We start from the raw sequence: 480,264 nt of genomic DNA, 5'->3' as shown, positions 1-480,264 counted from the left end.
ATCCTTAGGAAAACTATAAAGGACAACTGTTGTGTCTTCTTCCTGTTGTTGTTGCAATTTATTGCGCTACAAACGCTCCCGCTTGTAAAAACCACTGTAGAAATAAAAATAAACAACCACTATTCGCTTTCAAGATCGCGTCGAACTCACAGTTTAAATTACTGGCCGCTTGGGGCGCTGCCTGGCGCGGTAGGCAACAAAATCGAGGCGACGTGTCGCGACTGTTATGTTAGACTGTGGTACGAGGCATCATTCATAAATGTAAAGAGACTGGAGCAACAGTGAATAAGTGTCGTCCTGGACGTCCAAACGTGCTTACAACCCGAGAGCGTCGCCGTATCGTCGCACTTGCTCGGAAGGAACCTGCTACGAGAGCAGCAGCTATTGCTGAGGTTGTTCAGACAACGTCCGACAAGACCGTTAGTGTTCAAAGTATACGAAATGTGTTAAATGAGGCTGACATGCATGGACGTCCTCCAAGGAAAAAGCCATACATAACGGAAATTAACCGGCAGAAACACCTGCAGTTTGCCAAGGACTACGTCAGCAAGCCGATGGAGTTTTGGAACACTGATATTTAGCGACGAATCGAATTTCAGTGTGTTCGGATGCAAGAAAGAAAGTTTGGCGCAAGCCGAATAAGCACCTCGACATCAAACACATGCATCCCACAATCAAATACGGTGGGGGTCGGTATCATGGTCTGGGGCTGTATGGCGGCGTCCGGCGTTGGAAATCTATCTGTAATCCACAGTACAATGGGTCATATACATCGACGTGTTGCGAGGTAATTTACACGCTAGTGCATTGGGCCTTACTGGGACCGAGCGAGGTGGCGCAGTGGTTAAACACTGGACTCGCCTTCGGGAGGACGACGGTTCAATCCCGCGTCCGGCCGTCCTGATTTAGGTTTTCCGTGATTTCCCTAAATCGCTCCAGGCAAATGCCGGGATGGTTCCTTTCAAAGGGCACGGCCGACTTCCTTCCCCGTCCTTCCCTAATCGGATGAGACCGATGACCTCGCTGTCTGGTCTCCTTCCCGAAAACAACCCTTACTGGGATGTTTCATTTCCAGCAAGACAACGACCCAAAACATACCGCCATGAAACCTGGGGAGTCGTTACTGTATAATGCCCCCAGAAGGGTTCTAACACCAGCTCAGAGCCCTGATTTGAACCCCATTGAGAACCTGTGGGCTCATCTTGACACACAAGTCAGAAAAAGCCGTCCGTCCGGTACAAACGGCCTGGAGAAAGTGCTCCTGGAGGAATGGTGGAAAATTACACCTGAAGTTATTGTTGTGGTCTTCAGTTTGATGCAGCTCTACATGCTACTCTGCCCTGTACAAGCTTCTTCATCTCCCAGTACCTACTGCAACCTACATCCTTCTGAATCTGTTTAGTCTATTCATCTCTTGGTCTCCCTCTACGATTTTTACCTTCCACGCTTCCCTCCAATACTAAATTGGTGATCCCTTGATGTTTCAGAATATGCCCTACCAACCGATCCCTTCTTCTAGTCAAGTTGTGCCACAAACTCCTCTTCTCTCCAATTCTATTCAATACCTCCTCATTAGTTATGTGATCTACCCATCCAATCTTCAGCATTCTTCTGTAACACCACATTTCGAAAGCTTCTATTCTCTTCTTGTCTAAACTATTTATCGTCCATGTTTCACTTCCATACATGGCTACTCTCTATACAAATACTTTCAGAAACGACTTCCTGACGCTTAAATCTATACTCGACGTTAATAAATTTCTCTTCTTTAGAAACGCTTTCCTTGCCATTGCCGGTCTACATTTTATATCCTCTCTACTCCGACCATCATCAGTTATTTTGTTCCCCAAATAGCAAAACTCCTTTATTACTTTAAGCGTCTCATTTCCTAATCTAATTCCCGCAGTATCACCTGATTTAATTCGACTACATTCCATTATCCTCGTTTTGCTTTTGTTGAAGTTCATCTTATATCCTCCTTTCAAGACACTGTCCATTCCGCTCAGCTGCTCTTCCAGGTCCTTTGCTGTCTCTGAGAGAATTACAATGCCATCGGCGAACCTCAAAGTTTTTATTTCTTCTCCACGGATTTTAATTTTTCTTTTGTTTCCTTCACTGCTTGCTCAATATACAGATTGAATAACATCGGAGAGAGGCTACAACCCTGTCTCACTCCCTTCCCGACCACTGCTTCCCTTTCATGTCCCTCCACTCTTATAACTGCCACCTGGTTTCTGTACAAATTGTAGATAGCCTTTCGATCCCTGTATTTTACCCCTGCCACCTTCAGAATTTGAAAGAGAGTATTCCAGTCAACGTTGTCAAAAGCTTTCTCTAAGTCTACAAATGTTAGAAATGTAGGTTTGCCTTTCCTTAATCTATTTTCTAAGATAAGTCATACGGTCAGTATTGCCTCACGTGTTCCATCATTTCTACAGAATCCAAATTGATCTTCTCCGAGGTTGGCTTCTACCAGTTTTTCCATTCGTCTGTTAGTATTCTGCAGCCGTGGCTTATTAAACTTATAGTTCGGTAATTTTCACATCTCTCCACACCCTTGATATCGCCTGGAATTCAATACCAAGCATTCCAAGGTGTTTACGTGCTGTTATAGATGCTGAAGGGATGCACGCTAGCTATTAGATGGTGAACATCAATGAAGAAAATGAACACACTGTCCGATTCATACGCGTGTGCCAATACTTTTTTTGGATGCAGAAGAGTGTTGTTTATTTTCATGGCACTGTATGTTACTTTATGGACATGTGATTTGGATATATTTGTAACCTATGTAATGTAAGGTGGCAGGTGTCTGGATTCTGTTCTGAAGTATAAGTTTCGTTTAATCTACAACCACTAAAATGTAACTGTGCCAATACTTTTTACGTCTTCACGCAATCAAAGCACCCAGTACTATCGAAACTGGGTACAGGAAAGTCAGAATGACGTCACGCGAAAGTATGTGTAATATTTTGGGCTAGTTACGATGGCAGACACAGGTTTCAAGTTTGTGACATGACACCTCTCTTCCTTCCCATTGCTAACGCTCATTTCACAAGACGTTCTGGAAACGTGACGTCATTTGGACGTCACAAGCAATATCGACAATCGAAGTGGCAAGCACCTATTTTCATTTTGGCGTATTTAGAAGTTCTGTATTATAACTTGCAGTATGCCGTTTCAAAGCAACGGCTAATTGAAAATTTGTCTCAAAGGCGTCACCACTGTCATTAAATATCAATTAATAACCCATCAACGATTAAGCCTTCAAGGGATACTATATTAATCAAGACAGGAGATTAACATTACATGAGCAAGTGGTAGTGTAATGGATAATATAGTGGTTTATGAAGTCAAAGGATGTGTGTTCGCTTCGTGTTAATACACCAAGAGTTGGTAGGCATGTTTCTACATCTGAAAGCTGCTGTCTAATCAAATTTCGCGTCGGTCACACAAGAATAGCGCCACCATGAGGATGCAAATCAGATTTGATTTAAACACTGTCGTGGTGTTTTTTTTTGAGACTGGACGTAGCGAGTTGATGTTAGTCAAGAATGCCTTTAAGGGGGGACATTGATGAAAAATACACACTACTTCAAAAATGCACCAAATCCATAATGGTTCAAATGGCTCTGAGCACTATGGGACTTAACATCTGAGGTCATCAGTCCCCTATTACTTAGAACTACTTAAACCTAAATAACCTAAGGACATCACACACATCCATGCCCGAGGCAGGATTCGAGCCTGCGACCGTAGCGGTCGCGCGGTTGACAATGTAGCGCCTAGAACCGCTCGTCCATATCGGCCGGCCACCAAATCCACAGTTTTGGAGATATGACAATGAAATTTTGTACCACGTTTTACATGAAGGTAACACATTTACAAATAAAATCCTTTGATTATACAGGGTGGCCATAGGTCAAACGGATGTGAACGGCTTTTTTTTTTAAATAGGAACCCCCATTTTTTATTACATATTCGTGTAGTACGTAAAGAAATATGAATATTTTAGTGGGATTTTCCACTTTGTGATAGATGGCGCTGTAATAGTCACAAACATATGGCTCACAAATTTAGACGAACAGTTGGTAACAGGTAGGTTTTTTAAATTAAAATACAGAACGTAGGTGCCAGCTGGAGTGGCCGTGCGGTTCTAGGCACTACGGTCTGGAGCCGAGCGACCGCTCCGGTCGCAGGTTCGAATCCTGCCTCGGGCATGGATGTGTGTCATGTCCTTAGGTTAGTTAGTTTTAATTAGTTCTAAGTTCTAGGCGACTGATGACCTCAGAAGTTAAGTCGCATAGTGCTCAGAGCCATTTGAAGCATTTGAACAGAACGTAGGTACGTTTGAACATTTGATTTGGGTTGTTCCAATGTGATACATGTACCTTTAGGAACTTATCATTTCTGAGAAGGCATGCTGTTACAACGTGATTACCTGTAAATACCACATTAAAGCAATAAATGCTCAAAATGATGTCCGTCAACCTCAAAGCATCTGGCAATACGTGCAACGACATTCCTCTCAACAGCGACGTTTTTGAGATTCCCGATTCTCGCGCAATTTGTCTGCTACTGATGTGCGGATTAGCCGCGACAGCAGCTAAAACACGTACTTGGCCATCATCATTTGTTTCAGGTCGTGATTGACGTTTCACATGTGACTGAATACTTCCTGTTTCCTTAAATAACGTAACTATCCGGCGAACGGTCCGGACACTTGGATGATGTCGTCCAGGATACCGAGCAACATACATACCACACGCCCGTTGGGCATTTTGATCAAATTAGCCATACATCAATACAATATCGACCTTTTCCTCAATTGGTAAACGGTCCATTTGAACACGGGTAGTGTATCACGAAGCAAATACCGGCCGCACTGGCGGAATGTTACGTGATACCACGTACTTATACGCTTGTGACTGTTACAGTGCCATCTGTCACAAAGCGAAAAAAGTGGTCCAACTAAAACATTCATATGTCTTTACGTACTACCCGAATATGTTAAAAAAATGGGGGACCCTATCTTAAAAAACGTAGTTGATAACCGTTTGACTTACGGCAGCGCCATCTAGCGGGGCAACCATAGCGCCATCTGGTTTCCCCCTTCTAGCTAGACAAGTTTCGTTCTTTGTAGTTTCTTCGTTTGCTACTTATTTCGTGAGATATTTGGCCCGGTCACTGTCAATGGACCACCCTGTATATGTTCAAGTTTTTTTGTTTAGTGAAATTTGAAGTTTTATTTTCAAAAAATAATGTATGTTCGTTTTTCTCAGCAAGTATTCAAGAAATTTCTACAACAATTTCTCTGTTTCATCTTTTTATATGTTGTAAGCTTCTGTCATGAGGTTTTTGGAATAGGTCAAATAGGAGAATTTTCATAATTTTTAATTATAATTCCACAAGTACAATTTTAAATTCATGCGAAATTCCAAGCACTTTGCCTCATATCACAGCTTGCAATCTGAATTTCAAAATTTGCTCTTGAGACAACGTTTATTAGGTTTACAGAAATATGTGTACAGAATTTCATAATTCTAGCATTTATATAATCTGAGGAAAAGATACATAATGTTTAAAAACAAACTTTTCAGCAAACGCAATTTAAAGTTCAACCCAACTTTTTTCCTTATGTCACTTCTTCAGAAGGCACCACATTTTTACTCTGGGTCGTCTTTCCCTTCCAGTCTTCTCTTCTGGTTTCTTGTTGTCTGTTTTTTTTCCTTTACCAGGTCTACAAATGACTTTTCAGCGAGTTCACATTTTCAGCAGATGTTCTTACTTCGGACATAGCCTCATTCCTGGTTCGTCGTTATTTATCACTAAATTATTCAAACGCAGTTTATCCAGGTTTTTATACACTCTTTGTGATCTTGTCATAAGTGAATGAAGAAAGAATGGAACACTTGTATAAATCTCCCTCAAATCACTAGGCAAAAAAAGAACTGCTTAGTCATAAACGATGCAGCTAGTTTGTTATTGTTTATAAGATACGAAACAAAGATGATCTACAAAACCAAAGAGTATGTATCACGGCCTACTAGATGCATCCCGTTTGGTTGAAAGTAATACCACAGTCTAACATGTTGCCACAATACAACCTTCAGGTTTATACGAGGGCTATCCACAAAGTACATTACGTTTTGGAATTAAAAAATAAATAAAGTATTGGAAAATGTAGAAAATACTTTTCTACATAGTTGCCATCTAAATTAAGGCACTTATCGTAGCGATGGACGAGCTTGGAAATTCCTTCGTCGTAAAATTCGGCCGCCTGCGAAGATAACGCCAGGCCTGCACGGTGAGTAATCTGTCAGCCGGGCAAGCTGGCCCATCTGCACTCTTTCTAAACGATTTTAGAGAAACTATACGGTAATAAACTGTGAGTCTAGCACACCTTATAGCTTCATTGGTCAACTTCATGATAAAATACCTATTATTTCCTTGACACACTACTGGCCATTAAAATTGCTACACCACGACGATGACGTGCTACAGACGCGAAATTCAACCGACAGGAAGGAGATGCTGTCATATGCAAATGATTAGCTTTTCAGAGCATACACAGAAGGTTGGCGCCGGTGGCGACACCTACAACGTCCTGACATGAGGAAAGTTTCCAACCGATGTTTCACACACAAACAGTAGTTGACCGGCGTTGCCTGGTGAAACGTTGTTGTGATGTCTCGTGTAAGGAGGAGAAATGCGTACCATCACGTTTCCGACTTTGATAAACGTTGGATTGTAGCCTATCGAGATTGCGCTTTATCGTATCGGGACATTGCTGCTCGCGTTGGTCGAGATCCAATGACTGTTAGCAGAATATGGAATCGGTGGGTTCAGGAGGGCAATACGGCATGCCGTGCTGGATCCCAACGACGCCGTATCACTAGCAGTCGAGATGACAGGCATCTTATCCGCACGGCTGTAACGGATCGTGCAGCCACGTCTCGATCCCTGAGTCATCAGATGGGGACGTTCGCAAGATAACAACCATCTGCACGAACAGTTCGACGACGTTTGTAGCAGCGCGGACTATCAGCTCGGAGACCGTGGCTGCGGTTACCCTTGACGCTGCATCACAGACAGGAGCGACTGCGATGGTGTACTCGACGACGAACCTGGGTGCACGAATGGCAAAACGTCATTTTTTCGGATGAATCCAGGTTCTCCTTTACAGCACCACGATGGTCGCATCCGTGTTTGGCGACATCGCGGTGAACGCACATTCGAAGCGTGTATTCGTCATCGCCATACTGGCGTATCACCCGGCGTGACGGTATGGGGTGCCATTGGTTACACGTCTCGGTCACCTCTTGTTCGGATTGATGTCACTTGAACACTGAACGTTACATTTCAGATGTGTTACGACCCGTTTCTCTGCCGTTCATTCCAACCCTGCATCCATTTCAGCAGGATAATGCACGACCGCATGTTGCAGGTCCTGTACGGGCCTTTCTGGATACAGAAAATGTTCGACTGCTGCCCTGGCCAGCACATTCTCCAGATCTCTCACCAACTGACAACGTCTGGTCAATGGTGGCCGAGCAACTGGCTCGTCACAATACGCCAGTCACTACTCTCGATGAACTGTGGTATCGTGTTGAAGCTGCGTGGGCGACTGTACCTGTACATTCCATCCGGGCTCTGTCACTCAATGCCCAGGCGTATCAAGGCCGTTATTACGGTCAGAGTTGGTTGTTGTGTGTACTGATTTCTCAGGATCTATGCACCCAAACTGCGTGAAAATGTAATCACATGTCAGTTCTAGTATAATATATTTGTCCAATGAATACCTGTTTAGCATCTGCATTTCTTCTGGGTGTAGCAGTTTTAACGGCCAGTACTGTACAATACTGTGAGGATAGAACTAGATTAATTAGAGCACGCACAGAGGCATTCAAACAATCTTTCTTTCCACGCTGCATACGTGAATAGCACTGAAAAAAAGTCCTAGTAACTGGTACAGTGGAGCGTACCCTCTGCCATGCACCTCACTGTGGTTTGCAGATTTTAGATGTGGATGTAGATCACTCGAGTTTGTAATCACTGAAATAACATCACACACCCTTTCAAGCGATGAAGTTTCATTTCTGTATTGGTAGAAATTTTTGCGATTCTTTCGCGCACATAGTAGCCGCGCGATCTAGGGACGCATTGCCACTATTCGCCCGAGTCCCCCCGTCGGAGGTTCGAGTCCTCCCTCGGGCATGGGTGTGTGTGTGTAGTTCTTAGCGTAAGTTAGTTTAGGTTGGACTAAGAAGTTTGTAAGCCTAGGCACCGATGACCTCAGCAGTTTGGTCCCATAGGAACTTACCACAAATTTCCAAAAATTTTTAGGATCCCTTTTTACGTTCCTGTCGGTAATTTTTTAGTTCAGCCGGCGTGTTTTCACAGCACGTTCGCCTAACACGTTCCGCTCGTTTCTGTGAGGCTTTCGCGCTTGCTTTAGTCTCCGACCGATGTAGATAAGCTAATGCGGCCATTGTCTCCCACCGAATGTCGCGACGCCACGTTTACAGCTTCCGCTGCTAAGCATAACTTGGGCGCAGAACAGACAGAGTACATAGAAAGGGTAACAGAGCGCAGTTCCTTTCATTCATATGAAGTCAAGCGTTGCGCTCGAACAGTAGTAATCAACTTCATACGTTTCAAATTCTCACACATTGCAGGAAAAATCTCCAGCGGCCTTCGTTTTAAAGCGCTATGTTTAATCCACAAATACCATTCGAGGCGACAATTTCTCATGGCATCATTGCTCAATACTTCATAACAAATAACACATAGCGGCTGGTCGATATCATTGTTTCGAGCAGCAACCAAACCGTATTGAATGTAATCATCACCGTATTTGCGTTTCTTCGACAAATTCGCGACAAAGAAAAGGGAAAAAAATAGCCTTATAAATCGCTAGTTTACTTTCGCATCAAAAGAACACGCGACTTAACTGCTTGTTTGTTCGACGCTGGCTCAACAACTCAGTGCAACTAAGACTCGAGCACCAACGCAGCTTAGAAACAAAGCCACTACTGGCAACAATCACAGTGGAGTCCGACACTTATGAGACTAGGATGTGTCGGATTGTAGAAATTGTCAGATTACTGGATTTGCAACGAAAAATGCTGGTTTCTTTTCATATAACAACATTTAATTGACTCACAAAACAAAACAAAAATACTGTGTAAAACTTAGATCATGTGTTAACAAGACTCCATGTACATAAGAGGGTTGGAACTTTAATAGCGGTAATTGTTTATTTACAGATCGTACAAAATAGGTACGTGTATCATTGTTTTACTGACCTTCAGAATAGTCACCAGCATTGTGTATAACCCGTTGCCAGCGATGTGGAATTCGTAGGATACTCTTAGCAGTGCCAGTTGTATTGACTGTTCGAGTGGTGCGGTCTCTTGCCCGACGAATTTGTAGCAGTTCTGAAGCGAATGCCGTGAAGTGTTTCCTTCAGTTTAGAAATCGAGTTGAACTCACGAGGGCTTAATCAGGGGAGTGCAGTAGGTGGTATAGCACTTAGCAGTCCCATCAGTGAATCAAATCACTAACAGCTCGCACTGTACCTTCTTAAGCATTTTCCCGCAAAGTGATGGTCAGGTCGGCCGGCCGAAGTGGCCGAGAGGTTCTAGGCGCTACAGTCTGCAACCGTGCGACCGCTACGGTTCGAATCCTGCCTCGCGCATGGATGTCTGTGATGTCCTTAGGTTAGTTAGGTTTAAGTAGTTCCAAGTTCTAGGGGACTGATGACCTCAGAAGTTATGTCCCATAGTGCTCCGAGCCATTTGAACCAATTTGATGGTCAGGTCCTGTCATCACTTCTGTCTCTATGCTGTTCATTTTTGGAACGCAACCTACGCCCATAGGGACAGGAGTCACGACACTTTCTGCAGGACCTGAACATCACTTTGCAGGACAGTGCTCAAGCACATACAGTGCAACGTGTTACTGATTTGTTTGACTGATGGGGCTGCTAAGTGCTAGAAATGCACTCCACTGACTCGGTTTCTAAACTGAAGGAAACACTTCACGGCATTCGCTTCAGAACTGATACAAATTCGTCACGCAATAGACCGCACCACTCGAACCGTCAACACAACTGGCACTGCTAAGAGTATCCTACGACTTCCACATCGCTGGCAACGGGCTATACACAATGCTGGTGACTACTTCGAAGGCCGGCCGGAGTGGCCGAGCGGTTCTAGGCGCTACAGTCTGGAATCGCGCGACCGCTGCGGTCGCAGGTTCGATTCCTGCCTCGGGCATGGATGTGTGTGATGTCGTTAGGTTAGTTAGGTTTAAGTAGTTCTAAGTTCTAGGGGACTGATGAGCTCAGTAGTTAAGTCCCATAGTGCTCAGAGCCATTTTAACTACACTACTGGCCATTAAACTTGCTACAGAAAGAAGAAATGCACCTCTGGCCGTAACAACGGCCTTGATACGCCTGGGCATTGAGTCAAACAGAGCTTGGATGGCGTGTACAGGTACAGCTGCCCATGCAGCTTCAACACGACACCATAGTGACGAACCAGTTGCTCGGCCACCATTGACCAGACGTTTTCAATTGATGACAGACCTGGAGAAAGTGCTGACCAGGGCAGCACTCGAACATTTTCTGTATCTGTACAGGGCCTGCAACATGCGGTCGTGCATTATCCTGCTGAAATGTAGGGTTTCGCAGGGATCGAATGAAGGGTAGAGCCACGGGTCGTAAACACATCTGAAATGTAACGTCTACTGTTCAAAGTGCCGTCAATGCGAACAAGAGGTGACGGAGACGTGTAACCGATGGCACCCCATACCATCACGCCGGGTGATACGCCAGTACGGCGATGACGAATACACGCTTCCAATGTGCGTTCACCGCGATGTCGCCAAACACGGATGCGACCATCATGCTGCTGTAAACAGATCCCAGATTCATCCGAAAAAACGACGTTTTGCCATTCGAGCACCCAGGTTCGTCGTCGAGTACACAATCGCAGGCGCTCCTATCTGTGATGCAGCGTCAAGGGTAGCCGCAGCCGTGGTCTCCGAGCTGATAGTCCGTGCTGCTGCAAACGTCGTCGAACTGTTCCTGCAGATGGTTGTTCTCTTGCAAACGTCCCCATCTGTTGACTCAGGGATCGAGACGTGGCTGCACGATCCGTTACAGCCGTGCGCATAAGATGCCTGTCATCTCGACTGCTAGTGATACGAGGCCGTTGGGATCCAGCACGGCGTTCCGTATTATCCTCCTGAACCCACCGATTCCATATTCTGCTAACAGTCATTGGATCTCGACCAACGCGAGCAGCAATGTCGCGATACGATAAACAGCAATCGCGATAGGCTACAATCCGACCTTTATCATAGTCAGATACGTGATGGCACGCATTTCTCCTCCTTTCACGAGGCATCAGAAGAACGTTTCACCAGGCAACGCCGGTCAACTGCTCTTTTTGTGTATGAGAAATCGATTGGAAACTTTCCTCGTGTCAGTACGTTGTAGGTGTCGCCACCGGCGCCAATCTTGTGTGAATGCTCTGAAAAGCTAATTATTTGCATATGACAGCATCTTCTTCCTGTCGGTTAAATTTCGCGTCTGTAGCACGTCATCGTCGTGGTGTAGAAATTTTAATGGCCAGTAGAGTACTTCAAATGTCAGTAAAACTTTGAAACACGTACCTATTTTGCACGATTTTTAAATAAATACTTGTCACTATTAAAGTTCCCACCCTCGTATTTATAGCAACAGACATATTTAATTTTTAATGTGTTAATCGGTTTTACGATCTTCATTGTCATATGTCGTTAACAGCTCTTGGATAATCCAGTTATCAGTCATCAGCCGACAATTTTCGACTTCGTATCCGAATATCCAGTCATTACATGGCTATCAGACTGTTTTTCAGAATCATTCGAACAGATATCGTCAATTGTCTCTTGGGGCCCCATGATTTCCTCCTTGTTAATAGGTTCAGCACCTTCCTCAATCCCTTTACTTTCTTTAAATATTTTTTGTACTCGTTTAACCGAGGAAGATCTGGCCACAGTTTGCTTCACGCAGATACCAACACTTTAGTCGAAACACTGTCCCAACTCGAGCAGCACAGCGTGTTTAACATTTGTTTCTTTTAATGATTGAATAATACTTTTCTGTTTACTGATATTACACTATACAGTAGCTGAGCCGTGTATCTTACACCTTGTGTTTTGATTGCATTCGTTTTCCTTTTCTTCCCGTGACATGTTTGTTTGATATGTTGTCTGTCATTAACTGGCTGTTTGGTTGTCTTTTCCCTCAGCTATCGATATCTGCGCTTTTGCTTCCGGGAAACTGCTATGGAGGAAGTGAGATCTTTGACCGGTGGTAACTTCGTGTAGTGGCGCGGAGGTAGGGGCGTGCACTCAGATAGTCTCGTGGACACTGGAGGGAATGTGGCTCTCCAGCGCGAAGCAGGCGTGGTCGGCTGTACCGAGTCGCCACGTGATGTATGTCGGTTGTGTGTAACGAGCGGGTCGAGTTGACGGAAGAGCTCCCCGCGTGTTGGTTGTGTACAGAATCGCCCCACGAGCAGCTGCTGTTCATTTCGCCTTGGTGGGACGTTAACAAGCTTCTTTAAATACTCCGTCTCAACACTGGAGCTTAAAAGGAGACACCTAACATGAAAGAGCGGTCACTACCCGTCAACGTTGCAGAGAGACGTGAACTCCGGTGACAGAGCGTGTTGTCGCGTGACCGTGGCGTGTTGGATACGCTGGCGACGCGTGCGCGGTCGGATGTGTGGATCCTTGCCATCGGAGGTCGTGTACTGCCTGCTCGAGCATAATTGCAAGTTAAGTCCGTGGAAGGTTTAATCATTACGTAATGATTTTGTGTAACCAGCGTCTCTTCTGTCTTGTCGCCTCCGGGGTTTCCTGTCCCCGGCACCGGTGTAATTGAAGACAGTGATCTTTCCACCTCCTCTCGTTACTGTCCGATGGGAGGTGTAGTTTTGGCAGTTCAATTGTTTCGCTATTCTGTCGTGGGTTATCAGTAAATTCGTGCTCCTCGTTGGTTGATCATGTGGTCGCTCATTCAGGACTGTGTGGTGTAATGTTTCCTTGCACGAGGTTAGATCTAATTCTGTCAGCAAGTTAAGCCATCTTATAACAAGTTTTCGCTGGCTAAAAGTCGGTGCAGGGACCAGCCTGAGAGTGGCAATTGTGTTTACGGGCGTATTTAAATGGTTCAGTATTCTGTCTAGCCTGAGCATCCCTGAGTGGGTGATTTGTGGCCGCTTTACACAGGTCCATCATATCTGTTACGTTCTAATGATATTCCAGTACACTTTTGTTTAAAATTTTTTAATATTCCTCCAAGTTTGTAAATTCCCTTTATTGCCATTAATCGTTTGTTTGCTGAGACCGGTTTAATTTTTTAATGGCGGTGTTGGTAGCTTCACTACCTCACCATACCTTATTAACAAAGTTCTGTGTTTACTTTAGTAGCCTGTTTACTAATGTTCTTTAAATTTTTTTAAATTGTTGTATTGCTATAAATTACTTTGATTGACGTTAGCGGCGTGTTTTAAAAGGTTGTTTATTGCCGTACTGCTAGCTTCTGTAAGATACGAATAAAACATTTGTGAAAATCTCAACTCGACAGTAAACTACTAGAAATTTGGCCCCGTTTCCCAACTTGTGGTGTGGCTTGTAGTAACCGTAACCACTGTGTGTCAGTAGCCTTTTTTTAGAATGAACCGTAACAGTCTGAATAATATTCTGATCCATGGGTTGTTCCACAGGGGTGCATTTGGGGGAAGAAATATCACTTTTATCAAACCATCTTTGGATTTAAATTTATCTTCATCTGAATGTTCAGGGCAGTTTTCCAACACCAACAGCCTCGCGGTCTCGGGGGTCTTGTCACGGTTCGCGCGGCTCCCCCCGTCGGAGGTTCGAGTCCTCCCTCGGGCATGGGTGTGTGTGTTGTCCTTAGCGTAAGTTAGTTTAAGTTAGACTAAGTACTGTGTAAGCATAGGGACCGATGACCTCAGCAGTTTGGTCCCATAAGACCGTAACACAAATTTCCAATTTTTCCAACACCAACAAAGCTTTCTGATACAAATTTCGCTTCTTGAAAAAACTTTTCGACCGGCGACACTAACTCTTCGTGAAACCACTCGCTTTGTTTTGCTGTTTACATATGACAGATGTTTTGCATTTTTGAGCGTCCTAGGATTTTTTAATTTCCCTGTGGCATGCAGCTCAATGTTGTGCGTTCCACCAGCATTACATCACGGCATAAATATGAGCCTATCTTTAGACATTTTTTTCTGCCAGGAGCAGAGAGTTTTTCTCCTTTTGTGGTTAGCAAGCGGATAGCAAATCTTTTTTTTTAAAACTCGTCGAGCCATCCGGTACTTGCACGGAAGTCGTCTTTTTTCGTAATTTCTTTATAGAAAAATGTCGCTTTCTCTTTGATAAGATCTCCTAAAACTGGAGTATGTTTACTACGTTCCTGAGCAAATCTTGCGTAACAAAGCTTCTATTAATAAGTGCTCAATGGTTTTTATCACTTTCCTGTTACTGCTGTTTCTGGATATATTGTTTATCACCTATGACACTGTTGCTCTCACCTTCCACGGTAAGAGCTTTCTTTTAAAAACAAGTTGCATTTTTCCTACGGGGTGCATAGTTTGTGTGTTTGTGTGAGTTTTAAAAATTTTTAGTTTAAAGTAATCTGGTGTGTTGCAGATTTGTTACCAGTGTAGTCTTTCAGAGGTTGTTGTGAGCGGCAAGGTACCCAGCCCAAAAGCACGTACTGTCAAAAGAAAAAAAAAATATTATTTCTGCCTCTGAATAAATTGTAACTTGATATTTACAGGGTGCTTTCTAATTGTAATTTTAAATCTGTTTTTTAAAAAAGGGCTTTTAGGAATAAATTTTCCATTTATTGAAAAAAAATTTAATTCGTTTCTTCAGTTACCATTGGCAACTACTTCCACGCTCACATAGTGTGATTAAATGTGTTAATGTTCTTGATGAATCGCTAGTAAATAAAGTAAATTCTTAAGAAAAGGTTCTGAAAGTAAATTCTCGGTTCAACTTGTCTCTTTTGTTTATTATCATAGATCCTTCAAGTAATTTGTCACCACCACCCAGAAAGAGAGATCGTTTCAAGGAATGGGGGAACAACAGATCATCCGAAGCAGATGAAGTAGATCTCTACATTTTAATGCACCCCGGAGATGATGACGACATCTTAAAGTGGTGGAGCAGACATGAAACAGATCTGCTAGGCCTGGCTGCAGTTGGAAGACGTACTTAATGTATCCCAGCAGCAAGCGCTCCTAGTGAAAGATGCTTTAGTAAAGCCGGCATGTTATAACAAATCGCCACAGCCAATTAAATCCGGAACGCGTTATTGTTGAACAGCAGTGAACCACTAACTATAATTTTGTTTTTCTTGCAAACAAGTGAAAAGTATGACAGGTTATGTCTGTAAATGTTTAATGTTCTTTGTATGCTTTCTTTATGAAGATGGTTGTCTTCTACAGGGTGGGGCACGAAATGTGTTACGAATTGTTTCTTTCACAATTTACGACGCACATTAGATATCCCGTTGGGATCTCTACAGCAGTACCAGCAGAGCTTGAAAAACAAATGAGTTACGAAATGACGTGTAATTCACGATACTGCCGCTAGGAGTCTAGTAAGCAGCAATGGCTGACAATGGAAGAATGACAACACAGCAACGATCGGCAATTGTGTTACTTTTTCACAAAACGAAAAACTTTGTTGTGACTCAGAGGCGTTTTCGACAACAGTTTATCACACGATGGGTCCCAGGTTTTACGATAAATTTGTACAGGAAGGAACAGTATTGGAAGAGAAGCGACCTCGGCCTAAGCCAGTTTGTTCGCCGGAGAATATTGAAGCGGTACGAGTTGCCGTACAGAGAAGTCCCGGGAAATCGTGTAGAAAAGCAGGAGTGCAAATGGGAATATCCGGACGCTCCGTTCAACATATTCTTAAAAGTGATCTCCATATGTACCCATACAAGATGACCTGCGCTCAGAAGCTCACTGAAGAACACAAGCAGCAGAGACTACTGTTTGCTCAGTGGGTGGAGGATAGGGAAGAAACTCTCAACAACATTCCGTTTTCAGACGAAGCGCATTTTCATTTAGACGGTGTGGTTAACAAACAAAATGTACGCTATTGGGCCACTGAAAACCCACAAGTGCTTCACGAACGACAACATTATGCTCCAAGGATTACAGCGTGGGCAGCAATTTCCAGTCACGGACTTATTGGAGCCTTTTCTTTGAAGAAACTGTGAACAGCGAGCGTTATTAGAGCGAGTTTCGCAATAGCTTCATTCCACAGCTTCTTGCTACTGCCTTGCCCGTCAACACGCAGTGGTTCATGCAAGATGGAGCAAGGCCACATACTGCAAACACTGTGTTGGAGTTTTTACACGAGCATTTCGACATGCGGATCATTTCATTCAGGTTTTGAGGTCGCTTCAATGACGGACAAAACTGCCCCCCCCCCTCCCCCCAGTAGTCCAGACCCCAATTCACGTGACTTTTTTCTTTGGGGGTACCTAAAGGAAAAAATTTTCCCGAAACGTCCACGTGGTTTAATGGAGCTCAGAAGACTTATTCTTCAAGCTTGCAGTGAAATTACGGAAGACATGTGCCGTAGGGTAATCACTAACTTCAGTGTTCGTTTGAAGGAAGTTAGGAAACGAACTGGTGGACATATTGAGCATGTGCTGAGTTAGAACAAATCTCCATGGACGGCTCTTCATTGTAGTATATGTTCCTTTCAGATTGTATTGACAATAAAGTTTATATTAAAAAACAAAATGGTAACACATTTCGTGTGCTGCCCTGTAGATTACAGGGACAGCACTTATTTAATGTTTCCTATTAATGAAAGGAAAAACATATCTTCTGTTTGGAAATGAGACTCCTCTTCTATCCGCAATTGTATTGAAATATAATTTTAATTTCCAAGTGCTTTATGAATTTATTTGTGTCACATACCTGGTCTTGGAAACGTTATTTTTGTATTAAAAGAGAGAGAGAGACAGATAAATACATTGTGTGTGTGTGTGTGTGTGTGTGTGTGTGTGTGTGTGTGTGTTAGAGAGAGAGAGAGAGAGAGAGAGAGAGAGAGAGAGGGGCGTTGGATTTGCACAGTACAGTGCTGCAAGCTGGGGCGAGGTGCGGTGAGTCGTCAGCGGTGACCGGTCACGCTCGGTTATCCGCGTGTCCGGAATCCGGACAACGGACATAGAGAGAATGCGTGACCGAGCCGAGTCATGTGGTGTGGGGCCGGACACGGGAGGCTCGGTCCCTCCATCAACAGGCGAGCTGTGACCGGTCAAACATTGAGCGTTACAGCACTCTATTGCTAATATCTTAACCTGTTACAGAATCTCATAATGCTGCGCAGCTACTATAGTGCGCGTCATTTACGACGGCGGCCGAGTTTAGGTTCGTTCTCCGCATCTGACGTCACAAAACACAGTCAGCCAAGGAAGAGAGAACGACGTTGCCAGAGCTCGACTGCAGTGCAGAGCATGGACGAGTGTCTACAGTTTTAGAAACGAGCAGTCGTAAATAAAGTAATAGAACAAAAGCAATGTCTTGATAGCAGACTTTCTTTTATAGAAAGTTTGGAAAAAGCGTTCTTTATGCCAGCTGCTTCATATTCTATTAATTAATTAAACCAAACAAGCAATAAGCCTCCTAATTCAGGTCATAGTAAGGATAAGTGTTTGTATCTTTCTCATGAACCATTGTTTCGTAATAAAGAATAGCGGTAATTGTTTATTTCCTATTGTACTTCGACGAAACGTGAGTAATTCAGTCATACTAACAATGTTTGTTGGGATTTTGAGTGATTGTTTAGAGTCCTCCAGGAGGCCATTCAAATGTTGAGTTGTGTTAGCGTAATCGTGAAGATGTTTGGCTGTTAAGCGAAAGGTTCTGAGTTCGAACCTTATTCTGTGTTTAATATTTTCTTTCTTTAAAAACAATGTCGAAGTGTCTTCCTTCATGAATTTTATTTGTTTGAATATATATTATTTTTAATTTCTAGTACTTTGTCTCTTCATTATAATCATAATAAGTTTTCGGTTTTTCTAATTTTCTCCTCCAATATTTCTTTTCACAGCAATTAAAAACAATAAAAAGGCACACATACAATATACATGTTATCTGTTTTGTTTGTATATCTTCTCTTTCGCAGTCGCTGTTTCACTATTCATATTGAGATATATTCTTTTGTGACAGTATTAAAAGTATTATTTAGAGCGGAATTTCGGCTCGTAAGTTGCCGAGCTACTTGATGTGTGACGCAATTCTTTGCTTCCCTGCTTTGGCACCATCATATTCAATGTTTTCGTCGACTGGTCTATTTTTTTGACAAGTATTTGCTGTCCGTTGTGACAAACACAAATTGTATGTGCACTGCGGCTCACTGACATATTTTGGTTTTTGCGTTTTATTACGGCCACAATTCAGTTTTGTGTACTTCGCCAACTTTGCTTTAATCACAACGTTTTAGAAAACAGCGAAATGACTCTGTCACGAAAGACGGAATATTTCTCAATATTACATACGACACCTATCTGGTACTTAAATTAAATGAGATATTATTATACAGTAAATTTTATATGAAATTTAGATATCTTGTCCACATTTCATTTCATTCTCAACATTGTGGCAACTAAAATCGACCATACGGAAAGCATACTCTATGGACTTTTACCTCTGCAAACTCTTCAAAATTTCGTGCAATGGTTTACTACATTTAATGCTGCATAATAACTGCGTTGAACATCGAAACAAAATTAAGTCATTTATGGGGGGAAGGTATCAGTCAAGAAGATGTGTAAAAATCTAATTTTTGGGCCAAATAGTTTTTGTGGAATCGAATGATAAGTGTGTCAAAGCAGTCGGAACACCATGTGTCAGCACAGGCGAGCAGTGCAGTGATGACAAAATCGCGCACAGCGCGGAATGCGGGGAGCACGTGTCTGTAACAGCGAAAGGGTTAATGCGGCCGTGGTGGCTTTACTTCATAAACTGCGCGCTCCCCCCTAAACGTAAGTTTGCGAACTATACTGTACTATGGCGCTGCTTCTCTTGGCGCGTACAACTGGCAACGCAGCAATCTCCCGCGTCTGGGCGGGCATGCGCGAACCGCCAAGATAAAAGAATTGAAATATAATTCCTTAATACCATATGTTCATGGTCTATTTTTTTTTAGGTTCATCCTGTAACCAAAATTGTTTGCTTCTTTACTTCACTGAAGTAACTCACGTGAGGCAATACTGACCTTACGACTAATCTTAGAAGAAAGATTAAGGAAAGGCAAACCTACGTTTCTAGCATTTGTAGACTTAGAGAAAGTTTTTGACAATTTTGACTGGAATACTCTCTTTCAAATTCTGAAGGTGGCAGGGATAAAATACAGGGAGAGAAATGCTATTTGCAATTTCTACAGAAACCAGATGGCAGTTATAAGAGTCGAGGGGCATGAAAGGGAAGCAGTTTTTGGGAAGAGAGTGAGACAGGGTTGTAGCCTCTCCCCAATGTTATTCAATCTGTATATTGAGCCAGCATTAAACGAAACGAAAGAAAAATTCTGAGTAGGTATTAAAATCCATGGAGAAGAAATAAAAACTTTGAGGTTCGCCGATGACATTGGAGTTCTGTCAGAGACAGCAAAGGACTTGGAAGAGCAGTTGAACGGAATGGACATTATTTTGAAAGGAGGATATAAGATCAACATTGACAAAAACAAAACGAGGATAATGGAATGTAGTCGAATTAAATCGGGTGATTATGAGGGAATTAGATTAGGAAATGAGACACTTAAAGTAGTAAACGAGTTTTCCTATTTGGGGAGCAAAATAACTGATGATGGTCGAAGTAGAGAGGATATAAAATGTAGACTGGCAATGGCAAGGAAAGCGTTTCTGAAGAAGAGAAATTTGTTAACATCGAGTATAGATTTCAATGTCAGGAAGTCGTTTCTGAAAGTATTTGTATGGAGTGTAGTCATGTATGGAAGTGAAACGTGGACGAAAAATAGTTTTGACAAGAAGAGGATAGAAGCTTTCGAGATGTGGTGCTACAGAAGAATGCTGAAGATTAGATGGGTAGATCACATAACTAATGAGGAGATATTGAATGGAATTGGGGAGAAGAGGAGTTTGTGGCAGAACTTGACTAGAAGAAGGGATCGGTTGGTAGGACATTTTCTGAGGCACCAAGGGATCACCAATTTAGCATTGGAGGACAGCGTGGAGGGTAAAAATCATAGAGGGAGACCAAGGGATGAATACACTACGCAGATTCAGAAGGATGTAGGTTGCAATAAGTACTGGGATATGAAGAAGCTTGCACAGGATAGAGTAGCATGGAGAGCTGCATCAAACCAGTCTCTGGACTGAAGACCACAACAACAACATAGTCTGATAGTTTAAAGACACCTGAAAAGCCTGAGAAGCACTTTAAGATGCGACGCTCATGCTTTACTACTGTCACATCTGTAATGACAAATGGCTGGAAATGTATTCCGCATCACTTAACTTGGAGACAGGCTGAGGAATTATGACCAAACAACAAAAATTGGCAATCCCAATCAGTTGTAGTAGGAAAGGAACACGAATTTAACACACATTTGTGTTGTTAACATCGTACCTCTTACAGAATCTCATAATACAGGGCAGCTACTAATTCCTCAGTACCATATGTTCATAGTTTGTTTAGGTTCATCCTGTAACCAAAAGTGTTTGCTTTTTTACTTCACTGAAGTAATTCTCAGTTTAAGCCGCCTGTTCTTGTTTCCTTGTAAAACCATCGCACCAACAAGTATAGCAATGTACTGATTTTTATGTACTATAATTCGGTGAATTTTCGTGCCTCTCACCGTTAAATTTTTTATGAAGCCTGTATCCGCCAGTCCTCACTGGTAACGGAAAATTTGTGATGTCAATTTCAGGTTATTTGAGAACCAGAACACAAGGCATTTTTTGTGTTTCACTATCTTTATCACCTGAGTTTCGACACGGATAAATTTTGAACACATGTTTTTCGCATTTCTAGTTGGATGCGTCAGTACTATTCACTCGAAACAACTTTTTGCTGAACAAATCGTCTTTGAAAACTTTTCCATCCTGTGGCGTACCGCGTCTACAGATTTTTTGTCTGAACTGGGATAGTAATACTTGTTAGAATTAGTTTTCCTGTTGTATTTGTTCGTTACTGCAGTGCATTTTACATCGTCTGATATTAGCAATGTTTCTTAATGGTGGAGTTACCCATAAGAAGCATTCAGTCTGTGGGAACGTCTTATGAACACTTTTTCTCATGTCTTCAAACATTTCTGGGCGTCACAAGTGGTACACTGCCTTTGATTTTATTTTATCAGACGCGAGGTGCCGTATATTTTTAACGTTTTGCACTTGAGATGTAAACAAATCCCACAGCGCCTATATTTGTTGTTTACGTCCTTGTTATTGCTGTGATTTGTCTTCCAAACGAGCTTCAAAACAGAAGTATCTAGGTGCCGAATAGTTTTCAAATTCACTGCAGGAAACTGTACTACTAGGGGTGTGTATTACTGATCCAGTAAGCATTCAATCGTTCGAAAAACGTTTACTTGAGTATTTCTCGCAATTTCATTTCGTGTTTTTGTCTCAGGAACAGAGGTATTTCCGCGGACTTTGCACTCCACTATCGCTCGTTCGAACGTTCCGCCCGAAGTTTGGCAGAAACTCTCTCTGAACGGGCTATCTACGCTCACCGATTCGCTAGTGCCATCTCTCGGTTGTGCCCATCACTAGGCGTCTTGTGGCGCCGCGACCGGAATATACGTCAACTAACTCTTTGCTGGCAGCCGTAGTAGCTACCTCCTCCACCCGTCTGTTTTCCTCGTCGGCACCGATTCGCAATTCTGGCTAGTCTCAAAAGGTTCGTTTGAGCAAGCAGTTAGTTACCAGACATCGCCAGGCAACAGGCTGTACCACGCATGCGCAGCTACGATGACGTAGGCAGCTCGTGCTTGGTGCCTGCTCTCCTCATACGCTTTTCGTCGCATTTCTGTGCGGAATTTCGTGCGTGGTAGGGCATCACGTGACCATGTGCAGCCCTGCGGCATGTTGTTGAGAGGACATACAGAGTTGTACTTCGAGCAATTGTTTTATCATATCCCATCCAGATAAAGGATGCAAATAAGGAAGCAGTTCTTGGCAAAATATCATTTCAAAATTAGACTCCACAGCTCGAAGTGCCATTACGTTTTGCTATGGGGTGAAGTTGACAGATTTTTTTCTTTTTTAAATTCGTACTCTGCAATAGTGTTAAGTAGCATTTCCAACAGGTTTACGTCTACACAGCACTGCAAATCGCTAGTAGGATGGTATACAAATTTATTAAAAAAAAAAAAAAAGTTTCTTGTATAGCTTACCCCATGATGAAGGACAATAAATTTCATGACTATTTCAAAATGTGTAAAAAATTAACAAGGTTGTCTGTGAGACGAAGAAACAGTACAACTGACGGTTTATATTCTACTTAAGGAATAAATATGAAGCCATGTGGGGAGTTAAAACGATAAAACACGGTATGCTGCCGGTCTACAATTTACCATAGAATGGCATTCTATAAATTTAAGACGTAAACACAAATTAAGAATTAACTTCAGGCCTAGAGGAAGTACTAGACAAGTGCCTTGTGATCGAAAAACACTTTCACAGAATGCAGATTTGTAAAATTCTGCTACAGCTGTCATTATATTTGAAACAAAATAGTTAGTTCGAAACTACTGACCAAATTTGGCTACTTAGTCAGCTTCAAGTAAATGTTTACGTATGTTCGTACGAATATAACATTAAGAGATCTTACATTGTCATAAAAGGAACAGGACATCAGAGACCAGCCAGCATCGGAATTTCGTAAACCACACTAAAATGCTTCATTCCGCTCTAATTGCACACTTCTATGTCCAGATGCACTCGGAAGTACCTGGTATTCAGCTTTTCATGTGGTTATCGTGGTACCAATTTTCTCGGAGGCCCTGTACTGTATTCTCATGATTGGTTCTTTATTATGGTATAATGTCATTCGCCCCAGAAAATTAATATTTGCACTTGAAATTGAACGAAGTTGAGAGTAGCCAATAGTGCGGAATGAAACACTTCGTCAAATAAACTAACTACCTCAGCGGAAAAAATTAATAGAAGCAAATTTCTCTACAAACCAGACAGAAATAGCTTCATTAAGACATTAATGGTTGATTGCTAATAACGTGGAAATAATAAAAAATCAGAAAATTTAAACTACTAACTTATTTTGGTCTTTCATGGTTATGAGAATGTATATTAATGCACTTGATGGCTCCCGGCCACAGAAATCTATTTTGATTTCATTTGACGTGGGAGCTGTAAACGAAGAGACCAGCAATGTTACGAAGACACGAAACATATACAAGGGTCACGTTGGGAAGGACCCCTCCCCCCCCCCTCCCTTCCGACTATAACTCTGGTTGCTCTGCGCATGCGCGAATCTAGCAGCTTGGGCGCCACAGAAAAATTTTTCCGGGTAGATCTGGGTACTTGCTGGTACTGCTCATACAGCAAACAGCCACGCTTCAAGTAGGCAGAAGCGGGAGGAAGGCACTGAACATGCACGAATTCGGCTCTGCGCATGCGCACGAGCCCGCTGGCAACTGCTCAACGAACCTAAAGCCAACAAGAAAAAACATGTGCCACAATTACAAATTCTACTAGCTGCTTCCACAGTTTTCAGTATACTGAGATGATTCGTGCAGGTGTTGTGAACGTACAGCCGCAGAGCAGACTGTGGCACTGCAATTGCCAAGGCGACCCGTGTCTACTCGTCGTCCACGAATTTCGTCCATATACGTGGCAAATGCCAGTCACAGGACAGCGAAGAAAATATACACGACGATTGAGGGGAAGGCCTGCCAGAAACAAAATTGAAAACAAGTTTCCAAATCACAACTGGGCACAAATATGGAAGAACATCACGGAAAGCACGCTAGCAAAGCATGTAGAGGCGCGGGGGTACCCAACAGTAACAAACTACAAATTAGCACAGTTAAAACTGAGAGAATCAAACGAATGTGAAGCATGCAACAGTGTTGACACATTAGATCACCGTTTAACATCCAAAAACGGGGTCAGCATATGGGAGACGTGCCAGAAAATGGTGGAAAAAATACACTACTGGCCATTAAAATTGCTACAGCACGAAGATGACGTGCTACGGACGCGAAATTTAACCGGCAGGAAGAAGATGCTGTGATATGCAAATGATTACCTTGTGAGAGCATTCACACAAGGTTGGCGCCGGTGGCGACATCTACAACGTGCTGACACGAGGAAGGTTTCCAACCGATTTCTCATTCACAAACAGCAGTTGACCGGCGTTGCCTGGTGAAACGTTGTTGTGATGCCTCGTGTAAGGAGGAGAAATGCGTACCATCACGTTTCCGTCTCCGATAAAGGTCGGATTGTAGCCTATCGCGATTCCGGTTTGTCGTATCGCGACATTACTGCTCGCGTTGGTAGAGATCCAATTACTGTTAGCAGAATATGGAGTCGGTGGGTTCAGGAGGGTAATACGGAACGCCGTGCTGGATCCCAACGGCCTCGTATCACTAGCAGTCGAGATGACAGGCATCTTATCCGCATGGCTGTAACGGATCGTGCAGCCACGTCTCGATCCCTGAGTCAACAGATGGGGACGTTTGCAAGACGACAACCATCTGCACGAACAGGTCGACGACGTTTGCAGCAGCACAAACTGTCAACTCGGAGACCGTGGCTGCGGTTACCCTTGACGCCGCATCACAGACAGGAGCGCCTGTGATGATGTACTCGACGACGAACCTGGGTGCACGAATGGCAAAACGTCATTTTTTCGGATGAATCAAGGTTCTGTATACAGCATCAGGATGGTCGCATCCGTGCTTGCCGACAATGCAGTGAACGAGCATTGGAAGCGTGTATTCGTTGTCGCCATACTGGCGTATCACCCGGCGTGATGGTATGGGATGCCATTGGTTACACGTCTCGGTCACCTCTTGTTCGCACTGACGGCACTTTGAACAGTGGACGTTACATTTCAGATGTGTTACGACCCGTGGCTCTACCCTCCATTCGATTCCTGCGAAACCCTACATTTCAGTAGGATAATGCACGACCGCATGTTGCAGGTCCTGTACGGGCCTTTCTGGATACAGAAAATGTTCGACTGCTGCCCTGGCCAGCACATTCTCCAGATCTCTCACCAACTGAAAGGAGAACTTCCAGAACTTCCTCCGGATACACCTGCAGGCAGCCGCTGGTGACCACCACCGAGCCTTCCCACAGGATCGCAGCAAGCTTCAAAGTGCAGTGCACTGATCAAAGTGATAATAGTATAAAGCAAAAAGAAAGTGAAAGTAAAAGTGCGCCAAAAGTGTTTCAAGAGATGCAGCAAGAAGAAAAAGAAAATGTTTGTCTGTGTATAGACCCTAGGCTGTAGTGTTCACCACGGAAATAACAGGTACAGAATAAAGTGTTCTTTCTTTTCCTCAGTGCTACAAAGTTATACACTACCGCCCATTACAATTGCTACACCAAGAAGAAATGTTGATCATAAACGGGAATTCATTCGACAAATTTATTCTTAAATGGTCTCGTATCGGGACGGGGACTGGGATGGGAATGGTGCAAATGCACTGCAAATAACGCAAACAGCAACCTTACAGCACGAGAAGCTCCCCAACTGAAGGCGTTTTGTGGAGAGCCAAAAGGCCAGGCTATAAGGGGAGTTGGGAGGCAGACTAAAAAAAAAAATCGATATGTAATCATAAATTTATTCTTACATCGTCTCGTGTCGTTGCGCTGTTATAAGGGCCACGACCCAAGCGGCAGCGAGCCCCATCCTTTGTTATGCCAGCATCGCTTGGATTTCCGCCCCTCCCCGGTTCTATAACGCCCTCCAAATCCTCGAACCCCATGCACTCCGCCTCGCCTTCCGCGTCCGCCTTCCGTCCCCCACGCGCATCCTCTATGACCTCATCCCCTTCCCCCACCTTCTCCTTTTCCTTGAACACATCCGCACACTATATATTGTCCGCTGCCTTGATCCCCCTCACCCCCTGGTGTCTCCCTTCCTCTCCACTCCCAACCAGTTGCCGCGCCTTTACCGTTGTGTCCCTCCCTCTCTCCATCTCCACACCCTCCATCTCCTTTCCCAACACAACTTCCACCGTCTACCACTCCCGGATGATGACCTTCGCCCTGACATCTACCCTTCCTACCAACTCTAACCCCCTCTTCCTGCCTCCTCCTCAGGACTCCCTCTGCTCCCCCTCCCTCCTTCTGAGCGGATTTCCCCTCCTACTCCCCCTCCATCTCTTGTGCCTTCTTTCAGTGTCTCTGCGCTCCCTCCTGCCCTGTCTTCCCTTTTCCTCCCCGCCCCACGTGTCTCCTGCCTCTTCGTGAACCGACAGTTGCCCCTCCTCTCTTCATCCAGCCGCTTCCCCAGCTGCCCCATGCTCTCCCCTCCTTTTCCATCCTCTCTAACCTTTCCCTCGGCAGGTCCCACCTGGTAGTTTTATTCTTCGTCGTGTGTGCTCCGAGTGGGTTTTAAGTGTGTTGTTTTGGAGTGTTTTTAATACTGTGGCCAACTTTTAACCTGTGCATGAGCAACCAGTGTCTTCTCTGTGTTTTAAGAATCGCCAACTGTGTTTTTTAACTTTCTGGTGACTTTTTTAACTGTCCCCAATGAACGTCTACATGTCAGTGTATTTTTACCTCCATTTTCTCCCCTTACTCTGTTTTATGTTCCCCTTTTTTACCTCCTTCTGTATGTATTATTTTATTCTTGTTTTAGTTGTCATGTCACTCGGCTGAAGAGCGGCGGATTGTGCTGCTGACAGCCCTCCCCTGCCCATATGGGGCAGGGGAATGAAATCACAATAAAGAAAAAAAAAAAAAAACGGCAGCGAGCGGCAGTCGGGACGGGGACAGGGATAGGAAATGCAGTGCAAATGACGCAAACATCTCGTGTGAGGCGAGGCGAGGCGAGGAAGCTTACATCGCCAGCAGTGGCGGCTTCCAGCACGACACCGCACAGGCCATACGCCGGTCGGGCGCGCGCCAGCCCAGACGTGTGTTAGTCTCGTGCCTGTCAACACCTTCGTGTGCTGCAGGCGGTGTCTCAGTCGCGTGTTTGGTGCTGCGCCTCGCAGGGTTCTCTTCAACTACTAATTATTGTAAGTTTATTGTCGCATCATTATGAACCGTTGTAACTCAGTACAGTGTGTTTTTGATAGGAACGCGGCTAGGCCGTCGCCGTTTGATGTTCACGAATGGGTATTTTCCGAATTGCGTATTCCCGAATCTGATTTGGTCGGCATGCAGCTTGACTTTATTCAAAACTCTGTATTTTTGAAACTTCCGACCGCGGATTTTGTCGACAAGCTCGTTACCGAAAGTGGTGGCGTTAAGAAGTTTAAGCACGTGGACGGTGCATTGTCTGACGTTTTGATTCTGCCGGCCGGCTTCGGCATTCGAAATGTGAAGGTTTATAATGTTCCTTTTGAATGCCCCGATGAGGCCATTGCTCGTAAACTTGGAGAATTTGGCACAGTTCTTAGTGTGGAGAATGATGTGTGGCCTGCAGGTTTTAGGTACCGCGTTCTGAGTGCTGTTCGGACAGTACGTGTAGATTTGAAGAAACATATACCGTCGTATCTGATCATTGCTGGCACACGGGCTTTCCTCACAAGGGAACCTCCCCATCGCACCCCTCTCAGATTTAGTTGTAAGTTGGCACAGTGGATAGGCCTTGAAAAACTGAACACAGATCAATCGAGAAAACAGGAAGAAGTTACGTGGAACTATGAAAAAAATAAGCAACATATACAAACTGAGTAGTCCATGTGTAAGATAGGCAACATCAAGGACAATGTGAGCTAAGGAGCGCCGTGGTCCCGTGGTTAGCGTGAGCGACTGCAGAACAAGAAGTCCTCGGATCAAGTCTTCCCTCGAGTGAAAACTTTAATTTTTTATTTTCAGACAATTATCTGTCTGTCCGTCATGTTTTCATCACTTTTTTGGGAGTGATTATCACATCCACAAGAAAACCTAAATCGGGCAAGGTAGAAGAATCTTTTTACCCATTCGTCAAGTGTACAAGTTAGGTGGGTCAACAACATATTCCTGTCATGTGACGCACATGCCGTCACCAGTGTCGTATACAATATATCAGACGTGTTTTCCTGTGGAGGAATCGGTTGACCTATGACCTTGCGATCAAATGTTTTCAGTTCCCATTGGAGAGGCACGTCCTTTCGTCTACTAATCGCACGGTTTTGCGGTGCGGTCGCAAAACACAGATGCTAAACTTATTACAGTGAATAGAGACGTTAATGAACGAACAGACAGATCATAACTTTGCGAAAATAAAGAAAGTAAACTTCTCACTTGAGGGAAGACTTGAACCTAGGACCTCTCGTTCCGCAGCTGCTCACGCTAGCCATGGGAGCAAGGCGCTCCTGAGCTCACATCATCCCTGATGTTGCCTATTGAAATATAGCTTCCCGGCTAAGACACAAGTTGAAAATATGGTCACTATTTTTTATTTACTTAAATTTGCCATATTTCGTGACAGTACCTTTTCCGTTAGACGTTTGCAAGGCGATAGTAGTCTTGGCTTCAGTTGTCTAAGTATGATTCCACAATGCATCTATGTCGGCTGCAGAAAAGACGTGGTTCAGCGTGTTTCTCTCATTTTGGTGTTTCAAATACAGTTTCTTCAAATGTAGTTTCTTCTTTTTAGTTAATACAAAAATAATAGTAACATAATTCAAAATTATTTATGACGGCGACCTTGACATTGTTCTTCCGTCAACACACACCAAGAGTTAGCTGCCGACTGACTATAGTCAAAGACGACTCCAACGTCAAAGATATTTTACACAATTCACAAGTTTCCACTTGTAATCAGTCTCTTTGCTATTCTTCGATACATTTTCTAACAGTAATCAATATGCTTTTACTCTCAAAAACAGAAGTAAATTAACATATAATAAGACAAATTATAATAAATTCTGTCAAAAATATAAGAAAACATTTACAATTCGGTATCGACAAATACGGTAAAAAAAAATAACATCTCCCAGATCCATTACACTATCTTGCGCATCGACTACTCAGTTTGTATATTTTGCTTATTTTTTTTCATAGTCGCACACAACTTCTTCCTGTTTTCTCGATTGATCTGTGTTCAGTTTTTCAAGGCCTATCCACTGTGCCAACTTATAACTAAATCTGAGGGGGGTGCGATGGGGAGGATCCCTTGTCAGCTATAGCGGGCAGCCGCAGACGTGCTCCGTGTGTGGCAAAACGGATCATTTGCGACAGACCTGTACTTTGCGCAGGCCGGCGCAGCTGCCGCGCGAAGCTGTTGACAACAGCACGTATGCAGGCGCGTTGGTTGGAGCCCCCTCGCTCGCCCCGACCGACCGACAGCTTTCTGCCGCTCCTGTGTGCGACAATGTGCCTCCGCCGACAGTTGTCTTGCCCCGGTTGTGTCGGAACCTTCGACCATAGATATTGGTAGACTGGTCATGACATATATTTCGTGGCACCAACATCTCTACTGCTATACCACGTGACTATTGGCAAAACAACGGTGGTATCCTGTTGTGCTTATGGTTGTACCGAGCGTTTTGTGAAGGGAAGTAACATTAAATTTCACGTGTAACTATTATTAGTATAATTTAGCGGTATTTCTTGAATACTGATAAACTATTGTATCATATTCTTACCCAGAACGCCACAGTTACGTAAATTGGCGGTTTGCAGTGCTGTGTGTGTTTCCAGGCGCACATTCCAATCGTATATATTTCTTGAAATGGTAAGCTACGAAGCTGCTTTTTCTCCTTCGTGTAGGTTTCCAAAGGATGAAGGGCGCAGGCAGATGTGGATACAGGCAGTGAAACGAAAAGATTTCAAGCCTACTGCGCACACACGCATCTGTTCGAAGCACTTTGAAGAAGATATATATATTGTGTGTGTGTGTGTGTGTGTGTGTGTGTGTGTGTGAGTGAGAGAGAGAGAGAGAGAGAGAGAGAGAGAGAGAGATTTATTACCAATAACCCTTCCCACGCCAAAAGCAATGACAATGTGCATTGCTACTACATAAGAAGAAAGGATGATTTTTACTATCCTGGATTAAATCTGACTTTGGTACAAAAAGGGGTGAATTATGCTCGTATTATTTTAGAGAACAATTTGCAAAAACAAGTTAGGGGTTTGATTTCTCATCAGGGTTTAGTTTTATTTTGTACTTCCCAGTTACAAAACATACGAATATCAGAAACAAATACTGAATACCATTTGCAAAAAGGTAGTTGTATGGCCTATGTTAGTTTCCAGATAATAAGCTGTAATGTATGGGATAAATAATATGCTGCTACAAAAATCTTTGGTCATTTACCAGAAAGCATTAAAAGCCCGACAGATAGCCAACCAGCATTTAAAATCAAACTAAAAGAATCTGTGAATGACAGCTCCTACTCAGTAGACGATTTTTTAGGTATAAATAAGTGATTGGAAGAATTGTCATATAATGATAGGTCTACCTTTCATTAAACTGACACATCATTGTGAAGTATCGTATTCATGATCTGTGGAACAAGTATTCGTGCAAGTAGGTACTGATTTTGTAGATATCTTATTTGATACATCTACGAAACAAACTTTTTAAACCAAAAAAGAGCTTTCAAATGAAACTGCTTTACGTTTTGTGGGTGAACGACACAATTGAGTTCGTTACATTCGATGTGAACACGTGTGTTTACGTTACAGGTTTCGTTGTTTATGCCGATTTATGAAGTCTATAACACTTTCTACAACCAAGGCACTAAAAGACACACACGCAATATTTACATTTTATGCAGTGCATAACGCGTATTGTGAGTAGAGAATGCATCTCATAATTGGTAACACTGAAATATTCTCGGCGAATATATTGCCGAACATCGAAAGTGTTTCAGTAGTTCACAAAGTTCATTGTGAAGTAATGGCTGTAAAACTAAATTTGTACAATGGTTACGCAATAATTTATCACTTCTAGCTGCGTTTACATAAGCTACATTTAATGTGGTGAAGTTAGGAGGAAATCCACTGAGAAATTCTGGAAGTGAAACCAGGAATCACAATGGGGCCTTGAACTCCCGCCGACGTTCTGCCAACAGTCACGTGATTCTATGTTGCAGCCACGCCAGACGTATAGCCGCTGCACTGCTTGCCCAGTCTATTACTACACTCCTGGAAATGGAAAAAAGAACACATTGACACCGGTGTGTCAGACCCACCATACTTGCTCCGGACATTGCGAGAGGGCTGTACAAGCAATGATCACACGCACGGCACAGCGGACACACCAGGAACCGCGGTGTTGGCCGTCGAATGGCGCTAGCTGCGCAGCATTTGTGCACCGCCGCCGTCAGTGTCAGCCAGTTTGCCGTGGCATACGGAGCTCCATCGCAGTCTTTAACACTGGTAGCATGCCGCGACAGCGTGGACGTGAACCGTATGTGCAGTTGACGGACTTTGAGCGAGGGCGTATAGTGGGCATGCGGGAGGCCGGGTGGACGTACCGCCGAATTGCTCAACACGTGGGGCGTGAGGTCTCCACAGTACATCGATGTTGTCGCCAGTGGTCGGCGGAAGGTGCACGTGCCCGTCGACCTGGGACCGGACCGCAGCGACGCACGGATGCACGCCAAGACCGTAGGATCCTACGCAGTGCCGTAGGGGACCGCACCGCCACTTCCCAGCAAATTAGGGACACTGTTGCTCCTGGGGTATCGGCGAGGACCATTCGCAACCGTCTCCATGAAGCTGGGCTACGGTCCCGCACACCGTTAGGCCGTCTTTCGCTCACGCCCCAACATCGTGCAGCCCGCCTCCAGTGGTGTCGCGACAGGCGTGAATGGAGGGACGAATGGAGACGTGTCGTCTTCAGCGATGAGAGTCGCTTCTGCCTTGGTGCCAGTGATGGTCGTATGCGTGTTTGGCGCCGTGCAGGTGAGCGCCACAATCAGGACTGCATACGACCGAGGCACACAGGGCCAACACCCGGCATCATGGTGTGGGGAGCGATCTCCTACACTGGCCGTACACCACTGGTGATCGTCGAGGGGACACTGAATAGTGCACGGTACATCCAAACCGTCATCGAACCCATCGTTCTACCATTCCTAGACCGGCAAGGGAACTTGCTGTTCCAACAGGACAATGCACGTCCGCATGTATCCCGTGCCACCCAACGTGCTCTAGAAGGTGTAAGTCAACTACCCTGGCCAGCAAGATCTCCGGATCTGTCCCCCATTGAGCATGTTTGGGATTGGATGAAGCGTCGTCTCACGCGGTCTGCACGTCCAGCACGAACGCTGGTCCAACTGAGGCGCCAGGTGGAAATGGCATGGCAAGCCGTTCCACAGGACTACATCCAGCATCTCTACGATCGTCTCCATGGGAGAATAGCAGCCTGCATTGCTGCGAAAGGTGGATATACACTGTACTAGTGCCGACATTGTGCATGCTCTGTTGCCTGTGTCTATGTGCCTGTGGTTCTGTCAGTGTGATCATGTGATGTATCTGACCCTAGGAATGTGTCAATAAACTTTCCCCTTCCTGGGACAATGAATTCACGGTGTTCTTATTTCAATTTCCAGGAGTGTATTAGTATCTATGGTCGAAGGTCGGAACAAAGTTTACCTGCCGGACGCACCCCTCGCGAGCTCCGTATTGCTGATTTGCCAGCTGTCAGTGTTCCGGACGTGCGCGTTGAGGCAACACCGACTCAGAGGAAGGCCTCGGCGCTTGCTCGTGACGTCACGTCAGCTAGGCACGGCGAACGCCAGGTCTGTTGCAGGCACCCTCACAATCGTGGTGTCTCCCTCTCTGACACAGGAAAATGTGAAACTGTTGGCGGTAGTTGACCAACACACATCGTTCTGAGAGATTTCTGCAATCAATTAATTGTGCAATTGATTACATTTCTTAACAAATAGTGTACTCCTGAACTTAAATTTCTTCTAGGCGCGCAGTCCGGAACCGCGCGACTGCTACGGTCGCAGGTTCGAATCCTGCCTCGGGCATGGATGTGTGTGATGTCCTTAGGTTAGTTAGGTTTCAGTAGTTCTAAGTTCTAGGGGACTGATGACCACAGCTGTTAAGTCCCATAGTGCTCAGAGCCATTTGAACCATTTTTGAACTTAAATTTCCACCTGTTTTAGGGATTGACACACAAAAACAACTTCATGCTCCAGCAGCAACAGAATTCGTGCTTCTTTACCTTATTTGTAAATCTGAGGGAGTTACGTTTGTACTGCGTTGCTTTTACAAGAAACTGTGAACATATTGGTGCTCTTCATTAGGTATCTTGGTTGACTATGAAATACCTTGCAATTATACACGTTCGGGGAGGGGGGTGGGGGGGGGGGGCGGGTGACAGAAGAAGAGGCGAAAGAGAGATACTTGTTTTATCAAATAAAATTTTTTTATCTTACAAAGTTTCTCCTTTCAGTTGCAAGAGGGGAATATTTCTCTTTTCTAATGCGCATGTTTAAAAAAAGTTTAAGCTCAGCAGTATTTTCGATGTATGAAGCTATTTTGTTTCCTGTTTAGAATTCCTTTCGTTGAAGACGACTGTAATCTAATGGCTGGCCACAGTTGGACATTTACACATGTAAATTAGTTCACATTTCCAGTGACGATGTCAAACGAAAATAAATAAATAAATAAAAGAAACGAGTTAATTGTAAGAGGGTTGGGGTAAGATTCGATAACAAAATAGATCAAGTAAATATAGTTACTCGAATGTAAAATTTCCGAAGCTTGCCATAGGGCAAAGCATTTTCTCATATTGATCTACGTTAGTTTCGACAGGATTCAGTGATACAGAACTATGATCTTCATTTGTAGCTTTACGATAGTGAGAAAGTCTTTCATCTAAATAAAACTGCAGAATCCAAAACAATACCAAAGATTTTGTCCAAAAATAAGAGATTTATAGTGATAAGCACGCCCAGGCATTTCTGCCTGCAACAGACCTGGGGTTCGTCGTGCCTAGCTGACGTGACGTCACTAACAAGCGCCGAGGCCTTCCTTTGAGTCAGTGTTGGTTGCGGAGACTTCTGAAATGTTGGTCGAGTCACCGCGGCCGATTTCCGTCCCCGACCCGCCGACAGACAAGCGGAAATTGCCGTCACAACGGCGCCTGTCCACTGCCGGCGAGGCGGATGCTAGCGGCGCCGAAAGTGAGGTGTCCCAAGTTTCCACTCAGTCCGCCCCTGCAGATCAAAAACCGAAGCGTAGGAGGTCTAACAAGGGAACGTCCCCATCGCACCCCCCTCAGATTTAGTTACAAGTTGGCACAGTGCATAGGCCTTGAAAAACTGAACACAGATCAATTGAGAAAACATGAAGAAGTTGTGTGGAACTATGAAAAAAATAAGCAAAATATACAAACTGAGTACTCCATGTTCAAGATATGCAACATCAAGGATCACGGGAGCGCAGGGGCGCCGTGGTCCCGTGGTTAGCGTCAGTGGCTGGGGCACAAGAGGTCCGTGGTTCAAGTCTCCCCTCGAGTGAAAAATTTACTTTCTTTATTTTCGCAAAGTTATGATCTGTCCGTTCGTTCATTGACGTCTCTGTTCACTGTAATAAGTTTAGTGTCTGTGTTTTGCGACCGCACCGCAAAACCGTGCGATTAGTAGACGAAAGGACGTGCCTCTCCAATGGGAACCGAAAACATTTGATCGCAAGGTCATAGGTCAACCGATTCCTCCACAGGAAAACACGTCTGATATATTGTATACGACAATGGTGACGGCATGTGCGTCACATGACAGGAATATGTTGTCGACCCACCTATCTTGTACACTTGGGGAATGGGTAAAAAGATTCTTCTACCTTGCCCGATTTAGGTTTTTTTGTGGATGTGATAATCACTCCCAAAAAGTGATGAAAACATAAGATTTTGTCATATAAACTGCAACAAATGAATGCAACAGTTTCACAGTCGCACAGTTTTCCCTGTGCTCTGTCAAAACATATGTATTTAACGTTTTCAAATTTTTCCGTGCGTAGACCGTCAACTCCTGCATATGCGCAAGCAAATCTGAACATGTCCTGGAATTTTGGAGAGCGAAGTTGATTATGTGTGAGTGCCTAAACTTTGATAATTGACACACGATCACGTAAAGAATACTGCTCTGTGTACCTATGCAGCTTCGCAAAATCATACAATCTTTTCACAAAGTATTTCACTTGCCGAAAACCAAACACATCTAACACTAAAATTGTCCGAAAATAAAAAATTAAAGTTTTCACTCGAGTGAAGACTTGCACCGAGGACCTCTCGTTCCACAGCTGCTCACGCTAACCACGGGACCACGGCGCTCCAGCTCTTATAAGATCCTTGATGTTGCTTATCTTGCGCATGGACTACTCAGTTTGTATATTTAGCTTATTTTTTTCATAGTTCCACACAACTTCTTCCTGTTTTCTCGATTGATCTGTGTTCAGTTTTTCAAGGCCTATCCACTGTGCCAACTTATAACTAAATCTGAGGGAGATGCGATGAGGAGGTTCCCTTGTTAATATTGATCCGGAAGCGACCTTTGGTACGGCTATTTTAATCACGCCCGGTTTAGAGTATAAAAACGTAGAAATCTTACCAAATGGACGAGGGTTGCCATGTGTTATCTGCGACATATTTTTTGTTAACGTGTACGCCCCCTCTGGAACTGACAATAAGCGTCTCAGGAGTACTTCTTTTCAATCATGATCTATGTCAGCTTTTCCATCGGAACCACCGACGAATTATCTTAGGTGGGGATTTTAATTGTGTTCCGCGTGATGCCGACCAGGAGCCGACGGCGAATAAGTGTCTCGCACTGCAAAATTTAGTCGACACTTACAAACTTGAGGACACGTGGCTTCGTTTTAGTCCGACTGCTAAAGGTTTTACTTATTTTTATCACACTGGGCATAGTAGATTGGACAGAATTTATATCTCGCCGGACCTCACTGCTAAAATCTTGCAGGCAGAAGTTGCTCCCGTCGCTTTTTCGGACCATTGTGGTTACTTGTGTGCTTTTAATGTCCCGTATGTTCGCTCGGAACGTACGCGCTCCTATTGGAAATTAAATGTTAGTGCTTTAGATGATGTCAGCCTTGTCGAACAGGTGCATTTGTTGTGGCGCCAACTTCTTCAGCGCCGCCCACAGCCGCGTTCTACTGTCCATTGGTGGCTCCGTCGTGCTAAACCGGCTATTCGTACTTTGCTAATTAATTATTGTCGTGACAAGGCCCATTGGGAAATGACGACGGTCGCTTTTTATCGCGATTGTTTACAGGATTTAATTACTCGGGTTACCGACCGCCCTGAACTCCTTCCCACGTTGCGGAAAATTAAGACGAAGATTTAATACCATCTGCGTCGGAAGGCGCAGGGCTCTGTTGTCCGTAGCAGGCCTTTTGATCCCACGTTGAAGGAGCCACTTTCATTGTATCATCTACAACGAGCCCGACTGCGACGTCAAAAACTTTTTGTAAGTAGGCTGTTTATGTTTTCTTATTGGTAATGCCACGTAGCACTCTGTATGAAAATCACTGGCTGTGCTGTGTGCAGTCTGTGGCTGCTTTGCATTGTTGTAATACTCGCCATTGTAGCGTTGGGCAGTTGGCTGTTAACAGCGCATAGCGTTGCGCAGTTGGAGGTGAGCCGCCAGCAGTGGTGGATGTGGGGAGAGAGATGGCGGAGTTTTGAAATTTGTAAGACTGGAAAATCATGAACTGACATATATATTATGACTATTGAGGTAAATACATTGTTTGCTCTCTATCTAAATCTTTCATTTGCTAACTATCCCTATCAGTAGTTAGTGCCTTCCGTAGTTTGAATCTTTTATTTAGCTGGCAGTAGTGGCGCTTGCTGTATTGCTGTAGCTTGAGCAACGAAGATTTTTGTGAGGTAAGTGATTTGTGAAAGGTAGTTTAATGTTAGTCAGGGCCATCCTTTTGTAGGGATTTTTGAAAGTCAGATTGCGTTGCGCTAAAAATATTGTATGTCAGTTAAGCACAGTCTTGTATAATTGTTCAAAGGGGACGTTTCATTTTATTCAAGAACTGGATTACGCGTGACGGTCTTAAGACTTCAGATCGACGGGTGATTCAGGAAGAAATTTACGATCACTACTCTCACCTCTTTCAATTTCAACCTTTGAATGACGCCTCCTTGCAGACGTTTTTAAACGACATTCCTTCCATTTTAACGCGTCAGGATAGACTTCTTTTAAATGAGCGTTTTACAGCTGCTGATGTTTCTGCCGCCGTTAAGGCTAGCCCGAAGGGAAAAGCCCCTGGCAATGACGGAATCCCTGTAGAATTTTATGTGACGTTTTCCGGTCTTTTAACTGACACTTTCGTTGCCACGGTTAATGAAATCCATAATGGCCTCGATGTGCCGGAAGAATTTTTAGAGCGGCTCATCGTACTCATCCCGAAAACAACTGGCACCCCAAGTGCAGTGACTCTACGGCCGATTACTCTATTAAACGCCGATTATAAAATCATAGCACGCTGCTTTTCCCACCGTTTGCGGCCGGCGTTGAAGACCGTCATTAGTCTGTAACCTCCCCCTCACTTATCGACCTTAATGACAGTGAAAAATTAAACCGCGTGTACCTAATGGAAATTTGGGAAAAGCAATCGTCACCGAAGTTAATCTGTCGGTAAAGAGGGAGGAAAGGGTTACATCTAAATGAAAGGAAAAATGCAAATGAAACTGGTGGAAATTAATCTTGAAAAGGGGTAAAATTAATAAAGAAAGTAAATGTGCAACCGTTACGTTAACAATTAACTAGCGGTAATTAGATATTTGAGATTTGGGGGAAATTACGGTCGCCAGTCCTAAGGACAATTACTATAGTAACTGAAAAAGAAAGGTTATTACACATATAATTAGCACTAGAAGCGTGGCAACTGAAGGTTGACACGTGTAGTGTGAAAACTGAAAGTTTGTCAGAAGTAATAAATTTCGCTACACTCTGACTTAATTTAGCAAAAGAATTAACAAAACCGGAAAATCGAAAGTTAATTTAGTGGCTGAAGTTAATAGTGAGCTTTCTTTCTGAAGCACATCGAAATTCAGTAAAATGCGGTTAGTCTTGGACTACCTCAACAATCATTTCAAAAGCTACTTGAATCTACGCAATTTAGAAATAAGAGATTTAACTTTGAACTTGAATTAAATGATTCTGAACAATTAACAACAGTAAAATTTAGTACGTACCAAGCTGAGCTGCAGTCACAGGTAAGCTAAAATACGGTAACAAAACTCGCACTCTTAATTTGTGCTTGTGTAATCTAAATATTGTAGCCAGCTATGAATACTTAAAGTGAACTTTGAAATTAAAGCAGTGAAATGGAATTATGCTGGCGTTTGAATTTCAACGACACTCGGGTTCATTTCGGAAAAGAAAGGGACCCTGCTTGGCAATGCAATTGGGACAATGAGCAACAAAGGTTCATGCTAAGTAGCTGTAATTTTGTGATGCAACCATTTTAAAAGTTTGAAAAGCTGAGGTCTGCCATACAGTTCTAAAACTTTACGTGCTTCCAGTCTTCCTTGTTGGTTGATTGAAGGTTTGAAGCCGTCGATGTGGCGACAGTCACTCATTGTCGGCCGTCGCTGTTGCAGAAGCTGGATGTTGGCGCGCCTTCTTCTCGACACGGTCACCAGGCGAAACGGGCTCTTGATGTGCGCCAGCTAATGCTTCCCGTCCGCGACACTGTGTCAGAAACTATCATCGCGAGTCGAGCGCAATTACATGCTGCCAAACCCCGAAAGCGCGGCAACTCGCGGGAGCGTCACACAACACCTGCTCCACTCGCTACTCCAGCCACACTCCCACCGCTCTGCCCGCGCTCCACGCGGCCGAGTTAACACTACCAAAGATCCTACACACTTTGATTCTTCACACGACCCATCGACGTAATCGTTCGATAGCAGTTTTCCCTAGGCAAGACCCAGCGTAAAAATACAAATAATATTTACGAAACAAACCAATTATACATCGACATAAGTGCATAAATATACATATACAAACAGTAAAACAATTACAATATACACTCCTGGAAATGGAAAAAAGAACACATTGACACCGGTGTGTCAGACCCACCATACTTGCTCCGGACACTGCGAGAGGGCTGTACAAGCAATGATCACACGCACGGCACAGCGGACACACCAGGAACCGCGGTGTTGGCCGTCGAATGGCGCTAGCTGCGCAGCACTTGTGCACCGCCGCCGTCAGTGTCAGCCAGTTTGCCGTGGCATACGGAGCTCCATCGCAGTCTTTAACACTGGTAGCATGCCGCGACAGTGTGGACGTGAACCGTATGTGCAGTTGACGGACTTTGAGCGAGGGCGTATAGTGGGCATGCGGGAGGCCGGGTGGACGTACCGCCGAATTGCTCAACACGTGGGGCGTGAGGTCTCCACAGTACATCGATGTTGTCGCCAGTGGTCGGCGGAAGGTGCATGTGCCCGTCGACCTGGGACCGGACCGCAGCGATGCACAGATGCACGCCAAGACCGTAGGATCCTACGCAGTGCCGTAGGGGACCACACCGCCACTTCCCAGCAAATTAGGGACACTGTTGCTCCTGGGGTATCGGCGAGGACCATTCGCAACCGTCTCCATGAAGCTGGGCTACGGTCCCGCACACGGTTAGGCCGTCTTCCGCTCACGCCCCAACATCGTGCAGCCCGCCTCCAGTGGTGTCGCAACAGGCGTGAATGGAGGGACGAATGGAGACGTGTCATCTTCAGCGATCAGAGTCGCTTCTACCTTGGTGCCAATGATGGTCGTATGCGTGTTTGGCGCCGTGCAGGTGAGCGCCACAATCAGGACTGCATACGACCGAGGCACACAGGGCCAACACCCGGCATCATGGTGTGGGGAGCGATCTCCTACACTGGCCGTACACCACTGGTGATCGTCGAGGGGACACTGAATAGTGCACGGTACATCCAAACCGTCATCGAACCCATCGTTCTACAATTCCTAGACCAGCAAGGGAACTTGCTGTTCCAACAGGACAATGCACGTCCGCATGTATCCCGTGCCACCCAACGTGCTCTAGAAGGTGTAAGTCAACTACCCTGGCCAGCAAGATCTCCGAATCTGTCCCCCATTGAGCATGTTTGGGACTGGATGAAGCGTCGTCTCACGCGGTCTGCACGTCCAGCACGAACGCTGGTCCATCTGAGGCGCCAGGTGGAAATGGCATGGCAAGCCGTTCCACAGGACTACATCCAGCATCTCTACGATCGTCTCCATGGGAGAACAGCAGCCTGCATTGCTGCGAAAGGTGGATATACACTGTACTAGTGCCGACATTGTGCATGCTCTGTTGCCTGTGTCTATGTGCCTGTAGTTCTGTCAGTGTGATCATGTGATGTATCTGACCCCAGGAATGTGTCAATAAAGTTTCCCCTTCCTGGGACAATGAATTCACGGTGTTCTTATTTCAATTTCCAGGAGTGTATAAAGAGACAGAAATGTCATATCTTGAGGTAACAAAACAAGGAAAAAAAATAATAGTACAATAGATGGAAATAGGAGGATATGCATTTCCGGCGTTACAAGTCCTTATCAATCGTGTGCCGTGCCTGGCCGGACTATTTATGATGCTGTCCTTGCGTATCGTGAGTGTATCGCTTATGCCACGTCCCGCCGTGGCGGCCGGGCTGCGATACTCCCCATTGATTTTCATAATGCGTTTGATACGATCAGTCACGAGTACTTGCTGCGGGTCATGTCTAAATTGGGGTTTGGTTTAAAATTCACACAAGTGATATCCAACCATTTGAAATCGGCTACTTCCAGTGTGGTGTCACCGCCAGACACCACACTTGCTAGGTGGTAGTTTTAAATCGGCCGCGGTCCATTAGCACATGTCGGACCCGCGTGTCGCCACTGTCAGTGATCGCAGACCGAGCGCCACCACCAGGCAGGTCTCGAGAGACTGACTAGTACTCGCCCCCAGTTGTACGGACGACGTAGCTAGCGACTACACTGACGAAGCCTCGCTCATTTGCAGAGCAGATAGTTAGAATAGCCTTCAGCTAAGTCAATGGCTACGACCTAGCAAGGCGCCATTAGTAACATTGCATGTATCTAAAGAGTCTCACTTGTATCGCCACAATCTCCAGATGTACCAAAAGGATGGATTAAAGTTAAGTATTCCAGAAGCTACGTACTTTTCTTTATAGCATTCATTACGTATCCTGTTTCAGACCTCACGCCCTCCTGCTTTAGCTTAGCGCGTGCCTTTCGGCTTCCTCTCATTGTGTCTAGGCTGTCTTGTCTAGACACAACATCCAGAATCCTTTTTCATGGCCAGGCCGGTGATATCCTGAGGATGAACAGATCCGTCCGCCAAGGATGCCCGCGTTCCATGGGGTTATTCGTTTTAGCTTTGGATCCTCTGCTCCGTAAAATAACGAATGTTTGCCACGGCGTCCCGTTTGGTACGGGTTCGCTTGTCTGTCGGGCGTATGCGGATGACTTGGGGGTTTTTATCCAACGTCCCGACGATATTGATACGCTATGCCTCATTCTTCACCAATTTGAAACAGCATCGGGTGCGGTTGTGAACCCCCATAAGTCCGTCTTACTGCCGCTTACTGCGACTATGAGGGCTGTCCGTCGTGACTGGTACACCATAAAGTTGCGCCATAAGATTCTCGGGCTTCAGATGACTGCCAATGTACAACAGACGGCGGTGTTAAATGGGCGCGCGGTGTTACAGGGTGTTTCAAAAATGACCGGTATATTTGAAACGGCAATAAAAACTAAACGAGCAGCAATAGAAATACACAGTTTGCTGCAATATGCTTGGGACAACAGTACATTTTCAGGCAGACAAACTTTCGAAATTACAGTAGTTACAATTTTCAACAACAGATGGCGCTGCGGTCTGGGAAACTCTATAGTACGATATTTTCCACATATCCATCATGCGTAGCAATAATATGGCGTAGTCTCTGAATGAAATTACCCGAAACCTTTGACAACGTGTCTGGCGGAATGGCTTCACATGCAGATGAGGTGTACTGCTTCAGCTGTTCAATTGTTTCTGGATTCTGGCGGTACACCTGGTCTTTCAAGTGTCCCCACAGAAAGAAGTCACAGGGGTTCATGTCTGGCGAATAGGGAGGCCAATCCACGCCGCCTCCTGTATGTTTCGGATAGCCCAAAGCAATCACACGATCATCGAAATATTCATTCAGGAAATTAAAGACGTCGGCCATGCGATGTGGCCGGGCACCATCTTGCATAAACCACGAGGTGTTCGCAGTGTCGTCTAAGGCAGTTTGTACCGCCACAAATTCACGAAGAATGTCCAGGTAGCGTGATGCAGTAATCGTTTCGGATCTGAAAAATGGGCCAATGATTCCTTTGGAAGAAATGGCGGCCCAGACCAGTACTTTTTGAGGATGCAGGGATGATGGGACTGCAACATGGGGCTTTTCAGTTCCCCATATGCGCCAGTTCTGTTTATTGACGAAGCCGTCCAGGTAAAAATAAGCTTCGTCAGTAAACCAAATGCTGCCCACATGCATATCGCCGTCATCAATCCTGTGCACTATATCGTTAGCGAATGTCTCTTGTGCAGCAATGGTAGCGGCGCTGAGGGGTTGCCACGTTTGAATTTTGTACGGATAGAGGTGTAAACTCTGGCGCACGAGACGATACGTGGACGTTGGCGTCATTTGGACCGCAGCTGCAACACGGCGAACGGAAACCCGAGGCCGCTGTTGGATCACCTGCTGCACTAGCTGCGCGTTGCCCTCTGTGGTTGCCGTACGCGGTCGCCCTACCTTTCCAGCACGTTCATCCGTCACGTTCCCAGTCCGTTGAAATTTTTCAAACAGATCCTTTATTGTATCGCTTTTCGGTCCTTTAGTTACATTTAACCTCCATTGAAAGCTTCGTCTTGTTGCAACAACACTGTGTTCTAGGCGGTGGAATTCCAACACCAGAAAAATCCTCTGTTCTAAGGAATAAACCATGTTGTCTATAGCACACTTGCACGTTGTGAACAGCAAACGCTTACAGCAGAAAGACGACATACAGCATGGCGCACCCACAGACTGCGTTGTCTTCTATATCTTTCACATCACTTGCAGCGCCATCTGTTGTTGAAAATTGTAACTACTGTAATTTCGAAAGTTTGTCTGCCTGAAAATGTACTGTTGTCCCAAGCATATTGCAACAAACGGTGTATTTCTATCGCTGCTCGTTTAGTTTTTATTGCCATTTCAAATATACCGGTCATTTTTGAAACACCCTGTATATTCTGTTCGAGCAGCGACTCAGGCTGCCGCCAAACGAAATTTAACATTGCTGGAGAGGGTTTCAGTTGTTAATACCCAGATGTTGGCCAAGGCCTGGTACTTGGCTCAAGTTTTCCCGGTGCCGAAGGAGATCGAACGGGCCATCAAGCATGCTGTTTCTTGGCTAGTCTGGCGAGGCGAAATCTTTAAAGTCGCCTACAATATTTGTACGCTCCCGCCGGACAGGGGCGGCCTTGGTATGGTCGATTTTCCTTCCAAGTGTGCTGCACTTTTGCTCCACCGAACCAACTGTGTAATAGCCAATGCCGGGCTGTGCCCCACGTCGGCACTCTTCGATCTTTAACGCTCAGCTTCTCTCCGCGCGCCTGTCTCTGTCTTTATCCCGTACAAATTGAATTTCGTTCGCCAGTATTTCCTCCACACTAGCTATCTGATAGGTGTCAGCCACGACTATCTCCTTCAGGTCATGTCGCGCATGGATTTTGGTCTCCAAACTCTGGCCGTGGTACGGAACTTACTTACGGGAGCTCGCTCGGTCGTCGTAGTAAATGGCTGGCCGACCGTGCCGCTTCCGATACGTCGTTCTGTTAGGCAAAGCTGCCCGTTGTCGATGTTTTACTTTGTGCTTGCCATCGACCCACTGCTGCGAGCTCTCGACCGTACACTCCATGGGGTACGAATTGGCAATGTGTCGTTGCGACGTTCAGCTTATGCTGATGATGTGGGCGTTTTTGTGGCGCATACGGCGGATGTTGATGCAACTCGAGTGTTACTGGACCGTTATGAACAGGCTTCTGGTGCCCGGATAAACGCACAGAAAACTGTGCTCCTTCCACTGGGGTTGCACGGTGTTGACGACCGTAGGCCGTGGTTCCGCGTTGTTTCACACCACACCATTTTGGATCTCGATGTTACTGCGTCGCCGCAGAACGTGCAGGCTCGGAACTGGCGGTCACTTCTTACTGGTATTCGCATTCTTTGTCGCACACATGCTTCCCGACGGCTCAATTTGCTACAAAAAGTCGACCTCATTAACACGTTTATTCTGTCGCGCAGCTGCCCAGCGTCCCGAAATTGATTGCCCGTTCCATCTCACGTGTTGTATTTTGGTTACTGTGGCGTCATGAAATTTTTAAAGTGCGAGCATCGGTTTGTGTCCTTGACAGATCCTTGGGAGGCCTAGGACTTGTTGATTTTGGACGTAAATGTGCGGCGTTCCTTGTAAACCGCACAGTTGCGTGGCACTACGGCTGCTTTATTGGAGATCTGTCGGCCGGCGTCTGAGCGCGGCCCCCGTTTCCGTCGCCGACATCCCGTATCGTTTGTCGTTCCTGCGAGAATATTATCTCACTCGCAGTTACGTTTTCAGAACGGCTAACGATCCACACCGTACGGCTCTGCGCCTCTACGCCGACCTGATGGGACGGCCGCCGGTTCACAAGTTGGAGGTTCGCCTCCCTACTGTGAACTGGAAAGAGGTGTGGGCGAACATCAATGACAGCGTGTTGCCAACCGACGTTTCGGCGTTGTGGTTCAAGTTGGTGAACAACACCTTACCGACCAATCAACGCCTCGCCGACATCCACCTCCTCGCCTCGCCCAACTGTGGCAGGTGTGGCGCGCCTGACACCAGGGAGCACCGGCTGCAGTGTCGCGCTGTTGCACAAGTGTGGTCGCTTTGTCAGATCATGCTCGCACTTATTCACAGAACTGTACCGGCAAATGTCACCGTCGATTCCGTTGTTACCCCTGATTTTAAGTATTTTCCACGTGCAAGGCATACAACTACTGTGTGGCTATTTGGACATACGGTTTACGCCCTGATTGATCTGGAACTGTCTGATGCATTTCTTATATGGCATATATCTGGGATTGTTTTGTGACGGCGAAACGTAAAGAGACATACCGTGCAGATTTCGCGAACTATTTGAAGATCGCGATCTCTCACGCAGATACGGAAGTTCTACGACTTTGAATTTTCTTTATTTCATTTATTCATTAATTTATTTCTTTACCAATTTTTTCCCAAGTTTGGACACTTTCGTGTCTTGTTTGTGGTACTGCCATACCCATTTTCTTTCTCCATTTCTGATGACAAAATTCGAGGCGTGTTACCTCAATGTGCAAATGTCACTATTATTACGTTTCGCTTCAGTGACTGTTTTTGTCAGCCACTTTGTTTTTTTACGCGTGCAGTGTCGCTTGCTTACGTGTTTAACTATTTAACTGCGGCATGATAATGCCAGGTACTTTTCATTTTTTTTAAGCGTGGCGAGCTTATTGCCTAATATTTCACTTTTACTTTTTGTGGCGCAAAAAAAAAAATACACCGGTTCTCGTCCGATCACCGAAGTTAAGCAACATCGGGCCCGGTTAGTACTTGGATGGGTGACCGCCTGGGAACACCGGGTGCTGTTGGCTCCCCTTCATTTTTTTTCTTTATACAGCCATCCCTGCTAGCCCTGTTTTCATACCACCTTTTTGAAGATACCTCCTTAAAATTAAAAAAAAAAAAATACACCCGTTCTCGTCCGATCACCGAAGTTAAGCGACATCTAGCACGGCTTAGTACTTGGATGGGTGACCGCCTGGGAACACCGGGCGCAAAAATATAGAATACCAAAGGAAATAATTACGTGTACACTAACGGAAAAATGAAAGCACAGAATGGATTGTCTTATAAAAAGAAGTAAAATGTAAACTGTTTTTCTAAAACGAATATTGTTATTTTGTAAATAAAAGTTTTTAAACGTTAAAAAATGGTGCTGTTTGCTCCCCTTCGTTTTTTCCTTTTTATGTCGCTACCCCTGCCAGCCCTCTTTTCATTCTACCTTTCTGTTGTGACAAAGATGCTTCCTTAAGTATTTTAAACCACTGTAATGGCACGATATTGCAGCAATTAACACAGTTTGAGGGATAATGCGCTAATCAAGTTTGCCAGGACATCTTTGAAAACGACAAAACAGTACGAATCGGCCCGCCCAAGGGATCCACAACTCTTTTGTGGATACGTGCATAGCGAGCACGGGACCCCGAGCTAATGTGGCCCTCCTTCCTTTCCGGGCTGCATACCTACCCTTTCCGCATCCTCCCCCATCTTCGCCCCCCCCCCCTCACCTCTGACTCTTTCCTTCCCTTTCTCCCCCTCTGGGAGTATGGTTTGTGCCTACGTCCGGAGACGGACGCTCGAAACTGTTACCAGTTCCTTGCTTTCTACGCTTGCAAGTCTTCGTCCTTCCTCTGTCCTTCTCTTTTCCTTACTTCTTCTCTTTGCCCTTTTCTCCGCTGCGGCGTTGGAAACCCCTCTTCTTTCCTTTCCCTTTCTCTTTTTTCCTCCCTGTGCATGTCTGAAGGCCGACCCACGCATTTCCATGCGTAGCCGGTGACGGGGTAACGCGTAATTCCCCGCCCCGGGTAGACAGGTAGGACATGTACGTACCCCCTGGTAACGGCCAGGCCCAGGGAGGGGTGATAACCTGAGCTGATACCTTCCGAAAGTGCCGATTGGTCCCTCCGTCCGTTTGTCGGGAGGTGTGACCTGAGGTGTGAACAATCACCTAAGGTGGGAGTGCCCTCAGAGGGCCCCCACAAGGGAGGAGCGCGCCATCGGAGACGCCGGTAATCATGGGGGATTCTTCCGCAGTGGTTTCCTCACCTTCCACTATGTCTGCTCACAAGCGTAAGTTCACTGAGTCTCAGCCACAGACAGTTCTTCCATCGTTGCCACAGTTCCTTGTTGTTTCTCGGTCTGACGAAGGTCACGACTTCTCCACGGTCAACCCTTTCATTATTCAGAAAGGTGTCGACGCAATTGCAGGTCCTGTAAAGTCTTGTTCCAGATTACGGAATGGCACCTTGTTGTTAGAAACAGTCAGTGCCCTCCAAGCACAAAAATTGCTGCGTACTTCACTGCTCCACACCTTCCCTGTCCGGGTTGAAGCGCACCGTACTTTAAATTCCTCGCGTGGAGTCGTTTATACCCGCTCCCTCGATGGATTGTCTGACGAAGAAATTCAACACTACCTGTCTGACCAGGGCGCAACGGCTGTTCATAGGGTTATGAAAAGGGTTGACATGAACATCATTCCAACCCGCACTGTCTTCTTGACATTTGCCAAAGTTCAACTCCCATCGAAAATCAAAGCAGGCTATGAGATAATTTCCGTTCGCCCTTATGTCCCAAACCCTACGCGTTGCTATGGTGTCAGCGGTTCAATCACAACAGCCAGTCCTGTTCCAATCTGGCCAAATGTGTTACGTGTGGCAAGGATGACCATGAGGGTGCTTGTCCACCTCCATCCCCTCGCTGCATCAACTGTATGGGTGACCACGCTGCTTCCTCTCGAGATTGCCCCATTTATAAAGACGAAAAACTCAGCCAGGAAATCAGAGTGAAGGAAAAGGTGTCGACCTTTGCTGCCCGGAAATTATTCGCCAGTCGAAAGCCCACTGTGCCTCAGACAGGTAAATACAGCACTGTCCTTGCTTCTCCTCGGCAAACAAACGAGGCGGCCACGCAGACTTGCGACCTCACCTTTAGTACCACAGTCGTCAGATCGGCCAGCGCAAAGATTGCCCGTTCAACCTCACCACTTTCGCCTGCCCACTCTATGGCTCACCCTTCATTGCGTTCTGCTAAATCTCGAGCCCACAAGTCAGACACCAAGACTTCGAAAAAAGAGCATACTCATGAAGATTTTTTACGTACCCCAACTTCACAACCATCGGTTCCTCCTTCATCTAAACATCATATTTCCAAGAAGGCTACAAAGAAACCCAGTTCATCTCCTTCTCCACCAAGGCGTGTCTCATCTACAGCACCACCTGACGGAAATCGCCCTCGGCCGTCATCGGTGTCGCCGAGGCGCACTGCTGGCGGCCGATCAACCGGCCGATCGCTGGTGGCAGGAGCTGCTCCTGAACAACCTATGGATCAGGATCTTCTGCCTTCGGCTGAGTGCCATTCCACGCTGTCGGTCGCAAGTTCTGAGCAGTCGTTGACTTGACGGCAACCTTGCTCACATTCTTCCATTTTCTGTCCGCCCTATGTCCATTATCCACTGGAATATCCGCGGCATTCGTGCCAATCATGATGAATTGTCGATCCTCTTTCGATCCTACTCGCCGGTCATCTTCTGTCTTCAGGAAACAAAGCTGTGTCCCCATGACCGCTTTGTTCTCCCTCATTTTCAGTCCGTCCAATATGATCTCCCCTCTGTTGAAGGCACTCCAGCCCATGGAGGACTCTTGATTCTTCTCCATGATCTCTCCATTATCACCCAATCCACATAAAAACTTCCTTCCAAGCTGTCGCCATCCGTCTTTGCCTTTCTGGGTACACGTTCTCTGTTTGTACTGTACATTCCATCGTCCACACCAATGGCACGAGCTGATCTCCTTCATCTTCTTGGTCAGCTTCCACCCCCCTATTTGCTGGTTGGGGACTTGAATGCCAACCACCCACTTTGGGGACCTCCACATCCTTGTCCATCTGGCTCACTATTGCTAGACGTCTTCCGCCAAGCAAACCTACTTTGCCTCAACACTGGGGACCCTACATTTTTGTCTGCCTCCACGACTCATTTGGACCTTGCGGTCGGTACTGTTCCGCTAGCTCGGCGCTTCGAATGGTTCGCCCTTGATGATACACACTCGAGAGACCACTTTCCATGTGTCCTTAGACTGCAGCCTCAACTGCCATATATGCGCCAGTGACGCTGGAAGTTTGCCCATGCCGATTGGACACTTTTTTCGTCTCTAGCAACGTTAGATGACCGTCGCTTTCCCAGCGTCGACGATGAGGTCACACATATTACCGACGTTATTCTTACAGCTGCGGAACGTTCAATACCACGCACCTCCAAATTGCTCCGGGGCCCCCCAGTTCCTTGGTGGAACGAGGCATGCCGTGACGCAATACGTGAGCGGCGACGTGCTCTTCGCGTTTTCCGCCACCATCCTACTTTGGCCAACTGTATCCGCTATAAGCAGTTCCGTACGCGATGCCGTCGTGTCATCCGCGATAGCAAGAAGGCAAGCTGGAAATTCTTTATTAGCTCCTTTAACACCTTCACTCCCTCCTCGGAAGTTTGGAGTCGGCTGCGACGGTTCTCAGGCGCGCCTAGTTTCTCCCCAGTCTCTGGGCTCACTGTCGCGCATGATACATTAGTGGACCCCGTCGCTGTTTCTAACTCATTGGGTCTGCACTTTGCTGAGATTTCGAGCTCTTCAAATTACCCGCCAGCGTTTCTCCCGAAGAAACGTGCAGCGGAAGTGCGACATCTTGCTTTCTCCTCTCAAAATCGCCAAAGCTACAATACTGTTTTCTCCATGCGGGAACTCCAACATGCACACTCTTCTTCTCGCTCCTCCGCCCCAGGACCGGATGGTATCCACGTCCAAATGTTGTTGCATTTACCAACCCATAGTCTGCGTTACCTCCTTTGCCTTTATAATCGAATTTGGACCGACAGTACTTTTCCCAGACGATGGCGGGAAGCTATCGTCGTTCCCGTTCCGAAACCCGGAAAGGACAAACACCTCCCCTCTAGCTATCGCCCTATTTCTCTCACGAGTAGTGTCTGTAAGGTTTTGGAGGGTATGGTGAATTACCGTTTAGCTTGGTGGCTGGAATCCCGCAGTCTTTTAACACCTGCCCAATGCGGTTTCCGAAAGCATCGTTCTGCAGTTGACCATCTTGTTGCTCTCTCCACTTATATCATGAACAATTTTCTCCGGAAACGCCAAACGGTAGCAATATTTTTAGATCTGGAGAGAGCATACGATACCTGTTGGAGGACAGGCATCCTCCGCACACTGTTCTCTTGGGGCTTTCGAGGTCGGCTGCCCTTTTTCTTCGCGAATTTATGGCAGAGCGCACATTTAGGGTGCGGGTGAACACTACTCTCTCCCGTACTTTCTCCCAAGAAAACGGGGTACCCCAGGGCTCCATGCTGAGTGTGGTACTGTTTGCCATTGCCATAAATCCAATTATGGATTGTCTCCTTCCTGATGTCTCGGGCTCCCTCTTTGTGGACGATTTTGCGATCTACTACAGCTCTCAACGGACCAGCCTTCTTGAATGACGTCTTCAAGGATGTCTCGATCGCCTCCACTCTTGGAGCATCGAAACCGGCTTCCGTTTTTCTCCCAGTAAGACCGTTTGTGTTAATTTTTGGCGACGTAAGGAGTTTTCTCCACCATCCTTACACCTAGGACCTGTCAACCTTCCGTTTTCAGACGTCGCTAAATTCTTGGATCTTATGTTTGACAGAAAACTGTGCTGGTCCTCCCACGTTTCCTATCTTTTGGCTCTGCGATCCCTCAACACCTTCCGTGTCCTGAATGGTACCTCTTGGGGAGCGGACCGAGTGGTCCTTCTCCGCCTCTATCGCGCCTTAGTGCGCTCGAAATTGGACTATGGAAGCATAGTCTACTCCTCTGCTCGGCTGTCTATTCTTCGGCGTCTCGACTCTATCCACCACCGTGGATTACGTTTAGTGTCTGGAGCTTTTTACACCAGTCCTGTGGAAAACCTTTATGCTGAGACTGCTGAACCTCCGCTGTCCAATCGGCGAGCAGTCCTCCTGAGTCGTTATGCTAGCCGTCTGTCTTCCATGCCTGCTAATCCAGCCCATGACTTTTTTTTCGACGCATCCTTTGATGTAGAGTATGCAGGCCGCCCCTCCTCCCTACTACCACTGGGAGTCCGCTTCCGTCAACTGCCCCATTCTCTTTCCTTCCGCTTTCCTAAAACCTTCTTGACAGCTTGGGGTACAGCACCGCCTTGGCTCCGTCCCCGGATCTGCCTGCTCCGTGACCTTTGTCGATTTCCCAAGGATGGTACCCCTTCACTTGTTTATCGTCGGGCATTTGCTGCTCTATGTGCACAAATGACGGACGCCACATTTATTTACACCGACGGCTCGAAAACATCGTTAGGTGTAGGGAGTGCCTATATTGTTGGCGACACCCCAAATCAATTTCGGCTTCCTGACCAGTGTTCGGTTTATACTGCAGAGCTTTACGCTGTTCTCCAGGCTGTCCACTACATCCGCCGCCATCAGCGGGTACAGTACGTAATGTGCTCAGATTCTCTCAGCTCTCTCCTCAGTCTCCAAGCTCTTTACCCTGTGCACCCTCTGGTCCACCGGATTCAGGACTGTCTGCGCTTGCTCCACCTGGGGGGCGTCTCGATGGCGTTCCTCTGGCTCCCGGGACACGTTGGTATCTGCGGAAATGAGGCGGCCGATATTGCAGCCAAGGCTGCAGTCTCTCTTCTTCGGTCAGCTATCCAATCGATTCCCTTCGCCGATCTACGGAGCGTTTTATGTCGTCGTGTTGTTCATTTATGGCACGCGCATTGGTCGACACTTCCCCGTAAGAAATTGCGGGACGTGAAAGCTCTTCCTTGTGCTTGGACCTCTTCCTCCCGAACGCGTCGTCGGGAGGAGGTAATTTTAACTAGACTCCGGATAGGGCACTGTCTTTTTAGCCATCGACATCTTTTAAGCGGCGATCCTCCCCCACTCTGTCCCCACTGCTCTCAGCTGTGGACGGTAAGACACCTTTTAATTGAGTGCCCCTATTTTAATCCGTTACGCTCCCGTCTACAGCTATCGCCTGATATATCGTCGATTTTAGCAGATGACACGCGCTCAGCCGATCGCGTTCTCGAGTTTATTAGTGCCAGTGAAATGACGTCAGTCATTTGAAGCTTTTTTTTGGGGCCAACCAACCCCTTTCTGTAGTGGATTTTTAAGCCTTCCTTCTGCTTTTAGTTTCTCCAATTTTATGACTTTCGTTCCCATTGCTGCTGGTTTCCATTTTCGGTTTTTTACTGTTTCCTAAGTCACGGACCGGGCGCTAATGACCATAGCAGTTTTGCGCCCTAAAACCAAAACAAAAAAAAAAAAAAAAAATGTACGAATCGGCAGATATCTTCTGAAATACGTCAGTGTCTGTTGTTCTGTAGCGGTGTACAATTCCTAATTCGGTATGTAATCATACATTTATTCTTTAGTCGTCTTGTCTCGTCTCTGCAGACGTTTCTCGTGCTTGCGCTGTTATATGGGCCACGACCCGAGGGACTGGAAGTCGCAACATGTCGGGACGGGGATAGGGACTGTACTACTGAGAGTGGTACAATACATATTCATCTGATTGCAACTCTCCACGTCCATTCCATCTTACCTCAGCAACTCTTTCGAGGTCCATATGATTCTTTTTCATCTGTCTTTTAAGGTTTTCTTGTTTTCCTGCTTGTAGCGGAGTTCTAAAATTCCAGGTACCAAATCTTGTTTTGTTTTTTTGTCTCCTTTTAAGTTGTACCCCCCCCCCCCCCGCTTCCCCCGGGACATAAAATGGAGACTGCATTATGCAGGAATAGCAGGAATAGTACGCACTGAGACCAATAGGTGGAACGCACGTAGGCGCGAGTGGAAGAACAGACTGTTCGCCACCTGTTAGCAGTTTCTGACATCCTGACCCTCCATAGCTAAACGCGATGTCATCCGGGAAGCCTGGAGAGAGGGCGGGGGGGGGGGGGGGAACTTATCTTATTTTTCGCTGTGATTTCCCCCCCCCCCCCACTTCATCTTATAGAAATCTCACTCAGAGGCTGCATGCTTTTCTTCTCATTAAAAAAAATAGTAGTAGTAATAATTATACGCTGAAACAGTATTCCATGAAATGAAAGTACGACGACGGTATAGCCAGCCATTACACACACACACACACACACACACACACACACACACACCATGATGTTTTGTTCTAAATCATCAAAAGGAATATCCTTTAACGATTTTCAATCAGGTTATTGTTATCTTTTAACTGTTAAAAAGCCCTTTCCAAATGTTTTAACATGCTGTAACTGAAGAGTTTGGAAAACATAAAAAAAGCACCATCGTGTTGTGCATATAGCAAATGAGTTCGGAAACAGCAATGTACGAGTGCACATTTTTTTGGGGGTGGTATTGTCAATTGGAAGGCGGTTTACTGGGAGAAATTTAGTAAAAAGTAAAGAAGAGCGCATATAGGAGGCTGGTTCGACCTGGTTGAGTGCCTGCGATCCGTACTAGGTCGAATTGAAGGAAGACACCGAAGCAATTCAGAGGTGGGTTGCTACATTTGAGGATGATTTTTTATTATTTATTATGGTATCATACTTATTTTATTATTCACACGAGTGACTGCTTTTTATTAATTCAAACCTGCCACCTTTCAAATAGAACACCATTCTTTTTTAAGAAACATTGTATATTATAGATAGGTATGGTTGCCTCCTAATTTGGTGCAAGCAGCTGATACCACTTATGATTTTTTTCCGTTTGTGTAATGTATTAGGATATATCTGCCGGTGTAGGTACAATGATGTACTTATGCCTAATAAAAAGTGTGGTGTCATTTCATTTCACTTCATTTCTTAACACGCATTTCATCACGTACATTATGTAGGTCGGAATTGTACGGAGGGGAGAGAGAGAGAGAGAGAGAGAGAGAGAGAGAGAGAGAGAGAGAGAAGGTGCCTGCAACATGTATGGAGAATTAACGTCATTGCCCTTTCCAAAATACTACCATATTACAGTCAGTGATATCAAAGACGTTTAGGTTTTTTTTTTATTTTTCATAGTATGTCCTGACCTGCTGAGGTGGTGGTCAGGTTGTGAGCACAGCTTAAGGGACTCCGGAACGCCCTATACTTGCAATGTTAAAATAACGCTTATAAATTACATCTTTCCTCACAAAGTATTTGAGGTAGGAAGTTGAACTTTTTACAGATTATTTATTGGAATATGGGCTACAACTTAACACAGGGATTTTACAAAATTTTAGTTCAGTTATTAAAGATGATTTTTTTCAATTGTAATGAAAATTCACAAAAATTTTTTGCAATTTTTTATTTATATATTCAAAAATATACAGTTTTTTGGAAAAATGCTGTGTTAAATTATGCAGAAGGTACTGTGTAACATTTACTGAAAGTTTAAAACAAATATGTTTGGAAGATCCTTAGAAAACATGTAATTAGTATGAGAAAATAAAAGTTTTGGGAATCGAGCGACAAAGATTGGATTAACTTTTTAGTGCATTCCAGGTCCATAGGATGGATTATCTTCATCCACTGCAAACTCCTCCTCCAGCTCCCTCTTGTTCCTCCTCCTGTTTACTCTTGCTTGTATTTCTAGACTCTTTACAGCCCTGTCTGCAGCCCGAAGGCGTTCCTTGTCTAAAGCAAGCATCGCTCGTTGTTGTGTTCGTAGATTTTGCTACCATTTTCTTGAGTTGCAGTTACTGCAACACTGTTCCAAAAGGTGGTCATGTATGAACACTTATCACATTTCAGTTGTATTTCACTAGCAAGTCCTACGTGCTTTATTATGGAGAGTTCCAGACCAACTTCACTACAATGAATACATCTTACACAGTTTGAAAAAATTCCTTTGAGAACCGACATATCAAATAATTCATTCACATCCGATTCGCCCATAAAACATTCATAGTTTTCACTCATTGAACCAAGCTTCTTCTGTGAAGTATTTTCTTTCCCACTTTGACTGCTATGGGCAGGTGTACTTGAGAGGTTAGGTTCACTCACTTCATTATCGTCTTTATTGTTTACAGTAATAACACATACCTTTGGCTTTCCAACATTTCTCCTTTTCTTAAAAGCCTTCAGAGGATTTCTAATAACTTTACTTTTACTCATTATTATACTTCAACAAAACAGAGACTCAAGAAACAGAATTAATTACGAATATTTTCGAGATAACGACATAGTAAATAAACATGAAACAATCGACAATCACACCAGCGATATATATTGAACGATCACAGGTTAGCCACAACACATACTTTATCTCACATCACTAAAATGTACCTGATGAACACGGACGTTAATAATAACACCATTTGACAGCAGCTTAACAGCGCCACAGTGGGTCACGCCCACGTAGAACACATTTCAAAAAAAATTTAAAAATAGTTGTAGTCTTCGGAATTGAATAAATTATATATCTATTAAAAGGTAATAGTCTGCAGATTCAGAAAACGCAAAAAAGTAAAAATTGAACTTTTCATGATTTTGAGCCTTTCCGGAGCCCCTTAAATCAACGGAAATACATAAACAGCAGCCAGTTGTCGGCGTCGGGCGGTGTCCACAGAGGCAGTGACATCGGCACTGTATACCCTGTCCTCGGTTATTGGAATCACCAGACAAGTTTTACGAATGTGTGAGATGGAGGGACACAAAAGATGAGAACATTATAACTCTGTGACGCCATTTTCCTCCTCCCACCACCAATCAGTGTCAGAAGCGACCGTTAATCCTTCCCCTGTCTTTTAGCTTTTTTTATTTCTTTATTTTGTCTTTGGGTTAATACGACCGTACAGCCAACAACGGCTATAAAGTGCCAAAGAAACATAATCACAAAAAAGCAGAATAGCACAAAATGACGAAGTTAGTGTTGAAACACTCTTAAAAAGCGCAGTTTCACAAAGACCGTACAGCGGACGGCAGTGATAACGATGATATTGGAGCAGAACTCCAAATACCACTACACAACAACATTATGACAACATACATATGCTCTTCTATAAAAGACAAAACGTTTATTTATTCAGTTTGCGTTCGATATGCCAGATACGTATTGTGTTCGAGTATAATGACTTTTCTGGAGACTAGATATTTACTCTGTAGGAATCAGCATGGGTTTCGAAAAAGACGGTCATGTGAAACCCAGCTCGCGCTATTCGTCCACGAGACTCAGAGGGCCATAGATACGGGTTCACAGGTAGATGCCGTGTTTCTTGACTTCCGCAAGGCGTTCGATACAGTTCCCCACAGTCGTTTAATGAACAAAGTAAGAGCATATGGACTATCAGACCAATTGTGTGATTGGATTGAAGAGTTCCTAGATAACAGAACGCAGGATGTCATTCTCAATGGAGAGAAGTCTTCCAAAGTAAGACTTCTTTCAGGTGTGCCGCAGGGGAGTGTCATAGGACCGTTGCTATTCACAATATGCATAAATGACCTTGTGGATGACATCGGAAGTTCACTGAGGCTTTTTGTGGATGATGCTGTGGTATATCGAGAGGTTCTAACAATGGAAAATTGTACTGAAATGCAGGAGGATCTGCAGCGAATTGACGCATGGTGCAGGGAATGGCAATTGAATCTCAATGTAGACAAGTGTAATGTGCTGCGAATACACAGAAAGATAGATCCTTTATCATTTAGCTACAAAATAGCAGGTCAGCAACTGGAAGCAGTTAATACCATAAATTATCTGGGAGTACGCATTAGGAGTGATTTAAAATGGAATGATCATATAATGTTGATGGTCGGTAAAGCAGATGCCAGACTGAGATTCATTGGAAGAATCCTAAGGAAATGCAATCCGAAAACAAAGGAAGTAGGTTACAGTACGCTTGTTCGCCCACTGCTTGAATACTGCTCAGCAGTGTGGAATCCGTACCAGATAGGGTTGATAGAAGATATAGAGAAGATCCAACGGAGAGCAGCGCGCTTCGTTACAGGATCATTTAGTAATCGCGAAAGCGTTACGGAGATGATAGATAAACTCCAGTGGAAGACTCTGCAGGAGAGACGCTCAGTAGCTCGGTACGGGCTTTTGTCAAAGTTTCGAGAACATACCTTCACCGAAGAGTCAAGCAGTATATTGCTCCCTCCTACGTATATCTCGCGAAGAGACCATGAGGATAAAATCAGAGAGATTAGAGCCCACACAGAGGCATACCGACAATCCTTCTTTCCACGAACAATACGAGAATGGAATAGAAGGGAGAACTGATAGAGGTACTCAAGGTACCCTCCGCCACACACCGTCAGGTGGCTTGCGGAGTATGGATGTAGATGTAGATGTAGATACCTTACAGTACTACACACATTCAGCATGGGAAACTTAATTAAACTGCAAATGTAACAAAACGTTATTCATTATAAATTTAGTTAAACATACACTCCTGGAAATGGAAAAAAGAACACATTGACACCGGTGTGTCAGACCCACCATACTTGCTCCGGACACTGCGAGAGGGCTGTACAAGCAATGATCACACGCACGGCACAGCGGACACACCAGGAACCGCGGTGTTGGCCGTCGAATGGCGCTAGCTGCGCAGTATTTGTGCACCGCCGCCGTCAGTGTCAGCCAGTTTGCCGTGGCATACGGAGCTCCATCGCAGTCTTTAACACTGGTAGCATGCCGCGACAGCGTGGACGTGAACCGTATGTGCAGTTGACGGACTTTGAGCGAGGGCGTATAGTGGGCAAGCGGGAGGCCGGGTGGACGTACCACCGAATTGCTCAACACGTGGGGCGTGAGGTCTCCACAGTACATCGATGTTGTCGCCAGTGGTCGGCGGAAGGTGCACGTGCCCGTCGACCTGGGACCGGACCGCAGCGATGCACGGATGCACGCCAAGACCGTAGGATCCTACGCAGTGCCGTAGGGGACCGCACCGCCACTTCCCAGCAAATTAGGGACGCTGTTGCTCCTGGGGTATCGGCGAGGACAATTCGCAGCCGTCTCCATGAAGCTGGGCTACGGTCCCGCACACCGTTAGGCCGTTTTCCGCTCACGCCCCAACATCGTGCAGCCCTCCTCCAGTGGTGTCGCGACAGGCGTGAATGGAGGGACGAATGGAGACGTGTCGTCTTCAGCGATGAGAGTCGCTTCTGCCTTGGTGCCAATGATGGTCGTATGCGTGTTTGGCGCCGTGCAGGTGAGCGCCACAATCAGGACTGCATACGACCGAGGCACACAGGGCCAACACCCGGCATCATGGTGTGGGGAGCGATCTCCTACACTGGCCGTACACCACTGGTGATCGTCGAGGGGACACTGAATAGTGCACGGTACATCCAAACTGTCATCGATCCCAACGTTCTACCATTCCTAGACCGGCAAGGGAACTTGCTGTTCCAACAGGACAATGCACGTCCGCATGTATCCCGTGCCACCCAACGTGCTCTAGAAGGTGTAAGTCAACTACCCTGGCCAGCAAGATCTCCGGATCTGTCCCCCATTGAGCATGTTTGGGACTGGATGAAGCGTCGTCTCACGCGGTCTGCACGTCCAGCACGAACGCTGGTCCAACTGAGGCGCCAGGTGGAAATGGCATGGCAAGCCGTTCCACAGGACTACATCCAGCATCTCTACGATCGTCTCCATGGGAGAATAGCAGCCTGCATTGCTGCGAAAGGTGGATATACACTGTACTAGTGCCGACATTGTGCATGCTCTGTTGCCTGTGTCTATGTGCCTGTGGTTCTGTCAGTGTGATCATGTGATGTATCTGACCCCAGGAATGTGTCAATATAGTTTCCCCTTCCTGGGACAATGAATTCACGGTGTTCTTATTTCAATTTCCAGGAGTGTATGACAGCACTTATAAACCTATGTGCATGTATGTTGGAATCTGTCTAAAAAATTAACAACTAAACAGAAACACTTAAATAACAAAGCCAAGAAATGGCACAGTTTGTGAGTCTATGCAGATCCTCTGGTGAACCGTCCCGAAAAACACTCTATTATGTGCTGCATCGTCTGTATTTCGCGGCAGTCACAGCGAGGATCTTCCACGTAGCCCCACTTTGGCCATCAGCTCGTTGCACCGTCTGACACCATTTTAGTGCCACCCAGGTTCCCCGAGGGATGTTGAGGCTAGGAACACGGTCAGCTGGGTTCTTAATGAGATGTAGATTGTTAACATTTGCTTGCTGCCACAGGTGTTTCCATTCTGCTATGGTGTCCCGATTGTTCGAGGAGTGGCTCCAGAAGGAATCAGATGGTTCAAATGGCTATGAGCCCTATATGACTTAACTTCTGAGGTCATCAGTCCCCTAGAACTTAGAACTACTTAAACCTAACTAAGGACATCCCACACATCCGTGCCCGAGGCAGGAATCGAACCCGCGACCGTAGCGGTCGCCCAGTTCGACTGTAGCGCCTAGAACCGTTCGGCCACTCCAGCCAGCCCAGAAGGAATCGTTTCGGCGTGTATTGGGAGTGTGGTGTCAGTAGCAATTTTTTGCATTTCTCTTTGGATCTTTGGATTGCGTGTTGTCTGCGAAGTGAGGGAGGTTCATGTTCGCCAGCACAGAGAGCCATGGTGTTGGGGTAGGTCTCACTGTTCCACTTATTGTTTGCAAGGTGTCATTTAGGCGAACATCTACTTTATCGACGTGCTACGACAAAACGTTGAAGGAAACACAAACACCGTACATCATCCAATAAGTACAACAGTAGTTGAAGAACAGAATTGCAAATATCAGTATACAACAACGTGAGAATTACAGCATGCAGATACATATACTTAAAGTAAAAGAAAAAACAAAACAACAAACATAATAAAACCGACGGTATGTACAATAGCGCCAGAAGACCTCAGAAACTCACAAATTTAGTTGCTGGTGGCTTTCAAATAATCTGTAGGTTGTACTTATCAAAACGGTGGAAGAAAACAGGAACACAGATAGAGAGTCTAACATTCTGCATGGTGTCTGTTTGTTCTAAGTCGAGTCTCCCTACCACTTTCGCGCAACGACGCTCTGAGTGTGTTTTTTAGGGATTTGACTAGTTTGAACCTGGGACCTGTTGCTGGTAAGGAGACGCCAGACGACACATGACATGTGGAGTTCAGAAGAGTTCAGTGAGACTAGCGATGATATAATCAAATACTTAATGATTTCAGCGTCAGCTCCACTGCACTCCCTGTAAAAGAATCTTAATAGTAACTATATTTAGTGGAAGGGGTTCAAGGCTTTCCTATTTTTAGTTAGCTGGTAAAATAACATCGAAAAAGCAGTTAAGTTTACCATTTATTCTACTCAAAAACCTTGTTTATAAATTGCACTATTGATAAAAGGAAATATTTTAACACAGGATGATAAAAAGCAACTACGTTCAACAAAAATGTGAACGAATATTCCCTGAATGGGTTTCCAAGTTCTACAATGGATCGAAGGATGACCTATGCCATATCACTCTATAATCTAGGTTTAAATTAAGTTTCATAAAAGAGAAAGCTATCAAAATGGTCTACAGGGACCCTCAATTATGTTTAATTACTTATCTAACTTGTCATAAATTACAGTGGCTGATGTGGCTTCTCAATTATATAACAGAAAAATCATCACGTTTCAGATTTTAACTTCCAGTAGCAAATGTGAATACCACGAAGTTTAATTGACGATCGACACTAGTTTTACGTAAAGAGGGGATGTAACAGATGAGACTTCTGCAGTTCTGAGTGAAGCCTTATGCGCTCTTATGTGGCATCGCGTGCGTTCATTACCTTGTCGGTGGTTAGGCAGCGTCAGGGGGCGGCGGGCGGCACAGCTCCACACACCTCGCCGTCTCGGAAGCAACTCTCTCGAACTTCTCTTTACTACAATTTACTGAAGTGGATTTAAGAAAAAGGTATCTGGCTGTGTTTTCAACTGACCAATCAGGGTCTCAATGTTAACCTTAAGCTCTGCCTACAAAAATTCTGTCTATCCAATGAGAAACGTTATACTTTTCGTGGTGGGGCAATGTTTTTAATGTTTGCAACGTAACAGAGACGCGTATAGTCTCACGCTAAAGTTGCAGCTGGTGTGACCCTTTTATCGTAAGATCCATACTGTTCTTCTGGAGGGCTCTATCTTTCATCATGGGTTGGGAGGGTGGTCCTGGCGGTCAGCCGGAGAAGTGGGTGTCCGTCCCTCATCGTAGGCCCTTCTGGCTTAACATGGTTCTGCTCTCGGCTCATGTTCTCGTTTCTCCCCTCGAAATTGCGTCTGTTTAAAGGTGGGAAGGTATGACATGCATTTAGGCGTTCTTGTGTTAGTCTGTGGTAGATCATTTGCTCGCTCGTTGATCGTATTACTTTGGTTAATTTTATGTCAGGATTTATTGGGAACTATGTGACATACTGCCGGATTTGCTATCATGTCAGGGTTTTCATGGAAGGTGCTGGATTTGCCTGACACCTTACAGGAGGGGGTAATCTCTCGCAACCAATTTCTTATACACGACTGATTTTGCAGTCGTGTAGTTGGGACGTGCCAGTACGATGTGGTTAAGATACGCTACTGCCATCGAGTCCTTATCACACTGTCCAGACGTCATAATCTTCACCCGACATAGGTGCACGGTGTAACACATGTCTCCCAGCCTCGTGCGAGTGATAGAAGTCAAGTGACGTCTACGAAGCTGCTTCGAACCAGAGTCGAGAAGAGATGTTCGGCTGTACGGCCGCCCTTAGACCGCTGTCACACCTGCCATTCACAGTTCTAAGCGTGATAAGCAGCCCTCCGTATCGTCGCCATGAGATCCATATAAGGGATCGGCGTTGGGCGTAACTGGCCTTCTGTACTACTGCTCTTGGCAAGCCGGTCGACAGTTCATCATGAAGAATGCCACAGTGTCCTGTAATTCAGAGTAATTCCCAACGTCTGTGCGTCTCTTGTGGCCGCCAAGCTGTCCAGAACACACGTGTTGGTCTGTTTATCAAACGACAGATGTTGCAATTTCTGCAGCACACTTTGAGAGTCCGAATTTATCAGGACGAACTTGAATGTCCGGTTACCATAATGAATAGCTTCCCTAATGGCCAGCAGCTCCGCCGTGTAGACAGAACATTGAGGCGGAAGAGCAAACATTTGGTAGGCGCCACTACCAGGGCAAAGGAAGGTGTATCCCATACCAACCTTAGATTTAGAACCGTCCGTACAGATGTTAGCGTACTGCGGCCATTGTATGCTGAGAAAATGCTCCAGGAACCGAGTGGTGATGGTCTCAATTCGGAAATCTAACGGCAGGTAATGTGATCAAGAGTATCTGGAGACATCAAAAAACATAAGTTTTCATATTAGGTGCATTGTGCTTACTGTCAGGTACTCCATATCAGCGACCTTAGTAGTCATTAGACATCGTGAGACAGCAGAATGGGGCGCTCCATGGAACTCACGGACTTCGTACGTGGTCAGGTGGCTGTCACTGGTGTCATACGTCTGTAAGCGAGATTTACACACTTCTGAACATCCCTAGGTCCATTGTTTCGGATATGATAGTGAAGAAGTGGAAACTTGAAGGGACACATGTAGCACAAAAGTGTACAGGCTGACCTCGTCTGTTGACTGATTGACTGACAGAGACCGCCGACTTTTAAAGAGAGTCGTAATGTGTAATAGGCAGACATATATCCAGACCATCACACAGGAATTCCGAACTGCATCAGGATCCACTGCAAGTACTATGACAGTTAGGCGGGAGGTGAGAAAACTTGGGTTCTATGGTCGAGCGGCTGCTTGTAAGCCACACATCACGCCGGTAAATGCCAAACGACGTCTCACTTGGTGTAAGGAGCGTAAACATTGGACGACGGAACAGTGGCAAAACGTTGTGTGGGGTGACGAATCACGGTACACAATGTGGCGATCCGATGGCCCCCCCTTCTAACAGCCGTGTACCGTAAGTCTCTAGAGGAACGGAAGGTTCCAAATGATTGGAAAAGAGCACACGTAGTCCCAGTCTTCAAGAATGGTCGTCGAGCAGATGCGCAAAACTATAGACCTATATCTCTGACGTCGATCTGTTGTACAATTTTAGAACATGTTTTTTGCTCGAGTATCATGTCGTTTCTGGAAACCCAGAATCTACTCTGTAGGAATCAACATGGATTCCGGAAACAGCGATCGTGTGAGACCCAACTCGCTTTATTTGTTCATGAGACCCAGAAAATATTAGATACAGGCTCCCAGGTAGATGCTATTTCCTTGACTTCCGGATGGCGTTCGACAGTTCCGCACTGTCGCCTGATAAACAAAGTAAGAGCCTACAGAATATCAGACCAGCTGTGTGGCTGGATTGAAGAGTTTTTAGCAAACAGAACACAGCATGTTGTTATCAATGGAGAGACGTCTACAGACGTTAAAGTGACCTCTGGCGTGCCACAGGGCAGTGTTATGGGACCATTGCTTTTCACAATATATATAAACCACCTAGTATACAGTGTCGGAAGTTCCATGCGGCTTTTCGCGGATGATGCTGTAGTATACAGAGAAGTTGCAGCATTAGAAAATTGCAGCCAAATGCAGGAAGATCTGCATATTGCTCGTTTAGTTTTTATTGCCGTTTCAAACATACCGGTCATTTTTGAAACACCCTGTACATAGAAACAGAGTAAAGGTTTACGCAGAATATTTACAACATCGCTGCTATACTGGCTCCTGTAAGACGTGCGAAATTTGGCACGGACTTCAATGCGAGATGCCTTTAATAGGTTCCACAACGAAACGTTGTCTCGAAATTTGGTAGAAAATCCGAAGAAATTCTGGTCGTATGTAAAGTACGCAAGCGGCAAGACGCAGTCAATACCTTCGCTGCGCAGTGCCGATGGTACTGTTACCGACGACTGTGCCGCTAAAGCGGAGTTATTGAACGCAGTTTTCCGAAATTCCTTCACCAGGGAAGACGAATGGAATATTCCAGAATTTGAAATACGAACAGCTGCTAGCATGAGTTTCTTAGAAGTAGATACCTTAGGGGTTGCGAAGCAACTCAAATCGCTTGATACGGGCAAGTCTTCAGGTCCAGATTGTATACCGATTAGGTTCCTTTCAGATTACGCTGATACAATAGCTCCCTACTTAGCAATCATATACAACCGCTCGCTCACCGAGAGATCCGTACCTGCAGATTGAAAAATTGCGCAGGTCGCACCAGTGTTTAAGAAGGGTAGTAGGAGTAATCCATCGAACTACAGACCTATATCATTGACGTCGGTTTGCAGTAGGGTTTTGGAGCATATACTGTATTCAAAAAATTATGGATCACCTCGAAGGGAACGATCTATTGATACGTAATCAGCATGGTTTCAGAAAACATCGTTCTTGTGCAACGCAGCTAGCTCTTTATTCGCACGAAGTAATGGCCGCTATCGACAGGGGATCTCAAGTTGATTCCGTATTTCTAGATTTCCGGAAAGTTTTTGACACCGTTCCTCACAAGCGACTTCTAACAAGCTGCGGGCCTATGGGGTATCGTCTCAGTTGTGCGACTGGATTCGTGATTTCCTGTCAGGAAGGTCGCAATTCGTAGTAATAGACGGCAAATCATCGAGTAAAACTGAAGTGATACCAGGTGTTCCCCAGGGAAGCGTCCTGGGACCTCTGCTGTTCCTGATCTATATAAATGACCTGGGTGACAATCTGAGCAGTTCTCTTAGGTTGTTCGCAGGTGATGCTGTAATTTACCGTCTAGTAAGGTCATCCGATGACCAGTATCAGTTGCAAAGCGATTTAGAAAATATTGCTGTATGGTGTGACAGGTGGCAGTTGACGCAAAATAACGAAAAGTGTGAGGTGATCCACACGAGTTCCAAAAAAAATCCGTTGGAATTCGATTACGCGATAAATAGTACAATTCTCAAGGCTGTCAATTCAACTAAGTACCTGGGTGTTAAAATCACGAACAACTTCAGTTGGAAAGACCACATAGATAATATTGTGGGGAAGGCGAGCCAAAGGTTGCGTTTCATCGGCAGGACACTTAGAAGATGCAACAAGTCCACTAAAGAGACAGCTTACACTACACTCATTCGTCCTCTGTTAGAATATTGCTGCGCGGTGTGGGATCCTTACCAGGTGGGATTGACGGAGGACATCGAAAGGGTACAAAAAAGGGCAGCTCGTTTTGTATTATCACGTAGTAGGGGACAGAGTGTGGCAGATATGATACGCGAATTGGGATGGAAGTCATTACAGCAAAGACGTTTTTCGTCGCGGCGAGATCTATTTACGAAATTTGTCACCAAGTTTCTCTTCCGAATGCGACAATATTTTGTTGAGCCCAACCTACATAGGTAGGAATGATCATCAAAATAAAATAAGAGAAATCAGAGCTCGATCAGAAAGGTTTAGGTGTTAGTTTTTCCCGCGCGCTGTTCGGGAGTGGAATGGTAGAGAGATAGTATGATTGTGGTTCGACGAACCCTCTGCCAAGCACTTAAATGTGAATTGCAGAGTAGTCATGTAGATGTAGATGTAGACCAGCACAGGTCCGACCCGACTCTCGACTGACCTGGCATCCTCCCTCAAGCTAAAAGTGCCTGACTGTTTATACTGCTTTTCTGTCACTTCTGACAGTGTCGGGGAGAGACAGAAACTATGGCAGGGGTAAATTCCCGTATGTCAGCCACTTACACGTCGCCTTCCGGGCTGTGGCGTACTGCCTCGCCTCATACATCGCAATAACTTAAAGCAACGCCGCAGTTCCCTGCCTCGCTGTTGCTTCATTCCAAGCAAATCGTATGTGCAATACACTTCTACGGCTCTGCGCCATGTTTACCCTGTCTGCCTTACTGGCTGCTGACTATTACCGCACACTGCCAGACTTCATCGCCCAACTGCGTCTTCACTGAATTTTAACAAAATTCCCCTTTCCTACGACTAATGCTGGTGCAGCATCTATAATGTAGTGTTTAAGTGAGTGTTCAGTGTTGTGCGTCCCCTTTTTTCAATTGTTGCGAACAGAAACCATTCTGTCGCTAGGTGCGTTTTTTATCTCTTGCGAACAGAAAGACTGTCGCCGTGTTTTTTAATTGTGCCTGTCTACTTACTGTGTATCTTCATTAGCATCGTCAAGCCTATGTTTTTATGTTTTAACTTCCACAACTTTCCGCCATTTAACAGTTTTTCAAAAGTCACCGTTTTATCGCCTTTTTGTTATTGTTTGTTCTCATTGTGTTTTTTAACTATTGTGTAGGCTGTAGAGCGGAATGTTAAACTGCTGCCAAGCACTACACACGCAGGCAGATGACGTTCACCGGGCATTCGCCATACCCATACATCTACATCTACATTTATACTCCGCAAGCCACCCAACGGTGTGTGGCGGAGGGCACTTTACGTGCCACTGTCATTACCTCCCTTTTCTGTTCCAGTCGCGTATGGTTCGGGGGAAGAACGTCTGTCTGAAAGCCTCCGTGCGCGCTCGAATCTCTCTAATTTTACATTCGTGATCTCCTCGGGAGGTATAAGCAGGGGGAAGCAATATATTCGATACCTCATTCAGAAACGCACCCTCTCGAAACCTGGACAGCAAGCTACACCGCGATGCAGAGCGCCTCTCTTGCAGAGTCTGCCACTTGAGTTTACTAAACATCTCCGTAACGCTATCACGGTTGCAATATGCTTGGGACAACAGTACATTTTCAGGCAGACAAACTTTCGAAATTACAGTAGTTACAATTTTCAACAACAGATGGCGCTGCGGTCTGGGAAACTCTATAGTACGATATTTTCCACATATCCACCATGCGTAGCAATAATATGGCGTAGTCTCTGAATGAAATTACCCGAAACCTTTGACAACGTGTCTGGCGGAATGGCTTCACGTGCAGATGAGATGCACTGCTTCAGCTGTTCAATTGTTTCTGGATTCTGGCGGTACACCAGGTCTTTCAAGTGTCCCCACAGAAAGAAGTCATAGGGGTTCATGTCTGGCGAATAGGGAGGCCAATCCACGCCGCCTCCTGTATGTTTCGGATAGCCCAAAGCAATCACACGATCATCGAAATATTCATTCAGGAAATTAAAGACGTCGGCCGTGCGATGTGGCCGGGCACCATCTTGCATAAACCACGAGGTGTTCGCAGTGTCGTCTAAGGTAGTTTGTACCGCCACAAATTCACGAAGAATGTCAAGATAGCGTGATGCAGTAATCGTTTCGGATCTGAAAAATGGGCCAATGATTCCTTTGGAAGAAATGGCGGCCCAGACCAGTACTTTTTGAGGATGCAGGGACGATGGGACTGCAACATGGGGCTTTTCGGTTCCCCATATGCGCCAGTTCTGTTTATTGACGAAGCCGTCCAGGTAAAAATAAGCTTCGTCAGTTAACCAAATGCTGCCCACATGCATATCGCCGTCATCAATCCTGTGCACTATATCGTTAGCGAATGTCTCTCGTGCAGCAATGGTAGCGGCGCTGAGGGGTTGCCGCGTTTGAATTTTGTACGGATAGAGGTGTAAACTCTGGCGCACGAGACGATACGTGGACGTTGGCGTCATTTGGACCGCAGCTGCAACACGGCGAACGGAAACCCGAGGCCGCTGTCAGATCACCTGCTGCACTAGCTGCGCGTTGCCCTCTGTGGTTGCCGTACGCAGTCGCCTTACCTTTCCAGCACGTTCATCCGTCACGTTCCCAGTCCGTTGAAATTTTTCAAACAGATCCTTTATTGTATCGCTTTTCGGTCCTTTGGTTACATTAAACCTCCGTTGAAAACTTTGTCTTGTTGCAACAACACTGTGTTCTAGGCGGTGGAATTCCAACACCAGAAAAATCCTCTGTTCTAAGGAATAAACCATGTTGTCTACAGCACACTTGCACGTTGTGAACAGCACATGCTTACAGCAGAGAGACGACATACAGAATGGCGCACCCACAGACTGCATTGTCTTCTATATCTTTCACATCACTTGCAGCGCCATCTGTTGTTGAAAATTGTAACTACTGTAATTTCGAAAGTTTGTCCGCCTGTAAATGTACTGTTGTCCCAAGCATACTGCAACAAACGGTGTATTTCTATCGCTGCTCGTTTAGTTTTTATTGCCGTTTCAAATATACCGGTCATTTTTGAAACACCCTGTACTTGTTCGGGCTGTATTCCGCCTCCGGGGACACAACACCGGGGCGGGACGGAACGGCAGCCGGGTACTTGGAGATTGCTCAGACTACCTGAAACAGGGCAGTGACAGCGATCTGCAGCAGGACCAGGACAGGGCACGCCACATTCATTTCCCACCTAGCGTACCGGGGTTCGTTCGAGGCGAACACTGCGAAAGGCGCAGCAGCGCTGAAACGGTGTTAGGGAGGAGGATGCTAAGTTCACCGGACTTGGATACGATGTGACGTCATTATGACGTATACACGCTACATCGAAAACGATAGAAACCGTATATCGACTATTCGACTTTTGTGAACTTTCGAGAGATTGTGACAGGGTAGAGCTGTGCTCTGCGCCATTCGTTTAAATGTGTTTTGCGTTCCTTGCGTTTAAATCGTGTATTGGACTGTGTTTGTGTCCAGTGCATTGTTTTTCGTTTGCTCGTCTCTAATTATGTGTTCAGCATTCGAGAGACTAATGAGAGAAAAGCTTACCACCATGGAATGCTTTGACACTATCATACCACCATGGAATACTTTGACACTGCAGTCAATCATTTCATACGTCAATCAGTACTAGACATTAACCTTTGGTTAAGATTACATTGAGAAATCCACTTCCCCTCGTATTTCATCTCCGGTCGACGATTTTTCTTCAACAATGCCTCATATTTTTCTTTTTAAGTTCGAAATTCAATCATTCTACACATCAGTCATTACTGGAAACTAAGGTACCTGTGCCCGCCTCTCGTGGTCGTGCGGTAGCGTTCTCGCTTCCCACGCACGGGTTCCCGGGTTCGATTCCCGGCGGGGTCAGGGATTTTCTCTGCCTCGTGATGGCTGGGTGCTGTGTGCTGTCCTTAGGTTAGTTAGGTTTAAGTAGTTCTAAGTTCGAGGGGACTGATGACCATAGATGTTAAGTCCCATAGTGCTCAGAGCCATTTGAACCATTTTTTAAGGTACCTGTCTCTGCGGTCCGAGTGTAAAATTGCTTGGAATTATGGTTGATAAAAGACTATCTTGGGATGGACATATAAATTACTTAGCTAACAAACTTGCACGAGTTCTCTTTCAGCTATATAAATTAAGAAAAAAAAGTCAGCAAGAGTATGCTGCTACAATCTAATATGTACTGACAAGACCAATTGTATGAAACCATACTAAAATGTTGATAATAAATAAATATTATTTTCGGCGTAAGCATTCAATACAACAATCACACAATCTAATCTGCTCGGGACATAAGAAGACTTCACTTTTTTATGTGGTGTTTTCAAGGCCACGGTCAGGAATATTTCTATTAATATCCAGCTCTTTTATTTTGGCGAAATACATATACGCTGCCACAATGAGCTGTTTTCGGAATCTCACGTGTCAAAACAAACCACTAGCTGACGACAGTTTAGAATCTCGAACGTTCGTAAAAGTCGATAGATGTGTTAATCGACTAAAGCGTATACACGTCATAATGACGTCACATCAAACCCAGGTTGGGTGAACTTACAAGGGAACCTCCCCATCGCACCCCCCTCAGATTTAGTTATAAGTTGGCACAGTGGATAGGCCTTGAAAAACTGAACACAGATCAATTGAGAAAACAGGAAGAAGTTATGTGGAACTGTGAAAAAATAAGCAAAATATACAAACTAAGTAGTTCATGGCAAGATAGGCAACATTAGGACGCTGGAACTGCAGCAGCGCCGTGGTCTCGTGGTAACATGAGCAGCTGCGGAATGAAAGGTCCTTGGATCAAATCATCCATCGAGTGAAAACTTTAACTTTTTATTTTCAGTTTATGTGACAAACTCTAATATTTTCACCACTTTTTTGGGAGTCATTATTACATCCACGAGAAAACCTAAATCGGGCAAGGTAGAAGAATCTTTTTACCCATTCGCCAAGTGTACAAGTTAGGTGGGTCGACAACATATTCCTGTCATATGACGCACATGCCGTCACCAGTGTCGTATAGAATATATCAGATGTGTTTTTCTGTGGAGGAATCGGTTGACCTATGACCTTGCGATCAAATGTTTTCGGTTCCGATTGGAGAGGTATGTCCTTTCGTCTACTAATCGCACGGTTTTGCGATGCGGTCGCAAAACACAGACACTAAACTTATTACTTGGAACAGAGACGTCAATGAACGAACGGACAGATAATAACTATGCAAAAATAAAGAAAGTAAAATTTCCACTCGTGGGAAGACTTGAACCAAGGACCTCTCCTTTTGCAGCTGCTCACTCTACCACGGGACCACGGCGCTGCTAAGCTCCCGTTCTCCTTTATGTTGCCTATGTGGCCAAGACTGATGACCAGTTTGTATATTTTGCTTATTTTTTCACAGTTCCACACAACTTCTTCCTGTTTTCTCAATTGATCTGTGTTCAGTTTATCAAGGCCTATCCACTGTGCCAAGTTATAACTAAATCTGAGGGGGGTGCGATGGGGAGGTTCCCTTGTTAGCATCCTCCTGTTAGGGACGGCGGCAGGTGTTGCCACCCAGCGAGCAAGTTGCGGAATGGCGTCGAGTAGGGTGCGGGTTCGGGTCCGGTCCTGACCCGGGAGCAGCAGTGGCCGAGGGCCGCGGGTGTCCAGTACAGTCACCTTTCTGCCATCGTCGGACAGAGCTGACCAAACGGGGCACAGGGTGGCGAGGACCGGGGACTAACAGTCTCAAGTATATTCCACAAGATTTATTGCAGCCGGATCTCATCGACTTCTTTCCACGATATTTCGGCTGACAACCTTACAGCCATCTTCAGGAGAGTGTTTGACACTGGAGATTGCTAGTTTTTTTTTTTTTTACTTTATTGTAATTTTGAAACCTGAACAACCAGGTAGGCTGGCAGCAGCACAATACGCCGCTCTTCAGCCGAAGAGAGTACATGGAGATAAACAAAGAAGAGACATTACATAGAAAAACGGCGGGAAAAAACAGGAGACACAAGAATATAAAAGCACAAGAAGCCGTTCACACTTGATGACAATCCACACTATGAACTGGAGACCCGACGCACAAACACTGAAGAAGACGATGTCACTGGTGAACAATGGAGCGTGACGGCGAAACTGAACACTAAACATGACGGCACACACGATACACTGATGGCGGTGATCTCCGGCGCGCGAATGTCCACTGAGCGTGTGCGAGTCCGGGGACCTGCCAAGAGGGGAACAGGGGTGAGGAGGGGGAGAGGGGAGGAAAAGAGGATGCCACGGCTTAGGAGACGGGGACAGGAGGATAAGGACAGGGGAGGGGGGCCCCCGGGGGACGAGGGACGAGAAAAGGAGGAGGGAGGGAAAAGGGAGAGAAGGGAGGGAGGGTGCCCTGAGGAGCAAGCACAGGAGGAGGGCGGGAGGATCAAAGTTGGTAGGAGGGGTAGATGGAGGGGAGGAGGGCATCATCAGGGAGAGGGAGCTGGCGGAAGCCACCTTGGGAGAGGGTAAGGAGGGTGGAGAGATGGAGACCGGGTGGGACATGGGAGTACAGGCGCGGCAGCGGGCGGGGGTGGGAGAGGATTGGGGAGACGAGCGAGTGAGGTGGATCGAGTTTACGGGAGGTGTATAGGATACGTATCCTTTCGAGGAAGAGGAGGAGGTGGGGGAAGGGGATAAGGTCATACAGGATCCGCGTGGGGGAAGGGAGATGGATGCGATAGGCAAGGCGGAGAGCATGGTGTTCAAGGATTTGGAGGGATTTATAAAAGGAAGGGGGGGCGGAGATCCAGGCTGGATGGGCGTAACAGAGGATAGGGCGGATGAGGGACTTATAGGTGTGGAGGATGGTGGAGGGGTCCAGACCCCACGTTCGGCCGGAAAGGAGCTTGAGGAGACGGAGTCGGGAACGTGCCTTGGCTTGGATTGTCTGGAGATGGGGAGTCCAGGAGAGGCGACGGTCGAGGGTGACGCCAAGGTACTTAAGGGTGGAGGTGAGAGCGATGGGACGGCCATAAATGGTGAGATAGAAATCAAGGAGGCGGAAGGAGGGAGTAGTTTTGCCTACAATGATCGCCTGGGTTTTGGAAGGATTGACCTTGAGCAACCACTGGTTGCACCAAGCGGTGAACCGGTCAAGATGGGATTGGAGAAGGTGTTGGGAGCGTTGCAGGGTGGGGGCAAGGGCAAGGAAGGCGGTGTCATCGGCAAACTGGAGAAGGTGGACGGGGGGTGACGGCGGCGGCATGTCCGCCGTGTACAACAAGTACAGAAGGGGGGAGAGGACGGAGCCTTGGGGCACACCGGCGGAGGGGAAAAAGGTGTAGGAATCGGTGTTATGGATGGTGACATGGGAAGGACGGCGGGAGAGAAAGGAACCGATCAGACGAACGTAGTTAATGGGAAGGGCGAAGGTTTGGAGCTTGAAGAGGAGACCGGAATGCCATACGCGGTCATATGCGCGTTCGAGGTCAAGAGAGAGGAAGATGGCGGAGCGACGGGAATTGAGCTGTTCGGAAAGGAGATGAGTGAGGTGAAGGAGAAGATCGTCGGAAGAGAAGGACGGGCGAAAGCCACACTGGGTGACGGGAAGGAGGCGGTGCTGGCGGAGATGCTGGTGGATGCGGCGGGTGAGGATAGATTCCAGGACCTTGCTGAAGACCGAGGTAAGGCTGATGGGACGGTAGGAGGAGACGGCGGACGGCGGTTTGCCAGGTTTGAGGAACATGAGGATACGGGAGGTTTTCCACAGGTCGGGGTAGTAACCGGTGGACAGGACTACATTGTAGAGCCTGGCCAGGGTGGAGAGAAAAGAGACAGGAGCTTCACGAAGGTGACGGTAGGTGACACGATCGTGACCAGGAGCGGTGTTGCGTTTGGTGCGGAGTGTAGTGATGAGATCCTGTGTGGTGGAGATTGCTAGTGCAAATCGCTCTATTTATACGTAAAAGTGCCGCCGGCGCGCATGCGCAAGTTACCGTAGCATGCGCGCCACCTGTCGATTCCAAGGCCCTCTACAATATTACTGCATCTATGGAGCGCAATCGAATGCGTGAAAAAAGTAAAAGATGCACGCAGACGTGTCCAAAACAATAAAATTTCAATATTAAAATTACTTGTCGATCGACGTGTCAGAAGCCGTAAAAAGTTTTCTTTTGGTTGAAATTAAAGAAATCAACGGGTCCCAGGCCTTATTCAATAAAAAGCCGCCATCACGATTAATGAGATTATCCGCTAAACGTATTTCCACGGATTCCTTCACAACTGAATCCCAGAAGGATCTCGATGGGGCCAAGATTTTCGTGGCCGAATAATCCATAGTATGTCCTGTGGAAATACAATGTTCGGCTATAGCCGACTTACTTGGCTGTAAAAGGCGAGTGTGGCGCTCATGTTCAACGCAGCGGTCGTGTACTGTGCGTGTGGTTTGACCAATGTAGGCTTTCCCACACTCGCAAGGTATTTTAAAATTCCAGCCTTCCGTAATCCCAGGTCATCTTTGGCTGAGCCCAGAAGAGCACGAGTCTTTGTAGGTGGCCGGAAGATTGCTTTCGCACGATGTTTCTTTAAAATTCTGCCTACTTTCGATGAAATGTTCCTGGGACCCGTTGATTTCTTTAATTTCAACCAAATGAAAACTTTTTATGGCTTCTGACACGTCGAGCGACAAGTAATTTCAATATTGAAATTTTATTGTTTTGGACACGTCTGCGTGCATGTTTTACTTTTTTCACGCATTCGATTGCGCTCCATAGATGCAGTAATATTGTAGAGGGCCTTGGAATCGACAGGGCGCGCGCATGCTACGGTAACTTGCGCATGCGCGCCGGCGGCACTTTTACGTATAAATAGAGCGATTTGCACTAGCGATCTCCATTGCCGATGACACCGCCTTCCTTGCCCTTGCCCCCACCCTACAGCGCTCCCAACACCTTCTCCAATCCCATCTTGACCGGTTCACCGCTTGGTGCAACCAGTGGTTGCTCAAGGTCAATCCCTCCAAAACCCAGGCGATAATTGTAGGCAAAACCACCCCTTCCTTCCGCCTCCTTGATTTCTATCTCACCATCTATGCCCGTCCTATCGCCCTCACTCCCACCCTTAAGTACCTTGGCGTCACCCTCAACCGTCGCCTCACCTCCGGACAATCCAAGCCGAGGCACGCTCCCGACTCAGTCTCCTCAAGCTCCTCTCTGGCCGTACGTGGGGTCTGGACCCCTCCACCATCCTCCACACCTATAAGTCCCTCATCTGCCCTATCCTTCGTTATGCCCATCCGGCTTGGATCTCCGCCCCCCTACCTTTTATAAATCCCTCCAAATCCTTGAACGTCATGCTCTCCGCCTCGCCTATCGCATCCGTCTCCCCTCCCCCACGCGGATCCTGTACAATCTCATCCCCTTCCCCCACCTCCTCCTTTTCCTTGAAAGGTTACGGATCCTGTACACCTCCCGCAAACTCGATCCTCCTCACCCGCTCATCTCCCTGATCCTCTCCCACCCCCGCCTGCTGCCGCGCCTGTATTCCCACGTCCCACCCGGTCTCCATCTGTCCACCCTCCTTACCCTCTCCCGAGGTGGCTTCCGCCAGCTCCCCCTCCCTGATGATGCCCTCCTCCCCTCCATCTACCCCTCCTACCAACTTTGATCCTCCCGCCCTCCTCCTGTGTTTGCTCCTCTGGGCACCCTCCCTCCCTTCTCTCCCTTTTCCCTCCCTCCTCCTTTTCTCCCCCCTCCTCCCCCGGGCCACCCCTCCCCTGTCCCTCTCCTCCTGCCCCCGTCTCCTCAGCCATTGGCATCCTTTTTCTCCCCTCTCCCCCACCTCACCCCTGTTCCCCTCTTGGCAGGTCCCCGGACTCGCACACGCTATTTGGACATTCGCGCACCGGAGATCACCGCCATCAGTGTTTCGTGTGTGCCGTCGTGTTAGTGTTCAGTGTTCACCGTCACACTCCCTCGTTCACCAGTGCCATCGTCATCTTCAGTGTTCGTGCGTTGTCTCATCAGTTAGCAGTGTGGATTATCGACGAGTGTGAACGGCTCCATGTTTGTCTCTATGTGTCTCCTGTTTTATTGCCCACCGTTCTGTTACTTCCGTGTCTTCTCACTGTTTTTGCTGCTTGTCTATTCTATGGCTGAAGAGCAGCGTAGTGTGCTGCTGACAGCCTGCCTGTTGTACAGGCTTTAAAATAACAATAAAGTAAAAAAAAAACTAGCAATCTCCAGTGTCAAACACTCGCCTGAAGATGGCTGTAAGGTTGTCAGCCGAAATATCGTGGAAAGAAATCCCGAAATCTTGTGGAATATTCGATACGCCGGGAAAACTTCAAGAGTCACAGTCTCCAGTATCATGGTCAGCTAAACGATGCGACGCCCACGCGAGGGCGGCTGACTTCCAGCTGAGCGGCCTTGATGACAGAGCAGTGGCATCGGCGTACCAGCGGTTGCTGAGCCGGCTGGACTCGCGGAGCAACGCCGTGGCCGGCATGCCGACACTACGCTGCACCCATCGTACCACTGTAAATTGCGTGAATAAAGGATTACTTCCAAATACCGCTGTATCACTCTGCACTTCCGCGCCCGAGCGGTTCTAGGCGCTACAGTCTGGAATCGCGCGACGGGTACGGTCGCAGGTTCGAATCCTGTCTCGGGCATGGATGTGTGTGCTGTCCTTAGGTTAGTTAGGTTTAAGGGCCTCCGGAAAGGCTCAAAATCATGAAAAGTCCAATTTTTACTTTTTTGCGTTTTCTGAATCTGCAGACTATTACCTTTTAATAGATATATAATTTATTCAATTCCGAAGACTACAACTATTTTTAAATTTTTTTTGAAATGTGTTCTACATGGGCGTGACCCACTGTGGCGCTGTTAAACTGCTGTCAAATGGTGTTATTATTAACGTCCGTGTTCATCAGGTACATTTTAGTGATGTGAGATAAAGTATGTGTTGTGGCTAACCTGTGATGGTTCAATATATATCGCTGGTGTGATTGTCCATTGTTTCATGTTCATTTACTCTGTCGTTATCTCGAAAATATTCGTAATTAATTCTGTTTCTTGAGTCTCTGTTTTGTTGAAGTATAACAATGAGTAAAAGTAAAGTTATTAGAAATCCTCCGAAGGCTTTTAAGAAAAGGAGAAATGTTGGAAAGCCAAAGGTATGTGTTATTACTGTAAACAATAAAGACGATAACCAAGTGAGTGAATCTAACCTCTCAAGTACACCTGCCCATAGCAGTCAAAGTGGGAAAGAAAATACTTCACAGAAGAAGCTTGGTTCAATGTGTGAAAACTATGAATGTTTTATGGGCGAATCGGATGTGAATGAAATATTTGATATGTCGGTTCTCAAAGGAATTTTTTCAAACTGTGTAAGATGTATTCATTGTAGTGAAGTTGGTCTGGAACTCTCCATAATGAAGCATGTAGGACTTGCTAGTGAAATACAACTGAAATGTGATAAGTGTTCATACATGACCACCTTTTGGAACAGTGTTGCAGTAACTGCAACTCAAGAAAATGGTAGCAAAATCTACGAACACAACAACGAGCGATGCTTGCTTTAGACAAGGAACGCCTTCGGGCTCCAGACAGGGCTGTAAAGAGTCTAGAAATACAAGCAAGAGTAAACAGGAGGAGGAACAAGAGGAAGCTGGAGGAGGAGTTTGCAGAGGATGAAGATAATCCATCCTATGGACCTGGAATGCACTAAAAAGTTAATCCAATCTTTGTCGCTCGATTCCTAAAACTTTTATTTTCTCATACTAATTACATGTTTTCTAAGGATCTTCCAAACATATTTGTTTCAAACTTTCAGTAAATGTTACACAGTACCTTCTGCATAATTTAACACAGCCTTTTTCCAAAAAACTGTATATTTTTGAATATATAAATAAAAAATTGCAAAAAAAGTTGTGAATTTTCATTACAATTGAAAAAAAAAAATCATCTTTAATAACTGAACTAAAATTTTGTAAAATCCCTGTGTTAAGTTGTAGCCCATATTCCAATAAATAATCTGTAAGAAGTTCAACTTCCTACCTCAAATACTTTGTGAGGAAAGATGTAATTTATAAGCGTTATTTTAACATTGCAAGTATAGGGCGTTCCGGAGCCCCTTAAGTAGTTGTAAGTTCTAGGGGACTGATGACCTCAGATGTTAAGTCCCATAGTGCTCAGCCATGAGAACCATTTTTTGCACTGCCCCTTGATGCTATTGAACTTGCTCGGCCTCCTGACGAAATATGGCGATGTGGGTGCCGGCTTCAGCTCGGCCATCTGGAGTCCCAGGTTCGACCATCGACAGCTCACAACAGTTGTCAGAAGCGGTGCCGGTTACAACGCTGGTACTGGATTTCCACTCCCACATCTTATGTCGAGCAAGTAGCGTTGAGGTGTGCCTGTGTAGAGGGATAGTTGAGGTGTTTGATTGCATTCGTGACGGGTGGTCGTACACTTCCTGCTACGCGTTGTCGTTCGGGAAGTGTTCGTCCATACCAGTACAGGGAGGAAAGCAGGACTGTCACCTGCGCATGAGCACGACAGGGATGTCAATTACGATGGACGTTTTGAAACTGTCTTTTGTAAGGCCGGAGGAGCATGTAGATTTATCTCAACTCAGGGGAAATGGGGGACGTGACGACATAGCGCCTAAGCGATGTAATTTTTGTAACCTGTCAGGTTGCGGATTACCGTGTACTAAGTGGGTGCCAAAGAGTTATTTTATTTGTAACAGATTTGGACACATGGCGCGCAATTGTTCACAACGCAGATGGGCGATGATTTGCCGCAGGAAGTAAGTTTTAGGAATAGCAGAGTGGAATTACTATTAACAGTAGAGCTATAAGCAAGAATGGTGGAAACACGGCAAGCAGCGGAGGCTGCGGCAGTGACTACAGCGGAACCCGTAGCTGCTCTAACAGAGCAAATTCGGGTATTGTCGCCGGCCGTTGTAGTCGAGTGGTTCTAGGCGCTTCAGTCTGGAACCGCGCTGATGCTGTGGTCGCAGGTTCGAATCCTGCCTCGGGCATGGATGTGTGTGATGTCCTTAGGTTAGTTAGGTTTAAGTAGTTCTAAGTCTAGGGGACTGATGACCTCAGATGTTAAGTCCGATAGTGGTCAGAGCCATTTGAAACATTTTGGGTATTGTCGGAGGCAAGGATGTGGGACAAAGAAAAGTATGAAAAAGTATTGGGGATATTTGAGGCATTGCAAGTAGAGGAAGGGACGTCAGGAGAAAGTAGATTGCAGGTCGGGGACTGTCATAGACCGTTTGACTCGGCAATCGCGGCATTGATTAACCCCTTTTCGGGTAAAACAGAGGATGTGTCGGTATTCCTTAATGACATTATCACAATGGCTGAAGCCAATGGGTGGTCGGATGTTGCAATGTTGCAATGCTGAGAGTGGTGAAGTTACGCCTGATAGGGGATGCCAAGTCGTACGTACTGTACCATGAAACGTTGAACAAGGTGGGGTCGTTTGCAGAGCTTGAGGCTGGGTTACGCCAGAGGTACGAAAAAAAAAATTGTACCAGGTTTTTTCGGGAAAAATTTAGTGCATTAGAATGTGAAGAAATGACTGGAGGTTTTCTCAGACAGGATTCGAAAGCTGGATGCACAAATGTTCGAACTGTCACCGAATGGGGAGACGAATAGTGCTGTTACAGGAGGCCGAGAACAGGGCGTTAGGTGTGTTTTTGCGGGGAGTACCGCTGGAGACACCACGTCGGGTGAGAATGGAGAGTCCCAGTGATCTTGCAGTGGTTCTAAGGATTGCCACATACTTCGAGGAGGTAGATTATGCGACGAAGCAAAGGGTGGAGCATAAAGTTCTGGCAGCGGAAATTAAGTGTTTTGGTTGTGGCCAGGCAGGGCATATTAGGAGGAGGTGTCAGCGTCAGTTTGGTGTTACCCATGTGGGAAAATGGATCGCCGGGCAGTGAACTGCAGGAGTAGCAGAAGGAACCTCGGTGACTGCAGCCGTTAAACGACAATGGGACTGCTTCAACCGTCCCAGTGAAATCAGGTAATGCGCTTGTAGGTACTCAGACGCAATGCTGCTTATTAGGTTTGGTGAACGGAAGGGAACAGAGGTTTCTGGTTGACACGGGGGTACACGTGTCCTATTAGTCTTGACCTGGTTAGCAGGAGAAGGCTTGAGCCACAACGTTATGGGTTACGTGGGGTGGGGGATAATAAAGTGAAGCCATGGGTAAGACGGTACTTAAATTTGTGATCGCAGGAACTAAGTTTAGTGAGCAGGTAGAGGTGTTACCACGTGTGGGTGAGGGGATTCTCGGACTGGACTTCCTTGACAGACATCGTGCGAAGATAGATCTTTGGCAACAAAGAGTGGAACTCATCTACATCTACATCTACATTTATACTCCGCAAGCCACCCAACGGTGGTGGCGGAGGGCACTTTACGTGGCACTGTAATTACCTCCCTTTCCTGTTCCAGTCGCGTATGGTTCGCGGGAAGAACGACTGTCTGAAAGCCTCCGTGGGCGCTCGAATCTCTCTAATTTTACATTCGTGATCTCCTCGGGAGGTATAAGTAGGGGGAAGCAATGTATTCGATACCTCATCCAGAAATGCACCCTCTCGAAACCTGGCGAGCAAGCTACACCGCGATGCAGAGCGCCTCTCTTGCAGAGTCCGCGACTCGAGTTTGCTAAACATCTCCGTAACGCTATCACGGTTACCAAATATCCCTGTGACGAAACGCGCCGCTCTTCTTTGGATCTTCTCTATCTCCTCCGTTAACCCGATCTGGTACGGATCCCACACTGATGAGCAATACTCATGTATAGGTCGAACGAGTGTTTTGTAAGCCACCTCCTTTGTTGATGGACTACATTTTCCAAGGACTCTCCCAATGAATCTCAACCTGGTACCCGCCTTACCAACAATTAATTTTATATGATCATTCCACTTCAAATCGTTCCGCACGCATACTCCCAGATATTTTACAGAAGTAACTGCTACCAGTGTTTGTTCCGCTATCATATAATCATACAATAAAGGATCCTTCTTTCTATGTATTCGCAATACATTACATTTGTCTATGTTAAGGGTTAGTTGCCACTTCTTGCACCAAGTGCCTATCCGCTGCAGATCTTCCTGCATTTCGCTACAATTTTCTAATGCTGCAACTTCTCTGTATACTACAGCATCATCCGCGAAAAGCCGCATGGAACTTCCGACACTATCTACTATGTCATTTATATACATTGTGAAAAGCAATGGCCCCATAACACTCCCCTGTGGCACGCCAGAGGTTACTTTAACGTCTGTAGACGTTGTCGTTCGGGAAGTGTTCGTCCATACCAGTACAGGGAGGAAAGCAGGACTGTCACCTGCGCATGAGCACGACAGCGATGGGTGAGTGACGTTTGATTTATCCTTTTGTGTTTTAAGGGGAACCGGAGGTGCCTATGCTGCCCATGTTAAAATCACTATAATACCAAATAGAAAAATTTGAATTTTTTTTTTACATATAGACTGGTTTAGTATTGCAGTTACGACAGAGGGATTTTGGAGTATCTTTTCTAGTTTCCTTCCAATTATTTTTTTTGTTAATGTCCCAAATTTTTTTCCGAATAATTGCTTTATAATTAAACTGAAATGAAACTACTGAACATATTGCCAAATGGCTGTGTTACAATGTAAGTTTGACCACTAGGAGTGCTGTATAAAAATTTCATCTCTCTAGCTTGTGTGGATTTTGAGAAAATGTTCCTTATATTCGAAAAATTCTAATTTACGGCAAATGGCTATCAAAGTTTCTCAATACATTCCTGCACTATAGGATGAATTGTCAGGGTCTTCTTCTTCATCCTCCAAAAGCTTCCTCTTCTGTCTTCTTTTCTGGCCTGTTGTTCCATCATAGTTCATATGCCTTTCTCTTCTTTCTGCTCCTCTTATCCTTTCTCTGTCAATATTTCTTAGTGCTCGTACAGTGTTCACCCCAGCTGTAAATCCTAATGCCTTCAGAACTTCACACTTCACACTGTCCCCTTGGTTGTAGGTTGCTATTGCATCATAAATGCCAAAGTGCAGTGTGTTTATGCTTACAAACACCCTTTTAGGAATCACTTTCCAAATCAAATTGTTTGCACTCTCATTAGGATTCTGCGTCTTTCCGTGTAGACATTTGTGTAACAATTCTGGCTGTGCTAAGTCATGAAAAATTGGTTTTATTGCATTTATCACAACTGCTGGCAAACCATGTTTGTGATCATAGTCGCAGGTTCGAATCCTGCCTCGGGCATGGATGTGTGTGATGTCCTTAGGTTAATTAGGTTTAAGTAGTTCTAGGGGACTGATGACCTCAGATGTTAAGTCCGATAGTGCTCAGAGCCATTTGAAACATTTTGGGTATTGTCGGAGGCAAGGATGTGGGACAAAGAAAAGTATGAAAAAGTATTGGGGATATTTGAGGCATTGCAAGTAGAGGAAGGGACGTCAGGAGAAAGTAGATTGCAGGTTGGGGACTGTCATAGACCGTTTGACTCGGCAATCGCGGAATTGATTAACCCCTTTTCGGGTAAAACAGAGGATGTGTCGGTATTCCTTAATGACATTATCAGGATGGCTGAAGCCAATGGGTGGTCGGATGTTGCAATGTTGAGAGTGGTGAAGGTACGCCTGATAGGGGATGCCAAGTCGTACGTACTGTACCATGAAACGTTGAACAAGGTGGGGTCGTTTGCAGAGTTTGAGGCTGGGTTACGCCAGAGGTACGAAAAAAAAAAATTGTACCAGGTTTTTTCGGGAAAAATTTAGTGCATTAGAATGTGAAGAAATGACTGGAGGTTTTCTCAGACAGGATTCGAAAGCTGGATGCACAAATGTTCGAACTGTCACCGAATGGGGAGACGAATAGTGCTGTTACAGGAGGCCGAGAACAGGGCGTTAGGTGTGTTTTTGCGGGGAGTACCGCTGGAGACACCACGTCGGGTGAGAATGGAGAGTCCCAGTGATCTTGCAGTGGTTCTAAGGATTGCCACATACTTCGAGGAGGTAGATTATGCGACGAAGCAAAGGGTGGAGCATAAAGTTCTGGCAGCGGAAATTAAGTGTTTTGGTTGTGGCCAGGCAGGGCATATTAGGAGGAGGTGTCAGCGTCAGTTTGGTGTTACCCATGTGTGAAAATGCATCGCCGGGCAGTGAACTGCAGGAGTAGCAGGAGGAACCTCGGCGACCGCAGCTGTTAAACGACAATGGGACTGCTTCAACCGTCCGAGTGAAATCAGGTAATGCGCTTGTAGGTACTCAGACGGAATGCTGCTCATTAGGATTGGTGACGGAAGGGAACAGAGGTTTCTGGTTGACGCGGGGCACACGTGTCCGCTATTAGTCTGGAGCTGCTTGGCAGGAGAAGGCTTGAGCCACCACATAGGTTACGTGGGGTGGGTGATAATAAAGTGCAGTCATTGCGTACGATGGTACTTAAATTTGTGATCGCAGGAACTAAGTTTAGTGAGCAGGTAGAGGTGTTACCATGTGTGGGTGAGGGGTATTCGGTGATTCTCGGACTGGACTTCCTTGACAGACATCGTGCGAAGGTAGATCTTTGGCAACAAAGTGGAACAATGTTTAGCATGGAGGAAACGGTTGCAAATGGACAAATGTCGCAAGGTGCTGTAGGGAAGCAGCCTACTCACGCTGTATAAAATTCACATCAGTCTTTCCATTGTGTGCCAGCCTAGCTCTGACGTCATAAATGTTGCGCAATACTTTAAAAATCAAGTAATTAATCTGAAACGTTTCTAGCATGTCAGGAGTAATACTAAATCAATATGTGTTGAATGTCAGTTCAATAACTTTAATCATTTTCGAAATTTGGACGTTTTTCTGTAAAAATCATTGGCGCAACAGAAAAGAGCTAGAGACTTAAAAATGTATATTTAGATTCCTTCTTCATAATAATTTAATAGAAACAGTACTTTGGATCTCACAAATTAAAATTTTAGTGGAAATTCATGATTTTCTGGTTTTTGTCTTAAAAATTAAGGAAGCAAGATAGATTAAGTAGGCGAATAAATAAGGCTAGGATGTTCGTATTTACGTAGAATGGATATCCGCTATAATCATAAAGATGTGAGAAGTTTCAATTGAGTAACTATAAAACTATAGCGATAGCGTATCTCCAAAGGGCAAGTTCAGAGTGCGTCTACTGCGTGTAGTGTAAGTAAATTAATTCTCTCGCCCAAAATATTTGACTTAGCCATGTCAGACTTTTATTATGATTACTTACCTGTGTGCTGATTGCACATTTAAATTGGGAGCTTCATCGGCCATCAGCAAAGGAAGCAATGATTTATTTGATAACTTAAAGTGGTGCATTACTAGCCCAGCGGCTAGTTGGGAGAGCCGATTTGATCAGGCGTTCCCTTAGCCGTCCGCACCGCGGTTTTATATATAAGAACGCTGTGCGAGAAAATATGCCACAGTTCTCTCCAGACGCTGAATAGCTGTGTCAGGAGTCGCGTCGCGTCGGTATCATTGCTATAAACAGCCTCGGATGCCGTAATAAGTTACTCGGGATACGTGTAACCATGAAGTCGTTTTCGAGTGAATTGTTAATTCTGGGATGACTTTAATGATCTATCTTCAGTTTGCGTATGTCGTATTTTCACGTGCCGCCGCGGGACAGACATTCTACCATTATTTAGCATGGCGTTTGATGAGCATATTCATCAAATTATGGCGAACATTAATTTAAACGTTTAATTTGGACAGTTGTAGTTGCATCAGCGCATTAGACTCTGAACTGCTCTGTTAGTCAGATTGTGTGGATTTTTTTTTATCTGTGGCTTTCAGAATACAACGAACGTTTTTACAGGATCGTTTTGATTATGAATCCCAGACAATCTCCTAATTCCTCAGAGCTACAAGCTGTAGCTATAAGTGTATTTCTCAGATGAAGTGCGCACTAGGAATTCTAATTACAGGCTTCACGTTTTGCTAATCACTTTCTGGTTGCCAATATTGTAGTTAGAGAGCCAGTGTTGAGAACGGCAAAAGACAGCATAAATAATAGGAACATTTAAATAACATTAAATCCACCAGCTGCCCCACAATTGGTGCATCGGCAAGGAAATGCATTCTTTACTACATTACAATTCTACATCTACATATATCAACAAATAATTTTCCACCCGCCGCTCCACAGTGCACTTAACGCGAAGGTGACGCCAGCTAAACTGCGAACGGATTCATTAAAGGTCGATCAGCAGGATAACATACCGATAAATACGGACTTACCAAGGGAAACGTTGTACATGATGGAGCCACTCTCGAGTAATGAGGAATTGGATAATGCGCACTGTTATGTGCGGAGGAGTTTAGCTCACGCAAGTTATATGGAAGGAGATTATAGGGTTCTTGTAAGTATAGGTAACTTCGGCAGAGCGGATTTTATCTTGTCGAAGGGGTTTTTGATGATGACCTCGATAGGGAGGATTTAGAGACGAGCCATAAGCAAGACGTCGATGCAGCGCAATTGAGGGGAAAATTACAGCATTTGCAGGGAGACGTCCGCAGAGTTCTCGCTTCCCGCGCCCGGGTTCGATTCCCGGCGGGGTCAGGGATTTTCTCTGCCTCGTGATGACTGGGTGTTGTGTGATGTCCTTAGGTTAGTTAGGTTTAAGTAGTTGTAAGTTCTAGGGGACTGATGACCATAGATGTTAAGTCCCATAGTGCTCACAGCCATTGGAATTGCAGGGAGACGACAGGGTCGCGTTGGAGGAATTGTTCAAAAAATGGTTCAGATGGCTCTGAGCACTATGCGACTTAACTTCTGAGGTCATCAGTCGCCTAGAACTTAGAACTAATTAAACGTAACTAACCTAAGGACATCGCACACATCCATGCCCGAGGCAGTATTCGAACCTGCGACCGTAGCAGTCGCGCGGTTTCGGACTGAGCGCCTTAACCGCGAGACCACCGCGGCCGGCGAGGAATTGTTGTCGACATTTAGCGATTTATTCGGAACGGGGTTAGGTTACCGGCAACACCGATTACGAAGCATCACATACCAACGGAGGATAATACACGTTTAGGAAACCATGTAGGGTAGCACGTCATATGCAACCGCTACTAGAGGAGTTTATAGAACGACAACTACGAGAAGGAATTATAGAGCATAGCGACAGTCCGTATTCAAGCAATGTAGCTCTCTTACCTAAGAAGTCGGTGGATGGTACAAGGAAATATAGGTTTTGCTGTGATTATAGGTTTCTGAATGGGAAAACCATTTCGGACGCATATCCGATTCCGAATATCACGGACACATTGGATAATCTGGGACAACGTAAGAATTTTACGACGATGGATTTACGGAGTGGATACCACCAGTTGGAAGCAGCGTCAGAGGATAGGGCAAAGACAGCTTTTGCTGTTTCTGGGGGACACTATCAGTATATACGTATGCCGTTCGGGTTGAAGAATACACCGGCTACTATTCAGCGATTATTAAATGGAAATTTAAGGAGATTGAAACCAAACATATGTATGGTTTACCTAGACTACATAGTATTTTCGAAGGATATACCAGAACATGTATCGCGTTTAAGATAAGTCCTTAGAAGATTGCGGTCGGCACGGTTAACATTAAGTTTAGAAAAATGTAATTTTGCGCGGACGCAGGTCAAATATTTAGGTCATGTAATCAGTGAACAAGGGGTTCAAACCGGTCCTCGGTTAACAGAGGCAGTTCAGAATTTTCCGACACCACGTACAACGAAGAAATTGCAATCGTATGTAGGATTATGTTCATATTATCGTAAATTTGTAAAGAATTTTGCTAAAATAGCCGAGGCGTTAAAGCTTTTAAAGGAAGGAGTTAAATTTAAATGGACGGAGGAATGCCAGCAAGCTTTCGATGAATTAAAAATTAGATTAGTTTCTGGTCCAGTGATGGTGTTCCCGAATTTTGAAGAAGACTTCATTTTATCATGTGACGCTTCAAATGGCGCAGTAGGATGTGTTCTGGGGCAAATCGTGAATGGATAGCAGCATCCGATGGCGGAATTATTCCTCAACGGAAAAGGAGATGTTGGCTGTAATATACGGAGTAACGTATTTTCGTTGTTACCCATATGGTAGGAAGTTTAAGGTCGTGACAGATCATGCAGCGTTGAGATTGTTACTGGGACTCAAGGATCCTTCTAGTCGGTTAACACAGTGGGCTCTAAAATTAAGTGAATTTTTTACTTTGAGGTAATTCATAAGTCATGGAAGAAACACGGGAATGCAGATGCATTAAGTCGCAGGTTAGACGCATTAGAAGTAATGGGTAAGAGTGTCGCGGAATGGCTAAGGGCACAAACAGAGGATGAGGAGTGCCAGGGTTTTAGAACTCAACCACATTCCATTGTGGAGGGAAATTTGTTGTGTAGCTACCAGGTAGTTGCATCAGCGCATTAGACTCTGAACTGCTCTGTTAGTCAGATTGTGTGGATTTTTTTTTTATCTGTGGCTTTCAGAATATAACGAACGTTTTTACAGGATCGTTTTGATTATGAATCCCAGACAATCTCCTAATTCCTCAGAGCTATAAGTCTATTTCTCAGATGAAGTGGGCACTAGGAATTCTAATTACAGGCTTCACGTTTTGCTTATCACTTTCTGGTCGTAGACAGAAGGCCGCTCCTTGCCTTCTATACAACTCATAGCTGCCCCATTTATTAATGATTTCATTTGAAAATGCAATTTTTTATTGTTCATTGTTAAAGTTCCCTTATGTAATTATAAAATTCATACCTTACGACTTATCTTAGAAGCTAGATTAAGGAAAGGCAAACCTACGTTTCTAGCATTTGTAGACTTAGAGAAAGCTTTTGACAATGTTGACTGGAATACTCTCTTTCACATTCTAAAGGTGGCAGGGGTAAAATACAGGGAGCGAAAGGCTATTTACAATTTGTACAGAAACCAGATGGCAGTTATAAGAGTCGAGGGGGCATGAAAGGGAAGCAGTGGTGGGGAAGTGAGTGAGACAGGGTTGTAGCCTCTCCCCGATGTTGTTCAGTCTGTATATTGAGCAAGCAGTAAAGGAAACAAAACAAAAATTCGGAGTAGGTATTAAAATTCATGGAGAAGAAGTAAAAACTTTGAGGTTCGCCGATGACATTGTAATTCTGTCAGAGACAGCAAAGGACTTGGAAGAGCAGTTGAACGGAATGGACAGTGTCTTGAAAGGAGGATATAAGATGAACATCAACAAAAGCAAAACGAGGATAATGGAATGTAGTCAAATTAAATCGGGTGATGCTGAGGGAATTAGATTAGGAAATGAGACACTTAAAGTAGTAAAGGAGTTTTGCTATTTAGGGAGTAAAATAACTGATGATGGTCGAAGTAGAGAGGATATAAAATGTAGACTGGCAATGGCAAGGAAATCGTTTCTGAAGAAGAGAAATTTGTTAACATCGAGTATAGATTTAAGTGTCACGAAGTCGTTTCTGAAAGTATTTGTATGGCGTGTAGCCATGTATGGAAGTGAAACATGGACGATAACTAGTATGGACAAGAAGAGAATAGAAGCTTTCGAAATGTGGTGCTACAGAAGAATGCTGAAGGTAAGGTGGGTAGATCACATAACTAATGAGGAGGTATTGAATAGGATTGGGGAGAAGAGAAGTTTGTGGCACAACTTGACTAGAAGAAGGGATCGGTTGGTAGGACATGTTTTGAGGCATCAAGGGATCACAAATTTAGCATTGGAGGGAAGCGTGGAGGGTAAAAATCGTAGAGGGAGACCAAGAGATGAATACACTAAGCAGATTCAGAAGGATGTAGGTTGCAGTAGGTACTGGGAGATGAAGAAGCTTGCACAGGATACAGCAGCATGGAGAGCTGCATCAAACCAGTCTCAGGACTGAAGACCACAACAACAACAACAACTGATTACGTAAAGGAATCTGGGTTGTTTTTCTCCGAATAACAGAAGCCTTTGCGTGATCAAAAAGTAGCCTCCTTCTGCCAACGATCAGGAGCCGACTAGAAGACGGACGTCTTCGGCTTCTTCCGAGTTTCCTGTGGCAAAGCTGTGCAAAACTGGGAACACAACATTCTAGTTTGAAACACAATACACATATAATTATCAGATTGAAATTGAAAAAAAATTGAAATCTTTTTTTTTTTCTCTTATCATACTAGACAGTCCATCTGCACCAGCAGCGGACCTGCCTGTTGCTCAGTCCCCAAACGAACTGGCACACTCACACGGAAAAACAACGACGTCGCCCCAACAGTTACTACATATCGATAACCGCCGCTGCTGCCACTAGCGGACTGGCAACGCTTGCGAAACGAGTGGCGACGGTCAACACGAGCAGAAGATAAACAACCGTAACCACGCCAACTAAATGATGCGGTCTGGCCTCCAACAGAGGTCGGAAACCTACAAACAGCACCAACGCCAGCCACAACGCGGCTCAAATGAAGATTATTGGAAGTCATCAGAAAAAAAAAAAATCTTAGCTGCAACATATACTGCGTAGCGATTGTCTGTAAGGGAGAAGTGGAAGGAAAGATAGGAAGAGGTAGGGAGAGAATTAGAATTATGGACGACGCTAGAAGAGGACGGGCATGCAAACAGATGAAGAAGACACTCACCACAGGACAAGGTGGAGTCTCCAGTTGAAACCGGTCATAGGACACGCAAACTAAAGAAGAACAAGAAGATGAAGATGATGAATGAGATGAAGTACATGTTTAGTGGATGGACTAAGTGAGGAAGAGGCTGTTCGTGCATTCGCTTCACAAGATGAAATCGCCACCGCATTGTGGCGTTAACGCTAGCGTTTGAAAAAAAATGTAATTTTTGTTATGAAGAAAGACATATTTAAATGTTTAATACCAAAGGTGCTGTTTATCTAATGGCTCAATAGTTTCGGGTTTTGCCGATTTTCGAAAGCCACGTATTTTGTATTTAGGAATTGTTTGGTATGTACAGTTCTATTTGTGTCATCATATTTAAATTACCTTAGACCTTCATTATCCAGCATGATGTGATAAACACGACAATGATATTTCAATTTCAATGGAGAACTTGTTCTCATTGGATTACGTCGTGTCTCTCATTGACTTACACTACTGGCCATTGAAAGTGCTACACTAAGAAGAAATGCAGATGGCAAATGGGTATTCATTGGACAAATATATTATACTAGAACTGACATGTGTTTACATTTTCATGCAATTTGGGTGCATAGATCCTGAGAAATTAGTACCCAGAACAACCACCTCTGGCCGTAACAACAGCCTTGATACGCCTGGCCATTGAGTCAAACAGAGCTTGGATGGCGTGTACAGGTACACCTGCCCATGCAGCTTCAACACGATACCACAGTTCATCAAGGGTACTGACTGCCGTATTGTGACAAGCCAGTTGTTCGGCCACCATTGACCAGACATTTTCAATTGATGAGAGATCTGGAGAATGTGCTGCCCAGGGCAGCAGTCGACATTTCCTGTATCCATAAAGGCCTGTACAGGATCTGCAACATGCGGTCGTGCATTATCCTGCTGAAATGTAGGGTTTTTCAGGGATCGAATGTAGGGTAGAGCCACGGGTCATAACACATCTGAAATGTAACGTCCACCGTTGAAAGTGCCGTCAATGCGAATAAGAGGTCACCAAAAACGTGTAACCAATGACACCTCATACCATCATGCCGGGTGATACGCCAGTATGGCGATGACGAATACACGCTTCCAATGTGCGTTCATCGCGATTTCGCCAAACACGGATGCGACCATCGTGATGCTGTAAACAGAACCTGGATTCATTCGAAAAAATGACGTTTTGCCATTCGTGCACCCAGGTTCGTCGTCGAGTAGACCATCGCAGGCGCTCCTGTCTGTGATGCAGCTTCAAGGGTAACCGCAGCCACGGTCTCTTAGCTGATAGTCCGTGCTGCTACAAACGTCGTCGAACTGTTCGTGCAGATGGTTGTTGTCTTGCAAACGTCCCCATCTGTTGACTCAGGGATCGAGACGTGGCTGCACGATCCGTTACACCTGTGCGGATAAGATGCCTGTCATCTCGACTGCTAGTGATACGAGGCCGTTGGGATCCAGCACGGCATTCCGTATTGCCCTCCTGAACCCACTGATTACATATTCTGCTAACAGTCATTGGATCTCGACCAACGTTAGCAGCAATGTCGCGATACGATGAACGGCAGTCGCGATAGGCTACAATCCGACCTTTATCAAAGTCTGAAACGTGATGGTACGCGTTTCTCCTCCTTACACGAGGCATCACAACAACGTTTCACCAGGCAATGCCGGTCAACTGCAGTTTATGAGAAATCGGTTGCAAACTTTCCTCGTGTCAACACGTTGTAAGTGTCGCCACCGGCGCCAACTTTGTGTGAAAGTTGTTGATGTAGCATTCTCAACGCCGACGTTTTTGAGAATCCCAATTCTCGCGCAATTTGTCTGCTACTGATGTGCGGATTAGCCACGACATCATTATTTGTTGCAGGTCGTGGTTGACGTTTCACATGTGGCTGAACACTTCCCGTTTCCTTAAATAACGTAGCTATCGGGCGAACGACCCAGACACTTGGATGATGTCATCCAGGATACCGAGCAGCATACATAGTACACGCCCGTTGGGCATTTTCATCACAATAGCCATACGTCTACACGATATCGATCTTTTCCGCAATTGGTAAACGGTCCATTTTAACACGGGTAATGTATCATGAAGCAAATACCGTCTGCACTGGCGGAATGTTACGTGGTACCACGTACTTGTACGTTTGTGTCTATTACAGTGCAGTCTATCACAAAAAAAAAAAGTGGTCCAAGTAAACCAGGGGTCTCCAAACTTTTTAATCCGCAGGCCACATTGACTCCTCCACGAAGTCATAAGGGCCAAAATCTACCTAGTGGGATTAAAGCACCCTAGCACTACATTATAATCTTAATGTTAGGCTAAAGGAAAGATGAAATCGCAAAAATCTAAGGTTGTGGGAATAGCTAGCACTGAAACGAACTACGATTTTTATTTAATTACATGATTTTGATTGGTGAACATACCTGACCGAAATTCTGGCGTATTTTATTCTGGCGAATTTCACCGACAAAAAAGTATGTCACTGCACATTCTTCACGAAAGCGTCCTGTAAAGTTAACAAAATCTCAAAATCGTTGTTAGCAACACTATTACTGCAAGACGTAACAGAGGTAGAGTATGACAACGCATTGTTGTTTCAAACGGCGCAACAATAAGTTTAGTTATGTAGTCTTGCAGCGAGTAGCAGAGCCAGAGCATAATTATATTTGATAGTTCTGTTGCGTGATTGTGTCTATGTTGCAAGTGTCTCACGAGTTTTTTAGTGTTTTATGCGCTGTACTAGTAGGTGAAACGACGAAGTGTGGGGCAATTCAGTTTGAATTCGAAGAGACGAGCAAAATCTGAAAAACGAAAGACGTATAGCACAACTTGAGTATTTTTTCACTGTATTTTTAGTGGAACTACACTGTAATTGTATTTAATTTAGTAATTAAAGTACCTTAAAAATAAATTCATTGCATTTTGTTTAGGCAGACTACTCCCTAGTTATATTAGTATTAAATAGCACAATTTTATTTTCAGCTTACAATCTTTTGTGAAGTTCTGTATAAATATGGAAAAGAAAGGAAAGGTTGACAGTACACGTCGAATTTTTGAAGAGAAGTGGGGATGTCAATATTTCGTGGTGGAGTCAAGCAACAAACCAATGTGTATTATTTGCAATGAAGCAATATCAGTCTTCAAAGAATACAATATAAAAAGTCATTATGAGACTAAGCACTGTCAGAATTACTCCAAGTTTACAGGATGCGAACGATTAGAAATGTATGAGTCTCTGAAACGCCAGCTAAAAACCCAGCAGTCGCTGTTTAAGAAAGTAAATGCTGAACAACATGCAGCTGTGAGTTTTAAAGATATAAAGTAATTACAGTTATTTTTATACGTCAGTTACAAGTAAAATATCCAATATCATTATCTACACCAGGTATTGTATTTTGTTTAAATTGCCTTTAAAAAAATATTTCATAGGATTTACTTGCTATGTTTATTTTACAAAGTAATCAACAGAAAGTGAAACCTCGCTTAAGAAGCATCTTCCATAATCATTGTTTACTAAGGCTTGTCACCGAAGTGGCGTCCATTTGAAAGACTTGCACCAGACTCGTGATTAGAATAAACTGCAAAGAATTTTTTTACTTAACCCTTAACTACTATCGACCGTCTCTCAGACCGCTGCTAATTTTTGTGTCGAGATATTTCCCACACCCCTGCAAAGCCAAATGGACTCTTCCATGTACCTTCCTATTGGCTGTCAAGCTACACGTGCCAGCATTCTTGCATTGTTGCTGCTCTTCGTTTCGTAATTATTAGCCTTGAGACGTCTCACAGACGTACCATAGTGTTTGCGTGCCGCGTTTTTATTGCATGCTACTGTTTCTCCATGGCAGGGAAAGGTAGAGAGACAGCTTGAAGGTGGTTCACTGAACCCTCTGCCAGCCATTTTATTGTGGATAGCAAAGTAATCACGCAGAACTGTTCAAATTACGTACAGGGAACTCTGGAACTATAGCATACCAATCAAGAACTCTGAAAGAAATATTCTCGAAAGTCGGGCGCCAACTCCACCAGACTCAGCGCCTCGCCAAACATGGAGCGCCCTGGTTGACGTCACACCCAGAGCGCTGCGGCTTTGACTTCAGGTTGCGGCGGTCGTAGGCGTCGTTTCACCGGGCTCTGTGATAAAACCGTGTCGGCTGTGTGCACTGCAGCCAGCAGTGTGGTACCGAGTATTCGAATGTGCCAGCGCGTCGTGGCGACTGCGGAGACAGGAATCCAGACAGACTGAGGAGGTGGCGAGCGGCGCGTCTCGCAGCCAGTGCCATCTGTCGGATGGGTAGTACACTGAGTAGCCGCGAGGTTGAGATAGCAGCGGCACGCCGCCATGTGCACGAGTAGGGAACTGCTATACCGGCATCCACAGGTCTTCTATACTCACAAGGGGAGGCCGCCGATTGTGAAATTCAGATTCGATTCATACTGCGCATAATAAAAGCTCATGGCCAGAGGTGTAATGCGGCAAAGCACCAAGATGCACTTCTCAGCCGTTGTCGAGAAAATCGACAGTTAAAAGAAACCGTTGCCGTGAAATACTCTCTACGGTTATCAGTTTTCTACAGCGTCGTGGCGCAGCGGTAAGCGCTCGCATTCGTAATCCGAAGGTCGCCGGATCGAATCTCGCGCCATGCAATTTTTTTATTATTAGCTTTTTGTAATTCAAATATATATATATATATATATATATATATATATATATATATACTATTAATGAATTGCTTATGCATGTTGGTGAAGGCGGATCGCTCTCCAATTGTACCGCCTCCATTTTTCTGTTTTTTTTTTTAACAGGGTGTACCAAAACTCTCCCGTCCGCAGTGATTTTCGACGATGTTATAAGTTGCGCTAGGGGCCGCATCTACCTTCTTTCGAAGTTAGCAGGCAACTACGCTGTTATGCGGCGGCTCGTTTCGGCCCATTCAACATCTGTCCTTCAACTGTAACGAGCGAGTAACGGAGTTTATATTTCATACTTGCCACAGCGAATTTGTGTTCGTGCGTTTGACTTACGTTATACGTATTCGTTTCGGAATATCGTTTCTACGTCTTCCGTTAACTATACGTGGTTAACATTATGAAGACAATTAATAACATTTGTGAAATACAACTTTGCGGAAAACATAATGATGTTCGAAGTCGCCAGTTTTTCCACGACAAACGACTTTCAACAACTTATTATATGCATAATTTGTTGCAACTGATTGCCGGGAAATATATATATATATATATATATATATATATATATATATATATATATATATATATATATATATATCTGAATTACAAAAAACAAATACTAAAAAAAAAAGTTGCAGGGTGCGCGATTCGAGCCGGCGACCTTCGGATTACAAACCCCAACGCTTACCGCTGCGCTACGAGGCTGTGGAAAATTAGTAATCGTAGAGAGTATTTCACCGCAACGGTTTCTTTTAGCTGTCGATTTTCTCGACAACGGCTGAGAAGTGCATCTTGGTGCTTTGCCACATTACACATCTGGCCATGAGCTTTTATTATGCGCAGTATGAATCGAATCTGAATTTCACAATTGGCGGCCTCCCCTTGTCAGCTGCAAAGCCTTTCCGTACGCCGGGAACTCTTCACTGTCGGTGTCCGCCAGGTCTGACTTTTGGTCTGGAGACGACGCACTTCGTAGTTAGCACTCCCAGGGATGGTTGGAGAACACTTCTCTCAACAAGCAAGAACATTTCATTTGCCTTCGAAGTTCGTCTCCCTCTGACACAACTTTCCTTTCTTTCGCCTCGCGATAAGATCTTTAAAAATAAGTACAAATCTAGTGATCGTCGAAGTGGGTTGTTTCTTTCTTTTAGAATAAGTACCACAAAGACATTTCTCTGTAACAGAAATTAAGTTCGAAATTTTATTGCATTACGAAATACTAAGAAACGAAACAATCCATTGCCATTTAATGTATTTCCTTGAAACTTTTTGTAAAAAACGTTTGTAATTATCGATACGGAACAAGATGTCACGCGTTGTAGCTGGTTTGCTCCAATCAGAGCGCTGAACGTCACGCCCGAACGCTTCGCCTCAACAATTAGTCCACATCCAGTTCCTTGTCTGGATTTCTTTATTGATGATATGTTTGTATCCCGAATCCTGCATCCGGCTCTTTCATTTCGTATTTCATCCCACATGATAAACACACCAAAAACACAGGGACGCAGGAATTAGAATCTGATCCATTAAATGCCGAATAAGCACTAACAGTGTTCGGCCGTGGCCACCAAAGAATGCGACAGGAACTTCTCTTCGATGCTGCCTGATACTGGACGAAACAGTTGCGTAGTAAAATCACATGTCATGAATAGCAAGGGAAGCGATCTTCAAATGAAACACGGCTACTAAACATAAAATTACCGTCATTATTCAACAAAAGCGTAGAGTTTACACAAATCACATGTGCACAGCATATCTCGGTAGCGGAGGACAGAGGAGAGAAAGAGTGAACAAGCCGCGTTCCGCTTTTTTATATCGTTAGAGAAACGAATGTGCCTCCTTCATTTTGTTTCACATAATTTTCTTTACACATTTAACTCTTAGAAACTTCTTCACAAAAAAATTCACGAAAATGAAAAATTATAGTTGAATTCTTTTATCTTGGCGGCTCGCGCATGCCCGCCCAGACGCGGGAGATTGCTGCGTTGCCAGTTGCACACGACGCACGCGCCAATAGAAGCAGCGCCATAGTATAGCATAGTTCGCAAGCTTACGTTCAGGGGGGAGGGCGCAGTTCATGAAGTAAAGCCACCACGCCCGCATGAACCCTATCGCCGCTACAAAGACGTGCTCCCTGCATTCCGCGCTGTGAGCGATTTTGTCACTGCACTGCTCGCCTGTGCAGACACATCGTGTTCAGACTGCTTTGACACTCTTTTATCATTCGATTACACAAAAACTATTTGGCCCAAAAATTTGATTTTTATACATCTTCTTGACTGATACCTTCCCCCCATGAATGACTTAATTTTGTTTCGATGTTCAACGCAGTTATTATGCAGCATTAAATATAGTAAACCATTGCACGAAATTTTGAAGAGTTTGCAGAGGTAAAAGTCCATAGAGTATACTTTCCGTATGGTCGATTTTAGTTGCCACAATGTTGAGAATGAAATGTGGACAAGATACCTAAATTTCACATAAAATTTACTGTATAACAATTTCTCATTTAAGTACCACATAGGCGTCGTATGTAATATTGAGAAATGTCCCGTCTTTCGCGACTGTAACAAAAGTTTTGTTTACACTGAGCACGTTTGGCTTTATTTTAAAGCACTTCAGTCAATGAAAAGGAAGTAGACAAAATACATTAAACAAAACTGTGGACTTATAAAAACATTAGGACTAGAATATACCGTCTATCAGTGAAGTGCTCTGAGCTATGTCAAATATAATGTTTGTGTGTGGCACACACAAACATCATTTATTTGCTAAAACACTGATCAGCCAACACAAACGTTGAATATTGTGTTACCGCAGCACAAAACTACGAAAGGTGACTTGGCAATGGAGGAGACAAAATACTGCCCACTGAAGATGCCTCAAAAGAGAGAAACGCGTCTGGTCTAAATAAGTCGCTTATTTCAGTTACACAAGAGTAATATATTTCAGTACCATTGGTAAAACTGCGACTGTGGAACAAAAACAAGAAAGAGAAAATGAGTACCATTGTGTATGTGCCATAACTTTCATTGATTGAAGTGCTTTAAAATAAAGCCAAACGCGTCCGGTGTAAATAAAACTTTTATTACAGTCGCGAAAGACGGAATATTTCTCAATATTACATACGACACCTATGTGGTACCTAAATTAAATGAGATATTGTTATACATTAAATTTTATAGGAAATTTAGGTATCTTGTCCACATTTCATTCTCAACATTGTGGCAACTAAAATCGACCATACGGAAAGTATATGCTATGTACTTCTACCTCTGCAAGCTCTTCAAAATTTCGTGCAATGGTTTACTACATTTAATGCTGCATAATAACTGCGTTGAACATCGAAACAAAATTAAGTCATTTATGGGGGGAAGGTATCAGTCAAGAACACGCGTAAAAATCAAATTTTTGGGCCAAATAGTTTTTGTGAAATCGAATGATAAGTGTGTCAAAGCAGTGGGAACACCATGTGTCTGCACAGGCGAGCACAGGGGAGCACGTGTCTGCAGCAGCGAAAGGGTTAATGAAGAGACAGAGCACTAGAAATTTCAAAAAATTGCATTCAAACGAATATAATTCACGAAGTAAGGTACTTCGATATTGTTTTTAAATAATGAAAATATTAAGCATCCCACACGGATTGAACTCATAACCTTTCGCGTAGAAGCCCAACACCTTAACCATTACACTAACGCAGCTTGTCTGACTACACTACATCTTGATGAGTATAAGACGTCACTCAAAATACTGACAAACTGTTGGTATGATTATGAATTACTCACGCTTCATCGAAGTACAATAGGAAATAAGCAATTACCGCTGTTCTTTATTGCGAAAAAGCAGTTCGTGAGATTGATACAAACACCTTTCCCTGCTATCTTCTGAATTAGGAGGCTTATTGCTAGTTTGGATTAATTAATTAATAGAACATGAAGCAATTGGTATAAAGAATGCTGTTTCCAAATTTTCTATAAAAGAAAGTCTGCTATCAAGACATTGCTTTTGTTCTATTACTTTATTTATGACTGAACGTTTCTAAAACTGAAGACACTCGTCCGTGCTCTGCTCTGCAGTCGAGATCTGGCAACGTCGTTCTCTGTTCATTGGCTGACTGTGTTTTGTGACGTTAGATGCGCAGAACGAACCCAACTCGGCCGCCAACATAAATGACGCGCACTTTAATACAACGTTTCTTTCAATTAATGTACAGTTTAGGGAGCAGCCTGATGAAACGTCGGATACTGTTGTCGATTATTTGAAGGAACTATTATCGTGCAATGATTTAAAATAAGGAAATAATGGCATTTTGTGAAAATAATACTAACTGAAATTTTGGAGGATACAATAGTAAAGGGAGTTATAATGTTTAAGCAAAATTCAATCTATCACTCAGTCGCAACTCACCGGGATTGGATATGGAGCCCATATAGTTCACGACGCGATTAGAGCAGCTTCAGATTGTCTCCCCGTGGACTTCGAAGGTATGATGGCTCGCATTAATGGCGGCGCTGGAAAGAATTTCCTAAATATTTAAGCCCTGAAAAAGCTATCTTCTGAACAAAAAATTTCATTCTCCTGCAAAAAATAAAAAAATTAGAGATGACTGTGCAAAACTTTTTGAACGCCCTTTGTTTTTAACCGCTTATACGAGGGCTATCCACAAAGTACATTACGTTGTGGAATTAAAAATAAATAAAGTATTGGAATATTTTTTTATTATATACAGATGAAAGCCACACTTAAATACTACTTTTCTACATAGTTGCCATTTAAATTAAGGCACTTATCGTAGCGATGGACGAACTTGGAAATTCCTTCGTTGTAAAATTCGGCCGCCTGCGCCTTCAACCACATGGTTACCTCTTTTGGGACAGAAAAGGTGTGATTTTTGTGGATTTCCTGGAAAGAGGCACTACAATAAACTCTCAAAGGTATTGCCAAACTCTGCACAACCTCAGAAGAGCAATACAAAACAAGCGCAGGGGAAAGTTGGGCTCAAAGATCCTGCTGATTCACGACAACGCCCGGGCCCACACGGCAAATGCCACTCGTTAAGTTCTCGAATCTTTTAAGTAGGAGTTGTTTCCTCATCCGCCGTACAGTCCCGACCTGGCGCCGAGCGACTTCCACTTATTCCCAGCAATGAAGAAGTGGTTGGCTATGCAGCGTTTTGATGACGACCCACAGCTTCAAGAAGAGGTAACCACGTGGTTGAAGGCGCAGGCGGCCGAATTTTACGACGAAGGAATTTTCAAGCTCGTCCATCGCTACGATAAGTGCCTTAATTTAAATGGCAACTATGTAGAAAAGTAGTATTTAAGTGTGGATTTCATCTGTATATAATAAAATAACTTTCCAATACTTTATTTATTTTTAATTCCAAAACGTAATGTACTTTGTGGATAGCCCTCGTATCTAGTAGATGATTGGGTTAAAATGGACTTTTCTTATAACGAATTATTGCTGATTTATTTAGGAACAACGCACTAAGTCTGTTCAAAGAATTCTGGAACATTCGTAACTTCGCGCCAATGGTATGTTGGAGCGAAATGCGGTTGGCATTCCAGCACATGCCTGTGTTTCCACACCCTGCCTATCTAACCCATGTTAATTTAGGCAAGTATTTGACCCATTTCTGAAAAAAACTATTTGATACAGGTACTTAATATTTTATTGTATGTTACATGATTCTAATAGTCCACTGTACTAAAATCTACTTTTTCCATTTTATAGTTTGTAAGATATACTTTTTTAAAATTTTCCTCAGAAAATGTTTTTTTGTGAACTTCCTATTGGGGGAATATTAATGAATGTAGCACCAGAGGTGGATTTTTGTGTTGTGCAGAGTCTCTGAAATTTTCATTCATTTATTTATGATAGTTTCTGGTATAATGAGGTATATGTATTGAAAATTTTATTTTGCGGGAAATTGATTTAAAGAAAAAACTTTTGAAATTTGTTACTTATAGGTAATTAAAATTGTCCTGCTGCATATGATGGCCCTTCTTTGGCCTCTAACAGGTCTTCCAGCTTCTTTTTCACCTTCCTGGATGTTTGTCTTGCTTTCTTGGCCATGTTTGATGCAGACCTGTCTGCATCTGCTATCCTCATTTTATCGCAATGTTGCGATGATCATATTTTCACCAGGATTAATTCCCAGCTTTTTCAGTACCCAACTCTTTCCAATATTACGACAATTGAATGTAATAACAGCATCATGAACTCCTAGTTTCATTGTATGCATGCCTACAAATACAGTTTTAGGAAGGCAGTTTCAAATTATGCTGTTGAAACATTCATTTGGGTTCTGTGTCATTTCCTTAGAAGGTCAGGATGAGCCAAGTACCTAAATAGGTTTAATTGCTGTAACAACAGCAGCAGGAAGAGAATGCTGGTGAGAATAAGATTTTCCAGTTGCCTGAGCCCTATTGTATTTGCACCACGAATTTTTTCCTGATGGACACAATCCATGACGTGCTTTATCATCAGTAGAGGACTTATGGGAGAATTTGGCCCAAACTTCTCTCTTCATTGCCTCCAGATTTCCTTTATTTCTCCTAATTGCCAGCCCATAGTATACCTGCAACATTTCTATTTCAGTTTTAGTTAACTGACCCTGTCCGGTCAACAATTTTCCATCTTCTAATTTTTTTCCTCTCATATCAATAGTTAGTTTTCTCATCCTTGTTCCCAAACGTTTTTGAACATGGCCTACACATTCTATTTTACTAATAATGACATCTCCATATGGCTTAGAGTTCACCACATTCACCTTACTGTCACCATCACCAAAATATTTGGTGTTCCGTATGCCTCTTGTTTCTACGGAGTGATGAAATATGTGTTGTACTCCATGAACTACCATACCAGCACTTTTTCCTCTAAAATTAGCCACACTGCTGTGTTCTTTTTGCTGGCCGGGGTGGCCAAGCTGTTCTAGACGCTGCAGTCTGGAACCGCTTGACCGCTACAGTTGCAGGTTCGAATCCTCGGATGAACATGTGTGATGTCCTTAGGTTAGTTAGGTTTAAGTAGTTCCAAGTTCTAGGGGACTGATGACCTCAGAATTTTAGTCCCATAGTGCTCAGAGCCATTTTTGTGTTCTTTTTGTTCATTGACTTTACAACATTTAGACATTATCTCCACATCAAACATTTTACTGGTGCCTACACTCGTTGCAGTCACTACGCCATTCAGTATGTCCTCTTTTCTGCCAACTTCCATCAAGTGCAACTGGAATATCCAAATATCCATCAGTTGCTTCCACTGCTTCCCTAGCAGCCAGTTTCATACTTTCCTCCCTGACCTCACATACAGCTTTCTCTAATATTGCAGTCAGTTTTTTTTAAATTTATTTGGTGGTTGATGTAAGTTCATCACTGAACAAAATGTTCTCCCTGCAGCCATGCCCTTTGAAATGGATCGTAAGGCATAAACTAATCTAGTATTAATTTCATAAGGGTCACTTGCATCTGGTTTTGAAAAACTCATAAATGAAATCACAGCTGAGCATTTAGTGCGAATTAAATCCAAATCAATTGCTAGGCCTTTTCTCCCACTAGCACTCGCACAAATTTTCACACTCTGTGACTCACCACACTGTCTACATTGTACAAATTCAGAAATTACATCTGACAATGTTCTCAAATTTATAATAATGTTACTGCACCCATTGTCACTTACAGTAAATTAGTTGTAACTCTCTTGAAATGGTGAGAGCTTCTTTGATGATGCACTTGTGGAAGAATTACAATTAGAAACATAGTTGCCAGGCTACATAACCTCTTGTACAGAAAGCTTTCTAAACTTGTTTCCTCTAAATTGTCGTTTTGAAAATGGCTTTACGTTTCGTCATCTTCGAAAAACACAACAAAACACACGTAAACGAGCACTGCAAACGTAAGTGTAACAACTACTTGCAATCACACTTGAACAAAACTAACCATGTGTTTGAAAGCGTGTTGCTTACAAACAGCAGAAACAAAGGAATACCGACCGTTGCATTCCAAGGATAGCCAACACACTCGGGAATACAAAAAAATCCCTAACATGCAATGTAGGGGATACAAAGATCTGAAATATATGCAGAAAAGTGAATGACATAAAAGTGGGCATTGCACATAAACACACATGGTAGGGAAATGCTCTTTAAATGCTCGAAATAAATTTTTTTCAGTAAAATTCTTTTCAAAGCACTTAAATAAAACCTTAACTATCAAAATATGATGAAAACCGAAAATCGATTTTTTCGACCTGAACCACTGTGTCGTCCCCTTGAGGGGTCTTTACACTGAAAACCAACTCAAACAAATTCGGTTGACAACTGTTATCAACGGGAAGTTTGTCTTAGTTTTCAACTGTTGTAAACAGTTGTTTAAAGTCGCGGGTCTGAACAACGGCTTGGGGGAAGTTTTGTCTCGAATTTGTAGTTGAAGTTCAGTGGGCAAAAACACGTCAAAGTTGTGTGACTTGAGCATGTGCATCTGCTGTATCGTATGCTGTGTTCCTTTCTTCATCTGCTGTGTTTGTTTCGACAATGGCAAACCAGGAGCCGTCAACAGATCTAACAATTCAGTTCTTGTTAGAAATTGAAATGCACAAATCTCTGTAGGATCCTTCTGATTCTGCATATAAAGACAGATATAAAAGGAAAGATTTGTTGAAAGAAGTTTCGGATAAAATTGATGTACTGCTTGTGGAGAGTGAAAGGAAATGGACAAATATGATAAAAACACTCTACAATCGTGAGCACCGTAAAATGGCCAAAACTAAAAGTGGGTCTGGGACGACAGAGATCTACTTTCCAAAATGGATATTTTACGAGCATATGAAGTTTTTGGAAGGTGTAGACAAGCCAGGGAGAAAAATATTTACAATCGTAAGTAAAATATCATTCACTAACATAACTGAGGCTGTAAGACCTTTGGTCGGAAATTCTGTAATTACACCTATATTTTCGCGCGGAAATTTATTTATTTCTCTTGCCATTTCATTTTGTTAACATCTGATACAAAGTAATTTGCAAATTAATGGCTTATATTGTTAATAACTAAAGCTATGAGGGTTTTGTTCCGAAATTTTTAATTACATTTGTCTTTTAACTTGATATTTATTTATGCATATTTCTCTTGCCATTTCACTTTACCAACATCCGATACAAAGTAGATTGCAAATTCATCTTTGCAGTTCTTCCTTCGTTGCCTCCCTTTCTCTGAAGTAATTTATTTTGCGGAGACATCCTCCAACTTCCATCTGAAACCCTGTGTGTTTCTGGATCTTCCATGTCGAAACTGCTAGGTGGTGAGTAAACGGTGGCACTTTCTTTATTTCTTCTAAGATAACTGTACAAAGACACAGTTGCAGAAGTCACATGGGAAAAATAGGTGAATTTGGATAACGCTAACCACTATCTTTTATCTCCACTTTTGCAAAAAATCTATGAAACGACAGTAAGTAATGGAATTGTAAGTTTTATAACTAAATTTTTAGTAGTATACTTGTCAGAACTTGATATCAGAGAAAGGAAGTCACTGATAGTCTCATTAACAGATTTAGCTGAACATATTCTGAGCTCTTTTGACTGACAACAGAAGACTTGGGATCTTCATGGTTCTTTCTAAATCATCCTGATCTAATAGAGAAACTTTACCAGAATGGGTTTCAAAGGAAATACAAAGACATAATGAAAAAGTTCAGAAATAGGACATTATGAGTTGGAAACAGCACATAGAAATCAAATATTCTAGAGGGGGTTAGTTGGTTGATTTGGGTGTAGGGGACCAAACAGCAAGGTCATCAGTCCTATCGGATTAGTGGAGGATGGCTAAGGAAGTCGGCCATCCCCTTTCAAAGGAACCATCTTGGAATTTACCTGAAGCTATTTAGAGAAATCATGGAAACCTAAATCTTGCCATATCCGGGTTTGAACCTTCGTCCTCCTGAATCTGAGTCCAGTGTGCTAACCACACCTCGCTCAGTAGTAGAGCAGGAAACAGAATCAATCACAGACCTGAATTATACTGTCCAACATGGTGTGCTACAAGGTTCCATAGTCGAGTCAATGGTATTTATTCCCTACATAAATGATTTAACTCTCTGTCATTGCAGATCATGTGTTCCTCACGAGGGACATTTGTATACCTGTGTTTCGACTCTGTAGGCCGTAACTCTGCTTCTTTTGAGGTGTAAAGTATTTTAAAGATGCATTTTATGGTACAACCCTTCCCCAGCGAAGAGTACATATTCTTTCTGAAAAACTACAACCTACAGGAAGATGGATAGACGTATGAACAGAGTGCTGCACATGTTGGCAACAATGTGTTTGTTCTATGTCGTTGCTTTCATCAGTGGGCTGTAGAAAATTCCCACACCTGTAGACCACGATCTTGTCTTCAGCTTTGTAGAGATGGACATGAATGTCGATAAAGTGTGTGAAGAGTGGTGGCCAGCCAATCATCATTAAGGGAAGAAATCTGGGCTCATGTTGCATGTGCTGTGTCGTAAGGGCATCATTGGGAACCACCTGCTTGCAGCAGGATAAAGTCAAATATGCCTCTGGCCAGGTTACCACAAGCTCCATGAAACCACCAGTCATGCCTACCAGTGCGCAGGTGTCATGAAGGTGTTGACAGGTGAGCGGAATGGCACTATTGTCTTCAGTGATGAGAATAGGTTGAGTCTGTACGCAAGTGACGGACATACACGTGTAATGTGCAGGTCTCGTGACACATATAGGTCCATTCCAGACTCCATGGTGGGGGTTGGGGGAGGGCGATCGGTTTCAATTCATGGTCATACTTGGTGTTTCTGTGGGGTAAAATAATCAGTGCCCAATACATTGCATAGGCGCATTCCATTTAATTCTTTTCTTCAGCGGGACAATACACGTCCACATAAGGCTTCTTTGATGCAACATGCTCTTCATGGTGTGCAACAACTGCCCTGACCAGCAAGATCACCACATCTCTCGTCATTATGAGATGTGTGAGATATGATGATGCAGTAATTCACTCATTCTCCAGGGGTTGCAAGAGCCATTGCCGAATTACGATAATAGGCAAAAGGTCCTTAGGACAGTTTATTGCACCATACCATTTGGCACCTTTATGATGGTTTGCATGTGAGAGTTCACATCTGTGTGTCTGCCAGAGGGGGGCAGATTGTGAATTGATGCCGCTGTTTGCACACGCTTTACTGTGACATGTTTGTTCATTTGATCAAAAGTTGTTATCGTATACTCCGACGGTGAATAACTAACTGCTTGTCAACTCACTTGTCATTAAAAAGATTTTGCCCTTGGGGTGCTGCATTTTTGTACCATCAGTGTATGTCGACAATTTACTTACTGTAGGTATAAATATAAAATGCACCTGCAACACAAATAAATATAGATTGTACAAGAAAAAGACATTTCAATCTCTAAAACCAATATTTATATATTTGGTTTGGATAATAGCCACACCAACAAATTAATTCTCCAGGCAAAACCTGTATTTTCTCACCTGTCGTAACAGGTTAGAGGAACTATCACTTCACTTAGTTGATCAAATGAGAGGAAACGCAGATTTCGGCCGGAAATACGAAGTAATTTATTAATGTAAAAACTGTGGCGTGTATCTTTTACCGATGAACCAGTATCGTATATAAAAGCAAAACTGTATTGTTCCTTAATGTAAAAGGCGAAACTTGGCTGGAGTATAGTTTGATATAGATTGCAGCAAGAAAAATACGTTTCAGTGTATAAATTGGATATCGGAATATTATGGCTCCTATAATAAAGACATACATGAGCATAACACAAAAAATTATTACACAAGACAGCTAAATTGAAACCAACGACGAGTGTACCACGTGAAACAGTCAAAAGACTTAAATAAGCAACCGAAATCAGTTATTAAAAAAATTAGATATGTCTGTAACATGAGGAAGTATTTAAAATTAGACTAAATTTTAGAGATTGTATTGTAACTGAAAATATTTAATAACTTTTTATGTGCATGTTACTTGTAATTCTGTTTTCTGTAATTGTACATTTGCCACATTCTGGATATATATTGTATTTCAGTCTTGTTATAATATAACCTGGTACATGCTGTCAGAACACATATATTACATCTGTCTGAGTGTATCTGCTTTTAAATTTATATAATGCATCCAACACTCTTGTTTGAAAATTATCAGGTGGCCTTAAGCCCAGTCCACACGCAACGATCTGTCTGCGCAGACATCGGCGCAGATGTCTGTACATGCAAAAGATCGCTGCAAATGTGGTGTGTTCACACGACACAAACCCCAATCTACTACTCGCCCGCCATCTGTCGGTGTAAAAAAGAAATCAGTAGCAAGCGACTACGCTCCCCGTAAACGTCAAAAATTTAATTCAGTTATTTTGAAATATAGACATGGAGGAAGTTCTGTTGTGGTCTGTGTTCGCAACTTGTGTTGCAAAAAACATTCAGACCAACCGTAGGAAACAGATAAAGCGGTCAAAATGATGTAGACAGTGGTTGCTAAAGCGAAAGCAGTTTTCTCACGTAAATTTACTGCGAGAGTTGCAGGGCGAACCTAACGACTGGCGAAATTATTTTGGGATGGATGTCGAAACTTATAATTATCTCTTAAGGCTTGTAACCTCTCACATTATGAGAAAAAGTACTTGCATAGAGAAGGACAATTTCTCCTCATGAACGGCTGGTGGTAACATTAAGATTCCTAGCAACAGGAAGGAGCTACAAGGATTTGGAATTTTCAACTGCAATATCGATACAAGAATTGAGTGAAATAATACCCGCAATTTTTCAATTAGAGCATTGTCTGCTCCTGTCTTTTTGTCTCAATCACTACATTCTTTACTTTAATCTTCCACAAACATGGGTGGTTTCTATATATTTCAATGAATCCACTTACAAACTCTCGAGAACACTGACGAGTATCAGCCATTTTAATGCCCTGTGCGCACAAATACAAACACTAGACTGAACAAACAGCTGTTTCGCGCCAGATTTGCGGCGATCTCCTGTCCACACACTCCAACTTGTCTGCGCAGATGTGGCTTGAACCCACAGATTTGAGAGGTTTCGCTCAAACCTCCAACTCCAACTTTCAGGTTTACACACACCTCAGGTTGGTGCAAATCTTCTGTCCACACGCAACGATCTGTCTGCGCAGATGTGATGTGCGCAGAATATTTAATAACTTTTTATGTGCATGTTACTTGTAATTCTGTTTTCTGTAACTGTACGTTTGCCACATTCTGGATATATATTGTATTTCAGTCTTGTTATAATATAACCTGGTACATGCTGTCAGAACACATATATTACATCTGTCTGAGTGTATCTGCTTTTAAATTTATATAATGCATCCAACACTCTTGTTTGAAAATTATCAGGTGGCCTCAACGAGTTAAAATTTCATAGAGTGGCTGAGATACTAGTTACAGCGCTCCTAGCGGCAACCAACGCTAACTCGGCCGCCATGTTCTCCTTAGTCAAAACATTAGGAAAGCATCACTGTTGTTTGTGTTGGAAGTGTGTCAGCTGTAGTGATATTACTGCAATATTTAACTTTTCTAGTTGACTTTTTTGTTACAAAATATAAAGTCAACATGCCTGCAGTGTGTTCAGCGTTCAACTGCACAAATCGCAGCGATAAAACAACAAATATTTCATATTATAAGTAAGTATATTAGTACCGAAATACGACACACGTTTTTTAATGTTTATTAAAGAGTCATTTGCATTGGAACTGTAATTATGCTTAAGGCAAATGCAGGAAAGTAATTTATTTATCGTTGATTACAGATTTCCTTTAAAAGATAAGGAAATTACAAAAAGATGGGTTATAAATATGAAGCGAGAAAACTGGTTTCCTACTACAGCCAGTTACCTCTGTTCAGCTCATTTTGAAGAGAAATATATGTACCACACAAATGTCCACAGGCGCCTTTTGTCAAAAGCAGTACCTACTATCTTTAACTTTCCATCACATTTACAAAAGCAATATAAAGTATTACGACCACAACCCAGAAAGCGATCTTTCGACAATTTGCAAGATAGTGCTGTTAAGGTACGTTTACACTGGGATACATGTATCGCGACATGTATGAGCGACATGTCAATTTGACATGTCGCGATACATCACCTCATACAAAAATTCACGGAACTTGTATGCGGACCCTCGAGCTCATACATGTCGCGTATACATTTTGTATATCGCTTTTTGGCCATATACGCGACATGTATGAGTGACATTTGAAGAACTCGCGCATGCGCAGTACTATCATTTCCTGTCGCCTTGTCGACTGCCGCTTATTTCGACGATTAGCGTATGCGTAGTACCAGGCTCTTTGGCGGCTGTTTGAGTTTTGAAGGTGCCGACTGTCGTTTCGACGTTAATGTATCTGCATAGAATATCAAAAAGTGCCATATGCAACATTATTCTTCGTGTTTGCGAGGCCATTGTGCAAGTTTTATACCAATAAGTGAAGGTAAAAGTTTTATATATATCAGAGTATGTAATACATTATATAATTTTTTCATGCATCTGGCACGTATATCAATGTTTTGCTGTTATTCCGGCGGCCTCGCGTGATAATGTTGACAACGGATGCCGACAATCGTGTGTGAGACGTTGGCATTAGCTATCGCGCGACAATGCAAATGTTTTGTCATGAAATCTTCGTTTTACGAGGAATCCCCAGTGGCTAAAAAACGGATTGTTACTGCCAACTGATCCTCTGGTGGAATCGCTTCCCGAAAGTTTGTGTTGGTTTTGGACACAAGAGGAGCCAAAAGTGATAACAAACCGCGGAAATCCTCCATACTCATCCTAACATAATTTCTAAAATATGCGCCATCCTCTAGCGTTAATTCGCGAGAAACTCTCTGTGCCACCATCCACGCTTCCTTCGCCTTTTCTTCCTATCATCTTCCAAAAGAGCAAGTGTATCAGCACATAAAAATGTGAAAACTTCCAAATCGTCGTCGGAAGCTATCGCACAGTGATACATATCAACCAGTGTAAACGCACGCTCATACATGTATGAGGTTGATACTTGTCAACTCATACAAGTCGCGATACATGTCGCAAAGTCGCATATACATGTATCTCATACATGTGCCGATACAAATCGCAGTGTAAACAGTGACATCATTAGCACAAAGTAAGTCAATAATTTAATTTTCTCGGTGTTCTTATTACTTTGAATTACATACTTTATTATAATCTGATGGTGTAACTCTGTTTTAAACTTACAATGTAACTGCATTCTTTCAGTGCCTGTCGGACCCACATCTGTTTCTGCTGACCACAATTACTGTCTACCAAGCCCTAAGAAGTTGAAAACACAATATAACTGAGTACAAGTAGAGAATGTGCGACTAAAGAAGCGGATAAAGCAAATGAAGCAACTTAGTGCATGACACAAAAGAAGAATAGTGCAGTTACAGACTTTAGTTGCTGGTTTGAGAAGAAGGCTATGTAGTTCAGTTTCTGATATGTTAAACAGTGAACTTGTAGTTGGTTTGTTGAAGGAGCTATTGGAACTTCAGTGCATTGCTAAAGTATGCCATTATTCTCAGCAAATAAGGAAATTTGCCCTGACCCTACACTTTTATTCTGCCAAGGCATACAGCTACTTACGAAAATTTGTGAAATTACCCCACCCAAGAACGCTTCGCCGTTGGGCAATGTCAGTGGGTGGCCATCCAGGTTTTACTGAGGAGGGTTTCACTAAAATTGCCTCTGAAGTTGAGAATAGCACAACCCAAATTTTTGCAACATTGATGTTTGATGAGATGGCTATTAAGAAGGACCTTGTTTGGGATGGGGAAAAAATAAGAGGCTGTGTATAATGAGACAGATGAGAAACAAAATTAACTGACTGCTTAGAAGGTATTTTTGCTTGTATTGAGGCTAAAAGAACTGGATTGATTGCAGTGAAAGATGTGAAAACCAGTTTAATCAATCCAGCTAATGATGTTGTTAAACTTTGTAATGTTGCTGAGGTTTTCAGAAATAATGAAGACATAATCCTGAAATGTCAGAAAAACCTTTTGTTGAGGTTCCAGACAGAAGTGTTGCAATTGGTGAGGGGCTCCTCATTTATAAACAATGAACATCTTTTTACAGAAACCGAATTTGGTGAAGAAACCCATTATGTTAAACTGATAAAACTGCTGCTCAAACATTTTTTTGTATGTCAAATAAATCACTTATGCAGATCAAAATCATCTGAGCAGAGAGGTAAAGTTGTGGGACAACTAACCACGAAGCTTATTTTATTTAAAGGTCAGTGAAAAGACGGAAAAAATACGAATGTCAGTTAAAACATTGTAAAAATTAAATGTAAATAAATTATTTTACCTTTCTTGTAGATTATTATTATTATTGAATTACTATGCTTGTGTTAACTACTTGTAACACATATTTCAAATAATATTCTCGTTCACAGTGTACTGGTGTTTGAGGCTTTGACTGTTTACTTTGAAATAGCGACAAAAATATCACATTTCTGCGCCCGTTACTGTTTCTAATAGTTAACCACAGCGTGTTTAGGAGTTTCACCGTAATATTCTGGTGGTACCTGCTCCAATTGCATTAATTTATGGGCAACAAGTAACGTTATAGTGGATGGACAAACTTATTTGAGTTGTCTTGTAGTGTTATCTACATCGAAAAGTTTAGCCATATTTCGACAAAAACATCCCTTTTTGCTGTCAGTGTACACTGAAATCACTGCTGTCTATTGCTTGTTTTAGAAAAAATAAAGCTAGTAGGGGCTATTTCAAGTAAGTCATACGCAGTTACAAGGGGGCGGGACACAGCAGACGAATGCCTTGACTAAAGAAAACATGGCGGACAGAACTTCAATTTGCTTCAAACATGCCGGACCTATAGCCACTCTATGAAATTTTAACTCGTTGGGTGGCCTTAAAACAAAAAAACAAAGATGTATGTATTAGTTCGACCACATAGAAAGAAGTTGGTAGCAATTCGCGTTGTAGCAGACACTCTGGTAATTTCTCATCTCTCTTGTTCATTTGTTTTGCGGTCGACGGGTCGACGATTTGAGTAGTCGAAGAGAAGTTTCTGTTTGCCGTTCGTTTTTCGCTGTCTGTATTTCTTCATTCATTGTAACTGGTGAGTCCTAATCGTTTTAGTCGCGCTATTAACTTTTTGTCTATGACGCGAAAAAGTGTTTCAGTGTTCTGCTTGCAATACATTGTAGATTAGTTCGCCGCAAAAATATTGTGTGTGCATGAAACAGTATGCTTGCCCTTGGTTCCACGTGATAGTAACTGTAGATGATGTGATGTAAGCTTCAAGGAAGCTGTGCATTCTTATAGTAGGCTTTGGAAAAATTTGTTAGTTCATGTGTGTTTTTTTTCAGTCGCAGTTATTGTACTGACCATTCTAGCAAGTAAGAATATTTTCTCGCCATCGGTAATATTGTGATTGAGGACAGTTACTGTTGAACACATTTTGCAGCCAAATTGTTTCGAACAACATGTGGTATTCCAATTCGTGTTAGGGAATGAGGTTGAAGGTGTGAATACGGCGGATTTTCGTTAAGATTAATAAGCGTAAAAGAGTGAAGTTAGCTGCAATGTGTTTGCTTAAGGCATTGCATTCATATAGAGTTTTTAATGTCTTGATTTCTTAAACATTGGCAGTAGTTGTAGATTTTAGGTAATGGACCCCCCCCCCCCCCTTGCATTTCTCGTAGTTTTATTTGTACGTACATTATATGCGTAAAAAGAGTAGTTGGTGTCTTGTCCAGTATTTACTGTGAGTTTTCTGATTTTGCCATGTACGTTTTGTGATTAAAATGTGTTAAATAGGCTATGCCGCAGAGTAGTGTTACCACTTGTTGTGGTCTTCAATATACAAGACTGGTTTGATGCAACTCTCGATGATACTTTCTCCTGTGCAAACTTTTCCATCTGAATAACTACTGCAACCTATATCATTCTGAATCAGTTTACTGTATTGATGCCTTGGTCTGCCTCTAAGATTTGTATCCTCTGCGCTTCCCTCCGATACTAAATTGGTGATCCCTTGATGCCTCAGAATGTGTCCTACCAACTGCTCCGTTGTTAAGTTGTGCCACAAATTCCTCTTCTCCCCAGTTCTATTCAGTAGTTAATCAGTTATGTGATCTACCCATCTAATCTTCAGCATTCTTCTATAGCGCCACATTTCGAAAGCTTCTATTCTCTTCATGCTTAAACTGTTGATCGTCCATGTTTCACTTCTACACATGGCTACAATCCATACAAAAACTTCCAGAAAAGACTTACTGGCAGTTAACCTGTATTCGATGTTAAGAAATCTCTTCAGAAATGCTTTACTTGCCATAGTCTACATTTTATATCCTCTCTGCATGACCATCAGTTATTTTGCTCCCCAAATAGCCAGACTCATTTACTTCTTTGTGTCTCATTTCCAATGTAATTCCCTCAGCATCACCCGATTTAATTCACTAATTCCATCATCCTCATTTTGCTTTTCTTTTTGTTCATCTTATATTCTCCTTTCAAGATACTGTGTATTCAGTTCAACTGCTCTTCCAGGTCCTTTGCTAACAGAATCAGTGTCATCAGCCATCAGCATACCTCACAGCTTTTATTTCTTCTCTTTAGGTTTTAATTCATACTCGAAATTTTTCTTTTGTATCCTTTGCTGCATGCTCAGTATACCGATCTAATATCGGGGACAGGCTACACCCCCCCCCCCCCCCCCTCCTACACACACACACACACACACACACACACACACACACACACACACACACACACACACTCACTCACAGTGTGTGTGTGTGTGTGTGTGTGTGTGTGTGTGTGGTTTCGATAGGTGTTACTGGTTTGTTGTTTGTACTGTGGTAAGATGTTCAATATATGTGGGCGGGGGGGGGGGGGGGGGGGGCGGCTTGCCAATCTAGATTTCAATGCGGGAATTTGCTTGTGGTAAGTAAATGGTTTTTTGTCAATTCTTCTCCAGTTGTGATGTTTTGTGTATTAATGATGTATTTTATGTAGTGATGTTTGATTTGTGGATCTCTGAGGTTTTGATTTTATTTCTCGTAGTTGTAGGTGCTGATTTTTTGATATCAACAGTTATGGTTGATCTATATGGGTCACTTGAAGTGACCGATTCCCATTTTTGTAATTGTAGGTGTTAGTGTTTTGGTATAGTCATTTGGGGTTGACATATTGGTAAAGGGAAATGTCGGATGCCAATTTTCATTGTTTTAGTTGTAGGTATTCATGCTTTGGTATCTTCACCTTCATAGTTCAAGGGAAGTGTCAGATTCCTGCACATTTTTGTTGTAGTGGAATGTAGTAAATTTTTTCTTTTCGTTTATCATTTTGTCTTTTGGGATCATGGTGTGTTCTTTTTACTGTTATATTTAGCTTGCCCTCACCCGAAAACCTCCAGTTTCCCATGGTTGTCCCCTTAGTTTGATTGTACTTTTGGGGAAATGTAACTTTCTTATTTATATGTATTTTCGTGTTTGTTGCCGTGTGTATGCAGTGGCATCATAGGCGCCACATTGGAGACTTTCTGCCAGGTTCATGACGTAATGGGTCAAAGCAGATGGATGGAATTGCCCTTCTATAATATCCCCTCTAAAACCTCTTGTTCTTTCAGTTAATCCAGGCCTAATCTCTGGCCTTAAATATCCGACTTTTTGAAGTTTCTTCAGTTTTTATGGACAAATCAAACAACCGTGGTCAGAGTTCACATCTGCCACTGGAAATGTCTTAAAATTTAAAGCTTGGTTCCGAGACCTTCCAGTGTCTCCAGGCCAGTTACAGCTACTAGTGCGAATATTTCATTGTGTGTGTGTGTGTGTGTGTGTGTGTGTGTGTGTGTGTGTGTGTGTGTGTGTTGGGGGGGGGGGGGAGATTGCGGTGCAGCAGTGGCAGTATCACACTATAGTTCACTTGTTGAGGGTTCTGCTGGTTATTTGCAGATTGTATTCTGGGGCCTACACGTGATCCAATGTATCGTAGTTTACTCACAACCAATAATGCCTTTATTATCGAGCTGTAGGTTGTAAATAGGTTATCTTTGGTGGCATAGCAGCATTGTAAATTGAAATAAATAAATGTTTTTAAAGATAGAGCTGGACATTGTGTAACATTTTTGTCGCTTGTATTAAACCATCTGTTCATTCCAATTATTTCAGTACATATTTTCATTCTTAGTGTGTATGAGATTTTTAGGAAGATTGTTTTTCATTCTGAGGAATTTTTATTTTTTGGTTTTGTTTGTAGGTTTGGATTTTATGTATTCCTATCAAGATGGAAGACTTAGGGTAGGGTGTGTCAACTGCAATATGGAATACAAATTTTACAGTTGAAGTTTTTTCACCTATGCTAGTATCTTATTCTTTAGTTGACCTAAATAAACTGAAATACGGGATACAAATTTTACTGTTGGAGGTTTTTTCACTGTCACTAGTACCACTATGATAATTTACATCCGATACTATTAGTATCGAAGGTGGAAAAAAATTTCATACCACTTAACTTCAGCTTAGCTGTTTAGGTCAGTTGAAGTGTGGGATAAGATTTTATGTATATCGCTTTTTTTGCCTTCAGTTTTCAACTGAGGTACGGGATGCCAATGTTACTTACATAGATTTTTTTGTCTTTACTAGCATTAGCAACCTGGGATACAGATTTTACATCTATCGATATTTTCGCTTCTGCTGGTACTAGTATCAGCTGAAGAATAGGTTGCTAGTAGTAGCAGGGGCGAAAAAAGCAACACCTGTAAAATTTGTATCCCGTACTCCAGTTGACCTAGCACTAGCAAAGGCAAAAAAGTTGCAATGCGTCTAATTTGATACCGTACTGCAGTTAACCTATGAAGATCAGCTAAAGTTCGGTATACAGCTCATACGTCAACAGAGGTTAACGTTACTTGTCTTTTTTCCTTTCTTGTGATAGTATCTCATTCTTCAGTTGAGTTATGTAGGTCAACTGAAGAATAGGATACTATAGGTTCGTATGAGCAGTGCCTTCCTCCCGCTTGTGGCTCCTTGAAGTGTGGCTGTTTGCCGTATGGGCAGTACCAACAAGTAGCCAGATGCTGGCGCACCCAAGCTGCCAGATTTGCGCATGTGCAGAGTGTTATAGTGGGGGGGGGGGGTCCTTCCCCATGTGACCCGTGTATGTGTTTTGTGTCTTCGTAATGTTGCTGGTCTCTTCATTTACAGCTCCCACGTCAAACGAAATCAAAACAGATTTCTGTGGCTGGGAGCCATCAAGTGAATTAATATACACTCTCATAATCATGAAAGACCAAAATAAGTTGGTAGTTTCAATCTTCTGAGTTTTATATTTCCATGTTATTAGCAATCAACCATTAATGTCTTAAAGAAGCAATTTGTCTGTTTTATAGATAAATTTGCTTCTACTAATTTTTTTTCCGCTGAGGCAGTTTATTTGAAACGAAGTGTTTCATTCCGCACTATCGGCTACTTTCAACCACGTTCAATTTCAAGTGGAAATTTTCATTTTCTGGGATGAATGACATTATACCATAATAAAGAACGAAACATCAGGATACGGTAGTGGACCTCCAAGAAAATTGGCGTCACGCAAACCACATGAAAAGCTGAATATCAGGTACTTCAGAGTGCATCAGGACATAGAAACGTGTAATTCGAGTGGAATGAAGCATTTTAATATGGTTTATGAAATTCCGATGTTGCTGGAGTAGTCTCGGAAGTCCTGTTCCTTTTATGACCACTATGCTATATACGTATGGACATGGTACACATTGACTTGAAGCTGACTAAGAAGGCAAATTTGGTCAGTAGTTTTGAACTAAATAATTTGTTTCAAATATAATGACTGCTGTAGCAGAATTGTACAAATCTTCCTTCTGTGAAAGGGTATTTGATCACAAGGCACTTGCCTAGTACTTCATCTAGGCCTGAAGTTTTCTTAATTTGTGTTTGTCTTAAATTTTTAGAATGCCATTCTGTGCTAAATTGTAGACTGGCAGCATATTGTGTTTTATCGTTTTAACTCCCCACACGGCTTCATATTTATTCCTACAGTAGAATATAAACTACCAGTTGTACAGTTCCTTTGCCTCACAGACAACCATGTTAATTTTTTTTACACATTTTGAAATAGTCATGAAATTTATTGTCCATTTTCCAAGAATTTTGTATTCAGTTGTATTAGCTTTTTACAGTGCTGTGTAGATGTAAACCCGTTGGAAGTGCTACATAACAATATTGCAGAGTAGGAATTAAAAATCTGTCAGTCACCCTATAGACAGACAATATACAGACAATATGTATATGTGCTGATGGATCTCTCTCTCTCTCTCTCTGTGTGTGTGTGTGTGTGTGTGTGTGTGTGTGTGTGTGTGTGTGTGTGTGTGTGTGTGGGCGCGCGCGCGTATACCTGCCCTTTTTCCCCCCTTAAGTTAAGTCTTTCTGCTGTCGGGTTTGGAATGACTCCTTACCCTCTCCCTTAAAACCCAAAAGCCCACTTCCTTTGGTCTTTCCCTCTCCTTCCCTCCTTCCTGATGAAGCAACTGTGGGTTGCTAAAGCTTGAAATTTGTGTGTGTGTGTGTTTATTGTCTCTATCAACATACCAGCACTTTCGTTTAGTAAGTTACAGCATCTTTTGATATATATGCTGTAACTTACCAAGGTGCTGGTATGTTGATAAACACACACACACACACACACACACACACACACACACACACACACACAAATAAGTTTATTTCAAGCTTTCGCAACCCAAGGTTGCTCCATCAGGAAACAGGGAAGGAGAGGGAAAGATGAAAGGATGTGGGTTTTAGGGTTTTAAGGGAGAGGGTAAGGAGTCACTCCAATCCCGGGAGCAGAAAGACTTACCTTAGGGGGAGGAAAAGGACAGGTATACACTCGGGCACATGCACAAATATTCATCCGCACATTTACAGACACGGGCAGACACATGTAAATGCAAAGAGGTTGGGCAGAGATGTCAGTCGAGGCGGAAGTACAGAGGCAAAGATATTGTCGAATGACACGTGAGGTACGAGGGGGCGGCAACTAGAAATTAGCGGAGTTTGAGGCCTGTTGGTTAACGGGAAGAGAGAATATATTGAAGGGCAAGTTCGCATCTACAGAGTTCTGATAGGTTGGTGTCAGTGGGAAGTATCCAGATAATCCGGACAGTGTAACACTGTGCCAAGATGTGCTGGCCGTGCACCGAGGCATGTTTAGCCACAGGGTGATCCTCATTACCAACAAACACTGTCTGCCTGTGTCTGTTCATGCGAATGGACAGTTTGTTGCTGGTCATTCCCACATAGAAGGCTTCACAGTGCAGGCATGTCAGTTGGTAAATCACGTGGGTGCTTTCACACGTGGCTCTGCCTTTGATCGTGTACACCTTCCGGGCTACAGGACTGGAGTAGGTGGTGGTGGGAGGGTGCATGGGACAGGTTTTACACCGGGGGCAGTTACAAGGGTAGGAGCCAGAGGCAGGGAAGGTGGTTTCGGGATTACATAGGGATGAACCAAGAGGTTACGAAGGTTATGTGGACGGTGGAAAGACACTGTTGGGGGAGTGGGGAGGATTTAATGAAAGATGGATCTATTAACTTCCCAAGAACATGTGATGCACTCACTAGTCGGGTGTGTGGTTCTCTTGAACATATTAGTTGTTGCTTTTGTAATATTAGGATATGTAATTATACCTGACAAAAGTGAGTTACCTGTATCTCTAAAAATTTCATTCCATTCTGGGTTGTGTTATTAAAGATTGGCAGACACGGATGTTAAGTTTTATTGCCAATTAGCTTGTGTATCAGGTGAGATAGAGAATTCTCCTCTCCAGTACCAGTTAGTGGTGGTGCTTTGTAGACATCCCAAATCTGTTATATAGTTTGTTTCTGATGTGCTGTGTATGTTTGGCAGGAATCAAATTATTCTACAGGGACTTGTCTAACATCTAATAAAACTGATGTGTATTAATTGTGCAATTTATTTGTAACATAAATTGCATTATAAATGGAATTCCCAAATGTGTGTTCTGTATATCTTACCAAGATGGAAACCCTTCTGAGGTGACAACAATAGTGAGCATATACTGAGACTACAAGTCATGGGATATGGACCTCCTTTTGCCAAGCACAGTGCAGCAACTCGATATGGTATGGACTGACCAAGTTGTTGTAAGTCCCCTGTAGAAATATTGAGCCATGCTGCCTCTATTGCTCTCCATAATTGTGAAAATATTCCTGGTGCATCATTTTGTGCTGGAACTGACCACCCTATTAGATCCCTTAAATGTTTGATGGGATTCACATTGGGCAGTCTGGGTGGCCACATCATTAACGCGAATTATCCGCAACGTTCTTCAAACAATTGCTAACAGTTGTGTCCTTGTGACATGGCACATTATCATTCATAAAAATCCATCATTGTTCAGGACCATTGTCCTTGAGTGGCTGCAAATGGTCTTAAGGTAGCCGAAAACAACCTTTCCCAGTAAGTGATCAGTTCCATGTAATGTAAACATAGCCCCCACCATTATGGAGCCATCACCAAGTTGCACAGTGCCTTATTGACAACTGCGGCTTCATAGGCTCTGCACTACACTAGAACTCCGCCATCTGAAATTGGGACTCGTCTGACCTTGCCGTGGTTTTTCCAGTCATCGAGGGTCCAAACGATACGATCACGAGGCTAGGACGGGCACTGGAAGCGATGTACTGTTAGCAGAGGCACTGCTTCCATAGTCCATTTCACCTCACTGTCCTAACAGATACATTCATTGTATTTCCCACATTGGCTTCTGTGGTTATTTCACACATTGTTGCTTGCCTGTTACCACTGACAACCCTCTGCCAGTGCCGCAGCAGTGTTGCCCGTGGCGAGATGTAACGGTTGGAATTTGGTATTCTCGGCAGACTCTCGACATTGTGGATCTCGGAATAATGAACTGTGTAATGCTTTACGAAATTGAATGTGCCGTACATCTACCTGCAACTACCATTCCGCACGGAAAGTTTAATTCCAGTTGTGTGGCCATAATCACTTCAGAAACCTTTTTCACCTGACTACAAATGACAGCTCTGCCTCCTTTATTCCTTGTGTACTTGATACTACCACCATCAGTATATGTGCACGTTGCTATACCGTGACTGTTATCTCAGTGTACAGTAATAAGACAAGCTAATCGTAGTGCTATTAATGCACTAAATATGGCAGCTTCCTTTCACTTCATGCTTAATGCTATTCCCAGTACACCAACTAAATTTGAATGAATGAATTTTAACAGAGCTTCTTGACAGGTTTGTCCCCCTGTGGGTCCAGGGGTTAGAATAGCCCTGCGGTCTTCCTGCCTGTCGTAATAGGTGACCAAAAGCAATCTCACATGTTTTGGGTCAGTTTTGATAAAATCATCATCCTCTGCCTAGTCACGGTCTTTACTCGCTTGTGACAAGTTGGGGATGTTTCGGTTACAATCGTGCCCCATAAGACCCTAAATATGATCCAGGTTATTATGTTCCACAGGGACCTTCTTTTGCAGTCTGATGATGAGCTGCACGCCAATTTAGAGTGGTGAGATGTTAATTTCATCTGCCACATTCATCGAGGTCCGAGGGATAATCAGGTTGCCACTGGTGCCTTCATCTTGGCGTTAGAGGTTTGATAAATTGCCTGAGGTGGTCAAGGTGATGGTCTACCACTGTGACGTCAAGCTCTATATCCCTCACCTGATGCGGTGCTTTAAGGGCTGGAACTTCAGCCGTATGTCTTCCTGCTGTACTTCCAGTGTCACATGTCGAGATTTCGGACACCCATCGCATCCCAATACTCAGTGTGCCCTGCCTCCCATCTGTGTCAACAGAGAGCATCATTCACCTTGTTCACCAGGCTGCAGGATTTTACAGAAAGAGCAGAAAATAATGTAATAAAAGACCCTGGACTGACTGACCGACACTGAGGCTAAGAGGAAATACAAACGACTCCATCTTAAGCGAATGACTTCGTCTTATGCCACCCCTATGACAACAGTGGTAGCCCCATCAAGTTCAGCGAATTCCAGTCGGCACCCAGACCAATACACTACATCTACCCCCTTGACCTGAGGGGCACTACACTCTGTTGCTCCTGCGCCACCTACTTCAGGAACAACATCCCCCACCCATCAGGGACGTCCATCCCCACTTCTAAGCTGGAGAAGCGTCAAACTTCTTTGCCTCATCTTGCTCAGAAGTGGTCCTTTGGGTCCCTCTTTTCCTAGGTTTCCACCAGTGGTGTAAGTGCCCACAAGCAGCTGGTTGTAGGGCTTCACGATCCTCCTCAGTCGCAGAGGCTGAATCAGTGAAGCCTTCCCAGCCAATGAAACCCAAGGAGCAGCGAGAAATGTCCAAGAAGAAGACCTCTAAGACGAAGGAACTTATGGTGGCCCACCCCACTGCAACGTACGAGCTCTGCTGAGATTCTGGCATCTACTGAGGACCTAGATCTCACAGGACCCTCAGACACCGTGAAAGTCGATCGTACGGGTACTCAGTTGGTGGCAGCAGGTGATCCAGCGGTGTAACCTACCACCTCGATCTCTTCACGCCTTTTTCCTCCGTGGACAATGTCATCCTCCAGTTGAACTGCAGCAGTTTTTTCCACCACCTTGCTGAGCTCCGACAATTTCTCAGCCTTCACCCTTTCTTATGCATTGCTCTCCAGGAAACTGGGTTTCCGGTGATGCGAACCCCCGCCCTCCGTGGCTATTTGGGTTATTACAAGAATCCAGCAGCTTATGAGAGGGTATCTGGTGGAGTCTGTGTCTACGTCCTTAACACGCTTTACAGTGAGTGTGTCCCTCTTCAGACACCTTTAGAGGCTGTCGCTGTTCGGGTTTTGATGCCTCAGGCTGTTAACTGTCTGCAGTCTCTATCTTCTGCCGGATGGTGATGACTTGCAGCATGTATTGGCTGCGTTGATAGCCCAATTGTCGCCACCTTTTTTGTTATTGGGGGGGGACTTAAACCCACCTTAACCCTTTGTGGAGTGGATTGGTGGCAACAGGCAGAGGCACTGTCACTGAGAAAGTGTTGGCACAGCTCGACCTTTCTCTATTAAATAATGATGCCTCCACACATTTCGGTGTGGCACACAGCATGTACTCGACCATCGACCTTTGTCTCCAGCCCCAGCCTTGTACCGTTTGTCCATTGGAGTGTGCATGACGACTTGTGTGGTAGTGACCACTTTCCGATCTTTCTGTCACTGCCCCAGCGCCACTCACCTCGGTGCCTCCCCAGATGGGCTTTTGAATAAGGCTGACTGGGACTGGTTCACCTGCGTTGCCACTCTTGAGCCTCATTCTCGTGGTGCCATTGATGTGGTGGTTCCCACGATCGCCACCGGCATCGTTTCTGCCACGGAATCTGCAATTCCCTGTTCTTACTCTCGGGATTATTCTGAACGGCGCTCATAACCGTCTGGCTGCAGTTTTTTCACTGCCGAGCTGGTCGCCATCTCTCGTGCCCTAGAGTATATCCGCTCATGGTCAGGTGAGTCCTTTATCTGTAGTAACTCGCTGAGCGGTTTATGAGCTATCGACCAGTGTTTCCCTCGCTCTCGTCTGGTGACTGCTATCCAGGAGTCCGTCCACTCTCCCGCCCATTGCGGCCGTTCCATGGTTTTGGTGTGGACCCCAAATCGTGTCGGCATCCCGTGTAATGAACACTGGCCAAACAGGCTGTCGGTGCACCAGCTTTGGAGATTGGCCTTTCGGAGTGTGATCTCCTTTCAGTTTTGCGGCAGCAGGTTCTCGGTACCTGGGCTGATGAATGGCGCACCCTGCCTTCACTCAGCAAACTTCGGATTGTCAAGCAGACTATCGGTGGGTGGCACTCTTCCTCCGGGTCTCTCGCAAGGACTGTTGTGCTCTGTCGGCTGCGCATTGGCTACACCTGGATGACGCACGGTTATTTATTGTGCCGCGAGGACCCACCTCTGTCGCTACGGTTCAGCATTGACAGTGGCCGATATTTTGTTGGACTGTCCACATTTAACTGTGCTCAGGCAGACATTTGCACTGCCTGATGTGCTCCCTGCACTTCTAATGAATGCTGTCATGGCAGGCTTAGTTTTGAGTTTTATTTGTGCAGGGGGTTTTTATCGCTCAAAGGGTTTCTCTCTTTTGTTGTTTCTCACCTTTGGCTTATGCTTTTAGATTGGGATTTTTAGTTTATCTCTTGGTGGTTGGCTTTTCCCTTTTCTTTTGTTTCCATGGTTAGCCAACTACTGTAACACATTGTGTGTTTTTAATTCCTCTTTTCTGGTCTTTGTCTTCTTGTTCTGTCATCTCTGTTGCTTGTTTTTGTTCCTTGTGAGTGTTTCATGATTGTGGAAAAAGGGACCGATGGCCTTTGTTGTCTGGTCCCTTCAACCATCACAAACCAACCCTCTTGACAGGTTTGTCACGTTATATCTGTTACCGTGACAAAGATTTTGTTAACTCCCAAACAAACAACTTTGGGGGGGGGGGGGTCGTTTCTGATTAAATCCTTGGCATGTGGACTCTAGTTTAATGTAACATTTAGTTTGCATGTCACACCATTGTGAATAGGTGTCACAATACATAGTGTACACAGTCAGCTGCACTTATCTTGTGAGGTAGTGTATTGTTCCCTGTGGAGCGTCCTGCATGAATGCCAGGTAAGCACAGCTAAGTTTGTTTGATGAATGGGTGTGTTGTATCCCAGGCTATTTTCTCAAAATCTTTTTGAAAAATATATATAGCTGGGTGTCAATGCAGGATATTAAGTTCTGTCAGTTATGCCATGAGTCATTAATAACAGAGATAGCGTAAGGTTATTTCTAGGAACCTCCACTACATTTTAAATATGCTATGAACACCATTAGAGCCAACACAATTACAACTCTCTATTTACCTAATGTAATTTTGAGACTACATGTGGGTACGTGCCTTGCATCAAAACTAAAGCTAATGCATCTGCATTTGCCAGTTTATTGTTGGTACCAATGCTTGCTACTATGTTGAAGTAATCGTTAGTTCGCTGGTCCGTGATGGAATTTTCACTGCTGTTGGCAGAGCATTTATCTCGGTCAGATTGTTGTATCACTGCTTTTGTTTCTTGTTTAAGAATGATCTGAACTGCTTGTGCCTAAAGCCTGGAGTATTATAGATATTGAGTATAATGTAAACATTTTGCTTTTTTAAAGTAAGGCTGGATGATTTTTTATATTTGTGGTGGCAGTGGACTTTACTCAGTACTACAGCTTGTTCTCTAGCTTGGATATCACTGAGACCTGTGCAACCTGCTTTCTGTCTTTAATTGTATTTGTTTATAGGTGCTGAAGGTAAAGTGGTGAAATTGAAGTGTTTGTTCTAAACAAACTTCACTTGCCATTATTGAGTTGTTAAATTACTGTATCAGAAACTGGGCAGCTTTTAATGTGTCGTTTTTACCTCCCAATTTCAGGTGCTAAATATGGCCACTAACAGAGGCAGTTTGGTTCACGCAATGTCCGAGCTCCTGACGTCGGGCACGGGTGCCGACGTTACGCTGTGTGTCAGAGGTGGTGAAATAGAAGCGCACAGGTTAATACTCGCCGCCAGGAGCCCGGTCTTCGCAGCTATGTTACTGCGGCACGACACGGAGGAAGCTGCCAGTGGCCGTGTCCAGATACCGGACGTAGAGGCTGCCACTATGCGGCAGCTCGTCCGCTACGTGTACACGGACGAGGTCCCGGAGGGGAAAGAATCTGCGGCAGAGCTACTCGCGGCTGCCGACAAATACGACCTCCCTCTGCTGAAGGAGGCTTGCGAGGACCGGTTGCTGCAGGAGTTGTCTGTAGAGAATGTGGCGGAGTGTGCGGTGCTGGGCTGGCAGCACTGTTGCTCGCGCCTGCTCGGTGCCGCCGTCGAGGTGATCTCCCGGGACCCTCTGGAGGCCCGCAAGACGGAGGGCTGGCGAGAGGGAGTGGCCTGCTGCCCGCGACTGATGACGGAAATCTCAGATTTGGTTGAAGCTAAAATCAGGTTAGCTAAAATTCTAATTATGTTTGTCTTTGTAAGTAGCACTTACAGAGTAGTGAGCCTTCTCTCGGACACTTCCCAAAGGAATGGTTGGAGGTATGTATTTCACTAGTGTAAATCTCACATATTCCACACGATCCGCACTCGGGACTATCAGTGTGCGTATTCTGTAAGGAGACACTACGTAAGCATTTTTGTGCTTCGAAGATATAATGGAACTTTCACATATTTCTGCTGTATTTTTGAAGGCAGTGTTGCAGTCTACAATCAGTTGTGGTGAAAATTTAGTGCAGATTTGGGACATAAATGTATACTTGCATAGTTAGACCCAAAAAACTTAGCAGAATTGTACTTCCTTAAACAGAGCAATATTCTTAATCTGACTGCTGTGGGTGCTAAGTATATTTTGCATGTGCACTGTTCTCCATTTTTGTTTTAACTGAATGTAATGATCTAAAACGTTACATTTGTCATAGAAAACCTTGTATACAAATTCAGTATGCTGTGCTGGAATTAAATTTTGGGTGACATTAACTCAGATGAGCACTTGTCTAAAAGGTTTACAGGGCTGGATATTTCAGTATAAAAAAAAATACTTCCATGTAAGATAGGCTTCAGAATAACATGTTCCCATCTACCACAATTGCTGCTGTATACAAACCACTTACTTGATACGTGTTGCGGGGTGAAGAGTGCGTGCTGTGGGTGAATACACCAAATAGGTCTTCCTGCTCATCTTTTGCTTACTTTTTCCTGTGCTTCTTACTTAAATCTCTCAAAAGCTTCTCTAATACTGTGCATTGCCAAACAATTTTCACGAAACAGCGGGAAAGTTTCACGATCCTGTCTAATACCGTCGGATGTCGCTAGTCATCGGGCAGCAGTACTTGCAGAATTAGAGGTGGCGGCAGCCAACAATCTTGATATTCATTTCTTTCTTCTGGGCTTTTATTTAACAAATGTCTTCTTTTGTTATGATGAACATTTGTTTCGAAGGGAAAAAATATTATACCAATAATCATTGTGGTATATTTGGAGACATCTATAGTTGACCTAATAGATCACAATGGAATGAATATTTATCTGTAAATCATGTAGTCAGGTATAACGTGAGTGTGATATGCTCAAGTGTATCGAGAGAAAATAACTGTCACAGCTATTTCTTTAGTCTTGATAGTACCTTCCCACAGGTGTACTTTTTTATCTAAGGTTAAACATCTGTCACAGCAACGAGTGTTCGGTGAAAGGGTAGCGTGAAGGACTGGACTGATAAGCAGTACGAGGACATGCTGCCGTAATCGGTAGCATTAATGTAACTTGTCAGATGGCTGGCTTTCTTGTGTGGTACCCGACAGGCTAGTGGAATTTAGTGCCAGTTTCTCAAAAAAGGCTGAGCAGCACTTTGTACCAGAGCAGTAGTTGTCAGATCTGTGTATCTGTCTGGTTTCTGCTTCCTGTGTCAGATCTAATTTGGTATACCACCCTCTGACGTTTCTTAGAGCTCTAAAAATGTCAAGTAATTCTGTGTAACCTCAAAATCTCCTTCCCCATCCTGGAGCAAACTTACAAATCTTAATACACATTTCTCACTGATCGTGTGGGCTTATAGCATTCAATTGGTGTAGTTAATAATTTTGCGGCTATCTATTGTGACAGTAAATTTCTGTGGAAAGTAATCTGTTTTCCAGTGCCGCAAAGGAGGACGCCTTGAAGAAGTGGCTGCACGAAGCTGCAGAACGTGGAAATGTGGCGGAACTCGCAGACATCCTGGCACAGGGAGTGGACATAAATTGCCAGTGTGAAAACGGTTACACGGCACTTCACAAGGCGGCGAAGGGTGGCGACGTCTGGGCTGTAAACTGGCTGTTGGAGGCGGGTGCCGATGTCAGTGCACGGAATAACTGGCAGCAGACGCCCCTCCACGTAGCAGCGGGACACGGCAGACAGGGTGTCGCGATGGCCTTGCTGTTTTACAGGGCAGACAAAGACGCGTGGGACGGCAGCGGGCAGACGGCTCTGCAGGTTGCTGCCGCGTGTGGTGAAGTGGCCATGGTCAACCTGTTGTTGCGGCTGGGAGCGGACCGATCTGCTGCCGGATACGGTAGGACGCCTCTACAACTTGCCCAAGCGTACAACAGGAGGTCAGTCATCGATATTCTGAGTGGGACTCGTCCGGTGTAAGGTGGACCTTTCGCACAATTTTCAGATAAAGCAAATAAACTTCTGGTTTACTGTGAAACGTGTCATTGAATTATTCAAATATTTACCTGCTCTTCCTTCCCACTTCTCTCTTCTCCTCATAGTGGTCTTCTTTCCGCAGGTGAGACCTCCTAAACTCCTACCATCAACTGCCCTGAGATTCCCAAACAGTAGTGTTTTACGCTTAGTCTACTGGCAGTAGATCAAATGTTTGCCTGGCACAGGAGAGCAGAGTTCTATTGAAACTGCTCCAGAGCAGCAATCATTAACATTTGATCTTGACTATGTTCCAAATACACATCATTTTCAGTGAGCTTCCGGTGTGGTATTCTTGTAAACCAGTTTCAAGAATCTTACACCACATGCTCTTCCCAGAAGCATCCAGTACTTCTGTTAACATAGGCTGAAATTTGTGTGTGCGTTTTCTTGTTGGCACAGACATCCCTATTCTTCGGCGGTCTAAGGAAAACATATTTAACAATCTGTGTAAGGTTCAGAACGAGTTGCTCAGAATGAATGTAAAGTCATTTGACAATATTGCATGTAATTGTTCATATTTGTGACATGACTATTAATCCAATGGTTAGTGGTGAGAATATAGGCACCCATACTTCCGCCAACACTTCATGAACTATGGAGTTGCTGCAAACTTCAGCATATAGGACACTAACGTACTGAAATTTCATCAGTTACTGATAATGTCCCAGGCTGCCTAGTTTGTCAATCTAATTTTGTAATGGTAAATGTAAATACCGCTCACCAAGCATACTGCCGTGGGACGTTGTGATTGTTGCTGGAAGGTTAATCAGCAGATAGGGCATAATACATTCTTCAATTGATGATTATATTTATCAAGAGATGAGTTATGGTCAACCACAAACAATTCAGTTACTGGAAGTCACAAATGTCATGAAATTTCCTTTCACAGACTGTAGAGAAGTTGTAAAATGTGAATCAGTTTGCCAACTTGCTTGACATACTAAATGCATTTACACAACAGAATGAAGAGTGGAAGGTAACACTGAAGTTAACATGTCAAATTTAAGAGGTGTTATAATATGATTCGAAAGATTGTAAATCATAATGCAGATCCCAATGTTAGATTGCTCGTGAGGCTCTGACACAAGCAGGACCTGGTACTCCTGGAAATATTTCCCATCGGACAACTAAATCAGTAATTATGAATGTTTAAATTTTTTGGTGAACTGCAGTCACTGCAACACCACATTATGCACCTGGAGACATCCTTAATTTCACTGAATCTGACAGTTTGATCAATTGAAATGAGGACCATATGAATTGTATGCAATTTTAACCCTTACATGAAACATCTCTTAAATGTAAGTAGAAAGATGAGACGTCCCACAGATGTAATATTTTCATCAGGTAACTACAGTAGCTGAATAGTAAACTATTTATTATTAAGAGCAAATGAAATCTTATTTAGCACTTATGACAGGATTGCCGCAAGTTCTGTAAATCAGGGAATTTCAAGTGGGTCAGGGAAATTTGAAGAAAAAAAGGAAAACCTCATCTTCGTCTCGGTAGATAATGGTTTGTTCACCGAGATGTCGTGCATTGTCACTGGCTAGGTGCCGCTTTCTAACCCCTCATTCTTACTGCTCCTCCCCTTCCTACCCATTCCCTCAGGAAGCAGTCAGTGCTGCCACCATTTACTGCTAGCCTAGCAGCTGCCAATGAGAGGCAGGCAGGCACGAGGAGTGGTTTGTCTCGATCTGATTCTCGGAGACTGTTGACACGGCGGCCAGAGATGGTAATGTGTGCGTGAGTTGGCCGAGTAATTGTGTGGATGTGTGTGTGCACGCGCTCATTTTCTGACATGAACTATGGCCAAAAATTTAGTTGCGAGAGTGTGTTTGTCTTTCCTACGTGCCCGTCTGCAGCTCAGTGGCTGTCTTCACAGTGAGTTGCTACCTCTCCTCACCAGTACTGATTCTCAGAGTATTTGCTCCAGTTATCTGTTGCACGGATTCAGCACTGCGGTCTCATTTCATCGACACGGTGTCTGACACATGAATAACTGGCTAAATGAGTGGACTTCTGCGACGGGCCAAAACTGCTGGCCATTTCTGAGCATATCTGTAACAGATCAGGCCTGCCGATACGAAGCGCCTCATTTCCCGCTAACGTGTGAGGCCTGCCCTTCGGGTCTAGTCTCGCTGATCCGGCCACAGGTCCGGGTCTGTTCGTGTGTGGCATAATGGGGCTTATCCGAGGACTGGGTTCCTCGGTGGGTGAGAGGCCACACACGATGGATTTCAGGAATTGACTCTCACAAGTACATTGTACATTGCAGTGTTTTATAGACTGTTTTATACTGGTATATTTTGGCACCACGAAAGCAGTTTAGAAAGGATAGACAATAAGAAAATTGTGTTCGTCGCTGGTGGTTTGTATGTTATTGGGTCAGGTATCTCGAAGGATTACACAATACCTGTAAAATGAGACATAACACTGTGGTAATAACTGACAATAACGAACATAGTAGTGTTGGTTTACACAATTCTTCCACACTTTACACTTCTTTCTAGAGGCCTACATTTTTCTGAGATTATTTCTGAAATCGGTGAGGGTATTTTAAATCTGTCTTGCAGCTCCAAGGAAATGCATATTTTTATCACCAAAGGTTTTGTTTTATTGAAAGAAGTTGTTTTGATGAAATACATGTACCATTTGGGTTGCTTTCTCCATCTAAAAGCAGTTCATTACAAAATATGTTGATGTTAGTACTTAAGATTTTTGCCCACACAGGGGAGAGATACTGAAGTCCTTACATTTTTTGTCAACTTGTGTCTTTACTTACCCTTGAGATCTCAGAATGTCAGGGAAAAATCGGGTAATTTCTCTTCAGGAAACTTGTGGCAACTCTGTATAAAGACTTCGTTGATAACATTAATCAAAATGACCATGAAACTGTGTGTGTGTGTGTGTGTGTGTGTGTGGTGGGGGGGGGTCACTTAGTACTGGTCTTCAAATGACTGAATATACTACAATCCCGTACATATGACTCGCATAGGGATCGTGTAATTCGAAAAATTAATGCGCGCACAATGGCATTCAATCATTCTTCCTGCACTCCGTGCAGGAATAGAATGGGAAGAAACCCAAATAACTGGTGCATTGGGATGTATCCTCTGCGGTGCTGGATGTAGGTGTAGAATTAAATGAGACTGCAGAAAGTGTAAACATTGGTAATAATCAAATGATATGAAAATATTATTTTGCGCAACTTTTGCACAGTGGACGCACATCTACTACATTCCAGACAAATTGACTGACCCTGTTTGGTGCATTTATATGCTGATTTCTTTTCCTATGATGCACAGCACTTCGTTCATATATTCTTTTCCATTCTATCAGTTGATATACATACGACATGTCGTCAGACGATTCTCCCATATTTGAGATTTGGTAGGCATCTCTACCAAAATTTAACTTTTGCCTGTAGTCAAAGCATTCCTCCTTTCGAAATATTGTGTTGTCTTTTTCTTGCTCTAACACAACAGATTCTGCATGTCTTCACTTAAAATTATTTTTACTATAAAAGACTATACCTGATATGAGTAATTATCTGTGGAACTGGTCGTATCAGAATGAAATTATCACCCTGCAGTAGAGTGTGTGCCAATACGAAACTTCGTGCAGATTGTGTGCTGGACCGAAACTTGAACTCGAGACCTTTGCCTTTGTCTGCCAGTACCTCATCTCCTGCCTTCCAAACTTCACAGAAGCTCTCTCATGAAACCTGCACGAGTAGCACTCCTGAATCCAGCCAATTGACCAACTGGTACTCCCTGAAGTTGGGAAGGTAGGAGACAAGATGCTGGCAGAAGTAAATCTGTGAGCAGCACAAGTCGTGAGTTGTCGGGTAGCTGTCAGTTGAGCCCTTTCCCACAGAAGGCGAAGGTCCCGAGTAAGTATTGGACTGACACCCTGTGTTAATCTGCCTGGAAGTTTCAGGTCACAACAGCCTCTTTTACCAAAAAACCGTTTTCTTTGCTAGTATCCCTCTGTTTTGTGGTGACCATCAGCTGCAACAAAATCAGAATCGTCAAAAAGTCATCATTCCAGTGTTCGATTTCACCTATATAATAACCGATTTGCTCCTGAGCTTTAAAATATTGATAAACTGAAGACATCTTATTCGTCTTACAAAGTCACCCCATGCTATAGCTGAAAAATAACAATTTCACACACATAATACAATGCCTGTTAGGCACCCAATTTCACACTGACTTCCGAACAATGTACTTTATCATTAGAATGACCAAGTCAAGCTAATCCTGAATGTTACTTTACTCGTGGCACATATTAAAATGAAGGTACTGAAAGACTCATTTCTCGCAGTGCTATGACAGTCATTGTTCGCAATGAGTGACGGGTATGAGAGATCGATGTATTGGTTTGAGGATTAAGCCAGGTTTGTGGTTAAGAGGAGACTGGTCCTGAGAGCATGGTGTACAGGTTAGAAATGAACTGCAGTGTCATACTTCTATCCAGTGTTGGCAGCTATCAAAGCTGAGATACAGCAGGCGTGACGTGCTGTCGAGAAGTGAAATACGGTGGCACTGGGGAGGAATTTCCTTACTTGCCAGACTGGCAGGGTAGGTGTGATTAGACAGTGTGCCCATTTCCTAATGGGGACATCTGTGCAACTGAGTCTTTTTGGGAGGGGGGGGTGATTTTTTTCACTTAAGGACTTGAGTATTTATTGGGAGAGATTCATTTCTGAAATCTCTGCTTGCTTACTAACTGCAGACAACATGAATATTATTGAAATGGGGGACTTTACTCTGTTCATTACGTCTATTGCTTCCAGACTTGTCACTTAAGGCATTATGGGAATGAGCGGTCTACAGCTGGACAGTACTGACAATTCTACTTCTGTAAGCCACATCGACAAGACCAACAACAAAATGCTGATGTTTAAACCTTGTGGATTTATCACAGAGCAGGAAACACATGAAAATAAGCAGCAATAAAATATATTCAAGCTAAGAATAGCCATCACACACATTTAGATACAGCAAGAGAATGTAATTGTTCGATACCTTTACAGCCATACGTTCATTAATTTGGTAGCAATTCAGAAAAAGATGTGAACGTGGAACATATGCTGCACATGTAGAGCGATAGGTCTTTAAATGGAAGCGGCTTTCAGATTAAGCATGAGGAGCACTGCACCAAATTCTCTTCTATATTGTTTGATTGGAGCAATTAGTGACTTTTTCTTCATTATAATGAGGTGGTTGGGCAGAGCGTTCTATCAACTGATGGAGCACTGCATCTCCATCACAACCCTCACCCTGTGGAGAAATATATGTAGAACATTAAAATTTGACAATCTTCAATTTTGGAAAAGATAAACTGTGTAACATTTATTTAGATCATAAATCTGTGTATTTAAAATACATGAATAATACGTGGTTACTCTGCAAATCATTTAACTGCCTGGCAGAAGTTCATGAAACCCACCTTCACAATAATTCTCTATTATTCCACTCTCGAACAGCTGTATCTTTCCGTGCAAGCCGTGATTTCTCTTATTTTATTATGATATCTGTTTCTTCCCATGTAGATTGGCATCAACAAAATATTTTTGCATTTGGAGGAGAAAGTTGGTGATGTAAATTTAGGGAGAAGATTCTGCTGCAACGAAGAATGCCTTGTTTTAATGGTGTCCATCCCAAATCATGCATCACATCCGTGACTCTTTCTCCCTATTTCAAGATAGTACAAAACGTACTGATCTTCTGTGAACTTTCCCGATGTACTCTGTTAATACTACCTGCTAAGGATCTCCCAGACTACACAGCAGTACCTGACGGGCAAGTGTAGTGCAGGCAGTCTGTTTAGTACATCTGTTACATTTTCTAAGCTTCTGCCAACAAAACGCAGTCTTTGGTTTGCTTTCCCCACAACATTAAGGCATATTAATCCACCAGAGCAGTGTTAGTAACAGTTACTTGGGGTTTGTGTAGTATTGCCGTATACCTGAAAACATGTTTTCACAATGTAGCTTTATGTAATTCATAAATCATGGCAAAAGTTTCACTCTAAATGTTTCTGCTAAATGTGTGTATAAATTTAGAAATACAAGTTTGTGTTCAAACAGTAACCAAACTTTCCTTTGTACACAAAATACAGAAAAATGTTAAGTGACCATGTTTAAATTTGTTCTCTGTGTGGTTGGTTACAGAATGAAAAATTAAAAAAAATTATATGCAGTTAATTCAAAAGAAATTCAGGTATAGGCACGTACTTAAACCATTCATCTTTTGTTCCAACTGAAAACTCAATGAAATGCATCTATAAGACCTGTACATGCAACTTGATGGTACGTCATACTGCCAAAAGTTGCTCTCTACACCTGACATAACATATGCAGTTCAGAATTTTGTTATAGGGCAGGAAGAGTGAAGGTGTCAAGTTTTGGTTGCTTTGACTTTTAGTAGCTAATGCAAAAAAGGAAAAGAGTTACTTCTGGCATAGAAATAGTCAGTGGATTTTCATTTTTACTCTCGGCTGCTTTCACATTATCTCTATGCAGCCACATTCCCATATGTGAGTGGTCTTTGGGCACGCTTTAAATGACTAGGCATACTGCAGTTAATTTGTAAATAATTCTCTCCGTAACTTCTCACTAAATTTATTTTCATTTTCCTATCCCACACATTAATATGCCCAGAGTAGTTACCTGTAGGATTGTATTACTTTTTCTACAATCTTAAACATTTACATTGTAGCGGTTCCACCTGCTTTGAATTTCTTTGTTTGTCTTCGGTGTCGACGTATTGTGTTGCTACACTGGCTCAGAATGGGTGGTGGATTCTGACACACACTACTGTAAATCATGTAGCCGACAGGTACACAGTTGCGTTTCACAGTACTTTAATTTTCATTTTGTACAACACCAAATATTAAAGTTATACGGTCAGTGCACTATTATTTAACCTTCGATAAGCCTCATTAATTGTAAGCAGGCGAAACTCCACATACTGCTTCAATCGTTTCTTGTTGAACATCTACGAGCAGTAAAACCTAACCCAAAGTTCACAGTTCTTGAAGAATAATCAGGTACGTATGGAGCATACACTGTCACTGTTTTTACACATGGCCTAATTGTTTAACAATTGTTCCACAGTTAATTTGAAGCATTGTTGTTCTAACCAGCACAGGTTACTCATCTGAAACTCTGCTGTGGACTGTCTGTCTCATGACCAAAATTCGGGCCCTTATACAGGGTGTTACAAAAAGGTACAGCCAAACTTTCAGGAAACATTCCTCACACACAAAGAAAGAAAATATGTTATGTGGACATGTGTCCGGAAACGCTTACTTTCAATGTTAGAGCTCGTTTTATTACTTCTCTTCAAATCACATTAATCATGGAATGGAAACACACAGCAACAGTACGTACCAGCGTGACATCAAACACTTTGTTACAGGAAATGTTCAAAATGTCCTCCGTTAGCGAGGATACATGCATCCACCCTCCGTCGCATGGAATTCCTGATGCGCTGATGCAGCCCTTGAGAATGGCATATTGTATCACAGCCGTCCACAATACGAGCACGAATACCGCGGTTGCGTAGACAAGAGCATTCAAATGCCCCCATAAATGAAAGTCAAGAGGGTTGAGGTCAGGAGAGCGTGGAGGCCATGGAATTGGTCCGCCTTTACCAATCCATCGGTCACCGAATCTGTTGTTGAGAAGCGTACAAACACTTCGACTGAAATGTGCAGGAGCTCCATCGTGCATGAACCACATGTTGTGTCGTATTTGTAAAGGCACATGTTCTAGCAGCACAGGTAGAGTATCCCGTATGAAATCATGATAACGTGCTCCATTGAGCGTAGGTGGAAGAACATGGGGCCCAATCGAGACATCACCAACAATGCCTACCCAAACGTTCACAGAAAATCTGTGTTGATGACGTGATTGCACAATTCCGTGCAGATTCTCGTCAGCCCACACATGTTGATTGTGAAAATTTACAATTTGATCACGTTGGAATGAAGCCTCATCCGTAAAGAGAACATTTGCACTGAAATGAGGATTGACACATTGTCGGATGAACCACTCGCAGAAGTGTACCCGTGGAGGCCAATCAGCTGATGATAGTGCCAGCACACGCTGTACATGGTACGGAAACAACTGGTTCTCCCGTAGCACTCTCCATACACTGATGTGGTCACGTTACCTTGTACAGCAGCAACTTCTCTGACGCTGACATTATGGTTATCGTCAACCGCACGAAGAATTGCCTCATCCATTGCAGGTGTCCTCGTCGTCCTAGGTCTTCCCCAGTCGCGAGTCATAGGCTGGAATGTTCCGTGCTCCCTAAGACGCTGATCTGGAAATCTGTCTCGATACAAATGTACCGCGCCACGGCTATTGCCCCGTGCTAATCCATACATCAAATGGGAATCTCCCAACTCCACATTTGTAGACATTGCACTGACTGCAAAACCACGTTCGTAGTGAACACTAACCTGTTTATGCTACGTACTGATGTGCTCGATGCTAGTACTGTAGATCAAAGACTCGCATGTCAACACGAGCACCGAAGTCAACATTACCTTCCTTCAATTGGGCCAACTGGCGGTGAATCGAGGAAGTACAGTACATACTGACGAAACTAAAATGAGCTCTAACATGGAAATTAAGCGTTTCCGGACACATGTCCACATAACATCTTTTCTTTATTTGTGTGTGAGGAATGTTTCCTGAAAGTTTGGCCATACCTTTTTGTAACACCCTGTATATCATCACAATAACAGGTGCTGAAACAACACAATGTTCGAAGTTACATTTAAAGAAATTACAATTAAAACTTAACTCATTAAATTAACTGAATACACCAAAAAAATTGGTTCTTTTTAGCAGTTTCTTCTACTACGTGGTTTAGGCCTAGTTATTTGTTTAAATCATGGAATTAACAAATATAGTTATGCAAACAATACCTTTGACAAAACTGTTAATTTCTTTGGAATTAATGAAAGGCTGGGTTTGCTAACATGTTTTTGAATAGAGCTAGATACATACTTTAAGATTACTGGTACTTCATCTTCCAAATGTTAACAGTTATTATATAATTTATGTCAATAATAGAATTTAAATTACGAAACGATCACTGATTTCACCCTATAACACGATACTAACTATGAATAGACAAAATAAGTTAGAACATCAATTACATACATTAAACTAAGCACAAAATTAGATCAGTTGTTATTTGCTTTAAAACTGAGGGCCAGTCTTTATCTTTCATGGAAATGCAGATTATATTCTGTATGTTAATGATAATTAGTTAAGAGTAACAAAACAAATATAAGGAGGCAGATGGCAAAACAAGAGGGGAATTAAAATTATCCCAGCTTGCTTCGTCACATCAGTGTACAGTATACATTTCTTGCCCGATTTGATAGGTCCAGTACATCAAACCATTAACCGGGTTGATAATATATATTGGCAGTGCGCCACTGGTTGCCACAGATTATGACTCCTATCATAACTAATATGCACTTTTCCGTTGTGTTAATTGAATGGAAATGAATTGTCAAGAGGGCGGAGCCTTAATCTTGGAGCAGCTGGCAAGACAAATTATATCGGCTACTTATTCTATCAATCAATCAAGGCTCCATTTAAAATATCATGGGCTTCATAGGAATGCAGGGTGCTGCAAATCGGCTTCCTACTCCGTCAGCACTGTTACACACCTTTGTTGCAAGAGCTTCCAGCTACAATGTCCAGGGCCATTTTGTACACTGCACTGTCCCTCTGATTGTTGACTAATCTGTTCACAAGAGCTCCTACCTCGTCTTTCACCTGGACCTTGTGGAATAAATCGAAAACTAATTCTGAAAATTTAACATCTAAAGTCAATAATTATCATAACACAAGTGTGTGCATTTACATCACTACCAAAAAATCCTAAATTCTCATCCAAGTGATTTATATGGTTAGTGACAACTGCAAAACTATTACTTTGTGTTTGTCATTTCTCGCCGCACGTAAAAACCATGCTGTCTCAGTGATTTCCATTCCTGGCTAATAGACATTTTAAGTTTTGTACCTGTTAGTGAAACTTTCCTCATAATAATCATTTAAAGGTGACTGATCAACGAGTATGTAATGTCGTCACTTAGCCAACATAGGTCATAAATCAGTTATTCAGCAACAGTTTCATTACGAAAGTGTAAGTCTTTCCAGTATGAACACTAATTTACAAAAGATAACTGTTACATTAAACGTTAAAACAATATATACTGCCTTAAAAAGGTTTAGATTTGTTCACAATTGCCAAAAAGAGACACGACAAACAATTGATAGTTTTGTAAACGAGGAAGTGACAACATTGATACCTACAGAAATGCTGTAATTCGTACCTTAAACTGTGACTTGACTATTGCTTAACATTATTTAATGGAGGTACTCTTGGCATTCAAGTACATCAGTATTACTGGAAAACTAAAACGTTTAAAATGAAAAGTTTGAGGAAAGCTGTGTCAAGCAATTTATTATGTTTAGGAATATTTCAATAATTTTAAGTCATTCCTTGTGCTAAGAAGTGCATCTGTAATTGTAATGGTTTTAAAGAGTGTTACAATCCTTGCAAGTTGTTACTGGCGTAAGTTCAAAATTGTCGAAAGATACACACTGGATGAGATTTGTCTTGTGATTTTTTTTAAACCATCTGTGGAAATTGTTAGGAATTGAAAAGCAAATTATAGTTTAATGTTGAAGTGTCAATATTTGCTGCTCGGCACACAAGCCAAAACAAACACGCATGTTAAAAGTGGAACATAAAAAATTGTTGCATTTACCTCACATTAGATTCGAGTCTTGTCAGATGTCAAGTACGGATCAGAGCAGCTGTACATACTAGTCTTATGTACGGAGTGTTTTCTTATATGACTTGGATTACGGAGAGCCACAAATGCCGCAGGTCCCAGCTGTTGTCACTGCACGGTCCTCAGTCAGAAATGGCAGCTGACGTATTGGTGGTGGTTTGTCTCATGTATTCGGCAAATTGCCTTTTACAGTACTCGAGCTCTGTTACAGCCCCCTTATACTTCTTCCAGTACTTTTATTATTTTGAGTATTTACTGAGACCTTTATCTACCCATATGGTGTACATGTTCATTCATTTGTTCATTTAGGTCGTTTATACCTAGACAGCCAGACAGGTGGACCGGTACTGCCCTGGATTTCTCGCTTGTGTTCTCACCACTCGTGCCTCACTTCTGTAACTTAAGCTCAGTACTACTGTGGTGCTTTTAATGCATTTTCCATCTCCAGTAATATTTAGGCTAACGAGATTTCTAAGAGAAAACTGGGACACTTTGGTTTATACGTAACTTCTTTACTACAGTTATATGTACCATTGTCAGTTGACGTGATATTTTAAAATCAGCAATATGACAACGCTGTGGGTGAAATACCTATACTGAGAATGCATCTTCATTTTGTGAATTGGAAAGGAAAATGTTGGTACATAATATAGAAACAAAATTATTTTCTTCAGAAATAATCACTGACATACTATTTTATTTTAATAGCTTGGATATATTTTTCTGCAATGTTTAGTCACATACTTCGTACAATTTGTTAATCCTAAAAGCTATGTAACATAATTGGTAATCGGATACAGATTATATCTTCTTACTAAAATTTAACATATCGTTTGACTGCAGATTGTCAAGGCAAGTGCGTATACGTGCTGAACAATATTGGATGAGCACTGCTAACACACACTGCATTACTCACATAATTCACAAATTTAACTTCCATACGGATGCAGTCACATTAGGAGAAATGTAAATCAGGCTCCTTTACACCTTTGGTTTTGCTTTCACTTGTCTTGAAGGTCATAAAGTGGATTATCAGTACATTAGAGGTGGGGATAGGTAGTACCCTCTTTTGTTTTGAGCATCGCCTACTCTTTCTTCTGGCAGAGGGCTAGTTAAACTAAATGTGGTAAGCCTATGTATTGTGAAAATATGTATTTCTATAACGTTCTACTACAAAATTTGTTTTCAGAAACGCTTAAGTGAGAAATGTTATTGCACTCTTTTGTTTCTCAATTAAAAAGCAGGACAGCTGTGTCCCAAATGATTTTCTGGGGGTAGCAAGACTTCTGGACAGCCTAATAATATTAGTGTAGTTTAACCTGATGAGTACCTCTGTTAATGGAAAAATGCTGTTTAACAATGGGGAAGTTTCAGTTAAGGTATGAATTACAGTATTTTGGCAGTTGCCAATTTTGTGTCATTCGAATGTCCGCAAAACGATTGAGTTTTTGTCCATTTATCTCTTTTGCTGGTTGAAAAAAAACTATTTTATGCAACCATTATATTATCTTTTGTAACTTTTAGTACTGGAAATAAAAATTACTGTAGAGAACTATTGCTAATACTGGCTAGGTGATATTAGACATTCTTACATTTTACTTGCCAATTGACTTTAAATGAATGTTCTAAGCAAAGTTTTGCCAATAACAGGGACAAAACTGAGAACTTTCAGTTATGAGTGGAAGTCATTGATATCAGCATGGTTTTCATGTGGGACAAGGAGTGACTGACAAAATGTAATGAGGAATGGAAATGAAAGTTTACTTAATGGGAGCAAGGAGTGGTGGTGGTGGTGATCATCACAATTATGTTGGTTTGTGGGGCGCTCAACTGCGTGGTCATCAGTGCCCGAACAAAGTCCTAATTTTGACAAAGTCCAATTGAACCCAGGACCCAGTGGTATAGAGGCAGCAACGCTAGCCACTAGACAATGAATTGCGAATGGGTGCTAGGGAGAGAACGATTTACAAGTGAACTGGTGGACACACTGTGTCTTTCAAATCACACGCAAAGGTCACTTGTATGTGGGAAGAGGCTCCACAGTATTCTGAAAACAACTGAGGTTTACAATAGGAAGGACAATCCATCGACTTTTCTATACTTGACTACATTTAGTGGTTTCTTTGTGTGAATATGCAGCTGCATCTCTTTCTTAGCTTGCTTCTGAAATTTTTTACTGTTGTTCCACATATGGAAATTAATTTAATTTTTGGTAAACATTGTGGTTGTATTCCTATGTGATGTTTAAAAAGATTAATTTGCTCCAATATTTTATTTTTGAAGACTAATTATGCTCTTACAGGTTGTATGTGCCGGAATGTGTATCAGTTTTAATCATCGATCTAGGTGAGTCGGGACTGACCTTCAAGAGAAGTAACTGAACCATTCATTCCAGCTCACACTGAAATCTTGTAGAGTGTGACAGAACAACAGGCCATTCACACACTGTCAGTCATGTGACTGGCTACTGCAGCTTCTTCACGATGAAACTTCATTCCGCACGTGCTCATTCCTCTTCTACATTGAGGCACAGCTGCCTTTATTAGCCTGTGTGAACTCTCAGAACAGTCAATTTGAGTTTCTCAGTATTCCCATCAGCTACATCGAGAGACTAAGAGATGTGGAAACATGGATGTGACGTGCCATTAGTGTGACAGGTATTATGGTTCCAAACACTCTCCACCAAACTTAAATGGCTCTGAGCGCTATGGGAGTTAACATCTATGGTCATCAGTCCCCTAGAACTTAGAACTACTTAAACCTAACTAACCTAAGGAGATCACACAACACCCAGAGGCAGAGAAAATCCTTGACCCCGCGGGGCATCGAACCCGGGCGCGGGACCACCAAACTTACTTCTGATGCGTGACACAGGACAGAAAGTTGGTCAGCATCAGTTTTAATCATCTTTTTTAGTGTATATCTACAATTTTAACAGTGCAAAATCAGTGCTATATATGGGAATGCTACAAGAATCAGCTAAACAGTACACTGATCGAAAGCCATCTCACAATTGTGCTTAATTCCAATCCCCTGATTACTTACTGTCATAATCATGTAGTGTCAATGTAATTATACCACACACTGCCAGATAACTTTGGCATGTACGAGCATGAGTCTAACTGACACTGCTTTTACTGGTACATTCACACAGCTAACCTGTTTGTCACACTGGATAGTAAACATTGATTTTACTACCTATCATAAAACATCATGTTAAAATTGTATATAAAAATGTAATGAATTCAGTAAACAATTACAATAAAATACTATTTTATCTATAGCCACATAAATTCAAGAATCCTTACAAGTGTTACATTGCATGGAATCACTTATTCCCATGACATGCAACATGATGAGACATGTTTATATGCTACAACATTTATTGAGAGAACCATCCAAACAACTAAGCATGTTCACACGCCGCCAACATGTAGGACAGTACTAAAAGCTGTTACCCACACATGGGTAAAAGATACATCCTGTTTTCCTAATCATTTTGGTGTAATTTAGAGAACACAAAATAACTGTAGGCCATTCATTATGTCCAGCAGATATCATCAATGAGGATGTACGCATTAACGAAAGAGAAGCAACCCTATCAGACTATCCTGTACGTTGCATTAACAGTTATGGCAGCAAAAGGGGGGGGGGGGGTTGGTAGTATAATGTCATAAATCCAAATAGTGGTGTACTTCACCTGCTGTTTGTGTTTGCTAAGTTTTGCCCTTTTGGGTCTGCCACACACCATATTATTTTGGATTGTTTGCCTTTATGAATTTTTCTGACAGTTCCGCTGCCATGTACGAACTTAAGAGAGGAAATGAAAGTGGGTTTCTCCACTAACAACAACAGCACTTAGTCTGCACCTTAAACAATAAAAATGATAAATTATGGACTCAAGAACATAAAAAAGCACATTTAAAACCTGTAGGCTACTACATAGGGGGAACCGGCAGGAATTAGATACAGTGAACACCATTGTTAACATACATAACCAATTTACAAAATCAGCAATAGAAAAAAAACACACACACAATTTTATGGAGCAGCTTAAAATTTTTGTGCACCACAGAAAGCAATGAGGAAAATTTTCAATGACAAACTGGAGAGTTACTCTTTCTCATGCTTACAATAATTAAAATCCATATCAATATGCATTTCCACATATGTATAAAATTTAATGGATAATTCAGTACTTAGTAGTGCTAAAATAAATTTCACAACTGACAACTCTATATAGCCTATGTAATGTAATCCAAAAACACTAACACCTCTGAACAAACACTCTGTGGAACCATAGTATCTTTGTAGTATGTTTTGTTTCCTAAAACAAAAAGCGTAAGTGATGATTTGCACATGTGTGATGGAGGTAGCACAATACCTCTAAGCGGACAAACAAAAATGCCATTTCTAACATCAGCATTTAAAAATACTTAGTCATTTTGTCTAATTTTGCAACTGAAGTATAACATCTTAAGACATCTGCAAAGGGAGACAAGCAGAAAATAACACATGCAAACATCAAAAATATTCATCTGAATAAATGAACTTTAAATTGAGAACACATGCTCAAAATGAGTTGTGCTAAGCATAAAAAAAAGTACCATAACTTGTGGAGTTTTTCACAATTTAGATCATGAATGACAACTACAGACTGTCCTAAAACACTGAATATGATGAACGAAATTAAGAACTATGATGACATTTTGAATTCCAAATATCGTTTCCTTTTGCACACACACATCTGAGGTTCTGGCATTTATTTTTGCATGGAATTCACGAATCCTTGTCCAGTCCCTGTACAGTACCAAATTGCAGCTGACCTGAGAGGTAAATGTTGTGAACTGGTGTACAACTGCTTTACAATTCTGTCTTGGTATCCTATATATATAAACCATAATTTGTCACAACAGCAAAAATGTAGTGAGCATTCCCACAACCTTTATTTAGGAGCCGGCCGGAGTGGCCGTGCTGTTCTGGGCACTACAGTCTGGAGCCGAGCGACCGCTGCGGTCGCAGGTTCGAATCCTGCCTCGGGCATGGATGTGTGTGATGTCCTTAGGTTAGTTAGGTTTAAGTAGTTCTAGGTTCTAGGCGACTGATGACCTCTGAAGTTAAGTCGAATAGTGCTCCGCGCCATTTGAGCCATTTATTTAGGAACATGAACTCTGATTGTAGATCCTTTCTTGATAAATTGCAATTCTTCACTTTCTCCTGACATATTTGTTGATCAAAAAGTCCACAGGTGTACTGCTGGTTCATAGTGTCCATAGTACCCGTTGGACACTGAACCGCTAGTATACCCTCGGACTGTTCGATCACACTTCTAATGTTGGTCTTTCCAGTATTACGTAAAAATCATTCTTGGAGTTTGGTATTTTAATAATGTACCCTTCTAGCATTTGTCACTGCTATTTCAGAACAGATCTGTCCTGCTTGGACAGTGCCAACATTAACCAAAAGTTCGATGAATAAAAATGTAACAAAACATTGTGCAACTCTTTTCAGTTGTCCATGACTCGCTTATCGTATTCTCTCTAGGTGTAGATCAGTTACTGGCTCTTACATAAAAAGTGAAAATCCTTCTGCACACTATCATTGCACAGGGTTTATTCCACACACTGATTTATTAGAACAGTAAACAATGAAATTGTTCCTCTTCTAGAATCGAAGAGAGTTCCCCCACATGTGCCTTCATGCAAAACAAACACTACCTGCAGTATGAGAAAAAGCTAACAAGAAGTGTCTACTGAAGTCTTCTCTTTTGACACAAAACTCAAATATAAGTTAAATCACACTCATCCCAAAAGCATCGAAAAGCTTCTCTTAGTCAAACTGATAAATAGAGCAGTTTCTGCTTTTAACAATACAGACAAATATAAATGAACTTACATTTTTATGATTTCAAACTTATGAAACATAAAAGATGTAAAGTTAGGAAAATAATTTTAATAATTTTGAAATGTGCGATGAGTAAATGACAGTATGTACTTAGTTGTTATAAAATAAATACATTATGATTAAATGACAGTGCACACTTAGTTTTTACAAAATATAGAGATGTTTATGAAAAAGCTAAACACATTTTTGAAACGTAACAATTTTGTTTTATTTATTTTATGGAAAATTACATTTGGAAAAATATTTGTAAAGTAGAATCTTCAGGGTAACTAATTTTATGACCTAAAAATAACGTTTTAATATATTAAGGATACTTTGGAAAAATGTATTTTCATATATATTTTTGTATCTTGAATTAATCCATTAGGCACACCTGTATTTTACGCAAGGGGCACTTAGTAAGTAACGCAATACATTTTTTTCTTGGCCCACACACACACACACACACACACACACACACACGGACGTCTCTATTGGTAGTCCTGACATTCTCATCCACCAGTTGGGGTACTTGAAGGAGAGTGCCACTAGGTCACTCTGGTGTCACAAATAGAGTGGTGCCTTGGAGGTATACAGGTCCTCTCAGTAAGGTAGTGTAACGCTGCCACATTGAACAGAGGTTATGCTGGAAAATAGGGTCTTGTAGCCAAAAGAATGGGGAATAATATGGTGGAATCCTGAATAAACTAACATGCTTTCTGAAAGTAGTCTGGAGAGGGTAAACCAAGGCTGCACACTCCTAGGACACTTTTCAAAACGTGTTGGACAAGGCATTATTACAAGCAGTCAATCACGTGTATTTGTGTGTTCCACAAGGGAGCATTTTGAGAGAGAGAGAGAGAGAGAGAGAGATAGATAGATATGCAGGAACGCCTCCACTTCCTATGGATGAAGTGGTGGAGTGAACTGCAGCCACTCTACAAATCAGCAAACAATCAGTGATAAGGATCTGCAAGGACAAATTCATAGAAGGATCAGGTGGGCCATCCAAAATGGAAAAACCTGGAAGAAGAGGCACCTAGAAAAGCTGGTCACAAAACTCAGCTCTTTCTCGGGAAGTGCGATTTGTCATCAGATATATTCGTATTATTCTTGTAAGGAGTACCCGGCACAAAAAGCCACATGCTACCATTGTAGCAGCGGATCTATTTCAGGATACTTTATCATCCTTATTAAGAGTTGCGATCAGGTTGGTATTCCACTATAATTCAATTTGTGGCCACGTGCTAATAATAGAACACCAAATTATTGCAGCCTGGCAATGCCATTTTCTTAGAGAATTAGTAGGGACAAATTTAGACTGTATCTTTTGGCTTTTTGGAACATGGGTAAATGTGGGACATAGTTTCAAAAAGCTGAAGAGATGATATCAACGGTAGCATGGGAACTCCAGTTGGCAGAGGAAAAAGAATTGTAGCACACACTGAGAATTCAAACTGTTTCATTTCTAATTGTCAACTGTTATTCACTTCATACAAGACCTCTGACTACCATGAAGACACGAACCAAAATACTTTTGTGAAATTGTTGCAAGAACTGTGCTTCAAAATTTAATGAAAAACTCATTGTCATGAATAACACTCCATATCATTCTGTAGACAAGACCAACTGCCCACAAAGGCAACAAAGAAGAATACTAGTTTGAAAATGTAAGCTACCGTTTGACAGTAAATTGACAAGCGCAGAATTATTAGAACCTGAGTCACAACACATGCCAAAGAACACAATTTATATTGTGGATGAAACAGCAACATAATATGGGCATAAAGTGCTCAGATTTCCTCCCTGGCATTGCCACTTCAATGCAATATAATTGATATGGGATCAGATTCAATGTCATATTTCTGCAGAAAATTAAAGAAAAGTTCATTGACTGAAGTGAAGACTTCTGAAGCAAGCAGTTGAAAAAAAGACACCAGAAGACTGGCAAAAAGTAGTGCACCATGTGAAAGGGGTGATAACAGTGTGTTGAAGAATTGATAATATCTGCCACTACAAGCAGCGACTCCGATAGTTCCACTGACTGAATTATGTGGTGCCTCCCCATCGTACGATTGGTACTTTAATGAACATCTTACTTCCATTAATACTTGTGTTTGCAACTATTAGGATCAGTTTCTCATTCCTGTTGTCAGACTAAGGAATACTGTTCAGACCCCTCCCATCATCTCCTTATGGCAACGTAGACTGCATTTTAAATATATTTCACTTTGTGCAGACACCAAGATGTTATTTCATGTGTGTAGTAGTTTTACAGATATGCAGTGATAGGAGAAATTTCAGATCCAGAAAAGTTTCCTTCTATTTCAGTAATCAATGTAACACTGTTTCCACTGAAACTGAAGAAAGAGATTTCTGCTGTGTTTAGAGAGACTACTGAGACCAATACTAATCCTAAATTTCAGAATCCTTACATTATTTTTGTAGAGGATAGAGACTTTAAACTTCATACTTGTTATGAGTTAAATAGCAAAACAATTGTGTAAAACAACATTTTCAGTAAAAAAAAGTATTGCTCATAGAGCATTTGTTTTTGGTGTTACGGTATGTTAAGTTCAAAGCTGCTTACGATTGTGAAAATTTAATCTATTTCACAAAAATTAACGTAACTCTTTCCCTCACTAAAATTGAAAACAATTTTGACATGCTGAGGTCTACGTAAATTTTAGATTTTTTTTATTTGATTTTTGTGAAAGGTGCAGGCTTTAAAGTGATTTTCTGTCACTGTTGAGAGCAATGTGGTTTGGCGGGTGACACAACAGAGCCACAACTTTGGAGCCTAGATGTTGAGTGACAACTAGTTTAAATCAGACTGTAATCAGGTATGTACTGTGCGTCCTTTTGAACTGGTAGGGATTCCCACCTCCTTGCTTTATGTAGAATGGGAAATTGTGGAATACCTTTCCACAGAGTACATGTCTACACTCTGAAACCTAAGAGAGGGGCAAAGTCCACACGGAAATTGTCTTGCTCTGCAATTTTGACCATCACTGTTCTACCAAGAAATTGCTATAATTGACAACTAGCACTCCTATGGAGAAAATGTGTTGGGAAATGAAAGAATTGCATGATTCTTAACAAGGCCTCTGCAAGCATAACTGTTATCTGCTTTACACAGTAGACTTTCTGCTTAATAAACGCTTTTACATCAGGTGCACTACCCCGGAGGATAACTCCACAAAAAAGGGAGAGACAATGGGTAAAATGTCAGAATGCCCCTCTTTAGGTCAAAACATCTAAATATGAAGCAGCCTGAACAGAGCTTCTTGAAAAGTTTGTGTTGACTCCAGTTCAGTGTACATCTCATGCTACACCTGTTACCAAAACAAAGATTTCATCAACTAACAAAGAACTAAACATTCTCAATCTCTTGACATACTGATTTACATACAACACCATCACTCTAGGTCAGTGGTCATCAGACTTATTTGCTCAAGAGCTTACACACACATTGTGGGACAGCACCTCTGTGTCATGAGCCCCCAACTGACTAGCTACAGTACGGCAAACAAGGTGGTCACCATCCTCTCCTTAGCTCACAGCAGAATTCCCCATCCAACCCAACCGTCTTAAAATACAGGCATTACTGCCCCTGTATTTTTGATTGTCAGTGGGGAAGAAAACTACACTTTTCAGAAGCCATTAGATTCACTTGATATTATTCAGTTTGGTGGTTTTGTGTGTGTTGGCGCTCCAGCATGCCGGCAAGTGGCGTATGGTGCTTAAATCGTTTAATTTATATGAAAGTGGTGATATTCAGTCACCTAAAGCTGTTCTCTGAATTTTAATCACAACTCAAAGATAAAAATACAGCTACGCCAAACAAGTTGTCCATCTTTCCTTATCATCCCACCTGGTAAGTCTCCCCGACCCGTGGTTCTGGGTGATTTTTCCAAAATGTACACCCTTTCATAAACCTCTCCAGTCATCTTCCTTCCCCTTCAACCCTTCTGCCAGAAGAAGAAACCACTGGCTCCAAAAGCTTGCATAAGAATAACCTTTTACGTGCACATTCTGCCGCCTCTTGGTGAGTAAATTACACTATATAGACAAGTTGTCTGGTTGTTGATAGTTACTGCTACCTGTGCAAAGTCATGGCAGGTCCTAGTCTTATTATAAAATACTGTGGGTCACACGAGTACTTCATTCAGGCTGCTTGTGGCTCATGGTTTCATGACCACTATTCTATGTTGTTAATATAATACACATTTCCCATGTTAACCTATCATGAACAGGATTTACACACTAAATCTTCCAGCACTTAACTTGTTGTTCCCTGTGGAGAATCCTGTATGAAGGCCAGCCCAACACACAGTTATGGTTCTGCTTGATGAATAAGCCTGTGTTTACCACAGGGCATCTTTTCAAAAGATTTATAGCTGTGTGTTACTACATAATATTAAACCCTGTCAGTTATGCCTCGAGTCATTGATAAACATAGCAACCCTTTCGGACCTAGTGGTCACAACTGTGTACATGAAGTTTGTTCACTAATGTTTCTCTTGCAAAAAATATCAGATGCATCCAAACCCATTGTACACATTTGTGTACATTCGTTTTAGCTATGTTGAAGCAGCTGCTGCACTCGTGAGCAGTCTGTGAACTACATAGTGAATTATACTCTGGCATTTTCCCTCTGTGGGAAGCCATTACTGCTTGATTTTATTACTGTAATAGGCATGTTTAAAATTTTGTTTATGGATGTTTTATATAGTTTCCTTCTTTTATAAACACTTAGCAGTAGTTTAGTGGAATTTTCAGCAAATTCATTCTGTCTGCATTTAAATACAATGTAAACATTTGTGTACAACCTGGTCCCTAGTCGTTTAAAATAGATATCACAATCTAAAATGTGAATCAGATTTGTTTGCATGCCAATGGTAGTTTTGTTAGTTTTTCCCACTCCATTTCTGGATCAGCAGCAGGGAGGAGAATAACTGGCATTTACATATGATTTTATTTTCTATATTGGTGCTGTCTGACTTACAAATATGAATAAGAAACGTCTCTATGGGACTTGTTTCTAGGCGTAATTGAAAATACCAGAGTTTCTGACATTAGTTTGGGAGAAGATGATGATGTATTACTTATTAAAAGCCATGTCCCACAAATAGCGGAATGGAGAACAGTGTGAAAAATTTTGGAATACAAAACTGTGCTTATGTTTCAGAAATAAGGGGGTAGTGGGACTTCCAGACCAGATGAGAGGAAACAGATCACAGCAAACTGTAAGAGATTACTTATTTACATAAAGAAGGCAATGTGAACAGTCTGATAATTTAAAAGTAACAAAACTGTATAGTTATAGATCTCACTGAAGATATGTACCTTAGAGCAAGCAAAATGTGAAACACGTGTGGCAAAAATAAATTATTTATTTACAAAACAAGTAAAAGCAAAATGTGTTGGAGTAGACAAAGTGGATAAGAATGATATATGTACAGACACCATATCTGAAGATGACGAATAGGTGTCGAGTATCGAAATGAACATTTTATGCAATGGAAACAACTCAGAATCAGAGACAACATAATGGTGACACCTGAAGACTCCATAAAGTGGAAAAACAAGTGTAAGTATCATTGCAGAAACTTACAAAGCTCCAGAATTGGAGAATTTGTTGTGTGTTCACCAATACAACACTTCAAAAGATATGTACCTGGTGATCTGTTCAGTAGCATGGCAGTGTATACCAATACTTACGCATTACAAGGCAAAGCCTCATTCAAATAGACTGGAGAAGCCACCTGAAAATAATGACAAATTTTACAGTCATGCCAATCTATACAGCCATTCGAAAACACTGCGATGAACTTAATACAGAAGAAAGAAAATTGTGTGGATGAAGGAATTATTCTTTTCACTGGGAAGTTTTCTGCAAAGCAGTACATCAAGGGCAAACCAAGCCCATTGGGAATCAAAGTCTCCATGCTGTATTGAAATAATGAACAGTGCACCATTTTCTTTTTTATCAAAGTGCTACATGTGAACTAAATACTACATGCCATAGAGAATTTGGATTAGAAGGTGAAGGGCATAAATTATAATTTGCCAACTCCTTGTCTTGTAATCATCTGTTTCAAGTTCTGAAATCTCAAGGTATCTAGGCAGGTGTCTAACAAAACAGGTTTGAAAAGAAATTGCCATTTTCAGATGATAAAAAAATATGGAAACAAACCAGAGGTTTCTATGAAGAAATCAATAGTGCTGATGCCATTACTATATGTAAGTGGGCAGACTTTGTTGGTAAAGGCACAGTGAGTGAAGTTGAGAATTTGGATAAAGGCCGTAAATATGTGAAAGTCAAAAGACCTGAAACAGTGAAAGATAACCATGCAATGGGTGGTGGGGATCTGTTGTTTTTTTTCTCCCTCAAAAGATAAGCTATTACAGAGTGTTTATTACAATGGCCTTTCAAGATGATTTTTCATGCTGTTGACTTTGTGCCATTGTACAAAATTGTTTGGAATGTACAAGAGATGCAGAAAACTTGCCCATCCATAAGAGAAAGCAGTTGGACCTTCTTCCCTTTATTGCGAGGGTATCAGATGGACTCACTATGCCAGGAAAAAGTTCCTGCAAGAATGAGTGGGAGGAGGGGTGCCCTTATGATAAAGGATCTGCCTCAGACTTCAGAGTTATACCTAGAAAAAGAGGAGAATTATGCCCAGCAGAAGAAATACAGTTTTATTGCACTGATTATTTCCATTTCATTCTAAAATTTAATGCAGAAAATGGGAAGCACATTTCTTCACTTTGTGCATTTACATATTAAACCTGAAGTTCAAGGTGCTGATCATACTTGTTTACTTAATAACTGTAATGTGGAATGATTTTTATTATTTCTTCTGTTTAAAGTTAAAAAAAGATTGGCTAATTTGATCCTTAGTGCTAACCTCATTAAGATGTGACAATGCTTGAGATGTGATGTACACAACAGTGTTCATTAAATATCTAGAAAAGCAGGGGTCACATTAAAAAAATTTTTAGAAAAAATATTTTCAAGAGAATCTCCTCAATTTAAAACTTATTTTTTATAGGTAAATGAAAATAAAGGTTTGAAAGTGTTAAGGAACACCATCAGAGCCAACAGAACTGCAACTCTCTCACTGCACAATGTAATTTTGAAACTACCTGTTGGTAGTTTATGCTTTTGCCAAAAGTAAAATTTGTGCATCAACCCATCTATATTTGGCAGTTTATTATTGGGTCCAATGCTTGCCACCATGTTTGAAGCAATAGTGTTCGGTGGCCAATTATCTGAATTTTCACTATTTATGGCAAAGCTATTATCTTGATCAGTTTTACTTGTGTTGATGTTTTCGTTTCTTGTTTAACGTTCTGAACTGCTTGTGCCTTAAGCCCGGAATATTATGGGTGTTACATTTCACTTTTTTGGTAGGACTAGAGGATTTTAAGCTTTTTTGTGGCAGATAGGACTTTAAACTCAATATTACATCTTTTCTTCTTAGCTCCAATATTACTAAGATCTATGTAATCTGCTTTTTGGCCTTTAATTTTATATGTATTAGGAATATAAAAGGTGTTTTAAGTAAATTAGTGAAATTGAAGTGTAATACTAGTAAATAAAACTGATTTCGCATGACCAAGTAGCACGAAGTGACTTTATCGGAAGTTGAGAAGCTTCTGATGGGCTCTTTCCCTCCCAATTTCAGGTGCCCAAGTACGGCCAGCAACAGAGGCAGTTTGATTCGTGCAATGTCAGAGCTCCTGGCATTAGGCACAGGTGCTGATATTATGCTATTTACCCCTTTGATGCAAAGTGGGTTTGTTTGAGTTCGCCTAGCCTTTTCAATTGTTTGTTCAGCTGACTGACACAGTTTGAACCAAATCCACCTTCTCTCGGTGCTACATAGTTCTGCCATCTGCAGCAAGACAAAGAGAAGAGATGCGCGCCGCCTAGCCCAGGTAGGTTAGTTTGTGTTGACGTACACTGGAAAAATAGATACAGATGAGGTTAATGTAGGACAAAGAGTGGTACTTTATTTGTGTGAGGGTCTGTAAAGGAAAAGTTATCATATGTTTGCCATTAGCAGAAAAGCTAAAACAACATGGCATAGACAGTTATGGTACTTTCAGGCGTGATCGCAAAGGTGTGGCACAAATGAAGCACGGTAAAGAACTCAGTAGAGTGGAATTTGATTGGTCAATAAGGAATGGTGCAATACCTTCTATAAAAAGGAAGGACACATTTTTTTAACTACTATCAATTTTCAAGATGGTGTATCTGTTGTGAACAGAAAGGAGGCTGATGGTAGCATAAAGCAAATTGCTTATCCTAACACTGCTAAGGCATATCAATAGGAAAAACTGGATGCACTGTCAACGCTTATATCTTATGGAACTGGTAGAAAAGCAGCAAGCAGGTCCTCGTTAAGACTGTTTTGGTATTTTGTTGAAGTATCAGTTGTGATGTGGACTGGTAGGAGTTTATGACTAAGAATTTAGAAGTTATGTTTTAACTGGTTTGGTACATACTAGAAATGTGACTGGCTTATCAAGTTGATAATGTAAAACATCACACCTGAGAGACAAACCACAGTTCCCCACTGGAAAGAGAAATTCAGAAGCAAAACACACGCTGCAGCACGGTCCTCCAAAATGTTGCGCTTACTGTGGTGCGGAAAAGCCCTTCATAGATCCTGATGTAAAGTGTGATGCTTACGCTTATTAATGGTAAGACTTGTTTCATTCCTCTCCATAATTAGTTATGCTGAGTCCATCCAGGGTATATTGCCTGTCGTGTATTTAACCAAGATTTGCCACAGTGTATGAAAAAAGTAATAAATTGTAATTTTCATTTCCTTACTGTATGTTTGATTTAATTTAATCAACTCCCACCAGAAATTCAGTGGTTTTGTGCTCTGTGCCTCAAACTGTTGCCAGAGATGGCAAGATGATGGCACACAGTGCAATACTGGCAGCCGGGAGCCTTGTCTTTGCGGCTATGCTGCTGCAGCACGACACCTCAGAAGCTGCCACTGGCTGTGTCCCCAGACCGGACAGTGAAGCTGCCGTTATCCACCACCTCCTCCTTTGTGTGTACATGTGCGAGGTCCCAGAGGGCGAGGGAAATGGCCAAAACTACTGGCTGCTTCAGACAAATACGACCTGCCTCTCTTTAAGGAGGCTTGTGAAGACGAGTCGGCCCAGGATTTGACGCTGCAGGACGTGGCCGAGTGTGCAGTGCTGGCCCCCCAGCACTGCTGCTCGCGCCTGCCGGACGCCGACGTCGAGCAGATCTGCCGGGACCCCTGGAAGCCTGGAGAATGGAAGGCTGGTGAGGCCTAAGGAAACACTCCATTAGATTTTTTTTTGCTTTGAAGATATAATGGAACTTTCATGTTCTCTTGCTGTATTATTGAAGGCAGTCCTGTGATTTACAATCCATTGTGATGATAAGTTAATGCAGATATGGCATATACATGTAGAGAGAGAGAGAGACACCATCAGTTACACTGGGACAAAATAAAAATATGAACCATTGTACTTACTTGTAGAGAGACAAATATTTTCAATCTGACTGTCATGGGCACTAGGTATATCTTCCATATGCACTGTTTTTCCATTTGTGTGTTCCACGGAACTGAGACCTGCTCAGCATCACAGGGGATGTGGGGGACAAGTTGTTTTCCACCATTACCAGTGCGGGCAGCCTAAAGACCAGCTTGTCATTGCCAACAACAGGACGGTGGTCAGTAACACTCTGAGGCTGACTCATCCCTTGTAACAGGACTGTCATACAATGTTGCAGATAAAGCAGATAAAACTCTGGTATACCATGAAATAAGTATTACTAAATTATTAAAATTTCTGAGCCCCCTCTGGTGTGAGGCCAGCGATGTAGGTTGGAAAACGCATGATTGGCATATTACAGTGTGACTTCACACAGACAGCTGAAGTGTGTTTTTAGTAGTAAGGGCGAGTTATTTTGTGACTGACATCAGAAACGGATGTAGGATTTTTGATTTGATTCTTTTGTTAGGGGGGGCAGGGGAGGGGACACACTTCACTATTGGGATGCAGTGGTCTCTAATTTGGCAACTGGCGATCGGCAGTGTTTGGCAGCAATGTAACGATACGACGACAACAGTGACAATTTGTGACTGAGGACACTGAACGACAAGGATATCGGCACCCTCGCGCTAACGTTATACCGATGAGCACGGTGAAAACGCATTTAATAAATGACGAGAAAATGGAAAACCTACTTTCACTCCACGATAAGATGAGGCTCAGAAAAGCCCGTAACAAAATCCCGACAAGACGCAGCGTGACAACTAGATGAAATTGTAGCTAAAATACCAATAAGGACACAGTTAAAAAGGGAACAGATGGCTGTCACTGGATGACTACTTATTGGTTATAAGTTTCCAAGCCATTCTGTGGCACATTAAAATCTCACATCCAATATTTGGTGATGAATTCTGGACACCAGACAAAAATCTTAAAACATAAACTACGCTCGCCTCATTATCAGTTATAATAGAGGACACGTCCTGTGGAAGATCCAGACCAACCCTCAGGTCTCCATATAAGAAACACTCAATTAAAATATGTCATACTGATACCTGTCTCCCACATCTGTGACATACTTGGGGCTCCCTCACACCATAAGAGGAAGCCCCGTGTCAGTGGACTGTGTTCCACTGTGAGCCCTGTAAGGCCTTCAACTTCAGACTGTCACAGGTGGAAGAGGTAAACCACCGTCGCACTGAAAGTTTTACAGAACGTAGTTCATTATTCCTCACTTTCAGCAACTGAATGTTCTATCAACACACAGCCTTCCTGGTCACAAATGAGGGGACAGCCTCACTTTACAGTGAGCAGGAGGTGGAAGGGAGCAAGCCTCCTCGGCAGCAACATCAGCCAGTTCATTTTACCAAATCCCTACGTCCTGGAATGTGGTAGAAAATGATTCTCTTGTTTTGCATTTACAGGAGAAGGAGAGTGTCCTGCACTCCTCGCAGGGCGTACAGGACAGACAAAATTTTGAAGACGAGCCGTTCAGTCTCAGTGGAGGCCTTTTTCGGTCTCGGCATCAAGTTGGTGGTAGGACAAGCAATATCTCAGCATCGTGTCCCGTCGGAGTCTGCATCAGGGCACGGTGGGTGTAGATTCCAACACCTGTGAGTTTTCATAGAGTGCTGTCCACATCAGCTTTGAGAGGGCCTGCCAATCAGCAGAGTACACCACGGCACACCTCAGTTGTAAGTACAGTGAGCATTCTCGAAAGGACCGGCAAATTTGGTCGACTCCATTCCAGACTTGTGGAATCACATGCGATGACCTGTCTCAGGATCAATGCCGATGTTTTGTACTTGAGTCACCGAATTTTCAGTCACTGCTTTGTGACAGGATACGTGAGCTTAAGAGGAGGGACTCAAAAATTAACCACAATTTTTATTTTGCACTTGTTGCAGTGCTTTTGTGATCTTCAAAGCAGTCAGCGGATTTCTTTGGTGCCATCCACATTAATGAATAGCTTTCCTTTCAGAGTTTGCTTTATCTGAGGAAACAAAACAAGTCACACAGAGCAAGTTGCGGTGAGCAGGTGGACGAGGCACAAGCACTGTGTTGTTTTTTGCCACGAACTGTCGGACCGTCAGAGCGATGTGGGCTTGAGCATTGTTGTGGTGGAGTAACCAGTTCCAATTTCTGCACCATTCTGGTCGTTTTTGTCACATATTCTCTTGCTGTCTTTGTAACACATCCAGATAAAAATGTTGGTTCCCTGTTTATCCTGGACAAATGAAATGCATGTGGATAAGCTTTGACATCAAAACATGAAACAACTGTTTTCACATTGGATCACACTATGTGCTTTTTGGGTCACGGTGACATTTGAGTTTTCCACTGGCTCCAAGCTCGCTTTGGCTCTGGATCGTACACAATCCTAATCCCCAGTCACAATTATTTTAAGAAAATTTGGACTGTTTTGCACTTCGCTCTTTGAGCTGCGGCAAACATTCGCACTACTCTCTTTGGTCATTTGTGAGCAAGTGAGGACCAAATTTTGCATACACCCATCTCACATGGATATTTCCGGTTAAAATTTGCTGGATGTGCTCTGTGACACTTGTTTTCTCATAAATTTGGTCAATGGTCCTTCCATGATCTTCATCAACTGCACATTTGATTTAGGCAATGTTTTTGTCATTTCTTCCTGTCACAAGGACAACCGTGGCATGGAATATCTTCAGTTGATGTGCTGTCAGATTTGAAATGAGAAAACTACTCTTAGATCTGCGATTTCCCCAAAGTAGCACCGTTAAAGGCTTGCCGAAGCATCCCGATAGTCTCGACTGCGGTTTTCCCCAATAGAAAACAAAATTTCACACAGACTCTCCTGCATCTTGTTGGCCACATCATTAAACGCCAAAGGGTGGGAACAGGAATGCACCAACATAGCACCAGAAACAAACCACTCAATTCCGACTGCTGACAGCTTACTGAGCCGTGTGGGAGGCCCCAAACCAACATCACCTGGCAGCACAACGTGTAATTACAAAGCATGCACATTCAAACACCTCATTCCGGTTGTTTTTGGGTTTCTTGTAAATAAAGTTTAAGTTGTGACTCTGCTTCATCACTGAAAATTCATAGGTGAGGCAGAAACACTGAATATACAATTACTCATTAAATAGAATTTCACCACCAACAGAATTATTATATGTAGAGTTCATAGATGGTTTTATTGAACAAAGTTAAGTATTTAAATGAAAATTTGGTTTATTCACATAAAGTCATATGCAAATCCCTGTTTACACATCTATACCAGAGGCCATAGTTCAACTTGAAATTCTGAACATTAATGTTAAAGGAAGTGTCCTAAAGACTTTGCATACCAAAAATTAGTTTTCTGGGTAAGGGGAAGTAACCTCGAACAGAGGAATTTGCAGGGTGTGCGCTTATGACGTCAGATCTGACGTTGAACATCACCCTCTGATGGTACTTTCAGTTCTAAAAACGTCGTCAAGTAATTGTGTGTAACCTCAAAATCTCCTTCTCCACACTGGAACAAGTTGTCAAGCCTTACACACTGCTCACTAATCGACTGTGTTTATACCATTCAACCGGGGTAGCTAATGATTTTATCATTTTCTACTGTGGCAATGAATTTCTGTGGAAAATAATAAGCCTCTACAATTGCAACAGAGCTGCAAAGGAGCACATCACCAAGAAGTGGATTCAGCAAACTGCTGAGAACAGAAACTTGACAAAAGTATTTGGACCCCGGGCAAGGAATACATGTCGACAGCCAGTGTGAAAATGGCTGCACCACGCTAAACAGGGCAGGGCAGCGAGGTGTGACGACATCGTGGCTGCAAACTGCCTGCCGGAGTCAGGTGCCGATGTTAATGTGTGGAACAACTGGCAGCAGGTGCCCCTCTGTGTAGTGGCAGGATATGACAGACAGGCTGCCACAATGAGACTAACGTTCTACGGTGCAGACAAGGACGCGTGAGATGGCAACGGGCAGACGGCTCTGCAGATTGCTGCCATGTGTGGCAAAGGTTGCACCACTGGAGAAGTGTGTACTCTAGTTACTGGTTACAGACATTAATTGGCATTGTGTAAGGAAAACTCCTGTTTGGTAAACCAGTGAGTAGGTATTCACAAGGCGCAATGTTGCAAGTAAAATAGTGACAGAAGTTCTTACTGTAAGCGAAAGCCACCTTTCCAGCTCTCTAAGACTTTTAGTAATGGTAAATAGTTTCATTTTGTGCAACATGGAACAAAACAGTTGGAAAAAATATTAGTCTCACATTTGTCACAAAGATGGAGAAAACAACTATTGCCTTGCATACAACATTTGTTGTGAATGGAGACTGACTAGATATTGCACACTACATTTAAATTTAGAATGTCATTTGGTGAAGTTCCAAATTGATCAAAAAATGTACTGTGCAAGCTGTTTGATTTACAAGTGGCTAATGGAAAACATATTTAAGTATCTGTCTAGGGTTCAGACCCAGTTGCTGAAAATGAATGTCAACCCATTTCACAACACTGCATGTAAGAATTTCTTCTGGTATTGTATTAGTGAGCACCATGACTACTTAATTCACTGGTTACATTGGTGAAAAGATTATAGGCAGCCATACTTTGGCTAACACTTTTTGATGCAGATTCAACATATAGGAAATGAATGTACTGAAATTATATAAGGTTACCCATAATGTTCCAGTGTGCTAGTTTGTTAGTCTACTTTTGGAACATTAAATTTAAACAAAGTTTAGACATTTTGGATGATGTTACATCTGAAACCTAATCAGAATTGATGAAAGTGACCTTTATGCCAATCCTAATGCTGTTCTGGACATAACTATTGAAGAAAGTGGCTTTGAGAAGCCACCTCTCAAAATCACGGGAGGCCTAATAATTTCTGATAGTGAAAGTGATTATAGACTTAACAGTGATGATAATTTGTGTTTGTCTTTTCTTGCCACTAATACATGGAGTAAAATTTGTTGTGGTAGTATAAAGTGCCCTGACTTCAGTGAGTATGTTGGTGGAAAAAAGGGCAAATTTAAAGATGAAGTAACAAAATGGCACCACATAATTTATTTTCAGTTTTTTTGTGATGATTTGATTGAACATGTAACATTTCAAATTAGCATGTATGCCACTCAAAAAGCCAAACCGTTTCAACCTGTAACCAAAGACAAAATATTTGTTTTTCTAGCAACGAAAAAAAAAACCTCTACCACGACAGTTGGTCTTGCTGTAGGGAGTTAAAGAACAATTGTGCAAGTTCACTAATCTCCCTAAATAGGTTTGGAGGGCTACTACCGCACATTCATTTGAAAAACAACAACATGATGCCACAAAAGGAGTCTCCAAATTACAGTAAGCTTTATAAGATAATACCTATGCTTGACATACTAAGTAAAACTTCAGAGAACTATGCCCCACCAAAAGTCAAGCAGTTGGTGAATGCATGGTGACATTAAAAGACACCATCTTGTTAACAATACATGCCCAAGAAAACCATCAGAAGAGGATATTTGATACGGCTTCTTACCAATAAATTAGGATTTGTTTGCGATTTTCAAGTGTGCACTGGGAAAATTGATACAGCTGAGGTTAATTTAGGACAAAGAGTTGTACTTGTGTGAGGGTCTAGAAGGGAAAGGTTACTGTACGATTTTGGTAACTACTTCGCAAGTCTGCCATTAGCAGAAAAGCTGAAACAATGTGGGATACACAGTTGCGGTACCTTCAGGTGTGATCGCAAAGGTTTGGCACAAACGAAACACGATAAAGAACTCTGTAGAGTGGAATTTGAGTGGTCAGTAAGGAGTGAAGGAATACCCTGTATAAAAATGAAAGGACAATTTTTTTTAACTTCTATCAATTCTCCAGGTGGTCTTCCTGTTATGATGAGGAAGGAGGCTGATGGCAGCATAACCCTAACACTGCTGAGGCCTGTCGTGAAATAACAGGATGCTTTGACAGACAACATACAACTGATAGAAAAGCAAGAAGGTCTTGGCCGTACTGGTTTGGTATTTTGTTGATGTATCAGTTGTGATGTACACTGGTAGAAGTTTACAAGTATAAAATTTTAGAAGGAATGTTGTAGCTGGTTTAGTACATACCAGAAATGTGACAGACTCACCAGGTTCATCACGTAATACCCCACACCCTGAGAGACACAAACCATACGTGACCACAGAAAATAGAAAGTGGAAGCAAAACACATGCCACAGTATGTGTCTCCAAAATGTGCATATGGGGTACGGAAAAACCCTTCATAGATCATGATGGAGTTGTAAAATATGATGTATACTCAAGCTTGTCAGCTGGCAGGACTGCTTTCATTCCTTTCCATAACTAGCTATTTTGAATCTATGCAGGGCACATTGTGTGCTTTTTATGCGTTGTGTATGTTTCTAAGATTTGCCACAGTGGCTTCAAACATAGCCACCCCCTACCAAGCATTCTACTGTTGTGGTCTTCAGTCCAGAGACTGGTTTGATGCAGCTCTCCACGCTACTCTATCCCGTGCAAACCTCTTCATCTCCCAGTACCCACTGCAACCTACATGCTTCTGAATCTGCTTGATGTATTCATCTCTTGGTCTCCCTCTACGATTTTTACCCTCCACGCTGCCCTCCAATACTAAATTGGTGATCCCTTGATGCCTCAGAACATGTCCTACCAACCGATCCCTTCTTCTAGTCAAGTTGTGCCACAAACTGCTCTTCTCCCCAATCCTATTCAACACCTCCTCATTACTTACATGATCTACCCATCTAATCTTCAGCATTCTTCTGTAGCACCACATTTCGAAAGCTTCTATTCTCTTCTTGTCTAAACTATTTATCGTCCAAGTTTCACTTCCATACATTCTACTGTATGAAAAAATAATAAATTGTTATTTTCATTTCCTTATTGTGCATTTAATTTAAACAGTTTCCACCTGAAATTTGGTGATTTTATGCCCTGTGCCTCGGAGGGCTACCAGAGACTACAAGATGAAGGCACACAGTGTAATACTGGGAGCCAGGAGCCCCGTCTTTGCAGCTATGCTGCTGCAGCACGACACTGCAGAAGCTGCCAGTGGTTGTGTCCACATATTGGACACTACGCACCACTTTCTCTGCTAAGTGTACGTGAACGAGGTCCCAGAGGGCAAGGGAAATGTGGCAAAACTACTGGCAGCTGCAGACACACAGGCTCCCTCTCGTTAAGGAGGTGCGTGAAGACCAGTGGGTTCAAGGTTTGACAATGGATGACGTGGCAGAGTGTACGGCACCGGCCTCTCAGCACTGCCGCTCGCGCCTGCCGGATGCCGACGTCGAGCAGATCTGCCGGGACCCCTGGAAGCCTGGAGAATGGGAGGCTGCTGCGACAGGGTGACCAGCTCCCCACAGCCGATGGCAGAAGTTTCAAAGTTGGTTGAAAGAGAAGTATCAGGTTAGTGTTAAATTCTACTTTCCTATCTCCTTTTAAGTAGCACCTCTCTCAAACACTTCTCAAAGTAATGGTTTGAGACAATTTTTAATTGTCGTTCCACCCATATCTTACTAATGGAAATCTCATATATCCTGCATCATCCTCAATCAGCACTGTCAAAATGCATGGATATTCCTAAGCATTTTTATGCTTTGAAGATGTAATGAAACTTTCATATTATCTTGCTGTATTTTTGATGCAGTCTCGTGATTTACAATCCATTGTGATGATAATTTAATGCAGATATGGGATATACATAGAGACAGAGACAGAGAGAGAGAGAGAGAGAGAGAGAGAGAGAGAGAGAGAGAGATGATCAGTTACACTGAGATGTAAGCAAAACACGTACCATCGTGCTTACATGTAGAGAGACTAATATTTTTAATCCGACTGTCGTGGGCCTTAGGTATATCTTTCATGTGCACTGTTTTTCCATTTGTATGTTCCATAGAATTGGGACCCGCTCAGCATCATAGAGGAGGTTGGGGCAAGCTGTTATCCACCATTACGAGTGCAGGCAGCCTAATGTCCAGCTTGCCTTGGCCTACAACAGGACAGTGGTCCCTGACACACTGAGGGTGATTCGTCTGTCATACAATGCTACAAATGAAGCAGATAAAATCCTGGTATACCATGAAATAAGTGTTACTAAATCACTCAAATTTCTGAGCCCCTCAGATGTGAGGCTAGAAACATAGGTGGAAAAACGCTCGATTGGTGTATTAGAGTGTGATGTGTCACACACAGCTGAAGTGAGCGTGCACAGTTTGGCAAGACGGAGATGATGATGATGATAATAATAATAATAATAATAATAATTATTATTATTATTTATGACTGAGGACACTGAATAACAAGGTCATCAGCACCCTTACATTAATGATCTACCAATGAGCATGATGAAAATGTATTTAAGAAGTGACAATAATATGGAAAAACAAGTTGCACTGCTCCACAAGAACTGAAAGGTAACCACGATAAGGTGAGCTTCAGAAAAGGCAGTAATAAAACCCCGAGACACAGCATGACAATTAGATGAAAAGGTGGAAAAAATACCAGAGAAGACACAGTTAAAAGGTAACACGTGACTGTGGCTGGATGACTACAGTGACCAAGCTACTCTGACACATTAAAATCTCACATCCAATATTTTAGGAAGAATTCTGGACACCAGACAAAATCTTAAAACACAAACACCATCTCATTATTATTTATAATAGAGGGTATGTCCTTTGGGAGATCCAGATGAACCCTCATGTTCTCATATAAAACACACTTGATTAAAATATTTCATATTGACACCAGTGTCCCACATCTGCGCCACACCGGGGGCTCCCGTGTGTCTTAGGAGGAAGCCACACGTCAATGGGAAATGTCCCATTCTGAGCCTGTAAGGGGTACTCCTTTAGAAATCAGAGGTGCAATGAGGTAAACATGGTCACACAGAATGTTTTACAGAACGTAGTTCATCATTCCTCACTTTCAGCAAGTCAGCAGTCCACCAGCACACGGCCTTCCCGGTCACAAATGAGGGCACAGCCTACAGCGTGGACTTGACAGTGAGCAAGCCCGCAGAAAATGATTCCCTTGTCTTGTCTTTACAAAAGAAGGACAACGTCCTGCACTTCTTGGAGGGCACGAGTGACACCAAAATTTTGAGGACTAGCCGTTCGGTGATGTCGGAGGCCGTATCGAGGAATCCGCATCAGGTCGTAGTGAAGTACGCGCTGTTACAGTGTCACGTCAGTGCGGAGTCCACATCGGGGCCTTCAGTTCGAGTCAGTGTAGACTGCAGCACGTTCGAGTTTTGACGGAGTGCTGTCCACATCGACTTCGAGGGGTTCTGCACATCAGCAGAGTACAGCACGGCACACCACAGTTATAAATGCAGTAAGCATTCTAAGAGGTATTGGCAAATTAGGTCATTTTTGGAATTACATGCTACTGCATGTCTCAAGATTGACAGTCACGTGTTTTATGGGAGTTTCTGGGGTTACTTCCTGAACTCTCAGTCACTACTTTCTGTCAGGAATTGCAGGTTTATGAGGGGGCTCAATAACTGGAATTTTTATTCTGCATTTTTATTGAACACTACATTTACAGTACTTTAGGCCCCCTTCGAAGTATCCTCCATTTGCAATGATGCACTTGGCCCAATGTTTTTGTCGCTGCTAGAAACAGTTCTGGAACTCTTGTGGCACGATGCTGTTGGAAGCCGTTAACACGTTTTCTTTGACGTCACCCACATCACTGAATCACTTTCCTTGCAGAGTTCACTTCATCTGTACAAATAAAAGAAAGTCAGACAGAGCCTGATCAGGTGAGTAGGGTGGATGAGGCACAAGCACTGTGTTGTTTTTATCAACAGACTGTGGGACCATCAGAGCTGTGTGGGCTGGAGCATTGTTGTGGTGAAGCAACCAGTTCCCATTTTTCCACAGTTCTGGTCATTTTGGTTAGACACTCTCTTGTAATCTTTGTGGCAGACTACCTAACAGATCAAAACGAAAATTTCTGTTCTGACACTGACAATGTTGAGTGTTTATGGAAAAAGTTCAAGGCAATCGTAAAATGCGTTTTAGACAGGTACATGCCGAGTAAAACTGTGAGGGATGGGAAAAACCCACCGTGGTTCAACAACAAAGTTAGGAAAATACTGCGAAAGTAAAGAGAGCTTCACTGCAAGTTTATACACAGCCAAAACCTCTCAGACAAACAGAAGCTAAACGATGTCACAGTTAGCGTAAGGAGGGCTATGCGTGAAGCGTTCAGTGAATTCGAAAGTAAAATTCTGTGTACCGACTTGACAGAAAATCCTAGGAAGTTCTGGTCTTACGTTAAATCAGTAAGTGGATCGAAACAGCATATCCAGACACTCTGGGATGATGATGGCATTGAAACAGAGGATGACACACGTAAAGCTGAAATACTAAACATCTTTATCCAAAGCTGTTTCACAGAGGAAGACTGCACTGCAGTTCCTTCTCTAAATCCTCGCACAAACGAAAAAATGGCTGACATTGAAATAAGTGTCCAAGGAATAGAAAAGGAATAGAAAAGCAACTGAAATCACTCAACAGAGGAAAGTCCACTGGACCTGACAGGATACCAATTCAATTCTACACAGTGTTCACGAAAGAACTTGCCCCCCTTCTAACAGCCGTGTACCGCAAGTCTCTAGAGGAACGGAAGGTTCCAAATGATTGGAATAGAGCACAGACCTATTTCTCTGACATTGATCTGTTGTAGAATTTTAGAACATGTTTTTTGCCCATGTATCATGTCATTTCTGGAAACCCAGAATCTACTCTGTAGGAATCAACATGGATTCCAGAAACAGCGATCGTGTGAGACCCAACTCGCTTTATTTGTTCATGAGACCCAGAAAATATTAGATACAGGCTTCCAGGTACATGCCATTTTCCTTGACTTCCGGAAGGCGTTCGATACAGTTCCGCACTGTCACCTGATAAAGTAAGAGCCTACGGAATATCAGACCAGCTGTGTGGCTGGATTGAAGAGTTTTTAGCAAACAGAACACAGCATGTTGTTCTCAATGGAGAGACGTCTACAGACATTAAAGTAACCTCTGGCGTGCCACAGTGGAGTGTTATGGGACCATTGCTTTTCACATTATATATAAAGGACCTAGTAGATAGTGTCGGAAGTTCCATGCAGCTTTTTGCGGATGATGCTGTAGTATACAGAGAAGTTGCAGCATTAGAAAATTGTAGCGAAATGCAGGAAGATCTGCAGTGGATAGGCACTTGGTGCACGGAGTGGCAACTGACTCTTAACATAGACAAATGTAATGTAATGCGGATACATAGAAAGAAGGAGCCTTTATTGTATGATTATATGATAGCAGAACAAACACTGGTAGCAGTTACTTCCGTAAAATATCTGGGAGTATGCGTACAGAACGATTTAAAGTGGAACGATCATATAGAATTAATTGTTGGTAAGGCAGGTGCTAGGTTGAGATTCATTGGGAGAGTCCTTAGAAAACGTAGTCGATCAACAAAGGAGGTGGCTTACAAAACACTCGTTCGATCTATACTTGAGTATTGCTCATCAATGAGGGATCCGCACCAAGTCGGGTTAACAGAGGAGATAGAGAAGATGCAAAGAAGAGCGGCGCGTTTCGTCACAGGGTTATTTGGTAAGCGTGATAGCGTTACGGAGATATTTAGCAAACTGAAGTTGCAGACTCTGCAAGAGAGGCTCTCTGCATCACGGTGTAGCTTGCTGCTCAGGTTTCGAGAGGGTGCGTTTCTGGATGAGGTATCGAATATGTTGCTTCCCTCCCAAGGAGATCACGAATGTAAAATTAGAGAGATTTGAGTGCGCATGGAGGCTTTCCAGCAGTCATTCTTCCCCCAAACCATACGCGACTGGAACAGAAAAGGGAGGTAATGACAGTGGCACGTAAAGTGCCCTCCGCCACACACTGTTGGGTGGCTTGCGGAGTATAAATGTAGATGTAGATGTAAAAATGATGGTTCACTGTGTGTGTTGGAGGAATAAATGAACTCCTTGTGGACAACGCCACCAACTTAAAAAACACGGATCAACGTTGTTTTCACATTGGACCACACTCGCCATACTTTCTCGGGTTGTGGTGATATTTGAGTTTTCCACAGGCTCCACACTTTCTTTGATGCCTTCACTCCAGATCGCACCTGTAGCATCAACTCTCATTTCACAGTCACAATTATTTTAAGAAAATTTGGATAGATTTGCATTTCACCCTTCAAGGTGTGGCAAACACTGAAGCGGTTTTCTCTTTGGTCAGCTGTGAGAGAGCGAGGAACAAATTTTGCAGACACCTACCTCATGTGCAAATCTTCAGTTAAAATTTGCTGGACTGTGCTCCATGACACTTTCTTTCCTTAGAAATTTGGTCAATGGTTCACTGATGATCTTCATCAATTGCTCATTTGATTGTGGCACTGTTTTCACCATTTCTCGAGATTCGAGTACAACTGTGGCGCAGCAGGTTTCCAGTTGGTATGTTGCCAGATTTGAAATGAGAAAACCACTTGCAAACATGCCATTTCTGCGAAGCAGCATGATTTAAGGGTTGCCAAAGCATCCCAATAGTCTCTGCTGTGGTTTTCCCTAACAGAAAACAAAATGTCTCACAAACTCTTTGCTCGCTGTCAACCACATCATTAAATGCCAAAGGATGGGAACAGGAATGCAAATGACAAAGCACCAGAAACAAACCACTCAACTCTGACTGATACTAGCTCACTGAGCTATGTGGGAGGCTCCACACTAACACCACCTAGTGGCACAATGTGTAATTACAAATGGTTCACATGCAACTGTTTGATTCCAGTTAGTTTTGGGTCACCTCTCAAATAAAGTTTCAGATGTCACTGCGCTTTATCAGTGTGTAAATTCTTAGGTGAGCCACTGCTGTACATTTGGTCATTAAATAGAATTTCAACACCAACAAAATTGTTACCAGTTTTCACAGTCGGTTTTTCTATGTAGAATTAATAGAAGGTTTAAGTGAATAAATTCAAATATTTAAATGAAAATTTGTTTTACTCAGATGCCTCCAATCACATTAAATCATATGCAAATCCCCACTTAAGGATCTATGCCTAAGGCCATAGTTCAACTTGAAATTCAGCACATTAAAATTAGAAGATGGATCTTAAAGACAAGGCCTGCTAAAAATTAGTTTTCTGAATTACAGAAAGTAACGCCGAATGGGGGATTTTGCAAGGTGTGCACTACCCATATCGGATGTAATTTGGAACATCACCCTCTGACATTACTTTCAGTTCTAAAAACATTGTCAGGCAATTCTGTGTAGCCTCAAAATTTCCTTCCCCATACTGGAACAAGTTGTCCAGCCTTACACACTGCTCACTGAACTGGGTTTATAGCATTCAACTGGCACAGTTAACGATTTTGAGATTTTCTACTACGGCAATACACTTCTGCAGAAAATAATACCGCAAAGGAGCACGGCATCGAGAAGCCGATTCGAGATGCACCGAGAACGGAGACGTGGCCAAACTCGTGAAGATCTCGGCCCAGGGAACAGACACCAACAACCAGTGCGAACACAGCTACACCGCACTGCACCGGGCAGCAAAGTTCTGCAGGAGTCAAGTGCCGACATTATCGTACGGAAGAACTGACAGCGAGGAGCCCTCTGCGTACCGGCAGGATACGGCAGACAGGGTGCTGCAGTGCTGCTGGTCTCCAGAGATGACAGTGATGTGAGGGGTAGCAAAAGGCAAACAGTTCTGCAGATCACTGTGACCTGTGGCAAAGCAGCTGTGGTGGGAGTGATGTTCCGAGTGAGGGTGGACCAGTCCGTGGCTGCTGCTGCGGTAGATAGCGCCTGTCCAGCTTGTCATGGCCTACAACAGGAAGGCAGTAAATAACACTCTGAGGGGGATTCGTGTCGTGGAACACAGGCCTGTCATATGGTGCTGCAGGTAAATCAAACAAAACACTGGTACACCACAAAACAAGTGTCACCAAATTATTCAAATGTTTATGCGCTCCTCTTCCTCCCCCCCCCCCCCCCCCCCTCCCTTTCTATTCCTCAATTCCCCATACTGTCTTCCTTCCACATGTGAGACTTTCTAGACTGCTGCCTTCAACTTTGTTCAAAAATTCCTTGAGCTTTTCAAAGAGCAGTTTGTGTTTGCACCTCCAGAGTAGCAATGATTAACAACTGAAGTTTCTTATGTTTCACACACAAGATCACTTTACATGAACTTTTAATCTGGTATACTTTGAAGCCATTTTCTAGACAGTATCACACCACATTCTCTTTCAACAAGTGTCCAGCACTTCTGTTAACACAGCCTGTAATATTTTCATTTATCGGTTTCCCCAAAGTCTCTTTGTAGTTACCAATTTCTGCAGATTGCTCGCTTTCTGAGAAAGACCTCGACGGTTTACGTCAGGACAGGCACTCCTTTTCTTAGGTGTCAAATTACTGTTGTATATCAGCATATGGCAGTGCAACGGTGTTACTTGCAAGACTGCAACTGGTCAGTGTGTTGGCAGTTGCCAGTAAAGAAGCGCGTACTCTAGTTACTGGCTAGCAACATTAATTAGCTTTGTGTATGGCAAAATCTTGTTTTGTAAATCTGGGAGACAGTATTTACAATTATGAGTGTTGCAAGTAAAGCAGTGACAGATGTTCTTGGTGAAAGCAAAATCTTCCTTTCCAACTTTTTAAGCATTTGAACAATCGTAAATAGTTTTACGCTGTGCAGCATAGAACAAAACAGGTGGAAAAATTATTGGTCTTCCATTTGTCATAAAGAGGAAAACAACTATTGCCTTGGATATAGCGTGTTGTGAAGGGACATTGACAAGATATTGCACACTACATTTCAATGTAGAATGTCATTTTATCATATCGCAAATTGATCACAAACTACTTGCATGGTTGTCTGATTTACAGATGGTCTACTGCAAAACATATAAAAATCTGCCTAAGGTTCAGGACCAGTTGTTGTGAATGAATATCAACCCACTTGACAACTTTGCATGTAACAATTTCTTTGTATTTGTTAATACCATGACTATTTAATTCAATGATTACTTTAATGAAAATGATGTTGGCACCCATATTTTAGCTAACATTTTTTGATGACCCACAGAGTGCTTGCAGATTCAACATATAGGACATAAATGTCCTGAAATTATATCAGCTTACTGATGTGTCGCAGGCTGCCTAGTTTGTTAATCTACTATTGTAACACTAAATGTAAATAGAAATCTTGTAAGGAACTCTGCAAGAATTACCACCACTGCAAAATGGCTTACAAAGCATGCTGTCATGGGATATTGTGTTGCTGTGAACTTTAACAGATTGTACAAAACAAATGAAATTGATCATAACTGACAGCAAGGAATGGGTAACGGCCACTCACTAACATTTCCGTTACTGGAAGCCACAACTGTCAGGAAAAACACTATCATAGATTGTAGAAAAGTTACTAATAAAATTCTTGTAATTGTAAAATATAACTCAGTTTGTCAACTTGTTTAACATACTAAATGCATTTTCACAACCTACACAATGAAGAGTGGACGGTAATACTACAGGCAACCTGTCACATTTAACAGAGCTGTTACAGTGATATGATTCTAAGGACTGTAAATCAGAATGCAGAGCTCAGTGTTTGATGGCTTGTGAGGATAGGAGAAAAGCAGGAATTGCCTTTTGCAAACCTTTTTGTATGAGACAACAAAAAAGGTAATGGACGAATGTGCCAATTTAAATTTTCAGTGAATTTTAGACATGCAATCATTTATGCCTTCGACACCACATTATGCCCAAGGGGACACCCGTAACTTCACAGAATCAGACCTTTAGACAATTTAAAGTGAGCTTTGTTGCAGGAAGAGGAAACCACTGTCTTGAGAATATATGATGTACACCTTAGTAAATGAGCCACTTTCTCACACTCGCAGCCAGTGCTTCTGTTTATCAAAGCAGAGATACAGTGGTCAATCTACCACAGAGACATGAAATAGGGAAGCACCAGGTGGTAGTTTTCCTACAATTGGTGATGGGAGTAACCTACATAGTATACAGTTGCTGTAAAGAAACTCCAAAACAAACAGAGGCTACCGTATAACTGGTGCGAAATGTAGCATAGGATTATACAAGGAAATACTAAATTACAAAAAAAAAGTGACTGCTTCCATGTTGACCAATGTGACTATGAAAACATCAATCATGTGAAACCCGACTCCAACTCTTGTGACTTGTCATACTGAAAACAATGGATCAAGGCAGTCAGACAGATGCAGTATTCCTCAGTTTCCAGAAAGCATTTGACTCTATACCACATCTACACTTATTATCAAAGATCGTACGTGGAATGAAGTACGATCTGTGACTTAGCAGAAAATTGTTTGGAAGGGAGGACACAGATAGTTATCTCGGATGGAGAGTCATTGTCAGATGTAGAAGTAACTTAGGGTGTACCTCAGGGATGTTTGTTGGGACCCTTCCTATTCATGTTGAATGTTAATGATCTTTCAGACAATATTAATTGTGAAAGCAGGCTGTTTGAAGATGATGCAGTCATCTATAATGAAGTACTATCTGAAAGAAGCTGCATAAATATTCAGTCAGATCTTGGTAATATTTCAAACTGTTGCAAAGATTGGCAACTTGCTTTAAATGTGCAGAAATGTCAAACTGTGCACTTCACAAAGAGCAGGAGAACTTAGTATCCTATGGCTACAATACCAATGAGTCACTGTTGGAATTGGCTAACTCAGACAAGTAAGTGGGTGTAACGCTTTGCAGTGATATGAAATGGAGTGATCACATAGGCTCACTTGTGGATAAAGCAAGTGCTAGACTTCAGTTTATTGATAGACTACTGGGGAAGTCCAGTCAATCTATTGAGGAGATGGCTTAAAAATCATCCATCCTAGAATATTCCTCAAGTGTGTGGGACCCATACCAAATAGAACTAACAGGAGATATTTAATGTATGCAGAGAGGGGCAGCATGAATAATCACAGATTTGTCTGACTGATGGGAGTGTCATGAAGGTACTGACAGAACCAAAGTAGCAGATACCTTTAAGACAGATGGAAAACTATCCCATCAGAACATATGTAAGATGTTTTTAGAACCAATTTTAACACTTGCAATACCACTAGGGAAGGGGAAAATATCTTAATCTAGTCTGGTACTTTATATTTTAAAATTCCGAAAAAATATGTATTGTTTTCAGATTTGGTAACTGTTTTAAAATTTCCAGTAAAACTTAATCCATAAATTTTACGCAACAAATGTCATGATCATATTTTCAAGTTCAGGACCCTTGCTACACCCTACGTAACTTTGAAAGGTATATTGTGAGTAAAAATCAATGACAGTTACTGCAGTTTGTATGTTTTTAAAATTTTTCTGTTGGTCATAAAGCACTCCTACACTTGTGTTGCTAGAATTGTTCTAAAAGATAGTTTCAGGTTCCGTACCTTACTTATAAATCAGCAACTATTTAAAAAGTATGCTCTTAAAAATCAAACACATGTGAAGAAATGTGTTTTTTAGCTATTTTTTGTAGTGGGCACAAAGATTCCCTCTCCCCACTCCTCCTCCCCCCCTCTTCACCCCCCCCCTCCCCACCCGTCCTGGTATTACGCATTATGATAAATGTGTTGGTATTCAGATGTTTCAGTATTGAAGTTCTCACTACAGCCCCTACGTATTGCTCCCTTATTAACTGCCAAGACAAGATTAGACCAACTACAGTGAATACAGAGGCATTTAAACAGACATTCTTCCCACACTACATACGCAAATGGAATGGGATAAGCCATTATAACTTTTGCAATGAGAAGTACTCTCTGCCATGCAGAGTACAGGTGCATACTTTCCCAGTGTATACAAAGGGCATTCAATAACTAATGCGACACTTTTTTTCCAGAAAGCAGGTTGGATTTATTCGGGATTCCAATACGCCATAGTATTCTCCACTATTTTGGCTACAACACCTGTTTTTCCAACACAATCTCCATTGTGTTCAATGCCCTTATGACATTTTATTGGGAGAGCCTGTACGCCCACACTGTACTGGTCGACATCAGAGCCAGTGTCTCGCAGCATCGGTAACCTCCCCCATCACCCACGTACTGCTTGCTGCAGATTGCACCTTTCTTTGGGCCGAGGTGCAAGATCTGGGCTGCAGGGTAGATGAGAAATCACAGTCTGATGAAGTTTTGTGAGCCCCTCTCAGGTGTGCAGACTCGAGTGAGGCCTCGTGCTGTCATTGCACGGTCACGGAGAAGGCAAACTTCGTTTGCATTTTTGTAGTGACGAACACCGTGAAGTCATTTCTTCAATTTCCTGAGGGGGTCACAATAGACTACAGAGCTGATTGTTGCATCACCACAGAGGACATCAAACAGAATAACCCCTTCAGAGTCCCAGAAGAACAGTCACCGTAACGCTACTGGCTGGGGGTGCAGCTTTGAACTTTTTCTTCCGAGGAAAGATTGTGTGGCACCGCTCCACAGATTGCCATTTTGTTTCCAGTTTGAAGTGACGAACCCGTACCTCGTCACCAGTGATGACATTAATGAACTATTGTCACAGTCAGCCTCGTAACATGCAAGTAACTGTGCTCAGTGAGGATCCCGGCGGGTACACCCCTCCGAGTACACCGATAGGTGGATGAGCGTGTCAACACTACAGTACTGAAAGAGATGTCCAGTTGTGCAGCTAGGTGTTTGTGATCGGTCAATCGCTTCGGGTGAGTCTCGGCACGTTCGAAAATTACAGGTGTCACTGCTGTACGTGGCTGGGCGGCACGCGGAAGAGTGGACGAGTTTGCACGGCCTTGTTGCGGTGATGGCAGATGCCTCACCTGACACCTCACCGTGCTTTTGTTGATTGCCAGGTTCCTGTAGACATTCTGCAAGCGTCTGTGAATATCTATGATGATCAGGCCTTCTAAGAAACTCAATGACAACTCTCTGCTTGCAATCCACTTTTGTAACACACGCCATTTTGAAGGCTATATATTGCATCACCACATATCAGCACTTCATGAAACTATAGGGGCTAAAGCAGGAATATTCCACAATGTCTCAATAAATTCCACATTTTTTCAACTGAAATTTGCCAAGAAAAATGTGTCACATTACTTATTGAAAGTCCCTCATACTGCTGATACAAAGAGCTCTGGCTCCCAGGTGGGTGGCAACGTTGAACCACTACAGTGTTTCAGAGAGTGTCATCTTGTCAAAGCATTATGCTGTGATATTTTGATTTTTGCAAATGTCTACAAACTTGAGAGTTTTTCATGAGATCTGTCACACTTTCTCTGTTTAAATAGAAATAATTACAAGCGGAGGACTAGAAGAGGAAAGTGTATCTGAACTTTGCAGAAGTGTGAAAGGAATTTTTGTCAGTCATCTAAATGAAATGGATGCCTTGAATCTGCAGTGTACCCAGCAGGCACTGCATGAGCTGACAAATTATGGAAGTTCAAATATTGATACAACAAACTTCGCCAAACGGAATGATTTGAAGAGGGCTGGTAATGTAGTGTGAATAGGACTTTGGTTTTAAATGTGTAAGGAAATATTTCCTTTGGAAAATACCAGTGCAGTCAAGTAAGTATTTAGCTACCAATAGCAGAGAAGCAGCATCTATTTAATACAGTCCAAGAACCATCAGATTCCTTTCAAAGTAGATTCATACTTTCTAATTTAGATAGCATAATTGTAAATGCATTGTGCAGTATTGGGCTAGATTGTGACACTGCCCCTCCAAACAAATTTACGTCATGCTAAAGATGGATCTGTTGTGTAGCATAAGGTGTAGGTTAGGTGGTAGGCTGATAATCTGGTTTCGAGTTGGTGAAGCCAATGAATGTGAATGCGCGATATAGGATGCGGTAACAGGAGTGGTCTGTAGGATAGCCTGTTGTTCACATACACACCATATTAAATGCAATTTTTTGTCATAAAAATTAAAACTGCAAAGTATATTAAGAAAAGCTGCATCAGATAATGGACACGTCTGCAACAAATATGTGAATACATATTATGCACATGTGTTGCACATAAACCACATAAACTGCAGCAGGGTTCCAACCCAGTTTGTTGCTGTATACACTGACATGAAGGTTGCCCTCTTTGAGATCTACAGAACACAATTGACGAATGAATGAAATAAAGAGTGAAAAGAAAAGGGAACCACTCTCACCGTGTCTACTGACAGGAAGGTGTCCAGTGATTCTTCCTTTGTGGCAACAGATGGGCTGACACTTTATCTTTATGGGCATCAACTTCTTGGAATTCGTTTGTCCTGCAAGGAACTGCTGATAAACATACATTTGAATCATCAATGCCATAACAGCAAATAAATTGAACATTTTAACATGGACTAATTAACGTGATAAGATCAGTCACACACATACTCTCACTAATTTATGTAGCTGCTGTAACTATGAATTGCCAGTACACATGTATTTATCACATTTTTATTTTTTCTGAGCACAAACAACAGTACACGCTTCTGAGACATAAAATATCATCAAGCCAAGTACAGGCACAGCATTTTCTACACATCTGCATTTGTTGTGTCACACGATAGCAGTCCTACAACACTGAATACGTTCTAGTAATATGTATTTAAATCCACATCCAGCCCAATCACAAACATACAGGGTGTTTCAAAAATGACCGGTATATTTGAAACGGCAATAAAAACTAAACGAGCAGCGATAGAAATACACTGTTTGTTGCAATATGCTTGGGACAACAGTACATTTTCAGGCAGACAAACTTTCGAAATTACAGTAGTTACAATTTTCAACAACAGATGGCGCTGCAAGTGATGTGAAAGATATAGAAGACAACGCAGTCTGTGGGTGCGCCATTCTGTACGTCGTCTTTCTGCTGTAAGCGTGTGCTGTTCACAACGTGCAAGTGTGCTGTAGACAACATGGTTTATTCCTTAGAACAGAGGATTTTTCTGGTGTTGGAATTCCACTGCCTAGAACACAGTGTTGTTGCAACAAGACGAAGTTTTCAACGAAGGTTTAATGTAACCAAAGGACCGAAAAGCGATACAATAAAGGATCTGTTTTAAAAATTTCAACGGACTGGGAACGTGACGGATGAACGTGCTGGAAAGGTAGGGCGACCGCGTACGGCAACCACAGAGGGCAACGCGCAGCTAGTGCAGCAGATGATCCGACAGCGGCCTCGGGTTTCCGTTCGCCGTGTTGCAGCTGCGGTCCAAATGATGCCAACGTCCACGTATCGTCTCATGCGCCAGAGTTTACACCTCTATCCATACAAAATTCAAACGCGGCAACCCCTCAGCGCCGCTACCATTGCTGCATGAGAGACATTCGCTAACGATATAGTGCACAGGATTGATGACGGCGATATGCATGTGGGCAGCATTTGGTTTACTGACGAAGCTTATTTTTACCTGGACGGCTTTGTCAATAAACAGAACTGGCGCATATGGGGAACTGAAAAGCCCCATGTTGCAGTCCCATCGTCCCTGCATCCTCAAAAAGTACTGGTCTGGGCCGCCATTTCTTCCAAAGGAATCATTGGCCCATTTTTCAGATCCGAAACGATTACTGCGTCACGCTATCTGGACATTCTTCGTGAATTTGTGGCGGTACAAACTGCCTTAGACGACACTGCGAACACCTCGTGGTTTATGCAAGATGGTGCCCAGCCACATCGCATGGCCGACGTCTTTAATTTCCTGAATGAATATTTCGATGATCGTGTGATTGCTTTGGGCTATCCGAAACATACAGGAGGTGGCGTGGATTGGCCTCCCTATTCGCCAGACATGAACCCCTGTGACTTCTTTCTGTGGGGACACTTGAAAGACCAGGTGTACCGCCAGAATCCAGAAACAATTGAACAGCTGAAGCAGTACATCTCATCTGCATGTGAAGCCATTCTGCCAGACACGTTGTCAAAGGTTTCGGGTAATTTCATTCAGAGACTATGCCATATTATTGCTACGCATGGTGGATATGTGGAAAATATCGTACTATAGAGTTTCCCAGACCGCAGCGCCATCTGTTGTTGAAAATTGTAACTACTGTAATTTCGAAAGTTTGTCTGCCTGAAAATGTACTGTTGTCCCAAGCATATTGCAACAAACGGTGTATTTCTATCGCTGCTCGTTTAGTTTTTACTGCCGTTTCAAATATACCGGTCATTTTTTAAACACCCTGTATGATGACAATGAGGCAGCTGCACAAGGGATAAAGAAAACTCAACTCAATAACTTACACTGCCACACTACGGTCAACTGTAATCTATAGAGAGATCACTAGATATGTTTAGTTGATTTTGACAATGTGAGGCTGATGTTCTTTTCCATCAACCTTTTTATGAAAACTGCCACTTGTGCAATGTTGTTATGAGATGCAGTGGCAGATTTAGCCCATCGAAGGCCCGGGGCAGCAAAACTAATTGAGGTCCCTAGTCGGTTTAGAAATTTATGTATTTGTAGTGTCCACTTTGTAAAAAAAAGGGTAACATGTTTGACAAAAAAGTGAAGTATTTTTGATCTGGATAGTCTATCCTCTAATGATGAACAATTCACACTGGTTGTCACAGCATGTCATGTCATGTCAAAACTTTCTGCAATTCATTTTCAAATGGCAGCATCCACACTGGTCATCATATCTGTGTCAGGGTTTCTTAGGAAGAAAGTTTTGACGGCTGACATCAGCCGTTTACCATGTGATACCAAAGCTTATTTTCTCCCAATACATAGCCCTGCATATACCTCCGTATTTAGTTTCATCATGCTTTTAATGTTTGATAACAATTCTTATTCTGTCTTTACTATTAGTTCTCTTTGTTATTTGTTATAAATTGTTTCACTGCAGAGCTAGTTGGCATATGAACTTTTACTACTGTGGCGGGTGTGGGCTTCTTGTCTATCTCGGCTACAATAATGTGTTCACTACTGCTGTTCATAGTAGCTAACCCGCAGGCCTATTTTTTATTCATTATTAAACCTACTCCTACATTACCTGTATTTAATTTTGTATTTATACATACACTCCTGGAAATGGAAAAAAGAACACATTGACACCGGTGTGTCAGACCTACCATACTTGCTCCGGACACTGCGAGAGGGCTGTACAAGCAATGATCACACGCACGGCACAGCGGACACACCAGGAACCGCGGTGTTGGCCGTCGAATGGCGCTAGCTGCGCAGCATTTGTGCACCGCCGCCGTCAGTATCAGCCAGTTTGCCGTGGCATACGGAGCTCCATCGCAGTCTTTATCACTGGTAGCATGCCGCGACAGCGTGGACGTGAACCGTATGTGCAGTTGACGGACTTTGAGCGAGGGCGTATAGTGGGCATGCGGGAGGCCGGGTGGACGTACCGCCGAATTGCTCAACACGTGGGGCGTGAGGTCTCCACAGTACATCGATGTTGTCGCCAGTGGTCGGCGGAAGGTGCACGTGCCCGTCGACCTGGGACCGGACCACAGCGACGCACAGATGCACGCCAAGACTGTAGGATCCTACGCAGTGTCGTAGGGGACCGCACCGCCACTTCCCAGCAAATTAGGGACACTGTTGCTCCTGGGGTATCGGCGAGGACCATTCGCAACCGTCTCCATGAAGCTGGGCTACGGTCCCGCACACCGTTAGGCCGTCTTCCGCTCACGCCCCAACATCGTGCAGCCCACCTCCAGTGGTGTCGCGACAGGCGTGAATGGAGGGACGAATGGAGACGTGTCGTCTTCAGCGATGAGAGTCGCTTCTGCCTTGGTGCCAATGATGGTCGTATGCGTGTTTGGCGCCGTGCAGGTGAGCGCCACAATCAGGACTGCATACGACCGAGGCACACAGGGCCAACACCCGGCATCATGGTGTGGGGAGCGATCTCCTACACTGGCCGTACACCACTGGTGATCGTCGAGGGGACACTGAATAGTGCACGGTACATCCAAACCGTCATCGAACCCATCGTTCTACCATTCCTAGACCGGCAAGGGAACTTGCTGTTCCAACAGGACAATGCACGTCCGCATGTATCCCGTGCCACCCAACGTGCTCTAGAAGGTGTACGTCAACTACCCTGGCCAGCAAGATCTCCGGATCTGTCCCCCATTGAGCATGTTTGGGACTGGATGAAGCGTCGTCTCACGCGGTCTGCACGTCCAGCACGAACGCTGGTCCAACTGAGGCGCCAGGTGGAAATGGCATGGCAAGCCGTTCCACAGGACTACATCCAGCATCTCTACGATCGTCTCCATGGGAGAATAGCAGCCTGCATTGCTGCGAAAGGTGGATATACACTGTACTAGTGCCGACATTGTGCATGCTCTGTTGCCTGTTGTCTATGTGCCTGTGGTTCTGTCAGTGTGATCACGTGATGTATCTGACCCCAGGAATGTGTCAATAAAGTTTCCCCTTCCTGGGACAATGAATTCACGGTGTTCTTATTTCAATTTCCAGGAGTGTATGTATAGAAAAAAGAGAGGGAAGTTTCACAGGTTAACTATAGGGCAAAATACTCTTCTCTTTGCATGCTATCATTTGCTGAAATCTTGTTTTCATGTCCCAAACCATTCAGGAGATACGAGACATGTAATGATTTGATTGTTTCATGTTAGCACAATCTAGATCTCCTCCCGAGTTTAAAGAATAGTACATCAGCTGCATTTTGTATACAGAATTTATGACTTAACATGAAAGAAACACCAAGTGATAGCACCCCTTGTTTTTCATTCCAAATTATTCAATTTCTTTTGCACTAGTTTACTTAATACTGAAATAACACAATAACTGGTCTTTAACAATTCCCATCTCATGGGCTGTGGCATCAGATGCTGCACAGGATTCCTTATTAGACAGCAGACGTAGCATTCACGGAACCGTACCAGGGAAATAGTTGCAGCCAGCAGGGAGAATGTGCGCAGCTCCCTTCAGGGAGCTGGCTAGCCAGTGACAGAGCGGTGACACGAGCTGACAAGTATGCCTACTGCGAATCTTACTCGTGTTTCGCAGTGGGGGTCGGGCAGTTGGAAGACAGGAGGAGATGGTTGGGATTTCACATCCGATCGACTCTACACGGTACACAAAAGTGATACGAGAAGGAAGAAGCTCCCTGCAGAGGGCAGTGTAGTTCAGACTGAGGTGGTTGGTCTGGCCCGCCACCAATAAAGGCGTGTGTCTGTGGGATACCAGAGAACTGGTTCATTATGTCATCAGAGAGGCCGAAAGTCTGTCACAGCACTGCCTGGTGACTTGCTCCGTAAGGAGATCTATCGGTACCAGTGACGTCGCTCGCCTGTTGACTGGGGCCTTTAAATACTGAGCTGTCGAGAAAGTACAGATTGCGGAATGGAGCCTCAGTTATCGGAATTAAACGTGCAAATGAGATGTTAGTGTGAATAACCTCAATCACGGTGACAGACTAAACCATAGCATAATCACAGATTACAGTGTTGTGTGATTGACTGAAGCCAATGAAGTGACTACAAATTATTAACTGAATGCCAAAGTGATTGATAACATAGCACACAATATTATGCTTTCATTGCAACGTGTCTCAATGTCTTTGAACATGTGCTGCTTACTAATGTAATTACATTCAGACATTTGTGGTACTGCGCTACACATTTGTCTTTGAATCCATTGTTGCAGCAGTAAATGCAGGGAAGTAGACAAAACATGGGTATAATGTACGTAGCAGAAAGGTCCTTGCAATTCTTTTGCAGTTTATGTATAATACATACATAAAATCCATCAAAATACTAGTTGGACGACTATTCATTGTTAATATATGTTTTCTGAATTTATCTTACAGTTTTAGTTTTTAATATGAAAAGTGTGTTAAATATGGGAAAATGCCTTTAAATATGGTGCAAATGTAAATACTAGGCTATGTCATGTCACGTCTGTTACCGCAAAATTTATTTTGCATTCACACTCACCAAGTCCTACAACTGACAACAAGATTATCACCTTTTAGACTAAGATGGACCTTTCACTACGCTACGGGTAAACATATCACCCCACCCAAGTTTTTAGGTTGGGGGGGAGGGAGGGGGGCACACTATTCCGCTATCATTCTCTAGCCCATTTTATGCTCTCGCCAAAATGTGCGTTATGCTTCCATTTTGGTTGTTTTAACAGTGTAAACAAGCAGCTATTTGTCAACCTCACCTCACCTCCCACACACCCCTCCCTTACACCTTACCCCCCATCCCTCACATCCGCCTCTGTAGTGCAGCGGTAGTGTTACCGCCCACCACGCAAGGGGGCCCAGGTTCAATTTCCAGCAGGGGACTGGTTGTTGTGTGTCCTTCATCAACACTTTCATCACCACTGACACACGAGTTGCCGAAGTGGCGTCAACTGAAAAGACTTGCAATGCTGTGGCCAAACCCCGGAGGGGATATCCTGGCCAATAAATGCCATACAATCACCTCACCTCACCTCACCTCACACCTCTCCCCTCCTTCCCCACCTCCCCTCCCCACCACCCCTCCCTCCTCTCCCTCCCCCTCTCCATCTCTCGGAAATCAATTTGTTCTCAAAAATTATATGTACCATTTTCTGCCTGATTTTACATTAGTAAATGGGTTTTGTCATTTCATTTTACTTATTTTTATTTTTTCTGTAACTTGTGCTAATCTATGGTTATTAGCTGTGTGCATGCTTGCAAAGGTTCTTGATGGGTAAGAACCATTTACCATCGATATGGGCAAGGATGAGAAGGGGATCACACACAAGCTTATCGAAGGAATATCTTTATTTGTATAATTATTTGTATGGAAACACTATGGGGTAATACGCCACAGCCAACATGTAGGGTGGAAGAGTGGGTGAGAACACATCAATCAAAAAAATATTACTAATGACTTTTTTTTCTTTTCTGACTGGTTTGATGTGGCACGCCACGAATTCCTCTCTTGTATTAACCTCTTCATCTCTGAGTAACACATGCAACCTACATCCTCGTTATTTACTGGATATATGCCATCTCTGTCTTCCTCTACAGTTTTTACCCTCTACAGCTCCCTTTACCATAGAATTTTTTCTGTGATGTCTTAACAGATGTCCTACCGCCCTGTTTCTTCTTCTTGTCAATGTTTTCCATATATTCCTTCACTCCCCAATTCTGTGGAGAATTTCTTAACTCCTTATCTTAACAGTCCACCTAATTTTCATCATTCTGCAGTAGCACCATATCACACATGTTTCAGTTCTCTTCTTTTCTGCTTTTCCCCACAGTCCACATTTCACTATCATACAATGCTGTGCTCCAAACATACATTGTCAGAAATTTCTTCCTCAAATTAAGGCCTCTGATACTAGCAGACTTGTCTTGGCCAGGAATACCCTTTTTGCCAATGCTAATCTGCTTTTTATGTCGTCCTTCCTCCATCCATCACGGGTAGTGATGTTCCTTAACTTTGTCTACTTCATGATCACCAATCCTGACAAGCTTCTAGCTGTTCTCATCTCTGCTATTTCTCTTTACCATTGTCTTGCTTCAATTTACTCTCAATTCATATTGTGTACCCATTTGACTATTGATTCCATTCAGCAAATTCTGTAATTCTTCGCTTTCACCGTGGATTACAATGTCGTCAGCAAATCTTATCACTGGCATACTTTCACATTTAAACTTTAATTCCACTCTTGAACATTTCTTTTATTTATGTCATTGCCCCTTCAATGTACAGATTGAACAGTTGGGGGCAAAAAACTATATTCCTGTGTGACACCCTTTTTAATCTGAGCACTTTGTTCTTCGACAATCTTGCTCCGTTTGACACTGTTGGACACTTCTTCCAGGTTGACAAATCCTGTGAATGTGTATTTTTCTTTGGTCTTGCTTCCATTACCATCCATAACATCAGAAATGCCTCTCTGGTGCCTTTGCCTTTCCTAGAGCCAAACAAATTGATAATCATCTAAACACGACATCAATTTTTTTTTCCATTCTTTTTTATATTGTTCTTGTCAGCAAAACAGATGTAGAGCTGCTAGGCCGATTGTGCAGTAGTCTTGCACTTATCTCCTCTCGCAATCTTCAGAACTGGATGATGTTTTTCCCAAACTCAGACGGGATGTTGCAATACTCATACATCCGACACACCGACATGAATAGTTGTTTTTTTGCCACTTCCCCCAACAATTTTAGAAATTCTGATGGAATGTTAGCTAACCCTTATGTCTTGTTCAATCTTAAGTCTACCAAAGCTTGTGTTAGTACTAAATACATAACTTTCGGAGTCTTAAGACTTATTGCTGTCAGTCACCATGATGTTTCATCCGTAGAGTTGGCATTGTGGGAGTGGGGCAGGGGTGCAAAGATAGTGACAAATCAGTGTCTATCTCTGTAAAACCAGAACGGACTTCTACCAAGATTGCTAAATGTATCACTTGCTAACTGGATTACTTGGGCTAGTAACACACCTCTAGCAAACCGATGGCTGAGGGTTTTGGGGTGAAAAGGAATGACAAGTGTGCAATGGAACCAGGCTCACTTACAAAATCTGACACCAAATGTCATGAAAACGACAATTCTGAATGGTGAGTCAAGAGGAGGACACACCATTTGATTTCAAAAGTGGAGTTTCCTGTTCGCCCTGTATTCTCAATGACCATGTAGTCAAAAGCCAGTCGCTTCAAGAACATGTATTAAAACTGTAAAATCCATGCTTTCCCATCGTCAGTCATATGTGGCTTGCTCATGAGTGGGTCAGTCAAAAAATTTGTTTTTGTAGAAGACAGGAAGACAAAAAATACTGCATATCCCAAAGCACACTAACTCCTTCAAATTTAATGTAACGGACAAGAAATAACTATCTTTCATGTATTTTTTACATGCAAATGTGCTTACTTTGTATGTGTGTGTGTACCTATTTCAAAAGAAAAAGAGGCATTGCAATGCGTGCTGGGCACAGCTAATGTTGAATAAAGTCTTCCACCAGCCACAGTCAAAGGTAGGTTATTTGAAGCAACCATTTTCAGTCTTATGCCAATGTTTAGGTGACTGTACCTTGTACATCACAAATTTTATTTTCAAATGTAGTAATAAACATATTGGATGCTGTGAATTCACAGCCAGCCGGCGTGGCCGAGTGGTTCTAGGTGCTTCAGTCTGGAACCGTGCGACCACTACGGTCACAGGTTCAAATGCTGCCTCGGGCATGGATGTGTGTGATGTCCTTAGGTTAGTTAGGTTTAAGTAGTTCTAAGTTCAAGGAGACTGATGACCTCAGATGTTAAGTCCCATAGTGCTCAGAACCATTTGAACCTTTTTTTTGTGAATTCACATATTATCTATAGTTATGAACATTTTACGTGGTATTAATGTGAGGAAACCCTTAGTATGGTGGTTCAAATGATTACTCTGGTAAGAAAAGTGCAATTAGAATTTGGATACTACATCTAATGATGAACAAGAAAGTCTATAATTATATACTCAATTTCATGTTTCACATTTAATCATCTTAAGATGAGCTTAAGTCAACAACTGGTTCTGATTAAATAAACCACCTTGAAGTGTGACTTGAAGGAGATTTTATTGAACATTACCCTTTGCTTGTAATCTGCTGTAATCTGCCGAATAACACTTACTTTGTTACCAGGTAGCACACAACTGCAGTTGACCATAGCCACTGGACTACAATATTTTCTCCATCCTCAGTCAGGACGGTGGAAGTGTTGTGACTCGGCGATCTTTCAAAGTGCCACCACGAAGTTACGCGCGTCCTCTACATGCGGCGCTGTCTGCCAGACATGCAGCAGCAGCGCCACCTAAGCGGCCAGCCAGCCAGCGGCCGCTAGACTCGGACTAAGTTATGATTTGACTGTTAAAGTGTACACACGTCTTACTCTGTTTACTTAATCTGTGACTTTCATGTATTGTGTCGTCCTAGAAATATATTTATTCAACTTGACGTTATAACAGGAAGGACTAACGCTACTTGAGCTGCTGAGAATTTTTCGGGGTTGAAAGGCCGTGGTCCATGGAACTCTTCAATCCCTGGCGTTTCGTCCAAGGCTACGTTGGACATCTTCGGAAGTGTTCCTGGTTGTGCTGAGTCTTCCTGACTGACTAGTCGGACCTCGAAGAGTGGCCTAAATACTGTGGGAAATGGGCGTCATCTGGGTTTCATGTGAGGAGGATCCTAAGTTCACCCAACCTGGATATGATGTGACATCATTATGACGTATATACGCTTTAATCGATTAACACACCTATCGACTTTTACGAACGTTCGAGATTCTAAACTGTTGTCAGCTAGTGGCTTGTTTTGACACGTGGGATTCTGAAAACAGCTCAGTGTGGTAGCGTATATGTATTTCACCAAAATAAAAGAGCTGGATATTAACAGAAATATTCCTGACCGTGGCCTTGAAAACACCATGTAAAAAAGTGAAGTCTTCTTATGTCCCGACCAGATTAGATTGTGTGATTGTTGTATTGAATGCTTACGCCGAAAATAATATTTATTTATTATCAACATTTTACTATGGTTTCATGCAATTGGTCTTGTCAGTACATATTAGATTGTAGCAGCATACTCTTGCTGACTTTTTTTTCTTAATTTATATAGCTGAAAGAGAACTCGTGCAAGTTTGTTAGCTAAGTAATTTATATGTCCATCCCAAGATAGTCTTTTATGAACCATACTTCCAAGTAATTTTATACTCGGACCGCAGAGACAGGTACCTTAGTGTCCAGTAATGACTGATGTGTAGAATGATTGAATTTCAAACTTAAAAAGAAAAATATGAGGCATTGTTGAACAAAAATCATCGACCGGAGATGAAATACGAGGGGAAGTGGATTTCTCAATGTAATCTTAACCAAAGGTTAGTGTCTAGTACAGTTTGACGTATGAAATGATTGAATGCAGTGTCAAAGCATTCCATGGTGGTATGATAGTGTCAAAGCATTCCATGGTGGTAAGCTTTTCTCTCATTAGTCTCTCGAATGCTGAACACATAATTAGAGACGAGCAAACGAAAAACAACGCACAGGACACAAACACAGTACAATACACGATTTAAATGCAAGGAACGCAAAACACATTTAAACGAATGGCGCAGAGCACAGCGCTACCCTGTCACACTCTCTCGAAAGTTCACAAAAGTCGAATAGTCGATATACGGTTTCTATCGTTTTCGATGTAGCGTGTATACGTCATAATGACGTCACATCGTATCCAAGTCCGGCGAACTTAGCATCCTCCTTCACATGATAGCAGAGATAAATCTTGTCAGAGATAAAATCGATTAGAGTACGTCAAAGATAAGAACCTCTCATCGATTCTGTAGCGCCACAGTCCATATATCACTGAGTTTCATGGCTCCTTCTTTTCTATTAAAATTATCCCCATGTTTATATATATCGATGGCTTCTCTATATAGCTGTGGATAATAGTTCATCATAGTACATAAAACTTCAGTTTCCGAAAATTTCACTACGTGATCACCTGACTGCAGAGCATGTTCCGCCACAGCTGACTTGTCTGTTTTCCCTAGTCGGCAAAGACTTTTATGATCCTTCAACCATGTATCCACACTTCTCTTTGTAGTTCCAATGTAGACCTTGCCACATGTACACGGAATCTTGTATACACCACTTGCAAACAGAGGGGGACGTTCGTCCTTAACGGAATGAAGTGGTTGGCCAATTTTCTTAGTTGGTCTGAAAATTCGGTCGAACGTCATGTTTCGTTAGATTCTTGCCGATTTGATCCGTTACTTTTTTGCTGAAGGGTAGAGAAACCGAGTTCTTCCATCGCTGTGTCCTATCAGTGTCCTTAGGCCTCGTGTCATTCGGTCGCAAAACTTCATTTATTTCCTTACCAGAGTACCCATTCTTCTCAAAAGCCTGCTTTAGATGTTTTAACTCTGTGTCCAGGTATTCCAGCGTACAAATCCTTTCAGCTCTGTCCACTAGACTTAATTACACCTCTTTTCTGTTGTGGATGATGATTGGAAGCCTTATGCAAGTATCTGTCGGTATGTGTGACCTTCCGAAACACTTTATGTTTCAAACTGCCATCAGTCTGTCTCATGATGAAGACATCCAAGAAGGATATTGCATTTCCATGGTAAAATGGATTTTTTGATTTATACTATTTAAATAACAAAAGAATTCCTCTAAAGCTTTTTTGCCACGTGACCAAACAACAAATGTATCATCCACGTATCGATACCGTTGACTTGGTTTCTTACTCGCTTTTTCCAGTGCTAATTGTTCGCATTTTTCCATGTAAAAATTAGCAATCATGGTACTCAATGGGTTACCCATGGCCACACCATCAACCTGCTCATAAAACTCGTCTTCCCACTGGAACTGACTAGAGGTAAGGCAGTGTCTGAAAAGAGCAGTCAAATCTGCTGGGAAAACATCCGTTATGTAAACCATAACTTCGTTAAGTGGAATCATACTAAATAAAGACACTATGTCAAAACTGACAAGAATATTCTCAGAAGCCAAACTACACCTACTTCCCACAGTATTTAGGCCGCTCTTCGACGTCTGACTCGTCAGTCTGCAAGACTAAGCACAACCAGGAGCACCTCCGAAGATGTCCAACGTAGCCTTGGACGAAACGTCAGGGATTGAAGAGTTCCATGGACCACGCCCATACAACCCGGAAAAATTCTCAACAGCTGAAACATCCGGTCGTGAAAGCCTTAATTGCACAGTGCTACTTGGTTTGGGAATTTTGGCACTTTATAATACATTATCGCCCTTCAAACACTGTGATGTTTGGCTGTGGTAGCCATTATGTTGGCTGCCTGGACAGGTTCTATAGCTTTCGCCATTTGTTCGAGCTTGAATTTTTTATTGAGTCCCATACCTGGAACAAGATAGTCCGCGCTTGCTCCAGTGTCTGACACCATGTGGACCATTGGAACCCAAATTCACAGGCATAAAATTCCCAGGGAGTAATTCTTAATGTCATTAATTGTTGATAAAGTTATGTTTTGAATTCAACTTATAAATAAACCTTGACGCCAGTCATTGTCAGGGGGATATAAAAGACTGGAACATGACAAAATTATGCATCACACTTCTACACCTTATCTTAAAATTAAGTGATGGGACTGATCTTACTTTGAAGTTGCTTTACTGCATACAATACCATGAGTCAGTCCAGTGTAACACTATTATGTGCCAAATTTAGCTTGTAATGTTGCACATTGTCAATTCAACAACAGCTTTTGCTTAACGTTTGCGGAATACTGAAGAATGGGAAACAGCTCGTGAGCTTTGACTAATAACATCATAGGTAAGCCACCAATGATACGTGACGAACATTTGAAAGCATAAATGAATGTCCAGAAACAAAGAAATGTAGCACAGAGAACAGAGATTGTATATGTACGTCACACGAGTCCATAATTGTAAAAGACTCTTATGTAAAGAAAAAAAATTGGAAAGCACAATTTATTGAAGTCTATACAATAAATGAAATTAATAGTACTGACATGAGAATTAGGGAGTTTCAGGTGTCTACGACCCAAAAGCAGAACTACAGACATGACCACAAAAGAGAATAGAAACAAAAATATCAGGAAAACTTATTACACAACATGAAAATGATGACAAACTGAAATTTAATATCCAATTCTTCAACCGAGAAAGAAGATACCAATGTTACCCATGAAGGAGAAAACAAAGAACCAAACACTTACCGATAACAAGAAGAACAACATACCTAACACTGGTACCTTGTTCTTCAAATGACCCATATAGGTCAATTGAAGTACCACACGCGATAATATATTCCAATTAAAATTATTCGATAGTTGACTTTCCACACATTGAAGGTGGTATCCTCCAAATCCAAGAGAGTGCTAAATGTCATGGCCAAACCATTCGCCATTGTCAAACTGCCACACAATTTGTTAATTCTCTTCCAATTTCTTGTAAACTGACACATAGATAGTCGAAGGTTTGAATCTTGTTAACTATATAAAAAAAATTTTTTTTAGTTATTCAGTTAATTGGTTTAAATGAATTTTTTTTTTTTTTTTAAATTCTTTGCCACATCATTTTCATCATCATATTGACTTTTTTATTTGTTTTTCCTATCATCTTTTCGTTTTGTACGTACCTGCCTGCGTCACCTATAATCTGCAACCGATTGCCAGCAAGACTGCTCACCTGTTGCTACTGCAGCAGCTCGAGTAGCCGATATGAGGAGATAGTTTCGGGTAACCAGTGACATGACAAATAACAGTTTGCTTTTAATGTTGAAACTGAATTACTGAATTTTTTCTTTTGCGGGTTTGCTAGTAGGGGTCCTCTTCAATCCTCGTGAACAAATCAATTGGGATTTTAGTTCTACTGCACATCACGACGTTCTGGTTAGCCTAGGGCATGAGTTCAAATTCAGGCCTAAAAAAATGTGTTATTTGGTGCAGTTCAGTCAAGGGTCACTAAAAACCAACTGTCAACAGAGCATGTCCCATTTCTGACATACCTCACAGAGACGACTTCCAATACTGCTTCGCATTACACATTAACACCATTTGTTAAGTGACTTGCTGTTTGTGTGCGTCACCTATATCCGAATGGTAGCTGATGTGGCAAAACTGTAGCAGCAACTTACAGATATCAACTATCGAGTGATTTTGATCAGACCAACAGTATTACCAACAGTGAAAGGAACAACATACCTAATACTGGTATCCTGTACTTCAGTTGACCTGTGAATAAAGTACTGCGAAGAAAACTACAACTCTTGCATCAGTATCCTGTATGTCAGCTGACACAGATATTACCTATTGCAGAGAAAACCTCAAACATTGGTAACCTTTATTTCAGTTGACATAAAATTATATATTAGTGGATGCACGGAAGACAACATATTTAACTGGTATCATATATAGGTCTACTGAAATATATGATACTACTATTACCCTGACAGAAACAACAACAAACCTGACATTTGTGTCTTTTTCTTTACCCATAGATAATACGTCGGTAAATTAAAACATGTATACAAATTCTGTATAACAACAAACAACAACAAACCACATACACAACTTCTTCCTTTCAAAGATACATTCATTTGTTCAAATGTACAACTTGATCCTTCATTTCCCAAGACAATGGATTTACTAGCTATGGTTCTGAAGTAAACAAATAAATTATGTACGACTTAAATATGATGTCCTGGTGAAGGTTTATGGGTTGTATCCCATTCTTCAGTTGATGCAGCAATAATCACTTCATAGTTTACTTTTGTGCCAGAACAAAACTGTGTTCAGCATCTGCTAACATAAAAGTGTTGCCGTACAGTAGGAAAGACTTGTATATCCATGCCACAGAAAATCATTTTACTTTCCTCAGTATTAACCAGAACTGAGATGAGTGTCAAGGAATGTTTCTTCTACCCTAACACTTTAACATCTCTCTGAGCTCAGCATTATGGACAGATGATGATCCACTTTTTACAGGGTAGCAAATGGGAAGTTAGTTGAGTGCAGTTCACAAAATGGAAACCAAACTCTCTCCCTACAGTTGGAATGTCAGCTAACAGTGTGTATAGTATGCCTACATCATGAAGTTGTGTGTGTAGTGTGCATGTGGACTAATAGTGAGGAATGACGGAACAGTGAAGCACCAGCCTTTTACTTCTATTCAAAACAGCACAGTGCATTAGGGCTGAACCAAACAAGGTCGTGCTGTTTTAAATACACTGATCCCACATTCTAGAGCGTGGAGAGTCCATCTCCATCTGACCTTTCAGATTTAGGATTTTGCCATTTCCTTAGATTACTTCAATTCTGGGATGGTTTCTACTCTAAGGCTAAGATCAATGACCTGCCTCATCCTTGTGAAATTAGACTGGTAAGAATGTAACTGCCTCTATAGCTTGTATTGTATTTTCCTTAAATTGCAGTACCGTGACATGTATGAACAAGACAAAGAATGTTCACAATTATGCTTGGTTTAACTTTATTATTATAACTACATGATAAGTGTTCTCATCTGTTATGAAATGTGAGTCCAGAGGCGGAAATGACTAAGAATGAGGCACAGGCTAGCTAAAGTTGATGCAGTCAGTTGTCAGAAAGTGAGGAACGTACTAGAGACCAAGAGTGTCAGTTTTGTAGGGCCCTCTAAGACATTATCAGAATTATTAGAGTGCACACAAAGGCGTCTAACAATCATTTTTCCCACTCACAACTGGAACAGGAAGAAGACCTAATAATCTGTAGGATCGGAAGTACTCTCTACCATGCACTCGCTTTTTGTAGGGTACCCTTTGTATACTACTGATACAAAGAGCTCTTGCTTCCAGGTGAGTGTCCGTGCTGAAATACTACGCCGTTTCGACCAGTATCTTCTAGCCAAGTCAAACGCCGTAGTATTTCAATACGTCGAAATGACCAGAAACCTGGGAGCTTTTACATGTTAAAATACAGAAAGAATTACGAAGAGAAAGCGACTGGAAACAGGACGTCGCCTCAGTGAGAGAAACATTATTGTCAATTATTTCCGTCAAACGGATGAAGCTGCAAAAATCCAGTTACTGAATCACATTTGATCAGAGTGGTGTCAGTGGTGGTAAAAAATGAATAAACGACACCCTGTAACTAAATCTGTAAACCAACCCTGCTGTGCAGTCACGTAAATATTAAGCAGCGAATATGAAATATGCAATGAAATATTTGATACGTTTCCTGAACTTGCAGATTTGCTCAGAGCATATAGGACCTAGTCACTTTCTAATCTGCACGACTAAATTTAGGCGGTATATGCGTGAATCGTGTTAAATATTGCGTTGGCTTACTGTTAATTTCCGTAAATATTAAGCAGCGAATATGAAATATGCAATGAAATATTTGATACGTTTCCTGAACTTGCAGATTTGCTCAGAGCATATAGGACCTAGTCACTTCCTAATTTGCACGACTAAGTTTAGGCGGTATATGCGTGAATAGTGTTAAATATTGCGTTGGCTTACTGTTAATTTCTACGATTTTCTTGCCTTTTGTTGTTGTACATCGTGTTATATTGTGTGTTGACTGTGTTCCCTACATATCGAAGTAGTAACTGTATCGATAATACTATGCCGTATCGATTAATCGATGTTGTAACGATCGTCCATACTTGAAAAATATGCGTCAGGTCTAAATCTTAATCAGTGTGATTTTCTCAAATGTGGGAGATCGTATCTCCCATCCAAAATAAAAACGGGAGACGGGAGTAAGCTTAAAAATTCAGACGAATACGGGAGTTCCCGTATAATACGGGAGAGTTGGCAACCCTAGAAACTCCTCTGGTGGCGCTCCCCTAGACTACGTGCAGCCGGCCGTGTGTCGAGTCCCAGCCATTACGCCGCGATCGCTCTGTCGGGCAACGGACAAAGGCGGCGCCATAGAACAAAAACTGTGGGGCAGAGCGAACAGTTAGGACGACATTGACTAAAATTAACGAAATTACAAACTGGCCATACATGGATATTCTATCTTTTAACCATCCTCTACGCTTAGAAAAGCCTGCTGTGCGGGTCGGCGGTTGCAGTTGTACGTATCGACTTACTTTTTCATTCGTTCTTTTGAGCGAAACCAGTCGGTGGGAGCAACCGCTGTACTTCTGTATATTGTTTCAATTACTCATTCTTTGTTTTCAGTTGAAACCAAAACGTAATTTTTCTGACGGTTGAACTATGTATTCTTTCTTGCATGCGCAACCACTTCTCAGTATTTTAGTTGATTGAACTAGCTATTCATCCTTCTCACTTATAACAGTCTGAGTTCTCGAAGCTTTTATTTGTACACTGCTGCTACCGATGCAGGAGAAAAAATTAGTTGCATGATGTTCTTTAAGTCAACTTTCTTTACACGGTTCATGTAGACTGACCTTCAGAAGATCAGAGGATGTATTCTAAGGATCGGTTTACTCAAAACGCGGGAGTAAAGCTGAGTTACTGAACATAATGTGACTAAATTTTTCTCCAGCGACCATAACAGCAATGCATAAATAAAAATTTTAGTTAGTACACACTAGTTTGACTCAGAAGGACGAACGTCTGGTTCGGCAACTAAAATATTAAAGAGTGAAAAAAGAATGCACAATCCACAAATTGATTTCAGCTGGAAGCACAGGCTGAATGATTCAGTCAACAAGCAGGAGCAGGGTGGACAGAATCGGCAGTTTTCCATTCGGCTACTCGCACCGGCTGGTTTCACTCAGTGCAGCGAATGAATAGATCAGCCGCCACGTAGAACTACAACGCAATGGGTCGATCATTTTCCGGCAATCGTCTGGATAAAGTATTTTGGTTTCTAGTTATTCCAATCACTAGTTTTCGCTAATGGATACAATACTTCAGGAGAAATGTTTTTGTTTATAACTCATCCATAGTTAAAATACCAGTTTCAGAACGCAGTACAAAGAGAACCACTGCTCCGTATGAGGTCAAATTTGAACAGCGTATTATTGACGTACAGGGAAACGTCACGGAAACAAGAACGAAAATTTTACCGACGAATGGCGCTGAAAGCGTCTTTAATGTTAATGGGCTGGCTGAGGAGGAGAGCAGAATCGCAATACAATGGCTGTGGTTTGAGTTGCACATTACACCATCCGTACTGATCAACGTTTGTGATGGCACAAGCTCGGCAGTCAACAGTTGTTGCGCAGTGTTAGGCGAACTCACTCACCACGGCAACCTCGTACCGCATTGGAAGGGAAAAATAGATTTTTGTCACGAGGCGAAAAACCTCATAAAAATCAAATGACATCGGTTTCTAATCGTCCCGAGACAAGCGCAAGACATGCTCAATATGATCTCCACAGTTCTCTGTCACAAATTGAAATTTAGAAACGGCATGTTCCGTAACGGATCACAGTAGCTCGGGGACCACATTCAAAAAGTATTATGCAGTGTGTGCCTTCAACTCAGCTACGTTCAGAACTGAAGCACTGAACGCAACATCTTTCAGATAACCCCATAGGCAGAAGTCACATGGATCGAGATCAGGTGATCAGGCCGACCAGGCTGTAGGAAAAGGAGGATGCTAAGTTCACCGAACCTGGATATGATGTGACGTCATTATGACGTATATACGCTTTATTCGATTAACACGCCTATCGACTTTTACGAACGTTCGAGATACTAAACTGTCGTCTGTAGCGTTCTGAAAACAGCTCAGTGTGGCAGCGTATATGTATTTCGCCAACATAAAAGAGCTGGATATTAGTAGAAATATTCTTGAACGTGGCCTTGAAAACACCACGGACAACACGTTTCGTAAAAAAGTGAAGTCTTCTTATGTCCCGACCAGATTAGATTGTGTGATTGTTGTATTGAATGCTTACGCCGAAAATAATATTTATTTACTATCAACATTTTAGTATGGTTTCATACAATTGGTCTTGTCAGTACATATTAGATTGTAGCAGCATACGCTTGCCGACTTTTTTTCTTAATTTATATAGGTGAAAGAGAACTCGTGCACGTTTGTTACCTAAGTAATTTATATGTCCATCCCAAGATAGTCTTTTATCAACCATAATTCCAAGTAATTTTACACTCGGACCGCAGAGACAGGTACCTTAGCGTCCAGTAATGACTGGTGTGTAGAATGATTGAATTTCGAACTTAAAAAGAAAAATATGGGGCATTGTTGAAGAAAAATCGTCGACCGGAGATGAAATACGAGGGGAAGTGGATTTCTCAATGTAATCTTAACCAAAGGTTAGTGTCTAGTACTGATTGACGTATGAAATAATTGAATGCAGTGTCAAAGCGTTCCACGGTGGTATGATAAACCAGACGTACTGTTTATTATGTCATGTATACAACTACAATAGTTTTAGCATGTACCTGGCCATGTCAATGTGGTTTATGTCAGCAGTATAATTTGCTAAGACAAGATTATGTAAAATACGAATTGCATCACATGAGCGGATACCTTAAACTATGCAGAAGTCTCGTTACTTTTGCTGGATGCAGCTTGCAGAAGATGACACCAGTAAAGGTCTCTCACTCGGAGAACCAATGTGTTTGGTCATCATATACTCAGTTCAGCTTTGGAGTCTACTGTTCACAAACGAATGGCGCAGAGCACAGCGCTACCCTGTCACAACCTCTCGAAAGTTCAGAAAAGTCGAATAGTCGATATACGGTTTCTATCGTTTTCGATGTAGCGTGTATACGTCATAATGACGTCACATCGTATCCAAGTCCGGTGAACTTAGCATCCTCCGTAGGAAAACGGCGGCTGATAATTCTAGCATCTCAGAAACGCCCCTGCAGCAGCCGCTTCACTGGCTTTGCAATGTGCGGAGAAGCGCCATCTTGCATAAAAATGATCCTATCCACGTTGTTAATGGTTGGGAATGACTTTGGCGAGCAAAGTAGTCTCATAGCTTTTACCAGTGAAGGTTCCAGGATCCCCAGGACTCATCTCGGAAAAAAATACAGCCCTATGATAAACGATGCCCATCTACCCGCACCTCACAGTGACCTTTGCGGAATGAATTTGTACCGGCTGACGTGTGTGCGGAATTTCTGTTGCCCATATTCTACAGTTTCGCACATTGACATGTTGCTAGAGGTGGAAATGGACTTTGTGTGTCCACAGGATATACCATGGCCCTTCACTGGCCACTTCCATGCGAGTAAGAAATCCCAGAGCGCGCACTTGTCTTGCAGGCAGGTCAGCAAGCAGGAAGGAGCTCCTGCAAATGGTTGATTTTGTGTGGCTAGCAATCCAGAATATCTCTAATAAGGGCAGTCAAAATATCCACGGGTGTGCTGCCGGTCTATAGTGTCCAACGGGCACAATATTTCGGCGATCATACATGTCGCCATCATCAGGTGAACTGACGGACTGAGCTCCTGTGAACGTGCCGGCACGGAGATCCGTACGCTATGGCTGCTCAGAGGGAACTGGGTTCGGTCGCGGCGGTGGCCGATTTAAATACCCTCCGCCCGCGGCGCGCTCCCTCCGCCGTCCGCGCCCCGCGCCATGGTCGCGCGGTGGAACAGATTGCGACGGCGTCTGATATGACGTCGGAGTGATGGCTCTGTCCGCCGTGGTCGTCACAACTATACGTTTGCTCGATTTACTCTTGATTAACCCGATCGCTGGTTCCCAAGCCTTGCTAAGATTATAGCCACAGTCACGGTTTATGAGGTCGTCATTGGTGCGAATTTCGATGGCCTCTCTAACAACGCTGTCCCAGTATCTCGACGTCTGTACCAGAATCCTCGTGCGGTCATATTCCATGGCGTGATTTTCCGACAAACAATGTTCAGCGACCGCCGACTTGCTCGGATACATCAGGCGAGTGTGCCTCTGGTGTTCACGGCATCGATCCTCGACGGTACGCATCGTCTGACCAATATACGACTTGCCACATTGACACGGAATCTGGTACACGCTGGCCTTCCTCAAACCGAGGTCATCTTTGGCGCTCCCCACCAGTGCACGAGTTTTATTTGGAGGACAAAACACAGTTCCGACCCGGTGTTTCTTCAGAATGCAGGCGATTTTCCCCGAGAGTGCGCCTGTGTATGGAATAAATGCAGTGCCTACCTCCTCCCTCGTGACTTCATCCATCTCAAGAGGTTGTGCCGCAGTGGTTGGGCGGAGAGCACGTTGAATCTGCCACTCTGAGTACCCATTTTTCCGAAATACAATTCTCAGATGTTCCAATTCCTGGGGTAGACTCTCTGCGTCAGAGATAAGGGCAATCGCAGAAAAAAGTCTAGTAAACGTAAGTTCTAAAACGCATACCTTATGAGCTATGAGCACTTTTTCGCGTTCGATACTGTGAAACAAATCTGTTCTACTGCAGGCTCTCAGCTTTTCGTAATTTGAGAGATGGTAGTGGGTGACATAATCTGTATGGCAGAGAAAATAGATAAACATCATACAGACATACACAAGTTGCATAAAAATATTCGGTTCACCATGGAAAAAGAAACACAGAAACAAATACATTATCTTGGATATAACAATAGAGAGGAACAGCAATAAGTACATATTTGACATCTTCAAAAAGCCAACAGCCACAGATGCAATTGTATATGCTTCATCCAGCCACCTGCAAAATCAAAAATTAGCAGCCCTACCCATGCTAAATAACATCCACTCAGCAAAGAAAACTATGAAAAAGAATTACAAACAATACAACTCACAGCCACAATGATTGCAACACCCATATAGTACAAGGACTCAACAAAAACATCACACCACAACTAAACAAAAATGACAATATAAACACCAAAGAACTCCACAGACACTAAAGCACACACAGAAACACAAAACAGTAACACTCATCACATGACTAAAAGAAAGAAATGGTACACTTTAACATAGAAACAGAAATCAACACATACAATAGCAAATATATTAAAGAAACAGAACAGAAACACATTCCAACGTCACATTTACAAACAACAGATAAACCAAATAAATACCAAGGAACAGGTATGTATCAGAGTGCCAAGAATGTTAATCAGTACATCTTGGAATGACAGGCAGGAATTTCAAAACTGGGTATATAGGACATGTAAGAAGCTGTAAATGTGAAAATACCCATTGTACCTTTGCCAAACACCTGAAAAAACGTGGACATGAACCGCCCAACATCCAAGAAGACATTGAAACTGAGTACAATACCTACTTGCTCATTAGCTTTGCACAGTGCACAGTTCTGGACGGAGCGAATAGCGACGTAAGCTTGACCGACCGACTTAAATAAACCGACTCCACGATCGGGAATTCCCCTGTATTTGTCTGCTGCTTTGCGACGTGACAGCCTCTGCTCTGGGGTATTCTTGATTAAATCGGTCGCTTGCCTGTTTTGTTTTTTGTTAGTGACTATTTTCGATTTAAAAATAAATACTGAATTATAATCTAAAATGTCGAAATGGTCATATGTTAGTGGATCTGCAGAAAAGTGGAAAAGCTGTATGTCTGAAGGAAGTAACTGAAAAGTTACCAAAATTAACAGCTTATTTTATTACTACTACAGGGGCAACGTCTGTAAGTAGCAATCAAATAATAAATCTTCCACATGATGAGTCGTGTCGATCACAAATGGCAGGTCTTTCTGAATGTCCATGTTCTTCACCAGTTTCAGATTTCTACCAGTGTAGGAAAGAGATTGAATCAGAAAGTTACCGCCCCTGTGACGGAAGTGGAACAACTTCGGTGACTTCACCAACACTGGCAACTGTGTCAGTTGAACAACAGTTTTCCAGCCCAGAAGAAATATCGCATGATCCCGCTGATTATTTTTTTGAACATTTTACAGAAAGAAATCGCAAAGTTTTAATTAGTAAAGGACGTGTATGTTTTCAGAATAAAGATTCTGACTTTCCCGAGGCATCCAGAACCTACAAAGATGGTAATAAATCAGTAACTTGATATGTCAACAAAGCATTACGTATTCGCAAATTAAAGAACAATGAAAGCGTCGAAAGAAAATGGTTGTTGTACTCGCCATCCAAAAACTCTGTATTTTATTTTTCATGCTGCTTATGTAACCCTTCTGATGTAAATCTATGCTCTCCGAGTGGATGTAATGATTGGATGCACATTAATCACATAATTTTAACACATGAAAATAGTCGAGCACTTAAGCAATCTATGATGAATTTTAATTTGAAATTAACAACAGCCTCAGTTGCAATGTTTACCTAGATTTACCTAGGTTTCAGTTGGGATAACCCAACCCTCTACAGAACAAAAGGAACTACAATTTGTCTATAATGGACAACGTCAAAAACTAAAAACTATAATTACTATGAAATTACAACCGCTAGCTGCTTACAGACGTTGACATATGTCAACGAGGACGGATGAAAATGTGTGCCCCGACCGGGACTCGAACCCGGGATCTCCTCCTTACATGGCAGACGCTCTATCCATCTTTCTTCCTTTTTTTTTTTTTTTTTTTTTAATCTCATTTTATTCGTTGTACCTGCTCGGGGCGGACGTCGAAAGACACCCGTTTCAGTTCGTAGTTGATCCATCAAGTCAGTTTAATTATTACAGAGGGCAGCTAGCCCTCCGACCAAACACGATGAGCTACCGTGCCGGCTTCCATCTGAGCCACCGATGACACCGAGGATAGCGCGACTGCAGGGATTTATCTCTGGCGCGCCTCCCGCGAGACACATTCTCAACGTATTGTCCCGCACTACATTCGTAGTGCCCCCGCCCATTATACTCATTACTCGCGGCGCGTTGCCGATTCCCGTAAGAATTTGGGCACTGTTAGTGCATCCGCACAGAAGAAGATGGTCAAGCGGCCGGTGAGCCTTAGCTATATATATACTAAGATGGTATCTGTTCTCTCGGACATGTCTCGCAGAAGGCGTGCCAGAGATAAATCCCTGCTGTCGCAGTATCCTCTGTGTGCTCGGTGGCTCAGAAAAAAAAAAAAAAAAAAAAAAAGACGGATAGAGCGTCTGCCATGTAAGGAGGAGATCCCGGGTTCGAGTCCCGGTCGGGGCACACATTTTCATCGGTCCCCGTTGACATATGTCAACGTCTGTAGGCATCTAACGGTTGTAATTTCATTCTAACGAGCTGCATGGTCACCGATGGTATATATAAAAACTATAATACAGAAATACGTCGCCACGTTGTAATAACTTACCCGGGAAACAGCCACGGCCCCACTCCGCGACCGCTGTACGGCAGCAACGGACGTTGTGCTGGTACTGTCCACAGCCTCGAGGGCGCATACGCGACAGTCTGTTAACACTCGTACCAGCGTGTACTCCTGAACTTAAAATTTTATGAACAACCAGGTGCAGCTAACGAAATTGACGTACACGTTATCCTGTAAGAAACACGGATATATCGACTGTCTTAACATCTGTTATAATTTGTTTCCCAGATAAGTTATTGCAATATGACGATGTATTACTATATTATAGTTTTTAGTTTTTGACTTTGTCCATTATGGGCAAGTCATAGTTCCTTTTATTCTGCAGAAGGTTGGGTTAACCCAATTGGAACCTAGGTAAATCTAGGTAAACAATGCAACTGAGGCTGTTGTTTATTTAAAATTGATATTTATACAGTCGCTGACAGGACCGCGAAATGTTGAAAATATTAAAATCATGATTTATCTGGCAAAAAGTAAAGCAGATGGTAGAATAGATGTAGAAGTGCACTTAAACGGATTGCAGCTGTTGTAAAATTTTTGGCATCGAGAGGACTTCCATTTCGCGGTGACAGGGAAATCCTAGGATCTCCCAACAATGGAAATTATTTGGGATGTGTGGTATTATTGAGTGAAATTGATCTATTACTTGCAGATCACTTACAAAAACCGAGCGAGGTGGCGCAGTGGTTAGACACTGGGCTCGCATTCGGGAGGACGACGGTTCAATCCCGCGTCCGGCCATCCTGATTTAGGTTTTCCGTGATTTCCCTAAATCGCTCCAGGCAAATGCCGGGATGGTTCCATTCAAAGGGCACGGCCGACTTCCTTCCCCGTCCTTCCCTAATCCGATGAGACCGATGACCTCACTGTCTGGTCTCCTTCCCCGAAACAACCAACCAACTTACAAAAGTCCGCCTCCGTAGCGTAGCGGTACCACGCAGGGGGCCCGGGTTCGATTCCCGGCAAGGGACTGTGTGTTGTGTGTCCATCATTATTGACTCGCAAGTCACGTATGTGGCGTCACCTAAAAAGGACTTGCAATACGGCGGCCGAACTCCCCCGAATGGGCCTCCCGGCCAACTACGTCATATGATCATTTCATTTCACCTTCACTTACAAAAGTGTGGGAATCCTGGGAAAGATAACACGTCTTACTTATCAGCGAATGTCTGTAATGAGTTTATTGACGTAATCGAAAAAGAGGTCCTAAAATTGTAAATGAGGTTAAATTAGCAAAATATTTTTCCATTAGCATTGACAGTAGGCGCGATCTGTCTCATGTTGACCAGTTAACTTTTTTAATTCGATACCTAAAAGATCGTGTTCGTGTTGAAAGGTTCCTGAAATTTATCCCTATCAAAGACCATAGATCTGAGTATTTAGCGGAAACCATCTTGAATTTTTATAGAATCATGATATTCTCATAAACGACTGCAGAGGACAAAGCTACGACAATACTACAAATACACTCCTGGAAATGGAAAAAAGAACACATTGACACCGGTGTGTCAGACCCACCATACTTGCTCCGGACACTGCGAGAGGGCTGTACAAGCAATGATCACACGCACGGCACAGCGGACACACCAGGAACCGCGGTGTTGGCCGTCGAATGGCGCTAGCTGCGCAGCATTTGTGCACCGCCGCCGTCAGTGTCAGCCAGTTTGCCGTGGCATACGGAGCTCCATCGCAGTCTTTAACACTGGTAGCATGCCGCGACAGCGTGGACGTGAACCGTATGTGCAGTTGACGGACTTTGAGCGAGGGCGTATAGTGGGCATGCGGGAGGCCGGGTGGACGTACCGCCGAATTGCTCAACACGTGGGGCGTGAGGTCTCCACAGTACATCGATGTTGTCGCCAGTGGTCGGCGGAAGGTGCACGTGCCCGTCGACCTGGGACCGGACCGCAGCGACGCACGGATGCACGCCAAGACCGTAGGATCCTACGCAGTGCCGTAGGGGACCGCAACGCCACTTCCCAGCAAATTAGGGACACTGTTGCTCCTGGGGTATCGGCGAGGACCATTCGCAACCGTCTCCATGAAGCTGGGCTACGGTCCCGCACACCGTTAGGCCGTCTTCCGCTCACGCTCCAACATCGTGCAGCCCGCCTCCAGTGGTGTCACGACAGGCGTGAATGGAGGGACGAATGGAGACGTGTCGTCTTCAGCGATGAGAGTCGCTTCTGCCTTGGTGCCAATGGTGGTCGTATGCGTGTTTGGCGCCGTGCAGGTGAACGCCACAATCAGGACTGCATACGACCGAGGCACACAGCGCCAACACCCGGCATCATGGTGTGGGGAGCGATCTCCTACACTGGCCGTATACCACTGGTGATCGTCGAGGGGACACTGAATAGTGCACGGTACATCCAAACCGTCATCGAACCCATCGTTCTACCATTCCTAGACCGGCAAGGGAACTTGCTGTTCCAACAAGACAATGCACGTCCGCATGTATCCCGTGCCACCCAACGTGCTCTAGAAGGTGTAAGTCAACTACCCTGGCCAGCAAGATCTCCGGATCTGTCCCCCATTGAGCATGTTTGGGACTGGATGAAGCGTCGTCTCACGCGGTTTGCACGTCCAGCACGAACGCTGGTCCAACTGAGGCGCCAGGTGGAAATGGCATGGCAAGCCGTTCCACAGGACTACATCCAGCATCTCTACGATCGTCTCCATGGGAGAATAGCAGCCTGCATTGCTGCGAAAGGTGGATATACACTGTACTAGTGCCGACATTGTGCATGCTCTGTTGCCTGTGTCTATGTGCCTGTGGTTCTGTCAGTGTGATCAAGTGATGTATCTGACCCCAGGAATGTGTCAATAAAGTTTCCCCTTCCTGGGACAATGAATTCACGGTGTTCTTATTTCAATTTCCAGGAGTGTATGTCGGGTAAGTATACTGGTCTACAAGCATGAATGAAGGAGAAATGTGAATTTGCACCTTTGTATGTGCGAGACATTCACTGAACTTGGTAGGTGCCCAAGCTGCCGGGTGTGTACCAGAGGCAACAAAGTTTTTTGAAATGGTTCAGAAAGTGTACAACTTCTTGTCAAGCTTTACCCACCGATAGAATATATTGACAGAACATTTAGGTTCAAAAAAAGTTGTTAAAAGTACCTCACAAACCAGATGATGAGCCCGAGGTGATGCACTAAGCGCCTTGCATGAAGGTCATAGACAAATTATCGACACTTTGACGTCCATCGCAGAAGAAACAGAACAGGCAAGAGAAACTAGAAACGAACTGTCCAGAAAAATGGAAACGCTAGAATTTATTATACTAACTTAAATTTGGTGCTCTATACTGGGAAGAATAGGCAAAACAAGAAATTATCTTCAGAAAGAATCAATAACACTGCTCATTGCAACTAATTTGTTCGCTTCACTTGATGATTTTATCATTAACCTCAGGGATAAATTCGATGACTTCGAACCGTCCGCCAAAGAAAGAAACGTAGAATCTGATTACAAGGACCAATCACAGAGAACAAAACATAGAAGCTTGCGACAGAGTTATTTTGGTGGCTCTGCACCGTCAGTGCAACTGAATGGAAAAGAGAAATTCAAAGCAGAAACCTTTCTTCCCATAATTGATTCCCTGAGCGTTCATTTAAAACAGCAATTAAATTCTTATGGGAACATTAGTCAACATTTGGTTTATTTTTTCGTTTGAAAACTCTGAATTCCGAAGAGCTGAGACGAACTTGCAAAGTATTTGCTGAAATTTATTATGAAGACGTTAACGAGCAAGAATTGGAAACGGAATGTCTGCAATTAACAGAAAACTTGAAACTTGTTTATAGTAAAAATGAGGGAACTAATAATATATTGGAAATATATCACTTTTTGAAAGAAAAGAAAATTGGAGACACATTTCCAAATGTAGAAACCGCATTGAGAATCACTTTAAGCACGATGGTAACCAACTCCAGTGCGGATTGCTCCTTCCCCACACTGAAAAGCATAAAAAAATTAATTAAGAAGTACAATGCTTCAAGAGAGACTAACCAGTTTGTCGCTGATGCCCATAGAGCGTGATATGCTCAAAAATACAGATTTTGAAGAAGTGATTAACGACTTTGCCCATCTCAAATCTAGAAGGGTACCTCTTCAATCAACATAGATTTTTAAGCACTTACCTGTGAATGCTAATAGAGTTACTTTTGTTGATAATATTATATCATCTATTCATTTAATGTGAAAATTAATGCAATATTAGCAGTATATTCAGATAATTAGATTCTGGTGCTGGAAACTTCAATACTCTGTAAACACTTGCCTAATGGATTTGAGAAAGCAAGTAATAAGGTTTCACATTTTGTAATATTTGGTGTGCAAGACTAAAAATATTAGCTTTTAAATTAGTCTTTAGGGCACCCAACACATCAGACAAATATTTTGAAATTGTAATTTTCAGAACGTGCTGGACGCCTAAATATTGGAAAGATGTACTTGCCAGATGTCCGATACCTAGTTTCTTTTCTAGTTTTACACGAGCCAGAACTGCATCTTTGATTTGAGAACCCTTTTTTTTTCTTTTAATCGAGCTCGAATCGCATGTCTACAAGCATTCGAAATGTCTCACTGGCGTTGTGCAAATGTAGTCACTCGAGCTGCAGTGGCTGTCGCTCAATGTACGTGTGGAGGGCAAGCGTGGAGCTTAGAATAAGATACTGTGAACACCTAAAACACTAAAAACTGGAAACACGTACTCCCCATTTGAAACCCACTTCATGTAACAGAAACAGAATTACCACCCTCCTGGCATTAAAGCGTGAGTAAGCAATATTAATAATTTGTAGACAGCTAATGTCAACCCACCACAAGTTGAAAAAATATACGCTTTTTTTCATTTATTGAATTTCGATTCAGCTGGCAGCAGCTTAATATGCCGCTCTACAGCCTACAGAAGGGTTAAAAAACACAATGAGAAGAAAACAAGCAGTAAAAAACAGGCGATAAAATGGCGGCTTTTGATAAACTGTAAAATGGCGGAAAGTTGTGGAAGTTGATATATAAAAACATAGGGTTGACGATGCTAATGAAGACACAAAGTAAGTAGAAAGGCACAATTAAAAATCATGGCGACAGTCTGTTTTCTTTTCGCAAGAGATTAAAAACACACCTAGCGATAGTACGGTTTCTGTCCGCAACAGTTATAAAAGGGGACGCACAACACTGAACACTCACTTAAACATTGCACTATAGAGTAGACGTGAAGATATCACACCACAGCCTGAGGCAGATGGGAGTGGCGTGGGGGGGGGGGGGAGGAGGACCCGGACATATAAGGGTAGAAAGATGGGGGAGGAGAGGAAAAGCAAAAAGGGGGGGAGCCGATCGAGGGAGAGGACACATAAGAAGGGGGGGGCAGGGCAGACGCGAGAAAGAGTGGGGAAGGCAGAGGAGGGGAAAGCAAAAGGACTCGGGGGAGAGAATGGAGTCAAAGAGAGGATAGGTGTGGAAAAACAGAAGGGAAGAGGGGAGAAGAGGGAGCCTGGGAAAAGGACAGAGGAAGGGAGGGGGAGGTTTGGATCAGAGTTGATAGGAGGGATAAATGGAAGGAGAGAGGACATCATCCAGGAGGGGGAGTTGACGGAAGTCACCTTGGGAAAGGAGATGGTGTAGAGGTGGAGGGTAGGTGGGACACGACGATGTAGGCGCGGCAGGGGGGGTGGGGCAGTTGAGAGGAGCAACCACGGGATGCGGGGGGATCGAGTCTGCGGGAGCTGTAGAGGACTTAGATATGTTTGAGGAAAAGGAGAAGATGGGGGACAGGAATCGGGTCATAGAGGATCCATGTGGGGGTTAGGATGCAGAGTGCACTCGAGGATCTGGAGGGACGTATAGAATTTGGGGGTGGGGGGGCATATCCAGGTGGGACTGGCGTAACAGAGGAAGAATTTATAGGAGGAGGAGATAGGAGATTACTGTTTAACGTCCCGTCGACAACGAGGTCATTAGAGACGGAGCACAAGCTTGGATTGGGGAAGGATGGGGAAGGAAATCGGCCGTGCCCTTTCTAAGGAACCATCCCAGCATTTGACTAAAGCAATTTAGGGAAATCATGGAAAACCTAAATCAGGATGGCCGGATGCGGGAGAAGAATTTATAGGTGTGGAGGATGGTAGAGGGGTTCAAACCCCATGTCCAGCCAGAGAGGAGTTTAAGGAGACAGACGTGGTTGTGGGCTTCTTATTAGATAGAGCGGAGATGAGGGATCCAGGTGAGATGACGGTCAATGGTGAGTCCAAAGTAAGTGAGTGTGGGGGAGAGGCAGACAGGATGGGCACAGATGGTAAAGGAAAAAAGATATGCTAAAGTAACTTTACACCACATCCTCCACACCTCAACAAACTAGTTTTTGAGCCTATAATTTACACCTAAATTTCCACTGAAGAGTTTCCCTACTTGTGATTTCCAACAAACCTGTGATTTCAGTCGACAGATTCCGAACTACACTGCTGAAAAAAAATTAGTACACCTGGAAAGCCGACACTGATGCTGAAGACATGGGGGATAGTTGATGTACTGACAATGGTTTGAATGTCTCCCGCCAACAGATAGCATAGTGACATAGCTACCAGTGCGCCATATTTAATGGGGAATACTCACAGCCAGAAGGCTCAGTGTGGTGCAGATGTGTGAAGAAAGCAGCCGACCACACTAAGGAGATGCACTCGTGCTTCCTACAACCAACTGAGGGAGTTTGAATGGGATCAAACTGTGGCCTTCCGAGTGACGGGATGGTCCTTTCAGAGAATTTCCACACGAGTTGGACGTGCTGCGTCAGTTGTGCAAAGGGGCTGGTATCAGCGGTCACATGACCATTCTCACACCTATAGACGAGGTTCTGGACGCAGCACCCGCCAGGATTGCCGTATTGTGAGAGCAGCAGTGGCTGACCGTACAGCTACCACAGCACAGGTAAGAGCCATTTGAACCTCCTCATTAGTTATGTGATCTACCCATCTAATCTTCAGCATTCTTCTGTAGCACCACACTTCAAAAGCTTCTATTCTCTTCTTGTCTAAACTATTTATCGTCCATGTTTCACTTCCATACATGGCTACACTCCATACAAATACTTTCAGAAACGACTTCCTGTCACTTAAATCTATACTCGATGTTAAGAAATTTCTCTTCTTCAGAAACGCTTTCCTTGCCATTGCCAGTCTACATTTTATATCCTCTCTTCTTCGACCATCATCAGTTATTTTGCTTCCCGGATAGCAAAACTCCTTTACTACTTTAAGCGTCTCATTTCCTAATCTAATTCCCTCAGAATCACCCGACCTAATTCGACTACATTCCATTATCCTCGTTTTGCTTTTGTTGATGTTCATCTTATATCCTACTTTCAAGACACTGTCCATTCCGTTCAACTGCTCTTCCAAGTCCTTTGCTGTCTCTGACAGAATTACAATGTCATCGGCGAACCTCAAAGTTTTTATTTCTTCTCCATGTATTTTAATACCTACTCCGAACTTTTCTTTCGTTTCCTTTACTGCTTGCTCAATATACAGATTGAATAACATCGGGGACAGGCTGCAACCCTGTCTCACCCCCTTCCCAACCACTGCTTCCCATTCATGCCCCTCGACTCTTATAACTGCCATCTGGTTCTGTACAAATTGTAAATAGTCTTTCGCTCCCTGTATTTTACTCCTGCCACCTTTAGAATCTGAAACAGAGTATTCCAGTCAACATTGTCAAAAGCTTTCTCTAAGTCTACAAATGCTAGAACGTAGGTTTGCCTTTCCTTAATCTTTCTTCTAACAAGGGAACCTCCCCATCGCACCCCCCTTCAGATTTAGTTATAAGTTGGCACAGTGGATAGGCCTTGGAACACTGAACACAGATCAGTCGAGAAAACAGGAAGAAGTTGCATGGAACTATGAAAAAAATAAGCAAAATATACAAACTGAGTAGTCCATCCGTAAGATACGCAACATCAAGGATATTATTAGCACAGGATCGCCGTGGTCTCGTGGTTAGCGTGCGCAGCTGCGAAACTAAAGGTTCTTGGTTCAAGTCTTCCCTCGAGTGAATATTTTATTTTCGCAAAGTTATGATCTGTCCGTTCGTTCATTGACGTCTCTGTTCACTATAATGTGTTTAGTGTCTGTGTTTTGCGACCGCACCGCAAAACCGTGCGATTAGTAGACGAAAGGACGTGCCTCTCCAATGGGAACCGAGAACATTTGATTGCAAGGTCATAGGTCAACCGATTCCTCCACAGGAAAACACGTCTTATATATTCTATACGACACTGGTGACGGCATGTGCGTCACATGACAGGAATATGTTGTCGACCCACCCAACTTGTACACTTGGCGAATGGGTAAAAAGATTCTTCTACCTTGCCCTATTTAGGTTTTCTTGTGGATGTGATAATCACTCCCAAAAAAGTGATGAAAACGTAAGAGTTTGTCACATAAACTGCAACAAATGAATCCAAAAGTCTCACACTCGCACACTTTTCCCTGTGCTCTGTCAAAACATAAGTTTTTTACGTTTTCAAATTTTCCCGTGTGTAGACCGTCAAATCCTGCATATGTCCAAGCAAATCTGAACATGTCCTGGAATTTTGGAGAGCGAAGTTGATTTTATGTGAATGTCTGAACTTTAATAACAGTCTGAAAATAAAAAGTTAAAATTTTCATTCTAGGCAAGACTTGAACCAAGTACCTCTCGTTCCACAGCTGCTTACGCTAACCAGGGGACCACGGCGCTCCTGAGTTCACACTATCCTTGATGTTGCCTATCTTGCACATGGACTACTCAGTTTGTATATTATGATTATTTTTTTCTTAGTTCCACACAACTTCTTCCTGTTTTCTCGAGTGATCTGTGTTCAGTTTTTCAAGGCCTATCCAATGTGCCAACTTATAACTAAATCTGAGGGGGGTGCGATGGGGAGGTTCCCTTGTAAGATTAGTCGTAGGGTCAGTATTGCCTCACGTGTTCCAATATTTCTGCGGAATCCAAACTGATCTTCTCCGAGGTCGGCTTCTACCAGTTTTTCCATTCGTCTGTAAAGAATTCGCGTTAGTATTTTGCAGCTGTGACTTATTAAACTGATAGTTCGGTAATTTTCACATCTTTGGATGCTTTATGCATTTGTATTGGGCACTGAATTATTTATATAGGGCTTGGTTTCGTAGCATGTTGTAAATTGGTTATCACTGAGTTCTTTTGTTTTATCATGGTCAGAAAACATACTCAATTACAAAATATATCGATTTACACGTTATTTGTTGCTAAAGCCACACTACAGAAGGAAACAAGGAGGATTTTAGTGGTCAGGATTGCGTGTGGTCGAGCCATAAATTCACTCAACATTCACTAGATTTGACAAACAATCAACCTAAAATGCCTGTAATAAATTGGTTTAGTAGAACAGAGCACCGGGAAAGAAGCAGAGATTGGACCACAGGAAAGCCAAGTATTAAAAGCAAAATCCGATTTCGCATTCGTAGCCCACCGAGCTTAGAGAAAATAGAACGAATAACGCAGCAGGCGGTACTGGAAATTCAGAGATCAACTCTATTTGTTCTGCAAAATTGGGGGTAAATTTAGCAAATGAACTATAGAGTTGAGCTACTTGTATTGATTCCGGGCTGTATATGAGAAATACTCTGCCCTCCGGCATTATGCCTGCGGCCACGTGGGTCTACCAAGGGATCTCATCAGATTTCCACCACAAAGAAAACGGAGTAAATAATGCCATCAGGCAGCTAAAATTGATTTGATTTAGTTCATCTGGTTGGACCAGTCCGATTTCTGGCTAATAAATTGAGAATGACTACGTTTCCCACAATAGGTTTACCTATTCATCCAAATGCTGCAAAGAAAAATGGATTAGATAACAGATAATACATTCTGATACCTTTTTCCAGTAAACTCGAGACAGACGCACTGAAGGCACGTGAGCTCACTTCCCCGTCTTCTTTTACTCTCCCCGAAAATGGCGGGCGTCCGGTGGCTCTCCGGTGCCTAGTGGAGGGGATGGCCGAACTAGTTGGCTATGACCAACCTCACCACGACAAATCGGAAGTTTTCGGACTATCTTTGGTCACGACCTACCCGTGTTCCATCTCTGCCACCACCCCAGAGAAATGAAGTTGGCACTACTATGGAAGATCCTCTAACAAGATTCGTCTGCTATGTTTGAGCAACAGATCACCACGCTTTGGAGCCGGCCGCAGTGGGCGTGCGGTTCTAGGCGCTACAGTCTGGAGCCGAGCGACCGCTACGGTCGCAGGTTCGAATCCTGCCTGGGGCATGGATGTGTGTGATGTCCTCAGGTTAGTTAGGTTTCAGTAGTTCTAAGTTCTAGGGGACTGATGACCTCAGAAGTTGAGTCCCATAGTGCTCAGAGCCATTTGAACCATTTTTGAACCACGCATTAGCAACAGGTGGGAAGAGGGTGTCGGATACATTTCACGTGCGCGCAAACGCAAAGACACCACACACAAAAAATAAAAATGATAAAAAGCATACACTGGCATTATCTATAAAATGCAACATCCATTGGCACGGGGCTCGCGCGGCGCCCTCGGCAGAGCCGGCCCGTAAGAGAAATCGGCGGAAGAGGCACCTCACTAACTATTTCCCGATGACGAAAGTTAGGAAATGAACGAGCAGAGAATTTTGCTGCTTATTATTATGGAAGGGCTATAACACTGCCGTTTCAAACGCTACCGACTCAAATCATTAGAATGTTTTTTTTTTCTTTATTGTGATTTTAACACCTTATACAAAGGCGGACTGGCAGCAGCACAATACGCCGCTCTTCAGCCTTGAGTGTTACAACAAGTAGTACATAAAGGTGGCACAGAGTAGACAGTAAAAACGGTGCGCAAAAAAATGTAGACACTAAAAATCGAAAAAACATGTAGCCGTTCACGCCGGACGAGAAACATCACTAACACTGGGCGACACGATGCACAGAACATGGATGATGGCGACGGCACGTGAACGGTGGGGGCGTGATGGCGAACAACACTACACACAAACGAAGGCACACACACGAAACACTGACGGCGATGATCTCCGGCGCGCGAATGTTCACTGAGCGTGTACGAGTCCGGGGACCTGCCAAGAGAGGAGGTGGAGGAGGAGGAAGGGGAAGGGGAATGGGAGAGGGGGGAGCAGAGATGCCATGGGCAAAGGAGAGAGGGGGGGGAGGAAGGGGGAGGGGAAGCCCGGTGGAGAGGGGAGGAGGGAGGGGGGAAAGGAAAGAGGAGGGAAGGGAAGGGAGCGAGGGAGGGTGCCTAAAGGATAGGACACAGGAGGTGGGGGGAGGATCAAAGTTGATAGGAGGGGTAGATGCAGGGAAGGAGGACATCATCAGGGAGGGGGAGCTGGCGGAAGCCACCTTGGGAGAGGGTAAGGAGGGTTGAGAGATGGAGACCGGGTGGGACATGGGAATACAGGCGCGGCAGCGGGCGGGGGTGCGAGAGGATCGGGGACACGAGCGGGTGAGGAGGATCGAGTTTACGGGAGGTGTACAGGATCCGTATCCTTTCAAGGAAAAGGAGGAGGTGGGGGAAGGGGATGAGATCATACAGGATCCGCGTGGGGGAGGGGAGACGGATGCGATAGGCAAGGCGGAGAGCATGGCGTTCAAGGATTTGAAGGGATTTATAGAAGGTAGGGGGGGGGCGAGATCCAGGCTGGATGGGCATAACAAAGGATAGGGCGGATGAGGGACTTATAGGTGTGGAGGATGGTGGAGGGGTCCAGACCCCACGTATGGCCGGAGAGGAGCTTGAGGAGACTGTGTCGGGAGCGTGCCTTGGCTTGGATTGTCCGGAGGTGGGGAGTCCAGGAGAGGCGACGGTCGAGGGTGACGCCAAGGTACTTAAGGGTGGGAGTGAGGGCGATAGGACGGCCATAGACGGTGAGATAGAAATCAAGGAGGCGGAAGGAAGGGGTGGTTTTGCCTACAATGATCGCCTGGGTTTTGGAGGGATTGACCTTGAGCAACCACTGGTTGCACCAAGCTGGGAACCGGTCAAGATGGGATTGGAGAAGGCGTTGGGAGCGTATTAGAATGATAATTAGTTGCATTTTATCTACTCACAGTTGGGCTACATAATGTGCACCAGATGCAGATCTGCCTCGTTATCTAAATACAATATTAATAATATTCTGCACAATACAAAGCAAATACACTACTGGCCATTAAATCTGCTACACCACAAAGATGACGTGCTACAGACGCGAAATGTAACCGACAGGAAGAAGATGCTGTGATATGCAAATGATTAGCTTTTCACAGCATTCACACAAGGTTGGCGCCGGTGGCGACACCTACAACGTGCTGACATGAGGAAAGTTTCCAACCGATTTCTCATACACAAACACCAGTAGACCGGCGTTCCCAGGTGAAACGTTGTTGTGATGCCTCGTGTAAGGACGAGAAATGCGTACCATCACGTTTCCGACTTTGATAAAGGTCGGATTCTAGCCTATGGCGATTGCGGTTTATCGTATCGCGACATTGCTGCTCGCCTTGGTCGACATCCAATGACTGTTAGCAGAATATGGAATCGGTAGGTTCAGGAGGGTAATACGGATCGCCGAGCTGGATCCCAACGGCCTCGTATCACTAGCAGTCGAGATGACAGGCATCTTATCCGCACGGCTGTAACGGATCGTGCAGCCAAGTCTCGATCCCTGAGTCAACAGATGGGGACGTTTGCAAGACAACAACCATCTGCACGAACAGTCCGACGACGTTTGCAGCACCATGGGCAATCAGCATGTACCATGGCTGCGGTTACCCTTGAAGCTGCATCACAGACAGGAGCGCCTGCGATGGTGTACTCTACGACGAACCTGGGTGTTCGAATGGCAAAACGTCATATTTTCGAATGAATCCAGATTCTGTTTACAGCATCACGATGGTCGCATCCGTGTGTGGCGACATCGCGATGGACGCACATTGGAACCGTGTATTCGTCATCGCCATACTGGCGTATCACCGGGCGTGATGGTATGGGGAGCCATTGGCTACACGTCTCGGTCACCTCTTGTTCGCATTGATGCCACTTTGAACAGTGGACGTTACATTTCAGATGTGTTACGATCCGTGGCTCTACCCCTCATTCGATCCCTGCGAAACCCTACATTTCAGCAGGATAATGCACGACCGCATGTTGCAGGTCCTTTACGGGCCTTTCTGGATACAGAAAATGTTCGACTGCTGCCCTGGTCAGCAGATTCTCCAGACCTCTCACCAACTGAAAACGTCTGGTCAATGATGGCCGAGCAACTGGCTCATCACAATACGCCAGTCACTAATCTCAATGAACTGTGGTACCGTGTTGAATGGTTCAAATGGCTCTGAGCACTATGGGACTTAACATCTATGGTCATCAGTCCCCTAGAACTTAGAACTACTTAAACCTAACTAACCTAAGGACAGCACACAACACCCAGCCATCACGAGGCAGAGAAAATCCCTGACCCCGCCGGGAATCGAACCCGGGAACCCGGGCGTGGGAAGCGAGAACACTACCGCACGACCACGAGATGCGGGCTTACCGTGTTGAAGCTGCATGGGCAGTTGTACCTGTACACGCTATCCAAGCTCTGTTTGAATCAATGCCCAGGCGTATCAAGGCTGTTATTACGGCCAGAGGTGGTTGTTCTGGGTACTGATTTCTCAGGATCTATGCACCAAAATTGCGTGAAAATGTAATCACACGTCAGTTCTAGTATAATATATTTGTCCAGTGAATACCCGTTTATCATCTGCATTTCTTCTTGGTGTAGCATCTTTAATGGCCAGTAGTGTATGTTCTGCACAAGTGATTAGCATTTGAACCACGTCGGTACGCGGGTCTGAGGTCAACAGCCATTCCTCGGCGCAACACCACCTACCGGTAAAGTGTTTCCGCGGCTCTCGTTGTCGCTACAAACCGGAGGTAACGGATCAGTCTGACTTGAGCAGACGTGCAGGGTGCCTCGTAGGTGTATACGTGAATCCTACCGTCAAATCATTGAGATTGAAACAGGGCGGATTATTGGCATGATAGTCTGACCCTGGTAGCTGCGTGGTCAGCGCGACGGAATGTCATACCTTGAAAGACGTATGTATTCATTACCAGCGATGGCGAGGCATGACAGAATCTCTGACCAGAGAGTTATTTATCGTTAGCTGTTGCTAGTCTGCGCTTGACCGCGCGAGACGACAGTGCTAGTCTGCGCGAGTCGGCAGTAGTAGTCGGTCGACAGTAGTAGCCAGTGGACGGCTGTAGCGAGCGGGCGTCGGCATGCCTAGACGGCGTGCTCTTCTAGCGACTCTGGTCAGGATTGTGGTGGACGATGAGTATTATTGTAGAAGGTAATGAAGCAGCATTGCGCAAATCTAATAATGTATGTTAATTGTAATTAATTTGTTCCAAAAATGCCCCAATAAATAATTTTTTTATAAAGTAACTTTTAAAGAAAAACATTCATTTCAATTTAAAGAATATTTCCTATGCATTTCCTCCAAGAATCAAAATTAAATATACGCCATCATTGCACGAAGCTGTGTCGATAGATAAGAGCAGATATAGTTGCAGTTTATTGAGGTAAGAATTTTGCTTTTGTTATTCAGAATACAGGGCCGAGGGTCAGCGCAGCTGTCCTTATAAAATTTACCAGGTTTAATTATTTCTGTTGAGATGTTACATACGGTTGATGGTTCATTATTTGATTAATATTATTGTGGGTTTATGATCAATTATTATTCTTTAATTTTGTGGGGAGTTTACGCTTGGCTTCATTTCAATTTAACGATATTTGGCTCAATTTTCTTATTTTTCATTTAATTAAATTTCCTGCGCGGAGGTTACAACCTAACGGCGCGGGTTCGCTTCCTGGCTGGGTCGGAGATTTTCTCCGCTCAGGGACTGGGTGTTGTGTTGTCCTAATCGTCACCATTTCATCCCCATCGACACGCAAGTCGCCGAAGTGGCGTCAAATCGATAGACTTGCTCCAGGCGACTGGTCTACCCGACGGGAGGCCCTAACCACAAGGCATTGGCATGAGAGAATGTGATTCATCCATCTGGGAAATTGTTGCTCGTGTGCGATTAAGTGTTTCGGCAGTGCAACGGGTGTGTGCAGAACGGTTCCCGGAAGGCCGTAGAACAGATGGGTCAGGTCGCACCTCCCGGACCACCCCCGAGAAGATCGACGCCTCATCCGAATGGCACTGCAGGACAGATCTGCGTCCTCTTCGGCTCTGGCGCAACAGTGGAACACATGGTACACTGTCAGGGGTGACAGTCCGTCGCCGCTTCTTGTGGCACGGGTTACGTGAGCGTGCAGAAACACAGTAGCTGGCAATGGTGTATGGAACGACGTCACTGGGGAAAGGAATGGCATCAGATAGTGTTTCGGACGAATCCGGGTTCTTTTAGTTTGAAAATGATGGCCATTTTTTCATTGGACGCGGGTGGGGGGGAGTGTCAACACAGTGACCGCATTCATAAAAGACGTACAGCGCCAACACGAGGTCTTATGGTGTCGGGTGCTACTGCGTGCAACCACAAATCTCAGTTGCTGGGTGTTGTAACACCTCCGTTGTGTCCCGACCCGATCTGATCGAATAGCAGCCCAATATTTATTATAAATATGACCGTGTACCTAATGGGGCTGGTAATCGGAATGGACTGCTACGGAAGTTGTTACTTTCCAGTTCGTCCTTCTCAATGCTGTAATACTGAAATGTCTGGTAACAAGAAAAACACCAACACAATTTCACTATTTACGAACCTATATTTGTCTCAAAAACACAAAAAAGGAGACAGCCACTGCCTTCGCCATACATATCTAATTATGGCTAATCTCAGCACAGGCTTCTTCATTTTCCATTATCGTCACACGCTAATCCATCACTGCATCCAACACTGCAGTCCAACACTGCAATCCAAGGAGATGCCGGCGCGGAAGACGCGAAACCAAATATCGGCCTTAGAAATGTCACTGATCACTTTCGTAATAATTCTTCTTCACCTTCCCGGTATTATTCTAGTACAAAGGGGTCTAACCACGGCGATGGCGACTCCCTTCTCCGTTAAAGCCTTGTATTTCAACAAACACCTCCACACACCTCTACCCGCAACATGGCACTCGCTCAACTCCCCACTCGCTCTCGCAACACGACACTATCGGTTGTTTGCCCTGAAAGGGTACAGTACCGCCCGACATTGAAAATAGGTACAACATACTTCATTATTCTTGTCTGACCAATATATTTTTTCTAATAATAACTCAATTTCAATTAATACAGCGAAGCCGGATACCAGTGTGGGAAAGAATGACAATTTATTTATTTAATTGATCACATGTGCACTCCCACAAAATAAATCCCTACATCCAGTTTGGTGAGATCTGTGAAATGAATGAATGTATGGTCGTCAGCTAACCGCAGATAGTGAATGTGAATATATGATCATCTTTGAGACGAGCCTTTGGCCACCTTTGGTGGGACCAAAGAGATGAAATTTACCTGAGCTTTGAGCGCCTGAAATGTGGCTGACCAATACAGTAGCAATGTGCTCCCCCACTTCGACAGAGGTGCGAGATGACCTGAAGAATGGCCATGTTTCAGCACTCTGCCGCTGGATCTTGTGCTGTTAAGACCTGTCTTAGTTGTGCTCCGTAAAGACAAAAGAGTGGAGACATGGTATGCATGTGGAATATTTAAGAGTAGTTTGAAATAATAATTTCTCTATTTCAGGAACTTTTGTGGGGAGAATTAAATGTCAGGCAGGTAATATTAATGGGATCATAGTAATCTTCGGAAGTGACCAACGGTCACAATGAAACCACGTGTAGCAATAAGTTGAAATACTTCTGTGTGTTTAAGTCAAGCTGACTTACTAGCGTGTGTACTATAAGTTGAAATATTTAAGAAATAGCGTGTGCAGGACTTGAAATTAGAGACGAGTACTTCCACGTGGTGAGTACTGTGTGAGTCTCAATCTGTGTATGAGACAAAGGATAAAGAGAAGTACTCGTCCATGGTATCAGTTGAGGACTCGTGTGTGTGATGAATATGTTCTTAATATTACTTTGCGAGATATGTTTCCGTGTGACGCTTGATTCAAACTATAACACTCTGAGAGAGAAACAAGGTGAGTCAGCCGTCTATCCTGCAACGCCACTTGGCTTGCATTGCACAGGAAGATGTGCAAATATCTCCAGAGTTCATAGTAGGGAAGTAGAATTACGAAGTGGGGCTGTGTCATGTGAAACTGGGATAAATATTAATTGAAGTGGGAAAGCTGAAAGTGATAATGTTGTGACTATTCCCTGTGTAGTATTTCATATTGTAGTGTGGTGTATGTCATGTAATTTAAGTATGTGTGGTTTGCATGGGAGAGTAGCAAGATTGTTTCAGAGGTAGTGGGTATGCATGTTCCTTTTGTACCGCTCGGTCTGGAGGAAAATTTCGTGATGATGGTTGTGAGAGCCGAAGTGTGAGATATAATGAAAGATCCACCATCCTATCCAGAAAGTGCACTGTAGCGTTAAATAATTAAGAGACCATAAGATAGAGATTCACCAATGTAAAGCCATGCCCACTGGGCGGAATTTCTCATGTATTATTGTTGTAGGTTATAGAATTTGTGTGTTTAGGTTATAGAATTTATCGGAATAAATAAGATAGTGAAAAGAAAAAGATAGGTGGCCTTTTCCTTCGAATTGTATGTTGTCATGATACCCAGAATTTATAATGTGTGCGTCACTCATATTCAGTGCGATGGCCACGTGTTGATAAAAGCCGTTAAATAAAAAAAGAAAATGTGGTATTGCTAGTGCGTAGTGAACAGTCAGAGTTCTGTAAATTACTGATAGTCAGATGTGCGTTTCCGTTGCGTATTATTCATACAGGAGGGTAATTTGTAACTTAATTGTGAGTATGAGAGTTCATGTTACTCGATAAATAAGAATGAATCCACTCGCTTGGCAGACCACTCATCTTGCAGGCCTGACTGCTCGATGCCTCAATATGAGCAAGGCATGTGGGTGCCTCTCAGCCCTATCGACCTGTGCCGAGTGCAAATTTATAGTAAGGGCCTACGCACCCCTTACAGTGTCCAGGCACTGTGACAAGCGTGACCTATGTGAGTCCTGCGACCCATAGCCATACCCTTCCTCTACGACACCCCACACGCCATATTTCAGCACGACAACGCACGACCACATGTTGCTGCACGAACACGAGCCTACTTGGTGTCACGGAATGTCCATCTTTTGCCCTGGCTCACCAAATCGCTAGACTCGTCGCCGATCGAAAATGTGTGGGATACAGTGAAATGACTGTGACCGAATGCCAACCACCATTGATGAACTTCGGAACCACATGAATGCAGCTTGGATGGCTGTACCACGGGGCACCATTCACGCCTTATACACGTCGATGACATCACGCGTGGAACACGTTGTCAGGGTCCATGGCGGACCCTGCACGTACTAAGCAACAGGACACATGCTGAACTGATGTGACTGAGATGCTAATCATTTCTGCAGAACATACTAATTCACATGTCCTGTGAATATGAATGCCCTCTCTCTAGTCGTTCAAGATTTTTTTTAACATGAGTGTACTACATCGACGGGTGTCACCCAGTTTTTGAACACATCTTTCGTAACTGCCGGAAGAATTCTGGAAATTTCATCGTGATTTCGATCTTCTAACTATAGCAACCTTCTCGGCCAACCGCCTTAAAAAAAAAAACTCTAGGTTTGTTACAATGCTTCCATGGTTTACACAATCCTAGGCAAAGTGAAGAAAGACCCAGGTACAAACTGCACCACAGAAGAAAAAGAGAAGAACAAATGTATATCTAGTATCACATCCATAGGCACTGTATCAGAGAAGATTGCAAATATTTTCAAAAATCTCAAAGTAAAAATTGGGTTTTCTACATCTAATACACTACAACAAAAACTAATACATAATATAAAGTGAAAGCATGATCCATTGTATTGTATGTTAACTGGGGACCTAGAAACGACGGAGAGGCTCCGTCCCAGCCGCAGCCGCAGTGGTCGACAAACCCACGACGACTACCGCAGTCCACTTCACGCCTCCGCCGCCCCACGCCGAACCCAGGGTTATTGTGCGGTTCGGCCCCCGGTGGACCCCCCCAAGGAACGTCTCACACCAGACGAGTGTAACCCCTATGTTTGCGCGGTAGTGTAATGATGGTGTACGCGTACGTGGAGAACTTGTTTGCGCAGCAATCGCCGACATAGTGTAACTGAGGCGGAATATGGGGAACCAGTCCGCATTCGCCGAGGGAGATGGAAAACCGCCTAAACACCATCCACAGATTGGCCGGTTCACTGGACCTCGACGCAAATCCGGCGGGCGGATTCGTGCCGGGGACCTTCTCGCCCGGAAAGCCGTGCTTTAGACCGCACGGCCAAATGGGCGGGCAGCATGATCCATACTCAGACTCTGGAATATACAAGGTAACATGCCAAGAATGCTCCATGTTCTACCTAGGACAAACAGGCCGAAATTTCAACACCAGGTACAGAGCGCACGTAAAATCCTACACACACAATAGACACACTACATCAGCTATAGCAACACATATACATAATACAGGACACCCATTTCGAAAAATAGAGCAAAATGTCAAAGTACTCCACCGACTAAATAAAGGACATAAAATGGATTTGCTAGAAGAACTGGAGATATATTCACATTACAGAAAATATGAAGATAAAATATTAAACTTGAAAGTGAATCAGCGAAATTCTTCAGATGTTTACACAGCGCACTTAAATAAAAATAGTAACACGTAGAAATAAGCACAATTGTAAAATAGATGTGAGTAAATTACAATCCAAATTGCTAAGGTAAATAACCTCTCTACAAAAGCGTATCATATTCTGTGGAAGACCTATAATGTCATCTCTGTTGACTACTTGTAGGAACATCTATGTAACTTATTTGGTTTATGTAAAATGTTTTCGATGTTTAAAAGTGTACACCAAGTTGTGTGTGATGTTTAGTGTGTGTGAGACTCCGCGCAAATGGACCATAAGGAAATGGTAAGTACAAATTATTCTAAATCTCGCAACTAACTTCGCAAGAAGATCGACAACCAACTAACGACGTGTTTTCTTATATGTTGCAGTAAAGTAAACGAAATGAAGCAGACACTTTACACATCGACAACATCACATAGCAATGGCATAACAAACACAAAAAAACGCACTTGAAAAGAAAATCGTGACTGGTAGCCTATTGCCTGTTGTTTTCACAGTCGCAGACTTTCAGAACCATTTATGATGGATCAAAGCCGGCCGCGGTGGCCGTGCGGTTCTGGAGCTGCAGTCCGGAACCGCGGGACTGCTACGGTCGCAGGTTCGAATCCTGCCTCGGGCATGGGTGTGTGTGATGTCCTTACGTTACTTAGGTTTAAGTAGTTCTAAGTTCTAGGGGACTTATGGCCTAAGATGTTGAGTCCCATAGTGCTCAGAGCCATTTTTTTGATGGATCAAATCAGAAACCTCTAGGTAAAAGTCTGGCACGGTTGAATTGGCTAGCGGAGCGGCCATTCGACGCAAGCGCGTTTGGATATTATGCGGTTGCGGAACGCTTCCCAGAGATCTTGCAATGTCTTGTTGGATGTGTGCGATGTCTTGTTTCAATATAAATTTTTGTAAAGAATGGCGAGAGCTTGCCTGTAAACTGCTACACACACGTTCAATGTTATCTCGAGTTCGCGAGATTTTCCGAGAGCCGGTTTACTTTCCATTCGATGCACTGGCAATTGCTCGGAAGTTTCTTGTCCAATTCAGTATTGTTCCACGTGCAGGAATTGAATATCGCGACTGAATCTTGAAATGCCTACGAACGGCACGTCGCATGCGCACGACAGATACGGCATAGCGAAAATATCTCTCCATTGAGAACGTTCTGTGTTGCATTGACCAGTGCAACACGATTACTGACCTGTATATAGGATGAAACTTGACACTACACACTATTAGACTGTGGTTTCAAATTCTGTGAGTAGTAAAACAATAGATAACAACAATAATGAAACACCTGCAAGTCTCTAGCGAAACAATCACGAAAGAGCAGAATTTCAGTGGGAAAAATTTAACCTCTGTTAAATGCAGAGAAAATTCTGAGGACCTGTATTTCTGGCATGAACTGAATGACTATGAATATGGATCGGACGATAATCCGTTTGAGTCTGTAGTGTACGTACCAACATCTTTGCAGGTGTACAAAGAATTTTCAGTGCCATGAACATTGTCAAAAACACACTGCACAATAGAACGTCATGAACAGCTTTGAACTCTGTAATTACAATAAAAACGCTTAGTTGGATGGGAAGGTTTGGTAAAAGCAACAAATTTCTGTCGGAAGTATTAAGCAAATTACATGGTGTACCACAATGTTTTGACGATTTCAAATTTGAATAACGCGCTAAAGAACACGAGATACGACGACCGTGGCGCCGTCTGTGGACAGTCTTTTTTGTTACCCACTGCGACCACAGCGCGCCAAGCGGCTAAGAAGCAAAGCTGTTAACTTCTGCGAGATCGTGTGAAAGTGAAAGCGAATCGTAATGGTTTACGTTGGTCTATAGAATGGTTCTTACAAACGGGAGCGTCTGTAGCGCAATAGATCGCAGCAACAAGAGGAAGGCAATACATTTATCTTTCTTTCACGTTTCCTCACTAAACAACCATAGGAGGTGTGAACCGTTACATTACAGTACAGTTTATTTACGGTTTTCTTGTATCCTACAGATATTTGCCGGAGAAAGCCGTGTTATTTACGAGCAAGAAAATGTTAGTAAACAGCAGATCTCACCTTTTGTTGAGGGACGCCTTACACCTACACAAAAAGGGAAATTTTCTAAACACTGGAACACGTGAGGCAATACTGACCTTACGACTTATCTTAGAAGAAAGATTAAGGAAAGGCAAACCTACGTTTCTAGGATTTGTAGACTTAGAGAAAGCTTTTGACAATGTTGACTGGAATACTCTCTTTCAAATTCTAAAGGTGGCAGGGGTAAAATACAGGGAGCGAAAGGCTATTTACAATTTGTACAGAAACCAGATGGCAGTTATAAGAGTCGAGGGACATGAAAGGGAAGCAGTGGTTGGGAAGGGAGTAAGACAGGGTTGTAGCCTCTCCCCGATGTTGTTCAATCTGTATATTGAGCAAGCAGTAAAGGAAACAAAAGAAAAATTCGGAGTAGGTATTAAAATTCATGGAGAAGAAATAAAAACTTTGAGGTTCGCCGATGACATTGTGATTCTGTCAGAGACAGCAAAGGACTTGGAAGAGCAGTTGAACGGAATGGATAGTGTCTTGAAAGGAGGATATAAGATGAACATCAACAAAAGCAAAACAAGGATAATGGAATGTAGTCTAATTAAGTCGGGTGATGCTGAGGGAATTAGATTAGGAAATGAGGCACTCAAAGTAGTAAAGGAGTTTTGCTATTTGGGGAGCAAAATAACTGATGATGGTCGAAGTAGAGAGGATATAAAATGTAGACTGGCAATGGCAAGGAAAGCGTTTCTGAAGAAGAGAAATTTGTTAACATCCAGTATTGATTTAAGTGTCAGGAAGTCATTTCTGAAAGTATTCGTATGGAGTGTAGCCATGTATGGAAGTGAAACATGGACGATAAATAGTTTGGACAAGAAGAGAATAGAAGCTTTCGAAATGTGGTGCTACAGAAGAATGCTGAAGATTAGATGGGTAGATCACATAACTAATGAGGAAGTATTGAATAGGATTGGGGAGAAGAGAAGTTTGTGGCACAACTTGGCCAGAAGAAGGGATCGGTTGGTAGGACATGTTCTGAGGTATCAAGGGATCACCAATTTAGTATTGGAGGGCAGCGTGGAGGGTAAAAATCGTAGAGGGAGACCAAGAGATGAATACACTAAGCAGATTCAGAAGGATGTAGGTTGCAGTAGGTACTGGGAGATGAAAAAGCTTGCACAGGATAGAGTAGCATGGAGAGCTGCATCAAACCAGTCTCAGGACTGAAGACCACAACAACAACAACACTTCCAGTAAAATCAGTAAATATGGAACACTGGAAACGCGTATAGAGTGCAATACTTACATTACTTAACGTAGCAGATAAGCTGCCACAACTGTAGCTGAAGGAAAAAATCACGCAGACGTGATGATAAAAGAACAAAAGCAATAAGACTGTTTCGCAACAGGGAAGAAACCAATTTCACAATTGTGGCTGCACCTGACACGTGAGTCACGAATAGCAAGAGTCTTCAACACATTCTATTTTGAGCAAAAGTAATTGCATTTACAAAAAAAAATATTTATGTATTATAAAGTCGAGTGAAGTGCGAGACTGTGCGAAACAATAGGCTCCCTACCAAGTTGTCGTGTCTCACGAAAAGGGCTTATAATAACAAAACAGGAAACAAAAGAAATACATTCTTCTCATGCACTGAAATACGTGTTTATAATCTCTTTTCAGCGGAATAACCTGCAGTTATACACATATATCGAAAGTATTTCATCATTAAATTATAACCTATACACCAACATCCATACTCTGCAATCCACCGTGAGGTGCATGGCAGAGGGTATGGCCCACTGTACCAATTATTAGGTTTTCTTCCAAGTTCATTCGCGTATGGAGCGCGGGAAGAATAAATGTTTCAATGTGTCTGTGCGTAGTTATTCTAATCTTATCCTCACGATCCCTGTGTGAGCGATACATAGAGGGTGTAGTTCAGGCCTAGAGTAATAATTTAAAGCCGGTTCTTGAAACTTTATTAATAGACTATCTCGGGATGGTTTATGTCTGTCTTCAAGAGTCTGCCATTTTAGTTCCTTCAGCGTATCTCTGAAATTCTCGCATGGATTAAACAAACCAGTGACCATTCGTGCCGCCCTTCTCTGTATACACTCAATATCTTCTTTTAGTCGTATCTGGTACGGGTCCCACACACTAGAGCAATATTCTAGGATGGGTTGCGCGTGTGATTTGTAAGCAATCTCTTTTGCAGACTGCACTTCCCCAGTGTTCTACCAACAAATCGAAGCCCACCACTGAATCAGGGAGATTCGGCTGTTTTTAAATGTATTTCACGATCATTCTTGTCTCTCAATAGTTTGCTAATGCTTGGAACGCAAAAATGTAATAACTGTTTCTCTATTAACCAGAAAAATAATTAAAAACAAAGTTTAATTTCACAGCTACTTTCTCGCCGCTTTGGGAGCTAGTGTCACACCAACTGTCAGACGGTAGCAATTTTCACAGCATTGAATGTCACGACTGTATTACGTTACACTGTGTTGAAACTGGTATGACTGACGTATTTCACAAACCTTTAACATTATCATTACTTGGAGATCGCTATGCAAGTTAAGAAGGAAAGTAACGCAACTTTTCCTAAACCTGGCTTCTTCTTCAGTAGACACTGTTATTTTCCCCGAATATCGTATGCCAGATATTCAGGAAAATATAGTAGCTATCGATATTCTCTATTAAGATTTTCTTCCTGCCTGTTGGGAGAACATACTTATTTGCAGTGCCTCCATTACAACAGACATTTCTTCCAAGCGTTTAGAACGACATACAGCCTCAGTTTGAAGCGAGACGTTCACCCTTTGCAGTTGGGCCAAAACGGGATACAGAAAAGTGAGATGTTCACTTTTTTTTCATGGAATAGAAACATGAAATGTAGGCGTGAGGCAGAACAATCCTTCTCCTTCGATCCGGCCGCTGTGGCCGAGCGGTTCTAGGCGCTTCAGCCCGGAACCGCGCTGCTGCTGCTGCTGCTACGGTCGCAGGTTCGAATCCTGCCTCGGGCATGGATGTGTGTGCTGTCCTTACGTTAGTTAGGTTTAAGTAGTTCTAAGTTCTAGGGGACTGATGACCTCAGATGTTAAGTCCCATACCGCTTAGAGCCATTTGAACCATATGAACTTCTCCCTCATCCTCGCCATGCCAGACATAGTAGGGAGTTCAAGCCGTTGTTCTATAAATTCGGGGAGTTGCCCTTTTATCGGAAGTCTTCTAGCGCACCACATCTGAACAAAGTTTCTAGATTCATCACATGAGCCTTGCACATGCACTAACCTACTGCAGAATTAGCAGACTCGGCTATAACTCTTTCCTGCGAGGAAAGTCTAAACATTTCGTTTAATACCCTGGAGGTTGACGAAATCACTGGCTATAATGAATGACATTCACATCGAATCATGATGACACCGGGAAATCCATATCGCATACTGACACAAACTCCATTATTAACCCCTGACATCAAACTGGAGTTGTCAACACACATTCCTGTCAGGTTCTTAATGTTTGCAGTGCATATACAGTCATAATTTGAGCGTCACGTTTTCTTTTCCTCAGAAAGTTACAGAAACATAGGAATCGAGCCCGTTCTTTTACGACTAAAACACAGAATCGCAATTCCCAATGTTTTTGCCAACACTATTGTCATAAGACTCGTCAGTCTCTACGGCCAAACTTTCAGGAAACATTCCTCACACACAAAGAAACAAAATATGTTATGTGGACATGTGCCCGGAAACGCTTACTTTCCATGTTAGAGCTCATTTTATTCCTTCTCTTCAAATCACATTAATCATGGAATGGAAACACACAGCAACAGAATGTACCAGCGTGACTTCAAACATTTTGTTACAGGAAATGTTCAAAATGTCCTCCGTTAGCGAGGATACATGCATCCACCCTCCGTCGCATGGAATCCCTGATGCGCTGATGCAGCCCTGGAGAATGGCGTATTGTATCACAGCCGTCCACAATACGAGCACGAAGAGTCTCTACATTTGGTACCGGGGTTGCGTAGACAAGAGCTTTCCAATGCCCCCATAAATGAAAGTCAAGAGAGTTGAGGTCAGGAGAGCGTGGAGGCCACGGAATTGGTCCACTTATACCAATCCATCAGTCACCGAATCTGTTGTTGAGAAGCGTACGAACACTTCGACTGAAATGTGGAGGAGCTCCATCGTGCGTGAACCACATGTTGTGTCGCACTTGTAAAGGCACATGTTCTAGCAGCATAGGTAGAGTATCCCGTATGAAATCATGATAACGTGCTCCATTGAGCGTAGGTGGAAGAACATGGGGCCCAATCGAGACATCACCAACAATGCCTACCCAAACGTTCACAGAAAATCTGTGTTGATGACGTGATTGCACAATTGCGTACGGATTCTCGTCAGCCCACACATGTTGATTGTGAAAATTTACAATTTGAGCACGTTGGAATGAAGCCTCATCTGTAAAGAGAACATTTGCACTGAAATGAGGATTCGCACATTGTCGGATGAACCATTCGCAGAAGTGTACTCGTGGAGGCCAATCTGCTGCTGATAGTGCCTGCACACGCTGTACACGGTACGGAAACAACTGGTTCTCCCGTAGCACTCTCCATACAGTGACGTGGTCAACGTTACCTTGTACAGCAGCAACTTCTCTGACGCTGACATTAGGGTTATCGTCAACTGCACGAAGAATTGCCTCGTCCATTGCAGGTGTCCTCGTCGTTCTAGGTCTTCCCCAGTTGCGAGTCATAGGCTGCAATGTTCCGTGCTCCCTAAGACGCCGATCAATTGCTTCGAACGTCTTCCTGTCGGGACACCTTCGTTCTGGAAATCTGTCTCGATACAAACGTATCGCGCCACGGCTATTGCCCCGTGCTAATCCATACATCAAACGGACATCTGCCAACTCCGCATTTGTAAACATTGCACTGACTGCACGTTCGTGATGAACACTAACCTGTTGATGCTACGTACTGATGTGCTTGATGCTAGTACTGTAGAGCAATTAGTCGCATATCAACACAAGCACCGAAGTCAACATTACCTTCCTTCAATCGGGACAACTGGCGGTGAATCGAGGAGGTACAGTACATACTGACGAAACTAAAATGAGCTCTAACATGGAAATTAAGCGTTTCCGGACACATCTCCACATAACATATTATCTTTATTTGTGTGTGAGGAATGTTTCCTGAAAGTTTGGCCGTACCTTTTTGTAACACCCTGTATACGTAAAAGGCAATGTCCTGACTAACATTTTTTTAATGTCACTATTAAGGCATATTTGAAGCTAAATATACGAAAATTTGTTTTTGGTTTCTCGTCAGAAGTGAAGAAATACGTGTTGCAACATTTTTGGAAATTTAACCATATAGATGAAAGATTTTTTTGAAAATATATCATTATTAAGGAAGTACTAAAGTATTTTTAAACCTACGTCTATGAACATTAGTATTTGACATCTCGGTTACAAAATAAATACGTTTGTCTGTGTTTTTTAAACTGAACCCCTAAGTCAGTGAAATAGGTGATGAGATCTTTTATGAAAATATGTATTACATTGTGCAAGCATTTTTGAAGCTAAATGTATGAAAATTTGTATTTGGTTTCTGTGTTAGAAACAAACCAAACGAATGTCGTTATTGTTAGAAATTTAACCCCTAAGGAGATGAAAAGGGGGCAGACTAATTCACTAACTCATCATCGCTAAGCCCAAACCGCTAAGGATAGAAACTTCAAGTTTGGAAAGGGTGTGGGTCTTACACTGTAGGCATCGTTTAAGATGAGATTGTCCGAAATTCCACTCCCAAGGGTGTGAAATAAGGAATGAAAAGCTTCTGGAAAGCATGCCGCTATTAGGCGAATTTTGAAGGTAGATCTGCGAAAACTGGAATTTGATTTCTCCATCAGAAATTAAAGAATACGTGTTTAAGCGTTTTGGGGAATTCAGCCAGTAAGGGGATAAAATAGTGGGTCAAAGTTTTTTTGAAAACAAATAATTACTGAATAACTACTAAGGGAATTTAAAACTTACATCTGTGACAATTGGCATTTGACTTCCCCATCAGAAATATATACATAAGTGTTTCAGTTTTTCTGGAAATTCAACACCTAAGGGACCGCAATTCGTGACGAAAATTTTTAAGAAAATATTTACACTATGTGATCGAAAGTATCCGGACTTCCCCAAAAACATAAGTTATTCATATTAGGTGCATTGTGCTGCCACCTACTGCCAGGTACTCCACATCGGCGACCTCAGTAGTCATCAGACATCGTGAGAGAGCAGAATGGGGCTGTCCGCAGAACTCGCCAACTTCGAACGTGGTCAGGTGATTGGGTGTCACGCGTATCATAAGTCTGTACGAGAGATTTACACACTCCTAAACATCCCTAAATCCAATATTTCCGACGTGGTAGTGAAGTGGAAACGTGAAGGGACACGTACAGCACAAAAGCGTATAGGCCGACCTCGTCTGTTGACTGACAGAGACCGCCGACTTTTGAAGAGAGTCGTAATGTGTAATAGGCACACATCTATCCAGACCATCACACAGGAATTCCAGACTGCATCAGGGTCCACTGCAAGCCCTATGACAGTTAGGTGGCAGGTGAGAAAACTTGGATTTCATGGTCGAGCGGGTGCTCATAAGCCACAAATCACGCCGGTAAATACTAAACGATGCCTCGATTGGCGTAAGGAGTGTAAACATTGGACGGTTGAACAGTGGAAAAACGTTGTATGGAATGAAGTATCACGGTAAACAATGTGGTGATCCGACGGCAGGGTGTGGGTACGGCGAATGCCCGGTGACTGTCATCTGCCAGCGTGTGTAGTGCCAACAGTAGAATTCGGAGGTGGTGGTGTTATGGTGTGGTCGTGTTTTTCACGGAGGGGGGTTTGCACCCCTTGTTGTTTTGCTCGGCACTATCATAGCACAGGCCTACATTGATGTTTTAGGCACCTTCTTGCTTCCCAGTGTTGAAGAGCAATTCGGGGATGGCGATTGCATCTTTCAACACGATCGAGCGCCTGTTCGTAATGCACGGCCTGAGGCGGAGTGGTTACACGACAATAATATCCCTGAAATGGACTGACGTGCACAGAGTGCTGACCTGAATCCTATAGAACACCTCTGGGATGTTTTGGAACGCCGACTTCGTGCCAGGCCTCACCGACCGACATCGATACCTCTCCTCAGTGCAGCACTCCGTGAAGAATTGGCTGCCATTCCCCAAGAAACCTTCCAGCACCTGATTGAACGTATGCATGCGAGAGTGGAAGCTGTCATCGAGGCTAAGGGTGGGCCAACATCATTTGGAATTCCAAAATTACCGATGGAGGGCGCCACGAACTTGACGGATACTTTTGATCACATAATGTAGTTACAGTAAAAATTTTTAAATCTTAATTGATGAAAATTGGTAATTCACTTCTCGGTTAGATATAAAGAAATATTTGTTAGGGGATGGAAGCTGCTATGGAAATATCTCCACAAGAATGGAGAAGGCCTGATTAACAAAAGCTTTGGACTCGAGCTACCAGTATCGCTTTTGGTCAGAAATACATTCGGAAGAGACCGTGCTTATGTGGCCTTAAGCAGCGTAAAAAGTCTAGAAGAAGCAGCAGTTTGTGAACAACATAAACACTCGATTAAATAAGAAAAGAATCTCTGCATAATGTCGACGCGAGCGAAGCAACGGGCGCTAATGACGATTATGATGTTTGGTTTGTGGGGCGCTCATATGCGCAGTCATTAGCGCCCGTACAAAGTCCCAATTTTCACACAGTCCAATTTTTTTTCACATTCCAATCTAACCACTGGTACGAATGATGATGATGACGATGATGAAGTGATGAAGACAACACCCAGTCAACGGGCGCTAAGCTAGTAAGGTTAATAAAAGGGACATTGGCTGTTTCCTGTAACAAAACTAACTTCACTGCAACACAGCCGTTCGTTCCATGGATCTTAATTCGTTGTGCACTAGCGGTTTCATCTGAAGTGTTCTTGCCAGGTTCACTGAAAGCCTCAGTTCTATGTCTTGATGAATGGCGTGCCGCAAGAAACTTTAGCGTGTCCTACCTACTCGGATTCCTTAGTTGATGTAACAAATTAGTGCAGTTTTCTCGACGATGAACTTACGTTCGGCGGGGATTTGTGTGTGTTTGTATGCCGCAGAAACTGATTTACAAGATTCACACTTTGCTTTACCTCTTTCACTCTGCTGGTTACTCTTTCAATAAGTGATAACTTAAACCAGTCTAAGTGAAACCTCTGCCGATACTGTGGAGGCTTTTTAAATTCCTCTTGTGTACACACCTGTTAGCCCCCCACCCTCGAACGCTAAAACAACCGAACTCTCACGTATAAAATATCTTAAAACGTCTTATTACTTCACTCATATTTGACATCAAGAATGTAAGTTGGAAAAAGTCTACTTGGAGTCTCATTACCAAACACTGGATCAGTGCAGTTTGGGTAATTTGCACTCTCTTTTAAGCAAAAGAAGTTTTTTTTTTCCGCACCTCGATATTTGTGATGTATGTTCTAAACTGTGTGTCGCAAAATTACATAACTTTGCAGTTACGTTCTGTGGCGTGTGTGGATTCTGTCTGCAAAATTTTGTTGCGGATAGCGTTAGCAGTGAAACGTCCCCTTGGAAAAATTATTGAATTACTGTGCTGGTAAACCCCTTACGTTATTTGATTTTCAAACAGCTGAGCAAACCTGAACGTACTCAGACATTTCTCTCTTTACTTATTCTGATCATCACTAAACTGACATACAATATTTTTAGCGCAACGCAATCTGACTTTCAAAAATCCCTACAAAAGAATGGCCCTGACTAACAATAACCTATACCTTTCACGAATCACTTACCTCACAAAAATCTTCGTTATTCAAACTACTGCAATACAGCGTGCACCAATACTGCCAGCTGAATAAAAGATTCTAACTACTGAAGGCACTAACTACTGAAAGGCATAGTTAACAAATGAAAGATTTTGATAGAGAACAAACAATGTATCTACCTTCAGAGTGTTCAAAAGTCATAATATATATATATATATATATATATATATATATATATATATATATATATATATCAGTTTATGACATCCAGTCTTACAAATTTACTCTCTCTGATGGACACACGTCCAGATCGTCCGCTCTCAAAACTCCGCCATCTCTCTCCCCACATCCACCACTGCTAGCGGCTCACCTCCAACTGCGCAATAGAGTTGTGGCGATTCGTGAATGAGTCGTTCATCTGAACGACTCTAAATAAAGAATCGAATCGTGATACGGACGAATGGTCGTTCAAAAGAATCGTTAGAACGATTGCGTGTTTCCCAGTCGTGACGATTCCAAGTTCCAACGATTCATCGATTCTTAGTACGCTATGCTTCGAAGGCAACTTCCCGAATCATGCCGAGTCGTGCCGAATGATTACGACCGCCAGATGGCAGTCAAGTGGAGGATGCGTGTGAACAAAGGAAGCTCGGAAGGAACAAACGAAGTTCGTGGGCCGTAATATTACTCGACGTGAAAACCAAGCTGACACTTGGCGGTGGCTGATGGAAACGAGCGTAAAGGCATTTCCCATTTACTATCCCTACATAGTGCACATACGCGGATTCGTATCATCCTACGTTTTTCTGTGCTCTTTCCAATTCAACAGCACCTTATATTTCACAATAAAGCAACTGTCAGCCCTCACACACTGCAAATTTAGCTTAACTTTTGTTTCGTCGAAATACAAAGCATATGAATTTTGCTTTTAATTTGTCTGAGAAATTGCTTCTGCCACTACTATTTATGTGAGAAGACGACATACTTCTAAAGTGTAGGATACAATCGTATACAGCGACATTACTTCACTGCCAATTTGCTAATTCTGTTAGTTCCACCAGTCCCGCCACTAAATGGCTGTCGCACTAGACCAATATTACAGAGCCTCTATAGAGAGAATGTAGGCACTCTAACCAATACCTTTCTTGGCGGATCGATGTGTAATACCGTCTTTAAACAAAAGCTTTTTAATTAATAATTTCCATTTCGAGTTTTCCAATGTTATCCTGTTCAGATTCATATTAAATTTTAGTGAAGTAATGTCGACGTATACGATTGAATCCTATTGTTTAGAAGTATGTCGTCTTCTCACGTAAATAGTAGTGACAGCAGCAAGTTCTCCGACAAATTAAAAACCAAATACCCATGCTTTGTATTTAGAAGAAATGAAAGTTAAGCTAAATTTACTGTGTGGGAGGGCTGTCAGCTGCGTTATGAATTACAAGGGTGATGTGGACTTGGAAAGACATCTTAGCACAGAAAAACTTAGAATGATATGAGCCAAACCACGTCTGCCTCACTGCTAGATTTTGTTATTATAAAACAGACGTCTGCGCGTTCAAGCCACACAACCAAACTGGCATACCACGTAATTTTGCACCACCTTCAGCACAAATCGACTCCTCTTTCCTGGCATACTGAAATAAAACAATAGATGCAATCAAATCAAACGTGACCTTTCAACAATTAAGGCATTACACGTGTAAATCGAGAATCACGCTTGTAACGTCATATGCATGTTTACTCATAAATGAACTATTTCTGGCATATCTTATCAGTTCGATTCTAGCCACATTGACAATTTTAGACCTGTTCTGCCATCTGTGAGTAAGATGTAGAACTTTTTGCATTCCGTAAGAATCGTGCCATCGCGGACTAGAATGAATCTTGAAAGAATCGTGAACGAATCGTAGGAATCGATTCGCAATGTGAGATTGAATCGTAGGAATCGAATCGGGAAAAAGAATCGTGTTGCCCAACTCTACTGCGCAACGCTACGCGCTGTTCACATCCAACTGCCCAACACCACAATGGCGAATTGCAACTATGCAAACCAGCCACAGACTGCACATAGCACAGTCAGTGGTTTTCATGGCGTTACCAACATAAAAACCTAAACAGCCTACTTACAGCAGTAAAGAAGTAATAAAACAAAACGTCATGCCTGACGCTTGGGTTTTAGTGCACGAACAGCGAAAACCCAGTCAGCGATCAACTTTTTAACGTTTCATTCTTTCGTGCGGAGTGTCTGCCAGAAAAAGCTTCGGAAAGGCTTAAAATGCTCTCATTCTCAAATACGGGATCAATAAAACGCGAAATTTTGCCCACTGTAAGTTATACAGGGTGATTTTTTCCACCGTTTACAAACTCCAGGGATTGATCGATGAGAGGATACGGAACAGAAGTGGTCTAAAGAACTCAAGCACGGAAACGCATGGTTTCCATGCTACATACCATTTATTCAGTCATACATTGTCAATAGACGCTGTGCCTTTCAGGCACAGTTACGGTACGTGCTGGAAATGGTTTCCATGTGCTCCAACGGATGCGTGTATAAGTAGCGTCGTCTGTCCCACACGTTCACATCGGCCAGGTTGCATCCGAACAGTCAAAGGCAGCATAAACACGCTGCTCCAGTGTCTCCACATCTGGAATGAGCTCCGCATACACGATACTTTTGAGACGGCCCCATAACCAGGAATCGCAAGGGCTGGGATCCGGTGAAAGAACAGGCCACGCAACTGGACTCCCTCGACCGATTCATCGACCAGGGAGGACACGACTGAGATGCGTCCGAACGTTAACGCCGAAATGGGTTGGAGCACCAGTGTGTAGCAGCGACATAACCCTTCGAATCAGCAATGGCACTTCTTCCAGCAGGGGAGGTGAAGTCACCCGCAAAAAACGCCGAAAGTTCCGGCGTGTTAGGCGACGTTAAAGGAAGACTGGTCCCAAAATACGGTCGCCAGTTATCCCGGCCCACGCATTCCGGCTGCACCCATGCTGATGATTCGCTGTCAGCATACCGTGGGAGTCCTACATACTAACCCATAGACGGCTACTATGAAAGTTGAAGATACCACACCGCATAAAGGTGGCCTCGCCTGTGAATAGGATGGATGACACAAATCCCGGAATCGTGTTTGCCTGGTAAAGAAGCCAGTGCAAACTCTGTCGCTAGTAAGCGCTGCACGCTCTGTGAGCGATAAGGAGAGAGAATGTTCCACACAGTAGTCTGGCTTCCCCCGTACTGGCAAAGCCAACTGCCTGGTAATGATACGGCGGTCGCTTTCGACAGTGTTAATCACATTTTCCTTAAAGTCTGGTGTCCGAACATTTGGGGTATGTCCTTCGTGAATTCCTGCTTCCTAAAACGACACTGTCTCAGGAAAAAGGCGAAACACTGTTTGCATACATTGAATGCTGCAGTTGCTGTCGGCTGGGATAAGTCTCCTGATATGACCTTGTTGCCCGCCGCTCGTTGCCATTTGCCTTTCAAATGGTTCAAATGGCTCTGAGCACTATGGGACTTAACAAAAAAAATGGTTGAAATGGTTCTGAGCACTATGGGACTTAACATCTGAGGTCATCAGTCCCCTAAAACCTAACTAACCTAAGGACATCACACACAACCACGCTCGAGGCAGGATTCGAGCACGCGGCCGTAGCAGCAGCGCGGTTCCGCACTGAAGCGCCTAGAACCGCTCGGTCACAGTGGCCGGCCATTTGCCTTTCCGTAAGTAAACACCGTGTCGGCAAGCTCTCGATTTGAATATGAGACAATTGGGTACAACGCTGTATCACATCCACTACAAGGTGAGAGATTCGGACACAACATTACCAATTACTGTCGCAGAGAGGGTGCCAGGGTATGCCGTATGGGGAACGGTACCACCCTCTAGGAGGAAACCACGTTACAGCGCGTGTTAGACAGCAGTCTTCGTAACAAAGGATGTTTGAATAAATGGTCTGTAGCATAGAAACCACCCAATTCCGAACATAACTTCATTAGACCTTTTTTGTTCCGTGTTCTCTCGTCGATCAATTTCTAGATTTCGTACACTGTGGGAAAAATCACCTTGTATACTCTCTCAAGACCCACACAAGTTTCTAACTTTAATATTAGACTTATTGTGTCAACATGCGATTATATGTCGTAATGAGTAGATTACGATAGCCGCGTGCGAATGCCGCGTTGTCTCAGCCGTCTTGTCACGGTTCACGCTGCTTCCCCTGTCGGAGGTTCGAGTGCTCCCTCGGGCATGGATGTATGTGTTGTCCTTAGTGTAAGTTAGATTAACTATTGTGCAAGCTTAGGGATGTGATGGAATATAGTCGAATTAAATCGGGTGATGCTGAGGGAATTAGATTGGGAAATGAGACACTTAAAGTAGTAAAGGAGTTCCGCTATTTGGGGAGCAAAATGACTGATGATGGTCGAAGTAGAGAGGATATAAAATGTAGACTCGCAATGGCAAGGAAAGCGTTTCTGAAGAAGATGAATTTGTTAACATCATAGACTTAAATGTCAGGGAGTCGTTTCTGAAAGTATTTGTATGGAGTGTAGCCATGTATATGGAAGTGAAACGTCAACGATAAATAGTTTAGACAAGAAAGTAATAGAAACTTTCGAAATGTGGTGCTACAGAAGAATGCTGAAGATTAGATGGGTAGATCACATAACTAATGAGGAGGTATTGAATAGAATTGGAGAGAAGAGAAATTTGTGGCACAACTTGACTAGAAGAAGGGATCACCAATTTAGTATTGGAGGGAAGCGTGGAGGGTAAAAATCGTAGAGGGAGGCCAAGGGATGAGTACACTAAACAGATTCAGAAGAATGTAGGTTGCAGTAGTTACTGGAAGATGAAGAAGCTTGCACAGGATAGAGTAGCAGGGAGAGCTGCTTCAAACCAGTCTCTGGACTGAAGACCACAACAACAAGCTTAGGGACCTACGACCTGAGCAGTTCGGTCCCATAAGAACTTACCACAAATTTCCAATTTACGACAGTGCTTTAAATTTTTAAGTTTGGTCAATAACTATACTAGAAACAAAATTTTTTGCCCCTGAAAGCTGTCAGATAGGCAACCTGCACTTCAGATTTGCGCTCGTGCGTCCGTTTTAGTGTTTAGTAACTCACATTACATGTTTTTTTTCCCTTGATTAGACATAATACATTAGACGTAATCTATCTACATAAATGATCTTTTAGGTAGGGTGGATAGCAATGTGCGGCTGTTTGCTGATAATGCTGTGGTGTATGGGAAGGTGTCGTCGTTGAGTGACTGTAGGAGGATACAAGAGGACTTGGACAAGATTTGTGATTGGTGTAAAGAATGGCAGTTAACTCTAAATATAGATAAATGTAAATTAATGCTGATGAATAGGAAAAAGAATCCCGTAGTGTATGAATACTCCATTAGTAGTGTAGCGCTTGAGACAGTTGCAGAGCGATATGAAGTGGGACAAGCATGTAATGGCAGTTGTGGGGAAGGCGGATGGTCGTCTTAGGTTCATTGGTAGATTTTTGGGAAGATGTGGTTCATCTGTATAGGAGACCGCTTGTAAAACACTAATACGACCTATTCTTGAGTACTGCTCGAGCGTTTGGGATCCCTATTAGGTCGGATTGAGGGCATAGAAGCAATTCAGAGGCGGGCTGCTAGATTTCTTACTGGTAGGCTTGATCATTACGCGAGTGTTACGGAAATGCTTCAGGAACTCGGGTGGGAGTCTCTAGAGAAAGAGGGCGTTCTTTTCGTGAATCGCTACTGAGGAAATTTAGAGAACCAGCATTTGAGGCTGACTGCAGTTCACTTTTACTGCCGCCAACTTACATTTCGCGGAAAGACCACAAAGATAAGATAAGAGAGATTAGGACTCGTACAGAGGCATATAGACAGTCTTTTTTCCCTCGTTCTGTTTGGGAGTGGAACAGGGAGAGAAGATGCTAGTTGTGGTACGAGGCACCCTCCGCCACGCACCGTATGGTGGATTGCGGAGGATGTATGTAGATGTAGATGTAGATGTAATTTAGATACAGATCGAAATGTATTGTAGACTTAATATTACGGAAAGAATTAGCCACGGGAAACAAATAAGCTATAAGTCCAGCCTGCAGGGATGAATTATTTTCTACCGCAAAACACGGCGGTGAATTATGCCGAGAAAGACGCTAAACCGGCAGCACTTCCCCTCCGGCCCCCCCGCCCTTTGCTGCGCCGCTACTGGTTGTCGGCTTCCGTCCTGAGAACTGCCTGGCGGCGCCTTTTCGTTTCAGTGTTGGACAGTCGCCGGCTGAAGCAACAGGCGGCGGGCGTTGTATATCGTCTTTGTTGACGCGTAGGCACGTCTCTGGCACTCGTATCGAAGAGCTTTGACGGTGACAATACGAATCGTTTGTTGCTGCTTCGCGCGTTCTGTAACTGGCTTTCCAGCTTGTGAACCCGGAACTCGTCGGAAATATACTCTACGCTGACGAACTGGAATAATACACTGAAAGTGGAACATTTCCGTAACTATAATTACTCGGAGCTCGGAGGAGCTTCGATCTTTATTTCTCCAACGACGATGTCTAACAACAGGATGCAGACCGTTGTAAAGTGAGTATTCTACCGTTCCCTGTGATTTCTCTACTTCATCTACATCTATAGACATACTCTGCAAACCAATGCGAAGTGCATGGCAGAGGGTATATCCCACTGTAGCAGTGTATCTTTCTCCCTCTCCATTCACCTACGTATGCCGCGAAGAAAAAATGCTTAAACGCCTCTGTGTTTTTTATATAAATTATAAGCCTCTGTGAGTGTTGTAATTAGTTTTTCTTCGCTACCCTGTGGGAGCGATAAGAAAAGAGCTGTAATCGCTATATATAAAAGGCAGTGTCCCGACTCATTTTTGCCCAGCCCAAACTAATAAGGATAGAAACTTGAAATTAGCAGATGGTGTTGATAATGTGGGCGTCGTTTGAGAAATGATTTTTCGAAACTCCACCCCCAAGGGGGTTGAAATAGAGTAGAAAAACTTCCTGAAAACAAATCGCCATAGAGGCAACGTTGAAGTTAAAGCTACGAAAATTTGGTTTCTTGGTCAGAAATCAAGCAATGCGTGTTTCAGCATTTTTATAAATTTAATCACTGCGAGGGTGAAATAGTGGGTGAAAGTTTAAAAAAATCACTATGAAAGTATTTTTAAAGCTAGATTTATAAAAAACTGATATTTGACTTCTTGGTAAGGAATAAAGAAATGCGTATTTCAGTGTTTTTCGAAACTCAATCCCTAAGTGGGTGTTTTATGAAATATTCTATAATGAAAGCATTTCCATGGGCTTCTTGGTTAGAAATAAAAGAAATGCTTCTGTCAATATTTTTGGAAATGAACCCGTAGGGGGGTGAAGTAGCGGATGAAAGCCATTATTAAAATTTTTCATTGAGCAAGCATTTTCGAAGATAAGTTTATGAAATTGTGTATTTGCTTGCATTTTAGAAACGAAAAATACGCATCAATACCTTTTGTTGTTGTGGTCTTCAGTCCAGACCCGTTACACGCAGCTCTCCATGCTACCCTATCCTGTGCGAGCGTCTTCATCTCCGAGTAACTGCTGCAAGTCACATCCCTCTGAATTTCCTTACTGTATTCATCTCTTGGTCTCCCTCTGTGGTTTTTGCCGTCCAAGCTTGTCTCCAGTACTAAATTGGTGATCCCTTGACGTTTAACCGGCCGTGGTGGCCGAGCGGTTCTAGGTACTACAGTGTGGAACCGCGCGACCGCTACGGTCGCAGATTCGAATCCTGTCTCGGGCATGGATGTGTGTGATGTCCTTATGTTAGTTAGGCTTAAGTAGTTCTAAGTTCTAGGGGACAGATGACCTCAGAAGTTAAGTTCCATAGTGCTCAGAGCCATTTGAACCATTTTTGAACTTTGGCGTTTCGTAATGTCCCTTTGTCTAGTCACGTTATACCACAAATTTCTCTTCTCGTCAATTCTATGCAATACCTCCTCATTAGTTACATCATCTACCCATCTAATCTTCAGCATTCTTCTGCAGCACATATTTCAAAAGCTTTTATTCTCTTCTTGTCTAAACTATTTATCGTCCATGTTTCAGTTCCATACATGGCTACACTCCATAAAAATACTTTCAAAAAGGTCTTCCTGACACTTAATCTATACTCGATGTTAACAAATTTATCTTCTTCATAAACGCTTTCCTTGCCATTACCTGTCTACATTTTGTACCCTCTCTACTTCGACCATCATCAGTTATTTTGCTTCCCAAACAGCAAAACTCAACCCCTAAGTCAGCGAAAAAAGGAAGGTGAAATGTTTTATGAACATTTTTCATTGTGAGAGCATTTTTAAAGCTATAGCTATGGCACAACTGGTGTTTCGCTTGTCAGTTAGAAATTAAAAAAAATTATGTTTCACTGTTTTTGGAAATTCAAGCATGCGCCACTCGTGCCAGTCAGCTGCTATGGCATAGATTTGGATATAAAAGTAACAATGAATCGTGAATGCTCATTACGGTGATGAACATCTTCAAATGTGGTACTTATTTTTAGCAAGAAAGATTATTGTATTACAGCACATTAAATAGAAGAAACATGACATTAAAAACATTTCACATTTAGCAATTATATACAAACGCTCGCTCACAGAAAGATCCGTACCTAAAGACTGGAAAATTGCTCAAGTCACACCAATACCCAAAAAGGGAAGTAGGAGTAATCCGCTGAATTACAGGCCCATGTCACTAACGTCGATTTGCAGTAGGTTTTTGGAACATATACCGTATTCGATCATGATGAAGTGCCTCGAAAAAAACGATTTATTGACACATAGCACGGATTCAGAAAATATCGTTCTTGCGAAACACAACTAGCTCTTTATACTCACGAAGTAATGAGTGCTGTCGAAAGGAACGTCTAATTGATTCAATATTTTTAGATTTCCAGAAGGCTTTCGACACCGTTCTTCACAAGCGTCTTCTGATCAAACTGGGTGCCTATGCAATATCCCTTCAGTTGTGCGACTCGTTTCGTGATTACCTGTCAGAAAGGCCACAGTCCGTAGTAATCGACGGAAAGTCATCGAGTAAGAAAGACGTAATACCCGGCGTTGCCCAAGGAAGTGTTATAGGCTCTCTATTGTTCCTGATCTATATTAATGACATAGGACACAATCTGAGTAGCCGTCTTAGACTGTTTGTAGACGATGTTGTCATTTACCGTCTCGTAAAGTCATCAGATGACCAAAACGAATTGAAAAATGATTTAGGTAAGATATCTGCATGGTGCGAAAAATGGCAACTGACCCTGAATAAAGAAAAGTGTGAAGTTATTCACATGAGTACTAAAAGAAAGCAGCTAAATTTCGATTATGCGATAAGACACACAAACCTGAAGGCTATAAATTCAACTAAATACTTAGAGACTACAATTACCAGTAACCTTAACTGGAGCGATCACATAGATAATGTTGTGGGTAGAGCAAATCAAAGACTGCGATCCACTGGCAGAACACTTGGAAGGTGCAACAGGTCTACCAAAGAGACTGCTTACACCACGCTTGTCCACCCTATTCTGGAGCATTGCCGCGCGGTGTGGGATCCGCATCAGGTGGGACTGACGGATGACACCGAAAAAGTCGGCGCGCGGGAAGAACGAGCTCTTAAATTTTTTTGTGCGTGCCCTGATTTCTCATATTTTATCGGATGATCATTTCTCCCTATGTAGGTAGGTGCTAACAGAGTGTTTTCGCAATCGGAGGATAAAATTTGTGATTGAAATTTCTTGACAAGATCCCGTCGCAACGAAAAACGCCTTTGCTTTAATTATTGCCTCTCCAGTTCACGTATCATGCCTGTGGCACTATCTACCTTATTTCGCGACAATACTAAACCTGCTACCCTTCTCTGAACTTTCTCGATGTACTCCGTTGATCCCATCTGGTGAGGATCCTCGACCGCGAAACAAGCGTAGTGTAGGCAGTCTCTTTAATAGATCTGTTACATTTTCTGCCAATAAAACGCACTCTTTGGTTCGCGTGCCTCATTAAATTTTTTACGTGTTCTTTTCAAAAATGGTTCAAATAGCTCTGAGAACTATGGGACTTAACATCTGAGGTCATCAGACCCCTACAACTTAGAACTACTTAAACCTAACTAACCTAAGGACATCACACACATCCATGCCCGAGGCAGGATTCGAACCTGCGACCGTAGCAGTCACGTGGTTCCAGACTGAAGCGCCTAGAACCGCTCGGTCACCGTGGCCGGCTGTTCTTTTCAATTCAAGTTGTTTGCAACTGTTATTCCTGGATATTTAGTCGAATTTATGGCCTTTACATTTGTCTGATCTATCGTGTAAGCGAAGTTTAACGGAGTCCTTTTAGCTCTCATGTTTAAGATATCACACTTTTCATTCATTGTCAGTTGCCAATTTTAGCACCATAGAGATATCTTTTCTAAATCGTTTTCCAATTTGTTTTGATGTTCTGATGATTTTACTAGACTATGAAGGAAAGCATCACCTGCTAACAACCTAAGACGGCTGCTCAGATTGTCTCCTAAATCGTTTGTATAGATAAGGAGCAACAGAGAGCTTATAACAGAACCTTGGAGAAAGCGAAAATCACTTCTGTTTTACTCGATCAAGTTCCGCCAATTACTACGAACTGTGACCTCTATGACATGAAATTACAAATCCAGTCACATAACTGAGACGATATTCCATAAGCACGCAATTTCGCTACGAGGCGCTGGGGTGCTACAGTGTCAAAAGCTTTCTGGAAATCTAGAAAAACGCAATCAATTTGAAATTCCTTATCGATAGCACTCAGGAGTTCTCGTGTGTTAAGAGCTAGTTGTGTTTCACAAGAATGATGTTTTCTAAATTCGTGTTGACTGTGTGTCAATAGACCGTTCTCCTCGAGGTAATTCATGATGTTCGAACACAGTATATGTTCCAAAATCCTGCTACATATCGACGTTAATGAAATGCGCCTATGATTTAGTGCCTTATTCCTACTACCTTTCTTCAATGTTGGTGTGACCCATGCAACTTTCCAGTCTTTGAATACGGATCTTTCATCGAGCGAACGGTTGTACGTGGCGTAAGTATGGAGCTATTGCATCAGCATACTCTGAAAGGAAACTGGTATACAGTCTGGACAGGAAGACTTGCATTTATAAAGTGATTTAAGTTGCTTCACTACTCCGAGGATATCTACTTCTAACTTACTCATGTTGGCAGCTGTTCTTGATTCCAGTTCTGGAATATTCGCTTCGTCCTCTTTGGTGAAGGAATTTCGGAAGGCTATGTTTAGTAACTGTGCTTTGGCAGCACTGTCGTCGACACTATTTCCATTGCTATCGCGCAGAGAAGGCATCGATTGCGTCTTGCCGCTAGCATACTTTACGTACAACAAGAATCTCTCTGAATATTCTGCCAGGTTCCGCGACAAAGCTTCGTTTTGCCGCGTGCCGCAATCGTGGCGTTGTAATTTCGTCAACTGGTTAGGGAGCCGTCAAATCGTTGCAACAAGATTGCGACTGTTGCGAAACATCGCAAGCGCCAGAGTTGAGAGAGTGAGAGATAAAAAAAAAAAAGAAATTAATGAAGAAATAAGAAAGGTACGGACTACGTTTGTTTGCCGGTCACAGCTACTAAGTTTCCTCCTAGCTGCGGTTCATTATGGCGCTGCGAAAAGTGAAGTCAAGTAAGTTGCTATTACCGACGGTTCCGCTCATTTTGTTAAACGGACAAGCCATTTGCCGTAAATGATGCTCCGTAATCGCCGATAGACACTACGAAAAATTAAACAGGCGAAGCTGTTACTATGGACGCCTTTGCTCGTTTTCTTAAATATGCAAAAGCCATCAGCATAAATGAGCTTCGAAGTCGAGAAAAAAACAGCAAGAAAAAGGGTGGATTGACGTCATTTCTCGTGTAACTTGAGGAAAATCACAAGTGCTGAATGTCAGGTGGCGTCTTGGCAGGCGGTTTGGAAGGCCAGCGGTCACACGGCCTTCAGGAGATCCCGTGTACTGAAGCATCGCGGCTCTACTACAATGTTCGCATTCGTAGCTTCAAAAATGGTTCAAATGGCTCTGAGCACTATGGGACTTAACTTCTGAGGTCATCAGTCCCCTAGAACAGAACTACTTAAACCTAACTCACCTAAGGATATTACACACATCCATGCCCGAGGCAGGATTCCAACCTGCGACGTAGTGGTCGCGCGGTTCCCGTCTGTAGCGCCTAGAACCGCTCGGCCAATCCGACCGGCTCGTAGCTTCTCAAACACAGGATACACTCAATGCAGTCGTTTGTCATCCCATTCACGTGATCGCCAACGATTCTATTTTTTATTTTTTTTATTTTTTATTTTTTACTCTTTTTTCTTTTTTCCTTTTTCTCTTTTTTTGTTTTTTTTTTTACGTTTTATGTTTTTCTTTAATTTTTTCCTTTTTTATTTTTAACTTTTCTTTTACTTTTCTTTTTTTTGTTTTTTTCTTTTCTTTCTTTTTTTTTGGGCCTCCTCGTCGAGTGGGGGGAAAATTACTGCGCCAGTCGATTTTGCTACGTTTTGTGCCTCCATTTCTTTTCGCTGCAAGCTGCAAGGCCCCCAGTGAGCGCGGCATTCTGTTTCGCTTTTGTTAACCCCAGCGACAGCAGCGCCCCAACCGGCCAGCGAGCTACACTTCTGAATACGATATCTGACGAATGCAGTTACTAACGTTTGTATTGATTTGTTCAAAAAATGTTCAAATTTGTGTGAAATCTTAAGGGACTTGACTGCTAAGGTCATCAGTCCCTAAGCTTACACACTACTTAACCTAAATTATCCTAAGGACAAACACACACACACCCATCCCCGAGGGAGGACTCGAACCTCCGCCGGGATCAGCCGCACAGTACATGACTGTAGCGCCTCAGACCACTCGGCTAATCCCGCGCGGCTATTGATTTGTAATATAGTTTTTTCGATAGGGAGTGTATGTAGTGCCATAAAATCGACATATTGTGGTTGTTAAGTTCCCTAAGGACCCAGGGACATACGATACACTATGTGATCAAAAGTATGCGGACACCTGGCTGTAAATGACTTACAAGCTCGTGGCGCCCCCCGTCGGTAATGCTGGAGTCAGTATTGTGCTGGCCCACCCTTAGCCTTGATGACAGCTTCCACTCTCCTAGGCATCCATTCAATCAGGTGCTGGAAGGTTTCTTGGGGAATGGCAGCCCATTCTTCACGGAGTGCTGCAATGAGGAGAGGTACCGATGTCGGTCGGTGAGGCCTGGCACGAAGTCGGCGTTCCAAAACATCCCAAAGGTGTGTTGTAGGATTCAGGTCAGGACTCTATGCAGGCCAGTCTATTGAAGGAATGTTATTGTCGTGTAACCACTCCGCCACTGGCCGTGCATTATGAACAGGTGCTTGGTCGTGTTGAAAGGTTCAGTCGTCATCCCCGAATTGCTCTTCGACAGTGGGAAACCAGAAGGTGCTTAAAACATCAGTGTAGGCCTGTGCTGTGATAGAACAACAAGGGGTGCCAGCCCCTTCCATGAAAAACACCACCACACCGTAACACCACCGCCTCCGAATTCTACTGTTGGCACTACACACGCTGGCAGATGACGTTCACCAGGCATTCGCCATATCCACACCCTGCCATCGGATCGCCACACTGTGTACCGTGATTTGTCACTCCACACAACGTTTTTCCACTGTTCTGTCGTGCAATGTTTACGCCCCTTACGCCAAGCGAGGCGTCGTTTGGCATTTACCGGCGTGATGTGTGGCTTATAAGCAGTCGCCCGACCATGAAATCCAAGTTTTCTCACCTCCCGCTTAACTGTCATAGTATTTGTAGTATATCCTGATGCAGTTTGGAATTTCTGTGTGGTGGTCTGCATAGATGTCTGTCTATTACACATTACGACCCTCTTCAACTGTCGGTAGTCTCTGTCAGTAAACAGACGAGGTCTGCCTGTACGTTTCTCCACTTCACTATCACCTCGGAAACAGTGGACCTAGGGATGTATAGTGGTGTGGAAATCTCGCGTACAGACGTATGGCACAAGTGACAGCCAATCAGCTGACCACTTTCCAAGTCCGCGAGTTCCGCAGAGCGCCCCATTCTGCTCTCTCACGATGTCTAGTGACTACTGAGGTCGCTGATATGGAGTACCTGGCAGTAGGTGGCAGCGCAGTGCACCCAATATAAAAAAACCGTATGTTTTTTGGGGGTATCGGGATACTTTTGATCACATAGTGTATATTACAGGACACTGTATTTACTATATTCTTGTAACGTACAGACATTTACTCAATAGTGCCGTTTTCTTTTACTAATAAAAAGTTGCTAGTAAACACCAGAAGACCTTACCTTTTACAAAAAGACGCCTTATATCTATCCAACAATGCCGAGTTTTTTTCGCTACACTTTCAGCCAAATCAGTGAATGCTGAACGCTGGAAACTTATATGGAATGTAATGTCTACATTATTTAACGTATCAAATAAACCTTACTGACGTGGTAATAAATCGGCAAAAGCAATAAAACTGTTTACCAACACAGGAGGAAACAATTCCACAATTGTTGCTAAATCTGAGCCAAAAGCGGCAAGAATATTCGACACATTCTCTTTTGAAGCAAAAGTAATTACATTTAGAAAAATATTCGTGTATTAGAAAGTCGAGCGAAGTATAAGAAAGGGTGAATCTTCGGACTCCATAAAAAAATTTTATGTGTCAAGGAAAGTGTCTATGATAATAATACCAGACAACAGAAACATATGGGTCTTATGCACGAAGTGTGTTTGTATTCTATTGCTTTCAGCAGAATAATGTGCGAATAGTGACATATTCAAAAGCAGTGTGATTCGTCTGTTTCTACATATTTCACGATCAATATTGTCTCTTGGTAAATTACTAACGTATGGGACGGAAAAATATAACAAGTTTAATTCTGACCGTTATTTTACGCGAATAAAAATAAAACTTCAACCTCAAAAACTCTTCAAAACAAAAATGTTATCCCAAAATTTGACACTGCTAAAAAACCCCTACTCTAACAAGCGAACTTGACAAAAAACAATCCAACAAGTGGCAAATCTTAAAAGAAAAGTTCATCGAAACAGCACAAATTTAACCCCGCTTCGAAAGTAACAAAAACACCCTGGGTGGAAAGCGGATTGTGAAACAGCAGTTAAGTCTAGGCGTGAGGCATTCAAACATTGGAATAGTAACAAAACTGGAAATACGTACAACACCGTTCTAAATATAAGAAAAGAAACATCTAAATTAATCCGACAGATTAAAAGAAACTACGAAAATGCCCAAGTTTTACAAATTGAGAAAGATTTCCAAAATAACAATTCAAGAAACTTTTATAAAACATCAAAACAAAACCAACTTGTTACCAACATCAAAGTCTTTGCTTCAAAAATGAAAATGGCAGTTTGACTCTTAACAACCAGGAAAATCGTAAGGTACTTGCTAATTATTTTGAAAAACTGTTAACTGTCCTGAACGAGTGAATAAATTCCCACCACAGGAAACTGATAACACGAACCCTAACTCTACACAACCTGAAGAAATAACTAGACAAATGAAGAGACATGAAAACAATAAAGCTTCCGGAGAAGAGGGTATAATTGCAGAACTAATAAAATCAGCTGGCCCTAACAATATAAAAGAGATCACTCAACGAACAGGACATATCTGGCAAACTGAGAAAATACTTGAAGACTGGAAAATTGCCCTAATTCATCCATCCATTGCATGAAAAAGAGGATAGAACTGATGTCAATATCTACCGAGGAATCTCTCTTCTCCCCCTAACATACAAAATTATCTTGAAATGTTTACGTGACCGAGCCCAAGAACAGTAAGTATCTAAAATTGGTGGATACCAAGTAGACTTCAGAACAAATAGATCCTGTCCAGAACAAGTTCTTAATTTAAGCTTAATCCTCAGACACCAAAGGATTTCTAGTAACGACATTGAGTATATACTTGCGGATTTTAAAAAGGTGTACGGCTCAGTTGATCGTGAATCTCTTTTCCAGATTTTAAAGGAACAAGGGCTACATAATAGGAGTCAAACACTGATTAAGGAAATGTTAACCGACATTAGCTCTGAAGTTTCATGGGAGAAATTTCTGAACCATTTTATATAAAGACTGGTGTTAGATAAGGAGATGAACTGTCCCCATTACAGTTTAACTGTGTTTCGGAAAAGGTAATTACAGAATACCGAAAGCAAAAGTCGATTCAAAATATAGATCAATCAATCAAGTAAGATAGAAGTAACATTAGAGTAGATTGCCTCACATTTGCAGCTCATCTAAAAATTTTAACTAGGGATATTACCACAGCTCAAAAATAAATTGAAATTCTCAAAGAAGTTGCGGAAAAAGTAGTACCACTAATATCATTCGAAAAGAAGGAATATATACCATGCAACAAATGGAAACCAAAGTTTTTGAACACAAAATATGGAAAAATAAAAAGGGTTTCTCTGTTTAGATACTTAGGAGAAATCGTACAAGAAAACGGTCTGGAAAAAGCTACAAACGAATTTCGCTATCAAAAAATGGCAACTGCATTCCAATTAACACAAAATATTTATAATGAAAACTCACTTTGTTAATTCAGTAAACTTAGGCATTAAAGTACCATAATCCAATCTGAATGTCTTTATGGAGCAAAAATTTTAATTTTAAAGAGAAAGAAGGATATTGAAGAAATTCAGAAGAAATATTCGGCCCAAAAGTTACCGATGGAGAAACTTATAAGCTGAGAAGCAATAAGGAAATAGAAGAATACACGGACATACATGGTTACACGAGTAAACGAAGACTTAAATTTTATGCGCGCATTAAAAGAATGGCACCCACTGGGTTGACAAAACAAGTATTAGAATTCTACGAAAACAGAAGTAAGGACAAAACTGAGCCAATTAAATGGATCGCTGCGATTATGGAGGATCTTAAAGTAACCAGTATAACTCAGACAGACGTTACAGACAGAAGAACATGCAGAAAAAATATATTTGATTGGAAAGTTGGTCAGAGGGAAATTAGAAAAAGGACTGGAACACCATAGTCTGATGAAAGAAGAGATTTCATTCTGAAAGGATGAAAAAATTTTGGGCACAAAGGAAGGCCAACCATCAAAGGCGACATTGAGTAATTGTACCTCGCCTGATTCTGATGGCTCATACAATAATAATAATAATAACGACTATTTAGTTAATTAAATAGAAAATAATCAAAAGCAAACGTTATCCTTACAACGGTAGAGAGAAGCAAAAGTAAGAAAAGAAAAAAAAAGTAGTTGGAGAAGGCGGGGTCAAGGGAAACGAATGAAAGAGGAAGGCGCCTGGCAGAACAATATATAGAGTGTAATACGTGGCTGAAGGCACAGGAAGGTTTCAAATTGATTGTATAACGGAAAGACAGACGTTTATTAAGCAAGGTTCTGAACTGTAAGACATTTCCAGGACAGAAGACGACAGACTTCTTAATTTATTGGCTTCTGTCAGATTAAAACTAAAAAAATGGCACTAAGACACAAAATTAATGTGATGGGACATGGACACACTGAAGAGGTCAGAGGGAGTTGAGAGTTGCAGAGGGAGCATAAGGCAATGTTTCACAAACAGGGGAGAGGGATATAAAAGAAGACGAAGGGTTAACTATGAGGCACGAAATAGGGAAGGCAGCAGACGAACAAAAAAGTAAAAAAGTCAAAGTCCAACAGAAACTTTTGGATATCATAGGATGCATCCAGTTTGACTGACGAAAGGAGAAAAAATAAAAATTAACCAGAAGAAGCAGGCGAAAAGGAGGACAAAACATGAGATTGGCTAAGTGGGACTGGTTAGAGGACGAATGCAAATTTAGAGAAGCATGTACAACTACAGGAAAGATAGGTACCGCCGTTAGGAAACTGAAACAGACCTTCGGAGGGAAGAAAAGCAGCTGTGTGGATACTAAAAGCTCAGATGCCAAACCAGTAGGCTACTGACGAACGAAGGGAAAACTTAAAAGTGGGAGGAATATATATATGTATGTGCAAAAGAAAAAGAATTGAAGACAGGGTAAGTACATCAAGATAATACAGGGGATATGATACAGCGGTAAAAATGTGAGTGAGCATTGACAGGCATAAGTCGAAACAAGGCACCTGCAGTATATGACGTTCACTCAGAATTACTGTGGTCCTTGGGAGACCCATCCGCGACAAAATTTCTCCACATGGTCTGCGAGATACTAGTATATGAGACAGCCGAAATACCCTCAAACGCCAAGAAGAGCTTAAGAATTTCAATTTGAAATTAGGCAGGTGCGAGACGTACTGAACTGTAAAACGGTGACATGAATTTTTTGGAGAAGATGGGGAAAACGGGCAGAAGACGACTCGGGGGAGATCAGTTTTGGTCACAGAGAATACTGACCCTACGACTTATCTCAGAAGATTGGTTAAATAATGGTAAACCAACGACTATACACTGCTGGCCATTAAAATTGCTACACCAAGAAGAAATACAGATGATAAACAGGCTATACTAGAACATGTGATTACATTTTCACGCAATTTGGGTGCATAGATCCTGAGAAATCAGTACCCAGAACAACCACCTCTGGCCGTAATAACGGCCTTGATACGCCTGGGTGTTGAGTCAAACAGAGCTTGGATGGCGTGTACAGGTACAGCTGCTCGTGCAGCTTCAACACGATACCACAGTTAATTAAGAGCAGTGACTGGCGTATTGTGACGAGCCAGTTGCTCGGCAACCATTGACCAGACGTTTCCAATTGGTGAGAGATCTGGAGAATGTGCTGGCCAGGGCAGCAGTCGAACATTTTCTGTATGCAGAAAGGCCCGTACAGGAACTGCAACGTGCAGTCGTGCATTATCCTGCTGAAATGTAGGGTTTCGCAGGGATCGAATGTAACACATCTGAAATGTAACGTCTACTGTTCAAAGTGCAGTCAATGCGAACAAGAGGTGACCGAGACGTGTAACGAATGGCACCCCATACCATCACGCCGGTTGATACGCCAGTATGGCGATAACGAATGCACGCTTCCAATGTGCGTTCACCGCGATATCGCCACACACGGATGCGACCATCGTGATGCTGGAAACAGAACCTGGATTCATCCGAAAAAATGACGTTTTGTCATTCGTGTACCCAGGTTCGTAGTCGAGTACACCATCGCAGACGCTCCTGTCTGTGATGCAGCGTCAAGAGTAACCGTAGCCACGGTCTCCGAGTTGTTTGTCCGTGCTGCTGCAAACGTCGTCGAACTTTCCGTGCAGATGGTCGTTGTCTTGCAAACGTCCCCATCTGTTGACTCAGGGATCGAGACGTGGCTGCACGATCCGTTACAGCTATGGGGATAAGATGCCTGTCGTCTCGACTGCTAGTGATACGAGGCCGTTGGGATCCAGCACGGCGTTCCGTATTACCCTCCTGAACCCACCGATTCCATATTCTGCTAACAGTCATTGGATCTCGACCGACGCGAGTAGCACTGTCGCAATACGATAAACCGCAATCGCGACAGGCTACAATCCGATCTTTCTCAAAGTCGGAAACGTGATAGTACGCATTTCTCCTCCTTACACGTGGCATCACAGCAACGTTTTACCAGGCAACGCCGGTCAACTGGTGTTTGTGTATGAGAAATCCCTTGGAAACTTTGCTCATGTCAGCACGTTGTAGGTGTCGCCACCGGCGCCAACCTTGTTTGAGTGCTCTGAAAAGCTAATCATTTGCATATCACAGCATCTTCTTCCTGTCGGTTAAATTTCGCGTCTGTAGCACGTCATCTTCGTGGTGTAACAATTTTAATGGCCAGTAGTGCAGCTTTCTGTAAATTTGCAGAACGATTGTTATGATGTAGACCGGAATGCACTCTTGGAAATTTTCTGCTGCGGTCTCAGGTTCAAATCCCGCCTCGGACATAGATGTGTGTGACGTCCTTAGGTGGCTTAGGTTAGCTAGGTTTAAGTAGTTCTAGGGGACTGATGACCTCAGATGTTAAGTCCCATAGTGCTTAGAGCCATTTGAACCATTTTCTCGGAAATTTTAAAGTCAACAGGGAAAGGTTATCTGCAGTTTGTACAGAAAGCAGACTGGAGTTATGAGACCAAGGACATGAAATGCAACCCGTATTTGGGAACAGAGCGAGACCGAAACAAATCTCCCCCGAGGTCGACTTATACAAGTTTTTCCATTCCTCTCTGAATAATTCGTGACGTAATTCTTGTTTTGTTAAAGCTCGAAGACTGTTTCGTGTGGGATTGCAAATCGTAAGTGCGTCACAGGAGACGAAAAACATCAACTCCAGCAGGTGTGCGGATCCGGCGTGACGAATCAAAAATATAGAAGGGAAAGGAGGAGGAGGGGGAGAAGTGAGGCGGCGGCTGCCGGCGTCCGGGGTTCAAGGCCTGTGGCTGACCTTTGCAGCAGCGGCGAAAACAGCGACTGCGGCGCATTCCACCTCTGAAAGGGAATCATACAGCAGTAGTAGGCTTCTAAGGGACGCGAAGCACCCGTGCCGATCTCACTCGATTCCTCCAGATGCTCCTGTCTTGTGCTGCCTCTTGCCAGTTATTTATTCCCAATCTTTCACATGTTATTGTTGTTGTGGTCTTCAGTCCTGAGACTGGTTTGATGCAGCTCTCCATGCTACTCTATCCTGTGCAAGCTCCTTCATCTCCCAGTACCTACTGCAACCTACATCCTTCTGAATCTGCTTAGTGTATTCATCTCTTGGTCTCCCTCTACGATTTTTACCCTCCACGCTGCCCTCCAATGCTAAATTTGTGATCCCTTGATGCCTCAGGACATGTCCTACCAACCGATCCCTTCTTCTAGTCAAGTTGTGCCACAAATTTCTCTTTTCCCCAATCCTATTCAATACTTCCTCATTAGTTACGTGGTCTACCCACCCAATCTTCAACATTCTTCTGTAGCACTACATTTCGAAAGCTTCTATTCTCTTCTTGTCTAAGCTATTTATTGTCTATGTTTCACTTGCATACATGGCTACGCTCCATACAAATACTTTCAGAAAAGACTTCCTGATACTCAAATCTATACTCGATGTTAACAAATTTCTCTTCTTCAGAAACGCTTTCCTTGCCATTGCCAGTCTACATTTGATATCCTCTCTACATCTACCATCATCAGTTATTTTGCTCCCCAAATAGCAAAACTCCTTTACTACTTTAAGTGTCTCTTTTTCTAATCTAATTCCCTCAGCATCACCCGACTTAATTCCACTACAGTCCATTATCCTCGTTTTACTTTTGTTGATGTTCATCTTATATCCTCCTTTCAAGACACTGTCCATTCCGTTCAACTGCTCTCACAAGTCCTTTGCTGTCTCTGACATAATCTTTCGCATATGCAGTCAATTTCATTGCCCCAAGTGCTCCCGGGTCTCCCCTCGGTCTTTTGCCACATGGTTTCTCGCTGAATATTCTTAACACATTTTGCCGGCCGCTGTGGTTGCGCGGCTCTAGGCGCTTCAGTCCGGAACCGCGCTGCTGCTATGGTCGCAGGTTCGAATCCTGCCTAGGCCATGGATGTGTGTGATGTCCTCAGGTTAGTTAGCTTTAAGTAGTTCTACGTCTAGGGGACTGATGACCTCAGATGCTAAGTCCCAAAGTGGTTAGAGCCATTTGAACCATTCTCAACACAATTTGGTCTTTTTTCATTCTTATCAAATGTCCAGCCCATTGCAGTCATCTAGCATTTAGTGTGTTTACTATTGTTGGCTGCAGTGATATCTAGTGTATTTCTGTGTTGTGTCTTCTCGTCCAGCATTGTGATTCATTGTCATAATATGGACCAAAGATTTTTCTATAGACTTTGTTCTCAAACACTTGTAAATGGTGGTGTTCTGTTTTCGTTAGGTTCCATGTTTCTGCCCCATAGATTGGAACTGGTCTGATGATTGTATTATATAACTTTATTTTAGTTTTTCTAGTCAGCAGTTTGGACCCTAAGAGATTTTGTATTGCATAATAGGCTCGGTTAGCATTTTGTAGTCTCGCTTTCATTTCTGCCAGTCTCTGATTTTGTTCATCTATCACTGATCTAAGAAATTTAAACTGGTCAACACGCTCGAATTTGTGTTCACCAACTATTACATCTACATCTACATGGCTACTCTGCAAATCACATTTAAGTGCCTGGCAGAGGGTTCATCGAACCACCTTCACAATTCTCTATTATTCCAATGTCGTATAGCGGGCGGAAAAAATGAACATCTATATCTTTCCCTACGAGCTCTGATTTCCCTTATTTTATCTCGGTGATCGTTCCTCTCTATGTAAGTCGGTGTCAACAAAATATTTTCGCATTCGGAGGAGATAGTTCGTGATTGAAATTTCGTGAGAAGATACCGTGGCAACGAAAAACGCCTTTCTTTTAATGATGTTCAGCCCAAATCCTGTATCATTTCTGTGACACTCTCTCCCATATTTCGCGATAATACAAAACGTGCTGCCTTTCTTTGAACTTTTTCGATGTACTCCGTTAGTCCTATCTGGTAAGGATCCCACACCGCGCAACAGTATTCTGAAAGAGGACGGACAAGCGTAGTGTAGGCAATCTCCTTAGTAGGTCTGTTACATTTTCTAAGTGTCCTGCCAATAAAACGCAGTCTTCGGCTAGCCTTCTCCACAACATTTTCCATGCTTTCCTTCAAATTCAAGTCGTTCGTAATTGTAATTCCCAGGTATTTAGTCGAATTTACGGCTTTTAGATTAGACTGATTTATCGTGTAACCGAAGTTTAACGAGTTCCTTTTAGCACTCGTGTTGATGACCTCACACTTTTCGTTATTTAGGGTCAACTGCCACTTTTCGCAGCATTCCGATATTTCTTCTTAATCGTTTTGTAGTTTGTTTTGGTCTTCTGATGACTTTATTAGTCGATAAACGACAGCGTCATCTGCAAACAACCGAAGACGGCTGCTCAGATTGTCTCCCAAATCGTTTATGTAGATAAGGAACAGCAAAGGGCCTATAACACTACCTTGGGGAACGCCAGAAATCACTTCTGTTTTACTCGATGACTTTCCGTCAGTTACTACGAACTGTGACCTCTCTGACAGGAAATCACAGATCCAGCCACATAACTGAGACGATATTCCATAAGCACGCAATTTCACTACGAGCCGCTTCTGTGGTACAGTTTCAAAAGCCTTCTGGTAATCCAGAAATACGGAATCGATCTGAAATCCCTTGTCAGCAACACTCAGCACTTCATGTGAATAAAGAGCTAGTTGTGTTTCACAAGAACGATGTTACCTAAACCCATGTTAACTGTGTGTCAATAGGCCGTTTCCTTCGAAGTAATTCACAATGTTACATGTGATTGGTTATCGCAATGATCACTACATCTTTGAACTATCATATATTTCGTTTTCTCGTCGTTTACTTCCAGGCCAAGTCTTGATGCTTCAGTTGCAGCCTCCACAAATAATTGCCTAATTGCCTAATCTCTGTTTCATTATTTCCAATGAGCACTATGTCATCTGGGTATGCTAACACGTTAGTTTAGCTTTCTTGGAGGATCCCAGCAAGTACCAGTTTGAGTTTCCTCACAAATCTTTCTAAAGCTGTATTGAAGAGAAGGGGGGAGATGAAGAGGTTGTCAGAGGAGAGGAATTGGTGGCGGCCCGCATCAAATGGGCCAGAAGAAGACTGATGACTCAAAAAAAAAAAAAAAAAAAGAAGAGGACATAGTGGAATTACGGGCAAAAGTTTAAGCTGATCGTAAATAATCTCGCTCTGGGGAAGTGTGGGTTGGGGACAGAAAGACCCGGCATCGTTTAATAACAAAAAATCGGAAAATGCTGAGTAACCAGTTTCTCGGTTCTACACAGGACGAGGAATGCCGACAGGCAAACGTTACTGGAAATTTGGACGTCTGTAAAAAAGTATACAACAGGTTTCACCCTAATACCTTAGTGAAATCATGTGAAGAACCCGAGAAAATTCTGGTCATACCTAAGGTGGCCGAAGTGTTTTACCTGGTCACTCGTTGAGTAGTCTGGCAATAGAAGACAGCGAAAGAAAAGCTGAAGTTTAAAATTTCGCGTTTAAGAAATCGATCACGCACGAGGATCGTACAAACGGCCCACCAATTGACCGTCGCGGAAAGTTCCCGCGTGGAGAGCGTATAGTAGACGTTGAGAAGTCACGGAAAGAGACGGAAACAAACAAGTCGTCATGTCCGGACGGAATTCCAGTTTTGTTTTGCAGGGAGTACTCTACGATTTAGCTTGCATTTGTCGCTAGTCTCTCGTTCAGTGCAAGAGTCCCAAGCGACTGGGGGAAAACAAATCCGCAGGTGACGGATACGCAATATTACAAGCCAAATACCCTTAACGTTGGTTTGCTGCAGTATTCCTGACCATGTTATAAGTTCGAACATAATAAATTTTCTCGGCACAGAAAAGATGTTGTCCGCAAATGAGCACGGATTTAAAAAAGGAGGGAAAGGAAATTAGAGTTTAACGTTACGTCTACAGGGGGGTCATTAGAGACGGAGAACAACTTCAGGATCAAAATGTCTTTGTCTAATGCCGAAAAAGCTGTTAATATGGATAACACCCATGACTGGAGTGGTTTCTCGATTTGATTACGCCTGTTTTATCACTGTCTGCTAGATACAACGAAATAGCTCTTTCTAACACTGCAGCAATTGTAACACACGCCAAAAAAGCGTTACTGTTTCGGCACAAATGGTCACTTTTGTGTACCTCATTTACATAAATAACACGACAGACTATAGTTCACGAAGTACCAACATGCTTATTATGCCTACCAGAAGGAAAAAGTTTTGTGATAGAAACAGTTTCACATTTCATTCATAGACTCCAGTTACTCAAGCGTGAGATCGAAAAGTAGAAGTACGAAATTTCTATATAACTTTGAAATAGTCATAGCCTTCCATATAATTTGTATGATGTCTCCGTTTGTTCTCCTTCCTCGTTCTAACAAACAATCTTGTCATCACTAATTCTGTAACTACTCGTGCCATTGTGAAAAGCCGGCCGAAGTGGCCGAGCGGTTCTAGGCGCTACAGTCTGGAACCGCGCGACCGCTACGGTCGCAGGTTCGAATCCTGCCTCGGGCATGGATGTGTGTGATGTCCTTAGGTTAGTTAGGTTTAAGTAGTTCTGAGTTCTAGGGGACTGATGACCTCAGAAGTTAAGTCCCATAGTGCTCAGAGCCATATGAACCATTGTCAAAAGTTATCGTCCGGATAACTTCCTAGCGCTGCGACAGTCACCAGTTTTCCCGCGTTTATTCTCCGGTTAGGTATTATCACGTGATCGTACAATGTGTTTTCCCCACTATTCCGGGAACTGAACTTAAGCGGCTGCTACCTGGGGACTGAACAACATGCCATAGCTAGTGGAGGGTTCTGTCAAAAATTTTCTCTCAGAATTTCCTTTATTTGGATACATTGAGACGATAAAATGTGATCTTTCTTACCTGATGTTGCTGTTAGTCGCTTATTTCCACTCTGGTAGTCTGAATCTATGGATTTCGCTAATAATTATAACAAAGATAATCATTCGCACACCCAATCAACCACATAAACAGCGACTGGCCTTCACCCGTTCAGGTTTATTTGGCTCAGCTCGTATAGCCCTGTCCCCTTTAATCTCTGGGAAAAGTTTTTATTTGTAGATTCGAAGGCGACTCCCCTGCCAGAGGCATCACATGCGCTATGCACTCATTTAAAGATCAACTCATGATTCGTTCAGAAATTAGAATGTGCTCAGAAATGTTCAAAAATCGAGACGCGTTTCAGAATCATATGAATAATCGATAGACCAACGTGCGCTGGATACTAGGCAATTTCTACTTCTACATCTACATGTATATCGATACTCTGCAAATCACATTTAAGTGCCTGGCAGACGGTTCTTCAAACCACCTTCACAATTCTCTATTATTCCAATCTCGTATAGCGCGCGGAAAGAACGAACACCCATATCTTTCCATACGAGCTCTGATTTCCCTTATTTTATCGTGGTGTTCTTTCTCCCTATGTAGGTCGGTGTCAAGAAAATATTTTCGCATTCGAGGGCCAAAGCTGATGATTGAAATTTCGTGAGATGATTCGGTCGCAACGAAAAACGCCTTTCTTGAAATGATGTCCAGCCCAAATTCTGTATCATTTCTGTGACACTCTCTCCCATATTTCGCGATAATACAAAACGTGCTGCCCTTCTTTGAACTTTTTCGGTGTACTCCGTCAGTCCTGTCTGGTAAGGATTCCACACCGCGCAGCAGTATTCTAAAAGAGGACAGACAACCGTAGTGTAGGCAGTCTCCTTAGTAGATCTGTTACATTTTCTAAGTGTCCTGCCAATAAAACGCAGTCTTTGGCTAGCCTTCTCCACAACATTTTCTATGTGTTCGTTCCCATTTAAGTTGTTCTTAATTGTAATTCCCAGTTATTTAGTTGAATTTACGGCCTTTAGATTTGACTGATTTATCGTGTAACCGAAGTTTAACGAATTTCTTTTAGCACTCATGTGGGCGACTTCACACTTTTCGTTATTTGGAGTCAACTGCCAATTTTCGCACCATTCAGATATCTTTTCTAAATCGTTTTGCAATTTGTTTTCATCTTGTGATGACTTTATTAGTTGATAAACGACAGCGTTATCTGCAAACAACCGAAGACGGCTGCTAAGATTGTCTCCCAAATCGTTTATATAGAAAAGGAATAGCAAAAGGCCTATAACACTACCTTGGGGAACGCCAGAATCACTTCCGTTTTACTCGGTGACTTTCCGTCAATTACTACGAACTATGACAGGAAATCACAAATCCGGTCACATAACTAAGACGATATTCCATAAGCACGCAATTTCACTACAAGCCGCTTGTGTGGTACAGTATCAGAAACGTTCCCGAAATCCAGATATAAAGAATCGATGTGAAATCCTTTGTCAATAGCACTCAACAAATGGCTCTGAGAACTATGGTACTAAACATCTGTGGTCATCAGTCCCCTAGAACTTAGAACTACGTAAACCTAACTAATGGCTCTGAGCACTATGGGACTCAACTGCTGAGGTCATTAGTCCCCTAGAACTTAGAACTAGTTAAACCTAACTAACCTAAGGACATCACAAACATCCATGCCCGAGGCAGGATTCGAACCTGCGACCGTAGCGGTCTTGCGGTTCCAGACTGCAGCGCCTTTAACCGCACGGCCACTTCGGCCGGCAAACCTAACTAGCCTAAGGACATCACACACATCCATGCACGAGGCAGGATTCGAACCAGCGACCGTAGCGGTCGGGCGGTTCCAGACTGAAGCGCCTAGAACCGCTCGGCCATCCAGCCGGCTACTCGTATGTTCCAAAATCCTGCTGCATATCGACGCTAACGATATGGGCCTGTAATTTGGTGGATTACTCCTACTACCTTTCTTGAATACTGGTGTGACGTATGCAACTTTCCAGTCTTTGGGTACGGGTCTTTCGTCGAGCAAACGGTTGTGCATGATTGTTAAGTACGGAGCTAATGTATCAGCATACTCCGAAAGGAACCTAATTGGTATACAGTCTGGACCAGAAGACTTGTTTTTATTAAGTGATTTAAGTTGCTTCACTACTTCGAGGATATTTACTTCTACGTTACTCACGTCGGCTGCTGTTCTTGATTGAAATTCTGGAATATTTATTTCGTCTTCTTTTGTGAAGGCATTTCGGAAGGCCGTGTTTAGTAGCTCTGCTTTGGCAGCACTGTCTTCGATAGTATCTCCAGTACGATCTCGCAGAGAAGGCATTAATTGTTTCTTGCCGCTAACTTGCTTCACATACGACCAGAATCCCTTTGGATTTTCTGCCAGGTTTCGAGACAAAGTTTCGTTGTGGAAACTGTTATAAGCATCTCGCATTGAAGTCCGCGCTAAATTTAGAGCTTCTGTAAAAGATGCAAGTTTTTTTTTCCTCAGGAATTTGAATCAGGCGCTCCCTCAATTTGCCGCCCGGGGCAGATACGCTAGTTTGCCCCCGCCCCCTCCCCCTAGATCAGGGCCTGGTAGAACATCTTGGCCACTCTGGCACCAACGTGTGACAGTGGGAACACTCAGGGAGATGAAACCGCCCCGTACGTGTTGGGGGACTTGCTCTCGTCCATCTCGGCGCGAGGAGATAATTTTAACCAAGCTCCGCATCGGCTCTGTCTTTCCAGCAATCGTCATCCCTTAAGTGGCAACACCCCACCACGTTACCCTCACTGTAGCGAACTGTTGACCACGCGCCGCTTACTGTGTGTCTGCCACCTGAGCTGTCCGAGGGTTTAGCTGATACAGCACAGGCTGTAGAAGGCATTCCAGTCTTAACTCGCCAGTTGTTACATGACGAGGGAAATTTAATCACCAACCGTGGGCACCGGTTGTACTGGAAGTGCATAAAATAAGGAGTATCTTTATAATTGACATTTTATCTTAAACTTCCTGGCAGATTAAAACTGTGTGTTGGACCGACACTCGAAATAGGGACCTTTGCCTTTCGCGGGCAAGTGCTCTACCATCTGAGCTACCGAAGCACGACTCACGCCCGGTACTCACAGCTTTACTTCTGCCAGTATCTCGTCTCCTACCTTCCAGATGGTAGAGCACTTGCCCGCGAAAGGCAAAGGTCCCGAGTACGAGTCTCGGTTCTGCACACAGTTTTAATCTGCCAGGGAGTTTCATATCAGCGCACACTCCGCTGCAGAGTGAAAATCTCATTCTACTTCAGTTGTTATTATTACCAGTATTATTAAGAAACTGAAAGAGTACTTTTATAAATATTCGGTTTGTGCATAAGTTGGTAGTGTTTTCCATTATTTTAACAAAAACAAGAGACACAGATGAAAGAGACTTTAGGCATCAGTTATATTCTCCTTCACTGTTTACAACAGTCCGCCAACGCTGTGGTACCTTTTCGATTCTGCGACTGTAGAATTCATGTGGTTTTGTGGGGTTTTGTGGCGAAGAACTCCTCGAGCCATGAAACTAACCTCACAGATTAAAACTGTGTGCCGGACCGAGACTCGAACTCGGGACCTTTGCCTTTCGCCGGCAAGTGCTCTACCACCTGAACTATCGAAGCATGACTCACGACCCGTCCTCACAGCTTCAATTCTTTGAGTACCTCGTCTACTATCTTCCAAATTTCACGTAAGCTCTTCTGCGAACCTTGCAGAACTGGAAGAAAGGATATTGCGGAGACATGGTTTAGCCACAGCCTAGGGGATTTTCACTCTGCAGCGGAGTGTGCGCTGATATGAAACTTTCCTGACAGAACGCAGCAATTCATTCTCAATGGAGAGAAGTCTTCCGAAGTAAGAGTGATTTCAAGTGTGCCGCAGGGGAGTGTCGCAGGACCGTTGCTATTCACAATATACATAAATGACCTTGTGGATGACATCGGAAGTTCACTGAGGCTTTTTGCGGATGATGCTGTAGTATATCGAGAGGTTGTAACGATGCAAAATTGTACTGAAATGCAGGAGGATCTGCAGCGAATTGACGCATGGTGCAAGGAATGGCAATTGAATCTCAATGTAGACAAGTGTAACGTGCTGCGAATATATAGAAAGAAAAAGATCCCTTATCATTTAGCTACAATATAGCAGGTCAGCAACTGGAAGCAGTCAATTCCATAAATTATTTGGGAGTACGCATTAGGAGTGATTTAAAATGGAATGATCATATAAAGTTGATCGTCGGTAAAGCAGATGCCAGACTGAGATTCATTGGAAGAATCGTAAGGAAATGCAATCCGAAAACAAAGGAAGTAGGTTACAGTACACTTGTTCGCCCACTGCTTGAATACTGCTCAGCAGTGTGGGATCCGTACCAGATAGGGTTGATAGAAGAGAGAGAAAAGATCCAACTAGAGCAGCGCGCTTCGTTAGAGGATCATTTAGCGTTACGGAGATGATAGATAAACTCCAGTGGAAGACTCTGCAGGAGAGACGCTCAGCAGCTCGGTACGGGCTTTTGTTAAAGTTTCGAGAACATACCTTCATCGAATAGTCAAGCAGTATATCGCTCCCTCCAACGTATATCTCGCGAAGAGACCATGAGGATAAAATCAGAGAGATTAGAGCCCACACAGAGGCATACCGACAATCCTTCTTTCCACGATCAATACGAGACTGGAATAGAAGGGATAGAAGTATTCAAAGTACCCTCCGCCACACACTGTCAGGTGGTTTGCGGAGTATGGATGTAGATGTAGATGTAGATGTAGATGTAGATTAAAACTGTGTGCCGGACTGAGACTCGAACTCCTCGAGCCATGTTCGGAGCGCATTTTCATCCCGAATTGAAGATCCTTGAAGGCTGTTAGACAGAAAGAGGGAAAGGAGAAAATCTGAGGTGGCTCCTATATAGTGTTTTAAGTCAATCTAAAAGAATGCGGGCGGGCCAACCGTGGAGTAGCATCACTTCAAGCAGTCTTCCTCGTTCTCGGACTGCGTCTGCGAGATGTCTCGGTTGCTGACAGTAAATGTCGGCAGTGACGGTTACACTTTGGGGAAGCAATTCCTAGTACTCCACCCCGTCACTCTTCCACCAGACGCACAACATTATCTTTTGTGTGCGCGCTCAGGTCTTTGTTGTTGTTGTTGTGGTCTTCAGTCCTGAGACTGGTTTGATGCAGCTCTCCATGCTACCCTATCCTGTGCAAGCTTCTTCATCTCCCAGTACTTACTGCAACCCACATCCTTCTCAGTGTATTCATCTCTTGGTCTCCCTCTACGATTTTTACCCTCCCACTGCCCTCCAATGCTAAATTTGTGATCCCTTGATGCCTCAGAACATGTCCTACCAACCGGTCCCTTCTTCTTGTTAAGTTGTGCCACGTACTCCTCTTCTCCCCCATTCCATTCAATACTTCATCATTAGTTATGTGATCTACCCATCTAATCTTCAGCATTCTTCTGTAGCACCACATTTCGAAAGCTTCTATTCTCTTCTTGCCCAAACTATTTATCGTCCATATTTCACTTCCATACAAATACTCGATGTTAACAAATTTCTCTTCTTTACAAACGCTTTCCTTGCCATTGCCAATCTACATTTTATATCTTCTCTACTTTGACCATCATCAGTTATTTTGCTCCCCAAATAGCAGAACTCCTTTACTACTTTAAGTGTCTCATTTCCTGATCTAATTCCCTCAACATCACTCGACTTAATTCGACTACATTCCATTATCCTCGTTTTGCTTTTGTGGATGTTCATCTTATACCCTCCTTTCAAGACACTATCCATTCCGTTCAACTGCTCTTCCAAGTCCTTTGCTGTCTCTGACAGAATTACAATGTCATCGGCGAATCTCATTTCTTTCATCTCTGTGGATTTTAATACCTGCTCCGAATGTTTCTTTTTTTTCTTTACTGCTTGCTCAGTATACAGATTGAACAACATCTGGGAGAGGCTACAACCCCGTCTCACTCCCTTCCCAACCACTGCTTCCCTTTCATGCCCCTCGACTCTTATAACTGCCTTCTGGTTTCCGTACAAATTGTAAATAGCCTTTCGCTCCCGGTATTTTACCCCTGCCACCTTTAGAATTTGAAAGAGAGTATTCCAGTCAACATTGTTAAAATCTTTCTCTAAGTCTACAAATGCTAGAAACGTAGGTTTACCTTTCCTTAATGTAGCTTCTAAGATAAGTCGTAGGGTCAGTATTGCCTCACGTGTTCCAACATTTCTGCGGAATCCAAACTGATCTTCCCCGAGGTCGGCTTTAACAGCTTTTCCATTCGTCTGTAAATAATTCGCGTTAGTATTTTGCAGCTGTGACTTATTAAACTGATAGTTCGGTTATTTTCACATCTGTCAACACCTGCTTTCTTTGGGATTGAAATTATCATATTCTTCTTGAAGTCTGAGGGTATATCGCCTGTCTCATACATCTTGCTCACCAGATGGTAGAGTTTTGTCAGGGCTGGCTCTCCCAAGGCCATCAGTAGTTCTAATGGAATATTGTCTACCCCCGGGGCCTTGTTTCGACTCAGGTCTTTCAGTGGTCTGTCAAACTCTTCACGCAGTATCGTATCTCCCATTTCATCTTCATCTACATTCTCTTCCATTTCCATAATATGGTCCTCAAGTACATCGCCCTTGTATAGACCCTCTATATACACCTTCCAACTTTCTGCTTTCCCTTCTTTGCTTAGAACTGGGTTTCCATCTGAGCTCTTGATATTCATGCAAGTGGTTTTCTTTTCTCCAAAGGTCTCTTTAATTTTCCTGTAGGCAGTATCTGTCTTACCCCTGGTGAGATAAGCCTCTACATCCTTACATTTGTCGTCTAGCCATTCCTGCTTAGTCATTCTGCACTTCCTGTCGATCTCATTTTTGAGATCAGCATAAAGACACCATGTCTCATCCCCAGTAAAGATACGGGAGAGAAAGGGTATGTGTTGTCCACGAGCCAATTTACGACGAGCAGGCAGAGATGCACATATGCTCGCTCACCAAGCTGACTTTTGTGATTTTGACTTAGAGCATGCGGTAGCCGTACACCAGATTTTTGAACCTTCTCCATTGCATATGAATGTCTTAACGATTGTGGAATGATCTCAGTTCATCACATTTGCCACTTCTCGAGCACACTGACGTGGATAATTGTGCATTAGTGCGTTTAAACGATCTTCATCGAACCTCGAAGGTCTTCCTAAACATGGAGAGTCACTAATGTGAACACGATCCTCTTTAAAACGAGAACATCATTTTCTTGCGGCGCTCTGTCCAGTGCCGTTACCCTAACACACGGCGCATATTTCTGGCTGCCTCTGCTGCTGCCAACCATCTACTGAACTCAAAATGTCGGAAATGTTCCGATTTTTCCACTTTGCACTCGATTTTGTAGCGTCCACAGCTCCACTCAGCATCTCCAAATTGCTACACTAGTGGCCATTAAAATTGCTGCACTACGAAGATGACGTGCTACAGACGCGAAATTTAACCGACAGGAAGAAGATGCTGCGAAATGCAAATGATCAGCTTTTCAGAGCATTTACACAAGTTTGGTGCTGGTAGCGATACCTACAACGTGCTGACATGAGGAAAGTTTCCAAAAGATTTCTCATACACAAACGGAAGTTGACCGGCGTTGCCTGGTCAAACGTTGTTGTGATGCCTCTTGTAAAGAGGAGAAATGCATACCATCACGTTTCCGACTTTGATAAAGGTCGGATTGTAGCCTGTCGCGGTTCATCGTATCGCGACATTGCTGCTCGCGTTGGTCGAGATCCAATGACTATTAGCAGAATATGGAATCGGTGGGTTCAGGAGGACAATACGAAACGCCGTGCTGGATCCCGATGCCCTCGTATCACTAGCAGTCGAGATGACAGTCATCTTATCCGCACGGCTGTAACGGATCGTGCAGCCACGTCTCGATCCCTCAGTCAACAGATGGGGACGTTTCCGAGACAACAACCATCTGCACGAACAGTTCGACGACGTTTGCAGCAGCATGGACTATCAGTTCGCAGACCGTGGCTGCGGTTACTCTTGACGCTGCATCACAGACAGGAGCGTCTGCGATGGTGTACTCGACGACGAACCTGGGTACACGAATGGCAAAACGTCATTTTTTGGGATGAATCCAGGTTCTGTTTACAGCATCACGATGGTCGCATCCGTGTGTGGCGACATGGCGGTGAACGCACATTGGAAGCGTGAATTCGTCATCGCCATACTGGCGTATCACCCGGCGTGATGGTATGGGGTGCCATTGCTTACACGTCTCGGTCACCTCTTGTTCGCATTGACGGCACTTTGAACAGTGGACGTTACATTTCAGATGTGTTACGAACCCTTGCCTCTACCCTTCATTCGATCCCTGCGAAACCCTACATTTCAGCAGGATAATGAACGACCGCATGTTGCAGGTCCTGTACGGGTCTATGTGGATACAGAAAATGTTCGACTGCTGCCCTGGCCAGCACATTCTCCAGATCTCTCACCAACTGAAAACGTCTGGTCATTGGTGGCCTAGCAACTGGCTCGTCACAAAACGTCAGTCACTACTCTTGATGAACTGTGGTATCGTGTTGAAGCTGCATGGGCAGCTGTACCTGTACACGCCATCCCAGTCTGTTTGCCCAGGTGTATGACGGCCATTATTACGGCCAGAGCTGGTTGTTCTGGGTACTTCTTTCTCAGGATCTATGCACCCAAATTGCGTGAAAATGTAATCACATGTCAGTTCTAGGGTAATATATTTGTCCCATGAATACCCATTTATCATCTGCATTTCTTCTTCGTGTAGCAGTTTTAATGGCCAGTAGTGTAAATGACAAGATGCGCGCTGCGACATCAACAGTGAACTGTAAATAAAACAAAAAGACGATCGATAAATAAACACATAGCAACCGGAATACGAACATACAAAACAAAAACGCTACGAACTTATGCTGCAAATCTAATAGATTCAACATTATGCATACGAGATAATTTCGTGGATTGAGAATAGGATCCTAGAACAGGTTACATGAATAGGACTTACATCTTGTCAGACACTGAAGTTGAATTCCGCAAGTATATCAGATCTTCGTAGTTTTACAAATCTAACGCAACAGTACGTTGCCAGGAGGCTATGTGACGGTGTTGACCAGTAATCCTACTGCGTAAGCGTTTTTCAGCTTATGAACTGCTTTTTGCGCTAATTCTTCCTTCCATATTCAAACGCACAGTGCACTGTACAAACATTCCACGCTGCACGAAGCTGCTTATTGAGTCCATCCAAAATTTCTTTCCAACAAAACTACAGATAACTCAGCATCGCTTCCACTATTCTCCAGGCGCGCTTATGCCTATCATATTGGCAAGAAAATAAGCTGCTCATTTTATGCAGATTTCACCGTCGAAAAGATAGCGTGCGGCTTATATCCGCTACCGTGTCTTTTTAAACATCTTTGCTGTAAAAAAAAAAAAGATGCTCACATGCAACAATACAACTAGCGTCTGTGGTAGAGATGAGGAAAAGCAACCGGTTAAAACCGGTACCGGTATTTTAGTCCTGAATAACCGGTATTTTTCAGTATTTGCTCGGTCTCTGTTATATCAGATTTCCTTTTTTACCAACAAGCAGTTGTGAAACCGATGTATCAATCTGCCATAGCACAGGTCCTAAAATATTTAGTTTTAGATAAACAATGTACTTTTTTTTTCAAGCAAACGATTTTTGTAGGGCGTTGTCTCGCTTCTGAAAGACAGATATCGTCTTTGAATGACGAAAGCAGTCGGCTTACAGATCAAACATTATAGAACGAGTGTTTATGAACAGACTGCACAATAAATATTCGTAACCGGAATAATTCTTTATTGAAATTTTGACTATTGTCGTGTTACTGTTACTGGTAGTACTTTGTCCACTATCTACATTGACCATTTGAATTTTTCGCGAGAGCATTTTTGGTTGTGTTAGCAACAAATCAATTGTAGTCCAACTCCTGTTAGAAAGTGGAGATATACGGGGTGTTCAAAAAGTCTCTACGCAGTGCTGTATGATCATTACAGGCGCGTGCCGTATGATTGTTCGCCTGCCTGGGTTACTTCCCTTCAAGTGGACTCTCCCAACATCCCACTGTTCCGTTTATCTCAGCCAGCGTCAGTAGTATCGTTGGTGTGTGTCGTTACGTGTTGACGTGAGCGTTTAAGTTTAGTTCCTTTGTTCTTTTGTTTCGTTTTTATCACTGTTAAAATGCTAACCGTTGAAGAACGTGTGTTTTTTAGTCGAATAAGTGTTCAAAGCTGGCGATAAATACACAGTTTCAGTTCGTCGGAAACTGAATTCGGGTTTCCCGGAGACAACGCTCCCACATCGCGATACTGTGCGAGATTTGATTAACAAATTTGGGTTCATTGACAGATGCACCGAGAATTGGTCGTCCTAGCGTTTTGTCTCAGGATAAACTACTCGAAATGTCCGATAAAATGTCCACGAGTCCGAACAAGTCAGTAAGAAAACTCTCCCAGCAAATCGAATTTCATGTCGTTTTATTCACTGTGGCATACGGCACGCGTGGCTTACAACCATCGGCACTGCGGAGAGACTTTTTGACCACCCCGTATATTTGACTATAATCGTCTTTTGCATTCGAAATTGTCAAAGAAAAGTAACGCTAAAAAGTTTATTATTTGTGTGTCATTTCTGCGCAATAATAAAAGAGAAAGGAAGTTATGGCAAGAGTAATAAATTGAAAACGAATCATTCATAATTTACGATCAAAGTAGAAAGTAGCTATCTGCTGGCTGTGTGTACACAATCTGCATTCACCGGCATGCAGCCCTTGTAAACGGACAACTTAAGACGATAAAACAGTTCTACAACCTGAGTTCCCACCCTTTGGCACTGACTATTCGTAATGCTCAAATAGTGGTATGACACTCTATTACAAAACGTCATTCTTAAGAGAGGTTTAAAAAATTAGAACCGGCAGGACTATTCAAACACACACTACTCCTAGAAAATAGCAGGGAGCGTTGAACGGGCTAAGTTATCTTTTATTTACCTTCTTAGTTGATATTTTGTTTCCATGTATCTTGAAACGAATAACGGAAAAGCATGAGGGGGTTGTAGAATATTTCAACCTCTGTGAAGTGTCTACATTTATTGCTGGAAAGAATAACGATAAAAAACGGAAAATCATTTATATGAGACCAAGACCCTGCTGTGTTGGATTTTTTTATACCTATATATATATATATATATATTGCTACACCACGAAGATGACGTACTACAGACACAAAATTTAACCGAAAGGAAGAGGACGCTGTGATATGCCAACCGATTTCTCATACACAAACAACAGTTGACCGGCGTTGCCTGGTGAAACGTTGTTGTGATGCCTCGTGTAAGGAGGAGAAATGCGTACCATCACGTTTCCGACTTTGATAAAGGTCGGATTGTAGCCTATCGCGATTGCGGTTTATCGTATCGCGACATTGCTGCACACGTTGGTCGAGATCCAATGACTGTTAGCAGAATATGGAATCGGTGGGTTTAGGAGGGTAATACGGAATGCCGTGCTGGATCCCAGCGGCCTCGTATCACTAGCAGTCGAGATGACAGGCATTTTATCCGCACAGCTGTAACGGATCGTGCAGCCACGTCTCGATCCCTGAGTCAACAGATGGGGACGTTTGCAACACAACAACCATCTGCACGAACAGTTCGACGACGTTTGCAGCAGCACGGACTATCAGTTCGCAGACCGTGGCTGCGGTTACCCTGGACGCTGCATCACAGACAGGAGCGCCTGCGATGGTGTACTCGACGACGGACCTGGGTGCACGAATGGTAAAACGCCATTTTTTCGGATGAATCCAGGTTCTGTTTACAGCATCACGATGGTCGCATCCGTGTTTGGCGATACGCGGTGAACGCACATAGGAAGCGTGCATTCGTCATCGCCATACTGGCGTGTCATCCGACGTGGTGGTATGGGGTGCCATTGGTTTCACGTCTCGGTCACCTCTCGTTCGCATTGACTGCACTTCGAACAGTGGACGTTATATTTCAGATGCGTTATGACCCGTGGCTCTACCCTTCATTCGATCCCTGTGAAACCCTACATTTCAGCAGGATAATGCACGACCGCACGTTGCAGGTCCTGTACGGGCCTTTCTGGATGCAGAAAATGTGCGACTGTTGCCCTGGCCAGCACATTCTCCAGATCTCTCACCAATTGAAAACGTCTGGTCAATGGTGGCCGAGCAACTGGCTCGTCACAATAGGCCAGTCACTACTCTTGATGAACTGTGGTATCGTGTTGAAGCTGCACTGGCAGCTGTACCTGCACACGCCATCCAAGCTCTGACTCAATGCCCAGGCGTATCAAAGATGTTATTACGGCCAGAGGTGGTTGTTCTGGGTACTGATTTCTCAGGATCTATGCACCCAAATTGCGTGAAAATGTAATCACATGTTAGTTGCAGTATAATATATTTCTCCAGTGAATACCCATTTATCATCTGCATTTCTTTTTGGTGGAGCAATTTTAATGGCCAGTAGTATATAGGGCTATATTGGCGTGATTGGCATCACCAGGTTTTTGAACATCAGGTGGTCTTGATGTCCACTGCTGCATAAGTGTTTGCTCCTTTTGTAATGGTACTTTGACTACCGCGCCTCCGCCAATACAAAGATATAATTTACGATCGCGCACGCAGAAGAGAGCTACGCCAGCGACCGATTTTTATAAATAACTTTGATCTTTTTGTTTTTTTTTTTACTTTTTCGTAGGTGTTTGTTTTTAACAACTAATTGATTACTCTCTCTCTTGACTTCATACGAAAGACGTGTATTTTTCGGCGCTGTGTTAAATATGCTTTTGGGTGGAAATTAAAATTATATTACGAAACGAAGTTGTTTCAATAGTGATTCGAAATGGTTATCCCCGAATTTGTAAATTGACCCTGACAGTGACAACTTGAAGTTTTCAACAGACGGAGAACAGTGAAAGACGGGTCGTCCTACAAGAGAATTAGGAGGACAGCCATGAAGACTATATTGTAATTAGTACTGCGTTTCTAACAAGATTATAAGGTAAAATTCAACTAGTTTCTGATGCTATTTCCGTACAGTCGCTTTTTGTAGTGTTGCCGACCCGGTGTGCCATGCACGGTGAAATTACAGCACGATCTCAATCAGTAATACGAAGTCCGCCTTATCCGTAACTTATTCCATCAAAATTCAAAACCCAATCAGATTTTCTATTTTGTATTTTCGCGGCAGAACCCCGAGGAAAGGAAACACTACACTTTGGCGCTGGTGGATCTATGGTAGGTGATAAACTGTAGTCGGAGCAATTATTTCTGAAGCTAACCGATTATGAAAGTTAACTTCATAATGATGCACTGTATAACACCGCTGACTGTACTGTCAATACAGCTGTCTATTAACGTCATTATGAAGTAAACTGCCGTAATTGGAAAAGTTTAGAAATAAGTATTCAAGTTACAGATTAACACCATAACTCCACCACCGTTAAACTAGCGAACTTGTACACCAGTGACAGCAACTAAGACAGGGATACATGAAAATCAAGGCCACGTGTTGATGGCAGTCACGCTGAAATAGGCCTACAGTAATATTTTAAAAAAATGTATTGGAACGGAGTAGCATACTCCTCTCATAACACAGTATACAGGGTCAGTCACTAACTATTGCCACCAGGAATAACTCCGAAAGATGATATGAGGTGAAAAGCTTGTGGGACAAAAGTTGCATGAGACAACGGGGGCCATAATATGATGGTTTTTTGTTGCTAGGTGGGGTCGTTTCAGAGATATGAAGGCCAACTTTGTTTTTTTTTTAAAAATGAGATGCTATATTAAATGAAACAACAAGTTCACTGTTACCAGTCACCGGTGACTGGTAACAGTGAACTTGTTGTTTCATTTAATGTCAGTAACAGTCACGGTAAAGCCTACCATAAAAATGTTCGCATTTAAAAATGAGATGCTATAGTTTGGCACTTATTTTCTGATAGTCCCTATCGAGCCGAATCCAATGATGTGTAAGGTCTTTGAAGGTCAAGGAAGGTCACAAAGGTGGCATGAACGTCCATTTACAGAAGGTGTTCGAAGCGATGACCATTGGAATCAATGCAGTGCGGCAATCTTCTTATCAGAGATTGAGTGGTACTCCTTATCACTTTGGCACTTATCGAAGCACATGCTCCGACAATTCTCTCTCACATATCTTCAAGTGTAGTTGGAACGTCTTTATAAACAATGTCTTTTACGAATCCACACAAGGAAAAAACTCTTTTCTAGCCATCAGCGAAAAATGTACCGGACATCCATCGTGTTGATACTACATTCTGTTCCTTGTTCCGAAATGTATTTCTTCCAATAACAGACCTAATGTTTGTTGGAGGAATGTGGTGAACTTCCTACCATTAAGATTTCCTTCATGAAATAGGGCCTATAATTCTGTCCTCCAGAATCCCACACCATACATTCACCAAAAACGGTTTTTGGTGTGCAACTTTCCGCAGCCAATATGGTTTTTCAGTTGCCCAATAATGCAACTTATGTAAATTAACATTTCCATGGTTCGTGAATTTAGCCTCGTCAGTAAATAAAATCGAATTAATAAATGTGTCATCCCCCTGAATCTGAAGCTGAGCCCATTGGCAGAATTCAATGTGACGCATACAATCCGTGGCAACGGTCTTGCCGCAGTGGATACACCAGTTCCCCTGAGATCACCAAAGTTAAGCGCTGTCGGGCGTGGCCGGCACTTGGATGGGTGACCATCCAGCCGCCATGCGCTGTTGCCATTTTTCGGGGTGCACTCAGCCTCGTGATGCCAATTGAGGAGCTACTCGACCGAATAGTAGCGGCTCCGGTCAAAGAAAACCATCATAACGACCGGGAGAGCGGTGTGCTGACCACACGCCCCTCCTATCCGCATCCTCAACTGAGGATGACACGGCGGTCGGATGGTCCCGATGGGCCACTTGTGGCCTGAAGACGGAGTGCCAGTGCCATACAATCCATACCAGTTAAGTTTTGATGGACACTGATATGATAAGGATGATATTTATGGTGATCCAGAACACGAACAACACTACTCTGGCTCATGCCAGATTCCCTTGTGATTTGACGGGAACTAACACAAGGATCTCGAACCGCAGTGGCAAGAGTACCAATTTCCGTTTCCTCCTTAGCAACTTTCCTTTCCCGGATATATTTCCGATCCGTTAAAGATCCAGTTGTTCTCAATTTATCATACACATATTTAAATGTACGACGTGTAGGGTGAGTACGCTGAGTATATCTTCTAGCATACAAGTCTCTAGCTCTCACTGAATTTCGTTGGCATTCTCCGTAAATAAGAAGCATACCTACTTTTTTTTTCGAAAGAATACAGCATCAAGGCCGGCCGGAGTGGCCGTGCGGTTCTGGGCGCTACAGTCTGGAGCCGAGCGACCGCTACGGTCGCAGGTTCGAATCCTGCCTCGGGCATGGATGTGTGTGATGTCCTTAGGTTAGTTAGGTTTAAGTAGTTCTAGGCGACTGATGACCTCAGCAGTTGAGTCGCATAGTGCTCAGAGCCAATACAGCATCACATTGGCTTGATTCGACGATACTAGTCTTACCGCTCCTATTAGTGTTGTATTGCGAAACCGTCGAATGGTGCTTACATGCCAATGGCACGTTAGATGGGTAAGCCGTATTCGGGGAATGTTTACTAGTTGCACGATATAGGAGAGAGAATTGTCAGACCATGTGCTTCGATAAGTGCCGAAGTAATCAGGAGTATCACTCAGTCCATGATAAGAAGACTGCAGCACTCCATTGATACCAATGGTCATCACTTCGAACACCTTCTGTAAATGGACATTAATGTCACCTTTGTGACTTTCGTTGACCTTCACAGACCTTACTCTTACATATCATTGGATTCGTCTCGATAGCCGTTATCAGAAAATAAGTACCAAACTATAGCATGTCATTAAAAAAAAATACAAAGTTGACCTTCATATCTCTGAAACAACCCCACCTAGCAACAAAGAACCAACGTCATGTTATGGCCCCCGTTGTCCCATGCAACTTTTGCCCAACAAACTTTTCAGCTCCTGCCATACTTTCTGACAAGGGAACCTCCCCATCGCCACAGTGGATAGACCTTGAAAAACTGAACACAGATCAATCGAGAAAACAGGAAGAAGTTGTGTGTAACTATGAAAAAATAAGCAACATATACAAACTGAGTAGTCCATGCGCAAGATAGGCAACATCAAGGATAGACAAAACTAAGGAGCGCCGTGGTCCCGTGGTTAGCGTGAGCAGCAGCGGAGCGAGAGGTCCATGGTTCAAGTCTTCCTTTGAGCTAAAAGTTTAATTTTTTACTTTCAGACAATTATCAAAGTTCAGGGACTCACACATAATCAACTTCGCTCTCCAAAATTCCAGGACATGTTGAGATTTGCTTGGACATATGCAGGATTTGACGGTCTACACACGGAAAAATTTGAAAACGTTAAAAACATATGTTTTGACAGAGCACAGGGAAAAGTGTGCGACTGTGAGACTTTTGGATTCATTTGTTGCAGTTTATGTGACAAACTCTTATGTTTTCATCACTTTTTGGGAGTAATTATCACATCCACAAGACAACCTAAATCGGGCAAGGTAGAAGAATCTTTTTACCCATTCGCCAAGTGTACAAGTTAGGTGGGTCGACAACATATTCCTGTCATGTGACGCACATGCCGTCACCTGTGTCGTATAGAATATTTCAGACGTGTTTTCCTGTGGAGGAATCGGTTGACCTATGACCTTGCGATCAAATGTTTTCGGTTCGCATTGGAGAGGCACGTCCTTTCGTCTACTAATCGCACGGTTTTTCGGTGCGGTCGCAAAACACAGACACTAAACTTATTACAGTGAACAGAGACGTCAATGAGCGAATGGACAGATCATAACTTTGCGAAAATAAAGAAAAATTCTTCGCTCGAGTGGAGACTTGAACCAAGGACCTCTCGTTCCGCAGCCGCTCACGCTAACCACGGGACGACGGCGCTCCTACACTCACACTCTCCTTGATGTTGCCTATCTTCGCGTGGACTACTCAGTTTGTATATTTTGCTTATTTTTTTATAGTTCCACACAACTTCTTCCTGTTTTCTCGATTGATCTGTGTTCTGTTTTTCAAGGCCTATCCACTGTGCCAACTTATAACTAAATCTGAGGGGGGTGCGATGGGGAGGTTCCCTTGTGAGTTATTCTTGGTGGCATTAATGTCCTTTTATATCAAATACGACGCAGCGCGCCCAGCTGAGGGCAAGTAGAAAATCTGTTATTTGATGAACCGGATATTTGGAGCGGTTTTAACAGACAGGTTAAACTGGAGATGAGAAAAACCAGATGTAACCGAAAATCGGTTGTTTCAAGTATAACTGCCATAACTAGTCTTTAATCTAAACTGGCGGCTAGGCATTTTATTACGCAACAATGCAAACTTTTACTGCCAATTATGGAGGCCTACCAATGTGGTTTCGTTGGCGTGAAATTCAGTTTCAGTTATATACTGGTAAGAAACTCTATGCCGATATGAAGGACCATTCAGCGCAGACGTAGCCAACCATTTAGCTTACCAGGGCCAGACAGGAAGACATTATATATACATAACACTAACACGCTGAGAGAAAACAAAAGAGGGAGATGAAGGGACCATCAGGGGAGGTATGGAGGGAGTTTCCAAACTAAAAGGAATTTTATGAATTGTTTTTTCGCCGATCGTGTGTTAGACGCCCACTTCTTGGGCCGCGTGGATACTTCTTTTCGACCACAAGTGGTTCGCGCTTTGGACATCCCTGATTAAGACAAAATTCGACGCAGTTACGATGCGAGCTCCGAACGTAACAGTTGTACGTTATGCCGAAACCACAACCAACGGAGAGGCCCCAAGAAAGCACGGCCTGGACGAATCTAATGTATGACGTTGGGGTTGCTCCATAAGAAAAACGGAAAAAAGGAAGTTTCGACTAGAAGATCACTCAGGGGACCGAAATGTGTGGCAAACGTCCGGGACTTGAAGCTACGGTTTTTTCCTACGTGTTAGATAAGAGGGAAGTTGGGATGCTTATCTCACGAGAAATAATCCAACAGGAGGCTTTGGAAACCGCAAAAGTCTTAAGTGTGCGACGAGGAGAAATTCGAATCGGTTGGTGTCGTCGGTTTATGCGGGGGAAATGGCCTTGCCCTCTTATGAATTTCTACTTTGGCACAGAGATTGTGAGCGGATTTAGAGGAGCAGTTGTTTAACTTCATCCAACTGCCAAAGTGTCACTCGTACCCTTTTAGTCAGACTGGCAGCGCTGACGCAACGACAGTATTTTTTTGACATGCAGAGCAATACGACAGGAGACATGACAGGGGTAGAAAGTATCCCATTAAGAGGAAACGGGAATTTTAAAAAATCGAATAAAAGTGAAGTTAGCTCTTACAGCATATGGGGGAAAGGTACCCGTTTACATCGTCCTGGCCGGCCGGGGTAGCCGTGCGGTTCTAGGCGCTACAGTCTGGAACCGCGGGACCGCTGCGGTCGCAGGTTCGAATCCTGCCTCGGGCATGGATGTGTGTGATGTCCTTAGGTTAGTTGGGTTTAAGTAGTTCTAAGTTCTAGGGAACTGATGACCTCAGAAGTTAAGTCCCATAGTGCTCAGAGCCATTTGCCATTTTTTTTTACATCGTTCTGAAGAGCAAGACTGTGCCCAAAGAAAACATTCCTAAGGGCTTACTTATTGGTGTTCGCTGCCAAGAGCAGAGCTGGTGGAGAAGGCAACTAGTTGTTGACTGCCTGTATACAGACCTGGGCCGCGCGGGATTAGCCGAGCGGTCTGGGCGCTGCAGTCACGGACTGTGCGGCTGGTCCCGGCGGAAGTTCGAGTCCTCCCTCGGGCATGGATGTGTGTGTTTGTCCTTAGGATAATTTAGGTTAAGTAGTGTGTAAGCTTAGGGACTGATGACCTTAGCAGTTAAGTACCATAAGATTTCACACACATTTGAACATTTTGAACAGACCTGGTCACTGCTTGCTCAGAGAGTCACGCCATTTTTCAATGCTTTTACGGGACATCTAACTGCTGAAGTAAAACACAAACTTGCTGCACAAAAGACCTCGTCTTGATACCCGAAGGAATGACTTCAAAACTACACGCGCTAGTGTGGCCATAAAGAAGCCATTCAAGGACAGCCTCTGAAAAATGTATTCAGATTGCCTCCTGAAAGAAGACCGTAGCTTTTCAGAGTCTGGTAAGACTAGGAAGCCACCAGGTACACCTCTGTGGTCCTCCATATCACCGAGCGATGTGGTTAGCACACTGGACTTGCATTCGGGAGGACGACGGTTCAAACCCGCGTCCGGCCATCCTGATTTAAGTTTTCCGTGATTTTCCTAAAGTCACTTAAGGAAAATACCGGGGTGGTTCCTTTGAAAGGGAACGGCCGAATTCTTCCCCATCCTTCTTCCCCAATTTGATGGGATCGATGACTGTTTGGTCTCCTCCCCACAAACCAACCAACCAGTCTCCATATCATCAGAGTCCATCGTCCAGAAATACTGCGGATGGCAGCGAGGATGACGTACGGTGAGAATGACGAAAATGATGGAGTGAGAGGAGCAACTGAACACCGATACTGGTAGTGATGTGGGTGAATAAGATAAAATATGGTGCAGGTGTGTGTGTTGTATCATAGGCCGGAACAAATATTTATGTTTACAAGTACGCCGGCTGGAGTGGGCGTGCGGTTGTAGGTGCTACAGCCTGGAACCGAACGACTGCTACGGTCGGTGTAGTGTAACGACGTATAGATTTGTTTAAATGATTTTCTTTAGACATATGACCATGTGTAGACTTCGTCACCTACGTCAGTTACAACCCACTTCAAAATTATTTATATTCTTTTTAAATTGTCTCAGAATGGTTCTTGAACGAATCTGTAAAACATCATTTGAGTCGTATGCACAGAATTACGTCACTCAGTCCAATTGGTTTGCGTAAACTTTTTTCAATTTTAGATGTCGTTTGTTTCTCCTCAGAAATTATATTGATACACGTTATCTGATTTAATCGATATTCGAACCACATTGAATAAACTTTTGAGATTCAAAGTCGCGATGAAGGCTGTCAAAATTCAATAATCTTGTCAAATATATTATAAATTCATTCACATAATTCTTCATAAATAAATGCTCGGAACACGTATTTCAACTTTGGTCGCATCCACTAGTTTATTATCTTCCTACATACAGACGTGAACCTGAGCCTTGACAAGATAGGACTGACATTTTCAATAAGATTAAACTCTCTATGACGTCATTGTTGTACAAAACATTACAAAAAATTCATTTTCAATTTTTAGAAGCACGACGCAACAAATCGGTTTCAGAATCTTCTGTTGCTCTTTGGCTGTCGACCCGCGACGTATAGTGGCCAGCAATTTTCTCTCTGGTCCCGGCAGCGAAGATGCTGTCTCCGTTCGTTGCGCCGCCCTCTCCGTACATGAAACATAAAAAATAAATAGAAAAACTTTAGACAATTCACAACCATTACAAATATTACAAAAAATACATAAACAAAACTCAATTAAACTTATATTCACCTGCAAACTGGGCTGACACTGGTGGATGGGTGACGCTTCAATTTCGCGTCCCAGTACATCGCGGGTTCGAATCCTGCTACGGGCATGAATGTGTGTGATGTCCTTAGGTTAGTTAGGTTTAATTTGTTCTAAGTTCTAGGCGACTGATGACCTCAGAAGTTAAGTCTCATAGTGCTCAGAGCCATTTGAAGTATTTTTTTGTTTACATGTAAGTACAGGTACATTTCTAGTAATATATCTCCTCCAAGTCCTCGTGTGGCTTATTTCCGCTCAAAATAATGTTCAATTTATTTCTTCCTCGAAATATAGGGTGCGGATCGGATTATCTGCGGTGGCGACTTGTTATTGGGCTAATACGGTATTACTTTCGTGCGCTAACCACCACCTGTATACAGAAAAGCTTCCCTCCAAGTGTTGCTTCCCTACACTTCTACTTACCAACTCCCTATGCATGACTATTTTTCGTTAAACAAACCATACATTAAAAATATTCATCATTAGCTGAATAGACGTTTATAGATATACTAACAAAAAAAATCACAGCACCAAGATGGAGTTGTGTGACATAAACAAACGTTGGTAGGCGTGTTTCTACATCTGACGGATGACGTCTATTCAGATTTCGCGCTAATGTCGCCACTGTGAGGATGCAAATTAGGTTGGCTTTAAATACACGTGAAAAGGTGTCCGACATGACTATGGCCGCACAAAGGGAATTAACAAACTCTGATCGCGGAATGGTAGCTGGAGCTAGAAGCGTCGGACGTTCCATTTCCGAAATCGTTATAGAATTCAGGATTCCGACATCCACAGTGTCAAAAGTGTGCCGAGAACACCAAATTTCAGGCATACCTCTCACCACGGACGCCGCAGTGGCCGACGGCCTTCACGTTACGACCGAGAGCATCGATGATTGCGTAGAGTTGTCAGTGCTGACAGACAAGGAACAATGCGTGAAATAACCGCACAAATCAGTGTGGAATGTACGACGACCGTATCCGTCTGGTCAGTGCGGCGAAATTTGGCGTTACTGGGCTACGGCAGCAGACGACCGATGCGAGTGCCTTTGCTAGCAGCGCGACATCAACTACAAAGCCTGTCGTGGTCTTGTGACCGTATCGGTTGGACCCTAGACGACCGGAAAACCGTGGACTGGTCAGTGTGAGTCCCGATATCAGTTGGCAAGAGCTTGTGGTAGGGTTCGAGTCTGGTGCAGACCTCACGAAGCCGTGGACACAAGTTGTCAACAAGCTGGTGGCTCCATACTGGTGTGGACTGTGTTTACATGAGCTTGACTGGGCCCTTTGGTTCCACTGAACCGATCATTTACTCGAAATGGTTCTGCTGCCTGGAGACTTTTTGCAGCCATTCATGGAATTCATGTTCCCAAATGACGATGGAATTTGTGTGGACGCGTGGTGTGCATACTGTAAGACCTTCAGTACACACACCATCAGATTATTTGACTACTCTAACGAAGTAGGCGAGTGTCAGCAATATGTCTCGTGGTCTTATCGTGGCGTGTTCATCTTGTGCCGTTAGGTCAGACGATAGAAATGCCATTTGCACGCTTAGAGTAGCAGATTGACGGTGACCAACTTTAAACAGAACTTGATCAATTTTCACACACATTTATTGAAATAATAACAACCATAAAAATTACTTAACTTGATTCTGGATGCTATTTACAATCGACAATCTGAAGTTTCTTTGGGATTGGTACGTTAATCTTATTCTCACATATAGCTCTGATACTTGACAAAAGTGTCTATACATTTATCTTCATGGCTACGTACAGGAATATGGTAATCTTATTAGGCGCAGACTGAATCTTGACTATAGACTGGTACTCAAAAATGTAGAACTCGTACAGACTGGTACAGACTAATGCAGACTGGTACAGACTGGTGCAGACAAGTGCAGACTGACTAATCGGAGGTCTGTACACTCGTTATAATAGCTCGCGCGTTCATGTATCACTGCGCGAGTGTGATCCACGAGGAGAAAAGGTTCTACGTTAGCAACAATCTCATTGGCTGCGTTACATTCTGCGGAAGCAGAATTTGTTCCGTCTCTATGGCAGCACCATCTCGTAGTGCGGAGACGGACGAGCGCTGCGGCTGCGCTGTTGTGCTTAGCGGCACGCGCTCTAGTGGGAAAGTTGTGTATGCGATGACTACGCGGAACTATGTACACAACAGGATGACAATGTACCCTGCCACCGGGCTACAATTTTTCGCTTGTGGTTTTAAGAACAGAACAATTGCGGACAGTACGGCCAGCCCCTGTGGCCAAGTTGTTCTATGTGCTTCAGTCCAGAACCTCATTGTTGCTACAGTCGTAGGTTCGAATCCTGCATTGAGCATGGATGTGTGTCATGTCCTTGGGTTAGTTAGGTTATGTAGTTCTAAGTCTAGGTGGGCAACGGGCTTGCCGCAGTGAATACACCGGTTCCCGTGAGATCACCGAAGTTAAGCGCTGTTGCCATTTTTCGGGGTGCAGTCAGCCTCGTGATGCCAATTGAGGATCTACTATACAGAATAGTAGTGGCTTCGGTCACGAATACCATCTTACATGATTTCCCTAAATCGCTCCAGGCAAATGCCGGGATGGTTCCTTTGAAAGGGCATGGCCGGCTTCCTTCCCCATCCTTCCCTAATGCGATTAGACCGATGACCTTGCTGTCTGGTCTCCTTCCCCAAACAACCCAACCATCTTACGACTGGGAGAGTGGTGTGCTGACCCCACGCCCCTCGTATCCGCATCCTCCACCAAGGATGACATGGCGTTCGGATGGTCCCAGTAGGCCACTCGTGGCCTGAGGCTGGAGCACTGATGACCTCAGATGTTGTCTCATAGTACTCAGAGCCATTTGAACCATTTTTCTGACGTGGCCACTCAGATTGCCCGATATGAACGCCATCGAACATTCACGGGACATAATCGAGAGGTCAGTTCCTGCACAGGCAAAGCTTTTGCAATTATGGATGGGTACAGAGGTAGTATGGCCCAGTATTTCTGCAGAGGATTTGCAACGACTTGTTGAGTCCGTGCCAGGTCGACTTGCTGCACTAAGGCAGGCAAAAGCAGCTCCGACACGACAGTAGGACGTATCCCGTGAATTTTGTGATACCAGTGGAAGTTAAGTGTTCAATTGTGCTTATATCAATACTTGCACATTTGAAGGTGGCTGTAGTGTTGGCAATCATGTGGCGGATGGTAGCATATGTGGCCAGGAGAATGGGTATCATATGGCGCGAGGCAATTGTCTGCTGGGTTCCCTAGGGAAAGCTGGGGAAAGACTGAGACGAGCTGATGGGAACTGGCCAGGTGACGTCACAACACGTGTGGGGAAGTCCGGAATGTGCGGAGGAGTCCGAAAGGAAGTTTTATCCAGCAACTGATGAGTGATTTATGGCAAAATTATGTGATGATTGGTGATGATGCTGACGACGATTATGGTGATTATTATTATTATAGTAGTAGTAGTAGTAGTAGTAGTAGTGCTGGTTATTGTGGTGGTGTTCATTGCAGTGATGGTTCTTGTCATGATGATGACTGCCGCGTGGGATTAGCCGAGCGGTCTCAGGCGCTGCAGTCATGGGCTGTGCGGCTGGTCCTGGCGGAGGTTCGAGTCCTCCTTCGGGCATGGGTGTGTGTGTTTGTCCTTAGGATAATTTCGGTTAAGTAGTGTGTAGGCTTAGGGACTGATGACCTTAGCAGTTAAGTCCCACAAGATTTCACACACATTTGAACATTTTGTCATGATGATGATGATGATTCTGGTGCTGGTGATGATGATCATGATGATGATTTTGAGACTGATGATTATGATAATGGTTCTTATGTATGAGGCGGAACTATGGGCCTCGTGGAAAAAGGGTGATTCGGCTGAGTCACGCAATTTGACTCTTAGTCTGATCACGAGGTGTGGCCATTAATTGCACACATTGATCATGTAGGCTGTCGTGAGTATCAATGAACTATACTTGACGGGATGTATCTGGAACAGCTTAGGTGATTAGAAAGTTAGTAGACAGGAATACAATTAAATACTAAGCTTTAATCCAGCATCAGTGGTGAAGGTCGATCTTGACTTTGTACAATAGTATTGTAGGTGCCCCGGTCGCCTATGGTGGACTGGATGGCCGAGAGGTGACCTCTCCAGTTGTCAGGATGCTAGGAAATGGCTGTAGAAGCGTCGGAAACGCCAAAGAAACATTATTAATTCATAACATCTTTATTCCTGCCGAGTACAATGTGGCTTGCTGATATCAACGACCTTCCCCTAGAGATGGGGGATCCGCTCCTGAACTGATTCATAGAGTTGAATCTTTCAAAGGAGTGAACAGTCAGTGATTCAGAAAAAAAGAACGGTAGCTCCAAACGTTTCCCACAGCAGAGAGAGAGAGAGAGAGAGAGAGTCGGAGCAGATCAGCGGGGCCTCCGCTGGTCAGAGCACACTGCAAGCCACACAACACAGCCAGCGCCGACCTCTGCCCTGCTTCTGCCTTGGCTGCCCGCATTGTGCAGTGCCCTATTGGATTTTGTGTTTCACATATGCCGTGCCGTCTCTGTGCCTCCTCCGCCGCGTGCAGTGTCTGGCGCAGCTTAACTTAGCATCGCACTCCGTCGGCGATCGTTTCAGTCGCACGTCCTGCCCTCTGGGCGGTTGATGCGAGCAACAGGACAGGGAGCCTCCTAGCGGAGAACATAAGAACTACTTGCAACAACCTGCTCGCAAGAGAACGGACGATTTGTCTCCGAGCGGGTGACTGGTGGCCGTTCACCGCTCCCCCCACCCTCGGAACTCGCCCGCTCAACGCTCATCCCACCGTTCTCGACTCTAGCCAGAGCGTTGAGCAAAGCAACTCAGGTGTCACTCTGGTCTCTGCGGTCTCAGCTCACGCAGTAACACAGCTCGCGGCTCCACCTGCTTGACTCAGCGCCTCTGCATCGGAGTTCGTCTCTACTGGATATTGTTCTTCGTAGTAATACCGCTATGTATATTACATTATTATGTTATGTATACATCATTTGTTTTTATTTTATTTTTATTTGTTTAAACTGATCAGATTAGGTTCCTGACGACTTCTCTTACTATAGGATTTTTGTTACGGACACTCGAATTTACGCTTCAATTATGAGCGAACCGATAAACGTATCGGAAAATGTGATACACCAATATTTTCCTTGTTTTATTCTGCATAAGGCTATATGCAGCACTTTAGTCTTACATTCAAATTTATGTATATATATATTTTTATTATTCTGGTACGGATTTTGCGATTTTAGGCCTCTTCGGAAGGAAACATTCACTTTAAAAATATATGGCTTGCGATGTATTTGTAAGAGGTTAATGAAATTTTAATACATTATAGCCAAATATATTGTTAATGTAAATCTCAAGTTACAACATTTCCCGATCACCCAAAAAACCACGATAGTGCAAAATAAATGAATAATCAAAAACTTTGTCATATCGTGGAAATTTCAATAAACAATAGAAAATTCTTACTCATTATCTGTGTTACTTCAAAATAGGATCAAATAAGATCAAAATACAGGTGTAGTACTAGAATAAACCAAGTTTAAAGGGCAGTGTGCCTTCCATTTATTTTCTATTGTGAATGAGTGGTGAGTCATGAAAACGAGCTAGTTCATTTCAGGGAGTGAACAGTTCTGCTCCGATCTCTGGAAAGAACAGTTTTGCCCATCTCTACGGCTTCCCCGAGTCCTCGCTGACTCGTAGTGATGACCCCAGATCCGGGCCGCACAGTCTTGCTAGCGCAGCCCCGCGTGTTGTGACGTAGCGGAGGAATGTCCCTACTTCGGCCGCGCGCGGCTGGCGGCGCCCGGCTCGGCGGCGGACAGCAAGCCGCTGCGTGTAGGAGGCTCCGGGTTGGAGTCCCGGCGCTGTCGGCACGAGAAGCGTTCTCGTAGTGTGGACTGTACTCTGTCCCACCCCGTCTTCTACCCTGCTCCTCCTGGTGGCTCGTCCGCGGTGGACGGCGGAACGGGCTGCAGTCCCCCAGCGTCGACGGCTCACCCGGTTGTGACGGCGGATGCAGAGGGCCTAGGCCCCGCACGATCTCGACGACGGCTCACCGGTGTGGTCAGCATTGGTGGCGAGCGAGTCTGGCGCGATGTGTGCTAATCCTGGGTCGACGATTGACAGCGGCAGCAGAGGGGACCAGAGCTGGTACTGTCCCCTCACGTCTGCTGCTGGATGGGCCGCCCTTACTGCAACATCTCCTTAATAAAGATTAACGTGTCGATCACCGAGCTGAGCGCTACGCAGCGACCCAGTACACACCTAACTGCAAGTCTAACTGCGAATGCCTTGTTGCTATCAAAGCTGGCGTATTTAAAGGAAGCACGAGCGACGTCCTGACGTCATGCTCGTTTGTAATGAACGCATTCGTTCCACTTATACTGCCGATTCATCTGTCGTACTCGCCCCTTAGGTGTTCTTGCAACAGAGTTACGTGTTGTTGCGGCAGACTTACGCGAAGTTGTGAAAAGCAGTACAGCTGACGCTATACCTCTGTCATGCACTCTACGAAAGTCTCCGTCTAACACAAACCCGCGTGCTAAGCAATTCTATCTCGCCTGCTGTGTGTAACCAGGCCATTGCCCCTGCGTGACGACACATTTCGATATACGAGGGCAGTTCAATAAGTAATGCAACACATTTTTTTTCTGAAACAGGGGTTGTTTTATTCAGCATTGAAATACACCAGGTTATTCCCCAATCTTTTAGCTACACATCACTATTTTTCAACGTAATCTCCATTCAATGCTACGGCCTTACGCCACCTCGAAATGAGGGCCTGTATGCCTGCACGGTACCATTCCACTGGTCGATGTCGGAGCGAACGTCGTACTGCATCAATAACTTCTTCATTATCCCCGTAGTGCCTCCCACGGATTGCGTCCTTCATTGGGCCAAACATATGGAAATCCGACGGTGCGAGATCGGGGCTGTAGGGTGCATGAGGAAGAACAGTCCACTGAAGTTTTGTGAGCTCCTCTCGGGTGCGAAGACTTGTGTGAGGTCTTGCGTTGTCACGAAGAAGGAGAAGTTCGTTCAGATTTTTGTGCCTACGAACACGCTGAAGTCGTTTCTTCAATTTCTGAAGAGTAGCACAATACACTTCAGAGTTGATCGTTTGACCATGGGGAGGGACATCGAACAGAATAACCCCTTCAGCGTTCCAGAAGACTGTAACCATGACTTTACCGGCTGAGGGTATGGCTTCAAACTTTTTCTCGGTAGGGGAGTGGGTGTGTAGCCACTCCATTGATTGCCGTTTTGTTTCAGGTTCGAAGTGATGAACCTATGTTTCGTCGCCTGTAACAATCTTTGACAAGAAATTGTCACCCTCAGCCATATGACGAGCAAGCAATTCCGCACAGATGGTTCTCCTTTGCTCTTTACGGTGTTCGGTTAGACAACGAGGGACCCAGCGGGAACAAACCTTTGAATATCCCAACTGGTGAACAATTGTGACAGCACTACCAACAGAGATGTCAAGTTGAGCACTGAGTTGTTTGATGGTGATCCGTCGATCATCTGGAACGAGTGTGTTCGCACGCTCCGCCATTGCAGGAGTCACAGCTGTGCACGGCCGGCCCGCACGCAGGAGATCAGACAGTCTGGCTTGACCTTGCGGCGATGATGACACACGCTTTGCCCAACGACTCACCGTGCTTTTGTCCACTGCCAGATCACCGTAGACATTCTGCAAACGCCTATGAATATCTGAGATGCCCTGGTTTTCCGCCAAAAGAAACTCGATCACTGCCCGTTGTTTGCAACGCACATCCGTTACAGACGCCATTTTAACAGCTCCGTACAGCGCTGCCACCTGTCGGAAGTCAATGAAACTATACGAGACGAAGCGGGAATGTTTGAAAATATTCCACAAGAAATTTCCGGTTTTTTCAACCAAAATTGGCCGAGAAAAAAAACGTGTTGCATTACTTATTGAACTGCCCTCGTATGTGCAATTCTCTTAGCTCTTGGCTAACCTACTGGCTCTGGCTCTCGGCATAGGCAACGAAACTTTGACAATATTCCACGTTTCCAACTCTTTACTATTCCGCGACACTACAGTATTGACAAGTGCAGTTATAAACTGAACTGCGAATACTTCTTTACAATTCTGATTGCTTCACACATATAGATCAATTGTCAATGTATAAACTGCATGTGGCGCCTGGCTAGGTCGCAGCTACTGACTTAGCTGAAGGCTATGCTAACTAGCGCCTCTGCACATGAGCTCTCTGAAGCTATAACAAGTGAACCATTCCTATTAAAGTCGGCTGTAGAACTGTGCAGTGCGCTAGCTTGTCTCGTAAGACCAGCCGAGTGGCGGCGCTCGGTCTGCTGGCGTCGACAGTGGAGACTCGCGGGTCCGATGTGTACCTACGTACTGCGGCCGATGTGAAGCCTACAACCTAGCCAGTGTGGTGCCTTGCTGTGACACCACAATGGTGATTTCCGTGACGATATCAATCTAAGACACAGGTTAGCGCTTTCCACCTCCGCACAAAACAGGCAAACAGGAAGCTGAACGTCACCTGGAATGGCAACAAACTGGACCATACGGACAAACCAACATACCTCGGTGTCGTGCTGGATAGATCACTGACGTAAAGATATCACTCTGAAAAAACCTGCCAAAAAGTTGCCGCCAGGAACAATATTTTAAGAAAACTGACGAATAGTAAATGGGGACCTAGTCCGACTGTATTACGAACAACTGCTCAAGCACTTTGCTTCTCCACGGCAGAATATGCATGCCCTGTATGGTCCCGATCCACACATGCCAAAAAAGTCACTACAGCCCTTAATGAAACATGCAGGCTAACAACAGGATGCATGAAACCCACTCCACTTGGGAAAATATACAAAGCAGCTGGATTCTCATCTCCTGAATTCCGAAGAATTGCGCACGAACATACAGAAAAATTTAAACAGGTTTTCGACGAGCGCCACCCGCTGCACTGTTCTTCATGCGGACGTAGCAGACTTAAATCCCGCAAGAGATTTCTCACTAGTGAATTGAACGAGCCTCCGAAGGATTACGCTGCCCCACGAGAAATACCCAGCGGCAGTACACCAAGCCGGAAGATTTGGAGAACACTGAACCGCATCAGAACAGGCGTAGCACCAGTTAAAGCAAACCTAGTCAAATGGGGCTCCAAGGACGAAGGAGACAACAAATGCGGCTGTGGTGAAGTTCAGGATATGGAACACCTTCTACAGTGTTACATCTGCCCCACAAGGTGTACCCTCGACAGGGTACAGCAGAACACAGCATGTTGCTATCAATGGAGAGACGTCTACAGACGTTAAAGTAACCTCTGGCGTGCCACAGGGGAGTGTTATGGGACCATTGCTTTTCACAATATATATAAATGACCTAGTAGATAGTGTCGGAAGTCCCGTGCGGCTTCTCGCGGATGATGCTGCAGTATACAGAGAAGTTGCAGCATTAGAAAATTGTAGCGAAATGCAGGAAGATCTGCAGCGGATGGGCACTTGGTGCAGGGAGTGGCAACTGACCCTTCACATAGGCAAATGAAATGTATTGCGAATACATAGAAAGAAGGATCCTTTATTGTATGATTATATGATAGCGGAACAAGCACTAGTAGCAGTTATTTCTGTAAAATATCTGGGAGTATGCGTGCGGAACGATTTGAAGTGGAATGATCATATAAAATTAATTGTTGGTAAGGCGGGTGCCAGGTTGAGATTCATTGGGAGAGTCCTTAGAAAATGTAGTCCGTCAACAAAGGAGGTGGCTTACAAAACACTCGTTCGACCTATACTTGAGTATTGCTCATCAGTGTGGGATCCGTACCAGATCGGGTTGACGGAGGAGATAAAGAAGATCGAAAGAAGAGCGGCGCGTTTCGTCACAGGATTATTTGGTAACCGTGATAGCGTTACGGGGATGTTTAGCAAACTCAAGTGGCAGAGACTGCAAGAGAGGCGCTCTGCATCGCGGTATAGCTTGCTCGCCAGGTTTCGAGAGGGTGCGTTTCTGGATGAGGTATCGAATATATTGCTTCCCCCTACTTATACCTCCCGAGGAGATCACGAATGTAAAATTAGAGAGATTCGAGCGCGCACGGAGGCTTTCAGACAGTCGTTCTTCCCGCGAACCATACGGGACAGGAAAGGGAGGTAATGACAGTGGCACGTAAAGTGCCCTCCGCCACACACCGTTGGGCGGCTTGCGGAGTATAAATGTAGATGTAGATGTAGAACTATGGCTTCAGAAGAGAGAAACATTGGACTTGGCCCGACATTGGGCTGAAAGGCTTTGAAGCAAATCTCCGGACACGAAAAAGTGAAGTAAGTACCGTGACGATTAGTACCGTGATGATGATGATCACAATGGTGTTGAGTGTGGTGATGGAGATTATTATCGTTGTAACGTTGAGTAAGACGACGGCTCGGGAAGACGATGGCGGTGCTGTCAACTGTATACGGCGTGTACTCCACTGAGGTGCGACGAATCTCACAAGGGAACCTCCCCATCGCACCCCCCTCACATTTAGTTATGAGTTGGCACAGTGGATAGGCCTTGAAAAACTGAACACAGATCAATCGAGAAAACAGGAAGAAGTTGTGTGGGACTGTGAAAAAATTAGCAAAATATACAAACTGAGTAGTTTGTGGCAACATAGGCAACATCAAGGACAATAGGACCGCAGGGACGCCGTGGTCTTGTGGTAACGTGAGCAGCTACGGAACGAAAGGTCCTTGGTTCAAATCTTCCATCGAGTGAAAAGTTTAATTTTTTATTTTCAGTTTATGTGACAAACTCTTATGTTTTCATCACTTTTTTGGGAGTGATTATCACATCCACAAGAAAACCTAAATCGGGCAAGGTAGAAGAATCTTTTTACCCATTCGCCAAGTGTACAAGTTAGGTGGGTCGACAACATATTCCTGTCATGAGACGCACATGCCGTCACCAGTGTCGTATAGAATATATCAGACGTGTTTTCCTGTGGAGGAATCGGTTGACCTATGACCTTGCGATCAAATGTTTTCTGTTCCCATTGGAGAGGCACGTCCTTTCGTCTACTAATCGCACGGTTTTGCGATGCGGTCGCAAAACGCAGACACTAAACTTATTACAGTGAACAGAGATGTCAATGAACGAACGGACAGATAATAACTATGCAAAAATAAAGAAAGTAAAATTTTCAGTCGAAGGAAGACCTGAACCAAGGACCTCCCGTTCTGCAGCTGCTCACGCTACCACGGGACCACGACGCTCCTAAGCTTACACTGTCCATTACATTGCTTATGTGGCCCATGGACTACTCAGTTTGTATATTTCGCTTATTTTTTCACAGTTCCACACAACTTCTTCCTGTTTTCTCGATTGATGTGTGTTCAGTTTATCAAGGCCTATCCACTGTGCCAACTTATAACTAAATCTGAGGGGGGTGCGATGGGGAGGTTCCCTTGTCAGCCGTGCTCCTGCTTCGCTGCACGCGGACGAACCGAGCCGGCAATGGGTCTGCAATGATCGGCATATAACGATAAAACCGCTTGAGACGCGCCGGTAATTTGTAAGACACGCAACACGCAGTTAGCGGAGCTTCACCTCGCCACCAGAGAAATATGTACGCCAACGCAGAATCGGCGGTCCACGGATGTTTTTTTGGAGCTGATGTTCCTGGATGCCGGAGAATTTTTTTTGTGTAGGAGCCGAGAATCTGGTTGTAGCGTCTTCCCGTTGAATGTGATTCCAGCACGGCGCCGCTTTTACGTCACAGTGGCTCTGAAACGCCGGCCGAACCTGGTGTGGAGTGTACCTTTGTAGAGAATCTCCAGCCAAATACGCAAGGGCCGAGAGACATTCTCTTCCACTACGCCTCGGCCTGTAATATGCTACTCGCAGTAACAGGTTTTCCCCCTGAGGTAATCACTCTGACCTTCTACGGGCGACTGAAATTTTCGCGTGTGGCCGTAGGGAAAGTCTAAAAATTTCACAACTAATACACGTTTCTTTCAGGATTGTTACCAAAAGAACTCTGTGAATAACTTGTCACACATTTCAATTGCTTTTTTGTTTTCATTTTGTTTTCTTTAAAGTATTTCGATTCTGTATAATAGTCACCTGCTACTCACATTTACAATTCTGGTCATGTATTGTTGTAAAGATGTAATGTTGTAATGATGTAATGTTAATAAATAAATTTCACAAAAAAATGAAGCGCGTCCTTCCGACGCTCATAATTTTTGGAAGTCGGGATTGCGTTCGCGCTAACCTGACGAAAAAAAAAAAAGCAGTGTTCGTCGAACTGCGGCCAGCGGGTTGCGTCAAGTATTCCTTCGGCTCGCAGCCCTATGTTATAATAATAACACTAGCAATTCCGGGGATGCTATGCAATTGCTAAATATGCACGGGAAAGGCAAATACATTGTATATTCCTCCCCTCCCCCCCCTCCTCCCTGTACATCTCTTCCTCCCCCCTCTTTATGTCCATTTCCGTCTGAGTCTTCAGTAGAGTATACTGTAGAAATTTGAACTAAAGATTTTTTCGAGATTGTTTCGCAACGAAATTTCCCCTTCATATATTAGATATGTATTCATGTTTGTAACACTGCATATTACAAAAATGTATAAGCCTATATCCATCCGAATGTTCATTGGAGTACCGTGGAAAAGTTGGAAGTAAATCGTTCAAGAACTTTTAGAGTATTATGGTAACAACGCTTCCCATTCCGCCTACGTCCGTCCGAAAGTTAGTTGGATTACCGTGTAAAAATCTGAAGTTAAACCGCCAAGAACTTCTCGATATTTGCGGTAACTACGCTCCCGCACTACATTACATACATATGTATATATTATATATGTTACAAAAAATTATAACTTACGCCCATCCAAACGTTCGTTAGTGTGTCGTGTAAAACTTTGTAGTAAATCAGTCAAGAACGTTTCGAGATTTTCGGTAACAACGTTTAGCTGTTATATAGCCTATATACAGGGTGTTACAAAAAGGTACGGCCAAACTTTCAGGAAACATTCCTCACACACAAATAAAGAAAAGATGTTATGTGGACATGTGTCCGGAAACGCTTACTTTCCATGTTACAGGTCATTTTAGTTTCGTCCACCGACGCTCAATGGAGCACGTTATCATGATTTCATACGGGATACTCTACCTGTGCTGCTAGAACATGTGCCTTTACAAGTACGACACAACATGTGGTTCGTGCACGATGGAGCTCCTGCACATTTCAGTCGAAGTGTTCGTACGCTTCTCAACAACAGATTCGGTGGCCGATGGATTGGCAGAGGCGGACCAATTCCGTGGCCTCCACGCTCTCCTGACCTCAACCCTCTTGACTTTCATTGATGGGGGCATTTGAAAGCTCTTGTCTACGCAACCCCGGTACCAAATGTAGAGACTCTTCGTGCTCGTATTGTGGACGGCTGTGAAACAATACGCCATTCTCCAGGGCTGCATAAGCGCATCAGGGATTCCGAGCGACGGAGAGTGGATGCACGTATCCTCGCTAGCGGAGGGCATTTTGAACATTTTCTGTAACAAAGTGTTTGAAGTCACGCTGGTACGTTCTGTTGCTGTGTGTTTCCATTCCATGATTAATGTGATTTGAAGGGAAGTAATAAAATGAGCTCTAACATGGAAAGTAAGCGTTTCCGGACACATGTCCACATAACATATTTTCTTTCTTTGTGTGTGAGGAATGTTTCCTGAAAGTTTGGCCGTACCTTTTTGTAACACCCTGTATATAAACTGTCAAACCGATTCTTTTTTGTTACGAAAACGAGTGACAGCAGAGATGTCTAACTGAACGCAATTTTTTATTATTTTCTTTGTCATACCAAACATACCATTACCATCCACATTTCCTCGGAAAAAAAGACACAAATCGGTTGAGCCGTTCTCAAGTGGTGGTTTTTCACATCTGATTTTAATAACCGACTTTTCCGGTGGATTTTCCAAAAAATTTGTTTCGTACAAACCCTGTCGTGACAATTGCGGAAGCAAGCAAGACAAAAATAAACTAAATCTGCCGAGCCGTTCTTAACTGAGGAATATTTCGATGATGTACTTACGTCGATTTGCGGTTTTTCCATTCGATTTTCCACAAATTTGCTTTCATACAAACCTTGTCCTGACAATAACGGACACAACAAAGAAACCTCAACCAAATTGGTGAAGCCGTTCTTTCGTAGACACGGCGGTTGATTTTTATTTATATCGATGAATCTATCAACTAACAGCCTGATCCGAAAACGTCAACCAACGTTAAGAACTTCTCAACAACATAGTTTTGCGCGCCAGTAACAAAGAAATACACTTGCAGAGACAATAATGTTTTAAGGCGTTCTTTATTGTAACTGGCGCTGATGTATTCGGCCGTGAGCTCAGTAAAGTTGTCCGCTTACGTCAGTAACTAGTGTGGTCGCTGCGGGATTGGAAGATGCGAAAGGATGGTGGGGATGGGGGAGATGTTTTATTGCTTGTCTTCCAGTACTGACAAATCGTGGGCGTGAGCGATTTGTAATGATCAGCTGCTGTGAATTTCAAACAGGAGCAACATGGATTCGTGAACGCGCAGTGTAGGCGGTCATCAAGAAATGCGGAACTGTTTGTGGCAAAGAATATAGTTTCCGGAATGAGATTTTCACTCTGCAGCGGAGTGAGCGCTGATATGAAACTTCCTGGCAGATTAAAACTGTGTACCCGACCGAGACTCGAACTCGGGACCTTTGTCTTTCGCGGGCAAGTGCTCTACCAACTGAGCTACCGAAGCACGACGTGTAACGCGGAACTGGGGTGGTGCTCCGTCATGCAGAAACCGCACAATCTCTCGTATTCTCAAGCAGCTCAGGCGCAGTATTCTGCAGGAAGTCCAGTTACGTTCGTCCATCGAGGTGTTCTGGAATAATAAGCATGTGTAATTGCGTAGGCTTCCGCGGCCAGATTCAATCGACATAAAAGTTTTCTGGGTTTGGTACCGCGCCATAATGTAAAAACTACTGCTGCTATAGAAAAGCCAACGTCTAATTAGGCCCAGAAGAAGTCCGCTGCAATCGTGGCCGAAACTTAGGCTTTTCTATAGCAGCAGTAGTTTTTACATTATGGCGCGGTTCCAATCCCAGAAAACTTTTATGTCGAATAAGCATGTGGTCGCCAAGAATCGCTGCCCACACAGTGATGCTGAACCGATGAGGATCAGATGCCTCAACCAAGAATTTTAGAACATGTTTTTTGCTCGAGTATCATGTCGATTTTGGAAACCCAGAATCTACTATGTAGGAATCAACATGGATTCCGGAAACAGCGATCGTGTGAGACCCAACTCGCTTTATTTGTTCATGAGACCCAGAAAATATTAGATACAGGCTCCCAGGTAGATGCTATTTTTCTTGACTTCCGGAAGGCGTTCGATACAGTTCCGCACTGTCGCCTGATAAACAAAGTAAGAGCCTACGGAATATCAGACCAGCTGTGTGGCTGGATTGAAGAGTTTTTAGCAAACAGAACACAGCATGTTGTTCTCAATGGAGAGACGTCTACAGACGTTAAAGTAACGTCTGGCGTGCCACAGGGGAGTGTTATGGGACCATCGCTTTTCACAATATATATAAATGACCTAGTAGATAGTGTCGGAAGTCCCGTGCGGCTTTTCGCGGATGATGCTGTAGTATACAGAGAAGTTGCAGCATTAGAAAATTGTAGCGAAATGCAGGAAGATCTGCAGCGGATAGGCACTTGGTGCAAGGAGTGGCAACTGACCCATAACATAGACAAAGGTAATGTATTGCGAATACATAGAAAGAAGGATCCTTTATTGTATGATTATATGATAGCGGAACAAACACTGATAGCAGTTACTTCTGTAAAATATCTGGCAGTATGCGTGCGGAACGATTTGAAGTGGAATGATCATATAAAATTAATTGTTGGTAAGGCGGGTACCAGGTTGAGATTCACTGGGAGAGTCCTTAGAAAATGTAGTCCATCAACAAAGGAGGTGGCTTACAAAACACTCGTTGGACCTATACTTGAGTATTGCTCATCAGTGTGGGATCCGTACCAGATCGGGTTGACGGAGGAGATAGAGAAGATCCAAAGAAGAGCGGCGCGTTTCGTCACAGGGTTATTTGGTAACCGTGATAGCGTTACGGAGATGTTTAACAAACTCAAGTGGCAGACTCTGCAAGAGAGGCGCTCTGCATCGCGGCGTAGCTTGCTCGCCAGGTTTCGAGAGGGTGCGTTTCCGGATGAGGTATCGAATATATTGCTTCCCCCTACTTATACCTGCCGAGGAGATCACAAATGTAAAATTAGAGAGATTAGAGCGCGCACGGAGGCTTTCAGACAGTCGTTCTTCCCGCGAACCATACGCTACTGGAACAGGAAAGGGAGGTAATGACAGTGGCACGTAAAGTGCCCTCCGCCACACACCGTTGGGTAGCTTGCGGAGTATAAATGTAGATGTAGATGTAGATTCTCCGAGAATTGTCTGCAGCCCTCAGAGGACGATTAAGCAGATTGATGGTGCCATTTCAGGTAAAGGTTGCTTCGTTGGTAAAGTGGGCTGATGACAGAAATCAAATAATTATGACGGTCTGGCGCAAGAACCATCGAAAAAAATCCTCCCTGTAGAGAGAAATCCAATGTTCATAACCCTTGCAGCCGTTGCACGTGAAGGGGACAGTAGCGGTTGTCGTGGAGGACACACGTAATCCTACTTTGGCTTACACTGTATCGGTGGAGCGCTTGCCTGGAGGTTGTTCTAGGGTTCGTCTCATATCCTGTAGAACCCGGTCCTCCAAATCTGGTGTACGCATAGTCCACCGCCTCGCTCCACGTCCGTCTGTCTCAAAGGACCACACAATCGCCCAAAAAGGGCTCGGCCGGCCGAAGTGGCCGTGCGGTTAAAGGCGCTGCAGTCTGGAACCGCAAGACCGCTACGGTCGCAGGTTCGAATCCTGCCTCGGGCATGGATGTTTGTGATGTCCTTAGGTTAGTTAGGTTTAACTAGTTCTAAGTTCTAGGGGACTAATGACCTCAGCAGTTGAGTCCCATAGTGCTCAGAGCCAAAAAGGGCTCGAAGTGTTGGCATCTGCGAGGGTGCTTGTTTTCGTATAGCTGTGCTGCCTCTCGACCGTTTCCATCTGCTTGGCCGTACACAAACACCGTCTCCGCTTCTTTCCGACATGAACATCGGACCATTCTGCTGTCTGCTGTACGCTGCGTCAATCACACAGCCTACAACACACGGCACGTGGTCAGGAAACAGTCATCCGTCAGCGCCATTTCCGGACACGTGTTCGTAGGACCGCTGTTGCTCCATTTCCAGTCAGCTATCTGTCCTTGTAGTTTTTCGGTTTTGTTAATGCTCACCCTGTGTAGTCAACATTTAATGTCCGTTATTGTGTAATGTATTTAAATATAACAGGGTGTCTACGACCCGGGACAACCGGGAGATCCGGGAAAAACCCGGGAATTTTTTCTTCCGGGAGAAAACCGGGAAAAACCCGGGATTTTCTTTTTTAGAATTTCGGGATTTTCTTCATTGTTTTAGTTTTCAGTTAAATTTTTGTAACATTGACCGGTAAAGCCAATACTCTAACAAAGGATATTACTGTATCTCGCTGCTGCAGAATAATACTGCAGCAATAAAACTTGAAAGAGAGAAAAAAACGAAAACAAAACAAAGTTGCCAAGGAAATGCGCCATATATAGCAACAAAACACAGTGCTCATACGAGCGTCTGCCAACAGCAAAATGTGTCAACGGCTTTAGGAAGACTATGCAATGCTTCATAACAGCAAATTGCCCCCGATGAGCGTGACGTCACAACGGCTTACAGTAGATTCACTTGAGCAGTTGCGAGCGAGCTCATGCGCATGCGCAGTTGAGTCGCGTATGAGTAGTACCTTCTGCTTTTTTGCTAAAACGCTACACTGGTAGGGGCCAGTTGCACAGTCCCCGGCTAGCAGCCGCTAAATTTCTATTGTGGGAGCCGGCCGGTGTGGCCGTGCGGTTCTAACCGCGTCAGTTTGGAACCGCGTGACCGCTACGGTCGCCGGTTCGAATCCTGCCTCGGGCATGGATGTGTGTGCTGTCCTTAGGTTAGTTAGGTTTATGTAGTTCTAAGTTCTAGGGGACTGATGACCTCAGTAGTTAAGTCCCATAGTGCTCAGAGCCATTTGAACCATTTTTTTCTATTGTGGGAGCAGCGCGGAAAACGCGTTGTACAAACACGTAATAACGCTTAACCGGAGAAAAAACGCGGGATAGCTGAAACGATGATTGTGGCAGGGTTAGTTAAGTTAACCGGAGAATTAGTGATGACAAGATTGTTAGAACGAGGAAGGAGAAGAAACGGGGACATCGTACAAATTATGGAAGAATATGACGACTCCAAATTTATATAACAATTTCGTGCTACTGCTTCAGAAGCTAGAGCGTAAGAATGAAATGTGAAACTATTTCTTAACATGAAACTTTTTGCTTGTAGTAGGCCTAATGGGCATTTGATATTGGTACTTTATGCTTGTATTCTGTCGTGTTATAAAAATGACCATTTGTGCCAAAACAGTGTCGATTATTCGGTGTGTGTTACAATTGCTGCAGTATTAGGCAGAGCTATTTCGTGACAAAATACACGTTTTAAATTGCTGAGAGATCTGGAGAATGTGCTGGCCGGGGCAGCAGTCGAACATTTTCTGTATCCAGAAAGTCCTGTACAGGACCTGCAACATGTTGCTGCACGTCAGACATCTTCCCAAAACGTGTTTGGTTCCCTGAGTTTCATTTTCTAAAGTGCCGGGAAATTCTACGCCCGTGTGTATAAGCATAACCATGCAAAAGACTGATAAGTTCTGAGGAAAAGTATACTCTCACTTAACACGGATAAAGTGTATTTTCACCCGGGAGGAAATGTACTTTTAACCTGGAATTCCGGGAAAAATCCGGGAATTTTTTTTCCTCGTCCACGTATACACCCTGTATAAGTACAATTACTCTTATTTGCCAATTAATCGTCCACTCATGCAGACAACACAGCACACTGCGTGAGGTACGAGGTGCATTCAAGTTCTAAGGCCTCCGATTTTTTTTCTCCGGACAAGAAAGAGATAGAAACATGCGCATTGTTTTAAAATGATGCCGCGTTCATTGTCAAAACGTCCCAGAGATGGCAGAACCGTACGGCAGATGGAATTTTACCGCCAGCGGCGAGAATGAGAACTGTTTTAAATACTTAAAATGGCGACGTTTTCCTTACTTGAACAACGCGCAATCATTCGTTTTCTGAACTTGCGTGGTGTGAAACCAACTGAAATTCATCGACAGTTGAAGAAGACATGTGGTGATGGAGTTATGGATGTGTCGAAAGTGCGTTCGTGGGTGCGACAGTTTAATGAAGGCAGAACATTGTGTGACAACAAACCGAATAATCTCGGGCTCGCACAAGCCGGTCTGACGACACGATCGAGAAAGTGGAGAGAATTGTTTTGGGGGATCGCCGAATGACTGTTGAACAGATCGCCTCCAGAGTTGGCATTTCTGTGGGTTCTGTGCACACAATCCTGCATGACGACCTGAAAATGCGAAAAGTGTCATCCAGGTGGGTGCCACGAATGCTGATGGACGACAACACGGCTGCCCGTGTGGCATGTTGCCGAGCAATGTTGACGCGCAACGACAGCACGAATGGGACTTTCTTTTCGTCGGTTGTGACAGTGGATGAGACGTGGATGCCATTTTTCAATCCAGAAACAAAGCGCTAGTCAGCTCAATGGAAGCACAGAGATTCACCGCCACCATAAAAATTTCGGGTAACCGCTAGTGCTGAAAAAATGATGGTGTCCATGTTCTGGGACAGCGAGGGCGTAATCCTTACCCATTGCGTTCCAAAGGGCACTACGGTAACAGGTGCATCCCACGAAAATGTTTTGAAGAACAAATTCCTTCCCGCACTGCAACACAAATGTCCGGGAAGGGCTGCGCGTGTGCTGTTTCACCGAGACAACGCACCCGCACATCGAGCTAACGTTACACAACAGTTTCTTCGTGATAACAACTTTGAAGTGATTCCTCATGCTCCCTACTCACCTGACCTGGCTCCTAGTGACTTTTGGCTTTTTCCAACAACGAAAGACACTCTCCGTGGCCGCACATTCACCAGCCGTGCTGCTATTGCCTCAGCGATTTTCCAGTGGTCAAAACAGACTCCTAAAGAAGCCTTCGCCGCTGCCATGGAATCATGGCGTCAGCGTTGTGAAAAATGTGTACGTCTGCAGGGCGATTACGTCGAGAAGTAACGCCAGTTTCATCGATTTCGGGTGAGTAGTTAATTAGAAAAAAAATCGGAGGCCTTAGAACTTGAATGCACCTCGTAATTACAGGTGTCGCAACTTTGGTCTCGCTGAGGTTCGCAACAATCTGAAACAGAGAACAGTCGACACGAAGTATTCCGAGTGGTACCGAGTTTTAACGATCAGTACTTGGGACTCGGTGGCCCCTCTGTGGCGCCTCGATTGAGGGCTGATAACGAGTTATTTATCCAGGTTACCGAGTAATGACAGAGCTCGGCACACGAGCGGCGTGAGCGGACTCCCCACAACGTCAGTGCCGGCCCTCGAGCAAATATGTCTGACGACCACCGCGCTAAGGTCGAAATTAAATACTGGCGGTGTTTGACAACACTCGGAAGAAATAGTATTGGGACAGGCCGGCTTGGCTATTGCAGACTGGTTGGCAGTTGTTTGCTGCACTTGGCATACTTCGATGACCTTCAATACTCACAGGACAGCATCGATGTTTTAGCATCGATACTGAAGTTTTTGAAACAATGCAGCATCGACATTAAAGATAAAATATGGACATGGATGTTGTCAAAGGAAACGCGATACTGGTTACGCTGTCTTATATTTCTTTCGTCATTTAGACTAATCTTTTTCTGAACACGTCCCATAATGGCATTACTGCAACACTTTTAGGGCATTCCGCATATAGCTACATGTATGTGTGTGTGTGTGTGTGTGTGTGTGTGTGTGTGTGTGCTGGGGGGGGGGGGAGAGAGGGGGGAGGAGGTGTATGCATCGGGGGGAGGAACAATAAACCAATAAACAGGGTGTTTCAAAAGGAATATACGTATTTCGAATGCATGTATTTATTAAAGTTTAAGACATACGAATATGAAACTTTACACACATATTTATGAAGCTCTCAAGTTCAGATTACAGATGTTCAATATGTCCTCCATCAGTGACACTGACAATATCACATATACAGGGTGAGTCACCTAACGTTACCGCTGGATATATTTCGTAAACCGCATCAAATACTGGCGAACCGATTCCACAGACCGAACGTGAGGAGAGGGGCTAGTGTAATTGTTTAATACAAACCATACAAAAATGCACGAAAGTATGTTTTTTAACACAAAGCTACGTTTTTTTAAATGGAACCCCGTTAGTTTTGTTAGCGCATCTGAACATATAAACAAATACGTAATCAGCGCCGTTTGTTGCATTGTAAAATGTTAATTACATCCGGAGATATTGTAACCTAAAGTTGACGCTTGAGTACCACTCCTCCGCTGTTCGATCGTGTGTATCGGAGAGCACTGGAACATACATCGCGTTTCTACAGAATGATCTGCCAACGTTGCTCGAAAATGTCCCACTGGAAACGCGTCGACGTATGTGGTATCAGCATGATGGTGCACCTGCACATTCCGCAATTAACACTAGGCTGACCCTTGACAGGATGTTCGACGGGCGTTTCATAGGACGTGGAGGACGCATAAATTGGCCAGCCCTGATCTTACACCTCTGGACTTCTTTCTGTGTGGTACGTTAAAGGAGAATGTGTACCGTGATGTGCCTACAACCCCAGAGGATATGAAACAACGTATTGTGGCAGCCTGCGGCGACATTACACCAGATGTACTGCGGCGTGTACGACATTGATTACGCCAGAGATTGCAATCGTGTGCAGCAAATGATGGGCACCACATTGAACATCTATTAGCCTGACATGTCGGGACACATTCTATTCCACTCCGTAATTGAAAACGGAAACCACGTGTGTACGTGTACCTCGCCCCTCATGGTAATGTACATGTGCGTCAGTGAAAAAGATCAATAAAAAGGTGTTAGCATGTGGATGTAATGTGCTGTTCCAATCTCTTCTGTACCTAAGGTCCATCAGCGTTCCCTTTGGATCCCTACGTAATTCGGTGCTCTCCGATACACACGATCGAACAGCGGAGGAGTGGTACTCAAGCGTCAACTTTAGGTTACAATATCTCCGGATGTAATTAACATTTTACAATGCAACAAACGGCGCTGATTACGTATTTGTTTATATGTTCAGATGCGCTAACAAAACTAACGGGGTTCCATTTAAAAAAACGTAGCTTTGTGTTAAAAAACATACTTTCGTGCATTTTTGTATGGTTTGTATTAAACAATTACACTAGCCCCTCTCCTCACGTTCGGTCTGTGGAATCGGTTCGCCAGTATTTGATGCGGTTTACGAAATATATCCAGCGGCAACGTTAGGTGACTCACCCTGTATACTCAAATTCGTCCCACACTCTGGCAAGCATGTCTTTTGTCACTGATGTTACGACGGTACGGATCCGGTTCTTCAACTCTTCCAGATTCTGTGGGAGTGGTGGTACATAAACGTTGTCTTTAACGAAACCCCATAGGAAGAGGTCAGAGGGTGTCAAATCCGGTGACCGTGGAGCCCAGCAGAGACACATGCTAACTCGCCAGCTCCTTGACGACCAATCCAACGGTTCGGCAGAGTTTCATTCAGATATTCACGCACTGGGCGATTCCAGTGAGGGGGGTTCCCCGTCTTGTTGAATAACGAGGTTGTTTTCGTGCAGCCTCGGAAACAACCAGTTTTGTAACATAACGAGATACTGCTGACCGTTAACCGTGTTTCCATCAAAGAAGAATGAGCCGTAAACAGGTGTTCGGGAAATCGCACAAAACACGTTCATTTTGGGCGAATCTCGTAAATGTTCAGTGGCTGCATGTGGGTTCTCTAAGTCCCAAATTGGAACGTTGTGTTTGTTTACCTGACGACCAGCATGGAAAGTCGCTTCATCACTGAACACGATGCTTTGTGCGGAAGTGTTATCATTGTCAACAGCATGAAGAATCTCGTTACAAAATGCCACACGTTTGCGTTTGTCGTCACGACGCAGAGCTTGTAACAGTTGTGCCTTGCACGGTTTCATAAACAACCGACGTCTCACAACACGCCAAATTGTTGTTGTAGGCAGTTGTAACTCCCGACTGGCACGAAGAGTTGATTTTGACGGACTACGTTGGAAAGCAGTTTGAATTCGTGCAACATTTTCTTCAGGAACACGAGGACGGCCAGGACTCTTCCCTTTAAATACACATCTTGTACATGGAAACTGCCGATACCGTCTGCGAACGTTCCACTCATTCGGAGGATTAGTTTGGCACCTCAACCTGAAACGTCTTTGCACTATAATCACTGAATTGCACTTCACAGACGCGAGAACACAAAATGATTTCTGGTGCAGAGTAGCCATTTTAAACATATGACGGTTACCAAGCAAAATAGTAGTCAACTGACGTCCAGCGACTATTACTATAAACTATACTATGTATTCGTTTCTCCAATAGTTGATCCGAGGCGCAGCCATCGACAGTTTGGAGAAAATAATACTTTGTAATACGTAGGCTATATTCTTTCTGAAACACCCTGTATGTGGACGAACTAAGTCAGGCAACGTTGGCTACTACTAAACAGAGTGAAAATCTCATTCTGGAAACATCCCACAGGCTGTGGCTAAGCCATGTCTCCGCAATATCCTTTCTTTCAGGAGTGCTAGTTCTGCTAGGTTCGCAGGAGAGCTTCTGTAATGTTTGGAAGGTAGGAGACGAGGTACTGGCAGAAGTAAAGCTGTGAGTACCGGGCGTGAGTCGTGCTTCGGTAGCTCAGATGGTAGAGCACTTGCCCGCGAAAGGCAAAGGTCCCGAGTTCGAGTCTCGGTCCGGCACACAGTTTTAGTTTTAAAGTGCCAGGAAGTTTCAAATCAGCGCACACTCCGCTGCAGAGTGAAGTTCTCAAATGGTTCAAATGGCTCTGAGCACTATGGGACTTAACATGTGTGGTCATCAGCCCCTAGAACTGAGAACTACTTAAACCTAACTAACCTAAGGAAATCACACACATCCATGCCCGAGGCAGGATTCGAACCTGCGGCCGTAGCGGTCACGCGGTTCCACACTGAAGTGCCTACAACCGCACGGCCACACCGGCCGGCTGAAATTCTCATATTGGCTGCTATTGTAGATAAGCGTTCATACGAGGGTTGTTTTTTAAGTAAGGGCCGTTAAGCGCGTATAGTCCCGTAGTTCGCGCGGACGCCGCAACAAGCCACCGCGCCACTTGCCGACATCCTTCCCGTTCACACTGATGCAAGTTGCAACTCTTTAGCTGACGTGCACGCATCGCTGTGCTACTTTATAATGTTTACGATTATTGAATCGCCCGCCGCGTGTGAGATACGGTCAGTGATACGTTTGTTGACCGCGAGAAGCCTATCAGCTGCAGAAATTCATCGTCAGGTAACAGAAGTTTATGGCTCGAATGCAATGAGTGAAGGTAAAGTGCGTCAATGGGTTAGAGAGTTTAAAAATGGCCGCCAAAACGTCCATGACGATGTACGCTCAGGCCGGTCCTCTGTGATCACTGATGATTTGGTGGCTGCAGTCGAAACAAAGATTCGTGAGGACCGAAGATTCACAATTTCCACTCTTTCTTTGGAATTTCTGCAAGTTTCAAGATCGGATTTGTACAAAATTGTGTCTGAAGACCTAAACTTTGAGAAACTGTGTTCTCGGTGGGTACCCAGACTCCTCACAGAGGACCACAAAGGGAAGAGATTTGCCACTTCATTGGACTTTTTGATTCGTTACGAGGAAGAAGGGATGACACGTTGAGTCAAATTGTCACTGGAGATGAAACGTGGGTATCCAGTATCACTCCCGAAAGCAAGCGACAATCGATGGAATGGCGACACACAACCTCACCCGTCAAGGTCAAAGCCAAACAGACGCTGTCAAAGCGCAAGATTATGGCAACTGTGTTCTGGGACCGGTGCGGTGTTTTGCTAGTCGACTTTATGCCACGAGGAACGACAATCAACTCAGATGCCTACTGTGCAACTCTAAAGAAGCTCCACCAAGCAATTCAAAACAAAAGGCGCGGCATGCTGACAAAAGGAGTTTTGCTCCTGCACGATAACGCTAGGCCTCACACCTCTCAAAAGACTCGGGATTTGATTGATTCTGTTGGCTGGGAAGTTTTGGACCGTGCACCGTACAGCCCCGACCTCGCTCCTAGCGATTTTCACCTTTTCCGGTACCTGAAATACCGTCTTGGCGGGCAGCGCTTCAATGACGACGATGAAGTAAAAGCGGCCGTGAAATCTTGGCTGTCGGAGCAGGCGGCCGAATTCTTTGAAGAGGGAATTAAAAACTTAGTTGTACGGTATGACAAGTGCTTAAATAAACAAGGCAACTATGTAGAAAAATAGGTAAAAGTGTGTAGAATCAGAAAATAAAAGTTTTTTTACAAAAGTATTTGTATCTTTTTTTTAAAAATAAAAACGGCCCTTACTTAAAAAACAACCCTCGTACTTTCGCTGTGTCAAGTAGTGTGCACCCACATTGTCTCAGTATTTTTTTAATTGCTAAAAATGATGCACCGTATTGTGTAAGTACATTTTACGTTTATGTCACGAAAGACTATAGATGATCCACGTAAATACAAGCAGCAGAGAGTGTTGTAAACTCGGAAAATTTTTCTCACGTTCTCCTGTGCCCGGCTCTGCAATAGAAGTTTAATATATTTTCTTATTCCATTTTGAAATGATAGCATTCACACTACACTGAGCTGACAAAAGTCATTAGACAGTGTTATGCACACGTACAGATGGCAGCAGATGTACTTCCACATAGCATGAAAGGGCAGTGCATTGGCTGAGCTTCCATTTGTACGCATGTGATTCTTGTGAAAACACTTCCGACGTGATTACGACGCACGGCGGCAATTAACAGACTATGAACGCGGAATGGTAGCTCGAGACAGACGCACGGGACGTTCCATTTCGGAAAACGTTACGAAATTAAAGTATTCCGAGCAGCACAGCAGCTAGAGTGCGTCGAGAACACCGAATTTGAGGCGTTACCTCTCACAGCGGAGAACGCAGTGGCCGAGGACCTTCTCTTCACGACCGAGACCAGCGTCGTTTGCGTAGAGCTGTCGGTGCTAACAGACAAGCAACACTGCGTGGAATAACCACAGAAATCAGCGCGGGACGTACGACGAACCTACTCGTTAGGACAGTGTGGCGAAATTCGGCGTGGCAGCAGGCAACCACCGCAAGTGCCTTTACCAACAGCACAACACCAAAAGCCTCTCCTGCGCTCGCGACTGTATCGGTTCGACCCCATATGGTCAGATGATTCTCAATTTCAGTTGGCAAGAGCTGTTGATAGGGCAGGAAGCTATGGACTCAAGTTGTCAACAAGGCACTGTGCAAGATTCTGGTGACTCCGTAGTGGTGCAGGCTGTGTTTGCACGGAATACACTGGACCCTCTGCTCAAACTGAACCAGTTGTTAACTGCGAATGCTTACGAGGGGCGTTTGAAAAGTCCGTGCAAAAATAAAAACTACTTACATGTTTGGAAAAAGCCTTTTTTATTTTTCAACATTCCTTTTAGACTTATACACTTCGTCGAACGCTGATCTAATTTGTTTATCCCTTACGAATAATAGGAATTGTCCAAGTCTGCAAAATAGCTATTAGTTGCCACAATCACCTCCTCGTTGAATAAAATCTTTGTTCCGCCAGCCTTTTCTTCAAATTGGGGGACAAAAAGTAGTCTGAGAGCCAAGTCTGGAGAGTAGTGGGGGGGGGGGGGTTGTGAAATAAGTTGGAATCCTATTTCCATTAATTTTGCGACCACAACTGCTGAGGTGCGTGCTGGTGCATTGTCATGATGGAAAAGGACTTTTTTGCGGTTCAATCGCCGGTGTTTTTCTTGCCACTCGGTTTTCAAACGGTCCAATAACGATGAATAATGTACACCTTTAATAGTTTTACCCTTTTCCAGGTAGTCGATGAGGAATATCCCTTGCGAATCCCAAAAGACACTCGCCATAACCTTTCTAGCCGAAGGAATGGTCTTCCCCGTTTTTGGTGCAGATTTTCTCTTGGTAACCCATTGTTTAAATTGTTGTTTGGTCTCAGGAGTACACTAATGTATCCATGTTTCATCCACAGTGACGAAGCGGCGCTACAAGTCCTGTGGACTCTCACTGAACAGCTGCAAACCATCCTTGCAATACTTCACACGACTCCGTTTTTGGTCAAGCGTGAGGAATCGCGGAATCCATCTTGCGGATAGCTTTCTCATGTCCAAATGATTATGCAAAATATTATGTACTCGTTCATTCGAGGTGCCCACAGCACTAGCAATCTCACGCACCTTAATTCTTCTGTCATCCACTACCACTTCATGGAATTTTATCAATCATTTCTGGAGTCGTAACCTCCACAGGGCGTCCAGAAAGTTCAGCATCACTTGTGCCCATGTGGCCACTCCAAAAATTTTGAAACCACTTACAAACTGTTCTAATCAAAGGTGCAGAGTCACCATAATATTTATGAAGTTTCTCTTTAGTTCCCTGAGGCGTTTTACCTTTCATAAAGTAATGTTTAATCACCACACGAAATTCCTTTTCGTCCAGTTTTTGACAATCACTCGACTTCCTTGATACACACGAATACTAAACACAAAGAAATAGACCAATGTGGCTGAAACTTGGTGTGCGTTCTCTCCAAAGATGCTACTAACTAAACATGACCTCGATACGCGCCGGTGGTGCCATCTCTCGGACTTTGCACAGACTTTTCAAACGCCCCTCGTATGTTCTGCTACATGAAGATTATTTGTTCCCAAACAACGATGGATAACAATGCTGCCACCGGGCCGCAGTTGTTTGCGAAATGAACATCTCCTCTACAAAACTCAACATGGATTCCGCAAACAGAGATCCTGCGAAACTCAGCTCGCTCTGTTCCTCCATGAGATCCACAGCGCAGGGGACAACGGCGATCAGGCTGATGCCGTGTTCCTTGATTTCAGTACGGCATTTGACACCGTCCCGCATTGCCGTTTAATGCAGCAAAAAAAAAACACAGAAAAAACGAGCTTACGGAGTATCGGAGCAGACCTGCGATTGGATTGAAGACTTTCTTGCAGATAGAACTCAACTCGTCGCTCTTAACGGAACTAAATCGACAGATGTAAAGGTTATATCTCGAGTACCACAGGGAAGTGTGATAGGACCGCTACTGTTCACAATAAATATAAATGATCTAGTAGAGAGCGTCGGATGCTCTTTAAGGCAATTCGCAGATGATGCCTTTGTTCATAGCAAAGGAGCAACGCCAGAAGATAGTAAAAATTTGCAGAACGATCTGCAGGGAATTGATGAATGGTGCAGACTCTGGCAGTTTAAATAAATGTAACATATTGCGCATACATAGGAAAAGAAATCCACTACTGTACAGCTACACTATTGAAGACAAACAGCTGGAGACAGCGTCTGCCGTAAAATATCTAGGCGAAACTATCCAGAGCGATCTTGAAAAATGGTTCAAATGGCTCTGAACACTATGGGACTTAACATCTGATGTCATCAGTCATCTATACTTGTTGTTGTTGTTGTGGTCTTCAGTCCTGAGACTGGTTTGATGCAGCTCTCCATGCTACTCTATCCTGTGCTAGCTTCTTCATCTCCCAGTACCTACTGCAACCTACATCCTTCTGAATCTGTTTAGTGTAGTCATCTCTTGGTCTCCCTCTACGGTTTTTACCCTCCACGCTGCCCACCAATGCTAAATTTGTGATCCCTTGATGCCTCAGAACATGTCCTACTAACCGGTCCCTTCTTCTTTTGAAGTTGTGCCACATGCTCCTCTTCTCCCCAATTCTATTCAATACCTCCTCATTAGTTATGTGATCTACCCATCTAATCTTCAGCATTCTTCTGTAGCACCACATTTCGAAAGCTTCTATTCTCTTCTTGTCCAAACTATTAATCGTCTATGATTCACTTCCATACATGGCTACACTCCATACAAATACTTTCAGAAACGACTTCCTGACACTTAAATCTATACTCGATGTTAACAAATTTCTCTTTTTCAGAAACGCTTTCCTTGCCATTGCCAGCCTACATTTTATATCTTCTCTACTTCGACCATCCTCAGTTATTGTCCTCTCCAAATAGCAAAACTCCTTTACTGCTTTAAGTGTCTCATTTCCTAATCCAATTCCCTCAGCATCACCCGACTTAATTCGACTACATTCCATTATCCTCGTTTTGCTTTTGTTGATGTTCATCTTATATCCTCCTTTCAAGACACTGTCCATTCCGTTCTACTTAAACCTAACTAACCTAAAGACATCACACACCATCCATGCCCGACGCAGGATTCAAACCTGCGACCATAGCACCAGTGCGGTTCCGGACTGAAGCGCCTAGAACCGCTCGGCCACCGCGGCCGGCGCCAGAGCGACCTTAAGTGGAATGACCGTATAAAACAGATAGTGGGAAAAGCAGACACTAGAGTCAGATTCCCTTGAAGAATCTTAAGGAAATGTAACTCATCCACGAAAGTGGTGGCTTATAAGGCGCTTGTTCCCCCGACTCTTGAGTACTGTTCATCTATCTGGGTTCCCCATCAGGTTGGACTGATAGAGGAGATAGAGGAGATACGAAGAAGAGCGGCGCGTTTCGTCACGAAATCGTTTAGCTGGCGAGAGAGCGTTACGGAGGTGCTAGACAAACTCGACTGGCAGACGTTACAAGAGAGGCGTTGTGCATGACGGAGAGAGTTACAACTGAAATTTAGGGACAGCACATTTCACGAGGAGTCATCAGACAACATCCCCCGTCATACATCTCGCGTACTGACCACGAGCAGAAAATACGAGAAATTAGAGCCAATACAGAGGCTTAGCGACTATCATTCTTCCCACGCAGTATTCGCGAGCGGAACAGGGTTGGAGGGACCAGATGGTGATGCCGGAAGTACCCTCCGCCACACATGATTAGGTGGCTTGCGGAGTATGATGTACACTCGTGCCCATAAATTAACGATAATTGTAGAATGTGGTGCCACACAACGTGGCACTACACAAAACTGGCGCTAATGGCACAGGCATACGCAACACACACGACAGAGATCAGTAAGTCCACGGTATTGGTGATAAGTTGAGAAAACCGTCCCGAAACACATGTGCTACAAAACGCCACTGTTTCCTGCGCATGTAGCCGGACATCACTATGGGGTATGATCACCATGCACACGTACACAGGCCGCACAACGGGTTGGCATACTCTGGATCAGGTGGTCGAGCAGCTGCTGGGGTATAGCCTCCCATTCTTGCCCCAGTGCCTGTCGGAGTTGCTGAAGTGTGGTAGGAGTTTGAAGATGTGCAGCGATATGTCGAACGAGAGCATCCCAGATGTGCTCGATGGGGTTTAGGTCTGGAGAACAGGCAGGCCAATCCATTCACCTGCCATCTTTTGTTTCAAGATACTCCTCCACGATGACAGCTCGGTGGGGCCGTGCATTATCATCCATCAGCAGGAAGGTGGGACCCAGTGCACCCCTGAAAAGGCGTCTGGTGCAAAATGACGTCCCGATAGACCTGACCTGTTACAGTCCCTCTGTCAAAGACATGTAGGGGTGTACATGCACCAATCACACAATCCCACCCTACACCATCAAACCACGACTTCCATAGAGGTCCCTTTCAAGGACATTAAGAGGTTGGTATCTGGTTCCTGGTTCACGCCAGATGAAAACCCGGCGAGAATCACTGTTCAGACTATACCTGGACTCGTCCGTGAACACAACCTGGGACCACTGTTCCAATGACCATGCACTGTGTTCTTGACACCGGCTTTACGGGCTCTCCTGTGACCAGGGGTCAGTGGAATGCACCTTGCTGGTCTCTGGGCGAATAACCCGTGTCTGTTCAGTTGTCTGTAGACTGTATGTCTGGAGACAACTGTTCCAGTGGCTGCGGTAAGGTCCCGAGCGAGGCTACCTGCAGCACTCCGTGGCCGTCTGCGGGCACTGATGGTGAGATATCGGTCTTCTTGTGGTGTTGTACACTGTGGTCGTCCCGTACTGTAGCGCCTGGACACGTTTCCTGTCTGCTGGAATCGTTGCCATAATCCTGAGATCACACTTTGTGGCACACTGAGGGCCCGTGCTACGACCTGCTGTGTTTGACCAGCCTCCAGTCGCCCTAGTATTCTACGCCTCATAACGTCATCAATGTGTATTCTTTGAGCCATTTTCAACACACAGTCACCATTAGCACGTCTGAAAACGTCTGCTCGCTGCACCGTACTCTGACATGCACCAACACCCCTCTGCGTATGTGGACTGCTGCCAGCACCACCGTGCGACGACAGCAGGTCAAATGCACCGCACGGTCAGACCCCGAGTTGATTTAAATCCGCAAACCGCCCACCAGAGCGTTGTTTCACCATGTGTCAGCATCATCCTTAATTTATGAGCATGAGTGTGGATGTAGATGGGTTTGAAAACGTTCTGGATACTTCGAGCGAATGATTTGACTACCCAGATTAAACGAATCCCATCGAACATTCGTGGGACATAATCGAGAGGTCACTTCTTGCACAAAATCCTTCACCGGCTACACTTTCGCAATTATGGACGGCTCAGTATATCTGCAGGGACTTCCAAGGACTTGTTGAGTCCGTACCACGTCGAACTGATGCACTACGGCGGGGAAAAAGAGATCCAATATCGGGAGGCATCCCATGCCTTTTATTACCTCATTGTAAGCGCAATGCCTTCTTTTACTTAAATTACAAAAATTACTCCGAAAAAATGAGGTTTATCGAAATGTGAAAAATTGTTCTAAGGTGCAGCATGGTCACGAAGTTTCTATTCAAATTTACTCGAGAAATTAATACTCTATACGTTGTATTATGTCTGTTCAAACGGTTCAAATGGCTCTGAGCGCTATGGGACTTAACTTCTGAGGGCATCAGTCCCATAGAACTTAGAACTACTTAAACCTAACCAACCTAAGGACATCACACACATCCGTGCCCGAAGCAGGACTTGAACCTGCGACCGTAGCGGTCGCGCGGTTCCAGACTGAAGCGCCTAGAACCGCTCGGCCACAACGGCCGGCTATATTATGTCTGTACTGCATACTGATAGTAAGTGAAAAGTCTTACAGACATTCTGAAGTAGAAGCTACTGGCAACTAAAACAAATTTGCCGTTTTTGAGAAACGGAAATTAGTCAAGACGTTAAATAAACTCAGATCATTTGCAAATATCACGTGTTTCACGGCAGAAAGTGTTTCCATTTCAAGCTACAAGTTGGAGCAAGACTGAGAATCTCTGGCCCACTCATCGACAAGTCGTGTAACTACTTTAAAAAAAATACAGAAAGTTAAGTTACCATGAAACTCCGTAACTGAAGAGTTAACAGTATCTTCAAAATGGCTCTGGTAAAGAGTGTATTGTACAGCAGTTAAAAATGTGTACATTGCAAGGCATCCCAGATATGCTCAATGATGCTCACGTCTGGGGTGTTTGGTGGCCAGCGAAAATGTTGAAACTCAGAATAGTGTTCCTGGAGCCACTCTGTAGCAATTCTGGACGTTTGGGTTGTCGCATTATCCTGCTGGAATTGCTCAACTCCGTCGGAATGCACGATGGACATCAATGGATGTAGGTTGTTGTTGTTTTTGGGGGAGGAGACCAGACAGCGAGCTGATCGGTCTCATCGGATTAGGGAAGGATGGGGAAGGAAGTCGGCCGTGCCCTTTGAAAGGAACCATCCAGGAATTTGCCTGGAGCGATTTAGGGAAACCACGGAAAACCTAAATCAGGATGGCCGGACGCGGGATTGAACCGTCGTCCTCCCGAATGCGAGTCCAGTGTCTAACCACTGCGCCACCTCGCTCGGTGGATGTAGGTGATCAGACCAGATGCTTACGTACGTGTCACCTGTCAGAGTCATATCTAGACGTATAAGGGGTCCCATATCACTCCAACTGCACACGCCCCACACCATTACAGAGCCTCCACCACCTCGAGCAGTCGCCTGCTGAGATACTGGGTCCATGGATTCGTGAGGTTGTCTCTGTACCTGTGCACGTCCATCTGCTCAATTTGAAACGAGACTCGTCCGACTAAGCGCAATGTAGGTGTTGACAGGACCAGGCGAGTCATAAAGCCTTGCGTCGGGCCGGCCAGAGTGACCGAGCCGTTCTAGGCGCTACAGTCTGGAACCGCGCGACCGCAACGGTCGCAGGTTCGAATCCTGCCTCGGGCATGGATGTGTGTGATGTCCTTAGGTTAGTTAGGTTTGAGTAGTTCTGAATTCTAGGGGACTGATGACCTCACCAGTTAAGTCCCATAGTGCTCAGAGTCATTTGAACCATTTGAACCTTGTGTCGTGCAGGCATCGAGGGTACACGAGTGGACCGTCGGCTCCGAAAGCCCATATCGATGATGTTGTCTCTTAGTTCATTTACATCTTGGTTGGTTTCTTGAAGCAGAACTATTCTGTCATCCACACATCGGTGATAATACAGAATTTTCTGCTTTATATAGGGGAATTTATTTAAAATTCTATTTCGATGTCATTAAGAAAAATTTCTGATAAGATGCTGCAGATCGCCAGAACGCCTTCCATGCGGTAAATTTATCCATTAAAGGTAAAGTACCCGAAATCAAGGTTACACTGCAACATGTCGTAACAGCTATACGATCTCACCTACTGCCATAGTTTTATGCTTTGGTAGATTCTTACAAACGCTGTGCAAAACACAATCTTATGCCTCACAACAACAAAACAGAAGAAAGAGCCGGAAGCTACTTTTCAAAATGTGTGTGAATTTCTAAGGGACCAAGCTGCAGAGGTCATCGGTCCCTAGACTTACACACTACTTAAACTAACTTTATGCTAAGAACAACACACACACCCATGACCGAGGGAGGACTCGAACCTCCGGCGGGAGGAGCCACGCAGTCCGTGACATGGCGCCTCAAACCGCGCGGCCACCCCGCTTTGGTTGCTTTTACTGGCTTCTAGTTCACCATCCTAAAATCGGTCACCAGCTTGAAACATCGACCTGAAACATCTTTTGTTCATAAGTACACTATCCTCCAGGTGTTACCGGTACCTATGTGAGGGAATACAAGGTATGTCTAAGGTTTTTCATATTCTTGTGCTCTGTCGGTTCCCGAAGTATTTTACTCTTTTCCTTTGTTATTTTGAAAGATAATTATTACAAATAAAAAGTACTTTCATTTTCTCGCTTCCTGTTTTAGCATTTCAGATGAAAAAATTTTGGCTATTTGTGGGAAGGTCTTATGGGACCGAACTGCTGAGGTCATTGGTCCCTAAGCCTACACACTACTTAATCTAACTAGCTTACCCTATGGACAACACACACAACCATTCACGAGGGAGGAGTCGAACGTCTAGGGTGGTCCATTGATAGTGACCGGTTCAAATATCTCACGAAATAAGCATCAAACGAAAAAACTACAAAGAACGAAACCCGTCTAGCGTGAAAGGGGAAACCAGATGGCACTAGATGGCGCTGCCATGTGTCAAACGAATATCAACTGTTTTTTTTTTTAATAGGAACCCCCATTTGTATTACATATTCGTGTAGTACGTAAAGAAATATGAATGTTTTAGTTGGACCACTTTTTTCGCTTTGTGGTAGATGGCGCTGTAATAGTCACAAACGTATAAGTACGTGATATCACGTAACATTCCGCCAGTGCGGACGGTATTTGCTTCGTGATACATTACCCGTGTTAAAATGGACCGTTTACCAATTGCGGAAAAGGCCGATATCGTGTTGATGTATGACTATTGTGATCAAAATGCCCAATGGGCGTGTGCTATGCATGCTGCTCGGTATCCTGGGCGACATCATCCAAGTGTCCGGACCGTTCGCCGGATAGTTACGTTATTTAAGGAAACAGGAAATGTTCAGCCACATGTGAAACGTCGACCACGACCTGCAACATATGAGGATGCCCAAGTAGGTGTTTTAGCTGCTGTCGCGGCTAATCCGCACATCAGTAGCAGACAAACTGCGCGAGAATCGGGAATCTCAAAAACGTCGGTATTGAGAATGCTACATGAACATCGATTGCACCTGTACCATATTTCTATGCACCAAGAATTGCGTGGCGACGACTTTGAACGTCGTGTACAGTTCTGCCACTGGGAACAAGAGAAATTACGGGACGATGACAGATTTTTTGCACGCCTCCTATTTAGCGACGAAGCGTCATTCACCAACAGCGGTAACGTAAACCGGCATAATATGCACTATTGGGCGACGGAAAATCCACGATGGCTGCGACAAGTGGAACATCAGCGACCCTGGCGGGTTAATGTATGGTGCGGCATTATGGGAGGAAGGATAATTGGCCCCCATTTTATCGATGGGAATCTAAATGGTGCAATATATGCAGATTTCCTGCGTGATGTTCTACCGATGTTACTACAACATGTTTCACTGCATGTGCGAACATTACGGAAGGCGAACCACTCGTTGTTGAGAGGAATGTCGTTACACGTATTGCCAAATGCATTGAGGTTGACGGACATCATTTTGAGCATTTATTGCATTAATGTATTTACAGATATCATGCTGTAACAGCATGCGTTCTCAGAAATGATAAGTTCACAAACGTACATGAATCACACTGGAACAACCGAAATAAAATGTTGAAACGTATCTACGTTCTGTATTTTAATTTAAAAAACCTACCTGTTACCAGCTGTTCGTGTAAAATTGTGAGCCATATGTTTGTGACTATTACAGCGCCATCTATCACAAAGCGATAAAGTGGTCCAACTGAAACATTCATATTTCTTTAAGTACTTCACGAATATGTTATAATAAAATGGGGGTTCCTATTTTAAAAAACGCAGTTGATATCCGTTTGACCTATGGCAGCGCCATCTAGCGCGCCAACCATAGCGCCATCTGGTTTCCCCCTTCAAGCTAGACGATTTTCGTTGTGTGTAGTTTTTTCGTTTGATGCTTATTTCGTGAGATATTTGACCCGGTCACTATCAATGGACCACCCTAAAAAAATACCTTTCAAAATACATTTTTAAAGGTACATATTTAACAATGCCATTACAAAAACGCATTCAAGACTACCGTTTTTAAAAGTATTTATATTAGAATAATACGGCAGGTATTATATTTTGGTTACTGATGTACAGTACTTTATCAAATAACTGGAACAACAGATCTATATTAAATTCTTTTTGTTCCTTTAATAAATTTTGCGGGTTCATCTTCTTTTCTACGAAAATTTCCAATTCTTCGCAAAACATTTAACAGAGGGTCTTTATCTGGACTGTGGATAATTTTTGTACTATCTTGAATCGCACTTAATGTATGTTTAGTTGTTCTCAAATGATTTTTCATCCAATGCCGTACGATCTGAATTTAAACTGCAGTGTTTCTAAAATGTATATGTGGTATGACTGAGGCCGGCCGTCGGGCAGACCGTTCGCCAGATGCAAGTTTTTCAATTTGACGCCACTTCGGCGACCTGCGCGTCGATGGGGATCGAATGATGATGATGAGGCCAACACGGCACCCAGTCCCTGAGCGGAGAAAATCGCCAACCCAGCCGGGAATCGAACCCGGGCCCTTGGGATTGACGTTCTGTCGCGCTGAACACTCAGCTACCAGGGGCGGCCTGCAGTATTCCTTATAACGTGTTATAAACGCTATCCTAGTTTGGTCGATGTACATGCTCTGACAATTTTGGCAATAAGTTTTATACACTGCTGAATTACTGTATTTGTCCTTATGTACATTCTCGTTGCGTGTCAGTGCGTGCCTGACGGAGTTGCTACTTCGAAATGATACTTTAACTTCCTGTCTTGGGAAACATCTGGCATTGCGGTCTGTTGTAGGATCTTTGTATAAGAGTGTAATATACATTTTCTTTTCTGCTGGCTTGCCTATACTATCGTTTTCCTTTCGTTTGATATTTTTCAGAATAGTGTGGTACAATTTCATTATCTCATGTTACTGGTAATTGCTCCGTAATGCCATCTTTTTGATGGTCTGTAATTCTGTAGCTCTGTTTTCATCTGTGAGTGGTTACTGTAACATTATGTGCAAAACTGAGTAGAAATATGCTTTCTTGTGCTGGATTGGATTATTTGAACTATTCCCAATTATTATACACGAATATGTTGGCTTCCGTGTTGTGTTGTCCTAATCATCGTCATTTCATCCCCATCGACGCGCAGGTCGCTGAAGTGGCGTCAAATCGAAAGACCTGCACCAGGTGAACGGTCTACCCGACGGGAGGCCGTAGCCACACGACATTTCCATTTTTTCCTGTAAACTTTAAAAATATGTTTCCCATTCGATATACTAATTAACAAATCGAGAAAACTGATGCTACCATCTCGTTCATATTCAACAATGAACTAACTAACTTAATTGTTGGGTGCATTTGCTTGAGCTTGTCTCTTAGTTCATTTAAATCTTGGTTGGTTTCTTGAAGCAGAACTATTCTGTCATCCACACACCGGTGATAATACAGAATTTTCTGCTTTATATAGGGGAATTTATCGAAAATTCTATTTCGATGTCATTAAGAAAAATTTCTGATAAGATGCTGCAGATCGCCAGAACGTCTTCCATCCGGTAAATTTATCCATTAAAGGTAAAGTACCCGAAATCAAGGTTACACTGCAACATGTAACAGCTATACGATCTCACCTACTACCATAGTTTTATGCTTTAGTAGATTACATTTAGTTATTTTCAATTTTTCACAAATTGTTATGTTTGTAAACATTCACTGAAGCGCCAAAGAAACTGGTATATGTCTGTGTATATGTAAACAGGCAGAATATAGCGCTGTGGTCGGCAGCGCCTACGTAAGACGACAAGTGTCTGGCGCAATTATTAGATGGGTTTCTACTGCTACAATGGCAGGTTATCCAGATTTACGTGAGTTTGAACGTCATGTTACGGTCGGCATACCGCCTATGGGACACAGAATCTCACAGGTAGCGACGAAGTGGGGATTTTCCCGTACGACCATTTCACGAGTGTAATGTGAATGTCAGGAATCTGGTAAAACATCAAATCTCCCACATCGCTGCGGCCAGAAAAAGATTCTGCAAGAACGGGAACAAAGACGACTAAGGAGAATCGTTCAGTGTGACAGAAATGCAACCATTGCAGAGTGCTGCATATTTCACTGTTGCGCCATCAACAAGTGTCAGCGTGCGAACCATTCAGCGAAACATCATCGATATGGTCTACCATCTGAGCTACCGAAGCACGACACACGCCCGGTCCTCACAGCCTTAAATGTGCCAGTATCTCGTCTCCTACCTTACAAACTTCACAGAAGCTCTCCTCCGAAGGTGGAGAAGTAAGGCTGTGAGTAGCGGGCGTGAGTCGTGCTTCGGTAGTTCAGTTGGTAGAGCACTTGCCCGCGAAAGGCAAAGGTCCCGAGCTCGAGTCTCGGTCGGGCACACAGTTTTAATCTGCCAGGAAGTTTCACATCAGCGCACACTCCGCTGCAGAGTGAAAATCTCATTCTGGAAACATCCCCCAGGCTGTGGCTAAGCCATGTTTCCGCAATATCCTTTCTTTCAGGTTCGCAGGAGAGCTTCTGTAAAGTTTGGAAGGTAGAAGACAAAGGTACTGGCAGAAGTAAAGCTGTGGGTACCGGGCCTGAGTCGTGCTTGGGTAGCTCAGATGGTAGAGCACTTGCCTGCGAAAGGCAAACGTCCCGAGCTCGAGTCTCGGTCGGGCACACAGTTTTAGTCTGCCAGGAAGTTTCATATCATAATCGATATGGGCTTTCGGAGCCGACGGTCCACTCGTGTACCATCGATGACTGCACGACACAAGGTTCAAATGGCTCTCAGCACTATGGGACTTAACTGCTGAGGTCATCAGTCCCCTAGAATTCAGAACTACTTAAACCTAACTAACCTAAGGACATCACACACATCCATGCCCGAGGCAGGATTTGAACCTGCGACCGTGGTGGTCCCGAGGTTCCAGCCTGTAGCGCCAAGAACCTCCAGGCTACTCCGGCCGGCACGACACAAGGCTTTATGATTCGCCTGGGCCAGTCAACACCTACATTGGGCTTTTTCGGACGAGTCTCATTTCAAATTGAGCGGATGGACGTGTAGAGGTACGGAGACAACCTCACGAATCCATGGACCCAGTATCTCAGCAGGCGACTGCTCGAGGTGGTGGAGGCTCTGTAATGGTGTGGGGCGTGTGCAGTTGGAGTGATATGGGACCCCTTATACGTCTACATATGACTCTGACAGGTGACACGTACGTAAGCATCCAGTCTCATCACCTACATCCACCGAGCGAGGTGGCGCAGTGGTTACACACTGGACTCGCATTCGGGACGACGACGGTTCAGTCCCGCGTCCGGACATCCTGATTTAGGTTTTCCGTGGTTTCCCTAAATCGCTCCAGGCAAATGCCCGGATGGTTCCTTTGAAAGGGCACGGCCGACATCCTTCCCCGTCCTTCCCTAATCCGATGAGACCGATCACCTCGCTGTCTGGTCTCCTCCCCCAAAAACAACAACAACCTACATCCATTGATGTCCATCGTGCATTCTGACGGAGTTGAGCAATTCCAGCAGGACAATGCGACAACCCACACGTCCAGAATTGCTACAGAGTGGCTCCAGGAACACTATTCTGAGTTTCAACATTTTCGCTGGCCACCAAACACCCCAGATGTGAACATCATTGAGCATATCTGGGATGCCTTTGAATGTACTGTTCGGAAGAGATGTTCACCCCGTCGTTCTCTTGCAGATTTATCGACAGCCCTGCAGGATTGATGGCGTCAGTTTCCTCCAGCACTACTTCAGACATTGGGCGAGTCCATGCCACGTCTTGTTGTGGCACTGCTGCGTGCTCGCGCGGGCCCTACGCGATATTATGCAGGTGTACCACCAGTTTCTTTGGCTTTTCAGTGTTGGCTCTAAGAACTATGGGACTTAACATATGAGGTCATCATTCCCCAAGTCTTAGAACTCCTTAAACCTAACTAACTGACCTAAGGACATCACACACATCCATGGCCGAGGCAGGATTCGAACCTGCGACCGTAGCAGCAGCGCGGTTCCGGACTGAAACGCCTAGAACCGCTCGGCCACAGCGGCCGCCCTTTTCAGTGTATTTACTACAATTTTAGCAAATTAGATGCTGTTTTTAACTCTCAAAGATTTGTCAAATTTGTAGGTGCTTCTAAGTTCCTCCCTGACTCCCTACTACGCTGCTGCCTGCCTGTCATCATCATCGATCCTGAAAAGTAAAATGTATAGGAATAAAAATTTGGCGCGAATACGATATTTGCACGAGGCAAAGAATGTTTTCGGCTCGACAGTGTCCATGCCGTGACCACGAAGAGCAGACTTTTTCTCCCAGCAGGTCAGAGGCGGATGGTGTGACGTGTAATCTAGTCGGAAGCTGACGTAACACTTGAGGAAGGGTAGGGGAGGGGGGGCGGGAGGGGGCACTGCTTCCTGCCACGTTTCCCGCCGGCCGCAAATCACGGCGCAGCTCGTCCTTGCTTTGGTGATACTGTAATTGCGTCCTTGCGTTGCGGCACGGCGGCGCTCGACAGCGGGAGCCAGACAACAGCCACGGCTTCGTGGTGTTCGTGTTCTTCACTCTGAGGATGAGCGCACAACGTCGAAACGTGTTTCACGTCTCCTGCGTAGACTGTGACCTAAGAAGGATCCCGGACAACAAAACGTGAAGCGTCCACAACATACGGTCGTACGTCAATGTACATTCGTACCGGCACACAGACCATTGGCGGATTTGTAAATGATTAAAGTTGCGATTCCCTGTGACTTTTTCTACTGACTGGTTTGATGCGGCCCGCCACGAATTGCCGGCCGAAGTGGCCGTGCGGTTAAAGGCGCTGCAGTCTGGAACCGCAAGGCCGCTACGGTCGCAGGTTCGAATCCTGCCTCGGGCATGGATGTGTGTGATGTCCTTAGGTTAGTTAGGTTTAACTAGTTCTAAGTTCTAGGGGACTAATGATCTCAGCAGTTGAGTCCCATAGTGCTCAGAGCCATTTGAACCATTTTGAACCGCCACGAATTCCTTTCCTGTGCTAACCTCTTCATCTCAGAGTAGCACTTGCAACCTACGTCCTCAATTATTTGCTTGACGTATTCCAATCTCTGTCTTCCTCTACAGTTTTTGCCCTCTACAGCTCCCTCTAGTACCATGGAAGTCATTCCCTCAAGTCTTAGCAGATGTCCTATCATCCTGTCCCTTCTCCTTATCAGTGTTTTCCACATATTCCTTTCCTCTCCGATTCTGCGTAGAACCTCCTCATTCCTTACCTTATCAGTCCACCTAATTTTCAACATTCGTCTATAGCACCACATCTCAAATGCTTCGATTTTCTTCTGTTCCGGTTTTCCCACAGTCCATGTTTCACTACCATACAATGGTGTACTCCAGACGTACATCCTCAGAAATTTCTTCCTCAAATTAAGGCCGGTATTTGATATTAATAGACTTCGCTTGGCCAGAAATGCCTTTTTTTGCCATAGCGAGTCTGCTTTTGATGTCCTCCTTGCTCCGTCCCTCATTGGTTATTTTACTGCCTAGGTAGCAGAATTCCTTAACTTCATTGACTTCGTGACCATCAATCCTGATGTTAAGTTTCTCGCTGTTCTCATTTCTACTACTTCTCATTACCTTCGTCTTTCTCCGATTTACTCTCAAACCACACTGTGTACTCATTAGACTGTTCATTCCGTTCAGCAGATCATTTAATTCTTCTTCACTTTCACTCAGGATAGCAATGTCATCAGCGAATCGTATCATTGATATCCTTTCACCTTGTATTTTAATTCCACTCCTGAACCTTTCTTTTATTTCCACCATGGCTTCCTCGATGTACAGATTGAAGAGTAGGGGCGAAAGGCTACAGCCTTGTCTTACACCCTTCTTAATACGAGCACTTCGTTCTTGATCGTCCACTCGTATTATTCCCTCTTGGTTGTTGTACATATTGTATATGACCCGTCTCTCCCTATAGCTTACCCCTACTTTTGTCAGAATCTCGAACAGCTTGCAACATTTTATATTGTCGAACGCTTTTTCCAGGTCGACAAATCCTATGAACGTGTCTTGATTTTTCTTTAGCCTTGCTTCCATTATTAGCCGTAACGTCAGAATTCTCTCTCTCGTCCCTTTACTTTTCCTAAAGCCAAACTGATCGTCACCTAGCGCATTCTCAATTTTCTTTTCCATTCTTCTGTATACTATTCTTGTAAGCAGCTTCGATGCATGAGCTGATAAGCTGATTGTGCGATAATTCTCGCACTTGTCAGCTCTTGCCGTCTTCGGAATTGTGTGGATGGTGCTTTTCCGAAAGTCAGATGGTATATCGCCCGACTCATATATTCTACACACCAACGTGAATAGTCTTTTGTTGCCACTTCCCCCAATGATTTTAGAAATTCTGATGGAATGTTATCTATCCCTTCTGCTTTATTTGACCGTAAGTCCTCCAAAGCTCTTTTAAATTCCGATTCTAATACTGGATCCCCTATCTCTTCTAAATCGACTCCTGTTTCTTCTTCTATCACATCAGACAAATCTTCACCCTCATAGAGGCTTTCAATGTATTCTTTCCACCTATCTGCTCTCTCCTCTGCATTTAACAGTGGAATTCCCGTTGCACACTTAATGTTACCACCGTTGCTTTTAATGTCACCAAAGGTTGTTTTGACTTTCCTGTATGCTGGGTCTGTCCTTCCGACAATCATATCTTTTTCGATGTCTTCACATTTTTCCTGCAGCCATTTCGTCTTAGCTTCCCTGCACTTCTGGTTTATTTCATTCCTCAGCGACTTGTATTTCTGTATTCCTGATTTTCCCGGAACATGTTTGTACTTCCTCCTTTCATCAATCTACTGAAGTATTTCTTCTGTTACCCATGGTTTCTTCGCAGCTACCTTCTTTGTACCTATGTTTTCCTTCCCAACTTCTGTGATGGCCCTTTTTAGAGATGTCTATTCCTCTTCAACTGTACTGCCTACTGCGCTATTCCTTATTGCTGTATCTATAGCGTTAGAGAACTTCAAACGCATCTCGTCATTCCTTAGTACTTCCGTATCCCACTTCTTTGCGTATTGATTCTTCCTGACTAATGTCTTGAACTTCAGCCTACTCTTCATCACTACTATATTGTGATCTGAGTCTATATCTGCTCCTGGGTACGCCTTACAATCCAGTATCTGATGTTCGAATGTTTCCGAGTCCGGTAGCTTATACATGTGGCGCGACTACACGATCTCTGTGGTCGGTTGTGAAGGACACGCAGATGCAGCGTAATCGTGTGAGACAGCGGTATCAGCGCTTGACGCAGTCTGAAAGGGACCTGATTGTGCGTCCCCATTTCGCCGGCTGGTCGAACGGTGCATTACCCAGAGTTGTGGCGAATTCAGATATGGCAGTAAAAATGGAAATGAGAGCATGGCATCGTTGGTCAGGAGGCCCATCTGGGGAAGTTCGGCTGCCAAGTCCAAGTCTTATTTGCACTTATGAGGATGAAATGATGATGCGGACAACACGACACCCACTCCCCGAACCGAGAAAATCTCCAACACGACCAGGAATCGAACCCGGACCCACTTGGTGGAAGGCGAGCGCGGTACCCCCCGCTAAGCAGGCGGACAGGTATGGCAGTGTCCGAGCTCGACGAATAATCCGTACCCAAAGACTGGAAAGTTGCACAGGTCACACCTGTATTCAAGAAAGGTAGTAGTAGTAATCCACTAAATTACGGACCCATATCAACAATGTCGATATGCAGCAGTATTTTGTAACATATATTGCGTTCGAATATTACGAATTACCTCGAAGAGGTAACACAGTCAACACGAATTTAGGAAACATCGTTCTCGTGAAACACGACTAGCTCTTTACTCACACAACGTGTCGAGTCCTATTGACAAGGCGTTAGAAATTGATTCCGTACTTCTAGATTTCGAGAAGGCTTTTGACACTGTACCACACAAGCGGCTTGTAGTGAAACTGCGTGGTTGTGGAATTTTGTCTCGCTTATGTGACTGGATTCGTGATTTCCTGTCAAATAGGTTACAGTTCGTAGTAATTGACGGAAAGTCATCCAGTAAAACAGAAGTGATTTCTGGCGTTCCCCAAGGTAACTTTATACGTCGTCTGCTGTTCCTTATTTATATCAGTGATATAGAAGATAATCTGACCAGCCATCTTAGGTTGTTTGCAGATGATGTTGTCGTTTATCGTCTAGTAAAGTCATCAGAACATAAAAAGAATTGCAGAAGGATTTAGAATAGATACCTGTATCGCGCGAAAATTGGCAATGGACTGTAATTAACGAAAAGTGTGAGGTCATCCCCATGAGTGCTAAAAGGAACCCGTTAAACTTCGGTTACACGATAAATCAGTGAAATCTAAAGGCCGTAATTCAACTAGATACCTACAATTACGTACAGATTAAGTTGGAAGGAACTCACAGAAAATGTTGTGGGGAAGGGGAACCAACGACTGCGTTTTATGAGCAGGTCACTTAGAAAATGTAACAGATCTACTGAAGAGGCTGCCTACACTACGCTTGGCCAACCTCTTTTGGAGTACTGCTGCGCGGTGTGGGATCCTTACCAGATAGGACTCATGGAGTACGTCGAGAAAGTCCAAAGAAGAGCAGCACGTTTTGTACTATCGAGAAATAGGGGACAGTGTCACGGACATGATACAGGATTTGGGATGCACATCATTAAAGTAAAGGGGTTTCTAATGTTTTTTATTCCAGTCTTTTATCACAATATCAGTTCTTTAGATGATGACCGGTTTCAGTCGATGATGATCATCCTCAGATTTTTCCTACACCATGTCCGAAAGTGATAAGGCCATAATGGCATCGTCAAAACATATTAATATAGTCAATGACGATGCTGTGCTGACTATATTTATATGTTTTGACTTTAGGACATGGTGTAGAAAAGATCTGTGGATGCTCATGACGGACTGAAATCGGTCATCGTCCAAAGAACTGATATTGTGATCAAAGAGTAGAATAAAAAACATTTTACATGTCGCAGCTGGTGAAAGGGGTTTCTCGTTGCGGCGCGATCTTCTCACGAAATTGAAATCACCATCTTTCTCCTCCGAATGCGAAAATATGTTGTTGACGCCTACCTACATAGGGAAGAACAATCGTTATAATAAAAAAAAGGAAATGAGAGATCACACGGAAATGTATAGGTGTTCGTTTTTTCTGTGAGCTCTTAGAGAGTGGAATAATAGAGAAATATTGTGAAGGTGGTTCGATGAACCGTCTCCCAAACACTTACGTGTGATCTGCGAAGTAGCGATGTAGAGACAGATGTAGATGTAGATCCACTAGCTCGTTGTTGTTGTTGTTGTCCTCAGTCCTGAGACTGGTCTGATGCAGCTCTCCACGCCACTCTATCCTGTGCAAGCTTCTCCATCTCCCAGTACTTGCTGCCACCTACATCCTTCTGACTCTGCTTAGTGTATTCATCTCTTGGTCTCCCTCTACGATTTTTACCCTCCACGCTGCCCTCCAATGCTAAATTTGTGATCCCTTGATGCCTCAGAACATGTCCTACCAACCGATCCCTTCTTCTTGTCAAGTTGTGCGTCACAACTCCTCTTCTCCCCAATTCTATTCAATACTTCCTCATTAGTTATGTGATCTACCCATCTAATCTTCAGCATTCTTCTGTAGCACCACATTTCGAGAGCTTCTATTCGCTTCTTGTCCAAACTATTTATCGTCCACATTTCACTTCCATACATGGCTGCACTCCATACAAATACTTTCAGAAACGACTTCCTGACACTTAAATCTATACTCGATGTTAACAAATTTTTCTTCTTCAGAAACGCTTTCCTTGCCATTGCCAGTCTACATTTTATATCCTCTCTACTTCGACCATCAACAGTTATTTTGCTCCCCAAACAACAAAACTCCTTTGTTACTTTAAGTGTCTCATTTCCTAATCTAATTCCCTCAGCATCACCCAATTTAATTCGACTGCATTCCATTATCCTCGTTTTGCTTTTGTTGATGTTCATCTTACATCCTTCTTTCAAGACACTGTCCACTCTGCTCAACTGCTCTTCCAAGTCCTTTGCTGTCTCTGACAGAATTACAATCTCATCGGCGAACCTCAAAGTTTTTATTTCTTCTCCATGGACTTTAACTCCTACTCCGAATTTTTCTTTTGTTTCCTTTACTGCTTGCTCAATATACAGACTGAACAACATCGGGGAGACGCTACAACCCTGTCTCACTCCCTTGCCAACCGCTGCTTCCCTTTCATGCCCCTCGACTCTTATAACTGCCATCTGGTTTCTGTACAAATTGTAAATAGCCTTTCGCCCCCTGTATTTTACCCCTGCACCTTTAGAATTTGAAAGAGAGTACTCCAGTCAACATTGCCAAAAGCTTTCTCTAAGTCTACAAATGCTAGAAATGTAGGTTTGCCTTTCCTTAATCTATTTTCTAACATAAGTCGTAGGGTCAGTATTGCCTCGCGTGTTCCAACATTTCTGCGGAATCCAAACTGATCTTCGCCGAGGTCTTCTTCTACCAGTTTTTCCATTCGTCTGTAAAGAATTCGCGTTAGTATTTTGCAGCTGTGACTTATTAAACTGATAGTTCGGTAATATTCGCATCTGTCAACACCTGCTTTCTTTGGGATTGGAATTATTATATTCTCCTTGAAGTCTGAGGGTATTTTGCCTGTCTCATATATCTTGCCCACCAGATGGTAGAGTTTTGTCAGGACTGGCTCTCCCAAGGCCGCCAGTAGTTCCAATGGAATGTTGTCTACCCCGGGGGCCTTGTTTCGACTCAGGTCTTTCAGTGCTCTGTCAAACTCTTCACGCAGTATCGTATCTCCCATTTCATCTTCATCTACATCCTCTTCCATTTCCATAATATTGTCCTCAAGTACATCGCCCTTGTATAGACCCTCTATATACTCCTTCCACCTTTCTGCTTTCCCTTCTTTGCTTAGAACTAGGTTTCCATCTGAGCTCTTGATATTCACTAGCTCACTAGCTCATTAACAAAAATTGTATTCCGCAATGGCCCCGTAACACTCCCTTGGGAAAATTCCTCTATGTTTGTCCATCTTATTTCGTTAAGAACCTTCCGATGACAGCACCGTGAAAAGGCCACATGGTAGAAGTTTACACGTTATCAGCAGACACAATCGTTGTAAAAAATGAAACTTAGCTATCAAACTGTCATCTGCCAAAGACATTTACATTGAAGAGCTAAAGAAACCGGCAGACCTGCCTAATATCGTGTAGTGCATACACGACTTGGCACGCAGTAGACTAATGTCTGAAATAGTGCTGGAGACAATTGATCCTGCAGATTGTCTATAAATCCGCAAGAGAACGAGGGGTTGGAGATCTCTTCTGAACAGCACGTTCCAAGGCACGCCAGATATGCTCAGTAATGTTAATATCTGGGAAGTTTGCTGACCAGCGGAGTGTTTATGTTGAATGCTGCCCAGTCGTTGAGTATGTGGGTCAAGGAAACCTGCTTCATCGAATCGCTAGACAAACAATTCAAACAAGTTGTATTAGTAAGTTTTATAACGAAAAAAAAACAGGGCCAATATTTAACTTTGACAATAACATAGAAGTGTCGCAAGCAAAGGGCGCCATGCAAATAAGAAATCTCTTCAGTATATAAATTCCTAAGTCTCTGGTCGTGAAGCGCCTAATCTTGATGCTGCTGTAGAAGTGTTCTCTCCACATAGAGGCGTTGTCGTCCTAGAGAGGGGTCGGTCAGCGTGCAATTGGCTGGCGCCTTCTTCTCAGCCCTCTCTGTTCTCTCGTTTCCAGCTGGCGTTCTGGCTCTTGACCTTACGCCGTAACAGTTTAAACTCAGCAGAGTGTTCCTGGAGCCACTCTGTAGCAGTTCTGGACGTGTTGGGTGTCGCATTGTCCTGTTGGAATTGCCCAAGTCCATCGGAATGCACAATGGATATGAATGGACGTAGGTGATCAAGCAAGGTGCTTACGTACGTGTCGTTTCTAGAGGTATCAGAGCTCCCATATCACTCCAACTGCACATGTCGCATACAATTACAGAGCCTCCAGCAGCTTGAAGAGTCCCCAGGTGACATTCAGGGTCCACGGATTCGTGACGTTGTTTCCATACCCGTTGACGTCCACCTGCTCAATACACTTTGGAACGAGACTTGTCCGCCGGCCGAAGTGGCCGCGCGGTTCAGGCGCTGCAGTCTGGAACCGCAAGACCGCTACGGTCGCAGGTTCGAATCCTGCCTCGGGCATGGATGTGTGTGATGTCCTTAGGTTAGTTAGGTTTAACTAGTTCTAAGTTCTAGGGGACCAATCACCTCAGCAGTTGAGTCCCATAGTGCTCAGAGCCATTTGAACCATTTGAGACTCGTCCGACCAGGAAACATGATTCCAGACATCAACAGTCCAATGTCATTGTTGAGGGACCCAGGCGAGGCATAAAGCTTTGTGTCGTGCAGTCATCAAGGGTACACGAGTACACGAGTGGACCTTGGGCTCAGAAAGCCCATATCGGTGATGTTTCGTTGAACGCTTCGCACGCTGACACTTGTTGATAGCTCAGCATTGACATCTGCAGCAATTTGGGAAGGGTTGCACTTCTGTCACGTTGAACGACTCTCTTCAGTCGTCGCTGGTCCTCTTGTTGCAGGATCTTTTTCTGGTTGCAGTGACGTTGGAAATTTAATGTTTTACCGGATACTTGATATTCACGGTACACTCGTGAATGGTCGTACGGAATAATCCCCACTTCATCGCTACCTCGGAGATGCAGTGTCCAAAAAATGTTCAAATGTGTCTGAAATACACTCCTGGAAATGGAAAAAAGAACACATAGACACCCGTGTGTCAGACCCACCATACTTGCTCCGGACACTGCGAGAGGGCTGTACAAGCAATGATCACACGCACGGCACAGCGGACACACCAGGAACCGCGGTGTTGGCCGTCGAATGGCGCTAGCTGCGCAGCATTTGTGCACCGCCGCCGTCAGTGTCAGCCAGTTTGCCGTGGCATACGGAGCTCCATCGCAGTCTTTAACACTGGTAGCATGCCGCGACAGCGTGGACGTGAACCGTATGTGCAGTTGACGGACTTTGAGCGAGGGCGTATAGTGGGCATGCGGGAGGCCGGGTGAACGTACCGCCGAATTGCTCAACACGTGGGGCGTGAGGTCTCCACAGTACATCGATGTTGTCGCCAGTGGTCGGCGGAAGGTGCACGTGCCCGTCGACCTGGGACCGGACCGCAGCGACGCACGGATGCACGCCAAGACCGTAGGATCCTACGCAGTGCCGTAGGGGACCGCACCGCCACTTCCCAGCAAATTAGGGACACTGTTGCTCCTGGGGTATCGGCGAGGACCATTCGCAACCGTCTCCATGAAGCTGGGCTACGGTTCCGCACACCGTTAGGCCGTCTTCCGCTCACGCCCCAACATCGTGCAGCCCGCCTCCAGTGGTGTCGCGACAGGCGTGAATGGAGGGACGAATGGAGACGTGTCGTCTTCAGCGATGAGAGTCGCTTCTGCCTTGGTGCCAATGATGGTCGTATGCGTGTTTGGCGCCGTGCAGGTGAGCGCCACAATCAGGACTGCATACGACCGAGGCACACAGGGCCAACACCCGGCATCATGGTGTGGGGAACGATCTCCTACACTGGCCGTACACCACTGGTGATCGTCGAGGGGACACTGAATAGTGCACGGTACATGCAAACCGTCATCGAACCCATCGTTCTACCATTCGTAGACCGGCAAGGGAACTTGCTGTTCCAACAGGACAATGCACGTCCGCATGTATCCCGTGCCACCCAACGTGCTCTAGAAGGTGTAAGTCAACTACCCTGGCCAGCAAGATCTCCGGATCTGTCCCCCATTGAGCATGTTTGGGACTGGATGAAGCGTCGTCTCACGCGGTCTGCACGTCCAGCACGAACGCTGGTCCAACTGAGGCGCCAGGTGGAAATGGCATGGCAAGCCGTTCCACAGGACTACATCCAGCATCTCTACGATCGTCTCCATGGGAGAATAGCAGCCTGCATTGCTGCGAAAGGTGGATATACACTGTACTAGTGCCGACATTGTGCATGCTCTGTTGCCTGTGTCTATGTGCCTGTGGTTCTGTCAGTGTGATCATGTGATGTATCTGACCCCAGGAATGTGTCAATAAAGTTTCCCCTTCCTGGGACAATGAATTCACGGTGTTCTTATTTCAATTTCCAGGAGTGTATTATGGGACTTAACTGTTAAGGTCATCAGTCACTAAGCTTACACACTACTTAACTTGACTTATCCTAAGGACAAACACACACATCCATGCCCGAGGGAGGACTCGAGCCTCCGCCGGGATCAGCCGCACAGTCCATGACTGCAGCGCCTTTGACCGCTCGGCTAATCCCGCGCGGCTGGAGATGCTGTGTCCCATCGCCCGTGCGCCCACTGTAACAACACGTTAAATCTTGATAAGCGGCCATTGCAGCAGCAGTAAGCGATCTAACAAGTGCGCCAGACACTTGTGTGATACAGGCGTTGCCGACCGCAGCGCCGCATTCTGCCTGTTTACATATCTCTGTATTTGAGTACGCATGTCTATACCAGTTTCTCTGGCGCTTCAGTGCATATCGCTTCTGTAGAGCTTCTGTCCGTGTATCAACATGTTTCGGGGCTTCTTTTCTATTTCGGGCTTATTTTCTATTAAAATGGTCCCCGTGTTTATATATTTTGATGGCTTCTCTATACAGTCGTGGTTAATGGCTCTGAGCACTATGGGGCCTTAACATCTGAGGTCATCAGTGCCCTAGAACTTAGTACTACCTAAACCTAACTAACCTAAGGACATCACACACATCCATGCCCGAGGCAGGATTCGAACCTGTGACCGTAGGTCACGCAGTCGCGCGGTTCCGGACTGAAGCGCCTAGAACCGCTTGCCCATCGCGGCCGGCGCCGTGGTTAATAGTTAGCCATTTTAGATAAATTTTTTGGTCTAAAAAGTTCACTGTTTCCCGACTGAATAGCATGTTCTGCGAAAGCAGAATTGCTTGCTTTTCCTGACTGGAAGTGTTGTGTTCCTTCATCCACGTTTTCACGCTTCTCTTCCAGTGTGCACACACTTGCCGACAGATGCGACCGCGCGAGGTGTCGCAGTGGTTGGGCCAGTGGACTCGCTTTCGAGATGACGACGGTTGAAACCCGAGTCCTGCCATTCTGATTTAGGTTCTCCCCGATTTATCTAAGTCTTTTCACGCCAATGCCGGGATGGTTCCTTTGAAAGCGCACTGCCGACTTCCTTCCCCATCCCTCCCTAATCCGATGGCACCGACGACTTCGCTGTTTGGTCCCCTTTCCCAAATCAACCAACAAAGACTTCTGTCACTGCACCTTTGCTGTGGTTCACGATCACAGCTGTTATGTAAGCGTCTGTCTGTACGCGTAACGCCCCAAAAAAATCTTTGTATTGCAACCTCCTGTCGATCTCTGTCATAACTAGGCTGCAGCACACCGTGTGTGTTCCTTATCCAGTAACAAATACGCCACGAGACTCGAAATACCGTTTCGTTGCTACTGGAAACTTTTACTTAGTCGCACGTTTTCTTCAGAGCCAAGATTTCCTGTTCAGCTTGGGCAGAACTGGCAGTTATCGTATTGCTCCGGTTTCTTATTCTCAGCAGGCTTCGTCAGCTGTGACAGGAAGTACCGAACACGTTTCTGTCACTTACTACGTGAGTTCGCATTACTATAGTGCAATCACCGCGCAGTGGGAAAGACGAAACTGGTGAGCTTTTCTTTCCGGAGCAGTGCCAGGAAATAAAGTAAGACATGATTTGTGCTGACAGGCACATTCATTCGGGGTTTGTGCCCAAGAAGTGTTAAAAAAAATTACACCTAATGACATTCACTAATGAAAGTAATTAGTAATGTAGTGGGTATGCGCCTATAGGACTGCTGATATTTTTAAAAATATCGGGAGTCCGATACATCGATATATAAAAAAGATATAAAAAAATGGCTCTGAGCACTATGGGACTTAACAGCTATGGTCATCAGTCCCCTAGAACTTAGAACTACTTAAACCGAACTAACCTAAGGACAGCACACAACACCCAGCCATCACGAGGCAGAGAAAATCCCTGACCCCGCCGGGAATCGAGAACGCTACCGCACGACCACGAGATGCGGGCAAAAAGATATCAATACCGGCCCTTCATAAATCGCAAAAAATTATCAATATATTGAAGGAAAAAATATCGACATACCTGACTATGTAAATATCGATTGCACGTTGTAAATATACCGCCGGTTTTAGAGCTGTGTATTTAATTACTGTTTTCTTATTAGATATTTTTTACGTCAACAAGCTAGCAGCATGCTTATCCCCCCTCAGAGCAAGAACTGAAAGGGAAACGATGAACGTTCACTTGGCGATAACCACTTTGGTAAGAATGATAACTGAATGTTGCACAGTAGTTGTCCCATGGGTGTGTTGTTCGGTTTCGTCACGTATCGGTTTTCTCTGGAAAACTTCATGTCGGCTTCCCTGTTCTTTCATTTCTGCAAACGATATGCCTAGAAGTTGTGGTCTTAAAATTGCGTGGTGAGGCTAAACGTTGCAGTTTCTGTTGGTTGCGCCGAATACGTCAGCATTTACCGTCACACGTCTCCACGCGCCGCAGAAACTGTGAATGTGAAGAAACAGCACACTAGTTACGTTAAAAATGGTGATTCACACAGCTAATGTGCTACTGCTTCACATCGGAAATTTTCCTGTCCCATTCACACCTTTACCCTTCCCTCCTCCCCCCCCTCCTCCCCGCCCCTGTGTAATCGGAGTGCTTCTTCTTTTGTGACATCTACAATTGCTTTTCAGAGAATTCACACAAGGTCGGATTGTAGCCTATCGCGATTGCGGTTTATCGTATCGCGACACTGCTGCTCGCGTTGATGGAGATCCAATGACTGTTAGCAGAATATGGAATCGGTGGGTTCAGGAGGGTAATACGGAACGCCGTGCTGGATCCCAACGGCCTCGTATCAGTAGCAGTCGAGATGACAGGCATCTTATCCACACGGCTGTAACGGATCGTGCAGCCCCGTCTCGATTCCTGAGTCAACAGATGGGGACGTTTGCAAGACAACAACCATCTGCACGAACAGTTCGACGACGTCTGCAGCAGCATGGACCATCAGCTTAGAGACCGTGGCTGCGGTTACCCTTGCCGCTGCATCACAGACAGGAGCGCCTGCGATTGTGTACTCGACGGCGAACCTGGGTGCACGAATGGCAAAACGCCGTTTTTTCGGATGAATCCAGGTTCGGTTACAGCATCACGATGGTCGCATCCGTGTTTGGCGACATCGCGGTGAACGCACATTGGAAGCGTGTATTCGTCATCGCCGTAATGGCGTATCACCCTGCGTGATGGTATGGGGTGCCATTGGTTACACATCTCGGTCACCTCTTGTTCGCATTGACGGCACTTTCAACAGTGGACGTTACACTTCAGATGTGTTACGACCCGTGGCTCTACCTTCATTCGATCCCTGCGAAGGCCTACATTTCAGCAGGATAATGCACGACCGCATGTTGCAGGTCCTGTAAGGGCCTTTCTGGATACAGAAAATGTTCGACTGCTGCCCTGGCCAGCACATTCTCCAGATCTCTCACCAATCGGAAACGTCTGGTCAATGGTGGCCGAGCAACTGGCTCGTCACAATACGCCAGTCACTACTCTTGATGAACTGTGGTATCGTGTTGAAGCTGCATGGGCAGTTGTACCTGTACACGCTATCCAAGCTCTGTTTGACTCAATGCCCAGGCGTACCAAGGCCGTTATTACGGCCAGAGCTGGTTCTTCTGGGTACTGATTTCTCGGGTTCTATGCACCGAAATTGCGCGAAAATGTAATCACATGTCAGTTCTTGTACAATATATTTGTCCAATGAATACCCGTTTATCATCTGCATTTCTTCTTGGTGTAGCAATTTTAATGGCCAGTAGTGTATATAATAAAATTATCGGCACTCGATATTGCCACCGATATCGATGTATCAATATATAGTGTAAGTCCAAATCGCCAGTTTATAATGATATTTCTTCCAAGGAATATCGATATTTTATCAATGTCCCTAGCGTTTCAACAGTACTAAATACACTGGTGACCAGAATTAAAGCAACAAACTACTGTTTCCCTGTCCTGTGTCTAATTCGCGATATAATCATACAAACTGCAACAGATGTCCGTACAATCGTGTTCTGCACGGAAGATGGCGCTCTGTCAACGGACAACCACGCCTGAGATGACGTCAGGGCACGTATCAAGCAGGGTAGTGTTTGCCGGGTAGCCCCACACCCACAGTCGCTGTGTACACAGTCACAGGCGGTACAGTATCTACATCTACATCTACATCTATACTCCGCGAGCCACCTTACGGTGTGTGGCGGAGGGTACTTATTGTACCACTATCTGATCCCCCCTTCCCTGTTCCATTCACGAATTGTGCGTGGAAAGAACGACTGCTTGTAAGTCTCCGTATTTGCTCTAATTTCTCGGATCTTTTCGTTGTGATCATTACGCGAGATATATGTGGGCGGTAGTAATATGTTGCCCATCTCTTCCCGGAATGTGCTCTCTCGTAATTTCGATAATAAACCTCTCCGTATTGCGTAACGCCTTTCTTGAAGTGTCCGCCACTGGAGCTTGTTCAGCATCTCCGTAACGCTCTCGCGCTGACTAAATGTCCCCATGACGAATCGCGCTGCTTTTCGCTGGATCATGTCTATCTCTTCTATTAATCCAACCTGGTAAGGGTCCCATACTGATGAGCAATACTCAAGAATCGGACGAACAAGCGTTTTGTAAGCTACTTCTTTCGTCGATGAGTCACATTTTCTTAGAATTCTTCCTATGAATCTCAACCTGGCGCCTGCTTTTCCCACTATTTGTTTTATGTGATCATTCCACTTCAGATCGCTCCGGATAGTAACTCCTAAGTATTTTACGGTCGTTACCGCTTCCAATGATTTACCACCTATGGCATAATCGTACTGGAATGGATTTCTGCCCCTATGTATGCGCATTATATTACATTTATCTACGTTTAGGGAAAGCTGCCAGCTGTCGCACCATGCATTAATCCTCTGCAGGTCCTCCTGGAGTACGTACGAGTCTTCTGATGTTGCTACTTTCTTGTAGACAACCGTGTCATCTGCAAATAGCCTCACGGAGCTACCGATGTTGTCAACTAAGCCATTTATGTATATTGTAAACAATAAAGGTCCTATCACGCTTCCCTGCGGTACTCCCGAAATTACCTCTACATCTGCAGATTTTGAACCGTTAAGAATGACATGTTGTGTTCTTTCTTCTAGGAAATCCTGAATCCAATCACAAACCTGGTCCGATACTCCGTAAGCTCGTATTTTTTTCACTAAACGTAAGTGTATGGAACAGTGAAGACGCCTATCACACTGTCTGCGGGGGAGGGACACAGGAAGAATGGAAGCAGGATCATCACAAACTGATGTCGCCCCACGGCTTAAAATGAATAGTTGTGTTGCTTTTCGGATGTTGCGAGAGACCGAAACCATATCCTGAAGAGCAGGGCAGGGCCGAGCACGTGTGACTTCAGAAGAGAGGCCCGTTATTTGGCTGTTAGGACACAACTGCCATCTGACCTCGTAGCATCCACCGGCCGTGTTGTAGCGAGACAAACGTTGTCCAGAAGGCTTCAGCACAGTGGCCTTTATTGATGAAGACCTGCTATGTGTGTACCTCTGACGCGTCTTCACAGAAGGAAACATCTAGAGCGCAGTCGTCGACATGCTACCTGTACCGTCCAACAGCGGCCAATGTTCTTCCCACAGATCACTCCCAATTCGGCCTGGAGAGTGATTCTCAGTGGACCAGCATCTGGAGAGAACGTGGAACACGATTCTTGGACGCATACATTGTGGAAAGAGACCAGTATCGAGGAGGATCCCTAATCTACATCTACATCTACATGATTACTCTGCAATTCACATTTAAGTGCCTGGCAGAGGGTTCATCGAACCACAATCATACTATCTCCCTACCATTACACTCCTGAACAGCGCGCGGGAAAAACGAACACCTAAACCTTTCTGTTCGAGCCCTGATTTCTCTTATTTTATTTTGATGATCATTCCTACCTATGTAGGTTGGGCTCAACAAAATATTTTCGCATTCGGAAGAGAAAGTTGGTGACTGAAATTTCGTAAATAGATCTCGCCGCGGCGAAAAACGTCTATGCTTTAATGAGTTCCATCCCAACTCGCGTATCATATCTGCCACACTCTCTCCCCTACTACGTGATAATACAAAACGAGCTGCCCTTTTTTGCACCCTTTCGATGTCCTCCGTCAATCCCACCTGGTAAGGATCCCACACCGCGCAGCAATATTCTAACAGAGGACGAACGAGTGTAGTGTAAGCTGTCTCTTTAGTGGACTTGTTGCATCTTCTAAGTGTCCTGCCAATGAAACGCAACCTTTGGCTCGCCTTCCCCACAATATTATCTATGTGGTCTTTCCAGCTGAAGTTATTCGTAAATTTTACACCCAGGTACTTAGTTGAATTGACAGCCTTGAGACTTGTACTATTTATCGAGTAATCGAATTCCAACGGATTTCTTTTGGAACTCATGTGGATCACCTCACACTTTTCGTTATTTCGTTTCGTTATGGTGAGGGCAGGGATCTTATTGACCTGTGGAACACCTCTTCATGAAATTGTACTGGTGAATCAGCAAGGTTTGAGTGCTGTCAGGTGTCGTGACAAGACCTTGGGACCTCGTGTAGTTGTTGCAAGGTGCTGTGGGCCCAGACTTGGTATGATGGACGAATAATTCTCGACCTCATAGCGCACTAGCGGTTGATGTCTTTTTAGGAAATGGAAGATATTGCACCCATGGCGCGGCCTGCTCTCTCTGCGGATTTTATGTGGTGTCACCGCTAGACACCACACTCACTAGGTGGTAGCCTTTAAATCGGCCGCGGTCCGTTGGTATATGTCGGACCCGCATGTCGCCACTGTCAGTGATTGCAGACCGAGCGCCGCCACACGGCAGGTCTAGAGAGACTTGCTAGCACTCGCCCCAGTTGTACAGCCGACTTTGCTAGCGATGGTTCACTAACAAATTACGCTCTAATTTGCCGAGACGATAGTTAGCATAGCCTTCAGCTACGTCATTTGCTACGACCTAGCAAGGCGCCATTATCAATTGCTATTTATCTTGTGATGCATGTACCGTCAGACCGATGTTCACCAATTATGGATTAAAGTTAAGTATTCCAACAGATACGTACTATTTTTGCTAGTCTCATATCCCTGACCTGTTCCAGACCTCACGCCATCCTGCGTGAGCTTTAACGAGTGCCTTTCGGCTTCACCTCGTAGTGGCTTGGCTGTCTTGCCAAGTCACAACATTTTAATCCCATAGAGTATGTCTGGGATGCACTGTGGAGACGGCTCGCATCACGTCAGCATCCACTAATCACTCTCCAACACTTGCGAGCAGCTCTGCAGGAAGAATGGGCGTTACTGCCTCAGTGTGATATTGATGACATCATTCACAGCATGCTCCGTCGTTGTCAGGTCTGTATTGCTGCCAGAGGTGGTCACAACCGATACTGAACATATTAAGCAATTGTCAGAATGTGGGTGCAAATCCTTTAAGTTGAAAAAAAAACGAAGAATATTTTTGTCTAACGTTATGCATGTTGCAGCTGATTACGTTATGTATTATTTACATTCTTCCTACTGTGCTATCACCTGTTTATACTGTTTTGTGGCAAAATAAATGCAACATTGCCATATTCCTGTTTGTTGCTATAATTTTGGACACCAGTGTACATACAGCGATAAAATTTACTCGGTACTGCTACACCCCTGATGAGAACGAAAGCATCCAAGGAGATTATCCCATTGTCCATTATAATTATCCGGGCTGTTATGCCGTGGTCGGTTGATGAATTCTGTGTCAATTCCCAACGTTTCGTCCCCGTCTGCGGCAGACATCTTCAAGGGGGTCCGTAGCTCGATGGAAGGTTCAACACACCCACTGGCTCGCTACTGACTGCCGCCAAATTCCGTGTCCGCGCCGCGGCGTGACGTCACGTGTTTTGAAAACGTCAGTGCAATTGGCCGCTGTCCGCTGCCGTCGATCGCCGTTGCCATCAGCCAGTAGTGGACGGGTGGTACACATCTTCTTTAACACCGGCATCCATATACCGTTTAATTTCACGCCCTCCTCCTTTGGGTTGAAATTATTTGGGTGTTTAGCGATTTCGATTGCCTCCCTGTAGAGCCTTTCGTAATATCCGCTTGTGGCCGCTAGTACTTGCGTCTCCTCGAAACGAATATTGTGGTTCCCTGGCTGGAAAGCATGCTCCGCAACAGCTGATCGTTCCGTTTCTCCTCTTCTACAATTTCCCTTGTGCTCTTCCAAACGTTTAGAAACTTCTTTTAGTTCTACCCACATAAACATGTCCACAGCTGCATGGGATCCTATACACTCCAGCTTTTTCCAGTGCTTTGCGAGCGTCCTTGGCAGGCTTAAGGTATTCCTGTATCTTCCTGGTGGGCTTGTAAATTACGGTAATATTCCGCTTCGTCAAGATCCTCCGTATTCTTTCCGTTACATTCTTAACAAACGGCAGGAAAACCTTAGATTTTGCAGTAGCCTGTACGTCAGTATGGTTTCTGCGTGGCTGTCTCAACGCACGTTTTAATTCGGCGGACGAATATCTGTTCTTCATTAGTGCATTGTGGAGATGTTCCATCTCAGCGTCGAGCAACTCAGGTTCATAAATATTTCTAGGTCTGTGCGCTAACGTCTTGATAACACCCCGCTTCTGTTGTGGGTGGTGGTCCGAACCCCGGTGCAAATAACGGTCCGTGTGTGTGGGTTTGCGGTATACTGAGCGGCCCAAACTACCATTTTCGTTTCTGAAAACAAGCGCATCGAGGAAATGTTATTTGCCGTCTACCTCTTCCTCCATTGCAAACTGAATTCTAAAGTTTATACTATTCAGATGTTCGTGGAAGCGGCTTAGTTCCTCCCTGCCATGTCTCCATAGCACAAACGTGTCATCCACGTATCGGAACCATACATTTGGTTTCTTGCTGGCAGTACCTAAGGCCTGTTCTTCGAATTTCTCCATAAAGAAGTTTGCAATTACGGGACTTAGGGGGCTTCCCATAGCCACGCCATCCGTTTGCTCATAAAACTGTTCATTCCACTTGAAGTATGTGTTCGTTAAACAACACTTAAACCGTTCTGAAATATCGGCAGGAAAAACTCGATCCAGCTCTTCCAATACATCATTAAGTGGAACCATGGTAAACAGCGATACCACATCGAAGCTGACCAATATGTCCTCCGGCTGGACCACTATGCCATTCAATCTGCTGATGAACTGTGTCGAATTCTTTATATAAGAGCCCGTACGGCCCACACGTGGTTTTAACAGCGTAGTCAAAAACTTGGCTAACGAGTAGGTGGGCGAACCAATGACACTTAGTATCGGTCTTAACGGAACATTTCCTTTATGAATTTTGAAGCCTCGGTGGTAGTGCAACCGAATCGCAGAGAGCTTTCGGTACACTCTCTTCAATGGAGGACTTTTTTATTAACTGCGACCCAGTTCTATGAACGTTGTTAGTGGGGTCCTTATTCAGCTTCCTGTATGCTTGCGGATCCAGTATATCAGTAATTTTACTCTGATAGCCACATCCACAATCACCGTTGCGCTTCCTTTGTCAGCTGGCAGAATCAAAATACTATCGTCGTCATTCAGGAGTTTTAAAGCTCTTCTCTCACCCACAGTTATATTACTCTTCGTCGGTTTTGCATTGGCTAATATCCTCACTGTTCTACAGACCCCCTTGAAGAAGGGGACGAAACGTTGGGAACTGACACAGAATTCATCAACCGACCACAGCATAACAGCCTGGATAATTATCTACATCCAGATCTACATCTACATTTGTACTCCGCAAGCCACCCAACGGCGTATGGCGGAGGGCACTTCACGTGCCACTGTCATTACCTCCCTTTTATGTTCCAGTCGCGTATGGTTCGCGGGAAGAACGACTGTCTGAAAGCCTCCGTGCGCGCTCGAATCTCTCTGATTTTATATTCGTGATCTCCTCGGGAGGTATAAGTAGGGGGAAGCAATATATTCGATACCTTATCCAGAAACGCACCCTCTCGAAACCTGGCGAGCAAGCTAGACCGCGATGCAGAGCGCCTCTCTTGCAGAGTCTGCCACTCGAGTTTGCTAAACGTCTCCGTAACGCTATCACGGTTACCAAATAGCCCTGTGACGAAACGCGCCGCTCTTCTTTGGATCTTCTCTATCTCCTCCGTAAACCTGATCTGGTACGGATCCCACACTGTTGAGCAATACTCAAGTATAGGTCGAACGAGTGTTTTGTAAGCCACCTCCTTTGTTGATGGACTACATTTTCTAAGGACTCTCCCAAAGAATCTCAACCTGGTACCCGCCTTACCAACAATTAATTTTATATGATCATTCCACTTCAAATCGTTCCGCACGCATACTCCCAGATATTTTACAGAAATAACTGCTACCAGTGTTTGTTCCGCTATCATATAATCATACAATAAAGGATCCTTCTTTCTACGTATTCGCAATACATTACATTTGTCTACGTTAAGGGTCAGTTGCCACTCCCTGCACCAAGTGTCTATCCGCTGCAGATCTTCCTGCATTTCGCTACAATTTTCTAATGCTGCAACTTCTCTGTATACTACAGCATCATCCGCGAAAAGCCGCACGGAACTTCCGACACTATCTACTAGGTCATTTATATATATTGTGAAAACCAATGGTCCCATAACGCTCCTTCGTGGCACGCGAGACGTTACTTTAACGTCTCTCCATTGATAACAACACGCTGTGTTCTGTTTGCTTCCGGAAGTCAAAGAAAATAGCATCTACCTGGGAGCCTGTATCTAATATTTTCTGGGTCTCACGAACAAATAAAGCGAGTTGCGTCTCACATGATCGCTGTTTCCGGAATCCATGTTGATTCCTACAGAGTAGATTCTGTGTTTCCAAAAACGACATGATACTCGAGCAATAATGGACGTGACATTTCCGGCCGTGAAAGCCTACATTTTAGTGATTATCCCATTGTCATTTTCTGTTTCTGTGATGAGCTAGGACAAGCAGTCATGTCGTGTCATGCCGTGTCACAGTGCTGACTGGGTCCCTCTGCTCTGCCGTGTTGCAGGAACCCCACGTGGTGGGGTCGCCGCACCGCCATGGAGCGCGGGCTGACGCTGGTGGCGACAGTGGCGCTCCTGGTGGCCGGCGCGCTCGCCATCTCGCTGGGCGCCCTCGTCGCCAGGCAGCAGCACCAGTCCGGTATGGCTGCCAGAACAAAAGCCAAACAAACGTAAACAAACCTCTCGCTGCACTTCAGATGCTGCTGCTGCTTGCGGGGTGGGAGTCTGGCGGTGAAACCGGCCGGCTAGAGTTCTTTGGAGTCACTTCCCACTCTGAGACTCCTCTGTGTCATTCAGGCCTTTACACAATCTATATTGTTTCAGATACATGGAATTTCACAAATGCAGCCCAATCTGCATCCACTGCTGCAATGTTGGTTCAGAAGCTCATTAAACATAAACATCATGACAACAAATAAATCCCATATAAATAGAGAAAAAATAATTCCAGAACTGTAATTTCTTAGACTTTCCTGGCGATTTGATGACATCTCGTGGAAATCGGGTTTTCTGCCGGATATCAGCATCTTCCAAATACGATATTTCGACGTCATTACTTGACGTCTTCATCAGGTGTCCCTGAGACTGTCTCAGAAAACACCTGATGAAGATGTCAAGTAATGATGTCGAAATATCATGTTCGGAAGAGGCTGATATCCGACAGAAAACCCGATTTCCACGAGATGTCAATTCCAGAACTGTTAAAAAGGTGAAGCCCCCTGTGACATTCTATGTGTTACGGATTATAAATCCCATAGAAATAGAGAAAAAAATAATTCCAGAACTATTAAAAAGGTGAAGCCCCCTGTGACATTCTACACTCCTGGAAATTGAAATAAGAACACCGTGAATTCATTGTCCCAGGAAGGGGAAACTTTATTGACACATTCCTGGGGTCAGATACATCACATGATCACACTGACAGAACCACAGGCACATAGACACAGGCAACAGAGCATGCACAATGTCGGCACTAGTACAGTGTATATCCACGTTTCGCAGCAATGCAGGCTGCTATTCTCCCATGGAGACGATCGTAGAGATGCTGGATGTAGTCCTGTGGAACGGCTTGCCATGCCATTTCCACCTGGCGCCTCAGTTGGACCAGCGTTCGTGCTGGACGTGCAGACCGCGTGAGACGACGCTTCATCCAGTCCCAAACATGCTCAATGGGGGACAGATCCGGAGATCTTGCTGGCCAGGGTAGTTGACTTACACCTTCTAGAGCACGTTGGGTGGCACGGGATACATGCGGACGTGCATTGTCCTGTTGGAACAGCAAGTTCCGTTGCCGGTCTAGGAATGGTAGAACGATGGGTTCGATGACGGTTTGGATGTACCGTGCACTATTCAGTGTCCCCTCGACGATCACCAGTGGTGTACGGCCAGTGTAGGAGATCGCTCCCCACGCCATGATGCCGGGTGTTGGCCCTGTGTGCCTCGGTCGTATGCAGTCCTGATTGTGGCGCTCACCTGCACGGCGCCAAACACGCATACGACCATCATTGGCACCAAGGCAGAAGCGACTCTCATCGCTGAAGACGACACGTCTCCATTCGTCCCTCCATTCACGCCTGTCGCGACACCACTGGAGGCGGGCTGCACGATGTTGGGGCGTGAGCGGAAGACGGCCTAACGGTGTGCGGGACCGTAGCCCAGCTTCATGGAGACGGTTGCGAATGGTCCTCGCCGATACCCCAGGAGCAACGGTGTCCCTAATTTGCTGGGAAGTGGCGGTGCGGTCCCCTACGGCACTGCGTAGGATCCTACGGTCTTGGCGTGCATCCGTGCGTCGCTGCGGTCCGGTCCCAGGTCGACGGGCACGTGCACCTTCCGCCGACCACTGGCGACAACATCGATGTACTGTGGAGACCTCACGCCCCACGTGTTGAGCAATTCGGCGGTACGTCCACCCGGCCTCCCGCATGCCCACTATACGCCCTCGCTCAAAGTCCGTCAACTGCACATACGGTTCACGTCCACGCTGTCGCGGCATGCTACCAGTGTTACAGACTGCGATGGAGCTCCGTATGCCACGGCAAACTGGCTGACACTGACGGCGGCGGTGCACAAATGCTGCGCAGCTAGCGCCATTCGACGGCCAACACCGCGGTTCCTGGTGTGTCCGCTGTGCCGTGCGTGTGATCATTGCTTGTACAGCCCTCTCGCAGTGTCCGGAGCAAGTATGGTGGGTCTGACACACCGGCGTCAATGTGTTCTTTTTTCCATTTCCAGGAGTGTATGTGTTACAGTGCATAAATCCCATATAAATAAAGAAAAAAATAATTCCAGAACTGTTAAAAAGGTGAAGCCCCCTGTGACATTCTATGTGTTACGGAGTGTGCTGCCTCCTATTGCTGCCTACTGGCACACCCACGATCAGCGAAAGTGTGACGTCGTTTTTCTATGCTCTACCAGTATTCTTCACCTTGTCAAGATATGTGGAAGTGAGGCGGCATGATGCTATCTGTTATTGCAGACAAAATTTGTTGATAACGTCTGCTCTTTGCAGTAATTTGAGTCTATATTCGGCGCTACACAAATCTTTTAAAGTGTCTTTCGTTAGTAAGTTTCTATTCAAATTATTGCTATTGGGTACCTGCATTGTTTAGCAGTTCCCACCAAAGATGCTCATTAACAGTTACTAGGCGACCAACCCGCATCTCAGAATGGGTGGATATCTTTGGGTAGCGTAGCACATGTGCACAAGGTAATTCCTTCAAACGACGCAGCGTTTCAAGCTTACTGGCAGATTAAAACTGTGTGCCAGACTGAGAGTCGAACTCGGGACCTTCGCCGTTCGTGGAAGTACAGCTGTGAGGACAGGACAGGAGTTGTGCTTGGGTAGCTCAGTTAGTAGAGCGCTTGCCCGCGAAAGGCAAAGGTTTCCAGCTCGAGTCTCAGTCTGGCACACAGTTTTAATCGGCCAGGAAGTTTCATGTCAGTACGCACAACATTGCAGAGTGGAAATTTCATTACGGACACAGGGTTCATTTAACACACTGTGATGTTTTGTCTATTGACAATTATTCAATATTGGTGGGGAATAAAGGATTATTATTATTATTGTAGTCCAGAGATAATCCAATACAGAGTTCACTTCTCATGACACTGTCTTCGAAATTGTACGGATCTATAGCTTGTCCTCAAGTAGGTTTTTATTAAAGCTATTTCTTTGATATGGTTCACTCCTATGAGTCGTGACACTTTAGCTCGATAATTAATGTCCACACAGGGTGTATAGCTGAAAGTCAAGCTGCAGTGTGATGTCTGAATAGTAGCTTTGGCAACAACTGAAGTTTTTAAATTTAAATTAATGATATCGATCATTTATCGATTAAGAAGTTCTATGGACGTTAGCGTCATCTCAGTTCTGTCAGTTTTCGTATTTTTAACAAAAAATTAAACGAACAGAGATTTACTTTTAATTTGCCCGACTTCCAATGAAGTGGACTGTTTGACGCAGTGGTGCACAAACTTAATGGAGGCGAATACTCGGTAATGAGATGTTAAAAGCTCGGACACTAAAATTTCGGACACAAAGACCAACAGATGCTAAAGACTGCCAGAAGCTAAAAACGTTAACAATATGTGGTTGGGTTGCTGTAGTGGTTGTGAAACAAAAGCGACGTTCGTTAGAAACTCTTTGAATAAAGCAAGTTGCTACTTTTCATATAACACTCCATTGCATTGGCTCTTATATTCGTTTATTTAATTTTCTCTACTTTAAAAAGGGGAATTCATGATTTTACTGTAAGAATATATGAAAAACGGGAAATGTTCATGGCCGGTTCGAATAAATTTTAGTTTCAAAAAAGACCAGTGGGGTTTCGGGTGGGGAGGAAGGTTTATCAGCGAAAATGTGCGCCCTTTATATTTCATGAAAGATTCGAGATATTGGAGCGAGAATTTTGGGAAACGATAGTAGGCTGAAGGGCAATGTAATTTTGTTGTATGGGTAACTGTTATTTCAATCAAAGTATAGGGGGCAATACATTTTCCTAAACGGAATGATGTACTATATTAACACAGTTCGAAAGCTGTTGAAAGGGTGAATACGTTGACATAGCGATTCTTAATAGCATCAGAATGGAAAGACGCAGCAGCAGGAATTGGCTGTGGCTGTATAAACGCCGCCGATTGGGACTCTCATGCTAGGATCTGTCATTGTGTGGTCTGTAAGACAGGACTACATAACTGAAAAAGCCACCTGTTGTGGTACTGGTGTGGAAGTTCAACAGTCAAGCACGGGTCCACAAACCAGGTGCCTGCTGCAGAGGTCTAGATGCGGCATTTATGTCGAGAGGACACTGTCAGTGGCCCCTCAGTTCATCTGTGTGCTCAGTTGCTCCACAGTTGTGTCAACATTCGCCTGTACACACGTCTGCAGCCATGGTTCAGCCCTGCCTTCTACAGCGTGTTACAAAAAGGTACGGCCAAACTTTCAGGAAACATTCTTCACACACAAATAAAGAAAAGATGTTATGTGGACATGTGTCAGGGAACGCTTCAGTTCCATGTTAGAGCTCATTTTAGTTTCGTCAGTACGTACTGTACTTGCTCGATTCACCGCGAGTTGGCCCAATTGAAGGAAGGTAATGTTGACTTCGGTGCTTGTGTTGACATGCGACTCATTGCTCTACAGTACTAGCATCAAGCACATCAGTACGTAGCATCAACAGGTTAGTGTTCATCACGAACGTGGTTTTGCAGTCAGTGCAATGTTTACAAATGCGGTGTTGGCAGATGCCCATTTGATGTACGGATTAGCACGGGGCAATAGCCGTGGCGCGGTACGTTTGTATCGGGACAGATTTCCAGAACGAAGGTGTCCCGACAGGAAGACGTTCGAAGCGATTGATCGGCGTCTTAGGGAGCACGGAACATTCCAGCCTACAACTCGCGACTGGGGAAGACCTAGAACGACGAGGACACCTGCAATGGACGAGGCAATTCTTCGTGCAGTTGGCGATAACCCTAATGTCAGCGTCAGGGAAGTTGCTGCTGCACAAGGTAACGTTGACCACGTCACTGTATGGAGAGTGCTACGGGAGAACCAGTTGTTTCCGTACCGTGTACAGCGTGTGCAGGCGATATCAGCAGCTGATTGGCCTCCACGGGTACACTTCTGCGAATGGTTCATCCGACAATCTGTCAATCCTCATTTCAATGCAAATGTTCTCTTTACGGATGGGCTTCATTCCAACGTGATCAAATTGTAAATTTTCACAATCAACATGTGCGGGTTGACGAGAATCCGCACGCAAATGTGCAATCACGTCATCAACACAGATTTTCTGTGAACGTTTGGGCAGGCATTGTCGGTGATGTCTCGATTGGGCTCTACGTTCTCCCACCTACGCTCAATGGAGCACGTTATCATGATTTCATACGGGATACTCTACCTGTGCTGCTAGAACATTTGCCTTTACAAGTACAACACAACATGTGGTTCATGCGCGATGGAGCTCCTGCACATTTCAGTCGAAGTGTTCGTACGCTTCTCAACAACAGATTCGGTGACCGACGGATTGGTAGAGGCGGACCAATTCCATGGCCTCCACGCTCTCCTGACCTCAACCCTCTTGACTTTCATTTATGGGGGCATTGGAAAGCTCTCGTCTACGCAACCCCGGTACCAAATGTAGAGACTCTTCGTGCTCGTATTGTGGACGGCTGTGATGCAATACGCCATTCTCCAGGGCTGCATCGGCGCATCAGGGATTCCGTGCGACGGAGGGTGGATGCACGTATCCTCGCTAACGGAGGACATTTTGAACATTTCCTGTAACAAAGTATTTGAAGTCACGCTGGTACGTTCTGTTGCTGTGTGTTTCCATTCAATGATTAATGTGATTTGAATAGAAGGAATAAAATGAGCTTTAACATGGAAATTAAGCGTTTCCGGACACATGTCCACACAACATATTTTCTTTATTTGTGTGTGAGGAATGTTTCAAATTAAGTGTTTCCGGACACATGTCCACATAACATATTTTCTTTATTTGTGTGTGAGGAATGTTTCCTGAAAATTTGGCCGTACCTTTTTGTAACACGTTGTATAGCCTTTGGTGCACCACAGTGCCTCGGCGCCAGTTTTGGATAGAGACATTTTGCGACACACGGCATGCCTGAACCACAGCAGCATGTAAACAATTTACAAAGTTAGCCGTTTCAGAAATAGTTCCACCTTTGGCGTAAAAGCCAATGGTCATGCCCTTTTGGACGTCAGACAAATCACTCTGTTTCCACATTACGACAACGACTGCACTGTTTTCAGATCTCGGTGGCACGCTTTGTATACCCTCTACTGCTACTGGCGCCACATGCCATCTGTGAGTGGTTCATTGCATGTTGACTGCGAACATAAAAGGTGGCCCAGCAATGTGACTGGACCATGTACACTATGTGATCAAAAGTATCCGGACACTCCCAAAAACATACATTTTTCATAGTAGGTGCAGTGTGCTGCCACCTACAGCCAGGTACTCTATATCAGCGACCTCAGTAGTCACTAGACATCGTAAGAGAGTCGAATCGGGTGCTCTGCCGGACTTCGAACGTAGTCAGGTGCTTGGGCGTCATTTCTGTCATACGTCTGTACGCGAGATTTCCACACACGTAAACATCCCTAGGTCCACTGTTTCCCATGTGATAGTCAAGTCGAAACGTGAAGGGACACGTACAGCACAAAAAGCGTACAGACCAACCTCGTCTGTTGAGTGACAGAGACAGCCAACAGTTGAAGGAGTCGTAGTGTGTAATAGGCGCACATCTATCCAGACCATCACACAGGAATCCCAAAGGGCATCAGGATCCACTGCAAGTACGCCACGCTTGGTGTAAGGAGCGTAAACTATTGGACGATTAAACAGTGGAAAAATGTTGTGTGGAGTGACGAATCACGGTACACAATGTGGCGATCCGATGGCAGGATGTTGGTATGGCGCCGGCCGCGGTGGTCTAGCGGTTCTAGCTGCTTCAGTCCGGAACCGTGGGACTGCTACGGTCGCAGGTTCGAATCCTGCCTCGGGCATGGTTGTGTGTGATGTCCTTAGGTTAGTTAGGTTTAAGTAGTTCTAAGTTCTAGGGGAATGATGACCTAAGATGTTGAGTCCCATAGTGCTCAGAGCCATTTGATTTTTGTTGGTATGGTGAATGCCTGGTGAACCTCATATGACAGCGTGTTTAGTGTCAACAGTAAAATTCGGAGGCGGTGGCGTTACGGTGTTTTGTGTGGCACTATCACAGCACAGGCCTACGTTGATGTTTTAAGCACCTTCTTGCTTCCCACTGTTGAACAATTCGGGGTGTCGGTTGCGTCTTTCAACACTATCGAGCACCTGTTCATAATGCACGGCCTGTGGCGGAGTGGTTACACGAGAGTAGCATCCCTGTAATGGATTGGCCTGCACAGATTCCTGACCTGAATCCTATAGAACACCTTTGGGATGTTTTGGGACGCCGACTTCGTGCCAGGCCTCACCGACCAACATCGATACCTCTCCTCAGTGCAGCACTCCGTGAAGAATGGGCTGCCATTCCCCAAGAAAACTTCCAGCACCTGACTGAACGTATGTCTGCGGGAATGGAAGCTGTCATCAAGGCTGAGGTGGGCCAACACCATACTGAATTCCAGCATTACCGATGGAGGGCGCCGCGAATTTGTGTCATTTTCAGCCAAGTGTCCGGATACTTTTGATCACATAGTGTATATTGCATGTGTTTGGATTTTATGAATGTGTACGTATATATATATATGCGAGTGTGTGTGTCTGTATTTAAGTACCTGTAACTGTTGAGTGTGTGTGTGTTTGTGCGAGTGAGTTTTGTGGGGGCAATTTTCTAAAAAATAAACGAGTGTTGAATTCCGAGTACTACAGTTCCTGTAATTTGAACTACTGCTATATGGGGCTTAGAATAAAAATCCACTGAGAAAATTAATTTACCACCATAACCGCCACAGTCGTGGCCAGTGACCGTTGTTAAAAATTTTGTGCCACTTCATGCAGGGCTAAGGTTCAAAGATTACCTAATGCCAGAGTAAAGATATAAAACTATCTCAATTCCAAACAGCAATTAAAAAACCTGTATGCTGTGCAGATTGACTGTAAGAAAGATAATCCCACTTTCACTTCATTACGTCATGTAAAAAAATTGCTCTGAGCACTATGCGACTTAACTTATGAGGTCATCAGTCGCCTAGAACTTAGAACTAATTAAACGTAACTAACCTAAGGACACCATACACATCCATGCCCGAGGCACGTCATGTAAAGATAACAATGTGCTCCTAAGAATAAATCGGAATATGTTCTTGAAATGCTATTATGAATTGAACTTTGTAACAGTCTTTTAAAATATCAATCAGTTTACTGCATTGGCCTAGTCCGGCACAGCTATAAACACATCAGTCAAATGGTTAAAATGGCTCTGAGCACTATGGGACTTAACATCTGAGGTCATCAGTCCCCTAGAACTTAGAACTACTTAAACCTAACTAACCTAAGGACATCACACACATCCATGCCCGAGGCAGGATTCGAACCTGCGACCGTAGTGGTCGCGCGGCTCCAGGCTAGAACCGCTCGGCCACAGCGGCCGGCTAAACACATCAGTCCAAAACGGGTAGACTGGTAAGACTGGCTGATGCAATTGCAGAAGTTGTTGGTTTCGGCACTGCAACTGGGGTGTGTGGACTCTATTGCTGTTGGCCACTGTTTGGAACCTTGACCGTATGCACATCAGCCTTACGACTACTCTATTGCCAGGTTCTCCAAGCTGGGAGCCGGCTCAGACTTTATTTGCCGATTACATGCAACATCAATCAAAGGATTTTTCCCCAGCCGCTGCCCTTCTCTCATTACTCAGCAAGAATTAGAAATTAATATTTTCCTAGTTCATATTTGAAATTAGTGGTTTAATGGGAAGTGAAAAAAATCTTATTTAACTGGCCATTAAGGCGTGTGATCACTAGCAACTAGCTTCCGTAAGTAACTTCCGCAATTACTTGCTGCAGTGTTTGCATTGAAACAAACTTGCACGAACTTACCTCTGCAAGTCTCCAGGCAAAGTTAATTTTGGTAACTTGCTGCAGGTTCTTGCAGAAGTGCCTGCGCTAGAGCCGCGTTGTTATTTCGGCAACTGGAAGTTTACGGTGTCGTGCTTGAAAACCGGAGCAGCCGCCACCCTTGTGGCAGCATTATCATTGAAGAAAAGCAGTGACGAAAATCGAAAACTTGAGATTCGAAACTGGGACCCAGCTGTAAGCTCTATCGCCAAGGGATCAACATTCTTCGATTTTTGCAAACATAATGCATTTATGTTTAGAAAAAAAAACAACGTCCGAACAGGCCTTGGAGGCCCAACTACACCGACCGGCCGCCATGTCATCCTCAGCCCAAGGCGCCACTGGATGCGGATATGAAGGAACATGTGGTCAGGACACCGCTCTCTCGGCCTTTTGTCAGTTTCCGAGACCGGAGCCGCTACTTCTCAGTCAAGTAGCTCCTCAGTTTGCCTCAGAAGGGCTGAGTGCACCGTGCTTGCCAGACCGAATGGTCACCCATCCAAGTGCTAGCCCAACCCGACAGCGCTTAACTTTGGTGATCTGTCGGGAACCGGTGTTACCACTGCGGCAAGGCCGTTGGCTCGTTCCTGCCTAGACTAAGAATGAAAAGGATTGGCTTAAATTGAAAGACATCTCTACTGCAATTTTACTCTCCCTTCTAGTGAAACAAAGTGATCGGTAATTTCGTGTCGCACTTCCTTGGCTGAGAGTGCCCAAGAATATGCAGGGTGAGTCACCTAACGTTACCGCTGGATATATTTCGTAAACCACATCAAATACTGACGAATCGATTCCACAGACCGAACGTGAGGAGAGGGGCTAGTGTAATTGGTTAATACAAACCGTAAAAAAATGCACGGAAGTATGTTTTTTAACACAAACCTACGTTTTTTTAAGTGGAACCCCGTTAGTTTTGTTAGCACATCTGAACATATAAACAAATACGTAATCAGTGCCGTTTGTTGCATTGTAAAATGTTAATTACATCCGGAGATGTTGTAACCTAAAGTTGACGCTTGAGTACCACTCCTCCGCTGTTCGATCGTGTGTACCGGAGAGCACCGAATTACGTAGGGATCCAAAGGGAACGGTGATGGACCTTAGGTACAGAAGAGACTGGAACAGCACATTACGTCCACATGCTAACACCTTTTTATTGGTCTTTTTCACTGACGCACATGTACATTACCATGAGGTGTGAGGTACACGTACACACGTGGTTTCCGTTTTCAATTACGGAGTGGAATAGAGTGTGTCCCGACATGTCAGGCCAATAGATGTTCAATGTGGTAGCCATCATTTGCTGCACACAATTGCAATCTCTGGCGTAATGAATGTCGTACACGCCGCAGTACATCTGGTGTAATGTCGCCGCAGGCTGCCACAATACGTTGTTTCATATCCTCTGGGGTTGTAGGCACATCACGGTACACATTCTCCTTTAACGTACCCCACAGAAAGAAGTCGAGAGCTATAAGATCAGGAGAACGGGCTGGCCAATTTATGTGTCCTCCACGTCCTTTGAAACGCCCGTCGAACGTGTACCTCACCCCTCATGGTAATGTACATGTGCCTCAGTGAAAAAGACCAATAAAAAGGTGTTAGCATGTGGACGTAATGTGCTGTTCCAGTATCTTCTGTACCTAAGGTCCATCACCGTTCCCTTTGGATCCCTACGTAGTTCGGTGCTCTCCGATACACACGACCGAACAGCGGAGGAGTGGTTCTCAAGCGTCAACTTTAGGTTACAACATCTCCGGATGTAATTAACATTTTACAATGCAACAAACGGCACTGATTACGTATTTGTTTATATGTTCAGATGTGCTAACAAAACTAACGGGGTTCCATTTAAAAAAACGTAGGTTTGTGTTAAAAAACATACTGCCGTGCATTTTTTTTACGGTTTGTATTAACCAATTACACTAGCCCCTCTCCTCACGTTCGGTCTGTGAAATCCATTCGTCAATATTTGATGTTGTTTACGAAATATATCCAGCGGTAATGTTAGGTGACTCACCCTATATATTTATCGTTCCCCATGACACATTCGTCTGTCTTTGTGCCACTCTCCTTCATACAGCTACTGAACACACAAAGTTTCCGTAAGTTTGGGAATAACTTCGACCATATTGCCAACTGCGGTCAGTACTTGGAGAAAGATACGAGAAATTGTTTGCACTAACTTGCTGACTTGAGGAAGTCGATTTTCTGTTTTTTTTTTTTTTTTTTTCGATGTCAAATAACTTGCAGAAGTTGCTTCTTCAAGCGACATGTGAAAGTTTACTTGTTAGTGGACACGCCTTTACACCTTTTGTGTGTGTGTGTGTGTGTGTATGTACGTACACTATGTGATCGAAAGTATCCGTACACCTGGCTGAAAATGAGTTACAAGTTCGAGGCGCCCTCCATCGGTAATGCTGGAATTCAGTGTGGTGTTGGCCCACCATTAGCCTTGATGACAGCTTCCACTCTCGCAAGCATACGTCCAATCAGGTGCTGGACGGTTTCTTGGAGAACGGCAGCCTATTCTTCACGGAGTGCTGCACTGAGGAGAGGTGTCGATGTCGGTCGGTGAGGCCTGGCACGAAGTCGGCGTTCCAAAACATCCAAAAGGTGTTCTATAGAATTCAGGTCAGGATTCTGTGCAGGCCAGTCTATTACAGGGATTGATTGGCGACTCCATGGAGTGTTCTGTGCACCACGACCAGATAATGGATATAATTGGAAGGAGAAACAGCATTGGTCGTATTTTTTGTTTTTGTTTTGTTTTGTTTTATAGTTGCATAATCGATTTTCGGTCTCTTAGTGACCATTCTTAGTGCTGTAGTATACAATATGCAATTAAAATTGGTAAACTAGTTTATGTGATCTCTCTAAGCTTGTTGATACCAGTGCCTACCAATTTTAATTGTATATTACAGCACTGAGGATGGTCACTAAGTGACCGAAAATCGATTTTGAGGATAATAAAAAAAAAGTACGACCAATGCTGTTTCTCCTTCCAAGTATATTACAGGGATGTTACTGTCGCGCGACCACTCCGCCACGGGACGTGCATTATGAACAGGTGCTCGATCGTGTTGAAAGACGCAATCGCCATCCCCGAATTGCTCTTCAACAGTTGGAAGCCAGAAGGTGCTTAAAATATTAACGTAGGCCTGTGCTGTGATAGTGCAACGTAAAACAAGGGCTGCAAGCCCCCTCAATGAAAAACACGACCACCGCCTCCGAATTTTACTGTCGGCACTACATACGCTGGCAGATGATGTTCACCGGGCATTCACCATACCCACACCCTCCCATCGGATCGCCAGATTGTGTATCGTGATTCGTCGCTCCACACAACGTTTTCCCACTGTTCGATCGTCCCGTTTTTACGCTCCTACAGCAAGCGAGGCGTCGTTTGGCATTTACCGGCGTGTTGTGTGGATTATGAAATCAAAGTTTTCTCACGTCCCGCCTAACTGTCATAGTACTTGCAGTGGATCCTGTTGCAGTTTGGAATTCTTTTGTAATGGTCTCGATAGATGTCTGCCTATTACACATTACGGCAACGTATGTTGCTGGGGATGCCCGGATGTTTTTGATCACATAGTGTACATGGGTGCGTGTGAGCTTTCGGCATGATATTATCATAGTACCAAAATGTTATTTTGTGTGTAGAATTGTAACTGAGGAAATGTAAACAGTGTAGTGATGCAACTCACAAAAGATACATTTAACTCACAAAGCGTGGCCACGACGTTGGGATCACGGATTTACTTGAAACTTTGCACGCCTTTAGTAGGCCATGAGAACAACATAATATGCAAATAGAAAGGTGGACTACTCTGTCAATTCCGAGAAAATCACAAGAGAAGTTTTACGCGTCTGTTACGTACGAAATGTACGAGGTGCATTCAAGTTCTAAGGCCTCCGATTTTTTTTCTAACTGTTGTTGTTGTTGTTGTGGTCTTCAGTCCTGAGACTGGTTTGATGCAGCTCTCCATGCTACTCTATCCTGTGCAAGCTGCTTCATCTCCCAGTACCTACTGCAACCTACATCCCTCTGAATCTGCTTAGTGTATTCATCTCTTAGTCTCCCTCTACGATTTTTACCCTCCACGCTGCCCTCCAATACTAAATTGGTGATCCCTTGATGCCTCAGAACATGTCCTACCAACCGATCCCTTCTTCTGGTCAAGTTGTGCCACAAACATCTCTTCTCCCCAATCCTATTCAATACTTCCTCATTAGTTATGTGATCTACCCATCTAATCTTCAGCATTCTTCTGTAGCACCACATTTCGAAAGCTTCTATTCTCTTCTTGTCCAAACTATTTATCGTCCATGTTTCACTTCCATACATGGCTACACTCCATACGAATACTTTCAGAAATGGCTTCCTGACACTTAAATCTATACTGGATGTTAACAAATTTCTCTTCTTCAGAAACGCTTTCCTTGCCATTGCCAGCCTACATTTTATATCCTCTCTACTTCGACCATCATCAGTTATTTTGCTCCCCAAATAGCATCACCCGACTTAATTAGACTACATTCCATTATCCTTGTTTTGCTTTTGTTGATTTTCATCTTATATCCTCCTTTCAAGACACTGTCCATTCCATTCAACTGCTCTTCCAAGTCCTTTGCTGTCTCTGACAGAATTACAATCTCATCGGCGAACCTCAAAGTTTTTTTTTCTTCTCCATGAATTTTAATACCTACTCCGAATTTTTCTTTTGTTTCCTTTACTGCTTGCTCAATATACAGATTGAACAACATCGGGGAGAGGCTACAACCCTGTCTTACTCCCTTCCCAACCACTGCTTCCCTTTCATGTCCCTCGACTCTTATAACTGCCATCTGGTTTCTGTACAAATTGTAAATAGCCTTTCGCTCCCTGTATTTTACCCCTGCCACCTTTAGAATTTGAAAGAGAGTATTCCAGTTAACATTGTCAAAAGCTTTCTCTAAGTCTACAAATGCTAGAAACGTAGGTTTACCTTTCCTTAATCTTTCTTCTAAGGTAAGTCGTAAGGTCAGTATTGCCTCAAGTGTTCCAGTGTTTCTACGGAATCCAAACTGATCTTCCCCGAGGTTGGCTTCTACTAGTTTTTCCATACGTCTGTAAAGAATTCGTGTTAGTATTTTGCAGCTGTGACTTATTAAACTGATAGTTCGGTAATATTCACATCTGTCAACACCTGCTTTCTTTTGGGATTGGAATTATTATATTCTTCTTGAAGTCTGAGGGTATTTCGCCTGTTTCATACATCTTGCTCACCAGATGGTAGAGTTTTGTCAGGACTGGCTCTCCCAAGGCCGTCAGTAGTTCCAATGGAATGTTGTCTACTCCGGGGGCCTTGTTTCGATTCAGGTCTTTCAGTGCTATGTGAAACTCTTTACGCAGTATCATATCTCCCATTTCATCTTCATCTACATCCTCTTCCATTTCCATAATATTGTCCTCAAGTACATCGCCCTTGTATAGACCCTCTATATACTCCTTCCACCTTTCTGCTTTCCCTTCTTTGCTTAGAACTGGGTTTCCATCTGAGCTCTTGATATTCATGCAAGTCGTTCTTTTATCTCCAAAGGTCTCTTTAATTTTCCTGTAGGCAGTATCTATCTTACCCCTAGTGAGATAGGCCTCTACATCCTCACATTTGGGCTCTAGCCATCCCTGCTTAGCCATTTTGCACTTCCTGTTGATCTCATTTTCGAGACGTTTGTATTCCTTTTTGCCTGCTTCATTTACTGCATTTTTATATTTTCTCCTTTCATCAATTAAATTCAATATTTCTTCTGTTACCCAAGGATTTCTACTAGCCCTCGTCTTTTTACCTACTTGATCCTCTGCTGCCTTCGGTACTTCATCCCTCAAAGCTACCCATTCTTCTTCTACTGTATTTCTTTCCCCCATTCCTGTCAATTGTTCCCTTATGCTCTCCCTGAAACTCTGTACAACCTCTGGTTCTTTCAGTTTATCCAGGTCCCATCTCCTTAAATTCCCACCTTTTTGCAGTTTCTTCAGTTTTAATCTACAGGTCATAAGCAATAGATTGTGGTCAGAGTCCACATCTGCCCCTGGAAATGTCTTACAATTTAAAACCTGGTTCCTAAATCTCTGTCTTACCATTATATGATCTATCTGATACCTTTTAGTATCTCCAGGGTTCTTCCATGTATACAAGCTTCTTTCATGATTCTTAAACCAAGTGTTAGTTATGACTATGTTGTGCTCTGTCCAAAATTCTACCAGGCAGCTTCCTCTTTCATTTCTTAGCCCCAATCCATATTCACTTACTATGTTTCCTTCTCTCCCTTTTCCTACACTCGAATTCCAGTCACCCATGACTATTAAATTTTCGTCTCCCTTCACAATCCGAATAATTTCTTTTATTTCATCATACATTTCTTCAATTTCTTCGTCATCTGCAGAGCCAGTTGGCATATAAACTTGTACTACTGTAGTAGTGTGGGATTCGTATCTATCTTGGCCACAATAATGCGTTCACTATGCTGTTTGTAGTATCTTACCCGCATTCCTATTTTCCTATTCATTATTAAACCTACTCCTGCATTACCCCTATTTGATTTTGTGTTTATAACCCTGTAGTCACCTGACCAGAAGTCTTGTTCCTCCTGCCACCGAACTTCACTAATTCCCACTATATCTAACTTCAACCTATCCATTTCCCTTTTTAAATTTTCTAACCTACCTGCCCGATTAAGGGATCTGACATTCCACGCCCCGATCCGTAGAACACCAGTTTTCTTTCTCCTGATAACGACATCCTCTTGAGTAGTCCCCGCCCGGAGATCCGAATGGGGGACTATTTTACCTCCGGAATATTTTACCCAAGAGGACGCCATCATCATTTAATCATACAGTAAAGCTGCATGCCCTCGGGAAAAATTACGGCTGTAGTTTCCCCTTGCTTTCAGCTGTTCGCAGTACCAGCACAGCAAGGCCGTTTTGGTTATTGTTACAAGGCCAGATCAGTCAATCATTCAGACTGTTGCCCTTGCAACTACTGAAAAGGCTGCTGCTCCTCTTCAGGAACCACACATTTGTCTGGCCTCTCAACAGATACCCCTCCGTTGTGGTTGCACGTACGGTACGGCTATCTGTATCACTGAGGCACGCAAGCCTCCCCACCAACGGCAAGGTCCATGGTTCATGGGGGGGTCTCTAATTAACTACTCACCCGAAATCGATGAAACTGGCGTTACTTCTCGACGTAATCGCCCTGCAGACGTACACATTTTTCACAACGCTGACGCCATGATTCCATGGCAGCGGCGAAGGCTTCTTTAGGAGTCTGTTTTGACCACTGGAAAATCGCTGAGGCAATAGCAGCACGGCTGGTGAATGTGCGGCCATGGAGAGTGTCTTTCATTGTTGGAAAAAGCCAAAAGTCACTAGGAGCCAGGTCAGGTGAGTAGGGAGCATGAGGAATCACTTCAAAGTTGTTATCACGTAGAAACTGTTGCATAACGTTAGCTCGATGTGCGGGTGCGTTGTCTTGGTGAAACAGCACATGCGCAGCCCTTCCCGGACGTTTTTGTTGCAGTGTAGGAAGGAATTTGTTCTTCAAAACATTTTTGTAGGATGCACCTGTTACCGCAGTGCCCTTTGGAACGCAATGGGTAAGGATTACGCCCTTGCTGTCCCAGAACATGGACACCATCATTTTTTCAGCACTGGCGGTTACCCAAAATTTTTTTGGTGGCTGTGAATCTGTGTGCTTCCATTGAGCTTACTGGCGCTTTGTTTCTGCATTGAAAAATGGCAACCACGTCTCATCCATTGTCACAACCGATGATAAGAAAGTCCCATTCGTGCTGTCGTTGCGTGTCAACATTGCTCGGCAACGTGCCTCACGGGCAGCCGTGTGGTCATCCATCAGCATTCCTGGCACCCACCTGGATGACACTTTTCGCATTTTCAGGTCGTCATGCAGGATTGTGTGCACAGAACCCACAGAAATGCCAACTCTGGAGGTGATCTGTTCGACAGTCATTTGGCGATCCCTCAAAACAATTCTCTCCACTTTCTCGATCGTGTCGTCAGACTGGCTTGTGCAAGCCTGAGGTTGTTTCGGTTTGTTGTCACACGATGTTCTGCCTTCATTAAACTGTCGCACCCACGAACGCACTTTCGACACATCCATAACTCCATCACCACATGTCTCCTTCAACTGTCGATGAATTTCAGTTGGTTTCACACCACGCAAATTCAGAAAACGAATGATTGCACGCTGTTCAAGTAAGGAAAACGTCGCCATTTTAAGTATTTAAAACAGTTCTCATTCTCGCCGCTGGCGGAAAAATTCCGTCTGCCGTACGGTGCTGCCATCTCTGGGACGTATTGACAATGAACGCGGCCTCATTTTAAAACAATGTGCATGTTTCTATCTCTTTCCAGTCCGGAGAAAAAAAATCGGAGGCCTTAGAACCTGAATGCACCTCGTATCTGTGCTGAGATACGTGCCGGGAGAAGTAATGGTGATCAAATGGATGCCCGCACGCTAGCTTAGTGCGTTCAGTCAGAGAGTTAGCTGCCCACGATGACCTTGAGTGGATGTCATGGGACATCCGCCCTGAAGAAATGCAACAAACAGAACGAGATTAAGAACGAAAAAAAAGTGAGTAGCGCTCCTCGTTGCTAGAGGGCAGTGGACAAGACGACAGTGGAAGATGGCTATTTTTTGATGATGTTACTGGGTGTTTTAATATTTGTAAAGGAAAACAATATATTTGAACAATCATGGTCAGAGAAACAGTTGTTGGGCAACAGTATCTGTGTGTGCAGTGACAGCACGATGGAGTCGTAGAATCTCTGACAGCCAGTAGAGAGGAAAGCGGGGATATGCAGCAGGCGGGGATTCGTGGAGTGTACAGTGTAATGCATGGACGCAATTTTGGAAATATGTGAGTTGCAGCTTTATTACTAGCAGGATTGATGGCTCAGAAGAATGGCTGTGTAGCATACGGAGATAAAGGTTTGGAGATGGAGAAAACGTTATTATTTGAGGAGATAAAAAGTTTATTTTTACTTTTGTAGACTTGTGTTGTTGGTCCACTTCACCCTTGTAACAGTCGACTTTTTGATAATTACGCTATTGATTGATCCTCTGAGTTAATTTACTGTACCATCGTAGTTATTAGATTAAATTAATTTTCATATTAGAGTCTATAATTGTTTTCTTTGCTACATTACTTCCTAAGTGAAATTTCAGAACCTAAATGTTGAGTCGTGTCTTCTATTGATATTCGGTATGAAGACTATGAACGCAATTTCGCCTGATCAACTGTAGTTAGCTTTTAGCAGCATTTTTTGAGCTTTTGCGGACTCTTGCTGTGTTGCTGTTTCTGCCAGTACTTCATTTTGCAGGTGAGAATCACAATACGCGATTGTCTCGTTTCCTTTGAGCAATGTTGGTTCCGTCCGTTTCTTTATTTTACGAGCGCCATATATCAGTGCAGAAATTTTCGTGTGTTTGAGGTTACTTTCTTATACAGGTCGACATCACAATTTGGTTTTTTATACAGTTACGGTTTTGTTCTTCAAACAGTTCGCACTGACCAAGTCTACAGTACGTGAAATTATTGGTTTGCTTATTTATTTTCTTACGAGCCAAATCAGTTATCACACACGCAGGATTCTTTTCAGTTTGATGTAACTGACGTGCCTTTCAGCTCAGTAGCACATTTAGCTTGTCAGTTCACAATCCAGGTTCGTTCAAATGGCCCTGGGCACTATAGGACTTAACATCCGAGGTCATCAGTCCCCTAAGAACAACTTAAACTTAACTAACCTAAGGACATCACACACATCCATGCCCGAGGCAGGATTCGAACCTGCGACCGTAGCGATCGCGCAGTTCCAGACGGAAGCGTCTAGAACCGATCGGCCACAGCGGTCGGCAATGCAGGTTTGTATTTACAATAACACACACACACACACACACACACACACGCATAATCAAGCAGAGGCTACTAACTTAACAACAGTTTGAAGCCCGCTAGCACTAATATTTTAATCTGCCTTTTTTTTCATTTCTGGTCGCATTATTTAACATATATGACGTTTGAGAAGTAATATGATGAAAAAACTGACTTGCGTATTCATGAACTTGTAGTGAATTTCATATTTTATTTTAGTATTTACAATTTTTTAATCAAATTTTCAAGGACGAGGGACAGACTTGGAAAGCCAAAGTCAGAGTTCGATAAATGATGATGCGAATGACGTTATTCACAAACAGTAATATAGTAAATCACAAAGTGCCAGACAACAAGAGTGATCTGCAGTTACTTGTCGGGTTTGCTCTCGACATCACTCGCTGCAGGATGGTATCTGTCATACAGACATAGACAACATAAATTGAAACGGTGTCGAGTGCATCGAATGAACGCAGTTTTGCCGCATTTGTCGGGGAATGTTCAGAATTTCTAAGGGAAAACACACATCCTTGACATTTCGAAAAATTTCTCTTTCTTCCGATAGTGCAGATTAGAAATATACACCACTCGCCATTGAAATTGCTACACCAAGAAGAAATGCAGATGATAAATGGGTATTCATTCGACAAATATATTATACTAGAATTGACATGTGGTTATATTTTCACGCAATTTGGGTGCACAGATCCTGAGAAATCAGTACCCAGAGCTTGGATGGCTTGTACAGGTACAGCTGCCCATGCAGCTACAACACGATACCACAGTTCATCAAGAGTAGTGACTGGCGTATTGTGACGAGCCAGTTGCTCGGCCACCATTGACCAGACATTTTCAATTGGTGAGGGATCTGGAGAATTTACTGGCCAGGGCAGCAGTCAAACATTTTGTGTGTACAGAAAGGCCCGTACAGGACCTGCAACATGCGGTCGTGCATTATCCTGCAAAATGTAGGGTTTCGCAGGGATCGAATGAAGGGTAGAGCCACGGGTCGTAACACATCTGAAATGTAACGTCCATTGTTCAAAGTGGTACCAATGCGGTGACCAAGACGTGTAACCAATGGGACCCTATACGATCACGCCGGGTGATACGCCAGTATGGCAATGACGAATAAACGCTTCCAATGTGCGTTCACCGCAATGTCGCCAAACACGCATTCGACCATCGTGATGCTGTAAACAGAACCTGGATTCATCCGAAAAAATGACGTTTTGCTATTCGTGCACCCAGGTTCGTCGTCGAGCACACCATCGCAGGCGCTCCTGTCTGTGATGCAGCGTCAAGGGTAACCGCAGCCACGGTCTCCGAGCTGATAGTCCGTGCTGCTGCAAACGTCGTCGAGCTGTTCGTGCAGATGGTTGTTGTCTTGCAGACGTCCCCATCTGTTGACTCAGGGATCGAGTCGTGGCTGCACGATCCGTTACAGCCGTGCGGATAAGATGCCTGTCGTGTCGACTGCTAGTGATAGGAGGCCGTTGGGATCCAACACGGTGTTCCGTATTACCCTCCTGAACCCACCGATTCCATATTCTGGTAACAGTCATTGGATCTCGACCGACGCGAGCAGCAATGTCGCGATACGATAAACCGCAATCGGGATAGGCTACAATCCGACCTTTATCAAAGTCGGAAACGTGATGGTACGCATTTCTCCTCCTTACACGAGGCATCACAAAACGTTTCACCAGGCAACGCCGGTCAACTGCTGTTTGTGTATGAGAAATCGGTTGGAAACTTTCCTCATGTCAGCACGTTGTAGGTGTCGCCACCGGCGCCAACCTTGTGTGAACAGTCTGAAAAGCTAATCATTTGCAAATCACAGCATCTTCTTCCTGTCGGTTAAATTTCGCGTCTGTAGCACGTCATATTCGTGGTGTAGCAATTTTAATGGCCAGTAGTGTAGTTCTTTCTGTTTAGTCCTGTCCGCTACTGTCCTCTAGCAGATGAAAATTGGAACTCCTTACTCGACTGAACACGCTTCAGATCATCTGTCACTTCGCGCGCATGAGTCACTCTCCCGATACACAGGGTCCCGGCAGGAGCGATGTAAGGTCTGCATCTACAGGTCTGCACCTACATCCACGTCACTGCCCTACAAGTCATTCTTAAGTGGTTGGCAGAGGGTTGTTCATCGAAACACTTTCTCTCTATTTCTGTACAGTTCCACTTTTGAATAGCACGCAGGATAAACGAACGCTTCAACCGTCCCATGACAGCCCCCCCGTTTCACTTATTGTAGTTACGATGTTCCTTTCTCTCTATGTACAGGCTGACAATTATTGAACTATGTGAAGAAAACTTAAATTACTTACAAACTACGGCGTGTACACACTTTATTCATAATGTAAATGTCGTTACAGATATTCGGATTTAGGTTATGACATGTTGGATATGCCTGTCATCATTGTGGATGATGTGTCGCAGACGAATAGCGAAATTCTGCATGACCCGCTGAAGTGTCGCAACATCGATGATTACCTCCTGAATGGCTGTTGTCAGCTGAGCAATGGTGTCTGGGTTATTGCTGTACACCTTGTCTTTACAGCCCCACAGAAAGGAGTCACACGTGTTCAGATCCGAAGAACATCGAGCCCTATGCCAGCGGCCTCTGCGTACCCCAGAGCCAAAATGTGGTTCCGAAAGTGCCCCTCAAGGACACCAAATACTCTCCTGCTTTGATGGGGTCGAGCTCCGTCTTGCATGAACCAAATCTTGTCGTAATCAGAGTCACTTTGGGTAACGAGGACGAAATAATCTTCCAAAACCTTGGTAGTCACTGTGCTAGACATGGGCAAACTCGTTCATCCTTGGGAACTCGTTCACTGGTGATCGCTCTTTTTTTGGGAACCGTTCATTTTTACTCGGGTCATTTTTGCTCTGTATTTGGTTCTTATGAAAAATTGAAAATTAGTAGCATAGGTGACTGAAGACGGAGGGCGCCAAGACGGAGCACTTGCCTTCCCCCTTCAGTACAGAGACTCTATTCATAACACAATTCTCACACACTTGTAATTTTCGTGATTCTGCAAAACCTCTCATTTAGCCAACTGTACCGTTATGTGGCTGACCACAGAGAAATAATATAAGGTGTCGCACGAAAAACCGGCCCCGAGTACAGACCACTCGTCAATTACGTACGATTTGTTGACCGCCAGGAGCGGAATAGATAAACATGTATTAATTAGGCAGTGAAGAAATAACAAATAAGCTAATGCAAACAACGGCTTCGAAACAATAGATGACGATTGGTGAGTGACAATGAGCAGTCCAGTACCCCGGGCCGATTTTTCGTGTGCCGCCCTGTACCACTGAAAGAACATTGTAGGAGTTATCGTTCTCTGTTTACAAAATGTGACACCAGATACTCGGTTATGGGGTCGCGGGCTTCATTTGATTATCAGTCGGTCTGCCTTCCATAACAATGAACGTGCTCTTTTACCTTGGATCAAAAGAAGATGGAAAATGGCCACACGTGTGTGCCGTGCCGACTTCCTTTGCATGTGTAATAACCAAAAATCTTGCCTTTTTACACGTATTTCTCCGGCTGTTTATCGAAATAGAGAAGTAAGCTATACCGTTTTGTTACCTGAAAAGATGTATGTATTACATACCTCGTAATTTTGTATGTAATTTACGTAATTGTAAAGTACATTTTAATTACTGGTCATGGATGGCGAATAGAATACGAAAAGAACCAGAAGTTCAAAAAAGGTTTGAAACAGATTTAGAATGGGCCTGTGCAGTGAATGAAACGAATGACAACTCGACACTGAAGTAACTAGGAGCAGTCGGCAGGGGAACTGCGACGAGCGGCCACGCGAAGAAGCACGAATCCGGCCGAGCGAGACCGAGGCAGAGAGGGGAACGGGACCGAAGCCGGCACGAGACCGGCCGACGTGCCGTTGCGGGAACGAGACAAACCGTGTCCCGTTCCCGGGAACTGTAAGTAGAAAGTGAACTATGAAAGACTGTTCCTTAGAATTCGTTCCTCGCTCGTTCCGTTCATGGTGGTGAACCGTTCCTTTGGACCCGTTAGTTCGCGAACGACCCATCTCTACACCCTCCCGTTGAGGAACATTGCACCGATTATTCCGTGACTGCACACTGGACACCGCACAGTCACCTGTTGAGTGAGAAGAGACTTCTCGACCGCGAAATTCGGATTCTCAAGTCCCCCAAATGCGCCAGTTTCCCTTACTGACGGAGCCGTCGAAATGAAACCGGGCTTCATCGCTAAACCAAACCGTACATGCGCATACGAACTCCTACCATGCCCCTCGGCCAACCGTGCAGTTAGAACGTTCTAACGTAACAGTTCAGTCGTTATGACGAGATAATTTCGTGTAGTTCAGTAATTGTCGCCCTGTATCATCGACATAGAGGTACCACCTGGCTGGTCTTTTACCGGCAGTGTGCAACGCCTGGTGTTCAAAGTTCTCCATAAACAAATTGTGCAACAGCCGGATTAACAGGAGAGGAAATGTTGGAGAAAGTTTTGAACATCGACCACAGCCCTATAGCCCTGAGGTTTTGAGTGATGAGTTACTTGTGAGACCTTAACTTTTCCCGGTGAAGTGAATGTTCAAATAACTTACGGGTTTGCTGCCGGGTGACGTCGTCGACCACCGCCGATATTTCGGCAGGAGCACACCCTGCCATTCTCAAGGCACAACTGCAAGGAGGAAGCAATGTGCAAGGGAATTTAATACCCCGGTTCACAGAGGAGAAACAAGGAAGATACCACACACAGAACAAGTGACCGCAGAGTCAACACACAACCAAGGATAACCAACGTCAGAAATATCGGTAGTGACTGTTAATCAACAGGTGAGGTAGCACTGATTCTGTCTTCTGATGAGGGACAGCATTTAAACAAAATCCACCATCTCTGTTTATAAGATTGGTTGATAGCCTGATTTCAAGAGCTTCCTTAATAACACTATCCCAATAGCTGCAAAGCCAGAATCTCCGTGTTGTTGTATTCCGTAGGATGACCGTTGGTAAGGCAATGTTGTGCAATAGCGGATTTGCTCGGCTATTGTAAGCGTGTGTGACGTTTATGTTCAATACACCGGTCATCCACAGTCCTGTGTTTTTTTCAGATATGTAGATGATACTTTTGTTGTTTGGGCTCATGCTAGTGAGAATTTAAACCGGTTTTTGGAACACCTGAATTCAATCCACCCGAATATTCAGTTCACTATGGAGGTGGAAAAGAATGGATGCCTTCCCTTCCTTGATGTGTTGCTCAGCAGGAAGACTGATGGCACGTTGGGACATTCTGTTCATAGGAAGCCCACCCACACTGACTTGTATCTGCAAGCTGATAGTTGTCACCATCCATCTCAGCGCGAAGGAGTACTTCGTACCTTGGTTCACAGGGCCCACGTTATCTCAGACCCTGAAAGTTTGGCAGCTGAGTTATCACATCTCGAAGTCACCTTTCGTCAGAATGGTTATAGTGAGAGGCAGATCAAGCCTGCGTTGCGGTATCAGCCTTCTGTGCAACGGGTGAGTGACGATAGCAACGAAGTGGCACCCAAGTCTACGGCCTTTTTGCCTTATGCAGGAAGCATTTCCAACAGGATTGGCCGTATTTTGCGGAAATACGACCGTGAAATGTGTTTTTCGACCGCCTTCTAAGATTAACGCCCTGTTGGCGTCCGTAAAAGATGATCTTGGTTTGCGTAAGGCTGGTATCTATCGTATTCCTTGCAGTTGTGGCATGTCATATACCGGTCAGACAATCAGGACTGTGGAAGACCGGTGTACTGAACATAAGCGTCACACATGCTTACAACAGCCGAGCAAATCCGCTATTGCAGAACATTGCCTTGACACCGGTCATCCTATGGAATACAACAAACACGGAGATTCTGGCTTTCCAGCTATTGGGATGGTGTTATTAAGGAAGCTGTTGAAATCAAGCTATCAAGCAACCTAATAAACAGAGATGGCGGATTTTGTTTAAATGCTGCTTGGAATCCGGCTCCGTCCCTCATCAAAAAATAGAGGGACAGAAGTAGTGCTACCTCACCTGTTGATTAATAGTCACTACCGATATTTCTGATGTTGGTTATCTTTGGTTGTGTGTTGACTCTGCGGTTACTTGTTCTGTGTGTGGTGGTATCTTCCTTGTTTCTCCTCTGTGAACCGGGGTATTAAATTCCCTTGCACATTGCTTCCTCCTTGTAGTTGTGCCTTGAGAATAGCAGGGTGTGCTCCTGTCGAAATATCGGCGGTGGTCGACGACGTCACCCGGCAGCAAACCCTTAAGTTATTTGAAGAGTTAATTGTGTTTCACTAGAAGGATATTTTCTTAATCCGTGTTGCCTGCGTGTCAGTAGATCATTTTCCTTGAGGTATTCCATAATGCTGAGACACGTCGAGAAAGTTCAAAGAAGGGCAGCACGTTTCGTACTGTCGAAAATAGAGAGAGAGACTGCCGCGGATACGATACAGGAATTGGCGTGTAGATCATTAAATCATAAGCGTTTTTCGTCGCGGTGAGATTTCTCGAAATTTCAATCTCCAGCGTCCTCCTCCGAATGCGAAAAAAAATTTTCGCTCACCTGCATTGGGAGAAATCGTTATCGTTAAAAAGCCATCTCCGTGCTGCTAACATCCAACATCAGCTGTGACAGCCGCCTCTTCATCTCGACCCGCCCAGTATTTTACGTTCTCACATCGCTTCGGAGACAAAAGGTTCTCGCAACCAGCTCTGGACTACAGTCTTTAGAAACACGCCATCCCCCATGTTACGCAAACGCAAAGTACTGTTTTTTCGGCTTAATGAATACCAGTGCCGCGTCTCTTTTCCTCGGCACATACGTAACACGTGGAACACCAGAAGCGACAATGCTGTAACGTACAAGGTTATGCTGGCGACAGACTATGCTGAACTAGCACGGCACACACAGCGTTAAGGGGCAGTACTATCGTCGGAAGCACAGAAAGACTTTTTACGGACGCCTATTGCAAAGCGTTTGACGCGCCGCCGAAGCTCCGGATGGAGTTACACAAGAAGTCAAATAGAGCTCGAAAGAGGCCAGCCACAAGGATGAAAGTTTGAGACGGTGTTCATCCTCGGTCGTTCAAGTCTGCATTTTCGCAGTTCGGGAAACCTCCAGCTCCAAAGTCACCTCGTCATAATTCTCGAAACGCCTGTCACGTTAAGGTTTGTTTATCCGTCGAAAGTGAAAGAAGTCACTGGGTGCAAAGCCGGGAGAGTATAGAGTGCGAGGCAAAACATGGTATGCCAGAGAGGCAGAACGTGTACATCGTATTTACATGACTACCCTGAACTGCATACCCAAGTGCCTGGCACATAATTCATCGAAACATTTAGCACTATCTGTTTACCACCCCATGTGTGGTAAAGCTGAACACTTAAGAATTTCCGTACGAGCCGTGATTTCTCTTACATTATGACGAACATATTTTCTCCCTGTGTGGGCTTCAGAAAATTTTCTTCACATTCGAGGGAGTACGTTGGTATTTGAAATTTCGTGAAAAGATCTCGCCGCGACGAAAAACGTTTATGTTTTAATGATGTCCACCCCAAACCCCGTATCGTGTAAGCGACACTCTCTCCCCTATTTCTCGACAATACATACCGTGCTGTCCTTCCGTGAACTTCCTCAATGTACTCCGTCAGTCCTACCTGGTAAGACTCCCACACCGCGCGGCAGTATTCTAAAAGAGGACGGACAAGCGTAGTGTAGGCACTCTTTTTAGTACATCTGTTACATGTTCTAAGTGTTCCGCCAGTAAATCGCAGTCTTTGGTTTGCCTTCCCCACAACATTTTCTGTGTTTTCTTTCCTATTTAAGTTGTTCGTAATTGTAACATCTAGGTATTTTATTGAATTTACGGCCTTCAGATTTGACTGATTTACCTCATAACCGAAGTTTAACGGATTGCTTTTAGCACTAATGTGGATGACCTGACACTTTTCATTATTTAGTGTCAAATCCCAATTTTCGCACCATATACATATTTTTTCTAAATCGTTTTGCAAATTGTTTTGATGTTCTGATGAGTTTAGGAGGCGATAAAGCTCAGCATCAGGTGCAAACAACGTAAGATGGGTGCTCAGATTGTCTCCTAAATCGTGTATATATATATATATATATATATGATACTCTAATGACTCACCAGGGTAGCTGAGACCACTACCGCGCTGCTTCCAGGACTCGTGTAGGAGCGCTGGTCTCGTATCGAATCTGCCCAGCAGATTACCGACGAGGGCCGGTGTGCAGGCCAGCCTGGATGTGGGTTTTAGGCGGTTCTCCACATCCTGTTAGGTGAATACCGTGCTGGTACCCAAGTTCTACCTCAGTTACATGGCTAGCAGACATCTGAACACATTCACACTATTTAATGGATTACACTAGCTGCAGACACTTGGGTTACACTAATTCGTGCCCAGGGGTACAGGGTGGTGACAGGAAGGGAATCCGGCCACCCCTTAAAATTAACATGCCACATCACATTAACCAGCAGGCCCCGCTAGGGGATTCATTCTTGGATAGAGAGATATATGGTACTCTAACAAAAGTTTGGACATACACAGGGTGAACATTAATAAAACCAACGAACTGCAGGGACGGATTCCAGACCGGAAATGGAGGAAAAAAGGTCTTACGAATATTTGTCTGGAAACGCATTGTTGCCACGGTAGATAGCGCTGTCAAATGATAGTTGATCTGACCACCTGTCATGTGCTGCCTGTGTGTTGATGCTGGGTGATTCACGAGCGTGCTGTAAGCAGCAGAATGGTCCAGTATTCGTGTCGGGAAGAAGCCGAGATGGCCATTGTGTATGGCCAAAGGTCGAGAGGCAGCACAGCTATACTGAAACAAGTATCCTTACAGACACCAACCACATCACACGACATTTCGAGCCCTTTTTGGGCGTCTGTGTGATCGCGGGTCCTTTCAGACAGGCAAACGTGCAGGGAGGTGGCGGACTGTGCGTGCACCAGAGCTAGAGGACCGGGTTCTACAGAGTACTGAGACGAACCCTAGAAGAAGCTCCTGGAAAGTCGCCGGTGTAATCCATGGCACGATTACGTGTGTCCTGCACGACAGACGCTACTGTTCATATCGCCTGCAGTCAGTGCATGGATTATCAGCATCAGATTTCTTTCTACATGAAGGATTTTGTCGGTGGTTTATGCACCGGAACGTCACAATTATTGGATTCCCTTTATCAACCCTCTCTATTGACGAACCATTCTGCTGCTTGTAGTTCGCTGTGTCGATTACATGGTCAGTGACACAACTGTCATCCGTCAGCGCCATCTACTGCGGCAACGACCGAATTCTGGACATACGTTCCTAGGACTTTTTCTTCCATTTCCAGCCACACGAATCCGTCCCTGCACTTTGTTGGTGTTGTTAATGATCACCCTGTATTTGCATATGATGACAAAGAAGTTCTAATCAGTGGACGACACTTCAGCCTCTGCAGGTCTTCATGGATTCGTTACAGTTTTACTGGAATTTGGACTTCTCTATGCACAGCATCATCAAGACCAATAGCATCATGGAGTTCCGACGTCATCCACTCTGTCATTTACAATGAAGAACCAGAGAAACTGATACACCAGCCTAATATCGTGTAACGCCACTGCGAGCACACAGAAGCGGCGCAACACTACGTGGGATGACTAATGTCTGGAGTAGTGCTGGAGGGAATTGACACCATGAATCGTGCAGGGCAGTCCATAAATCCCTAAGAGTACGAGAGGGTGGAGATCTCTTATGATGAACACATTGCAAGGTATCCCAGATGTGCCCGATCATGATCTTTTCTGGGGAGCTTGGTGGCAAGCGGAAGTGTTTAAACTCAGTAGACTGTTCCTGGAGCCACCCTGTCGCAATTCTGGACGTGTAGAGCGTCGCATTGTCATGCTGGAATTGTCCAAGTCTGTCAGAATGCGCAGTGGACACAAGTGGATGCAGGTGATCAGACATGATGCTTACATACGTGTCACCTGTCACAGTCGTATCTAGACGCATCAGTCGTCTCATATCACTCAAACTGCACACGTCCCACACCATTACTGAGCGTCCACCAGCTTGAACAGTCCCCTGCTGACATGCAGGGTCCACGGGTTCGTGAGGTTGCCTCCATAGCCGCACACATCCATCCTCTCGATACAATTTGAAACAGTCACAATTTGTAACAGTCTTGAACAGTCCAATGCCAGTGTTGACAGGCCCAGGTGAGGCGCCGGCCGGGGTGACCGAGCGGTTCCAGGCGCTACAGTCTGGAACCGCACGACCGCTACGGTCGCAGGTTCGAATCCTGCTTCGGGCATGGATGTGTCTGATGTCCTTAGGTTAGTTAGGTTTAAGTAGTTCTAAGTTCTAATGCACTGATGACCTCAGAAGTTAAGTGCCATAGTGCTTAGAGCCATTTGAACCAGGTGAGGCGTAAAGCTTTATTTGTAGTAGACATCGAGGGTATACGAGTGGGCCTTCGGCTCCGAAAGCCCATTTCGATTATGTTTCGTTAAATGATTCACATGCTGAGACTTGTTGATGGACTGGAATCCACATTGGAAATTTGCGGTAAGATGTTATGGGACTAAACTGCTTAGGTCATCGGTCCCTAAGCTTAATCTAATTTAAACTAACTTGCCCTATGGACAACACACACAGCCATGCCCGAGGGAGGACTCGAACATCCGATGGGGGCAGCCGCTCCCTGCATTCAAATCTGCAGTAATTTGCGGAAGGGCTGGACTTCTGTCCCTCTGAACTATTCTGTCCGCTCGATGTTGGTCCCTTCTTGAGGTATCTTTTTCCGGCAGCAGCAATGTGTGAGATTTGATGTCTTACCGGATTTCCGAGATTCACGGTACACTCATGAAATGGTTACAAGACAAAATCCCCACTTCATCGCTACCTCGGAGATGCTGTGTCCCATCGCTCGTGCGCCCACTGTAACACCACGTTCTAAGTCACTTAAATCTTGATAACCAGCCAGTGTAGCAGCAGTAACAGATCTAACAACTGGGTGAGACACTTGTTGTCTTATATAGGCGTTGCCAACCACAGCACCGTATTTTGCCCGTTTACATATCTATGTATTTGAATACTGAATCGCGTTTTTACTTTCAAAATCTTTTCTTAAAGAATTTACTTTATTTACTAGCTATTCATCAAGAACATTAAAACACATTTAAAAACACTATGTGAGCGTGGAAGTAGTTACCAGTGGGTAACTGATGAAAACAAATTTCTTTCAAGAAATGGAAATTTTATTCCTAAAAACCCTTTCCTTTTGTTTAAAAACAGATTTAAAAATTGAAATCAGAAAGTACACTCTAAATACCAAGTTACAATTTATTCAGAGGCAGAAATAACTTTTTTTTGTTGTTGACAGTACGAGCTTTCGGGCAGAGAAGCCTGCCGCTCCCTTTTAACACGGCGGTAGTCACGACCGCTCACAACAACCTCTGAAAGACTACACTGGTGCAAATCTGCAACACACCAGATTACTTTAAACTAAAAATTTTAACAACACATAAACTATGCAGCCCGTAGGAGGGATGGAAATGGTACAAAACACTCACATTAAAAAAAATTACTTGCCACCGAAAGTACAACTTCTTTTTAAAAGAAAACTCTTACGGTGGAAGGGTGGGAACTTTATATACTAAAATGACCGTTTAAATAAAAACCCACGAAATTCAGTCTTGCATAAAATGTACAAACATGCTCTACACTACACATATACCGCCTCTCAAGATGATAGGCAAGATAAAAACATATTTCAGGAATTCGGCCTTTACACCTTAAGCAATAAATTCGTTAACACCGAATCCGACAAACATGACAGAGGCAGCTATTAACGTACGGCAGACCGACAGACAGACAGACAGACACTAACTGCCTAACAAATGCGGACGAGAAACAGACGAGCAAGCTGGGGACGAGAGACTGTCCAAGAAAACAAGTAGAATTTAACAAGTAAATGAAACAGCATCTCACGAATCACTTAACTTCTGCGATTTCTGGCGAAGACCTGGCGCAGCACCCCCGAACCGTCCGCTGCCAGCCGCTTCAACGGACGCAGGAAGGCGCGCCGATCTCCCGTCTCACGGCGTCGCAGCTCGCGCCGGCCAGACCGACGTCGTGGGTTGACTCCTGTTGCTCTCGTGTCGGCCGCGAAGCCACTACCCCTTTCTTTACGGCGCTGCCCACTGGACTCACGTGGCGACCTCACGTGCGCCGACGCTCAAGGCGGACAAGTCATCTCGTGTCTCAGTGCGCGACCGACCAACCGATCGATCGAACCGACAATGCCCATTGCCTGAGCAGACTCGAGCAGACTGGCGGCCTAACACTCCGGACGACAGATAGACACTGACTTCCCGACACTGACCCGGCTGACCAACTGACCAGACTCGCTCCTATAGCGAGTTTTTTTTTTCCTTTATTGAGTTTCGATTCCCCCTAAAGGGGGCGGGCTGGGAGCAGCTTATTACGCCGCTCTTCAGCCTACAGAATTTGTTTTAAAAAGATGAAGATAATAAAAAAAATAACAGTTGGCGATAAGATCGGTGACTTAAAGGTAAAATGGCAGAAAATTCTGGAGCTTAAAACATAAAACACAGGGTTGATGATGCGAATAAAATACACAGGAAGCAGAAAAAATAAGAGACAGACGATTAAAAAACACAGCGACAGTCTGGGTTCTGTTTGCAAGAGATATAAAATGCACACCCAGTGACAGCATGATGTCTGTTCGCAACACTGTGGAAAGACGCACAACACTGAACTCTCTGAAACACGGCACTAAAAAGTTGGCACAAATATGACAGACCACACCCGAGAGCAGGTGGGGGAAACTGGTCAGATGACGGGAAAAAAGGGGGGAAGGAGAGGAAAAGTGAAGGGGGAGGGGGGGGAAAGGAGCCAATGGAAGAGGAGGATCCATAAGAGGGGTGGGGAGTGCCGAGCAGACGTGCCAGGGAGTGGGGAAGACAGAGGAGGGGAGTACAAAAGGACTCGGGGCGGGGGGGGAGAAAGGGAGAGGGTAGGCGGGGAGAAAACACAGGATGGAAAGGGGGAGGAAGAGGGAGCCCAGGGAAAGGATGGAGGAAAGGAGGGGAGTGAGGAGCAGAGTTGATAGGAGGGATAAATGGAGGGAGAGAGGGCACCATCTGGGAGGGGGAGTTGATGGAAGCCAACTTGGGAAAGGAGATGTAGCGTGTAGAGGTGGAGGGTAGGGGGGACACAACAGTGAAGACGTGGCGGGGGGTGGGGATGGGAGAGGAGAGGAGCAACCAGGGGGTGAGGGGGTTCAAGGCGGCGGGAGGTGTAGAGGATGCGGATATGTTCGAGGAATAGGAGCAGATGGGGGAAAGGAATGAGATCATAGAGGATCCACGTGGGGGATGGGAGGCGTATACGGAATGCAAGGTGGAGCGCATGATGCTCAAGGATCTGGAGGGAATTTGGGGGGGGGGGAGGGGCTATAGCGAGCTCATAGCGCCCCTTAAGTGCACGTGAACAGGCAACCTCTCCCCTTTCCCACCAGAGGTAGACACCAAAGCTGCGACTGCCACAGCGGCGCCACCGCCAGAAACGGAAGGCGACTGCTTCACACTACGCGCTGCGGCGCGCTCTTCAAAACAGCAAATTTTACCACGGCTGAAATACGCATGACTATACCAGTTTCTTTGGCGCTTCAGTGTTTATGTCGTGTGAACAATAATGGTCCTCTTACACTCCCTGTGGGTATGCGCGGAGTTATTTTCACGTCTAAACATTTCCCTCTGTTAAGATTAAGTTCCTACATTCCATTTGCTTGGAACTCTTCGAATCGTTCAGAAAACTGGGCCCTATATTCCGTACGTTCCAGTGCAATGCGGTGTTAAACCCTAGCCGTCCTTCCTTCCTGTGAAACGAGGTTTAGTGTGGCCGCATAAGCCTCCGTATCTGCGACCTGCTGCAACTGCCGCCTGCGCCTACCTGTGCGCCGCCTGCCCGCCACAGCTGACTGCTCGCTGTTTCGCTGATCCTTGCACGCTGTCTATTTGTTGCCGAGCAGAGTCGCCGAGGCCGGTGGCAGTCGAGTCCAGAGGGGACGCGTCCTCGGGAGTCGGCCGGGCGCCGGTAACGACGCGGTCCAGCGGCGCCGACAGCTTCCAGGACGTCTGCCTCACGCCGGGGTGCGTGCGTGCAGGTCAGTACCGCCCGTGTTCCCTCCACTCACTGCCCTCGATCAGGAACGCACAGTAACACTGCGTGTCCAGTAGTAAGAGAACCACAGCAGCTGAAGGCTTCAGTGGTCTCGTGACGGGGTTGGCTCTGTGTATTGTGGGGAGAGGAGGAGTGGCAGTGGAGCGAGGGGGGGGGGGGGGGGCAAAGACCAGACAACTACCTCGTCCACTTCGACCTCCAAACGACCTTGCAGCTGACAACATAATCGTGTACTGCATCATAGATGATCTCGAACCCAGTACATCACCTGACTTATTACTGACGTCATCAATCAATAAAATCAATCATTCAGTCAATAATTTTGGATATAGAGTAACCTCTCATCTCCACTTCGCATCCCTCTTATCTCCAGCCGATCACAGTGCAGTATTAAAAATTAAACAACCAATGAAAAAAAGCCGAGATTGCCGAACCAACACAGTCGCGACAGTATGAAATTCCAGTTCCCTCTCCCTCTACCCCTCCTCGAAAATCGTTCAAATGGCTCTGAGCACTATGGGACTTGACTTCTGAGGTCATCAGTCCCCTAGAACTACTTAAACCTAACTAACCTAAGGACATCACACACATCCATTCACGAGCAGGATTCGAACCTGCGACCGTAACGGTCGTGCGATTCCAGACTGTAGCGCCTAGAACCTCCTGGCCACTCCGGCCGACTCCCCCTCCTCCTTCACCCTTGCCTCCCTCCAATCACATAACAGTATTAAAAATCCAAGATTTTGGAAACAGACCAGTCATGAGCTTTATACTCCCTAACCCCTCCTCTTTACAAGCAGTCAGTGCGTAGTGTTACAATGATGCATAAAAATTGTGTCAAATTACTTTATTTCTGATGTACACAACAAGTGACACCCTTTCCCCCCTCTCTCCCTCCTTATCTCCAACCAATCATTAAACATGCACGATAATGGAAAGGGACCAGTAGTGCTTTATATACCATCTTCCTCCTCTTTCCACCTAATGAGACAATAGTACTACAAAATGTTGCCAGACATAGCCGGGCGGTGTGGCCGAGCGGTTCTAGGCGCTACAGTCGCAGGTTCGAATCCTGCCTTGGGCATGGATGTGTGTGAGGTCCTTGGGTTGGTTAGCTTTAAGTAGTTCTACGTTCTAGGGGACTGATGACCTCAGAAGTTAAGTCGCATAGTGCTCAGAGCCAGTTGAACCATTTTTTTGCTGCCAGACATGCCTTTGAAGTTGAGGCGGAATGATTTTTTTTTTCATGCCGCCTCAACGAGAAAGGCGAAAATACGCATTACATGGTGTTTCAAAATGAACTTACCGGCTTTAAGGCGTCATAGCATTTATTACTTTCAACTTACAATTGTAAACAATACACCAAATGAAAGAGCAACTCAAACAGGGAAACAGTCCACGGGTATAGTGCCGGGTCATAGAGTCCAACGGGCACGATATTTCGGCGATCAGACATGTCGCAACCGTCAGGTGCGCTCACGAACTGACAAGGGGAGGCCGCCAATTGTGAAATTCAGATTCGATTCATACTGCGCACAATAAAAGCTCATGGCCAGAGGTGTAATGTGGCAAAGCACCAAGATGCACTTCTCAGCCGTTGTCGAGAAAATCGACAGTTAAAAGAAACCGTTGCGGTGAACTACTCTCTACGCTTAATAATTTTCCATAGCGTCGTGGCGCAGCGGTAAGCGCTCGGGTTCGTAATCCGAAGGTCGCCGGATCGAATCTCGAGTCAGGCAACTTTTTTTTATTATTTGTTTCTTTGTAATTCAAATGTATACACACACACACAAATATATATATATAAAATAAATCCAATCCATCGTCCACCACCAATTGTCTTCTCCGAGTTTTGCCGATATGATACGATACGCGTGGTATGCATCAAACCTGACGAACGATAGAACAATTTTTCAGAATGTCAATCAGGTGTGTTTCCCAACAGATAATTTAAAAAACAATTGTTTTTGTAAAAACGCATCGTTTATCAGATGTGCTCGACTTCGTGGTGTTTTCTGCTTTCCATGTTTCTATGATAACTATCACTCTGGTTCGTGCGATACTCCAGCTACTTCTGGTCACTAATTGTTCATGATGTGCTAGTATATACCGAACTTACCAATAAATTGTATCCACTTGAATATTATTTGTGATATTGTGTTTTATTTCAAGTTTTATTTTTCCACGAGAAACAACTTATTATATGCATAATTGTTGCAACTGATTGCCGGGAATTATATATATACATTTGAATTACAAAAAAACAAATAATAAAAAAAGTTGCATGGCGCGGGATTCGATCCGGCGAGCTTCAGATTACGAACCCGAGCACTTACCGCTGCACCACGACGCTGCGAAAACTATTAATCGTGGAGAGTATTTCACAGCAACGGTTTCTTTTAACTGTCGATTTTCTCGACAACGGCTGAGAAGTGCATCTTGGTGCTTTGCCACATTACACCTCTGGCCATGAGCTTTTATTACGCGCAGTATGAATCGAATCTGAATTTCACAATTCGCGACCTCCCCTTGTCAGCTCCTGAGGTCGGGCTGCCGATTTAAATCCCTCCCCCCCGCGGGCCGCATTCTTCACCGTACGCGCCCGCGCGCCGGCGGTCGCGAAGACGTGGGCGTCGGAATCTGTCGTAGCGTCGATGTGCACCTGACTATGGCGACATGTCTAATCGCCGAAATATTGTGCCCGCTGGACACTATGGACGGCAGTAAATATGCTGGGCTGTGACTAGAGGAGAGGAGAGGGACGTCTGCGATGTATATATATATATATATATATATATATATATATATATATATATATATATATAGGGTGGGTCACCTAAGGTTACCGCTGGACATATTTCGTAAACCACATCAAATACTGACGAACCGATTCCACAGACCGAACGTGAGGAGAGGGGCTAGTGTAGTTGGTTAATACAAACCATACAAAAATGCACGGAAGTATGTTTTTTAACACAAACCTACGTTTTTTTAAATGGAACCCCGTTAGTTTTGTTAGCACATCTGAACATATAAACAAATACGTAATCAGTGCCGTTGGTTGCATTGTAAAATGTTAATTACATCCGGAGATGTTGTAACCTAAAGTTGACGCTTGAGAACCACTCCTCCGCTGTTCGGTCGTGTGTATCGGAGAGCACCGAACTACGTAGAGATCCAAAGGGAACGGTGATGGACCTTAGGTACAGAAGAGACTGGAACAGCACATTACGTCCACATGCTAACACCTTTTTATTGGTCTTTTTCGCTGACGCACATGTACATTACCATGAGGGGTGAGGTACACGTACACACGTGGTTTCTGTTTTCAATTACGGAGTGGAGTAGAGTGTGTCCCGACATGTCAGGCCAATAGATGTTCAATGTGGTGGCCATCATTTGCTGCACACAACTGCAACCTCTGGCGTAGTGAATGTCGCACACGCCGCAGTACATCTGGTGTAATGTCGCCGCAGGCTGCCACAATACGTTGTTTCATATCCTCTAGGGTTGTAGGCACATCACGGTACACATTCTTTTTTAACGTACCCCACAGAAAGAAGTCCAGAGGTGTAAGATCAGGAGAACGGGCTGGCCAATTTATGCGTCCTCCACGTCCTATGAAACGCCCGTCGAACATCCTGTCAAGGATCAGCCTAGTGTTAATTGCGGAATGTGCAGTTGCACCATCATGCTGATACCACATACGTCGACGCGTTTCCAGTGGCACATTTTCGAACAACGTTGGCAGATCATTCTGTAGAAACGCGATGTATGTTGCACTGCTCTCCGATACACACGATCGAACAGCGGAGGAGTGGTACCCAAGCGTCAACTTTAGGTTACAATATCTCCGGATGTAATTAACATTTTACAATGCAACAAACGGTACTGATTACGTATTTGTTTATATGTTCAGATGTGCTAACAAAACTAACGTGGTTCCATTTAAAAAAACGTAGGTTTGTGTTAAAAAACATACTTCCGTGCATTTTTGTATGGTTTGTATTAAACAATTACACTAGCCCCTCTCCTCACGTTCGGTCTGTGGAATCGGTTCGTCAGTATTTGATGTGGTTTACGAAATATATCCAGCGGTAACCTTAGGTGACTCACCCTATATATATATATATATATATATATATATATATATATATATATATATATATATATATATATATATATATCGCAGACGTCCCTCTCCTCTCCTCCAGTCACAGCCCAGCATTTTTACTAGAGTGTTGCTCCATCTGGGCTGTGGACGAAAGTAAAAAATTCCGAAAATGCTATCAGCTATGTGCATTTTCAACTTCTCGCGGCGTAATGAATAATCCATTAAATCTCGGGCATGCAACCGCGCAAATAAAATTTCCTCCACTGATATTTCGGCCGCGTTCCGTCCGGCCATCTTCAGAGTGAGTCACAAGACAGACGACAAGATGCCAAGCGCGGCCTTGTATGCTCCACCGCGGCGGTACTGCGCATGCGGGTCTCAGATGCTGGTCGGCGGCAGAGAAATACGCTCACACACGCGCCGCCTGTGACGAAGGCGTACACACATTCGATTCGCTTATCGATGTATGATCGGAGGCGGTGACACCATGACTACTTTCTGCAGTTTAATTACCCCAACAGCCGGATTCCACGCTTTGTCCAAATTAAAGCCATTATATCTATTTATTAAATTATTAGCTAATCTAATTTCTTTCTTGAAGACAGATACCCAAAAAGAAGAGGTGGATGTTAAAATCGTCACATGACTGTAATTCATGGAATGCCCTGTATCAGTACAATGTTCTGGCTGTGATAAGCATGTGTATCTTCGATGCTCTACTCATCTCTCATGAACGGTGCGTGTTGTTTGACCTATGTACGACTTCTCACAATTTCCGGAAGGACTCTGATACACACCCGCTTTACGAAGCTGTAAATCGTCCTTCACAGAGCCGAGTAAAGCTGCAATCTTCGTGCGGGGCCGGATGATCACCTTGTCACAGTGTTTCTCAATAATACGGCCTATCCTCGAGGAAAGAGCAGCCACGTAGGGCAAAAACGCACTAGATATGAAGGAATTACCATCTTCTTCCCCATCACATACCTGCTTTTTAGGTTTTGCATCGAATGCTCTACGAATTTCTTGCGGAGAAAATCCATTCGATTTAAAAATGCTCTTGAGGTATTTGAGCTCTTCTTCCAAATTGTCTTTATCGGATATATAGTGCGCCCGATGCACTAAGGTCTGTGAAGGGTGATGGCAGCTACTGGCATGAACATATAGATTTGTCTGTGTTGCTTTCCGATATACGGCATGTCCTAATGTGCCATCACTTTTACGGCTAACGACAACATCCAAAAAGGGGAGGCAGCCGTCTTTTTCTATTTCCATAGTAAATTGAATGCCAACATGGATGGAATTCAAATGCTCAAGAAATAGATGTAATTCATCCATTCCATGGGGCCATACCACGAATGTGTCATCCTCGTACCTCCAGAAGACCGTAGGTTTAAAACTTGCTGAGTGCATTACCTTGTCCTCGAAGTCTTCCATGAATAAGTTAGCTACCAGAGGGGAGAGGGGGCTTCCCATGGCAACACCATCAATTTGCTCATAAAATTCACCATTAAACTGAAAATAAGATGATAAAAGCACATGTTCAATCTCTTATCGGCCAACGTTTTGATAAAAACATTACGGCCTTATTTGAACATTTTAATGGATTGCTATCAGCTATGTTTTCATTACTAACTTCCAAAAAATTGCTTACGCATCGTCTCAGTAGTCACATCAGTAATTTTTTTGCCTTTATTGTTATTTCATCCTCCATCGCCGCATGTGTGACTATCAGCTGTACAATCAACCTGCTCTTCAGCCAGTAGACATTATTGACTAACTTAGCTAAACACAGAACAAGGTGACATATTTCCCATAAATTTAAAATTTTTTAAAATCCGATGTCAATGAAAGAACGTAAGAAATAATGCAGTTTCCATGAATGGTTTGGAAGCGGCGATAAAAATGTGAACAGAGAGCACAGTTAAAAAACACTTGAGAAACTTTTGAAGAACACTAAACACTTGGAAAACACTGAACAGGACAGAAGAGACATTGACCATTAAAAGCAGTGCACTGTGCACTTTCACCAAAACTGGAAAAGGGCCTTCCATGGAAAGGTAGATCGTTGATGAAATGTGGTTGTGTAGGGAGACGGAAAAGTGGTGGTGATGAGGACTGGTACGAGATGGTGATGCGCTAGGGGTGGCTGTGGTGAACAAGGAGAGAGGGGCAGCTGGTGTTCGGATCTATAAATCTGAAAGAAGAATGGGGTGATGAGCGACAGAGAATGGCGAAAGGATGAGGTGTGGTGGGGCAACAGGGCGACGCGGGAGCCCTCGGATAGTTGGATGGGGCAGGGTGGATTCAGAGTTGGCAGGTTGGGTATATGTCGGGGCAGAGTTCATCGCGTCGGAGGCGGAGATGGTTGAAATTTCTTTGGGAGAGGACGACACGGGGGGGGGGGGGGGAGTGGAGGTGGAGGGGGGGGGGGGTGAGCGGGATGTGTAGGTAGGCGAGCAGCAGCCCACTGGGACTGGAAAGTAGAGGGGACAGGCCAGGATTGCTGGAGTAGAGTTTACACACGGTGTAGGTTATTTGGAGTTGTTCGACGTGAGTGAGGAGAGGTAAGTGCTTTATGGGTTTGTGAAGATCCTCGTGAGGGAAGGTAAGCGGATGGGGAAAGCAAGTCTCAAAACATGGTGTTCAAGGATATGGAGGCACTTACAGAGTTTCGGCGGTGTCGAGATCCGTGCAGCATTTGTGTAGCAAAGGATGGGCCGAATGAGGGATTTGTACACGATGTTACAAAAAGTTACGGCCAAACTTTCAGGAAACATTCCTCACACACAAAGAAAGAAAATATGTTATGTGGACATGTGTCTGGAAACACTTACTTTCCACGTTAGAGCTCATTTTATTACTTCTCTTCAAATCAAATTAATCATGGAATGGAAACACACAGCAACAGAACGTACCAGCGTGACTTCAAACACTTTGTTACAGGAAATGTTCAAAATGTCCTCCGTTAGCGAGGATACGTGCATCCACCCTCCGTCGCATGGAATCCCTGATGCGCTGATGCAGCCCTGGAGAATTGCGTATTGTATCACAGCCGTCCACAATACGAGCACGAAGAGTCTCTACATTTGGTACCGGGGTTGCGTAGACGAGAGCTTTCAAATGTCCCCATAAATAAAAGCCAATAGGGTTTGAGGTCAGGAGAGCGTGGAGGCCACGGAATTGGTCCGCCTCTACCGATCCATCGGTCACCGAATCTGTTGTTGAGAAGCGTACGAACACTTCGACTGAAATGTGCAGGAGCTCCATCGTGCACGAACCACATGTTGTGTCCTACTTGTAAAGGCACATGTTCTAGCGGCACAGGTAGAGTATCCCGTATGATATCATGATATAACGTGCTCCATTGAGCGTAGGTGGACGAAACTAAAATGAGCTCTAACATGGAAATTAAGCGTTTCCGGACACATGTCCACATAACATATTTTCTTTCTTTGTGTGTGAGGAATGTTTCCTGAAAGTTTGGCCGTACCTTTTTGTAACACCCTGTATATGTGAAGGACAGTGGACGGATGTAGTCACCACGTTCGGCCAATGAGTAGTTTTAGTCTGCTGTGGCCTTCCTATTCAATAGTCAGTGCTGGTCGAAGGCTGAGGTAGTTAAGTCTGTTAGTTAGCTGGATAGGGCGCTCACAAATGGCGAGATAGAAGCTGTGGAGTGGAAGGTGTTGGTGGTGCGTCCTATAATTATTCCCTGGGTTTTGGAGGGGTTAGTCTTAAGAAGCCTTTGGTTACACCAGGAGGTAAAGTGACTGAGGTGGAGGAATCGTTGGGGCTTCTGGAACATAGGACAGAGTGTGTGGAATGTGGTATCATTAGCATACTGAAGAAGGTGGTTCACATCAGTAAGTTTCATTCGAAGTCATATATTGTTCACTGTGAAGTGCTGGAATATTTCGTATAAATAATCAAAAACTAACATGTGTTTATTAAATATAAATAACAGATTAGGAATATGTAGTAGTCGAAAATGAATTTTACCTTAAATACTATTCTGTGAAAACGCGAAATATAAGCAACTGCTGTTTTATATCTTACTTTGTTACTGTCACAAACAAATGGCCCTACTGTTAAAGAAACATCGGATATTAGATCTCTGTACCACGGGTTGCTTTTACTGTCAGCGAAAGGTATCTGCACTGGTAAAAACGTTTAAAACTCCATCTATGGAGCGCACTTCGATTAAGACACAACAGAGCATTGAAGTAATTCCATCTATGATACTTTATTCTAAAACGTCTGCAAAATACGTCGGCAGCACAAGAAGTGCGATGTTTACGTCAATTATCAGAGTGTTCACATCAAGTTTTTTCGACATGTATCCGTGTATAAAACATGACTGTCAACTCTGAAGTATGTGTCGCGAGGGGCGAGAGTGAAGATAATGTGTTTGTAGGAAAATAAAAACGACAACAGTTGTTGCAAATGATTGGGAACAAATTGAGGTTAAGTGCAAATCGTAGTACGTCTGAAATTAATTATTTTACTTCATCTATAATGCTTGTAGACTGCCACAATAAAATGCGTGAGTAATGCAAGAAAATGTAATATTCGTGTTGTAACAGTAACTACATACATAAAGTATGTTCGGTATGACAGTGTGTTCTGTCGCCACCTAACGTCTTCTCCATAACTACTTCAGGAGGGGAGTGAAGGTAATCCATCACAAGAAAAAATACAGTTGATGGTAACTATTACACAAAGTGATGTTGCATTGAGAACTATCGCTCGGAGGAACCAGTAATGAACTACTTCTACATCTACATTTATATTCCGCAAGCCACCCAACGGTGTGTGGTGGAGTGCACTTTATGTGCCACTGTCATTACCTCCCTTTCCTGTTCCAGTCGCGTATGGTTCGCGGGAAGAGCGACTACCGGAAAGCCTCCGTGCGCGCTCGAATCTCTCTAATTTTACATTCGTCATCTCCTTGGGAGGTATAAGTAGGGGGAAGCAATATATTCGATACCTCATCCAGAAACGCACCCTCTCGAAACCTGGCGAGCAAGCTACACCGCGATGCAGAGCGCCTCTCTTGCAGAGTCTGCCACTCGAGTTTGTTAAACATCTCCGTAACGCTATCACGGTTACCAAATAACCCTGTGACGAAACGCGCCGCTCTTCTTTGGATCTTCTCTATCTCTTCTGTCAACCCGACATGGTACGGATCCCACACTGATGAGCAATACTCAAGTATAGGTCGAACGAGTGTTTTGTAAGCCACCTCCTTTGTTGATGGACTACATTTTCTAAGGATCTCCCAATGAATCTCAACCTGGCACCCGCCTTACCAACAATTAATTTTATATGATTATTTCACTTCAAATCGTTCCGTACGCATACTCCCAGATATTTTACAGAAGTAATTGCTACCAGTGTTTGTTGCGCTATCATATAATCATACAATGAAGGATCCTTCTTTCTATGTATTCGCATTTCGGTGCAATTTTCTAATGCTGCAACTTCTCTGTATATTACAGCATCATCCGCGAAAAGCCTCATGGAACTTCCGACACTATCTACTAGGTCAACTTCCGACACTATCTACTAGCAACATCTAGTAGCAACATCTGCAGCAACATCTAATAAAGTTACTATAGTACACATGGCACGCTTCTTAGGGAAGGAAGGAGGGAAACAAGGTAGAAGGTGTCCTATTTTGGGGAAGGAATAAGGTGTTTCATTACGATGCATCACTTAACAGCGGAACGACATGCATTGTCTACACGTACGACCATAGTCAGTGACAGTGAGAGATGTAAAATGTTGAGAGACTGTTACGGGGTCGACACTTGGAATGCAAATACAATTATATACCATTTCTCACACTTTACACCAGATCTAAATTGTCTGTATTACTTATTAAAATACTCGCAGCGTGCTTACTGGAGCTACTAACGAAAAAATATTTTAGGTTAGCGATAGTCGTAAGAGCTACACAAGTGTGTGAGTTCGAGGTCATCGGTGACACCATGCGTTACCTCCGGGATCACGTGATGGTGACATCTACACCTACATCTACATGACTACTCTGTAGTTCACATTTAAGTGCTTGGCAGAGGGTTCATCGAACCACAGTCATACTATCTCTCTACCATTCCACTCCCGAACAGCGCGTGGGAAAAACGAACACCTAAACCTTTCTGTTCGAGCTCCGATTTCTCTTATTTTATTTTGATGATCATTCCTACCTATGTAGGAGAAAGTTGGTGACTGAAATTTCGTAAATAGATCTCGCCGAGACGAAAAACGGCTTTGCTGTAATGACTTCCATCCCAACTCGCGTATCATATCTGCCACACTCTCTCCCCTATTACGTGATAATACAAAACGAGCTGCCCTTTTTTGCACCCTTTCGATGTCCTCCGTCAATCACGGCGTGGTCACATTGACGGTCATTTAAAGGTCAAAGTGGGCCAGGTAATCGGTAGACATACTGCTGAAAAATATCTACAGCTGTGTCAGTACAATGCAGGATGGGAATAAGAATGTTTCACTAATTATTATAGTAATGTAAACTTGTTTAAGACTTCTACTACGATCAGTATCTCTCTGTAAAGCAATGCAAAGTCCGCGAGTGATTTGTGGTGCGGTGTGTGCCGGGACAGCATCCGAGGTGCTCGACAAAATGGACCCGTCGGCGGACCCCTGCGACGACTTCTACCAGTACGCGTGCGGCAACTATCTGCGCACCACCAGCATCCCGGACGACAAGTCGAAGGTGAGCAGCTTCTCGGCTCTCAACGACCGGCTGCTGGAGAAGCTGCGCGCCGCCATAGAGGAGGAGGAGGACGCCCGAGAGGTCGTCCCCAGGAGCCTGCGGCTGGCCAGGAACCTCTACAGCGCCTGCATGAACAAGAGTGAGTACCCCACCCACAGATTAGGAACAGAGTTTTCTGTTGCCAGAGTCCAAGCATCATGTTAATGCTTCGTACTGGCTACTCAGGTACGACAGTCAACTCCCATGTTTAAACATGAGTGAGCACTCGTTCCCACACTCCGAAGGACAGTTATCTTCCGCCAGACTTCGAGAGCAGAGAGCTTTGTCCAGAGGTTTATCACCTCGGAAAATCTAACTTTGACCACGAAACTTCGTGACGCTGCTAGTTATTCTCTACATATCACCTCCTTCAGCGTCCGCCCCCGGTAGCTGAGTTGTCGGCGCGACAGAATGTCAGTCCTAAGGTCCCGGGTTCGATTCCCGGGCTGGGTCGGAGATTTTTCCCGGCTCAGAGACTGGGTGTTGTGTTGTTCTAATCATCATCATTTCATCTTCATCGATGCGCAAGTCGTCGAAGTGGCGTCAAATCGAAAGACTTGCACCCGGCGAACGGTCTACCCGACGGGAGGCCCTAGTCACACGAAATTTACACTTTTTACCTCCTTCAGTGTCTCCTTCAGTATGGCTGCCATGGGGGAGACATTCGTGATAAAAATCTGCATTTGGGGTCGAAAAGCAGCTCTTCTTTATCTTGGGAATCCATGCCACACAATGGTCTCTTCATTCGAGGGAGGAGGAGAAAACCACAGGGTTCCGTGTCAGGAGAAAATAGGGTGTGAGGCAAAATTTGATATCCCAAAGAAGTGGCATCTGTGTTTTGTGCGAACTGAGCTGGCGTTTGTTTATGGAGCGAGGACACACCTTTAACAGCTTCATGCATCATGACAGCCTTCTATAACTTCATAAGGGAATTCCCATGCTATGTTCCTTTGTTACTTTGTCTCTTACCAGCGTAATCTACACTGAATAGCCAAAGAATCTGCTACACCTGCCTAATATCATGCCGGCCGGGACGGCCGAGCGGTTCTAGGCGCTACGATGTGGAACCGCGCGACCGCTACGATAGCAGGTTCGAATCCTGCCTCGGGCATGGATGTGTGTGATGTCCTTAAGTTAGTTGGGCTTAAGTAGTTCTAAGTTCTAGGGGACATGACCACAGATGTTAAGTCCCATAGTGCTCAGACCCATTTGAACCTAATAACTTCAACACCCCCTCCCCCTCGCCAGCAAGCAGAAAAGCCGCAACACGACGAGGCATGGACTCCACTAACGTATTAAGTAGTGCTGGAGGGAGCTGACACAAGTCCTGCAGGGCTGTCCACAAATCTGAAGGTACGAGGGAGTGCAGACCTCTTCTGAACAGCGTGTTGCAAGGCATCCCAGATATGCTCGTGTGGGGAGTTTAGTGGCCAGCAGAAGTGTCCCTGGAGCCACCCTGTAGCAATTGTGGACGAGTGTAGTGTCGCATTGTCCTGCTTAAATTTCCCAAGTCCGTCAGAATGCAAAATGGACACGAATGGATGCAGGTGATCAGACAGGATGCTTACGTAAGTGTCACCTGTCAGTGTCGTACCTAGACATATCCCATATCATTCTAACTGCACACATCCCACACCATTATAAAGATTCCACTAGCTTGAACAGTCACCTGCTGACATCCAGCGTCCACGGATTCGTGAGGCTTCCTCCATACCTGTAGAAGTCCATCCACTTGATACAATTTGAAACGAGACTCGTCTGACCGGGCAACATGTTTGCAGTGGTCAACAGTCCAATATCAGTGTTGATGGGTCCAGGTGAGGTGAAAAGCTTTGTGTTGTGCAGTCATCGAGGGTACACGAATGGACCTTCGGCTCCAAAAGCCCATATCGATGATGTTTCGTTGAACACTTCACACGCTGACACTTGTTGATGGCCCAGCACTGAAATCTGCAGCAATTTGCGGAAGGATTGCACTGCTGTCACGCTGAACGATTCTCTTCAGTCGTCATTGGTGCCGTTCTTGGAGGATCTTTTTCCGGGCACACCAATGTCAGAGATTTGATGTTTTACCAGATTCCTGATATTCACGGTACACTCGTGAAATGGTCATACAGGAAAATCCCCACTTCATCACTAACTCGTAGATCAGGGCTTCACAACGTACGTGTTCGCGGAGCAAGCTGTGAGCAGCAAGGCGCGAGCACGGAGCAGCGCGAGCACGCTACCCCCACCACCGGACCAGAGCGGAGAGTGGGGGGAGTCACGTGGGGTACACAACAGCTGCCGCCAGTCGATGTAAATCCGCGGCCACCTGCAGGGATATCACTCACGAATTATTACTGCGACAAATGAAACAAATAAAGGAGAATGTACACGTGCCACATAATTTTATTAGCTTAGCGTATGCCTCTACCATCTGTAGACACTGAAACTAAAGAATTCCACGACAATCCTATATTTTCAACACTTTCTTCAACACTACTTAAAATATCACCTCCGGCTGTAGTGTTCTTCATGGCCACTACATCGAGGAGCTCCTCCCACACCTGAAGATCTCTATTAACACCTCTAATAAATATGGCAAGCTGCGCTGTTCCAGTGATATCAACACTTTCGTCCAGAGCTAGAGAATAAGCCATAAAATCTTTACAGATATTTGCAAGCTGGCTCTGGACGTCGTCCGCCTGTCCTGTATGCGACGCATAATGGTCATGTCAGATAATGGCACAATCCGAAACTGTTCAACTTGAGATGGATACAAATGTTCCGCTGCAACTACCAAACATTCTTTTATTAAATCGCCATCAGTCAAGGGGCGCAGGGATTTTGCTAAAAGCAAAGGAATTTTGTAACCCCACTCTGAGAGCTGCCTCAGTTGATTTTTCTTCGTCGTCCAGATCTTCTTCGGATAGCTTCCTTTTAAGTTTAATAACTTCCTGTGCACGATCTGGTCCATCACATTTTCCACTTCCGTAGTCTTTCGCGTGGTACGACATATAATGTCGCTGCAAATTAAATTTCGTAAAAGAATTCAGCGTTTTGTGACATACTAAACATTTTGCAACCCCATCTTTTTCAGTAAGCAGATACAATTCCCCCTAATAGGGGTTGAACTGCGAAAGCATGGTTGGGGTTACACAACGGCGACTTGACATGATTCTTAACCAGCGAAGTGACTGTTAAGAGCTGATCGTAGTACTTTAAACGTTGCACAGTCGGCGCGAATTCAATAGGCACGCTGCGGCCCTATTCAAACGTGCGCGCGCATTTCCCCTCCCTCCCCTCCTCTCCTCCCTCCCTACTCCAAGACTTTGCACTGCTCGCCAGCACGTGCCTGAGCAGACGTGAGTACTCGCGCTCAAAACCGGCCAGTTGTTAAGCCCTGTCGTAGATACTGCGTCTCATTGCTCGTGTGTGGTCTATAACACCATGTACAAACTCACTTAAATCTTGAAAACCTGCCATTGTAGATGGTGTGGCGCCACTCCATGGATTGCCATTCTGTTTCCTGTTCGAAGTGAAGAACCCACATTACGTCGCCTGTGAGGGTGTTTGACAAAAAATTGTCACGATCAGTCTCATAACACTCGAGCGGTCCCACACGGATGGTTCTTCATTGCCCTCCCTTCCATCAGGCGGCGAGAATCGCAGTGGGCACTGACCTTTGAGTACCCCCCTGGTGGACGAGTGTGCTAGCACTAGCGACAGCGGCCTACAGTTGAGCAGCGAGATGTTTGACTGTGATCCGTCGATCACCTCGAATGAGAGTGTCCACACGTTCCAACACTGCGTGAGTCACACCTGTGTGGGTCGGCTGGCATGCGGGAGATCCGACAGGTTCGCACGACATCGTTGCAACGATGACGGTCGCCTCGCCCAACGACTCACCGCGCTTTTCTTCACTGCCAGTTGTCTGCAGACGTAATGTGAGCATGTACGAATACATACAATGCTCTACTTTCCCCCAAAAGAAACACAGTGACAGCACTCTGCTTGGAACGCACCTCCATTACAGACACCATTGTAAAGGCTACCAGGTATCGACCCACACAGAAACACCCATATTAGTACGTGGTGTAGCCTCCACAGGTCGCAATGCAGACGCTGACTCTGGCATCCAGTCGATCATATTGGGATATGTTATGCCACGTCCGCTCGACCTGTTCACATAGCTCTGTAAGAGTTCAGTTGACCAGTCACTTCTTGTCTCACTGTATCCCACACGTGCTCGATTGGAGACAAGACTGGAGATGGTGCTGGCGAGGAAAGATTCTGCATGTCCTGCAGAGCACATTGAGTTCCACGAGTCGTGGGCGGGCGAGTATTATCCTGTTGGAACTACACATCACTTTCCTGTTGCAAGAACAGCAAAAGAACACGTCCAGGAACATTTTGCACGTACTGAGCGCTGGTTACCGTCCCCTCCAGAAATACACCACTGGCCATTAAAATTGCTACACCAAGAAGAAATGCGGGTGATAAACAGGTATTCATTGGACAAATATATTATACTAGAACTGACATGTGATTACATTTTCATGCAATTTGGGTGCATAGATCCTGAGAAATGAGTACCCAGAACAACCACATCTGGCCGTAATAACGGCCTTGTTACGCCTGGGCATTGAGCTTGGCGTGTACAGGTACAGCTGCCCATGCAGCTTCAACACGATACCACAGTTCATCAAGAGTAGTGACTGTCGTATTGTGACGAGCCAGTTGCCCGGCCACCATTGAGTAGACGTTTTCAGTTGGTGAGAGATCTGGAGGATGTGCTGGCTAAGGCAGCAGTCGAACAATTTCTGCATCCAGAAAGGCCCGCACAGGACCTGCAACATGCGGTCGTGCATTATTCTGCTGAAATGTAGGGTTACGCAGGGATCGAATGAAGAGTAGAGCCACGGGTCGTAACACATCTGAAATGTAACGTCCACTGTTCAAAGTGCCGTCAATGCGAACAAGAGGCGACCGAGGCGTGTAACCAATGGCACCCCATACCATCACGCCTGGTGATACGCCAGTATGGCGATGACGAATACACGCTTGCAATGTGCGTTCACCGCGGTGTCGCCAAACACGGATGCAACCATCATTATTCTGTAAACAGAACCTGGATTTATCAGAGAAAATGACGTTTTGCCATTCGTGCACCCAGGTTCGTCGTCGAGTACACCATCGCAAGAGCTCCTGTCTGTGATGCAGCGTCAAGGGTAACCGCAGCCACGGTCTCCGAGGTGATAGTCCGTGCTGCTGCAAACGTCGTCTAACTGTTCGTGCAGATGGTTGTTGTCTTGCAAACGTCCCCATCTGTTGACTCGGGGATCGAGACGTGGCTGCACAATCCGTTACAGCCATGCGGATAAGATGGCTGTCATCTCGACTGCTTCTGATACGAGGCCGTTGGGATCCAGCACGGCGTTCGGTATTACTCTCCTGAACCCACCGATTCCATATTCTGCTAACAGTCATTGGATCTCGACCAACGCGAGCAGCAATGTCGCGATACGATAAACCGCAATCGCGATAGGCTACAATCCGACCTTTATCGAAGACGGAAACGTGATGGTACGCATTTCTCCTCCTTACACAAGGCATCATAACATCGCGTCACCAGGCAAGGCCGGTCAACTGCTGTTTGTGTATGAGAAATCGGTTGGAAACTTTCCTCGTGTCAACACGTTGTAGGTGTCGCCATCGGCGCCAGCCTTGTGTGAATGCTCTGGAAAGCTAATCATTTGCATATGAGAGCATTTTCTTCCTGTCGGTTAAATTTCGCGTCGGTAGCACGTCATCTTCGTGGTGTAGCAATTTTAATGGCCAGTAGTGTACACTCTCCAGACCATAAGGCCTGGGGTTTGGCCAGTGTTTCTCAGATGAATTCACTCCACAGGACAGCGTTTCAGAGGTCTGCGTCATACATGCAAAGTACCATCACTTGCGTCCAGCTAGAATTGCTTCCATTGCTGAAGTCCATGGCGCGCCATTCATTCTTCCAAGTGATCCTCTGACGGCACAAGTCTAGCTGTGCAAGTTGATGCTGTCGCGTGAGTGGAAGAAGAGCTAGAGCTGTGCGGGACCGTAGACCCACTGCTACGAGGGTCACTCCAAAAGAAATGCACACTGTTTTTGTAAAAATACAGTTTTCATTCTGCATGTGTGAAAGTTTTACAGTGTGCAGATTCATCCTTCGCGCTTGTTTTCAAACTTAGTTCAATCTCTTCCCGTGAGTGGCGCCATCACAGCATGTCTTCAAAATAGCTGCTACGCTTGTCGTTCGTCAGAAGCAACGTGCTGTCATAGAATTCCTGTGCTGTGAAAACGAGACACTGGGAAACATCCACAAGAGGTTGAAAAAGGTGTACGGAGATGCTGCTGTGGATCGCAGTACAGTTAGTCGGTGGGCGAGCAGGTTACGTGACGAAAGCGGGCACGGCAATATTGAGGATTGTCCTCGAAGCGGCAGGCATCGTACTGCACACACTCCAGACAATGTGCAGAGAGTTAACGAATTGGTGACTGCTGACAGACGCATCACAGTGAACGAATTGTCACGCTACGTTGGGATAGGGGAAGGAAGTGTTTGCAGAATACTGAAAGTGTTGGCGTTAAAAAAGGTTTGTGCCAGGTGGGTTCCCAGGATGTTGATAGTGGCTCACAAAGAAATAAGAAAAACGGTATGCAGCGAACTTTTGGAACAGTACCAGAATGGTGGAGATGAATTTCTTGGAAGAATTGTGACAGGTGATGAAACATGGCTTCATCATTTTTCACCAGAGACGAAGAGGCAATCAATGGAGCGGCATCATGCAAATTCACCCAAGGAAAAAGAAATTCAAAACCACACCTTCTGCTGGAATAGTTGTGGCTACCGTATTTTTCGATTCCGAATGACTCTTGCTTGTGGACATCGTGCCAAGTGGAACCACCATAAATTCTGATGCCTATGTGGCGACACTGAAGAAATTTCAAGCTCGACTGAGTCGTGTTCGACCACATCGGCAAAAGCAGAATGTTTTGCTGTTGCACGACAATACGCGGCCACATGTCAGTCAAAAAACCATGGAAACGATCACAAAACTTGGATGGACACCACTGGATCACCTGCCTTACAGTCCTGACCTGGCTCCTTGTGACTTTGGGGAACTGAAAGACTCTCTTCGCGGAACAAGGTTTGAAGATGATGACTCCCTTGTGCACGCTGCCAAACAATGGTTCGAAGAGGTTGGCGCAGAATTTTACCGTGCGAGTATACAGGCGCTGGTTCCAAGATGACGTAAGGCAGTTGAGAGGGATGGAAATTATGTGGAGAAATTGAAATATTGTTCCTGAAGGATGTATCTACACACTGTAAAACTTTCAAACATGTAGAATAAAAGTTGGATTTAAAAAGAAAATAGTGTGCATTTCCTTTGGAGCGACCCTCGTAGTAACCAGCTAGCAACAGTTCGTGTTCACACATCTGGGCTCACAAGCCTTCTTATCTGTGCTCTGGTAGCTATATATCTGTCACTGCTGTCTGTACAACATGACGACCCTGAGTGGCGTTTGTGCTATGTGGACGCCCAGACCGTCTTTTGCAGGTGTGAGATTGTTATCGTGGGCACAGATACTAGCAATACTGTACTACTGACGCAGAATGTCTAATTTGTGTGGTAGTTCTCCAAAAGGACTATCCTGCCACTTGGAAGACCACAGTTTGACCCCTTTCATATTCAGTCGGCTGTAGGAAGCATGAGTGCATCTCCGTGGTACGGTCATCTGCTTGCTTCACACGTCTGCACCACACTGAATCTTCTGGCTGTGAGCATTCCCTATTAAAGGGTAGTTGTAGATGGCGCTCTGGTAGCTATGCCTCTATACTATCCTCTGGCATACTATGTCATCAGTACATCTACCACTAACCAGGTGGGATATGCCATCTGCTATGAAAATCTATGTTATCTTCCCAGGTGTATATCTTTTTTCCTAGAAGTGTACAAAGACTCCCAAGAGGCAGCTGAACAACCAAAGACAGGGTCTTTCAGCTAATAATACCGTACGATCATTTCCATTTTAGGTATGTATTGCCATTTTAAACTGCGTAGTTCGAGTCTTCATTAGACAGGGGCTTACAGTGTTAGCTGTTAAACACTTGCAGGCCTGTTCACCTGCCATCTCAGCTGCGTGATACAGTTGAACCAAACTAACGAAACTGGCTGCCCATTCCATATTTCACCTGAATTCCACCGGTGTACACTCACTTTACATTCTTCTACGACACACTTTTGGTCGCACTCCATCCCGACCGTCCAAAGTTCTCCAATGCTGCACCATTCCCACTCACAAGCTCTGTCATGTCCTGTCCCATTATCCAGGCCCTTCCAATAAAACCTGACAAATTCCTAAATACATCAGCTCTACAATTGAGAAGCTACTCGACCGAACAGTAGCGGCTTCGGTCAAGAATACCATCTTAACGACCGGGAGAGCGGTGTGCTGACCCCACGCCCCTCCTATCCGCATCCTCCGCTGAGGATGACACGGCGGTCGGATGGTCCCGGTAGGCCACTCGTGGCCTGAAGACGGAGCGCTACACCCATGTTCCAATTCTACTTTCATCCTCACGACCTCACGATCCCATTCTATCTGCCAGTCTGCTTGCAGCTTATTTTGAAGCCTCTGAATATCGTCTTCCAGCCAACCTACTGAAGAGTTGTCATCAACACACAACAGACCATCAACGTCACAGTCACGAGGACAAGTCAAAGAGTAGACATAGTGTATCCAAAATAAATTTTTAATCGGAAAAACAACATTGCAGGTGGCATCATATCTCTACATATTGTCTGGCAGACGCTATGCTCTTGGTGCATCTCTTGACAGGCGTCATAACTCCGTCCTGAAAGAAGCTCTGTAGCCTCAAACACGTCTGTCAGTGCGCCACCACGACAACCTCGTCACCCAACAAAAACTTGAATCTGTGCAGATGCTCCAGCATCGGGTGTAAAATGTGAAACTCACTTGGGGCTGGGTCAGAGCTCTCTGGTGGGTGCTCCAGGACTCTAAACAACGTTTCTTATCGACTGTATTGTTTTCACAACTGTATGAGGGCAGGCGTTATCCTGAAGCAAAATCAGACCTTTTGAAAGCTTCCCTATCCTCTTTCTCTTCTTCATTTTGATTTTGTGTTTCATAGCTCACAGTAGATCCCAATTGCTGTCATTTTTGACTGTTTCACCTTTGACCTGGCAGGGTAGCCGAGAGCGCTAAAGTGGATTAACGACGAGGGCCGGTGTGCTGGCCAGCTTGGATGTGGTTTTTAGGCGATTTTCCACATCCCGTTAGGTGAATACCGGGCTGGTCCCCACGTTCCGCCTCAGTTACACGCCTTGCAGACATTTGCAACACGTCCACACTATTTCACGACTTACACTCGACACAGACGGTTGGGGTGCACTGATTCCGTCCTGAGGGGTATGGGGTGGCGGCAGGAAGGACATCCGGCCATCCCCAAAGCTAACATTGCCAAATCCATTGCAACCATGCCGACCCTGCGATCGCTGCGGGACTATGGCGTAAGCGAAAGAAGAAGAAGAAGAAGAAGAAAGAAGATTGACTGTTTCACCTTTAGGAGTGTAGCGAATCAGGAATGGACATTTTACACCCCAAATCACTATCATCTTCCTGTATAAGCTTGGCTTTTGAACTTGTCTGCTCTGGGAGAAGGTGGACGTTGAAATACCAAGCTTCGCCAGAGACATTTAGGTCCATAACGATGGACCCATGTATGTTACTGTACCATTGAGAACGTATTCCTCTTCCTCTTCAAAACCCCTTAAATGTGATTTAAACGTTTCGAAACATTGTTGTCTGTGTTTGTCTGTCAACTGATGTGGTACCCAACAACCACCAACTTGGTGACAGTTTAGAAAATCTTGGGCGACTGCCAGAGTGGAACTGGTGGCTAACGTTCGAATTATGTTCAGTATCACCGATTCTGGCTCCAAGACCGCAAAGAATCGTTTCAGTACGCTGTGCCACGGGTCCTCTCCGTGTCCTAAATTGTTCAAATGTGTGTGAAATCTTATGGGACTTACCTGCTAAGGTCATCAGTCCCTAAGCCTACACTCTAGCAAACCTAAATTATCCTAAGGACAAACACATACACACCCATGCCCGAGGGAGGACTCGAACCTCCGCCGGGACCAGCGGCACAGTCCATGACTGCAGCGCCCTAGACCGATCGGCTAATCCCGCGCGGCTGTCCGTTTCCTAAGTGGATCACCTATCCAAACACTCGTTATCAAAAAGAATTACATGTACATGTTCAAAGCCAAGTATCCACTCACAATTTTTCGTTCACTAAGGCATCTATTGCCATACTACAGATAAATTGTGCGAATAATCTCGGCAGCTTTAGTCCCTCCGGAGGACAGAAGAGAACTCACTTCATCATTCCCTCCTTGGAGATTACGAACGGCGGGACATTCGTAGTAAAATGCTTGGAAACCACTACGAATACAACTTGAGGTATTCATCGAATCAACACAACTAACACACGAGAACGACAGTCAACATGTCATGTTACTGTTGACAGCCTAAGGAGCTGGAAAGAAATTGCATTCACTTATTGGATTGCCCTCATAGTTTTATCACTGCGACTTGAGATAGCCTGTCTTCAGTAATATCACCGTTCATTTTTTCACCCTTATAGCTAAGTTTAATTACTTAGAATTTAACAAAACTCTATAGATCACGACCTTTTGCATTCTCCTGCCAGCCCTCCACCTTTGGGGGAAATAAATAAGAGTGAAGAAAAATCACCTACGTGGCACTTTGTTCTGACATATGGTGTCTCCCACTCCTTGTGGCACCTAGAAGGCGTTGAGAATAAGGCATACGAGAACAGCGTGCTTGTCTTTTTTTTAGTGCTCCATAAACCTGTCCCCTACTCAGACAACCCACGTATAGCTTTATGTCTTTGCGAGAGTGAAAGCTGCTGTCTTGAGACGGCAGAAGTACACCTGTGTGTAATAACAAACACAGTGAAACTTCCTGGCAGATTAAAACTGTGTTCCCGACCGAGACTCGAACTCCGAGTTCGAGTCTCGGTCGGGCACACAGTTTTAATCTGCCAGGAAGTTTCATATCAGCGCACACTCCGCTGCAGAGTGAAAATCTCATTCTGGAAACAAACACAGTGTCAGGTTGCGAAAGAGGACGGCCAGAACACATGTTTCCTGCCGAGAACTGAGATGAAACACAGCCGTGTAAACAGTACCGAACATAACGTGAACTCAGCAGTCAAACAGAACGCCTTCGCCTTCTAATTTTCCTTAAATCTGGACCTTCATAGGAGACAATGACCATGATTTTTATGCCCTCCTTTGTCTCAAATCTGACCCACAAGTAAATGAGCGCTAGCCGACTCAAAATATTTAGCTTTCGAAGTGGCAAGGACTTAAGCGTAGCGAAATGGAATCAATAAAACCAGAGTTAACCAAGACGAAACTGAAATTAGAATCCTCATTATAGACCTTTGGCATTTAAAACTATGTATGTAAACAAATTGTGCGTTACAGATACAATTTGTGCAATGTAAGTGTTTCCCGTATCTGTACCTTACATCACATAATAAATAACCTGAAAAACCCTTAGCGAAAGTGCTAGTAGAAATTATCTCGATGTCTCTGAGTCCACTGGGAGGCGTCTCAAAATTCAACCGCAACACAATCTTGTCCGCATAGCTGAAAATTTTATTTAATAAATCTGCGTTCTCCGCTACTTCATACCAGTTTTAAATACTATGAAAATAAATAAGGTATGTTTCGACAAAGTGTTCCTTGACTGAACACGTGTGGAGGTATGGGAGGAATTTGATCGAAGCCCAGGGGTGCTTGATAATTTGATAAGCTCATGAAGGCTCCAGTTATACTCAGACATAATACACTACTGACCATTAAAATTTGCTACACCACGAAGATGACGAGCTACAGACGCGAAATTTAACCGACAGGAAGAAGATGCTGTGATTTGCAAATGATTAGCTTCTCAGAGCATTCACACAAGGTTGGCGCCGGTGGCGACACCTACAACGTGCTGACATGAGGAAAGTTTCCAACCGATTTCTCATACACGAACAGCAGTTGACCGGCGTTGCCTGGTGAAACGTTCTGTGATGCCTCGTGGAAGGAGGAGAAATGCGTACCATCACGTTTCCGACTTTGATAAAGGTCGGATTGTAGCCTATCGCTATTGCTGTTTATCGTATCGCGACATTGCTGCTCGCGTTGGTCGAGATCCAATGACTGTTACCAGAATATGGAATCGGTGGGTTCAGGAGGGTAATACCGAACGCCGTACTGGATCCCAACGGCCTCTCATCACTAGCAGTCGAGATGACAGGCATCTTATCCGCATGGCTGTAACGGATCGTGCAGCCACGTCTCGATCCCTGAGTCAAGAGATGGGGACGTTTGCAAGACAACAACCATCTGCACGAACAGTTCGACGACGTTTGTTGCAGCACGGACTATCAGCTCGGAGATCACGGCTGCGGTTACCCTTGACGCTGCATCACAGACAGGAGCGCCTGCGATTGTGTACTCGACGACGAATCTGGGTGCACGAATGGTAAAACGTCATTTTTTCGGATGAATCCGGGTTCTGTTTACAGCATCATGATGGTCGCATCCGTGTTTGGCGACATCGCGGTGAACGCACATTGGAAGCGTGTGTTCGTTATCGTCATATTGGCGTATCACCCGGCGTGATGGTATGTTGTGTCATTAGTTACACGTCTCTGTTACCTCTTGTTCGCACTGACGGCACTTTGAACAGTGGACGTTACATTTCAGATGTGTTACGACCCGTGGCTCTACCCTTCATTCGGTCCCTGCGAAACCCTACATTTCACCAGGATAATGCACGACCGCAAGTTGCAGGTCCTGTACGGGCCTTTCTGGATACAGAAAATGTTCGACTGCTGCCCTGGCCAGCACATTCTCCAGATTTCTCGCCAATTGAAAACGTCTGGTCAATGGTGGCCGAGCAACTGGCTCGTCACAATACGCCAGTCACTACTCTTGATGAACTGTGGTATCGTCTTGAAGCTGCATGGGCAGCTGTACCTTTAAACGCCATCCAAGCTCTGTTTTACTCAATGCCCAGGCGTATCAAGGCAGTTAATACGGCCATAGGTGGTTGTTCTGGGTACTGATTTCTCAGAATCTATGCACCCAAATTGGATGAAAATGCAATTACATGTCAGTTATTGTATAATATATTTGTCCAATGAATGCCCGTTTATCATCTGCATTTCTTCTTGGGCTAGCAATTTTAATGGCCAGTATTGTATAGTTACCAATATTTATTATGAGCAAATATATTTCTTGTGCAAATACAATTCAACGGACGTCCTTTACATTGCCACTGGAAGCTTTAGACGAAATATGTCAGTAACATTACTTTACGAGTGGAAGAGCAATTTTCGAGCCACCTGAAACGTTGGATGAGTGGATAAAGAGAGGGTACTGATTCCCAAGCTTTATAAAACGAGCTGAAAGTGCAAACAACGACCTAACATTTCCCACATTGAACATGACTTCAAACTGTGTTCCAGACAGAAACTTAATACTCAATGTGCTAAGAAACCTTTTAATGTGTTATCATGCAAATGCAGCACTAATCTGAAAAGGCAGCGACATGCTCGCCATAATCCAGAACAAAACTGGATGTCTGTGTCCATTTCACTATCACAAGACGAAGCGTCTACAATGCAAAGCGCACCGTCATGGCAGCCGGAAGATGAGAGTTCTTTTGTATGCTGGAACGAGGTCTGGAGACCTAGTGGCCACCTCCAGTCGAAGTTCACACAAACTGTCAAGGCAAACCCTGCAGTTTCTAGCCACCGATATACTAACAGCAGCAGACACACGGGTGACTACAGATCTTTGAGGTAGGTAAGTGACTGTACGTGAATGTACGTGCAGCGACAAAGCAGAAGCCTCTCAAAAGACGAGACCAAGTGGGCAAACAGCTGTGTGTTTGCCTTATAGACACCCACCAGGTCGCTTTGTTGCTGGTTAATGACGCGTCTTCTGTCATCTAGGCACACTCTCGCCATACTGTACCTACAATCTATGCACGTCGTGACCAGTAGAATGGAAGCTGAAGAAACGAATTAAAATGTGTACCTTGCTTAGGAGGCAGGAATCCTAGCCGTTACACCACGCCAGCACTATAGCCAAGACTGCTGCACGGACTAATCAAATACAGTGCCCTCCCCAACACAAACTTCAGTTCATATCTTCAGTTCATTTTGCCCTCTTACATCGTCACTATTGCCGAGGCTCTCCGGCATGGGAATAGCACCCCAGCTTCCATCATTATCATAGATAATCCAGAATGAGATTTTCACTCTGCAGCGGAGTGTGCGCTGATATGAAACTTCCTGGCAGATTAAAACTGTGTGCCCGACCGAGACTCGAATTCGAGACCTTTGCCTTTCGCGGGCAAGTGCTCTACCATCTGAGCTACCGAAGCACGACTCACGCCCGGTACTCACAGCTTTACTTCTGCCAGTATCTCGTCTCCTACCTTCCAAACTTTCAAACTTTACAGAAGCTCTCCTGCGAACCTTGCAGAACTAGCACTCCTGAAAGAAAGGATACTGCGGAGACATGGCTTAGCCACAGCCTGGGGGATGTTCCCAGAATGAGATTTTCACTCTGCAGCGGAGTGTGCGCTGATATGAAACTTCCTAGCAGATTGAAACTGTGTGCCCGACCGAGACTCGAACTCGGGACCTTTGCCTTTCGCGGGCAAGTGCTCTACCGTCTGGAAGGTAGGAGACGAGATACTGGCAGAAGTAAAGCTGTGAGTACCGGGCGTGAGTCGTGCTTCGGTAGCTCAGATGGTAGAGCACTTGCCCGCGAAAGGCAAAGGTCCCGAGTTCGAGTCTCGGTCAGGCACACAGTTTTAATCTGCCAGGAAGTTTCATCATAGATAATGGTGAAACTCAAATGTCTCGAGGAAAGTTTAATTATAAAATCTATAGATCGCCTACAGGGACAGGATTTCCCCATTACATCCAACGCTGGGTTACTCTTACAATGCCAGAGAGCCTTGGCAATAGTGGCTGGCTAAGAAGAACAAGGTAAGCTCAGGGCTGGAATTGAACTTTGTGTTCGGGAGGGCACTGGACTTGCTAGACGTGCAGCAATGTTGGCCATAGTGCTGCAGTGGTGTAATGGTTAGATGTTCTACCTACTAAGCAAGGAAACCTGGGTTCACATCCCAGCTGTAGCACAAATAGTAACTCATTTCTTCAGCTTCCGTCATCATCATCATCACAGATAAAGGTGAAACTCAAATGTCTCGAGGAAAATATAATTATAAGAAGTTTTCGTTTCAGAACATAGTTTAGTCTTTCGCAACGATTTCTTCACACCTCAAAGCTATGGTCCCTTTAGGAAGATGCTCACAACCCACACACTCACAATAAGGATGAAATGTATATCCCTAGAAGCCTTGGGCCACTAGGAACTGTTGATCTAGGTATCATGTCCTCCATGTATGAGTACCACTTGCAACACCTCCTACAGATGCAATGGCAGCCATCTTTGGAGTCGACATAGAAAACTTCTTCGACATGCCATTGTAACATTCCTCAACAGGCGTTTGAAACACTTCTATTAGATACGGTGCCACCTAACCTTAAAGTCCCTCAGAACACTTCTTCAAGATATCATGGAAACTAGAATAGCTGGAACATTTTCTCTAGATATCATGATAGCTGACGTAGAGTGGGGAAGGGGCTCATGGAACACATTTTGCAGTCACCGTGGCAGTTATCCTTGGGAACTAGCTTGAACACTTCCACAATATACAACTACCGCCTCTCTAAAGGGACACTGGTAACACTTCCTATAGATATTATGGCAGACACCCGGAAATTAATTTGACCATCTCGTTTAGTCATCATGAGAGCTGCCTTTTTGAGCCCACTTGGAACAGCTCGTATAGCTGCCACGAAAACCACAACAGCTCACATAAATCACCACCTCTAGATATCACAGTAACCACTCTCTAGGAGAATGGTGTACATGTGGAATGCTTCCTATGGATACTATGTCAATTTTCCTTGGGGGCCATTTGGAGTAACTCCTCTAGAGACGGTGGCAGAGGTCTTTGGGGGTCTCTCAAAATATCTGTTCATAACGTCGTAGCTGTAGTTATGGGACCAGGTGGGATTTCTTTGTCGTTTTGGCAGCTGTGGAGGGAGGAGTTGTACAAGCCGAAACCCTGCTCTATTTACTACTCCCCATACGTATGAAGTTTCCTGGGCAGTGGCCAGTAGCTGAGGCTCAGATGTGGGTTCTGAAACAGGAGAGCAACCCTGGGCAGCTCGTTAGGGCTCCAGTTAATTGACGAACCCCCTGTGGCTGCCCACAGCACTGATCGAGTCCCGCGGGCTGGCGCCGCTCCAGAGGGTCCTGAAGGAGGACCTGGGAGGCTGGCCCGTCGTGGAGGGCGACTCCTGGGACGAGGCGGGCTTCGACTGGCGGCAGAGCGTCTACCGGTTCCGCAGGACCGGCTACGGGGCCGACTACCTCATCGAGTTCTCCGTGGTTACCGACTTCCGAAACTCCTCGCACCGCTCTATGTATGTAAGTAGCTCCGTCCATTGTAGTCCAGTGTATGGCACTTGGAGATGGTTACATGTCGTTTGGATGTCTGAGAACTGCCTATTAGATGATAAACGCTACGCATCGAAACCGAGTATGCACCATTTGGATTCAAGTCTCTAATCGTGTAAGTCATATGACCAAAGCTTATGTAGTGAATCGACGGTTCTGTCAACATCTTTTTGGTCTCCCAACAAGGTTGTGTTATGGGGCTACAAAACGCTGGGTGTTCCATGTGCGATATTGCAGGAGGACTCGGCAGGAATGTAGCCCCTCTACACAATTACTGTCAGTGGTGGCCACGAGAATGTACGGTCGCAAGAAGACTGATCTGTGGATGGCCACGTGGCAGTACAGAGAGGGAAGATCGTCGTGTGCAACATACGGCTCTGCAGCATCTGCAACAGCACTTTGAGCAGCAGTTGGCACCGCAGTGACACAACGAACTGTTACAAATCGGGTATTTCAAAGTCGGCTCTGAGCCAGACACCCTGTAGTGTACAGTCCACTGATCCCAAACCAACTTCAGTGGTGTCAATCGAGAGCTCACTGGAGGGTAGGGTGGAGGTCTGTCGTGTTTTCTTATGAAAACTGGTTCTACCTCAGTGCCAGTGATGGCCGTGTTTTGGTTAGAAGGAGGCCAGATGGGGGTCTGCAACCAACCTGTCTGCATGCTGGACACATTGCACCTACACCTGGAGCTGTGGTCTGGAGTGTGATTTCGTATGGCAACACGAGCGTGCTCTGGCTGTGAAACAATTTGTCAGTGTGGTGCTTCGACCTGTTGTGCTGCCATTTATGGACTGTATTCCAGGGGGTGTTTTCCAACAGGATAACGATCGCCCACATACCGCTGTTGTAAACCAACATGCTCTGCTGAGATGTTCCCTTGGCCTGCTCAGTCAATAGATCTGTCTCCAGTCGGGCACATATGGGACATCATGGGACGACAACTCAGATCACAACATCTGTCACAGATACCAATCGAAGACAGACATGTTAGGGTCCACAGTCAACAATGAAGCCCGGGGTTTGCATTCTCTATGGAACGCCCTAATAACCCAACATAACTGTGAGAGAAAGGATTTTAAAGACTAATAACTTATTTGCAGTGGTGAACAAATAATATTTTTATAATAAATACAAAATTGATAGATCTATGAACAAATTAAAGATAATTAATTATAAGAAAAATCAAAATTGGACAAAGATAATCTAAATACAGGGCTGAATCATAACCCCCTGCCGTGCGTTTTGAGGCGCCATGTCACGGACCGCGCGGCCCCTCCTGTCGGAGGTTCGAGTCCTCCCTGTGGCATGCGCATGTGTGTTGCTCCAAGCATACATTAGTTTAAGTAGTGTGTAAGTGTAGGGACCGATGACCTCTGCAGTTTGGTCCCTTAGGAATTCACACACACACACACACACACACACACATAACTCTCTATCCTTCTCTCTCTCCCTCCCCCCCCCCCCTCTCTCTCTCTCTCTCTGTCTCTCTCTGAGTACACACCTACCGTCTTTTTTCTCACCTTCACTCTTTCTCTCTCTCTCTCACTTGATTTCTTCTGTCTCTCTCCTTTTCTTTCTTCCTCTCTAAGTCTTCCTCTCACTCTTTTATATAGTCACCTACCCTCTGACCTATATCTTACCTCTATCTTTCTCTCAATCCACCCACCCCTCTCTCTATCTAGTCCCTTTTCTTGTTTGCTTACTCTCTGCATGTCTTATAGTTTCCATCTTTCTGTCTCACACATTCTATCCTTTCTTTGTGTGTGTGTATTTTTCTCTCTCAACTCATTTCCCTCATCCACACCCCTCTACTCTCTGTATCTTTTTACCTTGTATCTTACCAATTCTCTGTCTTTCTTTCTTTACACCTCCCTCTCCCCTTTTTATTTCCTCCCTCTACAACTGCTCCATACTTGATCATTATCTTTTCCTCACTCTCGTTGTGTCTCTTTCCTCCACTCATTTTCTCACTCTCATCCATTCTATCATTCACCATTCCTCTCTTTCTTTTCATCACTGTTTGTATTATCCTGTGTCTCTATCTATTTATCTCTCACACTGGTTTCAGGCTTTTTTCTCTTGCTCCACCTATGTACTTTCACTATTCCTCTCTGTATCTTTCTTTTTCTCTGTCCCTCTCTGTTTCATTCATTAACACTGACTATCTTTATCTCAGTCTCACCCTCTGTCTGTCTCTACCTACTAATCTTAGTCTTTCTCTTTCCTTCTCTTCACCCTTTTTTGTTTCTTTCGTTCTCACCATTTATTTCGCTCTAATACTCTTCCTCTTTTCTTTTGTCTCACTCTGCCTCATCCTTCTCTCTCTCTCTCTCTCTCTCTCTCTCTCTCTCTCTCTCTCTCCCCTCCCCCCCCCCTGCTCTCTCTCTCTCTCTCTCTCTCTCTCTCTCTCTCTCTCTCTCTCTCTCTCTCTCTCTCTCTCCTCCTTACTCTCACACTCTCATTTTTTGTGTCCTTCTCCCTGTAGGACTTTCTCTATATTTTTTGTCAGCATCTGTCTCTCTCTCTCTAGCACTTTCACTACTCTATCATACTGCTCCTCTCGCTTCCTGCAGTTGTACTACGTGCTAATAACCCTTTCCTCGTGTTTCTGTAGGTAGACCAGGCATCATTGGGGCTGAGCCGCGAGTTCCTGGTGAAGGGCCCCTCGGACAAGCTGGTGGACGCCTACTACCAGTACCAAGTCGACCTGGCAGTTCTGCTGGGGGCTAACAGGACTCGTGCTCAACAAGAGCTCAGGCAGTCCCTCGAGTTCGAGATAGCTCTGGCCAACGTGAGTATACGACACAGTGGTGATACAGGGCATAATTTACTTCACTGTCATGCCACATATACAATAATCCTTCATCGGAATCTGGCTTCTAAGGGTTGGCATTAGTTTCAATATTACGATATCGTGAGTTAGAAACTCATGGTTACACGATAAATTGAGCAAAATGGAATTATGAAACTAGCCATTCTTCATTTTAGCAAGACAGATACCACGATTCTAAATGCTGTGTATATGTTCTCTGGCATATCCACATATGAAATGCTGCAATCGAGAAAGGGATGTGAAGCTTTGAGGCATATTGCAGGTATTCACTCGCAGAAAGAACCGCATATATACGTAACTTAGAGTCATGGAACGTAATACTCCAGGAACAATGGTGTGTGATGGCAGCAAGGTGGAGGAAATTTCAGTGCTTGTCCGTGAGGAAAGGACTGAATAACACTGTTCTACAAAAAAAAACCTTTTCTTCTATTTCTGATAAAAAATATTGTGATCCTAGTTGTATTTTGAGTGCTGAATTGAAAACTGTTTTTGGTTTTTTTCTGTCAGGGATAGTTTATGAGTAATCGCAATTTTATTTCTCTTTTCAGTTTCTGATATAGTGCAGCAAACGTGAGGTGAAATTCGACAAACAAATGCGCATCTTTATGATGTTATATGTTCATCACATTAATGGAGGGTGGCATCTAACATATAACACAGTAACCTTTGTGTATACACTTTGAAGCATTTATTTGACATACGAAATTACAGAAAATTGTCAAACAATGAGCCACTGCCTTGTAATGCACATCACTTTTTTCTCTTGTATTGTGAAACTTTCTTCTCTCGAATGATATTCCAGCAATAATCTGCTAACATAGAAGGTACCCACTTCCCTTCATAGCGCCTTTCTATGGTAGAAATGTCTTTATGGAATCTTTCCCCATGTTCATCCGATACGTCACTGCAACTCTCTGTGAAGTAGTCCAGATGAGAGTCCATCATATGTACCTTCAAAGACATATTGCACCCCAAATCCTGATATGCTTTGATCATATCCTTCACCATTGCTTTGTAGTTAGTAGCTCTTCTTCTTCCGAGGAAGTTTTCCGACACCATCTTGAAACAGTCCCATGCGGTTTTTTCTTTATCAGTTAAACATGCTTCAAAATTTGCATCTTTCTGCAGCTCCCTGATTTGTGGGCCCACAAGTACACCTTCCTTTATTTTTGCAGCTGAAAGACGGGGGAATTTGGTAGCTAGATATGCAAACCGACAGCCTGTCGGATCCATGGCCTTCACGAATTGTTTCATCAGGCCAAGTTTGATGTGAAGCGGTGGAACTAGTATATATTCAGGAGCTACCAGACTTTCACGTTGTACATTCTTTTCGCCAACTTTCCATCTTCGCCTAGGCCATTTCTTTTTCACGAAGTGAGAATTTCGGTCTCGACTATCCCACTCGCAAAGAAAACAGGCAGACTTTGTGTAGCCTTGTTGCATTCCCAGTACCATAGCAATTACCTTGAAATCCGCACATATTTTCCATTTGTGTTCATTGTATTTTAATGAATTTAGCATCCTTTGTACGAATTCGTAATTTTCTTTTGTCAAACTAGCATAAGCTACTGGAACAGAGGGTATTTTATTTCCGTTATGGAGCAAAATACCCTTCAGACTTGTTTTCGATGCATCTATGAAAAGTCTCCATTCCTGTGAAATATAAGTGAAGTTCAGCACTTTCATCAGGCCAGCAACGTCATTGCAAAATGTCAGTGCTTCGTCAGTTGAAAAATAAGAAATAAAGGCATGTTCTCTGTGCCTGAAAACACTGATTTTAGTACTTTGGTGCAGTAGATTATACTCTTGTAATCTTGAACCAAGCAGTTGCGCCATTTGTTTACTTAGTCGTAGATCACGTACTAAATCATTTAAATCTGCCTGTGTTAACAAATGTGGCGATGACTCACTTGTGCAGTGATATAAAGAATCATCATCTGTGATTTCTTCAGTACTACTTATTTCACTGTCACTCGGAATTTGACCTCTAGCTCTTGAAGGTACTGGAAGATTGTCGGAATGCTGCACTGGCATTCTCGCTGAAGGCAGATCTGGGTAAACAATGTGCTTCTTTGACTTTTTGTTTGTAAAACCCTGAATTTTTGTTAGACAGAAATAACAATGGTAAAACCCTGAATTTTTGATAGACAGAAATAACAATCAGTAACATGGTCCTTGGGCTCTCTCCACACCATGGGAACAGTGAACAACACAGCATTCTCTTTATCTTTCCACCACTGAATTAGTTTGCAGTAACATGTAGCACAACAGAAATGTGGTGCCCATTCTTTATCTTGGTGTCCTACCTCTACTCCAAAGTAATGTTTGTATGCTTTCTTTATGACTGAAGAAATTTTCTTCCTATTTCTGGCAAAAATGAACTTCCCACAGATGTAGCAGACGTTGTCCGGCTTATATCGACATCCACGACGACGTGGCATTTCTGCAAATTTAAAAATACCACTTTGGTGATACATCTGTATTAAATTAATAGTAGGGAACTAGAGGAACGCTGATGTGTAAAAACAAGCAGTCGTTTTGCCTTCAGCACCAGGCTCAATCAGTTTACACACAGGAACTAAAAAATTCAACCGTGCTCGGAAATATGACAGACAGTTACTTGTCAGCCAAAACACCCACTCGTTAAGACTGACACAAATTGCGGCTAACGCCACTGTTGTAAACTCGATGCACCTGCCCCTAGGAGGCGTGAAGCTTTACTGCCGAGGCAGCGACCGGCTGTCGCCGTTCGAGTTAATGAGATGTATAAGGTGGTCTTAATGACATAGGTGTGGCGGGGGATAACCTAATGATGTCTGATTCTTCCCACCTGCTGTTGCACAAGAAATTATCACGTTCTATCACTACTGGATGCGGCAACATACCCGTATTTCTCTACAACGTCTCTGTGTTTGCCATGAATTGTGAATATACATATACATACATATTACATAAAAAGTATCCCTGACAACGATATTTTGTTTACCTATTTGAATTTCCCACGGTAAAATGGTCTAGAACCACATACTTTAATATCAGAAATAGAACCCATGTCGAACAGTGTAATCAGTGGAATGGAAACTGTATGATTCGAGGTATGACATTTGGCTGCAAAGACAGAATATCTGAAAAGGGAATCATGATATAGTAAGTGTAAGTGCAGCGAAATCGCAAGAACATAAGGATTTCTGACCAAAAAAATATAGAGCAGCAGAAAATGGTACATCAGAAATAGGAATTGTTGTGCATAGGGAGGGAGGAAGAGCAGACAGTTGCTGTGAACCGTTCAGTGATAGGATTATCATCAGACTCGACAGGAAACAAACGCTACCAACAATATTTCAGGCACACGTGTCGACGTATAAAGCAAAAGATAAAGAGGTAAAGTATATGAGAACACAGGAAAGATAAATCAGTGTGGAAAGGTAGTCGAAATTCTGTTAACTATAAGGAATGGGAACGCTCCAGGACAGGAACGAGCTGAAGGCCGAGCTGCGGCAGAGTATGGGCTTTGGTAGCAGAAGTGACAGACGGGATGCACTCCTTGGGATCTGCAGTAAATTTCACCGGGTAATAGCAGATATCATTTTCATGACTCACAAGAGGAGGACAAATACTTGGGAAGTGCCCGGACTCGCGTGAAGCTAACAGCTGGATTACTTCGTGCTGAGGCAGAGATTCTGAAATCAGATGCTGTACTGTGATGCGGATACAGACACAGATCGCAATTTAGTGGTGATGAAAAGTAGACTGAAGTTGGCAAAAAACGTCTTAAGTACATAGAGGCTGCAAATACTGTGATGGACGTCTACATCTACATCTACATGGATACTCCGCAAATCATACTTAAGTGCCTGGCAGAGGGTTCATCGAACCACCTTCACAATGTTTCTCTCTCATTCCACTCTCAAACACCTCGTGGAAAAACGAACACCTGTATCTTTCCGTGTCAGCTCTGATTTCTCTTATTTTACCATGGTGATCGTTTCTCCCTATGTAAGTCGTCTTCAACAAAATATTTTCGCATTCGGAGGAGAAAGTTGGTGATTGAAATTACGTGAGAAGATCCCACTGCAACGATAAACACCTTAGGTTGTTCGCAGATGATGCTGTAATTTACCGTCTAGTAGGGTCATCCGATGACCAGTAACAGTTACAAAGCGATTTAGAAAAGATTGCTGTATGGTGTGGCAGGTGGCAGTTGACGCTAAATAACGAAAAGTGTGAGGTGATCCACATGAGTTCCAAAAGAAATCCGTTGGAATTCGATTACTCGATAAATAGTACAATTCTCAAGGCTGTCAATTCAACTAAGCACCTGGGTGTTAAAATCACGAACAACTTCAGTTGGAAAGACCACATAGATAATATTGTCTGGAAGGCGAGCCAAAGGTTGCGTTTCATTGGCAGGACACTTAGAAGATGCAGCAAGTCCACTAAAGAGACAGCTTACACTACACTCGTTCGTCCTCTGTTAGAATATTGCTGCGCGGTGTGGGATCCTTACCAGGTGGGATTGACGGAGGACATCGAAAGGGTGCAAAAAAGGGCAGCTCGTTTTGTATTATCTCGTAATAGGGGAGAGAGTGTGGCAGATATGATACGCGAGTTGGGATGGAAGTCATTAAAGCAAAGACGTTTTTTGTCGCGGCGAGATCTATTTACGAAATTTCAGTCACCAACTTTCTCTTCCGAATGCGACAATATTTTGTTGAGCCCAACCTACATAGGTAGGAATGATCATCAAAATAAAATAAGAGAAATCAGAGCTCGAACAGAAAGGTTTAGGTGTTCGTTTTTCCCGCGCGCTGTTCGGGAGTGGAATGGTAGAGAGATAGTGTGATTGTGGTTCGATGAACCCTCTGCCAAGCACTTAAATGTGAATTGCAGAGTAGTCATGTAGATGTAGATGTAGATGTTTTAATGGTGTATGTCGCAAATTCTGTATCACGTTGATGACACTCTCTCTCGTGTTTCGCTATAATACAAAACGTGCTGCCCTTCTTTGAACTTTTCCGACGTACTCTGTCAGTCCTATCTGGTAAGGATCCCACACCGCGCAGCAATATTCTAAAAGAGGACAGGCAAGCGTGGTGTAGGCAGTCTCCTTAGTAGATCTGTTACATTTTCAAAGCGTTCTGCCAATAAAATGCAGTCTTTGGTTTGCCTTCGCCACAACATTTTCTATTCGTTCTTTCAAATTTATATTGTTCGTAATTGTAATTCCTAGCTACTTAGTTGAATTTCCGGCCTTTAGGTTTGATTGATTTATTGTGCAACGGATGTTTAATGGATTCCTTTTGGCACTCGTGTGGATGGCCTCATGGTTTTCATTATTTAGGGTCAATCGCCAATTTCCGCACCATACAGATATATTTTCCAAATCGTTTTGCAATTTGTTGTGATCTTCTGACGACTTCACAAGACGATAGAGGACAGCATCATCTGGAAACAACCTAAGATGGCTGTTTAGATTGGCTCCTACATCGTTTATGTAGTTAAGGAGCAGCAAACGGCCTATAACACTGCCTTGTAAAACGCCAGAAATCACTTCTGTTTAACTCGATGACTTTCCATCAGTTATTACGAGCTGTGGCCTTTCTGACAGAAAATCACTAATTCAGTCACATAACTGACATGACAATGGATTAGCACCTAATTTTACTACGAGCTGCTGGTGTGGTACAGTTCGAAAGCCTTCTGGAAATCCATAAATATGGAATCAATTTAAACTCCCTTATCGATAGCACTCAATACATCGTATGTGTAAAGAGCTAGTAGTGTTTCACACGAACCATGTTTTCTGCCGCGCGGGATTAGCCGAGCGGTCTGGGGCACTGCAGTTATGGACTATGCGGCTGGTCCTGGCGGAGGTTCGAGTCCTCCCTCGGGCATGGGTGTGTGTGTTTGTCCTTAGGATAATTTAGGTTAAGTAGTGTGTAAGCTTAGGGACTGACGACCTTAGCAGTTAAGTCCCGTAAGATTTCACACACATTTGAACATTTGAATCATGTTTTCTAAATCCGTGTTGACTGTGTGTCAATACACCGTTCTCATTGAGGTAATTCATAATGTTCCAACACAATATATGTTACAAAATCCTGCTACATATCGACGTTGATGATACGAGCTAGTAATTTAGTGGATTATTCCTGCTACCTTTCATGAATATTGGTGTGACGTGTGAACTTTCCAGTATTTTGGTACGGATCTTTGTTCAGTACACTCTGAAAGGAACCTAATTGGTATACAGTCTCGACTGGAAGAGATGCTTTTATTAAGTGATGAAGTTGCTTCACTATCTACTTCTAAGTTACTCACGTTGGCAGCTGTTCTTCATTCGAATTCTGCAGTATTTACTTTGACTTCTTTGGTGAGGGAATTTCGAAAGGCTGTGACTTTCAACAATCCCAAACAGCGACTTCCGAAATTTTTCCAGCGTATTTCTTCTTCCAGTTTGCGACCGGATACCATCTACATTGTGCCACGATATTTCGGCCCAAAAACGTCCTGCCATCCTCAGGCGGGTAGACAAAGTACTGAGGAGACCTGACGCAGGCATGGTTTTTATAGCGAACTCTGCGGATGCGAACCGTACTGGCGGTTTACGACGCATGCGTTAGGAGGTGACATGCGCGAGGCAGCCAAGTTGTGTGTCCTGCCCTCAGTGGCGAAGTAAGAACAAACTAATCGCTGAGTATCGACTGAGCATATCGATTCCATTGTGATCGCATAATTTTAATAACTGGATTCCAGTTTTTATCCAGCTGAAAGCCGTTGTCACGATTCATTAAATAATGAGTAACACGTGTTTCCAAGTATTCTTTAATTACAGAGTCTCAGGAGCTGGAAACCGGTGCTAAAATTTTGATATCATTGTATTACAATCAAATGTCCTATGGAAATGCAGTGTTCTGCTACTGCTGATTTTAAAGGTTGCCGTAGACGGGCGTGTCTTTCGTGTTCTACGCAGCGCCCTTGGACCGTTCTCGTCGTCTGAACTATATATGCAGAGGCACACTCGCAGGGGATTTTATAAACACCCGCCTTCCTCAATTGTAAATCGTCTTTAACGGATCCAACTAAGGCCCTGCTCTTTGCTGGTGGCCGGAAGGTGACATTAATATTATTCTTCCTAAGAAATCTGCCTATTTTAGAAGACACGTTCCCGGCATATGGAAGGGACGCAGTTGATTTATAGTCGCCGTCAGGCTCTTCAGAGCGTTGCTTCTTGTTATTATAATTGTGCATGGCTTTCCCTATTTGACGCGAAGTATAGTCATTCTCTTTAACAACCTTCTCCAGATGCACTATCAGCATCCGATATTACATGCGCCCGACGAATTAAAGTACTAAGAACTCTGGCGGTTTGTGCGGGGTTATGGCAGCTGGACGCTTGAAGATATAGATCTGAATATGTGGGTTTTCTGTACACCGAATGTCCCAAAGACCCGTCATTCTTAAGGCGTTTATAAAGACAAGAACTGGAAAAATTGCCGATATGCGGGCGAGCATTGTCCTGGAGAATGAATGGCTCAGCCTCGAGCCACTGAGGTCGAGTTTTGGGCATTTTTCTGTTCAGGTTTTCCAGGAAGCTATGATAATACACTTCTAGACACTTGTTCCACACGGGACCCTATCTATCATGATGATTTCCTGGTAATCATAAGCAAAAATCGTCATTTGCTTGAAGTCTGATTGAGAGCGTCTAAATTTTTTAGGGCGTGGAGAAACTAACGCTCTCCACTCGTTGGACTGTGATTTCAGTTCCGGTTCAAAGTCTCTAATCCATGTTTCATCAATAGCAACAATTAGCCGCAAGAATCCTTGATCTTCACGGTCGAATCGTCTGAGAAAGGTTGCAATCCCTCTAGACAGCAGTCAAACTGTGGGGGACCTATTATGCAAAAATTTTTCTCTTCTTCAAACCAATTACCAAAATACGGAATACTGATTTTGGGGGAATTCCCGTGGTTTCAGGGAGTTGATCACAAGTCGCACTCAGATCTTCTTCAAAAGCTTCTTCCACAAGGTTGACACTTCGATCATCTTACAACGCTAACTTGCCACGTATAGTGCACAAGCGTACTGTGGAACAACCTAATGTTACCCTTTGAGAGGATTTTGAATTCTTACCATTCGTGTGTCTAATGGGTAAAGGTATCGGACGGTGTTTTTGAATATGGTGAAATTAACAGAAAAACTAAACGGACTTTGACCTTGGGAATTACTGAAAGTGGTAAAAACCATATGTGAATGAAAAAACTGAACGCTCGCCAGCCCAATTGGGCACATTAATTTGGAAATATGTGTTTAAGAAAATTGACCATTGGTTATTAAAGTTACTTTCGTTGATATTTCCCTTTGAATAGCGCACAGGATACAAACTAACACAGGGCACTCTGAGCTGTGTGTAGCAGCAGTCACCAGTAACGCACACACCAGTAATTATAGAAAACAAATTTGTACCAAGTTCATGCTAATAACAGCTAGTTTCGAGATCACTACTTAAACCAATAATAAAATGTTACTGCGTAAATAGCAGAGCTAAATTTGGACATGAGGAGCTTCTATCTTAATTGACATGTAAAAACACAGATAAAGACAAATGATATCATAAATACGCTGTTTATACTCCTCTACATATATCAGTTTCCCTTAGCAACAGTGATAATCCAATTATCTTTCTAATATATGGAGAATATAAGGGGGACCCATAAACTAGTATAGTGTCACTAGTCAAACTCTATGATTATTTCAGTAGAAAAGACTAATTCAAACAAAGCTAGTCCTTCACTTCACTTGGAGTAGTTGATAATTTACTTTGCAAGACAAAAAATTCAACACTGAGCTCAGTTAACTTCGAAAAAGGAACCATTCATGGTAGAAATCTAAACATCACTATTTTTAAAATGAGCTTAACTTATTTGTCTTTCTTACCAACTGCGAAGCAGGTATTTTAGACAATAACATTTACACAATTTGTCATTGTATTCCTGCAAAACTATACTTTGCAATAAACTAACAGTACTTTAGCAAAATCCTATCTAACTTCACTTTTGTGGTTTTCAATTTACCTTTTGCTACTCCTTTTACATTTGACAAACAAAAACAACCACTTTGAAACACTTGAATGCAAGAATTGTTTATTTTTAGTAGCACTTAGGGTCCTGCATAGGTTTGTGATCAGGACAGAAAATATGGTTCCGGACACAGATTTATAACATTATGATTATTATTAAAACCACACACAGTTTAACTGGACCATGCCCATATACATAGCTGCATGTATGAAGTTAGTAAAGCAGTGGCGAAGTTTAGGTGGCAAGCGACATGGCGGCTAACTGTTCTCACGGCTCTTGATGTTCGAATGCTCAACAAAATTTCTTCGTGGCGTCGGATTTTCAACATATTAGAGCCATCCCTTTTTGCCCAAAATAACAAATAATAGCCAGATCCACATCCGAGGTAAAAATCCTTTCCAAAGCGGCTTCCATTTCGCCTCTCTTGGCAAAGTCGAAGTGCACCATGGTACGGCTGGCCACTTACTGCGTACCATTCGCACCAAGGAGCCGCCCAGTCCGACCGCCAAAACCACCTTTTACATCGCGCCATGCCATTTCCGTTGTGGAGGGACTTCCCTGCATCTTTTATGTATTACAAATACAAGTGCCCTAAGCATGAACCAGCTTTCAACAAACACTGTCTTTTTTATAATCATACACATATTATAATAATTTATCCTTTTAACAATTCATTTTGCTTTTTCCACATATACATTACAAAACTCTAATTTCCTGTCACAAATCAAGGACGTCAACTAACAAAGAATACACACTCCATAATTGCAGATAGACAGTTACATAATGTAAACCTCCTTCGGATCGATATAAATGTTACAATCTGTAAACTACCGAGCGAGGTGGCGCAGTGGTTAGCACACTGGACTCGCATTCGGGAGGACAACGGTTCAATCCCGTCTCCAGCCATCCTGATTTAGGTTTTCCGTGATTTCCCTAAATCGTTGCAGGCGAATGCCGGGATGGTTCCTTTGAAAAGGGCACGGCCGATTTCCTTCCCCATCCTTCCCTAACCCGAGCTTGCGTTCCGTCTCTAATTACCTCGTTGTCGACGGGACGTTAAACAACACTAACCTAACCTAACCACTGTAAACTCTCCACAAACTTCACTTAAGACATTGTGGATTTTCGCATGTAAAGTTTCGATCTTGATGTGCGATCTCTGGCCTTCAACAGTCACAGTACCCAAGACCCCTGCAGGGTCCATTTCTACCACTCACCAGTTTTATGTTAGAGTGTTGTTGTTGTGGTCTTCAGTCCTGAGACTGGTTTGATGCAGCTCTCCATGCTTCCCTATCCTGTGCAAGCTTCTTCATCTCCCAGTACCTACTGCAACCTACATCCTTCTAAATGTGCGTAGTGTATTCATCTCTTGGTCTCCCTCTATGACTTTTACCCTCCAATGCTAAATTGGTGATCACATGTTGCCTCAGAACATGTGCTACCAACCGATCCCTTCTTCTACTCAAGTTGTACCTCAGATTACTCTTCTTCCCAGTTCTCTTCAATAACTTCGCATTAGTTATCTGATATACCCATCTAATCTTCAGCATTCTTCTGTAGCATCACATTTCGAAAGCTTTTATAGTATTCTTGTTGAACTATTTATCGTCCATGTTTCACTTCCATACGTGGCTGCACTCTATACAAGTACTTTCAGAAACGACTTCCTGACACTTGAATTCTATGCTCGATGTTAGTAAATTTCTCTTCTTCAGAAACGCTTTCCTCGCCATTGCCAGTCAACATTTTATATCCTCTCTACTTCGACAATCATCACCTCGTAAAAAAGACGTTCCTTGTGGGTGTGACTGTTCATGTTCATTTTCCAGTAAATGTGAGAATGGTTTATTTGAAATGGCACAGCCAATTTCCATCCCTGTACTTCACCAAGCTTGTTCTCTCTCTCTAATGACCGCATTATCGACGGAGTATTAAACACTAATCTCCTCTTCCTCCTGTATTTTAGATGCCTATAGTTGCTTTTCCTGTTTCACTTGCTGCATTTCTTTATGTTTTCTCGTTTTTTCAATCATTTTAGGCTCAATAATTTGTATCTTAGCCAAGGGTGGGCCTGGCATATTATTTGATCCTCTGCCACTTTCACTAGTTCATTTCTCAAAGCTACATGTGCAGTCTGTTGCAGTCCTTCCCTCCGTTTCAGTCAACCATCGCATAATGCTGCCTTCTGAATTCTTCACAGTGGTCATTTTCATTTATCCGGGCAGCATCTGCTTCATATCCTATCTTTCTATAATTTCTTTTAATCGGTAGTTCGCAACTAATTTCATATTGCAATTTCTGCAACTTTCTCAGTCCAACAGAGTGGTCTGGACACAAGGGCACTGATCCTGACGGGGTCGCCATCGGTCCACAGATCTCACTGCCCAAAGAGGAGCGGCGCAACTTGACGCAGCTGTACAACCCGTACACGGTGGAACAGCTGCAGCGCGAGTTCCCTCTCCTGTCGTGGCTGGAGTACCTGCAGGCGATGCTGCCGCCGCACGTCACTGTCTCCGACGATGACGTGGTGGTGGTGGTGGTGCCGTCCTACCTCGAGAGGCTCCGAGAACTGATCAGCCACACCCCCAAGAGGTAAGGTGTGGCCAGGAGGTCAGCATTCTGCCTGGGTTCTGCTTTTACGTCTCATACAGAGAGGTCCCCAGTGGTGGGAGTGACTTTTTCAGTCCGTCTATACAGAGATGTAGCTTAAGATCTCGAGTATTGTACCCTGGAGCCATTCACCCTGGTAGGCCCTTGTCTGCGAGTAATAGACAACAAAAAAATTCGGAATTTTTGTGTCGCTCAATAGCGTTAAAAAAGTAGCATTAGATGGACAGGTTGTTTTGTGTAATTGATACGGTACAGCCTTCACAGGCAGAAGGTCATCATATTGCCTTCTTCATTTCCTCGTATTTTTCTTCCTATCGTTCTTTCGCTGCCTGAAATCTTCGTTCATGTGATTTTAATTAATTTTATGTAAAATTTGGATTTAATTTCTTTCGTTTTATCATCATATATTTTGGTCTTTGTCATTGAATTCATTATTTTTATTCCTCATTTTCTCTTATTTCTTTCGTTTCAATCTTCGTCTGCGTTATTGCGGCCATTGTGTGAATTTAGGCTACATTTTAAATGTTTGTATGATGATTACCATGTAAACAAAACACATGTTTTGTAACGCAAAGGCCGGCTGGAGTGGCCGAGCGATTCTAGGCCCTACAGTTTGGAGCTGCGCGACCGCTACGGTCGCAGGTTCGAATCCTGCCTCGGGCATGGATATGTGTGATGTCCTTAGGTTAGCTAGGTTTAAGTAGTTCTAAGTTCTAGGGGATTGATGACCTCAGAAGATAAGTCCTATAGTGCTCAAAGCCATTTGAACCATTTTGTAACGCAAAATACATTTTTTACACCATTGCACAGTTAGTATAAATAAACTATTTCGTCTTCTGTTTTTTAACCAGTAGATCGGTATTTCCAGATAACTGAATATTATAATAGATAAAAGTAATTACATTCACATTCACAAAAATTCCGAGTAGGAAAAGAATGACGTAAAAAGAAAAATGGGAAGAAACGAAGAAGTTCATATGGTGATTAAAATTGACAGATGAAGAGAAAAAATTACATTCAAACCATTTAATTGAATAAAAAGAGTGATCAAAGTCATTTCAATAAGGATTTAAAAATACCGACGATCTTCTGCATGTGAACGCTACGCCCTATCCATTATGCCCCACAACAAGCCCACAAAATGCTACTCTTTTAGTGCCACTGAGCATCATGAAAAATTTCGAAATCTTTTTTTCGTCGACTACTCGCAAACGAAGGCCAACCAGCATGACTGGCTGCAGGGTGTGATACCTGAGATCTTAAGCTACATTACTGTATAGATGGTTTCAGAATGGCAGTCCCATCACTGGGGACCTCTAGATGTGAGAGAGTACTCAGCAAGCCACTGCACAGCGCTCTGTGGGTCCACTGCTCTTTACTGCCCTCTGTTAGGCAGCGAGGAACCCAGCAGGCGTACACCTCTAAGTACCCCAACTGGCAGACGAGTGTGTCAGCAGTGCCAACAGAGACTTCCAGTTGCGGAGCGAGGTGTGCGATTGTAATCTGTCGATCATCTCGAATGAGAGTGTCCACGCATTCCAACACTGGAGGAGTCACAGCTGTGTCCGGCCAATTGGCATGCCGGAGATCGGACAGGTTTGCACGATCTTGTTGCGACGGTGACAGGAGCCTCGCCCAACGACTCACCGTGCTTTTGTTCACTGCAAGCTCTCCGTAAACGTTCAGCAAGCGCCTATGGATATCTGCTATGCTATGGTTTTCCAACGAAACAAACTCAGTCACATGTCTCGGCTAGAAATTCACCTCCATTACAGGCGCCATTTCGAAGCCTATGTATAGTGTCACCACCTATCCGTATTTAGTGAAATCATAGTGGCTGAAGCGGGAATATTCCATGCTGTACCACAACAATTTCCGCATTTTTTCGACCGAAACTGGCCGAGAAAAAGAAAGCGTTGCATTACTTATTGAACATCCGTCCTATTGTTTCACAGCCACCATAAAGTACCACTTCTTTTTTAACATCTTCCGATTTGGGGCGACCCTCCCTGTTGCTCATGCGACTGCATATGCGAATTCTTCCATGATGGGTCCTTTGTGACCTTTATTACAATAATAACTAGCACTTTCTTGGATTTTATTACTTTCATTCACCCTGACTATCCACTTCTTGTGTCTGCCCTCATCCAACTCAAGGAGTCCTCTACGATTTTCCTCGCTACATTTTGAAATAACCCAGTTTGTGGATACATAGATGGGCGTCATCAGCACTAAATTTTTGGAAGGGAGGGTGGGGGACGGTGACTCAGTAGACAGGGTGCAGGTCACAAGGGGGGGTCTAAACAGGTGATCGCCTCGAAGAAAGGTGAAAATATGGGGAATTAAAACCGCTTTTTGAAGCATTCTAGAACCCTCAGACCATATGTTTGTGTGGCGCTTAAAACTCATAGTGTGTGTCAATTTAATCTGAGATTAAAACGTATTTTGACATTACCCAGCACGCAAGTAGCAGACGAAGACATTTTAAAATGATTAGTTTCTTTATTAAAAACAGCTTAAGAAAGTGAAATTAATCTGGCAGAAAAAAATTATTTCCTAGTTCAAAGTGCACACCTATGCTTTTATAACACGGAGAATGCTGGCAACCTATTACTTTACAAGAGTCATCACCATTTTCTTGCATTGTGGGGTCAGACTTGTTACTATGGATTTGGCGATGTTAGTGTCAGAGGGTGGCTGGATGCCCTTCCTGTTGCCACCTCGTAGCCACAGGGCGACTTAATTTGCAACAATCCTCGGTAGCGCCCCATCTCTAATGCACTCTTCCGTAGCACCACATCTCTAATGCACTCTTCTGTAGCACCACATCTGTAATGCACTCTTCGGTAGCACCACATTTCTAATGCACTCTTTGGTAGCACCACATCTCTAATGCACTCTTTGGTAGCACCACATCTCTAATGCACTCTTCGGTAGCACCAGATCTCTAATGTGCTCTTCGGTAGCACCACATCTCTAATGCACTCTTCGGTAGCACCACATCTCTAATGCAATCTTCCATAGCACCACATCTCTAATGTGCTCTTCGGTAGCACCACGTCTCTAATGCACTCTTTGGTAGCACCACATCTTTAATGCACTCTTCGGTAGCACCACATCTCTAATGCACTATTCGGTAGCACCACATCTCTAATGCACTCTTCCATAGCACCACCTCTCTAATGCACTCTTCCGTAGCACATCTCTAATGCACTCTTCCGTAGCACCACATCTCTAATGCACTCTTTGGTAGCACCACATCTCTAATGCACTCTTCGGTAGCACCACATCTCTAATCCACTCTTCGGTAGCACCACATCTCTAATACACTCTTCCGTACCACCACATTGGTAATGTTCTCTTCGGTAGCACCACATCTCAAATCCACTCTTCGGTAGCACCACATCTCTAATACACTCTTCCGTAGCACCACATTTGTAATGCACTCTTCGGTAGCACCACATCTCTAATGCACTCTTTGGTAGCACCACATCTCTAATGCACTCTTCGGTAGCACCACATCTCTAATCCACTCTTCGGTAGCACCACATCTCTAATACACTCTTCCGTAGCACCACATTTGTAATGCACTCTTTGGTAGCACCACATCTCTAATGCACTCTTCGGTAAGACCACATCTCTAATGCACTCTTCGTAGCACCACATCTCTAATGCACTCTTCGGTAGCACCACATCTTTAATGCACTCTTTCGTAGCACCACATCTCTAATGCACTCTTCCGTAGCACCACATCTCTAATCCACTCTTTGGTAGCACCACATCTCTAATACACTCTTCCGTAGCACATCTCTAATGCACTCTTCCACAGCACCACATCTCTAATGCACTCTTCGGTAAGACCACATCTCTAATGCACTCTTCGGTAGCACCACATCTCTAATGCACTCTTCGGTAGCACCACATCTCTAATGCAATCTTTGGTAGCACCACATCTCTAATGCACTCTTCGGTAAGACCACATCTCTAATGCACTCTTCGTAGCACCACATCTCTAATGCACTCTTCGGTAGCACCACATCTTTAATGCACTCTTTCGTAGCACCACATCTCTAATGCACTCTTCCGTAGCACCACATCTCTAATCCACTCTTTGGTAGCACCACATCTCTAATACACTCTTCCGTAGCACATCTCTAATGCACTCTTCCACAGCACCACATCTCTAATGCACTCTTCGGTAAGACCACATCTCTAATGCACTCTTCGGTAGCACCACATCTCTAATGCACTCTTCGTAGCACCACATCTTTAATGCACTCTTTCGTAGCACCACATCTCTAATGCACTCTTCCGTAGCACCACATCTCTAATCCACTCTTTGGTAGCACCACATCTCTAATACACTCTTCCGTAGCACATCTCTAATGCACTCTTCCACAGCACCACATCTCTAATGCACTCTTCGGTAAGACCACATCTCTAATGCACTCTTCGGTAGCACCACATCTCTAATGCACTCTTCGGTAGCACCACATCTCTAATGCAATCTTCGGTAGCACCACATCTCTAATGCACTCTTCGGTAGCACCACATCTCTAATGCAATCTTCGGTAGCACCACATCTCTAATGCACTCTTTGGTAGCACCACATCTCTAATGCACTCTTCGGTAGCACCACATCTCTAATGCACTCTTCGGTAGCACCACATCTTTAATGCACTCTTTCGTAGCACCACATCTCTAATGCACTCTTCGGTAGCACCACATCTCTAATCCACTCTTTGGTAGCACCACATCTCTAATACACTCTTCCGTAACACATCTCTAATGCACTCTTCCACAGCACCACATCTCTAATGCACTCTTCGGTAAGACCACATCTCTAATGCACTCTTCGGTAGCACCACATCTCTAATGCACTCTTCGGTAGCACCACATCTCTAATGCACTCTTCCGTAGCACCACATCTCTAATGATTCGATTCTCTTCTGTCCCGGTTTTCCCACAGTCCATGTCTCACTACCGTACAAAGCTGTACTTCAAATGTAGTTAGAACTTTGAATATAGGGCTTGGAATATTGTGTTTTTAGTGAATAATATAAGTGGATTTGAGTTACTGGCATTTTAGTAAATCCTGAAAAGGATTAATTCTTGCTGCAGAAGCCCTTTTATTATATGTACTTAGTTATGTTTGGGTATACGCTGAAGCGGCAATGAAACTGGTATAAGCGTGCGTTTTCAAATACAGAGATATACCCTATGTGAGCAAAAGTATGAGAACACCCACAAAGACATACGTTCTTCATACCAGGTGCATTGTGCTTGTATGTACTGCCAGGTACTCCATATCAGAGACTTCAGTAGTCGTTACAGATCGTGAGAGAGCAGTATGGGGCGCTCCACAAAACTCACGAGTTCGAACATGGTCAGGTGATTCGTTGTCACTTGTGTCATCCGTCTGTACACGAGATTTCCACACTCCTAAACAACCCTAGGTCCACTGTTTCCGATCTGATAGTGAAGTCATAACATGAAGGGATACGTGCAGCACAAAAGCGTACAGGCCGACTTCGTCTGTTGACTGACAGAGACCGCCAAATGTTGAAGAGGGTCGTAGTAGGCAGACATCTATCCACCCCATCACACAGGAATTCCAAACTGCATCAAGACGACAGTTAGGCGGGAGGTGAGAAAACTTGGATTTCATGGTCAAGTGGCTGCTATTAAGCCACACGTAAGGAGCACAAACAAGGAACGATTGACACAGTGCAAAAACGTTGTGTGGAGTGACTAATCATGGTGCACGGTGTGGCGATCAGATGGCAGGGCATGGGTATGGCGAATGCCCTGTGAATGTGATCTGCCAGTGTGTGTAGAGCCAACAGTAAAATTCGGAGGCGATTTTGTTCTGCTGTGATCGTGTTTTTCATGGAGGGAGCTTGCACCCATTGTTGTTTTGTGTGGCTCTGTCACAGCACAGGCCTACATTGTTGTTTTAAGCAGCTTCTTGTTTCCCACTATTGAAGAGCAATTCGGTGATAGCGATTGCATCTTTCCAAACGATAGAGCACCTGTTGATAACGCCCGCCCTGTGGCGGACCGGCCTGCAGAGTCCTGACCTGAGTTCCATAGAACACCTTTGGGATGTTTTGGAACGCCGACATCATGCCAGGCTTCACCGACCGACATTGATATCTCTCCTCAGTGCAGCACTCCGTGAAGAATGGGCTGCCATTCCCCAAGAAACCTCCCCAGCACCTGATTGAATGTATCCCTGCGAGAGTGGAAGCTCTCATCAAGGCTGAGGGTAGGCTAACACAATACTGAATTTCAGTATTACTGATGAAGGGCGCCACTAACTTGTAAGTCATTTTCATCCAGGTGTTCGGATACTTCGGATCACGTTGGTAGATGGGTTACTGTTCCTACAATGGCAGGTTATCAAGATTTAAGTGACTTTGAACGTGGCGTTACTGTCAGAGCATGAGAGATGGGGCACAGCATCTCCGAGGTAGCAATGAAGTGTGAGCAACAGGTATCCGGTAAAACATCAATCTCCAACATTGCTATGGCCTGGGAAAGGTCCTGCAAGAATGGGACCAACAACGACTGAAGAGAATCGCTCGATGTGACAGAAGTGCAACCCTTCCAGACATTGCTGCAGATTTCAGGGCTTGCCCATCAGCAAGTGTCAACGTGCAAACTGTTCAACAAAACATTATCAATATGAACTTTCAGAGCCGAAGGCCCACTTGTATACCCTCGATGACTGCACGACACGAAGCTTTACACCTCGCCTGGGCCCGTCAATATTGACATTAGACTGTCGATGACTGGAAACGTATTGTCTGGTCGGCCGAGTGTCGTTTCAAATTCCATTGAGCAGATGGACGTTTACGGGCATGCAGACAACCACATAAATCCATGGACCCTGAATGTCAGTAAGGGACTGTTCAAGCTGCTGGAGGTTCTGTAATGGTGTGGGGCGTGTGCTGTTGGAGACCCCTGATATGCCTAGATACGTCTGTGACAGGTGACACATACGTAATCATCCTGTCTCATCACCTGCATCCATTCGTGACCATTATGGATTCCGACGGACTTGGGCAATTCCAGCAGGACAATGCGACACGCCACACGCCCAGAGTTGCTTCAGAGTGTCTCCACGAACACTCTACTGAGTTTAAACGATTCCGCCGGTCACCAAACTTCCTAGACACGAACATTCAAAAATGATTCAAATGGCTCTGAACACTATGGGACTTATCTGAGGTCATCAGGCCCCCAGAACTTAGAACTACTTAAACCTAGCTAACCTAAGGACATCACACACATCCATGCCCGAGGCAGGATTGGAACCTGCGACCGTATTGGTCGCGCGACTCCAGACTGCAGCGCCTAGAACTGCTTGGCCACACCGGCCGGCAGACATGAACATTACTGAGCATATCTGGGACGCCTTGCAACGTGCTGTTCAGATGAGATCTCCACCCCGTCGTACTCATACGGACTTATGGACTGCCCTGAGGGATTCATGGTGTCAGTTCCCTCCAGCACTACTTCAGACATTAGTCGAGTCCATGTCACATCACGTTGCGGCACTTCTGCGTGCTCACGGGGGCCATATACAATATTAGGCAGGTCTATCTTTGGCTCTTCAGTGTGTTCGTCCAACGGTGTCATTTCTTTTGCTCAAATAACAGCCCCCCCCCCCCCCACTCGGTCCCTCCATGTGGTAACGCTCATGGATACATAAAATAGGATACTGGTGTGGAATGCGGTATCTGCGTTATTTAACGTAGCAGACAACCCAACACCGACAGCAGCTGAGAAGAAAACCACACAAGCATGACAACAGAACGTTATAAGTATTGATACTGCTGCAAGCTCCCTTATGCTGACACTACTCGTTTTGTTTGCACTTCATTAATTCTGCCTGTCTGTTCTACACTCCTGGAAATGGAAAAAAGAACACATTGACACCGGTGTGTCAGACCCACCATACTTGCTCCGGACACTGCGAGAGGGCTGTACAAGCAATGATCACACGCACGGCACAGCGGACACACCAGGAACCGCGGTGTTGGCCGTCGAATGGCGCTAGCTGCGCAGCATTTGTGCACCGCCGCCGTCAGTGTCAGCCAGTTTGCCGTGGCATACGGAGCTCCATCGCAGTCTGTAACACTGGTAGCATGCCGCGACAGCGTGGACGTGAACTGTATGTGCAGTTGACGGACTTTGAGTGAGGGCGTATAGTGGGCATGCGGGAGGCCGGGTGGACGTACCGCCGAATTGCTCAACACGTGGGGCGTGAGGTCTCCACAGTACATCGATGTTGTCGCCAGTGGTCGGCGGAAGGTGCACGTGCCCGTCGACCTGGGACCGGACCGCAGCGACGCACGGATGCACGCCAAGACCGTAGGATCCTACGCAGTGCCGTAGGGGACCGCACCGCCACTTCCCAGCAAATTAGGGACACTGTTGCTCCTGGGGTATCGGCGAGGACCATTCGCAACCGTCTCCATGAAGCTGGGCTACGGTCCCGCACACCGTTAGGCCGTCTTCCGCTCACGCCCCAACATCGTGCAGCCCGCCTCCAGTGGTGTCGCGACAGGCGTGAATGGAGGGACGAATGGAGACGTGTCGTCTTCAGCGATGAGAGTCGCTTCTGCCTTGGTGCCAATGATGGTCGTATGCGTGTTTGGCGCCGTGCAGGTGAGCGCCGCAATCAGGACTGCATACGACCGAGGCACACAGGGCCAACACCCGGCATCATGGTGTGGGGAGCGATCTCCTACACTGGCCGTACACCACTGGTGATCGTCGAGGGGACACTGAATAGTGCACGGTACATCCAAACCGTCATCGAACCCATCGTTCTACCATTCCTAGACCGGCAAGGGAACTTGCTGTCCCAACAGGACAATGCACGTCCGCATGTATCCCGTGCCACCCAACGTGCTCTAGAAGGTGTAAGTCAACTACCCTGGCCAGCAAGATCTCCGGATCTGTCCCCCATTGAGCATGTTTGGGACTGGATGAAGCGTCGTCTCACGCGGTCTGCACGTCCAGCACGAACGCTGGTCCAACTGAGGCGCCAGGTGGAAATGGCATGGCAAGCCGTTCCACAGGACTACATCCAGCATCTCTACGATCGTCTCCATGGGAGAATAGCAGCCTGCAGTGCTGCGAAAGGTGGATATACACTGTACTAGTGCCGACATTGTGCATGCTCTGTTGCCTGTGTCTATGTGCCTGTGGTTCTGTCAGTGTGATCATGTGATGTATCTGACTCCAGGAATGTGTCAATAAAGTTTCCCCTTCCTGGGACAATGAATTCACGGTGTTCTTATTTCAATTTCCAGGAGTGTATATATACTGATTAGCACTGAATTTATAATGGCAGGCTAGGAAGGGAGTTACTTACTTTTGAAAGCAGGAATTTCTTTTACTCCTTTTATATGGTCAGCTGTGATAAAAGAGCCGGCCGCGGTGGTCTAGTGGTTCTAGGCGCTCAGTCCGGAACCGCGCGACTGCTACGGTCGCAGATTCGAATCCTGCCTAGGGCATGGATGTGTGTGTTGTCCTTAGGTTAGTTAGGTTTAAGTAGTTCTAAGTTCTAGGGGGCTGATGAGCACAGATGTTAAGTCCCATAGTGCTCAGAGCCATTTGAACCATTTTTTTTGTGATGAAAGATCTTGGACACACTCTTATTACCGCCGACGTAACCTTCTCTGACTATTATGCCCATTAATAGACTAAGGTTTTGTACCACCTAAATTTTGAGAACAACACCGATTGAACTTTATTCCCGGGTGCTCTTGTGCACCTACTGTTATTTTATGAGGTGGCAACGGATAAGGCATTAAGAATTTGGAGGCGGTCAGAGAAAACTTCGTGCTGGCCTGAACTGATCTTGTGCCAAGAACTTAACACTGGGGTAGCCTAGCCAGCCGGTGTGGCTGAGCGGTTCTAGGCGCTACAGTCTGGAGCCGCGCAACCGCTACGGTCGCAGGTTCAAATCCTGCCTCGGGCATGGATGTGTGTGATGTCCTTAGGTTAGTTAGGTTTAAGTAGTTCTAAGTTCTATGGGACTGATGACCTCAGAAGTTAAGTCCCATAGTGCTCAGAGGCATCTGAACCATTTTTTGAACTGGGGTAGCCTAATCATAAATGCTATAAACGTGACTCTCTTTTCAGGTATGGTTAGAAATAAGGTAGCGGTAAACGGAAGGTGCTTTAGAATTACAAGTTATTTTTATTTTTGATTAATGCTTTTGCATTTAACAATTTGACAAACATTCATGATATTATTTGCAGGGGATCAGATGCCTTTCGAAATTCTATTGCACAATATCTCACCTGAGAATTACAAGCCGTGTTGGCTTCAATTTGCATAGTCCAGTGGGGAAAGGAAAGTTTTGGGGAGCACGTGGTCGCTGTTCTATTTTAACGACAGACACTCACATGCACTAAATAGTCAACGCGGGCAGGCAAATATCGACAGCATTTTGCTGAGAAGATATTTTTATATTTCACGGCTGGCATCGAGCGGGATTGTATGGCGTGAAGTGTTTGCAAGAAAACGGACTTGTCTCACAAAACCCGCACTCGGTACAAATTTTGAATAAAACATTCCGATATTTTAAAAATGTTCATCAGTAATAAGTAGGCAAGCTGTAACACTTCTTGCTAAGTTTAACGAAGATTTAGATTTTAATTTATAGACCACGTGGTCGCACCTGAGGGAGATTACACTCTCAGATTACTCTGTATCCGATTAATTCGACTAAAAATCATAACAGGTCCCTAAATAATCATCACTGAAACATTGAATAAAAGAAAATTGTTGAGTTTAACAAATAAGTGAAATTCAAATACCTCTGTCCCGAATTCGAGACAGCCGTTCTGAGGGAACGTCCGGTCGCTCACCTGTCTTCAAACACTGTCCGCTACCAACGGCCGCGCGGAGACCTCCCAGAGCAGGCCGAGGTGGTGGGGGGCGGCCGTGACCAACCCCTGCTAAGAAAACTTTATTTTGCACATATTTGGCCAAGTCCTGTTGTTCCTGCTCTTTGCCTTCCACTGACAGAGTTCAAGTTGGTAGAAGGTTCAGATACCCACCACTTCACTGGTTCGTCTGCTACCACGTTCAAAATAATCATACGTGTGACCACACACTTTTAGGAGGGGTGAAAAAAGGCAGAGAAGGACACAGGACGTGCACATTGGAATGAAAAGAAAATACGTCGACGCATAATTATTCTACAGCCATGCAGCAGTCTGGGTTGAGATTGCTCCGCAGTTAATTAATTACGTAAAAGATGAAGCTATGCCGATAGTATGAAACTACATTGCAGCACTAATTCTAACCACGATACGGCACCTATTGTAACGTTACTCTGCAAACTCAAAAGCAACTGCATAACTGCGGCTTCATCAAAGCCACAAACGTTACATGTAAGGGACAGCCAAATGAAAATGAAGCGTATACACACGTAAAGCCGGCCGCGGTGGCCGTGCGGTTCTGGCGCTGCAGTCTGGAACCGCGGGACTGCTACGGTCGCAGGTTCGAATCCTGCCTCGGGCATGGGTGTGTGTGATGTGCTTAGGTTAGTTAGGTTTAAGTAGTGAAAAGTTCTAGGGGACTTATGACCTAAGATGTTGAGTCCCATAGTGCTCAGAGCCATTTGAACCAACACACGTAAAAAAAGTATTGCATCACCCCCATTCGCGGAACTCTTGAAGATAGACGTTGACTGCGGATATTATATCATAGACATAGTCCCTCTGAGTGTTCAGAGAAAGATGTAAACAACCATGCACGAGCAGCGTCTATTAGACAGAGAGGGTCCGACAGCCGATCAGTTCCAGTCATTCCACAAGGTAGAAAGTACATGATTCGTGTTGTCTGTCTTTCAGCCATGCCCAGACGGTCAATAACGCGGTTAGATCGCGTCCACATTTTTGCTTTGTGACAGGAAGGGCTCTGAACAATGGAGCTGTCTAGTCGTCTCGGAGTGAACCAAAGCGGTGTTTCCAGAATGAGATTTTCACTCTGCTCTACCAAGGTCCCGAGTTCGAGTCTCGGTCCGGCACATAGTTTTAATCTGCCAGGAAGTTTCAAAGCGGTGTTGTTGAGACACAGAGGAGATATAGAGAGACAGTAGTTGTGCGCCCTAAAACCACACAAAAAAAGCATCGCCACCACGTTGAATAATGCTTTTCGTGGAGCCACAGTCCGTCGTCTTACGACTGAAACTGTGTGCAATAGGCTGCGTGATGCGCAACTTCACTACCAACGCCCATGGCGAGGTCCATCTTTGCATCCACGACACCATGCAGCGCAGTACAGATGGGCCCGACAGCATGCCGAATGGACCACTCAGGATTGGCATCACGTTCTCTTCACCGATGAGTGTCGCGTATGCCTTCAACCACGCAATTGTCAGAGACGTGTTTGGAGGCAACCCCGTCAGGCTGAACGCCTTAGACACACTGTCCAGCGAGTGCAACAAGGTGGAGGTTCCCTGCTGTTTAGGGGTGGCATTACGCGGGGCCGACGTACGCCGCTGGTGGTCATGGAAGGCTCCATAATGGCTGTACGATACGTGAATGCCATCCTCCGACCGACAGTGCAACGATACCGACAACATACACTCCTGGAAATTGAAATAAGAACACCGTGAATTCATTGTCCCAGGAAGGGGAAACTTTATTGACACATTCCTGGGGTCAGATACATCACATGATCACACTGACAGAACCACAGGCACATAGACACAGGCAACAGAGCATGCACAATGTCGGCACTAGTACAGTGTATATCCACCTTTCGCAGCAATGCAGGCTGCTATTCTCCCATGGAGACGATCGTAGAGATGCTGGATGTAGTCCTGTGGAACGGCTTGCCATGCCATTTCCACCTGGCGCCTCAGTTGGACCAGCGTTCGTGCTGGACGTGCAGACCGCGTGAGACGACGCTTCATCCAGTCCCAAACATGCTCAATGGGGGACAGATCCGGAGATCTTGCTGGCCAGGGTAGTTGACTTACACCTTCTAGAGCACGTTGGGTGGCACGGGATACATGCGGACGTGCATTGTCCTGTTGGAACAGCAAGTTCCCTTGCCGGTCTAGGAATGGTAGAACGATGGGTTCGATGACGGTTTGGATGTACCGTGCACTATTCAGTGTCCCCTCGACGATCACCAGTGGTGTACGGCCAGTGTAGGAGATCGCTCCCCACACCATGATGCCGGGTGTTGGCCCTGTGTGCCTCGGTCGTATGCAGTCCTGATTGTGGCGCTCACCTGCACGGCGCCAAACACGCATACGACCATCATTGGCACCAAGGCAGAAGCGACTCTCATCGCTGAAGACGACACGTCTCCATTCGTCCCTCCGTTCACGCCTGTCGCGACACCACTGGAGGCGGGCTGCACGATGTTGGGGCGTGAGCGGAAGACGGCCGATCGGTGTGCGGGACCGTAGCCCAGCTTCATGGAAACGGTTGCGAATGGTCCTCGCCGATACCCCAGGAGCAACAGTGTCCCTAATTTGCTGGGAAGTGGCGGTGCGGTCCCCTACGGCACTGCGTAGGATCCTACGGTCTTGGCGTGCATCCGTGCGTCGCTGCGGTCCGGTCCCAGGTCGACGGGCACGTGCACCTTCCGCCGACCACTGGCGACAACATCGATGTACTGTGGAGACCTCACGCCCCACGTGTTGAGCAATTCGGCGCTACGTCCACCCGGCCTCCCGCATGCCCACTATACGCCCTCGCTCAAAGTCCGTCAAGTGCACATACGGTTCACGTCCACGCTGTCGCGGCATGCTACCAGTGTTAAAGACTGCGATGGAGCTCCGTATGCCACGGCAAACTGGCTGACACTGACGGCGGCGGTGCACAAATGCTGCGCAGCTAGCGCCATTCGACGGCCAACACCGAGGTTCCTGGTGTGTCTGCTGTGCCGTGCGTGTGATCATTGCTTGTACAGCCGTCTCGCAGTGTCCGGAGCAAGTATGGTGGGTCTGACACACCGGTGTCAATGTGTTCTTTTTTCCATTTCCAGGAGTGTATTGGCGAGGCATTCGTCTTCATGGACGACAATTCGCGCCCCCATCGTGCACATCTGTTGAATGACTTCCTTCACGGTAACGACATCGCTCGACTAGAGTGGCCAGCATGTTCTCCAGGCATGAAGCCTACCGAACACGCCTGGGATAGATTGAAAAGGGCTGATTATTGACGACGTGACCCACCAATCACTCTGAGGAATCTACGCCGATTCGCCATTGAGGAGTGGGACAATCTGGACCAACAATGCCTTGATGAACTTGTGGATAGTATGCCACGGCGAATACAGACATGCATCAACGCAAGAGGGCGTGCTACTGGGTATTAGAGGTACGGATGTGTACAGCAATCTCTGACCTCTGAAGGTCTTGCTGTATGATGGTACAACATGCAATGTGTGGTATTCATGAGCAATAAAAAGGGCGAAATTGACGTTTATGTTGATTTGTCTTCCAATTTTCTGTACATGATCCGAAACTCTCGGAGCCGAGGTGTAGCAAATTTTTATTATTTCAAAAATAATCGCCATAACTGTTTATACAATTATCCCACTGTGAGTCAAGACGGACAACGTCTTCATGGGATAATGTTTGCCATATCATACAGAACCATGACTGTATCTCTCCCTCCGAAGGAAAACGGCAGACAAGAATGTCTCTCCTGAGGGATCCATAAACATTGAAACCTCGCTTCGGGAGAGGTCAGGAGTGTGTGGAGAACGTGTGAGGGCTTCCCAGCGGAACTCCAGCACCGCAGTCTAAACAACAGGCCCACCAGCTCCTGGAAAGCCAGGGTGAGCTTTTCCTTTGACCGCTCGCAGACTTTCTGCAAGAAGGCGCCACAATTAAAGCACAGCGGCAAGTGGGCGCATTGCAAAAACTAAAGTGCGCAATCGAGTCCAAAATTCCCAGGACGGCATCATTCTATTGCAGGAAAATGTCCGCCCACATGTTGCCGAGATTCTTTCGATTACGGTGCAGAAGCTTCACTAGGAAGGCATTATACATCTTCCATACAGTCCCCATATCGCCCCGTGCGATTTCCATACTTTTGGAGCCCTGCTGGAAAACATTTACGGCCGTCCATTTACTTCGGATGAAGTAGTGCACGCCCGCGAGCTATCGTGGTTCTGTGGAAAACTGCAAACATTTTCCCAATAAGGCATTTTCCGTCTTGACACACAATGAAATAAATGTATTGACCGCTACACTGGTTACTTTCGAGATAATAAACAGTTTTGTTACTTTCCTTCCACGTGTCTCGTCTTCATTTGACGGCCCCTTACATCTTCCAACACAATCGTCTTTTGAAGAACAAGTAAATATTGTCAACAAATATTCGTGTACAGGGAAGTCGAGTCAGGTGCAACAATGTCTATTACTTTAGAATTCGAGTAAAATTTTTGCATGTGCAGCACAGTGAAAGTGCAGAACAGTCTGCAGCAGAAATATATGGTTCATACGGATGAAATACTGTGCTAATATTCTCTTGCTTTCAGTGAGATAAGTTGAATTTAGACGCAATTTAGACATCATTTCTTCATAAAGACATTGTAGCTTACATCATGGAATAGATGAGATTCGAATCGTTTTCCATCTGTTTCACTGTCAGTCACGTCTCTTGATAATTTACTAATGTCTGCGACAGAAAAATATAATTATTAAAAAGATAAATTGAGCTACACAGCTCATAACATCGTGGATATGGTACCAGTAAATTTTCTACTTCATCTTTACACCCTTTTCAAGATGCTCACGCAATATTTCGACAATTAACATCTGTAGACATCCTGTGAGTTCTACACACGACAAATATAATACGGATTTTACAGCTTATCAAAAATTATCTTCCATGTAGGCTTACAACCAAATTTGCAATTACAGAGAAGACATAAATTTTGAAACGAACAAAATGCCTGCTACATGGAAACAAACCTCTGATCGCTAACATCATAGAAATAGCCACGTTCATTTCAAGAACAACCCAAAAACGAGACTTATAGATTTGGCAATAACGTTAAATTATTAATTAATTTTTGCTTAGAAGACAGAGATATTGAATTGCTTCCTAGATTTTGTCAGTTCTATGTCAAACACAAAACAGCAAAAATTTGAAATATGAAAACTGCGTTGTAATATGGGATTCAAAAGCATACTTGATTCTCGAAACTGTTCACGCCAAAATTACTTTTATTATTTGTAAATCCTTATATAGAACATGAAACAGGCGTAATTCATTTGCAGAAAAGCACGAAATTGCAAAACATCTGTTTGATAATTAGAGTGGAAAACACGCCCACTGTCAACACAAGATAAACTTAAAAAAAAAAAAAATAGTTCAAATGGCTCTGAGCACTATGGGACTTAACATCTATGGTCATCAGTCCCCTAGAACTTAGAACTACTTAAACCTAACTAACCTAAGGACATCACACAACACCTAGTCATCACGAGGCAGAGAAAATCCCTGACCCCGCCGTGAATCGAACCCGGGAACAAAACTTCATAGTCTGATAAATAAGTACCAATAGTTACCATAAGCGTTATATTCAACCTGTATCTTCCACACTTTCTAGTTTATGTTATGGTATTAATCTGTGTCAGGAGCTTGTAAACAAAAACCAGAATAACAACGGCAGCCTGAACTTGGAGGTCTTACAAGATCTTTGACGCATCAATGCAGATTACACACTTGGTTGTCATCTATGCACCAAAGAAGAATGTGTGTGCAAGGGTCGGTCTATAACTTTTGTTATCCCTAATATATGTGAATATTCCAACCAGCAGTGAGAGTGTATCAGAATCTACAGTTCAACAATCTGGTGGGAAATGACATCATGGCCTAGGCTAATTATTTAAATGCGAATGTCAACTTAAAGATACTACCAGAACCTATTTTTATAAGCTTGCATAAGATGAAGAAGAAGAAGAAGAAGACTATCGCCAAAACTTTTGTCATCAAAAAGCCATGTACATGGTGTTTCAAAAAGAACTTTACAACTTTGAAAATTCATATAAATTAATTCATAGTACCTGCAGAGGTGATTGTAGTGTCAATTTGTAGGGAAATACATCAAGTTTTGTCTCGCGTGGTTCGCTAATGCAGAATCTCACCGTAAGGAGCGCTAGCGGTAGTTGCGTTAAAGATGGCTGCCTTCACTGGACCTGAGCGAGCTAGCTATGTGTCTTGGTTTGAAGAATCGAAGTCGGCGACAACAGTTCAGCGTAATTTCCGTACCAAGTACGCTAAAGATCCTCCTAGTAGTCCTACAATTTATAAGTGGCATAAATGTTTTGTAGAAACAGGATGCTCGGTAAGATACGGAAAATCATCAGGTCGTCCAGGCACATCTGACGACGTCGTTGAGCGAGTGAGACAATGTTTCGTCAACAGCCCTACGAAATCGACCCAGCGTGCATCTCGCGAACTTCAAATCCCACGTATGACTGTTTGGCGTGTGTTGAGGAACCGTTTGCATTTGAAACCGTACAGTTTGACGATCGTACAAGCAATAAAATACGCCGTTAAGATTGCTCGCAAGAACTTCTGTGCAGATATGTTAAATCGATTACGTGAGGATGAACATTTCTTGAACAAAATCATCTTTTCTGACGAGTCGACTTTTCACATACGTATCACAGTCAACACACATAACTGTAGGATTTGGGGCAGTGAAAATTCAGAGGAAACACTGCGACATGTTCTTGATAGCTCTAAACTGAACATTGTTTGTGCACTGAGCGAGAACAAAATGTACGGCCCCTTTTTTTCCGTGAGAGAAGCATCAGCGACATAGTGTGCCTGGATAAGTTACAACAATTGTTGATACCAAAGATAGATGAGAATGACTGAGAATGAAATGTTTACTTCATGCAAGATGGTGCACCACCCCACTACCTGGCTGACGTCCGGGATTTTCTCAGTGAATGCTCTCCAGGACAATGGGTTGGTCTTGATGCGCCAATTGTATGGCACCCACGTTCCCCAGACTTGATACTACTCGATTTTTTATTTTTTTTTTATTTTATTTATTTATTTATTTATTTATTTATTTATTTTTGGTGAGGATTCATCAGGGATACCGTGTTTGTACCTCCTGTACTGGATTCTCTACCTGAACTTAGAGCAAGAATTTACGCCGGCACTGAGCAAGTTTCACCTCCAATGCTACAGCGAGTTTGGGAAGAAATTGACTTCCGGTGGGATGTCGCAGGATAACCAACGGAAGCCACCTACAACATCTTTAGTTTAAGGTAAGGAAACTTGATGTGTTTCCCTACAAAAGAACACTAATCCCAGCGCTATACCTTCTTTCAATGAATTTATATCAATTTTTAAAGTTCTTTTTGAAACACCATGTACGATTCATTCAGCTACATTGTCTTCGCTTTGTCCAAATTCAGGCAGTTTAGGGTAGAAGACGAAAACTAGAATTTGGCCATACCCAGAAGGTATTAGAACAGGTGGATGACGTTAGAAGCTTTTTAGAGCAGTGAATGTGCAACTCCATCAGGAGTAAAAAGCCACTGACTACCTGGGCTGCCACGGTGTTCCACCTAAGTTGACGCAGTAGTAGTGTTTGGAGCCTCACTGAGAGGGACACTTTGACGCGTGTGCAGGAAAGGGAGTTGCGCAACTCGTAGTGCCTCTGCTTCGCTGCTGGGTCGAGTCACGTCAGCTGGCGTGATGAGCCGGCGATGCACACTGCCGGGGAAAAAAAAAATAAGCCGCAGCAGGAAGAAGGCGTTGTTGGTAGCATCACTAAGAGGATGCAAATCAGGTTTGGTTTAAATGCACCCTGAAGCGCTAGTGAGCGTGAAGTTGGAAGTGGCGAGTGAAGAATGCCTGTAGGGTGACAAAGATGCCATTATCAACACCTCACTGAGTTGGAACGAGGTCGTGTAACAGGTCTACGAGAAGCTGGATGCATCCTGCCATATCTCAGAAACACGTGGCAGGAATATAGGCATTTTGTATGACTACTGCCAGCAGTGGTCAAGAAATTGTAGAGTCGCAAGAAGACCGGGCTGTGCATGGCCACGTGGCACTACCGAGAGGGAAGGCCATTGTGTTCGGTGTATGGCTCTGAAGCATCGTACTGCATCTACAGCAAGCCACTTGACGGTGTGTGGCGGAGGGTACCTTGAGTACCTCTATCGGTTCTCCCTTCTATTCCAGTCTCGTATGGTTCGTGGAAAGAAGGATTGTCGGTATGCCTCTGTGTGGGCTCTAATCTCTCTGATTTTATCCTCGTGGTCTCTTCGCGAGATATACGTAGGAAGGAGCAATATACTGCTTGCTTGACTCCTCGGTGAAGGTATGTTCACGAAGCTTCAAGAAAAGCCCGTACCGAGCTACTGAGCGTCTCTCCTGCAGGGTATTCCACTGGAGTTTATCTATCATCTCCGGCCGGCCGCGGTGGTCTCGCGGTTCTAGGCGCGCAGTCCGGAATCGCGCGACTGCTACGGTCGCAGGTTCGAATCCTGCCTCGGGCATGGATGTGTGTGATGTCCTTAGGTTAGTTAGGTTTAAGTAGTTCTAAGTTCTAGGGGACTGATGACCACAGCTGTTAAGTCCCATAGTGCTCAGAGCCATTTGAACCATTTTTTTATCATCTCCGTAACGCTTTCGCGATTACTGAATGATCCTGTAACGAAGCGCACTGCTCTCCGTTGGATCTTCTCTATCTCTTCTATCAACCCTATCTGCTACGGATCCCACACTGCTGAGCAGTATTCGAGCAGTGCGCCAACAAGTGTACTGTAATCTACTTCCTTTGTTTTCGGATTGCAAGGATATCGCCGAGCCATAGGCTCTGCAGTATGCGTTCCACCGACCCCAAACCACCGCCATTCGCGACTTGATTGGTATCATACGAGAGCTCATATTGGAGGGCCGGGTGGTGTGTTTTCTGATAAAAGCTGGTTCTGCCTTTATGCCAGTGACGGTCGTTTGTTGTTTAGGAGGCCAGTTGAGGGCTTGCAACCAACCTATCTGCATGCTAGACGCATTGGATCTACACCTGGATGTGGGTATGAGTTCGCATACTCTCGCGGTTATCCCACGCACCCTGACAGCAAATTTGTGCATGAGTATGGTGATTCGGTCTGCTGTGCTGCCATTCGTGAACAGCAGTCCAGGGGTGTTTTCCAACAGGATAACGCTCTCCGCCATACCGCTGTTGTAACCCAGCATGCTGGATCACCAGATCTGTCTCCAGTAGAGCACATATGGGACACCATGTGACGACAACTCCAGCAGCATCCACAAACAGCATTAACCGTCCCTGCATTGACCGACCAAGCGCAACAGGCATGGAAATCCATCCCACAGACTGACTTCCGGCACCAGGTCAACACAATGGATGCACGTTTGCATCCTTGCATGCACCATTCTGGCGGTTGCACTGGTTATTAATGAACCGGCATTTCACATTTGCAATGGCTTATCTCGTGCTTACATTAACCTGTGACCTGGCGATGATAATCACTTATACATTACCTAGACAAATGTAGTACTGAAATTTCATTACTCTGCAGTAATTATATTTCGATGCTGCGATTTTTTTCTGTCAATGTGTTTGAAACTGACGCCCCACCTGCGTGCAGGCGAAAAACGGCGCCTGTCTCAGTGGATTTTTAGTCGTGATGATGGAGACAGCTGTCGAAGCTCAAGTGGTTTATTCGAAGTGATACGGTTCGAAAATCGAGACGATTTTATTCAGGTGGGCCACTGCAAATGGTGCTGTGGATACGCATTAGGCCGCTGTCGTAGGGAGCCAGCGAGTTCCCCTCGGTGTGCGTGTGTGTGACTGAAGAACTGGGCGTTGTGCAGGGTGATGGCCAACTACGTGATGTGGCGGGCAGCCAGTGAGTCGGTGTCGTACATGACGGAGAAGCTGCGCAGCCGCCAGCTCGAGTACAGCTCCGCCCTGTCCGGCAAGACGGCGCGGGAGCCCCGATGGAAGGAGTGCCTCGGCATCGTCGCCGCTGGGTGAGTGCCCCCCTGCCACACCCTGGCATCTCGCTCTGCTAGTTCTGTGGCGTATAACAGATCCCCCATCAGTAGATACCCAAACTCACAACTCCCGTCTGTCTACCTTTCTTACCCGATATTTTTCCATCTAAAAATGCAGTTCCATAGCTTCATTTGTTGTTGATGATGTACTTGTGGTCTTCAGTCCAAAGATTGCTTTGATGCATATCTCCACACTTGGCTATCCTGTGCATCCCTCTTCATGTCTGCATAGCTTTTACTGTGTTCGAACCTCGATTTCCAACTACAGTCTTTATTAGCTCCAGCCCTACCCCCACATTTTCCTTCACTATCAGGTTCACGACCGCACGATGGCTTGGGGTGTGCCCTATCAACTGATCCCTTCTTTTAGTCAGGCTATCCCACTAACTTCCTTTTTCCTGAGTTTTACATTTCAAATGCTTCTGTACACTTGTCATCTGAACCTACTTGTCGTCCACATTTCTCTTGTGTGCAAGGCTGCTCTCTGCCAAATACTTTCCAAAAATATTTCCTAAAACTTAAACGTACATTAGAAGTTAATAAATGCCTCTCTTCAGAAATTCCTACCGTATTCTGCATCTTACACTTTCTCTACTCCACCCACCATCAGCGATTTTCCTTCCTAAGCGGCAAAACCCGTCTGCTGCTTTTAGTGCCTCATTTCCTATCTAATTCCCTGAGCATTTCCTGACTTAGTTGGAGTACATTCCATTATCCTTGTTTCACTTTTGTCGATATTCATCTTTTAACATCTGTCCATTCTGTTCCATTACTCTTACAAGTACTTCGCCAGTTCTTACAGAAACAATGCATCATCAGCAACTGGCCGGGGTGGCCGAGCGGTTCTAGGCGCTACAGTCCGGAACCGCGCGACCGCTACGGTCGCAGGTTCGAATCCTGCCTCGGGCATGGATGTGTGATGTCCTTAGGTTAGTTAGGTTTAAGTAGTTCTAAGTTCTAGGGGACTGATGACCTAAGATGTTCAGTCCCATAGTCCTCAGAGCCGTTTGAACCATTTTATTAGTCAGGCTATCCCACTAACTTCCTTTTTCCCGAGTTTTACATTTCAAATGCTTCTGTACACTTGTCATCTGAACTGACCATTGTCCACATATTTCTTGTGTGAAAGGCAGCCAGGCTGGCCAAATACTTTCCAAAAATATTTCCTAAAACTTAAACGTACATTAGAAGTTAATAAATGTCTCTTTTCAGAAATTCCTACTGCCAGTCTGCATCTTACACTCTCTCTACTCCACCCACCATCAGTGATTTTCCTTCCTAAAAGGCAAAACCCGTCTGCCGCTTTTAGTGCCACATTTCCTATCTAATTCCCTGAGCATTACCTGACTTAGTTGGACTACATTCCATTATCCTTGTTTCCCTTTTGTTGAAACTGATCTAATAACATCAGTGCATTCTGTTCTATTACTCTTACAAGTACTTCACCATTTCTGACAGAAACAATGCATCATCAGCAGCCGGCCGGGGTGGCCGAGCGGTTCTAGGCGCTACAGTCCGGAACCGCGCGACCGCTACGGTCGCAGGTTCGAATCCTGCCTCAGGCATGGGTGTGATGTCCTTAGGTTATTTAGGTTTAAGTAGTTCTAAGTTCTAGGGGACTGATGACCTCACAAGTGAAGTCCCATAGTGCTCAGAGCCAGCTGAAGCCATCATCATCAGCAATCCTTATTTCTTTTCTCTCAGCTGTAATTTCCAAATTTTATCCTTCCTATCTGGACGGAATCACAGTATCATTGGCAAAACTTAAAGTTTTCATTTTCTCTTCCTGAACCTTAATTCCCTTTCCAAATTTACCTACGGTTGTCTCCACTGCTCGTTCAGTGAACAGATCGAATCACATCTCACTCCCTTCTGAAATACTGTTTGCCTCTCATGTCCTTCAACTCTTACAATTGCAGTCTGGTTAGTATAAAGAACTCTGGGGATTTCTGAGCAACACTATTCTGCTCAAACAATTGTATTAAAATCCGCGTAGTTTCCTCACATTGCTCCCACCTAGTGTCTATGTGACGTTTAGACTGGCTAGTGTGAGAGTGGCCTACCTCCTGTTGCAGCGTGGATCTCTCCGTGGGCTCCATATACGTGCGCAAGTACTTCGACGAGGAAGCGAAGAAGGCGGCACTCGAGATGGTGGGCGACATCCGCCAGGAGTTCCTCCGCATCCTGCAGGAGGTGGACTGGATGGACGAGGCCACCAGGTACGTCTCGCCCTGGGTGTCTGCAAAAAATCCCCAGATAGCTTTAGCACTGTAGGGTCCCACTGTAAAATAACGACATCGACGAAAATGGAAAGTGTTACACCACGAAGAACCAATCCCATATTTAACGAACTTTGCAAAGACCTTCATCATACAGGGTGCACATTAATAAAACCGACCGGATTGCTGCCTGGAGATGGAGGAAGAAAGGTCCTACTAACAAGTGTGCCGAAATGCACCGTTGCCACGGTAGAGGGCACTGACAAATGACAGCTCCCCTGACCACGTGCCGTGTGTTGCAGGCTGTGTACTGTCAGCATCGGAATGGTCCGGTATTCGTGTCGTGAACAAGCCGAGGTGGTGTCTGTGTATGGAAACCGTCGAGAGGCAGCACGGCTGTACCAAAACGAGTACCCTTACAGACACCAACCACATCACACAACATTTCGAGCCCCTTTTTGGGCGTCTGTGTGATGGTGGCTCCTTTCAGACAGACGAACGTGGGCAGCGGACTGTGCGTACACCGAATTTACAACAGGGTATTGAGACAAAGCGTAGTACAAGCTCCAAGCAATTGGCCCACAACATGGTGGAAGCCAAAGTACGATTATGTGTATCTTGAGTGACAACTGCTACTATCCCTATCACTTGCAGTGAGCAGAAGGATTATCAGCATCGGATTTCTCTCTACGGGAAGGATTTTGTCGATGGTTCGCCGGCCGGAGTGGCCGTGCGGTTATAGGCGCTACAGTCTGCAGCCGAGCGTCCACTACGGTCGCAGGTTCGAATCCTGCCTCGGGCATGGATGTGTGTGATGTCCTTAGGTTAGTTAGGTTTAAGTAGTTCTAAGTTCTAGGCGACTGATGACCTCGGAAGTTAAGTCGCATAGTGCTCAGAGCCATTTGAACCATTTTTTTTTTTTTTTTGTCGATGGTTCTTGCGACAGACTGCCACAATTGTGGGATTTCTGTCATCAGCCCTTTTTACCAACGAAGCAACCTTTACCAGAAGTGGCATAATTTATCTGCATTCGGTCCCTCCCGCCAGAGGTTCGAGTCCTCCCTCGGGCGTGGTTGTGTTGTTCTTAGCATAAGTTAGTCCAAGTTTACAATATTTGTAGTCTCTCTGTACAGCCATTCGTGGTGTCCACTTGTGGCTGACTCGAGTCCTATCAAACTGAATATGGTTGTCTCCCGGCTGCAGAAACAGCTGATCTATCAGTCTCTCCTCTTCTAAAAGTACTCTTGTGCTCTTCGAGTCATTTATTGACAGTTCTTTTTTGTAGTACCCACGTACACCTCCACACAGCTACAGAGAATTCTATAAATACTAACTTTTTGCAGCGTTTGGAAAATATCTTTTGCCGATTTCATATAATCTTGTATCTTCCGTGTGGGTGAGTAGATTATCGTGATGTTCCGCTTTGTCAAGGTTTTTCCTATGCGGTCATTCACGCCATTAATAAAAGGTAGGAAAACTTTCGATTTTAGCGGCGCGTGGGCATCGTTATGAGTTCTACGCGGTGCTCGTAACGCTGTTCTCGGCTCAGCGAACGAATAACCATTCTTAAGCAATGCAGTGGTGAGATGTTTCAATTCTGCACCAGGCAGCTCTGCTCTATCTGCCAACATTTTCATGATGTCTCGCTTTTGTTGTGGGTTGTGTTTCGGCACCGGTATCGCTAACGGTCTGTGTGCGTGGGTTTTCGTGTAATCCGTGTGCGTCAAGCTACCATCTTCTTTCCTGAAAAGTGAAACATAGGAAAATTCCTCCTGATGTTGCAGAGCTGTTTAAATGGTTCAAATGGCTCTGAGCACTATGGGACTTAACTGCTGAGGTCATCAGTCCCCTAGAACTTAGAACTACTTAAACCTAACTAACCTAAGGACGTCACACACATCCATGCCCGAGGCAGGATTCGAACCTGCGAGCGTAGTGATCGCGCGGTTCCAGACTGTAGCGCCTAGAACCGCTCGGCCACCCCGGCCGGCAGCTGTTTAAATATTGCCTCACAACCACTTATTTCCAACGGAACGACGAGTTCTGTGAAAGGACGGATGGTGTCGCTATGGGGAGCCCCGTAAGCTCAGTTATAGCAAACGTCTTTATGGAAAAATTCGAGAAGCTGGCATTGGAGACTGCAAACGAGAAACTGAATATTTGGTTGCGGTAGGTGGATGATACGTTTGTTTTGTGACGGCATCGCAGGGACAGACTGGATCGTTTTCATATACGTCTCAACGGCACCAATTCAAAAATGCAATTCAAGGAGGAGACAGGCGGAAGATTAAATTTTCTCGGTGTGCTAGTTTTCAAGAAAGAAGACGGTATCTCGGGCCACACGGTTTACCGAAACCTCACGCACACAAACCATTACCTACACCGTGATTCGAACCACCATTCATAACAAAAGCGAGGCATCGTAAAAGCGTTGGCGGATAGCGCAAGGAGAGTCAGCTAACGACAGCTGCCTGGCGCGGAGTTAAAAGATCTCACCAACAGATTGCTCAAGAATGGTTATTCCTTCGCCGAGGTGAGAAGGGCGTTATGACCACCGCGTAGAAATCGTAGAGATGCTCAAGTGCCGGTGAAATCGAAAGTTTTTCCTGCCAGTAATGGACGTGACTGAGCGCGTAGGAAAAGTCTTGAAAAAGCGGAGCATCGCGGTAATCTACAAACTCGCCCTGAAAACAGATCACCTGGAAATAGCTGGAATTTATAGGATTCCGTGAAGTTGTGGGGAGGTGTAAGTGGTTGTGTGATGTGTTCGAAAATGGTTCTGAGCACTATGGAAGATCTGAGGTCATCAGTCCCCTACACTTAGAACTACTTAAACGTAAGGACATCACACACATCCATGCCCGAGGCAGGATTCGAACCTGCGACCGTAATGGCAGCGCGTTTCCAGACTGAAGCGCCTAGAACCGCTCGGCTACACGGCCCGCCTGTGTGATGTGTGTGAAACCTTAACTGCTAAGGTCATCAGTCCCTACGCTTACACACTACGTGACGTAAATTATCCTAAGGACAAACACACACACCCATGCCCGAGGGAGGACTCGAACCTCCGGTGGGACCAGCCGCACAGTCCATGACTGCAGAGCCTCAGCCAGCCGGGGTGGCCGAGCGGTTCTAGGCGCTACAGTCTGGAACCGCGCGACCGCTACGGTCACAGGTTCGAACCCTGCCTCTGGCATGGATGTGTGTGATGTCCTTAGGTTAATTAGGTTTAAGTAGTTCTGAGTTCTAGGGGACTGATGACCTTAGAAGTTGTCCCATAGAGCTCAGAGCCATTTGAACCAGCCATTTTGCAGCGCCTTAAACCGCTCGGCTAATCCCGCGCGGCTTAAGTGGGTACTATAAGGGGTGTTCAAATAGAAACGAGGCAGAAGCATAATCATGGAGACCAGTACCTGTATGTTAGTAGTATTGACCCTGGCTGTTGAGACACTTGTCCCACTGTGACACAAGGCGGTGAATGGCTGTCTCACAAAATTCCCGGGGCTGCGATGTTAACCAGTTCCACACGTACAGCTGGACGTCATCGTCGGAGGTGAATTGTTTGTCCCTCAGAGCCTTTTTAAGGGGACTAAAAATGGCGTGATCGTGGGGAGAGCTCCGAACAGTATGGAGGGTGGACGAGAATTTCCGATTTGAATTTCTGCAGGAGTGCCGCGACTGTGTTGGCCATATGAGGCTTTGCATTGTCGTGGAGCAGAATGACCCCACGGGTGAGATTGCCCGGTCGTCTCGATTTGATCGCTTGGTGAAGGGTGGTCAAGACTTGCGAGTAACGCCGGTCATTCACTGTTGTCCGTGCTGCAGGGAGTGAATCAGAAGGGGGACATTTTTGGTCCCCTTAAAAAGGCTACCCGAGCAGTCTAAGACGCTGCAGTCACGGTCTGTGCGGCTGGTCCCGGCGGAGGTTCGAGTCCTCCCTCGGGCATGGGTGTGTGTGTTTGTCCTTAGGATAATTTAGGTTAAGTAATGTGTAACCTTAGGAACTGATGACCTTAGCAGTTAAGTCCCATAAGATTTCACACACATTTTTTTTAAAAAGGCTCTGAGGGGCAAACGATTCATCTCGGACGACGACGTCCAGCGGTACGTGTGGAACTGGTTAACATCGCAGTCCCGGGAATTTTATGAGGCAGCCGTTCACCGCCTTGTGTCACAGTAGGACAAGTGTCTCAACAGCCAGGGTCAATACTACTAACATACATGTAGTGTCGGCTCGTTTCTTTTTGAACGCCCCTTATACAAAAATAATGGTCAAAACAGGCCTAGAAGAGCACGAAGGCAATTGCAGAAGAAGGGGCACTGTTAGATCAGATGCTGAGGAACAAGCTTTGCAGACAGACCATCACATTCATTTTGATAGGACTCAAGTAGAACCAGCACAAGGCTGTTCAGAGAGGCCATAGAGATTGCAAAACACCCCTCGAACTTCAGTACGAAGGAGGAGGGAATGAAATTGAATGAAATCTGGATTGTGGTGCCGAAGAAGACGTGTACCAGTGTTCCACTGTGGAGTGATAGCAGCAGCGGACGACGGCAGTGGACACGGCCAATGGCGCTCGCCAGTACAAAACACGTGACGTCACGCCACCGGACGGAAGCTCGCGGAAGCGGAATTTTGCTGTAGTTAGCAGCGAGACAGGGCGTGAATCGGACACTCAAAGAAGCTTGGAAATGCCCTCCGCAGATGGCAACGTAACGTTTTGTTTCGAAGGTGAAATCCATTCGACCATGGCATAATAGGCCCGCCTGGTTGGCCGTACGGTCTAACGCACGGCTCTCCGGGCGGGAAGGAGCGCCTGGTCCCCGGCACGAATCCGGATTTGTGTCGAGGTCCGGTGAGCCGGCCAGTCTGCGAATGGTTTTTAGGCGGTTTTCTATCTGCCTCGGCGAATGCGGGTTGGTTCCCCTTATTCCACCCCAGTTACACTATGCTGCGCAAACAAGTTCTCCACGTACGCGTAGAGCACCATTACTCTACCATGTGGACTGTGGTAGTCGTCGTGGGTGGTGGTGTGGTTAGTGTTTAACGTCCCGTCGACAACGAGGTCATTGGAGCGCAAGCTCGGGTTAGGAAAGGATCGGGAAGGAAATCGGCCGTGCCCTTTCAAAGGAACCATCCCAGCATTTGCCTGAAACGATTTAGGGAAATCACGGAAAACCTAAATCAGGAAGGCCGGACTCAGGATTGAACCGTCGTCCTCCCGAATGCGAGTGCAGTGTGCTAACCACTGCGCCACCTCGCTCGGTGTCGTCGTGGGGTTGTGGACCACTGCGGCTGCGGCGGGGACGGAGCCTCTCCGTCGTTTCTAGGTCCCGGGTTAACATACAATACAATGCAATGGCATAATAGCTCGGTATATTTCATTAATTGTGACGTTTCCGGCAGTGAATGTTTACATTTTACAACAAGTCTATGTATGTGCTTGAAGATATGTAGATATAAGTCCATTCTCTCACTTTCTTTGTGAGATGCTACAGTTGTTCATTTCTGTTGTCATTTACATGTACAAACACCTTACTGATCCGGACAGTAAGTGACTTGATGTGTTGTGATGTGATGTGCAGGAAGAAGGCACTCGAGAAAGCCAAGTCCATGGTCGCCCACATCGCGTACCCTGACGAGTTGCTGGACGACGCCAAGCTCGACAAGTTCTACGAAAAGGTAAACCGTGCCAAATGCATCTGTGGACATGTACATTGCCTCTCAGTGGAACACCTGTCAAACTGACACATCATTGTGCTCTGTCTTCTGTAACCTTTCCGCCCATCTGCACAACCCAAGATGTTCAAAACACGAAGGTAAAGTGTCGAACAACTGGAATTCAATTTCACCTTTCATGGTTATACGAGGTGCATTCAAGTTCTAAGTCCTCCGATTTTTTTTCTCCGGACTGGAAAGAGATAGAAACACGCGCATTGTTTTAAAATGAGGCCGCGTTCATTGTCAATACGTCCCAGAGATGGCAGCACCGTACGGCAGATGGAATTTTTACCGCCAGCGGCGAGAATGAGAACTGTTTTAAATACTTAAAATGGCGACGTTTTCCTTACTTGAACAGCGTGCAATCATTCATTTTCTGAATTTGCGTGGTGTGAAACCAATTGAAATTCATCGACAGTTGAAGGAGACATGTGGTGATGGAGTTATGGATGTGTCGAAAGTGCGTTCGTGGCTGCGACAGTTTAATGAAGGCAGAACATCGTGTGACAACAAACCGAAACAACCTCGGGCTCGCACAAGCCGGTCTGATGACATGATCGAGAAAGTGGAGAGAATTGTTTTGGGGGATCGCCGAATGACTGTCGAACAGATCGCCTCCAGAGTTGGCATTTCTGTGGGTTCTGTGCACACAGTCCTGCACGACGAAATGAAAATGCGAAAAGTGTCATCCAGGTGGGTGCCACGAATGCTGACGGACGACCACACGGCTGCCCGTGTGGCACGTTGCCGAGCAATGTTGACGCGCAACGACAGCACGAATGGGACTTTCTTTTCGTCGGTTGTGACAATGGATGAGACGTGGATGCCATTTTTCAATGCAGAAACAAAGCGCCAGTCAGCTCAATGGAAGCACACAGATTCACCGCCACCAAAAAAATTTCGGGTAACTGCCAGTGCTGAAAAAATGATGGTGTCCATGTTCTGGGAAAGCGAGGGCGTAATCCTTACCCATTGCGTTCCAAAGGGCACTACGGTAACAGGTGCATCCTACGAAAATGTTTTGAAGAACAAATTCCTTCCTGCACTGCAACAAAAACGTTCGGGGAGGGCTGCGCGTGTGCTGTTACACCAAGACAACGCACCCGCACATCGAGCTAACGTTACGCAACAGTTTCTTCGTGATAACAACTTTGAAGTGATTCCTCATGCTCCCTACTCACCTGACCTGGCTCCTAGTGACTTTTGGCTTTTTCCAACAATGAAAGACACTCTCCGTGGCTGCACATTCACCAGCCGTGCTGCTATTGCCTCGGCGATTTTCCAGTGGTCAAAACAGACTCCTAAAGAAGCCTTCGCTGCTGCCATGGAATCATGGCGTCAGCGTTGTGAAAAATGTGTACGTCTGCAGGGCGATTACGTCGAGAAGTAACGCCAGTTTCATCGATTTCGGGTGAGTAGTTAATTAGAAAAAAAATCGGAGGCCTTAGAACTTGAATGCACCTCGTACACTGAAGCGCCATAGAAACTAGTACAGACATGGGTATTCAAACACAGATATATGTAAACAGGCAGAATAAGCCGCTGCGGTCGGCAACGCCTATAGACATCAAGTATCTGGCACAGTTGTTGGATCCGTTTCTGCTGCTACAATGGCAGGTTAGCAAGATTTAAGAGAGTTTGAACGTGGTGTCATAGGCGGCGCACGAGCGATGGGACACAGCACCTCAGAGGTAGCGGGCATTTTCCAGTACGGCCATTTCACGAGTGAACCGTGAATATCAGGAATCGGTAAAACATCAAATCTCCGACATCGCCGCGGCCGGAAAAAGATCTGCAAGAACGGGACCTACGACGACTGAAGAGAACCGTTCAACGTGTCAGAAGGGCCGCAAATTGCTGCAGACGTCATTGCTGGGCCATCAACAAGTGTCAGCGTTCGAACCATTCAAGGAAACATCAACGATATGGGGTTTCGGAGTCGAAGGTCCACTCGCGTGCCTTCGATGACTGCACGACACAAAGCTTTACGGCTCGCCTGGGCTCGTCAGCATCGACATTGGACTGACGATGACTGAAACATGTTGCCTGGTCGGACGAGTCTCCTTTCGAATTGTATCGAGAGGATGGACGTTTACTGGTACGGAGACAGCCTCACGAATCCAAGGTACCTGTATGTCAGCAGACGACTGTTCAAGTTGGTGGAGGCTCTGTAATGGTGTGGTGTGCAGTTGGAGTAATAGGGGGCCCTTGATACGTCTAGATACGACTCTGACAGATGATACGTCCGTAAGAATCCCGTCTGATCAGCTGCGTCCATTCATGTCCGTTACGCATTTCGACGGACTAGGGCAATTCCAGCAGGACAATGTGATACCCCACACGTCCAGAGTTGCTACAGAGTGGCTCCAGGAACACTCTTATGAGTTTAAACACTTCCGCTGGCCACCAAAGTCCACAGACATGAACATTACTGAGCATATCTGGCGTGCCTTGCAACGTGCTGTTCAGAAGAGATCTCCACCCCCTCGTACTCTTAAGGCTTTATGGACAGCCCTACCGGATTCATGGTGTCAGTTCCCTCCAGCACTACTTCAGACGTTGGTCTAGCCCATGCCACGTCGTGTTGCGACACTTCTGCGTGCTCACGGAGGGCCTGCACGATATTAGGCAGGTGTAACAGTTTCTTTGCTCTTCAGTGTATATGTAGTATATTCAAAAAATAATGGAAATTTTTGTTTTCTGAAAAAAGTTCGAATTACAGTACTTGTTATACATCTTTGCAAGAGCGTTTCCTTCCAGTCCCTGAAACACTTCTGGAACTCGAATTGTGGGATAGCTTTTAGCTTTCTCAGCGATGCGTTTTTAATCCTGTCTCGCAAAACGATAACCTTTCAAGGTTGCCTCTACTTTTGTGAACAGAAAAGTATCACACGGGGCTTAATCTGACGTATGTGGAAGTGACACTGGGGCGTTATTGTATTTTTTTTTTTTTGGCCAAAAATTCGTGAACCAGTTACTCAGAGGGAGAAGTCCCACACCTTAGTCTTTCCCTGTGTATACAGTGTTCAAATAACTTACGAGAACACAGCCGCGTGTCGTTGTTGACAACCGCCGATATTTCGACAGGAGCACTCCCTGCCATTTTAAAGGCATAACTCCAACAAGTAAGCGCTGTGCACGCGAGTTTAAAACCTCGGTTTTCAGAGAAACTCTATAATGATAACACCCACACATACAGTGTAAACACTAACACCATCACAAACCGAAGATGACCGACCTCAGAACTTATCGACACTGAAATTAATAATCAGCGGTTCTCTGCGCGATAGCAATGGCGATACTATCGATGACAGTGCTTCCAAAGCAGAGTTACTAAACACAGCCTTCCGAAATTCCTGCACCATAGAAGACGACGTAAGTATTCCAGAATTCGAATCAAGAACAGTTGCCAACATGAGTAACTTAGAGGTAGATATCCTCGGAGTAGTGAAACAACTTAAATCAATAAAAGGCAAGCCTTCCGGTCCATACTGTATACCAATTAGGTTCCATTCAGTGTAAGCTGATGCGATGGCTCGTTGCTTAACAATCATATGCAACCGTTCGCTCGACGAAAGGTCCGTACCCAAAGACAAAGTTGCAACAGGTCACGGCAATATTCAAGAAAGGCAATAGGAGTAATCCACTAAATTACAGGCCCATACAATTGACGCCAATATGCAGCAGGATTTTGGAATATGTATTGTCGTCGAACTTTATGAATTACCTAGAAGCGAACGGTCTATTGACATATTGTCAACACGGATTTAGAAAACATCGTTCTCGTAAAATACAACTAGCTCTTTACTCACACGAAGTGTTGAGCGCTATTGACAACAGATTCGAAGTTCATTCCGTATTTCTAGATTGCCAGAAGGCTTTTGACACGGTGCTTATGTGTAAGCAGCTTGCAGTGAAATTCCTTGCTTTTGGAAAATCGTCTCAATTACGTGATTGGATTCGTTGTTTATTGTCAGACAGTTTGTAGAAATTTATGGAAAATCGTCGAGTAAAACAGAACTGATTTCTCGCGTTCCCCAAGGTAATGCTACAGGCCCTTTGCTGTTCCTTATCTATATAAACGAAGTGAAGTGGAAGGAAGACAAGGATTTCTGGTCACATGAGTATCGGGTAATATCAACAGCAGCATAAAATGGTATAACAGGTGTAGGATTCGTTATGAATAGGAAGGTAAGGCAGAGGGTGTGTTACTGTGAACAGTTTAGTGACCGGGCGGTTCTAATCAGAATCGACAGCAGACCAACACCGACAACGATAGTTCAGGTATACATGCAGACGTCGCAAGCTGAAGATGAACAGATAGAGAAAGTGTATGAGGATATTGAAAGGGTAATGCAGTATGTAAAGGGGGACGAAAATCTAATAGTCATGGGCGACTGGAATGCAGTTGTAGGGGAAGGAGTAGAAGAAAAGGTTACAGGAGAATATGGGCTTGGGACAAGGAATGAAAGAGGAGAAAGACTAATTGAGTTCTGTAACAAGTTTCAGTTAGTAATAGCGAATACCCTGTTCAAGAATCACAAGAGGAGGAGGTATACTTGGAATAGGCCGGGAGATACGGGAAGATTTCAATTAGATTACATCATGGTCAGACAGAGATTCCGAAATCAGATACTGGATTGTAAGGCGTACCCAGGAGCAGATATAGACTCAGATCACAATACAGTAGTGATGAAGAGTGGGCTGAAGTTCAAGACGTTAGTCAGGAAGAACCAATACGCAAAGAAGTGGGATACGGAAGTACTAAGGAATGACGAGATGCGTTTGAAGTTCTCTAACGCTATAGATACAGCAATAAGGAATAGCGCAGTAGGCAGTACAGTTGAAGAGGAATGGACATCTCTAAAAAGGGCCATCACAGAAGTTGGGAAGGAAAACATAGGTACAAAGAAGGTAGCTGCGAAGAAACCATGGGTAACAGAAGAAATACTTCAGTTGATTGATGAAAGGAGGAAGTACAAACATGTTCCGGGAAAATCAGGAATACAGAAATACAAGTCGCTGAGGAATGAAATAAATAGGAAGTGCAGGGAAGCTAAGACGAAATGGCTGCAGGAAAAAAGTGAAGACATCGAAAAAGATATGATTGTCGGAAGGACAGACTCAGCATACAGGAAAGTGAAAACAACCTTTGGTGACATTAAAAGCAACGGTGGTAACATTAAGAGTGCAACGGGAATTCCACTGTTAAATACAGAGGAGAGAGCAGATAGGTAGAAAGAAAACATTGAAAGCCTCTATGAGGGTGAAGATTTGTCTGATGTGATAGAAGAAGAAACAGGAATCGATTTAGAAGAGATAGGGGATCCAATATTAGAATCGGAATTTAAAAGAGCTTTGGAGGACTTACGGTCAAATAAGGCAGAAGGGATAGATAACATTCCATCAGAATTTCTAAAATCATTGGGGGAAATGGCAACAAAACGACTATTCACGTTGGTGTGTAGAATATATGAGTCTGGCGACATACCATCTGACTTTCGGAAAAGCATCATCCACACAATTCCGAAGACGGCAAGATCTGACAAGTGCAAGAATTATCGCACAATCAGCTTAACAGCTCATGCATCGAAGCTGCTTACAAGAATAATATACAGAAGAATGGAAAAGAAAATTGAGAATGCGCTAGGTGACGATCAGTTTGGCTTTAGGAAAAGTAAAGGGACGAGAGAGGCAATTCTGACGTTATGGCTAATAATGGAAGCAAGGCTAAAGAAAAATCAAGACACTTTCATAGGATTTGTCGACCTGGAAAAAGCGTTCGACAATATAATATGGTGCAAGCTGTTCGAGATTCTGAAAAAAGTAGGGGTAAGCTATAGGGAGAGACGGGTCATATACAATATGTACAACAACCAAGAGGGAATAATAAGAGTGGACGATCAAGCACGAAGTGCTCGTATTAAGAAGGGTGTAAGACAAGGCTGTAGCCTTTCGACCCTACTCCTCAGTCTGTACATTGAGGAAGCAATGATGGAAATAAAAGAAAGGTTCAGGAGTGGAATTAAAAGACAAGGTGAAAGGATATCAATGATACGATTCGCTGATAACATTGCTATCCTGAGTGAAAGTGAAGAAGAATTAAATGATCTGCTGAATGGAATGAACAGTCTAATGAGTACACAGTATGGTTTGAGAGTGAATCGGAGAAAGACGAAGGTAATGAGAAGTAGTAGAAATGAGAACAGCGAGAAACTTAACATCAGGATTGATGGTCACGAAGTCAATGAAGTTAAGGAATTCTGCTACCTAGGCAGTAAAATAACCAATGACGGACGGAGCAAGGAGGACATCAAAAGCAGACTCGCTATGGCAAAAAAGGCATTTCTGGCCAAGCGAAGTCTATTAATATCAAATACCGGCCTTAATTTGAGGAAGAAATTTCTGAGGATGTACGTCTGGAGTACAGCATTGTATGGTAGTGAAACATGGACTGTGAGAAAACCGGAACAGAAGAGAATCGACTAACCTAACCTAACCTAACCTAACCGCATTTGAGATGTGGTGCTATAGACGAATGTTGAAAATTAGGTGGACTGATAAGGTAAGAAATGAGGAGGCTCTACGCAGAATCGGAGAGGAAAGGAATATGTGGAAAACACTGATAAGGAGAAGGGACAGGATGATAGGACATCTGCTAAGACATGAGGGAATGACTTCCATGGTACTAGAGGGAGCTGTAGAGGGCAAAAACTGTAGAGGAAGACAGAGATTGGAATACGTCAAGCAAATAATTGAGGACGTAGGTTGCAAGTGCTACTCTGAGATGAAGAGGTTAGCACAGGAAAGGAATTCGTGGCGGGCCGCATCAAACCAGTCAGTAGACTGATGACCGAAAAAAAAAAAAACGATTTGGGAGACAATCTGAGCAGCCCACTTACGTTGTTTGCAGACGACGCTATCGTCAGTCGTCTAGTAAAGTCATCGGAAGATCAAATCAAATTGCAAAACGATTTAGAAAAGATATCTGCATGGTGCGAAAACTGGCAGTTGACCCTTAACAATGAGAAGTGGGATGTCATCCACATGAGTGCTAAAAGGAGTCCGTGCTAAAAGGAATCAATTACTTCTAAAGCTCGTAAATGCAACTAAATACAATCAAGAACAACTTAAACTGGAAAGAACACATCGAAAATGTTGTGCGGAAGACGAATCAAAGACTGCGATTTATTGGGAGAACACTTAGAAAATGCAACGGATCTACAGAAGAGACTGCCTACACTACGCATGTCCGTCTTCTTTTACAATACTGCTGCGCGGTCTGGGATCCTTACCACATAGGATTAGCGGAATACATCGAGCAAGTTCAAAGAACGGCAGTACGTTTTGTATTATCGAGGAATAGGGGTGAGAGTGTCACGGACATGGTACAGGGTTCGTGGTAGACATCATTAAAACAAAGACATTCTCGTTGCGGCCGAATCTTCTCACAAAATTGCAATCACCAACTTTCTCCTCCAGACGCGAAAATCTTTTGTTGACGCCGACCTACATAGGGGCAAACGATCATCATAATAAAATAATGTAATTCCGAACTCGTGCGGAGAGATGTAGGTGTTGGTTTTTTCCGTGCGCTGTTCGAGACTGGAATAATAGAGAGTTATTGTGAAGGTTACTCGATGAACCCTCTGCCAGGCACTGAAGTGTGATTTTCAGAGTATCCATGTAGATGTAGATGAGGATACCGACTTCGGATGACAACATAATCAATTATTTTTCTGCGCTCGTATCCTTTCTGAGTGTCAACAGACAATTTTTTTGTAACTTGAACCACTCACTCCAACATCCCTCCGTTCCACTGATTCAGTTCCTTCATCTTCCTTTTTGTTACGTCGAAATATCCTGTATGTGTTATGTCTTCACCCCACCCATTTCTTCTTTAGAGTCTATCTTTGGCTCAGGGATAGTAACTGTTCCTACACTTTCACACAACACAAATTGAATAAAACACTGAATTTTAAAAATTGTTTTTTTTCTATTTATCTTGATGTGTCCATATAATCGAACTCCAATTTGGAGGTTGATTATCGGTCATCCTGTTATGGTCCACGAGTTCTGATTGTTATATCTGAGTATTAGTCTGTATATAATTCTTACAATTCAGGTTTAATTTCATTGCGTCTGTTTTCATGCAAATTCACATATTATTTTTCCATCTTGATCTGCAAAACATAAATACACAGCAATAACCGAATCCTTGGCTTTTAAAATACACCAGAAAAAACACCCAAACTGAGATTACCTGCCGTCTGTTATTGAGGAAACTCTTTAAAATATTTTAAATTGAAAAATATCAATGAAGTTCACTTTTTTTAGGAACTGAAACGCTTGTATCGTGCAACTAATAAATTTATAAAAAAAAGCCATACAGTACTAAAGTGTATTTTTCTCTACAGCTTCTTGTGGCTCCTCATAGAAAACGTGGCTTGCTAGAAAAGTCATGACTCGCTGAAAGAATAATATTTTATATGTAGGTAGTATGATCCAGTTTTTTTGTCTTTGAGATAAGAAAACTGTGTGGCTAAATTGTACTCATTGGACAATGATGAAATTACAACTGTTCACCAACAACAACCTCACCAATCTCCCACCAAGTACATGCTTGAACTTGGTTGCATCAGATGATTGCATCAGAAAACAACAGACTTCAGAATGCAAGTAATTCGTCCCAAAACATTTTAGGTCAAGACGACCATAGATATAACAGTTTGCAGCACAGCGATCTTACAAAATATCGATATTTGAGTCCACAAAAATTTGTATATTGTTATTTCATTTACAAATATTTTCAAATTATTATCTAGAATAAATTATAGAAATAAGAATAATGATAAAAATAATTATTACTAATAAAAAATCTCACCAAAATTTAGAAAAATGTAGCTCCTATAAAAGTGTATTTTTTGATCATGATAGAAAATGGATTTTTTTGATCATATATTTATATGATGGACAATACTTAATGAGCTGTTTACTAAAAAAATGAGAAGGAAACGTTTTTATAATTTCAGAAAAATGTCTGTGCATAGGGTTACCTAGTTACCTTAGTGTACCACATCGTCTGAGTATTTGCAAGTATTGAGTATTGCAGTTGTTTGTATCTATTGTGTATTCTGGTTTGGGTTAAAATATGGTCATTAACCAGATCTCTCACAGGTTTTATAAATTCATTCGGAGCTGACCACTTCCCAACTGGAGATCAAAATCATTTGTTTACTTAAAATAAGGTTTCAATACTACAGCACGCAATATGTCTACATTTTATTTCTGCCGAAAATGTGACCTGATTCAACACAGCCAAACATTTCATGTGAGCGTTGCAGGTGGAAATGTATGCTTCAGGCATACATTGTACAAGTTCTTCCCAGTCACTGTGCGTCTTCTATCGACGTCTAACTTACGCAGAATTGCATAGCACAGTCAGAACTCAATTGAAAGCACCCTCCTTGACAGGAGTGAGGATTGCTACAAGTTTAATACGTGCTTAGACGTTGACAGTGAGTACTTGAATATTCATTATGGATGATACTATACATTTTAAGTCACAAGAATTACCAACATTTTTGTGTAAAGTGGTCACATATCAATCTGCGAAAAAATCACAGATAATTAAAGAAGAATAACATCCGAAATGTTTCTAACATACTTTCACTATGTACGTTTTCACTGTGCACGTTCGTCCTTAGTCTGATACAACCCACTTATCTGAGACTATTCTGGAGTCCCTATTCTCTAAGACAACTCTTCATTATAAGGATGTGTTCTGGACAGCTAGAAGGAGACAAGAAACGTGTTTGTTTCATGTGGGTGATCACAATGAAGTAAGTTCCATCCAGGTCAGTTTATCCAACACTGTACAACATTATAGTTTCCATATACCGCATTACTTGGCTGAAATGACAGTCTCCTAATAAACCAAAATCTTCTTTTAGATTTGGCATGTCCCAGCATAGGCCAAGCAAGCAAAAATATTACAAGTTATAACCATGTGGTTAATGTCAGCACAATCCGCATTTCATCATTCAAACCGCCATTGGAGAGAAATCCGGTTTGTAAACAAACAGTGTCCTCTGAGGCAGACGCATCCAAACCAAAACTTAGTTGGAACATAACCAAAAGAGTGGAAACACAAGTAGTTTTATGAAGGTGAACCTAAGCTGACATTTAGAATCACATTCAAACTTTTTTTCAACTCTTTTCCATCTTAATATCGATCCACACATGGAACAGGCATGTATACAGTTACAGCAAGGCTTGGCGTTCAGGTGCAGGACAGCCTCTGATGGACATCATGCCTCAGTATCCAGCTGGTATATCAGTTTCTTTGTATGCAATCTGCCAGCGTGCCTGCCAAAACCATGTTGGCTGTGCCAGTCGCTGGAGTTTTCCCACATATTTCATAAGATCAGCTCTGACGACACATCCTCTGCCACCGACCGCGTATTGTTGAAACTTTACCATTTTGTTGTTCTAACGCCACGGCTCGAGGTTTCATGCTATGCTATTGATACCTGGTTTTAAAGATCACGTTTGGAAATCCTGTATTGAGAAAGTCATGGATTGAAGCTTTCTCCTAAATGTAGTTTTTGAACTTTCCTACTGAGGTAACAGTATTATAAATCATGGCAATGGACAGAGAAAGACTAACAAGCCTGCTACAGGTGTGTGTCCTGACATAAGCTGGACAACAGTACGGTTGCCAGCCACTATTACAGCCTCATAACCCTGAGGTTATAAGAGTCGAGGGGCATGAAAGGGAAGCAGTGGTTGGAAATGGAGTAAGACAGGGTTGTAGCCTCTCCCCGATGTTATTCAATCTGTATATTGAGCAAGCAGTAATGGAAACAAAAGAGAAATTTGGAGTAGGTATTTAAATCCAGGGAGAAGAAATAAAAACTTTGAGGTTCGCCGATGACATTGTAATTCTGTCAGAGACAGCAAAGGACTTGGAAGAGCAGTTGAATGGAATGGACAGTGTCTTGAAAGGAGGATATAAGGTGAACATCAATAAAAGCAAAACGAGGATAATGAAATGTAGTCGAATTAAGTCGGGTGATGCTGAGGGAATTAGATTAGGAAATGAGACACTTAAGGTAATTAGGAGTTTTGCTATTTGGGGAGCAAAATAACTGATGATGGTCGAAGTAGAGAGGATATAAAATGTAGACTGGCAATGGCAAGGAAAGCATTTCTGAAGAAGAAAAATTTGTTAACATCGAGTATACATTTAAATGTCAGGAAGTTGTTTCTGAAAGTATTTGTATGGAATGTAGCCATGTATGGAAATGAAACGTGGACGATAAATAGTTTAGACAAGAAGAGAATAGAAGCTTTCGAAATGTGGTGCTACAGAAGAATGTTGAAGATTAGGTGCGTAGATCACATAACTAATGAGGAGGTATTGAATAGGATTGGGGAGAAGAGACGTTTGTGGCACAAATTGACTAGAAGAAGGGATCGCTTGGTAGGACATGTCCTGATGCATCAAGGGATCACAAATTTAGCATTGGAGGGCAGCGTGGAGGGTAAAAATCGTAGAGGGAGACCAGGAGATGAATACACTAAGCAGATTCAGAAGGATGTAGGTTGCAGTAGGTACTGGGAGATGAAGGAGCTTGCACAGGATAGAGTAGCATGGAGAGCTGCATGAAACCAGTCTCAGGACTGAAGACCGCAACAACAACACAACCCTCAGGTCCTGAGTGTTTATCCAATATCTCCTCACATGGTTACACAGCACCAATCTTGGAGGAAGTGTAGTTCAAACTTTTCAGTTGGAAGACTTGTCAATTGAGAAAACACATTACAAAGATTCTGTCTGGACACAATGGTTACCATAAGAAGAATTTTGGACTCAGCACTCTTAGGAAGTCCTAGCCTCCCTTTTATCAGGACATTACCCTCCTCAGTTTCCCACATGGTTACACAGCACCAATCTCTGAAGAAGTGCAGTTCAAACTGTTCAGTCCAGAGACTTGTCAACTGGGAAAACTCATTTCTGAGCCTGTGGCTGGACCATGGTTACTCTGGATGCACTAGAACGATTTTGGATTCAGCACTCTTATGAAGCCCCAGTCTATCTTTTATCAGTACCTTAACTTCCTCCACCAGAGAAATTTGCCAGTTTCAACAGCAGCCGTGTTCACGGCACATACGCAGGGACTGCTATAGTGATGCCAGAGAACTAGTGTCTGGCCATTGTGGTTTCCCTATATACTCTAGAAATCTGAAACCGTGTCAGAAAGCTACTGTACACCACTGAAAAACTTCTTCCCACAGAGTTGCCAGTGAGTAGGCAGTCCCGTAACCTTCCCTCGATCACTACGCATACCTCCATCCTTATTAGCTAGTGCTCTGTTGGTGGCTCGCCACGTGTTTTTCCCACGAATGTTCTTTTGTAGCTGGACATCAGCCCGGCCCTCTACCTGGAGAGCGTGCTCAACCTGTCCAGGTTCGCCGTCGACTACTCCTTCAGCCGACTGCGGGAGCCCGTCAACAAGACTGAGTGGACCAGCCACAGCAATGTGGCCACCGTCAATGCCTTCTACGACACCCTCGAGAACTCCATACGTGAGTACACTATACGATGGAGTATCAAAAGTGCTGACCATTGTGTGCAAGTGTTAGGTTATCCAAAGGGCAGCTGTGGTGTGCATCACACAATTCACTGTCCTCAGATAAAGCGCTATTGTCTTTAACTCACTACCGAAGTGCACGGCTGACGAAAGAGGCTCAGGGTATTCAATCTGTCATTTCTTTCCAACCAAACTAAGCAAAAGCAACTAGGAAGTGAGGACGAAAGACTACCAACGTGTGTGTGTGTGTGTGTGTGTGTGTGTGTGTGTGTGTGTGTCTGTGTGTGTGTGTGTCTGTGTGTCTGTGTGTTTCACATACATCATTTTGATCTAGCAGCCACCGCGAACTAAGACACAAAGGAATTGCAGACAATGGCTGCGAGTGGGCATTGATTTATATCAATGGGCAAAGTTGAACATTTGTGCCAGATTGGGAATCGAACGTGTCTTCTGTTTACTAGGCAGATGCTCTGACCACAGAGCCACTGCATGGGCTACCCTGGTACACCTCCTGCCAGACCCAAATTCTCATCCTGTCCACACACCACTGACGTAGTGTCACTTGCCCATCATCCCCTTTACTCTGATTCTCATAAGAGTTTGCGATTGGTATGCAGCTGTAGTGCAGAGACCATTGGCCTTCCTTAACTTTATATATGCAGGGTGAGTCAGGAGGACAGGTACACACTTTGCGACGCGATAGTATTAGTGGTTCTGAACAAAACACGTCATATGGACACATCCCCTATTGCGAATGGTTTCCGAGATAGAACACGTTTAATATCACATTTGTACGTTTTTCTTTAATAACTCGAAAACCGCACAGTCCGACGAAAACGTGTCTCAGTACACAATTAAACTAAATTAAAGTTGCTGCAAAAAAAGTCCTGTTCATTTTTGGTCTAGGACTAACAGTTTGCGCGGAGAGATCGTGAGAATATTGAAAGTCCGTAGCTAGGCGCTTTTTGCAGGCCAGTTTGAGATAGTTTTCCGACTTGATAGACCACAAGCGTCCTGCATCAAAACGTTCGTCTCAACTTACTCTGTATTACTGTGGTACGTTGTAAACATTGACAATGAATAATACAGAAAATAAATAAAAATGTATGTTAAAAGTGTTCTACCTTGGAAACCATTCAAAATAGGGCATATGTCCACACGAAGTTTTTCTTCATTATCAGTGCCTGTCAAAACACTTACCTTTCCTCCTGACCCACCCTATATATAAATGAGTCATTAACTGTTGCCACCAAAAATAACTCCGAAAGTATGATAGGAGCTGAAACGTTTGTGCGACAAACGTTGCATGGAACAACAGGGGCCATAATATGACGTTGGTTTTTTGTTGCTGGGTAGGGACGCTTTAAATGAGATGCTATAGTTTGGTACTCATTTTCTGATAGCGGCTATCGAGACGAATCCAATGATAATGTAACGGTAAGGTCTTTGAAGGTCAGCGAAGGTCAAAAATGTGGCATGAACGTCCATTTACAGAAGGTGTTAGAAGTGATGACCATTGGTATGAATGAAGAGCTGCAATCTTCTTATCAAGGATTGAGTGATATTCCTTGTCACTTCGGTACTTATCGAAGCACATGCTCTGACAATTCTCTCTCGTATGTCGTGCAAATAGTAAATATTCGCCGAATACGTGCCATTGACATGTAAACACCATTCGACGATTTCGCAATGTAACACTATTAGGAACAGTAAGGCTAGTATCGTCGAATCAAGCGAATGTGGCGATGTATTCCTTCCAATAACAAGTCGATATGCTTCTCATTCACAGAGAATACCAACGAAATTCAGTGAGGTCTGGAGACTTAACACGTTGAAAGATATTCTCAACGTACTCACCCTACACGTCGTACATTTAAATGTGTGTATGATAAATTGAGAACAACTGGATCTTTAATGCATCGGAAACATGACCGGCAAAGGAAACTTACTAACAAGGAAATGGAAATTGGTACTTTTGCCACTGCGGTTAGAGATCCTTGTGTTAGTTCGCGTCAGATCTCAAGGGAATCCTGTATAAGCCAGAGTAGTGTTGGTCGTGTTCTGCATCGCCGTAAATATCATCCTTACCATGTCAGTCTCCACCAAGAATTAACTGGTACAGATTGTATGCGTCGCATTGAATTCTGCCGATTGGGTCAACTTCAAATTCAGAAGGAAGACACATTTATTAATTTGATTTTGTTTACTGACGAGGCTACATTCACGAACCACAGAAATGTTAATTTGCATAATATACATTATTGGCCAACTGAAAATCTGTTTTGGCTGCGGCAAGTTGCACACCAAAAACCGTGCTCGGTGAATGTATGGTGTGGGATTCTGGAGGACAGAATTATAGGCCCCTATTTCATCGAAGGATATGTTAATGGTAGTAAGTAGATCACATTCCTGCAAGAAACATCAGGTCTGTTATTGGAAGAAATACCTTTAGGAACAACGAACAGGATGTGGTATCTACACGATGGGTGTCCGGCACATTTTTCGCTGATGGTTAGAAAAGAGTTGGAGAGACAATTCCGACATCGTTGGTTTGGATGCAGAGGAGATGTGTCGTGGCCGGCTCGTTCGCCAGACTTGATGCCTCTGGATTTTTTCTTGCGGGGATTCGTAAAACACATTGTTTATAAAGATGCTCCAACTGGAGCTGAGGATATGCGAGAGAGAATTGTCAGAGCATGTGCTTCGATAAGTGCCAAAGTGATAAGGAATATCACTCAATCCTTGATAAGAAGATTGCAGCACTCCATTCATACTAATGGTCATCACTTCTAACACCTTCTGTAAATGGACGTTCATGCCGCTTTTGTGACCTTCGTTGACCTTGAAAAACATTAATATTACACATCATTGGATTCGTCTTGATAGGCACTATCAGATAATAAGTACCAAACTATAGCATCCCATTTAAAAAAAGAAAGTTGACCTTCATTCCTCTGAAGCGACCCCACCTAACAACAAAAAGCCAACGTCATATTATGGCCCCTGTTGTCCCATGTAGCTTTTGTCCCACAAGCTTTTCAGCTCCTATCATACTTTCGGAATTATTCTTGGTGACAGCAGTTAGTGACTCACCCCATATATATATATATATATATATATATATATATATATATATATATATATGTGTGTGTGTGTGTGTGTGTGTGTGTGTGTCTTTGAATGTATTTGTCGGTAACAGTATAAGCGAATATTGCAAAAGAATTTGATTCACATGTAATTTAATACAAGCATTAAAAATATATAATTTCAAATTTCTATTTAATTAATTGTGGCTCTGAACTCGATTGTTTATTATTCCACATAGATTAATATCACAGATGGTGTGTGGAAGAAATGATCGACTCAGCTTTCCATAATCTCACAATGCTGATGGGACATCAGTCAGTTCTCTATTTAACTAACGAATGGCTTCCAAACTGATTTTTTGTTGTTTCCTTTCCATTAACACTGCAAATAAGTAACATAGATGATGAACTCAACTTTTCATTTCTCAAGTCTCCTACTAGCCATTTATTTTGTGGAAAATTCCTGAAATTATGCTTCTATACTAAGTGGGATAATTTAGTTGAGATGTAGCGTCAGGAGAAATTTTTTCGACCAACAGTGTTTTATATCAAAGACAAATGATCGACAGAGGAATGGCTACCGCAATTGCTCCAAACATTTGCTGAAAATTACAGTGAAAACTAAAATACTTTATATGAAACTAGGAGCTGTGTTACCGAAAGACTGGGGAATACTGTTGAGATTTACTTTTGAGGAATGCATGTAATGGGCAATTAATGTGATAAGAACTTCAGTCAATAGACAAATAAGTGGAAAATAATTCCTGAGTTGTTGTTAATAATATAATAGCAGCAATAACAAAAATAATAATAAAATTTTACTTGTGTATTGTAACTGAGGACGTGCCAGTTTGGACAAGTTTCAGTGAATATAAATGTCGAACATTAACACTGAAAGTGAAATCTGAGTCCTCTTAGTTTAAGTGCTCTGCTAGAGACGATAAAAATTACAGAAATACATCAATAGGTTATTGGTCTAGTGGTGTAGAATCAATTAAACAACTGCCCACAGTTTAACGACTTTCTTTTTTAATCACGGTACTGATCCGCTTACAACTTTTCAGCCCACTCTGAGCACTGCGAGTATTTTCCCGCCATCGTCAGCAGCCGTTTCGCATCCGCTGCGCCCTGCAGACTTCTCCTCACAGCCCGCTCACTATCGACACACACACCCGTGTTGTGACGTCACCTGACCACCTCCGATCAGCCTGCCATGTCGGACCGCCGCCACCTCTGAGAGCCCACCAGAGCACTTGCTCGCCCAGTGAGCCACCCCCCTTCCCCTGGCCTCGTCTGCCCCCTCCTCCATCACTGTGGCCCCCACATCGTGTCTCCCCAGCCTCAGCGTGTCCCCTGACCCGTCTGTCTGTCTCCGTTCTCCGGAGACCGCGCCCTGTCAGACTAACAAGTAGAGATCCCAAACCGTGGGCTCGTCCTTTTTGAAAACACCTGTACGGTCAAGGTTCTAGATATCGCAGCTTGCATCTACTCTCCCAGGTGCGATCTAGTTTGCATGTAATCGACGAAATAAATTTCAGAATTTCGTATGGTGCTCTATTACTTCAAAAATAGTAACAATTTACATACTGGCTGCGGAGCGTAATGGCTAAAGTACTGACTACTCACAAAAAAAGCTGTTTTAAAATTCTATATAAATGTCTCTAATCGCTATTTTTACTCAGTTAATTGGCTGACCAGCAATTTTTTTCCTATTTTTGTGCATCTGAATTTAATTATTTTTATTTACTTTTAAACAGTTCAAAATGCCTATCTGTCGGTAAAAAAAGGGTGAAATAATATATTTATATTGACAGTGCAATGCCATTAAGAATGGATTTGTCGTTACAAGATTTTTGAACGGCAGTCGTTATAGAAATATTTAAAACATTAATTCTTATTGCACTATGGATAAAATAATGCTGATGATGATTTAAACTAAAACGAGGAATGTAAGTTAAATGGAATTCGAGCAATATAAGAAATAAAAACAGTGAATGTAATACATTGAGGAAAATGTAAGACTGGAAAATGGAAGAAATTAAATCAAAGTTAAGACATAACAATAATGAAAATCACATAAACAAGAATTCCAAGACAAAAGAGACTGATAGAAAGAAAAATGAGAGCAAATGATGTATTTCATACGATGGTTAATATGGCGTGAGAGAGGAACAGAAAAAATTACGTTTAGACCAATTAATTGAACAAAAATAATGCTCAAAGTCTTTTCGATAAAGATGTAAGAATAAAAGAACTACAAGTACTGACAGGATTCTAACCTATAACCTTTGGCATGACAGGTCAGTAGCTTATCCCTCATGCTACGCAAACAGTACACAAATCGCAGCTATTTTTAGAAGCATAAAGCATCATGCGAAATTTCGAAATGTTTTCCGTCGGTTACTGGCATATGACTGGGCCCGACAGGATGAATGACTGCAGGGTGTGCTTCCTTGCACCTAACAATCTTCTGGAAACAGTGACAAGGTGATCCTTGGAGAGGATCAGGAAGGATTTCCTGAGATCCTGACAGTCGTCTCCCAATTTCTCCACCGCTACAGCCCAACTCCTGTGAATCCTGACCTGCGGTTCAGTGTGCCGAGGACTAACCGTCCGGACAAGAGAGAAACCCAGCTCGGTTCAGGTACCAGGTACCACAGTATAATGTAGTGTAGTGCTCTGTAGTGTAGCGTTGTATAGCGGTACAGACCACAGTTATAAATCACAAAATACGTGATCCAACGACACTTCATAGTACACTGGAACAGTGTCATGTGCATTCCGGATTCAGAATGAAGATATATATGTGTACCAGCTGGCTGAAGTGTAGTGAATAGGTTTTTACTTTCTTTTAAAAATTATAGATTTTTTTTTCAATGTAGATATTTTATGCAGATTTTCCACCCTTCTTAAACATCATAACGCAAATTTGAAAAGATGTTAAAATATTGAATGCTATATTCATGCTAGTTCATGTGCAATATTTGATCTACTCTTGTATCTAGATAACAGACTGAAAGGAAATAGCAAATATATAAATAAAGAAATCTGCCTCTGTTTCCACCCCAGTAATTCCTGGTTTCCAATTCTCCTCTGAACACTGAGCGACAATAAATATTTGAACGGTTTCCATGTTAAAAGTCTGTCCGCCACTGCCGTAAGTCACACCCGTTAGCAGACGCTGATTGTTGATGTGCTATTCGACAGCAATGGGAAGTACTGTTTGGAAAACCCTGTTGAGTTTAGCGATAGCACCCCTGGCTATTCTCGTCCCTAAATAAGAGGACTCATCAACTCCTATTAGATGGTTGTTAGGTTGTATGTCCTCTTCCTGGTGATATTTGATGAATTAAATAGAGTTTTCAAAACAGTACCTCCCATTACTCTCATACAGCATTTCTATGATACAGTGTGTGCTAGCATATGTGACTTGCAGCTGTGGGACACAGACCTTCAGCGCCAAAATCATTCAAAAACTGATTGTTGCTCAGGTAACAATGAAGAGATATGCATCAGGAATCACTAGGGAGACAAACATACGTGGTCAGGGAGTGGGAGGCGCGATACGATAACATTAATAGTAGGATCGAGATGTAGGTGGGTGAGATTTGTGGCTAGGGGAATGTATGCCAGATGGAGTGAGAGAATCATCTGCTACTTGCTGGGACCAGGACCTGTGCGAGGTGGCAGGTGACGTCACAGGACATGCTGGTGGGATAGGGATGTCTGTACCTGGAGGCTGGAATGTGTGGAGAAGTCTGTAGGAGAGCTATTTCCAGCAGTGGGAGTCAGATGAAGGGTGATGACGATGACGATGATTATGATGACTACAGTTTCGACAAAGTTTGGTATCTTTCAGTAACACTCCATACTCCTTGTAATGCATTCCACTATCCAACCAGAGGCGGCTGTGACTTCACATTCACTGGTTTGGACGTCTTTTTGGACATGTTACCCAAAAAAATTTCGGAAAGTGCCACCTCATCACACGTTTAGTGTTCCTTATGTACCATATAGCTTTGTTGCTAGGACGGGAGAACCGGTCTTGAGAGTTGAACGTTAGTGAGCAGCTACCATTACTGGTGGCGGAGACTTTGCGCACAGCAGTGGTATGTGTGGTATTGGGTGTCTAAATCTACATCTACATTTACATTTATACTCCGCAAGCCACCCAACGGTGTGTGGCGGAGGGCACTTCACGTGCCACTGTCATTACCTCCCTTTTCTGTTCCAGTCGCGTATGGTTCGCGGGAAGAACGACTGTCTGAAAGCCTCCGTGCGCGCTCTAATCTCTCTAATTTTACATTCGTGATCTCCTCGGGAAGTATAAGTAGGGGGAAGCAATATATTCGATACCTCATCCAGAAATGCACCCTCTCGAAACCTGGCGAGCAAGCTACACCGCGATGCAGAGCGCCTCTCTTGCAGAGTCTGCCACTCGAGTTTGTTAAACATCTCCGTAACGCTATCACGGTTACCAAATAATCCTGTGACGAAACGCGCCGCTCTTCTTTGGATCTTCTCTATCTCCTCCGTCAACCCAATATCGTACGGATCCCACACTGATGAGCAATACTGAAGTATAGGTCGAACGAGTGTTTTGTAAGCCACCTCATTTGTTGATGGACTACATTTTCTAAGGACTCTCCCAATGAATCTCAACCTGGTACCCGCCTTACCAACAATTAATTTTATATGATCATTCCACTTCAAATCGTTCCGCACGCATAATACTCCCAGATATTTTACAGAAGTAACTGCTACCAGTGTGTGTGTGTGTGTGTGATTTCCACAGAGTTCCCAGCGGGCATCCTCCAGGGCGCCTTCTTCAGCGCTGACCGTCCCAAGTACATGAACTACGGCGCCATCGGCTTCGTCATCGGCCACGAGATCACGCACGGCTTCGACGACGAGGTACCTACTTTTCATATACGTACACTGACGGCAAAAAAATTGTAACACCAAGAAGGAGTCGTGCGACATCAACGGAAGTTGGTAGGCAGTCACACAAGAGCTGCTTTAGTATCGCCATTACGAGGATGAAAATCAGGTTTGCTTTAAATACATGCTGTAACAGTTGTGAGCATTAGTTACTTTGAGATTGGACGTGGTGAACTGATGTTAATTATCTGGTGTAACCGCCAGAATGATGAATGGAAGCATGCCGATGTGTATGCATTATGTTGTTCAGGTGCCAGGTGTCAGTATGAGACTGGAGTTGCATGCGCGTTGCACCTGATCGGTCAATACAGGGGCAGTTAATGCTGGCTGTGGATGACCCTGCAGCTGTCGCCCTATGATGTCCCATATGTGCTCGATTGGAGGCACATCTGGTGGTCTAACAGGCCACAGCAACATGTCAACTATCTGCACTGCATGTTGGTTTACAACAGTAGTATGTGGGCGAGCTTTAACGTGTTGGAAAACACCTCTGGAATGCTGTTCATGTATGGCAGCAAAGCAGGTCGAGTCACCAGATTTTCGTGCAGTTTTGCAGTCAGGGTGTGTCAGATAACACAGAGTGCTCCTGCTGACATACGAAGTCGCACTGCAGACTGTAACTCCCGGTGTGGGTCCATTGTGTCTGGTACACAGACAGGTCAGGTGCAGGTCCTTCATTGTCCTCCTTCTAACCGAGACACAGCCATCTCTGGCATTCAACATCACAACAACCATGCAGGCTACTCTACAGTATTTTTTCGTCTCCCACTATTCTAAATTGGTATTTTTGATTTCAACTCATTTTAAAGAACGCAAGTGCCGTTCATGGATGGTTTTTAATTTTCCGCCATTTTAAACTATGGAGAAGTGGTGCTGCATGGGGAATGTAGGGCTGGTAACTACGCAGGCTGCGCCAGTGAGCTGTGATGTTAGAGGGGTGGGGGAAACGATGTTTCATGCTTAGGTCAATTGACCTGGGACTACCATCTTGGATTACGTACTTACCATGTGGCCTACTTCCACAATACTGGACTGTGATGTCAGAGTGGAGAGGAGGGGGGGGGGATGAAAGTTTGGTGTGAAACCCGCCAGCATTGCATGACACACTTGGAGAATGTAGGTCATGTGCGCTGCCTATTTGCTAGACCCTGCGTCTGCCCTGGCAATTTCCTAATACTATCTTTGACCAAGATTGCCCTCTTTCCCTGTCTATTCTGTATGTCCTCCCTGCTTCATTCATTATGCATCATTTTGCTTCCAAGGTAGCAGAGTTCATTCACTTCGTTTACTGCACGGTTCCGAATTTTGCTGTTTTTCGCCGATGTCATTTCAGCTCCTCCTTAAGTTTAATCTCACGTTCTGTGCTTAGTAGACTGTTCATCTACGCAGTGCGTCCAGTCATTTCTTCCTTGCTATCACTGAGGATAGCAACATCATAAGCGAACCTTATCATTGACATCTTTCGCCCTAAATTTTATCCATGCAAGTGAACCCATATTTTATTTCCGTCATTGCTTGATCGGTTTTCACTGACCAGTACGGGAACAATACTGCATCTCTTTCTTACAGCCTTCTAATCTGGGCATGTCGTTCTTGGTATTCCTGTTCTCAGTGTTTTCCTACGGCTTGCTCCTATTTTCCTCAGAATTTAGAACATTTAGCACCATTTTCCTTTTCTGTCTCGAGTCTCGCACTGTAAGGTGGTTTGCAGACTGACTATGTAGATGTAGATGTAGATGTAGAGTCTCTATTGTTCTGTAACTGTATCTTCAATTGTTTCAATATTCCACCTGTATTAGAATATAATTTCCTTTTAAATAGTTAACCAGTAAATACCCTCATATACTTTCTCTGTATCTTTGTCTTCTACTTGCGGCGTTTGGATTTATACCTGAACACCTGTTGCGTAGGTTTGCTGTTGATTCGGATGAGAATAATCCGATCTCTGAATTGTTCGAAGTAACTTGCTCTCTCCTATTCAGAACGAATCCTACTCCAGTTACACTATTTTCTACTGTTGCTGAAATTACCTTCCACTCGCGTGATCACATATCATCTTTCCGTTTCACTTCACTGACTCAGGTTACATATAGGTTAGTAAACGTGACTCCATCTTAGAGTCAGGAGCGAGAGAGAACAAGTGGTCGATGAAGTGTAATAATATTGTACCAAGAGCCGCTATTGTGATAATGTTTGATTAGGCAACGAGAGGCGACGTTCCGATCACGTCATCTTCAGGCCTTCACTCGAATGACTCCAAGCACCACTTGTGCATGCGTAAGACAAGGCACCAATACCTGAACTTCGTAAGCATGTGTGCTTCTCACACCTGCACACGGAGTTCGGTTATCTACAGAAGCAGATGCGAATATTGATGCCTCATCCTAAACGTGCACGAGTGGTACTTGATATCACTCGTGTCATGAACCTGGCAAATCGAAACTCATTGTCTGACATTGCCTGATATTCCATGCTCCGACACAATGTTATCATTTCGTTGGTTAGTCAATATTTTTTTCATGGCTATCTCCCCTTGGACAGCTGCTTCCCTTAGGTTCGAATGGGAGACTGTTCCGATCTCTTTAGCCAAAGGAGAAACTATCCTGACACTGGAATGAGATTTTCACTCTGCAGCGGAGTGTGCGCTGATATGAAACTTCCTGTCATATTAAAACTGTGTGCTGGACTGGGCCTCGAACTCGGGACCTTTGCCCTTTGTGGGCAAGTGTTCTACCGTCTGAGCTACTCAAGCATGACTCGAGCCCCGTCCTCACAACTTCACTTCTGCCAGTACCTCGTCTCCTACCTTCCATACTTCACAGAAGCACTTCTGGGAGACTTCTTATGCCAGAAATCTTCTCCTGCCATCGCAAAGGTCCCAAGTTCGAGTCCAATTCCGGCACACAGGTTTAATCTGCCAGTCTGCCTGACACTTTTCAATTACAGGTTACATGTGCTGTGGAAAACTCATAAAGTATCTTTAATGCAGTGCTTTCCGTTGTCTTCTGCATTTTCATACCGTCGATCATCTCTGATTCTTCCATCTTTTAGGGGCAGTTTGCAACTCGAAGGACAATACATTGCCTTGAAACACTGTTCGCTCCTCCACCCTCTCTGACTAAGTTAATGGCAGAACGAGCGTGACTCCTTATGCCAGAAAACGTCTACTGCCATTGCCAATGATTTCAATTCAAAATTTATCCAGGGATCGAACCCAGGACCCAGCACATTTTGCTTACCGATTAAAGATGCTACTCCTAGACCACGGTGGGTGACACTGAGATACATTGGAAGATGTACACAGAAAATATACCCCATCCACAAAGGTGGCTAAGACAACCAACGTATGATTGGTGCTTCTCATTCTGAGACCATACCAGACAGGAAAAATAGAGGAAATGGGGAATATTCAAAGAAGAGCAGTGCATTTTGCTTAGATCTGATTAAGAAGGAGGAGAGCAATGGCGATCGTCATCCAAATCCAGTGGCATTTGCTTGAGGAGACGCTTTGTCCACTCAGGTGTGGTTTACTTTTAAAATTCCGCAACCACACGTTCCTAGAATAGGCATCCTATGTATAAATAAAAGAGAAGCCACGAAGGTAAAATCAGAAATATTCAAACTCATATGGAAGCCCACCATGGAGATGGTTAAAAACCTAGAAAAAAATTTATGTCATATGCAATTGTTACACAACTTTTTGTTTGAACACTCTTCAGGGTCGTCAGTTTGACAAGGACGGCAACCTTGTTGACTGGTGGGACCCTGTGACCCACGACAGGTTCCTTGAGAAGGCAGAGTGCATCATCTCGCAGTACGGCAACTACACCGATGAGCAGACTGGCTTGCACGTGAGTATAGCTGCTTCTTTGTCCTCTTCTCTAAAAGTACTACTCGCTGTCCTCATTTTTAAAAAATCTACACATATCAAAAAAAGGTTCGTATCACCTCGGTTCCGAGAGTTCCGGAACATGTACAGAAAATTGGAATACAGATCAACATAAACATCATTTCTGCCCTTTTTATTGCTCATGAAAAGCACACGTTGCATGTTGTACTGCCATACAGCGAGACCTTCAAAGGTGGTGGTCCAGATTGCGGTACACACCGGTACCTCTACCCAGTAGCACGTCCTCTTGCATTGATGCATGCCTGTATTCGTCATGGCACACTATCCACAAGTTCGTCAGGACACTGTTGGTACAGATTGACCCACTCCTCAACGGCGATTCGACCTAGATCCGTCAGAGTGGTTGGTGGGTCAAGTCATACATAAACAACCCTTTTTCATCTATCCCAGGCATGTGCGATAGGGTTCATGTCTGGAGAACATGCTGGCCACTCTAGTCGAGCGATTTAGTTAGCCTGAAGGAAGTCATTCACAAGAAGTGCACGATGGGGGCGCGAATTGTCGTCCATGAAGACGAATACCTCGCCAATAAGCTGCTGATACAGTTACACTATAGGTCATTCGCCGGCCGCGGTGGTCTCGCAGTTCTAGGCGCGCAGTCCGGAACCGCGCGACTGCTACGGTCGCAGGTTCGAATCCTGCCTCGGGCTTGGATGTGTGTGATGTCCTTAGGTTAGTTAGGTTTAAGTAGTTCTAAGTTCTAGGGGACTGATGACCACAGCTGTTAAGTCCCATAGTGCTCAGAGCCATTTGAACCATTTATAGGTCATTCACTTATCGTACAGCCGTTATGGCGCCTTCCATAGCCAGCAGCAGCGTACGTAGCCACCTCAGAATGCCATCCCAAAGCAGCAGGGAACCTCCACCTTGCTGCCCTTGCTTAACAGTGTATCTAAGGCATTCAGCCTGACTGTGTTGCTTCCAAACACATCTCTGACGGTTGTCCGGTTGAAGGCATATGATACACTCATCGGCGAAGAGAACGTGGTGCCAGTCCTGAGCGGTCCATTCGGCATGTTGTTGGACCCATCTGTACCGAACTGCAAGGTGTTGTGGATGCAAAAATGGACCTCGCCATGGACGCCAGGAGTGAAGTTGCGCACCATGCAGCCTATTGCACACGGCTTGAGTCATAACACGACATCCTGTGGCTCCACGAAAAGCGTTATTCAACATGGTGGCGTTACTGTCAGGATTCCTCCGGTTCATAATGTGTCGACAGCGGTCATCCACTGCTGTAGTAGCCCTTGGGCGGCCTGAGCGAGGCATGTCATCCACTGCTCCTGTCTCTCTGTACTTCCTCCATTTCTGACTAACATCGCTTTGATTCACTCTGAGACATCTGGACATTTCCCTTGTTGAAAGCCTGGCACAAACTAACAATGCGGATGCGATCGAAGAGCGGTATTGACCGTCTAGGCGTGGTTGAACTGGAGACAAAACAAACCTTGTACCTCCTTCCTGGTTGAATAACTGGAATTGATCAGCTGTCGGACCCCCTCTGTCTAATAGGCGCTGCTCGTGCATGATTGTTTACATCTTTGAGCGAGTTTAGTGACATCTGTGAACAGTCAAAAGACTGTGTTTGTCATATAATATCCACAGTCAATGTCTATCTTCAGGAGTTCTGGGAACTGGGGTGATGCAAAACTTTTTTTGATGTATTACGTAAAAGTGTTAGCTTCCTCTGTTTCACTAATCACCATTTCGATGAAGATTGAAGCACATTTGACTAATCATTATTCTGATGAATGTACAGCTAATCTGAGAAAGACGACTTCCCCATTTGGCTAGTCATCACTCTGATGGTGTTGCATCTCCCTTATTTGACTTATCATTTCAATGAAGTGATACAATCAACTTCCCCATTTAAACAGTCAATGAAGTGATACAATCAACTTCCCCATTTAAACACCTCACCTGACACATTTAGCTGCGCTCATTTAGTGATCTCCATACAGATGTAGATGCATCCCATCTCTCACACCTGACTATCGCCCCACCGAAGATGCACCTTATACGCCACTTGTCACTGGCCCCATTGGAGTGGGGAAGCTTTTATCAGATCCAAATGACTTTCTCATTTGGGTAATCATTTTAGCGAAGCCATATTCCACCTCAACTGTTAAATTTGACTAATCAACATGAATGTGTAACTTATTTGGCATATTTAAGTGACCCATTTGGTAATTAATATTGAGGTGCTGGCACATCTTATTTGCCACGTTTGACTAGCACATTTAATAAATCACTGCAGTGAACATGAATGTCACTGGCACATCTGACAACCGCATTTGAACAACCGTCATTTAGAGCAAACGGCATCTCATCCACCACACATCATTAATTTTCCTGATGCAGATGCATCTCGTCTGCTCATTGGTAGACCCCATTTTATCAGCATCCATGAGGTGAGTGTGACGACTGTGGTTCTACCCTGTCACTAAGTATCGCCAAAATACCCGAAAAGTACCGTGTTAACTAATGCAGTCCAAATCAAGCCGTATCTAAATAGACGTTTCTCCAAATTTTACTTCCCAACACAATATCTGACAGTGCATTTATCCCAGTTTAGCATAGAATAACCATATTAAATAAGATTTAGTAAGGACATTGACAAAAAATTTGTTTCTAACATCAATAAACAAAAGAATACCAAAGTTGAGTGATGAACCCACAATTTTACACGACTCTCATTCAAAGTAATCACAACCCGTGTGTTTTGACAGCTACCCACCTTTGAATTACCCACTATAGACTGTTAGCACCAATAGCAAGCGAGCTTCACTGTCATTGGTCGACGTTTAAGAAATTAATGGCGGGCGCCCTTGTCTAAGTAGCAAAGCATTACAATACTTCAGGTAAATGCTAGGGCACACGAATTTAGACACACACCCTCCAGAAGTTATAAAAAAATACACATGCAGCGGCAGCGGATTTAAAATGTAAAAAAAATAAAATGGAAATAATTAAAAGGGAAATGGCTACTGCTAATGAAAGTCAACAATATCTGCACAGAACACACCACTTCGTGGGGAACACTTTTATTCTAAAGAAGACAAATGTTACGTGTATGTCAGCCAAAAGGAAATTAAAATTGTTTGCAATAATTTTGAGTCTTTGAGAGGAGAGCGCTGCTTTTAAATCTTATCTTGTGTGTTGTGACGATGGTCGCGACATCGACGGCAGCTGGCTGGTCCTGGTGAAACGCTGAGATCTGCTCCCACGGTCGTGTGATTCCAGCTGATGATTTTTTCCTCGTAATCGTGCGGGCGGTGGTATTCATTAAGCTGCAAATCTGATTACAGTGGCGTTTTGCAGGCCACAGGCTGGTCGATGTAACTGTTGTTACAGATGTCCGTATGTGGACAGTATTAATGTTTCTGGCACACACAATTTAAGTTTACTTATGCCACACACAGTTTATAAAACTTGCCGACGGCGAATTCTATAGAAAGTCAATTCGTATTATGAGTGTCGCGATCGCGAAAAACGGTGCTGGGCGGGAGTGTACTCACACACAATAGGCAGTCCGCGTAAGTTCATAACGACTGTTACTGATTATAGGCGTCCGACAGTTCATCGAAACGCGAATAAATATGTAACTTCACAGTACTTGAGTGTACGAAAACACAGTCAAAATACAAGTGCAGTTCAATTCACAGACACAAAGCTACAATACCGTCCATTCTCGGTTGCATTGTCATAGTTACTTCGTCTCACGGCACAGTCTCAGTATTTACTTCGCCCAGTTTCTACACTCACTTTTATCATATCACGACCTGGTATAAAACAGTCATTCAAAACGTACATCGCTTGCCACTAAACTCAATCTTCACCAGTTCGTAAAAGTCACAACTCCCACAGTAAAACATGTGTCCTTCTCTCTAGCTACCCAACAACACAAACCCCTTTGTTGGATCGACTATCGATATTGCTCTCTCTCTCTCTCTCTCTCAATACTCTTGCCCACAGTTTATACAACATCAAAGTACATATATCTTTACACAACTATTTTCTACCAAACTTATTGCTGTAAACGGTAAACAAACAAAAATTATAGCTTTCCCCAATCAATAAACTCTAAACCTATTTATCTACTTACAAAAGGAAATAATTTCCAGTTACATATTACATCTAGAAAACAACTTTTATCTCTATATTGCAGGACAAAAGAAAAATGCGTTACAACATCAAAGATATATGAACAGACGGAAAAAACAAGATAAATATATATATCTATCGCAAAATAAGATGTCTTCACATGAGGATGCACCTCTTTGTGTCTCATTGACTGTTCCATTTGATGAATCATTTCAGTGATGGCGGATATCATCTGAGATATTTGTCTGCACCATTTGACTAATCACGTTTTCAGTGAAGATGTATTTTTTCCTGCAGCATTCAAATGCACCATTTGATTAATCACCATACTTGTGAAACTCATCAGATTAGAAACATTTCAGTGCCTCCATTTGACTGATGTCCATTCTGGTGAAGGTGCACCTCATCTGAGGCATTTTACGGTAGAAGTTTCATGTGTCATGGCTACAGTACATCCTATGATACTGGAGCATTCAACAGAGCAACAGTCAGCACGTATGTAGACTGAAACCATACAACGCATATGATCCTTTACTTGACGCTGTTCGTACAGTCAAGTGTGTGGGTAACCGGCAGGGGAATACGCGTAGAAACAAGTGTGGGTGACGGCGGCGTGCCGTGTTGCAGCTGAACGGGATCAACACGCAGGGGGAGAACACGGCGGACAACGGCGGCCTGAAGGAGGCGTACGGCGCCTACCTCGCCGTGCAGCGCCGCGCCGGCCAATCAGAGCAGCGGCTGCCCGCGCTGGCCGGCCTCTCCCCGCGGCAGATGTTCTGGCTGTCCGCCGCGCAGACCTGGTGCTTCAAGTCAGTAGCGCCGCTCTCTGTGTGCACTCTGTGGCCAGGCGGTTCTAGGCGCTACAGTCTGACACCGCGCAACCGCTACGGTCGCATGCCTCGGGCATGAGTGTGTGTGATGTCCTTAGGTTAGTTAGGTTTAAATAGTTCTTAGTTGTAGGGGACTGATGACCTCAGAAGTTATGTCCCATGGTGCTCAAAGCCATTTTTTGCACTCTGTGTCCACGTCAGTGAGCCAGCACTGGCAGTGGAGGGGAGATGTGGAGGCTCTGAAACGGTTGAAGTTTCCGGCTCCTGCAAACACGTGGTCGCGGGTGGAGAGTTGTGGACAGGTGTAGGAGTAACTCGGGGTATTCCCCAGGGGAGGTGTGCCGCGAACCTCGCTGTTCGTGCCGTGTGTTTATAACTTGGCAGACACTACTGACAGTAACCTCAAAATTTCACACATCTACAATGCAGTGGAAATAACCCAAGGCATCCCACAGGGCAGGTGTATTGCGATAAAAAAATATTCAAATGTGTGTGAAATGTTATGGGACTTAACTGCTAAGGTCATCAGCCCCTAACCTTACACACTACTTACCCTAAATTATCCTAAGGACAAACACACACACTCATGCCCGAGGGAGGACTCGAACCTCCGCCGGGACCAGCCGCACAGTCCTCGACTGTAGTGCCTTAGACCGCTGTATGGCGATCCTCACTAGTCTTGTGCTAATAACAAATCAAACATTGTTGTTGTTGTTGTGGTCTTCAGTCCTTTGACTGGTTTGATGCAGCTCTCCATGCTGCTCTGTCCTGTGCAAGCTTCTCCATCTCCCAGTACCTACTGCAACCTACATCCTTCTGAATCTGCTTGGTGTATTCATCTCTTGGTCTCCCTCTACGATTTTTACCCTCCACGCTGCCCTCCAATACTAAATTTCTGATCCCTTGATGCCTCAGAACATGTCCTACCAACCGATCCCTTTTTCTAGTCAAGTTGTGCCACAAGCTCCTCTTCTCCCCAATTCTATTCGATACCTCCTCGATAGTTATGTGATCTACCCATCTAATCTTCAGCATTCTTCTGTAGCACCACATTTCGAAAGCATCTATTCTCTTCTTGTCTAAACTATTTATCGTCCATGTTTCACTTCCATACATGGCTACACTCCATACAAATACTTTCAGAAACGACTTCCTAACACTTAAATCAATACTCGATGTTAACAAATTTCTCTTCTTCAGAAACGCTTTCCTTCCCATTGCCAGTCTACATTTTATATCCTCTCTACTTCGACCATCATCAGTTATTTTGCTCCCCAAATAGCAAAACTCCTTTACTACTTTAAGTGTCTCATTTCCTAATCTAATACCCTCAACATCACCCGACTTAATTCGACTACATTCCATTATGCTCGTTTTGCTTTTGTTGATGTAATCAAACATTATTAATAGTAAACTCAAAATTTCGTAGACGGTGACACCATCTATAATGCAGTGTAACCGGAAACTCGAGCGGTTTTAGGCGCTTCAGTCTGGAACCACGCGACTGCTACGGTCGCAGGTTCGAATGCTGCCTCGGGCGTGGATGTTGTGATGTCCTTAGGTTGGTTAGGTTTAAGTAGTTCTAGCAGACTGATGACCTCATATGTTGAGTCCCATAGTGCTCAGAGCCATTTGAACCATTTTGACCGGAAACTGTGTAACCAACCTGTATCTACGTGCTATTACGTTATTATTGGGTCGGCACCGACTCCGTGTAACTCACTTGTTTACTTCTTACTATTAAACTGAAGCGTAGGCAAATGGTCGCTGCTGACAGTCGTCGTGTGGCACCTGTGAATAAACCGTGTCAGACAGCCGTGCACTTGTTGCGTTCTGTGTAAGTGGCATAGAACGCCTTTGAGTCAACAAAACGTAGCACTCGGATCGGTGTCCGAATATTTAAATGAACCAGATGCAAATGGAAATGCTTATTGATGGTGAAATTAACGTGAGAAGATTACGTTCGCTACTGACTCCAATCATACAATTAATCAAAGGTTTGGCCGCGTCGGAAAATAAATAAATTTGATCACAGACCAAAAACTCATAAAAGTGCATACGTTGTGATATTGCTGATAGGGTATGCGATGTAATTAACAGTATTGCACGAGCACTGTTCACGAGATTCAAACATTTAAAATACAACAGAAAGTGCATGAACACTGTGCATAAGATCAGCTCCCAGCAACACAGCTGAAAATAAGACTTAAAATGGTTCAAATGGTTCTGAGCACTATGGGACTTAACATCTGAGGTCATCAGTCCCCTAGGACTTAGAACTACTTAAACCTAACCAACCTAAGGACATCACACACATCCATGCCCGAGGCAGGATTCGAACCTGCGACCGTAGCAGTCACGTCGTTCTCGACTGAAGCGCCTAGAACCGCTCGGCCACCACGGCCGGCAATAAGACTTGATCTAAACTATTTGTTTTAAAGTAAAAGAGGAAACTAATCACTGGACCTGTGCATAAGGAAAGCCATTGGATGTGCTAACGGGAAAGCTACGAGGTGATTGGCTTAGGTGCAAAAACGTAACCTCGGAATGCAAGAGAAAATTGCGGAAAAATCATTTATTCCTCATACATGGATGTGAGGCATGTACACAATTCCTGATAACATTAATTCCTAAAAAATTAAAGAAAAGCATCGATACATTCACCGTTATAATCTACACCTACAATCATTGGTGTGAATCATTCATACAACTGCGGTTGCCTGTTAATTGATAGCAATGGCTCGTGAAGCGGTACACGTTTCGCAGTACACCCGCGTGCCCACGTGGTTTGTGGAGACGCAATTTCTAGGTATGGTGGCCAAGTTGCAACAATATCACATTACGCAATCATGAACAGTTAAAATTCTTTAAAACACACATGAGATCGAACAGTTAGTGATGACAGCAACAGAAGAAACTCTAATGTTCAACCACGTGGCTGGCTCCCCACGGACGAAAGATACTTAAAGCAAGGAAAATTTGCGAGAAGGCAAAGCTACGTATTAATATTTAGAAAAATAAAAGTGCATACAAAAAAATTGGTTGAAATGGCTCTGAGCACTGTGAGACGTAACTTCTGAGGTCATCAGTCCGCTAGAACTTAGAACTACTTAAACGTAACTAACTTAAGGACATCACACACATCCATGGCCGAGGCACGCGGTTCCAGACTGTAGCGCCTAGAACCGCTTGGCCACTTTGGCTGGCAAAAGCATATACAGGCACAGCTGAAGGCAAACAGACATTCATACAGAAGCGAGGGCTCACGTCTTATAGATGCTCTTCCGGCGGATCCAAATGTGCTATAGAAATTTATTAAAAGAAAAATCTGCCAAGAGTTTGCATTCCTTGCTGTGACAAGGCAAAGCAATCTTTCAGAGTTGAAAAGCGAGACCAAAAGCTAACAGCTCTCCTCTCGCCAAGTAACAACGCGCCACGCGCTCAGTCTAACTCATCCGTCTCCAACTGGAGCACAGCTGTGGACGCTTCCCGTACCGGCGGCAGACTGCCTCCCTTTTTCTCCTCCAGCCTCTTACACGCTCCGCCATTTCCGCCACCAACCTAACGCAGGTAGATTTCTCACAAGTAGCGCAAACCTCTGTGCCTACTTGACCACTACAAGAGTTGGCTATTCTGTACAACTGCTGCTGGATCTGCATGACTATCGCAGACTTTCTGCAGCAGACTACACCACCGTCTGGCAACGTGACACACAACGACAGTCATTCAATCAGTTATCAAAAAAAGAGAAACAAGGAAAAGAAAGAGAACTGCTAGTGAAAGTGGGCTACCGGACTAATGAAAGGTGGCTACAAGGACCTTTTAATTTGGAATAAATATTCGTTTCTATTTTTATAAGATTCCAGCAGGCTGAAAAGCCTGGCTACTTGCTTTAAACGTTCAGAAATGTAGAATTGTACACTTCACAAAATAAAAAAAAACACAGCATAGTATCCTGTGACAAAAAATATCAATTAGCCACAATAGCAATAAGTAGAGAACAATCTGTGTGTGATGAACCTAGGAACATGCACTAACCCCCCTCAAATTGCTCTTGTGTGGACACTGAACACAAGATTAGGCTAGTTACAGTGAGCTCAGAGGCGTTTAAACAGTCACTCATCCCACACTCCTTATGTGAACGGAATGGGAAGAAATCCTGATCTGTGGTACAGTTGGGATGTATCCTCTGCCATGGACTTCACAGTGGTTTGCGCCAAGAAGATGTACAATACAGGGTTATTCGTAAGTGCTTCCGAGGTTTCAGAAAACAACTGAGGGAAAACTACGAGATGTACAGAAAATGGATACTCATCAGTGCATGGAGTTTTTATCTCCCATTACATACACTCTACGTGGGTATCATTTATGATGCAACAAACTTCAGTATGTGGCTGCAATTAATTGAAGTTGCTGATTCAAATTGCCTGGGAGGGCACTACAGCAGCCTGCATTGGAGAGATCTTCTTTTGGGCTGCCTGTCGGCAGGAGAAAATCGATTCAGTGTGACAGTACGAAGCGTATAATATGTGTATGGTACATGTTCCCACGTGCCTGACCCCTAGTAAAACTATGCCACAGTGCATATTCTGTATCACAACTTGGAGAGATGTTCTGTCTAGTAATATATGTTTCATTTTTCCTTACGTTTTGTAATTTTCTCTCTGTCACCTTCTGAGAACCTAGAGGTACTTAGGAATATCCGAATATACTGCAGTAGGGTGGTGGTAAGTATTGTAAAGGAAGACAAAGAATCGACTACAGTGAACCGACAGATGTGAATGTAGGCTGCGCTAGTTGTCCAGAGCTGCCGGCCGAAGTGGCCGTGCGGTTAAAGGCGCTGCAGTCTGGAACCGCAAGACCGCTACGGTCGCAGATTCGAATCCTGCCTCGGGCATGGATGTTTGTGATGTCCTTAGGTTAGTTAGGTTTAACTAGTTCTAAGTTCTAGGGGACTAATGACCTCAGCAGTTGAGTCCCATAGTGCTCAGAGCCATTTTTTTGTCCAGAGCTGCAGAGGCTTCAACATGGACTAATATGGGGAGTTGCATCAAACCAGTCTTTAGTCTGAAGATCAACACAATACATATATGTTTGTGTGGCTTATATGTTTTACAGTATGTATGTATGATTTTCTGCTGATATATCTGTGTTTTGTAATTTTTGCACAGTTTGAATGTACGTTTGTGGAGTGTGTATCACAAGTCCGCGTCAGACAATTGTGCTTCTTTCAGCTGTTCAGTTCTGTGAAAGGCCTGCATACGTGAAAGTAGTCGCTTTACGTGCTGGGAGCAACTGCATTCGACTTTCCTCGCATTCATTCAGGCATGCCGTATTTCAGTGCCCTAACCGCGCACTCTGCAGAAGGGGTGCAATCTACCCCTCCCTTATTTGCTGATTGTCAGTCACTTCATAATAAAGTCTTTTAATAAGTTTCGAGAGGAATAAGATTTACAATAAACTTTTTTAGTTATCTTCTTTTCACGTCTAGGGGTTGATTCTTGAAGCTGAATTTTTTCGTATCATAGGTTCTCATGGTTCCAATTCACGTAATAACTTCTAAAGAATTGCCTGAATAGTTAATTTTATTCTCTCACATTTTTCTATGTCGCACTGTCTTTACCATTTCCACTTCAAAACCGAAAACTACATTGATATTAAAGGTGGTTGAGCCACAGTAATGGTTTCTACATTTATCTCTCCCGAACAGCAAACCTGACCCTGCTCCACCGTGTCTCACTAACCTAAGTCGCACAGCAGCAAAAAGCAACTATAGTGCGTGCAAATTGCTGTGGCCACTGGATGAGGTATGGGGAGGGCAGTGGACAGTGGTGGGGGTTGTGAGCAGGTGCTGCAGGGGAAATGCCCAGCGCTGGAAGGGGTGCGCCATCCTAAACTGAAGCCTGCACTCACATTTCGTGTAAATATTAAGTGGGGCCCCTCCACGCCCACACATGCATGGTGACCATTCAGAAAGTGCAACTCTCAACTCTGCTTTCGTTAGTATCTAAAAAGAATTCCGCCGAAAATGCAGCGATCCATTTTCGCCTGGCTTGTTAACCATTTATAACTTTCAGAGAAGCATCAAGAGTAAAGCCTACACGTTTCTCTGGTTGCCATGCCAAAATTTGCTTCTTTTGCCAAAGCACAGCAGAGCTTACACTGTCTCACCTCACTAAAATATTCTGAAAACAAAATTGCTAGAGAATTCTGAAACAGAAGTTTACTGAGGAACTAAGGAAAAGAAAAGTCAATAGCTCATGGAAAAGCGCATCCTCGATAAAAAGTGTAATGTCTTCACATATGTTGTTCCAAACCCCACAACATTCCTCATTTCACAAGCAATTGATGACCCTTATTAATGACATTCTTTCACTACGATAGATAATGAAGTTTTGCGTAATAACGATATGGTAAAATACTGTTCTTTTTGTCTGCTATCATTTGCCAAAATCTCATTTCGATATCTCAAACTGCTAATGAAATATGAGAAACGTAGTGCACATTTCACTCTGGCTTTATCGCTGGCGCAGTTGGATCGCGAATGAGTGCGCTATGTACGACCAATTTTCTCGAGATTGTTGACAGATAGGTACTTCTACCCAACTCCAAAGAAAAAAAATCAATATTTTAATTTCGTAAACAACAACATTTTATGTACTATACACCACAGCGTGTCCTGCGCGAGCTGCAGTGTTGCACAGATTGACTGCTCGCGCTCGCAGGCAGCAGTAACTGTCGTCCGCTACACGTACCCATTGGCTGACTGCCGCCACAGGAAGGCTCGTTTCTATTTATTCCCATTCAGTATGATATACCGCACTACTACTAGACAATGTTTAGCCCAATTATGGAAGGACTAAAATAGTTACTATTATAACTAAAGCTACTGTGATAGCTAAGGTTACCCTTAACACAATGCATCACACAGAGACGACTTTTGGTTTACACACCAACCATATGAAAAAATAATGAATGCATACCTCAGTGAGGCAACGAACTGACTTTGTAGTTTTTCACCACAGCTGACTTCTGTTGTCCTCAACTATTTCACTATTTTCTTTGTCATCTAAAGAATCAGATGCTATCATGCAGGAATATATCTGTACAACAAAACTAAATTGAGATGAGTCTAATTCTATCAGGTGGTGGGAATATATCAGAAGCAATACCAGGTTGTACACACACAGCTGTAACATTACACTCAAGTGCACCAGGCCGGGTGGCGCCTGCCCTGCATTCCCCTCAGTGCCTCATTCGACCACAGACTGCCCACTCCAAGCATTCGTGCTCAAACGAGCCACGCCTGAGCACAGCATGGAAGTAAACAAAGTCCCCAGTCTAAAGACTTCTAGTGTACATGTATTTTTGGACTATGAGTTTGCATGATGGTATGTATTTTTACCAGCATGTATGTGTGTTTGTGTGCTATGTATTTTTGTATCTATAAATATGTAAGCTTATGTGTGACTTTATGGCTGTGTGATGCTGGTATGTGTTATGTGCATATACCATCTATGTACTTGCTGACAAGTGAACGAGTTGTGTTGCTATGCAGTGTGATTATCTCATTAAAATATTTTTGTAGACATAAATTTCATTTTTAAATTTTTTTGCAATCAAAATTAAGGTTAAATTCCTCTTATTTAATAAATTGCTATCATATTTTAGCTGAGTTTTAAATTATCATGTGAAGAGTGATACTTACCCAATTTGGGGTAAGTAAACAACAAGAAAGGAAAATATGTGACGGTTTCCTCTCGATCCTGTTCTAGGTACCGCACTGAGGCGATGCGCCAGCTTATCACGACAGGAGTTCATTCCCCAGGCCGATTCAGAGCACTGGGCTCGATCAGCAACCGGCCCGAGTTTGCCGAGGACTTCGAGTGTCCACTCGGCTCCCGCATGAATCCGGTGGAGAAGTGCCAGGTGTGGTAAAGGATCCGAGAGGGGGGACCGAACAGCCGGGGCCTGTCGCCGACCTCTGAGTGCTTCTGCCAGCCACCGAGTGCCACACTCGTGTAACTCTAAACCTCAAGAACAGAAGGGAAAGTAATGAGGTCAGCGACTGGGCGATACACTAGCAGTGGAGCTCTGTTTCTGTGTAGCCATCACCGCTGGACCCTGACAACTAAACCATGAGGCAGCAGTCCTGGAAGAGACTGGCAGTCCCATCTGAAGAACATCAGAGGAGGACTGCTACAGATTCAAATCATCCTCGGTTGAGGTTTGCAATTGGTTTTGGTAACTGGATTGCCAGAACTCTGGATGGAATAGTCATTGGGCAGAGATGTTGTATGCTCACTCTGGTGGAAAAGCTGATATCTCGTGGCTCTGAGCCACGATGGGATATGGCTTTAAGTTACGTTCCCGGTTTGTCAACTGCAGCGTGCGAGAGGTGACAGCTGACAACTGCAAAGCTACACGCAGCCTGTTGGGCCCAGTACACACTTGCAATCTCGGAAAATGTGGCTTGATGGTTGTGATTTCTGACATTTTGGACAAGGCATGTTACACCGTGATGTGCAAGTAAATAGATTTGCATGTGCCGTGAAAAATAGTCCTCCATCAAGTACTATAAGCTGAAGTTTTGGTAATTCTGCCACCATATTTAAATGCAGATCACACCTTAACGTCCCGAGTCCAAAATGTTGGAAATCACAGCCACAACTGCACACTCAACTCAACCCCAGCAAGCCACAAACTGTGTACACTGCCAAACAAACTGCTGGGCAGCCTCTGTTGATGTGGCACTCCGCAATCGACAAGCCAGGAGACTGGCTCGCAGCAGACTCCCACTGTGGCTCAGACTGAGAGATATTAGCTTCTCAGCCAGAGGCAGTGGACACCATCTCTACCGAGCGACATGTCGACCCACAGTGGTGCCAACCTAATTACCGAACCAGAATTGTGCCGTCCTTGGCACAGTGTGATTGTGGTTATATCATAACAACCTGCATTTCTTTAGAATGGATAAACAAACCTGTGTGCAAAACCTGTTATTTTTATACTAAATGGTAATCAGTAATTTTAGATATGAATTCCTTTCTTTCAAAAACTGTATATTCGTTCTGCTGCACAAAATCAAAGGGAGCAAATCGTCACTCTTCACAACTGGTAAACTATGGGAAAAAGGGGAAATTTATTGGACGAAAAGTAATGATCTTTTCAGTGCTCAACCAATTTAGCAACTGTAACAAATAGTTTATGGAGCACAGATTTGTGCTGCCTTGTTGGTGATTAGTAGGGTTCACTGCAATTCTAAGATACACTGAAAGGCCATGAAGAAAGAGCTAGTCAGATAGCATGGATTAATTAAGATGTGACAATGAATAACTGTTACAGGAAATTAAAACATCACATTACTGTCTTTGATGCTTGCTCCAATCACAACAAAACGAGGATATTACAAAAGATAGTGACCTCCATGCAACAGTCACCAGAAAAGCGACTGACTGCCAAGAAATTATTAAGTCTCATAAGCAGAACAGTTTAGTGAATAAGTATTGGAAAATATGTATGGACCATAGGGTTTTCAAACTGAAAACTAATTTTGATATAACATACCATACGAGCCGCAGCACGATTTGTCATTACAGTAGTCCATTACAGTATATGTTGGACGGAATTATCAGCAATGGGATCATTTCTATGTAATAGGTATTGTCACTGACGAAAATTATTGTAAATAGTGCTTGAGGTTTCGAGAATGAAGCAGTAAAGTTTAGTTTCTTTGAAGGGTGCTATGAATATTTATTTAACTGCACAGCAGTGACGGCCCCTCATTCAGAAACAGTGTCGAAGAAGTCGGTAAGTGTATTTACCAACTCGGATTACACCTTAAAATAAGATTCCTGTAGAAAGAACGGAATGTACTGATCATGTTGTAGATTGTTTCACGAGTATCTTCACTCAGTGTAAATCAGAAACACCTTTTATATACACTCATTTCGAATGGAGACATTACGCACTCTATTAACATATGATGTACCCAGTTGACATATGTTTAGCATTGGCTTGTAAAATTATCCACTTGTGTATGAATTTCTTCTTTAAGACTTTTGCACCATCCTGTCCATGAGAAGGCTACGATGAAGAAATTGTGCAGGCCCCAATGTGAATTGCATGGCCAAGGCTAGTTGATACGAATACTAGACATTCATGTGCTATTGCCTTTGTATATGGAGTGAGGGAAAATAATCTAATGGTACAGCTTAGCATGTACTCTCATCTCTTTTTATCTTCTTCTTATGGAGTCTACATGAGATAAACATTGGAGGCAGCAGAACTACTGCACAAGTTTTGTCAAGCACCAGGTCCCCAGATTTTCCGAGTACGGTTAACCTCCTCACATACCTCAGTAGCACTTTTGTATGGACTTTACTAGCCTGCTATGATTCTAGGAGCATGTCTACTGATTTTTTCTTGGCTTATGCTGCCATATCTATTTAATAAGGATTCCAAACACTGGAACAGTACTCTAGATCTGGTCGCACTAGCGTTTTGTATGTGATTTCTTTTACCAATGCACCACACTTCCCTAGAAACTTCACAGGGAATTGAACTGTACTGTTCGCTTTCCCTGATGCTGATTCCATACAGCCACTCCTTTGTAATAACGCATATTGCGAGTTAACAATGTTTTCCATAAATCTCAGACTGTGGCGGGGTCACACACAATTGAAATACGGAGAGTCGAGTAAATACATTTTTTCCTAATCAGCCAGCACAGCTACAGTTCCTCCAGTGACATGCTCTCGCAGTTCCTTTGCTTTTCATCAATAAATCATCAACATGCAATCCAGCACCATCAGGGTTGTCGAGAGTTGCAGGTACGTTGAAAAAATCTCAGACAGAAACGTCTGTTCCATAATGCAAAACCAAGATTAGATTCGATTAGATTAGTACTTGTTCCATAGATTATGAATACGACACTTTGTAATGATGTGGAACATGTCAGGTTAATAAAAGGTGTCTATACAAGATATTACATTAGACAAAATATTACATGACACTCAATATTTTTAAATTTTTTGTGGGGGCTGGGAAATTACACACTTACTATACCAAAAAATTCATCTAATGAGTAGAAGGAGTTGCCATTAAGAAATTCATTTAATTTCCTTTTAAATGCTATGTGGCTATCTGTCAGACTTTTGATGCGATTAGGTAAGTGACCAAAGAAATTTGTGGCAGCATAATTTACCCCCTTCTGAGCCAAAGTTAGATTTAACCTTGAGTAGTGAAGATCATCCTTTCTCCTAGTGTTGTAGCCATGTACAC

At 44.1% G+C, this 480,264-nt stretch overlaps 2 protein-coding genes across 3 annotated transcripts; both read left to right on the top strand.

The window, feature by feature from the left end:
• The first annotated feature begins 110,497 nt into the window (after nucleotides 1-110,497).
• Nucleotides 110,498-125,697, top strand: LOC124720158 (BTB/POZ and MATH domain-containing protein 2-like). Its single transcript, XM_047245466.1, has 3 exons — nucleotides 110,498-110,577; nucleotides 122,930-123,489; nucleotides 125,175-125,697. The coding sequence occupies exons 2-3, from the start codon at nucleotides 122,939-122,941 to the stop codon at nucleotides 125,665-125,667; spliced, it is 1,044 nt and encodes a 347-aa protein (XP_047101422.1). The 5' UTR covers nucleotides 110,498-110,577; nucleotides 122,930-122,938; the 3' UTR covers nucleotides 125,668-125,697.
• Nucleotides 125,698-233,626: 107,929 nt separating this feature from the next.
• LOC124720034 (neprilysin-2-like) lies at nucleotides 233,627-478,351 on the top strand. Of its 2 annotated transcripts, XM_047245283.1 has the most exons (15): nucleotides 233,627-233,942; nucleotides 335,170-335,303; nucleotides 368,265-368,399; nucleotides 379,157-379,408; nucleotides 395,746-395,960; nucleotides 398,605-398,781; nucleotides 410,281-410,498; nucleotides 431,391-431,549; nucleotides 433,649-433,792; nucleotides 439,379-439,475; nucleotides 451,937-452,105; nucleotides 459,992-460,110; nucleotides 463,857-463,988; nucleotides 468,779-468,960; nucleotides 476,757-478,351. In XM_047245283.1, exons 1-15 carry the CDS (start codon nucleotides 233,911-233,913, stop codon nucleotides 476,917-476,919), a joined length of 2,328 nt encoding a protein of 775 aa, XP_047101239.1. In that variant the 5' UTR covers nucleotides 233,627-233,910; the 3' UTR covers nucleotides 476,920-478,351. The 2 variants fall into 2 exon arrangements, with proteins under 2 accessions (XP_047101239.1, XP_047101240.1); XM_047245284.1 differs by lacking the exon at nucleotides 468,779-468,960 and having other exon boundaries at nucleotides 476,757-476,902.
• Nucleotides 478,352-480,264: the final 1,913 nt, after the last annotated feature.

This window comes from Schistocerca piceifrons, chromosome 11 (genome assembly GCF_021461385.2).
Source record: "Schistocerca piceifrons isolate TAMUIC-IGC-003096 chromosome 11, iqSchPice1.1, whole genome shotgun sequence".
Taxonomy (NCBI): Eukaryota; Metazoa; Arthropoda; class Insecta; order Orthoptera; family Acrididae; genus Schistocerca; species Schistocerca piceifrons.
The sequence above is the reverse complement of the archived record's forward strand: the minus strand, read 5'-3'. Positions and strand labels throughout refer to the sequence as shown.

Coding starts and splice junctions, on each gene's coding strand:
- LOC124720158 (XM_047245466.1), top strand. CDS start 122,939: ATGGCCACTAACAGAGGCAGTTTGGTTCACGCAATGTCCGAGCTCCTG. Junction 123,490..125,174: donor TTGGTTGAAGCTAAAATCAG/GTTAGCTAAAAT, acceptor TCTGTTTTCCAG/TGCCGCAAAGGAGGACGCCT.
- LOC124720034 (XM_047245283.1), top strand. CDS start 233,911: ATGTCTAACAACAGGATGCAGACCGTTGTAAA. Junction 398,782..410,280: donor TCGAGATAGCTCTGGCCAAC/GTGAGTATACGA, acceptor ATCGGTCCACAG/ATCTCACTGCCCAAAGAGGA. Junction 410,499..431,390: donor ATCAGCCACACCCCCAAGAG/GTAAGGTGTGGC, acceptor GGCGTTGTGCAG/GGTGATGGCCAACTACGTGA.